The sequence below is a fragment of the Odocoileus virginianus genome, chromosome 9, assembly GCF_023699985.2.
Source record: "Odocoileus virginianus isolate 20LAN1187 ecotype Illinois chromosome 9, Ovbor_1.2, whole genome shotgun sequence".
Taxonomy (NCBI): Eukaryota; Metazoa; Chordata; class Mammalia; order Artiodactyla; family Cervidae; genus Odocoileus; species Odocoileus virginianus.
The window spans coordinates 47997943-48478584 of record NC_069682.1 but is presented as its reverse complement, the minus strand read 5'-3'; the positions used below and the strand labels follow the sequence as shown (position 1 = coordinate 48478584).

Below are 480642 nucleotides of genomic sequence, written 5' to 3'. Positions count from 1 at the left end.
TTGCATTATTCATTCATTAAATAGAATTTGCTGGAATTAAAATATGTGAATTTTTATTTCTCTAGCTAGGATTATGATGGAATAATCTCTTTGGAATTGCACTTCCCTCATTGTGGAGGAAACTAAGTTAAGTGAAAAAGGACAATTCTTGCCTTCAAAGGAGATTGTCAGGTCCTATTAATTCTACCTCTGAAATAGTTCCTTTTATTTAATTTTTTAGTATTTGAATGGTTGCATGCATGCTTTTTTTTTAACATTCATTTTTATTTGACTGCAGCAGGTCTAAGTTTCAGTTGTGGCATATGGGATCGTTGTTGGTTTTTTTTTTTTTTTTTCATATGGGCTCTTTAGTTGCAGGAAGTGGGCACTAGTTCCCTGACCTGGGATTGAACCCTGGTCCCTTGCAGGGAAGTGCCTGCAAAAACTGGGAAGTGCCCAGTTTTACCCACTGAGGAAGTCCCTCTGGTATTTACTGTTTTGAAAATATACATTCACATTCACACACACACACACACACACACACACACACACACACACAACTGAGTCACTGTGCTGTACTGCGGATCGATTAAGAAAAAATTAGGGCCTCTCCATTTAGTGAGGCCAGGGCGGGGCCGAGAGGTGGGCGGGGTCTAGATAGGAAATAGGAGGGGCCACATGAGCGGTGGGCGGGGCCTGGGAGATCCCGGGTTTCTGGGTGACGCGCTGGTTCCACTTGGAAGTCCACGTCATGGTGTCCCCCGTGGTGTACTTGGCGGTGGCAGCTCTGCTTGTCGGGCTTATTCTCTTCCTGACTCGCAGCCGGGGCCGGGCGGCAGCAGGTAGGAGATGCCGCCGCGCCAGGGCCGGTGGGGCCGCGCGTCCTCTTGTCTCCTCAGCCTCTAGGCCTTGGAGCCGCGGCTTATGCGCATGCGCTGACTTGCCCGGCGGAGCTGACCAGATCTCCGCGCCTTCCGCCTGCCGCAGGCCGCACGTCTGAGCATGCGTGCGCAGAGCGGAGACCAGCAGGGCGCCGCAGTGCAGATGCTTGCTCGTGGACCAAGTGGCTGGGTCCCACACCTTTTTCCTGGCCCCCAAAGAGAGCGTGCTCTCATCTTCTCGCCCCTTTGGCCCTCCCTGAGGGCCAGGCCCTGGCAGACACTACCATCCTTTATCCAGGCAGCCCTCGGCTGCGTCCGTTGAGGGATCCACAGGGGTTTCCCATGCTTCCCAGGCCGGGTCCAGAGCAGCTGACGAGAAGGGGACCCCTAAGTGTTTTCTGCCCACCTGCGAACAGAAAACAGCATGAGGCGGCTCCAGGAAGCTCTCCTTACCCCTCAAAAACACCCATGTGTGCTTGCACGCTCCTCCCTGTTTTGCACCCCGCCCTGAAGGCCGTGTCAGCTGCCAGGGCACATAACAGATCCACCTGTCATCCTCCACCCTGGCCCCCTCCCCATCATTTCTTTATCGGCATATGAGTTTGTGTATATGTCCCTCCCCCTCCTTCGGCCCACAAGCTATTCGAAGCATCTGCCAGGGGCAGGGGACACAGAAGCTGAGGTAAGGCAAGTAGCCAACAAGTCTTCCTGGGAGGAGAGACTTCGCGGTCGGGTCTGCTCTCTGATTGGAATTCCAGATAAAACCGTGGCAGGTGGTGTTAGGCAAAAGATTAATACAGTACTGATGTGGGCATTCATTCAGATGAGGCCTGGAGAGGTCAAGGTGGGCTTCTGGAAGAGGTAGAACAGCTCCATTTTGCAGGGTGGTAGTCTCCTGATGGGTCAGCTGGAAAGGTGGGGCCTTAAGAGGAAAGAAAGGTATCAACAGAGGTGGGAGGAAAGGAGTGCTCTTGCTGCATTGGACCAAGGTCAGGGTTTGGGTTATGAAAGACTCCAAAGTCAGGCTGAGAAATTAGGACGTTGTTGTTGACAGCAGGAGCTTGGAGGAAGTTGAGCAGAGGAGGGTGAGGCTTCCAGGATGCTGTTCCCCCTGCCAAGAGGTGAGTTGGGCTGCCAGAGAGAATCATGGTGCTTCTCTTCCCTACAGCTGTTCAAGAGCCTTTGCACAATGAAGGGGAACCAGCAGTAGCAGGCCAAGTGGCTCGGCCTCAGCCCCTAGAGCCCGAGGAGCAGAGAGCCGTGGGCAGGCCCCGGCGCCGGAGAGACCTGGGCAGCCGCTTACAGGCCCAGCGTCGAGCCCAGCGAGTGGCCTGGGCCGATGAGAATGAGGAGGAGGCCATCATCCAAGGTGAGAGGGGCCCAACCTGGTGGAGAAGGGGCCTGGGTTAGAGGGTGAGGTTACCCCAAAGCTAGGCAAAAGAATGCGGTGTGAAGCCATAGTGTGGGAGGAATGTCTGGGAATCCTTGGATGTGGTTAGGAGAGACTTTGTTGTTGTTTAGTCGCTAAGTTGTGTCTGACTCTTTTGTGACTCCAGGGAGTCCTCTGTCCTGAGATTTCCCAGGCAAGAAAACTGGAGTGAGTTGCCATTTCCTCCTCCAGGGGATCTTCCCAGCCCAGAGATCTAACCCACGTCTCTGCATTAGCAAGTGGATTCTTTACCACTGAGCTACCAGGGAAGCCCCTAGGGGAGACTTAGGACCCATCCTTTCTTCCCTGGGGACTAGCAGCTCTGGACCCTGATCCCTATTCCATTGGGCCAACCCCTTCTTCCTTCATTTTGGCTCTCAGTGTCCAAACAGGAGGGCAGGAGTCTTTAGATTGACCTAGAGAATTCTTCAGTCCACTCCTTCTATCCCAGCACTCTTCCTTGTGGGGGCACACTCATTCTCTGAGGGCTTCACTCAAGGGCTCAAGTGCCCTCTCTATGGCTATATAGCATCTAATATTATCATCTGTTTTCTTGCTCCATGGTTCCCTCACCCCTCTCCCAAACCTAACACATACATCCCAGACAAATTTCTGTGTGGCAGAGGCTTTAAGAGGGCAGAGCTGGACTAGTGGTATTTGCAAGTGAGTGGAAGGAAATCCCCCTCGAGGAGAGCGACGAGGGATAAGGTGAATATCACTTGTCCTCTGTGGCCAGGACCTGACGTGTCTTTCTCTGACCATACTCAGCCCAAGAGGAAGAAGACATAGAGAAGCCAGTGGAAACTCACTTGTCCGGGAAAATTGGAGCCAAGAAACTACGGAAGCTGGAGGAGAAACAAGCACGAAAAGCCCAGCGTGAGGCAAGCAGGAGGGATGGGGGTGCAGCTCTGAGAGGTGGGAAAGGGCCCTGCCTTCCTTGTCTCCTATGTAGCAGACCCTCCCCTCATGCTGGGTGGGTGTTTGATGCTAACTCCGTCTAACTCTGTCTCCTGCAACCGTGGTCTTTGGCCTGACCTGGCCTGTTTGGGAGGTAGGCAGGCTCTGGCTGGAGGTGGAGATGTGCCAACTATGAAAGCCTTTCTCCAGGCAGAGGAGGCTGAGCGTGAGGAACGGAAACGCCTTGAGTCACAGCGTGAGGCAGAGTGGAAGAAGGAGGAAGAACGGCTTCGCCTGGAGGAGGAACAGAAGGTGAGCCAGGCCCCAGATGCTAACTTCTGTCTGCTGTCCAGGGAGACTTGCTTCGTGTATGTATGTGTGTGCGTACATGTGCGTGCCCATGAATGCTCAATGGTGTCCAAGTCTTTGTAACCCCATGGTCTGTAGGCCGTCAGGCTCCTCTGTCCATGGAATTCTCTGGGAAAGAATACTGGAGCGGGTTGCTGTTTCCTACTTCAAGGAATCTTCCCGACCCAGGGATCAAACCCACGTCTCTTGCATTTCTTGCATTAGCAGGTGAATTCTTTAGCGCTAGCGCCACCTGCACTGCCCTCTTGCTTCCCATGCAGCTTCCCTACACCTGCAGCCTAGAAGAGAGGCCGTGAGCCCGGTACAGGCCATGATTTATTTGGTTCCTGTGTTCTGGGCACAGCTTCTATAAAGCTGCTGCTGAAAAAGGGAGCCTGAAACCGAAATTTTGTGCATGTAATTTATTGGACACACCTGAAGCATTTGAAGAATGTTGAACAGAGTGGCTAGAGCAGGGGAAGGAGGAAGGAAAGGGGTCAGAGAGGTGAGGTGGGGTGGGGGGACTCTGAACCCTGAGGCCTTTTGGGCCATTAAAGAACACTGTAAGAGATGGATCATATCTGTACCAGGTTCTGTTCAGGGCCTGGCAGAGAGAAGATGCTTGGAGAATGGAGACCACTGCAGTAAGGGTGGTGAATCAGCCTTCATTTGCCAGGTGCTTCCTTCCTTTTGAGAATCAGGTGCCCAAGAAGGGCACCACCATAAAGATGTGGGGTATATAGAGTAAGAGCCCGGGCTGCCCAGCTGGGAAGACCCCATAGCCTGGTACCTTTGGCCTCTGACTGGCCTTGTTATTCAGGGACACTGGATGTCCGGAAAGCCTGGCTCTGGATGCTGGAACACAGCAGAAGATTTCAGTCACTAAGTCGTGTCCAACTCTTTGTGATCCTCTGGAGTGGAGCATGCCAGGCTTCTCTGTCCTCCACTGTCTCCCACAGTTTGCTCAAATTCACGTCCACTGAGTCAGTGATGCTATCTAACCATCTCATCCTCTGCCGCCACTGCCGCCACCTTTTCCTTTTGTCTTCAGTCTTTCCCAGCCTCAGGGTTTACTTTTCTGAATATTGATTCTAATAATGCACCTAAAGTATTCTGGGGCTCTTCTCCCCTACACCCCAGTTCCCTTACTATTAATATCATACCTTATACCTTACTGTGGTATATTTCTTAGAACTAATAACAATTTATTATTAAGTGAATTTGACACATTATTGGGATTTCATTCAGTTCAGTTCAGTCGCTCAGTCATGTCCGACTCTTTGTGACCCCTTGAACCACAGCACGCCAGGCCTCCCTGTCCATCACCAACTCCCGGAGTCCACCCAAACCCATGTCCATCAAGTGGTGATGCCATCCAACTACTTCATCCTCTGTCGTCCCCTTCTCCTCCTGCCCTCAATCTTTCCCAGCATCAGGGTCTTTTCCAGTGAGTCAGCTCTTCACATCAGATGGCCAAAGTATTGGAGTTTCAGCTTCAACATCAGTCCTTCCCATGAACACCCAGGACTGATCTCCTTTAGGATGGACTGGTTGGATCTCCTTGCAGTCCAAGGGACTCTCAAGAGTCTTCTCCAACACCACAGTTCAAAAGCATCAATTCTTCGGCACTCAGCTTTCTTTATAGTCCAATTCTCAGATCCATACATGACCACTGGAAAAACCATAGCCTTGACTAGAGGGACCTTTGTTCACAAGTGATGTCTCTGCTTTTTAATATGCTGTCTAGGTTGGTCATAACTTTCCTTCCAAGGAGTAAGCGTCTTTTAATTTCATGGCTGCAATCACCATCTGCAGTGATTTTGGAGCCCAGAAAAATAGTCAGCCACTGTTTCCCCATCTATTTGCCGTGAAGTGATGGGACCGGATGCCATGATCTTAGTTTTCTTGAATGTTGAGCTTTAAGCCAACTTTTTCACTCTCCTCTTTCACTTTCATCAAGAGGCTCTTTAGTTCTTCTTCACTTTCTGCCATAAGGGTGGTGTCATCTGCATATCTGAGGTTATTGATATTTCTCGCAGCAATCTTGATTCCAGCTGGTTCTTCATCCAGCCTGACATTTTGCATGATGCACTCTGCATATAAGTTAAATAAGCAGGGTGACAATATACAGCCTTGACGTACTCCTTTTCCTATTTGGAACCAGTCTGTTGTTCCATGTCCAGTTCTAACTGTTGCTTCCTGATCTACATACAGGTTTCTCAAGAGGCAGGTCAGGTGGTCTGGTATGCCCACCTCTTGAAGAATTTTCCAGTTTATTGTGATCCACACAGTCAAAGGCTTTGGCATAGTCAATAAAGCAGAAATAGATGTTTTTCTGGAACTCGCTTGCTTTTTCGATGATCCAATAGATGTTGGCAATTTGATCTCTGGTTCCTCTGCCTTTTCTAAAACCAACTTGAATATCTGGAAGTTCATGATTCACGTATTGCTGAATCCTGGCTTGGAGAATTTTAAGCATTACTTTACTAGCCTGTGAAATGAGTACAATTGTGCAGTAGCTTGAGCATTCTTTGGCATTGCCTTTCTTTGGGATTGGAATGAAAACTGACTTTTTCCAGTCCTGTGGCCACTGCTGAGTTTTCCAAATTTGCTGGCATATTGAGTGCAGCACTTTCACAGCATCGTCTTTCAGGATTTGAAATAGCTCAACTGGAATTCCATCACCTCCACTAGCTTTGTTCGTAGTGATGCTTCCTAAGGCCCACTTGACTTCGCATTCCAGGATATCTGGCTCTAGATGAGTGATCACACCATTTTGATTATCTGGGTCGTGAAGATCTTTTTTGTACAGTTCTTCTGTGTATTCTTGCCACCTCTTCTTAATATCTTCTGCTTTTGTTAGGTCCCTACCATTTCTGTCCTTTATTGAGCCCATCTTTGCATGAAATGTTCCCTTGGTATCTCTAGTCTTTCCCATTCTATTGTTTTCCTCTATTTATTTGCATTGATCACTGAGGAAGGCTTTCTTATCTCTCCTTGCTATTCTTTGGAACTCTGCATTCAGAGTTTCCTTTTCTCCTTTGCTTTTCGCTTCCCTTCTTTTCACAGCTATTTTTAAGGCCTCCTCAGACAGCCATTTTGCTTTTTTGCATTTCTTTTTCTTGGGGATGGTCTTAATTCCTGTCTCCTGTACAGTGTCACGAACCTCCATCCATAGTTCATCAGACACTCTATCAGATCTAGCCCCTTAAATCTATTTTTCACTTCCACTGTCTAGTCGTAAGGGATTTGATTTAGGTTATACCTGAATGGTCTAGTGGTTTTCTCCACTTTCTTCAGTTTCAGTCTGTTTGGCAGTAAGCAGTTCATCATCCAAGCCATAGTCAGCTCCCGGTCTTCTTTTTGCTGACTGTATAGAGCTTCTCCATCTTTGGCTGCAAAGAATATAATCAGTCTGATTTCAGTGTCGACCATCTGGTGATGTCCATGTGTAGAGTCTTCTCTTCTGTAGTTTTCCCCAAATATCCTTTTCCTTTTCCAGGGTCCCATCCAGGATACCACGTTACACTTAGTTGTCATGTCTCCTTAGGTTCCTCTGAGTTGTGATAGTTTCTCAGACTTTCTTTACTTTTGATGACCTTGACAGTTTTGAGAACTGTTGGGGAAGTATTTTGTAAAATGTCCCTCTATTTGCATTTGGCTTATGTTATTGTCAAGGTTAGAATAGGGGTTATGGATTTCCGGGAGGAAGACCAGAGGTGGAGTGCCATCCTCAACACAACATATCAAGATTTCATGTTATCGACTTGACTTATCACTTGTATGCTAACCTTGATCACCTGGCCAAGATTGTTTGCCAGATTTCTCTACTTCCCATGGTTTCTTGGAAACAAGCTACTGCACAGCCCACACTTAAGAAGTAGGGAGTTATGCTCCATCTACTTAAGAGGAGAGTATTTACATGAAGTATTTAAAATTCATTTGTACAGATTTATCTTTTCTTTATTTATTCAGTTGTTTATTTGTATCTACATGGATATGACATGAATATCTGTTTTGCACTTTGTATTGTAATCCAAGTACTATCTTTTTTTTGTGCCACATGGCTTGTGGAATCTTAGTTCCTCAACCAGGGACGGAACACAGGCCTTCAGCAGTGCAAATGAAGAGTCCTAACCACCTGACTACCAGTGAAGTCCCATCCAGTGCTATCTTATTTACTTTTTTGCTTAGATTGTTCTAGCTTTGGCTACTGGGAGCACTTTTAGTTGACCCCTGTTTACCTTTGACATACCCTTATTGTTTTTCTTCTTTGAGTACTTTCTTACTTTTGACACTGAAAAATGCTCCAGACTCATCTTGTATATTCCATGTCACAGCTTTATCTTCATGTTTAAGATAGATCTTTCTCTGAGAATCCTGGAAAATGGGTTGGTTTGGGGCAAGACTGTTGCACTAGGTGATGGTGGATGGATCAAGCAGTTTTCCAGAAGTTAAAGAAAGAAGTGGTAGATGGAGCCTCATTTCTGACCAAAGCAGCTGGCCAGATAGCCGTGAGATTCGCTAAGCCAAGGATTCAGGAGGAGTACCAGATGTGTGGGAAGTAGATCACAGGGTCTTTCTGGGACATCATCAATTTGAGGTGCCTGTGAGACAGCTCAGTGTGTGTGCCATGTGGGCAGTCGTTTGTTTGGGAAGAGAGATTTGTGTAGGGATACAACAGCAGCAGTCACTGGCACTCAAATACCCTTACTATTAACATCATACCTTACTGTGGTATATTTTTTACAGCTAGTAATAATACGTTATTATTAAGTGAATTTAACACATTATTGGGATTTCATTCATTTTTCATTAGGGCATAATTGATGCTGTGGGCATAGTGAGGTGGTGCAGTGAGTGGAGGAGAGAGAAGGGACTGGGCTGAGTGATGGAGGCGGTGGGAAGAATGACCCAAGGAACAGGAGGAAATCCAGGAGAGGGTAGGGTCTGAAAGCCAAGGGATGGAAGAGGGGATGGTAGGCTCTGCCCAAGGCCAGTGAGAGGACCAGGGTATGAGGCCTGATGGTTGTCCCTTGGCTTTGGTGGGTAGAGGACATGGGTGAGGCCATAGCAGGACTTATTTTGGTGGAGCTGAGTGTGCAGAAGCCAGATTGGAGTGGGCTAGAGGGATGGTTGACTGATGAGAAATGGAACCTGGGTTTTGTTCACAAAGCTTGGACATGACAGGGCAGGATGTGGGAGGGGGTGACTGGAGGATATTATACGGCGTTCATGGCAGGATTTTCAGGGAGAGGGATGCTGAGCAGTGTGTGGGAGGTGATAAAACTGATTGAGAAGAGGGATCATGCTGTTTAGCTTAGGGGCCAGAGGGATCGAGGTCCTGAAGGAGCTCTGTCTCTGGCCTCTGGGAGCAGCAAGGACCAAAACAGAATAGGGTGACCACTCTATCTGACTCTTGCCTCCCCTGTGTCCACAGGAAGAGGAGGAGAGGAAGGCCCAAGAGGAGCAGGCCCAGCGGGAGCATGAAGAGTATCTGAAACTGAAGGAGACCTTTGTGGTGGAGGAGGAGGGTGTGGGCGAGACCATGACTGAGGAGCAGGTGGGTCCACCACCCCTAGAAAACGTTCCCTGAGCCCAGAAAGGCAGGACACCCCCATTTCAGACACCCCACAGCTCCTCGCCTGCTTCCCTGGTCATCCAGTGAGAGGCGGGTGGGCATCAGGATCAGCAGGCTCTAGTGGCCGAGACCTTGTCTTCGGGAGAGGTGGTGCCTCGATCCCCTCCCCACAGGAGGCTCTGCTGCTCACCCAGGTGGTTGAACAGGCACTCAGCTGGGCAGGTGGGTAGGCATAGACCCTTGTGGCCCCTGCCAGGGGCACTCTCATCTTGATTTCTTTGCTTTTCTAGTCCCATAGCTTCCTGGCTGAATTCATCAACTACATTAAGGTAAGAAATGCAGAGCAGAATCTGGGTGTCAGCTGCTTGCTTCTTGTATGTATGTTGGGTTCATCTTCAGGGCTTGGAGGGGGTAGACCCAAGGGGGTCTGCACACATGTCACTCAAGCTTGTGCAGGAGTGAGCAGATGGGGCTGCTAGGTTCCTGGCCAGGAAGGCCCCTTCTCCTCTGACCTCAAAGGTGGGGAAGGACCTGATCTGTGTGGGAGATACGATCGCTTCCTTATGCTTAGGGTTTGACAGTTTCCCTGCTCTTCAGACCCCACGCTCAGTGAGTCATTGTGTTTTCAAGTTTCTTCACATGTGTTTTCTACCAGTTCTGTCATACTGAGGTGAAGCCACATCCCCTGCCATGTGCTCCTGACCAGGAACTTGGGTCTTCCACAGGATACTGGAAGATGTTTCCTTTGGAATCTAGGGCAGGGTAGCAGGTGTGCCCCCTTCTGTCTGCAGCTGCAGCACAGGCCTCCTGAATACTGCTCCGGTTGCATAAGCATGTCCTGCTCTGCTTTGCTGCTAAGCAACTTCTCTCCCACAAAGGATGCGATGAGGGGAGAGGTTTTCAAGTGCAGCTTAGGGGTGCAGAGGCGGCTGAGGGAAGGAGTACAGAGGGAGCGGAGGCGGTGGTGGGGGTGGTACTAGGGGTGCCAAGGAGCCAGGGCTTGCATAATCCCCCCCACCTCTCCCAAAAGAGAGCAGGGTTTAGATACCTCCTAGCTGCAGGGGGCTAGGCTCACAGCGTAGGGGCTGGGGGTTCCTGAGAGGGAGGAGGCTCCCCCAGACTGTGACCATTCCTTTCTCGTAGAGCCCATTTTCCACCCTGGCACACTTGATTGAGGGCTGCAACCCTGGGCAGGATATGCCACACTCTCCTGCTGCTATTTGGAGCTCACTGTCCCCACCCACTCACTGGGCAGCAACACAGCCCTGAGTCTCTCCTCCAGGAAGCCCTCCTGCATCAGCTTCAGTTCCCACCCCTACAAGGCAGAGACCTTGTAGTCTGCCTTGTAGTCTGCCCTACAAGGGCAGTTCCTATCCTTACTTTCAACAGCTCTCTGGAGGGGCCATTTTCTGGTGTTTCCCAAGCTCTTTTGGAGTTTAGTAGAAGTTTCTCCAGCTTACGCTAGCTGATTGTCCCAGAGCTCCTGTCATAGGGAAAAGGAGAACTTCCAAAACTCAGCCTACCCACCTTCCTCTTGGCATAAGGGGATGGGCCCTTTCATCCTAGGGTTTCAGAACTGGAGGGATGTTTCTGTGCACAGGAGTTACATGAGGCTCAGCCGTAGTTTGATCTTGTTGGTCCACTCTCCCTTCTGATTGGATTGGATTAATTGGTTAATTGGTTAATTAACTGGATTAATTAGTTTTTCCAGACATACTTTTGGTGCCAGCAACCCCTCAGACAAGGTTTTCAGGGACCACCTGGGGTGACTCCATAATCCCACTCTGAGCTGTTGCTGGGAGCCCAGCACCCACTCCCTGTTTTGTAGGTAGAGGCCAGCTGGCCAGGTCACCTGGTACTTGCCCACATCCTGGCCCAGCTGCCATTCACTTGCCTCCCTGCTTACATGTTCAGTTTGGCATTTTGAACAGTCTCACGCCATCTGCAGCTGGGGAGGTGTCACCCTGTCAGCCCTCCCCCAGCTCATTTGCTGTGGAAGATTCACAGAGATGCAGAAGATCGCCTTCTCACAAGTTGCATGCTCTTTGTGAGGGAGACGGGGCAGATGCAGGTAGGGCCCAGCAGTGGACCCTCAGCTGCAGCCCCCAGGAACTAAAGTTTCTTCTGAGGGTGTGAGGGAAGCTTGTGGGCACATGGCTGTGTGTGCAAAGTGCTGGCCGGTGTTACTGACAGTTATCTTACGGAGGGCTCATATAGCGTGAAGAGCACGGTGACAGGAAGTATGGGCATGTCAGCGTTGTGATCTTTGGGCCAGGCAACAGGGAGCAAAGGTGGGGCAAGATGGAGCTGCCTAGGTCCTGGCTTATTGGGGCTGTTTATCTGCTCTGTTCTCCCCATTCTCACCTTCTCCTTGGCGGGGCTGTGGGCCATGTCCTGTTCCACATTGCTTCTCCCACACCTTCTCAGTGCCTGGTCCTGGCAAGTTCTCAGCGAACACAAGTACCAGAAAAGGAATAACTTGTGGTGATTGTCGTTCCTCCCGTTCATCTCTGAGGCGTTTTCCCTTCCAACCTGTCCAAGATGTTAGAAAGACAACTCTGGTTGCAGAGGAGAAGCCGGCAGCTGTGCTTGGTTCTCCGGGTGTGTTTCTGTCTCAGGGAGGTCCTCAGTACAAGGGCCTGGGGGGCAGATCTCTGCCCCCAAGCAGGGGAACAGGAGTGTTTATGAATGCGTATGTCTCTATATGGGTGATTGAGAGAGTGTGTGAGTAATGTGTGAGGGGAACAAGGCTCTCCCATAGGATCTGCACAGTGTGTGTCTAGCCACCCAGAGCAGATCAGATCAGAACACCAACTTCAGAGGGTTCCAGTGCTGAAAAGGATTTGCCCAAGCTCAGCCTTGCACCTTCTCCTCCCTTTGTAGCAGTCCAAGGTCGTGCTCTTGGAAGACCTGGCTTCCCAGGTGGGCCTGCGTACTCAGGTAAGCCATGCAAGGTGGCCTGTATGTGGAGTGCAGCCTTGGAATGTGTGTGGTTGTCAGAAAGGGCCTGCCCTAAAGATGGAGAGTCTCAATGCCCCTTCCCCCCTACCCCCAGCCAAGAGTGACTATACTGTAGGAATCTCTTGTCATCCCAAGCATCCTGCCTTTATAACTAGCTGGAAAGCAGTTAGGGAGAAAAAAAGAAAAAGGTCTGAACCCCATCACTCCAGCAGCCCAAATCCAATTACCGAGACAGCTGTCCTGCAACAGCCCGTACCAGCCTTCTCAGCCAAATGTCACCACTTCTCTTCTAGTTGGAAGGGAGCCTCTCTCAGGGTGCGGGGTGGGGGGGTCCTGCCAGACCCCAGGACCAGAGCCCCTTCTCTCCAGGGCCCTCCAAAGGAGACACGTGGAGTCACATTGCAGGGTGGCCATGACGAGGGGAGAGGTTTGGTTGTGGTCGGAGGGAGGTTGTAGGTATCTCTTCTGGGGATGGCAGCACCTGTCCCTACTCTGAGAACTGTTCTCCTCATAGGACACCATAAACCGCATCCAGGACCTGCTGGCTGAGGGGACTCTTACAGGTGAGAGGAGGACAGTGTCACTACGGGCCCTGGCCTTGGGGAACGTCTAGCCATGTGGGGCCGCGAGGCTAGGATGAGCACCCCGGGTGGGGGAGCAGTGTACAAGGAGGGGCACCGAGAAGGGGGATGCAGTTCAACAAGGAGGGTGCCGAGGCCTGGTGATGGCTTTGGGTGACAAGGACAGGCAAGGAAGCCTGATTTGACTTGCCAAAGTTGGATACGGCTGGGAAAGGCCAAGCAGGCAGGCAGGAGGAGTGGGTGGGTCGCTGGGCATGTGGGGAGGGCTCAGCACCACAACCTGCATGTCCCCACAGGTGTGATTGACGACCGGGGCAAGTTCATCTACATAACCCCGGAGGAACTGGCTGCGGTGGCTAACTTCATCCGACAGCGGGGCCGGGTGTCCATCACTGAGCTTGCCCAGGCCAGCAACTCCCTCATCGCCTGGGGCCGGGAGCCCCCTGCTCAGGCCCCAGCCTGACCTAGGCCTTCCCTCTTGGACTGAGAGCTGGCATGGCCTACCTGGCCTTACATCTTTTTCCTTCTCACCATCTTGGGGCAGATGGAGTGTGGCCAGGCAGTTACAGATTAAAGGCCCAATAAGTACTCATGAGCTTGGTGTGGCTTGGTGTGGCAGAAGGTCTGGCCTGGGGTGCTGGATGAGCTGGTGAAAATCTCGTTTTGGAATTTATCTTGGGAGTGGGGGTGGGGTCATTTAGAAACGGATGCAAGTTCCATTGTTATGAATGCATGCATTAAAAAAAAACCTGATCATTTACTCTATTCCTTTGTGCCCTGCAAGCCCAGCCCCCAAGGCCTGGATGAGGTCTTACTCCCCACCCCCCCACCTTACCAGAGCCATAGAGGGAATCCTCTTGGGCCACATCTCCCCGAATTGAGGAAGTTCTCACCATGAGAGCTCTTAGGAAGAGTTAATGAGAGGTGCCACAGATGAGAATCCTAGAAAACATCAACCTTAAGAGGGAAGGAAGAGAGGTCAGGGAGGGGAGAGGCTGGGCCAGCTGCTTGTGGGGCAGGGAAAAAGAAGGGGAAGACCTGCTTGAGCTGGATGGAAATGTGCAGTGGAGGGACCTTGCTTCATATAGGACTGCACATGAATTCAGTTCTCCATCCTTGACAAAAAGTTTAAATGGTGTGGGCGATTCCACCCACTGGTGGATGTAAGGACCATATGTTCAGGAGTAGGTGTGAGATGGGAGATGTGTGTCTCCCATAGGGTCAGTCACTGGTTCCTGTGGGCTGTTCAAGGCATGAGCTTCCTGCTGTGCTGAGGGTGAGGCATGTGTTTAAATGTGTATTTTTTATGCACATGGCCCCTAAACACAACCACCTACTTAACTCTGGTGCCTGGCGGAGGAAGAGGCAGCTTTCTGTTCCAGTCCAGGAGGAAACTACCTACGTAGACGGTGATGGGGAGATAGGGCATCAGGCTCCAAGAACAGACCCTTTCTGAGGGATTATCAAGGGTGATTTTGACTCATTTGATTCTGTAAGTAAAAGCTATAGAACCTATATTCCAAGTACGGCGGGACTCTGGTACTTCTGTCAGCAGTGGGCTGAAAAGTGCTACCTGAGTTGTTTGGAAGGCCAGTGGGAGCTCGCTCACAGTCTTGGAAGGAGGAACTAGACATAGATAACCACAATGTGAGGGAGATAAAATCCAAAGGGAAAAGAGGAGCTGGCTTACAGTTAGAGCAGTGGTTCTCAGCCCTGGTTGCTCATTAAAATCACCTGGGGCACATACCCCAATCTCATGCCAAGCTGTACCCCACAACAGTTCAATCAGAATCTCTAAGGGTGGGTCCAGAGAATCAGTAAGAGTAATGAGTAACCAAGGTTGAGAGCTGGTGATGGAGGTGGAGGTGGGGTGGAAAGGCAGGCCGAAAAGTTGCAAGTAAATAAAATACATAGTGGAGAGGGTGTCCATCCTTTCCCTCAGCCACTGCCAGCCACATAAGACAGCTATAGCAGCCCCAGCCACTGCATTCTGTCCTCAGGACACTGCCCATAGAGTTCAGTTCAGTTCAGTCGCTCAGTTGTGTCCGACTCTGTGACCCCATGAATCGCAGCATGCCAGGCCTCCCTGTCCATCACCAACTCCTGGAGTTTACTCAAATTCAAATTCATTGAGTTGGTGATGCCATCCAGCCATCTCATCCTCTGTCGTCCCCTTCTCCTCCTGCCCCCAATCCCTCCCAGCATCAGGGTCTTTTCCAATGAGTCAGCTGTTTGCATGAGGTAGCCAAAGTATTGGTGTTTCAGTTTCAGCATCAGTCCTTCCCAATGAATATTCAGGACTGATTTCTGTTAGGATAGACTGGTTGGATCTCCTTACAGTCCAAGGGACTCTCAAGAGTCTTCTTCAACACCACAGTTCAAAAGCATCAATTTTTCGGCACTCAGCTTTCTTCACAGTCCAACTCTCACATCATATGTGAGCACTGGAAAAACCATAACCTTGACTAGACAAACCTTTGTTGGCAAAGTAATGTCTTTGCTTTTTAATATGGTATCTGGGTTGGTCATAAGGGTAGGAGTATGAAAAATGCATAACCCTTCCTCCTATCCCAGAAGCCTTCTAAGATTCTTTCTGTTCCAACAGCTTAGTGTGGAGAAGAACCTGTAATCCTTTTGTGCATTATTTAGTAATCAGTCTACTAGTCTAACAAGTTAATTAAACAAATACTTTTCTAGACTGTAAGTGATTAGTGTTTCAACAACTAATACATGAGAACTTTCAGGTTTAACCACTTAGACAAATTTTCATGCAAATATTAATTATTACCTAAATACTTCTAAGAATTTAAACTTCCCAAGTGAGTACAGTTGACGAACAACAGGGCGTTGGGTGCACTGGCCCTCAACACAGGCAAATATCTGCCTGTGTAACTTAACGGCCAGTCATCTATCCAGGGTTCCTCCATATCTGTGGTTCTGCATCTGCAGGTTCAACCAACCACAGATTATGCTGTACCATAGTATTTATGCTGAAAAAAATAACCTCATAAGTGGATTCAAGCAGTTCAAACCCATTTTGTTCAAGGGCCAGCTGTATATGAAATTATTTTTAAATATTTTTATACCTTAAAAAGTTGACCAGACACACACGGTTACATTACTGATCTGTACTTGCATTGCTAAAACTGATTATAAACATTTCAGTTCAGTGGATTTACATTTGCTTATTCACTAGCTCTGTTTTTACTTATATTTTTTCCTGAGGGTATAGTTTTCACTTATCCTGGAGCACAAAGGTGATTATTTCAAGTGGCTGAGGGTATAAATGACTGAAGGATGGTGATTCAGAACCAGAGACCCATCTGAGTCCTCAACATGTTTTGTGGCTCCTCTTTCATAGATTTTTCCTCTTCTGTCAGGAACTCTAGATTGATGGCTTCAACCAATCAGATAAGTTTTGGTTTTTGTAACCTCTAAATTAGACAGTGCTTGTTGTGCCTTATAGGTGCCTAATCTTCACAGCCCAGCCCAACAGGTGTATATTGAAAGCACTTTGCTCCCAGTAGAGTTTGGTTCTTTCACAGCTTTTCTTTCTGGGCCTCATCATACAGTAGATAGGGTCTTAGATCCCTGACCAGGGATGGACCCCATGACCCCTGCGATGGAAGTGCAGATTCTTAACCACTGGACCAGCAGGGAAGTTCCATAACACTTCTTTTTTAATGCACCTTCAAGGTGTATTGAAAAGCAGTGGTTGGAGAATCATGTAATAAACTCGTTTTTTCAAAGGAGTTGTTTACAAAATTGATCAAAAGTTAAAAAACTATTAAATACTGAGTATGAATGAGGCAGGTTCCCCAGCGAACCACAGTAAATACAACATGGCCTCATCCACAGGTGGGGACAGGGCAGTGCTATTAATACAACAGGGAGACCGTCAGTTATCCAACCAACAGGTGCATGGGCTATACTCAGAAGGGGAGGCCTGGGCTAAGGGGAAGGCAGGTGTACAGAATGTAAAGGCTTATGGTTCACTGAGAGACATGGAACGTTGGGTGGAAAAAAAGGGAATGTTGGGGGCAAAGATGAGAGAAGGTGTAAAGGGAGCTTGGGACCCAGTGGGGAAGAGCTGAGCCCAGAGATTTGGGCTATATTTGGTAAAGGGCCAGGGGGATGTTTAATTAGTGTTTTAAATCACTAACTCATTTCTTAAGCCTTCTTTGCAATCTGTGTATCCCACAAGTCTTTATTACTCTGTCACCTCCTCCCTCCATACCCCCATTGTACTGCTGGGGGGTACTGCAGCAAGCCTTCATGAGTGTGTGCTCCAGGCACCTCCAGTCCTAAGTCCTGGTCCCAGGATTGGAGATGACTATTCCACCAAGGCTGTGTTTTTCAAACTTCTTTGACAGTATCTCTTACTAAGAAAACCATTTTACATTCAGGACTTGGTACATGTGTGTGTGCATATGTATAGATGATGAACAGGCTGAAGTTTCACAGTAATCCTTTGCTTATCATGATTTGACGTATGTTGATATTTGTTTCTCTGTTCTCTCTTTTTTTTTTGGCCACCCCGCACCTGTGGGATGTCGGTTCCCTGACAGGAACCAAACCCGGGCCATAGCAGAGAAAGCCCAGAATCCCAACCCCTAGACCACCAGGGAACTCTGTATTTCTCTATTCTGTTTCACTGCTGATGGTGACTAAATTGATTGTATAACTCATTCACAGATCTTGACCTACAGTTGAAAAACAGGGTTCTAAGGAGCCTGTTCCTTTTGTATTGACAGGGCCAAGGAGCAGTATCTGAGTGAAGAGTAGCAGATCATATAACTTTAAGTAGTCACAGAGTTGTAACAAAAACAGTGTAGACTACAGTGGGGACATTGAAAAAAAATTATTTTCTTTGGTTTAGTCTGACATAATTTTTGATTAGTCATACATAATTAGTCATACATAATTTTTGACTGGTTAATGCAATATTTCACTACTCATTAAAGGTGAATATGAAAGGGAACCTCGTAATAGAACCTACCAAATACTGATACCATAACGCTAAGCTTGTTTAAATATAACCCTTTGCATATAACCTGCTAGATTTACTTTGCCAAGTAGTCATTTGAACTTTCTTATATGATTTTACAATTTGACTTAAATTTCTGAAATGATACAAAAAACAAATCCATCATCATCATCATACAAGAGCTAAAACCAGTAGTGTTCCGACTGTATCATAATTGAGTAACTGAGACAAATACTTCTGTTGTTCTATTTTTCTTTATTTCTCATCAGTGAAGTGAATCGAGTCACTTTTTGTTGAGCTAAACCCTACAGTAGGTGTGTGGACACACAGTTGATATCTAGCTTGACTATTGTCTTGATGCCTTTTTAGTTTGTGCATATTGGATATATGAGAAATGTGGACCCCGAAGGCAGGTAATAAAAATTTTTTTAACCACCCCTGTACCTATCTGCAATGTTAATGTACAGAGTTTACAGAGAAGACTTTCTGCTGGACAAATTTACCCCAGATTTTACAAAAATTTATGCTGGTAACATTTTTGGAGTTTGCAGGTTTCCATGAAAGCTGATAGAGGTTTGGACATGACCATAATTTCCATGATGCAATAATCATTTAAAGTACTATTTTGAAAAATAAATAAATAAAATACTATTTTGCTTGGAGCTTTAATAAGGACCAAAATGCTTCACAAATAGATGTGAGTACATAAAACTCACTTGAGATGGTGCTTGGGGTGGTGACTTGTATTCCTTTTTACCGATTTCTAAATAACTTGTAATGAGGTTTATATCATATAGGTACAGATAAGTCTCTTTGTCAGTATAAACAAAGCATCAATTATGTAAAATCAGAAAAGAAAAATATTACAGAAAAGAAAAACTCTGGAGAACATAAAAGCATAAGCCATCTTCTATCTTTGGTAAAAAGTGCAATTAGTAAAGAATAGTGATAAAAAGGAGAATACAGTAATAATGTTTTTGTATTTTTCCTTTAGTTTTCCATTTTCATGGGCCCAGAGTGTGTGTGTGTGTGTGTGTGTGTGTGTGTGTGTGTGTGTGTAAACATCATTAGGTTGTAAAAAACCCTATCATACTTGGGTCATCAACATTTCAGTTATAGTTTTATATTGGTCTAGATAACCCCCAAGACTTTTACTGGTCATTCCTAGGAATTTTTGGCACAAATTCAGAGGTTTTTATTTCTTTTATGAAGCAAGCACAACTCAAAAAAGCTTTAGTGCAAACATCCAAACTTTAGCATGGATTTGATTGCCTGCTTCCCAGTTTGGCATCTAGAGATACTGCCCAGTCATCCCAGAGAAGAAGCCCCTAATTCCCTTCTGGATAACTTGATGGGTAGGTGTGATCCCAAAGGGTCACAACCATCTGCTAATTTGGTAGGTTTTTATTTACATCTCTTCAATATCAACTGAAGATGTTTACAACTGCTTGTTGGCCATTTGTATTCTGTGAATGATGTGTGTGTGTGTGTGTGTGTGTGTGTGTGTGTGTGTGTGTATGTATATATATATATATAAATATTTAAAATATATGCTGGGTTTTTGTTGTGTCATGCAGGATCTCATTTCCTGACCAAGGATTGAAGCTGGGCCCCCTGCTTTGGGAGCGCAGCGTCTTAACCACTAGATCATCAGGGAAGTCCCAGTGATATATTTCTATCTTTTACCCATTTTTCTATAGATCCAGGGATTTTGTCGCTTCATTCATCATTTAAAAATGAGTGTTGAATGTCTGTTACGTGCTTGCATTAGTTTTCTAGTGATGTTATAACAAATTACCACAAACTTAGTGTTGTAAAATAATACAAATTTATCATCTTGTAGTTATGTAGAAATCCAACACAGGTCTTACTGGGCTAAAATCAAGGTAGGGCTATGTTTCTTTCTGGAGGCTCTTTCCATCTTTAAGAGGCCACTCACATTCCCAGGGCCTCCGTCCTCCATCTGCAAAGCAAGCTATGTTGTGTCCCTCAGACCACACTTCCATAGTCACAGCTCCCCCGCCATCACCCACCTACTACTTCTACTTTTAAGGACCCTTGTGATTACATACAACTCACCTGGATAATCTCCCGATTTTAAAGTTATTAGAAAACTTCATTCTATCTGCAACGTTAATTCTCTTTTGCCATGTAACCTAACTCAGTCACAGGTCCTGGGAGTTAGGACTTGAACATCTTTGCTTACTAAAGTGTTAACATGGGGACGCTGTGCTGTGTGCTTAGTCACTCAGTCATGTCTGACTCTTTGTGACCCCGTGGACTGTAGCCCCCCAGGCTCCTCTGTCCATGGGGATTCTCCAGGCCAGAATACTGAAGTGGGTTGCCATGCCCTCTTCCAGGGGATCTTCCCAACCTAGGGATTGAACCCTGGTCTTCCACATTACAGAAGGATTCTTTGCCATCTGAGACACCAGGTACTGGAGTGGGTAGCCTAGCCCTTTTCCAGGGGATCTTCCTCACCCAGGGGTTGAACCAGGGTCTTTTGCTTTGCAGGCGGATTCTTTACCAGCTGAGCTACTAGGGAAGCCCAAGATGGGAATATGGAATTTTAAATAAAGGATCCTGTCTACATAGATGCTATTAATACAAACTAGTGGGGAAGACAAGTGGTTTATCAATCACTTAATTTTCTTCTTTTATCTCATTTGTCAGATTTTGCCATTAAGACTATTCTACCTTTATAAAATAAATTAGTTTTTTTTGATTAAAGTATAGTTGATTTACAATGTTGTGTTAATTTCTGTTGTACAGCAAAGTGACTCAGCTATATATAGATATGTATATTCTTTTTTTTTCAAATTTTAAACTTTTTATTTTGTATTGGGGTATAGCCGATGAACAATAGTGTGGTAGTTTCAGGTGAACAGTGAAGGGATTCAGCCATACATATACATGTGTTCATTCTCCCCCAAATCCTTCTTCCATCCAGGCTGACAAATAGTTGAGTAGAGTTCCGTGTGCTGTACAGTAGTTCCTTGTAATCCATTTTGAATATAGCAGTGTGTACATGACCTTCCCAAACTCCCTAACTATTCCTTCCCCTTGGCAACCACAAGTTTGTTTTCTAAGTGTGTGAGTCTCTTTCTGTTTTGTAAGTAAGCTCAACTGTAACATTTGTTTTTAGATTCTACATATAAGGGATGTCATATGATATGTCTCCTCTGTCTGACTTACATCTCTCAGTATGACACTCTTTAGGTCTATCCATGTTGCCATAAATGGCATTATTTCTTTCTTTTTTAATGGCTGAGTAATATGTACCACATCTTTATCCATTCCTCTGTTGATGGCCATTTAGGTTGCATGCATGTCTTGACTATGCAGTGCTGCAGTGGACACTGGGGTGTATGTATCCTTTCGGATCATGTTTTTCTCCAGATATATTCCCTGGAGTGGGATTGCTGGACCATTATGGTTTATCACAGGATATTGAATATAGTTCCCTCTGATGTACAGTAGGACCTTGTTGTTTATTCATCCTGTATATAATACTTGTATCTGCTAATCCCAAACTCTCAGTCCTTCCCTCCTTCACCTCCCCTTCCCCTTGGCAACCACAGATTTGTTCTCTATGAGTCGGTTTCTGTTTCGTAGATATATCCATGCATATCACATTTTAGATTTCATATATAAATGTCTTTCTCTTTCTGACTTACTGCATTTAATGTGATAATCTCTGGGTTCACAGAGAGCTTTCCTTCTTTTCCTGTGATTTAGAATGACATGTTTATAGGTTGGTAGAACTCAGTCTAGTGCCATTTAAAAGAGTAGATCTTTGGGACTTTCCTGGTGGTCCAGTGGTTCTGCATTTCCACTGCAGAAGGAATGGGTTTGATCCTGGGTCAAGGAACTAAGTTCCTACATGTTACTTGGCATGGACCACCCCCCCCCCAAAAAAAAAAGGTAGATCTATAACAATGCAGTTCTTTTTGTAGTTATTGATCTTATTAAAAACTACAATTAAAATAATATTTAAATAACCATTTTTCTATCTGGAAGCTTTAGTTAGTATAATGAAACAAAACATTGAAAAAGAAAAGCTCGTTTTACTATAGATAAAATGATTTCATCCTAGAAGTCTCTTTTTTTACTTCAGGCTTGCTCCTGACCCTCCAGGTCTGTATCTTGAGTGCACCTCTTCAGCAAGGCCTTCTGCCTTATTCTGAATTGGGATCCCCTGCAATCTCAGCTTCTCTTTAGTACTTACCACTTTCTAATTCACTGTATATTTTACTTATCATCTCCTCCTACTTGAGTGAAAACTCCATTAGGGCAGGGAATTTTGAGCAAATGTGTAATATTTTAATAGTTTTTCTAAATTTTTAGAGTTTACTCACCTGTTTATTCTTCCAGGCAAACTTCTTTACCTTAAAATAACATGTTGTTTTTTTTTTAAACAAAAGTAACACATGTTTGTTATAAAAAATGCAAACATTACCAAAGTACCTAGAGTCCTCTCTTCTGCCATGCTCCCAGAAATCCCACCATCTCAAGGTAGCCACTGTTATTAGTTTGGTGTGTATCTGTCCAGACTTTTCTATGCATGTACATATATACTCTTTTAAAAATAATAGAAAAATTAAGAGTATAGTGTGTATACATGTTGTTCTGCCACTTGCTTTTTTGGACTTGCATTGCATTGTTGCATTGTTATTCACTTGATCAATCTTCTACTAATAGAAAAACTTTTTTTTTTTAAACTATTACAACCATTATGTCAATGACTGGCTTCTTAAATCTATCATATTATTTGTGATGGTATGGTATTTCTTCCAGAAATGGAATTGTTGGGTTCAAGGATATAATGCGTTTCTCATTTTAATAAATCACCCAGTTGTCCTCCCAAAAGACTGTTCCAGTTTATACTCTCAAAAATATTTTGCAAGTGCCTATTTTCCTACAGCCTCAACCAACATGGATTCTTAATTTTTGTTAGTCTGATACACTGGGTGTTTTTTTTTTTTTTTTTTGCCTTCCTCATGATCTGTGGGATTCCCCAACCAGGGATTGAACCCAGGCCCTTGGTGGTAAAAATGGAGTCCTAACCACTGGACTGCCAGGGAATTTTCCTGCTAGTCTGATACTCTTGTTTTGATCACTTGCTCTGCACCCCATTGGTGAGGCAGAGATTCTCACTTTAGGATTGTGGGGATAGCCAAACACAATACCTGGCACTGAGCAGGTGATATTGACAACACATATACTCACAGTTCAGGAGAGAACACCACAAGCTACACAGGGCCACCGAAGTGTTGCATTAAGGCATAGAGTGAACAACCAGAGACTATGTGAGGCCAGCTTTGTAGCAGCAAGAGGGTGAGTGCCCCCTGGTTCCTGTAGGGGATATGATTATGATTGGCTTTTTAAAATAAATCTGAGGGCTGATAGAGAACTGAGACCCACTACAGTACTCAGAAATAAGCAGAATCTGTACCTCATCCATTTGTTAAGGAGGATTGTTTGACTAGGGCCACTTTTGGTTTAGGACATTGGAGGCCCTCTGGATTTTACCAGATGTCAAGGTAGCACAAAATATTGAATCTTAATGTCAACCTTTCCTAGTTAATTATGAGAGTTCTTTTGGGTATTTACTTTTGAATGACTTTTTGGCATCTATTTTGAGGATTGTTTTTTCTCATTTAAGACAGTCATGGATGAAGTTCTTATTCAGTAATATCTAATTTTATTTCCTTGATTTGTATTTAGGATCCCCCACCCCAAACTGATCAGTATGACTGGTTCTTTTTCTGTCCTTCTTCCTTTATTGGGAATTGGTATAAAGGGAATGGTGGCTTCATAAAATGAAATACCATTTTTACTTTTCTGGGCTATGATAGAAATTTCCAAGGTGAGGATTATCTGATCACTGAAAGTTTGAAAGAAGTCTTCCATTAAACCATCTGGGTCTCGAACCTGCTTCAGACATCTTTCTTGGATAGTATTTTCAACATTTTTATTGTTTTTGTAATTTTATTTCCCAGAAAAGGGTCCATATTATTAAATATCAGTGTTTCCATATGCATTAGAACAGAGTCAGATATGGTATTCTCTTACTTTTCTGGTGTTCCTAAGATGCAAAACCACATTGTTAATGACATAAGAACAGAGAACTATAAAAAGATATTAAGTTGAGATCAAGACAGAGGTAGATGGAAAAACAAAAGGAAAATAAAATGAACAGAATGAAATGTTTTATTAGAGAAAACAGAATACCCTTAACTGTGAAAATTAAATCAGTAATGGTGAAAACCAAAAACTTGAGATACTGTCCCCAGGATTTAGAGAAAAGGGACAAAGAGATTTAATTGACAGTGGTAATCCAACGTGATAATTTTAGAGGAGAAAAAAAGTCCAAAACAATCTGTTCATAGAATGGACAAGAACATACTAGAAGAGACCTTTTCTCAGTTGAAAGGAAGACTTTTTTTATTTCTGAAATTTTAATAGAAAAATGCCTATACTAAGATTTATATTGGCAAAATGTTTTACTTTTGAGAGTAGAGAAAAATTCCAACAAGCACCAAGCAATTTGCTCACCTAAAAGAAACCAATCCAGTTATGCTACCTTTTTTTGGAGCTACAATATAATTGACATATAATATTAGTTTCAGATGTACCTGCTACTATTTTAAGAGCCAAAGACAATGGGATATGGACAAGAGAATTTTGAGGAGGAAAGTTTGAGATTCAAGAATTCTATAACTAGTTAAGCCACCCTGTGTGTGAGGACAGCAGAAAGGCATTCTCACCTAGAGCATAGACTTAGAAAAATGTAACATCCTGGAGTTCACTTTGAAATCACTAGTCAAATTGGGCGATGGGTCTGAAGGAGGAATAGAAAAATTAGTGCATAAGAAACTGTCAGTGACAATGTTACCAATTAAACAAATCATTGGCAAAAGCCAAAACAATGATTGAAAAAGAGGATTTTGTGACTTAAAAAAAAGTGTAAATAAAAACTGAGTCTGTCATCCTAGATTAAGTGGACAAATATAAGTAGTGTGAGGGCAGCAGGCCAAGAGATGGAAATTTCTCATTACACAGGAGAAACATAAAAATGAATAATTTGTCATTGACTTTAATAATTTGTGAAAATAAGCTGCATTTTTATTTGATAAACTTAATGGCAACAACCAGAAGAATTAAAAACAGGCTTTCTGCATTGCAAATCATTATGGGAGATAAAAGCAAATATGGAAAAATTCAGAAAACAGGAAACAGCCAGAAATAAAAACTATTTAAATAGAATGACAGCTGACCAAACAAATCATCTGCAACAGTAGAGGTACTATGGATTACATGCCAGCAGAGTGGAGAAACTGCAGTTTTTAAGTCAGATCCTTTGTGCCTCAAAGATTTTGCCAATGCTGAACCCTAGGCCTGGCTTGCTTGTCTATCCTATTCAAGGTGAAGGCCTCCGTTCCAGACAGACTTCCTCCCGGCAGTCCTGGGCCACCTGGGGCGGAATGAGCACCTCTCTCACGTACCTGGCAACCGTGTGCGAAGCTGGTACTCCATATCATACACAACCGCCTTATTCCCTCTCACTATGAAGGGCCAAGGCATCTTGCCAGGTTCGGGCCACAGGATGAAGCAGTCAAACCCTGCTCAGTTGTAATGTACGTCTTTTACCTGGTCGCCCGCCCTTCCCCCCACGACGGTGATCCTCCGTGAGAATCAAGTTTCAAACCGGCTCCGATTGCAGACGGACAGAGTCAAGGACCCTCAAAACCTTACAAATGCCCGCCGGCTTCTCCCCGCGCCTGGGCGGGTCTTCCGAGGGCGGTGTCGTATCCACCCTCGACAGCTCGCCCCGCCCCCACCTTGCAGACTAGTAGCAAGGTCTCAAGGTGTCCGCTGGCGGGAGCGAGAGAGGAATAGGGCGCGGGGCTCGGCATCTAGAGCCCCTTCCCCAAGTCAGAGGAGTTCCTCCTTGTCGCCAAAGATGTGGGGTTCAAGAAGGGTCTGTCCTACTGGATTTAAGAGGAGAGACTGGGGGGCTGAGCCCAAGCGTATAGAGGGTTAACACGGAATGTGCAGAGGGCTCGGGGCAGGCTCAGAGCGCCCCGAAGGCGGGTGGGTGAACTAGAAGTGTCCCACGCGAGGGCCAGGACGCAGCGATAAAGGGGTTAAGGCACCGGACCCCGCCTCAGCCCAGGGATTGGCGAGCTTGGGGGGCGTGGCTGGAGGGCGGGCCTGCGTTTGCCGCAGCAGCGGGTGGGCGGGGCCCGGGCGGGGAGCGGGAGGGGCGCGGAGCGCAGCCGGGCCCGCGCCTCGCGCCCCGCCGGGCGGGCTTCTGGCCGCGCCAGCGAGCCGGGCCGGCGGCGCCAGCGCCGAAGACCCCGCGCTGGACCCTGAGGCAGCGAGTAAGTGAGGCAGACCCACCGCCGCGCCCCTCTCGACTCCGACCTTTCGCCTTGCCCGCTACACCGCGAGGCTCGTTCGGTCGGACCCGGAGCTGGGGAGGGGGAGCGTCCCACTGCTGGGATCCCAGGGATGAAGGGAGTGGAGATGAGGCCGATGATGTCATGGATGCTTCGCAGGGCCTGGGGGAAGGTGGCGGCCGGAGGGGGTGCGGCCCGGATTATGTCACCTCTTCCCTCTGCGCCCCGCCCCCCCGGGCCACACGCGTTGGTGAGGATCTCTGGGAGGTGCTGGAGGGATTTCTCCCACCGCAGAGATCCCCCAGACACCTCCTCGGGATGGCCTGTGACTGGGGTCTCTATCTTTTGGCGCTGTGGGCCGTGGGGGCGAACACCCGCCCCCCGCCACCACCCCCCACTCCCGTGTGGGAGGCTCGTGTGTGCGCGCGTGTGTGATCGGGGTGTGTGTGTGGGGGGTGCTGTCAGTCCCCTCAGCCCTGAAACACGGGATTTATCAGAGCCAGGATCTAGGGGATCGGCCCCTTCCCCCTTTGTCGCCAAGAGAAGATGAATCTCCCTTCACATATCCCAACCAAGAAGTTCTGGAGACCTCTGCACCCCCCTCCCCCAAAGCCCTATAGTGCCCCTGAAACCTTTTCTCCCTCAGTCCTTCTTCCTGGAAGCCCATCCTGATTTTCCTATCGGGATTCATTGCCTCTTTGCATTGCTTATAACTAGCATTCTCCGACATGCATTCTCTCTGCATCTCCTCTGAATCAGGGCACAGAGACCCCAAGATTCTGTGGCCTGTTCCCCTCCTGGGGGCACCCACAGGGCAGCCCCAGAATGAAATCTCCCTGAAGTGGCCTGAACCAAGTGCTCCAAGAGCCCTCCCCCTGGGTAGATCAGGGATGCTGTCCTGGGAGGCAGTATTTGGGTTGGTTCTTGAAGGGTGCAGAATGGGCACAGAGAGCTGCGAAGAGATTTTGTGTAGTGTGGAGAGGGACTCAGGTCAAGGGAAATAGGATGAGCAGCAGGAGAGTCCTTGGGGGCCCTGCTGCAAGCTGTGGTTCTGAGGGCTGAGAGGAATGCCAGGCATCTACCCATAATACATTCACTTCTTAAGATTCCTGTAAGGTAGGTGTGAGAACCCGAAGTGGAATAACCTACATGCAATTCCATCCCTAATCAGTTGAACTGGGATTTCCACTTGGAGCTGATACCTCCGTAAGTGTCTATATTGCACTTGGTGCAATAGAATTTGGGCAAAGCATGGACAAGATCGGCTTTGCCCTTTAGAAAGAGTCTCTTAGTAGCTGCACAGGGGAGGGAGTACAGAACAAGAAAGGGCACCGAGAAGCCCCCAGCAAGGATACTAGCAGGAGGGGCTGCTAAGATCTTTAGGGGGTGAATGGGCTGAGCTTGGGGCTCTGAGACCCCAAGGGAAGGGTATAGTGTTTACTGGCTTTGGGAGGGACACACATGTGGAGGGGCTGGGTGGTCACTGAAGGATGGAAGGACCTGCCCATCTAACTCCCAGGTATAGGGTCTATTTGCCCCCTTCATGACCGCTAATACTGTGTGTAATGTCCCAGGCACTGAGGGTGGATAGGACAGAAATAGAGGCAGAATCAGGCAACAGGCTGTCATCCCAGGTTGTTGAGCTAATGCCATGAGGTTGTCTTTGCAGACCATACTCAGCTACCTGGGCTAGTTCAGGACCCTGACCCACAAATGAAGCTCAAACCCTTCCTCTGGACTCAGTTTCTGCCTATCAGGGAGATATATGCCCTTCCTTGTCTTGCCAGTCCCTGCTGGAGGTTTGTAGAAAAAAGTTGCAGCAGTCTGATCTTGGGAGAGGCAAGGGGCAGAGAACATTTGCATGGGGTTGACGGTAACAGGTTAGAATTATAATAAGAAGCTCTTCAAGAAGTGAGGCTCCAAGGAAAGTTGCAGTGGGTTGGTAGTCAATGATTCCCAGAGAAAGACCACAAGGATAGGAGGCTCAGGAAACAGTTTTGGGACCTCATTTCCATCAATCCAGGACTCTGAGCACCCAGGCCTTCAGGGGACCACACACAATCCAGGGAAACCATAGGGCAGGGTGGCATATGATCAGCCCCAATCTATGGTCAGAGTCTCCTGGATCTCAGGAGTATTGCATATTTGTACTGCACCTTACAGTTTGCAAAGCACCTTCCTAAACATTATTCTCTCATTTTCATGACCCGAGGTTTGCTCCTGCCCACACCCAGGCTTCTGTGGTCTAGTTCTCTCATCTCTTGTCTAGTTCTCTCATCTCACTATCGACACCTTTTAGCATATAACCACACTCAGGTTTCTACCATGTTAAATTCTAAAATTAGAAAAGAGCCCTTGGATTCCAAAACACCTTAAATTACTGCCTTCTCAGAAGGGAACTCTTCCATCTTTCCCTCCAGACCCCCACCTCCCCGCCACTCCTGTGGTCTGGCTCTGCTTTGCACCACTTTTCCAAAATCATTCTCTCATAGACACCAGTGATGTTTCCACTTGCTAAATTCAGGGCACCCTCTCCGATCCCAATTTTATGAAAAAGCCCCTTTGTTAACTCCAGGAGTGCCCCTACCTTCTTGATGTGTAATCCATCTTGGTCTTCAGGGCCTGCCTTCTCCTGGTCTTCTTCCTGCTCCCACTTCTTCCCAGGCTCTGGGCTCTGCCACTGGAGCTCCATGCTGGACTCCGCCCACAATACGCTTGAATGCTCATGATCCAAGTCTCTCTTTCTATCTGATAGCTGAGAGCTATCTTTCTCTGGTCTTCCTCAAAGCACCCATTTTTAAAAACAAAAACAAAAAAGAACCCATTTCCCCACACATTCTCCTCCTGTCATGTTAAGTGTGCCATACCCATCCTGGTGTCCCAGTTCAGACTCCTCCCTTGCCCCACCCCCTGGACCCCATCTGTATGAAGTTTTGTCAGTTCTTCTTTCCTGACCGGATCTTCCCACTGGTTCTAAGCCTCAGGACACCCAGCCTTCACCCTTTTGACTCCCCAGCTGCTCCCTACACTGCATCCAGAGACGGCAAGAGAAGGGGGTCATGTTTAGGATGGGAGGGGGATATTCTGTCTCCATACTTCTGTTCATTATCGGTGAGCAGAGCGTCAAGATTTTGGCAGCCGCACCGAGGGCACCAGATGAAAGTAGGCACTCACTTTCAGGATCCTGCACTTACACTTAGATTATACCCTAAGTGCCTCTCTTGCCTTACTCTATGTCTCAGCCTTGTGGGATGTATGGAACAGATTAGCTTAAGGGAAGAAGGTGGTAAACGCCTGTTCTCCACACCTAGGCGGGGTGGGGGGGGGGTGGCGGGGGGAAATGCGGATAGAATGGAATTTTACAAAAGTGCAGACTGATTTGTGGGAGTTTTCCAACCACCTCGGGCTGTAATTCCAGGTGTGGCCAGAAGACACCTGCAAGGCAAGAGTTTTGTTTGGCTCCCCTGATCTGGGACCCGATAGCCTCAACACAACATTAGAAGTGGGCATCTGGGGAGAAGACAGATTGAAACATCACTCAAGGGGCCCAGGACTGCCACCCGTACCCCTTCACCTTAGCAGGAGGAAGGCAGGGTTTAAAGGACTGAAGGGCGCCCCTTGCCATTTTTGGCACTTGTATTTGAGCGTCTGCTCGCGGCCGGCACTGCCTGCAGCCCCTGCCCGGCTGAATATGAGGATCTCTGGGGCAGGTGTTTCCTTGGTGCGGACTTGAGACAAAGGAACCAGGAAGCAGGGCCTTCCAGAGCACAGGTAACCCGAGGCCCTGCTCCCCACTGCTTCTGTGGGCCAGCCTTGGGGGAGGGGGACGCACGCCCACAGAAGGGCTCCGAGGAATTTTCGGTGAACTGTGCAGGGTCAAAGTCCACAAGGAGCGGGGGAGGGGAGTAATCCAGGAAGTCTTCCCGAAGGCAGTGAATTCTTGGAGGGGTTCTGCGGGCGCGGAATCCTGGGCGCCGCTGGGCGCTGAGGCTCCGCCCCTGCCCCCGCCCACCTGTGGGAACCGCAGGCCGGGAGGGAGGCACGGCAGGCGTCCTCCGCAGCCAGCGCTGCGTCCTCTGCCCCGGCTTCAACCAGCCCCGGGGCCTCTGCCGAGGTACTGACCATGGGGAGGGGGACCTCTCGTGCCAGACCCCCATGCGTGCAAGTTGGGAAGACCTCTGGGAGGGCCCCCTGCTACACGCTGCAACCGCGGTCCCCGGCCGTCCGCGAGGGGCGGCGCATGTCCTAGGTGGCCCAGATGCGCGCCGCCCAGCCAGCTACCGCCCACCCTACCCCCAATACCTCCGTCTTGTCCCGCGCCCGCTGCCCTGGGGTTCCTGGCACGCGGCAGCTCTGCGAGGTAGGTCCTCCATTCCTCCCATTTCGCAGAGGAGAAAACTGCAGTCCGGGATGGCTCGGTCGGCCGGTCCAAAGTCGCGTAGCTGGTTCGTGCCGAGCTGCGAGAGTGAGGCACATGGCCCCTGCAGACCGGGCCTCGGAGGGTCCCAGGCTTGAGGCCCCATCGGCCCCCCACCCCCTGGGAGAGGCAAGGAGAGGATCCTGCGCCGGTAGTGAGCCTCCACTTCTGTCCTTGACTGCAACACCCTAGGTTAGGGGACCGGGAAGGACTCCCATCCCCAGTTTTTGGATAGGGGTGGGCTTCCCTCCCTTAAGTTCTGAGGTCCCCTATTGAATTCAGGTACTGCTGTCCCCTTCCAAACCCATCTTCCCAGCCCATGGGGTTGGGATATAGGAGTCCAGACCCAGAGTAAAGGACACCTGAGTTCTGAGGTTGCAGTGGAGAATTGGGGGTGGGTGGGTCACTGAGTTGGGGGCAGACCCAGCTGGGTCTGAGGTGGGAGTTAAGAGCGAAATACTGAGTATAGATAGCAAAGCTAGGAGGATAGGTGTATGGTCCCTAGTGGTTGGGCTTTGTCAGGTGTACAAGGGGCAGCCCCTATTACCAAGTTGTCCTTATTTCCCCAGCCCCATTCCTTTACCTTGACTGTCTGGGAACTCCTGGGCCCACTGTAAGGAAGGGGACACTGAAAGGCAGGTTCGGGTGGTTCTGGGTCAGGCTTGGATGGGGTGGTGGGGGTGGGGCTGGGACTGATCTCTCTCTGCTTTCCTACTTGTGCCCACAGTGCCCCCCTGGCTTAGTCATGGCGAAGCTGGAGACACTGCCTGTGCGTGCTGACCCAGGGCGAGATCCCCTCCTGGCCTTCGCCCCTCGGCCCTCTGAGCTCGGACCCCCAGACCCTCGCCTGGCCATGGGCAGTGTGGGCAGTGGGGTGGCCCACACCCAGGAGTTTGCCATGAAAAGTGTGGGCACCCGCACGGGGGGTGGGGGCAACCAGGGCAGTTTCCCTGGTCCCCGTGGCAGTGGGGTCAGCAGGGAGAGGCCAGGCCGCTACCCCTCAGAGGACAAGGCTCTCGCCAATTCACTCTACCTCAATGGCGAGCTACGGGGCAGCGACCACACGGATGTCTGTGGCAACGTGGTGGGCAGCAGCGGTGGCAGCAGCAGCAGTGGCGGCAGTGATAAGGCCCCACCACAGTATCGTGAACCCAGCCACCCACCCAAGCTCCTGGCCACCTCTGGCAAGCTAGACCAGGTCAGTCCTCAAGGCCTTTTTCTGGGGATAGCTGGCAACCCAGAGAAGAGGGTGAAGTGGGTCTTCTTGGATGTTTTTGAGCTCTAGGGACTGAGATAGAAGCCTGATTGGGGAGCCTTGGGGGTCAAGTCCAGCTGGTGGGCCTTGGGCAGATAATTGGTTGTGAGAGGGGCAGGGGGTAGCCAGGAGAGGCTCCCAGGATGGAGGTCCAATGGGGGTGGAGATGGGGCTGGACAAGTCTAGATCAGAGGGAAGAGACAGGCCAAGGCTAAGGCCCCATCCTGATGCCCACTCCCCCTTCCTTGCTTTTGTGCAGTGCTCAGAGCCACTAGTTCGGCCTTCGGCCTTCAAGCCTGTTGTACCCAAGAACTTCCACTCCATGCAGAACTTGTGCCCCCCACAGACCAACGGGACCCCTGAGGCACGACAGGGCCCTGGTGGCCTCAAGGGTGGACTGGACAAGTCTCGGACCATGACCCCAGCGGGCGGAGGTGGGAGCGGCCTCTCAGACTCAGGCCGGAACTCACTCACAAGCCTGCCCACCTACAGTTCCAGCTACAGCCAGCACCTGGCGCCCCTCAGCGCCTCCACCAGCCACATCAACCGCATTGGCACTGCCAGCTACGGCAGCGGCAGCGGTGGTGGCAGCAGTGGTGGTGGTGGGTCGGGCTACCAGGACCTGGCGACGTCTGACAGTGGGCGGGCCTCCAGCAAGAGTGGGTCATCCTCATCCATGGGGCGACCAGGTCACCTGGGATCAGGGGAGGGTGGAGGGGGAGGCCTGCCATTTGCGGCCTGCTCACCACCCTCGCCCAGTGCTCTGATTCAGGAGCTAGAGGAGCGGCTGTGGGAGAAGGAGCAGGAGGTGGCAGCTCTGCGGCGTAGCCTGGAGCAGAGTGAGGCGGCAGTGGCCCAGGTGCTGGAGGAGCGTCAGAAGGCCTGGGAGCGTGAGCTGGCTGAGCTGCGGCAGGGCTGCAGTGGGAAGCTGCAGCAGGTGGCCCGGCGCGCCCAGCGTGCCCAGCAAGGCCTGCAGCTACAGGTGCTGCGGCTGCAGCAGGACAAGAAGCAGCTACAGGAGGAGGCAGCCCGGCTGATGCGGCAGCGGGAAGAGCTTGAGGACAAGGTTGCCGCCTGCCAGAAGGAACAGGCCGACTTCCTGCCCCGGATGGAGGAAACTAAGTGGGAGGTGCAGACTGGGGCGTGGGCATCTCCCTGTGTCCCCTTCTTCTGTCTCTCTGGAGAAAACCAGAATAGCAGCCCACAGCTATCACAAGGGGAGTGAAGATTGTGGCAGCATCAGTTGGCAGTGTCTGTGAGGACCAGAGCAGTCCCAGGCCCTGTGAGATTAGCCATGTCGTCCCGAGTCTGAGGAGGGGACCCTGCATTGTCTTTTTTGCCATGATGAGCTGACCCTGAGCCCTGGGGCAGCTTGATGCCCTGGGGCTGGATATCGGGGCTAGAGTGGGGGTAAGCAGAGTTCTGCTTTCCCCCTGACTTCTCTTCTCATCTGCCCCTGCCCAGGTATGCCAGAAGGCTGGGGAGATTTCCCTTCTGAAGCAGCAGCTGAAGGACTCGCAGGCGGATGTGTCCCAGAAGCTGAGTGAGATTGTTGGGCTGCGCTCACAGCTGCGGGAGGGCCGGGCCTCCCTGCGGGAGAAGGAGGAGCAGCTGCTCAGCCTGAGGGACTCCTTCGGCAGCAAACAGGCCAGCCTGGAGCTGGGTGAGGGAGAGCTGCCCTCTGCCTGCCTCAAGCCGGCACTGACCCCAGTGGATCCGGCTGAGCCACAGGATGCACTGGCCACCTGCGAGAGCGATGAGGCCAAGATGCGCCGTCAGGCTGGGGTGGCTGCTGCCGCCTCCTTGGTTTCCTTGGATGGGGAGGTGGATGCTGGTGGGGAGAGTGGGACGCGGGCCCTGCGGCGGGAGGTGGGGCGGCTGCAGGCTGAGCTGGCAGCTGAGCGGCGAGCCCGGGAGCGCCAGGGTGCCAGCTTTGCAGAGGAGCGCCGAGTGTGGCTGGAGGAGAAGGAGAAGGTCATCGAGTACCAGAAGCAGCTGCAGCTGAGTTATGTGGAGATGTACCAGCGCAACCAGCAGCTAGAGCGGCGGCTGCGAGAGCGAGGGGCTGCGGGAGGTGCCAGCACACCTACACCCCAACATGGGGAGGAGAAGAAAGCCTGGACCCCCTCTCGCCTTGAGCGCATCGAGTCCACAGAAATATGATCCCCTACCTGGGCATGTGGCCTTTTGACAAATACCCAGTCAAAGGCCAGAGTCCCCAGTATCCCCTTCCCTGCCATCTCTTTTCCCCATGTCCTCTGAATCCCCAGACCAAAGAGGTTCTCAAAGCAGCTGTGACCAGGCCCCTCCCCTCACTGGGTGCCTCCCAGCTCTACCACTGCCCCACTAAGCAGCCCACTCAACCCTCCTCCCAAGGAGGAAACGGGGAGGGCAGAGTGAATGGGGCTGAGGGCCCAGGCAGCAGGGGAATTCATGCTCCTTTTCTTGGCACTCCCTTGTTGGAAAGGTGGCAGGCCTTGCAGAGCCACGAGGTGCCCAGCCCCTTGGTGGGTCTGGGCTGCTACTGTTGGCCACCCTGTGTCCAGAGATGCTCTCTGTCCCAATCTCCTAGGCCATGTAGCCTGAGGGGGACTGTGTGGGGTCTGCCAAAGCTGACAGTCTGAGCTCCTGGCCTCCCTGTTTCCTGCACTTTTCTCCCTCCCTGGGCAGATTGGCAGGACAAGTGGGAGCAGATGGCCTGCCTACGGTTGAGAGGGCTACCTGCCTAGCCCCTCCCTACCAAGGTCTCTAGCCTGGGTTTAGTCCTGAGTGTATGTCTATATGTGTATGTTGGAGGAGGTAAGGGCTGAGGCTGGAGGCTCGGTACCCAGGGAAGATCTGCTGTGCTGTTATTGGGAAGGGTCACCTGGAGACTTCTTAGCTCTACCCTCACCCCTCTGACCAGGATCCTGTAGGAAAACAGCCCCATTTGCTTGGCTGATCCCTCACCCAGGGCCACTATCCAGCTCTAACTACAGTTATTAAGTGCCACCTGCCTCTCAGGCACTCCCCTCATCGAGTTTCTGAGGTCCTATGGGTGTCTGTGGTGTCTTCCTATGTCTTCCCACTTGATTCCCTCAGCCACCTTCTGCTTTCGTGCTCAGCCTACTGCTTTCATGCTCAGAACATCATTGTCCTAGGCCACCTCTTCCCCTAAACCTCACCTTTTCTCCCAGTAGAAAACTGCTTGATCTTTGGTGCACTGCCCACTTCCTAGCTCCTTTGGGCCCAAGCCTGAGCCCAAGGCCCTTGTTTTGGGGGGTGGGGGGGTAACTATGATTGCTCTTGAAGAGCAAGGCTGAACTGAGAGAATCACTGACCCCTGGGTCCAAGAGGCCTGAGGTATCCCAGTGTTTGCCCAGGGTAGTCCTGGCATGGCCATTAGTGGGGGTTGGGGCAGCCAGTCACTTCCTCCTCTGGGGGCCCTCTTAGAGTCTATCTCCCCAAAATAAGAAGGGAAAGGCAAATTTCTAACACACCAGCAATAAAAATCGGAGGAGGTTTGGCCCTTGGCCCTTGTATTTCTCTTTTTACTCTCTCCTTCCCACCCCCAAGACTGGGTTTGTGGGGCAGGCTGGAGGGAGCTGGCAACTACTGTGAGCAATCCCCCGACCCCTGACCAGCCTCCTCTCATGACTGGTGACTGTTTAACGAGCTGTGCACCCCACACACAAACAGGAGTGCCCCTGTGGCCTCTGTCCTGCACAGCCCCTTCTGGTGCCCCTTACCAGTTCTCTGAGCTGGGTGAGGGGCTGTCCTGGCAATCACTGCCCATTCCACTCACCCTTCATTGCACTGGCCCCAGAACCTGGGCCTGGGCCAGAGGGGCAGGAGGAAGAGGAGGCGTTAGTATGAAAAAAAAATTAAAAAGTAGAAAAAAATATGAACAGACTCAGCTTTGGGATTTCCAACCACAAAAGAAATTATATATAAATATATATAAATATATATCTCTACCATATGTGATGGAAAGACTTTGTTTTCTTTTCCCAAAGAAATAAAATGGAGAAAGCCTCTTGAGTGGCACTCTTTTGGCATGCTTGTGTCTTTGCAGGTGTGGGAAGTGACACTGGGTGAGGGGAGTGTGGAGGGCAAAGCTGGAGTAAACACTCCAGAGGAGGCATGAGACTGGAAGTGCTCACAGGACCATGCCAGGAGGTTGGATCAAAGACCAATCTCCATGTTGTCCAGGAAGAGTAGTGCTTCCACTTCTCTACTTGAAGGGGCTTTCTCTTCAGACTGTTGCCAAAAGGGTTTCAAGCTAGTTCCAGCTCAGAACCTGGATACTAGGCTGTTGGTCAGAAGGCAGGTGACGCAGGACAGTCTGTAGCATCCTAATTAGCCAAAGTCTGAGGACAGAACCCATAGATATGAAGGCTGAGAATCAGTTTGTAATTAGTGGAGAGGCTCCAAAGACAGAAGGGACCCAAGTGTGCTTCAAGTACTTGAAGCATGTTTGTAATTCCTTTGGTTAGGCTCACAAAACTCAATTAAGAATGTACTCTTAAAAAAAAAAAAAAAAAAAAGAAGGTACTCTGCCACCAGTAACACAACCTGATTTACAGGACCCCACAGAGTGGTTTATTTTCCTTCATCTGACACAAACTCTGGACATAAATATGCTCTAAGTGTCAGAGGTGTTGGTTCATCAAGGACCTAGACTTTTTATCCTCCTCCCATTCTTTGCATGTTGTTCCCTCCATGCCACAAGGCAGCAGTCACAGTTCTGTGAAGTGACTGAGGCAGCAGCACTTTATCAAAAAAGTAAACGCTTTCCCAGAACCTTCACACTATCCCTTTACATTTTTTTTTTTTCTTCCCTTTAAATTTTGTGGGCTGGAACTGAGTCGCATGCTCTTCCCACTTCAAGGGAGGCTGAGAAGTTGAGTATTTGGCAAAGAGGAACGGGATTGTCATAGCTGCTGAGGAGCAATTACGGTTTATTTCATCTCCTAGGCTTGTTCTCGGCTCAGTGATCTGGCTGCAGTGAGAGAACCTTCTCTGAAAAGGGGTGTCAGTGGTCTAGGGTCTCAAATGCGCACCCTGAGGCAAACAGTGCCCTCCACAGAGCTCAGGAGTTGGGATGCCAGGCTTGCCCCTTGCAGTGAAGCGTCCTCCTTACATTGGTTTTGTTTACCTGTCAAGATGGTGCCCTGGAGGGAGCACCATTTCTCAGGTCCCCGTCACAGCCCTTTAAGGCACCGATGAGGTGTGACCACCCTGATCAGCAGCCTCCAGTGCCTCCAGTAAGGGCTGTCTGCTGCCAAGTCCTCCTGGAAGTCTCGAGAGTCTCTTCCCTGTCTAATTGCCCATACCCACTCAGGTGGGAGCCCCGCTACTCGAGGAGGTGGAGGATCATCCTGGCTCATCTGCCAAAGCTCTGGCCGCCTCAACCAGCTCCTCAAATCCATTTCTCCTAACAGGTTCGTCTATCCATCACTAACTCTCCTCCTGAGAGCACTCTGTGCAGATGAGAAATCTGGCTTAGAGAGTTTACAGGACTTCGCCAAGGCCATAAAACCCTGAGTAGCGGTTTGAGATTCGAACCTGTACCTAGGCTATTCAGTGACTTCCAGAGCGATCCATCCACTGCGGTGTTTTCCCTCCGCAGGTCCTGACTCCGCAGTGACGTCTTCCTGTGGAAAAACGTCCTTGGAAAACGCTAACAGAGTCTTTTGAGCCTCGGCCGCACCCGTTACGCATCACAACCGGAAGTAGCGGGGCAGCTCACCGGAACTGGGGGCTATGAGGCCAGGGTGAAGCCGGAGAAGTCTTCGTGGTTCCTCAGCCCGCGAGAGTGGCGAGTGCTCTTGCGTGGTCCGCACTCCCCAAGCTCAGGTGAGTGACGGCGGCCGGGGAGGAAGCCGTGGCGGCACTCCGTGCCGAATTGGGCCGCGCTTCCAGGCCTGAGCTGCGGGCACCTGTGCCAGGCCCAGCTCTAGGGAGAGCCTCGGAGACCTGGAGTCCTGTGGCCTTTGATAAGCGGCTTATGGCTTAGATGGTAAAGAATCTGCCTGTAATGTAGGAGACCCGGGTTCAATCCCTGGGTCGGGAAGATCCCCTGGAGAAGAGATTGATAACCCACTTCAGTATTCTTGCCTAGAGAATTCCATGGACAGAGAGGAGCCTAGCAGGCTACAGTCCATGGGGTCGCAAAGAGTCGGACGGGTCTGAACGACTACCACTACCACTTCTTACTTGTACCTTGATTTTTCTTCTGTGAGACGAACAACGGTACTTGTGAGAACGCAGGCTTTTGTGAGAACGTAGTAAAATATTTTGCCGCTCATCTTATCCCAATTCAATGTATGCGATTCACCTGGAAATTTGGAGATTCGGAGTCTGTAAGTCTGGGGTGGGGCCCGAGATTCTGCGTTTCTCACCATTTTCCAGGTGAGGTTGATGCTGCTGCTCCGCAGGGTGCACTTTGAGTAGGAAGGTCCTGCGGTATTTGCTTAGTACCTGGGACAGGTTGAGCCTTCAGTAAATAACAATACGAGATATATACCCTCCCCCCGCCTTTTTTTTTTTAACAGATAGTTTGTGATTGCATAAGCCTAAGGTTATTATGGGTATCTCCCTCCGTTTTTTTATATCCAGGGATAAGAAAAATAATTGCCATTTTTCTTTCTGTACAAATCATGACACAGCTCTTCTCTCCTAACTCAGGGAGCTCTGGGGCCTCTCCATACCAATTATATTCATGGGCCTCCTCAGGTGATGCTTCATTGCCCACTTAGTGCAGACTCTTGAAGGTTCTTCGTCCTGTGGAGTTGGAACCAAGTGCTTTAGCACCAACATGGCTAACGTCTGTGCTTTAGTCATTTGTTGCTGCTGGAACCTGAATTTATGTTTTCTGTACTTTACTCACATTCTGTGAGTTGCCTAGATTCTGCGACTCAGTGCTCGGAATGGCCTTAGGCAAGCTCTGGGATGAATTTGCTACTGCCTGGTGAATTTGCTACTGCCTGGTAGACCAGAATAAAATTGAAAAACTTCATGCTACATAATACAATGAGAATGCAAGGCATTTGGCAGTTATGCAGGCCTAATTTAATTTGTCAGTATGGTTTTCTTCCCCATTCATCAGTTTATATTTTCAGGTCCCCAGTAAGGCCTTATCATTCACCATGCAAATAAGTCAACTTTGATACCAAAGAATTCTGATGTTTCCCCGTCACTTTTCTGAAATACCATAATATGCAGTCTTGCAAATATAAGAAAATCGATAAAATCAAATGTTTGGTTGTGCTAAAAGTGATAGGTACTTGAACTGTTTATTTGGAAATGTTTTCACATGATTGTGGATGCAGATACTTTACCTGTTGGCATTTTGTCAATCCTCTCATAGACTCCAGCGCCGAGAGAAAATCAGTTTTTTGTTTTTTTAATTGTCAGGGCTACTTAACACATTATTTGATAAGACAAAAGTGGATTTGAAGTATCCATTTATTTGTGGTAATTTTATAATTTTATCAGGACATAAGTGGGTTAAATTTTTCTAGCAAAAGAATCAAATCAGAATTAAGAGATGAGATCTGGTATCTGGTAAATTGAATATGCTGAGGGTGTCATATATTTAATCTACAGTTAGCATGGCTGCCTTCCTCCGCCTGGCTCCCCTCCTCTAACTTCTGGACTGTAGTTTAAAACGAAGCTATTCGGCCTTGCTCAGACCTGTACCTGGAAGGTGGAAAGGTAAGATTTCTCGCTCTTGTGAAATCACATCATTCAGGGTGGTTTGGGCAGTGTCTTTCAGAACAGCCGTGGTTCGTCCAGTGGTGTCTAAGGCTCCACTCTGGTTCTCTAGGACCCCTGAAGAGGAGATGGGGAGGGGAGTATCCTTGGGGCATTTACGCTAGGAAAGGGACTTTGTGAAATGATGTCACATAAATTTGAACCTTTAGAGGAGACATGAGGAGTTACCAATTGGGCATCTCTTAGTGTTCTCTTTCCAGCTTTCTTATGGATTCTTTGGGAACCCTTAAGTAAGGAGGAACTAACTCTCCCCTCTGTCTCTATATGGGCAAAACATCCTGGCCTCTTTCTTTGTAGTGCCTTTTCTCCCCACTCTTCTGCTTTATTGGTTCTATATCTTCCTTGTGTTTCTTCCCTTTCCTTCTCTACAGTACTTAATACTCATCCTCTAAAGTGGTTGTATTTCAGTTCTGTTTACATAGATTTAGTGTCTCTGCTAAAAGTTGCATGGCAAAAAAGTGAGTAGCTACTGTTTGCCATTTGCTGTTTGTGTCGCATGGCTGTAAGATTAGTTTGTCATCGTTCGTTACTGGGCATCCATAGAGAAGTTCTACAGACAGTAGGAAGTGCTTGTACTGGAAATAACTTTTCAACCTTTTTCTTGAGTATTTAGGTTACTCTGTCTATTCACGGATTGTCTTATTGAAGAAAATTTCTTGTTAGAACATCCTTTTTGTAAATTTAATTTTTTTCCAAGTTATATGTGTGCATGGCTTATATAGTTAAATTCCATGGTGGCCCCGTGCTTAGGACTTGGAGCTTTCACTGCCCAGGGTGCAAGTTCAGTCCCTGGTTCAGGAACTAAGATTCCATAAGACGCATGGCGTGGCCAAAAAAAAAAAAAGGCAAATAGTTTGACAGATCTTATAACACTTATTGTAACATATTAACATATAACATATTAATTCCATTTTTGTTCTCTAGAGACACTTTTCAACTATTTGTTTGTTTCTTTTGGTATTCGTTGGTGTATGCTAAATAAATAACATTTGTATTTCTGTTTCTTGATTTCTAGGACATCTCTATATCCATAAAATCTTTTGACTTCTTTTTATGGACTTGGATGCTCTAGGTCTCATGTATTACTGCTCAGTTTCCCTCTTTCCCACTTCCCCTCCCTTTAACCTCCCAGTATAGTTTGCTCAAAATTTTTGTTTAAACGGATATTCAAGGTTTATGTTAGTAAGATTATGTAAATATTATTTACAGCTGAGCAAGGAGTGTAATATAACAATTTTTGTCCTGTACACCTTTTTTGTATTGTTTGGAGTTAATAATTTTTGTTGCTGTTATTGGCTTGGTTTTCCATCTACCTATTACTTATTGGCTCAGCAGTAAAGAAGTCACCTGCCAATGCAGGAGCCATGGGTTTGATCCCTGGGTTAGGAAGATCCCCTGGAGAAGGAAATGGCAACCCACTCCAGTGTTCTTATCTGGGAAATCCCATGGACAGAGGAGTCTGGCTGGCTAAAGTCCATGAAGTTGCAAAAGAGTCGGACACAACTTAACAACTTGGTGACTAAATGACAACAAATTACTTGTTTATGCTCAGATTATCCATCAGAAATGTCAGTCTCCTCTCCTGTGTAATATCCATCTCTTCTAGCGTAAACTGGTTGCTCTTTGTGTCTGCTCACAGCTGTAGTCCTGGAATCTTTATCATTATTCCTGGAGTTTCTCTTTACTTCCTTTCTGTAGTGAACTGTAAATTCTGGATCCCATATCTCTCTTGCCAACTTTCACATCTTCAGTTATGATAGTTCTCTTTACCTTGATACTGGAACATCTTGTAAACTCATTCCTTCATGTAGATTGTTCTTTGATGTCTTCTTTTTGTTCTTTTTATAAGTAGTAATTACTAGTGATAGCTAGGATCTTAGACTGTTAAATGTATGAGGGGCTTTTGAGCTTACCCAACCCTCCAGTTCTAACCCTCCAGCTTCTTGGCATCTGGAAACCCTATAGATTATTTGGGGGTCCTCCCCACCCTTCTGTCTGAAATCTGACTTCCCTTTTTGTCTCTCCAGTACACTAGCAATACGGGATTTGGAATCAGATCATCTTTGATGTCAAACCCCATTTTGTCCCTTAGCTGTGTAATCTTGATCAGGTTTCTTAATCTTGTGAAGACTCTTTTTCCTTATCAACTATATGGAGATAATAAAACCCACCTTGCAAAAAGGTAAGAATTGGAACTGATGCAGATGAAACTGCTTATTCAAGGCTTGGCACAGTGGAGACCCTAAGACAGTTGTGGCTCTTGTTCTTGTGGGATCCTAGTTCCCAAACCAGGGATCCAACTTGCAACTCCTGCATTGGAAGCATGGAGTCTTAATCATTGGACAACCAGGAAAGTCCCTTAGCCTGTATTTTTGCAAATAAGAGCCACGTAATTCAAAACACTGGATCTATACCAGTCAAACATTGATGGTGCAGGAAATGGTTCTTCATTTCAGGACCACATACAGTAATCTCATTAAGTGATCTTAGATAATTGAGGTAACTTACATATGTGCTTTTAAAGTTGTATTAGTTATAAAAGTATTTGTTAAATTAATCCTATTTAACAGTTGTAATCCCACTAAAAAGGAAAAAAAGTTAATTTGTCAGAGGTGTAGCAGAAAATCTCCCCATAACTATATACTTTCCTTTTATATAGGTGTATTTTAAGTGATGTCACTGGTTCTGTTTGTTCCACTGACTATTTGTATAAATCTTTCCATGTGTTGATGCCTGACACACGCTTATTCTGTAAACCAGGTTACTCCTTCTGAAAAAACATGGATTTTCAGTTTTTTTGTTATTGTAAAAAAAAAAAATTCTTTTTACTAAAGTTATTTCTTAAGATCTAGTTCTCAAAAAAAAAAAAAAAAAGATCTAGTTCTCAAGATGAGAAGGAGGGCTTTGAACAAGTGCTTTAGTTGGACGTTGTGCTGACCTAAATTTAAGTTACAGGTTCCAAAACAGGTATTCTTAAAAGCCTTGTTCTGTCAACTAAAGAGTTCCATTACTTGCTTTCTCCTTTGTTCCCACCATACCTGAGCTGCAGTATTAATTGAGATTCCGTTTTGAGGCATAAATCTTTAAGTATCATCTAAATATTAAAGGAAAAAAAATCACTTCAGTACTATTTTCCTGATGTCTTCTAATTTTTAAAAAGTTGGCCATTTGCATTCATAGGAGTAAGCTAATGGTCTATAGCAAACTTTTTCTGTAAAGGGCCAGATAGTAAATATTTTATGCTTTGGAAGCCATATATTCTCTGCCAGAATTACTCAACTCTGCTCTTGTAGTGAGAATGCAGCCATAGACAACATTTAAAGCATTTAACAAATGGCCTGGCTATGTTAAAACTTTACTTACAAAAACAGATGAGGGCTGGATTTGGGCTCTGGGCCATAGTTTGCTAACACTTGATCTATAGCATCTGGACCCACAGATTGAAATTTGGTGGGATAATGGTCCACAGGCCACAGTATGAAACTAAGCATATAAAGATTTGGTGTGAAAGAATTCTGTTCTGGTTCACAAAGAAATTAGGCGCATACATTCCTGCCATTCAGAGAAGCCTGTGTGGCTGGGCTACTTGAAAAAGAGCCTCTAACCTGTCCTGCAGTCCTCTATTTCTTATGCTATGGGCTCTGGAAGGAAAGGCCTGACAGGGGAGTTGCTTAGGCATTTCAGAAAATCATTCTGGCACCCTTAGAACCTTCATGGGATTTTCTGCATCATGAGCCATGTCTGGTCCATATCTTGGCATCTTAGTGCTCCCTGGGTTTTGCTTGTTAAGCTTTGGCATTTCTCAAGTAGAAGTAGAGACAGTAATTATTGAAAGCAAGAGTATGGCAGAGTCATTTTCATAGCCTGTCATGGTTTCTGCTGTAGAAGAAAAGTAGAACTTGTGCTGCTCTCAGGCAGAATAATCAACACCTGACTCACTGGAAGCATTGCTAATATACCTCCTCCAGAGGAAAGCTGTGCTGCTCCCCTTGTTGTCAGCAGGGCAGTTGCATGAATTGGTGTTCCCTGAGCCCAGCTTTGAAATGCTCTTTGTGTCTCACCCATGAATTGATAGTGAGCAGGGCCTCGGCCTTCTACCTTCCCCCACCAAAGTGCTTGAGTTTTTCGGGGTTGGTGTTTTTTTTTAGTATCTGGAGTAGCTGGATTTTTCTTTTTAATTTTTATTGGAGTATAGTTGCTTTACAGTGTTGTGTTAGTTTCTGCTGTACAGCAAAGTGAATCAGTTACATGTGTACATATATCCCCTCTTTCTTAGTTTTCCTTCCCGTTTAGGTCACCACAGAGCACTGCATAGAGTTCCCTATGCTATACAGTGGGTTCTCATTACTTACTTATTTTATACATAATATTGTATATATTTCACTCCCAATTCTTTCCATCTCCCACTCCCCCCACCTTGGTATCCATAAATTTGTTCTCTACGTCTGTGTCTCTCTTTTTCCTTTGCAAATAAGCCCATCTGTATGTACCATTTTTCTGGATCCACATATAAGTGATATTATATGACATTTATTTTTCTGTTTCTGACTGACTTCACCTATATGACTGTCTCTAGGTCTGTCCACATCTCTGTAAATGGTACTGTTTCATTCCTTGTGAGTGAGTTTTCAAGTTTACTTCCCAAGTGAATGACTACTCTGCAATAGTGATTCAGACTCTTGTTGGCCTTGAGAGGAGAATAGGCATCTTCTACAAGGTACAGAAGTAGCATTAAAACAACTGAATTCTGTAAGCAAAAGGAGTAACGGGGGGTTATTTTGGGTATAATTGTGCTGATATCAAAGAGGTGGGATAGATTGCGTACTTCTGTTCTCAGCTTTCTCTTTGGAAATCTGCTTTCCTCATTCCTGTTGGATTTTAGTGCAACAGCTGTCTCTAACTGTAACGAAAGTCTGGCCAGAGGAAATTTAAACTGAGGGGCAGTCCAAAGAACTGCTCAATGGTACCCTAGGTTTGGGGGTTTCCTGTGCCTTTATGCAGGGTACATGGGGTTTTTCCTTGATGTATGCTGTCTTGTGGTTTGGGCATTCACTAACATTGAACTTACTTGAGTGGACAGTGGTATAGTTTTAATCCATGTCTTATAGTGTGTAAATTTTAGTATTAAGATAGGTGGAAGCCACTTATTCTTCATCTACCCTTTTTTCAGTATCTGGCACCAATTCTGGCCCAGTCACTTGTGATCCATGGCTCTTGCGATATGCCGAAGATTTCCAGGCACTTTCTGTGGAACACCTTCCCAACCAGCTCTAATCAAGAACCATATAAACAAGAAATTGCTTGGTCAGACATGTGAGGACTGTGCTCTGACCACTAGAATGATCAGTACTGACACCAGAATGGCAGCCATTCTCCAGCTGTTAAAACCTATAAGATATTGGACATTTTGCAACCCTTTTACCTACAGTGCAACCCAAAGTGTGGCATGGAGGAATATGAGAAGCTACATGTGGCACAAAGGACAGAACTCTCCAGAAAACAGCCTCTGCCGTCCTGCCAGAAAAGTTAACATTTGTAGCACCTCTGCTGGTTGGAGGATTCTGACAACTGGCAATACCCTCCTAGGTTTGGAACTCAGCAGGGCTTCTGCCTCTAAGGCCAGCACGTTGAACCTGCACTCATCCAGGGCCATGAGAATTAATGAAGAGGATGTAGAAACTTTTGATTCCCTTGAAGACCCTCGAGTTTTCCTCCAGCTAAGACCAGAATATCAGCTTCACAGCTATAACAGACCTGTGACTTGTCAACCTCTGTCAATTTCAGAAGGTGAACTAATTTTGCACAAAGTCACCGTTTATCAAGATAATCTCCAGCCTCAAATTATTGTTGACTATTTCTGTAAGCTGAGTTCTTTGCCTGCAGAGCAACATCCCGTTTTGCTGTCCAGTACCAGCTTTGCTCTGCTCTGCCAGCTGAGTGTGAAAAACATACATCTCTTTGATGCCCCAGATCTGATCAGTATTTTGAAAGCTTTTGTCAGTTTAGGAATTCCTCATTCCCATTCAATGCTAGATGTATTTGAAACAAACTTTTGCCATAAGGTATGGGAAATGAGTCTGGATCAACTTCTCTTGGTGGCTGACCTCTGGCGGTACTTGGGACGCAGAGTACCTCGGTTTTTAAAGATCTTTTTTAGTTATCTTAATTTGCATTGGAAAGATCTATCCCTGTCCCAGCTGATTCACTTAATTTATATTATAGGTGAAAGTCGTCAGGCACCTCAGGATCTAATGCAAAAACTGGAATCATTGATCCTCAAGTATATAGATTTGATCAATTTAGAAGAGGTTGGTTCAATCTGTTTGGGGTTTTTTAAATCGAGTAGTAGTCTCTCTGAATTTGTCATGAGGAAATTTGGAGACCTGGCTTGTGCTGACATGCAGCATCTGAGTAGTTATGCCTTAGTGAATATTCTTAAAATGTTCCGTTTCACTCATGTGGATCACGTAAATTTCATGAAGCAATTTGGACAGATTGCTCCTCAGCGAATTCCTTCCCTGGGAGTTCAGGGTGTCATGCACCTGACTCTTGCCTGCTCGGCGTTACGCTTCCTGGATGAAAGGGTAATGAATGCGGTGGCTGCTTCTTTGCCTCCTAGGGTAGCATACTGTCGAAGTAAAGATGTTGCCAAGATTCTGTGGTCATTTGGAACTCTGAATTATAAGCCACCCAATGCAGAAGAGTTTTATTCTAGCCTGATAAATGAAATTCACAGAAAGATGCTTGAGTTCAATCGATACCCAGAACACCTGCTCACGTGCTTGCTGGGCCTGGCATTTTCTGAATACTTTCCAGTAGAGCTCATAGATTTTGCTTTGAGTCCAGGGTTTGTCAGGTTAGCTCAGGAGAGAAGTAAGTTTGAGGTCACCAAGGAGCTGTATACTCTTGATGGAACAGTTGGCATTGAATGTCCAGATTACAGAGGCAATCGTCTTAGCTCTCAGCTTCAGCAAGAGGGGTCAGAAATGGTATGGAATTTAGCAAAGAAGGATATGAGCTCAAAACCTGAATTCCTAGAAGCTCTCTTTTTACTTGAGACCATGTTGGGTGGGCCCCAGTATGTCAAACACCATATGATTTTGCCTCATACCCGATCTTCTGATTTAGAGGTTCAACTTGATGTTAACATGAAGCCATTACCATTTAACAGAGAAGCCATACCAATTGAAGATGTAGCCAAGTTAAGGCTTAAGCATGTGGGAGTCAACCTTACTGATGATTTGATGAATCAGCTACTAAAAGGGAAATCAAGAGGGCATTCCCAGGGGGAAATTGAGTCAGACAGTGGGCAGCAGCCCTTGAAATTAGAGGAGGAGACAGCTAAACCTGTGGGAGGCTCCCTTTGCAATAAGGTAGACAGATTGGGGGCCATGGAGATGGCTGGCCTATCCCCCCCGACCTGCTTGCAGGCCCCACAAGTGAAGCTGGCCATTCAGTTGACAAACAGGAACCAGTATTGCTATGGTTCCAGAGATCTGCTCGGACTGCATAATATGAAGAGGCGGCAGCTGAATCAACTTGGGTACCGTGTGGTGGAGTTATCTCACTGGGAATGGCTCCCACTACTGAAACGAACTCGCTTAGAAAAACTGGCTTTTCTCCATGAGAAGGTGTTCACCTCTGCTCTCTGAAGGGCCTTCAGGGTCATTTCTACTCATAAATGCTGTAGCTATGCACTGTAGCAGGTGTTGTAAAACAGTTACAAAAGCCAGAATGTAGATTTGGTAATAAAATCATCTGTTGAGATTAAGTTGTACCCTGTCTGTGGCAGGTAGAAGCTAGTATACCTTACTGTGAATTAATTATAACTTGGTCCAGTTGTATAAGTTGCTGCTAATTTGTACAGGTAAATAATAAACATCTTAAAATATGGTCAAGAAACTCCTAAACTTCCTTTCTGTTTATTAGCCTCATCTCATGATTGCTTTGAATTTTTAGGATAAAAGTATAGTCAGGCATTGTCGAAAGCTAATCTTTAAAAAATGGTTTTGTCATATTTTGTTTTAAAGTAAGAACTGAACTGAAGAATCTTATACAGCTTATCTTGTACTTTATATTTTTCCCCCCACACGTGTTTTCTTCATACCCCCTAGAATTAAAGTCCTTTTCATTTTCCTTTAGATTTGGTTGATTCCTGTTTTAAAGAGCCATTTCAGAATTAGCTTCATATCTTCCCCTTAGCTTCCTCTTCTGCATTTCTACTTCTCTTGCATAATTCTCCCTAACCCCTCTCACAGGGATATTTTCTTCCTAAAATTGGACCTAGGAGAGTAGAATTATATGAGTGCCTGTTGGGCCAGTGGTTCCCAAATCTGATGACTAGGTAGAAGAATGTTTTTCATGGCAAGCAGCTCCAACAAGAAGGAAATGTATTACTCCCATAGTAGGAAGTCTAGGGAGATTCAGATTTGTATTAGAGCTACAGACATAAGAAGAATGTATATATGTGAGAAACAATACAAATAACTTTTATAAACTCTTGAGGTCTGTGAAAAACTTTTAAAATGGACTTCTCCCACTGTTATTTAGATTTCCCCTCAAAGGTCACTTCCCCATCCATGCTAACTAAAACTACCGCATTGGCCTTTGATCATGCTGTGTCACCTTCAGGTTTGTTTTCCCCATAGCATTCAGCATTAACAAATTATTCTTTATTTATTTGTTAATTTCCCTGTTGGAAAGTAGGCCCTTGAGTTAACTTTGTCTAGAATTTATCTCCAGTGCCTAGGACAGTGGGTCCTGGTACATAATAATGTTCAGTGAGTGATCAGGGAATTAAGAATGGTTGGGCATTGCTGGAGAGTTGGGTGTAGAAGGAAGGGAGAGGGTGGGGCTAGAGAGGGAGAGAGAATATCTGGGTAGCAAAAGCCTTATGACCTTGCTAGAGAGCCTAGGTTTGCAGCGGCTGGAGTGCCTCTGAATGATCCTCAGGGAGTATTTGGGACAGGTTCATGTTTTAGAAATGTTAGGGGAAAATCAGGACAGAACTAGATTGAGGGGTGGGAATATATGAGATAAGGAGAATATTTCACAAATTTGTGCGAGAGCTCATATGAGAGATGATGAAGGCCAAAATTACGAGAAATGGAAAGTTTAAATTTCAAAGACATTTGGGAGGGGAAAAAGACCACAACTTGCTAATTAATTGGTTTGGGGAATGAGAATGAGGATTTTAGTGCCTAGACTGACTGACAGTCGTCGACTACGAAAGCAGGACACATATTTGGGTAAAGAGTTAATGCTGAGACTGCCCTGGTCATGCTGAGGTGAGCCTCTGGGCAGAAGGGTTTAGGCTGGAGTCTCAACTGGGCATGCAGTCACATGGCAAGAACCATGAGTAAAATTGCCTAGGAAAGGTGAAAAGTAGGTTATTGCAGGTAGGGAGGGAAAAGATGACCAAGAGTAGAATACCAGGACTTAAAGGAAGGTCAAAGCAGAGAGATCCAGTGATAAAGACAAGATAATCAGTCTTAGGAAAAAACGGGTATAGAAGTAAGTCTGGTCTCTCCAAGACCACTCACTAGAGGGATTCACAGAACTAAGGAAAACTTAACAATTTATTATAGTGAAAGGATGCAGACTAAAAACGGTAAAAGAAAAAGGCACATAGTACAGTATCTAGGAGAGACAAGTCACAAGCTTTCAGTTGCCGTTTTCCTTTAGAGACATACAGACAGCTGTTAACTAATCCCAGCAATGATGTTTGCCAACACGTACAGATATTGCCAGTCAGGGAAGCTCACCTGGGTCTTGGTGTGCAGGTCAGTCTTGTAGACATGAAGTCAGCGCCCACACAGTTTACCTTAGGTACTCAGTCCCCGGCCCCTTGAGACATTCAGCTTATTACAGCAAAAGGCTTCACCATAAATTACATTGTTAGTGTAAACTATCTGGTGTTTACCTTGGGTATGACCCAAGGTCTTAAGTGAAAGTGAAGTCGCTCAGTTGCATCAGATTCTGCGACCCCATGGATTGTAGCCTATCAGGATCCTCCGTCCATGGGATTTTCCAGGCAAGAGTACTGGAAAGAGTATCCCAAAGGCTTAGAGATTATCTCTCAGGACATTTCTTTGCAATGTGAAAGACTCGAATACTCCAAACCTACTGAGTTACCCTTTAACTGCACAGAAACCAAGGGTAAAGCATACTTCAGAAACGAAAGGGTATGTATCCTGTTTTCCTCAGAAGAGAAAATTAAAGCAAGAACTAGAAAATCTTCAATCAGTTTAGCAAACTGGATATCAGTGATGACCTTAACTATAGCAATTTGTTTTTATTTATTTATTTTGACTGTGCTAGGTCTTTGTTGTGCTTAGGCTTTTCTCTAGTTGTGGCAGTCGGGAGCTACTCTCTAGTTGCAGTGCTCAGGCTTCTCACTGCCCTGGCTTCTCTCATTGCACAGCACAGGCTCTAGCGCTCTCCGGCTTCAGTAGTTGTGGCCCCCAGGCTCTAGAGCGCAGGCTCAGTAGTTGTGACGCGTGGGCTTAGTTGCTCTGCAGCAGGTGGGATCTTCCCACATCTGGGGTTGAGCCCTTGTCTCCTGAGCCACTAGGGAAGCCCAACTATAGCAATTTGAATTGCATTGTCAGGGAAAAGGCCAGATTGCACACCCGTTGAAGGAATGGATTACAAATATGAGTCAATTCCTTGAGAACCTTGAAGGGATGGGGAAACTTGAGCAGGATTTACAATGGGACTAGAATTACCAGATAAATTACAGTATGCCCAGTTAAATTTGAATTTCAGATAAACGACGAATAACCTTTTCTAAAATGCACGTAAAATTGACCATTTTAAACAGTGTACAGTTCAGTGATATTTAGTACCTTGATAGTATTGTATAGCCTGTCATCACTATCTAATTCCAGAGCATTTTCTTCACCCCCAAAGGAAACTCTATACCCCTTTTAGCGATCGCTCCACATTTCCCCCTTTCTCAGACCCTGACAGCCACTAATCTTTGTCTCTATGGATTTGCATACATGGATATTTTGTATAGATGGAATTGTACGATATGCAGCTTTCTGTGTCTGACTTCTTCTACTTAGCATGATATTTTCAAGATTCATTGATACTATAGCATCTTGTTATTTAGTCGTTAAGCTATGCTTGACTCTTTGCAACCCCATAGACTGTAGCCCATCAGGCTCTTCTGTCCATGGGATTTTCCAAGCAAGAATACTGGAGTGGGTTGCCATTTCTTCTCCAGGGGATCTTCCTGACCCAGGTATTGAACCTGTGTCTCCTGCATTAACTTGAATTCATTACCACTGAGCCACCTGGGGAGCCTATTATAGCATGTACTAGTACTTCATTCCTTTTTATGGCCAAATAATATTTCATTGCATGGATATGCAATATCTGATTTATTTATTCATCAGTTGATGGACGTTGGGTTTTTTTTCCCCTTTTAGCTATTGTGAATAGTGCTGCTGTAAGTTAGTTCAGTTCAGTTGCTCAGTGGTGTCCGAATTTTCTCGGCCCCATGGACTGCATCACACCAGGCTTCCCTGTCTGTCACCAGTTCCCGGGACTTGCTCAAACTCATGTCCATTGAGTCAGTGATGCCATCCAACCATCTCATCCTCTCTCGTCCCCTTCTCCTCCTGCCTTTAATCTTTCCCAGCATCAGGGTCTTTTCTAATGAGTCAGCTTTTCGCATCAGGTGGCCAAAGGATCGGAGCTTCACTTTCAGCATCAGTCCTTCCAGTGAATATTCAGGACTGATTTCCTTTAGGATTGACTGGTTTGATCTCCGTGCTGTCCAAGGGATTCTCAAGAGTCTTCTCCAACACCACAGTTCAAAAGCATCAGTTCTTTGGTGCTCAGCCTTCTTTATGGTCCAACTCTCACATCTATACATGACTACTGAAAAAACCATAGCTTTGACTATACGGACCTTTGTTGGCAAAGTAATGTCTCTGCTTTTTAATATGCTGTCTAGGTTAGTCACAGCTTTTCTTCCAAGGAGCAAGCGTCTTTTAATTTCATGACTGTAGTCACCATCTGCAGTGATTTTGGAGCCCAAGAAAACAAAGTCTCTCACTGTTTTCCTTGTTTCCCCATCTATTTGCCATGAAGTGATGGGATCCTATGCCCTGATCTTAGTTTTTTACATGTTGAGTTTTAAGGCAGCTTTTTCACTCTCCTCTTTCACTTTCATCTAGAGCCTGTTTAGTTCCTCTTCTCTTTCTTCCATAAGGGTGGTGTCATCTTAATATCTGAGGTTATTGATATTTCTTGCAGCAATCTTGATTTCAGCTTGTGCTTCATCCAGCCTGGCATTTTGCATGATGCACTCTGCATATAAGTTAAATAAGCAGCGTGACAATATACAGCCTTGATGTACTCCTTTCCCAATTTGGAACCAATCCATTGTTCCATTCCCAGTTCTAACTGTTGCTTCTTGACCTGCATACAGATTTCTCAAGAGACAGTCAGGTAGTCTGGTATTCCCATCTCTTTAAGAATTTTCCACTGTTTGTCGTGATCCACACAGTCAAAGGCTTTGGCATAGTCTATAAAACTGAAGTAGATGCATTTCTGGAACTCTCTTTCTTTTCCTGTGATCCAACGGATGTTGGCAATTTGATCTCTGGTTCCTCTGCCCTTTCTAAATCCAGCTTGAATATCCAGAAGTTCTCTGTTCACATACAGTTGAAGCCTTGCTTGGAGAATTTTGAGCATTACTTTGCTAACATGTGAAATGAGCGCACTGGTGTGATAGTTTGAACATTCTTTGGCGTTGCCTTTCTTTGGGATTGGAATGAAAACTGATCTTTTCCAGTCTTGTGGCCGCTGCTGAGTTTTCCAAATTTGCTGGCATACTTAGTGCTGTACTTTCACAGCATCATCTTTTAGAATTTGAAATAGCTCAGCTGGAATTCCATCACCTCCACCTAGCTTTGTTCATATGATGCCTTCTAAGGCCCACTTGACTTCACATATCAGGATGTCTGGGTCTAGATGAGTGATCACACTATCTTGGTTATCTGGGTCATTAAGATCTTTTTTGTATAGTTCTGTGTATTGGGCTTCCCTGATAGATCAGTTGATAAAGAATCCACCTGCAGTGGAGGAAACTCTGGTTAGATTCCTGGGTCAGGAAGATCTGCTGGAGAAGGAATAGGCTACCCACTCCAGTATTCTTGGACTTCCCTTGTGGCTCAGCTGGTAAAGAATCTGCCTGCAATGTGGGAGACTTGGGTTCGATCCCTGGGTTGGGAAGATCCCCTGCAGAAGGGAAAGGCTACACAGTCCAGTATTCTGGCCTGAAGAATTCCATGGACTAATATAGTCCATGGGGTCACAAAGAGTCAGACACGGCTGAATGACTTTCACTTTTCACTTTGCTTGAAATGTTCCCTTGGTATTCTGGTTTTCTTGAAGAGATCTCTAGTCTATCCTATTCTATTGTTTTCCTCTATTTCTTTGCATTGATCACTGAAGAAGGCTTTCTTACCTCTCCTTGCTGTTGTTTGGAACTCTGCATTCAGATGGGTATACCTTTCCTTTTCTCCTTTGCCTTTCTCTTCTCTTCTTTTCTCAGCTATTTGTAAGGCCTCCTCAGACAACCATTTTGCCTTTTTGCCTTTCTTTTTCTTGGGGATGGTTTTGATCAGTGCCTCCTGTACAATGTCCATAGTTCTTCAGGCACTTTGTCTCTCAGGTATGCTGATAGACAGCTCTATCAGCTGTTTTGAATATTTGCATATAAATTTTTGTTTGAATACCTATTTTCAGTGTTTTTAACTATATAGAAGTGAAATTGCTGGGTCATCTATTAATTCTGTGTGTAACTTATTGAGGAACCTCCAGAATTCCATGGTGGCTATACCATTTTACATTCCTGGTACCTCAGAATGTACTAGGGTTCTGGTTTCTCCACATCTTTGCTATTTGAAAAAATAGCAATCCTAGTGGATGTGAAATGATATCTCATTGTGGTTTTGATTTGTGTTTCCCTAGGAACTCATAATGTTTAGTATCTTTTCAATCTTAATGTCAAATCTCTTAGCCCATGAACACAGGAAGTCTTTCTGTTTACTTGGGTCTTCTTTAATTTCTTTCAACAACACTTTATATTAATAGTTTTCAGTGTGCACGTTTTATACCTTCTCAGTTAAATTTATCCCTAAGTATTATTTTTGATGCTATACTGAATGGAATTTTCTTACGTTCCTATATGAATTGCTGATTGCTAGTGTATAGAAATACAACTGATTTACCCTGCGTCTTTACTTAATTCTTTTATTAGCTCTTTTAAGTGGGTGTGTGTATATTCTCTATGATTTTCTCTATATGGGATCTTGTCATCTGTGTGTATAGTTTTACTTCTTCCTTTCTACTTTGGATGCCTTTTGATTTCATTTTCTTCCCTAACTGCTCTAATTAGAACTTCTAGTACAAAACTGAATTGTAGTGGTGAAAGCAGGCATCCTTGTTTTATTCTAGATCTTCGAGGGGATGCTTTCAGTCTTTCACCATAGAGTGATATTAGACCCCATGGAGTTTTCATAAATGCCCTTTACTGTATTGAGGAAATTCTATTCATAGTTTGCTGAATGTGCAATAAATAATTTTTTAGTGTAAGTATGTCACAAGTAGTACATGGAACATTCTTATACTAAACAAATTATCAACCGAAAAAATCCATTGTTTATCCATAATTCATATTTAAGTCGACATTTAAATTTTTTACTTGCTAAATTGATAACCTTAAGAAGGACAAGGCTGGATTCTTTTGAGGTGGTCGATGGAGGCAGAAGAGACTTTAATGTTAATTTGCATATTGAGGAAAGGATTCAATAGTCAGAGATAAGTTTACGATTCAAGAGAGAGGCAAGAACAGATGGAATAAGGCCCTGGAGGGGAGGGACACAGTTAGGGTCAGATTTATACATGAAGAGCTTGGCTGCCTTACCTGGGTTCCCACATAGTTTTTCTGACACTGCTATTAAGGTACTAAGTAAACAGCATTAGAACCCTTTGCCCATCTATGCCTGGTTTTGATCCTACAAATTTTTAAAGAGTAAAAACTGTGTCCACTTGTGGCTAGCAGTGTATCTTGTGCACATATGAAGCTCTTGAAGATTGCTTCAAGTATATAACATTGCAAGCTTCTTTTGGACTTACACCTGTGTTCTGGCCTTCCTGTGTCTGAGACAGCTGTCTTTTATTTTAACTAGCTACAAGAGAAATGAACACAAGTCAGAGTTTTTACTTAGATGGACAAGTAACTCAATTTAGAAATTATAACATGTATTGTACTTCTTTAAAGGCTTAAGTGCCCAATTTATAAAATTGCTCAGTGCATTGGTATTCCACCCACTCTTTGAGGCTAAATGCTTTTTTCTTATTTGACAGGTAGTCTTTTCTTTTTTTTAATTCTGTAACCTGTTTGAGCCTAGTCTTTAAAATATGTGTATCTGCCAGAGTTACTTTCCATTACATTTTCATGAAACTCAAAAATCAGTTTGTATAACTCAGCTATGGCAACTTCTTTGTGAGCCAAAGGAAGACGGATGTACAGATGTTCAGAAAGTGTCATGGTCACCTTATTCTCTTCTAAATTATCCCTCCACACTTCCCTACTGCTAGGTTCTGAGTCTTCAGCAACAAAAAGATTTGCTCGACTGCTTTATGGAAACAAACAGAAACCTTTGAGATAGATGACCAGTTTGTCCCAGGACTTTCCTGTTTTTAGCACTGAAAATTCCACTTTCTGAATAGACCATATAGTTGGTCACCCTCCCTGTGCATCTCTTTTCAGTGCTGCTCTTGTACATTCCCTTCCTCACCCTGAATACAGGGAGGCAGAGGAGAAATGTCTGTCTCCATTTGGACATCCAGTTCTATATCGACTGTTAGCTGCGAGAAATACTCTGAGCATGTATCTGGAGCCTTATTTTTACTTCATCATCCTGTGACCCGAGGAACCCAGCCCCATTGTTTTATCAACTTAAAACTCTAAACATACAAAAGGAAAACCTTTCTACTTAGTCATATTTATCATTTAAGTGACAGGTACACCAAGAATAAGCATGTGGTTTGTTTCAGGTTTGTTTCTTACACTGTGGGTTGTTGCTGTTCAGTTGCTCAGTCATGTCCGACTCTTTGTGACCTCGTGGACTGCAGCATACCAGGCTTCCCTGTCGTTCACCATCTCCTGGAGTTTACTCACACTCATGTCCATTGAGTCAGTGATGCCATCCAATCTTCTGTCATCCCCTTCTCTTCCTGCTTTTGATCTTTCCTAGCATCAGGGTCTTTACTAATGAGTCGGCTTTTTGCATCAGGTGGCCAAAGGATCGGAGCTTCACTTTCAGCATCAGTCCTTCCAATGAATATTCAGGGTTGATTTCCTTTAGGATTGACTGGTTTGATCTCCTTGCTATCCAAGGGATTCTCAAGAGTCTTCTCCAACACCACTGTTCAAAAACATTAGTTCTTTGGTGCTCAGCCTTCTTTATGGTCCAACTCTCACATCTATACATGACTACTGGAAAAACCATAGCTTTGACTATATGGACCTTTGTTGGCAAAGTAATGTCTCTGCTTTTTAATATGCTGTCTAGGTTAGTCATAGCTTTTCTTCCAAGGAGCAAGCGTCTTTTAATTTCATGACTGGAGAACCGGAAGCAGCCTGCAGATCTCTTCCCTTCTGTGGCCATCGCTGAAGCGCCGGCAGCCAAAATGAAGTTCAATCCCTTTGTGACTTCTGACCGAAGCAAGAATCAAAAAAGGCATTTCAATGCGCCTTCCCACATTCGCAGGAAAATTATGTCTTCTCCTCTTTCTAAAGAGCTGAGACAGAAGTACAACGTTCGATCCATGCCCATCCGAAAGGATGATGAAGTTCAGGTTGTACGAGGGCACTACAAAGGGCAGCAAATTGGCAAAGTGGTCCAGGTTTACAGGAAGAAATATGTCATCTACATTGAACAAGTGCAGCGGGAGAAGGCTAATGGCACAACTGTCCATGTGGGCATTCACCCCAGCAAGGTGGTTATCACCAGACTAAAACTGGACAAAGACCGCAAAAAGATCCTTGAACGTAAAGCCAAATCTCGCCAAGTAGGAAAGGAAAAGGGCAAATATAAGGAAGAAACAATTGAGAAGATGCAGGAATAAAGTCATCTTGTCTACAGCTTTCATTAAAAACTGTTAAAATGAAAAAAAAAAATAATTTCATGACTGTAGTCACCATCTGCAGTGATTTTGGAGCCCAAGAAAATAAAGTCTCTCACTGTTTTCCTTGTTTCCCCATCTATTTGCCATGAAGTGATGGGATCGTATGCCCTGATCTTAGTTTTTTGCATGTTGAGTTTTAAGCCAGCTTTTTCACTCTCCTCTTTCACCTTCATCAAGAGCCTCCTTAGTTCCTCTTTGCTTTCTTCCATAAGGGTGGTATCATCTTCATATCTGAGGTTATTGATATTTCTCCCAGCCATCTTGATTTCAGCCTGTGCTTCATCCATCCTGGCATTTTGCATAATGTACTCTGCATACAAGTTAAATAAGCCAAGTGACAATAGCGTAGATAGTGGAATTAAACTGGAATCTTCAGTTAAAGGGCTTAGTTCTGGGTGAGGAGCTTTAAGACTTCTGTGGTAATAGTGTGTTTGGATTTATAAACTAAAAAGACAGCACACGGGATCCTTGTGATGAAATGATTCCGTATCTTGACTTTGGTACACAAAAAGTGATTACATAGATCTGTGCAACTAATAAAAGTGCATAGAACTTAATCCACAGACAAACACAAATGAGTCCTTGTAAAACTTGTGAAATCTGAGTAAAATCAGTGGATCATATCATCATTCATTTCTTGTTAGTAATGTTGTACTATAACTATGTAAGATGTTATCATTAAGGAAACTGGTTAAAGTTATGAGAGATCCCTTTGTATTGCTTCTTAACCATGCACATGGGTTTACAATGACATTAAAAAGTTTAATTAAAAATAGAATATTTCTTAGAAGGTAGCTTTGAAATCCTTGTGAGATATTCAGTAATATCTTATACATAGTTCATTTTTCTCCTTCATGTTCTTAAAGAATCCCTTCTTTTTAGAAAAAACAAAATGTCAAGGGAAAAACAGACTGCTAGTTTATTTCTGAGTTTGTCCTTTGATATTCTTTGGTATCTTCAGAAAGCCATTTGCAAAGATAGGCCCTCATGTAGTACAAAAAGGATAGTGCAAACACATCAACCAGAGGAAAGGGAAATCCATTGAAGGGTCAATTGCCTCTAAGTAGTTTAAAATTGCTAGTGTCATCTAGGAGGTTAATGGATGACTTTTCATTTAGTGTCAGTTCTTTCCCTAGTTATAAGGTTTCTATGACTTTTGTCTGAACAGTAGCTTTCAAATCCTTTTACTACACCACTTAGTAAGAAATACATTTTTCATCAAAACCCAGAATAGATATAATTTCATATGTACATATATCTGAAACTAAAGTTTCACGAAACACTGATCACTCTCATGTATGATATATTCTGACTTCTTTCTCTTTTACTTAATTTTTTAAAATGCTGGTTATAGCTCAGCAATTTGAGTTCTTGATTCTTGATTACAGTTTGGAAAAATATTGCCTCAGCTCTCCAGGTAAAGTAGTCTGAAGCCTGTTGGCATGACATTCGGGGCCCTTCCCAGCCCTTCCTCTTCCAGCTAAGTGGCATATTCAGCATTTCCTGGATTGGCCTCACACTGTCCTATTTCTGTGCCTTGCCTTTTACTGTCCTTCTCCTAGTGCCCATCCCATTTTGTTCCTGTTCTTGTCTCTTGGCTTCTATAGTCAAGCATATGTTATATTTTTAATATTTACCACTAGTGGATAGTGTCTGTCCTTCAGAGTTGCCCATGAGTTTAGCCATGTGCCTTAGTTGTCTCTAGTTCAGACATTACTCCTGTGAGTTCTTCCTGACTGTTGGCAGGTGTTTTCAGTCTTTTTCATCAAAAGCCACAGGATGTTTTATATTGAACATAGTATATATTTGTTACATTTATTTGTATAAAACTGAAACAAGTCTCATGACATAGTGCACTGTGTGCACTTTTGTATTATGTGCTCTTTAAGTTCATATTTCTTTTCTTCATCCTATAACTTGATTAGACCATCCTTCCCTACTTTGAATGTCATCTGTGAAAAGCAGGTTGTATTACAACCTGTTACAAACCTTTGTATTCCATAATCACTGTTGGGAGGAATTTTGTAATGCTTCAAGACTTGAGAACAGGACCATTTCATCTTTTTTTTACTCCCAAAAAGACTTATAGAGAATATTTATTGCAGTTTTTTTTTTCATAGTTAAAAAAATTTAAATATAAGTAATAGGTCAGTGGAGAAATAAACTCTGTTTTTAGCCGTACAATTGAATACTACGAAGAAGTTAAAATGAACAGACTATATATACACATTTCAACATGGAAAAACTTAAAATAATAATGTTTAATAGAAAAGAAAGTTGCAAGGTAGATTATCAGTAAGGTACATTCAGTTCAGTTCAGTTGCTAAGTCGTGTCCAACTCTTTGACTCATAGACTGCAACACGCCAGGCTTCCCTGTCCTTCACCATCTCCAGGAGTTTACTCAAACTCATGCCCATTGAGTCGGTGATGCCTAACCATCTGATCCTCTGTCACCCTCTTCTTCTGCCTTCAGTCTTTCCCAGCACCAGGGTCTTCACTTCAGGTGGCCAAAGTATTGGAGTTTCAGCTTCAGCAGCAGTCCTTCCAATGATTATTCAGGGTTGATTTCCTTAAAGATTGACTGGTTTGATCTCCTTGCTGTCCAAAGGATTCTCAAGAGTCTTTACCAGCACCAGAGTTTGAAAGCATCAGTTCTTCAGCTCTCAGCCTTCTTGTGCTCCAACTCTTAACACCTATACATGACTACTGGAAAACCATAGCTTTGACTATATGAACCTTTGTTGGCAAAATGATGTCTCTGCTTTTTAATATGCTGTCTAGGTTTGTCACAGCTTATCTTCCAAGGAACATAATTTCATGGATGCAGCCACCATCCACAGTGATTTTGGATCCCAAGAAAATGAAGTCTGTCTCCATTTCCATTTTATCCCTGTCTATTTGCCATGAAGTGATGGGACTGCCTTGGGACTGCACATGCCATGATCTTAGTTTTTTGAATGTTGAGTTTTTGATTTTTAAATTATTTATTTAGTGTCTGTGCCATGCAGCATGTGGGATCTTAGTTCCCTGACCAGAATCGAACCCATGCCCTGGCATTGGAAGCACAGAGTCTTAACCATTGGACCACCAGGGAAGTCCCAATTGTTGAGTTTTAAGCCAGCATGTTCACTCTCCTCTTTCATCCTCATGAAGAGACTCTTTTTCTCTTCACTTTCTGCCATTGGGCTTCCCTGGTAGCTCAGCTGGTAAACAATCTGCCTGCAATGCAGGAGACCTGGGTTCAATTCCTGGGTTGGGAAGATCCTCTGGAGAAAAGACAGACCCGGTATTCTTGGGCTTCTATGGTGGCTCAATTGGTGAAAAAAATCCCCCTACAATATGGGAGACCTGGGTTCGATCCCCTGGAGAAGGGAACAGCTACCCATTCCAGCCTTTGCCCTGCTTCATTTTGTACTTCAAAGCCAAACTTGCCTGTCATCGCAGATATCTTTCGACTTCCTTCTTTTGCATTTCAGTTACCTATGATAATGCTGGAGAAGGAAATGGCAACCCACTCTAGTATTCTTGCCTGGAGAATTCCATGGACAGAGGAGCCTGGCAGGCTGCAGTCCATGGGATTGCAGAGTCGGACACGACTGAGCGAGTTTCAGTCACTTCACTCCCTATGATGAAAAGGACATGTTTTTTTGGTGTTAGTTCTAGGAGGTCTTGTAGGTCTTCATAGAACTGTTTGACTTCAACTTCTTCAGCCTTAGTGGTTGGGGCATAGACTTGGATTACTGTGATGTTGAATAGTTTGCCCTGGAAGCGAACTGATATCATTTTGTTTGGTTTTTTTGTGTGTGTGTTTTTCGTTTTTTGTTTTTGAGATTGCACCCAGGTACTGCATTTTGGACTCTTTTGTTGACTGAGGGCTGTTCCATTCTTTCTAAGGGATTCTTGCCCACAGTAGTAGATATAATGGTCATCTGAATTAAATCCTCCCATTCCTATCCATTTTAGTTCTCTGATTCCTAAAACGTCTATGTTCACTCTTGCATCTCCTGTTTGGCCACATCCAATTTACCTTGATTCATGGACCTAACATTCCAGGTTCCTATGTGATATTGTTCTTTGCAGCATTGGACTTGACTTTCACCACCAGGCACATCCCCAACCAGGCATTGTTTCTGCTTTGGCTCAGCCTCTTCATTCTTTCTGCAGCTCTTTCTCCGCTCTTCCCGAATAGCATATTGAACACCTGCTGAGCCGAGGTTGGGGGGTGGGTCTCATCTTCCAGTTTTTATATCTTTTTGCCTTTCACACTATTCTTGGGGTTCTCAAGGCAAGGTTCGGTTCAGTTCAGTTCAGTCGCTCAGTTGTGTCTGACTCTTTGTGACCCCATGAACGGGAGCACGCCAGGCTTCCCTGTCCATCACCAACTCCCGGAGCTTACTCAAACTCATGTCCATACAGTCGGTGATGCCATTCAACCATCCCATCCTCTGTCATCCTCTTCTCCTCCTGCCTTCACTCTTTCCCAGCATCAGGGTCTTTTCCAACGAATCAGTTCTTCACATCAGGTGGCCAGAGTATTGGAGTTTCAGCTTCAGCATCACTCCTTCCAGTGAATATTCAGCACTGATTTCCTTTAGGATGGACTTGTTGGATGTCCTTGCAGTCCAAGGGACTCTTGGAAGGGACTCAAGGGAGTCTTCTCCAACACCACAGTTCAAAAGCATCAGTTCTTCAGTGCTCAACTTTCTTTATAGTCCAACTCTCATATCCATACATGACTGCTGGAAAAACCATAGCTTTGATTATATGGACCTTTGTTGGCAAAGTAATGTCTCTGCTTTTTAATATGCTGTCTAGGTTAATTACAGCTTTTCTTCCAAGGAGCAAGTGTCTTTTAATTTCATGGCTGCAGTCACCATCTGCAGTGATTTTGGAGCCCAAAAAATAAAACCTCTCACTGTTTCCACTGTTTCCCCATCTATTTGCCATGAAGTGATGCGACCAGATACCATGATCTTAGTTTTCTTAAGCAGGGTGACAGTATACAGCCTTGATGTACTCCTTTCCCAATTTGAAACCAATCTGTTGTTCCATGTCCAGTTCTAACTATTGCTTCTTGACCTGCATATTGATTTCTTAGGAGGCAGGTCAGGTGGTTTGGTATTCCCATCTCTTTAAGAATTTTCCACAGTTTGTTGTGGAAGACAAACTGTATGTAGAAAAGGAAGAGGAAGGAACCAGAGATCAAATTGCCAGTATCCGTTGGATCATCGAAAAAGCAAGAGAGTTCCAAAAAAGCATCTACTTTTGCTTCATTGACCGCGCCTAAGCCTTTGACTGTGTGGATCACAAGGCAGGAATACTGAAGGGGTTTGCCATTCCCCTTCTCTAGTGGACTGTGTTTTGTCATGTACATTAATGAGACACAAACATGGCAAAATGTTAGATTTGCTAAATCTAGGGGGTGGCTATAAGAGTATCTGCTATATTATTTCTTTATCCTTTTATCTAAAATATTTTGTAGTGAAAATCTTTGTAATAAAAATTGATATGTCATCTGCTTATAAATCTTCATTATCTTGCTGTCTTATAATACTATATTGTCTGGCTCCAAGCTGCTTGCCCGAACTGTAGGGCACTTTAGCCATGATCTGTTTTGCCCAATTTATACTCAGATCTGGTCTCTCTTAGAAGCCCAATTTGGATAAGGAACTTGTAGTTTGTGAGCATTGTGTATACTGGACAGTGTCTGCAGCGAATTCAGGTAGTGCAGCTGTTTCTTAGCCAGTGCTGAGGAGATAGTCTTCCTGCATGAGACCGTTTGTGTTTTCATGTGGTGGGTCATTCTTTTTTCTGTATTAAGCAGTAAGGCAGGAAATACTTGCCTTAAAAGATCAGGAGTGTTGGAACCAGAAAGGGGAAAGATCATACAAAAATGTCAATGGCAACCAGAGTCCTGTAGAATTCTGAGGTGTTTGGGCATCACTGTTTCCCCCTAAAATATCATAATTTGTAAGTTGTTTTTTTTTTTTTAAAGGATCTTCCACTCTAATCCTGTAATTGCACAGTAAGTTATTTCAGTTTGATCTCCAGTCCTAATTTGTTTTCAGTCACTGTTTCCTCAGTCATTATTTGCTTTTTTTTTGGTCTTCCTTGCTGCAGACAGCTTTCTTTAGCTGCAGCAGCAGGGGCCACTCTCTGGCTGTGGTATGAGGGCTTCTCATTGTGGTGGCTTCTTGTGTTGTGGCTCACAGGCTCTAGAGTGCTCAGTAGTTGCCCTAAGTCATGAGGGATCTTCCTGGACCAGGGATTGAACCCGTGTCCCCTGCATTGGCAGGCCGATTCTTAACCACCAGACCACCAGGGAAGTTCCCCAATCATTATTATTGCCACTTTTATTATTGTTATTGGACTATTTTTTAAGAGCAAGTTTAGGCTTACAGAAAAATTGATCAAATAATGCAGAGAATTCCCATGTCCATCCTCTCCCTTCCATATAGTTCCCTATTAATATCTTGCACAAGTGTGGTTTTATTTATTATAATTGATAAACCAATATGGATGTACTATTATTAACTGAAGTCCATAGTTTACATTAAGGTTTACTCTTTGTATTGTGCAATTCTGTGGATTTTGACAAATGTGTAGTGCCATTTATTACAGTATCATACAGAATAGTTTCACCACTTAACCATTTTGTTTTTATTTCTACTCCAGTGCTTAACATAGGGCTTGTAAATATTACATGCATATGCAATGATATTTTATCTAAAATTAATATGACCAATCAAATTTAGTAGAGTTTAAAAAACATTTAAAAGAACAATTTTCCACCACCAAATAGAGCCTATATTAGAAATAAAAAGATGGCTTAAAATTGTGAAATGTGTTATATCTCATTAATCTGTCAAATAAGAAAAATAAAACTCAGTATATAGAGACAATCAGAATTCAAAGCCTATAATGTACATGTTAAGTTGCTTCAGTCGTGTACAACTCTTTGTGACCCTGTGGACTATAGCTTGCCAGGCTTCTCTGTGCATGGGATTCTCCAGGCAAGAATACTGGACTGGATTGCCATACCCTTCTCCAGGGGATCTTCCCCACTCAGGGATCGAACTTGTGTCTCTTATGTCTCCTGCATTGGCAAGTGGGTTCTTTACCACTAGTGCCACCTGGGAAGCCCCACAGCATATAATATTTCAGTCTAACAATCAGCATCATGTTCAAAGATGAAAAGCTAGAGGCATTTCCTAATGGGAACAAACACTTGACAACTCTTAATATTATTTCATGTAATTCTGGCAGTTCTAGCTAATATAGTAAGAGGAGAGAAATAAGAGTTACCATTTTAAGAAAGAGGCTCTCATTGAGATTGTAGAACCCCCCCCCAAAGTTCCTGAAAATTTGTTAAATTCAATGAGTTCAGTAAAATAGCTAAATACATAATAAGGATAGAAAAATGAAAAGCTTTCCTAATATAGCAATAACTGGTTTGAAAAATTAACAGTATAAAAGGTAAAAATCTGGAGAAGGAAATGGCAACCCACTCCAGTATTCTTGCCTGGAAAATTCCATGGACAGAGGAGCTTGGTGGGCTACAGTCCATGGGGTCTCTAAAGAGTTGAACATGACTTGGCCACTAAACAACAACCATCCATCCATATTCCTACCTGCTAGAGGTAATTCGTGTTACTCTTTTGGAGTGATGCTAAATAACTTGTTTGTTAACAGGTGAATTCAAAGCACTAACTGGTTTGCTCTTGGAGCATCTGAAGCTTACAGTTTGAGGAATTCTCAGGTTTCTCTAGGAAGAGGCATGATCTATGAATGGGGAATGACAACAGCCAAGTCAAGAGATCCCCCCAGGGCCAAAGTCAGAGAGGTCAGAACCACGAGAGGGTGGTCCTTGAGCAGGGTGGAGACAGAGGCAAAGGGTGGACACCACCCATTCCCCAGTTGTGGCCACTGCAGGAAAGTTCCTGAGAGTCACAGGTTACTAACCTCCTCGCCATCCAAGTGACTGCTCTTCTACTGCTCTCTGTGAGATCAGTCTTAAAGAAACAGAGTCTCTGTTTCATAAACGATGAAACTCTGTAAATAGAAAAAATAAAAGGTAAAAATCTGCTTAATTTTTATCTTAGTACTGTAATAGTAAAAAGTTGCAAACAAGCAAAATGTCCACCTAAGAGGATGGTTTGTTATTTATACCCCATCCTATTCCAAAATGATTTTAAGGTAGCTTTCACAACATACCTTATTACATAAAAATAAATGAAGAATTCAAGCAGAGAGAAATCTGAGGGTTGGGTCACAGATTTCATTCTGAGCTTTCTAGTGCCAAAGTAAAGGTCATAATCAATTATATGATTCATAGTCATACTTACAATACTGAGTTGATTGGAAGAAGCAAACTGTTCTAATACTGAGACCAAAAAGAGAATTTTCTCGTGAGTCCCAGAGGATACCATGCATAATAGAGAATGATCATTTTGACAGCTTTAGAGAGCTGTCTCATATAAAATTCCTTGCTAATAACCACACAGAACCAATGAAATATTTGATAAAGAGTATATGAGCTTTCCAGGTGGCGTAGTGGTAAAGAATCTGCCTGCCAATGCAGGAAACACAGGAGACACAGGTTCAGTCCTTGGGTATGGAAGATCCCTTGGAGGAGAAAGTGGCAACCCACTAAAGTATTCTTGCCTGGAAAATTCCATGGACAGAGGTGCTTGGTAGGCTACAGTTCATGGGGTTGCAAAGAGTCGAACATGACCAAGCACACACACATACATGTGGGGCGAGGAATGCAGTAATGGTTATGGCTATGGGGATGGTTCAGTACACTGCTCTGAGGAGCGACTTGATGGAGTAATACATTTTAGAGACTAAAATTATGGCTCTCAGTTGATGTGTGGTACCACCGTTGTGTCCTGTGAATCTTCACAGATCCACCACTGAGTTTTTCTAAATGTGTTACATTTATTTTTGCTACAGATGAGGATCCGCATTTCTAAGAAGTCTGTCAGATGGTGGTGTGGGATATGAATGCAGCAGCCACCAGGGGAGCCAGGCAGGAGGCAAGAGGTACTACTTAGGCCAGCACTAAAAAGAATACAGTGTGGATGGACAGAAACAGTCTCTATAAATAGTCTCTCATATTAGATTTTGGTAAGCACTGTGGAGAGCAGATAGGCTGTGTCTGGTCAGATACAGGTCCATATGCTTTAATAGTTGACTTAGGAAATTAACCTCTGCCAGGTGGTGCTAGTGGTAAAGAACCTACCTGCTAGTGCAGGAGACACAAGAGACTCGGGTTCCATACCTGGGTCAGGAAGATCCCCTGGAGAAGGAAATGGCAACGCACTTCCGTATTCTTGCCTGGAGCATCCCATGGACAGAGGAGCCTGGCACCGTCCATAGGGTCACAGAGAGTCGGACACAACTGATGTGACTTAGCATGCAAACATGAAGGTTGAGAAGCCTCATGAGGTGAGATGCTTGAACAGATGTTGTAAATAGTAGTCAAGGTTTCTAAATTCCTGCATTGTAGAGCATAGCTGCAGGGTTTTCCCAATGCCTCAGTGATAAAGAATCTGCCTGCCAATGCAGGAGATGTGGGTTCAATCCCTGAGTTGGAAAGATCTGGAGATGAAAATAGGCAACCTGCTCCAGTATTCTTGCCTGGGAAATCCCATGGACAGAGGAGCCTGGCAGACTACAGTCCATGAGGTCACAAAAGAGTCAGACATGACTTAGCAACTAAACAACAAAAGAGCATAGCCACATTAATTAAAAGTTTGGAAGAATTGATTTTTTTTTTTTTTAATGAATGATACCAAACCTAGATGTAAGTAACAGGAGGGAAAAAGGTTGTAAGTTATCTGTAGAACATCTGACTTTAAGCCGTATAGCTTCCTGGTTAATCCTTCAAGGTAAATTGTGTCCAAGTAGACAATAACCGGAGTGGTTTAGAAAGATTTAGAATCTGAGTCCTACCTTCATCTTTCTTTGAGCCTCAGTTTGTTCGTCTGCAAAATAAGGATATTGGTACCCATTTTAGCGCTAATCAGTTGTTAAGATTTAAATTGAATAAAACCTATTGTGGCCTCTCCTGGCCACCATCACCCTGTTACCAAAACCAGACAAAGATACCACAAAAAGAGGAAATTACAGGCCAGTATCACTGATGAACATATATGCAAAAATCCTCAACAAAATACTAGCAATCTGTATCCAACAATACATTAAAAAGATCATATACCTTGATCAAGTGGGATTCATCCCAGGGATGCAAGGATGTTTCAGCATCAGAAAATCAGTGTGATACACCATATCAACAAGTTGAAGAATAAAAACCATATGATCACCTCAGTAGATACAGAAAAAGATTTTGACAAAATTCAGCACCCATGTATGATAAAAACTCTCCTGAAAGTGGGCATAGAGGGTACATACCTCAACATAATAAAGGCCATATATGACAAACCTACAGCTAGTTTCATAATCAGTGGTGAAAAGCTGAAATCATTCCCTCTAACGAGGGAAGGAGACAAGAATGTCGGCTCTCACCACTTTTATTCAGCATAGTTTTAGAAGTCCTAGCTATAGCAATCAGAGAAGAAAAAGAAGTAAAGGGAATCCAAATTGGAAAAGAAGTTAAATGCAGATGACATATACTATACTTAGAAGATCCTAAAGATGCTACCAGAAAACTACTAGAACTCATGAATGAATTAGGGAGGGATTGGGGGGCAGGAGGAGAAGGGGACGACAGAGGATGAGATGGTTGGATGGCATCACCGACTCGATGGGCATGAGTTTGAATGAACTCCAGGAGTTTGTGATGGACGGAGGCCTGGCGTGCTGTGATTCATGGGGTCGCAAAGAGTCGGACACGACTGAGCGACTGACCTAACTAACTAAGGTTACAAAATTAATACACAGAAATAGGTTGTATTTCTATACACTAACAACGAAAGATCAGAAAGAAATTCAAGAAGCAATTCTGTTTACCATTGCATCAAAAAGAAAAATACTTAGGAATAAACCTATCTAAGGAGACAAAGACCTATACTCTGAAAACTATAAGATGCTGATAAAAGAAATCAAAGAAGACATAAACAGATGGAAAGATATACCATGTTCATGGATTGGAAGAACCAGTATTGTCAAAATGACTAACCCAAGGCAATCTACAGATTCAGTGTAATCCCTATCAAGTAACCAATGGCATTTTTCATAGAAATAGAACAAAAAAACCTCAGAATTTGTATGGAGACACAAAAGACTCCAAATAGCCAAAGCAAATCTTGAAAAAGAAAAATAGAGCTGGAGGAATCAGGCTCTTTGACTTCAGACTATACTACAAAGCTACAGTCATCAAAGCAGTATGGTATTGGCACAAAAATAGAAATACAGATCAATGGAACAGGATAGAAAACCCAGAAATAAGCCCATGTACCTATGGTCAATTAATCTCTGACCAAGGAGGCAAGACTACACAATGTTGGAAAGACAGTCTCTTCAACAAATGGTGCTGGGAAAACTGGACAGCTACATGTAAAAAAATGAAGTTAGATCAGTCCTTAACTCCATTCACAAAAATAAGTTCAAAATGGATTAAAGACCTAAATGTGAGATTGGACAGTATAATCCTAGAGGAAAACGTAAGGCAGACCACTCTCTGACATAAATCACAGCAACATCATTTTTGATCCATCTCCCAGAATAATGGAAATAAAAGCAAAAATAAACAAATGGGGCCTACTTAAGCTCAAAAGTTTTTGCACAGCAAAGGAAATAATAAAATGTGTAGACAACCCTCAGATTGTGAGAAAATATTTGCAAATGATGTTCCCAATAAGGGATTAGTCTCCAAAATTTATGAACAGCTTATGATGCTTAATAGCATAAAAAAAAAAAAAAACCCACTTTAAAAATGGGCAGAAGACATGAATAGACTTTCTCCAAAGAGGACATACAGATGGCTAATAGGTACATGAACAGATGTTCAACATCACTAGTTATTAGAGAAATGCAAATAAAACTACAATGAAATATCACCTCACTCCAGTCAGAATGGCTATCATCAAAAAATCCACAAGCAACAAATGCTGGAGAGGGTGTGGAGAGAAGGGGGCCCTACTGCACTGTTAGTGGGAATGTAAATTGGTGCAGCCACTTGGAGGTTCCTTAAAACACTAAAAATGGAGCTATCATATGACCCTGCAATCCCACTCCTGGGCATATATCCAGAGAAAAACATGGCCTGAAAAGATACATGCACCCTAATGTTCATTGCAGCACTGTTTACAATAGCCAAGACATGGAAGCAACCTAAATGTCCAGAGGAATGGGTAAAGAAGATGTGGTACATATATACAATGGACTGATACTCAGCCATTAAAAAGAATGAAATAAGGCCATTTGTAGCAATGTGGATGGACCTAGAGAGTGTCATACTGAGTGAAGTAAGTCAGAGAAGGAGAAATATCATATGATACCCCTTGTGTGTGGAATCTAAAAAGAAATGATACAAATGAACTTACTTACAAAACAGACTCATAGACTTAGAAAAGGAACTTGTGGTTGCTGTGGGGGAAGGGATAGCTAGGGACTTTGGGAAGGTCATGTACACACTGTTATATTTAAAAATGGATAACCAACAGAGACCTATTGCATAGCATATGGAGCTTTGCTCAATGTTATGTGGCAGCCTGCAGGGGAGAGGGTTTTGGAGGAGAATGGATAGATGCCTATGTATGGCTATTTACCTGAAACTACCACAGCGTTGTTAATCGGCTGTACCCCAGTACAAAATACTTTTGGTGTTAAAAAATATTTTAAAAAGCCAACAAACCCTCGTGGCCTCTTCTAAGTCATTTTGTGTATATGCTTCCCTAGCCAGAGTTGTGTTTTTGCTACTAGAGGGTCTTGGTCTAATGACTTACGAGAAGAGTGAGCCTTGTGTTTTCTGAGATACAATTCAGATAACTCTTTTAATTTGCTGCACTGACTGGAAGGGCCATCAGATTCTCTACTGTCAGGTATCTGAAGTGAAATTTTTTTAAGTTATGAGATAGCAAAAGTTTGAAAGCCCTTGTCCTTTTCATCCTGGTCATCTTTCAAGTCCGATCACAAGAACAGGTATCTGGTGATAGCCAAGCCACAAGGGCAGTTGTCCTGAGGGTAGTCAGATCTGAGCAACTCCATCTCATGCTACCATTTACTACATTGGGTACTCAGATAAGTTTTGAAGACTTTTCCATTTATTTTCATATTCATAGGAAAGCTCTTCATTATGACTCCAAGAAGACCCCTACCCAGGTTCTTCTGATTCTGACATTTACATTCTCAGATAAATAAATATCATAATAGGAAAAATAAAGTTAAAAGACCACAGTGTGAAATGTCCAAGAAAGTAACAAGAGACAGGAGGAATGTATATCTTAGTGGAATCAGTGCCTTCCATTAAGAGATCAAATCAGTACCTCAATGGGTTAGCGTTGTTACCTCTGCCAGAGTTTGTTTTTTTCTCTGAAAGTCAGAGAAAAGACCTAAGATGTGAACTGTGGGGATAGAGATGATTGCCTTTGTCTTACTAATAGGAAACACTTCTCAGTATTTTGATATTATAACACAGTTTCTGTCTCTTTATTTTTTCTTACCAAAGCCACCTTCTATCAGAGCAAAGAAGGGAGGAGACAAGTGCTTGTGGCAATGAAAAGAAAACCCTCACAAATGCTGGAGCTGGCTAACTTCACCAATTTATCTAGGACCAGCTTAGTTCTGCGAATTGGTCCTGTCACCATCTGTTGATATATTATCTGTTTTCCTTTGGCAAATCTTAGGCTTGCTTTCTTCGGAGAAATGTTTTGTTTCCTTGGTCTGGGCTATATAATCATTTATAATCATATATAATCATGCTTCAGTCATATTCAACTGTCCAACCCTATGGACTGCAGCCTGCCAGGCTTCTCTGTCCATGGGATTCTCCAGCCAAGAATACTGGAGAGGATTACCATGCCCTCCTCCAGGGGATTTTCCTGACCGCGATTTCGAACCCAGGTCTAACTTGCATTGGCAAGTAGGTTCTTTACCACTAGTGTCACCTGGGAAGCCCCATATAATCATTTTAATACTTCTTTTTTTTTTTTTTTAATTCTTCAATATTTATGTGTACAAGTCACATTTTGTTATTGTTCTTCAGTCTCTCAGTCATGTACAATTCTTTGCAACCCCATGGACTGCAGCACTCCAGGCTTCCCTGTCCTTCACTATCTCCCAGAGATTGCTCAAACTCTTGTCCATCGAGTCAATAATACTTCTATATTAAACTAAACTCATTGGCTTAATTTTTCATTTAAAACAAAAAGTTAACAAGAAGGCACTGCCCTACTTGGTTGGGAGAATTGAAGGAAATGCTGCTCTAAATGAATTCTAGTTTCCTGACCAAAAGGAGGTACATACAAGGGCCCTGAGAATATTTGGAGATGTAATTCCTTAGATACTAATTTTTGAGTTACTATGGAGAATAAGGATGTTAACAGCCTGAAAATATTAGAACAATCTTCCAAAAAAGGAGTTCTGTCAACTATCCATGTTGATTCCAGGGCAGATTCTAGAAGGCTGGCAAAGAGACGGCATGTATGCCTCCAAAAATGAGAAGAACAAGGAGTTTTCGGCACAGGTTCTGAACAAAGACTGGGAGACTTTAGGCCAAGGATTTTCTATTCCATCAGATTCATCTCTCTCTTTTAATAATACATATTTTGTAATGTACTGTCCTGAATTTAAAGTCAAAGATAATATAACCTTACTGTGTAGTTGTAAAACAAACACATACATGTGCACACAAAAGACTTAATAATAATTTAAAGTAGAAATTTTAAAGTGTGAAAATTTATTCTCATGTGTGAATGTTTGGATATGACCATACTGGAAGGCATAAAGGGGTAATCAAAGGAATTCCCTTGTGGCTCAGTGGTTAGGACTTGGCTCTTTCACTGCCTGGGCACAAGTTCGATCCCTGGTTGGGGAACTAAGATCCCAGAAGCCTCGTGGCATGGCCAAAAAAAAAAAAAGTAATCAGAAACTTTTACCAACATATAGAATCATCTAGAATGCAGACTGCTACAAATGTGGACTGTCAGATATATTAGCATTTCTCTTAGTGATGTGCTTTTCAGAAGTGAATTCCTCTTGGTAAAAACCTGAAGTAAACCAAGTCTGATCTTCGTATAATTTACATGGAAGTTCCCTTCTTAGAAAATTCTGCCTGTATTAAAACCATGTTAAAAAATATTTTGTGTTCATATGTAGAACAGACATAGGGGTTAGGCTGAGATAACAGACCTTCAAAAGTCTCACTGTAGAACCTCATTGTGCAGAAGTTCAATTCAGTTGCTCAGTCATGTCCGACTCTTTGCAACCCCATGAACTGCAGTACGCCAGGCCTCCCTGTCCATCACCAACTCCCAGAGTTCACCCAAACCCATGTCCATTGAGTCTGTGATGCCATCCAACCATCTCATCCTCTGTCATCCCCTTCTCCTGCCCTCAATCTTTCCCAGCATTGGAGTCTTTTCAAAGGAGTCAGCTCTTCACATCAGGTGGCCAAAGTATTAGAGTTTCAGCTTCAGCATCAGTCCTTCCAATGAATATTCAGGGCTGATTTCCTTTGGGATGGACTGGTTGGATCTCCTTGCAGTCCAAGGGACTCAAGAGTCTTCTCCAACACCACAGTTCAACAGCATCAATTCTTCAATGCTCAGTTTTCTTTTGAGTCCAACTCTCACATCCATACATGACCACTGGAAAAATCATAGCCTTGACTAGACGGACCTTTGTTGACAAAGTAATGTCTCTCCTTTTCAGTATGTCTAGGTTGCTCATAACTTTCCTTCCAAGGAGTAAGCGTCTTTTAATTTCAGGGCTGCAATCAAACTGCTCACTAAAATGTTGCAGAAAGCCCAATGTGCCTGGCCTCTGCAGGTAGCATCTACTGAGCACAACAACAAAGACCGCAGAGTATGGCCCTGTCCTTCCTGGGAGTTTTTCATGGCTTTGTCTGTTAGATGGAAAAGCATGGACTGGCTGGCCTTTCCAAGGAGTGCAGATCCACTGTAGAGGCTTGCCACTAGGAGGGATGTTTCTAGTGGCTTCCCTGCTTCTCTATAGAGAATGTAACAAAGGCTGTTGGACATTAGTCATTTTCTTTCTTTCAGTTTTATTGAGCTCTAATTGACATATAACATTATATAATTCAAGGTGTATAAGTTTAAGGTGTACAACATAATGATTTTATATATATAGTGAAATGGTTACCATAACAAGATTAGTTAATATCTATCATCTCATGTAGTTACATTTTTTTGTGTGTGTTGAGAACTTTTAAGATCTATTCTCTTGGGAGCTTTCATATATGCAATACAGTGGTGTTAACTGTAGTCACCATGTTGTATGTTACATCCCCAGAACTTACTTATCTTTTAAGTAGAAGTTTGTACTTTTTGACCTTCATCCATTTCCCTTTTCCTGGATATTGGTCTTCAAAATGACTACAGTTGACCATTGAACAGCACAGGCTTGAATTGTGCAGGTCCACTTATATATGGGTTTTCTTCACTAGATACATACTACAGTACCACACAATTTGAGGTTGGTTGAATTCACTTATGTGGAACCATCAATACAGAGGGCAGACTGTAAAATTAGATGTGGATTTTCAACAGTTGTGTGGAAGGTCAATGCCTTTAATTCCTGCCTTATTCAAGGATCAGTTGGATTTGAATTAGATGTTCTTTTAAGATGTTTTCAACTCTTAAGATTTTCTATTTCTCAATATTAATATTTTTTACTCTTCTAATTGTTTTCACTTTAATAAAACATAACTGCATTAACAAGTGTTAAATGAAAGATGCATAGCACCACTATGATTATTTTCTATGACCCTTTTCATTCTTAAACCTTCCAACTAAGTAGTCGTCTTTTTACTTTGAGCTCATCTACTTTTGACCCTCCCTTTCCTGTTGGGAGCTCCTTGCAGAGCTGATAGGCCCTTGCTTCCACTGGGGCTTTAGAACAGCTGCCAGCCAGAGAACCAAACCACATAATCTGCAAAAGAAATCTCCCTTGTAATCATCGCGTGTTGTATAGAAAGAGAGTAAGTATAGACCATGAGAGTGTATGTTAAATTTTTGTTGTTATTCTGTTTAACTCTCATCTCTTAGGAATCAATTCCTAAGAGTTTAGATTTGAATTTTAACTTGTCTAATACTAAGTTTTATTTTTTCATTTAAGGCTATTTCTGATGCTTGGAAGCTATCCTTTCAGCCATAAAGATGGTAATAAATCTTTGTCTCCCACAGTTCAGACCAAGAATTTACTGCAACAAGGTAAACAGAACAAGTATATACACATAAATAAATAAATGACATCTATTTTTCATGTTTTCCTCCATTTCCTTACTTGTTTATATAGACAGTTCAGGCTTAATGTGCTTTCACCCTCATTGTTTTAGAGTCTACCAGATGATATTTAGGTAAGCATGGGTCAGGCTGCACCTCTAAAGTCAGACAGCTGAGTTGTGACTCATTTTGTGGAGGGTTCTTTTCTCTCCAGATTTCGTCAATTTATCATTGATGATAAATTTTAATTTCACTCAAGGTCAGAGTGAAGGTAGAAATTCTCTCACTGCTGTTCTTGCTAACTTCTCATGCTAGAAATAATGGCTTATATTTGTTATATGGATTCCTTGTGCTTTATTGTTTGAATTAAGCTGCCTCCCCTTTTGTGCAAAGGAGGGTATGTTTCCACAGTCCAGAGCAGGGAGTAAGGAAACTCCCAGAGTAGAATTGAACTTCTCCCCAGTTTGGAATTTCTGCATGCAGCACACTCTTTCAGGTTCCCAGATTATTAAACTGACTCCTTCAGACAATGATACCTTAAAATTTCCATTGGTTATGACAAGTATTGGTAATATTAAGAGGGAGAAAAAGCTACTCATAGTCTCACCCTTAGCACATTCACTGTTTTAAATTTCCCATAGTCTTTTGTGGTCCTTGTTCCTATGCAGACTTTTTTTTACCAGGTTACATCATTCAGAGATTTACAAGAAGCTCCTTTGTTGTGCCTTCCTGGGGAAACTGTTATAAGTGATAGAGTCCAAATACAAAATTGGAAACTTCAGTGAACATCTTCGTTTCCCCCTAAATCTGTACATTTTCATCCTCTGAAATTTAAAAATAAGGTTAAAAAAAGCTTGTATATCTGCTGCTTTTTCATAGAGACGTTATTTTGAAGCAATTTTGGTTGGTTAGACAGAGTTTTGTTGCTCATTTTTTAAGGATGGGCAGTATTTAGGGGCACCGTTGCCCTTGGCCTTTCATTTGATCTTGGATGCATGCCAAAGAAAGAATAGGAAAATTTGATATAATAGAGGAAATTTCAAATGAGGAACTTCAGATTTTCTTTAGAGTTTTACTAGAAGTGACAAGGTCTTGAAAACTCACCTTGATTTAGAGCTCATCAAATCAATGTGTCTCATTTTTGTCATTAAATCTAGATATCAGCTGATGGCTATGAAGTAGAAAATCTCATCTCTGAAGACCTCACAAAGAGAAGTCATGGTTTTAGGACAGAGTATTTCATTAAGCCACCGGTCTATGTGACAGTTTCCTTTCCCTTCAATGTGGAAATCTGTAGGATTAACATAGATCTCTCAGCTGGGGGAGGCCAGAATGTCACTGGCCTGGAAATGTACACATCTGCCTTATCCAGCAGAGCGTCTTGGAATACCCCTGAGTGCCGGACCCCAGATGAGCCATCCATTCCGGACAAGGAAGCATTCACTTTGGTGGGCAAAGTCTTGTTGAAAAACCAGAGCCAAGTGGTATTTAGCCACAGGGGCTTCAAGGCCAGGCCCCCTTTTGGTCCAATGGAAGCCACACTCCCCTCCCCTGCTGTTGTGGCCCAAGAACTCTGGAATAAAGGGGCTCTTTCTCTTAGTCACGTGGCCCATCTCAAGATCTGTATCACCCATGTGACAGGTGGTGGTGTCCCTTGTATCAAGCGGTTAGAGGTATGGGGTCAGCCAGCCAAAACCTGCTCTCAGGAAGTGATAGACAGTGTCCTGCTGGTTGCCTCAGAGAGTCTCCCTCAGGACTTGTCTTTACAGGCTCCAGCGTTGCCCATGGAGAGTGACTGTGATTCTGGGGGCCAGTCTGAAGGCCAGCAGGCCCCCTCTAGCCTACAGGAGCTGGCTGAGGTAATTCGGGATATACCTGAAGAGTTCTTAGATCCCATCACCCTGGAGATCATGCCTTTCCCCATGCTACTGCCCTCAGGCAAGGTCATTGACCAGAGCACGCTGGAGAAGTGTAACCGCAGTGAAGCCACATGGGGCCGAGTGCCCAGTGACCCTTTCACAGGAGTAGCCTTTACTCCACACTCCCAGCCCTTGCCTCACCCTTCCTTGAAGGCACGGATCGACCATTTCCTGCTCCAGCACTCCATCCCTGGCTGCCAGCTGCTCGGGAGAGCACAGACTGCATTGGCAGTGGCCCCTTCTTCCATTGCTCTGCCCTCTCGGAAAAGGAAGATGGAGCAGGCCGAACATGGCCCAGACAGTAGCCTTGGCTTAAATGCTTCCTGTTTTTCTACCACAAGCCTTCTGGTCTCACCCTCTACCTCAGAGCACACTGCTAAGAAAATGAAAGCTGCCAGTGAGCTCATGGATTGTTCAACAGGTAACCCCTGTCCCGTGTCCAAGCCCCATGTTGTCTTTCCTCCTGGGTGACCCTTGGCCCTGGCACTTTGTTTCGTGCTCTGCTAGCTTAAATTATACCAAAACTTACTAGCTTAAAGAATCACACGTTTATTATAGCTTCTCCCTCAGGGATCCAGGCATCGCTTAGCTGAATTGTCTGCTTTAGGGTCTCTCAAGGCTGCTATCAAAGTGTTGGCAGGGCTGCAGCTATCTCAAAGGAAGGATTAAGTTCCTTGCTGAACTGTTGTGCTACGGGCTTCACTTCCTTTTTGTCTGGTGGCTGGATTCTGCCCTCAATTCTGTGCCACAAGGGCTTCTCAAGGGCAGCAAACAAGCATGTGCAAATAAGTGGAAGTCAGTCTTGTAGAACCTAATCACAGAGTGACATCACTTTTATTGTATTCTGTAGGAAGCAAGTCACTGAATCCACTTCACACTCAAAGGATATGAGTAGCAGGAGGTGGGGTTCATTGGGGCCTTCAGGCACTTTCACACACCAATGATTCCTATTTTATTCATTGTTTTTACCCAAGATTGAATTTTGTCTGATGCATTTTTTTTTGTCTGATGCCTTTTCAATATCATAGAGATGATATTATGATTTTTCATCATTAAATCTTTTTTTTAATCATTAAATCTTTTAATGCAGTAAAGTGATTGATTTTGTGCCACATTCTTAAACTCACATCCTTGTACATGCTCAGTCAAGTCCGACTCTGCAGCCCAATGGACTGTAGCCCACCAGGCTCCCCTCACCATGGAATTTTCCAGGCAAGAATACTGGAGTAGGTTGTGATTTCCTACTCCAAAGGATCTTCCTGACCCAGGGGTCAAACCCACATCTCCTGTGTCTCCTGCATTGGCCTGTGAATTCCTTTCCACTGCGTCACCTAGCTAGAATCAAGATTGCCAGGAGAAATCTTCAACTTCAGATAGGCAGATGATATCACTCTAATGGCAGAAAGTAAAGAACTAAAGAGCCTCTTGATGAGGGTAAAAGAAGAGAGTGAAAAGCTGACTTAAAACTCAACATTCAAAAAACTAATTTCATGGCATCTGGTTCCATCATTTCATGGCATATTTGCATATCTATTAAGGGGGAAAAAGTGGAAATAGTGGCAAATTTTATCTTCTTGGGCTCCAGAATCACTGTGGACAGTGACTGCAGTTACAAAATTAAAAGATATTGCTCCTTGGAAGAAAAGCTGTGACAGACCTTGACAGCATATTAAAAAGCAGAGGCATCACTTTGCCAACAAAGATCCATATAGTCACAGCTATAGTTTTTTCAGTAGTCATGTATGAATGTGAGAGTTGTACCATAAAGAAAGCTGAGTGTCGAGGAATTGATGCTTTCAAATTGTGATGCTGGAGAAGACTTTTTTGAATCCCTTGGACAGCAAGGAGATCAAACCAGTCAATCCTAAAGGAAATCAACCCTGAATATTCACTGGAAGAACTGAGGCTGAAGCTGAAGTTCCAATCCTTTGGCCTGATGCAAAGAGCCAGCTCCTTGGAAAAGATCCTGATGCTGGGAAAGATTGAGGGCAGGAGAAGAAGAGGGCAACAGAGGATGAGACGGTTGGATGGTATCACTGACTCAATGGACATAAGTTTGAACAAATTCTGGAAGATAGTGAAGGACAGGGAAGCCTGGCATGCTGCAGTCCATGGGGTCGCAAAGAGTTGGACATGACTTAGTGACTGAACAACAACGATAATGCAGTAAAGTATTACTAGTAGGCTTCTTAATATTGAACTATTATTATATTCCTGTAAGAAATTTCATTTGTTCATGCTTCTCTTAGTGTACTGCTTGGTTCTGTTTGCTAGTGTTTTTATTTAGGATTTTTGCATTCATTAATGAGATTGAACTGCAGTTGGGTGTGTGTGTTCACAAGTGCATACCATTTTTGGTCACGTTTTGGTTTTGATGATTTATTCCATAAGAATTAGGAAATTCTTGTTTTCTAAACTCTGGAACAACTTAATAGTTTTAGAATCATTTACACTTTGCATGTTGATAAAATTCCCCTGTGATTGTCAGTGCTTGGTGCTTTTGGAGAAAGCTCTGACAACTTTTTTTTTTCCTTATGAAAACTAGTCTGTTTAGATTTTACCATTCTTTAAAGTTCCTCTCTTAGTCTAAAAGGCTTATACAGATAGTAACTTAAAGATTACATCTGTGTTTTCTCTGACTTTGAGTGTAAATTTTAGTAAACAAGACCCCCAGAAACTCCTGGAAGCATCTGAAGTGCAATGGGGTAAGATGAAGAGAAAGGTGCTTAGACCTTGATGTTTGTGGAGGTCTCCATTGGTGTTAGCCTTAAGAGATCTGTTGGTGACACAGGAGCACGCTGACTAGTGCTCCTTCAAGGCCTCAGGCTGATATCATATATCCTACATGCTGTAGAACAAACATTCCACTCCCTACTTTGGGGTACTTTTAGGGTACCACTTTGGGGAATCCTGGCAAATCTCTGGGTTCTTTGGCTGGGCGTTTGCTTGTCCCAGTTACTTCCTTGGCAGGTAGGGACGCTTTCAGAAAGTAGGGTGCAGTTCTGCAGGTGAGCCACTAGGTGGCCCAGGCCTGCCCAGTAATTTGTACAGGAGGAGGAAAGCTGGCCAAGAGCCCAGGAATCCTGAAAGCAATGTGAGATGGGTAAGAACTGCCAGGAACCCCAGGGCTTTACCTCCTGGTATCCTGTTATCACAGTCTATTAGTGGAAACTAGGGAGGACTTTATTTATGCTTGTGTCTATTTGAAGTTAAAAGTACCATTCTGTGGGACTTCCCTGGCAGTCTAGTGGTTAGGACTCCATACTTGCAGTGCAGGGCTCACATGTTCTATCCCTGGTCGAGGAACTGAGATTCCTCATGCTGTGTGACTTGGCCAAAGACAAATAAATAAATTAATAAAGTGAGAATGTTTGAAAAAGAAGAAGAAACACTATTTTGTGGTCTTCAGAGGACTTTGTGTTTTGGTTTTCTCTTTTGCCAGAACTCTCTCTTGATATTGTGGTCTGTGTACCTCTTAACAGGCCCAGTGTCCCATGAGCAAAAACTGTCACAAAGCTTGGAAATTGCCTTGACATCTACCCTTGGCTCCATGCCCTCCTTCACAGCTCGGCTGACCAGGGGACAGCTCCAGCACCTCAGCACAAGAGGGAACAATACTTCCTGGAGGCCCGGCACCAGCTCAGGTAAGAAGGGGCCCTGTGCATCTCCTCAGACCCTTGAACAGAATGTGGGGGCATACCTCTGGGACTCTGTGGACCTCCACACCCAGGCTCCCCTAGTTCCAACACCCAGGCCTTTCCTTTTCTAGAGGGAATTGAGGAGTTGCCTATGAAGTGTAACTCTTCACAGGAAAGGCTTTCTTTAGTTAATTCTTAGTAATTCAATGGTGTTGGGGCTTGATGATTTTGGTAAGATCTAATGTTAATTACTCTGTCCTGAGGACATTTGTTTGTTTCTCCCTTTTGCTTGTTTTTTTAAATGTAGTCTGTCTCCCATCTGACATCTGTGGTAACTTTATGTAAATGTGGAGAGTGATTTCTAGTTGAGTATGTCATCTTCATCCCTCCCTATTAACCAGCATCTTAGAACAGGGGTAGCTTACTGAGCCAAGTTTTGCCTAAAATGAACTTGGGACCACAGTGGACGATAGACTCAGTCAGGATACAAAGTGAGAGAACTTGGGGTGTTTTTTACAAGGTGAAATCTGGCAGGGCTAATGATAAGGTGGACACTTTCTTCCTCCTGCCTGTCTAAAGTGCATCTGTTCTCATTGCCTGGATCCCAGGCCAACTTACCTTTTCTGCCTCTTGTCCCCACCTCCCAGTTTCTCTGATTATGTTTCCATCCTGATCATTCCCAGAACCTGTCTCATCCAGGTGACCAGCAATTTCCATGACCGCAGATTTGATGGTCACTTACCTTCTTGGCAGCATTTATTGTGGCTAACCTCTCCTTCCTTCCTGAAACATCTTCTGTCTTGGCCTTCCAGATGTTATGCTCTTTTTCTCCAATTTTCAACAGTGTCTCTTCAGTTTCCATTGGTGATTATTTGTTCTCTTCCAGACTCTGGTCTTGGACCCTCTTTGCTATACTCTGTACCACTCAAGTGAGAGACCACTTGGCCAGTGACTGCCCATGTTCACATATAGCTCCTGCCTCTTCTTGGAACTCAGACCCTGACCTCCCTTACAGCTACTTGGCACCCCTATAGGGGAAACTCATGGATATCTTAAGTGAATTTCTAACTCAGAACTGCAGGCGCCTCCGAAGATTGTCCTCCAAAGCCCCCCATTATCCAGTCACTGGTAAAGAGCAAGCATCTTCTACCCCGTGGTCAAGCCCATAACATGGGAGGTCATCCTTGGTTTCCGTCAACATTCCTGACATTCTGTTCATCATCAAGTCCTTTTTACACTCCTCCAAAGTAGATCTCAGGGAGGTCCTCTCTGCTGCATCACTCTTGCTGCTGCCTTGGCCCTGGCTCCTGCACTGCTCCCCCAGATTCCCGTACAGCCTCTGCTGCTCCTCTGCAGTCACCCTTACCCTGCCCGTCCTCTTCACAGGAGCCTTCAGGATCTTCTGAGAATGTCAGCCAGATCATGATATTACGCTTGTTAGAATTCTTCCAAGATATCCTGTTGAACTTGGAATAAAGTAGAAATGGCGGCCTGTGAGGTCTTGCATGTTCTTCTGCCATACTCTCGAAGCCGCACTCTTTTGCATCACACCTGTCTTTTCTGTTTCTTTAATGGACCCGCCTCTCTCTGTCCTTGGTGTCTCTTTCACTCATGCATGGCTGGCTCCCTTTTATTCTTAGGGCTCTTCACCCAAGAGGCCATCCTTGCTCTCTCCAGGTGAGCGTGGATTGATGGAGAGAGAGCAGCAACCCTAGGCAAGGACCATGAGAGAAGGGAGAGCGGCAGGTATAGCTTGGGGAGGAGTGGCAGAACCTGCCCACTGTGGCCTTCATGCAGGAACCTTGTGGGAAGCATGAAGGGGAGAGCCTAAAGCACAAGAAGGGGGTTGACAGACAGGTTGGGAGGGGAGCAGCTGGGCTCCAGGGCTACAGTGATGCAGGGCCAGGTTCAGCAGGCAGGTCTGCCACAGACAGACCTCAGCCCTGCCCCTCTGGTGACCTCCGTCCCCCCTTAACCTGCTCATCCTGGGTATATCACACCATATTTTGCTTTTTCCTCTGCTTGTCACATCTCACCTTTCTTGCAGTTTATCAGGATTGTCACCATGAGCATGTGCCTTGCTCTGACCTTGGCAGCCTATCCAGGGGAAAGTCCATCTTGCTGGAGAGCCGTAGGCAGGGCCCAGTGCTGCCCAGCAGCCCTCGAAAGCCAGCTTTTCCTGAGCATTTCTTGGAGCACTGATGATCGAGAGGAGGCTCCCCAGATTCTCAGGCTCCCTAGAACCTTCTCCTCCCTGATCAGTCAGGGGTGACCTAGGGAGGGAGGAAGCCAGGCTGCTGCAGAGGTGCAGGGTAGAGAAGCTTCTTATTCTACTCCAGGCGCATGCCCTGCTTCCCAGATGGAGTCTGGACCGGGGACCACTTTCCCTAACCCTGGTCTATTTTCCCCCCTGATTCACCAGAGCAGTCTGGGAGCAGCCTGGGCCCTGAATGCACATCCTGCAAAAGAGTGTTCTCCCCCTACTTCAGAAGGGAGTCTGCGTACCAGCTTCCCTGTGGCCACCTCCTGTGCCGGCCCTGCCTGGGCGAGAAGCAGCGCTCCCCGGCCGTGACGTGCACAGCCTGCCAGCAGCCGTTCGCCAGCCAGGACGTTCTGCGGGTTCACTTCTGAGTGACCAGCCTCAACCTGAGGAGACCCATCGCTGTGGGGAGCTGAGGAGGAGTGAATGGGGGGCTCAGAGCTCCTGAGGTCTGGCTTGGTCCCAGGCACAGGGTTGGGGGGCTCTGCTTTCTCCAGGGCTTCCCCTTTGTCTCCTCCCACAGTGTAGCACGTGGGCCTGTGGAGTGAGGGGTGGGGAAGAGGCCCTCCGCACCCACTCACGTGGCAATAGGATAACAAAGCCATAGTTTGGGCTGGGAGGGATGGGGGAGATGTCCCTGCCCCCCAGTGCCTCCCTGCCAGCACCCCTGCCAGAGCCAGTCCCACACTCTGAGCCACACTCTCTGCACACACCTCTCATCCTCCAAGGCGGATGTGAGTGTGGCTCTGGCTCTCAGAGCTTCCACCGTCAGTGTCACCCACAAGTGGAACACGGCGAGGATCTGTGGAGTGAATGACTCAGCCCCTCTGACTGGCAAACCACTCTGAGCCTTAATAAAGCGATGGTTGACGTCTGCCGTGGACTTCCTCTCATCTGTGTTTTCATACTCCTGTCCCCCACTGCACCCACACAGAGTGGGACTGTCCCAGGGCAGCCGTGAGCAGTCACTGCAACCCTGTCGGACTGTAATGTGGGTCAGTGACCTGAAGGGACAGGTGCCTCTGATGCAGGAGGGTCTGTGGGGGGACATGCATGCTGATGGAGAGGGCTGAGCAGCCCCCTCGGTGGGTGACCCTGGCTTAGCTGCGCATTGCCAGAGCTGCACTGCCCTCTGAGAGGGGAGGTACCTTTTCTGTGTGGGGCCTATTTCAGAAAAGATACTTGTTTATAGACTGCATCTTTTTTTTTTTCCATTCAAAATTTTGTTTTATGGAAACTACATATTCCTACAACTTTACTGTATGGAGTAGGTCCCAGTCATGGAAGAATATCAGTGAGGAAATACAGTGTGCTATTCTCTCTTCCCTTCTGTGTATGTTGGGGAAGGAGGAGCTGAGAAGCGATGCTTCTTATTTTGTATTTGAGATTTCACCACGAGCACCTGTGGACAGGCGTGGGGGGTCTCTCAAGCCACTCAGGGTCTTGAACCACTTGACCTCCTCAACTCCCACAGGCCTGCTGCCTCCCCTTTGTTCTAGGGAGACCCCCAGGGGAGGAGGCCTGCATTCTCACTAGCTTCTGTGCTTTGCACACAGGGTGGGGAGAACTATAATTCTTAGACTAATGGGGAAGGAGGAAGCTTATTAAAAATTCCATTCTTGGACTCCGTAGAGAGTCTCTAAGACTCCAGAGAGATGGGGTTGGGGTTACAGAATGTATTTTAAGGTGTGTATGTCCACAAAGGTGGCTTTAGAGAGGTAATCCCACCCTCTCCTCTGCCTCCTGGTGACACTTCCCTTGACCCCTCACATGACTCTATGAGTCTCCAGGGTCTACATTGGTGGACTTGCCTCTTGGCTGATGAAGCACCTGTGTGTCCTTTGGCTTTAAATGTCTGAAACACTCCAGATTCTTCCCTTATCTTCCTGTGTGCTTGTGTTCTAGGAGAAGCTCCACCCTTTGTAGCAAAAGCACTGCCTTGGGAAACTAACAGCCTAGTTCCCCAAGAGCAAGTTCACTGCTGGAAGGCCTTCCCTCTGGGGTTTGTCTTGTCTCTCCCAACTTGAGAGCCTGAGGAGGCTCCAGCAGGGGTCAGCATAAAGCTCAGAATGCCCAGTTGAGGGCAGTGTTGCCTCCCCTCCTGCAGGGGTCCTGGTGATCTGCATTTTGAACACACTTCTGCTCCCCAGGGAGCTCTGGGGGGAAACTGGGCATGGGAGCCCCTGTGATGGACAGGTGGAGACACATCCATATCCTTGGAGATGCATCCATTTATATCTCACGGAGTCCCCCAGAATGAAGTGTTTTTTTCACCATCCTTGCCAGAAACACACCAAGTTTCTCTCCCCCAGAAAATGAGGATACCTTCTCTTGCTGCCAAACAGACTCAAAGGGTAGTTCGTTTCTCACCAGAGCCTGGGGCCAGGCACAAAGCAGGTAACCAACAAACTCAAGGAGCTGGACTCTACTGACTGAGACTCAGAACTTCAAAGCCTTGATGTGACCCCTCTGCCCTCTCGCCTGACCACAGGTCCTGTGGGGGCACAGTTCCCCTTTTCGGTATCATTTTCTCAACATGAAGTCCATTTGGAGGACATGCAACCTTGGGCCCTTTGAGGGTAGGAAACAGCCCCAGCGGCTGGTCTCCAAATCACCCTCAAAAGTGCAGTGTGAGATCTTGCCCCACATCCTGGCGTCCTCCTTGGGGCCCCCAGGTCCCAGTCCTTGGCTACTCTGCCCTCACTCATGCCCTCTCTGCCATCGTCCTCCAGCCCCAAACAGAAGGGAGGGCCTCACACTCCTGAAGTAGAAGTAGGAAAACCAAATCGCCGAGATGAGCTCTGTACCCAGGTTACCCCACCTCCAGGTGGCGTCTGGGTCCTGGGGCCAGGTGGGCTCCCCCAACCCCTCTTCAGTCCTGCTTCCTCCCATGAGTCTCCAGCCTGAGGCCACTAAGCTGCTGGGTGCTTTTCCATTTCCCAGGAAACAATGCTGCCTGGGTTGCTGTAAGTAGGTCTGCAGACAAAGAGACCTGCCCCTGGAGGAAGCTGCCTGCCAGGCTGCCAGGCTCCTGCTCACCTCCCACCTGCAGTATTGTGCTGCTGGGCAGGCTGCTGGTGTGCTGGCCCCCTTCTCCAGCCCTCTCTCCAGCCTCCACCAGCCTGCCCGGCCTCTCAGTCCACCTACACAGGCAGGCTCTTTCCTTCCAACTCTAGGGTGGAAGGGGAGTGACTGGGTTGGGAATTGGCCAAAGAAGCACTGGCCAGTAGAGTGGCTATTTAAATTAATTAAAAATAAATTTAAAAAGTCATACCAGCCATATTTGAAGTACTTAATAGTCACATGTGCTAGTGGCACCCTGTTGGACAGCGCAGAAAACAACATTCCACCATCAAAGAAAGTTCTATTGTACATTGCTGGGCCGGAGTAGGAACTTGGTGAGAATGGCCCTTGGTGTTCCCTTACCCCTTAGGAATCAGCCTCCTGGGCAATAAGGAACACGAGGTGTAGAGCTTTTAATGGAGAGCAGGACAGTGGGGTGGGGAATCAGGTATGCCTGAACCTTCCCTACCACCCCACCCCCAGATCTGGCAGAGGCCATAACCCCGGGCTCCTCTGGGCGGTAATGTGCGCCCTCCTTTACAAAGAGATGCTGTGGCCCCGAGCTGTGACAAGGTCTCCAGAGTGGCACGGGGGAGGTGAGGGGGAAGGAGGATGAGAGGGTGAGAAGCCGTGTGGCGGTTGGCATAGTTTTTCCATTAAGGTTTGCATCAGTAAGAAGATAAGGCTACACATAGCCATATTACTGAAAGATAACCACTGAAACAAGGCTCTCCTGGCTCTTTCCCTTCCACTATTTTTCTATAAGGAAAAAGACACACATGTATATGCTGTGTGGCTCTGTTGTCTGTTTTCTCCCTTAACCTTATTTAATGGACACTTGCCCTTGTCATACACACTATTCTTTTTTTTTTTGGCTGCATTGAGCCTTTGTTGCTGTGTGTCAGTTTTATCTATCTGTGGTTCATGGGCTTCTCATTGCAGTGGTTTCTCCTGTTGCAGAGCACAGGCTCTAAGCACATCAGCTTCAGGTAGTTTCAGCACGCAGGCTCAGTAGTTGCAGTTCTAGGGCCCTAGAGCTCGGTCTCTGTAGCTGTGGCACACATGCCCCATGGCACGTGGAATCTTCCTGGACCAGGGATCGAACCCATGTCCCCTGCACTGGCAGGCGGATTCCTATCCACTGCCCCACCAGGGAAGTCCCACACTATTCTTATTATAAAGATTATTTTGAAGAACAGGCCAGAATAACAAAAAAAAAAAAAAAAAACACTTTAAAATGAACAGTTTGAGTTGGGGGTTGGGAAAACTAAAGAATATACAGACAAACCAATGAAACATTTAATAAAAATCCAGAAACAGGCTCAACTGCATATGGAAATTGAGGGGGGTGGGTATCTTTCAGTGAGTGGTGCCAGAGTCACTGGAAGAAGGAAATCATCTAAGAACTAGAAGAAAATGGAAAATGAGGAAATTCCTGTAAACCTGAAAATGAGAACGACTCCTGATTTCAGAATCCACATATAAAGGGAAAGACTGATGAATTTAACTACATAAAAAATTAAAACAACAACATATATAGAAAAAGAAGTCCACTATTAGCAAAGTAAGAACATAAATTACAAGCTAAACCAATATAGCTTCTAAATACAAGAAAGACACACCAAGAAATGCAAATGACATTTTAAGCATGTCAAAAAGTGCTCAACCTTGCTCATAATATGATGAGACTTTTAGAAAAGCCTGAAATACCATTTCTTGTTTAGCAGATTGACACAAATCTCAAAATTTGACCACAATCTGCTATTGAGGCTGTGGGAATGCAAGCAGTATTCAAGGGAAAGCAAGAAGTTGTGGGAATGGAGGGAAATATCTAACAAAGCTACAAACACATGATCCCTCTGACCTGCTATCCCACCTATAGGATTCCAGCCCAAAGATTCCTTGGCAAAAAATGAAGAAAACAATTCCAGCCCCAACCACAGGCAGCCTGAGCAGCCAGGACTGATGCCTATGAGCTTAGAGCCACATTCCCCCTGTGGGAGGGGACAGCGGTTCCAGAAGGTAGGCCCAGGAACAAGTGGTTTATACACACAGGATTCTGCATGTGTTCTCTAAGAGGTTATAGAGACTGTGAAACCCACCCAGGTATGCAAACAAACAAACAAAGGACCTTTGCATTCAAAGTCTTTTAGAAAGTTTCTATTATTGAGCACGCCTGTTCTGGCATCATGCTGAGTGCTTCATATGTATTATCTCATTTAATCCTCACAACTCTCAGTAGAAGGAGGAAGCTGAGGCCTAGTTCCATGAAGACCTCATCTCATTGATTCTAAGGTCACCAACTTAACCCCGGTGATGTTCTGTAGGTAGTAGAGGCTGGGAAAGAGCAGACTCAGGTCCCCTCTACAGAGGTGGCCTGGATATTGTCACCACAGAGCCTCTAAGGATCCCTCCATTGAATGGGAACCTCATGCAAGGCACAGGGGCACTGCCAGCACTGATCTGGTGGGAGACCATCCAACTCCACAACCTAGAGAAGCCTATCCACTTTGGCCCAAGTTCATCATGAGGCCCAGAACTAAAGGCATAAAAAAGTGTGGAATAACAACTCATGACCAAGCTACAGCACAGCTTTTGAAAATTCAAAAATATTACACCTCTAGGCCCCCAAATAAGAGAATTCTCCCGTCCCCATAAAGTCTCAGTCTCAGCAGCTTGAAATTCATGTAAATGGATACATCTCCTGGTTGAAATGTTAATGGAAAAGTACAGATACTGAAAGAGGAGGGGGTGGGAAGGAGCAAGGAGACAGATGGGAAAGAGGCTCAGGAATGATCTCTAGCTCGCTGTGCCAAGCACAGTGGGTGCTAGGATCCTGAGATGTGGCTGCCATGGTACAGACAGCCACTCCAGTTGTGAGATGTATGTGGCTGAGCGAGATCCAGTTTAAAAGAGAAACTGGGTGATTGGGAAACAGTAATCAATGTGGTAACCTATGTGGTCCTGGTGGGGTGGGCAGGCATAAGGGATGGACAGACTGGGGGACAGTCCTAGGGAAATATCAGTAAGCAGAGGTGGGAGTAGGGACACCCTCTGCCTGATACCCTCTAAACTGGTAAGAAGAACTGGGTTTGAAAAGAGAGAGGCTAGAGAATTAGCATGTGGGAAGCAGAATCACAGGCTAGCCTCCCCTTCCCATGATTCCTCCTAGTCTCCCCTCGGGCCCAGGCCCAGACATCAGCCGTGACTCAGCTGATGAAATGCAACCCCACAGCTCATTAATTAGGAAGTCTGTAATTAGCCTGTCTCAGAGACCAGGATCCCCCAGAGAGAGCCCCTCTCACCTGCCTTCCTCTCCCTCCCACCTCAAGGATGAGATCAGGCTTGAGGGGATCTGGCCCCTGGGAACGAGGAGGGGGAGAGGAAGCTTGAACACGGGGGGGGGAAATGAGATGCCGGGGCACGCACTTCTGCGCCAGGCAGCCTCGGCAGATTGACCTGTAATGAGACAACGGAAATGATGGTGTCTCAGCTCCTGAAAGTTTCCTCAACTCAAGAAACCCCTGGGCAGGTTTGGGTGGCCTGGCTGGATCTGTTCAAGCTTGGTCTGTTTGAGGCCTGAAAGCCATGGCCCACGAGGCTAAGTCTGGAGCAAAATTAGAGATTCAGTTGCCAAAATGCCGTTTCACATGATGTGTGATGTCAGTCAGCAACTCTTCTTCAAATCCCCCTGTTACCCTCCCATCTCCCTCCCGCAGAAATTTGTGCTCCTGCTTCCGTATCTCTTTTCAGTGCTTCCTGGAAAGGTCTATTCCAGACCGTAGTCTCCAGACTTGCCTCCTGACTTCACACCACTGGGATGATTTCAAATGATGGGTTGCCAATTATTCAGCATGCGTCCACCCAAAGGAGCTCTTTGTTCCTTCTCTTGACCCTGTGGACAGGCTTGTGGCTGCTGCAGCCCATGGAATGTGGCAGCAGTGACCCTACGTGATTTCTGAGGCTGTCTCTCTGCTTTGTTTGTTGAAACACTCACTCTTGAAGCCTTGAGCCACCAAGTAAAAAGTCCAACTATCCCAAGGCTACCAGGCCTGAGAAGCCACACAGAGAGGCCATAGGCAAGCAGGCACTCCAGTCTGTAGTCCCAACCTAGCCCAGCCTCTGAGTCATCTCAGCCCAGGCATGTCCATGAAGGCGTCTCCAGATGAAGCCAGCCCCAAACCATTCATTCTCTCCAGTGGGGACACCGCACATTGTGGGCAGAGAAGACGTGTCCTTGCTGTGCCCTACTGGGTCTCCTGACCTTCAAATCCACCAGCGTAATCAGATGGTGGTCGTCTGGGGCGCTGCATCATGCATGCTTTGTCACACAGCAGCAGGAACCAGAACAACCACAACATCCTAGACAGTGGCTGCAGGTCGAGCTGGGGGAGAAGGGGGAGGGCCCAGGAGGACAAAGCCAGAAGCCTCTCAGCAGAGAGGGGAGGGGAAAGCCTGGAAACGGTCCTGTGCAAATACTTCGCACTTGACCATGGGAGCCGGTGCAGACGGAGGACCACGACACCCCTGGGCTGGCTTGGCACACTAGATCGGCCATTTGCTGAAGAGGCAGGGAAGGGCCAGACACAGGGTCCTGGGGACACACTGGGGAAAGGAACACTGTCTAGTGGGGAAAGAGACTGCAAAACACATGGTTAGGGGATGTCTCTGTAGGGCAGCACATAGACCTGCAAGAAGAGTCAGTTCCGCTAAGGTCAAGGGTAGGGCAGATGGGACTCTGGTACTGATTTCAGAAAAATGTCTCAGTGGATTTTGAGGGAAGGCCTCCATTGACCTGTCATAATAGCATCCTGATCTTTTTTTAAATATTTATTTATTATTTGGCTGTGGCAGGTCTTAGTTTTGGCACTCAGGTGCTTGGTTGTGGCATGCAGGATCTAGTTCCCCGACCAGGGATCAAACCCAGGTCCCATGCACTGGGAGGGTGGAGTCTTAGCCCTGGACCACCAGGGAAGTCCCTTCATCCTGATTTTCTTTTAAGGCGTTACCCTTTCTGTTGGCTACAGACTGAGGGGGCTTTTCAGTCTATAGCCTAAGGAGTGGACATGTGACTCTCAAGAACATGAGGGACAGGTAGGATGGTCAGGAAGGGGCAGAAGGCAGTGAAATGGGTGTTTGTATTCTGGTCTGGACCCTCGTGTCCTAAGGCAGGTGAAGAGGAAGCAGCTGAGTCGTTGAAGCCACGTGTCTACTGAGGGCAGGGTTCTGGAAACTCAGAAGACCAGTAATGCCTAAGACCCAGACAAGAGAAATCTTTAGAAGCCCGTCTCTGGATCTCCTTAGGATAAGATCAGGGGATATACCCAGCCAGAATCTGTGCACTGCAGGCTGTGGCCTGGAATGCCCTGCCTAACTTTCCTGTGACCATCTACTACTGGAAGTGTCCTCTTCTCTGGGTCTGTGGCCCAGGTGGACTGCGCCTCGGGTGCACAAATGTGCCTGCATAGAGGAGAGAGGAGGCAATTTGTGAGGCCCACAGGCAGAGCCCAGAATGTCCACCTCTGTGCCTGTCCTGGAGATGCAGAACAGAACAAAGCTGCAGGGAGAGACCAGCCCCCCAGGTTGCCAGGTTCTGCTACTTGAAGGTGGGTTTCAGATCATTGTGAACATGTATTTGTCAAGGTAGGAGGACAGAACATGTTTAATTTAACATTTTGTTAGCTTAACTTACAACTTTTAGGTATTTCGTCATATTTTACCACAGGGCCTAAAAAGGTGGGGCTGACACTTAAAAAACAAAACCTTTTTATTACTGAAAATTCCACATACATACAAAAATACAGATTAGTATAATCAACTCTGATGTATCTATCACTCAATTTCAACAACTCTCGATTCATGGTTAGTCTTGCTTTTTCTTACTTTTGTGTGTGCTAAATTGCTTCAGTTGTGTCTGACTCTTTGAAACTCTATGGACTGTAGCCCATCAGACTCCTCTGCGCATGGGATTCTCCAGGCAAGAATACCAGAGTGGATTGCAATGCCCAAGGATCAAACCTGACCCAGGGAACACACCTGAATCTCTTAGTCTCCAGAACTGGCAGGCAGGTTCTTTACCACTAGCACCACCTGGGAAGCCTTCTTGCTGTTACTGCTAAGTCACTTCAGTCGTGTCCGACTCTGTGCGACCCCATCTCTGGGATTCTCCAGGCAGGAACACTGGAGTGGGTTACCATTTCCTTCTCCAATGCATAAAAGCGAAAAGTGAAAGTGAAGTCACTCAGTCATGTCCGACTCTTCGCGATCCCATGGACTGCAGCCCACCAGGCTCCTCCATCCATGGGATTTTCCAGGCAAGAGTACTGGAGTGGTGGGTGCCATTGCCTTCTCATGCTATTTTGAAGCAAGTTAGGACAGCATCAGATTACCACATTTAGGACATGATGTGTAGGAGCTCCTGGAGCTCCCTCTTCCCAACAAAACAGCAAATCACAACCTGGGATAACCCATCAGAGCTTCGAAAGACGCAGGAGTGGGTATCCCCCACTCAGGGTGCTCTGGCATTGGGGTCCTGCTCCTCGCTGGCTGTGTCACTTCAAGAAATCGCTCGAGCTGTTTAGGCCTCAGTTTCTGCATCAATAAAATGGTGATAAATGTATCTCCTGACATTGTTACACAGCTTACAGTGGTAATAATGCTGGGAATACAGTCAGCCTGCAGTAACTGTTAGCTGCTCTCCACCACCCCTGTTTAGGCATTTTCCCTGTTTAGTGCAGAAGGTGGACAGAAAAGTTTCTCCTCCCTGGGAAAGCAGAGGCTTGGAGGAGGGGACCCATTTTGTGGCTCCCTCCCTTGCCATAAGGAGGGACGCCCAGACATAAAGTAGCTGCAAGAAGGGAGTAAGGAATTCCCAGCTGACATCCCTGAACCCCAGCCTTCAACCTTGAACCCTAAATAAGTTCTAAATGCCCTGGTGGTTTAGTCACGTTTGTGGGTTTTCAGGCAGCAGAGTGGCGAGGAGCAGACTCTGGGGCCTGTGTCTGCTCTTTATTACCTGGGCCTCCTGGGGCAACTTCTCCTTCCTCTGGTTTCCTGTCTACAAATGGAGATAAAAATGACTTCCTCCTTCCTAGGGTTTTATGGGGATTCAAAGAGGAAAGGTTCGTAACAGACTGTGAACAGTGCAATGAAAGTCACTGTTGTTGTCTGGGGCTCAACAGGCCTACTTGTCCTGTGTTATGTCCTTACCGCACGTGTGCTTCTGGAAGCCCCAGCCGGCCTGCCGTGAGCCTAGGCAGCGCTGCCCGCTTTGCCCTCGGCCCACAAAGCTTCCTGACTGCGCTTCTGCTCACCTCGGCCCGCAGCATTCCTGGTCAGTCATCTGGCTGCGTTGGGGAAGGGCGTGTGGTCCTCCTCTGGCTCCTCCCCAGCCGACCCAAGGGGGCCACTTCGGTCGCCCTGGGAGCAGCGGCCATGGTGCCCAGCGGTGCACCAGGCCGGCCTCGTGGGCCCTGGAGCTGGAGCCCACAGACCCCAGAGGGAATCCACTCACCTGACCACTGTACAGGCTTTTAATATAGAAAAAGTCTGTCAAAAATAATTTTCCTAGGTTGTGTTGTTTTTTATTTAGGTTATTTTTGCAAATAAGCCTTTTCATGATGTCCTCTCATTTCTGATTTCTTTTAAGCTTAATGTAACCCCCTTAGAGATCTGGTAAGTATTCACATTCAGCTCCCTCCTGTCTGATAAAGAAGTGAAAGCCTTCTTTCCACCATACTCCTAGTGCAGACCCAAGGCAGTTTCATACCAAGGCCCAACATTTTCTTTGTTTGTCACCACTGCTCAACACACCCTCTTTTTTTTTTTTTTTTAATTTTTTTTTTTTATTAGTTGGAGGCTAATTACTTTACATCATTACAGTAGTTTTTGTCATACATTGAAATGAATTAGCCATGGATTTACATGTATTCCCCATCCCAGTCCCCCCTCCCACATCCCTCTCCACCCGATCCCTCTGGGTCTTCCCAGTGCACCAGGCCCAAGCACTTGTCTCATGTACCCAACCTGGGCTGGTTATTTGTTTCACCCTAGATAATATACATGTTTCAATGCTGTTCTCTTGAAATATCCCACCCTCGCCTTCTCCCAGAGTTCACAAGTCTGTTCTATACATCTGAGTCTCTTTTTCTGTTTTGCATATAGGGTTATCATTACCATATTTCTAAAGTCCATATATATGTGTTAGTATACTGTAATGGTCTTTATCTTTCTGGCTTACTTCGCTCTGTATAATGGGCTCCAGTTTCATCCATCTCATTAGAACTGATTCAAATGAATTCTTTTGAATGGCTGAGTAATATTCCATGGTGTATATGTACCACAGCTTCCTCATCCATTCGTCTGCTGATGGGCATCTGGGTTGCTTCCATGTCCTGGCTATTATAAACAGTGCTGCGATGAACATTGGGGTGCACGTGTCTCTTTCAGATCTGGTTTCCTTGGTGTCAACACACCCTCTTGGAGTCAATTCAGTCGTGGTTCTTGGGCTCCTACAGTGTTTGCTCACTTCCGGTCCTCTGCATAGCTCACAGAGCACTTGTGTGACCACACTGCCAAGGGTCCTTGAGTCAGACTGATAGGAAGGAGATGAGATGCTAGCAGACCTGTTTGCACACGAGGCCACTCGCTTCCGAGGGTGGCAGAGATGTCATTAGAGTTACAGCCCTGGGTTGACCCTGAGAAAAGAGGAATAAGGAACAGGAGTGGGGAGTAGTTAATTGTTACCTGTTCTCAGAAAAGATGGTCTCAGGGTAAGGAGATACTTTTAAGAACATTCTGAGATTTCAGGTTTAATCTGGAGGTTTGCCCTCTTTGTTATGTCAAGATTTCAGACAATTCTAATGTCTTACAGCATCTTCAGATCTGAGTCACTTAAGACCTCAGAGAGGACTTCCCTGGTAGTTTAGTGGTTAGGAATCCACCTGCCAATGCAAGGGACATGGGTTTCATCCCTGCTCTGGGAAGACTCTACATGCCGCAGGGCAGCTAAGCCTGTGCGCCACAACTGCTAAGCACCCACGTCCTACGGCCCATGCTCCGCAACAAGAGAAGCCACCTCAAGAAGCCTGCACACCGCAACTAGAGAGTAGCCCCGCTCACCCCAGCTAGAGAAAGCCCACGCACAGCAACGAAGACCCAGCGCAGTAAAAAATAGGTAAAGAAATAAAAAAAGACCTTGGTGAGATAAGACATGGGGTCAGTACATCAAGCAACCTTGAGAACAGGTATGACTCACTCAAACTCACAGAGTAACTCGCTGGGGAGTCTTTCCTTCTTTTCATAATTTACTGAAAACCCACTGTGCTGCCGCACTGTGCCAGGAGAGGGATTTCATGCTAGAGGGGGCACAGCCATATATACAAAAAATAGTAATAATACACAGACAAACATACGAACTTCAAATTGTAGTAGGTGCTATTAAACCCATCAACATAGACCCCGGCTAGAAAATAACTGAGGTAGGGGTGAGGTATGCTCCAGAGGGATGCTCAGGGAAGCCTCCTCTTGGGAGGTGACACTTTCAAGCAATCAGGTGAACCCTGGGGATGGGTGACAGTAGGCAAACCTTTTAAGACAAGGAAACAGCAAGCTCTGAAATTCCAAAGCAGGGGTGGAAAGAAGCAGATAGTTTGAGATAGATTTTACAGGTAGGACTAACAAAGAGTGAGGGAGAGCATTGGATCAGGGTGAGCCCCAGGTTCTGGGAGGACCAGTTGGCTGGATGTTGGTGTGATTGCAGAGCGGGAGAACCCTGGGAGAGAGCCGGGGAGAAACTAAGACTCAGGAGTTGAGTCTGTCCATGTTAAGTTGGAAAGGCCTATTGAATATCCAAGGGTAGGTACCATTGGGCACTTGGGGGAGAGGCCCAGGGTGGAGGTATGGATTTGAGAATCATTAGTTTGTAGGAAACATAAAAAAACCATGGGGTTAGAAGCAATCACCTAACAAAAGAAGAGAAGAGACATAAGACTGTGTCCTGGGATTCTCCAATATTTAGAAGTCAAGGTCAAAGAGGTAGAGCCAGAAAAAGAGACTGAGAAAGAACATCCAGTGTGGTAGATTTTTTAAGCCTATATTTAAATAGGACAAGTGCAAATTTGAATTACTGGCAGTCCAGTGGTTAGGAATCAGCAATTTCACTGCTGGGGGCTGGGTTCAATCCCCAGTTGAAGAATTAAGGTTCTGCAAGCCAGGAGGCATGGCCAAAAAAAGGACAACTGCTCAACCATGTTGAATGCTACTAGGGGATAATGTAAAATGAGGACACGGACGTGACACCAAATTTGGTAATACAGAGGTACTCTATGACATTGATAATAGGACTTTCTGGGGCTGGTTTGGGCAGAACCTGAGTGGAGGGAGTTGAAGAGTAAATGTTGCCTTCTGAATAAAAATGGCAGTTGGATGACAATGGAAAACAAAGGTGATCATTAACTCGATGGAACAAAAAGTTGTTCAGCAATGGAAAGGTCCTTATAAGATACCATATTGTTTAGCTTGGAGGTTCAGCTTGCAGTCTAACTCATTATAGTGATCTAACTATTACGACATTATTATATCAAGAAAATGGTGAATGGGAGGGTACCTGTTGCAAGTTGGGGTAGGGAAGGCCAGGTAAAAGAGCTAAATACTATCTTTCTAAGTGACATTGAATCAAGATCATGAGTGAAGATGTAGGAGATGTAAGGGTGACCAATATGTGAAGAAGTACTTTTGGAAAGGGAACATATAAGGAAAGTGAAGAAGGGATGGGAGTGTCCTGAGGGTCCACATGACCTGTGAGGTGTTATATTGGAAATGCAACCAGTCCCAACCATTGGGACTTTTTCCAGCCAGTGTGGATTCCAAGAAGGTGGGATTGGGAGAAGCAGGCCCTCTGGCATCTGTGTGAAGGTGGGGTTTGGGGTCTTTAATTGGCCCTAGTGTGGGAGGCAAGTTTTAGAATGATAATCCAGGTAGACATGGCTGGTTAGCACACAACTTGTACCAGAGTCTGAGCCCTTTATTTCCTGTAGCCCCTTCAGTTTTCAGTTGGTAACTCAGACCTAAAGTGCAGAGAGGATAAGTGCTGGACCAAGGCCACACAACTGGGCTAAGCCAGGCCTCTGACTTTCTCCCTGGGTCTGCCCCACAGCCCAGAGACTCAGGAGGGCAACGACCAGACCAAGTTTACTTTTTGGCCATGAATGGAATGAAAAGGTTCATCCTGGGTTTACTCAGGAAGCTACTCTCTCTAGAAAAATCTCTTAAGGTCTTATTAATAATAATATGGCATTAATAATACTACACACTATAATTAATTAACTTCACAATGGTGCAGGCACTTTTCCAAAGCTCTCATATGTTACATTATCTCAGTCCTCATGACAAGTTGGTGATGTGGGTGCAAGTATTTTCCCTACTTCACCCTGGAGGAAAATGAGGCTCAGAGAAGTCAAGTGATCCACCCTAGTCATGATGGTTTGAGCAGCAGAGGCCAGATTCCAACAGGCTGCTGGGCTCCAGCGTCCTCACAGCTCCCCATCCCTGGGACCTGGGATCCCATACAGTGCTTGGTGGGCAGGAGGCAGCTAGAGCTTCGCGCCGGCAGCCTGGAGAGGAGGCTAAGAGCCTGGGGGCGGGGTAAGCCAGGGGCTGTGCAGAGCCTGAGAGGTACAGCGTGGCTAGCTTAGGTCCACCTTATTTTTAAGGTCCAAGGATAAGGATCAGAGGACCACTTAGGTGGCCCAGAGAGGGAGACTTCCATCCTGAAGCCTACCAGCCTGGGGTCATAAACCAAAGGCTGCTTTCTCAGGCTGGGCCCCTTTGGCTGTGGCTTTGCCCCTCCCCCACATCCCCTTGAGGCCCCAGGCCTGAGCTGGTATCTGCCCTGGTCCCCACAAATTAGGGTGCTGGTCAGGGTAGGAATTGGGGTGCTGGTTGTCAGTTTCTCCCCTGACCTTTGAACCTTGCTGGGTCTGGATTTCTTGTTTTCCCCGTAGACGCTCCCTCTACTCCTGCCTGGAAGGGGAGTGGTGGGGATATGCCAAGAAGCTGTCCCCAAAGTCCCCAGTCCCTCCAGGAAACTGCCCCACCCACCAAGTGGAATAGCCCCTGATTCCATGTTGGTCCCTTGCCTGCGTGACACGGGGCTGCAGGCAGCATTTTCTCTTCTAGGGCAGCTGGTACAATGGCCTCTGTCGGCGCCACCGAGAGTATGTGCCATTCCTGGTCACTTGTCCTCTCACAGGACTAATCCCCCAGATGGGGTCCTGCATACCGACTGTCCCCTGCCCACCACTCCTGGGCTGGGGCCTGACCTGCTTACACAGCAGCCCCTGGGGTCCCCTTGCCCCCTTCTCTGGGGTCTGTGTCAGGGGACAGGGCCTGTTGACCCTCAGCCTCTTCTGGACACCAGAAAGCTTGGAGACAGTCTCCAGGTGACCCCCCACTCCCCGTCTGTCCACCTCTCCGAGTCCAGAGAGTCGCAATCACAGACGCAGCAGCTCCTGTCATATGCAGCCACACCGCTGCCTGTGACAGCCTGCAGGCCGGCGGCCCTCCCCCACCGTCCCCCGCACAGGTCCACGTGCGTCCCCAGATGCCTGAATCACTGCTGACGCCTGGGGACCTGGAGGCCATGGGCTCCTGGGGAGCCACTGGGGAGGGGGTGGCAGCCACGTCACTTCAGAGGGAACACCTGCAGACATAAATAGGCAGCCAGCGAAGACATCGCCGCACAGTCCACAGAGCAGCACTGCGTACTGTGCCCACCTGTGCCAGGATGCCTGACGCCACACTGCCCGCCTGCTTCCTCGGCCTGCTGGCCTTCACCTCCGCTTGCTACTTCCAGAACTGCCCAAGGGGCGGCAAGAGGGCCATGTCCGACCTGGAGCTGAGACAGGTATGACCATGGCTGCTCTCAGGGCTGCGAGGAAGGGGCAGAGGCCCAGGGATGGCATCACCGTGCAGGGGCTAATAAGGGAAGTCGTGGGAGAGGCAGGCTTTAGGGAAAGTGCCCAGCAGAAGAAGGGAGGCTTGGCATGGCCGGACAAAGGGGACCAGGCTGTTGGGCAGGCTAGGACAGGCTACAGGACTTCCAGAACACAGTCCCCACCAGAGAAGGGATGCTGGCAAGAGAGTTTTCCCTAGTTCCTGGGCTTGGAGCTGCAGCAGGGAGAATGGGCAGCAAGGCCTTCTCTGTGCCCATGGAGGCCTCTGCTTCAGGACCAGCTGGAGCTTCAGAGGCTCTGTCCTCCCAGCACTCGAAGGCTTCCCCGTTCAGCGTCCAGCTTCTCCTAGCCATGGGCCCCAGCATCCATCCCGCCCCCGAAGCTGGCCATTGCCCTGAGCTTCCCTGAGTGAGAGGTGCCACTCAAGCATCCTGTAAGGAAGTTCTTCTGGGTACCTAGCCCAATTCTTTCATGCTGCATGTCCAATGAGTCCCTCTGAATCCATCTTCAGGAGCACTAAAGGAAACCCAATCACCACGCTCAATTCTGCCACGGTCACAAGTGGCCAGTTCTGAGCTGTTGAACAAACTAGGGTGGGAAGGTGGGCAGCCCCCACTGACCACCCTTCCTCTGCTCGGCAGCTTTGGAAGCTGGAGTCACCTGGGTGCCTCATACCCTCCTCTAGGTCTCAGACCCTTGCCACTCAGGGTCAGTCCTTAGGTGGGCTAGCAGAAGTCAAGGTCCCAGTGAGGCCCACTGGCTTGAGGGGCAGGGCAAAGGCAGAGCGGGGACAGGACAGGGCGAGGAGGGCCCAGGGTGTTCCGGCCAGGGGGCGGCGGAGGAGGGCAGAGGGAAGGTCTGCTCAAGGGGAGGGTAGTGGGCAGCGGAGAGAGGGTGAACACCAGGAGGCCCCAGAGCTGAGCGGGGAAGTCTCCCCCAAATAGCGCAGGAGGGTTCCCTTTAACAAACCGGGAGGACGCGGAGGGCTGTGACTGACAGCTGTTCCTCAGACATCTGAAAAGCGAGGGAGCGGAGGAGCTTTTGACTGCCCTCCTTCGACCGCTTTTGGGCCCAAAGAGAGCCGGGCAGACCCGCCACCTCCCGCGCTCCTCCGGCCGCCCTCGCCCGCCCGGCTCAGCCCCCCGCCCCGCAGGGTCTCCCTCCCCGGCCGGTCCCCTCCCGCCCCCGCCTCACCCGCGCCCTCCCGCCAGTGTCTCCCCTGCGGCCCCGGGGGCAAAGGCCGCTGCTTCGGGCCCAGCATCTGCTGCGGGGACGAGCTGGGCTGCTTCGTGGGCACGGCCGAGGCGCTGCGCTGCCAGGAGGAGAACTACCTGCCGTCGCCCTGCCAGTCCGGCCAGAAGCCCTGCGGGAGCGGGGGCCGCTGCGCCGCCGCCGGCATCTGCTGCAACGACGGTGAGCGGCCCGGGCGGGTGGGCCGGGGCCGGGGCCGGGGCAGGGCGGCTCTGGGCCGCGGGCGGGGGCCGGGTTGATCTGGGTCGGGGTCTGGAGCGGGGGGGGGGGGGTGCGGGGCCCGGTCCCCGAGACGCTCCCGCCCGCAGCGCGCTCAGCCCGTGCTCCCCGCAGAGAGCTGCGTGACCGAGCCCGAGTGCCGGGAAGGTACCGGCTTCCCCCGCCGCGTCCGCGCCAGCGACCGGAGCAACGCCACCCTGCTGGACGGGCCGAGCGGGGCCTTGTTGCTGCGGCTGGTGCAGCTGGCGGGGGCGCCCGAGCCCGCGGAGCCCGCCCAGCCCGGCGTCTACTGAGGAGCGCCCCCACCCCAACCCTCCCCGCCCTCGCAGCACAAAAAATAAACGGTTTAAAGGCACTGCTAGCGTGCGTCTCTGTCTCTGGGGGTGGAGAGGGGAGAGGAAGCGAGGGCGGGGGATCAGTTCCTGGCCCCGAAGTCGCGCGCAGATCCACCCCCAGAAAAGGGACAGATGCTGGGGGAAGCGATCTTGGGCCAGCAAGATTCTGGATAGAACAATTCTAGATTCTAGATCGAACACCGGACTGGAAGACCTGGGGAAACGCGGAGAGGGAGGCCGCCGCCTGGGAGTGGCCGTGGAGGGTGCTGGGTTGGGGCTCTGGCAATAGGATGGAAATAAAAACAGAGAGGGGGGAAAAACATTGGTGGACGAGATAGCAAGAGAGAGCGGGATAGCAGAGCGGTGGAGAGAGACGTTGAGAGTCACAGAGTGAAGAATGAGAGGGGCAAGGGGATGAGCCAAGGGTGACCAGGAGCTCCTGACTCTTTTTACATCCCAGGAGACTGAGGCAAAAACAGCTCCAGGGATTCCCAGCCTTTCTCATCCGAGACTGTGTCTTATGTGCCCGAGTGTGGGGGACATTATCACCCCAGATCCAGCAGAGAGGAGGGCCAGGTACTGTCTGTCCAGGAGGAGACTAAGTACCCCCATTCAGGCCACTCAGCCAGGGTGAGGGAGGGAGCCTACAGAAACCCTGGGTACATTCCCCGCCCTCATACAGCCACACCAAACCCCTGCCGCCTCCAACACACACAGTCAGGAAAAAAATCATTAGGGATGTGCCCCATGATCCTTGACCACAGTCATAGATACAGACCTGAGATACACATTCATAGGCACGTGTACACACACACACACACACACACACACACACACTCACATTAGGACCTTCCAGCCTGGGTTATGCAGCTTCAGGGCAGATGTCTGCTAGCATTTGACAGATGCTCTTCTATGCCCCTCAGTCCTTCATCCCCTCTATCCCATTTACTCCTTTATCCCCTTTCCCCTCACTCCTCTCTTTCCCCTGCCCCCACCCCAGCTCTTTGGCCCTCCCCTGCCTCTTGCTTCTCTCCTTTTCCCCCTACATCCTTTCCAAGCCTCTTCTCACCCCTCTTCCCTTCGTTATCTCCCATCCTTCTGCCTTCCCCCACTCTCTCTTCTCTGCATCCTCATCTTGGGATTTCTTGCTCCAGGTCTTGGGACCACAAGGGACTGCATCTCCTCTGGAATCTTCCGAGACTTGAGGCCACCGAGGGAGCACAGGCAAAGAGAATTCTCTCTGAGCCCTGCCCCCAAGCCCCTGCCTCGGGGCAGAGCCTAGTGACACAGTCCTGCCTGCCCCAGACTCTCTTCTGCTCTTAGAGCTCTGCTCTGCCGTCACCCTGACCCACCTCCAGGTCCAGCATGATTGAGTCTGGCTGGGGCAGGGCGCACTCCGGCTTCTCTCCCTGCCATGGCCTCACCCCTCTGCCCTAGTGTGGCGTGCTCAGGGCCAGTACCAGACCTGGACCAGACCTAATAGGAATTTAGTAATTTTTCCAGACAGAGGGAGATGGGAAGAGGCGAGCTGGTGTTTTAAAAATGGATCACATGCTCAACATTGCTAATTATTAGAAAAATGCAAATCAAAACTATAATGAGGTATCACCTCATGCCAATCGGAATGTACATCACCAAAAAGTTCACAAATAATAAATGCTGGAGAGAGTGTGGAGAAAAAGGAACCCTCCCACACTGTTGGTGGAAATGTAAATTGATGTAGCCGCTATGGAGAACAGTATGGAAATTCCCTAAAAAAACTAAAAATAGAATTGCTATGTGATCCAGCAATCCCACTTCTGGGCATGGATCCAGAAAAGACAAAACCTCTAATTTGAAAAGATACATGCACCTCAATGTTCATAGCAGTGCTATTCACAACAGTCAAGATATGGAAGCAACCTAAGTGTCCATCAACAGATGCATGGATAAGGAAGATGTGATATACACACACACATACATATATACACACACACATGGACAGTTACTCAGCCATAAGAAAGAATGAAATAATGCCATTTGCAGCAGCATGAATGGAACTAAAGATTATCCTTCTAGATGAGGTAAATCAGACAAATATCATATGATATCGAATATGTAGAATCTAAAAAAATGATACAAATGAATTTATTTACACAGCAGAAACAGACTCACAGACATAGAAAACAAACTTATGGTTACCAAACGGGAAGAGGGGGATAAATTAGGAGTTTGGGGTTAAAATATGCACAGTACTATATACAAAACAGATAAACAACAAGGACCTACTGCTGCATAGGGAACTATATTCAATATCTTGTAATAAACCACAGTGAAAAAGAATCCGAAAAAGAATATATGTATATTCATATATATGTAAAATTGAACCACTTTGCTGTATACTAGAAATTAACACAACATTGTAAATCAACTATACTTCAATTAAAAAATGAATCATAGACCTAAATGAATCTAAAATTGTAAAACTTCTTGAAGAAAATATAGGAGAAATTCTTTATGACCTCAAGTTATGTAAAACACTCTTGACACTCTGACACCACAAGAAGAAGAAATGTGATACATTTGGAATTCACCAAAATTAAAAACTTCTGCTCTTTACTTTTTGTTCATGATGCATCACATCATGATCTTTTTTTTTTTAATTATTTATTTGTTTTTGGCTGTGCTGGGCCTTCGTTGCTTTGCTTGGCCTTTCTCTGGTTGCGACAAGCGAAAGTTTCTTCTTTGTGGTGTACCGGCTTCTCATTGTGGTGGCTTCTCTTGTTGTGGAGCACAGGCTCTGGAACTCAGGCTCAGGAGTTGTGGTGCACAGGCTTAAAAACGAAACAGAAGAATGTGACATTTGGAGCCCAGAATACTACCTTTATTATTGATAGAACTGGTACTAGAGAATGCAACTTCCATCTGTCAGCCAGCAAGGAGGCTTCACAGAACTGAATAACAGAGCTGTTTACCACCCGGGACACAAGGAGCTGGACCTTCACAACTCTTTCCTCCCAGCCAAGTTCCTGCATTTGCACTGTGACAGCCTGCTTCCTGGCAGGGCACCCTCATCCCAAGAGGGATTGGAGATGAAGGCGTGGGATTATGCCTGCTCCTTTCCTCTCGCCCTCTCCTTCCCCAAATCAGCTGCTCTTTTGGGAGGAGTGTTGCCTCAGGGAGAGCTCTCTATATGGAAGAAAATAATGGGAAAGGGAGAAAATATTTCTGACCTTTGCCCCATGAATGATCATCTTTTATGATGCTGGAAAAACTTCTGGTATAATTTCAAACCATTCCAGATTTTAAAACTCAGCTCAGTCAGTTCAGTCACTCAGTCATGTCTGACTCTTTGTGACCCCATGGACTGCAACATGCCAGGCTTCCCTGTCCATCACCAACTCTCAGAACTCGCTCAAATTCATGTCCATCGAGTCGGCGATGCCATCCAACCATCTCATCCTCTGTCATCCCCTTCTCCTCCCACCTTCAATCTTTCCCAGCATCAGGGTTTTTTCCAGTGAGTCAGTTCTTCACATCAGGTGGCCAAAATATTGGAGTTTCAGCTTCAGCATCAGTCCTTCCAATGAATATTCAGGACTGATTTCCTTTAGGATGGACTGGTTGGATCTCCTTGCAGTCCAAGGGACTCTCAAGAGTCTTCTCCAACACAGTTCAAAAGCATCAATTCTTTGGTGCTCAACTTTTTTTATAGTCCAACTCTCACATCCACACATGACTACTGGAAAAACCATAGCTTTGACTAGATGGACCTTTGTCGGCAAAGTAATGTTTCTGCTTTTTAATATGCTGTCTTGGTTGGTCATAGCTTTTCTTCCAAAGAGCAAGTGTCTTTTAATTTCATGGCTGCAGTCACCATCTGCAGTGATTTTGGAGCCCAAGAAAATAGTCTGTCACTGTTTCCATTGTTTCCCCATCCATTTGCCATGAAGTGATGGGACCAGATGCCATGGTCTTAGTTTTTTGAATGTTGGGTTTTAAGCCAACTTTTTCACTCTCCTCTTTCACTTTCATCAAGAGGCTCTTTAGTTCTTCTTTGCTTTTTTCCATAAGTGTGGTGTCATCTTCATATCTAAGGTTATTGATATTTTCCCCAGCAATCTTGATTCCAGCTTGTGCTTCATCCTGCCCAGCATTTTGCATGATGTATTTTGCATATAAGTTAAATAAGAAGGGTGACAATATATGGCCTTGATGTACTTTTTTCCCAACTTGGAACCAGTCTGTTGTTGCATGTCTGATTCTAACTATTGCTTCTTGACCTGCATACATATTTCTCAGGAGGCAGGTAAGGTGGTCTGATATTCCCATCTCTTGAAGAATTTTCCACACTTTGTTGTGATCCACACGGTAAAAGTTTAGTTTAAAATCTAAACTACATTAAATTTAGGTATGGGAAAACTTATTTTCCACATAGACCCTACTGAAGACTGAGATTGCTGTCCTTCATTGTTGTACTGTAGGAGCTGAATAGTACAGTGTGACATAAAAATGAATCACAGCAATGAATGCTCAGCGATGATTGTATTTTTCAGACTGGAATGTTCTGTCCTAAAGCTTCTCACAGCTGTGAAGAGCTCATCACTGTGGTTGCCCACAGAATTCTGGCATGCACACATACGCATTTTTATTTAACAGATGAGTATTATTTCATCATGCATAGATACCAATCCCCTTTTTTTAAACAGTAAATTTGGGTTATCTCTTCATATCAGAACATTTACCTCTACCACAATCATGTTGTTTTTTAGTTTTTATTAAGAGAAATTTCAAATATACAAAAAAGTATAGCCACTAAATAAAGACCCATGGGGTATCCACTCCCCTCCTTCACTCTCATAGTTATCAGCACAAGATTCTTTTCTCATGTCTATATCCACCTCCTCCTCCCACTCCCAAGTCACCCCAGCAGAAAACCCATGTCTTCTATAAATGTTCCAGTGTGCATCTCAAATAAGAGAGTTTTTTTTAAGTTGTTTATTTTTTTAATTAATTTTATTGGAGTAGAGTAGCTTTACAATATAGTGTTAGTTTCTGCTGTACAGCAAAGTAAGTCAGCCACATGTATACATACATCCCTTTCTTTTTGGATTTCCTTCCCATTAGGTCACCACAGAGCACTGAGTGAAGGACCCTGTGCCACACAGGAGGCTCCCATTAGTTATCTATTCCATACACAGTAGTGTGCATACGTCAGCCCCATCTCCTAATTCATCCCCCCCATTTCCCCTTTGGTGTTCTCACATTTGTTATCTGTGTCTCTATTTCTGCTTGCAAATATATTCATCTGTATCATTTTCCTAGATTCCACATATAAGTGATATGATATAATATTTGTCTTTCTCTGTCTGACTTACTCAGTATGACACTCTCTAGGTCCATCCATGTTGCTGCAAATGGCACAATTTCATTCTTTTTAGAGCTGAGTAATATTCCACTGCATACATGTATCATATCTTCTTTATCCATTCCTCTGTTGATGGACATTTAGGTTGCTTCCAGAGAGGGACTTTTCTTTAAGACATGACTATAGACTATGACCTGCCTCTTGAGAAACCTGTATGCAGGTCAGGAAGCAACAGTTAGAACTGGACATGGAACAAGAGACTGGTTCCAAATCGGGAAAGGAGTACATCAAGGCTGTATATTGTCACCCTGCTTATTTAACTTATATGCAGAGTACATCATGAGAAATGCTGGACTGGAAGAAGCACCAGCTGGAATCAAGATTGCTGGGAGAAATAGCAATAACCTCAGATACGCAGATGATACCACCCTCATGGCAGAAAGTGAAGGTGAACTAAAAAGCCTCTTGATGAAAGTGAAAGAGAAGAGTCAAAAAGTTGGCTTAAAGCTTAACATTCAGAAAACTAAGATCATGGCATCTGGTCCCATCACTTCATGGGAAATAGATGGGGAGACAGAGGAAACAGTGTCAGACTTCATTATTTTGGGCTCCAAAATCACTGCAGATGGTGACTGCAGCCATGAAATTAAAAGACACTTACTCCTTGGAAGGAAAGTGATGACCAACCTAGATAGCATATTAAAAAGCAGAGACATTACTTTGCCAACAAAGGTCCGTCTGGTCAAGGCTATGGTTTTTCCAGTAGTCATGTATGGATGTGAGAGTTGGACTATAAAGAAAACTGAGCGCTGAAAAATTGATGCTTTTGAGCTGTGGTGTTGGAGAAGACACTTGACAGTCCCTTGGACTGCAAGGAGATCCAACCAGTCCATCCTAAAGGAGATCAGTCCTGGTGTTCATTGGAAGGACTGATGCTGAAGCTGAAACTCTAGTACTTGGGCCACCTCATGCGAAGAACTGAGTCATTGGAAAAAGCCCTGATGCTGGGAGGGATTGGGGGCAGGAGGAAAAGGGGATGACAGAGGATGAGATGGTTGGACGGCATCACCAACTAGATGGACATGGGTTTGAGTAAACTCCGGGAGTTGGTGATGGACAGGGAGGCCTGACGTGCTGAGATTCATGGGCTCGCAAAGAGTTGGACACGACTGAGCGACTGAACTGCACTGATAGACTATTATCACACACGTGCAGACCCCAAGCCCAAATTCAATAATATATATTATTATCAAATATTCAGGCGCTGTTCAAATTTCCCCAGGTGTCCCAAGAATACATTCTGAGTGATTCATTGATATTTGAGTCCATCTTTTTTTTTTTTTTCATCTATTCTACATATATTTTATTTTCTTTTTTTTTTCTTTTTTTTTTTTTGTAACTTAAGTGTTTTATTTATTTATTTTTTTAAATTTTTATTAGTTGGAGGCTAATTACTTTACATCATTACAGTAGTTTTTGTTATACATTGATATGAATTAGCCATGGATTTACATGTACTCCCCATCCCAGTCCCCCCTCCCACCTCCCTCTCCACCCGATCCCTCTGGGTCTTCCCAGTGCACCAGGCCCGAGCACTTGTCTCATGCACCCAACCTGAGCTGGTTATCCGTTTCACCCTAGATAATATACATGTTTCAATGCTGTTCTCCTGAAACATCCCACCCTCGCCTTCTCCCAGATTCTCAGATGTATGGAACAGACTTGTGGAGTCCATCTTTTTTTAAGGTACAAAAGATAATATTGATTTTCATATGCTTCAGCCATCTTATTTTCCTGAATGTCTTGTAGAGAGTGGCTTCCAATCTCTGTTTACTGCATTTGTTATAAGAAGGCATAACCATGAGATGACCTTATTGTGTGTTTGTCACCCAGTGTAGCCTGGTCTGTTTAGCTACATATTAAAATAATGTTATTTTGTACTAAATTACTTTCCTTTTCTCTGTAGTACTGCTAGGATTTGAAATAAAAGACCCTGATGCTGGGAAAGGTTGAAGGCAGGAGGAGAAGGGGACGACAGAGGATGAGATGGCATCATTGACTTTTGATGGACATGAGTTTGAGCAAGTTCTGGGAGTTGGTGATGGACAGGGAAGCCTGGCATGTTGCAGTCCATGGGGTCGCAAAGAGTAGGACACGACTGAACTACTGAACTGAACTGAACAGAGTGAGATGGGCTCCTGTTTTATTTGGAGTGGGTGTGCACCTTCTGAAATCCTTGGTCCCACAGGAGGAGTAAATGAAGGGGAGACACTTTCTGGGGGAGAGAGGTTAGGCTTTTATAGATTCTCCAACATGGCCTTCAATCCAGGAACAGATGGGAAGCACAGGGTGCAAGCATCTCTCTGTTCGTGTCCTCTGCCTTTTGTGGGCATTTCTGTGGCTATGGGCTCTCAGGAACCCCTGTCGTGCAGGGTCCCAGTGCTGTCACATTCCTTTACTTTACTGCACACGCAGGAGCAGGGCTCCTGGCTTCCTCCCAACACTGGGGGCCCAGGGTCTTCCAGCCCAACGCCTCTTGACCACCATCCCTTCTGAGAGTACCGGCTGCCTCCTGTGTCCTGAGAGGCCAGGTGCTTGAAAACTGCAAGGCCCTTCAGCTGCCCCCGCCAAGCTCCTCCCCCTCAGCCCCGCCCCGGCCCCGCCCCCGCCCCGCCCCGCCCCGCCCGCTAGTGTGGCTCAAGCCTCCTTCCAGACGTCAAGTTGTTTCGCTCTCACAGATCACCAGCCCAGGTTGGATACACGAGACAAATGCTCAGGGCTGGTGCACTGGGAAGACCCAGAGGGATGGGATGGAGAGGGAGGCGGGAGGGTGGGATCGGGATGGGGAACACATGTAAATCCATGGCTGATTCATGTCAATGTATGGCAAAAACCACTGCAATATTGTAAAGTAAATAGCCTCCAACTAATAAAAATAAATGGGGGAAAAATAAAACAATGGAAGAGAGGAAAATAAATAAATAAATAAAAAAATAAAAGTTTCGCTCTCGCCGACTGACCGCCAGCCCTTCCTCTGGTCCCCTGTCAGACCCTTGTCATTGTGTGCCCAGCTCTCCCTTTAGACCTCAGAAAGTGAAAGAAAGAAAGTTAAGTCGCTCAGTCGTGTCCGACGCTTTGCAACCCCATGGACTGTAGCCAGCCAGGCTCCTCCGTCCATGGGATTTTCCAAGCAAGAATACTGGAACGGGGTTGCGGGGGGGGGGGGGGGGGGTGCCACTTCTCCAGGGTATCTTCCCAACCCAGGGATCGAACTCGGGTCTCCCACACTGCAGGCAAACTCTTTACCGTCTGAGTCACCAGGTTCCTCCCATGGCCAGCCTGTTTGGAGTTGGAATCTGGGGACTGTTTCCATCTCCCTGGGAGCCCGCCGTGTAGTCCCCCCGCCCCAACTCCTTCCTCCATCCACCTCTATAGGATGGCGCCCTGGCCCGCGACTCTAATTACATTTGAAGCGCCGAGAGCCGAGGAACTTCGATTCCCCCAAAGCCCTCCCCCCCAGTTTTGACACTCAGACGCGAGGCTTGTTGGAGGGGGAAAAAACGGCTTTATTTCACTGTCATAATTCCTGGGGATGGTTACAGAGGGAGTGAGGGCTGCGCTCCAACGGTGTTGGGAGCCGGTGGGTCTCAGTGCTGGGAGAAGGCTGCCTCTGGGTCGCAGGCGGGGTCCGAGCGGCAGCCGTCTGCACAGAGAGACGCCGAGTCAGGGCCGCCCGGCCCCGTCTATCTGGTCCCGGAGCCCCAGTCCCGTTTCGGCCCCTGCCCGACTCACCCGGGCTGCAACAGATGCCGGCGGCGGCGCAGCGGCCCCCGCTCCCGCAGGCCTTCTGGCCGGACTGGCAGGGCGACGGCAGGTAGTTCTCCTCCTGGCAGCGCAGCGCCTCGGCCGTGCCCACGAAGCAGCCCAGCTCGTCCCCGCAGCAGATGCTGGGCCCGAAGCAGCGGCCTTTGCCCCCGGGGCCGCAGGGGAGACACTGGCGGGAGGGCGCGGGTGAGGCGGGGGCGGGAGGGGACCGGCCGGGGAGGGAGACCCTGCGGGGCGGGGGGCTGAGCCGGGCGGGCGAGGGCGGGCGAGGGCGCAGGAGCGCTGGAGGTGGCGGGTCTGCCCGGCTCTCTTTGGGCCCAAAAGCGGTCGAAGGAGGGGAGTCAAAAGCTCCTCCGCTCCCTCGATTCCCAGGCCAGGTGGGGCCGGTACGCGGTCAGCGCGGGAAAGGGGGCGGCGGGGGCGACCCAGTGGCAGCGAGCCGGCCAGCCCCGAGCGCCGCGGGACCAGGGCGGGGCGCTCACCGTGCGCACGTCGAGGTCCAGCACCGCGCGCTTGCCGCCCAGGGGGCAGTTCTGAATGTAGCAGGCGGAGGTCATCGCCAGGAGGCCGAGCAGGCAGCAGGCGAGGCTGGAACCTGCCATGGTGCAGACGCGCTGGGCTCCGGGCAGGGGACTGCGGCCGTCTCTCGGGTCTGGCCTTTTAAGCCCGGCGGCCGCGTGGGCGGAAGGGTGTCTAAGAGGGCAGCCGCATGAATGGTCACAGCGCGCCGCTGCGGGTCAGGCCCTGCGCCCCCGGCGCGCCCCCTCATTTGCAGGGGCTGGGCCAGGTCAAGGTTATGTCGGCTAATGGCTAATGGACTGGGAGATGATAGCGAGTGCCGCTAGGGGAAGCAAGCAGCTCTGGGCGGGGAGCCTGTGCAGTGGCCTGGGTCCTAGGGTGAGCCAGCGAGTATGGAGGCTGCGGCCCAACCGAGGACTATGGAGCCCACTCTCAATCCCTTGGGGTGAGGGGTCAGGACGAACACTCGGGCCCTCCAGGCCAGAAGAGACTCGGGCAGGACTCCCCCATTTGCCCTCTTGGCCAACCACCTCCCCTCTGCAAGCAAGTTCTCTTCCTGAACTCTGATTTCCTGGAACCCCAACCCAGCTCCCCACACTAACATCCATTAATCTGCCGCAGGCACTTGGTTATGAAAAGATTTTATTTTCTCTCTTTTCTAACTGAAATTCAGCCTTTCCTTCAACTATGAGGTAGGCGACAAACCACAGTGGAATTTGCAATACCTGTGACTTTGTCACAAATTGAAATGGCTGATATCCTCCTATCCCATTACAACAGCTATTACAAATGTCTCTAAACATCAGGCTCATTATCACTGTGAAATTATGGATTATTGGACCAACCTGCCACTAGATCTTGTTATCTAAATAAAGCAGTACATTTGTGACTGTATCTCAAACCTTTTAATATTTTGATACATGATCATAAATATAGCTGGTTTCTTTTGTAATTTTATGTCTTTTGTTTGTTTTGCATTTTTAATATACAGTATCTTAAAATGAAAATAATTAAAATAAAAGAGAGACTACCTCAGTGGAGTGTTGGTCAGTGTTGCCATGAATGGGGAGGTGCTCAGCATGGATCCTCCTTCAAGAAGGGACTTGTCACCCAGCTTCTGGGAGAGTGGTCAGCAGATAGCCTTTGGCTGACATCCCATCCAAGGCCTGCCTCAGCTACAGAGAGCTGCCTCAGCCACAGAGAGCTGCCTCAGCCAAGGCCATGATCACACCATTCTCCGGTGGCCCATATTCAATGACTGGTCCATTTTGGCCCAATGCTGGACAACTCTGAAGGACTGTTTCAACTTAGGACATCCTTGTGGGGTCAACTGAGGCCTGCATGGAAGTTCTCTCTCTGTCTAGCTTTGTTTCCAGCCCGTCCCTCTCACAGGTATGGGTCCCAAGGACCCTTGGTAATAAGCATGTATGTGTTAGTTGCTCAGTCATGTCTGACTCTTTGAGACCCCATGGACTGTAGCCCACCAGGCTCCTCTGTCCATGGAATTTTCCAGGCAAGAATACTGTAGCAGGTTGCCATTTCCTTCTTCAGGGGTAATAAGCATCTTGCATGTTAGACTTCATTTCACTCTGCTCTCTGGGGACTTCAATGTGCAAGAGGAAAAGATGAGATCATTGTCACTCGTGGAAGAGGGGCAGCCTCCTCTGCACTCTTGCCGACCCTCTTAGAGGAGGGTGCAGAGGCTGCCAAGCTAAGCAGGTCAAGCTGACCTGGACTATCATTCAGCAGCTGGTCTTGTTTCTCACCCAAATCAGTTCATTGGCATGGCTGGTCTAGAAGGCCAAGGGCTTGACCCTGGAGGCAGCCCCAGAAAGCCCTTCCGCCTGCCCTGTGGCGATGTTGACCTCACCCAAGTTAACAAATGCACACAGATTACTTTGGCCTCATGGTCCCCACAGGGCTGGCGTTCCTTCATCTGTTCAACAGCTCTCATCTGAAGATGCACCAGGTCCCAGGAGAGATGCTTAGAAATACCAGTGAACCAAACAGACAGAAATCCCAGCCTTCATGGGGCTTATATCCTAGTGGAAGAGGAGAGGCAATAAGCATATTTCAGTAGGTTAGGGGTGGTAAGTGCTGTGGAGGAAAGCGGGGGACACATCACAGGGGGACACATCACAGTTTTCCTGAAGTCTTCAGCCTAGGCCTGTTTGTGAAGGTGACATCTTGACACTTGAAGGAGGCAAAAAAGAAGCCATGTGGATATCTGAGAGTAGCCTGGTTTTCTATCACCAAGTCCCAAATGACCACAAATTTAGTAGCTTAAAACAGTATCCACTTATTATCCCACAGTTTCTGTGGGTTTGGGCACTGCTCAGCTGGGTCCTCTGGGTCACAGGGCTACTTTCAAGGTGTCAGCCAGGCTGCATTCCCTTCTGGAGTCTGGGATATTGTTAACATAATGCATCGCTTACAGCTGTAGGACTCATGTGATTTGCATCTTCAAGGCCAGCAACAGAAAGAAAGAGTCTTTGGTGCTTCAAGTCTCTAAGTGCAAGCAAACTTCTTTTAAAAGGTCTCACCTGATTAAGTCAGGCACAGGATCACCTTTGAACTCAAAATAAAAGTGATTAACTTGGATAATTGGGCCCATAATTACATCTGCAAAATTCTTTCATATTTAGCTTATAGTATAATCATCAGAGTGACTTCCCAACACTTTTACTATATTCTTCTATGGGTTAGAAGAAAGTTACAGGTCATACCTGCACGCAACAGGAGGGGATTATGCAAAGGTGTGGATACATGGGGCTTCCCAGGTGGCGCTAGTGGTAAAGAACCCACTAGCAGGAGGTTACGTCAAGGCAGGAGACGTAAGAGACTAGGGTTCCATTCATCCCTGGGTCGGGAAGATCCCCTGGAGAAGGGCATGGCAACCCATTCCAGTATTCTTGCCTGGAGAATCCCAAGGACAGAGGAGCCTGGCGGGCTACAGTCCATGGGTCACAAAGAGTTGGACATGACTGAAGTGACTTAGCATGCGTGCACACGTGTATGGGTACCAGGGATGGGAATCCCAGGGCCATTTTAGAATTCTTATGTTGGACCTGTAACTTTCTTTTGGAGGGAGACCTATCTAGGCAGGGAAAAGAGCAAGTGGAAAAGAACTGAGGTGGAATGTCTGACATGTTCAAGGAACAGCAAGAAGGCCAGTGGGACGGGAGAGGAGTGACTGAGTCCTGAGGTTAGAATGGTCACATGGGACTGGGTCACATAGGACCAGATGAAATAGGAAACCAGAGAGGGTTCTGAGAAGAGGCGTGATGTGAAGAGGTATTATGTGATCGGGCTTACATGTTATTAGCACAGATTTGGATATCGTGTTGCAGAAAGGCTGTGGGGGAAAGGTGGAAGCAGGAAAGAGGAGGCTACTGCAGCAATCCTTGTAAGGGATGATGGTGGGTTGGACCAAGGTGGTAGGTAGGGTGCATGGGGGTAGAAGTGACCCAATTCTGGATGTATTCAGAAGAAAGTACCAACTGAGGTTTGCTGATGGGTTGGATATGGGTGGGATAGAAAAAGAGGAGTCGAGCAGTGGGAAGGATGAAGCTTAGTGTGGACTAAAGATGCCCATCACACACCCAAGGAGACTGAGCAGGCATTTGGGTTTGAGAATCTGGAGTTTAGAAGAGAGGGCTTGGAAATATGTAAATATGCAGATATGTAAATTTTGAAATTATCAGTACCAATATTTAAAGGCACAGACCTGAGTGAGATGGCTTAGGGGGAGTGATTTGAACCCCAAGTAAGGTAGGAGAAAACAAATGACAACCCCCTCAGTATTCTTGCCTGGAAGATGTCATGGACAGAGGAACCTGGCTGGTTACAGTCCATGGGGTCACAAAAGAGTCAGACACAACTTAGTGACTAAACAAAAACAACAACATAATTTATACAACATAAAATTCACCCATTGTAAGAGCAGCATTTGATGATTTTTATTACAGTAAGCAGTTATGCAACCATTGCCTCAATCCAATTTTAGAACGCTTCCGTTCTAGGAATAACTCCTTCATACCTGTTTGCCATTATTCCCTGTTCCTACCCTCAGCCCCAGGAAACCACTGACATAGATTCAACTTTTCTAGAAAGTTCCTATAAATTTAACCATACACAGTATGTAATCTTTTGTGTCTGGCTTCTTTAACTTGCCATTGTGCTGTTGAGGCTCATCCAAGTGACTGTGTGTGTCAGCAGTTTGTTCCTCTGTACTATTGAGAAGTAGTCCATAGATGGACCACATTTTGTTTATCCATTCATCAGTTGATGGACAAGAAGCAACAGTTAGAACCAGACATGGAACAATAGACTGGTTCAAAATTGGGAAAGGAGTAGGATAAAGTTGTATATTGTCACCCAGCTAATTTAACTTATATGCAGAGTACATTATACGAAATGCCAGACTGGATGAATCACAACTGAAATCAAGAATGCCAGGAGAAATATCAACAACCTCAGATATGCAGATGATACCGTTTGAATGGCAGAAAGTGAACAGGAACTAAAGAGATTCTTGAGGGTGAAAGAGGAGAGTGAAAAAGCTGACTTGAAACTCAATATTAAAAAAAACTAAAATCAGACTTCCCTGGTGGCACAGTGGATAAAGAATCCATCTGCCGATGCAAGGGACAAAGTTTCAATCCCTGGTCCAGGAAGATTCCACTTGCCTTGGAGCAAGTAAGCCCGTGCATTATGACTACTGAAGCTCCCATGCCTAGAGCCTGTGCTCCACAAGAGAAGCCCAAACACTGCAAGGAGATCAATCTAGTCCATCCTAAAGGAAATCAGTCCTGAATACTCATTGGAAGGACTGATGCTGAAGCTGAAACTCCAATACTTTGGCCACCTGATGAGAACTGACTCATTGGAAAAGACCCTGATGCTGGGAAAGATTGAAGGCGGGAGGAGAAGGGGACAACAGAGAATGAGATTGTTGGATGTCATCACTGACTCAATGGACATCAGTTTGAGTAAACTCCGGGAGTTGGTGATGGACAGGGAGGCCTGGCATCCTGCAGTCCATGGGGTCGCAAGGAGTCAGACACGACTGAGTGACTGAACTAAACTGAACTGATTCTCCTCTTTGAATTTTGGTCCACGGGGAATTAATCTCCAATCACTTTACCCATGGCAGGGGGGCAGGGGTGGGGGGCTTCTACCTCCTGCCTCAGGACAAGATTTAGGGAAGACCCTTAGAGTTTTGTGAGTTTTTCCATCCATTATCATAGTGAAGATTGGAGAAAAATTGGGTAACCATTTTGAAATACACTCAGAGCACTGTCTGTAACAAAAGCGTGCCCTCAAGGGAAACTACTTTATCAGAGCCTTATCTGACCTGGGGGAAGAGTAATTAGGAAGTCAAGTATACCTGGAGTAACAACCAAGTTTGGAATACAAAATGAAGGAGGGCAAAGGAAAATGTAATCCACTGTGTAAAGAGGAGGCAGACTGATAGTAAATTTCCAACCTGGAGCCCATCTATCTCCTATCTCAAGATGTCTATCAAAACCAACCAAACAAGCAGAAACAAAAACAGGAAATAACAAGTGTTCGCAAAGATGTAGATAAATGAACCTTTGTGCACTGTTGGTGGGTCTGTAAAATGGTACAGCTCCCATGGAAAACAGTATGTTGAATCCTCAAAAAAATTGAAAAATAAAATTCCCATATAATCCAGCAATTCTACTTTGGGGTATATATCCCAAAGAATTGAAAGCTTGGTATTGAAGAGATATCTGCATACCCATGTCCATATTAACGTTTTATTCACAATAGCCAAAAAATTGGAAGCAACCGATGGATGAATGGGTAAACAAAATGCGGTATATACATGCAAAGGAATACCACTGCATTTCAATGATCAGTGCAACTTTTGCTTAAAAAGTAGGAAGGAATTCCCTGGTGGTCCAATGGTTAAAACTCAGCACTGTTACTGCCAGGGGCCAGGTTTGATCCCTGGTCAGGGAACTAAGACCCCACCCCATGGCGTGGCCGGGGGTGGGGGGGGGGGAAGGAAAGGAAGGAAATTATGACATGTGATGTAAATGGATAAACCTTGAAGACATCATGCTAAGTGAATAAGCCAGTCACAAAAAGACAAACACTGGATGAGTTTGTATGAATTCACTTATATGAGCTATACAGAGTAGTCAAATTTAGAGACATAAAGTAGAATGGTAGTTGAGAGAGGCTGGAAAGAGGGGGAAGTAGAGAGTTGACTTCTTGGGTAGATAATGTCATAGTTATTTTGGAAAATGACCTTATTGTGAAACCATATATGTTTAAGTGTTTAGAGATGGAGTTGTGATGGCTGCCACTTACTTTCAAATGAGAGATCGAGGCAGAATGAAAATGCACAGAAAGCAACTGATTTAAGAAACAGAGTGATATTAGAGGAAACAAACTGAGAGAACACCTACCCAGGTTTCTGACACCCTTCCTCCTGTCATTTCTTTGTAAAAAAGGTAGTCAGATTTACCAAGTGTTGAAGGGCTTGTCACTGTCTTGGTGAGGCTGCCCTCTGCTGGCCACATGGGCAGCTGCAGAGTGGATCTGAGTTTCCTCCAGCAATTGATTCTCAATTTGACTGTATTTGGCATATAATTCCTTTGAGGAATCACCAAACTATTTTAGTTCATGGTATCAGTTTGAGGTCATTCTCTAGTTTCACTAAGAATAGTATTTAACATGTATTCAGCACCAAGCCCCAAGCACTGAACTTAGTTTTACATGAATGTCTCATTTATTCACAACAATCTTACAGGTAAAAGTATTATTTCTACTTTACTTTTAGGAAACTGAGGAATAGAGAGACTAAGAAATGTTCCTCAAAAAACTCAAAGTGGTAAGAAGGGGAGCTGGGATTCAAATTCAGGCAGACTGCACCAGGTTTGTTACCACTAAGCTATGTAGCCTCTCATGGTGTTTCTCTATTTTTAATTTATTCATATCGATTTCTGGATTGAAGCAGTGAGTGAAGCATCATGCAAACACTCTCATATCTCTTGGAGATTTTTTATTTCTCCAACAAATTCACAAAAGTGTCCAGAAAGCCACAAGGTGTGACCCAATAAGCTCAAGTCCTCCCCAAATTAGTCTTCTGGAGCAGTCTACTTGCGAAGATCATCCAAAAGCAAAAAGTTAAATTTTGCCAGGTCAGAAAGTAACTGAAATACTAGCAATTTGCTATTATTGGCTATATAATTTTTATTTATTTTTATTGAAGTATATAATTGATTTACAATGTTATGTTAGTTTCAGGTATACAGCAAAGTGATTCAGCTACATACATCCAAATCAGCATGTGGGCTCAGTAGTTGTAGCACATAGGCTTAGTTGTCCTGTGGCATGTGGAATCTTCTGGGCCAGGGATCAAACCTTTGTTCTTTGGATTTGTATAATCTGCTCAGACGCTCAGTCGTGTGCAACTCTGCGACCCCAGGGACTGTAGCTGCCAGGCTCCTCTATTCATGAGATTTTCCAGGCAAGAATACTGGAGTGAGTTGCCATTTCCTTCTCCAGGGGATCTTTCCAACCCAGGGATCAACCTGGGTCTCCTGCATTGCAGGCAGAGTCTATCAACTGAGCCACCAGGGAAGGCCAGCTATACATATATGTATATTTATATATCTTTCAGTTCAGTTCAGTTCAGTCGCTCAGTCATGTCGGACTCTGAGACCCCGTGAGTCTATATATAAAACATTATTTGTATTTTGGCTGGGCTGGGCCTTTGTTGCTGTGCGCAGGCTTTCTGTAGTTGCAGCGAGTGGGGCTACTCGAGTTGCAGCACATGGGTTTCTCATTGTGGTGGCTTCTCTTGTTGCAGAACATGGGCTCTAGACACGTGGGCTTCAGTAGTTACAGCATGTGGGCTGTTGTGGCACTCAGGTTTAGTTGCCCTGAGGCATGTGGAATCTTCCTGGACCAGGGTCAAACCCTTGTCCCTTCCATTGGTAGGTGGATTCTAACCACTGAACCACCAGCGAAGTCGTGTATTCTTTTTCATTATACATTTTTTAATACACATTCATTATACACATTTATTTTTACAAGATATTGAATATAGTTCCCTGTGCTACATGGATCTTTGTCGGTTATCTATTTTATATATATAGTAGTGTGTATTTCGGAGAAGACAATGGCAACCCACTCTAGTACTCTTGCCTGGAAAATCCCATGGACGGAGGAGCCTGGTGGGCTGCCGCCCATGGGGTCGCAAAGAGTTGGATACGACTGAGCGACTTCACTTTCACTTTTCACTTTCATGCATTGGAGAAGGAAATGGCAACCCACTCCAGTGTTCTTGCCTGGAGAATCTCAGGAACGGAGGAGCCTGGTGGGCTGATGTCTATGGGGTCACACAGAGTTGGACACGACTGAAGGGATTTAGCAGCAGTAGCAGCAGCAGCAGTGTGTATTTGCTTATCCCAAACTCCCAGTTTATTCCTTCCCCTGATCTTTCTCTGTTGGTAATCATAAGATTGCTTTCTACGTCTGGGTCTGTTTTGTAAATAAGTTCATTTGTGTCATTTTTTGGGGGGATTCCACATGTAATTAATATCATATTTGTCTTTGTCTGACTTACTTCACTTAGGATGATAATATCTAGGTCCAGCCATATTTCTGCAAATGGCATTATTTCATTCTTTTTTGTGGCTGAGTAATATTCCATTATATATAATGCAATATCTATATTGGACATCATATATATATTATTATATATATAATGGAAGTCATATATATATTATTATTATATATATAATGGAAGCCATATATAAATATGACATCCCTGGCTCAGTCTATAAAGAGTCTGCTGACAATGAGAGAGACCCAGGTTCGATCCCTGGGTTGGGAAGATCCCCTGGAGAAGGAAATGGCAACCCACTCCAGTATTCTTGCCTGGAAAATTCCATGGACGGAGGAGCCTGGCAGGCTACAGTCCATGGGGTCACAAAGAATTGACACAACTGAGCGACTAACACACACAGACATACACATAGATATATATACCATATCTTCTTTATCCATTCATCTGTAATGGACACTTAGGTTGCTCACGTCTTGGGGATTGTAAATAGTGCTATGAACATTGGGGTGTGTGTATCTTTTCTAATTAGAGTTTTCCTCTTTTCTGGATATATGCCCAGGAGTGGGATCATACGGCAACTCGTTTTTAGTTGTTTTTTTTTTTTAAAGAAACTCCATACTGTTCTCCATAGTGGCTGTGCTAACTTACATTCTCACCAACAGTGTAGGGGTGGAGGGGGATTTCCTTTTCTCCACAGTCTCTCTAGCATTTATTTGTAGATTTTTTAAATGTGAGGGAATAATGATTTATTGAAGGCCTACTATGAACCAAGTGACTTATTTGTAGACATTTTGATGATGGCCGTTCTGATCAGTATGAGGTGATCTCTCATCGTACTTTTGATTGCATTTCTCTAGTAATTAGTGGCTCAGTGCTAACGAATCCACCTGCTGATGCAGGAAACTTGGGTTTGATCCCTGGGTCGGAAAGATCCCCTGGAGAAGGAAATGGCAACCCTCTCCAGTATTCTTGCCTGGGAAATCCCACGGCCAGAGGAGCCTGGTGGGCTACACTTAATGGGATCACAAAGAATCAGACATTACTTAGCGACCTAGCACGCACACACAAGTTATCCATCCACAGCTTTCAGTTCCACAGGAGGCTGGAGCCTGCACGTATTTCCCAGCTTTCCTTGACAGCTGGCTTCCATTATGACAATAACCGGGGGGTCACCGACAAGATCTGTTTCTAAGGACAGAGAAAGGAGAGATGCACATTCCTCCTCAGCTTCGGGCACTTCTGGCAGCTGCAGCAGCAGCGGAGGCGCTGAGTGCGGCTCCTGCATCCCTTCCTGCACAGGCGCTGCAGTTCCAGCAGCAGCAGCGCTTGTAGGCTCGGCTCTGGCGCTGACGGCAAAGGTGCAGCAGCCAAGGTTGAGGTTTACACCTCAGACGCAAAGCCCCACTCAGACCATCTTCTCCTCCAGCAGCCAGAATTAAAAAAAGAAAAAAAGAGCATGAATATAACATTTCCCTCAGCGAGGGGAAAATGCCAAAGAATGGTGGAAGGTCCCTGAGCATCAGTGATGCAGTCACTGTAGCACTGGTGAGGGTGGAGATCACACAGCTCTGCCCTTCTTCATGTCACTTAGTTGGGCCCTGTGGCAGGATGGGGCTCTTCTTTACAGGTTCTTGATCTCAAGGCCTTGTAAACTGCACTTCTAATTTATCCAGACAATGCTGTTTTTTGATATGGATGTTCACATTTATGGCTTATATGCAATTACCTTGCGCTGAGGAACAGTCATAAAGCACCCCTCAAGAGAAATGCCTGCTTGTCTCAAGATTTGGGATTGCAAATATCACTTTTAATTTCCTATTTGGATTTCAGCAATCACCTAGGCTTGCATCCTAGGTATCCATTTCACTTCAGTATTTGTTGGGGAAATAATCACAGGGTTAAGTTCAGGGGGAACTTTCCCAAAGGTTTCTGGGAATACTGATAGTGGATACACACAGAAAATCTTGTGTATTCTGGAAAAATATGGGGGAATGACGTTAGGCTTACTCAGGCCTACGTGGTCTCCTTGATTGGAACAGTTTAAGGAGGCATCTGGCACCCACTCATGCGGCAAGTTCATTCTTATTCTGTCCACTTGGACTACTACCAGCAATATAGTAGTAGTATACCCCCTGGCAGCAGTGTATCACCTCAACCAGGGATTGAACCCAGGCCACAGCAATCAAAGTTCTAACCACTAGACTGTCCGGGAAAAAACTGCTCACTCAGCAAAGCTCTGGGGGTCAGCATACCTCTCCCGAGTCAAACACAGGTTCTACTTGTTCCCTACCGTCTCTACACTGCATTGTAGGCCTTTTCAAATCTTGGTGAAAGCATTTACATTTGGGTATTGTGCTTCAAATGCATTTACTGGGTAGCCCTTGAATCTACTGCTCACAAGTCGGGCCTCAAACAAGAGGTTCTCTAAGTGATACAAGCTCCCATTGTCTGCAGCATATACAAACTGAATCTGCAGCTTGAAGTCAAGAATCGGAGGAGCCCGTGGCGTTTCTGAGCAAGACCGCCCATTCGGTTACCTATCAGGATTCTACTGGAGATTAGGCATTCTTCATGGGACTCATGTATCTGCAATGTGGACTGGGTATGATGTGACAGCTTACCTGTGCACCTAGCAGCACTCTACAATCCATTAGATGCAGGTACAGTTGAGACTGGACCTGAGTTAACCCTCATGTTACTAAACTGCCTATTTGTACCTAAACCAATGAGATGGCTGTGGGTGGAGAAGAAAATGTTCAAGGTTGGTTTACAGGTAGCTTCTGCATGACATGCTGACATCAGCAGTGAATAATAAGGAATTACAGCTCTATGCAGGACACTAGTAAAGGAAAAATGGCCCAAAGTCAGATTCAAGAAGGTATGACACTCTCCTGTACCTGAAGCTAGATGGCTTGTCTGGATCCTGATAGAGGCCCAGGGACTTGTCCAAAATGAAAGTGAACTTCCCGCAACAGGCTCAATGTCCCATGTGAAAGTTTACCACAGGTTTCCTCAGAGTTCAAGGCTGTGGGCACAATCTTGGTCCACAATGTGTGCCCACCAGCCCTCACCCTAGAAGTCGCACTGAGCACCTGAAATCCAGGGCCCCACTATGCTGTGCCTGGGCTCAGTGCCAGGGAAGAGAAGAGCCATTGATCAGCCTGAGGGAGGACACTGCCCTCAAGGGTGCAGTGACCTGATGGGGCTGGGTCCTAGGTCCTCTGCTTATACCTGTTAGCCATTTCCCTACCTGAATGTGAGCGATTACCCACATCCCCTCAAAGGTTTTTGTGTTGTAAGGTTCTCAGGCCCTATTTACAATGTGGGAGTTAGGGAAAGATGGTTTTTTCCCTCTGGTGATTCTTGGTGAATAGTGGCAAAGGGGCAGCAGCTCTGGTTCAGAGAAATATTTCTCTACCTCATCCTGGATGTCCTTTGAGGGCCTGGATCTGAGTAAGGGCCGTGGACCTATATGCCCACTTATTCAACCTTGTCAACTCTAATCACAAGTATTATTTTGCTCCAAGTACTTGACAAACGGGGTCTTCTTGTCTTCTGTCTTGGGCACACCACTCCCTGGCCAGCAAAATGCAGCGTCAAGCAGGAGCAGGTCTTTGGTCAGTGGTTGCTTTATGTTTCAGCTATTGGGTGATAACCTGACTGGAGCCTGAAAGCCCCCTATCAGGGGTCAGGCAAACTTCCGTAATGTCATATAAGATTCCCCCAGGTGTCCAGTGGTTAAGACTCCATGGTTCCACTGCAGGTGGCATGGGTTCAATCCCTGGTAGGGCAAGTTTGACATACAGGAAAAAAAAAAAAAATCATATAATGGGAGGGAAGGGAGATAAATTAGGAGCTTGGGATTAAAACATACGCACTACTATATATAAAATAGATAACAAGGACTCACTGTATAGTACAAGAAACTATATTCATTATGTTGTAATAACCTATGATGGAAAGGAACCTAAAAGATGTGTGTATGTATAAATATATAAAATTGCATCATTTGCTGTACACCTGAAACAAATTAACTATATTTCAATTTAAAAAATCATAGCATTTTAGACTTTGCAAGTCATAAGGTCTCTGTTGCATCTATTCATCTCTGCCATGTAGTATGAGAGCAGTCGGTGATGGGTGTGGCTGTGTTCCAACATACTCTCCTCATTACAGCAGGCAGGATCTTTGGTTGTGGAGTGCACTCTCTAGTTGTAGCATGTGAGCTCTAGAGTGCAGGGGCTTAAGTAGTCCCAGCGTGGGGGCTCAGCTGCCCTGATCTTAGTTCCTCAACCAGGGAATGAACCTGCATCCTCTGCATCGGAAGGCAGATTCTTAACTACTGGACCACCAGGGAAGTCTCTGTGTTTCAATATATTTTATTCACAAAAACAAGCAATAGGCCAGATTTTGTCCAAGGACTGCAAAATGCCAACCACTGATCCCGAGGATACTCAGGAGACAACCTGGCTGTTGAGGGGACTAAGCTTCTCTGTGAGACAGAAACTTCTCAGGTCTGGTGCTTTACTGAGAGTTGCACATGGGTGTAGAATACAGCACTGCATGTGTGGAGTTTCTGACCAAGTGGCAGGAGCTGAGGCCCCAAAGTGAAGGCTGCACTGGAATAGGTAGAACCTTTTCCTTCATCAGAAACACCAACTGCTTTATTTCAGATCAGACCCAACCCCTTTACTTCCATGGTCCCTGGGTGGGTATTGTCCTCACTGGGACCTCAGGAGCCCTTGTGCTGTGGCTTGACCACCAGCCCCTCTCTGGTGATAGCCCAATTGTAGCTCTTGGGGGAATCCAAAGCTTCTTCCACCCGTGCCTCCAGATTCTCTCGGGTGATGAAGTTTTTTGCGTCCTCCTATTGGAAAAGATGAAAGTGAAAGAGCAGAGTGAAAAAGGTGGCTTAAAACTCAGCATTCAGAAAACTAAGATCATGGCATCTGGTCCCATCACTTCATGGGAAATAGATGGGAAAACAGTAGCTGACTTATTTTCCTGGGCTCCAAAATCACTGCAGATGGTGACTGCAGCCATGAAATTAAAAGACACTTGCTCCTTGGAAGAAAAGTTATGACCAACCTAAACAGCATATTAAAAAGCAGAGACATTGCTTTGCCAGCAAAGGTCTGTCTAGTCAAAGCTATGATTTTTCCAGCAGTCATGTATGGATGTGAGATTTGGACTATAAAGAAAGCTGAGCGCCAAAGAATTGATGCTTTTGAACTGTGGTATTGGAGAAGACTCTTGAGAGTCACTTGGACTGCAAGGAGATCCAACCAGTCCATCCTAAAGGAAATCAATCCTGAATATTCATTGGAAGGACTGATGCTGAAGCTGAAACTCCAATACTTTGGCCACCTGATGCAAAGAACTGACTCATATGAAAAGACCCTGATGCTGGGAATGATTGTAGGTGGGAGGACGACAGAGGATGAGATGGTTGGATGGCATCACCAACTCCATGGACATAAGTTTGAGTAAGCTCCAGGAGTTAGTGATGGGACAGGGAAGCCTGTCGTACTGCAGTCCACGGGGTCGCAAAGAGTTGGACACGACTGAGCGACTGAAATGAAATGAACTGGAAAAGAGAAATTCAGCTGAATGGGAGTCCCCAGAACAAGCCTGCTGGCTTTTAGCCCACTGAAGGAGGGGCTCCAGCTCTGCCGTGGGAAAGATGTCTGGAGCCCAGGTCTTCTCTGAGCGCCCCAATGATCTTCCAGTGGAAGAACATTAGGCAGCTTTGTCACCTTGTTTTAAGACAATCATTCCCTGAACACTTAGGCCAAAACCCAGGCACCCCAGCTGTGACACGTCACTGGGCGTAATCAGTCTCTCAGAATTGTCGAGGTCTCTCAATCTCTCTCAAATCGTCCTTCTCCTTCTATCAAGCCTCATCCATTCTCTCTGGATCACTGCTAATAGGCTTCGCTGCTTTTAAGTCTCACACCTGCCATCTCACGCCAAAACATTTAAGCTTTGATGACTTTCTCACCTTCAGGACAAAGTATAAACTCCTAGGGAAACGCGGAGGCCCGTCTCACAGACACCGTCTAGCCACGTGAATACTGCAGTGGCAACTTGAGACGCTCTCGCTGCACGCCTCCTCTCCCAAACCCTCACCTGCGAACCCCCTCTCTCAAGACTCAAGGCTAGTCTCTTCTCTTTGCACCTTCCGCCCCGCTCACTGAGCGCTGGTTTAGCAGCCCCACCCTCTGGAGACGCGGCCCACCTGCAGCTGCAGCACTTCCCGCTCCTTGAGCTGGGCCCAGGCCTCCGCCTCTCGGGCTTCCCGGGCCGCCTCCTCCGCTTGCCGCCGCTCCTGCTCCCGTGCCTCCTGCCGCAGCCTGGCCATCCTGGGAGGGGCGAGAGGCCCAGACTGAGCGTGGCTGGGTGTTTGAGGGCCGGTCAGGCGGCCCCGCCCCTCCTCCTGCCCCACTCACCGCAGCTCATGCAGCCGCTGGTTCTCCGCCTGGTTCCAGGCCATCAGCTCGCGGTGCTCAGCGGCCTCCTGCAGCGCCTTGCGCTCTGCCAGGACACCAGCCCGGGCCTCGTGCGCTTTCCTGCGTACCTCGGTCACGAACTCCTGCCTGGATAGAAACGCGCCCAGGGCCCGCAGTGTCTTCAACTGCCCGCCCTAAAATACACGCCAGAGGGCGCCGCCTCCCCATCCAACACATACCTGAGGGCGCGCACCGTCTGGCGGTACTGCCGGTAACGCTCCGTCAGCACGAAGAATTCCGCAGGATCCACGGCGGGAGGGGTCGCCACGCGCCCGATCTTGGACTTGGCCGGCGGGTCGTGGCGGGTTTTTCGGCCGCGCGCGAGGAGCAGAAAATGGGCTGGAGGGCGGCCTAAGCGCCGCGCGCCCAGGGTTCTCAGCGCGCGCAGCATGGCGAGACCGCCCCGCCTCCGGCACGCCGCAGGGCATCATGGGGGCCCGGAAGTGGTCGCGGTGCACCACGGGACGTGTAGTCCGCGGGCTCCGCCCCCACCCTGTGGAGCCCGCAGTTTTACTTCCGTCCCAGTCCCAGTACCTGGCTATTGTCCTCCGCGGGGTCGACTCCCGCCCGCGTGTCCGCCACCCGCATCCCTCCAGCTCCCATGCAGGGAGTAGGGGTGAGAGAGAGAGGAGACAAAGATCTGTTAGCAGGAGTCAGGAGAAAAAAAGAACTCGATGCAAGAACTTCAGGGGTCTCACACCTTTATTGGAGGGCGGCGTGGCGTGGCGCTCGGAGTCCAGTCTGCAGAAGGGGGCGGTCATTCCAGTGGACGTTCTGGTCACCTGACCGCGGAACTGTGGCTTTACCCGCCCCCTCTTCCCCGCTCCTCCTGTTCCTATTCCCTCTTTCTCTCTCCCGTCCCGGCTCGGCTTCTCTGCGCAGGATCGGCAACCGGTAGTTTTGCGACGCTCATGTCCTGTCGTTGCCCTTTGCCTCTTAGAGGATTCAGCGTGCGGGTTTTCTAGCTCATTGGGCGTACGGATTCTTTACCAGCTGAGCTATCAGGGAAGCCCAACAGCAGGGACACAGGGGGCATCTCATCATAAATTGTCGCTGTCATATCATAATAAATTGTTGTGAAAGTGAAAAGTCGCTCAGTCGTGTCCGACTCTTTGCGACCCAATGGACTGTAGCCCACCAGGCTCCTCCATCCATGGAATTTTCTAGGCAAGAGTACTGGAGTGGGTTGCCATTTCCTTCTCCAGGGGATCTTCCCGACCCGGGGATGGAACCGGGTCTCCGGCATTGTAGGCAGACGCTTTACCATTGTCGAGAATTCTGGAGTATCAGATAACAGCACCCACAGCTAGCTGTACCAGGAGGCATCTCAGAGATGTATTATCCCCCGACCCCCTCGGTTCTTAGCTGGCCCTGTAGTGGCCAAGGGTGGGGGCCTTGCACTTTACTTACCAGCAGTGTCTGCACCAGGTGCTGCTTCCTATGTAGAAGCCACTGGATCATGGTCCTTTTCTTCAGGGGGACACTGTCCTCAGGCAAAGCCAGAGCATCACTTGGGAGGGTATGGGCAATTTGGCCTGGGCTTTGAGCTGCAGTTCCCAGAACCTTTTCTTAGAAGGGAACTGAGGCTGTAGCCTGCCTTCCTCACCCCCACCCTAAGCTTGAGGTAGGCGAAAGAACCCCAACTAGCACCTTCTTCTTTCCACTTAGGCTGGGGAGATTCTTCACCTACCTGGGGGCCCAGGAGGATGCTGAGGGTCCTGGGGTGAGCTGGAGGCTCGTTTTCCTCCAGGGTACCAGCCATGGGACCAGTGCTGAGCCTTTGAGGGTCCAGGGTGGGTGGTCAGCAGCAGCAGCAGAAGCAGGAGGCCTAGCCCAAAGCTGGCCATAGCAGGGCTGCTCCCATAGACAGTGGACAGCACTCGAGTCTGACACTCCCAGACAAACCCCCTTCCTCTTCCTCCAGGGTCCCCTTGGACAACTGGCACTTCTAGGGCAGATTTAGTGTCTCCTAATGTTCTTCTCTCATCCTGCTATTGCTTCTTATCCCAGGACTAGAGAGGTCTGGACTCTGAGGGCTCCTGGCAACGAGCCGCCTCCCAGAGCCCCTGGGGCACAGAGGCTCTCAACTTTGCCAGATGAGGGCCCTCCCCAGTACGGCAGGCCTACCCTTTCTTTCCTCAGGGATCCTAGAAGTGAGGTTAGATAGGGGAGATGTCCAAGAGACAGGCAGCAGTGTGGAGGCACTTGGGCCCCCTGCCCCCCATGCTGGGAAACCCTTTTCCTTGTGAGTTGCTCTCTCTTCCTTCCATGGCAATTGGGGATGTGAAATGGGTGTGTGGATACAGGGCCAAGGGCTTCTACCCTTTGTCCCTGCCACGCCAGGTGCAGTGGACACAGGCATAGTGTTGCTGGCAAGAGAAGGAAAGGGGGCTTTTCAGGGTATGTGTCGAGGGGCTTGGGAGGGGGAAGAGGAGCAGCATGCCATACACCTAGAAGAGAGCTGCATCTGGCCAAGCCCCAGCCTGGGGGAGGGTGGCTCTTCACTCACCAGGGGAAGGCTGTGGGCCAAGTGGCTCCTTGCAGGTGGCTCTTTCAGGCAGCAATGGAACCCAGCCAGGCAGCTGCTCTGGGCCCATAGGCTCCAATGACGTCTTGGTGGGGGACAGCTTGCCACCAATCCTCTTCCCTTCCTAGTGTTATGTTCAGCTGCTGGCCTGGGGTCATCAGATGCCTCCTCCTCCCATTTTCCCAGGGATCTGAAATCATTGGACTCCTTCTTCAGCCTGGCCTGTGCCCCTGAGGTCTCATCGATCCACTTCCCTGGCTTTCTCAAGCTCCTGCCCTTAGATCTAGAGACCTTTCACCCAAGGCCTGCTGCTGTGTCACACCTCGACACCAGGGCCGAGTCACTCCAGTGAAAGGAGCTTTGGGTGGGGCATAGCTATACAGCAGATGGCCTCTCCTCCAAGCAGGCCCCCGAAAGGGGGCCCAGTTAAAGGGGCAATGCACCTTTGTGGGTCTATCTGCGAGTGGTAGGAATAATTCCGCTTCTCAAGGTTCCAACCACTCCTCATCCACACTGTGCTCAATACAGGACCATTTCATGGAATTGGGCACAGCTTCCCTGGAATGCTAGAAACAGGCTTCTGCCTTAGTCTGTGTCAGCTCAGCTTTCTGCTGCCAGCCACCAGCCTCTGAGGGGCAGAGGCCAGTTTATGGGGTTAATAGCCAATCTCTCTTTGGACAGCAATTTAAACAGAAAGTGCAAGGGTAGGGTCAGGCTGGGTATTCACAGTGGCCAGTCATCAGGAGAGCAGGTGCATCAGATCCTGTGGCAAAGATGGGGGAGATGACATCATGAGTACCTAGACTTCCGCTGCCCAGGCAGGAAGGCATGGGTGAATTTCCAAATTGGCTTACCAGAAATGAGTACTTGGACTGTATAATAAGTTAAACTGTTTGGGAAACAGATTTTTTCCCTTTAAGTATTGGCTAACCAAGAAACTTTTAGGATAGCATTTGCTTTGTTCATTTTAGTCATTCAGTCCTGTCTGACTCTTTGTGATCCCATGAACTGCAGCACACCAGGCTTTCCTGTCCATCATCAACTCCCACAGCCTGCTCAAACTCATGTCTGTTGAGTCAGTGATGCAATCCAACCATCTCATTCTCTGTTGTCCCCTTCTCCTCCTGTCTTCAATCTTTCCCAGCACTAGGGTCTTTTCCAGTGAATCAGTTCTTCACACCAGGCGGCCAAAGGACTGGAGTTTCAGCTTCAGCATCACTCCTTCCGATGAATATTCAGGACTGATTTCCTTTAGGATTGACTGGCTGGATCTCCTTGTAGTCCAAGGGACTCTCAAGTCTTTTCTCCAGCACCACAATTCAAAAGCATCAATTCTTCAGTGCTCAGCTTTCTTTATAGTCCAACTCTCACATCCATACGTGACTACTGGAAAAACCATAGCTTTGACTACACAGACCTTTGTTGGCAAAGTAATGTCTCTGCTTTTTAATATGCTGTCTAGGTTTGTCATGGCTTTTCTTCCAAGGAGCAAGTGTCTTTTAATTTCATGGCTGCAGTCACCATCTGCAGTGATTCTGGAGCCCAAGACAATGAAATCTGTCACTGTTCCACTGTTTCTCCATCTATTTGCCATGAAGCAACCAGATGCCATGACCTTAAAGTTTTTTGAATGTTGAGTTTTAAGCCAGCTTTTTCACTCTTTTCTTTCATCAAGAGGCTCTTTAGTTCCTTTTTGCTTTCTGCCATAGTAAGGGTGGTGTCATCTGCGTTATCTCAGGTTATTGATATTTCTCCCAGCAGTCTTGATTCCAGCTTGTGCTTCATCCAGCCTGGCATTTCCCATGATGTACTCTGCATGTAAGTTAAATAAGCAAGGTGACAATATACAGCCTTGACATACTCCTTTCCCAATTTGGAACAAGTCAGTTGTTCCATGTCCAGTTCTAACTGTTGCTTCTTGACCTGCATACAGATTTCTCAGGAGGCAGGTTAAGGTGGTCTGGTATTCCCATCTCTTGAAGAATTTTCCAGTTTGTTGTGATCCACACGGTCAAAGGCTTTGGCATAGTCAATAAAGCTGATGTTTTTCTGGAACTCTCTTGCTTTTTCTATGATTCAATGGATGTTGGCAATTTGCTCTCTGGTTCCTCTGCTTTTTCTAAATCCAGCTTGAACATCCAGAAGTTCTAGATTCATGTACTGTTGAGGCCTAGCTTGGAGAACTTTGAGCATTACTTTGCTAGCATGTGAGATGAGTGCAACTGTTATGGTAGTTTGAACCATCTTTGGCATTGCCTTTCTTCGGGATTGGAAACATTTGCTTTGTGGGTTTAGGTGAAATGACTAAGTTCAGTAAACTAGCTTAGTTCTGGTATGGGTTTACAAAATGTTTTATTCAAAGGCCCTGGTGTTCATTTTAAAAGAAGAATGGAGTGCCTTTATTTTTTCTGTAATTTGATCGTTATCTTGCCTGAAAAATCCAAACATGAACTAAGTTTCCCAGGGGAAGCTCTGGTCCCTTTCTCTCTGGCCACATACTCAGCCTTTCAGGAACATTTGCTCTTCTCTTCCAGATTATAAACTCTGGAATGGAATTCATCCTTGTACCCCTGTCAGCAGGACACAGAAAGTCATTTGTTCACCACTGAACTCTTAACTCATACTCAGCTCTGAGAGCACATCATTCCAGTTTGGGGCTGCTGTAGTCAGCTGGAAAAGCAATTTTGAGTTGAATGCTCAGGTGCTGCAGGAACAGAGCGGCACCCTCCCTGAAGCACCTTCTCCCCTCCCCCTCAGCGGGTGGCCTGGGTGAAGGATAGAGCATTAGCTAGAGTCTTGGCAATAGGACTGCAGTGGGTGCTCCATGGTAAGGAACAAAATGGAGAAACACCAACACACGAACTACTGGGGGGTCGGGGAGAGACACAGAGAGAGAGAGAGAGAGAGAGAGAGAGAGAGAGAGAGAGAGAGAGAGTGTGTGTATAGGGGGGAGGTCTGTAGCTTTGGTGCCCAATAGGAATAGAGCTGGGATAGGAAGTGGGGGCAGAGGATGCTGGAGGCTGCACAAAGGGCAGTGGGCTATGGTGACTGGGCAAACCCTGGAATGTGCGGAGCCCGAGTCTGCTGCCTCTGGGCTACCCTGTGGAGTCACAGCAGGAAGCAGGGTGTGTGGACTGGAAGCTCAGGACCGGAGAAAGGCTCAGGGTCCACAATACAGACTGAAGGAATGCCTGACCTCTGAGGAAGGGGCTGTGGAGGAAGGCAGTCACTACATCAAGGGGGGAGCTAGTGCACAGGAAGACTGGATCCTTGGGGCTCAGCACTGAGGATGAAGGGATAAAAAAATAATGTGTGGGAGTAAACTGAGGGTGGGGGTAGAGGATGAAGGAAAACCCAACACAGAGACTATCTGATGAAGTGATGTCTCGGTGAGTGTGGCAGGTCCCAGAGGTTTGGGGAGTGTGCTGCGCATGGTCACAGGTGACAGGCTGAGGGGTAGGCCCTTCCCACATAATTGTGCCACGTGAGCCTCAATACACTTCCCTTTGAGCCTGTCGGGTTTATGTCTCTTGATGCCATGTGAGCCCTGAGTAACAGGAGAAGAAAGGTGGATAAGGAGCAATGAGCCATACCCAGTAAGATGAGGGCGAGAAGGGGAGCAAAGGGCTTGGATAACTCCTGTTTAAAGGTGTCTGTTTAGCAGCCAGGGGATATGTTCGCTGCATGGCTTGCTGACCTTAAGGCTTGCCCTCTTCCATGGACTTGAACATGATCACATAGAGGCACCAACAGGTAGTATGCAAAGAGACAGGGTTTCCTTCTGAAGCATAGCACCCCTCAACAGAAATTCTTGAGATTTTGTCTTTGCTTAATTTATCCACACTTCTTATAAACCGACTAACTTTTAAGTTTATTGTCCCCTGCAGTTCCTTGCTTCCTATAGGAGGCCCACAGTACTTACACTACTTACCTCATGCAAGCTTTCAGGTGATCTGCTGTGGCGCCCCTGATCCCTGCAGACATCCTGAATATGTGGGGCAGAACTTGGGTCCCATCTTTTGGGTGCGTCTTTGTTAGCCTGGACTCTGAGGCCCTCTGATCAGCTGCTCTGCTGACCTTTCCTTTTCACTCATCTGAGCTTCCAGCATCCCTCAGGCCCAGTTTAAGTCCTACCTACTCCTGGAAGCATGGCATCACTGATCTCTGAGTATGCCTCCGTGGGCCAGGCTGGAGTGCCACCTTTCACTTCTGACAGCCCCCAAGGTGCCCCTGGCTCCTCAGGAAATGCCCTGAGGGCTGCAAGGCTTTGTCAACCCTGCACTTAACAGTCATGGCAACTGGTTTCTTCTCCTGTTCCTGTGAGGGGCTGATCATAAGGACAAGAGACCGCAAACAGACACACCCTCCCAGCTCTGCCCTCAACTAAAGACCACATTTCCCAGCACCCTTTGTAGCTCAGTGTGGGCTTATGACTAGGGTTTAGCCAATGGGGTATGAGTGGAAGTGAAAAGTGCTATTTTTATTTAATGTCCTTAAAAATGAAATTGCTTACCCATGCTATTTTTGCTTCTCCACGGGAAAAGTCAGTGACCTCAACTATGAGGATGAGAACAACAGCCTAAGGGTCACTGGGACCATGAGATGGAGGATACTGGGTCTCTAGACTGGGCAGACTGTTACATGAGAAAGAAATGAAATGGATGTTCAATGTGTGCCTGGAATCTGAGGCCCTCTCTGATCAGCTGCTCTGCTGATCTTTCCTCCTTTTTATGCATTCATTTTATTTAATACACTCTGTCTGACAGGTTATGCTCAAACTCCAACTGGGATCTAAGACTTCCACCAATGTTACCTCTGGATCTGAGGTACTTCCACGTAAGAGTTCTGGAAATGAGGACAGAGATGAAAGGAAATGGAAGTTGTTTAACACAATAAATGAGGATATAAACACCTACTCTGGACAAAGTGACATGATCCAGATAGTTCTGCAGCAGAGCACCAAGGACTAGAGAGGTCAAACTGACCCAAAGCCAAAAGCCAAGCCACCCCTAGCCTCCATGCCCCTGCACTTACAGAAAGAGCAAGGACTCAGGCCATCTTCCCTAGGGAGTGAGGCTGGCTAGAACGACTGCACTGAAGAGATGCTGGGAGTGGAAGAAGGGTGCTGGCAGCTGCCTAAGAGGTAGAGGAGCTGTGTATGTTGGAAAAAAGACAGGCAGACTGTGCCCTCTCTGCAGCCAGCTAAGACAGATGGGAAACAGTGAGCTAGGAGTGGCACAGGAGAACCCAGCCCTGGTATGACTGCCCCGGCCCACATAAAGGGAGAGACATTCCTCAGGGAGTCAAAGCTTTTATTACCTGATAATCCCTAGTGTGGTGCCAGAGATACCACTCTGGTCCCTGTACTCCCCATGGTGGGACGTGGGCGGTACGAGAAGGGGGCAAGGGTAGAGAGAGGAGAGATTATTTACAGAGCAGGAGGGGACAGTGGTCTGACTGGGGGCACTGGGACAACCAATTTCCTCAAGAGCTCTAATAACTTTGTGCTTTTTTTTTTTAGTTAATGCCTAGCTACCTGGAATGAGTTTTGTGTATCTTCTTTAGGAAAAGATGTATCGATATAAACCAAAGAACAATCAAGCCCAATTTCCAGGCAGAGGATTTCATGATATCAATCCAAACATCACACTATTTAATTCCCCAATAAAACATTGGAAAAAGGACTATCAGTGCTAACACATTTACATATAAAATCTCCACCTAATAGGTAATAGAAGCCTATGTACCAATTTCTAAAACAGTTGTAAGATATATACACAATTTGGGGTATATTAACAAAACAGAATATTACAAAATATTAAAGGCAATTCTCCTGTCCACGGGGCCTCATCGCCTCTCACTTGAAGTTGGCATAATCTGAGAACGCGTCAATATATTCCTGCACCACCTTGTAGCAGAACTCATACTGTTCCTGCAGAGTGAAAGGTGGGGGAAAAGGCCAGGGTTACTCAAGACAGCAATGTACCTGCAGCTCCCGACAAACCTGTTCTTCAAAAAATGGAAAATTAAGAAGAAATAAGTACTTTAGCATTTCCACCCGAGCCCTGATCTGTCTGCCTGCAGAGTTCTGATAGCATTCTTTTCTGGGCCGAGTGAAGTCACCTTCTCCAGAAAGCAGAGACTGGAGGTGCAGGTGGCAGTCCTAGCCCTTCAGAGGTCAGACATGAGTTCACATCTCTCCTCACACTCAGTGCTTACTGGTCGTCTAGACTGTCAAGAGAACTGCTGAAAAGGAGCTGAGGAAACGAGGTACTCCTGAAGTCTTCCCCACCTCAGACCCATGGGGAAGTGAAGAGCCCTGACGGGCACCTGGGCACCCCCTTCTAGTCTTCACTGAGGCCACCAGCATCTCTTACTGGTATGGAGCTAAGATATGCCTCCAGTGCTCTCCTGCCTCCCAAAGCTCACTCTGCTTTCTGAGGCACCTGGAGGCAGGATGAGCCTGTGGTTACACAGCCTTCTGTCTACCCGACGGGCCCTCAGGACAGCCTCCCCGAGCTGGCTCTGGCAGAAGCGCTGGGGAGGCGTGGAGGCGTGGACAAACAGGCAGGGCAGCATACCAGCGTCTGGACCATGTGTGGCCTCTGCAGTCGCAGGCTCTTGACGGTCTGGAAGACATCCAAAATCCCCTCCGCTTTCACCCGCTCCAGGACTGTGCTCAGGGCACAGAAGGTCCCTGTCCGTCCTGCCCCCGCGCTGTAACAAAGAAATACACTGATCACATGTGCGTGGTGCAAGGCAGCTAGAGAATCTGGGGTTAGCCAAGAGAGGGTGACCAAGGGAGAGAGGAGCATGCGACACTGAAAAGTGTGGGCAAGGAAGTGTTTTTTGAGGTCAAGGAATCCTTTTGTCAATCCTAAATTAAAAACTTGCCATGTTTTCATCTCCATTTCTCATATTACTAATAAGAATTAGCATTTTTTCATGTTTACTGTCAAATGGTACTAGCTGATGTACTTTGCCACTTTTTCTTCTTATAAACATTTTTTTGAATGATTTTTTTTGTATGTGTAATAAGTTTGCACAGTTCAAATTTCAAAAGGTTCAAAAGATATAAACTCTCCTTCCTACGCCATTTCTTCATCCTTTCAGTTTCCTCCTGGGAAACAACCAATGTCATCAAGTCCTTGTGTGTCGTACCAAAGATAATTTATGCATATACCACACATATTTTTTCTGTCTCCCACTGCTTTCCTCACTAAGCAATAAATCTAGAGGATTATTCCAAACCAGTACATAAACAGATTCCTAATTAATTTTCTGAAGCTCTGTAGTATGATATATCAGAGCTTATGGAACCAGTCCCTTATTAATATGTTCAGATTATTTGCCAGCTTAAAAAAAAATTTTTTTTTTGGGCTGTGCAGTGTGGCATGTGGGATCTTAGTTCCCTGACAAGGGACTGAACATGTGTCTGCTGCACTGAAGTATGGAATCTTAACCACTGGACTACCAGGGAAGTCCCTACCATCTTTTACTATTATGAACAGTGCTTCAATTCTTGTAATTACAATTTCATTTTGGCCATCTGAAGAACATTTACTGGGTCATTTCTAGAAGTTCCTCTGCTCATTATTCTATCTTCAAAACAAATCTGAAGAAATTTTAAATATACACTTTCTTCCCCTTTAAGAGAGATTCCCTTCCCCCAATTATAAAAACAATACAAACACATGGTAAAATTTTATTTCTAAAATGCAGTCTCAAACAATGTGCCCCAAACAAAATCCACTCCCTCCCCCATGAGTTACCATACTATCTTTCTTCTGTCAGTGACACCAGCAACTATACCCAGCCTTGAACCTAAGACACTCCTCTTTTTCACAACTATGTCTTATTCATTTTTCTTCAAACTGTTCTCAAAATAGTTGCCCTTTTCTGTTTTCCTGTGTTTCTTAAGGAGGCAGGCCTTCCCATGTTGCCCAGCTGGTCTTGCCTACTATCAGTCTCCTTTTGGTTCCTCTTCCCCAGCACTATTCCCTGCCCAGTGTCTTAACTTAGGGACTGTTGTTCCCTAGCACTGGAAGTGTTGAGTTCAAACTCCAAGATCCTCTCTTATCATCTGGGCCTGTCCTGGTCATCAAACTTGATTGCCATGTCTCACCAACATCCCGCTCTTGCCTGGCTTTCATCAGAGTCTGACAGAGGCTCCCATCTTGCCCCTCTGCCTGCCTCTTGTGTCTTTTTCTCTCTTCCCCTGAGGGCTCGGGTGGGCGTACCTGCAGTGCACGGTGATGGGGTGGTTCCCTGACTGCTGCTGCTGCTTCTGCACGGCTGCAATGATGCTGATCATGCCCTTTCCATCACTGGGGATGCCCACTTCAGGCCAGCCATGGAAGTGGAACTGCCGGATCTGCCGGCTCTTGTTCTCCTTAGGAGGAAGGAGGATCAGAGAGGTAGGTGCAACCCTGCTTTCCCTATGGGAGGAGCCCACCCACCAGGTATCTTACCCTGGTGTTGGTGACCAGGAGGTCTCTGACAGTATAGCTCTCACATTCTTCCTCCTTCTTCAGCTCCACTGTGATGTCTCCATACGACACCAGTCCATCAGAGGGCCAGTACTGGGCACACTTCTCCTGGGGGACAAATGGGAGAGGTGAGAGGCTCAGAATACCATGTATGGTAAAAGCAGGACTGCTCTACAAGCGGACTGCTCCTCTCAATACAGTCCTTCTTATACGGACACACTTCTTCCCCAAGGTATCAAAAACTCAGATGGTCATTCTATTACTTAACATCACTGTAATTAACTTCTGATCCTCAGCAGGACACCCATATTTAACAACTTAAGTCTACCAATCACTTATGAGATAATCACTTAACCTTTTGCTGTTACTTATTTATAGTCTAATTTGCAACACTGACAGGATTTATGAAGACTTCTGACCATCAGCTCATAGCTGCATCTAACACTTAATGGCACAGTGTAGGGAGAGGAGGAGTGAATGTCTTTGTTCCAATTTCTTCTCCCCTCCAGCCCCCTTGGGGTGTTGCCACATTTGTAGTTGCTTATATATGTCAGTTTGCTAACCCAGAAGAAAGCACTAGCTATGGTGCTTCAAAGCCCAGTCCACAGTGTGCTTCCATCCCTCTCCTCTTTAACTCTCTCATCTGCAGTGGCACCTTACAATCGCTAGCTCTTGTGTTTCTGTTCCTGTTAGCACAAGGTGGTTTACTGCGTTGTCTCTACTTGCACCTGGTTCAGTTCCTTCTACTGCACCTTGTACACTGCCTGCATCTAGTAGGTTCTCAGTAAGTATCAGGGCTTCCCAGGTGGCGCTAGTGGTAAAGAACACGCCTGCAATGCAGGAGATATAATGAGACACGGGTTAGATCCCTGGGTTGGGAAGAGGCCCTGGAGGAAGGCTGGCAACCCACTCTAGTATTCTTGCATGGAGAATCCTATGGTCAGAGGAGCCTAGCGGGCTACAGTCCATAGAGTCGAAAAGAGTTGGACATGACTTAAATGACTTAGTACGTATGCAGCAAGTATCTGGTGAATGACTTTTAATGTCTACAGAACAAGTCAGGGTATAAATACATAAACAAAATACAGTTATGCTGTCCCTTTTTTAGAGCATTTTAGGGGAGATCCTAGATATTTCACTGTTGACAATTTAAAGATACTCAGCCATAAATGTACTCTATGCTCTATGTTCACTAGGAAAGATTTGGGAAAATTAAATACAAAAATAAAAACCACCACTAGTTTCTCAGTCCGAATAAAATCAATATTAAAAGTCCAATTTAGTGAGTTTAAAAAATATTTATTTGGCTGCACTGGATCTTAGTTGCGGCACAAGAGGTCTTTATTTGCAGCATGTGGGATCCAGTTCCCTGACCAGGCCCCCTGCCTTGGGAGCTCAGTCTTTTAGCCACTGGACCACCAGGGAAGTCCCTTAATGACTTGTTTTTTGTATGTGTCATCATCCATCACCCGCTTTATAAATGACCCTGAGCTCATTTTAAAACACAGCATTATTAAAGTGGTGGATCAAGGAAATGCCATAGGAGCAGTGCTTTTCAATATGTGCCTAGGAGCCCTGGGGATACCCTGAGAGTCAGAGCTCGGGACCCTCCCTTCAACAGAACAGTTTTAGAAAAGTCAAACCTAATTAAGGTTTTTGAAAAACCAAAACCCCTAATTAAGTCTCACCTTAAACGAGACTATGCTGGTTTTCAGGGTTCATGGGCAGAATGAGTTTTGCTACCACAGTTCCTTTCCAACACTACCTTTATACAGTTTATCAGTCAGAACTAAAGACTGGGCTTTAAAACCATTAGAAACACTAAGATACAACGGGCTTGACAGCAACAGACTATAGGAGCCAGAATCAACACTATGACAAGAAGAAATTATTAATGTTCCATACTTAACAGCCTTCAGATATTTTAGATCTTCTTAGTTTAGGCAAAGAGGCATAACAGAGAAGGGGCAGACTGGAAGGACTCCCACGGATGTACCACTGAACCATCAAGAGTCCCTTCTTCAGGGAGTTCCTTTGTGGTCCAGTGGATAGAATTCCATGCTCCCACTGCAGGGGGAACAGGTTTGACCCCCGGTTGGGGAACTAAGATTATGCTAGCCTTGTGGCATGGCAAAAAAAAAAAAAAAAAAAAAGTCTCCTCTTCAAACTATGGACAAGGAGTTTGTCAATAGTGAAAGCATGTAGCCAGAGCAGACTGACTAATGGAGACAATCTGCCATGATTATCAGTGGCAGGCCCGAGAAATCAGATTAGTGCTATTGTAGAGTGAATGTGAAGGTGACACGGCTACTCCAGGGAAGCAGGTATGGTGTGCTGAGAAAAAACAAGCACACTTATGGGGATAGGATTTAAGGGATGATATGAGATAAAGAGAAGGCACATAAGGTGCTTTTAGATGTTGGACCATGGCAGGCAATTATCCTACTCAGGCAGGTGAAGGCTTATTGAATTTAGCCTCTGTGTGGGCTCCACAACAGAAACAGAAGAATCAGGTGGGGCTTAATGGGACTTGACTCCCATGGTGCCTCTCAAGGGTGTGGGGAGAGAAATGGCAAAAAGAGCTGTAACAGAATCCAGAGCAGGGGCCAGCAGTGCCAGTACCCACTGTTGCCCAAGGCTAAAATGCCCTGGTGTCCTGCTGAGAATGGAGACATGATAGCACAGAGTTGGGGAATGCAAGGCTGTGACAAATATGGGACCCTATTCTCAAGGAGTAGAGGCTAAGACTCATCTCAGAACCCAAGCTCCACTCTGCATGTGAGGGCCAGCGGGGATGAGGGAAAATGGAAACTAGGAGACCTAAAAGAAGCAAAGGAAACAGAGAGGAAGAAGGACCCAATTCAAGTCTTGGGACTGGATACCTCAGGAAAAGTTCCTAAATTTTGTATGCATAGGTAGATTTTCCCTCAAGATAAGGAAGTTCAAAGAGGATTTTAAAACAAGGAATGATATATTTAGATTTATATTTTCAAAAAGATTGCTGGCCTCCATGTGGAAAAGTGACTAAAAGGGGATGGGAATGGGAGCAGGCGGACTGGCTGCCAGGCTACTTGAGTGATGCAGGAGAGAGATGATAGTCTATACTGGGGTGACAGGAGTTACATTGAAGAGAAGTGAATATAATAGTCAGCCTATGTCAGGACTCAGCGACAGACTGGTTGTGAAGAGTGAGAAGAGGAGAGGAATAAAGGTAACTCCTAGACTTCTGATATGAGCATCTGGGTGAAAGGTGGTACAATGCACTGAGATGGGTAAGGATAGAATGAACCAGTATGAAGGAAAGGAGAAAACCAAATTTTATCTGGGCCATATGAAGTCTGAGATTCTTAACAGACACCAATGAGAAGATATCACACAGCTATGTGCTCAACAACTGGAAATGGTGGTGGTTGAGTCGCTAAGTCATGTCCAACTCTTGCAACCCCATGGACTACAGCCCGCCAGGCTGCTCTGTACATAGGATTTTTTTTTTCATTTATTTTTATTGGAGGCTAATTACTTCACAACATTGCAGTGGGTTTTGTCATACACTGACATGAATCAGCCATGGAGTTACATGTATTCCCCATCCCGATCCCCCCTCCCACCTCCCTTTCCACCTGATTCTTCTGGGTCTTCCCAGTGCCAGGCCTGAGCACTTGTCTCATGCATCCAGCCTGGGCTGGTGATCTGTTTCACTATAGATAATATACATGCTGTTCTCTCGAAACATCCCACCCTCACCTTCTCCCACAGAATGTTCATAGGATTTTTCTAGGCAAGAGTACTAGAGTGGGTTGCCATTTCCTTCTCCAGGGGATCTTTCCAATCAAGGGATCAAATCCAAACAACTGGGAAGGTGGGGGGTAAGTGGGCTAGAGACATAGATGTGAGAATTCCTGGCATATAGATAGTATTTTAAGCCACAGAACTGGATGAGCTCCCCAAGGAATAGTGTGTCAAAAGGGAACAAAAGTGGGTTAAGGCCTCAGTGCTGGTCACTCAAAGGAGGAGGAAGTCACAAAGAAATGACAACGGTGCTGCCAGGCCAGTGAGTGCAGGAGTGACATCATGGAGGTCAGGGAGTGTTCTGAGGGGAAGGAGCGTGTGTTGGCATACAAAGGAACAAGAAATACAAGAAAAGAGAAATAACTTTTGGATTGTCAAGATGGTAGTCACCGGTGACCTTGACTGAAGTAGTTCCCAGAGAAGTCAACCCTAGAAGGGTGAGGAAGCTGAGAAGCTGAAAGATAAGGGTAGATGGATCACCCACATACAAACATTTGCCTCCAAGAACAGAGACAGGAATAAGAACCAAAAAAGGGGCAGCAAGCCAGGTGTTGGAGGCATCATTGGATGAGAGATCAGAAATGAGGAGTAGGTGTTCAAGTCTAGTAGATGACTGCTCGGAAATGGGTTTAATCTAAGATTTACATTGTCAGGTTATGGACTCTAGGTATTGGAATTCCCAAAGAAGTGGAAACAGAGAAGCTTTTCAGTCTTTTCTCCTGCTGTCTTTGTTCACCTTCCTTCCACTATATAGCACTAAGTCTCTTGCTATGGTCGGGTTGACAACAGTGATGGAGATACAGAGCTTTGTGGGCTGGGGTCTGATGCGATCATGTTTTATTGTCTCTCTAGAGAAGTAGAATGTGTCCTTGGGTTGAGCTGACCCCATGCAGAGACTGCTAGGACCGCTCTGCTCACTCTGATCATGGTCCAAGCTGCAGCTGATGAGGGAACTCAGGCCTGACCAAACATCTTGGTGGACCATTATTAAAATGGTGGAGAAAAATAAAATAGGGAGAAGAGAATTTTTGGTTTTAATTCCTTTGGAATTTTAACACATACAGAATTTACATTTTTGGATCAGTTTTTTCCTCTGGGAATTTAAACTGGGGGTGGGGAGTGGTCTTAAAGGAGACACTCTTCACTGTCTCATTTAGGCTTACTGTGTTAGTATCTCTGGGAGCTACACCTGCCAAGACGAATGGGATGTGGGACACAAAGTAAAAGTTTCTCTTAGAGGCCAGTAGGCTGGTAAAGAATGTTACTATAACCTGTGCTGATCCATTTCAGAAGCTTGTTTCACTGGCCCTAAGACAGAGCAGAAGGCACAGTGCTAGTGGCGGAGGGGGATGGGCTGCACCACCAGAGACCAGTGTGTGCATGTCCCCTCTCCCCCCACCTCTGCCCATAGGAAATGCTTCCTGCCTCTCTGCCCTGTAGTCTTACTAGGTCTGCTTCAAGGATGGAAAAGCCTGAAAATCTGACTAGACAGAGTCTGAGGTATTCACTGGGCCACTTTTTATTACGGGGCAGTGACTGAGAATGTGCTTGTCACTCCAGCATTTTCTGCCTACTCTTTGGATCTGACTGCCACAGATCCAGGGGGCAGGAGTGTGGATAGAACTGCATGTAGGTCCCTATTTGCACATTCCATCATAGTTTATCAGAGAGGGCCAGGATACTGCACCTCATTCTCGACAATAAACGAGCTCATCCCCCCACTGGCCTTTGTTATGCAGGTGTACACTTGCCCCAAATCTCTCACCTCATCAGTACTGTTATTAATGATAGATAGAGGAAGATGGAAGATCTATTATGCACATCTGTTGATTAGGTACATGATACAAATCCAGGAAGAAAAAGCACTCAAATTCAAATGATTAAATTTGAAAAAAATCTTGACAAATCAGAACATCAGGGTAAGCAGATATGAAGCCTTTACCAAGGTTAAAATAAACAAACTGTCCAAGTACAGAATGGGAACGATGTGGTGTGGAACAATTAACACAAAAAATGTGTTTAAATCCCCACTCCCCAGTCCCAGTTCAGTCCAGCAGCATCCCTGCGGCAGCTTCCTCTCTGCTTTTGGCTTGCTCATTTCTAACCTGTCCTTCTAACTGCAGCCAGAGGGATTCTAAAAAACTCACAAATCTGAGACTGTCAAGGGTTCTTAAACTGCTTTACAAAATTCAAACTCTTCACTCTGGCTTAGAAGGACCTTCTTCCCAGGGCCCGTGCTGGCCTCTTCTGCTTGTTCTCTCGATTCTGCCCAATGTTAAGGCATCATGAAGCACCCATTTACTGCACTGGCATCCACAGCAGAGAGAGTGTGAACATAATAAGCACTATCTGAACACAGACTGGGCCACTCTGTAATAGTGGGAGAGGTGGGGTGGGAAGTGGACAGAGAAAGAGCGACCCCTGAGATTGAACGTCCTCAGCAGAGGCTGCAAGGTTCTGACTCAGGAATGGTTTTGAGATTTCCTACATTGAATGTGAGCTGGCCTAGGGGCCTTTAAGGTCCCTTTATACTCTGAGTTCACTGACAATTCTAATTTTTAATTGACTCAGGGCTTTTTAAAAAAGATTTCCTTGTTATTGACTGTTAACTTGTAAGTTTCTTGCTTCTGGAAAAAGAAAAAAAGCATGTGGCATATAAACAGGTCTATAAACAGATCAGCAAATATGCTATGGATCTAGCTGTTGGATACATATGAAGAAACCATAGTATTAATTTATTCTCCATATTAAAAAGTAAGTTTCTTGTTTTTATTTCTCAAATTCTATTGTTCTCTTTGGGCAGTCAGCAAAGAGGTGATCCGTCTTCCCATCAGTCTTCTAGTTAATTTCTCTGGCTTGGAAGGCTCCTTAAGGGACTTCACACAAGCTCTGATGGAGCTGCAGTCTGACTCTGTATCCCTCATCTTGCTAGCTCTGCTCTGCCCGTGGAGGTGGGGTGTAGAGGGTACAAAGCTAGGCTTGGGGAGACCATATTTAGAAGAGAAGTGAGAGGTTTGGGAATCGAATGGAAGCTCAGACCAGTCCTGAGAGGAGCTGACTGTTCAGATACCAAGAGGCTGGGCAATGGCTGTTTTATTAACTTAAATCAAAGAAAAAACCTCTAAGCTCCCCCACTGTACCGCCCCCAGTCTCTTGTTTCCCATAGCCCAGGATCTTTTGAACTCACCTGGCCTCTCTCCTCCAGTTCTGTTAGCATCACAATAGAGCAAGATTTCCACTCCCAAATCATTCGCCAGAAGTCCTCAATTGTGTGGAACAGAGGGCCCTGGCTGGCGATGTAGGAGTCCTTCTGCCGGTACCCCTATAGAAGCCAGGTCAATGTGAGATGAGATGTGAGTAAGATGGTTTGATCAAGGAGGGGCTAGTAGAGAAGACAGGCCACTGGGCTGGGGAGGGGGCTACCTAGAGGCAAACAAATCCCAGGCAGAGCTCCTCTTTGGTCAAGGACCAAATATTGGACGGCACACTGCTTTCCTTGTATGAGGGTGACAGAAGTGGGGCTGGGGCTAGGATGGAGAGCAGGGATGGGAAGGCCCAGAGGCTAGTGTTTTTAGCTTTTGGTTTGTGCTGTGAACTTTTCCTTCCAGCTCTTACATTGGTGTTTACCCTCTGGTACCCCACCTTCTACTCTTAGGGGCTCTGACAGATCTAGTACACAGGAAGGGTATCAGTTCTGCATTTGATGACTGACTCAAAGACCGTCCTTTCAAGCAGTGGGAGGGTAGCACTGCAAAGCCCAGCTCAATCTCCATGAAGTGCTGGGAGCTCAGGGGACACTGCCACAACTTACATCAATGAAGGATGCGTTCACGTAGTCTGTGTTCTCCTCACCCCTCTTAACTGGAATGATCACTCTGTTGAATTCATCTGCAAGAAGGACAGCAGCTTGTGGCTCCCCAGCATCACCTGCCCTCTCCTTCCTCTCTTTCCATCTATCCCCGCCTCTCCTCAGGCTCTGAGCAGATGTAATTCCAGCTGGTAACAACATGCCTATTCCCAGCCCAGGAGGCAGAAAATGTTGGCCTTCATGCTCTTTGCAAAAGCCACTGAAGAACTGGGAGCAATAAGAGACAATGCCATCATTCTTGTCTCCAAGCTGATCATTAACTAGTACAGAAGGCTGAAGGGTTAACGGAAAGGGGGATGGGCATTAGGGCTTTGGGGTTGGGAGAGGGCTCTTACATGGAATGATCTGTAAAACCCTATTCTTCTTCATGTTGGCTGGAAGGTTTCCGGTCCGCATCTTGTCGTTCTGGATTTTGATCGATGTTAATTTCTGAATTGGGATGGGGAAGGGAAACATTACTGGTCTCAGTAACTGAACTTGACAAGATTATGTCTGTTACTGAACCTGCAGCCAAGCCACACTGGTTGCACACTGCTTATCTCATCAGAGCCCTGACCTCCATTTCCACATGCTCTTATCAGAACATTGTTTTTTCAACTTTAGTATCAGTGAATAAGACAAGAACATCTGGGAAACACTGCTTTCCCGGGCAGGCCCTGTGGACCACTCTGGGATTTCCTTGGCCTGGCAATCTATGATCCTGGAGCAAGGAATCTAGTGTGCCCTCCCTCTCTGCTGTTCTATTCCCAGAGGCTGTCTTACATTCTTTAGAAAAACCTTATTAAAATATATATATCTTCCCTTCTCCTGATTCTAAGGTTTCTTCCCAATCTTTGCTACTCAAAAGTGTATCCCATAAACCAGCAGCATCAGCCTCATCTTGTCAAATATGCAGAATCTCAGGCCCCAACTCAGAGTTGCTGAATCAGAGCCCTGATGTAACCTCTTAGTTTTAGGAGTGCTTATGGAAAGTGGTCCTCCCCGTCCCAACCCAGAAATCTCTTGCTTCTGGGAGCACTTTTATTGCCGAGAGTATGACACATCCCATAAGTGTGTTTAGAAGCATTGTCTATTCGAGTACGGCAGGGTCAGCAACCTACGGCCTGTGAGCCAAGCTGGTCTACTGATTGTAAACGAGGTTTTATGGAAACACTGCCATGTTCATTTGTTTACGTGGTATCTATGGCTGCTTCTGTGCTAAAACAGCAGTGTTAAGTAGTTGTGAATAGACCATATGGCCTGCAAAGCCAAAAATATTTATTCTGCAGAAAGAGTTTGCTCCTGCTGTTCATCGTAATTACCTGGGAGGGGGAGCTGGGGGACTTAAAAAAAAAAATACCATTGCCTATTTTTGTTTCCTCACCCACTCCCTAAATGCAACCCAAGTGATTCTAACATGAAGGATTGAGAATGACTAGGGTATGAGTAACGGGCCACAGACGCACCTCCCTAACTATTCACATGCCTTGAAAGAGGATTTACCATTTGTTGGTAAATTCAAAAGGAGTCAAACATTCTGTATTCCGCAGGTCACACAGATCCTTCATTCTGAAAGAGACAGTTCAGCTCCAACTCACCTTAAACTCCTCCTCTAGTCCATTGTTGCTGGTCCCTGGGATTTTGTTATAAATTTTCTGCAGATGTGTTTCTAGAGAGGTGACTTCCAGTTCTGTATCCCCATATAGGTAATGCTCCAGAAGGGCTTGGTATATGAAGACGTATTGCATCTGAAATATGGATGATGCAGAGTTCCCAGTTACACAATGGTGGTGCTGAAGCACTCCCTCCCACACTCACTCCTGTTTCACTTCAGTCCACTTCCTTGATCCCAGCACAGATAAAATGATTTGCTCTTGTCCAAATTCAAGGAAGCAGGACTCAAAATGCCCGAGTCCCTCTAGGGGTGCTTAAATCTGGGAGGGAGAGTACTACTCTGATGCTTTCCTGGAGAGAAGGACAAATCCAATCCATTCATTCATCCATATCCAGAGCATAGATGGACAGACTGAGGGGCTGTCAAATCCTAGTGACACACACAGCCCATGCCAGCCCCCCTCCCAGTGCTGTGCCCTCTGCACCCCATTCCCTAACCACAGAGTTGATCACACTGCTGCTCCTGGACCTGGCTGAGCTGTGTCACCACTCTGGGCAATGGCTCTTCCCTCAGGACCTGTTCCATATCCCTAGGGCCTAGTGCAAATGACATCTGCCCACCTTCCTGACTCCCCAGGGGCACACCCTTCTCTGTGCTTCATGTTCTTTTACTATATAATTTATAAGGCCCTTTGTCACACTGTATGATGATCATTTACAATAACCTGGGAGACTGAGTAATCCATGACGTGGGTAGATGTTTTGGTCCTAATATGCCCCCCACCTTTGCTTCACATATAGATCACTCACGTCTGTTTGCACCATCTGGCAGCGCTGTGCCCGGATCCGGCTCACAAAGCCATAAACGTCCACTTTCCGCTCTGTATGCATCATGTCCAGCATGGCATCAATGACGACGAAGGTACCTGTACGTCCTACACCCGCACTGTGGCCAGAGAGCAGGAGTATTACTGGGATGGCTAGGATGCCTTGGGGGAACACAAACGGAGGGGGCAGCACAGGCTAGAGCTCCTTCTTTAAGCCTTAGATTCTAATTCTGTATGGAGCAGAGCTGGGACTCTCATGGAACCAACAACCCCACTGTATTGTGAACTCCTTACCTCGAGTTATCAGGACTAGGGACACTTAGAATGGTCTGCAGAGTCCACGTATACAAGGCAGCACTCAAATTAGCTTACTGGCTTCATAGCAGTGGTCCCCTCACCCCCAATCTTGGAGGACTGCCCTTCCCTCTTTCTTCAAGTGCTTTCCACCTAGCACCAAAACTTGAAGAGTCTCTCTGGCTGCTGCTCTGGGGCCCAGGTAGTTCATCTGCTCTGTGCCAGTCTCCTCAGCCAGGGCTCCTATGCCTTCCCTGCTCTCAAGCGTGGGAACAGAATGTGGTATGAGTAGGGAGCCAAGGGTCAGGCCACACTGACCTGCAGTGTACCACGATGGCCCCTGCATACTGAGGGTTACAGGCCTTCACCTTCTTAAGGAACTTGAGCATGCCAATTGGTGTGAAAGGCACCCCAAAATCTGGCCAGCTGGTAAAGTGGAACTGAGTGATGAGGCGCTGTGGCTTTCTGTTGGTCACGTCGCCCACCTGTGAATTGAAGAGATCTTGCGTGTTGGCCCTGATACCCTGGGGTAGGGCAGCACCAGGGGAAGGAGGGTGAGACTGAAGGGGCCAGGGCAGGCTGTAGCTGTCACTGACAATGGGGAAGTGAAGAGTAATAAACTTTTCAAGAAAATAATTATCCTCCAATTAAAACTAAATAAATTTTAAAAAAATTAAAAAGAAGAAAAGTTTTAACCATGGACAGAGAACCTTCCCATGGGATAGTCAAGGCTGTTACTATTATTCATTCCTACAGACACGGAATGTGAAACTCAGAGAAGTTAAATGACCTGGTTATGGTCCCAGGATTAGTAAAAGGTAAGGTCAGAACTAAAGTGCATGTCTCCTAATTCTTGGTAAGCTCTCTTTTCACAGCAGCACACTGCCCTCAGCTGAAGGCAATCTTTGCTCAAGCCTCCAGGGTCACTCTGGAGGGTCAGGAGCAGGGCCCAAATCCTTGATGTCAGGAGTCTTTGGGGTAAGAAAGGAGGAGATGAATCAAGTACCAAAAAGATTACACTCCCTCCTGATGCACCCAGTTTATACCCAAGATGACCAAACTCCACCTCAGTAATACTTTTTCTCCCAGTCACGAAAATGTTCCTCCCTTGGCTTTGACCAAAAGGGCAAAAAAAAGATAAATCCTGAGAGCCTAGATCTCTGATTTCAGAGTCCAAACATACTGCATACTCAGTGATTCCTGACCACCCTGAGTAAGAGGGGGATGACCCAGCCTGTTCTGCCCTCTTAATGGTCAGCAGATCCTAAATGAGAACCAAGAAAGGAGGCAGCAGACAGTACCTGTTGAATGCAGAACTTGCGCACTGTGTAGTCCACCAGCACGGTCACATCCTCTACTGACACACGGATATTTCCGTAAGTCCAGCAGCCTTGGTCTGGCCAGTACTGGGCACACTTACACTGGAAAGGAACAGACATGCATCCTCCTGACTTCAGGCCTCCCACCCCTAGCAGATGCAAAGGGCCCTAAAGGAAAGGACCACAGAAGCCCAGACTGAAATCCTCAGAAAGCCTCCTGGCCTCTTCTCTCACCTCCATCAGCTGCAGACTTTAACTGTTTCCCTTTTTTCTTTGGCTGTGCCATGCGGCTTGCAGGATCTCAGCTCCCCGATCAGGGACTGAACACAGGCCACAGCAGTGAAAGCCCGGAATCCTAATCACTATGCCGGCAAGAAACTCCCTGTTTTAAGTTCTTCAGTTCCCATCCCATTTAGCACAATCTCTTAACTTACGCATAGCCCCAGCCATATATTTCCTCACTCTTTCCCATCTCTAGTCTCTCAATTTAGGGCAAATCGGAAGCCATTTTATGTATAAAATCTGTACTTCCACAATATTCCAGGTTGTGCTCTGAGGGCAAGTCCACTGATCCCCTGGAAAGAGCAAGCTGCTATGAGGAAGTCACTAGGATGGATTTATACAGACTGTAAACTTGCCATGAGAGGCCCAAGGCCTTCTCTGGGGATTAGGCCTTGAACAGCTCCCAAAAGCCACAGGCAGGGATGGAGGAAACGAACTTAAAGTCCAGCTCTAAAACTAACCCTCCTAAGCTGATCAACACACCCAACAGCCCAGTGTGGGAATCAGGTTGACTCCAGTGCCATCCTGGAGAGAGACTGTCATGAATTGGGATTCCTCTCTGGGGCCTAATCCAGGACTCAGGATTGGTGCTGGCTGTGGCCCAGTGATGGAGCTGACTAGGCACGGACTTAGCAGTCACAGAAAGGAAAGGGTCAGTCAGAAGGCTTGTCTGAAGGATCAGGTCAGGGGTTCACATTTCCTTGGGCCCAAACAGCTCCCTCGGCTGACCTGGGAGGAGGGACAGAAAGAAAACAAAAGCAAGAAACCCAGGAGATGAGGGACAAAGAAAGCCAGGGGAGAAAAGCCTCACTCAGGCTTTTCCTTGGTTAATGGTCCAAGTCCTTCTTCTAAGATGTTTTGGATCTAAGGTGAGTTGTTTGGTTATCAGACACAGGGCGTGCCCTAGGAATATTCCTCAGGTCATCGAAGGCTTCCAGGCCACAGTAAAATGTAATGGGCACCCTGGCCTGGATTCTGTCTGGATGAATGGACTGGCACAGAAGCCAAAAAAGGTGGAGACCCTAGGCTCAAACACAGAACACACAAAAAAGCAGTCCCTCTGTTCGTCATGCCTGTATCAGAGGCCATTCTAATTTCTCCACTCACCTCCTTTCTCTCCTTCAGATTGGTCACCATGACAATAGTAGCTGTGTTTTGTTCCCAGATCATCCTCCAGAAATCATTCACCGTTTCTTCCTTTGGTCCTACAATAACCAACAGCAAAGATGAGAACACACAGCAAGAGAAAGAAAGATGCTGGGAAATTAGGAACATTCATTCCTGATTTTTGGAAGCCTGTGCCCACATGTCCCCAGTTAAATATAGAATCCATCTACCCATCCACCCACCTACAAACTGAACATTTCCACCATGTATGTGTCAGGCACTTCAACAGGAAGTGAAGTGGGGGTGTGAGGTTGTCAAAATAAGAGAGAACACGTACAATGTTTCCCAAGGATACTACAGTTGAGGATTAGGAATCATGACTCCTACTGAATACCAGTGTTAAGGGCGAGATAGTGAGCTATGTGCTTTATATCTCATTTACTCCTTACCATGGTGTGGTAATTGTTAGTGGGTATTGTTTGTGAGATAGGTTGGGTAAATTGCTTAGGCTGAAATTTAAAATTTACTTCCTGTACAGCCTCTTCCAGAAAGCCACTAACAGGGCATAAATAAAGAAAAAAGTGGGATGTAATATAGGACAGAGACTAACAGAATCCCCAGGGAACTGGAAAAAGGAAGGTTCAGGATAATTATTCTGCTAAAGGCTAAAGGGCAATCAACCCAGAATGGAATGAAAGAAAGAAGGTTCTAGAAGGATCCCAAGAGAAAAACTTAAAAAAATTAAACCTCATGTATCTGAGGGTGGTACCAAGAGAAAATATGTATTTCCAGCAAAGAGTTTGGAGGGAAAAAAAATCAGTGCTAGGTATATCCAAAATTAAGTGAATAAGGAAAAAAGGTAATTATTAACACTTGGGAAAGAAGAAAACCAAAAACTGTATCCAAAAAAAAAAAATCATATAATACTATGTGCTTTAGCTGTGAATAACACTGGCATAGGAATAAGAATGTAAATAACAAGTATTATCTTCACTCCAAATTGTGATTTAACTCCACTGGGAGAATAGGGAAAAGGGACACGTCTGAGTGTGATGTAGTTTGTAAGATTAAATAAACTATGTAATAATATAATAGGGCTTCCCAGGTGGTGCTAGTGATAAAAAACCCGCCTGCCAATGCAGGAGACATAAGAGTCGAGTTCGATCCCTGGAAGTTCGATCCCAGGAAGATCCCCTGGAGGAGGACACAGCAACTCACTCCAGGATTTTTGCCTGGAGAATCCCATGGACAGAGGAGCCTGGTGGGCTACAGTCCATGGGGTCACAAAGAGTCAGACAAGACTGAGCTATTCAACAGCAGCAGTAGCATGCATTAGTATAAGAAGTCAACAGATAAAAATGGTTGAATTAGACTAAAAAGGTGAAGATAAAATTTTGAGGGGAGAACTTGTTTCTGTAGATCTTGTAATACTTTTTTAGACTTTCTTCAAGAAATTTTGTACTCCCTTTGGTAAAAAGAAAAATATTAAGAAGAGAAACAAATCATGTCAGAAGTGGACACATGCCAGAAAGATGGACGAGGGAAATTGTTTCACTGCCTGGTAATGTTAGGAAAAATCTCCCCAAGGAGGTGACATCTGAGCCGTATGTTAGGACAAATAAAGCAGACTTGAGTTTAGAAAGGGGTTATAGGGAGAAGAGGCACTCCAGGCGGAGGTGCTGGGGGCTAACAGTGTGAGACACACACGGGCTGAAGGTGAGCTCACTGTGTCGGCGATGTGGAGGAGAGAAGATGAAGCTAGAAAGATAGATGAGGCACCAGAATCTAAAGAGCTGGAGGCCAGCTCTCCACAAAGGCTTGTTTTATAGATAATGAAAAATCATTATAGGATGTTTATGAGAGTCTGACAAAAGTTTTACATTAAGAAAGGTCATTCTGGTGGAAGAAATGTAAGGAACAAAGCTAGGGCCTACAGGGATCAATCAGTGAGCTACTGCAACAGAACTGGAAGAGTTGAGCGCAAGGTCACGTGTCAGAGGCTGGTTTTGGAGATAGAAACCAGAGGACTAATCATATTTAAAGCAAGGGACAGGTAGGACATCTGGATGATCCTAAATTAGGCTTGGTGATTAGGTCTCCAAAGAAGTTATGAGAAAAAGCAGCTCTGGGGCTGAGGAAGTCACGTTTCAGCTTCTCATGTTGAATCTAAAGAGTTTGTGAGAGTATTCAAATGGAGGGGCACAAAGTTAGTTTGAAAATGTGGCTCCAGAGCTCAAGAGAGGCAGCAGCTCATCAAACAGAGGTGGGTATTAGATGAGGTCTCTCAAAGAGGAGGGGAGGTGGGGAGTAAAGAAGGGGTAAAGAATTCCGTGCAAACACAGAATGCTGGGGATCTTTGAGCATTATTCAAGTTCAGACAGAACAAAAAGTCGAGGAGGTAGAAGAATGGACAGAAATGTGCCATGAAAGACAAGAATGGAATTTCAAAGAAGTAGCCATATAGTTTCAATATACAGTAGCCATATAGGTTCAAGAGAAACTATATTTAAGATGCAGAAAGAAGAATAACAGTGAGAGAGAGAATACTTAGAAAAGTGAGAAAAATCAAGAGAACAAAATGTCTGGAAATAACAGAGAGTTTCAAGGAGTGAAGTTCTGTGAAGTTCAAGAGGGAGTCTGAGAAAAGGCCCATAAGGAAATCAACGGTGACTTTAAGAAATATTTTAGCATCAAAAAGGCACCATGACAAACAGAGGAAGAGACTGTATGTGGTTGTTGGTGCCAAAATCACTGAGTAGGTGGTAGCTGAGCTGGGCCTTGGAGAGTGGCCCTGAATTGACAGATGGCTACAGAGGGAGGGAAGTGGGGCTTGGTTAGGCAAGGGCCAGTCCCTGGTGGGAGACTGCAAGAGCAAGGAAGATATAAGGCTTTTCCTGATCACTCCACCTTATTTTACCTCTATCCCTATTTTATCATGCTCACAGTACTGTCCAACAGAACTTTAGGTGATGATGGAAATGTTTCATACCTGCACTAATATGGTAGTCTCTAGTCACCATGACTAGTGTGACTGAGGAACTGAATTTAAAATTGCATTTATTTTATTTTGGCTGTACTACATGGCTTGCAGGATCGTAGTTCCCCAACCAGGGATTGAACCCATGTCCTTAGCAATGAAAGTGCAGGGTCCTAACCATTAGACTGCCAGGGAACTCCCTAAAATCTTGTTTTAAATAGCCACTTGTGGCTAGTAACTACTGTATTGAACAGAATAACCACTTACCAAAGTTTCTGTTTATTTTGCTATAAATTATCCTCTAGTGGTAAAGAACCTGCCTGCCAATGCAGGAGACTTAAGAGATGTGGGTTCAATCCCTGGGTCAGGAAGATCCCCTGAAGAACGAAGTGGCAACCCATTCCAGTATTCGTGCCTGGAGAATTCCATGGAGAAAGGAGCCTGGGGGCTACAGTCTACAGGGTGGCACAGAGTAGGACATGACTGAAGCGATTTAGCACAGCACGGCATCCTCTATCAACTAAAGGCTCCTTAAAGGCAGAGATCATACTCTATTTTATTCCTGTACATATTCCCATCACCTGGGCCAGTGAGTGGCACATAATAAATGGTCAATAAATATATGTTGGTTAATTAAATGGGCTCTGACAGACATAATAACATCAATTACTTTACAGTGTTGCAAACATCAAGATATTTTTTGCTAGGATCCTAAAGGTGAGGACACTTACTAGAACTTTTAGGCTGTGGAAATGTGTACAGAGTATGTATAGCACATTGGCTCCCTGACTTGAGGGTTTTTAGACCACTTATCTGTGAATAATAGTAGAGCTCAGGCCCATGAGTGGGAGGAGAAGATGAGTCAGCCTGGACCTGTGAGTCTCCAATCCTCTTTAGAGACTAAATCCAAATTCAAATTCTGAGCAGCGTGGTTTGAACCTAAGCTTCCCAAAGGGCCCCAAGACAGAGAACCTCACTAGACTCTGTGTGTGTGTGTGTGTGTGTGTGTGTGTGTGTGTGTGTGTGTGTGTGGTGTTCTCCAGTATTTTTTATGTACTTGTGTGTGTGTGTGTGTGTGGTGTTCTCCAGTATTTTTTATGTACATATAAAAAAGAATTTATTTCAAAGGACCCCTGGGCACTAAGTCATCAAGATGAAGCTCCTTAGTTACAAACCTGCAAGGTAGATTGCTTTTCTCTCAGGTGGTAGTAATTACAGAAAAGCGAATACATTCCGTGTAATCTATTTAGCATGCGAAAGAAAAAACCCAAGCCCATTCATGGTTAAACCCAAGAGTAAAAAAATAATCTTATTTTACCTTGTGCAGCAATGAATTTGTTCTTTTCCTGGTAGCCCTGGGAGTGGGGTGGGGGGAAATAGAGGAGAGAAAGAAAGTGAAAACCCAAAAATGGATAAGAATGAAACTGCCCAGACTCCCAACCAGTTTACAAAGCCTCCCTTGTGAAAAGGTCCGGGCAATTAACCAGAATTTCCATTCTTGAAATTTTCAAGGTATTGATGTTTGAAACATCAAGCTTTAGATGTTGTTGTTGTTTAGTTGCTAAGTCATGTCCAACTCTTTGCAACCTCATGGACTGCAGCGCCAGGCTCCTCTGTCCTCCACTATCTCCCGGAGTTTGCTCAAACTCATGTCCGTTGAGTTGGTGATGCCATCTAACTATCTAATCCTCTGCTGCCCCTTCTCCTTTTGCTTTCAATCTTTCCCAGAATCAGGGTCTTCTCCATTGAGTCAGCTTTCACATCACATGGTCAAAGGATTGGAGTTTCAGTATCAGTCCTTCAAATGAATATCCAGGATTGATTTTCTTTAGGATTGACTGGTTTGATCTCCATGCAGTCCAAGGGACTCTCAAGAGTCTTCTCCAGCACCACAATTTGAAAGCATTGATTCTTTGGCACTCAGTCTTCTTTATAGTCCAACCCTCACATCCATACATGACTATTGGAAAAACCAAAGCTTTGACAATACGGACCTTTGTAGGCAAAATGATGTCTCTGCTTTTTAATATGCTGTCTAGGTTTGCCATAGGTTTTCTTCCAAGGAAAAAGCATCTTTTAATTAGACAGCAGGAAGCAAAGCTTACATGGTTTAGGCAGTCTTCTTAAAGTGAATTATTAATGAACGCTAGTATAAGAACATCCAAATAACAACTACTAGGCTAGATCCTGTTCTGATGCTCTCTCAGCTGCTGACAATCTAAGTCTTAGTGTTAATGGATAGGAAACTTCCAAGTCAGAAGCATGTGAGGCTGAGCCCACACTAAGAAGATAAAAGGTCTTTTGCTTGATGAGGCTTCACCTAGGTGCAGAAGATTTCTGGGAATAGTCCACGGGTATGGTTAACAGCTCCCAGGTGTCTGACAACAGGGTTCTCCTTTACAGGAAGTGGGAGACAAGCCAAGCAGCCTGGGGACATCACTTAATAAGATATCATATATTATCATATATATATATATCTCAATAAGATTTATATATCATATACTGACCCATATATATAGAATCTAAAAAGATGGTATGGATGAATTTATTTCAGGGCAGCAATGGAGAAAGAGAACAGACCTATGGACATGGGGGGAGGAAAGGGGAGGAGGGAGAGGGTAAGATGTATATAGAGAGTAACATGGAAATTTACAATACCAATGGGATAAAATAGATAGCCAATGGGAATTTACTGAATGACTCAGGGAACTCAAACAGGGGCTCTGTGACAATCTAGAAGGGTGGAACAGGGAGGGAGATGGGAGGGAGGGGACATGGGTATAACTATGGCTGATTCTTGATGTGTGACAGAAAACCACGAAATACTGCAAAGCAATTATCCTTCGGTTAAAAAAAAAAAGGGGGAAGGATCCTCTGAAAAACTGACACTGGCAGTAGCTTTCTTTTTCAGCATTTACTGTTTAGTCACACACCTTTTCAGCCTCACTGTTTAAATGTAGTGTTCACTTGAGAAAATTATTTGATTTAAAGATTGTAAATACCTCTGCTTCTTTCAGACAACATTAAGATGGGCAATGAGGAAGACAGTTTCATGGATGGGACACCATGCCACACCAAGGTGATGATGTGAAATACAAGTCTGCAAGGCAGTGGCAGAACTGCTTCTCAGCACTGGAGAAAGTTTTAGGCCTCAAGATGGAGATGTTTAGAGTTAACAAGAAGCTTGTTAAAATTTTTATTTAGAAGAGCAATTTAAGATTTTCCAAATGTTTTTAATCATTAGAAGATGGAAATTGATAAAACCTTAATTCAGGATGCTGCACTTTGGTTACAGCACTCAACATGTAATTAAAACCGAGAAGTTCTTAGATTATGTTAAGCTATAATATATCCCTGCTCCAGGAGAAGTAGCTGCCAAATTCTCATTGGAGTGTGTGGGTCATGAATAGCTTAAAAGCACAGTTGGAGGGCCCAGCCCCCAAGTGCTTCCTGCTCCATCTTCATTAGGAGTGTGCTATATATCCCCCATGAAAACATGCCTACATAATGATATGGTGACATTGCTTAACCAATAAGTAAAACTAGAATGAGGCCAAACTACTGATCTTCCCTGTGTTATGTTCAAGGGAAAGAAGAAATGTGGCTCCCGAGTTCCTGAGACATCTTTGGATTCTGAAAGTCAAATGCCAAGTTGGCTCCATGTGGCATCTACATTTCTACCAGTTTAAAAACAAAAACAAGACACTTCTAAAAATCCTCTGAATACTCTTAAGACACCTAAGAGTGAGGAAACTGGTCTCTCCTAAGACTTCAGGCGGGAAGCCCAGCTGCCACGTATTCCACTGTCTATTTCATCTTCTCTTGTTAACAATGTCAGGTTCACTTTGGACCTTTGTAGTCTCCAAACCACAGGTCCCAAGCCCTCCCCAACTGCTGCCACCATTGCCTGGTACCTGACACCACTTCTCTTTAAGGTTCACATGTGACCTGGGTTCTCTTGTGTGCACAAAGGGCTCGGAAGTGATTGCCAGGACTGGGAATGGGGAGTAACTGTATATTGATAAGAAGGTTCTTTTTGGGGTAAGCAAAAAGTTCTAAAACTAAGAGGCAATAGCTAAGAGGTACAGCGTTTCTCTTCTGAGGTGATGAAAATGTTCTAAAATTGGTCACTGCTGCACATATCTGGAACAGACTAAAACCAGTGAATTGTAAACTTGAAGTGGATGAAAACTATGGAATGTGAATTACATCAATAAAGCCATCCTGGGTGGTGTGTGGTAAAGAGGCTGCCTGCCAACACAGGAGATCTAAGAGATGTGGGTTTGATCCCTGGGTCAGGAAGATCCCCTGGAGAAGGAAATGGCAACCAACTCCAGTATTCTTGCCTGGGAAATCCCATGGAGAAAGTGGCCTGGCAGGCTACAGTCCACAGGGTCACATAGAGTCAGACACGACTAAAGCAACTCAGCATGCAATGGAAGCATTAACTTGGTAAACTTACTAAAATTCAAGGAACTCTATTGTTTTAAATGTCTGAATTACTGTTATATAACACTTACCAAACCTTATTTTTTCTCCCAACATGATTGAGATATAGTTTATATAAACTTACCTTATACACCTCAGTCATGCTGGGAGAAAAAATAGATTTTGGTAAGTGTAACTGGCAGCCCACAACAAATGGCCTCAATGTGCTTCAGCAAAGGCTGCTGTCTGACCCTCCCAGTCCACAGCACATGTGCTCCCTCTTTCCCAGTGGATCTCTCATCTGCACTCAACCCTGCTGCCCACTGAACACCTTCTCCATGCTCTACTCTTAGTCCTCTGAGATGCTTTTCTCTCCTGGTCTTCTGTCTCACTAATGAGTACCTCTTGCCCAATGTGCCTTGGCAGAGGTTTTTGGACTCTAGGATTTACTCTTCTGTCTCTAATGGTTTTGGAATCTCTCCTCTGAGCTCAGATAAATGCCCAACTATGCTGGGTACATCCACATGGATCACCCTATACTTTTTTTTTTTCAATACAAGAAAGGTACAGGTTGGTTTTCCTTCCCCATAATTAAATTTTCACAGCATCTCTCCAATCACAAGTATTACAAAACAAAGTGAAAAAAATCACATTTTACAGATTTTAGACTGGTCTTCAGCATTTAGTTCAAATCTCACCATCTTCAAAAAACATTTCTCTTGCAAAACTCATCAGCTAAAAGTTCTATCCAGGCAGTAGGAAGATGGTCTTTGCTAGCCTACGGCAATTCTTCTCCCATTTTCCCTAACCAGTAAGGGCTGGACAGCAGAGTGAGGCACAGATGGTGGGGGCGAGGGAAAGGGACACAAGAGCTAATTTCCCCTAGTACAAGATGGCATCTGAAGCTTGATGGATGAGCAGAATTGGAGAGACTTGAGGAAGGGTCCAGGCCCTGTATTCAGTCAGAGTCATGGCTAGTAGTGGAGGAAGGGGAGGAGAGGAGTGTTGCCTGCCATGCTTGTGGCGTTTCTGCTTCTTTTTATGAGTGTTCTTCATTTTCTTCTGCATCCTTTTGTCTGTCACCATTCCTGGTCCTACCATGCCAGAAACCAATGGATTCACAGGATACATGCCAGGGGCAGGTGATGGGTATGGGCAGGGGTAGGGACCTGAAGGTTGGCATCCTGAAGACCCCGGTTGTGGCACAGGATGACAGGGCCTACAGGGGGAAAAGCTGGATACCCTTGGGGTCCTCCTGGGGGAGTGGGAAGGGGACCTGGAGGAAAGGTAGTGTTGGCAGGTGGTGGATGAGCAGGATTGCAACTGCCAGGGTGCTCAATGTCAGGCAGATGTGGATGCGGCCCTGGCTACCCAGCACTGGGATTTCACATGTTCAGGTGTTTCCTCCAGCTCAGGTCAATATACTCTACAGAGTATCACCCTGTACTCTCTCATATATAATCGATCACCATGTCCTACTAAATTCTACCTTCGAAGTGGTTTTTACTTTGATAAGTCTTCTCCAACCCTTCTACTCTCACCATTCAGAGCCTGATACTATAAAGCGTCTAACTGGCCCTTCCTAAGTCCATGTTGCACACAGTAACCTGAGTGATCAATATTCAAATGTGGCCATGTCACTCCTTGTCATTAACACCTTTCAGTGTTATCCCACCGCCTAGAATCAAAACTCAGCTGTACTGAAAATTTGCAGATATTTTAAGGTAGCTCAATCAGCATCCAGTCCCACCCACTAACAGCCTGACCTTCTTTCTGTAGAGGCTGAGAAACTAAAAGCTGAATTCCCCAGACTCTCTTGCAGCTCTGTTCAGCCTAAGAACTCAGTTTCTTCCTAGCAGTCCCACATAAGACTTAGGATAGAAGTGAGTAATGTGAGATGGTGTCTGTGCTAGGAAAATGTAGTCTCTGGGCAAGCATGGAAGTGGAAGCATTGAGTTCTTCTGTAGCACCTGCCCAGGAGTTCCACTCTGAGAGTCATATGGGGTAGCAGGGTACATCTATGGCTGCTCTGTTCCTCACTGAACACCACCTTGCAACTCTCCCACAGATTTTGTAAGCTACCTAGTATCTAATAATAAACCCCTTCTGCTTAAAAGAATAGAAAGTTGACACTGTTGTCTGAAACTAAGAACCCCAACACACAGCTAACATTCAGTGCCTTCTGAGACTGAGCTCCTACCAATCCCGCAAGCCTCGTTCCTTCCCACTTTGTACCTTATAACTAAGACTACTATTTCCAGTCTCTGACTTTACTCATACTTTTCTTTTTGCTTTAAAGTTTCTACCTATCTTTCTTCTCTTGAATACAGACTTACCCTTCAACATTCAGCTCTACTGGATCACCAGGCTGGCTGAATGTTTCCTTCTCTTAAGTCCCAAAGAATCTGGCAGTATCTCCTTTGCACATGTTGCACACTAAAGATAATGATCTACCTGTAGGTAGATCACACTAGGGACTACATCCTACCTCTGTAACCTCTGAGCCTATCCCTAGTGCTTACCACACAAAAGGTGATCAAAAAATGTTGACTGAATTGAATAAACCTAAATCTTCTTTAATCCCTGACTCTTATTCATAGTTCACCACAGCTTCTTCTTGTGTTTCTACTTTCAGTGAACTTGTAAGTGCCTCCCAATTTAACCTCTTCATCTAAACTTTCATTTCACCCATTAATAACCTCCAATAAACACCATGGCATTATAGGATGCCCTACTGTGAGCTCCAATTAAGCATGGCCAAAGCAGAAGGCATGTTTCCTTTTAATACCTTGCTTATTATGACCATGAACAGACCCACCTTACTTGCTTACCAGTCTTCATATCCAACTTACTTTTGTCTGTCTTCACCTTCAATGTGGGAAGGATCCAAACTGGTTACAGTGACAGACACTGCTGATTACTAACTCAAAAGCTATTCCTCGTCATTCTTCCTTGCCATCAAAACCATGCTTTTGTTCGGACATTTACCTTCTACTGGCCTGGAAGATGACAATTCCTCAGCCCCAGAAGGGTAAATCAAGAAAATTCTCAATGCCTTAGCCAATGATTAGAGAGAGGGTGTAAGCATGTGATCCGATGGTGGCCTGTTGGCTCTAAAGGGCACTGTACTAGACAGGCTTCTGAGAAAGATCATGCTCCTGAATAAAGAGAAAAGCATATGTACAAATTCTCCACCACCTCCTCCTCTGTGTTGCTTGTTTTGTGTATAAGAAATGTATGGAACTGCTACGGCCATCTTGTGACCAAGAGACACTGCCAACAGGATGAAGACATCTGAGTAGAAAGATGCAAACACCTGGTTTCTTAAGGATGTCACTCAGTCACAGACTCAGCCAACCCTGGAACTGCTGTATATTTGCTTTCAGATTATATGAGAAGTAAATGTTTCTGTCCAGACCAATTTTAGTTGAGTATTCTGTTAACTGAAGATGGAAACATTTTGACTAATACTGCTATACTCTTCCATATAACATTAAACTCAATCTATTCCTCCTTACCTGTTCATCATAATCGTTGATCTAAATTCTGAGAATCTTAGCTGGTTACTAGCCTTTTTCCATTTTCCTTATCTACCACAGCAATCATTTCTCACAGAGTTCCTTTCCTTCCAACTATAAACATATGACCATCCCTATGAAACATATATACAGGAATTTCAGCAAATCCACTCTAGTGAGGATGCCTGCACTGCTCCATTTCTGAACTCCATCTGATAATCTATTTTTTAGCCACAGCCTCTTTTCTTCCACCTTTCTCCTTTTTTATCCCAAGACTGTTCTTTCAATTTGTTGAAACCTCATCCTTCATCCCTTCCTTTCTCCATTGAACCTGAAGCTCTTAGCTGCTTTAAGCCCTTACTTAAAGCAGCAACTGACTTCTCTAGTCCTTTTATCTGAGTTACCAAATGTTTTCTGCATATCACCAATCCTAGGTACAACTGGAGAAAATTACACAACTGAGGCTCTTATACATCAATGATTTCCATCTTAGGTAGGTGCTCAGTGCAGCTAAACATGCCTTTTCTCCATGCCCTTTTCAGTGTTCTTTCTTATTGATCTCAGTACTCTTAGGTCACAGTTCCATCCCCCCTTTTCAACCTTGACTTTACTTCTCAGAAAAAACAGATGAGTTCTTTCAGCTTGATTTATTCACACCTACAAACCAACTCTATCTATTCTATATTCCTTTACCAGCAAATTCAGAGGAAAAACATCCTTTTTTATGTTCAACGCTAATCTATCAGCTTTAAAAAAAAACAACACTGTGGTAAAATATATACAACATAAAACTGATCATTGCAGCCATTTCTAAGTGTACAGTTCTGAATAAATAAGTTTATTCACATTGCTGGTCAACCATCACCACCATCCATCTCCAAAACATTTTCACCTTCCTAAACTCTATACCCATTAAATTATAATTTCCTGTTCCCCTCTCCCTCTAGTCCCTGGCAACCACCATTCTACTTTTTGTCTTTACGAATTTGACTACTCCAGCTACCTCACATAAGTAGAATTAGAAATTATTTATCCTTTTGTGACTGGCTTATTTCACTTACCATAATGTCTTCCAAGTTCATCCATGCTGTAGTATATGTCAGAATTTCTTCCCTTTCTAAGGCTAAATGATATCCCATTATATGTGTATACCACATTTTACCTATTCATTCTTCCACTGATGGACACTTGGGCTGCAATCACCTTTTAGCTATTGTGATTAATGCTGTTATGAACATGGGTGTACAAATTTCATCAATATTCTCTTCATGCTTCAGTAGTCAGGCTTGCTCTTTTTAGCTCTCTTGCTTACTTTCTCTCTTTTTTTCAAACTCCCTCTTTACTGATTCCTTCCTGTGAGCCCATAAAATATACTCACATCTCTCATACCATCTCTATAAACATTTTCTAAATCACCCTAAAAACCTCCTTCCAATTTCAGCTCTTCTCTCGAAGTAGACACGACAGACCAGACTTATCTGGAGACAGATATCCTTGTCTTGTTTCCCTACTTTTACTGTAGATGGCAAGGTGTGATTCTGTTCTTAGTTATCCGAATAAGCTCAATAAAGGATTCACTCACTCCTACCGTGATGTATACATTTAGGTTCTGATTTCTGCATGGGAAAATTCTGATGATGATGACAGGTAAACATAAGAATACATTTTAAACTATCTGCTTGATCTTTAAAAAAACTTTTTTCCAATCTCTTAGAGCCAATGGTCAGTCGAGGTAATAATGAGAAAAACTTAAAGTTTCTTACATTGATGAATGAAGCATTGATGTAATCAGAATCTGGAACTCCTTCAACTGGTGTCAGATGGACTCGAGAGTGGTCATCTAGAAAAAAAAATTTTTTTTTCAATTAAATTCAATTTTATTTTTCACTGGTCCCAATGCAACCAGGCCAGTTGTGACGATGTAGAACACACACCTGTATAAGCTGTCACTGAAGTATTATTATAGCAAAAATTCAAACATACCTCAACCATCATTATGGGACTAAGTTAAATAAACTAAGATATATCCATAATATGGAATAGTAAGCAGATGATAAAAAGGAAAGTGAATATTCCTGTTTCTTGACAATTGCCAATATATTAGCTTTGTTTTTATTTTACATTTCTTTATATTATAGTCGTTTCAGGTACACAACATAATTCAACATCTGTAACGACTACAGTGATTACCGCAAGTCTAGCTACCATCCATGATCATGCGATAAGCCCCTCTCTTTCATCCATTTCACCCACATTCAACCCCCTTCCCCTCAGATAACCAATAATCTGTTCTCAGAATCTATGAGCTTGTGTTTGTTTTTTTAGATTTCACATGAGTGAAATCATACAGTATTTATTTTTCTCTAATTTTCTAAGATAAGAGCAATGTATACAGCATACCAGTTATATTAAAAAATATATACACATTTATACACAAATAAGATGACAAAAGTACCTGTAAATGGCTAGTACAGTGGTCTCTTATTATGCACCCAAAAATACACCAGGAATTTTTAGAAGGATGAATTTTAAAAAAAGCAATTATAAAAATAAAGCAAAGTTCAAACATTTTGCTCGCATCCCACTGGATTATACATATTCTATTCTGGAGGCCACGAGCCTAGAAAAATGCCCAGTAAGTTATAGATAAACAGATTCATAATGACTAACTCTGGGAAGGAGTTATGAAGAGAACTCTAAATTGGAATTTCTTTGCAATAAGCAACAAAAAGCTCCACAACAACCATGCACTTCCTATCTGGTCTTAGTGAAATTGTTCTCTTTAACTAGAAACTTTAGGCCTGCCACAAAAAACCTGGTTAAATACCCCAACTGACTTGATAAGCGCCTGGGGAACCATAAAGGCTCTTTCCCTCTATTCTTATTACCCAAAGTTTTCACTCTATTCTCTTTTTTTTTTAATTAGTTGGAGGCTAATTACTTTACAATATTGTAGTGGTTTTTGCCATACATTGACATGAATCAGCCATGGATTTACATGTGTTCCCCATCCCGATCCCCACTCCCGCCTCCCTCCCCATCCCATCCCTCTGGGTCTTCCCAGTGCACCAGCCCTGAGCACTTGTCTCATGCATCCAACCTGGGCTGGTGATCTGCTTCACACTTGATAGTATACTTGTTTCAATGCTATTCTCTCAGAACATCCTACCCTCGCCTTCTCTCACAGAGTCCAAGAGTCTGTTCTACACATCTGTCTCTTTTTCTGTCTTGCATGTAGGGTTATGGTTACCATCTTTTTAAATTCCATATACATGCATTAGTATACTATATTGGTGTTCATCTTTCTGGCTTACTTCACTCTGTATAATGGGCTCCAGTTTCATCCATCTCATTAGAACTGATTCAAATGTATTCTTTTTAATGGCTGAGTAATATTCCATTGTGTATATGTACCACCGCTTTCTTATCCATTCGTCTGCTGATGGGCATCTAGGTTGCTTCCATGTCCTGGCTATTAAAAACAGTGCTGTGATGAACACTGGGGTGTACGTGTCTCTTTCAGATCTGGTTTCCTCAGTGTGTATGCCCAGGAATGGGATTGCTGGGTCATGTGGCAGTTCTATTTCCAGTTTTTTAAGGAATCTCCACACTGTTCTCCATAGTGGCTGTACTAGTTTGCATTCCCACCAACAGTGTAAGAGGGTTCCCTTTCCTCCACACCCTCTCCAGCATTTATTGCTTGTAGACTTTTGGATAGCAGCCATCCTGATTGGCGTGTAATGGTACCTCATTGTGGTTTTGATTTGCATTTCTCTGATAATGTCACTATTCTTATTACTAGTCTTCCCATGATCAATCACCAGATTCTTTCCATCCTCAGAAAACCCGATTACAGGTGCAGTTTCAGTTTATATCCCCAAAAATGCTACAAACACTCACAAGGCAAGATGTTTACGTATCGATTTTTTTCCTTGTTCTCCTCCTTGGAGGCAGCTTCACAGGTGGCCTGGATAGGACAAGCAGGGAGAGCCTAAAAGGTTAACAGAAATTACAGGAGTTATTCATAGGGATAATCACCAGACATGCAAACTGCTGCACCATACTCTGACCTGGCAGCAAATTATACCTTTTCTTGGGGAGAAAAAATGTGCCCACATGGATAGCTGCAGCCTAATAAAGACAGTGCACCCCTCTTCTAAATAGCTTCTAAGCTATTTAGCATCTGAATGCCCCTTCCATTACTATAAACATGCTCTTTATATGAATTCTATGTGGTTAGGGGCCTATTACAATGCTGGATCAAAAGGTACCTCCCCACCTACTGTATACAGGAGTGGTGGGCATAACTGAAGGGATGGGCCATTTATACCTATGATGACCATCATGCAAAGTTGAGATGAATTTCAAGAGAAAACCACACAGGAGGGGTCTGCATGTTCAGCTGGGTTAGGGGCCTGACAAGAAGGTATGGCAGCCCAGCCTCTAGCATCATGTGGATAAGGCTGGTGGGTGAGATGGCATTCAAGGGGATGCAGCAGTTAGGATGCAGAGGACTTGGATGATGTAACATGGAATCTGCAGCAGTTTTGGAGCAAATGTAAATTAGCTGGCACTGAGAAGTATGGAACAAGTATAAGTGGCCTGATATAAGATAGTCTGGATTGCATGAACTTGAGCAAACTGGGCAAAGTTTCTCATAAAATTGGGATAATATCTGCTACATAAGGAGTAAATAAGATAATCTCATCTCTGGCATAGAATAAGCATTCAGTAAATTAGTTTTATAGGAGTAGAAAGCTAAACTTTATTATTTGAACTGTTTTCTTTTTCTATGTTCTATATATTGAAAACTAAGGGAAAAAAAAAGAAATAGTTTAAAATTATAACCTAGACAACCTTCCTGATAAGTGATTCGGAAATATGTTTTACAAGCCTTAAAAATATTCATATTCTTTAACCTAACAACTCTGGATCCTAGTCTAAAAAAAAATCTCAATGCTCAAATTACTTAATCATTGTTTAGAATGACCCCAAACTGAAAACAACCTTAGTATTCAGCAGTAGGGGAATAGTTAAGTAAATTATGGTTCGTGTGTTACTTTTCATTCACTCTTTCAACAAATATATAATGTGTACCTCTTAGGTACCAGGTTAGGTACAGAGAAAACAGTGGTAAATCAATCACATAAACAGCTTTTGCTCTCATGAACAATGCAAACTTGTGGGTGAAAGATGGATAGTAAATAAAACAAATATAAAGTTACATACCAAGGTATATGCAATCAAAGAACAGAATATTACTAGACAAAGACTCAAAAGCCCAAGAAATATCCCAGTACAGACTGAGGGTAGGTCTCTATGAGGAAGGATGAGTATGGAAAACAGTGTTCCAGGCACAGAGAAGAGCATGTGTGATGATAATCCAGAGGCAGGAGAATGCTTAGTTTGTGTGGGGAAATAAAGTGTCAGTGAGGGTGTTAGGCAGAAAGTGTGGTTGGTGGGAATGGCAAGAGGAAGTGGGAGGACATTAGTTTAACAAGATTAGATCATGTATTTCCATGTGGGTCCTTTAATAGTAAGTTTGAGTTTTACTTTAACTGCATGAGGAAACCATTTAAAGTTTTTAAATTGCAGTTCATTCTACATGTTAAAGAACCACTCTGGCTGCTGCATGGAAAATGGGCTGGGAGGAAGCCAAGTATAGAATGTAGATAGACAACAGCACAAGGAAATAGTTGCATTTGCAAAACATCACACAGTTACTAGATTTAGAGATGGAATGAACAAAAGGTAAGTTGGGGAGAGAAAGAAACAGGAATGAAGGATGCTTGCAGGTTTCTAACTTGGATAATAATAATAATAAAGATTAAATAAAGGAAATGCGAGCCTAAAAAGAATCAATTTTGTCAGACAGACACAAGACTTTTATGAAGGAGCAAATATATTTCCTGGGAACCAGCAGTATAGTGGTAGGAGAAATTAAGGTGAAAGACCACAAGATAACAAGAATCATCAAAGTCTCATAGTCCACCTACCTTCACTTACTCAAGAGATTTTTTTTTTTCACAGTTAAAACCCTAGAGGTCCTGCATGTTATTTTCCTAAGAAAAGCAATTTATTTAGACCCAGTGCTGTCAACACATTAAAGGGGAAAAAAAGTTTCCCGGGCTGGAAGATTGGAATTTCCCAATTCACCCACAGTTTGCATTCTCTTCACTAGATAGGCTAGATTTCCACAGGTTTCCACCTTGATGCAGGGTAGGATGAGACAAGATTTTAAAAGCCTTCACGACTAATCATAAGGCATTACTTTTCCTGTACATCCCTTGTCTAAAATGATGTAGAACAGATGCAGAGACAACAAGATTCTTGAAAATAATCCTCAAGGTCAGTAATGACAATGACCACATCTCAAGAGTCCTGTCAGCATCCCTAACTCCCCCAGTTTTGATGAAGAAAAGTTAGGTCTCCAAGTCAACTGAGGCTCCAAAAAGGAAAGTTAGGGAGAAACAGGAGCCACTGTTAGACAAGAGAAAACAAAAGGTTTCCTTTAGAGAACAAGTGCTAGATGCAAAATGTTAACACTAAAGAGCTGAGGTCAAGGATGAAAACAAGGGGAATCCTACTTCTTTCAGTTTCTACTCTGACAAACCCAGCCTGGAGAGCTGGACAGACGCAGCTAAACCAGAGACTCTAAGATGTTAAATGCTCCACAAACAGGAGGTGGCATCAAAGACCCTTTCATCCCTTGCTTCAGCTTTTACTGGATGCAAGGCTTTTTTTTTTTTTTTAATGTCAGTTAAAAAAATTTTTTTTCTTCAAGTTTTACATTTATCTTTTTAAAAAGTATATCCACCACCCAATTTAACTTAGAAAGACATTCTCTTTAGGTCCTTCCTCATCATGTCTTCTTCCTTCTCTCACAAGTAAATTTGGAATTTTGCATTTATTATCCCTTTGCTTTATTTGTATCCCAAACATTCTGTATCTGTAAAAAATGTATTTTTTGTTATTCAGTCTATTTTTTTTTTTTTAATAAAAATGGAATGATTATCAAGTGGTGACTTGCTTTTTTTGCCCAACATTACATTCCTAAGATTCACTCAGGTTGTTCCATGTAGTCGAAGTTCATTCATTTTAACTACTTGGTAGTCCTTCATATTTAGTCCATACCAACATTTATTTTTCGGTTCTCCTACTGATGAATATTTGGGTTGTTTACAGTTAACAATCTGCTTTGAGCACTGTGTTTCCTCATGCACATGCACATGAGTTTTAGATATGAGTATGAGTAACCTTACCAGAAGAGGCCAAATAGTTTTTCAAAGTAGGTATACCAATTCACACTCCCACCAGCAATGTGAAGTGTTCCAGCTGTTATGTATCCTCACCAACACTTGCTATTATCAGACTTTAAATATATCAATACAGGTTTAATTTACATTTCTCTGATTGTTATTAATTATTAACCATCTTTTCAGAGTTTACTGGTCTTTCCTCTTCTGTGAAGAACCTAGTTGAGGGTTTCCCCATTTTTCTACTGGGTTGTTTCTTACAAATTTGTAGGGAGTTCTTTATGTGTTCTGGATACTCATTCTATTATCAGTTGTAAGTGTTATAAGTTTTTTTTTTTACCAAGTTTGTGGCCTGTCCTTTCATTTTATGTTATTTATTTATAAAGAGAAGTTCTGCATTTTAATGTAGTCATGTTGATCAACCTTTCCCCTTATAAACATTTTAAATCTTAAGAATGCTTTCCTATGTGAGATCAAGGTATATTTTCCTACATTACTGTCTCCACATTTTGTCCTTTAAATTTCAGTGTTTACATCAACTGGGATAGATTTTTGGTATGAGACAAGAATTCAATTTCATTTATCCCTATGGGGTTCACCCAGTTGTCTGAGCACTGTTTCCTGTAAAGACCCTCCTCTCCCCGTGAAACTACAAGAGCATTTGTCACCAATATGTTTTCCTTTACACATGAATCTGCTTCTGAGTTCTCTATTTTATTCTGCTGGTCAATCCATTTATTCCAGTGCCAATACAAAACTGTCTTACTTACTAAACTTCATAATAATTCTTTATATCTGGTAAGGCAGGTCTCCTCACCTTGTTCTTCTTCTTCAGGAATGTCTTGGCTATTCTTGAATCTTTTCTCCTCCATATATATTTTAGAATCAGCTTGTCAAGTTCCACAAAAAACCTGTTGGGATTTTTATTGGAATTGCATTGAATCTATATATCAGTTTGAGGAGAATTGACAACTTTACAATATTGAACCTTCTAATCCATTGATCTTATCTCTTTCACTAATTAAGGCTTTTTCCTTTAATGTTTTCAAACATTTTTATAATTTTCTCCAAATATTTTATAAATATTTTATTAAATTTATTCTTAGGTACTTCACATTTTGGATGTTACTGTAAATGATATCTTTTAAAAAGTATTAGACTTCCTGATTGTGGTTTTATGTATAGAAATGCATTAACTGTTATGCTATTTTTGTATCTATCAACCTTGTTAAAATAACATTAATTCTAATAATTTATCTGGTGACTCTCTGAATTTCTCTGAACAATAATTTCCTCTGTGGGAACAAAAACAAACAAAACTGATTTGTCTCTTTCTTTCCAATCCTTCATACCTTTCATTTCTTTTCTTGCCTTACTGTGCTGTCCAGTATCTCTAGTATAGTACTAAATCTCATTCACTTTAAGTTTGAATCCCCTTCCAAATACCCTGACTCCTCACCAGTGTCTGAACACTCTGTTGTGATGGGGATCCTACTACTTTCCAAGGCAGTTCTCCTTATCTTGGAACAGTTTGGTTTAGAAGGACTTAACACCTCGATACACAATTTGTTTCATTTTCCCCTTGTACTGACTACTGTAAAACCCGAGTGGTCAGCTGGTGCAGTCTCTGTCCCTTAGAAATCCTGAACCCCCAATTCCCTGCTGAAACCTCAATTCCAAAGCTCCTGACTGCTACTGATAACTCCTGTAGCCTCTGACTTTGATTCATTTATTTAGAGACAATTCATCCATGTAGACGCTATTCTGCTTCTGATTCACTCAGATGCCACAGTTCTGTTACCATATTACACATAAATGTGTCTTTACTTGGAAACGCAAGAATTAAGCTGTCTCTACTAAAGATACAGGGTCCTGACTGGGTTGGGGGTGGGGTGATTCACATTTCACAAATCACAGATTTTGACCACCTCACTGACCCTCCAGTTCTTTTCCTCACTTATCCCTTTCACCTCAGGAGCTAACTAAATTCTATCTATTTAATAAACCTTAAACATGCTTTAAAGAAAGCTGAGCACCAAAGATTTGATGCTTTTGAACTGTGGTGTTGGAGAAGACTCTTGAGAGTCCCCTGGACTGCAAGGAAATCCAACCAGTCCATCCTAAAGGAGATCAGTCATGGGTGTTCATTGGAAGGACTGATGCTGAAGCTGAAGCTCCAATACTTTGGCCACCTGATGCAAACAGCTGACTCATTTGAAAAGACCCTGGTGCTGGGAAAGATTGAGGGCAGGAGGGGAAGGGGACGACAGAGGATGAGATGGTTGGATGGCATCACCGGCTCAATGGACATGAGTTTGGGTAAACTCTGGGAATTGGTGATGGTCAGGAAGGCCTGGCAAGCTGTGGTTCACGGGGTCGCAAAGAGTCGGACACGACTGAGCGACTGGACTGAACTGAAACATGCTTTAGGGACCTCAGTAAGTGGCTTTTCAAACTCTTGCTTTATAAGAAAAAACTGAATACTTCCTCCTGAGACAAATGCTGGTCAGTAAAAAAGTTCCAGCTTATAACTTTAGGACAAAGTTCCATTACCCATAACTTTCAACTGTGGTGGGGCTTCACAGAAATCAAAGGCCACACTCTCTGGTCTGTCAGATATCTGAAAACAGCTGTTATTTCCTATGCTTATTGTTTCTTCAGCTGTTCACCTCCGTGGTCCAGTTTTTCTCTAAAACAAATTCCCACTTAATGTCATTCCTTTTCACAGAGACCACAAGACTCTTGGCACAGCTCATGCTGGGTACACCAACTCTTTATTCTATATGCTACACATCCATTAAAGCATAATGGATATTATGCTAAAGCTAATTAGCTTGAATAGCTTTATTTACCATATTAAAAATTTTTTTAAAGTCTGCTTTTAAAAATATTATCTAAAACTATGCTTGCTGTAAAAGAAAGTCAAATAGTTCAGTAGAAAGTGGAAGTTCCCTATCATCTTTCTTATCTTCTACCCATTCTTGTAGGCAACCACTGATTACAGTTCACAGTGATCCTTCAGACTTAAAAAAATAAAATAAAATAAATAAAAGCATTAATACACTCACACACAGACATACATATGCTTTTTAAAGGAGATTATACCATGTGAAGTCCCCACAATAGTGATTTCCCCCCCATATTTGTCTATGTTGATATTTATTTTAATGACAATAAAGAATTTCATAATAGATGAGAGAAATCATTTAGCCACTAGGCTATCTAATAAATACTTTTCATTTTACTTTCTTTGCTATTATAAGTAATGCTATAATGAACATCCTTATAAAAATACACATGTGGTTTTTCTGTTAAGAGTCATAAATTAGGTCAGATAGTATAAGCATTTGAAATTTGGTTGATACTGCCAAATCATCCTCCCAAAGCTCTATCAACTTAAACTCCTCCTACCTGTGTGTAAGACTGTCTTTATCCCCATACCTCTGTCCATACTTGATATCAATCTTTGAAAATTTTCAAATCTAACAGGCCCCCCAAAATGGTTCATTTTAATCTGGATTTCCTGATTACTAGATATAGCTGAGTTTATTTTTCCTATGTTTATAGACCATTTGTTTTTCTTCCCTGAACTGCTGATTTTTCTCCTGAAACGTTTACTTTTTTCTCATAGGTTTGGAGAAATCTCTATATGTTATGGAAAATTCTCTGTCTACCTGTGGCAAATAGTTTCTTCCAGTTGGCCACTTTTTTAAGGTGTCATTTTTAAGAGACACTTAACATTTTAATATATTTATTATCTTTCAATCTATTCCATTCTAGCTTCTGAATTTTGTTTTGTTTACAAAACACACTATGATTACAAGAATATTATTCTATGATAGTGAACACAAATTGGTGTGTTTGTCCTATGGTTATTTCTCCTCTTTCCTGTCAGGGCTGACCAATGCAAGCACAGTCACACTGTACCTACACTGTGCCACCTAGATTCTCTCTTCTAGGATTTTTGAAACTCAGGAAGCAGCAGAGGCTTCCTTAGAGGGCCCAGAACCACCAAGATAGGATCTGCTCTGTCCAGGGGCTGGTTGTCTATCTCATCTTTTGATTCTGCCAGCTTCCCCAGTATCTTCCCAATTGATGGTTTTAATTTTTTGCTTAATTGACATGACTTCTCTTGTTTTTAAACTCATTTAGCAGTTAGTAACAGAGGGTGGGGTTGTACATGAGAGACTGATGGGGGAAATGTGGGTGATATGAACCTAAACACCAAGTTCAGATGAAGGGAAAGGAACTGTTAGTCAGTTTTCATTATGACAAGAGCAAGCCACCAATACCTCGTGGCTCTACAACAGTTGTTTCAATTACTGACTTGCAATCACCTGGGATGTGTTCCAGCTGATGGTGAAGGAATTTAGGGAGAGGGGAGTCCCAATTCAAAGGAGGCGAGAGACACTGAAACCAAGTAATAGAATTATTCCTAACAATTTTAGACAACAAAACAAGAGAAAGACCAGCTCCAACATCAAATATTCATCTCCAAAGATAGCATAAAACTCAGGGCCCTTCTATGACTGTGCTATGTATTTGCTGAACCAAAAGTTAAGGTTTCAGAATTTTACTGATTGCCAATGGAATTCGCATCTTTCCTTGGTTGGTCATGTGAAAGACAAGGCTTTCAATGATCTAGTGAGATAATTATCTCTTCAATTATCAAGTGAGATAATTGAAATGATGCAAAAATGAAACAGAACAGTTGGAGAAAACCAACTTCTAAAAATCTCTATTATGCTCTTCACTGCATCCTGCTTTCATGATGAAAACTGCTCCACAACCCAGCTCTCATTGCTCATGGATAATCAGGATGCAAGCATAACACAATCTGGAGGAAATATACATAAAGAAGGTAGAAAAGCAAAGAACTAACACCCAGAATAAACTGCAGGAATTCACTGAGTTGGATCATCAAAACCATAGGATTAACTGTTGATATAGATTTTGAGGATATTAGATCAAGGAGGGATCTAATTCTAATTTTTGAATAGGGTCAGATTTCTAGTTATAGCATGGTTAACTGAACTTCTGCAGTTAGTATACCTGCTTAGGAAACTGGCCACAATTCTAGTGGTGGAGCGGCCAGTGGGAACCTGGACTGAAAGCTGGGTTCAATGAAAAGCTAGAAAGCCCTTAGCACAAACTAGAGATCAGTGTTATAGGGGATCCAACAGGTTCAACCTTCTTTCTTACTGATATCTTCACCATGTCCTTAATGGGATCTATAATGCATGCCTTAATAGAGGGTGCACATTGGTGAGGAAAGCACCTGAATCTTTTAGAAGGAGGAACTGACACCAAAATGGGATTCTTGATCTTAGTGAGATGAAAAAAGCTTCAGAGGCCACACCATAACCTCCAAAACAAATGCAAGCTGCTGGAGTAATAATCTCCCTTTATCAAAAGGCTAGGTCCGAGGCAAGTCACAGAGATCCTAACTGCTACAGGAGACTTAAAAGTTGTGGGTAACAATGAGATAACCCATTTACATGTGTGAGTTTAGTGATGGCATGAAGCAAGTGCTCCGTAACTGCTAGTATTAACTATTCTGATGCTTCCTATTACTCCCATGTAAGTTACCAAATAGATGAGATGACAGTTTTTAGGAACGTCAGTATAATAGCATACACAAATCATGTGGAGCTGCAGACTGCAGTTGCTTTTTCACGTGTGCTCGCCTTCCTTAAGATTAATACAACCCCTGGTACCTGGAATTTCACTATTAATAAGGCAGGTGTACTTATTTTTTCCTCTACGATGCAAAGACTACATGATGCAGTTCCCCTCCTCATGGCAGGAGCAGCTTTCAGTGATCAGTCATCCTGACCTCTCTCTGCTGTGAGCTGGTTCACTGGGGTTTTGTCTTAGTTTCACAGGACATCACCCTGACAACTATGCTGATAACAAGAAGCTAACAGAACTTGAAAAACAGGATATTATGTATCTTAGACGTACATGATAGACATAAAAATAAAAATACAGTGGCTTGCCACCTAGGCCAAGTTTTCTGAAAGTCAAAGGCCCACAGCACGTCACCGTCTACCATAAAGAACAACTTGCTGCTCCTTGCCCCTGTGCCTCCAACCTCCGCCCACTTCAAGGAGGAGGAGTGATGCTTGCTGGGCCATTGCAGATTTTGGAGACAACACATCTCATGCTGGTGTCCTGCTCTGACTCATTTGTTGAGTGATCTGAAAAGAGAAGGCTTTCTAGCTGATCTAGGCCAGAGAAATGAATTCTGGTAGATTTTGGGGGCCCTAAGTGTCTCTGGGTAAAGCTGAGCAGGAGAACTGTAATGAAAAAACCTCACAATCTGGGGACAAGATCATGATCCTGTCAGCAACATCATGCTCCAGTTTAGCATTGGGCTCTGGTAATGATGTAAGCCTGGCCATGGGACACTAGATATCCATGACTTTAACTGCTCATTATAAACTTAGTGTTGCTAGGTCGTTCAGTCGTGTCTCTTTGGCAACCCCATGGACTATAGCCCACCAAGCTCCTCTGTCCATGGGATTTTCCGGGCAAGAATACTAGAGTGGGGGGACTTCCCTGGTAGTCAGTGGCTAAGATACCACACTCCCAATGCAGGCAGCCTGGGTTTGATCCTGGTCAGGGGACAAGATCCCACATGCCACAACTAAGAGTTCCCACACTACAGCTAAAAAGATCCTGCATGCTACAATGAAGATCAAATATTCTGCATGCTGCAACCAAGACCTGACACAGCCAAATAAAGCAAAATAAAAAAAGAACACTGGAGTAGGTTGCCATTTCCTTCTCCAGGGGATCTTCCTGATTCAGACACTGAACCCACGTCTCCTGCATTGGCAGGCCGATTCTTTACCACTGAGCCACCTGGGAAGCCCAAACTTAGTATTATATAAGTATAAGCTCTAAATTGGGAAATGTCCAGAATTCAGCTGAAATTGATGTGTACAGAACACATGCCACACACCCACTCCTTCAATAGATTCCACTGACTTCCTGATGATACTAACAGTTGACTAAAGGAGAAAAAAGTCCAGCCTAGTGTACAAATGGCTCTGTGAGTCACGCTAGCCCATTCTGGAGGTAGATGGATAATCTACTTAGGTATCATTCTGAATAAAAGAGAAATTCATCTGGTGAACAGAACTTCAAGCAAGGTATCACACTATCCACTTCACTGGATATCAAGATCTGAGCTGACCCCTGGGTAGCAGATAACTGGACAAGAAAGACAGGAAATACGTATTATGCTCCCTGTGTATGCTCACCAGATGGCACTCACTGCAAGAAGCCAAGAGATGTTGATCGGCTCTTTCCCTCACCACCCCAACTGCACATATGTGGTCACGGTGGCACGGCAACTGGCTGTCACAATACCTATCTGAATTTGCCTACTGTGCCTCTGAGGAACACCACCTCTACCCAGATATTTGTTACGGGATCTCGGGGAATTATCTCCAAACAAAGAACTCATTTTACAGAAAAAATATGGCTACAAGGTTACATACTCATTACTCAGAAGTAGCTTACACCACAATTACAAAACAACAGAATACCTACTGGAGACCTAGCTATAGTGTTGAGGCTAGGGTGCTATCTTGTGGGATAAGGTGAAATGTTCTTAGTCAACAATGAGTATTAAATGGTGGTGTTCTTCTAACAGCCAGAAAAAGGGGTCCAAGTTATTACTTAACTCTTCCATGGTAAATGGTCTTCTGCTTCACCTCTTGCTTCCCTTCCATCTATTCTCCAAATTGTAGCTAGTGATTTTCTCAGACTGTAACTCTGACCACATCACTCTGCACTCCAAGCCCTTCAGTGGTGGAGCAAATGAGTGGTGACCCACCCACCCAATAATCATTCCTCCTCTCCTCCTTGCTATAAGAGCTCCCATTCTATGGGTTATCCACCCATCTTCTATATGACACAGGAATAATATGGATTGGTCTCCACCAGCTGCAGTAAGTCTATTTCTCCCTTGCCTGTGACTAGTTTGTGAAAGAATATGTGACCAGGTAAGTCCCTAGAAGCTTTATCTCCATTTGTGCCTACAACTAGGGCAACCATTACTTTGGGGCGGGGGGGGGGGGAGGGGGGGGGCTGCGTTGCATGGTTTATGGGATCTTAGTTCCCCAACCAAGGACTGAACCCAGGCCCTCAGCACAGAATGTGTAGTGTCCTAATCACTGGATCACCAGGGAATTCCCGGGGAAGCCATTTTGGCATCATGAGGGGACCCAGCCTAAGAAACAGGGCTGACACATGGCTGAGTGGAAAGGTATAAATGAGACTGAGAGTTCAGCAATGCCCAGGTTGATGAATTAGCCAATTCTGGAACTGTTTTTGTGTCCTCAAATCCACTCCCCTCTCCCTAATCATTACCACTTTACATCCGTCTGATCAGCACCTCTGGTCTAACTGCTGCAGCCCCTAACTGTATTTCCTGTTTCTATCCTGGTCTCCCCATTTTCTTTTCTATCCTGGCTATTTCCTAACCACCAGTCTGAGTCATTTTTTTCAAAATACAAACCTGGCTGGTCTGTGGCTTTCCACCTCCCTCATGACAGTCTACAGGATCTACAGTCTGGCTCAGTCTTCTACATTTTCATCTCCCTCAAGTCTCTGCTTTTCAGCCACTCACAGCTTTTATTATTATTTGAATGTGTCTTCCCTCACCCACCGTCACTACTGACAGATTGATTCTGATATTCCCAGTACCTGGAATGTTCCCCATCTGCCTTTCCCCAATGCCCTTGCCTATGATTGGGTCTCAATTAAAACATTTTTTTTTTTTTAAAGTAAATTCTGAATTAGTGGACTGGGATCAGCAACTGGTAGATTCACAAACATGGTCTGCTTTCTTGAGGGAGTTATAAAATATACAAATGTAAATACTACCCAAGATGAGGCCTGTGCCCTGCAATCTGCCATGGTCTTCATTTTCCACAATGACTTCCTCCTATTGTCTACACAAGATACCCTGGGAGCCCTTGGCTCTAGACTCTAAAGGCTATACCTCTTAATGCAGGTTCCCATGCCTCAGCACCAGTTCTTCATGTCTTCCAGTTCTTCATGTTCTATACTCTGTTTGAACTTACACACCAAGTTCCCTGAATGCAGGGACTATCTGCTTTTGCTCCCCTCGCAAAACCCTGGCACCTCACATATGTTAGATTCTGGATAAGTAAACAAAAGTAACAGACGCAATGATGAATGAATGGATAGATGGGTAGATGAGGGAGGCAAGGCAATTTTTTTTTTTTTTTTCATTTCCTGTCCATGATCACATAGGAAAGAAGTCAGATGAACCTGGTAAAAATTTCGTACCTCTGAACCCATTAGAAACCTGTTTTCTACCCCATCACTCAAAAGGCTTGACCTTAGGTCTGCCTTCTCCCTGCTGATACACCAGCCTCAGCAAAGAACTCACGTTGAATTCCTCTCTGAAGAGCTTATTGTCATCAGCCATTCTCCGGTTAATCTCCTCTTCCAGCTTGTCCACAGGCAGGGGCGGATACTTCCTGTTGGTGCTTGGGGACCTGGCCAGAAGTGGTACGCTCTGGGGTTCTGCAGTGCATAAGGGGGAAGGTTGGTCAGGTGCCTTTGGGACACAGCCTTTCTCTGGAGACCAAATTATGGGCTCGAGCTCATGGGCCAGGCATTTAAACACTAGTGCTACTCTCAATTCTTTTTTTCTTTTAAGGTGGGGAAACTCCTATTTTCTTGATTTTTCTTCTCCATGAAAGTCCCCCACGTCATTCGGGGTGTCTTACCCACATCCTCAGTGCGGCCATTGGATAAGCGGAAAGAATTGGAATGGCTCCCAGCTTGCTTGTATTTCTTAAACCTAATGAGAAAATGTTCACAGTGAAACACTAAGCATGGAGTCAGAGAGCCCAATCACCGGTTTGTAGCTCCACTTATCAATTCAGCCTTTACACACTGAGGCAGCTCCAGTGGAGACTGAGCACCTCAGTGTGCTCCTGCTTAGCACACTAGAATTCAACCCAGGACACCCCACAGTATGTTCTCGTTGGAATGGCTCCTCTGCACAGTTCCAGTTCCAGGATTTGCTGCAAATCACAGGTGGAGACGCTGGGTAGGATATGTGGGTATAATAAAGTGGAGGGAGATAAAAGAGTATCAAACAAAAATCCTGGTACTTTCTGGGTGTAATAAGAGAGAAACTCAGAGCTTCAGACTTGTTGGCACAGGTCTGGCCACAAGTCTCCTCCAGAAAGATAGGAGACACAAGACAAACTATAGGGGTGTACGAGGTTCCCCTCTCTTTATCCATTCAGAAGAACAGAGGGAGCCCAGAGCAGCTTAAGCCAAAAATAAGGACAGAGTTAAACTCAGTCAGGGCAGTGACTCCAGTAGGAAAAGAACAAATGTACCTCTCACTTCCCTCCCTTGGGTTTCCCTTCCTGGCTTTTGCTCCCTGTTTGAGGAGTATCATCTAGAAGACCCTGGAAGAAAGTCAGTAAGAGGAACCCTGTTGCTTACATGGTTCCGTTCAGCATGCTGAGTCAGGGGCCCTAGAGGGGTTTGGGGTCAAAGCCCCAACAAGAAATAAAGTAAACCTTTACTGAACACATAATTTTCACTGGGGCGCTTTCAGGGGTTGTTTCAATAGGGCTAGATCTAAAGACCTTAAAATGCTGATCAGTAACAACAGACTGTGGCGTCTTCCCTCAACCTCTAAACCACGGTCCTGGGCTTTAGGATGAACTGGAGTTGAGGGACTGGACTTGGGACAGATGGAAGCAAAGGGAAGGGGCTGGGTTTTAAGACTATATAAAATTTTAAAAACATTTTTAAGCAGAATTTTAATCTTAGGAACGCTACCATGAGTCATTCCCTCTATCCCATTCATTGTCCTTATCTTACTGTCTTTTGGACTTGTGGGCTTATCCAGAACCGGGGGTACTGAAACAGAGTCCACAAGAATGCAGAAGCATCAGCATGCTCACCTTAACATGTACAAAACTATGATAATAAACACGATCACTAGCAGAGAGGACAGGGCCACCATCACTGCAATAATTGGCGTCTCATCTGAAATCAAGAGAACAAAACATGTTGTTAACCACTGTAGGTAATGGAAGGCTTGAGTCTGCTGCTCAGGGAAACACTCAGATGAGGAAGAACAGCTCTTCCAAATGCTTATGTATTGACAGATGGCTGGGCATGGGGAGGAAGAGAGGGAGAAAAGAAAAGAGTGCCAGCCCAGGGTTACTGGGTGAAGAGGAGGGTAGAGCAGGGTAAAGGCGACATGCCCACCCGACCTCACTTATCATACGTTATGTTTATTCTCCGTTTTCCTACATTAGAATGAAAGTTCTTTGAAAGCAGAGACTGCTTCTTTCATTGCTACAGAGCCTAAGACAAAACCAGTGCTCAGCATGTAAGAAACACTCAAATATTATAAAGCATGAACACATCCAATCCTGATAGCAAGCTGGGGTGTAGGCCCAACAGTGTACTTTCTCCCAGGCTCAGTGGGCTCCATGAAGATGGGAGAGAAAGGAAAAAGGACAATTTTCCTACCATAAATGCAAACAGTTTCCTGGAACAGAGAATATTGTTCCTGATTAAAGCAAGGAGACATTATTGGATCTTTAAGCACTGTGTGTCTAAAACTGCTGGTTACTCTTTTCTACCTCTTTCCACAGTCATCCTTTTCTACCTCTTTCCACCAGCACCCCAACTGCAGCAACATCTGGCCTGGAGGAGATACAGCAACTCTGCCCTCCATTCCACAGGGCCTGGCTTCCTTTCCACCCATAATGAGCCTCACCCTCCGCCTGCACTTTCATGCCCCTGCCACGAACTACACGACCAGTATGAATTTGTAACTATCTTCACCATTTTCCACCTTTTCTAGCAGCATCACTTTCTGCCCTCTGCAGCAGATCCCTCCATGTAAAAGTCAATCCTGTCACATGTGGTCTGTATTACATCTGTTACTGTCACCTCAAATATCTGTTGTCTTGATCTCATTGATCTTCTTCCTACCACCAACAGCCAGTCCCATGTCTCTCTTCACAGTTAGCTTCTCACAACAGTTATCTTATAAAACAGTTGTCTTCTCTAACCTCTTACCTCTGGGTACTCCACACTGTTTTGCTCTGACACCTACCCTGAGTGCACCCTTTAAATTCCTCATGAAGGACACCAACAAATAGCATATTGCCGAATCCAACGGAAACATTCCCACCCTCATCTGATTCAACCTCTTACTAGCATTCATCCCAAAAATACTTATGGACCCACACTGTATGCCAGACACTGTTCCATTCACTGGGAGTAGAGAAGTGATTAAACAGACAACTGACAGAGAGCTGACATTCTGGGGGATGAAGGAGAAAACTGATCATAAACAATTTCAGAGATAAGATACATGATGAAAAGAAGGGTAAGGGGATACAGAGTGATGGGCTTTGGGAGAGGGCAGTGGCTGGCTAAATTAGAGTAGTCTTGGAAGGTCTGAAGTAGTTATACTGAGCAGAGGTGTAAATAATGTGAAGAAGTGTATCATAAAAAGGTCTGTCCAAAGAATTTTCTAGGCCCAGGGACTAGTGAGCATAGGAGTCCTTAACAGTTTGGTGGGTTCAAGAAAGAGCACAAAGACCAGATTTGGTACAAGATGTGGCTAGAGAGGTGGGCAGGAATGAGAAGACTTTGCACTCCACGGTAATGAGTGTGGACTTAATTCTGAATGTGATGAGAAACACTATGTCACTGGAGGGGTTTGAACAGGGGAGATATATAAATAGACTTACATTCTTAAAAAGACCAGGTAGTCAAACTAACTTTAAGTAGCAGTCTTAATGTAGGAGGTAACCCAGGAGAATGTGGTGTCATGAAAGCCAAGAAGAGTTTTTCAAGACGGTGGGAGTAATCAACTCAGGCAAATACTATAGACAGATTAAGTAGGATGAAAACAGAGAAGTGAAACTTAATTTGACAAGAGGGTAGTTATTGGTAACCTTTTCAAAAGACTGGTTTCAGTTAAGTTATTGAGAAAGCCCAAATGGAATGAAATAAAGATGGAAAGAAAAGACAGTGAGACACCGATTCCTTATCTGAGGTGAGGACTTTCATCATCAAGAGATGCAGAGAAAAGCAGCAGCTGGAGGCAGAGGCAGGATGGAAAGTTTGTCTGTTTTTAAAGAGATGGGAAATATCATAGCATGCTTCTTTGTTGATGGCAGTTTTCAAACATACCCTGGTATGTGAATCTCATATTAAAATGAGCATTCAAACTGGCTGACTATTCCCTCCCTTTTGAAGAACTTTCTTCTCTTCAGTTTCCACGAGAAAGCACTCTTCTTTCTGTTCCTTGGCTGCTTCATATCTTCCCTTATCAGTTGTTCCTTTTCTCACACAGAACTTTAAACGTCTGATTTACTCAGGGCTTTGTCCTTGGCACTCTTCTCAATACTCATCCAGTTGATCAGATCAGGCTGGAAGCTCAAGTTATATGCTAGCAATTTCCACATCTGCACTGCTTGGTCAGACTTTTCTTCAAACTTTTCTGAAACGATCTTACCTCTACTTTAAATCTCACAGGCCATGCCACCTTCCTGCATTTAAAAAAGTTTCCTTCACCAGTAACTCAGTAGTTAGCACTGCCATCCATCCACCCTACTGCTCACCTAAGAAATGTAAGAATTCCCTTAATTTCTTCCTTAGGCTTATCTTCTATATGCAACTCAGCTGCAAGTAATATTTTGTTTGTTTTTACAAATAGTCTCTCATCGTATTTTTTGGGCTGCGTTGTGTCTTAGTTGTGGGGCGTGGGCTTAGTTGCTCTGTGGCATGCGGGATCTTCATTCCCTGACCAGGGATTGAACCTCCGTCCCTTGCGTTGCAAGACAGATTCTAAACCACTGGATCACCAGGGAAGTCCCTGCAAGTAATGTCTTGGTAGTAAAACCAACACCTCAAATTTGTCTGCCTTTTTTCCCTTCTTTTGCTATCACTCTAGTCTAAATCTTTGTCTTTTCTCATCTGAATCACAGTAAGCCGCTGTCCCTTGCCAGTCCATTTTCCACAAAGCAGGGACAGTGATCTTGAACAAAGCAAATCAGATCACAGTCTCCACTTATGTAAAACCTTCCAAGGTTTCCCAGGCCTTTAGACTGAAATCTAATATCCTTACCTTGGCCAGTAACAACCTCCCCAATTTAGCCCCTGCTTTTTCTGTCTTCTCCACTCTTTCATTGCTCACTAAACTTCAGTCATTGGCAGCCTTCCATGCTGGGTTCACTCTTTCCTTGGGCCTTTGAACCCTATTCCTTCTGTTGTATTTAGCGTTCCTCCATTCTTGATTTGACCTGGCTAACTCCTAGTCATTTGAAAAGACCCTGGTGCTGGGAAAGATTGAAGGCAGAAAGGGACAACAAAGGATGAGATGATGGCATCACCGACTCAACGGACAGGAGTTTGAGTAAACTCTGGGAGTTGGTGATGGACAGGGAGGCCTGGAGTACTGCAGTCCATGAGGTCGCAAAGAGTCGGACATGACTGAGTGACTGAACTGAACTGAACTCCCTAGACATTCAGTTCTCATTTCAGGTATTCCTTTTTCCAGAGAGGTCTTTTCTGACTTAATATTAAATTAGGTAAGTCTTAGTTTCCCTATCTCTAAAATCAGTTATTCTAAAGATTAAATGAGATTATCCACGTAAAGTTCTTGGCACAGTTACTTGCACACAATTACATACACAGTCAATGTTAGCTTTTTTTTAAAATTTGCCCAGAACACTGTTATTTCCTTTGAAAATACCCCTTACATTCTGTATTTATTTGAGTAAAATTGATTATGAGTATCCCTCCTTTATACCCTAAATTCCATAAAGGCAAGGATTATATATTTGCTTTGCTTCTCACCATATGCTTAACACCTAGTACAGAATTTCACACATAGTGGGTGCTGAACAAACACTAGATGGACTACACTGAGTGAATGAATAAAAGAATTAAAATGATTTATCACCATATTATGTCTCAGTTCAATGCCAATCACAGAGGGCTGTATATCAGGTATTAAAAGAAGGTAATTAGAAGACATCTGGCTCAAGATAGTGGGCTGAATCCACAATTTTATTTTTTTCTCTTGCCAAAAGGACACTGAAATGATAGAAGAAATAGAGTGGCATCAGTAGACCAGAAACTTTGAGGGATCTGTGGAAGACAAAGCAGATGGAATTAGACTGCTAAAGAGATGAGAGCTAAAGAAGCTCCAGTTGAGAGGTAGTACTAGTTCTACCAGCCTGGGCCGAGAAACACCTCAAACTCAAGAGTCAACCAGGACTAGGGATAAAAGTAGGCTCTGAGGTAGCAGGGTATTTAACCAAAGGCTCACCAACCACAGCTTGTATACCGACAAGCTGTGGTATCTAATCCTGGTTCAGTTGGAAAAACAGTGCTCTATACAGAAAGGAAGTGTACTGATGGCTCCTTTATTAAATATATAGAAATAAATAGAAGCTCCATATATATTTTATACCTTATTATAGAAAACTTGCAAACTCCCACAAGGGAAAAGAGAACACTACAATAAATCCCTATGCACTTATCTTTTCACTTCAATAGTATCATCACATGCCAGTTTTTTCATCTTTACTAGGTCTAGGTTTCTCAGCTGCACACTAATTAACACTGTGGGATAACTAATTCTCTGTTGTAGGTGGTTGTCGTGTGCACCATAGGATGTTTAACAACATCTCTGGTCTCTAGCTACTAGATGCCAGTAGAAAACCCTTAATTGTGATGACCAAAATCAGCTTCTGTGGTTAAGTCACTAAGTCGTGTCCTACCCTTTGCGATCCCATGGACTGTAGCGTGCCAGGCTCCTCTGTCCATGGGATTTTCCAGGCAAGAATACTGGAGTGGCTTGCCATTTCCTTCACCAGGGAACCTTCCTGACCCAGGGGTTCAACATGGGCCTCCTGCACTGCAGGTGGACTCTTTAACAACTGAACCACCAGGGGAAGCCCAAAAATCACCATCAGATGTTGCCAAGTGTTTTCTAGGGGAAAAGTCACCCTGAACTGAGAACCACTGGTCTATACCTGTTGCATATATTAAGGCAAATCTGAGACATATCATTTCAACTGTAGTTACTTCAGAATACATCACTATAAAATAAGAATTCTTAACATATTCACAATGCCATTACCCTACAGTGAGCACATTCCAATCCCCTCAGTGCTCCAGAGTAAAGTTCAACCAGAGTCCTACAGGAGACCGTCACAAACATCAAAGACAGAAGAGGTAATATAAAAAATAGGGTAAATCTTCAAAATATACTGCAATTTGTGCAAGAGGACCCTGTATCAATTTAAAATAGCCACTATAAAATGAGGAGCAATCTCACACTTATCAGGATGGCTATTATAAAAGGTCCTAGAAAAGTGTTGGCCAGCATTGGTAGAAAAGTAAAAATGGTGTAGCTGCTGTGGAAAACAGTATGGCAATTCTACAAGAAATAGAATTACCTTATGATTCAGCAATTCCACTTCCGGGTATATGCTCAAAAGAATATCCATGTTCATAACAGCATTAGTCACAATAGCTAAAGTGTAGAAGCAACTAAATGTCTTCTGACAGATGAATGGATAAGCAAAACATGGCATACATATACAATTAAATGTTTTTAGCCTTAAAAAGTAAGGAAACATATGTTACATTATAGGGATGAATCTTGAAGACACTAAGTTAAGTGAAAAAGTCAGTCACAAAAGGACAAATACGGTATGAGCTCACTTACATGAGGTACCCAGAGCAGTGACATTCACAGAAAAAGAAAGTTTCAGGTGTACAGGATGATGATCTGACTTACATCATGAAACAATTATCACAGCAAATTTAGGGAACATCCATGATTTATATGGACACAAATTAAATATATAGAAAAAAATTTTTTTTTGCAATGAGAACACTTAGAATTTACTCTCTTAACTTTTGTATTTAACATACAGTAGTGCTACTTATAAGCAATAGTTAGAACCAGATCAGGTGCAACGGATTGGTTTCAAATTGGGAAAGGAGTACGTCAAGCCTGTATATTGTCACCATGATTATTTAACTTATATGCAGAGTATATCATGCGAAATGCTGGGCTGGATGAGTCATAAAGCTGGAATCAAGACTACCGGGAGAAATATCAACCTCAAACACGCAGATACCACCACCCTAATGGTATAAAGTGAAGAGGAACTAAAGAGCCTCTTGATGAAACTGAAAGAGGAGAGTGAAAAAGCTGGCTTAAAATTCAACATTCAAAAAATTAAGATCATGACATCCAGTCCCATTACTTCATGGCAAATAGATGGGGAAAAAAATGGAAATAGTGGCAGATTTTATTTTCTTGGGCTCCAAAATCATTGCAGACAGTGACTGCAGCCATGAAGTTAAAAGACACTTGCTCCTTGGAAGAAAAGCTACCACAAACCTAGACAGCATATTCAAAAGCAGAGACATCACTTTGCCAACAAAGGTCTGTATAGTCAAAGCTATGGCTTTTCTAGTAGTCATGCATAGATGTGAGAGTTCTACCATAAAGAAGGTTAAGTGCCAAAGAATTGATGCTTTCTAACTGTGGTGCTAGAGAAGATTCCTGAGAATCCCTTGGACAGCAAGGAGATGGAACCAGTCAATTCTAAAAGAAATCAACCATGAATATTCATTGGAAGGACTGCTGCTAAAGCTCTAATACTTTGGCCACCTGATGTGAAGAGCTGACTCACTGGCAAAGACCCTGATGCTGGGAAAGACTGAAGGCAAAAGGAGAAGGGGGCAACAGAGGATGAGATGGTTAAATGGAATCACTGACTCAATAGACACAAGTCCGAGCAAATTCCAGGAGATAGTGAAGGACAGGCAAGCCTGGCAGGCTGCAGCCCATGGGTTCACAAAGAGTTGGACACGGCTTAGTGACTGAACGACAATAACAAGTGCTCATTATGTACATCCCTAGAACTAACTGCCTTTATCCAATTTCTCCTCCCCCTACTCCCCACCTCTGGTAACCAAAATCTGATCTCTTTTTCTATGAGTTTGCTGGAAAAACATTTTATCTCCCAAGCTTTCAGGCCAGAACAGTCCTCTATAATTAAAGTCAGATTTTACCTCTTGACATCTGAATTATATCCATGTTTTTTAAAATACAGTTAAAGACAATACAGATAGTAAAGATGTCTCAGCCCTGTGTGAGGGAAGGAGACCCAGATCTATTAATAAAAGAGGAGAGAATTTACAGTTCCCTGTATCAAATCTCAGACTTGGAGACAGGCTCATAATCCAGTCACCATACTAGGAAAAGCTCCTCCCAAACCGGACAGACTCATCATCTCACTGTGCTTATTAGCCTTGTCCTGGTCTGGGCTCTCTGGAGATATGGCCTTATATGATGCAGCCAAGGCAGGAACGGTGGCCCATTCCCTGCCACTCCCACCCCAACACCCCACTCCCTAACCATCCATTCTAGCAGAAGTTCAGCATTTAAAGGGCAGCATTTTAAAAGTACTAAAACAGACCACAGTTGTCTATTTGCTTATACTCCCTTTCCAAGAAAACAAAGGGAATAGTATTCAAAGGGCTCATAAACGGCAACCCACTCCAGTATTCTTGCCTACAGAATCCCTTGGACAGAGGAGCCTGGCAGGTTATAGTCCATGGGGTCACAAAAGAGTTGGACATGACTGAAGCGACTGAGCATAGGTAGACAAGTGAATCATCCAAGGTCTTAAGACACCCCCTGGTTAACTGCAACATAATCAGTGAAGTAAAGGCCATACTCCTCTAGCCTCAACTCCTAAGGCCCAATTTTTTGTCTTGTCTTCATACTTTTTGGCAGAAATATTTAACTCTCAAAGGCACCATCGTTTTAAGAGCTTCTTCATAGGTTGTAAACTGCTCTAAAAACAGTGAAAGTCATCAAGTTGCCTCAAGTGCCCAAACCTCTGGGGTGAACCCAATCACTGTTGTCTTGGGCCAAATAACCATTTGGAAGCCTTAATTTCTATTACTCATCCACCTTCCCTAAGGCCTCTGGAGTTAGCTTTCTTAAACAATAATCTGACCATCTTCCTTCCTTCCATCACATCACCAGGAGACATCCTGAGCTCAATGCACCACTAAGGCTACCTCCTACCACTTCTTACCTCATGCAAGTTAACCATGCACAGTTCCTCAAACACATGACTGGCTCTTTCACGTCTCCTCGCTTTTACTCTATCTCATGCGCCCTCATTTTCCTCAGTTACTGTATTAATTTAAACTGCTCAAAACTCACCATCATGCCTCCTTCCCACTCCCCATGTATAGTGAGCCTTTTAAGCTCTCCTCATAGCACTTTGTATGGTATATCCAACAGTATGCAGCTGAGTAGACTCTGATTTTTGGAGTTCACATGCTTCTTCCATGAGACAGGGGACACTGCCTGCCCACAGATCTTCAGCATCTCATAGGTGCTCAGTGAATACATTATTTAAGGTGCTTACAGAAAACCACCTGGCTTCCCTGGCAGCTCATCAGTAAAGAATCTGCCTGCAATGCAGGAGACCCGGGTTCCATCCCTGGGTCAGGAAAACTCTCTGGAGAAGGAAATTGCAACCCACTCCAGTATTCTTGCCTGGGAAATCCCATGGACATAGGGCCCGGTGGGCAAGAGTCAGACATGACTTAGTGACTAAACCACCAAAACAGAAAGCCATTATAAATGAAGTTCACTTAATAATGTCACATACTATGATAATCTCAAGATATCTCTTTAACAAGAATGTCAGCCCCTTTCTAGATTCCAACTCTAGAAAAGAACTGAAAGAGAAAGCCAAGGGGAGCAGGTGATCTGATCTGAGAGCTGAGAAACTTTAAGGAGCCTCTCTAGGATGCAAGAGAATGTTTATCCTGCCTGGTTGTAGAACTCTGTACCTCAGGAACTCCTTCACAAATACTAACTGGGTACTATTCCAGATCTAAAAAAAAACAACAACAACAACAAAAAAAACTCAAGTTATATAAATGATTACATTTAAAATAATTTATGGTTAGAAAAATTTTAGCCTGTACTCTTGCTATCTAACAAATATCAGTTATAAGGTCTTAGATCCCCTGGAAGAGAGCATGGCAATCCACTCCAGTATTCTTGCCTGGAGAATCCCCATAGATAGGAGTCTGATGGGCTACAGTCCACGAGGTTGCAAACAGTCGGACACGACTGAGTACTAAGCACATTAAAAAGTAAGATGAGACAAGTTTATGCAGAATTTTGTTTAAAAGATACAGGACAGAGGATGACTTAATGTCTACAGTTGTGGCAGTAAGCTGCAGTGAGACCCTGCCTTGGGATACCGTGGAACACCCTTGTTCCCACAATTCTGACTGCATGGCTGAGATTCCTGACCCTTTAGTCATCCATCTGAGTAACAGTAACAGAGTGGCAGAGGTAGTAGGAGCTGCTGAGCAGCTGCTATATGCCGACCCAGCACTGGTTTAATGTCACCTCATTTCTCACGACAACCCCATGGACGAAATTTTGTTCCCATCCTATCTTGCAAATGGCAAAAGACGACAGAGGAGATAAAGTACCTACCCCTACCCCTGCCATAAGTGGTAGAGTCAACATGCAAATTCAGATGATCTAGCTCCAGAGCCCACACAGACTAATGCCTCGGCTCTGATACCATGGCATCTTATTTCTCACCCTCTACCCAATACTCCTGCCATCACTGCCTCACAGTTACATGAAATCTCTGTCTCAGAGTCCCCTAGAACAAAACTAATAAAATTGGGATTTCAAACTAGCAATGACTAAATAACAACTGGAGAGTATACTCATGACCACTGTACTTTGGTAGATAATGCTAGAATTAGGTTTAACACATTACTGTATATTACACGAATCATCCAGTCACACAAACTAACACCAGTGAAAATGTTTTAAAAGAAAAGCTTGTTACAAAAGAACAAATGTTGTGATTCCACTTAACTGAGGTACATAGAACAGACAAATTTACAGAGATAGAAAGTATATTAGTGGTTACCAGGGGCTAGGGGAAGAAGGAACATGGAGTTACTGCTTAACGCACTACAGAGTTTTAGTCTGAGACGATTAAAAAAAAATTCTGGGGACAGATGGTAGTGATGATTGCATAACAATGTGAATGTACTTAATGCCACTGAACTATGTGGTTAAAATGGTAAATCTTATATTTTTCAAAATTAGGAAAAGGCTGGCTCCACCAAAATAATTCGGAATACACTTAATAAATAATACACATGAGAAAATAATTACTGAGTTGGCCAAAAAGTTTGTTTTGTTTTTTTTGGTAAGATGGCTTTAGTAGTGCTCAGTTGTCTTTAACTTCATTTTGAAACAATTTTGTTAAGACTGTATTGTGACAGCTTTCATGTCAGCATGTATTTTTTTTAGTATCAAAATTGGTGAATTTTTGTGTAGATATTTTAATACTGAAGATGGAAGGAAAAAAGCAACATTTTCAACATATTATACTTATTATTTCAAGAAAGGTAAAAATGCCACTGAAACGCAAAGAAAGATTTGTGTAGCGTTTGGAGAAGGTGCCTCGACTGATCAAACATGTTGAAAATGGTTTGCAAAGTTTCATGTTGGAGATTTCTCGATGGACGATGCTTGACGGTCAAGTAGACCAGTTAAAGATGATAGTGATCAAGAGACATAATATTATACCACATGGAAGATAGCTGACATAGTCAAAATATCCAAATCAAGTGTTGAAAATCATCTGCAACAGCTTGGTTATGCTAATTGCTTTGATGTTTGGGTTCCACATAAGTTACGAGGAAAAAAGCCTTCTTGACTGTATATTCACATGTGATTCTCTACTGAGACGTAATGAAAATGTTCCGTTTTTAAAACAAATTTTGTCAGGTGATGAAAAGTGGATACTGTACAATAATGTGGAACAGAAGTGACTGTGTAGCAACTGAAATGAACCATGACCAATCACACCAAAGGCTGGTTTTCATCCAAACAACGTAATGTGGCGTACATGGTAGATTGGAAGGGAGTTCTCCATTATGAGCTCCTTCCAGAAAAACGATTAATTCCAACAAGTATTGCTTTAGATTAGACCAACTGAAAGCTGCACTCAACAAAAAACGTCTGGAATTAGTCAACAGAAAACGCAAAACCTTCCATCAGGATAACACAAGACTACATGTTTCTTTGATGGCCAAAACTGTTACAGCTTGGCTGGGAAGTTCTGATTCATCCACTGTATTCATCAGACATTGCACCTTCAGATTTCCATTTATTTTGGTCTTTACAAAATTCTCTTAATGGAAGAAATTTCAATTCCCTAAAAGACTATAAAAGGCACCTGACAGTTCTTTGCTCAAAAAGATAAAAGTCTGGGCAAGATGGAATTATGAAACTGTCTGAAAAATGGCAGAAGACAGTGGAACAAAACAGTGAATATGTGGATCAGTAAAGTTCTTGGTAAAAATGAAAAATATGTCTTTTATTTTTACTTAAAAACTGAACTTTCTGGCCCATTAAACAGCTTCTTCAGCTCTGAAAGAAAGGAAGCAAAGCAGCTTGCCTCCCTTCCTCTCTTTTTATTCTTTTATGCTCTGTCAATTAAAACACCAGCTCCTGCTGTTTAAAAACATATCAAAGATCAATGCATAAAAATTTATAACCCTTAATCACCTACATAAGACATCATTCACTTAGCAAACCCAACATAATACAGATACTTCAAAACAAGAGCCTCATTTGTCAAAAAGCACTTGGCTTTAAAATTAGAATGTGATATCAAAATTTATAGTAATACTTCTAAAGATAGGCTCTAGTAAATCATCATTACATATGAGGCTGAGACTATGTATGCGTCTTCATTTTCCTATTTGGTTAAAGGCAGTTACACAAAATTATTTTTTAAACTTAAAACATTTATTACGTTGTTGTTCAGTCGTCCAGTCAGGTCCAGCTCTTTGAGACCCTAAGGACTGTAGGATATCAGGCTTCCCTATCCTTTACCATCTCCCAGAGCTTGCTCAAACTCATGTCCATTGGGTCGGTGAGGCCATCTAACCATCTCATTCTCTGTCATTCCCTTCTCCTCCTGCCTTCAATCTTTCCCAGAATCAGGGTCTTTTCTAATGAGTTGGCTCTTCGCATCAAGTGGTCGAAGTAATAGAGCTTCAGCATCAGTCCTTCCAATGAATATTCAGGACTGATTTCCTTTAGGATGGACTGGTTTGAAATTCTTGCAGTCCAAGGAACTCTTCAACACCACAGTTCAAAAGCATCAATTCTTCAGCACTTAGTCTTCTTTATGGTCCAACTCTTATATCCATACATGACGACTGGAAAAACCATAGCTTTGACTAGATGGACCATTAGCGTGTCACAGATCTTATGTTTAATTTTGAAGCCTACCTCTTTGACTTTTGATTTTATTGTAAGATTGGTTAAAAGAGCAGTTTTAGGGAGCAAATTCAAGTATATATTGCAACATAAATCTAATTAAGTTCTACATTTGATAGTGAGATTCCAGTAACTGAAAGTGAATAACAAGGGCACTGCATTAGTCAAACCAAGTTCCCGAGTTTAAGAAAGCAAGAGCTGGAAAATCAAGCAAAATCTGTACATAATACGGTAACACTTCACTGTTCCTCACCAAACACAGTGGTAGACAGACAACAAATAAAGGGCTGGAGTATCTACTTTTTTCCCCTAATATATTAAAAAATTTATAGTTGCTGTACAGAGTATTGTCTGTTTTTCTGATTCAAATATTCTCTATGTAATAGAACTTCATAAGCAAGCAAGTGTTCCCTTACTTATGCAGAAAAACTGTACATGGTTAAATAATGGAATCAGAAAAATCTCAAGAAGTCTGATTTGATAAATAGGAAATCAGAATGAGAAAGATTGTTTCACAGATTAATATCTTCCAAACAAATATATGATAATTTCTTAGACCGTTTGATAATCTACCTTAAACTGGTATCCTTACGTGCATGCTCAGTTGCTCAGTCATGCCCAACTCTTTGTGAGCCCACGGACTGAATGAAGCCATTAGGCTCCTCTGTTCATGGAATTTTCCAGGCAAGAATACTGGAGTGGGTTTCCATTTCCTACTCCATGATGGCAGCCTTACTATTACCTAATCAAAATGTGCACTTCTACACATGAGGATCCATGTATTCTATTCTCTGGTGACCAGGGATTTCACAGTCCTGCTTTGACCACTGACACAGCATCTTCTGCAATAGGGACTTTACATGACAGGGCTGAAAACCATTTAAAGTGACAAAAGGCCAACATTTTATAGACTACGGAAAAAACATCTACGTTTAAAAACAATGAATATTTGTTTCTGTTACTCTTCTCCATGAGGTTATTATGCAAACAATTTAAAGAAAAATAAACACATAACAGCCAGAGATGCACAAAGTTACACAGATTGAGCAGAGGAAACACAACAGATATTGTATACTATAAAAAGGACAAGAGACATAAGGTGAATGGCTCACCTCTTTTGTCCGAGTCAGAATTACCTGTGTAATAAGTAAAAAAAACAGAAATGTTCACTCAGATTAAAGAAAAACATTATTATTCAACCTAACGTAAGTCAAAATAAGCTCTAGGAATATGGATATTTTCCCCTTGTATATGCTGGAGCTAGAATGAGGCACCCGCCAACAACTAGGAAGTAAGAGTGCCCAGATTCATTATACTTTTATCAATGATCTTGGCCTTTTCCCTGAGGACAAAAACAACACAGCATCAATGCTCATAAAATGTACAAGAATGCAAAGAGAAATATAAACACAGTGGTTCTTGTGGTCCTTATGTCTTTTTAGGCCATCAAAATGCAACAGGGCAAAATTAAGTTAAAAATATAAAAGACCTAAATGATAATAGATAATGAAATCTAAATGGCATAAATCAAACTCTATATACTAACAGAGAAAACTTTTTCAAAGGCTTATGGAACATCCACAAGCCTTTATAAATTCCTCATAGGAGAAACAGCACAGACAACATTCTTTTATCATGATGCAGTAAAACTAGAAATTAACAAAGTAGTAAAATACTTCAAAATTAAAATCAAAACCAAATTGTAAGGGAAGTTCAAGAGGGAGGGGACATATGTATACTTATGGCTGACTCACACTGTTATATGGCAGAAACCAACACAACAAATTAAACTGCAAAATAACTAAAAAATAACAAATCACATTTGCGGTGGAAATCTACCACCTTTCTCCCAATATCAATTAGTCTCTTCCTCTTTTTTGCCCTTAGTAAAGAACATCCCTCCTTTTTAGGTGAGCACAAAGCTGTCCAGTTAGAGACTTAATTTCTGATACTCTAGGTGTAATCATATGAAGAATTCCAGTCAACAGGATGTGAACAAAAGGGAGAAGAGTAACTTCTGGGTCCCACCCTCTAGAAAATAAATTGTACTATTTTCTTTGTTTCCCCTTCCCAGGGGCTGGAACCAGAATCCAGTGATAAGAGCCATCTCTGATCAAGCAGATGAGGGCAACTGTCAGCATGCCAGAGCCACAAGGAAAAAATTTGGTTTCTGACAAAGCAAAGCACCAGCCCGTCCCAGCCCCCCACTTATGGAATGTGACAGGGGAAGGACATTTTTGTGTCTTTCTGTGACCAAAGAATTTTGGTATGTCTTTGTCAGAATAGCTTAGACCACACCCTAACTATCTACCTACAGGAGCATTTATGGGGTATGCCTAAAGCTGTGTTTATAAAATTTCATAGCATTACATACATATTAATTAAGAATGAAAACACACAAATGAAGCATTCAATTAGGGAAGATAGGAAAAGTGTAAAATAAATCTAAGACAAGCAGGAAAAAAATAAGAATAAAAGAGAAATTAATGAAATAAAAACTGAAAAATGACAGAACTAATAAAATATACAATATTTATTGCAGATTTTTGAGAAGGAAAAAGCAACAAATGATTAAATAGGTTAGTCAACCTAAACAGGAAAAAGGACTTAAATATATAAAATAAATACTCCGGGTGGAGAGGGAGGTGGGAGGGGGGACTGGGATGGGGAATACATGAAAATCCATGGCTAATTCATTTCAATGTATAACAAAAACTACTGTAATGATGTAAAGTAATTAGCCTCCAACTAATAAAAAAAAATTTAAAAAAATAAAATAAAAAAACAAAACAAAACAAAAAAAAATAAAATAAAATAAATACTCATAGGGATGTAAGAAGTTAACCTTAAAGGATGACTTTTCCTCAAATCTATATAAGTAATTTTGAAAACCTGAACAAAATGAAAATTTTAAGTGAACTTCAATTCTTTTCATAAAGCAAAGCAAAACATCGACTAATAAAACTTATCAAAATTAGCTACATACAAAGGAAACACAAATACCAATCTCATTTAGAAATAACTTGGAAATATCAATGGAAAAATTTACAATAGAAAATAGAAAATAAATCACAACACTTCAGTCAAGAAAAATATAAGACCAAGTGGAGCTGTTTGTGCAGGAATGTAAATAGTTGAAAAATAGGAAATCGATTAATATGATATACTGTAGCATATAATAGAAAAAATCATACAGATCTTGCTCATTGATGCTGAGCAGGCAACTGGAAAAATTTAACATAAATACTCTTTAAAACAGGAATGAAACAATAAATATCTAGAAATAAACTGAATAAAACATGTACCACACAAGTGGTAAAAATTTTAAAATACTTTCAAGAAATACAAAATGAAAGACTTCAGCAAATGGAATATACAGCATTCTTAGACAGGAAAAATTAAAGATATCAACTGTCCCTGTTAATCTAAAAACTTAACATGATCAATAAGAACTTTTTCCAGCTATACAATAAGTTGATTCTAACATTCATGAAGAAAAATAATCAAGAACTACCAGCAAAATTCTGAAAAATAAGGTTAACAGGGATGACTCACTTTATCAGATATTAAGTATTTTATAAAGTTAAAATTATTAAAACAGTGGGATTCTGAACAAGAACAGAGGAAAAAGTTAATAGAAAATACAAATACCCAGAAACAGAACTCATATACATATGAAAGCCTAAATATGCATCAGAACTCAACATATAATAAAGGTGGCATTTTGAAGCACTGAGGAAAAACAGATTATTCATTAGAGGGTATTGGGGACAATCAGCTAGTCATTTAGGAAAAAAAAAAATATATATATCCACAGTTCACACTTTATGTCAGAAAAAATTCCAGATGAAACAAAGATTTTAGTGCAGGCACATACATGCACATGTATACACACAGAAGAAAAAAATTATAACAGTATAAAAGAAAATGATGAAAGAAAATTATTTTATAATACTGGTGTAAGGAATGGCTTTTTATATATGATTTAATACCTAGAACACATTTAGTTAACACAAATCCATTTTTTTTTTTCCCATTGCGCAGCATGCAGGATCCTGGTTTCTCGATCAGGATTGAACCTGCATCTCCTGCAGTGGCAGTGCAGAATTTTAACCACTGGAAAGCCAGAGAAATCCCACAAACCTATAAGTTTTTAATTAAAAAAATTAATAGCTGATAGTAACAGTTTCTACAATGCAGAAAAGCTGGATGAACAACTAGGGGAAATAACTGTAATCTTATTATTGGGCTCATAAAAGGGCTCATTTTGCTAACATCAAAGACCTTCTATAAATGAGTTGGGTCACATCCTCTGGAAAAGAAATTGTACTATTTCCTCTGTTCCACCTTCCCAAGGGCTGGAACCAGAAACTAGTGACAAGCTTGACACACTAATAAAAAAATGGGTAAAGGGTAGCAACAGAGTTTTCTCAAAAAAAGAAAAGAAAGAAGGAAATATAAATGATCCTTCTAAATATGGAAAGATGCTCAATCTCACTCAGTAAAATGCAAATTCAAGTCACACTGAGATAATAATTTTCACCTGTCAGTCTGACATAGATCCAGGTGTTTGATAATTTATTGCACTGAAGAAAATGTAGGAAAACAGGCATTCTGACACACAGCTTAAAAGAGGGAGATCTCACAATATTCAATTTAAATTTACAAATGCGCACTAAAAATACTCTATTCAACCTATATTCTCCCAAGACTACTGTCGGTAAGTGTAAAATCAGCCTTAATGATGGCTAATATGGCAGAATGGATAAATATATCAAAGTAATGCCATACAACAAGGCAGCTCCTTACTATAACGTAGAAAAAGTATGAAAGTCTAATTGAAAAGAAGTAAGGTGAAGAAATATACACAGTACATTTATTATCTGTGTTATAAATGGAAGAAAAAAGATATGTATATGTATGCATGCTTATTTTTGTTTGCATGCTTATTTTAAAAAAGAAAAAACTCAAAGGTCAATAGGAAAGAAAAATTAAAATTAATTCAGGATAAGTCCAATATCCAAATAATAAGGATTTTTAGAAGAAGACAGAAAAAATGGAAGGGGGAAGGACATTTCTGAACAGATACAAGAAAATTTTTCCGAACCGAAGGACGAAAACTCCAAAGGTCCTATCCCAAAATAACGAATAAAAGAAAAAGACCCACATCAAGATCCATTTCTATGAGATTTCAAGGCACCAATGATGAAGAGATGATCTTTAAAAACACACAAACAATTAGGAAGCAAGACAGCAGTACAATTCTCCAAGCCTGCAAATTAGAAGTCAGGACAATGCTTTAAAAATTCTAGGGAAAAAAATATTTCCTCAAATTCTATACACTCCCCTGAAGATATTTTTAGACACGCAAAAAAGAAACAACAGATTATCTAATAAGTCTGACTTTATGGAAAACTGTACTATGAAGCTATGGGAAGTGCAGGAAGAACTGGCTGTCAACAGTAAACAGAAAACTAAACAAACAAATAAAAGGCAATTTCACATTATACCCACAGGTCAGCAGGTATAGTATTACAGAAGTTATGATATAACAATTATGGGAGGACTGGTAAAATGGTGCTAAATGAGGAGGACATGGGGTTACAGAATGTAACATCCTGATATACCATAAAGTGAGTGAAGTTGCTCAGTTGTGTCCGACTCATTGTGACCCTATGGACTGTAGCCTACCAGGCTCCTCTGTCCATGGAATTTTTCAGGCAAGAGTACTGGAGTGGGTTGCCATTTCCTTCTCCAGAGGGTCTTCCCAACCGAGGGATCAAACCCAGGTCTCCCGCACTGCAGGCAGACGCTTTGCTGTCTGAGCCACCAGGGAAACCCTGAAGTTCTCCTTTTACTGATCTTGAATAACAGTCACCAGTGAAACACCGTCACAACTTCCTCTGAGATACGAAATGTGTTAACTGTTCAATAACTGGCTTCTCAGCTATGGCGTAATTTGGACCTACAGCAGATTACAGAAATCTCAGCAGCAGTGTGGAAAGACCACAGAAGTGAGAAATAGGTCTAATTTGCTACCTGACAGCCTTCAGATATAAGGCAAATTATTTAACCTTTAAGGTCTTACATCAAACATCTACTAAGAAAAGAGGTAATTACCAATGGTCACCTCACAGATTATTAAGTGAAAGACAGAACAGAACATTAAGTTAAGAACATAAGCCGTGGGACTTCCTTGGTGGTCCAGTGGTTAAGAATCGACCTTCCAATGTAGGGGATGTATGTTCCATCCCCGATCGCCATATGCGCCACACCTACTGAATCAATGTGCTCTAGAGCCTGTGCACCACAACTAGAGAAAGAAGACCCAGCACAGCCAAAAAAACAACAAAAACATAGGCTGTGAAGTTAGTGACAGTCTCACCTTTTCTATTTACTAGTTCAGCTTGCACAAGTTTTGTTTTTCCTCTCTAAGCAAAGGCCATAATTTACAGAAAGAAATACATTTTTATACCATTACTTAGTAAATGTTTGTGTATAACTTAAACCGAAGTTTTACAAAATAAGTTAACATGGAAAGAATAAAAATTGAAAAAGACAATCCACAAACACACAGATTTGTAGTGGTCCACTAAACTGATTTCCTGAATCAGTCATCATTTGTACTTTGAAAAACACAGTAAAATTCCTTCACCTATAAACGTAAAACAGAAACCAATGTAACAGAATCCACAGGATACTTCATATGAATTACTTCTATAAAACTCTTAGTACAATGCCTAACACTTAAAATTAGTGCTTACCATATGCAGTCCCATTATAAATGCTTTACTCATATTAACCTGTTTAATGCTAACAGCTCCTTCATGAATTAAGTACTATCAACATCATTCATTCTTATATACTGATGACAAAACTGAGGTACAGAGGTTAAATAAACTTGCCTATTGTCACAAAGCTAGGGTACAGCAGAGTTTGGATTCAAACTCAAGTGGAAAATATGGGATTAAAGCTGGCAGGTGCAGGGTCTGAGTTGTAAAGGTCTAGCTAAAAGATGTCATCAGCAAATGACACTCAGTTCATGAGCCATATGTGATTCCACCTAGGGGCACTCACCATCTAACAAGTAAAAAATATGAGCCAAGGGGATGAGACCAAAGAAGAGTAACTGATTTTTGCTAGAAAAGGAATGACACTTATACAGCTGTCAAGGAATAATTACTTCCTCTTACTACTCACAGAAGCCCTAAGAGGGCCCTTCCGAGTCCTTGGAAATCTGCCCTCCCCTCTGTGGCCTCATACTCAGGTCTCTGATTCGATCTTCAAAGGCACTTGCACCTCAGTGACTGACTCAAGGAGAAGCGGGTTGGGTGCAGGCCCTGAACAAACTGGCACTGTAACTTAACTGTTTCCCTGATCTTCTCTTAATAAGTCTACTCCTGGCCACAGGTCTTCTACTCTTATCTAACTGTTATAGATACCCAAGTCCGTTCTCCTTCCCATGGTCTCCAGGGATTCCTTCCTTTTCAAGGCTAATCCTATTACTCAATTACACTATCCTTTCAACCTCAGTTTCTAGCATCATCAATTACCTATCCTTTTTCTTATATTTTCAACCTTCTTCTCTATCTTTAAACATTAAGCATCCCTAATCTAACCAGGATTCCATGCAAAGCAGAATATCCTCCAGAATCTATCTTCTTTCCTCTTTTTTTTTTTGCCAGTGTGCTGGATCTGTTTCCTGAACAGGGATCGGACTTGTGCCTCCTGCACTGGAAGAATGGAGTCTTAACCACTGGACAACCAGGGAAGTCCCCTATCTTCTTTCCTCTTAATTCTATGTTAACTAGATATTCTTGAGAATCCCCTATATCTAGGTTTCATTACTTTGCTTGGGCAATTTTACTTATTTCAAGAAATTTTATGGCTAGAAAACACAAACAATAACAATAAAAGGGTGAATAAACTCAAAGAGCCAAAGAAAGAACAAACAGAAACCATCTCTAGTACCTGAAGGAGGAAAAGTTTCTGGAGTGGTTGCTGCAGTGCTGGCATTCCCCTCCCAAGGTTCTGTTCTGGTATCTGTGAACTGGTTATCTGGAAGCCATGTTCCATTTGGTGAAATTGTAGTGACTACAGAATTGGTGCTTACTGTTCTTGTGGTTCCATTGTCAGAGTCTGAAGAATTGACAGTGGTTACATATGTGGGTCCCAGAGTTAGATTTGGGCTGAATGTTGGTGCCAAGGAAGAAGAAGTTACTGAAGGAGTAGGATTTGAAGTTTTGTTCTCTTCTTTAAGTGATTCTGTTGTAGATGCTTTCATAGATCTTGTAACGCCTACTGAAGGTGAAACTACAAACACCAAAAAAACCAAGAAAACATCACACAAAGAATTGAGATCTCAAAAGTTATGAGACACAAAGCAGCAAGCCCTACTACACCTCAAACACTTGGAGACCAATAAACACACCACACACACACTTTTTATTTTCTTTTAAAAAAATTAAAGTACGGTTGATTTACAATGTTGTGCTAATCTCTGCTGCACAGCAAAGTGACTCAGTTATACACACACACACGTTCATTTTAAATATTCTTTTCCACTATGGTTTGTCCCAGCTCATACTTCCCTGAGGTATAATAGCAGGACTTTGCTGTTTATCCATTTTAAATATAGTAGGTTGTGTCTACCAATCCCAAACTAACAGGCAATCCCTCCCCTCTCCTCCTTGGCAACCACAGGTCTGTTCTCTATGTTTGTGAGTCTATTTCTGTTTCATAGGTAGGTTCATTTATGCCATATTTTAGATTCCACATATAAGTGATATATGGTATTTGTCTTTCTCTTTCTGACTTACTTGACTTAGTATGATAATTTCTAAGCTGCTGCAAATGACATTATTTCATTATTTTTTATGGCTGAGTAGTATTCAATTGTATATATGTACCACATCTTCATTCATCTGTAGATGGACATTTAGATTGCTTCCATGTTTTGGCTATTGTGAATAGTACTATTATGAACATAAGAGTGCATATATCTTTTTGAAGCACAATTTTCTCCAGGTATATTTCAAGGAGCATAGACCCTTTAAACAATCAATCTGTCCCTCCACTTCTAAAAGTTTGCTGTCTAATGGAGGGAAAAACTGGTCTCTTAGTTAGCTCCTCAGAGTCAATATACAGGAGTCTTAAATAGCAACCATTTTGTTTTCCTTTTCAGGAATGAATATAATCTCTTTATTTGAAGTAGTATGTGGTATATAGAACAATGCTGAGTATAGCATACAATATGACCAAGACATTCCCAAAGACAACTTATTTTGCCATCACTTTTAAGTAAAACTTAATTAATATTAAGTTTTTCTTTCTTTAGTACCACCAAGGTCTTCAAACTTGGGTCACTAAACATAAATACTATTTATGTTTAAAATAAATAAAATAAATAAAATTTATTAATTTTTATTAAAATAAAAATTAAAAATAAATGAATAAAATTTATTAAATTTTATTAAAATAAAAATTAAAAATAAATGAATAAAATTTATTAAATTTTATTAAAATAAAAATTAAAAAATAAAATTCTATTCCAAGTACCAATCTTATCAAATGGCAATTTACCTATGGTAGTGTTGTTGGCACCAACATGTATCAGACCACTGCCAAGCAGAGTAAGAAGGAACCAGGAATCCATGCTGACCTGGAAAATAGAGAGCCATTTTAGATATAGTACTGAAATACTGTAAAACTATGTCCAAACAACTCACCAAAGGAGTATTTTGGACAAATTCTTCCTAGCTATTAAAGTGCACACACAGGACCAAAGATCTTTTAGGAGTCCGATAAGCACAACTTTCCAGGAATCCAACTACTTAACTGAAAGTTTATACAACTATAAGTAAGAGCAGTGATTCTCAATCTTGGCTATAGTTTAGAATCACTCAAAGAACTTAATAACAACAAAATTCTGTGCCAGACTATATCTCAGGGAGTGAGAGGCAGGTAGCAGTCCTTTTAAAAGCTTCCTAGGTAATTGCAGCTTTAGTGTCTTCAGAATGAGAAACACTGAGAAGGTAGGTTGACTGCATGGAGGTACTGACCTCCAAAACAGACATTATACAGCTGTCCTCAAACTTTATTTCTCTACAAACCATATCAGAGGGCTGTGGCCCATTCACATTGGTAACAGAGGTTTATTCATCCATTCAGATGTCTGTGCCTGATACCAAGCTAGGTATCAGGGAAGCAATTAGGGAACAATATACTCCAAGGTCCCAATTTCATGGGACTCATGAAATTGAGGTAATTTAATGTGGCAGTGACTCTCCAAGGCAATCAGAACATGCCTCTCCGAGGGGAACATGAAAATCTCCGAGGGAGGGTGGAGAGATGTAGGTGGTTTATACACCCTCCAGGATGTATACCAGCAATCATGCCTAGCAGGGAACTTGGGTTCAGCCAATGGCTGAGGTATAACCATACGTGATTTGACCAGTTCCCCACTCTTCCCACCTGACTGTTACCCAAAATGGGGAGAGCACACAATTTCCTCCATAAGGGTTAGGAAACAGATTGGAAGGCTGATTATTGTGTATGTATTCATGTATACTCTAGATAAATCAATAGGAAATGGTTTTGTGAAAAATAACAATGTATTTGGAGGAAGCAGGCTAGACCATCACTTCATTCCATGTATCAAAATACAGAAGAATTAAATGTTTATAGACACATTTTAAAAGGAAATAAATGAATATATTCATAATGAGGAAGGATTTTCTAGACATAAAGGCAATGTAAGAAATAACAAAGGTGTAAAGCAATTATCTTTCAATAGAAAAATAAATTTTAAAAAATCACGAAGGAAAAATGGAATATCTGGCAATAGAAAAAATTATGAAAGAAATCAATCAAACAATGTTCACGGACAGGAAGATTCCATGCTGTCAAGACATCAGTTCTTCTCAACTTGGTTTACAGATTCATTGCAATCTCAATCAAAAAACTACCAAGCTATTTTGTGGATATCAACAACTAGTTCTAAAGTTTATATGCAGATGCAAAAGATGGAGAACAGCCAGCTCAATACTGAAGAAGCAGAGTAAAGCCAGAGAATTACTATTAATTTAAAAGCAAATAGTAATATAAAAAAGCAAAGAAAGATACAGCAAAGAGTGGCAGTGTGGTACAGACAAACAGACCAGTGGAACACAAGAAAGAACCCAGATAAAGACCCACACAAATATAGTCAACTGATCTTTGACAAAGGAGCAAAGGCAACACAATGGAGCAAAGACACTCTTTTGAACAAATGGGGCTGGAATAACTCAGCATACACATACCAAGAAAAACAAAAACAAAAAACTAGACACAGATCTTATACTCTTCACAAAAATTAACTCAAAATGAATCACAGACCAAGATGTAAATGCAAAAGACTCCTGGAAGATAACACAAGAGTAAAATCTAGATGACCTTGGGTATGGCAATGACTTTTAAGATACAACACCAAAGATAGAGCCATCAAAAAATAATCAACTGCACTTCATCAAAACTAAAAAATTCTCCTCTGCAAAAGACAAAATCAAGAGAATGATAAGACAAGCCAGAGGCTGTGAGAAAATACTTGCAAAAGACACATTAGCCGAAGGACTGTTATCCAAAATAAACAACTCTAAAAGCTCAACAATAAAAAAATTATCAAGCTGATTAAAAAATGGTCAAAAGCCTGAACAGACACCTCACCAAGCAACATATACACATGGCAAACAAGCAAATGAAAAGATGTTTAACAGCATATGTCATTAGGGAATTGCAAAGTAAAACAATGAGACACCACTACACACCTATCAGAATACCAAACACTGACAACACCAACTCCCAGTGCCTCTGTGGAGCCACAGAAACTATCCTTCACTGTGGGAATGACACTTTGGAAGGTAGTTTGCTGGTTTCTTGCACAACTAAACTTACTCTTATTATATGATCCAGCAATTGTGCTCCTTGGTATTTACCCAAGAAGAATTAGAAACTTATACCCATATAGAAATGTGCTTTATTCATAACTGCCAAACTTGGAAGCAAGCAAGTTGTTTTTCAGTAGATGAATGAATAAACAAACTGTAGTACATCTAGAACATGGAATATTATTTAGCACTAACAAGAAATGAGCCACCAAGCCATGAAGAAATGGAGAAAAATGCATATTACTAAGTAAAAGAAACCAATATGAAAAGGCTACAGTCTGTATGATTCTGACTATACAATAATTCTTGAAAAGGCAAGGCTCTGGAGGCAGTGGTTGCTAGGTTAGGGAGGAGAGGGGAATGAATAGGTGAAGCATAGAGGATTTTAAGGGCAGTGAACTATTCTGTATGGTAATACAATGGTGGATACATGTCATTATACATTTGTCCAAACACAGAAAATGTATAACATCAGAAGTGAACTCTAATGTAAACTATGGACTCTCAGTGATAATGATGTCAATGTAGGGTTCATCAACTGTTGTAAGTGTATACTGTGGTGCGGGATGTCAACAGTGGGGGAGGTTGCATGTGTATGGGAACAGGGACAATTTGGGAACTTTTTATACTCTGCTGAAATTTGTTGTGAATATAAAACTGCTCTAAAAAATAAAGTCTATTCCTTAAAAAAGGTAATGAACTGGGAAAATTGTCACAAAACAAATAATTAAAGCAATAACTCATATTAATATGGAATACTCCATTTCTGAAAAATGTGAAAAACCTAAGCATAATGTACAAAAGAGAAAAAGAAACAGCTAAGAAAACACGCAAAAAAGTGCTGACTATCTCCACAAATCAAAGGAAAATAACAACGAGAGAACATTTTTACTTGCAGGAAAGACCAATGGCATGAAAATACAAGGCTTCCAAGAGTCAAATGAAAAGAATTGAAATAATGATGGAAATACCAATTAGCCTATAACAACAAACTCCTTTCCAGAAAGATTATACAAGAATCTTAAAGGTGCCCACATTGTTTTCTGACCCATTTCCAAGGTTCTATTCTTGAGTATATGTAAATAATCTGAAACTCAAGGTTAAAATGATAAAGAGCTATTTAGTCATTAAGTGGAAAAACAGAAAAAAACCCCAAATAACCAGTAATAGGGAAAAGCTGGTAGTAAGTATCACGCTGCTAGTCCAAACAATAATTGTTGCTATTTGGTATGCTATGGGCTTCCCTGGTGGCTCAGATGGTGAAGAATCTACCTGCAATGCAGGTGACCCAGGTTTCACCCCTGGATCAGGAAGATCCCCTGCAGAAGGGAATGGCTACCCACTCCAGTATGCTTGTCTGGAGAATTTCAAGAATTTAAGAAAATGGAACAAGCCTGCCATTTTTAAGCTTAAAAAAAAGTAAAATCAAGACTGTCTGATTGTCCAGTGGCTAAGACATCACACTCTCAATGCAGGAGGCCTGGGTTTGATCCCTGGTCAGGGAACTAGATTCCACATGCTGCAATTAATAGTTCACATGCTGTGAAAGAAAAGACCTGGAGAAGCCAAAAAAATAAAAATAAATATTAAAAACCAGTCAGATAAAAACTGAATAGCCCATTACTGAGGGCTTTTTTTGCCTACTGGTTTCCTGGCACTCACTGAAGACAATACAGTGTGGCTCACAGCTTTCTTCCCATCTCAAAGTCCTGATGTTTTCTTGGAAGATTTTTCAACATCCTCACAGATGACAGCCACAATTCACATCCAGACACACTTCTGAGTTCTCTGACTTCAACTCCAAAGACCTTATCTTAAGGAAAACACAATGAATGAAATTGCCATGCTGGCCAGGCACTATAGTAACCATTCGCATCAGTTATTTTATGACAGGCAGGTTCCAGTAAGGAATACAGAACTAATAAGCCACAATCAACTGGAAGAGTTCAGGAAAGGTCAAAAGGAGAGGCCATGTGTCCTACCACCTCCCAGAATCCTCCTTGCTAGAATCCATCTTGGCTGAGGAATTCATGTGCTACCAGGAAGGACTCTGAGTTAAAATGACTGGTCAGACAACTTGGAAATTAACCCCATTACCATAAAACCCGAGACTGTGACTTTGAGCCATGTGGCAGAGCAGTTCTCCTGGGTTCCCTTACCCTCCCGCTCTCTGCCTGGGGGTCCCTTCCCAATAAAGTCTCTTGCTCTGTCAGCATCTCTATCTACTCAGACAACTCATTTCTGAGTGTTAGACAAGAGACCACCTTTGGGCTCTGGAAGAGGTCCCCTGTCCTACAACACTTACACAACTTCCACTCCACTGAGGCCAGTCGTGACAACAGCTGTACTTCAGACTCTGCCAGCACTGGGAAAAACGCTCCCACTGAAGCTCACTTCCCACTCTCCAACCACAGTCCCTCACTACTAAAGCCTGGGACCTCACTCAGGCTTTCAGTCCCTTGATCCTCTAATTTTCATTCCAATATCTCTGTTCTATTTCCTTCTCTACTCAGCCAAGAAAACCTGGTGTCAGTTCAATCACTGCCTTGCAAATATCCTAAATTCTTTTGCTACAGTGTTCTTCTATTATACCTATATGGGAAAATAACCCCCAACCTGGAACAAATCCAACTGTCAGCCAACTTGGGCTGCCAAAAGGTTCTTAAGAAAATCAAACAACCCATAAGGTTGAGATCACTGATTTTGCCTCAGCGAAACTCTGAACACTTTCTGCCATCTTTCTATATTTCCCTACTTAGCTCTCTCTTCAATTCTCCACTGCAGTGATTTCAAGGAACCTCCTCTTCTCTCCAATGTATCCTCTCACATCCTTGGCTGTTGGTCTTGCCAACTTCAAAGAAAACAGAAACCACTAGACTGGGACACCCTTACCTACCAGTAACCTTATTTACTAATTTCTTCCTTCTCTGAATTTCCTCCCAAGAATCTCAGTTCCTTAGGAACTGTACAAGGAACTGTAGTTCCTTGTCCTGTAGATCTTCTAACACCATCTTCTAGCTTTAACACTTCCCCTTCATAACAACATTTATACACAATTAAGAATTTCTTACAAATAGCTGAGAAAAGAAGAGAAGCGAAAGGCAAAAGAGAAAAGGAAAGATATATCCATCTGAATGCAGAGTTTCAAAGAACAGCAAAGAGAGTTAAGAAAGCCTTCCTAAGTGAGCAATGCAAAGAAATAGAGGAAAACATAGAATGGGAAAGACTAGAGATCGCTGCAAGAAAATCAGAGTTATCAAGGGAACATTTTATGCAAAGATGGGCACTATAAAGGACAGAAATGGTATGGACCTAACAGAAGCAGAAGATATTAAGAATAGGTGGCAAGAATACACACAAGAACTACACAAAAAAGATCTTAATGACCCAGATAACCATGATGGTGTGATCACTCATCTAGAGCCAGACAGCCAGGGATACGAAGTGGGCATCAAGTGGGCCTTAGGAAGCATCACTACGAACAAAGCTAGTGGAAGTGATGGAATTCCAGCTGAGCTATTTCAAATCCTAAAAGATGATGCTGTGAGAGTGCTGCACTCAATATGCCAGCATATTTGGAAAACGCAGCAGTGGCCACAGGGCTGGAAAAGGTCAGTTTTCATTTCAATCCCAAAGAAAGACAATGCCAAAGAATGCTCAAACTATGGCACAACTGCACTCACTGAAAAATAACACTCAAAATTCTTCAAGCAAGGCTTCAACAGTACGTGAACCAAGAACTTCTGGATGTTCAAACTGGATTTAGAAAAGGCAAAGGAACCAGAGACCAAATTGCCAGCATCTGTTGGATCACAGAACAAGCAAGAGTGTTTCAGAAAAACATCTACTTCTGCTTTATTGACTATGCCAAAGCCTTTGACTGTGTGGATCACAACAAACTGTGGAAAATTCTTAGAGATGTGAATACCAGACCACCTTACCTGCCTCGAGAAATCGGTATGCAGGTCAAGAAGCAACAGTTAAAACCGGACATGGAACAACAGACTGGTTCCAAATTGGGAAAGGAGTACGTCAAGGCTGTATAGTGTCACCCTGTTTATTTAACTTATATGCAGAGTACATCATGCAAAATGCTGGGCAGGATGAAGCACAAGCTGGAATCAAGATTGCCAGGAGAAATATCAATAACCTCAGATATGTGGATGACATCACCCTTACGGCAGAGAGCGAAGAAGTAAAGAGCCTCTTGACGAAAGTGAAAGAGGAGAGTGAAAAAGCTGGCTTAAAATTCAACATTCAAAAAACTAATATCATGGCATCTAGTCCCATCACTTCATGGCAAATAGATGGGGAAACAATGGAAACCATGACAGACTTTATTTTCTTGGGCTCCAAAATCACTGCAGATGGTTACTGCAGCCATGAAATTAAATGATGCTTGCTCCTTGGAAGAAGACCTATGAAAAACATAGACAGCATATTAAAAAGCAGAGACATTACTTTGCTGACAAAGGTCCATCTCGTCAAAGCTATGGTTTTTCCAGTAGTCATGGATGGATGTGAGAGTTGGACTATAAAGAAAGCTGAGCACTGAAGAATTGATGCTTTTGAATTGTGGTGCCGGAGAAGACTCTTGAGAGAGTCCGTTGGACTGCAAGGAGATCAAGCCAGTCAATCCTAAAGGAAATCAACCCTGAATATTCAATGGAAGGACTGATGCTGAAGCTGAAGCTCCAATACTTTGGCCACCTGATGTGAAGAACTGACTCACTAGAAAAGACCCTGACGCTGGGAAAGGTTGAAAGCAAGAGGAGAAGGGGATGACAGAGGATGAAATGGTTGCAAGGCATCACCGACTCAATGGCCATGAACTGAGCAAGCTCCAGGAGTTGGTGATGCACAGGGAGGCCTGGCATGCTGCAGTCCATGGAGTTGCAAAGAGTCAGACACAACTGAGCGACTGAACTGAATTAAACTGAAGAATTTCTCAAAGAAAAGAAGAGCCTCTTTTAATCTACATCAGTCCTCCAGCTAGCAATCATTCTACTTCACCTTGCAGCCAAATTTCTAGAAAGAGTTGTCTCCATAGCAATCTGGCTTCTTTTTCCACCAGTCCACTAAAACAGCTACCTCTGTATTTTTAAAGCATTATAAAAATATTTCCAACTAAAAGTCTAATTTCCTTGATATAATAAAGGACTCCTATATATTAAAAGATGACAAAAGAGATGAAACAGATTCACAGAAAACCAGATAGCTCTCTTAAAATATAAGAACAAATTCTTAACCTCACTCACAATCAAAGAAAAGTCAAATCAAAGCTACACTGAAATGTCATTTTTCACCTATCAGATAGGCAAACACAGAAAAACTTTACCACCACCACACTGGTAGATTTCCCTGGTGATCCAGTGGTTAAGAATCTGCCTGCTTATGGTTCAGTCCCTGGTCCAGGAAGATTCCACATGCCACAGTGAAACTAAAACCCATGTGCCATAACTACTGACTCACTGGAAAAGACCCCTATGCTGGGAAAGACTGAAGGCAGGAGGAGAAGGGGACAAGAGAGAATGAGACGGTTGGATGGCATCACCGACTTGATGGCCATGAGTTTGAGCAAGCTCCAGGAAATGGACAGGGAGGCCTGGCATGTTGCAGTCCATGGGGTCACAAACAGCTGGACACAACTGAGCAACTGAACTGAGCTCTAGAGCCTCATGCTCTAGAGTCTGTGCTCTGTAATAAGACACCACAATGAGAAGCCCGCACACCGCAACTAGAGTAGTGACCTGGCACAGCCAAAAATAAATAAATTTAAAAAACAAAACAAACCACTGCGATGACAAGGGTTTGTGTAAACAAATACTTTCATACAAAGTATAAATACTTAACAGAATTACGAAAGCACAAGCTCTTTCACACAATTCTACTTGGGAACTTTACAGATATACCTATATTTTTAAATTGATCTTTTAAATGTTATTCAATACAATACAGTTTGCAACAGAAAAAGACTGAAAATAACCTGAGAGGAGGACATGTTTAAATAAATTACTGCATATTTATAAAATGGAATACTATGCAGCTGTTAAACAGAATGAAGAGGTTCTTTGGAGATCATTTTATTTCAGCACACAAGACTTTAAAAATTTTGAACCATCTTAAAAATAACATTTGCAAAAAAACTCAATTAAAATTCACAAGAGGAAAAGCCCACTTGTGTTTCTTTTTCCTTCGCCCATCTCCTTTTCTCTTCCTCTCTCCTCCACCCTTCTCTCTCGGTATATGTCTGACACACATACCACCTCTCTGTTGCTAAATCCCTCAACCTCTCTGTCACATCTTATTTACTGACACCGCATACTTCCCCAAATTCATCTCTTCCCCATACCTCTCTATGAACTGAGGATTTAAAAAGTTGGCTCTCAGTGAGACCTTCTCCAAGAGCAAAGGCATGGAAAAGAGACAGCATGGGGTCTTCCGGGGGCTGATAATTCTTTCTTTATTCAGAAGCACAAAATGTGAGAGGAGGGCCTTGTAAACCAACTGAAGGTTCTCAGCCGCGGGGGAGTGATAAAGGCAGAGAAGCAGAAGAAACAGAAAAAAGGCAGCATAATGCAGTGATAAGAAAGACTGACTGGATTAAAAACCTGGCCCCTGCCACCTACTAGCAGTGTGATCTTGGACAAGTTATTTAAACTCTTTGTAACTCAATTTTCTCATCTGTAAAATGGGATGAATAAAAGTACATAATTAAAAAATAAAATAAAATAAAAAGTTGGCTCTATGATGAAGGCCTAGTCCTGACAAGGATGAACAGTTAAATAGTTTGAATCTGAGGGAAATGTGCACTATCAAATGTCAGAAGGCAATGAGCCCTGTTCAGCTGAAGTCTGCACAATGCCAGGAAGCCTGTGCACAAACTCATAGTAGAAATGGTTCTGCCTTGTCACAGAATGATTTTTAGATGAGTTATCTGCGATACTTTTTGTCTGATTCATTGACATCTAACTTTGTGATCCAGTAATTCCACTTCTATACATTTATGTAACAGAAATGAGAGTATACATCCAAAAAATAATAATGCTTATAACAAAAAGCTGAAAATAACCCAAGTAACCACCAATAACAGAATATATAAACAGAAGTAGATTTTTTTCCCTCACAATGAAATATTACTCAATGATTAAAAGGAAAGAACTCCAGATACACACAAAAACATGAATGAATCTAAAAACCACTCAGGAAACTCAAATGGGGTGCTGTATCAGCCTAGAGGGGTGGGGGGTGGTGAGGAGAGTGATGGGAGGGAGGTTCAAAAGGGAGGGCATATATGTATACCTATGGCTGATTCATGTTGAGGTCTGACAAAAAATAACAAAATTCTGTAAAGCAATTATCCTTCAATAAAAAAATAAATTAAAAACCATCATGCTGAATGAAAAAAGCCTTACAGAAAAGCATAATGTATGACTCCACACAGCAAGGACCTAAAAGAAGCAGAAGAGATTAAGAAGAGGTGGCAAGAATACACAGAAGAACTGCACAAAAAAGATCTTAATGACCTGGATAACTATGATGGTGTGATCACTCACCTAGAGCCAGAAATCCTAGAGTGTGAAGTCAAGTGGACCTTAGGAAGCATTACTACAAACAAAGCTAGTGGAGGTGATGGAACTCCAGTTAAGCTATTGAAAATCCTACAAGATGATGCTGTTAAAGTGCTGCACTCAATATGCCAGCAAATTTGGAAGACTTGGCAATGGCCACAGGGCTAGAAAAGGTCAGTTTTCATTCCAACCCTAAAGAAGGGCAATAGCAAAGAATGTTCAAACCACCACACAGTTGTGCTCATTTTACATGCCGACAAGGTAATCCTCAAAATCATTTAAGCTAGACTTCAGCAGTACATGAACTGAGAACTTCCAGATGTACAAGCTGGATTTAGAAAAGGTAGAGGAACCAGAGATCAAATTGCCAACATCTGTTGGGACTATAAAAAAACGAGAATTCCAGAAAAATACCTACTTCTGCTTCACTGACTACTTCATTGAGAGTCCCTTGGGCTGCAAGATGATCAAACTAGTCAATCCTAAAGGAAATCAACCCTGAATATTCATTGGAAGGACTGATGCTGAAGCTGAAGCTCCGGTACCTTGGCCACCTGATGTGAAGAGCTAACTCACTAGAAAAAAACCCATTGCTGGCAAAGATTGAGGGCAGGAGGAAAAGGGGGCAAAAGAGGATGAGATGGTTGGACAGCATCACTGACTCAATGGACATGAGTTTGAGCAAACTCTGAGAGAAAGTGAAGGACAGGTGCAGTCCATGGGGTTACAGAGAGTTGGACACGATTTAATGACTGAACAACAACAAATTAAAAGATTACTTTTCTTATATAGGAAGGACACTGGTCCTCCTTTCCTTCACTGAAATTATAAACTATTAAAATAAATTGATAAAGCATGCTCATTATAAGACATATAAACTGGGAATTTCCTGGCAGTCCAGTGGTTAGGACTCAGAGCTTTCACTGCCAATGTCCTGGGTTCAATCTCTAGTCAGGGAACTAAGATCCCACAAGCTGTGTGGTGCAGCCCAAAACAAAACAAAGATGTCAAAAAGAACAGAGGGATATAAAGAAAACTCTGAAAGTCTCATTCACCTCCTGCCTGTCCCATTTTCCAAAGTGATCACTAAATACTTTCCTTCATATCCTTTAGAAGTAGATACCCATACATAAAAAAATAAATAAATAAATAGGATAGTGGCTATACTGTCTACAGCTTGCATTTTTTACTTAAAATAATAAATCCTGGATATCTTCCACAACAATACTTTCTAGTTACCTTTCTTTGCAATGGTTGCATAGTAGGTCATCATACGGGTATACCACAGTTATTTATTTTTCAATTTATTTTTTAATTGGAGGAGAATTGCTTTACAATGTTGTGCTCATTTCTGTTGTACAACAATGCAAATCAGTCATAATTATACCTACATCACCTCCCTCCCCTCCCTCATCCCATCCCTCTAGGTCAACACAGAGCACCAGGCTGGGCCCCCTGTGTTACACAGCAACTTCTCACCAGCTATCCACTTTACACGTGGTGGTGTGTGTATGTCAATTATACTTCCTGCATTCATTCCACTCTCTCCTTCCCCAGTGTGTCCACAAGTCTGTTCTCTACAGCTGCGTCTCCATTCCTTCCCTGCCAATACATTCATCAGTATCACACTTCTAGCTTCCACATACATGTGTTAATATACGATTATTTTAATCAGTCTGTCTATTTTTGTTAGGTAGGAGATAACTGTATATGATTTCCTCCTCTATCTTACACATTATTTTTGATTAAGCAACAGCGGATTGAATAAATACAGAATTATATACTCTAGGAAAGCCAAATGGGAAGAAACTCAAACTTACACATTTTTGATTTTTCAAACACGCTTGTGAATATAAAGCTTTTCGTTATGTGAATATAGCACAAATAAGCAGGGAGGCTTCGGGAGATGAGTCATGAAGTTCTGGGCAATTCCCTATTTTATTGGACACAATGGCATACACACTGCATCCTTTTGCCTACCCCACCACACCCAGACAAAGGGCTGATACACTCATTTTTTTTTTAATTACAAAAACAGTTCTTACTTAAAAAAATCTGTTTCTACTGCACATTAGGGAGATAAACCCGGAAAGTTTAACATTCAAATAACAAAGGAAAACCAAGATGCCAACAGCAAATACTTAAAAAGTCTTAACGACAAACAACAAAGTAAGTTCTAAAAATTACAGCTATTGTTTTTCTGATATTCAGAGTCTAAGAATATTTCCTAAATGTTCTTAGAGCAAGGAAGTCGCTCTTGAATCACAGAAATTCATAAGCAATCAATTATATATGCTTACGCACATTTCAGGGGTATATTATTTGAAATATATATACTGCACTCGAGATGAAGGGACCATCACAGGTGTGTTGAATATCTTGTAGAGAAAGATTTTGTGAGCTTCTGGCCAAAAAACAACATTCCTTGCCCAGATGTACACCCACCATCAGTGGACCCAGAAGTCCAGAGAGACAAGACATCCTCTCCTAAGAAAAGGAGAGTAAGAAAGAAAGAAAACTGGATGCTAGGAGAACACATCCATTCTTCAGTTAGGGGTGGACAAGTGCTAAATTCTGGCCAAGGAGGTATAAGCTTAAGTATATCATGCAGGAAGAAAATATATTAAGAGATCTCTAGGAAGGTGGTTTAAGAGGGAGGGAGGGAGTCTTTTTTTTTCTGTCCTTTTCCTTGTAATCTATAATTCAGATGTGACGATTCGAGCCCCAGCAGCCATTATGAACTCTGAAGTGACTTCCAGGATAACAGAATTAGAGAGCTTTTAGAAAGAGACTGAATTCTCTGATGACACTGTTGGAACTGTGTCATACCAGCCCTGCTTACTTTCAGATTTCATACATACAAGAAAGAAATAAACCTATACTCTGATATATGCAACCAACCCCAATCCTGATAAAGAATAAGACCAACTATGACTTGCAATGGATGAGGAATGGAAATGATGAGGGTACTCCGAAATGCATTTTTCTTGATGCTCTTGTTAGGAAGCACAACGCTGCATATGTATATGCTAAAGAAAAAATGTTACAGGGAATAAATATTATGAAATTCCCAGCAGCAAAGGAGAGCTCGGCCAATATGCACATTCTCTTTTGAGTTTAGACTCTAGCTGTGATAGCTTCTAATAAAAGTCCACCTATACAAAGTTAACCATTCAGTATTCAATACATTGATAAAATATGATCAAATGTCTGGTACAATTTATCTGAATATTTGGCCTTTTACCTCAGTTAAATCTCAGAGCAACTCTACAAGAGAGATATTCTTACTCCCATTTTGAAGATACAGAAACTCAGAGATGGTCACATAGTTGGCAGTTGTAGAATTCAAAAAGTTTACAGACTGTTGAAGGATACTTCCAGGTGTGAGAGAAACAAAGAAGCGGCAGCTAGGAGTGTTAAGCTCTGTCCGACCCTTCTTCTAGAGCAGTTCAGGTTTGCTTTGAGAAAAAGGCACCCAGATGGATAGTTCAGTTCCTTCAGCTAACTGATACTCAATCAACATTATATTATTTATTATTAAGAACAAAAACTATTTTTATAACTATAATCCTTGGTTGTCTGCTATGTGCTAGGCACTTGCACTAGGCATTCTGTATACTTTAACCTAATTATTCCCCACAACCACCTTCTGAGTTAGGTATTGTTTTTCCATTTTACAAATGATAAAGATCAAAGAGGTCAAGGAATTTGTTTAAGGCCACTTAATATCCATTAAGTACCTACATACTAGGATTCAAACCCAAGGCTTTTAAAACTCCAAAGTTCATGGGCTTTGTAGTTCACCATAAGGAGAATACACAGGTTAGATATGGACTAGATATAGATTGTGAGGGACAAGTGGTGAGGGACAAATAAGCTATTTGTTCAAACCCTGAATTATTGTGTGGGACAATGTTGGTGAATTCACACTAAGATGAGGTAGTAAAACTGTAGACCAGAGAAAGAATTTTCAGAGGAGGTAATGCTTGAGATAAACTTGGGAGGATAAAGAGTAGTTAGTCAAGAGAAGGGTCAGAAATAAGAAATAGTCTTTAGAGCAAAGAGGACTCTGAAACTCGAAAAGGTCTATATTGCTCCAGGAATGGCAAAGCAGGAAAGCTATCAAGCAGGACCTCAATAAACACTTGCTGAATGAATGTGAAAATGTTAATTAAGCATGAAAGAGTGGGGTCTGTGAGGATATGTGGAAGAAATACAGGAGATAAGGCTAGAAGGAGCAATGAATAGATCACAAAGGTGCCTGTTAGGCCATAATAAAAAGTTCTGACTTTCCACTAAACTCACTGAGGAACCACCAAAGGCTTTAATACAGGGAGGTTGACAATAACAATTTGGATTTTAGAAACAACGACTGACAGTAGGGCAGAGGATCAACCGGTGTGGTTTGAAGCTTGGAGGGCCACTGACGGAAGCTCTCGAAAGCAACCTAGCCAATAAACCAGAAGGACTTCAGAGCTGTAGCGGCAGCGTATAGGGTTCCAGATCTCAGAGTACAGGGGCAGAACTAAAACTTAACAATGAGATGCCAGAGGTAAGGAAGGCCCAGGTTTCCAACTTAGATGAATCTCAATGCTATACGCAGGAGGATGATTGCATACTGCAGCGAAGGTGATGAACTTAGTTCTGAACACTGAGAATGACACAGTACTACAGTACATGCTGCACCGAAGGGGGAAGGGATGAGGGGGTGAAAGGCTGGAGATGGGGCAGAATGGCAGACAGGCAATGAGAGAGCAGCTGCCACGGAAGTCAGGCAGTATGCCAGAGAAAGGAAGAAGACAGCTGTAGAGCCTGACAAAAGCAGCAGTGAGTAAGCCAGGCAGGAGACATCTGACAAACACAGGAGGCAGAGAAGGTGGGTGCTGATGAATAAAAAATTGACACATGTCACCAAGGGAGGGTGGAGCAGGGATGGCACATACTGCATACTTGCTAGTGAGAAAAAAGAACCTGGCAAACTGAAGGGCTTCTCAATGAGTCCTGGGACACCAGAAATCAACTTTGTTACAAGTCTTTCATGGAGAAAAACAATGTGACAAAGGCAAAATTAATAGGAATCTGAACCTCTAGAAGCAGCCCATTTCCAGAGATAAGCCTATATAGAGAATGAAAACAACAACACACAAACCACTAAAGCTGTGAAACAGAATGTTAAACTCTATTATCTCTGAGTTACACCTAAGGCAAGATTCAATTTGGGCCCCGGAGACAAGGAAATCAATTCGACTACTTCAATAAATAAAACAGTTTGGTATATCTTATACTACAGATTAATTAAGACAAAGAACAATATGGAAAACTATTTGTCCTACTTAAATCACATATTGGAATAAACTGCTGGATACATAAAACCAAAATATAGTACAGGTTATATGCACAAAATTTAAAAACAAATCAGAGACAGAGCATGGCCAAGATGGTGAAGTACAATGGTCCTGAGCACGTCCTCTTGCAGGCATACCAAAATCAGAATTATCTCCAGAGCTACTACTGATGAGAAAGACCAGAATCTAGCAGGAAAGATCTACAGAAATAAGAGTCCCTTTGCTGTCCACCTGAAACTATCACAACACTGTTAAATACATACATACATATATATATATATATATATATAAATAAAAAGTTAAAAAACAAAACCATACACCCAGGTGGGCAAAACACAACAGGAGGATAATCATCACTGCAGAGGTTTTCCCCAAGCAGCAACCAGTTTTTGCTACACACTGAGGTTCCCAGTCCAGGGGGCCTGCACCAGGAAAAGTCTCCAGAGTGCTTGGCTTTGAAGGCCAAGTGGGCTTACTTGTAGGAGTCTCAGAGAGCTGTGAGAAATAACCTCTTAAAGAGTACATACAAACTCTCACATGCTTCAGGACGAAGGGTAGAAGGAATAACTTGAAAGGATGCTGGTCGGACCCACCTGCTAATCTTGGAGAGTCTCCTAAAGAGTCAAGAGGCAACTAGGGCTCACCCTAGGGGCACAGACAGGGGTAGCAGCCATTTGGGGGAAACTGTTCTACCACATCCACACTGGTGCTAGCAAGTACCATTCTGGAATCCTCCCTCTAGCTTATTAGCACTGGGACATTGCTCTGCCCACCAGCCTGTCAGTACCAGTACTGGGACACCCCAGGCCAAGCAACTAGTCAGGTGGGACACACAGCCCCACCCACCAGAATGTTGTGGTTGTTCAGTTGCTAAGTCATGTCTGCCTCTGTGAACCCATGGACTGCAGCATGCCAGGCTGCCCAGTCCTCAACTATCTCCTGGAGTTTGCTCAAATTTCATTGAGTTGGTGATGCTACCTAACCATCTCATAAGGTGGCCACAAAGCACTGGAGCTTCAGTTTCAGCAACAGTCCTTCCAATGAATATTCAGGGTTGATTTCCTTTAGGAATGACTGGTTTGATCTCCCTGCAGTCCAAGGGACTCTCAAGAGTCTTCTCCAGCACCACAGTTTGAAAGCATCAGTTCTCTGGTGTTCAGCCTCCTTTATGGTCCAACCCTCACAACTGTACATGACTACTGGAAGAACCATAGCTTTGATTATACAGACCTCTGCCCATGAATACGCAGTCTAGGTTTGTCATAGTTTTCCTTCCAAGGAGCAAGTATCTTTTAATTTCAAGGCTACATTCACCACCTGCAGTGATTCTGGAGCTCAAAAAAACTAAATCTGTCACTGCTTCTAATTTCCCCCCTCTATTTGCCCTGAAGTGATGGGATTAGATACTATGATCTTAGTTTTTTTTAATGTTGAGAGTCAACAGACGCTAGGACCCAGCTTTATCCACCAGTGGGCAGGCACACCAGTGAGCCAATACATCAACTGCAGGACCCCCAGAGCCCTGCAGCCAGAGACCCTGGGAAACACAAGTAGGCAGGCACTAGCTACAGGAACCCCTGGGCTCCAGCTCTAACCACCAGCAGGCCAACATCAACTCCAAGACACCTTGGGCCCCTCGGCTAGCCAACCTGGTATCTGGTCCATACAGCAGAGGGCAGGCATAAGCCTCAGGACAACCCAAAGAGAACAGTCAGCTGTGTTGGGAACTGGACCCACACCAAGTCCAGGACCCTCATGGCCCTGCAACAGAAATCATAGCAGCACGTGTTCAACATCAGCTCTGGGATCACTCAGCCCTGTAGCCAGAGACCCAGGGACCCGGCTTCACTCACTGGTGGGCAGGCTATGTGTCCTGGGAGCTCATGTCCCAATCCTACCCATCAGCTGGTGGATACCAGTCCTAGGCCCACTGCAGCCTTGCAGTCTGCCCTGTCAGGACCCAGCCAACAAGTGAGCAGGCTGGCACCAGCCTTGGGACCCCTGCACGCAGGACCCAGCTGTGCCCACTAATAGGTCAAACCAGCTCTGGGACATCTTGGGCCCCTCAGCCAGCAGCCCTGCCCACCAGCAGGCTGAACCAGCTTTGGAGACCTCAGGGCCTGCACTCAGAGACCTCAGGACTTAGCTCCTCCTAGCAGTAAGCTGGCACTAGCCCTAGGAATCTCTGGGCTCTGTCTCCCTCCACTTACTAACTGGTCAATACCAGCCATGGGCCCACATGCCAAAAGGCGAACATCAGCTCTAAGAAGCCTTGGACTCCTCACCCAGGTGCCCCAGGGTCCAGCCCCATTCACCACTGGGTCAGCACCAGCTTTGCAACACCCTGGAACATGTAGTCAGGCATGTCAGGTATTGGCCCCACTTACCAGCAGACTACACTATATCCAGGAACCCTGGTCCTGCAACCACCCATCTCAGAATCTGGCTCTAGCCATGGTTCTCCCTCAGGCTTCCACAACCAGCTGCCTCATGTTCTCATCCAGCCAACCAGTGGCATACAAGGCAGGGCCTGGCAACCAAATGAACCAGGGACCAGCCCCATCTACCAGACCACTACAACAGAAGGATCAATGCAGTCAACACAGTGGGCACCCCTAGAGCATATAGCTCTGCCGACTGGAGAGGAGTGCAGTGCTGGGATGCACAGGACATGTCATATGAAATGCCTCATATCCAAGGTGGGGAAATATAACCCATCAGATACATAGAAATAAAAACAGCACAGTAGGCATAATGAGGTGTCAAAGGAACTTGTTCCAAATGAATGAACAAGATAAAACCCTAGAAAAAGAATAAACTGAAGGGCAGATAGGCAGTCTACCTGATAGAGAGTTCAAGGTAATGATCATAAAAATGATTAAAGAAAGTGGGAAGAGAACGGATGAAAAGAGTGAGAAGTTAGCAGTTTAAAACAAAGAGTTAGAAAATATAAAGAAGAACCAGAGGTGAAGAGTACAATAACTGAAATGAAAAATGCACTAGAAGGCATGATCAGTATATTAAATGATAAAAAGGAACAGATCAGCAAGTTGGAAGACAAAATAGTGGAAATCACTGAAGCTGAACAACAACAAAAAAGAATAAAAAGAAATGAGGACAATTTAAGAGACTGCTAGAACAACAGTACTGACATTTGCATTACAGGGGTCCTAGAAAAGAGAAAGGGGCAGAGAACACATATCAAGACATAATAGCTGAAAATTTCTCTAACCTGAGAGAGGAAACAGACATTCTCTATACTTTCAAGTCCAGGAAGCACAGAGAACTCCAAATGGATCAATCCAAAGAGGACCACATCAAGACACATTGTAATTAAAATGGCAAAAACAGAAGATAAAGAAACAATATGAAAAGCAGCTAAGGCATGTTGCTTTGTATGCACTAATGTTTGGGTGTAATGATTGTGCATCTATTCAACAGAGAGCTACAGTATTTAAATTGACCAAACTAATGATATAATTATTTTTGAGCTGGCCAAATACAAGCCCTAATTGGTAAAATTTTGTACAACTTAGCATCAGCAGGTCACTAAACTTGGACCATGCAATAAATAAGTAAATAAAAGCAACAAGCTATGTACAAGGGGACTTCCATATGGCTATTAGCTGACTTTTCAGAAGAAACTGCAGGCCAGAAGGGAGCCACATAATATATTTAAAGTGATGAAAGGGGAAAACCTACAATCAAGAACACTCTACCTGGCCAGGCTTTCATTCAGATTTGATAGAGATCAAAAGTTTTACAGACCAGCCAAAGCTAAGAATTCAGCACCACCAAACCACTTTACAGGAAGTCTTAAAGGCACTTGTTTAAAAAAAACAACATGAATCAGCCATGGATTTCCATGGCTGATTCATGTCAATGTGTGGCAAAAACCACTACAATATTGTAAAAGTAATTAGCCTCCAACTAATAAAAATAAATGGAAAAAAACCCCACAAAAACAACAACTAGAAACATGAAAATGACAAAAGGAAAAAGCTCATCACTAAAGGCAAATAAACAAAAAAACATTAAATAAACCATGTACAAAGCTACTAGGGAAGTTAAAAGACAAAAGTAACAAAATCATCTGTATCTACAGTAAGTAGACAAAGGATACACAAAACAAAGAGATGAAAAATATGGTCAGAAACAGTAATTGTGTTGTTCTGGTTGCGGCACCGCACGGCTAGGAGCTCAGGTTTACACCCACAGCCATGCTGTCCAAAAGCTCTGTCTCAAAAGCTGGTGCAGGTCCTTGGATGCAAGAAGACAGTCACAGCCGTTGTGCACTACAAATGAGGTAACAACCTCATCAAGGTGAATGGGCATCCCTGGAGATAATATACTGTGATCCAGCCATTCTACTCTTGAGTATTCATCCAAGAGGAAAGGAAAGGTATGTTCATATAAAAATTTGTTCATTACTGTTCACAGAAGCTTTATTTGTAACAGCCCCAAAGTGGAAATAATTCAATGCCCATTAATAGATGGATAGAAAAACAAATTTGGTATAGACATATAATGAAATACTACATATAGACATATAATGACATACTACTCAGCGATAAGAATGAATTAACTGTTGATATACACAACAACATGGAGGAATCTCAAAATAATTATGCTGAATAAAAGAGTTAAGAAAAAAGAGTTCATACTTGTTTTAAAATATAGGTTTTATTATTATTCACACATGCTGTGAGCAACAAATCAGAGGACTGTCCCTGAAAAGACTTGCTTGTTATTTACAATTCTCAAAAAGAGAGGGAGTGAGGGGAAAACCTGAGTAAGAGCCATTACCGTTGTTTCTTCAGGAAGGAAAGGACGACAGAAGGAACACAGGCTTAAGATTAGCTCTGGGGCTTAAAGGCTGTCCTTAAGTCACCTGGTACATGGCCCTGGGGAAAACTGACCAGGTCAACAGTGACCATAGGTGTGTGTGCTCAGCTGCTTCAGTCGTGTCTGATTCTGTGACCACACTGGCTATCACAGATAGGAAAAACTGCCTGGTCAGAATGGGTGGAAGCGGCGAGAGAATCAATTTAAGCTACGAGTTCTCTAATCAGCCAGACCCAGAGGGTCCAGCAGCCACTCAGGAAAGCCCGTCCCCGCATGTACCCAAAAGGGTCGTTAAGTGCGGCGACCGAGCTCTGGTGCTCTCCTGTATTTCCGACCCCCGTCTACCCAGAGGCTTTTGTGGTAGGGAGGACTCCTCCAAGGCTCCTGCGCTCAAGGGTTTGGTCTGCAGGAACCTGGCGGGATTGAGTCTGCTGTGCCCGAGTGGCCAAGTGGAAGAATCCCGCATAAAAATCTGGGTGCTTCCAACTTTCCTTCTCAGATCAATTCACCCCTTTCTACCTGCCCTCAGACACCTGAGACTCAGCATACCCCACACTGACTTCATCTGTGGATCTTTTCACCTCCGTCTATAATCCTTCCGTTCAGCATCCACTCTCCATGCATGGACTTCCCTGGTGGCTCAGACGGTAAAAGTATCTGGAATGTAGGAGACCCGGTCTTGATCCCTGGGTGGGGAAGATCCCCTGAAGAAGGAAATGGCAACCCACTCCAGTATTCTTCCCTGGAAAATCACATGGATGGAGAAGCCTGGTAAACTACAATCCATGGGGTCACAAAGAGTCGGACACAACTGAGCGACTTCACTTTCACTTTCTATTGACTATAGCCTGCCAGGTTCCTCTGGACATGGGATTTTCCAGGCAAGAATACTGGAGTAGGTTGTCATGCCCTCCTGAGTATAAGAAAGGGTATAAGAGCTCAATAACTGAGGTATTTAGGGTGTGGGCTCTGGACTGGTTGGTTTGCGTATGAGAGGTACTCTAGCAGGTGAGTGTTTTTGTTTTTTTTTTTACTATCTCTAGAAACTGGCTAAGCCGGGAAGTGCAGTCTCTCCAAGGTCAGCAAGGCTCCAGATGTCAAACCATTAGAAATACATTATCAGGCTTCCAGGGTGGCTCACTGGTAAGGAATCCACCACGCAAGAGATAAGGCTTCTATCCCTGGTCCAGGAAAATCCCACATGCCTTGGAGCAACTAACCCTGTGCGCCACAACTACTGAAGCCCATGAGGCTACAGCTTGTGCTCTGCAATGAGAAGCTACCACAATGAGAAACCTGAGCACTGCAAAGAAGACCCAGCACGGCCAAAAATAAATACATACATACACAAAATTATTTTTTAAAAAAGAAACACATGATCCACTTACATAAAAACCTAGAAAACACCTACAGTGACAGAAAATAGGTCACTACTCCTTGGACATGGAGGAGTAGGCAGGGGCAAGGAGATTAGAGAGAGACACCAGAAAACTTTGAGGGGTGATGGATACGTTCACACTCTCTTGATTATGCTGAGTTTCACCGCTGTATATCTGTCAAAACCTACTAAATCTTAAACTTTAAATGTGTATAGTTTATTGTATGTCAATTATAAAGTTGCTTAAAAATTACAGAAATAATAATAGACACAATAAATAAAATATACAATAAAAATGAAATAAAGCAAAAGGATGGTTCTTTGGTAAACTAACAAAATAGATAAAAAGAATGAACAAAACATTCATTCTAAGAGATGAGGAAAATCTGACATTAAAATTGGACAAAAATATTATAAGAAATAAAATAAGATCATTTTGACTCAATATAGATTCAAAAATCCTAAACAGAATACTAACAAAATGAATTCAGTATATGAAAAAGATAACCCACAATCAACCTGAGTTTATCCAAGGTATACACAGATGTTTTAGTATAAAAATCTATAAACATAATTCACCTATATTAAAGAATATAGATCATATCATCTTTTCAATTAATGTAGAAAAAGCACTGGACTAAAACACATGAATTCACAATCAAAAAAAGAAACCCTCAATTAAGAACTGAAAATTTCATAACCTGGTAACAATTTATTTTCAAACAAAGGAACTTAACAATTACCATTTTTAAAGGGGAATCACTAAAAGCAATCTCCTTAAAATGAAGCATAAGGCACAATGATGCAGTATTACTTCTATTCAGTAATGTATGAGAGATCCCAGTCTACATAATAAGAAGAAATCAGAATCATAAAAAATTGGTAAAATCACATATTTATAGGAAATACTATCATTTACATAGAAAACTCACAAGAACCTATATGCAAATTATTAGGGGGTTATCAACATGACTAGATACAGGTTTTTACATCCTACAAAAATAGCCACTGATTTGCACAAGACGGGATCTGTTATTTAGTGTAAGAAAACACATCATGTGTAAATGCCGGTAAGAAGGAATCAGAAGGGAAGGAAAAGAAGATACGAAAGAAAGATAGGAAGAGATAAAGAGGGAGCTTTCATTTTCAAGGTTTCCTGTGAAGTACACAGCAAAATTAAACCTAAAAAGGAGGAAGAGAGAGTGGGATAAAGTTTTAGGAAGTGATAAGACTAATTCTGCTGCAGCAAAAAGTGGCAGTATGTGTTGGCACTGGGAAGCCCAGAGGGCCCAGGTAAGATGAAACTCATTTTTTTAAGAACTCTTTTTTTTTTTTTGAAAAATGCTCTAAATAGTAATGGCTTAGAAAACATATAGAACTGAGGTTTTGCTTGGTGAAAGCAATATAACTATAAGCAATAGAGTTACAGTTACATTACACTATAAGCAATTATAAGCAATAGAGTTATACTATAAGCAAGAGAGTTACAGTTACACTAGCAAGAGAATAGCTGAATTGCTTAACAGTCTATACTTAACAGGAGAGGAAGCCAGACGTTACAGATGATTTGAGAAAATAAAGGATTTAAATGACTACAAACTCAGTTGTTGGAGAATATTTTATATTAGGAACAACAGAGTAAATAAACTGGAGGCCTCCCACCCTCCAAGAAACTGATTTCATCAGAATTGTTTGGAATTCACTGTAAATGACAGACTGTAGTCCTTGAAAAACTAATAAATGCATGGTTAACTTTACATACAGTTAACCCTTAAAAAATATGGGGGTTAGGAACACCAATACTCCATGCAGTTGAAAATCTGCATATAAATTAGAGTTGGCCTTCTGTATATGTGGTTCATTATTCTTGGAATTCAACCAACTGTGGATCATGTAGTACAATAGTATTACTACTGAAATAAATCCATGCAAAAATGGACTCATGCAGTTCAAACCCATGTTGTTCAACAGCTAACTGCAAATACAGCTTCCTTGAGGCATATGGGGTGTCAGTAAAATGCAAATCCTTTACGACCAGATAATGCCACAAGCAGCTTGCTTAATACCCCTTTAAAATTTCATGGTTACTTTCCTCCTTTACTGCTGCAGGCAAAAAACTATTTCAGTGTTGATTATCTTCTTTTAAAAAGCCAATTATTCAGAAAGCAGCAGAATACACTTTCTTCTCAAGCACACATGGAACATTCTCCAGGATAGCTCACATCTCAGGTCACAAATCAAGCCTAGATAAACTTAAGAAAATTGAAACTGTTATCAAACAACTTTTCCAACCACAACACTATGAGATTAGAAATCAATTACTGGGGAAAAACTGTAAAAAAAAAAACCAAAAAAAAACCACCAGAAAACCACAAAACACATGGAGGCTAAACAATACCAAATAATTAACAGATCATAAAGAAATCAAAGAGGAAACAAAAAAACAGAAACAAATGACAAGGAAAACATGATGATCCAAAACCTATAAAATGCAGCAAAAACAGTTCTAAGAGGGAAGTTTATTCACTCCTACCTCAAAAAACAAGAGAAATCTCAAATAAACCTAACACCTAAAGCAACTAGAGGAAGAACAAACAAATGCCAAAGTTAGTAAAAGGAGCCTCCTGATGAAAGTGAAAGAGGAGAGTGAAAAAGTTGGCTTAAAGCTCAACATTCAGAAAACTAAGATCATGGCATCTGGTCCCATCACTTCATGGCAAATAGATGGAGAAACAGTGGAAACAGTGGCAGACTTCATTTTTTTGGGTTCCAAAATCAGGGCAGATGGTGACTGCAGCCATGAAGTTAAAAGACGCTTACTCCTTGGAAGGAAAGTTATGTCCAACCTAGACAGCATATTAAAAAGCAGAGACATTACTTTGCCAACAAAGGTCTGTCTAGTCAAGGTTATGGTTTTTCCAGTGGTCATGTATGGATGTGAGAGTTGGACTATAAAGAAAGCTGAGTGCCGAAGAATTGATGCTTTTGAACTGTGGTGTTGGAGAAGACTCTTGAGAGTCCCTTGGACTGCAAGGAGATCCAACCAGTCTGTCCTAAAGGAGATCAGTCCTGGGTGTTCATTGGTAGGACTGATGTTGAAGCTGAAACTCCAATACTCTGGCCACCTGATGCGAAAAGCTGACTCATGAGAAAAGACCCTAATGCTGAGAAAGACAGAGGGCAGGAGGAGAAGGGGATGACAGAGGATGAGATGGTTGGATGGCATCACCAACTCAATGGACATAAGTTTGAGTACACTCCAGGAGTTGGTGATGGACAGGAGGCCTGGCGTGCTGCAGTCCATGGGGTTGCAGAGTTGGACACGGCTGAGTGACTGAGCAACTGAACTGAACTGAATACATGAAATAGAAACAAAGAAAACAATACAAAAATCAATAAAACTAAAAGCTGGTTCTTTGCGAACATAAACAAAATTGATTAACCTTTAGCCAGACTCATCAAGCAAAAAAAGGGAGAGGATTCAAATCAACAAAATTAAAAATGAAAAAGAAATTACAACTGATATCATAAAAATACAAAAGATCATAAGTAAATAGTTAAGCAACTATATGCCAGTAAAATCGACAACACAGAAGAAATGGACAAATTCTTAGAAAAGCAAACTTTCCAAGACTAAACCAAAAGAAACAGAAAATATAAACAAATCAATCACAAGTAATAAAATGAACTACAATTAAAAATCTTCCAACAAACAAAACTCCAAGACAAGATGACTTCACAGGCAAATTCTATCAAACATTCAGGGAAGAGGTTAGCACTCATCCATCTTAAACTCTTTAAAAAAACTGTAGAGGAGGGAACATTCCTAAGCTAACTCGAGGAGGCCACCATCACCATGATACCAAAACCAGACAAAGATATCACGCAAAAAAGAAAATTACCAGGTTAATGTCACTGATGAACATGTATGCAAAAATACTAGCAAACAGAATACAAGGTTAAGTAAATTAATAGAAGAAGAAAGCAAATTAGTGGCTGTCAGAGACTGGAAGGAAGGGGAAATTGAGGGTCACTTTAAATAGGTATGGGATTCTTTTGGGGTGATAAAGATGTTTGGAACTAGATAGGGGTCACGCCTGTACAATACTGTGAATGTACCAAATACTATTAAACTGTCCAGTTTTTTAATTATTTTAATTGGAAGCTAATTACTTTACAATATTGTATTGGTTTTTTGCCATACATTGACATGAATCAGCCATGGGTGTACATGTGTCCCCCATCCTGAACGCCCCTCCCACTTCCCTCCCCATCCCATCCCTCAGGGTTGTCCCAGTGCACCAGCTTTGAGTGTCCTGTTTCATGCATCGAACTTGGACTGGTGATCTATTTCACATATGGTAATATACATGTTTCAATGCTATTCTCTCAAATCATCCCACCCTTGCCTTCTCCCAAAGAATCCAAATGTATGTTCTTTATATCTATGTCTGTTTTGCTGTCTCGCACATAGGGTCATCATTATCTTTCTAAATTCCATATATATGCGATAATATACTGTACTGGTGTTTTTCTTTCTGACTTACTTCACTCTGTATAATAGGCTCCAGTTTCATCGACCTCATTAGAACTGATTCAAATGCGTTCTTTTAAATACCTGAGTAATATTCCATTGTGTATATGTACCACAGCTTTCTTATCCATTCATCTGCCGATGGACATCTAGGTTGCTTCCTTGTCCTAGCTGTTGTAAACAGTGCAGTGATGAACACTGGGGTACACATTTCTCTTTCAATTCTGGTTTCCTCAGTGTGTATGCCCAGCAGTGGAATTGCTGGGTCATATGGCAGTTCTATTTCCAGTTTTTTAAGGAATCTCCAAACTATTCTCCATAGTGGCTGTACTACAAATTGTCCAGTTTTAAAGGTTAATTTTATGTTATGTAAATTCCATCTCAATAAAAATTTTTTTTAAAAAAGCAAAAAAAGTTAATTATCAGTATGTAGGTTGTTTGAAGCATTCATCAACCTCTCATTCAACTGATTATACAGAAATTATCTATAGGACAATTTTATATATAAGCTCTGGCTTATATAATTTATAAATCTATAAATAAGTATATATATATATTATATACACATAAATTTTATATATAAGCTCTGGCCCAACAATTTTGCAAAAATTAGGCTGCAAGTCACTATATTTATTAGGTACTAGTGGACACTAACTTTTGTGGCTAGGACACTAATTAATATATTGAATTCTCTTGTCTGGAAGGAGGGTTTTTCATATATTCAGGGTCTGCAGAGTTCCTGCTGAGCTAAAACATAATGCAGTGTGTACTCTATCAAAGAATCCATGAGACAAGCATGGGGCAGGGGCTAGTTTAACTCTTTTATAATGACTGCGGAGAGTCTGGCAGTGTGAAAGCCTAGAAAACTCATGAAAGGCCCTTTTATAATCAGGGTGAATGTGGAGCACAAAAGCCAAGTCAGGTGACCTACTTAAAGCTTTGCTTTTACTGATGAGAATTCATTCTCATTCCAGTTTAGTTTCTTTCTAGAAAAAGAAAACCTTACATAATAGTTGTAAAATTAACAAACAGGGAATGTAACTCAAATTATTAAGTTTCAATCTTTCCCTCTCAAACATCAGATCAAGCCCTAAGGTCTGCAAGCAGAGACAGAATACTTTCTAAGGTTCTAAGAGGTGTGGTCTTGTTTACTTCAGTGTAACAATATGTTCTCTGACTGCTGGTTATGAAGAAATCTAAGTTGTATATCCATCAATCAGATCAGAAGTTTGGGCTAACAATATTATGAGAGGAAATAGTTTCTTAATCCCTCCCTGGAATTTACACAAAGCAAAGGGATGCTAAACTGTATGGTAAGGTAAGGACAAACCAAAGTTGCCTCAAAGCAGGGAACCACTCACTTGCTAATTTGTTCAGGCAAACTCTTATCTTGTAGCCAAGTGGGGCTGCAAAAGAGAAGGGTGCTCCTGCCCTTGAGGAGCTCACATCTCAAGTGTTCTCTCACCCACCATTCTCAAGTTACCCAAAACATTTTAGGTTAGTCAATAAAACCCTTGTACTCCAGGAGGTAGACGAACATGGCTTTTCTTCATTTTGATTCATCTATTTTCTTTCCTTTAAATAGAGGAATAAAATGGGAAATTCTCATTCTTCTCTGCTATGATTAATTCCCCATTAGAAGCATGACCTGATCTGTTCTCATTTTGCTAAGTCAACAGGTGCAATGCTTACTATACACACCAAACAGTGCAAACACTTGTAAGGAATACAAAGAAACTTGACAAGCTCTCTCTCATGTGCTTCTTTCATTACTTCCCATTCCATCTCCACGTTTGTCCCCTCCTTTTCTCCCCCCACTTTGCTCTGAATGAAGAATTAGATAACTGGTCTAAGATCACAGAACTAGATCTAGTACCTAGATTTGTCAACTCCCAATCCACTAGTCTTTCTGAAACAAAATGAAAGTAAAATGGTGGTGGAGGCAGGGTAGGACGGTGTTGTCTCCCAGACTCATTATTATGGTTCTAAATCAATCTCAATCAATCTGGGGATTCCCTGATAACTCAGTTGGTAAAGAATCCGCCTGCACTGCAGGAGACCCCAGACCGATTCCTGGGTTCAGAAGATACTATGAAGAAGAGACAGGCTACCCACTCCATTATTTTTGGGCTTCCCTTGGGGCTCAGTTTGTAAAGAATCCGAATGCAATGTGGGAGACCTGGGTTCAATCCCTGGGTTGGGAAAAGCCCCTGGAGAAGGGAAAGGCTACCCACTCCAGTATTCTGGCCTAGAGAATTCCATGGACTGTATAGTCCATGGGGTCACAAAGAGTCGGACACGATGCAGCAACTTTCACTTTCAAATCAATTCCAACTCTCTCCCCCTGCCCAAGCTTTTTGTTGCCATCCATTCCCTGACTGGCACTGCTGTTGTTTGAACACTTCTGCTCCCAGTCTTGTCACATCAGCCAGGTCTCGGTTTTAACAAAACTTGCTCCAGTTAGTTAAAAAGGACCATTCTCACTCCCTCCCTACCCCAAATATTCAATGCCATAAAGATCTATTCATTACTTTCCAAAAACTTAATTGCATACACATTTACCTATGAATTATAATCAATACTCTGTGCTCCATGTGAATCAAAGACTATGACTACTCTGCTCACAGGATCTACCCAACAGCTAGCAAAGTTCCCCACACATAACAAGTACCCTAGGTAGTGGACTGCCTCTGCTTACCAGCAGTACAAACCCTGAAACTGGATTAAAACAATTCAAGACCCCCAAGAAAGACTAGTAACAAATGTAAATCCTCCAGAAAAAGATATATTAGGTCTCATATTATTTCTATAAGCAATTTTTAAAATAAAATGTTTGGTTCATGAGAAAATAACAAGAAAAAAAGTAAAAAACAGACAAGAACAGTACCACAGCATTGAGAATTTCAGGCAAGCATTAGTGCTACTAAGAAATGTAATAGAAAAACTAGAAAAAGAAAAAAGACCGAACAGATGTTTTAGAACTGAGAAAACACAATATTTGAAACAAAGATCTCAATAGAAGGATTTAAGAACAGATAAAATACAGCTGAAGAGAAAGTTCATGAAATGGAAGATAGGTCAAAACGATGTATCTAGAATAAAGCAGAGGGAAGCAAGAGGATAAAAAACATACAAGAGAGGATACGAGGTATAGAGAATGTGAGTGAGATGATCTAATGTACATGCAATATGAGGCCCAGATAAGAGGAAAGAGAGAAATGAGACAGAAGAAATATTTCAAGAGACAAAGGCTCAAAATTCCCCCAAACTGATAAAAGATACCAAGCCACAGATTTATGTAGCTCCAAGGACCCCAAGCAGATAAACAAATATGAAATCTATGTATAGATACACCAAAGTAATACTTCTGAAAAAGAATTTTTTTAAAAATTAAGCATTAAGAAAGGAGAAAAAAAGACACCCTGGTAGACTACAAAAATGGCTACAAACATTCCTCCCATTTCTGTACATACATCTTTTATAATGAGACTTTAGTATTCCTCCTACCAAAAGGTGAAATATATTTCCCCATCTCTTTTGAATTTAAGCTGGCCTTGTGACTCGGGCTTCCCTGATAGCTCAGGTGGTAAAGAATCCACCTGCAATGCAGGAGACCCAGTTCAATTCCTGGGTCGGGAAGATCTGCTGAAGAAGGGATAGGCTACCCACTCCAGTATTTGTGGGCTTCCCTTGTGACTCAGCTGGTAAAGAATCTGCCTGCAAAGCGGAAGACCAGGGTTTGACCCCTGGGTTGGGAAGATCCCCTGGAGAAGGGAAAGGCTACCCACTCTAATATTCTGGCCTGGAGAATTCCATGGACTGTATAGTCCATGGGGTCATAAAAAGTTGGACATGACTGAGCAACTTTCACTTTCACTTGTGACTTGACTGAACCAATAAAATGCAACCGAAGTGATGGTGTAATTTTTAAGTTGAGACCTAAAGAGAACTTACAGCTTTCATTTTGCTCTCTGGGAACACTGCTGCCATAATGTGAAATAGCCCATGCTGACCTCTTCATATAGACAGCTCCAGCAAACAGGTAACACCAACTGTCAGACATGTACTTAAAACAATCTCAGTCCCAGATTAACCACTAGCTGACTATAGCTACACAGATGACTCTAGTCAATACCACAGAGGAACTAAACAGCAAACCCAGCACAGACTGCTGATTCACAGAATCATAGCTAATTACAACTTAATACTTACTGTAAGCTGAAAAAAGTCCAATTCAAAAATGCATTAAGGATGGACCCAGAGTGTCATACTGAGTGAAGTTAAGTCAGACAAAGCAGAAATATCATATGACATCCCTTATATGTGGAATTTTAAAAGAAATGATAAAAAAATGCATTTAAAAATTTTCTTTTAATGCATTTAGTAATTTAACCTAGCAAACATAAGAGCTTATCTTAGTTTACCTTAAATGTGCTCAGAACACTTAACATTAGCCTATAGTTGAGCAAAATTTTATAATAAAGTATTGAATATCTCACATAACTTATTGAATACAGTGGGCAGCTAAATCTAATCAGTTGAAAGCATGAACAGAACAAAAAGTTGATTCCCTAAGTCAGGGAATTCTCTAAAGACTACCTTCAAAATTCAACTTTTTTGAGTCTCTAATCTATTGCCCAACCCCTCATCAGATTTTGAACTGGACAAGTTGCCAGTATTGGGTGAGTCATTTCCTTAATCTTTTTATATATACATGCACATGCAACGTATTGGTTCTGTTTCTTTGGAGAATCCTGACTACTACAGACAGAAGCCAGAAGACAATGTAATGCTAATCATAAAAGGGAAAAAAAAAAATTGCCATCTTAGAATTCTATAGTCAGCGAAAATATCTTAAGACTTTTGAGGTGAATTTTCAGATCAAGAAAAGCAGACAAAATTCATCACTGGCAAAACTACAGTAAGAAACTACTAAATGACATTTTTTCAGGTAGAGGGAAAACAATTCCAAAAAGAGTCTGAGAGAAGACCCGGAAATGAAAATGGTAACATGTAGATACATCTAAATGTATGCCAATCATATAAAACAATAATAATGTCTTTTGGAGTCTAAAACAAAAATATACATACAGGGAGAGGGAGATTGAAGAGGTCAACTGTTTCAAGGTCTTTACATTGTTTAAGAACCAATGTACCAATATATTGTTAATATTAATCTGATAGTCTAACCTGCTTGTTGTAATCTCTAAAGTAACCACAAAACAATACAGAGTCTATAACTTTAAGGATAAGAGGGGGGAAATGCAGTAGTAAAAAAGCCAATCAATGCAAAAGCAAGGAGAGAAAAAGGAACCTAGAACAAATGGGTCAAATAGAAAGCAAGGAGTAAGACGGCAGATTTAAATTAAAATATATTAATTACGGGCTTCCCTTCTAGCTCAGTTGGTAAAGAATCTGCCTGTAATGCAGAAGACTCAGGTTTGATTCCTGGGTCAGGAAGATCCCCTGGAGAAGGAAATGGCAACCCACTCCAGAATTCTTGCCTGAAGAATTCTGGTGGGCTACAGTCCATGGGGTTGCAAAGAGTCAGACACGATTTAGTGACTAAGCCACCAACCATATTAAATACGTTAAATGAACTGCTGCTGCTGCTAAGTCACTTCAGTCGTGTCCGACTCTGTGTGATCCCATAGACGGCAGCCCACCAGGCTCCCCCATCCCTGGGATTCTCCTGGCAAGAACACTGGAGTGGGTTGCCATTTCCTTCTCTGATGCATAAAAGTGAAAAGTGAAAGTGAAGTCGCTCAGTCATGTCCGACTCTTAGCAACCCCACGGACTGCAGCCTACCAGGCTCCTCCGTCCATGGGATTTTCCAGGCAAGAGTACTGGAGTAGGTTGCCACTGCCTTCTCCCATTAAATGAACTAGATGTTACAATTAAAATATGAAAATTATAAGACCTAAAAGCAAAAAAAAATGAACTATGTGCTGTTTTTAAGAAACATTTAAAATATAAATACATATAAAAGTTGAAAATTAAAAAGCAGAAAAATCCATGAAAATAGAATAACTCTGGTATCGATATCTGACAAAGCATGCATGCGCACATATACGTGCACACACAATAACTGTAAAGATCTTAAAATTCTAACCAAGAAAATATAGCACATGTTACAATTATACTATAATGAGACCAAGTAAGTCTTACTTCAGAAATTTAGCAACGATCTATTCTTAGGAAACATATTAATAAACATTCTCAGAAAAATAATTCAAAATATAAAAGCCACATGATTACCTTGATGGTTGCCAGAAAAGCTGCTTGTAAAACTCTTTATCTTTAAAAATGCATTCATTAGACAAAAACATTTACTGAGCACTCACTTTGTGCCAGGTCCTACTCCTGGTACTAGAAATGAAATAGTAATAAGCAAAACCTAACTGAATCCCTGCCTTCATGAAACTGCAGTCCAGGAGCAAAAAAACTGACATTAAATAACTCACCTCAGAGATAAACATGAGAGAAGAATTACAAGACTCTTAACAGCCTATAAGAAGAAAATCCGACCTGGTTCAGGGAGCTCAGTAAAGCTCCTGGAGGACTCCTGACTCTTGAACTGAGAAGTTAAGGATGAACAGGAGTTGAGCAGGCCTTCTCTAGAGCACAAAGAACAAGGAAGATCATGGTACTAGAGAAGGGTGGAGATGTATCCAGGTCAGGACCACATGTGGGGATTTTTCTTTGTCCTAAGAGCATTAAGAAGCCTTTGAAGAGTAGAAACATGAATTCTATTTCTACTAGAGAGTGACTTGCCTGTCAGGCATTTTGGAATGAATACTCTGGCTGGGTACAGGGCAGTGGGCCCCAATCTTTTTGGCACCAAGGACCAGCTTCATGGAAGATAATTTTTCCATGGACCCAGGGTGGTGATGGTGGTGAACAGTTTCAGAATGATTCAAGTGCATTACATTTATTGTGTTCCTATGAGAATCTAATGCTGCTGCTGATCTGACTGGAGGTAATGTGAGCAATGAAATACAGACGAAGCTTCGCTCACCCGCTGCTCATCTCCTGCTGTGCGACCTGGTTCCTAACAGGCCATGGACCGGTACTGTGGGGACCGCTTGCATACAGGACAGAGTTCAGGACGTGAGGAGAAAGCCAGGCTACTGGCAAAGATGTAAAGTATTACAAGCAGGAGACATTTAGAAGGTAAGCTGCACAGGACTTGATTAGTGGATTTTCTCTTGAGCTGAGAGAGAGGAAGGCGTCAAATGCTACTCCTCGGATTTCTGGTTTACTGAGTTTGTGCCCTTTGATGAGTCAAAGAACAAAGGAAAATAATCACATTTGTGAGGGAAAGTTCTCAGGAATCCTTAAAAACCAGAAACAAAAGAATTTTTCAACTGAGAAAATTAAATATCTCAACATAATGGTCAACAACATACTGAAAAGTAAAACACTGAAATCATTTTCATTTATCAGTAAACCAGGACAAAAAAGCACATAAGCTATCACTACAACGATTTAATCTTCTACAGTACAGGTCGGCACACAACCTCTGCTGCAACTCCTCAACTCTGCCGCTGTACCATATAAGCAGCTGTAGACAATGTGAAAATGAATGAGCACAGTTGTATTTAAAAAAAAATCCATTTGTGAACACTTAAAATTTCATGTAGTGTTCCTACGGTATCCTTTTGAGTCTTTTCCCATCCACTTAAAAACGTAAAGCCCATTTTGTGCTCATATGTCATACCAAAAAAAAGGCAGTAGGCTGAATATGGGAGATGAGCCAGTTTTATTACAATACAATAATAAATATTGAAATAAATATTACAACAAGATAATACAGATTTTAAATTATTTGGAAATTATTTTAAAGCAGCTATTCTAAACACTCTCCAAAAAGAAATCATAAACACTCAGGAAACAAGATATAAAGAGTATCAGACAGAAATTTTAGAACTAAAAGTAATAAAGTTGACACTGAAAAAGAATCAGAGCAAAGGAACACTGGATGGGGACTTCCCCTGAGGTCTAGTGGTTAAGGTTTCACCTCCCAACCAAGTGGTACAGGTTCAATCCCTGGTCACGGAGCTAGAATTCCATATGCCTCACTTGGCCAAAAAACCAGAATACAGACAAGAAAAGCAATATTGTAACAAATCCAATAAAGACTTTAAAAACTCAACAGCAGAATGGAAATGACAGAGGAAACAATTAATGAACTTAAAAACAAATCAATAGAAAAGGTCCAATCTACAACTGAAAGGAAAGAGATTAAAAAACAGAAATGAATAGCACCTCAGAGTCCTGTGGGACAATAATAAAGATCTAACATTTTCACCACTAGAGTCCCAAAAAATGAGAAGAAGAAGAATGCAGAGATAAATATATATATGTATTTGAAAAATGATGGCTGAAAATATTCCAAATGTAGTTAAGGATTATAAACCTTCAAACTGAGGAAAAGTTCTGAAAGAAGCCAGAGAGCAATGATATGCTACTAAGAGAATAACAATTTGAAGGACAGTATATTTTCCACCAAAAACCATGGAAACTAAAAGGAAGTATATAATATTTTTCAAATGCTAAAAGGATCAAGCCAAAATATTCAGTTCAGTCATTCAGTCATGTCTGACTCTTTGCGATCCCATCAACCATAGCATGCCAGGCCTCCCTGTCCATCACCAACTCCCACAGTCTACCCAAACCCATGTCCACTGAGTCGGTGATGCCATCCAACCATCTCATCCTCTGCTGTCCCCTTCTCCTCCTGCCCTCAATCTTTCCCAGCACCAGGGTCTTTTCAAATGAGTCAGCTCTTCACATCAGGTGGCCAAAGTATTGGAGTTTCAGCTTCAACATCAGTCCTACCAATGAACACCCAGGACTGATCTCCTTTAGGATGGCCTGGTTGGATCTCCTTGCAGTCCAAGGGACTCTCAAGAGTCTTCTCCAACACCACAGTTCAAAAGCATCAATTCTTCGGTGCTCAGCTTTCTTTATAGTCCAACTCTCACATCCATACATGACCAGTGGAAAAACCATAGCCTTGACTAGACGCACCTTTGTTGGCAAAGTAATGTCTCTGTTTTTCAATATGCTGTCTAGGTTGGTCATAACTTTCCTTCCAAGGAGTAAGCGTCTTTTAATTTCATGGCTGCAATCACCATCTGCAGTGATTTTGGAGCCCAGAAAAATAAAGTCAGCCACTGTTTTCCCATCTATTTGCCACGAAGTGATGGGACTGGATGCCATGATCTTAAGTTTTCTGAATGTTGAGCTTTAAGTGAACTTTTTCACTCTCCTCTTTCAGTTTCATCAAGAGGCCCTTTAGTTCTTCTTCACTTTCTGCCATAAGGGTGGTATCATCTGCATATCTGAGGTTATTGATATTTCTCCCGGCAATCTTGATTCCAGCTTGTGCTTCTTCCAGCCCAGCATTTCTCATGATGTACTCTGCATATAAGTTAAATAAGCAGAATGACAATATACAGCCTTGATATACTCCTTTTCCTATCTGGAACCAGTCTGTTGTTCCAGTCTAGTTCTAACTGTTGCTTCCTGATCTACATACAGGTTTCTCAAGAGGCAGGTCAGGTGGTCTGGTATTCCCATCTCTTGAAGAATTTTCCACAGTTTGTGGTGATCCACACAGTCAAAGGCTTTGGCATAGTCGATAAAGCTGAAATAGATGTTTTTCTGGAACTCTCTTGCTTTTTCAATGATCCAGTGGATGTTGGCAATTTGATCTCTGGTTCCTCTGCCTTTTCTAAAATCAGCTTGAACATATGGTAGTTCATGGTTCACGTTATTGTTGAAGCCTGGCTTGGAGAATTTTGAGCAGTACTTTACTAGCATGTGAGATGAATAGAATTGTGTGGTAGTCTGAGCATTCTTTGGCACTGCCTTTCTTTGGGATTGGAATGAAAACTGACCTTTTCTAGTCCTGTGGCCATTGCTGAGTTTTCCAAATTTGTTGGCATATTGAGTGAAGCACTTTCACAGCATCATCTTTCAGGATTTGAAATAGCTCAACTGGAATTCCATCACCTCCACTAGCTTTGTTCCTAGTGATGTTTCCTAAGGCCCACTTGACTTCACATTCCAGGATGTCTGGCTCTTGGTGAGTGATCACACCATCGTGATTATCTGGGTTGTGAAGATCTTTTTTGTGCAGTTCTTCATATTACATTAGAGTAAAAACATCCTTCAGGAATGAAGATCAAAAACACACTGGCAGATGAAGGAAATAATATATCATCAACAAAACAGCTCTAAAAGAATGGTTAAAGGGATTTCTTCACACAGGAAATACATGACAAAAACCTCAAACATCAGGAATAATGAGCAGTAGAAAGGGTGTGTGCCTACATGTGTATATATGCTGTATATGTATTGTGCATGAACATAAATACATATATTCTAAACTATTTTTCCCTTGTTCAGTTTTTAAAATTATGTTTGATGCTTGAAAGTAAAAATTGTAACATTGCCCTGTGGTTTTCAACATACATAAAGGTAACATTTAAAACAACTGTTTCATAAAGGGGGTAAGGGCCTAAAAGGTAGTAAGGTTTCCACCTTCCACTTAAAGTGGCAAAAGATCAACTAGCAGATTGTGATAAATTATGTATACATATTTTAATCCCTAGAGCAATCATATAAAAAAACTATACAAAGAGATACACTAAAACCATTATAGAAAAACCAAACTGGAGTACTAAGAAAATGTTCAAGTAACCCACAGGAATACAAAGAAGGGAAAACAGAAGAAAAATATGGAAAAGATTCATAAAATGGCAAAAAAATGCAAAATACTGAAAATTACATTCAATATAGTCTAAATACACCAACTAAAAAGACAAGGATGAGAAGAATTGATTAAAAAAGGAAAAAGACCTAACTATATGCTGCCTATGGGGCTTCCCTAATAGCTTAGTTGGTAAAGAATCTGCCTGCAATGCAGGAGACCTGGGTTGGGAAGATCCCCTGGAAAAGGGAAAGGCTACCCACTCCAGTATTCTGGCCTGGAAAATTCCATGTATAGTACATGAGGTTGCAAAGAGTTGCACATCACTGAGTGACTTTCACTTCAATTCACTTCATATGCTGTCTATAATAAATTTACTTCAAATATAATGATATAGAAAGGTTAGAAATAAATGGATTTCATGTTTTAGAAGAAGAAAAGGAAGGATAAAAACGTATAGCACAAAAGGTTTTTAGGGTAGTGAAACCATTTGGTATGATACTGTAATGGATATATGTCATTGTGTATTTGTTAAAATCTATAAAATGTACAATAGAAATAATGAATCCTAATGTAATCTATGAACTTCTAGTTAATAATAAAGTATCAATATCGGTTCATCAGTTCTAACAAATTAACCACATTAATGCAAAATGTTAATAAGGGAAACTGGTGGGAGCTGGCAAGAGGGTATATGGGAGCTCTGTATTTTCTACTTTGAACTGCCTAAGTTTTTTTGTCAATTTTTAAAAAAAAGTGGATGAGGAAAGACATACCATGCAAATATGGAACAAAAGAAAGCTGAAGTAGCCATGTTACACTGGATAAAGTATTTTTCAGAACAAGGAAAATTATCAGGAACAAAAAGGAATAATACATAATGATTAAAGGGCCAATTTTAAATAGACATAAGATTCTAAATGTGTATGCACCAGAAAACAGCTTCAAAATACAAGAAGCAAAAACTGGCCTAATTGAAAGCAGAGAAAGACAAATCAATAACACCTCTCAGTAACTGACAAAAAACCTTGACTGAAAATCAGCAACAGAAAGAACACTACCATCAACCAATAAGACCTAATTAACATTTATAGGACACTCCATCCAACAGCAGGCTAGACTTTTTTTTAAACTCTTATGGAATACACTCTAAGACAGACCACATCCTGGTTCATCGAGCAAACCTTCACAACTGTAAAGAAGGGATATCACTATAGAAACCACAGACATCAAAAGGATAAGGGGATACTAAGAACAACTCTGTATACAGAAATCCAACAAATCAGACAAAATGCACAAATTCCTTGAAAATCACCAACTCCTATAACTTTTAAAGAAATGTTTAACTTCAGAAAAACGAATCTTAAGGCCAAGATGGCTTCAATGGCAAGTCCCACAAATATTTTAAAAGGAAATAATATCCATTCTACACTTATGATAATAACACCCATTCTATCGCTTCCAAAAAATAGAAGATGAACACTTTCCAATTCTCATTTTTATACTGATATTATCCTGATAAAACCAGACAGTAAACAAAAACAAAATCACAGACCTATTTTCCTTATGAACATAGAAACAAAAATCCTCAGCAGAATATTACCAAACCAAATGCATATACATAATGCAAATGCAAATACATAAAAAGAAAAATATACCATAAACAAGTGGGATTTATCCCAGGAATGTAAGGCTGCTTCCAAAAAAACTGTTAATCAACAGATTCTATCAACAGAGGCAGAGAAAACATTTGACACAACCCAACTATCACTCACGAGAAAAATGCTCAGCAAACTTGAAATTTAAGGAATTTCTCCCACTACCTGATAAAAGGCATCTAAACAAAACAAAAACAAAAACCCTAGTCTGAATACTTCCTCCTAAAATTATGAACAAAGCCAAGATACCTGCTCTCACCATTCCTATTTAACATAGTACCCCAAGTCCTAGCCAGTGCAATAAGGCAAGAAAAGGAAATAAAATTTTCCACAGATTGCAAAGTAGGGGACATGATTAACCTCATAGAAAACCCCAAGGAATCAATGTAAAAACTCTTGAAACTACTTAGTTTAACAATGTCACAAGATATTAAGATCAACACAGAAAAATCAGTAATATTTTAGTATACTAAGAATGCCTGAAGAAAAAGCAAACTTAAATGTAACACTGTTTACAATCACTCCCTCAAACAGAAAATATGTAAGTATAAATTTAACATAACATGTTCAGAATGTGGTATGCTGAAATTTATAAAGCACTAATGAAGTAAGGCCTAAATAAATGGAAAGACAAACTGTGTGCATGTTTTGGACCACTCAACGTTAGTACAGCTGTCAACTCTCCCTAAAATGATCTATAGATTTAACACAAATCCTATAAAAAGATCATAGCAGGTTTTTTTTTTTCCTTTTTTTCTGGCTATACCACACAGCATGCTGATCTTCCCCAGCCAGGGATTGAAACTGTGCCTCCTAAAGTAGAAGTGTGGAGTCTTAACCATTGAACCACCAGGGAAGTACCACAGCATTTTTTTTTTTTTTTGGTAAATACAGAGAAGTTACAATTTTTTTTAGTAGACAGACAAGTTGATTCTAAAATTTATATGAAAAGATAAATGATTCAGAATAAAACAATACTGAAAACTTGGAGGAACAATATTATCAAGTTGAAAACTTACCATATAGCTTCAGCAATCAAGAGTGTATGGTACTGAAGAAGGGACAGACACAGAGATCAATAAAACAGGACAGAGAAACCAGACACAGACTCACAATTATGCCTAACTGATTTCTGGCAAAGATATAAAAGCAATCCAGTAAAGGAAGAATAGTCTTATCAATAAATGGGGATGGAGCAAATGGACTTCCACAGGCAAAGAAAAAACACAGATCCAAAATTTATGTAAAAATTAACTGCACATGGATCTTAGATGCAAACATAAAGGATAAAACTATAAAAAAGGGTACAAGAAAACACCGGAGAAAACTTTTCTGACCTAGAGTTGGGAAAACAGTTTTTAGATATGACACCAAAGCAAGACCTATAAGAGAGGATTGGCTTTCATCAAAATTAAAATCAAGTTTATCAAAGACCCTGTTAGGAAGATTAAAAGATAAGACACAGACTGGGGAGAAAACACATACCTTATAAAGAACACTTATCCAGAAAGTCTCTAAACACAAAAGTGAGAAAACAAAGAATCTCATTAGAATATGGGCAAACACATGAAGAAATATTCACTGAAGAATATATTCAGATGGCAAATAAGGACATGAAGATGTTCACTATCATGAGAAATCAAGGAAATGCAAATTAAAGACATGATGAGATACAATTACAACACCTTTCAGAATGACCAAAAGTTTTTAAACATTGACAATGCCAAATGCTAGTGAGTATAGAGAGAAACTTCATCTTTCATATAATGCTAGTGGAAATGCGAAATTTTTATAACCTGCCCAGAAAGCAGTTTGGCAGTTTCTTTAAAAACAAAACATACACTTAAAATACAACATAACAATGGCACTTCTGGGCATTTATCCCAGAGAAATGGAAACCATGTCCACACAAACAATGTGTACATGAATGTTCATAACAGTTTTTTGTATACCTCCAAATTGGACTTAATACAAATGTCTTTCACCAAGAAGATGAATAAACTGCAACACATTCATACAATGTAGTACTACTGAGCTACAAAAAAAGAACAAATTATTGACACACACAAAAACTTGGATGGATCTCGAAGGCATTATGCTGAGTGAAAAAGCCAATCTCAAAAGGTTACAACACATTCCATTTATATACCATTCTTGAAATGAAAAACTTGTGATTTTCATTTCAGTGATAGGTTGCTTCACTGGTAGCTCAGCTGGTAAAGAATCTGCCTGCAATGCAGGAGACCCTGGTTTGATTCCTGAGTCAGGAAGATCCCTTGGAGAAAAGATAGGCTACCCACTTCAGTATTCTTGGGCTTCCCTGATGGCTCAGATGGTAAAGAATCCACCTGCAATGAGGGATTTGATTGATCCCTGGGTTGGGAAGATCCCCTGAAGAATTCCACAGATTGTCCAGTCAATGGGGTTGCAAAGAGCTGGACACGACTGAGCGACTTTCACAGTGATAGGCTGCCACAGTTATGCTGGGGAGAGGATCTGGTGATTACAAAGGGGTAGCATGAGGGATTTTTTCCTTCTTTGTGGTGGTGAAACAGTACTGTATCCTGATTATGGCAGTGGTTAGACAATTTGATAAAATTTCAGTGCTGGGTTCAGAAAGCCAATTAAAACCAGTCCTTGTCTGGGACTTCCCTGGTGGTCTAGTAGTTAAGACACTGTGCTTCCACTGCAGGGGTTGATGCCTGGTAGGGGAACTAAGATCTGGCAGCCAAAAAACAGGAAAACAAACAAAACAAAAACAGTTCTTGCCTTCAATGAGCTCATGGCCCACAGGCAAACTTCTTTTTTGTGTCCCTAACTTATGCTATACACTCCTTGAAAGCAGAATCTTCACTCAGCAAATGCCCAATACATGAGGAACGAAAGACTAACAATGCTTGGTTTAGAAACATACTATAGTTTTCATCATATATGAGAAATTGAGAAAGCAATTCTTTTCCTTAGAGAGCCAACAGAGTAGACTGAAAAAACATGGACTGTGAAGTCACACAAACTTGTGTATGAATCTTAGCTCCGAGACGACTACAACTTAGAAAAAGCTCTTGGTTTTTATGTTTTGAGTTTTCATTTCCTCATCTTAAAATAGCAATGTCTCCCACTGATAACAGGGGACTGTTTTGAGTACTAGAAAAAACATAATATAGGGAATTCCCTGGTGGTCCAGTGGGTAGGACCTCCAACTAAGATCCCATATACCACAGAGCATAGCCAAAAAAAAAAGTAATATAAATGTAAATATATCTACATGTAAAACTCCATCATAAAATCTAGTACACAGCAGGCATTTTCCAAGTTTCCCCATACACCTGTTCCTTAATCTTTCACTATGACCAAATGACCATTTGTACTCAAATTACACGTTTCTTTGCCTTGACTTTTCTGGCTTCAATTAAGCCCTCACCTTAATGTACACCTTCAAGATGAGGAACTCAAATTCTATATAACTCAATATCATAACACTCAAATTTGTAAGACTTTATTTTTAAAACTTTTCCCCTAAGAAGCATTCTATAGGTTCCTTGAACCTCAAAATTTGCACATGTAGTGATGAGGATGAAAACAGTAATGCATTCATGTTGGTAGTAACAGCTCACTCTATTCCTCATTTCCACAGCCACTCTGGGATGTGATCAGCGGTTGGGATTTTACTTTGGGGTTCCTGTTGCCACAAACCAGAAATCTTCGGACTCCTAGCAGCCTAGGGTTAGAGTATCCACAAATGTTTAAGCAAATTTTCTTCAGTCAGTGCCTGCTTCACTGCCAACATTTCCACGTCTTGGGCCTTTCCTACCACAGGTCCCTCCTGATCGAGAGCGCATTCCATGAGTTTTCTGGGCTGTGGCTTCCTCCATTTAGTTCTTCTCTCCCAATTCCCTTTCTTTCACCTACTACAGGCCCTAATGCATCTTTCTCATTGTTAAATTATTTTTTATTTATTTTTATTATTATTATTATTCCTCCATTATCATTTCAGTGAGGTGCTATCAGAAAGAAAGAACAAATAAATGTCTTTAATCTGGCATCATGAACCGGAAGTCTGTAACTTGATTTTTCTTCTTCTTTTTTTTTGTCCTACACTATTTTATGGTCATTTTTTTATGTCAGCTCACACAATCTTACCTCACCCTCATTAATGGCGACACTGTTCAGAAGCAGTGATGTACATTAAGTAAATAATAAAGAATTTGCTTAAATATACAGCAGGGACTAAAGTTGGGAGAATAGGAAAAACAAAGAGAGCTAATGCTATGGTCAAGTCCTCTGCATTCTTCAAAGTTTAACAGCCAGCTCATGCCCACCTACTCTGCCAGCTGACAAGTCTTTCCTATGTACTCAAAGCTCTTACTCAACTTTTCTAAACTTTCATTCTTAAAAATGAAAGAACAGGCAAGGATCACCAAAGATAAACAGGAAAAGAAAATGACTGGAGGAAACAGGAATGATTCTAGAAAAAAAAAAAAAGAAAACTTTTAAAAACTATCTTCAGCGATAAAACAAAGAAGCAAAATCATAAAACAAGAAACAGTTCTAGAAAAATTTTAAATAAACTGAAAATAATTCAATAGAAAGAATGAGAGACAAACTCATGACAATCTCCCAGAAGAGAGACCTGAAAAAAGGAAACCAAAGAAAAAGAGTTTGAAAACAGGCGCGAATAGATAAGAACATTATAAGAGCAATCCAAGAGGCCCAAATTAGAATTTCTGAGAGAAATAAGAAAACGGAGCGGAAGATGTCATCTAAGAAAAACATAAGGCAATCATTAAACATGAAAAATATGAGTCTGCAGATTAAGGGGGCTAGGACTTTCCTGGTGGTCCAGTGACTGAGAATTCACCTTCAAATGCAGGGGACATGGGTTGGATCCTGATTGGGAAAACAGGATTCCATGTAACAGAGAGCAACTAAGGCCGCATGCCATAACTAATAAAAGCCCGTGTGCTGCAAAGAAAGATCCCTTATGCTGCAACCAAGAGCCAATGCAGCTAAAAAAAAATAAATATTTTCAAAAATAAAAACAACAACAAACAGATTAAGGGACCCATCAAGTACACCACTATGGAATTCTTAGAATACAACTGATCCCTGAACAACTCGGGGGGGTTAAAGGTGCCAACCAGACCCCCATTACCACCACCAGTCCCCAACACAGTCAAAAATCCATGTATAAAGAATGCCTAAGAATCCATCTGCTAGACATAATAGAGAACAGACTTGTGGACACAGTGGAGGGGAAGGAGAGGGCAGGATGAATTGAGACTAGCACTGAAACATACACAGTACCATACATTAATAGACAGCCAGTAGGAATTTGCCATATGACAGAGGGATCTAAACCCAGTGCTCTGTGACAATCTATAGAGGGTAGGAGGCAGGAGGGAGGGGACATATGTTGATGTATGGCAGGGACCAACACAGCACTGTAAAGCAATTACCTTCCAATTAACAATAAACTTTAAAAAGCATCCATCTGCCAATGCAGGGGACAAGGTTCGATTCCTGGTCCTGGTACATCTCACATTGCCTGGGGCAAAGAAGCCCATGTGCCGCAACTACTGCGCCCCAAAGCCTGTGCTGCACAAGAAAAGAGAAGTAACCATAACGAGAAGCCCAGGCACCCCAACCAGACAGCAGCCCCCCATCTGGTTGAAACTAGAGAAAAGTCAACACACAGCAAGGAAGACCTACTGCAGCCAAAAAAAAAAAAGATTCACGTAGAACTTTATATAGTTGGCCTTCCACATCCCAGGTTTGGCATCCTCAGATTCAACCATCCTATGGTGCTATACTGTACATTCAACTATACCTCTTTTTATTGCACTTGACACTACTATGCTTTGCAGAAACTGTTTTTTACAAACTGAAGGTCTGTGGCAATCCTGCATTAAGCAAGTCTGTCGGTACCATTTTCCAGGAGCATTTGCTTACTCTGTGTCTCTGCACCCCGTTTGGTTAGTTCTTACAATATTTTGAATATGTTCATTATTATTATATTTGTTATGGTGATCTGTATCTTTGAGGTTATTATTGCAAAAAGATTATGATTGACTGAAAGCTCATTTTTCACCAATAAAGTATTTCTTAATTAAGATACTTATAGATTTTTTTTAGACTTAGTGTGATTGCACACTTGGTACAAATTTTTCTTTTTCTTTTTTTTTGACTGTCTCATGTGGCTTGTGGTATCATCATAGTCATACCAGGGATTGAAGCTGGGCCCTCAGCAGTGAAAGAGTGGAGCCCTAACCACTGGACCACCAGGGAATTCTCCCTAAATATAGCTTTTATATGTACTGAGATAACAACAAAAAAAAATTATATGACTCACTTTATTGCAGTGGTCTGGAACCAAACCCACAATATCTTCGAAGTATACCTGTATTTATTTTTAAAAATTTGTGTATAAGAGGAGTTCAAGTGTGCAGTTCACACCGGTACTGTTCATGATTAACTATACATGGAAAAAAGAGAAGTTTTCAGAGAAATGAGAAAATAAATTTCCTACAGGAAACAAAATAAGACTAAATTTCACTTCTTATGATGAACAATGAATGCCAGAAAAAAAAACAAGCAATGACTTTCAAAGTTCAGAGGGAAAATAACCTGCAACTTAGAATTCTAAACCCAACCATCACTCAAACACGAGGGGAGAACAGACATCAGAAGAATCAGTTTATCTGCTGGGTACTCTCTCTCTTAAGAAGTTACTTGAGAATGAACTTCAGCAAAAAAAGAAAAGCTTTTAATTTTTAATTTAAAAAAAAAAACACCAAAACTGAGATCTAAGATCAGGGGGAAGGATCCAACTCAAAAATGCAATGAGGAAAATCCCAAGAAAAAGCCATGCAGATGACCTCAAGAATAATAGACTAGAATGTATATGATTGACAGCATGGGGAACAGTAGGATAATAATAAAGATAGACCAAAAAAGAAGAAAAAAAGACAAGATAAAAGAAAATCAGGAACTCCAGGAAGAAAATTCCAGCTGAACTATTTAAATTCCTAAAAGATGATGCTGTGAAACAAACAAGGTTATGCTCAAAATTCTTCAAGCTTGGCTTCAGCAGTAAGTGAATCCAGAACTTCCAGGTGTACAAGTTGGGTTTCAAAGAGGCAGAGGAACCAGAGATCAAACTGCTAACATTCACTGGATTATGGAGAAAGCAAGGGAATTCCAGAAAAATGTCTACTTCTGCTTCATTGACTAAGCTAAAGCCTTTGTGTGGATCACAACAAACTGGAAAATTCTTAAAGAGATGGGAGTACTGGACCACCTCACCTGCCTCCTGAGAAACCTGTATGCAGGTCAAGAAGCAACAGTTAGAACCAGATATGGAACAACAGATTGGTTCAAAATTGGGAAAGCAGTACGACAAGGCTGTATATTGTTACCCTGCTTACTTAACTTAAATTCAGAGTACATCATGTAAAATGCCAGGCTGGATGAATCACAAGCTGGAATCAACACTGCCAGGAGAAGTTATCAATAACCTCAGATTATGCACATGATACCACTCTAATGGCAGAAAGTGAAGAGGAACTAAAGAGCCTCTTGATGAGGGTGAAAGAGGAGAATAAAAAAGTGGGCTTAACATTCAACATTCAAAAAACTAAGACCATGACATCTGGTCCCATCACTTCATAGCAAATAGATGTGGAAAAAGTGGAAACAGTCACAGCTTTTATCTTGGGCTCCAAAATTACTGCAGATGGTGACTGCATCCATGAAATTAAAAGACGCTTGCTCCTTGGAAGAAAAGCTATGACAAACCTAAACGGCATATTAAAAAGAAGAGACATCACTTTGCCGACAAAGGTCTATACAGTCAAAGCTATGCTTTTTCCAGCAGTCATGTACAGATGTGAGAGCTGGAAGGCTAAGTGCCAAAGAACTGACACTTTTGAACTACAGTGCTGAAGAAGGCTCTTGAGAGCCCCACAGCCTTCAAGGAGGTCCACTGGTCAATCCTAAAGGAAAGCAACCCTGAATTTCACTGGAAGGACTGATGCTGAAGCTCCTATACTCTGGCCCCTGATGTGAAGAGCCGACTCATTGGAAAAGACCCTGATGCTGAGAAAGACTGAAGGTAAAAGAAGGGGCTGGCAGAGGATGAGATGTTTAGAGAATATCGCCAACTCAATGGACATGAATACGAGGAAATTTCACAATATCATGAAGGACAGGGAAGACTGGTTTAATCTCCATGGAGTTGCAAGAGTTGGACATGACTTACCGACTGAACAGTAAAAATAACAATTTGTAGTAACATTACTCACAACAGCCAAAAGGTATAGACAACCCAAATGTCCACTGAAGGATGAATAAACAAAATGTGGCATATATGCACAGCAGAAGATCATTTGGCCTTAAAAAGGATAGAAATTCTGATCCATGCTACAACATGAATAAACCTTGAAGATATTATACTAAGTGAAATAAGCTAGACACAAAATGACAAATACTGTGCGGTTCCACTTACATGTGTACCTAGAGTAGTCAAAGTAGTCAGGGAAAGCAGAATGTAGTTCCCAGGAATTCAGGAAAAGGGGAAATGCGGAGTTAGCTATAAAGGGTACAGAATTTCAGTTGAGGAAGAGACTAGTTCTAGAGACTCTAGAGCAGTTCTAGAGACTGCTGATGATGATGGCTGCACAACAATATAAATATACTTAATGTCAATAATTTGTACACATTAAAACTGATTTAAATGGTTAATTTTTATGTTATGTATTTTTGTACAACAACAAAAAAAATATGTATATGAATACTTTAACATGTAACACCTTTTCAGTGCTGCTCTCATTCCTCTTCCTTTTCCCAACTCCTGCCAGAAGAACCACTAGTCTGATTTCTATCACCGTATCTCTAGGCAACCAAACTGTTATCTACTTTTTTGTGTGTCTGGCTTCTTATATATATCTGTGAGATTCATCCATATTGTTTTGCAGTCGTTCATTATTCTCTATTGCTGAGTACAATTCCACTGTATGAATGTATCACAATATATTCATCTTTTCACCCGTTTTTAGACATTTGATTATTTTTTTTTCTTTTTTGCTATTATAAATAAAGCTACAGTGAATATTTACATGCAAATCTTTATGTAGACATATATTTTCATTTCTCAAGGGTAAATACCTGGGGGTAGAATTTCTGGATTATTGGATACATATATGTTTAGCTTGTAGAAAATACTCAATGATTTTCCAAAATTACAGTGCTGCTTTACACTGCTGTTTAAAACTTGGAATGATGAATAAGTTGATAATTAAAATTTACTTTTCCTTTTTAATACAAGTTGTTGTTTAATGCTATACAAATTGAGTACTGAATTCTCTAAAACTCTCAGTGCATCAGCTCTTCAACAAGGATCCATATCAGTGTCAACTAAAAAAAAAATGCACAATGTGAGTTGTGAGTTAAGTTTTATTTGGAGCTAAATGACAACTATAACCTAGGGGGCAGCAATTCAGACAGCTCTGAGAAACCCTTCTGAAGAGGTGGTAGGAAGGCCAGTGTATTATGTGATTTTGGTAAAGGCAGAATATATGCAATCAGGCATACATTTCTGCAGAACGTTGCTGCCAGTCTCGTAAAGGTGACTGCTAGTCATGAGATGCACATTCACCATGAAAGATTTTAGTGCTTTTCTAGATGAGGAGATGCAAGAAGCAGGCTCATAAAATCTCCTGAAAATATCTAACTATCTGAAGGCCTGTTCTGCCAGTTTTTCCCAAAGCACAGAATGCCTCATTCCTGATCTCCACCCTGAATCCTTTCAGGGTGGGGTTGAAGGTCAACTGTCTCAACTTGTAATTTGATCCTTGCAGAGATAAATGGCAAGTGCCAATTTGTAGTTGACATCAGGATCATCTCTGCTCTACCCACAGAAACTTTGATTCAACAAGGGCAGGACAGCAGGGTACAGACTTTGGTCTTTTATTTCTTAAAGCTCTTTAAGTGATCCTGGTTCATGACCAGGTTGAGAACCAGTGTCTTAACCAATGATAATTATAACATTTTTAAGCACACACACACACACACAAAACCTACTCTTGGGACTTCCCCAGTGATCCAGTGGCTGAGACTCTGTGTTCCCAATGCAGGGGGCCTGGGTTCGATCCCTAGTGGAGAAGCTAGATCCCACAGGCCACAACTAGGAGTTCTCATGCTGCAACTCAAGACCCCGCATGCCGCAACTAAGACTTGACACAGCCAAATAAATAAATAAAAATATTCTGTTAAAAAAAAACAAAACTACTCTTATAGCTTGGAAATTAAATGGGAGTGGGAGAAAATCTGATTTCAGCTATATTTTGTGAAGACAATAACTTGGGTGACAAATGTTTCCTTGTACTTCAGGTTTTACCTCTTTAACTACTTGAATCGCATCATCCATCAACACTCACTGGAATTCCATTAAAAACTTTTTTCAGTTGTGCCACCTGCAACTAAAGAAAAAAAAACCTTTAGAAAGATGAAACAGCCCTATTTAAAGAGCACTGGTTGTTCTGGGGGAGAGGGGTACACTCTACCAAGATATCTCACAGAGTTGTACCGAACATTCCAGGAGCCACAGCACAAAACTTCATCTTAAATAGTTAATTCAGATCACTGACTAGCTCATGAGAACTGAATTCAACAATATATTAGGTCCTTACTGTAGGAGACAGGACGGAACACTCCTCCCTTGTCCAAAACATTCGACTATTCCATGGTAAGGGTATTTATGTACCATAACTTTCCCATAGGGGACATTTGGCAATGTCTGAAGACAGTTTTGAATAACAAATCACAAGATGGCCCTTCCAAAACAAATAATTATCCCCCAAAGCCAAAGCTGAAAACCCCAGCATTGGTCAAAAACACCCTCGGGTCCAACTTCTGCAACCTAAGTGTCTAGCTAAGTGCCCCAGGCCAAATCTATAAACCTCCTCAAGCCTCAGTTTTCTCCCTTGGAAAAAGACAACAGAGTCTGCATTCAATATTCTCTGCCTTTTCTAACTCCAGTTTGAACAGCTGGAAGTTCATGGTTCAAGTACCACTGAAGCCTGGCTTGGAGAATTCTGAGCATTACTTTGCTAGCATGTGAGATGAGTGCAATTGTGCAGTAGTCTGAACATTCTTTGGCATTGCCTTTCTTTGGGATAGGAATGAAAACTGACCTTTTCCAGAGGAACCAGAGATCAAATTGCCAACATCTGTTGGATCATTGAAAAAGCAAGCCGAGTTCCACAAAAACATCTACTTCTGCTTTGTTGACTATGCCAAAGCCTTTGACTGTGTGGAAAATTCTTAAAGAGATGGGAATACCGGACCACCTTACCTGCCTCCTGAGAAATCTGTATGTAGGTTAAGAAGCAACAGTTAGAACTGTACGTGGAACTACAGACAGTTTTCAAATAGGGAAAGGAGTACTCGAAGGCTGCATATTGTCACCCTGCATATTTACTTTATATGCAGAGTGTATCATGAGAAATGCCAGGATGGATGAAGCACAAGCTGGAATCAAGATCAGTTCAGCTCAGTTGCTTAGTCATGTCCGACTCTAAGACTGACAGGAGAAATATCAACAACCTCAGATATGCAGATGACACCACCCTTATGGCAGAAAGCAAATAAGAACTTAAGAGCCTCTTCACGAAAGTGAAAAAGAAGAGCAAAAAAGTTGGCTTAAAACTCAACATTCAGAAAACTAAGATCATGGCATATAGTCCCATCACTTCATGGCAAATAGATGGGGTAACAATGGAAACAGTGAGAGACTTTATTTTTTGGGGTTCCAAAATCACTGCAGATGGTTATTGGAACTGTGAAATTAAAAGACACTTGCTCTTAGGAAGAAAAGCTATGACAAGCCTAGACAGCATATTAAAAAGCAGAGACATGACTTTGCCAACAAAGGTCTGTCTAGTCAAAGCTATGGTTTTTCCAGCAGTCATATTTGGATGTGAGAGGTGTACTATAAAGAAAGCTGAGTGCCAAAGAATTGATACTTTTGAACTGTGGTGTTGGAGAAGACTCGAGAGTCCCTTGGACGGCAAGGAGATCCAACCAGTCATCCTAAAGAAAATCAGTCCTGAATATTCAATGGAAGGACTGGTGCTGAAGCTGAAACTCCAATACTTTGGCCACATGATGCAAAGAACTGACTCACTGGAAAAGACCCTGATGCTGGGAAAGGCTGAAGGCAAGAGAAGGGGACGACAGAGGATGAGATGGTTGGATGGCATCACCGACTCAATGGCCATGAGTCTGAGTAAACTCCGGGAGCTGGTGATGGGACAGGGAGGCCTGGCGTGCTTCAGTCCATGGGGTTGCAAAGAGTTGGACATGACTTAGCTGAACTGACTGAACCCATCAGAAGAATGTCCACAAGCTGATCATGCCCCCTTTAAACAATTACTATAAAACTTCTCACTATCTTCCTCAAGTTGGGACACATGGTTTTAAGGGCATTAGCCCACTATGGGCCCCTTTCCCTGGCAGGGTAATAAAGCTACCCTTTTCTACTTCATCCAAAATTTCGGCACCAGTGTACAGAGAAACTGAGCTTTTGGGATCACTTTCCATTCTTTTGGGCATATACTAGAAGCAGAATTGCTGAATCAAGTGGTAATTATATGTTTAATTTTTTAAAATATCTCCAAACTGTTTTCCACAGCTGCTATATACCACTTTACATTCCCACCAACAGTGCACAATGTTCTAATTTCCCCACATCCTCACCAACACTTGTTTTCTGGTTTGATAGTAGGCACCCTACTGATGTGAGCAGGACAGTCACTTTACGTCCTAGCAGACAAAAAGCTTTACTGCTCAGAACCCTCTTCAAGAAGGGACTTCTTACTTAGTTGTGGAGACTGGTTAGCTGACAGCTTCCTTCTGTTAATCCCTTCAGAATTCACCTTAGTTTTCAAATAGAGGGTACCCTTTCCTCAGGACTGCCCCTAGCCAACAAGTGGACAATGTGGCGTGGTACAATGGCCTAGACCTTCCCAACCAGTGAGGAGATTTGGCAATCTGGGCTGATAGATTTTCTCAGGTGTGCACTGTAGTCTGACGGCTTCCTGTGCCTGACCTAACCTGTTCTGCCACTTCACAGGAATTACTCCTCAAAAAGTCCTTTGCTCTCCTACTCCATCGCAATCTGATTCCTGGAGAACCCAACTGGCACATATACTAAGTGTACTATTTACACTGATGGAGTAACAAAAACCACTGGGGAAAAATAAGACCCCCAATTAAATAAACTAAAATGTTAACAATGGTGGGACCTCTGTACTATTTAAGTATTCCTCATTAGAGTTAGTTGCTCAGTCATGTCCGACTCTGTGTGACCCCATGGACTGTAGCCTGCCAAGTTCCTCTGTCCATGGAATTCTCCAGGCAAGAATACTGCAGTGGGTAGCCATTTCCTTCTCCAGGGGATCTTCCCAACCCAGGAACTGAACTGGGTCTCCTGCACTGCAGGCAGATTCTTCACCATCTGAGCCACCAGGGAAGTATTCCTTAACCACCATTTATTCCTTATACATAATAATAAAACCATTAGAAGATGCTATACTAAATTCTGCTCCTAAGGAAATATTCTAATGGTAGGATAAATTGGTGTATTTTGTATACTCTGTGTCCAAAATTTCACTAAAGAGTGAGTCATAAACAAATTGCTGGTCTTCTTAAAAAAAAAAAAAAAAAAACACACATGCCCAGGTACCAAGGAACTTAAAGATCAGGCATTGGGCTTTACAGACTTTTCATAGGGTTCCTCATTTGTTTATAAAGACTTTCAGAAGAGACAATGGAGCCTGTTCACTCACCCTCATGTTTTCATAGATGACATCAATGCCCCAGATAGGAGGAGGGAAGAACATTTGTTGGCCTTGTTTCTCAATGCCTATGTCCATTTCTCTTTCCAGCTAAAGAGGTAATATGTCTAAATGTAGGAAGTACATTAAACATACAATTCCAAAAAGGAATTGTATGTAAAGTAAGATTATCCCAAGAACTGTTCAAAATGTATCTCTTTCTATGAAAAATTGAATGGTGGCATCTAATACTACCATTCCAGGCAGTTACCAAGTGCTGACTCCCTCAGTGCATGAATAGACACAAGCCTTTATCACCTTAAAGAACCTTTCAAACGAAATCTCTAATGCCTTCCATTCCCAGCTATCACTTTCTCCCCTTTCCTTTCCTGCCAATCTTCTCAATAGTACACTTAGTGTCTCTTCTCCTCTACTTCACACCCTTTGACATACACTCTCACTTTGTCTCCAAAGGAACTCCTCTTGATAAACAGTCAACGACAATCTTCAAAGAAGATTTCACAATCCTTATTTATACCACCAAATCGTGAATCTGACCACTGCCACAAGTCCCATCATTACTCAACCAGAATCAACAAGCTGGAATCAACATTACTGTGAGAAATATCAAGCAGCTCAGATATGCAGGTGATACCACCCTAATGGCAGAAAGCAAAGAGGAACTAAAGAGCTTCTTGATGAAGGTGAATGAGGAGAATGAAAAGGCTGGCTTAAAATTCAACTTTGCAAAAACTAAGATCATGGTGATGCTTGCTCCTTGGAAGAAAAGCTATGACAAACCCAGCCCAAGCATATTATAAAGCAGAGACATCAATTTATCAACAAAGGTCTGTATAGTTAAAGTTATGGTTTTTCCAGTAGTCATGTATGGATGTGAGAGTTGGACTATAAAGAAGGCTAAGCACTGAAAAAAATTTTTTTTTCTTTTTTTTTCCCCATTTATTTTTATTAGTTGGAGACTAATTACTTTACAACATTGCAGTGGTTTTTGTCATACATTGAAATGAATTAGCCATGGATTTACATGTATTCCCCATCCCGGTCCCCCCTCCCACCTTCCTCTCCACCCCATCCCTCTGGGTCTTCCCAGGGCACCAGGCCTGAGCACTTGTCTCATGCATCCAACCTGGGCCGGTGATCTGTTTCACCCTAGATATACATGTTTCGATGTTGTTCTCTTGAAACATCCCGCCCTCGCCTTCTCCCACAGAGTCTACAAGTCTGTTCTATACATCTGAGTCTCTTTTTCTTTTTTTGCATATAAGGTTATCGTTATCATCTTTCTAAATTCCATATATATGTGCTAGTATACTGTAATGGTCTTTATCTTTCTGGCTTACTTCGCTCTGTATAATGGGCTCCAGTTTCACCCATCTCATTAGAACTGATTCAAATGAATTCTTTTTAATGGCTGAGTAATATTCCATGGTGTATATGTACCACAGCTTCCTCATCCATTCGTCTGCTGATGGGCATCTAGGTTGCTTCCATGACCTGGCTATTATAAACAGTGCTGCAATGAACATTGGGGTGCACGTGTCTCTTTCGGATCTGGTTTCCTCAGTGTGTATGCCTAGAAGTGGTATTGCTGGGTCATATGGCAGATCTATTTCCAGCTTTTTAAGGAATCTCCACACTGTTTTCCATAGTGGCTGTACTAATTTGCATTCCCACCAACAGTGTAAGAGGGTTCCCTTTTCTCCACACCCTCTCCAGCATTTATTGCTTGTAGACTTTTGGATAGCAGCCATCCTGACTGGCGTGTAATGGTACCTCATTGTGGTTTTGATTTGCATTTCTCTGATAATGAGTGATGTTGAGCATCTTTTCATGTGTTTTTTTGCCATCCATATGTCTTCCTTGGAGAAATGTCTGTTTAGTTCTTTGGCCCATTTTTTGATTGGGTCATTTATTTTTCTGGAATTGAGCTGCAGGAATTGCTTGTATATTTTTGAGATTAATCCTTTGTCTGTTGCTTCATTTGCTATTATTTTCTCCCAATCTGAGGGCTGTCTTTTCACCTTGCTTATAGTTTCCTTTGTTGAAGCACTGAAAAATTGATGCTTTCAAACTGCGGTGCTGGAAAAGACTCCTGACAGTTCCCTGGACAGCATGGAGACCAAACTAAAGGAATCCTAAAGGAAATCAACCCTGAGTATTTATTGGGAGGACCGACGCTGAAGCTCTAATACTTTGGCCACCTGATGTAAAAGCTGACTTGCTGGAAAAGACCCTGATGATGAGAAAGAATAAGGGCAAGAGGAGAAGAGGGTGAGAGAGGATGAGATGGCTGGATGGCACCACCACCTCAATGGACATGAATTTGAGCAAATTCCGGGACATAGTGAAGGACAGGAAAGACTTGTGTGCTGCAGTCTATGGTGTTGTAAGAATTGCACACAACTTAGCGACTGAACAATAGTGGATAAAAATCACCATCTATCCCGGGAATCAGCAAACTTTTTCTGTGAAGAGCCACACAGTAAACATTTGGCTTCGGAGGTCATACAGCCTCGTGTATACAGCCTGTCACAGTTACTCAGCTCTGCTGCTGTGGCATAAAAGCTGCAACAGACAAAAGGTTAAGTGCAGCTATAGTCCAATTTCATTTCAGAACACTGAAATTTGAATTTTACATAATATCCATATGTCATAAAATATCACTCTTCTTTTGATTTGACTTTTTCCAACCATTTAAGGGTGTTAAAACAACTCTTAGTTTGTGGGCTGTGCAAAAACTATCAGTTTGCCAGCTCTGGTCTTCCCCCTTACCAAAGCCAGAGATCCTAGGTGTCCCAATTCCTTCTTCTCCCTTAGTCATGAGAGTCAATCATTACCTCTAGTAAAGTACTTGTCACACACTATTCTAAGTGTTTATGGCCTCCTTCAACTGACAGTAAGATCCTTGAAGGTAAGAAATATGTCTGTTCTAAGACCACAGTTTCTTTTTAGTTTGGCTCATTCTTGAACAGTAACGTTTAAAGGAAAAAGAAAAACACAGCAAGTTTTAAAATGCATTGTCTAAAGGCTCAGGCAAACGTGGAACATATTTATTAAGTACAAATAATAATGATCTTTATTCAACGCTTAAGTAACTGCTTCATTTGTTTTCTGGGTGCTTTTTGTGCTTTCCAAGGCCTTGAAATGTTGTATGGGTCTTGAAACAATGAATTTGAGATGCCAATACAGTGGCTGGTTACCACTACAGCTGGGTCTGTGAGCAGCATTTACGCTTTCTACACACCTCTCCTTTCTAAGTGGCACCTTCAATCATAATCACATCTTCAAAGTCATTCAATTAAAGAAAGAAAAACAAGGTATGGTAAAAGGAAAAAAAAAATTTAAAAGACATAACCAGACACATCTAAAAAAACAGCAGTTCAACAAAGATCATAATAATAACAATTTGTAAATGCTTAGTATGTGTTATGGAGAAGGCAATGGCAACCCACTCCAGTACTCTTGCCTGGAAAATCCCATGGACGGAGAAGCCTGGTAGGCTGCAGTCCATGGGGTCGCGAAGAGTCAGACACAACTGAGACTTCACTTTCACTTTTCACTTTCACTCATTGCAGAAGGAAATGGCAACCCACTCCAGTGTTCTTGCCTGGAGAATCCCAGGGACGGCAGAGCCTGGTGGGCTGCCATCTATGGGGTTGCACAGTCAGGACACGACTGAAGTGACTTAGCAGCAGCAGCAGCAGCAGTATGTGTTAGGCACTGTATCAAAGTATATAATGCACGGTATTTAACATATCTTCAAAACAAGCACAGAAAATAGATGCTTCATTTTGCAGATGAAGAAACTGTGGCACAGAACAGTTAAATAATTTGTCCACAGTCAAGCAACTGGTAGGTGACAAGACTGAGACGCAAACTGAGGTATGCTGGTTGAGTCACTAAGTCATGTCTGACTCTGTCACCCCATGGATTAGAGCCCACCAGGCTCCTCTGTCCATGGAATTTTCCAGGCAGAATACTGGAGTGGGTTGAGGTTTCCTTCTCCAACTGAGGCACATATGATTCCAAAATCTATGCTCTCACCACTGGCTGAATAGGGCCTATAACCAAGGTACATCAATATCCACTGGAGGAAAAGTTTCTTTCAGAAGGAAAGTTTCAAAGCTCTATTTGAAATGTATCATACTTGTCATATAATTCCAAAACTCCTAAGTATGGTGCAATGTACACAGTGAGGCTTTCTAATCACTGTCTGACTAAATAAATAAACTGGAAGAGTCAATTCCTTGGTATAGCAGAACTTCTTACTCTAAAGATGGGACACAAAATCTGATGGCAAATTAGAACACTCCCATGGTTCCATTTCCTACTGTTAACAGAGCCATTACCAGGAAGTCCCATGCTTACTACAGCAACCACTGGTCTTGCTATTCACCAAGTTTCTGCCTTTTTGCTTTCTCAGGAAACAGACAAGAAAACCAGGCTCCTGATGCTTTTTAAAAGAGGAAGCTGCCATTTAAAACTGAAAATTAACAAATGAATATGTAAAAGTAATTTTATATTCTGGATGACACCCAATATTTCCGTATATTAAACTCAATCTTTAAAGCACACAATCTTATCTTTTTTTATCTTCAAATAAACCTCTTTTAAGTGCACACAATTGTGGTAGAATTCAGTTCCTTGCAGTTGTAGGACAATGGGCCCTATTTCTTTTGTTACTTCTTATTCAACTGTTGCAGAGAGGGGCATGAGAGAATGGTCATATCCTAGGTCTTAGGGAAGAGTCCCTGGGATAGGCCGCTAAGTGAGAGTCCTTGGCTTTGTACAGGGAAGAATTTAAGAGCAAGTTGGAAGCAGAGTGAAAACAGATTTATTGAGGGAGACTCACACCCCACAGATAGAATACGGGCTTGTACCAGAAGGTTACAGGGTCCTAGGAGATACACATTCCACAGAGAGAAGGTGGCCCATCTCAGAAGGTGAGATAAGAGTGGTTAGTTTTCATGGGCTCGGTAACTCCAACTACTGGGGGGAAGAAGTAGGGATTTCCAGGAACTGGGCCACTGCCCTGGTGCTGGTAGGTGTGTTATTTAGCATAATACATTATAATGAGCATACAATGAGGCTCAAGGTCTACTGTAAGTCGTCTTATGCCATCTTGGGCTTAGTTGGTTCTAACCAGTTTTTGTCATATCCTCAATGGCTGTGTCATTCTTTAACAGTTGGGCCCTGCCCGCTTCCCTCCTATCTCACAAGGGCTATTCTCAGCTGTTAGAGGTCATCTGCAATTCTTGTATATGGACTCTTTCATCTTCAAAGCCAGCAATGGAAAAATCTCCCTCTAATTCAATTCTTCTCAGGTTTTAACTTACCCGACTCTTTCGTGCTCTGATTCTGGATCTGAATTTTAAGGCTCCATTTGATTAAGTTAGGCCTTTCTGCATAAGCTCCCTTTTTATTGACTCAAAGTCACTTTATTAGTAACTTGATCACATCTTTAATATCTCTTTTGTAATGTAATGTAACATTAAGCACTGAAACAAAATTTCAGCAAATTCACAGGTCCAGTTCACATTCAAGAGAAGGAAATTCTACACAAGTGGGGGTCACTGGGGGTCATTTTAGGGTTCTATCAACCAAAGATAGACAAAGACTTCTTAGATTGGACATAAAAAGCATTAATCATTTTTAAAAAGTAATTAATCTATGGCTTCCCTGGTGGTTCAGTGGTTACGAATTCACCTTGCAATGCAAGGACACTGGTTTGATACCCGATCTGGGAAGATCCTACATGCTTTGGGGCAACTGAGCCCATGTGCCACAACCAATGAGCATGTACTCCGGAGTCCACAAGCAGCAACTACTGAAGCCGTGCACCACGACTACTGAACCCACAGGCCTAGAGTCCAAGCCCTGCAACAACAGAAGTCATCACAATGAGAAGCCCTTGCATGGCAACTAGAGTAGCCTCAGCTTGCAGCAACTAGAGAAAGCCCATGTGCAGCAACAAAGACTTCAGCACAGCCAAAATAAATAAACAGATATTTTTTCAAGTGATAACTGGAACTTCATCAAAATTACAACTTTCTGCTCTTTCAGAAATACCACTGAGTTCAGTTCAGTTACTCAGTCGAGTCCGACTTTTTGTGACCCCATGAACCACAGCACGCCACACCTCCCTGTTCATCACCAACTACTGGAGTTTACTCAAATCCATGTCCATTGAGTCAGTGATGCCATCTAACCATCTCATCCTCTGCTGTCCCCTTCTCCTCCTGCCCTCAATCTTTCCCAGCACCAGGGTCTTTTCAAATGAGTTAGCTCTTCACATAAGGTGGCCAAAGTATTGGAGTTTCAGCTTCAACATCAGTCCTACCAATGAACACCCAGGACTGATCTCCTTTAGGATGGCCTGGTTGGATCTCCTTGCAGTCCAAGGGACTCTCAAGAGGCTTCTCCAACACCACAGTTCAAAAGCATCAATTCTTTGGTGCTCAGCTTTCTTTATAGTCCAACTCTCACATCCATACATGACCAGTGGAAAAACCATAGCCTTGACTAGATGCACCTTTGTTGGCAAAGTAATGTCTCTGCTTTTCAATATGCTGTCTAGGTTGGTCATAACTTTCCTTCCAAGGAGTAAGTGTCTTTTAATTTCATGGCTGCAATCACCATCTGCAGTGATTTTGGAGCCCAGAAATATAAAGTCAGCCACTGTTTCCACTGTTTCTCCATCTATTTGCCATGAAGTGATGGGACTGGATGCCATGATTTTAGTTTTCTGAATGTTGAGCTTTAAGTGAACTTTTTCACTCTCCTCTTTCACTTTCATCAAGAGGCTCTTTAGTTCTTCTCTACTTTCTGCCATAAGGGTGGTAGCATCTGCATATCTGAGGTTATTGCTATTTCTCCCGGCAATTTTGATTCCAGCTTGTGCTTCATCCAGCCCAGCATTTCTCATGATGTACTCTGCATATAAGTTAAATAAGCAGGATGACAATATACAGCCTTGACGTACTCCTTTTCCTATTTGGAACCAGTCTGTTGTTCCATGTCCAGTTCTAACCATTGCTTCCTGACCTACATACAGATTTCTCAAAAGGCAGGTCAGGTGGTCTGGTATTCCCATCTCTTGAAGAATTTTCCACAGTTTGTGGTGATCCACACAGTCAAAGGCTTTGGTATAGTCGATAAAGCTGAAATAGATGTTTTTCTGGAACTCTCTTGCTTTTTCGATGGTCCAGTGGATGTTGGAAATTTGATCTCTCGTTCCTCTGCCTTTTCTAAAACCAGCTTGAGCATCTGGTAGTTCATGGTGTACGTTATTGTTGAAGCCTGGCTTGGAGAATTTTGAGCATTACTTTACTAGCATTTGAGATGAGTGCAACTGTGCAGTAGTTTGAGTGTTCTTCGGCATTGCCTTTCTTAGGGACTGGAACGAAAACTGACCTTTTCCAGTCCTTGTGGCCACTGCTGAGTTTTCCAAATTTGCTGGCACATTGAGTGCAGCGCTTTCACAGCATCATCTTTTAGGATTTGAAATAGCTCAGCTATAATTCCATCACCTTTACTAGCTTTGTTCATAGTAACGCTTCCTAAGGCCCAGTTGACTTCACATTCCAGGATGTCTGGCTCTAGGCGAGTGATCACATCATCATGATTATCTGAGTTATGAAGATCTTTTTTGTACAGTTCTTCTGTGTATTCTTGCCACCTCTTCTTAATATCTTATGCTTCTGTTAGGTCCATACTGTTTCTGTCCTTTATAGAGCCCACCTTTCCATGAAATGTTCCCTTGGTATCTCTAATTTTCTTGAAGAGATCTCTAGTCTTTCCCATTCTACTGTCTTCCTCTATTTCTTTGCACTGATCGATGAGGAAGGCTTTCTTACCTCTCCTTGCTGTTCTTTGGAACTCTGCATTCAAATGGGAATATCTTTCCTTTTGTCCTTTGCTTTTTGCTTCTCTTCTTTTCACAGCTATTTGTAAGGCCTCCTCAGATAGCCATTTTGCTTTTTTGCATTTCTTTTCTTGGCGATGGTCTTCCTCCCTGTCTCCTGTACAATGTCACAAACCTCTGTCCATAGTTCAACAGGCACTCTGTCTATCAGATCTAGTCCCTTAAATCTATTTCTCACTTCCACTGTATAATCGTTAGGGATTTGATTTAGGTCATACCTGAATGGTCTAGTCGTTTTCCCTACTTTCTTCAATTTAAGTCTGAATTTGGCAATAAGGAGCTCATGATCTGAGCCGCAGTCAGCTCCTGGTCTTGTTTTTGCTGACTGCACAGAGCTTCTCCATCTTTGGCTGCAAAGAATATAATCAATCTGATTTCGGTGTTGACCATCTGGTGATGTCCGTGTGTAGAGTCTTCTCTTATGTTGTTGGAAGAGGGTGTTTGCTATGACCAGTGGGTTCTCTTGGCAAAACTCTATTAGCCTTTGCCCTGCTTCATTCTGTACTCCAAGGCTAAATTTGCCTGTTACTCCAGGTGTTTCTTGACTTCCTACTTTTGCATTCCAGTCCCCTATAATGAAAAGGACATCTTTTTTGGGTGTTAATTCTAGAAGGTCTTGTAGGTCTTCATAGAACCGTTTAACTTCAGCTTCTTCAGCATTACTGGTCGGGGCACAGACTTGGATTACCATGATATTGAATGGTTTTCCTTGGAAACGAACAGAGATCATTCTGTCGTTTTTGAGATTGCATCCAAGTACTGCATTTCGGACTCTTTGCTGACTATGACGGCTATTCGATTTCTTCTAAGGGATTCTTGCCCACAGTGGTATATATGATGATTATCTGAGTTAAATTCACCCATTCCAGTCCATTTTAGCTCGCTGATTCCTAAAATGTTGACGTTCACTTTTGCCATTTCCTGTCTGATCAATTCCAATTTGCCTTGATTCATGGACCTAACACTCCAGGTTCCTGTGCAACATTGCTCTTTATCACATCAGATCTTACTTCCATCACCAGTCACATCCACAACTGGGTGTTGTTTTTACTTTGGCTCTGTCTCTTCATTCTTTCTGGAGTTATTTCTCCACTGATCTCCAGTAACACCTACTGACCTGGGGAGTTCATCTTTCAGTGTCCTATCTTTTTGCCTTTTCATACTGTTCATGGGGTTCTCAAGGCAGGAATACTGAAGTGGCTTGCCATTCCCTTCTCTAGTGGACCACATTTTGTCAGAACACTCCACCATGATCCGTCCATCTTGGGTGGCCCTACAGAGCATGACTCATAATTTCACTGAGTTAGACAAGACTGTGGTCCATGTGATACCTTAATATTAACTAATGCTAAATATGCTTTCACTTGTAAACTTTGTTAATACTTTCTGAGGGATAGAGGGGACAGAAAGAAAGTTTCAGTTGCCACAATCTGTCCTTAATTTTAACTTGTTAGACGAATATTTATGGAGTTCCTACTATGTGTTAGATACAGGTATAAATATTCTTTTACTACAGGGCCTTAATCATGGATGTTTCCCCAGCACCTATCACAAGCAACCTCTGTTTTAATAATGTGGTAAATGAGACTCAAGTGATGAACAAATAAACAAGCAGTAGATGGGCAAGGTAATTTCAGAGCACAATAATCACTATGGAGAAAACAGAACAAAATTAATACCACAAACTATGCAGTTGTTTACAAATGTGGAGATTTCTTATCAGCAGAGTCAAGTGACACCATCAGCATGGCTTGATGGTAAAGAAGGTATCTCTGTAGGCAGATATGTTGGGTTCACAACCCTGCCTCCCTCACTCCCTGTGTGGCTCTGAACAAATTATTTAACCTTCCCCGCCTCCTCTTTCCCATCCTCTTAACGGTATTTATACCACATGAGGTGAATCAAAGATTACAGAGTTGATATGTGAAGTGTTTGGTGCTATGCCTGGCAACCCAGGAAGCAGTTGGTAACTGTTAGTAAACATTACCGTTGGTCACGTTAAGAAAACTCAGGGACCAGAAAAACAAGCAGCAATTCAAAAATTATAAGAAAACTTGTTTACTTGCTTTCTGATTTTTAAACATTGACAAATGTAGTAGTATTTGCTTCCTGTAAGTCTCAAGCAATATTCAAGCTGTATTAAGTGAAAAGTGAAAGTCTGCCATATTTTCATTTGCCTTTCCTTGTTCAATATTGGATCAATAGTTCACACAGTTACTGACATTTGTATTTATTTGGTAAACTGTCTTTACCCATTTTTCTAATAGAGTATTAGTCTGTTTCTTTTCTGTAGCTACTCTTTCATACTAGGATGATATTAACCCTTTCCTGACACACTGTTGCAAAAATTTGCAGTTCATCATCTAGTTTTGCTTATATTATCTTTTTAAGCAGTCACATTTTATGCAACCTTTTCTTTCTTGATTTTGGCCTTGTGTAATGCTTTACCTTAAATAAAGATGAGTAAACTATCTGATTTTAGTAAGATCTGCAAGTTAAGAAACATTTTTACATGTTTTAATGTTTAGAAAAAATAGAGTAATATTTCATGATATGAAAACTATATGAAATTCAAACTCCAATGTCCACAAATAATATCAAACACAGTTGTACTCATTCATTTACATGTTGGCTATTTATGGCTAGCTTCATCATTACAATAGCAGAATCAACTAGCTCCTTATATATGCGGTGCTCAGAGCGTCACACTGCTATTCAGTATACCACAAACCACAGTGACCAAGTTACAAGTCAACAGCCTTTTGAGTGCCACAAACACATATTGGCATACTGTGATAGTTTTTTTGTTTTAATCACCAGTACACAGCTGTCAAGTTAAAATAAGAAAAGAGAAAAGTGGACTCTTGTCAACACACAGTGGACAGTGTGGATTATTTTGCAATCAAGTCAGATGAGAAAACATTGTTTATTATGCAATGATACTATAGCTTGTGGTAGAAGAATTCAATATATATAAATATTACCAGACTAAGTAGTCATCTCAATATTCCCAATTCACAGGAAAGCAATGGTCAAAAAAAGCAGAAAATCTAAAAAAAAAAAAGTAGGAAATCTGAAGTAGACTATCTCATCACAGCAGAATTTCTGGAAGAAAGAAAGGGAAGGAGTATATAAAAAAAAATAAGCTGCAACAAAATAAATTTCCAAGAAGCTCATTTGTTAGCCAAGCAAGGAAAGTAATTTTGCCAATTGTGAGTTAGTAAAAAGCACCTAGGAGTTCCCTGGTGGTCTGGTGGTTAGGATTCTGTGCTTCCATTGCTGGGGTCCTAGTTCAATCCCTGGTCGGGAAACTAAGATTCTGCAAGCCACCTGGCATGACCAAAAATAAGAGCAAAATAAAATAATGCTTGACTGCCGGAGTTCAAGAAATGTATTCAGAGAAACTAAGCTTGAGATTATTATTAGCCTTTCAGCAAAACCAGCTGCTCCAAAGGTTGAAGACAATGGGAATAAAATTTGTCATCTTTTCTTAAGGCAAATGATTTCAAGTAAATTACCCTGTCAGTTGATGAGTTAGATGTTACTAATACAGCTCAGTTGCTGTTGTTTACTCAAGGAATTAATGCCAAGTTTAAAGTATTTGAAGAATTAGCTTCTATGAATAGTCTGTGTGGTGAGAAACTGAGGAAATACTAATTTGGAACAAGCTGAAGTAGAAAGATAAGTTATAACTGATGATGTTTGTAAAAATATATATGGAGTAGAAAAAGGCTTAGTTGGATAACTTAGAAAGCTTGTGAAGATGTAAGGTTTATTATTTTTCATCAGCAGGTACTATGGAAAATAGCTAAATTTATCATGTTACTGAATGAACCAACAATGTCAATGGTGAACTTTATTCGCTGTCAAGGGCTAAATCACTGTCAGCAACAGAAGCAGAATAACCTGTCTTGCCTGCTCATGCAGGAGTTTTATGGCTTAACTATAAAGTTTTACTGTGATAAAATTTTTTTAAAGCTTGGGACTGAGATTCCAGTTTCAGAACACTAAGACCTTTTCAGTCACTATTATCACTGATGGCTTTGAAACTTAGCTTCTGTTGCAGGTTTTATAATATTTAATAAATTCAACCTAACATTATAGGGCAGAACTGGACTTACATGTGAAATCTAAACTATAGTTAATTCATTTAGACAAAAACTATTATTTAAATTGTAAGTAATGTCAAGCTGTTTTATACACTTCCAGTGCTGTCAAAAAGTTAAAAAGTGAGATCTCAATTCTCAATAAATTTGCAGTGAATACATATTTTTAGATTAAATTAAATTATAATTCTGGAAGCATTTTTAAGACTTTAAGGCAAGTGCAAAGAACATTTCCATGTCTCAAAATCTATTTAACAGTGCATTTATGGCACTGACATCTAACCTTCAATTGGAAGTAATTAATCTACAATGTAATGAAACACTAAAAGGTAAATACTAAGAGAAAACTACAATTCTATAAATGCTTCCCAATGGATTAATATGCTCAATTAAAATCATATGCTTGTGGGCTGATATCAATTGGCTATACCTCTGTGTGAAGATATTTCCAAAGATGAAATTCATAAAATCTCATTATAGATCAGCAATAACAGATGAATATTTGCAATCAATTCTGATGAGAGGAAACACTAACTCTGAACTCCAATTAAGGAAAATGTCTATCACCATTTTTCCCATTAGTGTACCTATATTATAAAAAGTGTACTCAGTAGTAACAGTAATTATTATTACTATTATCATAGTTGAATTTCATCAGTAGTAAATTTGTGGAAATATATTTTCTCTCTTGTTATAAAGTACCTACATAGAGCCTCAATTCTGCTTTTTGGACTGCAAAATCTAAAATGTTTACTCTCTGGCTCTTCATAGAAATTGTCTGATGATCATGCTTTGGAGAAAGGTTTTCTTTAGCCTAAGCATATAAAAGCATTACCTCTATTTCTTTCAGGGACAGGTAAAAACTTTTATCCAACACAAAGAGGACCCGGGCCTGGTTGGTTATGTGAAAAAACACAGTAAACCAGGTAATCAAATATATATATGTAACTTAAATATTTGATTTTTACTTAAACCCATTTACTTTCATACACGGCATTTTAAGTACAAATATGCTAATTAAGGCTTCACATGTTCTTTCCTGCATAGATCATCATGTTCCTAATACATATCTATGATTTTTAATTTCAATTTCTTTAGAGTGGAACAAAAACGTAGACATCTGTGAGACAACTGAGCACAGAAGTATTAGTAAGATTATCATGGTTCTTTCCCTTAATCTTTTAAAGTATTAATGCCCAAAACTAGTAAGAAAGTGGAGGACTAGTAAGAAAAAGGGAGGAAGGGACTCGTATTTATCCAATTCTTTTAAGATCTTCAACTTAACTTTCTTAAAAACAACTTTTTATATAGTTCATTGGTTTATATAATATTTAATTAGGTTACTGTAAGTGTAACTGGCAGGTTTAGGAAACACTGATCCCTGAAAGCATAAATTCCACTAGTGACTGCAGAAGGCAAGGCATACTTGAGAGCAGTCTATCAGCCCGGAGAGGGCAATGGCACCCCATTCCAGTACTCTTGCCTAGAAAATCCAATGGACGGAGGAGCCTGGTAGGCTGTAGTCCATGGGGTCGCTGAGTTGGACATGACTGAGCGACTTCACTCTCACTTTTCACTTTCATGCACTGGAGAAGGAAATGGCAACCCACTCCAGTGTTCTTGCCTGGAGAATCCCAGGGACGGCGGAGCCTGGTGGGCTGCCATCTATGGGGTGGCAGAGCCTGGTGGGCTTCGATCTATGGGGTCGCACAGAGTCGGACACAACTGACGCGACTTACCAGCAGCAGCAGCAGCAGCAGCAATCTATCAGCCATGAGTGTTCGGATTATTTTAAGAATCACTCAGTATATTCTAAAGAATGAAAAGTATGACTGGGAATTCCCTGGTGGTCCACTATAGGGGGCACAAGTCCTAACATGGTTGAGGAATTAAGACTCTGCATGCTGCATGGAACAGTCAAAGAAGAAAAAAAAGTCTAGTTAATTCAGTATTATGCATACTAATTTAGCATATTAAAAAGCAGAGACATTACTTTGCCAACAAAGGTCCGTCTAGTCAAGGCTATGGTTTTTCCAGTAGTCATGTATGGATGTGAGAGTTGGACTATAAAGAAAGCTGAGCACCAAAGAATTGATGCTTTTGAACTGTGGTGTTGGAGAAGACTCTTGAGAGTCCCTTGGACTGCAAGGAGATCCAACCAGGCCATCCTAAAGGAGATCAGGCCTGAGTGTTCATTGGAAGGACTGATGTTGAGCTGAAACTCCAATCCTTTGGCCACCTGATGTGAAGAGCTGACTCATTTCAAAAGACCCTGATGCTGAGAAAGATTGAAGACAGGAGGAGAAGGGGACAGAGGATGAGATGGTTGGATGGCATCACCGACTCAATGGACATGAGTCTGGGTAAGCTCCGGAAGCTGGTGTTGGACAAGGAGGCCTGGCTTGCTGCAGCTCATGGGGTCGCAAAGAGTCGGACACAACTGAGAGACTGAGCATGGTCTAAATTACCAATCTTTATATATTTTCCTCCAAAATAGCCTACTGTTGCAGGCCAACTCACTGAATACTCCATCCTTCTCGTCCAGATTTTTTAAAATTTTTGTTTATTTATTATTTATTATTGTGGCTGCAGTGGATCTTCACTGTAGTGTATGGGCTCTGTGATGCAGCATGCAGGCTTTTCTATAGCTGCAGTGCACAGGATTCTGTTGTTGCAGAGCACAGGCCCAGCAGTTACAGCGTGTGGGCTCCCAATTTGTGGCATCTCGTTAATTTTTAAATGTTATTTTTATCACATTCTAAATTCCCAACATACCCAGGTCTGTTTCTGAACTTACTGTTCTGCTCTAAACACTTGTTTTGTCTCTTCTAACACAAATGCCATGCTCCCTTAAATACCTTTAACCTTCTGATATGTTACTATCTGGAGGGTCAAATGTCACATACCCTCCCCACTTCAACGGACCTCCAACTACTGTTCTTTTTCAAAGTTTTTTAAACTTTTTTCAACTACTGAATTCATCCTTCCAAATGAACCATTCATGCAATTTTTTTAAGCTCTAGAAAAGGCTCACCCCACTGCTTACAAAGAATTTGCATTAAATCTGTAGAATAACTTGGGAAGCACTGACATCTATATAATATCTTATATAATGCTTTATTAGTCTCTCACATTCAGGAACACAGCACCAATATTGAATGTATTTATCTCTTAAAAAATCCTTTATATTCTTTTAAAAAGTTTTCATTTTTTCACATTAGTTTTACATATTTTTATTAAGTTAATTTGTACTCTCCCCTATCACATAATTTTTTAAAATTTAAAATTCTACTAGTGTAGCATTTAACACAATTTTTTAAACTAATTTTATTTATTTTTGGCTGTGCTAGGTCTTCGTTGCTGTGCGTGCTTTTCTCTAGCTGTGACAGGCGGAGGCTACTCGAGGTACAGCGTGCAGGCTTCTCCTCACAGTGGCCTCTAGAGTGGAGCGTGGGCTCCAGAGTGGGCTTCAGCAGTTGCAGCACGCAGGCTCAGTAGCTACGGCTCCCAGGCTCTAGAGCACAGGCTGAGCAGTTGTAGTGCAAGGGCTTAGATGCTCCTCGGCATGTGGGATCCTCCTGGATCTGGGCTGGAACCTTGTCTCCTGTACTGGCAGGCAGATTCTTTACCACTAAACCACCAGGGAAGCCCTTTAACACAGTTTATAAAGGATTACGTTTTCTACGAATAGGTCACTCTCACTTCTTCACCTTTCTCCATTCACACCCCTCCAAACAGAATGTGTCTCATTCACCTTTGAAATCTTAGCACCTACCTAGTATGTAGCAATCAATCAAACAATTACTGTTTCCCAAACTGACAAATATCTTACTAAATATTTAAAAGGTAGAAGAAAGCAGATGATTTTCGGGATAGGGAGGAGATTCCTAAATCCTCTATCACCCTTGTTAACCTAAAAAGCAGTACATATGTCAAAAGCCATTGCCCTTCCTTTTAAGGTCTTTCATAAATGAACTTAGTACAAATCATCTTTGAATTTAGTTATTTTTCAGCTTTTACAACATCATCAATAATTTTATTCTTTATGTATAAATGGAATGGCCAATATTAGTTTAATACTCCTTTTAAATTAGGTATGTTACATAATTTAGCTCATTTACTCCCCACCACAACTCTGTGAAGTGGATGTTATCATGTCCCATTTTGCAGAGGGGAAACTGAGGCAGAGAGATTAATTAACATAGCAGATGGCTTCAGAAGTCACAAAAATATTTTAAAGAGCACATTATTTCATATTTTCATTTCATGAGTAAATAGCGCTTAGTGGGTAAGTTGAAAATCTTGTGTGTGCTCAGTCGCTCAGTCGTGTCCGACTTTGTGACCCTTTAGACGAGCTGCCAGGCTCCTCTGTCCATGGGATTTTTCAGGCAAGATTACTGGAATGGGTTGCCATTTTCTTCTCCAGGGTATCTTCCTGACCCAGGGATCAAACCCACATCTCCTGCATTGCAGGTGGATTCTTTATCCACTGATCCACCAAGGAAAGCCAGAAGTTGAAAACCTTCATTGTGCTAAAAAAAAAAAGTTCAGCCTATCTACAACTCTTAACATTTTTAATTTATAAAGCTAAAAGCAAAAAATAAAATCCTCAAATTATACTTAGGAATGTTTTAAAATATTCTTTAAAAGGACTAACCAGAGCTTCCCTGGTGGCTTAGTGGTAAAGAATCCACCTGCAAATGCAGGAGACAGGGGTTTGATCCTGTCTGTATGTGGTCCAGGAAGATCCCCCATACTGCAGAGTCCGTGGGCCACAACTATTGAATCTGTGCTTTAGAGTTGGAGAGTCGCAACTACTGAGCCCACCTGCCACAACTACTGAAGCCCATTCTAGAGCCCATGCTCTGCCACAAGAGAAGCGATGGCAATGAGACATCCAGGCACCACAACCAGGGAGTAGCCCCCGCTCGCTGTAACTAAAGAAAAGCCAGAGTAGCAACAAAGACAAAAATAAATAAATAAAAATTATTTTTAAAAGGAACAAAAAATATTAATAATTCTATACTTTATAGTCCTGCTAAAATTAGGCATACAAATCTCTCACTATCACTGTAGTTTTGTTTAGCAACTTGTTAATACTTAAAGTGAAAATTGCAACTTGTTAATACTTAAAGTGAAAACTGCCCAGTCGTGTTCGACTGTCTGCGGCCTCATGGACTATACAGTCCACGGAATTCTCCAGGCCAGGATACTGGGGTGGGTAGCCTTTCCTTTCTCCAGGGGATCCTCCCAAACCAGGGATCGAACCCAGGTCTCCCGAATTGCAGGCAGATTCTTTACCAGCTGAGCCACAAGGGAAGCCCAACAATACTGGAGTGGGTAGTTAGTACTTAACTGAATTGCATCTATTTGACAACATTCCCAACCCCTCTCTAGGATGACCCGGAATCATTTGGCCCCAATCTTCCCAAAATGAATTATTAAAGAATCTCATGCTTTTAAAAGAAAGGATCAGACCAGTGGTGGCAGCTGCCAAGAATGAGTTTACTGCTTGGTTTCCAGGACTACATCAATCTGAGACCAGTGTTAAGAGAGAAGATGTATCCTTGGAAACCAACTCTTTGCTTCCTTCAATTAAAAGGAGTGGGACAAAAGAGCGAAAAGGCTTCAGAATAATTTAACTTGTGTTTAATGTGTTCACTGCGCATGATAATCAATGGTAAAAGTTCTGTCCCAATCAAATCTGTGAGAAAATTATATGATGTTAGTGAAACACCCCAAGCTGATTTTACAGAGATTATCTTATGACCCATAAACAATTATTTTGGTTTCAGTCTTTAAAAAAAGATCACAATAGAAGCTCCACCAGTAAGAACTTCATAAATTATATCTAACTGGGAACAATAAATACTTGGTAACCCTCAAGTGCACAACTGCATACTATCATCTGAATTCTCCACACACATCCCATATACTCTAGAAGGGTCCTTTGATTTAGGTGTCACAAATTGTGAAATTTCAAAATGGAAGCTTTTTTTTTTCCCCAAATTCAGAAACAGACTGAATATATTTATGAAAATAACTATACTTCATAACATATGCTTCAAGTCCATTCATCTCAACTTCACTTCCTATGAAGTGCAAATGAGCTTTAGTGAAATATATTAAGTATAGCCTCACAGGTTTTCTAAAAACCAGGACCCTACTTCCCTGGAGCTATAAATATACTTCCTGTCATCAATAGCAATGGCTGGAGCAACCCCTCTGTTCAAAAGAACTAAAAATACATTTTTGTACATATCCTCTCTTCTCTACCCACCCACCATTCCAAAAGGAACTGACAGAGGGAAATGCAGAGCTGTGTAAAGTTCAGCTGAGAGCAATGCAGAGACTGCAATTTTCCTTTAAAAAAAAAGGCAAAAACCACTACAATATTGTAAATTAGCCTTCAACTAATAAAAATAAGTGAAAAAACAAACAAACAAAAAAACCCCACATGCTACCTTCAACTGAATCTTGTTCAGGGGAGACAGTAATCAGTTATTACAGACTCAAAGTAAATTTTTAATTTTTTTGGAGAAGTTATTTCTGATCACAAGTTATATTTAGTTACATTAACTGTTATTTGGGGACTGGTGTCATCTAAACCATGGTAACAGAAATTCACACATATGGGAACTATGCAAAGTGAGAATTTTCTGTGTATAAAAGGGACTCACGGAACTAGATAGTGCTCAGCCAGCACTTTCAGTGGGACTAGGGCCAATGAGATAGCCCTTGTGGTCAGGAGGTTGTTACCCACAATGGTGCTGGACGGAACAAGTTGGAAAGCCAGATTCTAAATGTCAGAGAAAGGAGGTACAAATTCAGAAAAAGACTAGAAAAAATCCATGATATTGAAACAAAACTAAAGGTACCAAAGTGAAAAATCATGGCTTTCAATATTTTATAGGCAGATACTGATGTCTGTGTATGTCTGTGTATACACACATATGTCAAAGTGAAAGTGTCGGTCACTCAGTCATGTCTGACTCTTTGCAACGCTATGGACTGCAGCCCACCAGCCTCCTCTATCCATGGGATTCTCCAGGCAAGAATACTGGAGTGGGTAGCAGCCATTCCCTTCTCCAGGGGATCTTCCCAACCCAGGGATAGAACCTGGGTCTCCTGCATTGCAGGCAGATTCTTTACCATCCGATATGTATGTATATGCATAAATCACTACAAACCCTTCAACCACAAACCCCAACATCTGTGTTTCACTTTCTGCCCAACAGGGGACATTTCTACCTAACAATTCTCACCACCACAATGATAAAGGCACTTAACCATACTTTCCCCTCACTCCTCTGCCTCCTGACTGACCTTAATGCTTCTCCCATGTAACCCTGCATAACAGCTTGGTGCCTGCTGCCTCTGGGCAACCATGAGCAATGGCACTGACCTCTTCATGCCATCACTCAGTCATACTTATAAATTAATCCTAGGTACATTTAAAAACACTATCCTATCTCTGACCTCTAACAGAGCCTAAGAGCAATGATATATCTCAGAAGCAAAGAACACACCTGGTTTTCAGATCTTATTTCCTAAATACATCCCCTAATAAAAGGAACCAGAGCTCCCTGATAGACATCGTTGATTCCAGGACTAGGGCAGTGAAAGTACAAGATGAGCATGGAAAATCTTACTGAGTAAAAAGAAAAGTAAGTGATCAAAGAATGATGGGGACGTGAAAAAAAGGCCACAGGAGCCAGCCTGAAAGGGTGTCTATGGCCAAATCTAGCACAATATGAGCATCAAATAAATGGTAAATGAATAACATAGGAATCCAGGAGTTCATGTTGATATGTTTAAATGATTTTTAAAATAAATTTATTTTCTGGCTGTGCTGAAGTACTACAGCGTGGACTTTTCTCTAGTTGTGGACAGTAGGGGCTAATCTCTAGTTGCAGTGCGAGGGCTTCTCACTGTGGTGGCTTCTCTGCTTCAGCAGTTGTAGCATGCAGCGTCTAGAGCGCAGGCTCAAGAGTTGTGGCGCACGGACCTAACTGCTCAGGAGCATGTGGGATCTTCCCGGATCAGAGATGGAATCCATGATCTCCTGCAATGGCAGGCAGAATCTTTACCACTGAGCCACCAGGGAAGCTACTAAATGATTTTAAAAGAGGAAAAAAAAACTTTGCTGGTGGTCCAGTAGTCAAGACTCCATTGCAGGGGGCATGGGTTCCAGCCCTGGTCAGGGAACTAAGATCTCCCATGCCAGGCAGCAGGGTAAATACATAAATAAATAAAAAGAAAAGAGGGGTAGAGAAAGCTTTTTCTTACAGTGAAATGCCAAATGATGAACTCAAAAGCAGTATTGAAAGTTTATAAATGTTATCATCTGGTAACCACTATAGTAACAACTGACTTAGGCATAAATCATCAATGAATGGATGCTAATACTCGTAGGTAAAAGGTTAATGAGAAATGAACTATTCATATAGCCTCAAATTATCATTTCACAAAAATGTATATTATCTACTTGCTAGAAAAGGCAAAATATTTTTGAACTAACTTAACTAACTGAAGAGATATCATAACTAAACGCAAGACATGTTCTTAGGTGGTCTCTGAACTGGAAATATAAACGGAAAAGAAGAGGTTTTCCTGGTTTTCTTTCTAGAGGGGTTGCTGTTGCTGTTTATTCTCTAAGTCGTGTCCAATTCTCTGCAACCCAGAGAACGCAGACTGTAGCTTGCCGGTTCCTCTGTCCATGGGATTTCCTAGGCAAGAATACTGGAGCGGGATGCCATTTCCTCCTCCAGGGGATCTTCAAAACCCAGGGATCAAACCCAGGTCTTTTGGTTGGCAGGGGGATTCTTTACCACCTGAGAAACCCTTTAGGAGGAAGAGTTGGGTTTTTGGTTGATCTTTTAGCTTTTTGTTTTTGCTGTAAAAAACATAATTGGAAAATCAATGAAATTTGAGAGGTGTCTGTGAATTAGACAGTACTGTATTGATATTTATTTCCTGATTTTAATCAGTGTGCTGTGGTTAAACACAAGAGTATCCTTGTTTTTAGGATATATATACTGATTTAAAAGCTACAGAGCCTTTTGTCTGCAACTTATTTCTTAAATGATTCAGAAAATTTGTATAGCTAGAAGGATATAGTGACAAAGATAAGGCAATTATGGTAAAATGTTAACAATTTAACATTAACAATGTGGAGAACACACTCAGCCAAAGAGCAAACAAATACTAAAGGACTAAAATCATATAGGCCAATTCTTTAACCGCAATGCAGTTAAATCTATTAATCCATATTTAAAAACCTCACAGTTGAAAATTAAAAGACACACTTATAAATAACCCATGAATCAAAGAAGAAAACCACAATGGAAATTAGAAAATAGCCTTAATTGTTATTGAAAAAATTCCAACCAAAATACTAGTAATCTGATGCCATCAATGTATAAGATAAAAAGATAACTACTGTATACACCATAATCAAATTGTGTTTCATTTAAAAACTCCCTTTTTAATTAATGAAAGGTAGCTGCCAAGGGCTAGAGGGAGGGAGAATCAGGAACATACTGGTAAAAGAATACAGAGTTCTAGTTGGGAATGATGAAAAAGTCCTGGAAATGGATGGTGGTGATATTACAACAATCAATATGAATGTACACCAAACTGTAGTAAAAATGGTATATTTTGTTATGTATATTCTACAACAAAAATTACATAAAATGAGTCTAAAAGAAAAAATAAAACTATTATCTCATGAAGAGTTGATTAATGTAATTTATTACATTGACAATTTAAAGAAATATCATATGAACATTAAGATATGCAGAAAAAGCATGATTCAACATCCACTCATTAAAAGCTTTTTTACAACAAGGAAAAAAAGAGAAGTTCCTTAACCCGACAAACAGTGTCCACAGCCAAACGGCCCTAAGAACACAGGGTAAGATTCAAAAAACTAATGCCAGATCAGATAACATGGCATAGCATATAAAATCTTGCACTCTTCTTTTTAAATTCTTTTAGAATTATTTGAAATGTAAAAGACAGAAAATGCAGTTATCTCTTCTGTGCTGATAAATACTGCTTTAATGTCAAGAACAATTTTTAACAGAAAAGTGATTCCTTTAAGCAACTAACAAAAAAATTAAGTTCAGATCAACTTTAAAACCATTTTGAGCATCCAACAATTTTTTACTATTTAATTTTAATAAAATTCAACAATTTTTAAATATTTATTTTTACTTATTTATTTGGCTGCCCTGGGTCTTAGTTTCAGCATATGGGGTCTATTAATAGTTCCCTGATTAGAAATCAAACCTGGGTCCCCGGCATTGTGAACATGGGAGTCTTAGCCATCGGATCACCTGTGAAGCTCCCAACAGCCAACAATTCTAAAGAATAGAACAATTCTGTTTCTTGTTCAGTCACTCAGTTGTGTCTGACTCTTTGTGACCCCATGAAATGCAGCACACCAGGCTTCCCTGTCCTTCACCATATCCCAGAGCTTGCTCAAATTCATGTCCATTGAGTCGGTGATGCCATCCAGCCATCTCATCCTGTCATCCCCTTCTCTTCCTGCTTTCAATCCTTTTTTTTTTTAAACATATCAGTTTTAATTGTCAAGAATATTCCAGGGCAAGAGTTCACTTCCAATCACTTCTCTCTGGCTTGCGTTTCTCCGTGGCCCAGCCAAGACCATCATTCCAGTTTGCTCTCCCACCCTCCCCATGAGGCCAGTGAGAGGGGCGTGGCCCTGCTGAATCTGAATAGCCAATCACCATCAAGTCCAACAGACTAGATGATTGGGGTCGGCCTGCACAGAACACACCATCTTGCTTCGAGCCCGGAGGTGCAGACAGATGTGTGTTCTGAGTGATGCACAGGCTTCTTCACAGCCCAGTGTCAGCGTCCACCGGCCTGTAGCCAGGGTAGATCTGAGGTCATAAGGCCATTCAAGTGCAGTGGTGCTTCAGTTTGCAAGGTAGGACCCTTTTGTCAGCTGGTAAAAGTCAACAAGCTGGATCAGGTCAGAGAATTTGGTGTTCCTGTCGTCAAGGCTGAAGAATGTCTGCCCATTATCTTTGCAAGGTAAGATCTGGAAATTTTAAATTTTCTGATGATGACACAGTCTGGAGACAAATGCCTTTGGATTACTCTCCTGCCTTCAATCTTTCAGTGAAACCCAAGAATACTGGAGTGGGTAGCCTATCCCTTCTCCAGGGGATTTTCCCCACCCAGGAATCGAACCTGAGTCTCCTAAATTGCAGGCGGATTCTTTACCAGCTAAGCTACCAGGGAAGCCCAATTCTGTTTCTAGAGAAACCTTTTCCAAAAGAGTAGTCCTTATTAGAGGATTCACCAGAAAATTATGCTGTCTGAAATTAGGTAATTACTGATATCTTTCTATAGTTAAAATGAATAGCCAGGTACAGCAACTTTGACATTTTTTTCAGACTAAACTCTTTCAAGTCATGCTGTCTTCAATTGAGAGGGCTGGAGCCTGGTGTATCCATTCATTCGTGGGTTAGAGCAGGTGAATGAAAACTTTTCTGATAACCATCTCAGCCTTTCCTATGGTTGTTTCATGTAAATAGATGGAGTCACCATCTATGAAAACCACCATTATCTTCAGACTTATTTTCAAAGTCAGCTGGATTTGTCATTAATCAGCAACTGTACTCATGATTTCAAAGTCTTTTTCTAATCAATATTCAATTATGAGAAATGACATTTAGAAAACTGCCTCTTATCTGGGCATCTGTGGACTCTGTTGAGAATAAGCAAAGCTGTAATTAGGTTATGGCAAAATCACTACTGCAGAGCTTCCCTGGTGGCTCAGTGCTAAAGAATCCACTTGCCAATGCAAGAGACATAGGTTCTATATCTGATCTGGAAAGCCACAACTGTGGATCCTTTGCTCCAGAGCCCAGGAGCCACAACTACTGAAGCCCACACACCCTAGAGCCCGTGCCCCACAACAAAAGTAGCCACCAAAATAAGAAGCCCAAGCACTGCAGCTATAGAGTAGCCCTTGCCTGTCGTAACCGGAGAAAAGCCCAAGCAGCAACAAAGACCCAGCTCAGTCAAAAATAAATAATTTTTTAAAAAATCACTACTGCAGGATTTCTCAGATTTGAGAGATATGGACTACCTTTTAAATGAAGCAAAATTTTTAACACACCTTCACTGCTAACTAAATTTTTTTTAATTAATGATTAAATATAAATATAACACTGTGCTATTTCACAGCTGTAAAACCAAAACAAATTTATAAATACAAAAATATAAAACCAACAAGATTCAAATTAACAATATTAACTGATAATAATAAATTCAATGCTGAAATTAAATCACCACTCATAACATAGCTACTGTATCACCTACTACAAGTTTTTGTGTGTTTGTTTAAGCTTGGCAGGCCTGAACACATGTCATATAAAACCAATTCTCCCACCACTTTCCCATTCAAACAACTACAAGCAAGTTGACCACCATGCCCAGCACTACTTGGCCTTCCCTTGGTCCCACAAACTACCTACTTACAAATAAAGATGTAGCTTGATCCTAAACACACATGAACATGGGTGCTGAAAGTGTGTGGCAATACTCAGTTACAAGGTAGGTAATCTACATGCTTACAGTTCAGATTATTGAAACTTTTAAAACTATCAGTCTACTCAGAGAAATTTCTCTCCAAAACATATCCAAGGCCTTCCATTTGAAAAACTACACTACAGACCCAGAGGGATCGGATGGGGAGGGAGGTAGGAGGGGGATTGGGATGGGGAACACATGTAAATCCATGGCTGATTCGTGTCAATGTATGGCAAAAAACCACTACAATACTGTAAAGTAACTAGCCTCTAACTAATAAAAATAAATGAAAAAATAAATAAATAAAATGAAAGTGAAAAAATCTCTAAAAAAAATTAAATTTAATTTAAAAAAAAGAAAAACTGCACTACAGTATGACTGTAGAGATACTATTGAAAACACTCACTGTATCACACAACATCCCTTTTAAAAGGAAAATGCCTCAAACCATAGTGCCAGGAAAGGCTGTTTTTCACTGCTGATGATAGTTTATATCTTCTAAGTCAAGTCAGTATCCTGGAATCTTTGGCTACTGTAACTTGAGAGCTCAATATATAGTCTTCTTTAAATAAATGCACAGGATCTAATGAACTGCACTATCATTCCCATGCCTCCTCTTACCATAAGACCCTTATTTTCCTTTTATTCTGACTTGCTTATGTGGATATTTATGTATTAAAATTCATTTGTCCTTATTGGGTAATGAACCACATGCTATAAAGTCAAAGAATACCAAAGAAAATATGCTAAATAGAATGTATCCTTTCCACCAGTAATCCAGTTCCCCACTCCTCAGTAATGATTATTATTGACTAATTCATACAAACTTCAGTAAATTCCTTCAAATTCTTCTTAGAATGAACTGGGCCCTGAGTATTTCCTTCACTGGTCCTAATGTTTTGGAAATTATAGAGTGTTTCAGAATTAAATAATTTTAGGGAAAGATCTGAAACCATCAAATCCCTTATCACTACAGAGGAAGAAACTGTGACCAGGAAAAACTTGACTAAAGTCACAATGTTAATTAGTACTGCCAGAAAAAGAATTGAGGTCTGTTTATTCCAAACCCTTTCTTTATCCAAGGTCTACTCAAATTTCTTTACATTTCCCACAATTATCGGGGATTAATGAGGCTTAACTGTATGAAATAGAACAGGAAGCCCCCCTTGTAAGGGTCTTTTCTCAGGAGGCTGAGCCGCTGACTGTTTGGGATTAAGTTTAGTCACCATCCGTACACAGCTCTCTGCATCAAACAGAACAACACATATCCATCATGACTAACATTCCTGGTAATTTCCAAGAAACAAAGCTGAAATCAGTGCAGCCACACAGCCCTTCAAATCATCAAAAGAGAAGGAAATGTTATAGACTCCCACATTTTGGTTTTAATCAGTATCTGTTCATTGATAAACATGTCTGTTTACTATATCCTAGCACTTTGCTCAATGTTAAACACCAATGTATTGAACTCCTAATGGAATCAATAAGATGGTCCTCAATACATAATTGTCTTCAATAAACTAACAGGAAATTAGACATGAAAGTGAGTAATTAAAATACATTTTGATCAATACTTGTTATTCCAACCCCAAAAGGAGGAAAGAAGAATTCCTAGGAGAATTCAGGAGACTTCACTAAGTAGTTAATACTTCAGCTGGGTCTCAAAGACTAAGTAGTAGTATGGTTACTTAAGTTTTTACTTATTTAATTAGTTTCATAAAGATAAACTAAATCATATAGGTACAGTCTTTAGCAATTACACTGAAATTTCAAAATGGCAGCACAGTGTATAATAAAAATGTTAAATATGAACTCCTTTAGATAGGCCATGGAGAAAAATCCAGTGTAACATGAGACCCAACAGATCTACCTTTCTCGTTCACATAAGCTGCCTGGTTTCCAAATACATATTTGAGTTTGTATCCCATAATTTAGTGCCAAAGATAAGGGAGATAGAAAGAGGAGAGGAGAAGAAAAAGACATCTTAAAAACCACTTGGATTTTCAAGTCATTACAGGGACTTAGTTTTCTGTTTCAATTTTCCAATTTTGGAATCAGAAAATAAAACCTACAAAACTAGAAAATGAACAGGAAAAAGCAGGAAAAAAAAAAGACAGCTTAAGATTCTGAGTGAGGTTAGGCTCACTGAAGAACTAAGTGAACTCAACTGCTGCCATCAAACTCAAAGTCCAAGTAATACGAATCCATGTCCAGCAAAATTACATATTACAACACATCTTGGACCACCAGGATCCTTTGAAAATTGTTAATCTGCAAGTGTCAACGTACAGATTATAAGTGTCTGGATTATCACACAATATGATTAAATGACTTGACAGAAATGAGCACAGGATCTGTAACTAGATCCCCCTTTATGCATCACAGCCTTTTCCTCTGAAGGGGCTAATGTAACTCAATGAAGCTATGAGCCATGCCATGCAGAGCCACCCAAGGCAGACAGGTGACAGTGAAGAGTTATGACAAAACATGGCTCACTGGAGAAGGGAAAGGCAAACCACTCCAGTACTCTTGCCTAGAGAACCCCATGAACAGCATGAAAAGGCAAAAAGATGCGACACTGGAAGATGAGTCCCCCAGGTTAGAAGGTGTACAATATGCTACTGGGGAAAAGTGGAGGGCAATTACTAATAGTTAAAGATAGAATGAAGCAGCTGGGCCAAGGCAGAAATGATGGTCAGCTGTGAATGTGTCTGGTGGTGAAAGTAAAGTCCAGTGCTGTAAAGAACAAGACTGCACAGAAACCTGGAATGTTAGGCCCATTAATCAAGGTAACTTGGACGTGGTCAAGCAAGAGTCAGCAAGAGTGAACATCAACATCTTAGGATCAGGGAACTGGAATGGACAAGAATGGACAAATTTAATTTAGACGACCACTGTATCTACTACAGTTGGCAAGAATCTTTTAGAAGAAATGGAATAGCCATCACAGCCAATAATAGAATCTGAAATGTAGCACTTGGGTACAATCTCAAAAATGACAGGATGATCTCAGTTCATTTCCAAGGGAAACCATTCAATATCATGATAATCCAAGTCTTTGCTTCAACCACTCTAATGTCAAAGAAGCTGAAACTGACTGGTTCTATGAAGACCTACACCTTCTAGAACTAACACCAAAAAAAAGATGTTCTTTTCATCAGAGGGGGCTGGAATGTAAAAGTAGGAAGTCAAGAGACACCTGGATCGCCAGTCCAGGTTGGACGGATGAGACAAGTGCTCAGGGCTGGTGCAGTGGGATGACCCAGAGGGATGGGATGGGGAGGGAGGTGGGAGGGGGGTTCAGGATGGGGAACACATGTAAATCCATGGCTGATTCATGTCAATGTATGGCAAAAACCACTACAATACTGTAAAGTAATTAGCCTCCAACTAATAAAAATAAAGGGAAAAAAAAAAGACACCTGGAGTAACAGGCAAGTTTGGCCTTAGAGTACAAAATGAAGCAGGGCAAAAGCTAACGGAGTTTTGTCAAGAGAATACACTGGTCATAGCAAACGCCCTCCTCCAACAACACAAGATGACTCTACATATGGACATTCACTATACTGAAATCAGACTGATTATATTCTTTGCAGCTGAAGATAGAAAACTCTATACAGTCAGCAAAAACAAGACCTGGAATTGACTGTGAATCAGATCATCAATTTCTTATTACAAATTCAGGATTAAATTGAAGAAAGTAGGGAGAATCACTAGGCCATTCAGGCATGATCCAAATAAAATCCCTCATGATTATACAGTGGAGGTGACAAATAGATTCAAGGGATTATATCTGTTAAGAGTGCCTAAAGAACTATGGATGAAGGTTCTGAACACCATACAGAAGGCAGTGACAAAAACTATCCCAAAGAAAAAGAAATGCAAGAAGACAAAGTGGTTGTCTGAGGAGGCTTTACAAAGCTGAGGAAAAAAGAGAAGTGAAAGGCAAGGGAGAAAGGGAAAGATACACCCAACTGAATGCAGAGTTCCAGAGAATACTAAGGAGAGATAAGGCCTTCTTAAATGAACAATGCAAAGAAATAGAGGAAAACAATAGCATGGGGAAGACTAGAGATCTCTTTAAGAAGGCTGGAGATATCAAGGGAACATTTCATGCAAGGATGGGCTCGATAAAGGTCAAACAGTAAGGACCTAACAGAAGCAGCAGAAATTAAGAAGTGGCAAGAATACACAGAAGAACTATACAACAAAGATCTTAATGACCCAGATAATCTTGATGGTGTAGTCATTCACCTAAAGTCAGACATCCTGGAAAAGGTCAGTTTTCATGGCAATGCCAAAGAATGTTCAAAGTACCGCACAACTGTGTTCATTTCATATGCTAGTAAGGTTATGCTCAAAATCCTTCAAGCTAGGCAATTTCCAGATGTCAAAGCTGAGTGTAGAAAAGGCAGAGGAACCAGAGATCAAACTGTCAACATTCGGTGGATCATAGAGAAAGCAAGGGAATTCCAGAAAAATTTCTACTTTTGCTTCATTGACTACACTAAAGCATTTGAATATACAGATTACAAGAATCTGAAAAATTTTATTAAGAGATGGAAATGTCAGACCACCTTACTTGTCTCCTGAGAAACCTATATGTAGGTGAAGAAGCAACAATTAGAACTGGACATAAAACAGCTCACTGGTTCAAAAACTGGGAAAGGAGTATGACAAGACTGTATGTTGTCACTCTGCTTAGTTAACTTATATGCAGAGTATATCATGCAAAATCCCAGGTTTGTTGAATCACAAGCTGGAATCAAGACTGCCAGGAAGAAACATCAACAACCTCAGGTATGTACATGATACCACCCTAATGGCAGAAGTGAAAAGGAACTAAAGAGCCTCTTGATGAGGGTGAAAGATGAGAGTGAAAAACCTGGCTTAAAACTCAATATTCAAGAAACTAAAATTGTGGCATCCAGTCCCATCACTTCACGTCAAATAGAAGGGGGGAAATAGGAAGCAGTGACAGATTTTCTTTTCTTGGGCTCCAAAATCTCTGCAGATGACGACTGCAGCCACGAAATTAAAAGATGCTTTCTCCTTGAAAGGAAAGCTATGACAAACCTAGACAGCATATTCAAAAGTAGAGACATCATTTTGGCAACAAAGGTCCATATACTAAAAGCACTGAAAAACTGATGCTTTCCAACAGCGGTGCTGGAAAAGACTCTTGACAGTCCCCTGGACAGCATGGAGACCAAACCAGTCAATCCTAAAGGAAATCAATCCTGAATATTCATTGAAGGACTGATGCTGAAGCTGAAGCTCCAACACGCTGGCCACCTGATGCAAAGAACTGACTCACTGGAAAAGACCCTGATGCTGAGAAAGAGTGAAGGCAAAAGGAGAAGGGGACAGCAGAGGATAAGATGGTTGGATGGCGTCATCAACTCAATGGACATGAATCTGAGCTAACTCCAAGAGACTGTGAAGTATAGGGGAGCCTGGCATGCTGCAGTCCATGGGGTCGCAAACAGTGAGACATGACTTAGCAACTAAACAATAAAATACCTAGATCAGTCTTGAGACAGTCAGACAGACAATGCTGACTGGAGGAGCTGATCCTTACCTAAGAAATTATAATGTGAGGTAAAAAAGAGGGAGATGCACAGTCAGTCAAAGACAGAGAGTCTGAAAGAGCATAGCACAGTCATGGATACAGGGGAAGGTTAAGGCTAAAAGGTTAAGAGGGGTTGGTCACAAAAGCTTGCTCTGATAAGGACTTTGGATTTTATCCAGAGGATTTCAAACTGGGGAGTGCTGTGATTAGATAAGGAAGTCAAAAAGATCCTTCTTGGCAGCAATGTGACACATGATCTGGAATAAGGAAATAATAATGGGCACTCATCTAAGTGAGAAGAAAACCAGAGTTGAGGAACAGAAGAGGTGGGGGAAAGCAGGCAATTTTGAGAAATATTAAAGTTAAAACAGATGGGACTGTATCACCAACCATAAGAATAATGTCATTCAAGTTTGATTTACTGGGTTGTTTCACTCATCAAGATAAAGAATATAAAAATAACACATTTAAAGGGAAGAAGACGGGGTCAGTTCTGAGCCCGTTACAGGTTCCTGGGAAACTGTCCAACGACAATGAGAGTAGGTTGATGGTCATCATCCAGTGCTAAAGACAAATTTTCTCCTAACTAGCGAAGAACTGGAAGCTGAAACCCTAGGCACAGGCATGTAGCTTAAAACACAAGAGTACTCTTTGGTAAGTCAAAGAGTGGTCAAAGCAAGGCCTAAGGAAACTGACATGTGGCAAGAAAGAAAGAAAAACAAAGAAAGTGTACCAGAGAACTTCAAGGAAGATGGTTCAGGGAGCAAATGTTGTACAGTTTATCCCATTTACTCAATTCTTCTCTAGTCTCTTCCTCTCCCATCCTTGCCACATTATCCCCGCACTGAAACTCTTGCAAGATAAAAGTTACTCTGTGATCAATCATACAGCTAAAGCAACACTGTATCCTCAACTACTAGGGAGGAAAGATAAAATCAAGATTATTATAATATTGAAAACTTTATTTCAGTTAAACATTTACTCAAAGTTTACTACACACAAAGAACTCTGCTAAGAACTTGGGGTGCACTATCTAATCCTTAAAACAAACATGCAGTAAAACAGTACTACTGTTGAACCCATATATTAGATGAGGAAACAGTCCCAGAAAGTTAAGGTTAAGTACTTTACCCATGTTCACAAAGAACAGCAAGTAATGGTATGGCACAGGGCCCTGTAGGGCTCCTGGGCACAAGGCCTTTCTGTTTCCCCCATTTCTTTGATTATAGGCAATAGCTTTCATTCAATCTCCATGACCTTCTCTGAGTTCCAGTGGGCATATTCAAGCAGCTGTTAATTAGGGAGGGGAGGGGATGTAAGATCAGGGAAAAACAGTCAAAAGCAGCTTTTGGGGAGGGTCCTGTTTCCCCATCAACAGATATGCATAACAGTATCTTTACACTACTTTGCAGACACTGAAACTCCCTCCATTTGGGAGAAGTTAAAGATGGTAATCAGCCCACAAGCATGTAGACCCCAGACCCATTGGATCTACCTGAAGGTTGATGATGCTGACTCCTACTTACCTTACCACTAACTCATCAGAAGAATGTCCAAGGACCAATCATGCTCTCTTTGAACAATTACTTTAAAACCTCTCACTATCTTCCCCAAGTCAGAACACACAGTTTTGAGGGCATTAGCTCACTGTGGCCCCCTTTGCCTAGCAAAGTAATAAAGCTACTCTTTTCTACTTAACTCAACCTTTTGGCATCAGGTATAGGATATAAACTCTAGTCACTTTCAACTCCCCAAATTAAAATAACTATGGTGGGGGTGGGTGGGAGGGAGGTTCAAGACAGAGGAGGTATGTGTATATTTATGGGTGATTCACGGTGTTGTTCAGCAGAAACCAACACAACATTGTTAAGAAACTATCCTCCAATTAAAAATAAATAAATAAAATAACTTTAAGGTCTGACAAGGAAAAATGAAAGAAACACAAGCCGAATCTGATTCAGAAAAAAATATTAAGAGGTTAATTTGAAAAAATACAAAATAAAACACACGGAGGGTTATAAAACAAACCTCAAACACTGATTCCCCAATTCAAAACTCCAATATAGGGAAGGGCATCTCTTAAGAATTATCCTGGAAACATAAAGCCTTTAGTTTTCTCAGTCTTGACCCTCTGACCAATAGATAAACTGCACTGTGGTTCTGTATTTTCAATCTAGTAACTCAGGCTCTCTTACAGATGGTAAAGCTGTCCTCCTTAATTGGTTAAGTGGCATTACAACTCCAGCAGAAAAAGCAACAAGATGAGGTATATCAAACTCACAGTTCTTCTGAGTTAAGTTTAGGGTGTGTGTTTTTTAAATGCTGGTAATTCAGGTGCTGGACAGGACGTGATCTCCTTGCTGTCCAAGAGAGTCCCTTGGACTCTGGGAGTTCAAACCAGTCAATCCTAAAGGAAATCAACCCTGAATATTCATTGGAAGGACTGGTGCTGGAGCTGAGGCACCAATCCTTTGGCCACCTGATGCGAAGAGCTGACTCAATGGAAGAGACCCTGATGCTGAGAAAGACTGAGGGCAGGAGGAGAAGGTGGCGACAGAAGATGAGATGGTTGAATGACATCATCAACCCAATGGACATGAGTCTGAGCAAGTTATGAAAGACAGTGAAGGACAGGGAAGTCTTGTGTGCTGCCATCCAGAGGGTTGCAAAGAGCTGTACTCGAATAAGCAACTGAACAATAACAACAAACTCAGATTCAGCTACTGAAAAGCACAGAAAATCTTAAATGAATCTGTTTTACTACATTTATAAGTTTAATTTCATAGTACTGCTCAAGTGCTTAAGGAGATTCTGCTTAAGGTGGTAACTCTAACTTGTCAAGGGCTGGTGGTATTTGACAGATTAAAAATATAAATGCTTTTTAAATATCTAAGAAAATTAAATTCACTAACAAAGGAGTACGAAGGAATTTAATCAGTTAAGCTGAATTAACATTAAAGAGGAAGTGAAAGTTATTGGTCTTATTTCTCTACAAAAACTGCAATGCTAATTACAAAAATTACAGTAATAAGACTAAAGAAAAACTAAGTGCAATCCAGAACACCATCATCCCTAGCCACACTTGCTTTAACAATCACCAAATGAGTGTCTATGCTCTGTTCAATTCATTATCCACAGTAAGGACAAACCTTTGACAGCACACGGGCCAATCAATCAATGTGCACATCCTCAAAATGTTTCCCAATAAATATGACAAAGGTACTAATATATATAAATACTACAGAAACACTCGTTCATTTCCAAATGTAATAAAATAATGACCGCAATAATGGTTCAACCATTACTACTACTACTAAGATACTAAACTTGTTTTAAAAATATTTAGTGTGATCCATAGGATCAAATGTTTCTCATTATGCTTGAAAAATCTCATTTTAATATTTTGTGACAAAGCAATCTGCAAGTCTGGTTTCAAACCAGTATTTGACTTAAAAAAATTTTTTTTTTAACATGGACCAGTAAACTCTTTATTGAATCTGTTACTATACTATCTGTTTTATATTTTGGCTTTTTTGGTCATGAGGCATCCTAGCTCCCAGATAAAGGATCAAACCCATACTCCCTGCACTGGAAGACGAAGTCTTAACCACTGGACCATCAGGGAGGTCCCAAAAGTTGGTTTTAATAGTTATCACAGTCAAAAAGAAATATGGATCCAAAAGGAAGAAGTATTATGGCTGTGCTTACTAAATCGTGATATTTATTTTTCCAACCCATTCAATTATACAAACATTTCCCTTTAAATTTGGCTAGCAAATATCTATATTCCCTTGAAAAGGAAACTGCTCTTAAAATTACTCTTGAAACCTAGTCAAAAGATGTTACTTTTTCTAACAAACAGATGTGAAACCCACTAAAACTAAAAGCAAGAGCAAACTCTAATCAACCCTTATATACCAAGTATCCAGTGTCAATGATTTATTAATAATGGTAAATAATCTACAACCCTTAGACACAATGAGTTACCTTAGAGCAAATCCCAGACATCATATCATTTCATCCATAAATACTTCAGTACTTATCTCTACAGAAAAGAAACCTTTTAACATAATATTATCTTTATGATAATAAAGAAAATATGAAAATGAAAAATAAATTTTAATTCTTTATGAAAATAAAAATATGATAAAACAATTGTTTAAAAATCATTTAATATATTGTTATTCAAATTACTCCCAAATGTCTCATAAATTTTTTTTAGTTGGTTTGTATGAAACAGGAGCTAATCAAGATCTACACATTACATTTAGTTAATGTCTCAAATCTTCTCTAACCTGTAATATTTCTCCACTTTTTCCGCTGCCATTTATTTGAAGTAACTTGCTTCATCTGTCCTATCAGATCCCTCCCACTCTGAATTTTCTAATTACATTCTGTAAGCTGACTGTTAGATCTAGGTGCTTAATTTGAGTCGGGTTTGGCAGAGAAAGAATATTTCACGAATGGTGTTATATTTTTCCTACTGTACCACATCAGAGGAACATAAAGCTTGGTTGTACCCATTTTAGAGATGTTAAGACTGATTAGAAGACTGTCTGATCCTTCTATTATAAAGTTCCCAGCTGGTATTAATAGCAGCTGATGATCAATGCCAAGGTCCTTTACTTCATTAGTAGCTCATCTGGAAAATTTTTAGAAATATATCTGAATATGTTTATCAGGTAAGAAATGTATGTTTCCAAGGTTCTTCATGTGTAAAAATGTGAGAGGGTTTATGGCTGCAGCAAAACCACAATGAAATCATGAGTCACCGAGGAAATGCAAATCAAAACTACAATGAGCTATTACTTCACACCACTAATAGTCAAAGACAGCATAACAAATGTTGGGTGAGGAAGTGGAAAAACTGGAACCCTAGTGCACTGCTGCTGGGAATGTAAAATGACACAGTTGCTTTAGAAAAGTTTGGCAATTCCCCCTCAGAAGTTGAACAGAACCATTTAACCCAGCAATTCCACTCAATAGCCAAGAGAAATGAAAACATGTGTCCACACATGTACTTGTACACGTATGTTCACAGCAGATTAATCATAATAGCCAAAAATTCACTAACTGATGAATAACTATATATCCATACAATGGATTATATTATTCAGCTATAAAAAGGAATGAAGTACTGATATATGCTACAACATGAATGAACTCCCCTTCAAAACATTATGTTAATTAAAAGAAGTCAGTCAACGAAGACCACATTTTATATGATTCCATTTATAAAACTGTACAGAAGAGGCAAATTCACAAAGACAGAAAGACTAGGGGCTGCCAGGGGCTGGAGGGAGGGTGGAATGGGGAGTGAAGGTAATGGCTGCAGGACTTCTCCTTGGTGTGATGAAAATGTTCTGAAATTAGATAATGGTGAGGGTTTGCACAACTCCACAAATATACTAAAAATCACTGAACTGAACTGTACACTTTAAAAGGGTGAAGTTTATAATATATAAATTATATCAAAATAAAGCTTTTTCTTAATTACAAAGAAAATGCTATCCCATAGCACGCTTCTAAAAAAGACATTAGACAATTAATTATACAGCAATGTTATGAAGGCAGTCATTTATTCTTAAGAATGTCTTCTCCAGTATAACTTTCCTCCATTAGCCCACAAAAGAAGTGATTTTTCTTGGATTTCTTTCAATAAAGAGAATCTAGCAAATACTAAGACATGCTACAAGTTTCTACACTTCTAAAACCATGTAGCAAACCTCCCACACTGAAAAATTTGTTCTAATATTGCTAGTTCAAATCTTCAGCAACATTTTCTATGCATCTTACAAGAGTTACAAGGAATACAGTTTAGTGTCTTGACATATTATTTTCCATATACAATATCAGCGTTTTGTTTGTTTTGTGGGGAGGGGGTGCCAGTAGACAGGAAGACCTGCCAATGGTATATGCCTTTCTATTGTTTCTAAGAACAGAAAACCCTAATATAGATACATTAATCATTAGGTTAGTAAAATTATTTACAGCATCTGATTGATTAGCCTACGTCTTTTTTTCTTTTTCTTTCTGGCTGCACTGCCAGGCCTTGTAGGGATCTTAGTTCCCCCACCAGGATTGAACCCAGGCCGGGGCAGTGAAGGCATGGAGTCCAAACCACTGGACAGCCAGGGAACTCCCCAGCCAATGACTTTAAACATCACAGGGGAAGGACTTCCCCGGTGGTCCAGTGCTTAAGAATCTGCCTGCCAATGCAGGGGACATGGTTCCTGGTCCAGAAAGATTTCACATGCTGTGGGGCAACTAAGCCTGTGCATTCCAACTACTGAGACTATTCTCTAGAGTCCATGCTCTGCAACAAGAGAAGCCACTGCAATGAGAAGCCAGGGCATCTCAATGAAAACTACTTCCCACCTGCCCCCAAACCTGCCCAGCCAACTAACCCCAGCGCAGCAACAACCAACCAACACAGCCAAAAAGTAAATAAATTTAAAAAGAAAAATCATTAGGAGAAACAAAATGCAGAGCTTCTCTTTATGCTCCAGATGCTCAGTTTTCAAATGGCTCAGTACGAGCGATGGCCTCATATTTTATTATTTTATATCTCAGGTTCTACACAATCTTAAAGCAAGATTCCTATAACAGAGGACGTAAGTCCATAGGGTTCTTTATACTTTCCAATGTAATACAAGCTGATTTATTAGCTCACTAAGGCTTCATAATAGGAACTAGACAAAAGTCAACTGTGCCATTTTGTTTCCTTGTGCTTACATTATTAATATTTTCTTCAATCACTGGTTTCTTTGCAGGGATCATTTTAAGCCACTTGTTCGTTTTGTGAAAGTCAGTTTAATAAAACTTTATAGTATAAACTGTTATTAATGTATGTATATAGCTCTGCTCACTTACTGCAGAACTCCCCTCTCTTACTTCTGGACATCTAAAGTTCTGCAGTTAACATGTTAACATTGTTTGACCTATAGACACAAGAAGATGCCAGTGACAGTCTCTAATGTAATATTTTATCAATTTTTAGATAAAAATAATTAAAAATTCAGCATCCCAGCATCTTATCTACCTCACTCTGAAAACTACTGCTCTGGACTGCAGTCACAGTGAACTTTTCACAACTGCAAATCAGATCAGTTCACTCCTCTTTGAAATCTCTCAAAGGCTTAGCTCTGCCTTAAGAATCAAGTCCAAAATCCTTGCATGGCATACAGGGCCTTGAACTCTGGTTCCTGCCTCTCTCTAGTCCAGTGGTTCTCAACTCTGGCTGCATATTAGAATCACCCAGGGAGTTAAAAAAAATATATGTATATACACTCTCTCAGTCCCTTAACCAGAACTATTATGTAATAAAAATTCCTGGGGGTGGGCTATCTGCATCCCTGATTGTTTAAGTTCCCCAGGTAAACTCAAAGTGCAGCCAGGATAGAGAACTACCCCCTACTACTCACCATGGTCAGTCAGCTTTTGATGCTAACCAAGCCCTCAATTAGGCCTTGCTACTCAAACATGGCCCACCCACCAACAGCATCTTCCTCACCAGGGAGCCGCTTAGCAATGCAGAATCCCAAGTCCCACCTTGTTGTTTAGCTGCTAAGTCGTTTCCAACTTTTTAAGGCCATCGACTGTAGCTGCCAGGCTCCTCTGTCCATGGGATTTCCCAGACAAGGACAGTGGAGAGGGTTGCCATTTCCTTTTCCAGAGGATCTTCCCCACTCAGGGATCGAACCCACATCTCCTGCACTGGCAGGCAGATTCTTTACCACCAAGCCACCAGAGAAGCCCAAGTCCCACCTCAGACCTGCTGAATCAAGACTTGGTATTTGAACAAGACCCCTAAGATGGTTCACGTGAACTCTCAAGTTAGGTACCTAAGGTATCAACCCCTTTCCTAGCTCAGGGATTTTGTGTTGTTTAATCTGCAAGTGCTGTTTACCTGTTGAACTTCTCCGGCACTCCCAAGACATCCTATTCTTCCTCTCTGATCGTATCTGTAATTCCCATAAGGTAATTAATGTCTGCCTACTGAATTAGTTCATAAGGATAGACATCACATCCATGTTTTTGTTCCTGTTGAGTCACTCAGTTGTATCCAACTTTGCAACCCCATGGACTGCAGCACACCAGACTTCCCTGTCCTTCACTATCTCCCAGAGTTTCCTCAAACTCATGTCCACTGAGTCTATGATGCCACCCATTCAACTCATCCTCTGTCACCCCCTTCTCCTGCCCTCAATCTTTCCCAGCATCAGGATGTTCTCCAGTGAGTCAGCTCTTTACATCAGGCGGCCAAAGGATTGCTACTTCAGCTTCAGCATCAGTCCTTCCAATGAATATTCAGGACTGATTTCCTTCAGGATTGACTGGTTGGATCTCCTTGCTGTCCAAGGGACTCTCAAGGAGTCTTCTCTAACACCACAGAGTTCAAAGGCATCAATTCTTCTGCACTCAGCCTTCTTTATGGTCCAACTCTCACATCCATCCATATGACTACTGGAAAAACCATAGCTTTGACTATACAGACCTTTGTCAGTAAAGTGATGTCTCTGCTCTTTAATATGCTGTCTAGGTGTGTCATAGCTTCCCTTTCAAGGAGTAAGTCTTTTAATTTCACAGCTGCAGTCATCGTCTGCAGTGATTTTGGAGCTCAAGTAAATGAAGTCTGCCACTGTTTCCATTGTTTCCCCATCTTATTTGCCATGAAGTGATGGGATAGGATGCCATGATTTTAGAGTTTTGAATGTTGAGTTTTAAATCAACTTTTTCACTCTTCCCCTTCACCCCCATCCAGAGGCTCTTTAGTTCCTCTTCACTTTGTGCTGTAAGGGTAGTGTTATCTGCATATCTGAGGTTACAGATATTTCTCCTGGCAATCTTGATTCCAGTTTGTGATTCATCCAGCTCAGCACTTCTCACGATGTACTATGCATATAAATTAAATAAGCAGGGGACAATATATAAGCCTTGACATACACCTTTCCCCATTTTGAAGCAGTTCACTGTTCCATGTCCAGCTCTAACTGTTGCTTCTTGACCTGCATACAGGTTTCTTAGGAGGCAGGTAAGATGGTCTGGTATTACCATCTCTTTAAGAATTTTCCACAGTTTATTGTGATCGACAAAGGCTTTAGTGTAGTCAATGAAGCAGTAGTAGATATTTTCCTGGAATTCTCTTGGCTTTTCTATGATCCAATGGATGTAGGCAATTTGATCTCTGGTTCCTCTGCCTTTTCTAAATCCAGCTTATACATCTAGAAGTTCTCGATTCACATACTGTTGAAACCTAGTTTGAAGGATTTTGAGCATTACCTTGCTAGCAGGTGAAACACATCCATATTAATCTTGGGTATCCCTAACTCACAGCACAATGTCTGATATTTTCTACTGAATAGCACCCAGTTTTCTATTTCATACTAATATGATCTTATCCTAAATTTCCTCAATATTTCTGTCATAAACTATGTCCTTCAAAAACAAGTTGGCTTTAGCTACATAACTGTTGGATATGATATATATCACAGCACAATAGCTAATTCAAAATCTAAATGAGCTATTAAAGCTCATTTAGTTTCCTAAAGTTTTTCTGAAGAAATGTACATTAAACCTAATTCAAAGTACTATTACTTTTTTTTAATTAACAAAATTGATTTTTAGGTTATATTTAACAGCACTGGTTATACTGTCAGGATATAGAGCCACATAAATTGTTAATGGTGCTGTAAACTAGTTCAACCCTTGTAGACACCAATTTGGCAATTAAATCATATTCTGATACAGTGAGCCCATTTTAGGGAAAGAATCCAAGAAAATAATCCAGAAGTGTTTCAGGGGTGCTCAGAAGTACCATTTATAATAGTTAAAAGGAGAGAAAAAAGGAAAATAAAAAACAATTGTACAAACTATAGTTATCAGTGCATAGACTATTTTGTGATTTAAAATAATAAATAAAATGAGTAAAGAGTTTGATGTTTTTCAAAAATACAAAAATCAGGGCTTCCCTGGTGGTCCAGGGGTTAGGAATCCGTTGCAACTACTAAGTTCTTGCACCCTATAGCCATGCTCTGCAACAAGAGAAACCACCACAAGAAGCTTTCGCACTGAAACTAGAGAGCAGCCCCCACTCTCTACAACTAGAGAAAGACCACACCCAGCAATGAAGACCTAGAAGAATCAAAAATAAAAATCAATAAATTACCAAAAAAATACAAAAATCATATTCTGCATATACTTTACCTACCAAGTACAGATAAAAGGTAATAACTATTAAAAAAAAAAATCTATGCCTATGCAAGGTAATAACTATAAAAAAAATCTATGCCTATACAAATAGATGTGAATTTAAAGTACATAGAGTTTCATATTTAATGGATTCTCTTTTCTATAAAGAATATATTAAAATAAATTTTAATGTTGGGTTATTTATGGGTTTGTTGCTCAATTATATTGTTAGTGTTACAGTATTGCTACTTTTGTTGTACTCAGAGTCACTAAAAAAATTTCTTCGGATTTGGCATTTGTTAAGAAGTAAAAAGACAAGGCTCTACATTTGGCCAAATTCTTGCTTAAAACTTAAGCTTCAGTTCAGTTCAGTTCAGTTGCTCAGTCGTGTTCGACTCTTTGCAACCCCATGAGTCGCAGCACGCCAGACCTCTCTGTCCATCACCAACTCCCGGAGTTTACTCAAACCCATGTCCATCAAATTGGTGATGTCATCCAACCATCTCATCCTCTGTCGTCCCCTTCTCCTCCTGCCCCCAATCCCTCCCAGCATCAGGGTCTTTTCCAATGAGTCAACTCTCCCATAAACTTCACTGGACCTCATTTTTTCCACATGAAGGTGGAGAAAAACAATGCAACAATGTTTACAAATCAACTCTGAGAACTTCCAGTGAAAGATGCTGGGTAAATACAAATAACAGGGCTGCTTAAAAAAACCACCACCACCCACCATCTTGCACAAGGCACTCTATCCTTCTGAGACTCAATGTCTCCCTCTGCAAACTGAAAGAAACAGGATAAAATTAAATCGGGGGAGAAGGTTAGGTGAGGGAAAGCATGTGGAAAAGCATCCCAGGCAATCCTGATATATACCCTGATAAAGATTCATTTGAGTTTCATTCACATCTTTAGAGACAGGATAAATAAGCACAATGGGCTTCCCTGGTGGCTCAGAGGTTAAGAATCTACCTGCAAAGCAGGAGACGCAAGTTCGATCCCTGGGTCCAGAAGATCCCCTGGAGGGGGACATAGCAACCCACTCCAATATTCTTGCCTGGAGAATCCCATGGACAGAGGAGTCTGGCGGGCTAGTCCACAGAGTCCCAAAGAGTCAGGCACGACTGAAGCGACTTAGCATGCACTCTAAACTTCAACCATCTCTGGGGAGGTCAGGTAGAAAGGAGATATTTCTCTATTACATACTTTCAAATGGCTTAAATTTTTCTAAGTATCATCTTTTTCTCAAAACTCTGCAGTCTTCTCTATGGACCTCACCCTGGGTTTAAGAGGCCATGACTCTGCCTCTGTGCGGCCTGGCCGTTGCCTCTTAAATTGGAAGGCTGTGAGCATCTGGCCCCACACTGCCCCTGAGTGACTTTTCCAAGGCCTGGTCTGCTCAAGTCCCTGACCGCCTCTTAAATCCTCCTTTAAAGCCTGCACTGCCCAAATCTGGGGGGTTCCCAGTGGCTCAGTGGTAAAGAACCCACCTGCCAATGCAGGAGATGCAGCAGATGTGGGTTCAGTTCCTGGGTCAGGAAGATCCCTTGGAGTAGGAAATGAAATCCCACTCCAATATTCTTGCCTGGAAAATTCCATAAACAGAGAAGCCTGGTGGGCTACAGTCCATGAAGCTGCAGAGTTGGACACGGCTGAGCATGCACACCCAAACTTAAACATAGCACTCACAGCCCTTCAAGCTGACCTAATCTCATCTCCCACCCTTCTCTCTACCCAATTCAACTATGTTTAACCTCTCCTTGTTCCCCAAGGGCAATGGATTCCTTCCACCTCCAAGCCTGCCTGTTCTGTTCCCTCTTGCCTGTATCTTGTCCACCATACATAAACTCCTATCCATCCTTCATGACCCAAGGCCTCCTCCCAGTCAAGTTTTTCCAGGCCACCCAGAGAAGGAATGCTGTCTATACAGCCAGGTAGATACTCTGGAACTAGATTGCCAAGATTCATATCCTGATTATTCCTTCATCAGCATACTGTATGGGCTCAGTTTCCATCTTTGTCTAGTAGGAATTAGCCACCATTAGAGGGTAGAAAGGAGTTAGGCATTTATTATCTAGCCTAACACAAGGCAAATAAAAGGTATTATCACACCCTCACAGTATCTGTGACAAGTATTTGTATCCACCTGTCCTGCTTTAAGCTGTGAGCCCCTCAAAGGTAAAGATGTGACCTCCTCATTCTGTATCCAAAGCACTTCGTCTGGCAAATAGAACACCATGAATGTAGTTCAGTCAGAGAATTGGCTTTTCTGGTTCTGGATCTCACCGAGATGGTAAACCAGCATCTAAAACGTACCCAGTGAACAACACTCTGCCTCAGAGTATCCATTAGGCACGGCACTTCAGATAGGCAGAGGTGAAAAAGAGACCATGGGGCTTTTGGCCTTTCAGAGACAGTGGAGCAGATTGAAGGCCAGTGGGATATGAGACCTGTCAGTTCCTACCTGCTAATTACTTATGGGGCTGGATGGGACGGACATGAGTAGATGGGGAATCAAGGTACTAAAAGTCCTAGCTTCAACATACTATCTGCCTGGCTGCATGCCAAGCAGGAAACTCTCAAGAAAGATTCTCTCAGGAAGTGGGTACCTGGAAGTAAACATAAAAGGAAGAGATGGGACAGGACCTATAAGACAATTGGGAGGAAGAAGCTCTCAACATGGGAGATAAACAGCTGAACAAGACACAGCTCCTACCCTCGTCAAGCCTCTCAACTGAAAAGGGCTTTAAAGAGGTGGAGCTCAGCAGGTAAAGATGTGGAAGAAAGAGCAAGCAAAAGCATTCAAATGTGAAAAGAGGCAGGCAAGCAATTCTGAATGACCAGAGAAGGGGATGAAGGGAAGGAGAACTGAAGGATTAATCTAAAAATAAAAGAGTAAGTAAGGCTGTCAAGGGCCTTGTATGACTTGTTAAGGCATTTTGGGCTTCATTCATCCTATGGCAAAAAGCAAGCAAGGGAGTTTTAGGTAAACAAGTGATAGCATCAGATCTGTGTTTTGTAAAGGAGTGGCCAGGCAAGGGGCTTGCTGCCCTCGTGGCTCAGACAGTAAAGAATCTGCCTGCAAAGCAAGAGACCTGGGTTCGATCCCTGGGTTGGGAAGATCCCCTGGAGAAGGGAATGGCTCCCACTCTAACATTACTGCCTGGAGAATTCCACGGACAGAGGAGTCTGGCGGGCTACAGTCCATGGGGTCACAAACAGTAGGACAAAATGTTCGTCCATCTTTCACCACCAGTCCTCTCCTCACCTACCATCTTCTGGTTCTAGAGCTGCCTAACAGCAAGCAGGTGGCAAGAGATCTTTCTGGAGATGTGGCTGGTTCTAAAGCCGGGATCCCTGAGCAAAGGCTTCTAAAGGCATTCACCCTCCTAGAGAGGTTTTGAAATATTCTTCTTTTCCTGTCTTACAAACATCATTCACTGACCTCAAACAAAAAAAAAGAAAGAAAGCTCAACACTGGGCTCAGCTCTGCCATTATTATTTTTATCTTCAGGAAATACAATTAGGAACTAATTTTTCAAGAAACGATATTCTTTGTGTTATTCACGAAAGTAAAAAGGAGGGGGCATGCATTCCCAATTGGCTCATTTTGAATTCTGGGCAGCTCTGAGCCCGTTTTCCTTCTTTAGCAGCCTCAACTGCAGGGAGTGGACAGAAAAGAGAGGGGCCGGGAAAAGAAAAGTTGGGTCACTGCAAGAGCAAATTTTCTCATGCCAGGAGTTCTCCTCTTTCTTCCCATTAAATGGACCTGAGCAAATTCTGTTCTCACTGTCCAAATTTCTTCTTTCAGAATGAACTATGGCAGCGACCCGGCCCCAGGAGGATGCACGCAAAGTTCCTGGGCTGTGGAGCGGGGTCGGCCCCTGGGCCGGCGCGTTTCCGGGGACTCTCCCCCTCCCCCGCCCCAGCCCCATGGACAGCGCAAGGATGTGGAATCCCTGGAGAAGCCGGATGGATCCTGCCCGGAAAAGAGGGATTTGGGCTCGGGCCGGGGACCCCTCCTACCAGCGCCCGGGAACCGCCGCCCCACCTCCGGAGCCCGTCGGGGCGGCGGCGGCCGTGAACACTCACCGAGTCCAGCGTTGGGCGGGACCGCTGGGGTCGAGGACTGCGGCTCCGCCTCGGTGCCGCGACGGCGTCTCGGCCCGCCACACGCCCTCAGGGCCACCGCCCGGCCCGCGGCTCGGAACCCCGCGGCGGCGGTGGCGGCCTCGCCTCCATGGCGAGGAGAAGCGGCTGAAGAGCAACTGGGCAGGCGGCGGTGATGGCGGCGGCGGTCCGGGGTCCGAGCTGGGTCGCGCGCGCGCGTCTCTGTCAGCGCCGCACTCGCAGCAGCCTCGCTCCCGACCCGGCCTTGGCTGTAAGGAGCTTCCTCATTGGCGGTTCAGAGACGGGCGCTGGTTGGCCCAGATCGAACGGGCGTTCCCCTGGCCCTCGTGGGCCCCGCCCTTACGCGCCTCGAAAGCTCGCTAGCCTGCCGGCCTGGGGCGCAGGCCCGGGTCTCTGTCTCACGGTCCCACTGACCGCCAGGGAGGCGGTCCCCCCACCGCGGTCCAATCCTGGGGGAAACAGGACCCTGGGAGCACCGGCCGACTGTGCACCAACACCTTCCGTTTCTCTACAGTCCCACCTGGACGTAGGTCTTCTTCCCAGTTTACAGATGCGAAAACTGAGACCAAACACAAGTTACACCAGTGTTTAGCGATCGGGGAGAACTGGAGCTCAAAAATCTTTCCACTCTCTCCAAACGGGTTCCCTAGAACTCCCCCCTCCCTCCGCCTTTTAATTGCTGCAATGTTTTTAAAAGACAGAGGCTCTCGGTGGTGAAGGAGAGGAGCGTGCATAGCCCCTGGAAGACGCCTAGCACCGTGGCTGTCATCTTAACAAGTCAGCCCACGCCATCCCCACCCGAGCCCAAGGGAAATCTCCGCGGCTTTCCAGATGCGCGTATCCGGGCCTGACTCGCGTCGAGCTGGGTAGAAACACTACACACGGTGCTCTGCGGAGGGTGTTTGCGACAGATCTGGCCGGGAAAGAGGCTCAAAGCTCCGAGCGGACCTGGAGACGCGTCTCCCGCTGAGGTCGGGGACTGGGACCCGGTGGGAGGCGCGGATCTCCTCCCCAGCGCTCTCCCCCGCGCATGAGCACCTCAAAGCCATCCGTGGGTATGCCCAGCAAGTGGCTTCCCAGGCTGCAGGACTTAAGGAATCTCTGAAGGCAGATTACACAGTAGTGGTGGATGGCGAGTGAGACACCCCAGATTGTAGTCCTCAGGCAGGGTCCCTCGGACGCAGCCTGACCCGCTCAGGAGTGACCATAAGTCCGTAGGCGGGAGACATTGCTCAGCAGTGTGCAAGCACAGCTTCCTGGGAGATCCTTCATTCCTGACCCGCAGCCTGAGCTGCCAGGAGTGAACGGCGGCCAGCCTCCCTCTCCCATCCGTGGCTGGGCAGAGTCCCACGTTCAGCGCTCCCGAGGGAAGGGTCTGTTCCTGGTAGTAATCCTTTTTCTTGGAGGGGACATTTCAGCAAAGGAGAAGGAGCCCACATGATCTGCCATTTCCACAAGGCTGGTGCCTCTAGCACCTCCAGTCCGTACCACCGCCAGCAATTGGGGCGTCAGTTTGGGGCTGTATGCACCCTGCTGCCCGTATTTGTAGAATCAGTGTGTGCTGACCAGAGCCACGGCCTGGGAATATGGGGTGCAGTGGGCCTCTTTCGAGGCATCCCCTCTGCTGCTGGAAAGTCCCTCCTTGAGAGGGAGGTGTATCTCCCACTACCTCTCAGCAGGGCTGACCCAGAGGTGTGAAATGACTGACTCCTAGACGTCTCTGAGGGACAGATCCTACAGCTGAAAGACCCACACACCAACTCTCCTGTTAGAGCCTAAGGGCAGCCAAGGAGAGCAGGACCTTCTATACACCAACCGTTCAGTTACCCAGGAAGTAGAAAAACTCACTCTATCCACACACTGAACGCAAAAGTGAAAAAGCCTGAACTTGGGGAAAATAATGATTGAGTGCTGGAGACACTTGGACAGTCTCATAAAAGGGTTTGACGTGCTACTTATATTTCCTATCTATATGGAAATAAATAGCTATTATAACAAAAAGCATTCATCCTTGGGATCATCTGAAAGATCCCCACCCAATCTGACCACACATGGGAAAATGCTGTGGTTGAGTCCTGAAGTTCAAGCCCTGCCACTGGTTGCTTGACCTGAGTCCCCCTCTGCTACTCTTCCTGGAACCTCCCAAGGCTGCATGAAGAATTACAGGCATGTACAGCTTGGCAAGTAGCCCATTCTTAGGAAATGCAGTTCCTTCTCTCCAGGAGACAGCTGCAGTGGGGTCAGAGCATGTGTGGGGTGTGTGCAGAGGTAACAGGACCTCACACCAAGGAGCCTTGCATATTCCATCCTGGAGACCCTGAGAAGGAAATTTCAGTTTGGTGACCACACATACCCTATTTTCAATGAGAGGACAGAGTCCTATCCTCAGCTGCCCAGCTGTGGAGACCTGTCCATATTCCCCATCCTACCTGATGCTCAGGGTATCCACAGCACCCCCCTACCCCGACCCCCATCACCACAAGGCAAAGGCCATCTTCAAAGAGAAGAGAGGAACTGAGAGAGGCCAGGGAAGCAGGCTTCTGCTCCAGATGCTGCTTTAGTCCCAGCCCACAGGAGCACACACCTAGTGGTAGGCACTTGTCAGTCACCACACAGATGCCCCAAAAGTCACAGGTTTCATGAGAGGAGGACTGGACTAAAAGGAGTGCTGGAGGGAGGGAGTAAAGGATTCCTGTTTCTTTAGGCAGGTCACTTCTCCTCTCATGGCCTCCTATCCCCATCTAGTCAATAGAACAATTAATCATTCTCTCAACAAATACTTTTTGAGCGCTGATGGTGTGCTGGACACAGCCAGGGAGTAAGATAGAAAAGGTCTCTGCTCTTAAGAACTTACAGTCTAGATGGGGAGACAGACAATAAACAAGTGAAAAAGAAAGTTTCCTAAATGCAGTAATGAAAATAAAGCAGGACAGTATGATAGAAAGTTGAAGTAAATAAGAGCCTAGAACTTAGCAGGCCATTCACTGTTCTGTTCCTAAGGGTCATTTGCTGGAGTTCAGTACCTAAAGAAACTGCAGCCCCCCTCACCCTGAGAAGGTGGCTTACAGGAGCCTTTGCCCCAATTTCCACTTCAGGACTGCCATTGATATCATAAAGCAGTAGAAATGTTTCCAGATTCACTACCCTCAGGCCCCAAATCCTGGTCCAAGGCTCAATTCTAGTTCCATCCATTGGCCAAGATGACTCTTCCTGTGAGTCAGGCCCAGGCCTGCTGTGCAAACTGCTCAGGGTAGAGGAGGCATTTTTACACCAAGCATAAAGAAACCAAGATTTGAAAAAATGAGTCCTATTTATTTTTGTATTGCAGGTGAGGCTTGAACTAGTTTCCCTTTTTAAATAAAAAAAATCACTATTTAGAGACTTCCCTGGAAGGGAGCGTGGCTTTGATCCCTGCTGAAGGAACTAAGATTCCACATGCCAAATGGTGTGACTGACCACCCCCCACCACAACCATTCATAAGTGTATAGATATGTCAAAACTCAGCAAATGTACATTTATGAGATGAGAACTATATATTTTTGGTCTGAAAAGAAAAAAATTGCACATAGATAATGAACTCTAGTTAACAAAATGCATTCTGAAGTATTTAGAGGGAAGTACTAATGACTGCATCTTTGAAATTTGTCAAGAATAACATGAATTAATAAAATGGATAGAGGAATAGACAGATATATGAAAATTAAGCATAGTAAAATGAAATTTATCAAAAATACCATGAATTAATAAAATGGATAGAGGAATAGACAGATATATGAAAATTAAGCATAGTAAAATTTTAATTGTAGAATCTAAGTGGTGGGTATACAGGTGTTCACTGTAAATTCTTTCAATTTAGCTGTATGTTTGAAAGTTTTCAGGATAAAATATTGGTGGGGGAGAATCAGGTTTAACTTTATAAGAAAATCTACAAAACTGCTTTTAATTTTCAAACAAGTCTCCTCATGGACAATACCAGTGCTCCTCCACATGCATACACACTTTTTATAAAGTTGTAATCAGTTTATACAGTCGTCATAGTTATTTCTCATGTATTTCTAAAACTTCACATGCACAATGCTTAATGTTTGCACACTGCACATTAATATGCTGCATGTTTGGGGACATAGACTTTTTTCTAATGCAGGCTGAGTTTTATTTTTATTTGGCTGCATTGGGTCTTAGTTGTGGCACACAGCATTTTCCTTCCTTGTGTCATGCGGGATCTTTTGTGCTATGCAAGGACCCTAGTTGTGGTGCTCCAGCTCTGGAGTATGCAGGCTCAGTAGTTGTGATGCACAGGCTTAGTTGCTCCACGCCATGTAGGATCTTATTTCCCTGACCGGGGATCAAATCCTCATCCCTTGCATTGCAAGGCAGATTCTTGACCACTGGACAGCCAGCAAAGTCCTAACATAGGCTTTCACTGTGTAGCTTCTAAATGCACTGCCCAGGGCCTCCCTTCCAGAAAAAGAGGACTGAGTTTGATGGTTCCAGCCCTTTTTCTACTTAGAAAAGCTGGAGAAAATATTTGTTAAAGGCACTGAAGGGTATTTCCAGCTGTCCAGTGGTTAGAACTCTGTGCTTCCACCGTAGGGGGCATAGGTTCGAATCCCACATGCCACGTGGCATGGATTAAAAAAAGCAGTGAAGAGGTACCAGGGCAGGGAAGAAGTGTTGTGCCAAGACTGAGGAGGAAACAAAAATCCCAGAATGACCTCAGTATTGGAAATCTCGTCCTTTCCCTAGAGGGGTCTGCTGATTCTGAGAGAAGACTGATAATACTGTGCAGATTGTGATTCCCCAAACTGGCCACATTTCCAGTTCTACATACTCTTCCAGAGCCTTGCTACTCCTCTATCTAGAGGCAGAATCTATTTCCCCTTGAAACTGGGTAAGGCAGGCCCATATAACTGCCTTGACAAACAGAATATGACAGATATGATACTATGACTTCCAAAACCACGTTAGCGAAGACAGTACAACTCTACCTGGCTCTTCTCGGATGCTGCCTTTGGGACCTGGCTGCTGGTGTTTGAGGCAGGTGTTCTGGCTGACAGAACTAAGGTTCCAGTCAACAACCAGCTTCAATTGCCAGACGTGAGTTGCCGAGCCTTCAGATTCCAGTTACTAGCTGTCAAGTCACCCCCATACTTTCAGTCTTCCAGCTAATGCCCTAGACATTGTGGAGCAGACAAACCATTCTGTTTTATCCTGTTCAAATTCTCTAAGTGGTGAGTATAACAAATGATTCTTTTACAATTTGATTTATATCCCCAAGAATCCTGACAGAGGAGCCTGGCAGGCTATAGTCCAAGGGTCGCAAAGAGTTGGACATGACTGAAGCGACTTAGCACGTGTGCATGTGGGATTTTCACAAACTTACAATTAGGTAGGGGAGGAAAAAGAAACATCTTACCAAGCTTGAGTCTCTCACTCTTTTTAAACACAGCCCTAGGGGTGTCAAAGAGGGGAAAGTCAAAAGTTCCAGGGAGGTCTGATTCTCTCGGCTTTGGTTTCCTCCTTCGTCTTCCATCTAGACTAATGAGGGCAACAGAAGAAAGGTAATGCCCTCAGTGCTGGGTAATGCTGCTGGGGTATGAAGCCAAAGTGCACTGGAGTGCAGATGCTAGAGGCAGGGAGCCTGGAGGGCTGTGAAGGCATTCTCACTGACTGTAGGGAAGGCCTCCACAGAGCTGAGTGGGGAGCCAGGGGTCTCCAGTTTGCTGTTCTTCCTTGGCAGAATTGCCAAAGGGAGAATTCCATTCTTTCTCCTCAGTCCAGTGACCATTTAGGAATTGCTGACCACTACTCAGTGGGCAGGGTTTCCAAAGGCTCCTTCTTGATCCCTCCAACCCAATGGCCACATGCTTCTCATCTGCCCTCCAGTCCTCACTGTAGGGCAAACCAGGGGCCTTGCCTCAGGAGCCTCTGCTCAGAGGGCCCGGCTTCTGGTCTGGCTGAGTCATCCCTCCTCTGTCACAACAGCCAAGGAGAAACTCTAACATCTCCAAATGTCCAATATGGTTTCAAATCCCAGTCTTGCCACCTAGTTGCTCCCCAGTCCTCAATCCTCTTCTGTAAGATGGGGCAGGATTACCTATCTCATAGGGTGGTCTTGTAGAATAAATGAAAGCAAGGTCAAGTGTTGAGCTTATATCATGTGTGCATGTGTGGGTAATGCTTTCAGTGTGGTGCTTATCATGTGTGCTATCACTCCCCATGATCTTCCTAGGGGCTGTGAGTTTGAGAGGACTTTGCCTGGTAACTGGAGAGAGGGGTCTGTGAATATCACTGGAGAAGCTCTCTCTCCAGACCCCCACAATCAAACACATGAAGTTCTGCTGAGGTATCTGGATGGTTCTGCCTCCAAGACGTTTTTGCTTAGACTGGACTGCGTAAAACAAGTGCTCTAAAACAGGGGTCCCCAACTTCCAGGCCATGGACTGGTACCTCCTGTCAGATCAGAAGCGGCATCAGATTAGAAATAAAGTGCATGGTAAATGTAACTCGTTTGAAGGACATCCCTGGTGGTCCAATGGTTAAGGATCTGCCTGCCAATGCAGGGAACACAAATTCAATCCCTGGTCCAGGAAGATCCCACATTCTGCAGAGCAATTAAACCCGTGCGCCACAACTACTGAAACCCTTACTCTAGAGCCCATGCTCCACAAAGAGAGAAGCCACCATGATGAGACGCCTGAGTACCGCGAGGAAGAGTAGCCCCCACTCGCTGCAACTAGAGAAAGCCCACGCACAGCAATAAAGACTCAGTGAAGCCAAAAAATTAATTTAAGAAAAGGTAATGCGCTTGAATCATCATGAAAACATCCCCTCTCACTCCCAGCCTGTAGAAAAATTGTCTTCCATGAAACCAGTTCTCGGTACCAAAAAGGTTGGGGACTGCTGCTATAAAATGTTTCAACTTTATTTACAACCAGAACCCTGCTCCCACCCCAGGTTTTTGGGTTTTGCTCTGTGGGAAGAGCTAGATGAGCAGGTAGGCCCCTCATTTCTTCTGGGCTTGTGCTCGGGCCCGCTGAATCTTGTCGGCTGTGGCCCCATCTGTGGCTCCAGTGCAGTGGGACAATACGAGGCTCATCTCCGCCTCATTCCGGTGCTCAATGGCAACGTCCGCAGCCTGAGCCACGTCCCTGCAGTTTGAGCAGAAGGGGAGATAGTGTTGAGCTGCCCAAGGGCACAAATTGTGCCTCTCATCAGCCCACTGGCTCTGCCACCCAGCACACCAGGGCTCTCAGCAGACGCACCCAACGAGAAGCAAGGCCTTGACCTTCTGCTCAGGACCCACGCGGGAAGCATACTTCTTGGCCTCATATTTATTGTGTTGCTTCATGCAGATCTCCACAAAGGGCTTAGAAGAGGGTAGAAAGAGATCAGGTAAAACCCTCCTGTTCCCTCTTATGAGCAAAGCCTATGTGTGAAGCCACATCAATTGTATCTGACTCTTTGTGACCCTATGGACCATAGCTCTCAAAAGTTCCTCTGTCCATGAGCAAAAGCCTAGTGGATACATTATCCCAATGTATCTTATATACCCTCTGTCTGTATAATCCCCCCGATTCCTACCCCACACACATACAACAGTTGTAGTCTCAAAATTCTTTGGGTGAAAACCACCTACCCCATGCTCTATTAGAGCTTTGAGATCAATTATTTCCATGCATCCATGCCACCATCCAGTTACCCCTCACAGAAGGAATTTCCCGCCTTCCCAGGGCCTGAGTTTTGGGCAGTTTATGGCTGCCCTTACTTGACCAACCTACCACACCTCTGAACTGCCTGCCACAGAAAACAAACCGCTCAACATCCTCCACTGCTTTGCAAATGTACTCTCCCTATGCCCCTTCCTCCCCACCAACAGGACTTTCCTTCAGGCACTAGTGTCCCCTGTGGCCCTCCTTGGGGAAAAGCAGCTCAGTCTCCTTTCCTCCGACACTTGCAGGCAGACTTGGGCCCATCCTCCCCTGTGCCTGACTCAGAAATGTGCCCACCAGTTCTGTGGGATAGCTGAGCAGATGTGTGAACAGACCACTGGAGTCTGGACGTTTCCCCAGCACTGCCTCACTGGAGATGGGCTGGAGGGAGGGCCCCACCTCACCAGGTAGCCAATGGGTGATTTCTTGCTCTTAGAAAACTTCTCTAGCTCTTCCCAGTCTTCCAAATCTGCCAGGGCAGTCAGCTTCAGCCACCAGAGCCTGTGGGAAAGCTGGGCATGGAGGCATTGCAGGGGGGGCAGGGGGTCCCGGGACCTACATGCAGATTAGGCCCTCAACTACCTCTTGTCAGGGATGCGAAAGTCACGTGCCAGCTGCTCTGCGCGCTTGTTTTGGCCACTGAGAATGAGGGTGGTGACCGTGTCATGTAGAGACAGGTCTAAGAACCGGCCCCCGAGCTCATCTTCTAGGCGCCGCTGCAGCCGTAGGAGCCGCATCTGATCCTCTGTAGCCTGGGAACAGGGATGTGGTGGGACAGGGATGAGAGGGACAAGGAAGGAAGACTGGGAAGGAGAGGAGGTTCTTAGAGAACGGGCCAAACCTTGGCTGCAAACTCATTCTTGGCCTTGTAGAAGGCGTCGGCTGCCGTCTGTAGAGCTGCGACTCGCCCCTCAATTCGCTGCAAAGGCCAAAAGGGCGCTCATAGCACAGGAACCTCGGCCATCACCACTCAGGCTGCAGCTTTCTCCCCAATCCCTGTGCCTAGGGTCATCAGTGCCAGCTTTTCCTGCTGGGAGCACTGAGCTGGTGTCCCTAATGGGAATGACTGGCTCCTCTGGGACCAACTCGTGGCGCCTCACATCTCAAGCTCTCCCTCCACAATGAGGATCAAATGGGGTGTGTGGCACATTCAGGGCCTAGACTCCTGGAGAAGGAGCCAGACCAATGGCCCAGTTTGTGGGCCCCACCTGCCCTGTGGCCCTCAGACCTCCTCTGCAGCATAGCTGGCTCGGATGTGGAAGCTGCCCAGCTCCTGGTGGTTGTCATCCTGGTTGTAAAGGTCCTTCAGCGTCTCCAGCTCCTGATGCTTACAGAACTGGGGACAGCAGGTGGGCAGTCAGCAAGGCCAACTTGGGGGCTCCACAGGCTCCACCCCATCTGGCCCCTGCACACACCTGTCGGTACAAACTTAAGGCCATAGGTTGGTTCCGAAGCGTCATGAAAAAATCTCCTCGGTTCAGCTCATTCTTCAGGTGCAGCAGCACTGTGAACACTGTGGGATGATAAGGTGGGACGGGGCTCCAGCCCAGCCCTCACTGAGCCCAGGGTCCCCAGGCTCGTCCTCACCCAAGCCCTGCTCACCCAGATCAGTATCCCCACTCTCGATGGCCTTGCTCAGGGCCAGTTTGCTCCTCTTCATCTTCAGGAGAAGGGGAACTTGCTCCCCAGAGCGTGGCTCGTATTCCAGCAGCTGTGGGATGGGGAGGAAGGCACAGAGAGGAGGAGCTGGCCTGGGGGCTTCTAACACCCACATCAGAGCATCCAGGGAGGGCTAAGCGCCCACACCTTGATGGCCAGCTCCGTGCGGCCACAGCCATAGGCTCGTGCAGCAATGTCAGAGTAGGAGACACCAGGCGTGTCCCCCAGCTTCTGATTAATGGCCCGAGCAACGTCCTCGTCAGACACATCCTTCTGTTGTACCTGGAGAGGGAAGGAAGTGTCACCAATCTGGCTCTCACCCCTTAACCCCGACCCCTGCTGCCCTGATCAAGACCCACTCTATCAGCCTACACTTATTTCCTACACCTCACCATGGCCTGTAAACCCTGAATTGCCCTTGGACTCTGTTCTATATCCTCACCTTGTAGCAGGCCCAGTGGGCCAGGATTCTGCTGACGCCCTGCACTTCAGGAAGCCGCAGGTACTCACATATCTGAATGGCCAGAGGGTAAAGCCTCCGCAACACAAGCCTGGCAGACGAGGGAGGTAAAGGGCACAGGGGATAAAGTGGGGTAGAGAGAGGACAGAATGGCCCCAGCCTGTAACCCCAGCCTCCCCGATCCCAAGGAAACAGATCACGAGCAATGACCACAAGAGCACAGCAGGGGCTGTAATGTCCGCCCACCTACAGCCCTCCGCCCAGCACCCTTGGGCTTGCTGTACCTGTCTAGCAACACCTGGATAGTGAGTTGCTTGTATCTGTATTTCATTGAGTTAAGGATCCAGCTGGGAGGTAAGTCCTGTTTGCCTTTAGGACCTTTAGGAGGCATCTCCATCCCCTTGCCCTTCTACCCCTGGAAGTAAACACCCTGTCAGCACACTTGAGGATACTGGCTATAGGTGAGGGGGATTCCAATGTGATAGTCCCGAACGGCATTGAGTACACGAAGGTCCTGACACATGCGCACAAAGCTGTCAGGTGGAAATCTGTCCAGGAAACACTTTCCGAAGGAGGCCGCCTGAAAAGAGCCAGAGAGCAATGGAGGGCTGTCCCCTCTGCCAGCCAAACCCTGCCCTCCCTCCAGCCCTGCCACCCAGGCCAACCCTGAGCAGACTCTTCTGCATGTCTGGCCAGTGCTCGTGTCCTGCAGCCTCGATACACTGCTGCACAGCCTGCGGCAGCTGCCCCAGCTCCTGGATCTCCCGCAGGTACTCATCCGCCTTCTGGCTCTCCTTCTGGGGTGGAGGGAAAGTGCCAGGGACAGTGCGTCATGACCAAGAACACCTCTAAGTCTGGCTCCCAACCCCTTGGGCTGTGGTGGCAGGTTTGGAAGTTTGCAGAGGCCGGAGCGCAACTCCCCTCAGCCCACCACCCCAGGTGTCTGTACACACCCCCAGTCAGTGCAGTTCTCTGAGGCCCTGAGATCTCTTTGACAGAGCCCTGATTTGTGACTAGACTGGAAGGGCTCCTGGCCCTCCCTATCACCACTCAGAAGACACCAAGTCCCTTCAGTCCAACTGAGCCGGCTCTCTCTAGCCCAGCCCGGCCTAGCCTGTGCCCTGCCTGAACCCCTGTCTTGAAAGGTAGCACTTGGCTGCAGAAACAGGGGCTGGGTCAATTAGGGGAAGGGGAAGACAAGTGGCTTGGGGGCCCAGGAAAGGCCCAGGGCTTTACCTCATATTCCTTCTGAGCCTCCAACAACAGCGCTCCAGGGGCCATCGAGGCAATTTTAAAGATCTCCTCACTGGCCACTGGGGGAGGAAAAAGGTGAGTGGGAGACGGGGGCGGGGGGGGCCAGGAAATCCTCAGCCCTGCCTCAGAGGCCTGATTCTGCTCTGGGGCACTGGTCTGGCAGCTGTGGTGCTGAGAAGCCCCTGACCCGGTCACTCAGTGCTCTTATGAGGACCTCACCTGGAACCTCGTGCAGGAACTCGTGGGTACTGCGGGAGAAGACTCGGACCCCGTCCAACTCAGGCACCAGGTAGGAGTCCTCATCCAGCACGAACCTGAGTGTGGTCAAGGCCCCTAAGAGTAACGAGGGATGTGGCAGGGCGCGGGCCCCTCCCCTACCCCCCGGCAGCCCTCCGAGGATACTGGATGCTCTCCGGTGCGTCGCCCACCACCATCAGCCGCCTCTCCCAGGCCACCACAACGGCCTTCTCCTTGCTGCGTGGACGGCTGCACCTGAGTGCACACATACATCTGGGATTAACACACAGGATGCCTGGCCCACAGTCATGTCCCCACATCACTGTCTGTATCACTCTGCCTTGGGGAACTCTGCATAGGCTTGCTGCCCTTTATTTCACTTCTCTGGCTGACTTATTTGCTTCCCTCTCTCCTTGTGCCCGTCAGCTTCCTGGAACACTGGGGCCCACTGGGAACTGGGGTTTCCCTTAAATGTGCACTAGCACGGAAGACGAGATTCAAACTCTGTTCTGGTCAGTAGACAGGATGAATCAGGAGACAAGGCTATGTGCATGTCCACTCCCATGAGAACACCCCCCCTCACCCATCCTCACCAGACCATCTGCTTCGGGGGGGCCCGGATGTTGCAGTTGAACTCACACAGCTTCTCCTGAAAGAGTGCAGGGACTGTCATGGCCCTATCCCAGCCATCACCAGTCTGGTTGTAAAGTCCTTCCCCTATGCCCCACACATCTTTCCCAGACAAGGCACAGTGCTCTGAGAGATGCCCTATACCTTGAGAGATGCTGTCCCCATCCAGATGTAGCCTGTGTCTGTGAAGAGCGCCAGGTGTCTGTAGGTGAAGGAGACAGCCATCTGCAGGAAGCTGCTCACTCCTGGGGCCAGGCCAGGGGGTGTCTGGGGCAGGGCCAGGGGGAACACCAGACAGACTGACTTTTAAGGGTCTCCCACTAGCTCCCCCAGTCCCTCCGGTTCACTCCCAACCAAGGCTCCTCACCACCGCAGAGCAGGCTGCATGGTCCAGGAGGTAAAGATCAGGTCCTACAGCCAGGAGAATGTGTGCCACTCGGTCCTGGCACAGTGCGGTCCAGCATGAGGGTGCACTCTGCAGACCTATGGCATAATGGAAAAGGACAACCTGAGACCGCCCAGAGCCCACAGTTTCTGCCTCTGATGCTCCCATGGACAGGAGGCACATTTGTGGGCAGTGAATGCTGCTCCAGGGGTATCAGGGCTCACCTGGCACCTCTGGCATCCGGCGGAGTTTGAGGTCACCCACGTTGGCACTGAGGGTGAAGCGGTGGGCTCCTGTGAGGATGGCCACCCCAGAACCAAACTCAGTATGGAAGATCCGGGCATCCAGAACCCGGTTCTGGAGCACCTCCTGGAGAGAGGGGTCATAGGTTGAGGGAGTGAGAGAGTCCCAGACTCCATCCCTTTCCCCCAGCCCCCGGGGCTCCCTACATTGCCCATGCTGAAGTGTCTCCGGAAGTCACCGTGCAGCCCGTAAACCAGCACAACTCCGTCTTCCTGCACGCAGAGCAGCTCCTCCTCAGCTGACCAGCCCAGGGACACCACGGGCCCACTCTTCCACTGCAGATGAGAGAGAGGCTCCAGAGGCTGTCCTCAGGATGCAGAATCCTATAAAGCCCCCAGCCACAGGGAAGGCAGGGTGCTCACCAACAGACTGGCCAGAGGCACCCCGGAAGCTGAGTAGATCTCGAGAACTGGCCGGGCACTAGCGGGCTTCTCCTTCCTCCAGGGGTTCCTCAGCAGTGCTGTGGTTTGAGCAGAAACCTTCTGTCCTAGTTGCCCAGGCCCACTCCATGCCAAGCAGGCCTATGAACTAGTTCCAAAGGCCCATACCACATGTGGCAGGCCTCATAAGAACCACAATTAAAAACATCTCAGTAAGGTGGGGTGAGGGTGGGTAGCATAGGCCAGCAAGAACCACTCAACAGCAAGGCCCCCAGGAAACAAGGACCTTGAGTTCATCCCATGGTCCCAAAGCATGCAGTGGCAGAGGGGTGACTTACCAATGGGGCCCCCATAGGGTGCAGCAGCCACGAGGCAGTCCCTCAGTTCCTCCTTCAGGTCCCAGTCCATGCTATACAGCTCATATTTCCTGCCCACACAGAGACAAGCAGAGCTCAGTCTCATCACGACCCTGCATCCACATGGAGTGGGCACCAGAGGAGCCCCCTAATGCTTCCAACTGACCTCCACAGGTCCCCTCAGGGGAGAGGAGGAGGGTGAGGACTAGAAACTGTGTGGGACATCCTAGGGACAGCAGGTGAGGAAGCAGAGGGTGTTGGGAGGGCAGGCTGTGTGGCCAGTAGGTAGAGCACAGAGTGAGGTGGGACTAGGGTGAGGCGGTTGGCTTGTCTCCATTGGCAGAAAATGAGACTCTGCAGGAGGGCCTCTCAGCTTAGGCAGCCTTTCTTCTATTTCTGGTTCTTAACACTGAATCTGGTTATGGGCCTCATACCCAGGGCTCCAGCCTGTTGATGATGAACTCAATTTTAGAGGTACTGAGTGAACACTGCCTGGAAGAAATTCAAGAGGAGCTCGTTAGTGAGCCCAGAGCTGGGCGAGTCGTGGGCTCCAGATGCCAATCTGTGAATGCTTGACTCATAGGAGGTAACTGAAATTACAAACTGGCACAAGGTGACTGCAATCTGAAATGTATATGGATCACCAAGACATGTGCTGCATGAGAAGAGAGAGTAGGAGGCTTGAGGAATGCCATAATTTGATGGTTGGAGGTGGGGAAAAGGGTACAGAGAAGGAGTGGACACTACTCCAGAAAACAAGAGAAGACAAAGTTCAAGAAGGAAGGTATTTCAGCTAGGATCATTTCAGGAGCCTTCCCATTAAAGATCAGGAAGATGCCCATCATCTCCCTTTTTTTCTTGGATAGGTAAGAATCAGATATATTTAGAAAGCAACACACTCCACAGAGAGTGGGGTCATCTCAGAAGGTGAGAGAGGTTCCATCATCTCTATTGACATTCTTCTTGGAATTCTAGCCAAAATAATTCAAGAGAAAAATGGCATTCTAGCCAAAATAATTTAAGAGAAAAAAAAGAAACAGGTTTCCATTTTGAAGAAAGAAAGAGACTGCTACTATTTATCAATACAAATCATGAGACTATCTACTTAGAAAATCCAAAGCAGTCTATGAAACAATGAAAGAGCTAGCTAAGTAATGAACAAAAATCAATATACTTTCTATACCAATGAGTTTTCTATACAATAGCAAGAACTAATTAGAAACATAACTTTGAAAAAGATCCTAATTGTGGTATCAATAAAACTATAAAATATCCAAGAATAAGCCTAATAAAATTTTTTAGCAAAATCAAATTGCTTTACTTAAGGATAGAGAAGACATGGGGAAATATTCCAAAGGATCTATAGATGGGTAAGAATTCCAATAAAAATCAGCCCAACTTTTTGGTGGGTAGGGAAGCACAAACTGATTCAATAGTTCATTTGAGGGGTGGAGGAGGAAGATCATCTGAAAGAGAAAATACTTAAGAACATTTGAAAATATGAAAATAGATATACATCAGATACCAAATACACTTAAAAGCTAAAGTTAATTAAAACTTGTTTTGGCACAAGAACAAGCAAACAGATCAATGGAAGAGAAGACAGTCCAGAAAAAGACGTGAGACTAGACAGAGGTCGTACTGAGTTGGCCAAAATGTTCCTTTAGCTTTTTAAGTAAAAATAAAAAACACAATTTTTAATTTCACCAACAACTTTATTGAAAAATGTATTTACCATTTTGTTCCACTACCTTCTCCCAGTTTTCAGGTAACTTCCTAATTTCATCTTCCCAAAACTTTAAAAATTTATTTATTTTCGGCAGTGCTAGGTCTTCGTTGCTATGTGTGCGCTTTCTCCAGCTGCAGTGAGCGGGAGCTACTCTTTGTTGTAGTGCCTGGGCTTTTCATTGCGGTGGGCTTCTCTTGTCCTGGGGAGCACTGTTCTAGGCTAGCGGGCTTCAGTAGCGGCAGCACAGGGGCTCAGTAGTTGTGGCTCGCAGGCCGGAGAGAGTGGGCTCTGTAGCTGTGGCACACAGGTTTGGCTGCTCCAAGGGCATGTGGGGTCTACCCAGAACAGGGATCAAACCCGTGTCTCCTACATTGTCAGGTGGATTCTTATCCACTGCACCACCAGGGAAGTCCTTCCCAAAACTTATCTCTTTGACTCAAGAACTGTTCCAGGTGCCCTTTACCTTCCAGGGAATTGAAATATTTTCCCACTAAGAGAATTCTGTAAAGATCAAAATAAACAGACATCCAGAGGTGCAATGTCTGCTGAATACAGTGGATGCCTCAGAACTTCCCGCCAAGTTGTAATAGTTTTTGCCCGGTCATCAAAGAAATACGTGGTCTTGTATTATCCTAACAGAAGATTACGTGTTTCCTACTGACTAATTCCAGACGCTTTTTGTCAGAGTACAGTTGGTCTAACTGGGAGCAGTACTTGGAATTAATCATTTTTCTGGAAGGAACTTGTAATAGAGGACTCCCTTCCAATCCACCAAATACACATCACCTTCTTTAGATGAAAACCAGCCTTTGTTGTAGTTGGTGATGGTTCATTTCACTTGCCCCATGATCACTTCTGTTCCACATCATTACACAGTATCCAATTTTCATCATTTGTCACAATTTGTTTTAAAAATGGAACATTTTCACGGTATATTTCTCCATCTGTTTGTGTCCTCTTTGATTTCTTTCATCAGTGATTTATAGTTTTCTATGTATAAGTCTTTTGTTTCTTTAGGTAGATATACTCCTAAGTATTTTATTCTTTTTGTTGCAATGGTGAATAGTATTGTTTCCTTAATTTCTCTTTCTGTTTTCTCATTGTTAGTGTATAGGAATGCAAGAAATTTCTGTGTGTTAATTTTATATCCTGCAACTTTACTATATTCGTTGATTAGCTCTAGTAATTTTCTGGTAGAGTCTTTAGGGTTTTCTATGTAGAGGATCATGTCATCTGCAAACAGCGAGAGAGTTTCACTTCTTCTTTTCCTATCTGGATTCCTTTTACTTCTTTTTCTGCCCTGATTGCTGTGGCCAACACTTCCAAAACTATGTTGAATAGGAACGGTGAGAGTGGGCACCCTTGTCTTGTTCCTGATTTTAGGGGAAATGCTTTCAATTTTTCACCATTGAGGGTAATGCTTGCTGTGGGTTTGTCATATATAGCTTTTATTATGTTGAGGTATGTTCCTTCTATTCCTGCTTTCTGGAGAGTTTTAATCATAAATGGATGTTGAGACCATTACAGTATACTAACACATATATATGGAATTTAGAAAGATGGTAACGATAACCCTATATGCAAAACAGAAAAAGAGACACAGATGTATAGAACAGACTTGTGGACTCTGTGGGGGAAGGCGAGGGTGGGATGTTTCAAGAGAACAGCATCGAAGCATGTATATTATCTATGGTGAAACAGATCACCAGCCCAGGTTGGATGCATGAGACAAGTGCTCGGGCCTGGTGCACTGGGAAGACCCAGAGGGATCGGGTGGAGAGGGAGGTGGGATGGGGGATCAGGATGGGGAATACATGTATATCCATGGCTGATTCATGTCAATATATGACAAAAACCACTACAATATTGTAAAGTAATTAGCCTCCAACTAATAAAAAATAAATAAGTAAACAAATAAATAAAAATGGAACATTTTCATTAAATTTCAGTAGAGAAACACAGGTGGAAATATGGTCAAGAAGGTTTTTCTTCAGTCAAGAAGGTTTTCCTTCACTTAACTTATGGGAACCCAAACATTAAAGCAATTAACATAACCAAGCTGGGGAATTCCCTGGTGGTCCAGTGGTTAAGAATCTGCCTTGCAATGCAGGGGACACAGGTTTGATCCCTGGTCAGGGAACTAAGACCCCCACATGCCACAGAGCAACTGAGCCCGAGAACCACAATGAGAGAGTCCATGCATCACAACAGAAGATCCCATATGATGCAATGAAGCACAACTAAGACCCAATGAAGCCAAAACAAAACATAACCAAGCTGATGCGAATGATTTTCAATGCTTGATTTGGATTTTGAATATGTTGGCTATCTCCCTCGTGGTATAACATTGATTACTCTCAGTGAATGTCTTGATTTGATCGCCATCAACTTCAACTGGTCTACTGGACCATGGAGCACCATCCAGTGAGAAATCTGCAGCACAAAACTTCACAAACTACTTTTGACATGTTCAATCAATCACAGCACCATTTCCATATGTTGTACAAAGCTTTTTGTAGGTTTCAGATACATTCATACTTTTCTTGAAATAATAAAGCATAATATGCTGAAAATGTTGCTTTTTCTTCCATGATCAGTATTAAAATGGTTACACAAAAATTCACCAATCTTGGTAAGTTTTTTTAAAACTGCACGCTGATATGACAGCTGTCACAATACAACCTAACAAACTTATTTCAAATAAAGTTAAAGACAACTAAGTGCTGCTAGAACCATCTTACAGAAAATACTGAAGGAGCCTTTTGGCCATCCCAATAATAAAGATGGCATTTCAAACTGGGGCAAATTGATACTTGCAATGAGACAATGGGCCAAATAGGAAGAATCACAATAAATGCTATTTCATTACTTAATCTCTACAATAAAATTTTCTAGATGAAATTCAAGATTTAAATGTTAAAAAATAAGCCATATCAGAACAAAATCTTATTTTTACAATCTCAAAGTGGAAAAAAAATTTCCTAAACATGATATAAAGTCTGGAAGTCACTAAGAGAAATAACAAGTGCTTCTAAATAAAAATTAAGATCTTCTATATACTTCTATGTAAAAGGTGTAAAAACAATACATATTTATACTTACTTTTACTTGAAAAAAGAGACTCTGGAAAGGTTCTAAGAATCTAGTAACAGTGATTACTTGCAGGTGAGGGGTGGAATCAGTTGAAGAAGAGAAGGGATGGGAATGAGACTGAGCTTTACTGAGCTTTTAAACTAGTCATAGTTATTTATTAAAATAATTAACATTAAAAAATGTTTATAGGGACTTCCCTGGCAGTTCAGTGGTCAAGACTCCACAACTCAGCCCTTGTTGGGGAACTAAGATCCCACATGCCATGTGGCACAGCCAAAAAAAATTTACATGCTTAAGAAATCTATCAAAAACAAACTAGGAAGGCAAACTATGAGAAGGGGAAAAAATGAAAAAATGTAACACATGTGAAACAGGATTGCTGTTCTTTAAAATACAAAAGGCTCTAATTAATTGTAAAAAAAAAAAAGTGAAAAGAAAAATGATCAAAGGTTGTATCATAACTATGTGAAAATATTTTAAAATGAAACATAAAAAACTTGAGACTATAAAAGCTGATATTTTCATAATGTTAACTATGGAAAATTCTTTCAGCATAAGACACAAAACCCAGAAATCACAAAGGAAAAAGACAGATAGACTTTATAACATGGACTTTTAACATATGTATGTTAAAAATTAATACACGTGCTTCCCTTGTGGCTCAGCTAGTGAAGAATCCACTTGTAATGAGGGAGACCTGGGTTTGATCCCTGGGTTGGGAAGATCCCCTGGGGAAGGGAAAGGCTTCCCACTCTAGTATTCTAGCCTGGAGAATTCCATGGACTATATAGTCCATAGGGTCGCAAAGAGTCAGACACAACTGAGAGACTTTCACTTTGAAATGAGCACAGGTTAAATAAAATGAGCACTCCATAAAAATTAATACATAAAAGTCAAGTGACCACAGTGAGAAAATTTGTAACAAATAGTTATTATGGAGAACATGTAAAGAGCTCCTTTACAAATCAAAAGAAACAACACAACAGAAAAATAATCAAAGGGTATGAATAGACATACTTAACAACTAGGTAAATATGAACTTAAAAGTTATTTTGATGTTTTGGCCATCTGAATAGCAAAAATTAAGAGATTAATAAATAACATGCAATATTGCGAAGGTATGGAAAAATGAAAACGTTCTCATATATTGGGAGTGTAATATGGTTCAACCCTTATGGAAGAAAACGAAGCACTATGTATCCAACTTTTAAATGTGTACACACTCTAACTTAGCAATTTCCTTTCAAAAATCTAACCTATAAAACTACTTGCACAAGTACACAAAAGTATGAATACACTGCAGCACTGTTTAAAATAGTTACAAAAAAACAAATCCTGGAAAAAAAATCTCCTTAAATGCCCATTTAAACAAGACTGGTTAAATAAACTATTGTATGCCCATTCTGGGGAATATTTTGCACCCATTAACAAAGTAACTATGTATATTGACATGAAGTGACCTTGAAAATATATTGTTAAAAAAGACAAAATAACAGTGTAGTATGAACCATATGAGTCCACTTATGCAACAAAAAACTGAGCACATATTTTTACAGGCATATTTACATATACTCATTTGTATGTGTGTCAATACAAAGAAAAACTCTCATAGGCCTCCACACTAAGCCAGTATGGATTGACAGTGGTTATCTCTGGAGAGGGTGGTAAATGGGGGAGGGGAATAAGGAGATGGACAATTTGGCTATATAGGCTATATCTGGTCTTTATCACTAGGTCATGTCTGACGCTGCGACCTCAGGGACTATAGTCCACCAGGCTCTTCTGTCCATGGAGTTTTCCAGGCAAGAATATTAGAGTCAGTAGCCATTTCCTTCCTCAGGTATCTTCTCAACCCAGGGATCAAACCCACATCTGCAGTGGCAGGCAGATTCTTTACTGCTTTACCCATACACTTTTGTTATTTATTTGAACTTTTATACCACACATGCATTTCTTCTAGTATTTTGTTACTAAAATCCTTAGATGAAATCTGATGGAAAGATAGATGTTTAAAAAGACCTAGCATGCCAGTTATCAATTCACTGATGCTCAGCTCCCTTCCATATGTGTTCTGTGATAACAGATGGTATTCTTTCAAGCATTTCTCCTTCACAGTGAGCATGATGTTGAGCCTTCTCAGCAGAGGGCGCTGAAAGAACACTGCATGAGGAACAGGCTCTCCTGCTGATTCCAGCCCAGCAGCTAGATAGAAGCCAGGATATGAGGACATCTGGTGATGCTCTGATCCAGCAATGCAGCAACCTCCAAGGCTCGTCCAGACTGACTCCCTAGACAGACACAGCATTTTGGGGCTTCCTGCCTCTGCCAGGACCTACTTCCTCTGCATGCCATGATGCCTGGCCACTGCTTCCCCTGCCCATGCCCTTGAGCATTTCCACTGACCCTCTCTGCAAAACCATGCACCTAAGTCACTAGTTGTGGCTTGCCTTACAGATACTGTATGCCCCAGGCTACCAGCAGCAGCTCCCCAACTCTCTCTACACGTCCACACCACTGACCTCTAGTTGTAGTTCTCCTGGGCCCCCTACCCTCTGAAACCCAGAGGGCTGCTTCCTGCTTGCTAAGCAACTGTGGACCAGCTCTGGCCCAGTGAAGTGAAAATGAAAGTCACTCAGTCATGTCCGACTGTTTGCCACCCGACAGACTATCCAGTCCATGGAATTCTCCAGACCAGAATACTGGAGTGGGTAGCCTTTCTCTTCTCCAAGGGATCTTCCCACCCAGGGATCAAACCCAGGTCTCCCACACTGCAGGAGAATTCTTTATCAGCTGAGCTACAAGGGAAGCCCAAGAATACTGGAGTGGGTAGCCTATCCCTTCTCCAGATGACCTTCCTGACCCAGGAATCGAACGAGGGTTTCCTGAATTGCAGGCGGATTTTTTACCAAATGAGCTATCAGAGAAGCTCTGGCCCAGGGAAACTAGCAAACTTCACTGCCATCCAGTGGTCCGCAACTGCATTTTCTCTGAGGCCTGAACCCCAGCCTGGGGAAGGGCCTCCCTCCCAAGTTAGTTGTTCCTTGAGTACTCTCCCTTAGTCCTGAGCTACCATATAAACTTTTCTCACATCTTATAGTTAACCTTTATCACAGTATAGCAATCTCTTATATTTATTGAAATTTCGAAGTTTACATCTCCTCACTGGACCCAGACTAACTGGTGCAGGGAGCGGCCCCAGGAGCGGTAGCGGTGGTAGCTAGCTGCTAAGTCGTGTCTGACTCTGGCAACCCCAGGGACGGTAGCCCACCAGGCTCCCCTGTCCATGGGACTTTCCGGGCAAGAATACTGGAGTGGGTTGCCATTTCCTTCTCCAGGGGATCTTCCTGACTCTAAAGATGGGATGAGGACTGTATGGTCATGTGCCTAGGCTTAGGTACAGTGCTGTGTTCCCTACTGATGAGAAACGGATGCCAGTATAGTAACCCACTGCATGCAGCAGCATCACAATTAATCAAACCTGCAGTTCAATGTGGCGAAATGCCAAGTTAAACACATGCTTTGGGAACGACTTCTGTGCTTGACTGTATGGCAATAACGATGATTACAAGGGCCATGGTGTGGATGAGTTATTTTGAGTACACTTGAGCATTTACAAAAAGAAAATGACAAGGTTAGGTCCATTAACTTTCAGCTCAAGTCATGGTCTAAGCAGCAGAAAGCTTCTGTAACAGCCTAAAAGAATCTCTTATTTCTTGTAGTCACACAGCTGGTACTGCTGAGAATCAAAGAGTTTAATTGTATGGGCTGTTAAAAAATAACAGTTAAGTTCTCCAGCACACCATCTCTCATGTGAAAGTTAAGACACTAATTAGAAAAGAAAGGAATCCTGAAACACGGAAGGAAGATAACTGGTTAGACCCAGAGGGAGCTGACAATCTTGAACACCCCAAGTCACCGTGGGTCTTCCTCACCAGTGGAAGCAGCTTGCCCTCCTGTGTTGAGGAGACTAGCCTTCCTCTGCTTGAAAACCCTGTGATGACCTCACTTGAGGCCGATGTCTTGGGAGCCTCCCTCTCCGCGGCTGACCTGGCTAACACTACTGCTGAGTGCTTATCAGCTAAGTGAAAGAAGCTCAGTCGTGTCCGACTCTTAGTGACCCCATGGACTATAGAGTCCATGGAGTTCTCCAGGCCAGAATACTGGAGTGGGTAGCCTTTCCCTTCTCCAGGGGATCTTCCCAACCCAGGGATCGAACCCAGGTCTCCCGCATTGCAGGTGGATTCTTTACCAGCTGAGTAATCGGCTAAGAGCAGAGATCAATATGTGGCCCCCAAATGGCACTGTTCCTGGGGGAGAAGCCTACAAGTTGATTACACTGGACTTCTTCCATCAGGAGAGAAAGCTCTGTCTTCACTGGGATACATATTCTGAATGTAGATTTGTCTTTAACTGTAATGCCTTTGCACTAGCAAACTTCCACCATCTATGTACTTATGGAATGTCTCACCTACCACTGCAGCAGTCTGCAAAGCCTTGCAATTAATCAAGGATCTCACTGCATAGCCAAGGAAGTGCAGCAGTGGGCTTAGGTACATGGAATCAACTAGCCTTACCTTACATCCCATTACCCAGAAGTGGCTGGTCTAAATGTACTGATGACTCAGTTATAGGACCAACTGGGAGACAGTAACCTAAAAACATGGGACTCTGTCTTATAGGATGCAAGTCTAGGCTTTGCATCAAAGACCATTACATGGGATTAACTGGACAGACAATATGGGGGACTGGGAATCAAGGAGTAAAAGTGGGAGTGGCTCCTCTCACTGTTACAAACCTAATGACTCTCATTAAAATACTGCTTCTAGGACTTCCCTGGTGGTCCAGTGGTTAAGAATCTGCCTCTCCATGAAGGGAACATGGGTTCAATCCCTAGTCCTCAAAGATTCCACATACCACGAGGCAACTAAGCCCGTGTACAACTACTGAGCCCCCAGTCTAGAGACTGAGAGCCTCAACTACTGGGCCTGTGCACAACTAAAGAAAGCCTGCATATAACAATGAGGACCCAGGGTAGCTAAAAATTTTTTTAAATAAAATTTTAAAATATTGTTTCCAGTTTCACTAACTTTGAGACCTATTGATTTGTAAAGCTTAGTCACCAAGGGAAGAATGTTTCCATCAGGGGATAAAAACAATGGATTCACTGAACTGGAAGGTAAGAGTGCTACCTTGCCATTTGGGGCTCCTTATGCCACTGAAGCAACAAGCAAGAAAATGGGGTTAATCCACTGGCTGAAGTAATTATCCTGAGGGCCAAGGGTAAATCAAGTTGCTACTACATAAAGGAGGCATGGAGGACTTTGTCTAAAACCCAGGGGTTCTTCTAGGGCACCTCTTGGTACTTCCATGTCTAACGGGAAAGGTTAACGAAAAACCTCAGCAATCAAAAAAAAAGCAGACTGAGGTTTGGGTCACTTCACTATGTAAAGAACAGAGCAGTGAAGGTTCTGGCTGAGGGCAAAGGAAATATGGGATGGGCAGTTGAAGAAGGAAGCCATAGGTATTAACTATGATCTTGTGAACAGCTACACAAATGAAGATTGTAGCCACTTTGTGCATTTTCTCTGTGCTTGTCATGTGCTTGTGTTTATAGGTATATACTAACCATTATCTTCTCTCCTTGCCATTTTTATACACAAATTATTGAAGATTAATTTTTAAATTCAATTTTTAGGTAACAATATTCAGTAAGATTGTAATTCATTTTGAGGAGTAACTAATATAGTGATTGATACAATGACTTAAGATTGTATGACTCCTCATTTGGGGAAAGAGTAGTACACTTATAAGAAAGATGGTAGTATCCCGTGAAGCAGAAATACAGAGCTGTTTGGTTATTGTGAGGGAGTTGAAAAGTGTGTAGAGGGTGCTTGTCGAAGCTGATCAGCCACAGAAAGGACTCTGCTAGTCATCAATTTATTACCTCCCAGATCCAAATTCAACCTTCAATATGTGCTTCATAGTGAGCTAGATGTTAAGCTTTCTCAGTAGCTGGCCAGTAGAAACGGGACACTGTAGGAGGAAGGGGGTCTCTGGCTGTTTCCAGCAGCTGTAACATCAGTCAGCAGTGTGGGCATGAGGGTATCTGGGGACATTCTGGCCCAACCACGCGCCCAGAGCACACAATCCCTCACAACCTTGGCCTGGACTGGCCATCGACCTTCCTGTGGTTCTCTCCACAAGATACTCATGCTCTAGGTCTCCTGCTCAGCCCGGTGCTCCCTGTGCAAGGCCACGAACCTGGCCACCAGCTATGGCTCACCTGCAACCTACTCATGGCCAAGAGGGCTACCTCCTGCTTATCCAGTGACTGTGGACCAGACCTGGCCCAGCAAACCAGCAACTCTCCCACCTTTCAGTGCACTGCAACTGTACCTTCTCCAGCAAGGTCGGAACCTTGCTTGGGGAGGGCACCCCCCCTTCCAACTTTTCCTTCCGTTATCCTCAGCCCCCAGGAAAGGACAGTGTTCTCTTATAGCTACTTTGCTATCATAGTTTAATAGTTCTTTATGTTAAACTTCCCCTATTTAGTCACTGTATGGTATCTCCTAATCAGAATCATAGAAATATTACCAGTGTCAACTCCACAGACTTGCTTGTCACAAGGGGGAAACACGAATATATAGCAGAGGATAAGGCCATCAGCCTCAGAACACTTGTCAATCTCAACTTCCCTTCCCTCGTAACAGACAACTCGATGCAATGGCCTATAGCTGTGATGCAGCATGAATACCACCCAGTTCAGTTCAGTTCAGTCACTCAATCGTGTCTGACTCTTTGCAAGCCCATGGAATGCAGCAAGCCAGGCTTCCCTGTCCATCACCAACTCCCAGAGCTTATTCAAACTCATGTCTATCAAGTTGGTGATGCCATCCAACCATCTCATCTTCTGTTGTCCCCTTCTCCTCCTGCCTTTAATCTTTCCCAGAATCAGGGACTTTTCCAATGAGTTAGTTCTTCGCATCAGGTGGTCAAAGAATTGGAGTTTCAGCATCAGTCCTTCCAATGAATATTCACGAGTGATTTCTTTCAGGATGGACTAGTTTGATCTCCTTGCAGCCCAAGGGACTCTCAGGAGTCTTCTCTAACACTGCAGTTCAAAAACATCAATTCTTCAGTGATCAGCTTTCTTTATAGTCCAACTCTCACATCCATACATGACTACTGGAAAAAACATAGCCTTGACTAGATGCACCTTTGTTGGCAAAATAATGTCTCTGCTTTTAATATGCTGTCTAGGTTGGTCATAACTTTCCTTCCAAGGAGTAAGCATCTTTTAATTTCATGGCTTGCAGTCACCATCCGCAGTGATTTTGGAGCCCCCAAAAATAAACTCTGACAGTTTTCACTGTTTCCCCATCTAACTGCCATGAAGTGATGGGGCCGGATGCCATGATCTTGGTTTTATGAATGTTGAACTCTAAGCCAACTTTTTCACTGTCCTCTTTCACTTTCATCAAGAGGCTCTTTAGTTCTTCACTTTCTGCCATGAGGGTGGTGTCATCTGCATATCTGAGGTTATTGATATTTCCCCCAGCAATCATGATTCCAGCTTGTGCTTCATCCAGCCCAGTGTTTCTCATGATGTACTCTGCATATAAGTTAAATAAGCAGGGTGACAATATACAGCCTTGATATATACTCCTTTTCCTATTTGGAACCGGTCTGTTGTTCTATGTCCAGTTCTAACTGTTGCTTCCTGACCTGCATACAGGTTTCCCAAGAGGCAGGTCAGGCGGTCTGGTATTCCCATCTCTTGAAGAATTTTCCACAGTTTGTGGTGATTCACACAGTCAAAGGCTTTGGCATAGTCAATAAAGCAAAAACAGATATTTTTCTGGAACTCTTTTGCTTTTTCAATGATCCAGTGGATGTTGGCAATTTGATCTCTGGTTCCTCTGCTTTTTCTAAAACCAGCTTGAACATCTGCAAGTTCACAGTTCATGTGTTGCTGAAGCCTGGCTTGGAGAATTTTAAGCATTACTTTAGTAGCATGTGAGATGAGCATACCTGTGCGGTAGTTTGAGCATTCTTTGGCATTGCCTTTCTTTGGGATTGGAATGAAAACTGACCTTTTCTAGTCCTGTGGCCACTGCTGAGTTTTCCAAATTTGCTGGCATATTGACTGTAGCACTTTCACAGCATCATCTTTTTAGGATCTGAAATAGCTCAACTGGAATTCCATTACCTCCACTAGCTTTGTTCGTAGTGATGCTTCCTAAGGCCCACTTGACTTCACATTCCAGGATATCTGGCTCTAGGTGAGTGATCACACCATTGTGATTATCTGAGTAAGTGGTTGTTGGGAAGAGAGAAAATGGAAGTGAGTACAGATGGCAGTTTCTAGACCCTTGGTGAGCTGAAAAGGGATTTGTTGATTTTTTGAATAGGGAAGTTTATTTTCTGTTAGGCTGGGGAGATTTGAATATAGTAGTTGAGATCTGATAGTGAGCCCTTATGGGTAGGGATGGTGGAAAATAATGCAGAGGTCTTCTACACTGAAAAAACACCTGGCTGCTTAATAAAATACCGATCAAAGGACCCATGCCAGAAACAATGGAGAGCTGCCCTAGGAAGCTACATGTAGCAGCACCTTGGGTGATCTTGATGCAGGGAGTCCTGTGCAAGAATGGCCAGAGAAACCTGAGGCGCCATGAGAGTGGGTAGAGGGCGCATGGTTTCTCAGAAGACAGGGAAGTGGGGGTCTATCTCCTCAGCAGGCTGGGAACACAACAGGCAGATTTTGTCAGGGAAGCCTAGGCCCTTCTAGGCCATTACTTCCAGCTCTCTGGGAAGCACGAGGTGAAGTCAGCAACTGGGAGGATCAAGGAGCCTTCAACTGCAGTCCAGGACATTAGCATCGACATAGACTGGAGTGGGAAAGAGACGCAGGGGTACAGGAGTGAGGCTCAGGGAGTGAAGAGCAACAAAGTAGGGGCCACCTCCTCAAGCCTTCAAGGTAAAGAAGGCTTCTCAGGGACAGTGAGGCGACTCAAGCTCTGCCACAAGGTTGGCATGGAGTACAGACGGACAGAGTAAGAGCAGCAGAGACAGCAACATCTCAGAAAAGTCTAGAAGTGAGAACTTTCTAAGGATAGGTCATATCTTCAGTGAGGAAGGCCAGTTACATATTTCTCTTCTACCTGCAGGTCCTGGAAGTGGAAATTCCCATAGCAGCAGTAAATGGACCCTGGATTTGAATACCAGAAAATCACTAAAGCGGTCCTGTTGCTATTCAGTCACTATGTCATGTCTGACTCTCTGTGATCCCATGCACTACAGCATGCCAGGCTTCCCTGTCCTTCACCAGCTCCCAGAGTTTGCTCAGATTCATGTCCATTGAGTTGGTGATGCTATCTAACCATTTCATCCTCTGCTGCCCCCTTCTCCTCCTGCCTTTAATCTTTCCCAGCATCAGGTCTTTTCCAATGAGTCAGCTCTTTGCATCAGGTGGCCAAAGTATTGGAGCTTCAGCTTGAGCATCAGTCCTTCCAATGAATATTCAGAGTTGATTTCCTTTAAGATTGACTGGTTTGATCTCCTTGCAGTCCAAGGGACTCTCAAGAGTCTTCTCCAGCACCACAATTAGAAAGCATTAATTCTTCAGCACTCAACCTTCTTTATGGTTCAACTCTCACATCCATACATGACTACTGGAAAAACCATAGCTTTGACTAGACCCCCTTTGTCAGCAGGGCAGGTTTCAATCCCAGCCCCTCCATGAAGCACTGACAAAATCCCTGCTGCAGTGCAGCTGAACTGCTGGAAAAGCATGACTCACTGCAGCAAGAGAAGAGCTGTGTGAAAACAGATGATCTCCAGCCTGCCCAGGCTGGGCTATCAGAACACTGAGAAGGAAGAAACACATTAGGTTTAGCATGGGGAATATTCCATCAGTTCCAAAATGCCCAGGCCCTGGAGACCACCTTCGTTGTTGTTTAGTCACTAAGTCGTGACCGACTCTTTGCAACCCTATGGACTGTAACCTGTCAGGCTCCTGTGTCTACGGGATTACCCAAAAATACTGGGAATATTGGAGTGGGCTGCAATTTCCCTCTCCAGAGGATTTTCCTGACCCAGGGATTGAACCACGTCTGCTGCATTGGCAGGTGTATGGATTCTTTATAACCCCTTGATTCCAGACTGCTTTAAAAAGAAATACTACTGGACTTTTCTGGTGGTCCAGTGGGATAGGAACCCATCTACCAGTGGAGGGGAAGTGGGTTTGATCCCTGGTCTGGGAAGACTCCACACGCCATAGAGCAACTAAGCCTGTGCATCACAACTACACTGAGCCCAAATGCCCTAGACCTGTGCTTGGCAACAAAAGAAGCCACTTCATTGAGAAGCTTGTGTGTCACAACAAACAGCAGCCCTTGCTTGCTGCAACTAGAGAAAGCCCATGCACAGCAACAACGACCTAGCATACCAAAAATAAAGAAATAATCTAAAAGACAAAAAAATACTACTACAGTATCCTTGTGCATTGTTTCTGGAAATGTAAAATGGGGCAGTTGTCATGGAAAACAGTAGAATAGTTCCTCAAAATATTAAACACAGAATTACCATATGATCCAGAAATTCCATTTCTGGGTGAAAATAGGATCTCAGAGAGATATTCACACACTATTGTTCATAGCAGCATTATTCACAATAGCCACAAGGCGGAAGTAACCCAAGTGTCCACTGACAGATGAACGCACAAATAAAATGTGGTGTATACATACATTAGAATGTTATTCAGTCTTAAAAAGGTAATTCTGATACATTCTACAACACGGATGAATCTTGAGGACAGTATGCTAAATGAACTAAGCCAGCCAAAGGAAAGCAAATACTGTTATGATTTCACTTACACAAGCTATCTAGAGTAGTCATATGTATGGAAACACAAAACAGAATGGTGGTTCCCAGGGCTGGGGCAAGGGGAGAATGAGGAGTTAATATTTAATGAATCAATTTTGCAAGATGAGAAAGTTCTGGAGATTGGCTACACAACAATGTGAATATACTTAACACTCCTAGATCATATTTTATAATGAGTAAGATAGTAAATTTTATATTATGTGTATTTAACCACAGTTTTTTTAACAGTTCATGTTTATACATGCAAAACAAACATACCAACCCATAAAACCTACTAAAATAGCTAACCTTTCTTCTATGAAGAGTACAAAATGTAGTATCTTCAGTCTCCTTTCTTTCACTATATAGATGTTTCTAAAGTACCTGATACACTGTATTCAGTACCAAGCTCATTCTCTCCCCCAACAAATTCACTCTTCCTTTCTCATTATTTTTAAGGCCCAAATCTAAGTCATCCTGGATTCACTGCTCTTCCTCCTCCCTATCAAGTGCAACTCATCACAGTCTCCTTCAATTTTCCGCCGTTACCATTTGCCAGACTGCCCCCTTCTCTCCATCTCTAGTGCTCACCACCATCAACTTCTCCCTGGTCTACTCCATGAGCCTCCTAACCTAAGACATTACCTAGTCTCCCTTGGCTCCATTCTTGCTTGCGCCTTTCAAGTTGTCCCCCACCCCCACTGCCTCCAGAGCGAATTTAAAATGCACACACACACAGGCAAATTCAATCACATTAATCCTTTCATTTAGGCTTTCCATCGTTCTTCAAATAAAAATGGTCTGTAAGGCCCTACAGGGTATGGCTGCTGGGAGAAGACATTTATCTGTCTCTTGTCCTGGCCCCTTGCCTTTTGAAAAACACATATTTTCACAAGTAATACGTGTCAATATTTTAAAAAGTATATGTTGTGTTGTAAACACTAAATTACATGGCAACCCACGTTAAGTGACATCCCTTTTCCACAAAAATAGTTTAAATCACTGTTACTTCCCACTGACTTCACTGCCTTAAAATTTTTGCCATTTTGTTCACAATGTACAGGCATATTTATAAAAATCAGAAACAAAGGACAAATGCAACAGTGTAGCACTGCAGCCACACTGGCTCTATTTAGGTCATTGAGAGTGTCCCTGTCTCTTCTGCCTCAGGACCTTTGTATATATTCCTGGATCCCATTCCCTGTATTTAAATCTTCCTATCTTCTGGATGGGGCATTGTCTCCTTCAGAAAGTCTTCTTTACCTCTGACTTACCAAACTATTATATGCTTTCTGAGGGTCCTACATAACCTTTTACCTCAGTGAAAAGTGTGAAAAAATATCAGTCACTCAGTCATGTCCGACTCTTTGTGACAATATGGACTCTAGCTCATCAGGCTCCTCTGTCCATGGAATTCTCCAGGCAAGAATAGTGGAGTGGGTAGTCATTCCCTTCTTTAAGGGATTTTCCCTACCCTGGGATCAAACCCAGGTCTTCCACATGACAGGCAGATTCTTTACATCTTAGCCACCAGGGAAGCCCCAATCTCAGTGCTCATGATCAAACAGTCATTCATGTAGTACCCAACTTTTTTTGGCCCAATGTACTGTAGCCCACCAGGCTCCTCTGTCCATGGGATTTTCCAGGCAAGAATACTAGAGTGGATTGCCATTTCCTCTTCCAGGGGATCTTCCCAACCCAGGGATCAAACCCACGTGTCCTGCATTGCAGGTGGATTCTTCACCACTGAGCCATCAGGGAAGACCAAACAGAGTCACTGGTGGTGGTGGTTTAGTTGCTAAGTCACGTCCAACTTTTGTGACCCCATGGACTGTTGCCTGCCATGGTCCTCTGTCCATGGGACTTTCCAGGCAAGACACTGGAGTGGGATGCCCTTTCTTTCTCCAGGGGATCTTCCTGACTCAGGGATCGAACCTTGGTCTCCTGTATCACAGGCATATTCTTTACTGACTGAGACACCAGGGAAGCCCCAAATAGAATGATTAGTGGTTACCAACTGTCTCTCTGCTGGCTCTAAGTTCTGAGGGCAGAAAGGGCCCATGTTTTTCTTCTGGCCCAATATATATTCTGCCTGGAAATGGTTGGGCAACATTAGTTAATGGTATTATCCCAAATTGGTTTTTAGGATAAAAGTGGCTAAAATTATCAAGCCTCACAAGAACGAACACCTTCCCTCTCCTTACCCTCCCAAATTAGTCATTTTTCCAGATGCAAAAGAATCCTATCCTGTAGACAGAACTTGAAATGTGTGCCACCTGTTTATCATTCATTCACTTATTTGAACATTTAAGTTCTGGCATAAGACTATGCACAAATACAAATAAAACCAAGTATCTGCACCTAAACTTTAAATTTTTGTTTACTCTGGCAGAGAACCTATCAGGGTTTCCCAGGTGGCACAGTGGTAAAGACTCCGCCTGCCAATCAGAAGATGCAAGAAACTCGGGTTCGATCCCTGGGTCAGGAAGATCCCCTGGGGCAGGAAATAGCAACCCGCTCCAGTATTCTTGCCTGGAAAATTCCATGGACAGAGAAGCCCGGTGGGTTACAGTCCACGGGGTCCCCAAAGAGTCTGACACAACTGAGCACACTTGTGTCTGCACACTTTTGTCTGTCGGTCTAGTACACAGAAAGGCTCAACACCCATTACCAAGAATAATACATCTTCTATAGCAGGGCTAACACTTCTACTACTCCTTTCTGGAAGTACAGGGTAGGCTAAGATAGGCTAGCAACAGGGGTCATGTCTATAGCATGCACTCAACACTTAAACACTCATTTAAAACTTTATTAGTGTATAAACAAAGCTAAGACTTCATATGATAAACAGAAGTTCTATGGTAATGAGGTCATCATTTTCAGTACTCTCACAAGCCTGTGTATGCAACACATATTTTCAAAAGTAATACAAGTCAATACTTTTAAAAGTATATGCTGTGTTGTAAACACTAAATTACATGGCAACCCATGTCAAGTGACATCCCTTCTCCACAAAAATAGTTTAAATCAGTTATTTCCTACTGACGTCACACTAAATTTTTGCTGATTTTTTCACAATGTACAGGCATATTTATAAGAATTAGAAATAAAAGACAAATGCAACGGATCTCTAAAAATTGCACCAAGGCATTTGTCCATCTCAGAAGTGTTAAGTGCTGACATTTTATGTATCAAAAATTACACTGAAAAGTTTAATATGTGCATAACAACGGTATATGGTTTCACTAGCATGAACAGCTGTCTTCTATTGAAATAAGACTCCAGTGTGATTTCTTTGTGTTCTTCAGTTGCAATGAACAAAGTATTTTTTTTTAAAAACTTTATGGCACTAATGGTAAAGAACCTGCTTGCCAATGCAGGAGACACAGAAGACAAGGGTTCAATCCCTGGATTGGGAAGATCCCTTGGAGAAGGGCATGGCAACCCACTCCAGTATTCTTGCCTGGAGAATCCCATGGACAGAGGAGCCTGACAGGCTACAGTCCACAAAGAGTCGGACACAACTGGAAGCAACTCAGCATGCACGCACATAGCAGGCACTGTTCTAAATACATAAGAGATAAAGAAATGCAAGAAATATGCATTCAGCCCTCAAGGAGTTTGGTTTAGCAGAAGAAACCTATACAAATATTGCCCTAATGTGTCATAAGTAACAACCTTAGCACTGAGACCCAAAGGAAAGTCAGATGAAAGTCAACTCTTTTGGGATTAAAACCCTTAAATTAAGCCCGGAAGGATGAGCTAGAATTCTCCAGTGAAGTAAAGAGGAAAATGGCAGTGCCTACAGAAGGAACTGCAGGCTGGTGCAAACACAGGGAGTCAGGAAACATCACAGTGTGTTGAGATCTTGTTCTGCCCAACTGAACACAGCTTTGGGTAACAACTCAGGAAGCTGAAGAGACAAATGGGGCCGGCTTACAGATGTAACATGATAAGGAGTTTGTACTTTATAAGGGAAAGTACTGCAAAAACTTCTAATTAGGGTAATGATATGACCAATCTACAGTTTAGAAAGATTAGTGGTTTAAGGACTCCACAATTCCCGCGAGAGGGCTGACCTTAGCAGGGCGTGCTCACTCGCCGCCTGATTTATTGACGGTTCGCTTTCTCCCAGCGTTGGTCAGTAATGTCACCTGCAAGCTGGGCAACCCCGCCCCCCAGGAGCATCCAGTGGTTTGACTTCAGCAGCACTTCCCGACAAGAGATAAAGCACTCATTGTCTCCAGAGGGCAGCCACCCACAGTGTGATGTGAGCATTCTTCCAGAGGGTGACAGCCCTGGGATTGAGCTGGGCTGTGCCCCTACTTGTGTGACCAGGTTTGTCTCATTTTCCTTCTCCGCAGAAGGGGAAGGCCCGGCCCTAGGAGGCTGCGCGTTAAGCGGTAGATACAAGGGCGAGCGCCGGCGAGGGGCAGATCCACCGCCAGTAGAAGCGGGGTCGCGCGCCGCCGGCTCCACCCGAACACTCGAGCCGGAGGGCTAGCGGGGTAACCAGGCCGTGGGCAGGAGGGCTGGGCGGCTCACCGGTAAAAAGCAGAGTCCCCGAGTGGGTTCCAGTTCGCGGTGTAGCAGTCCATGGCTGGAACAAGCGACTGCTTGCCAGCACCAGGTACACCCGCCCAGCTTGGGCGGCAGGCAGGCACTTCCGCTTCCGCCCGTCCGGGTCACGTGATGAGGCCGCGGCCACCGGCCTTCACCGCTGTGGGCGGCAGTACTTGGCCGTCGCTGTGCCCCCGCCCACACGGGGGCGGGCTCGGCCCTGGCTTCTGCTCCCTACGGCGGTCACCCGCGCTGCCTTCTTGTCCCCTCGGACGTTGCGGGGTCGGGCAGGGCAGGACATGAGTGACCTGAAGTGCAAGTTGTGAGCGTTGTCGCCCGGGGCGGGGAGGCCCGGGGCGTCGTCGGACCTCCGCGACTCACGCATGGAGAGAGCTGGGCGACGGGCTGCGCACCGACCACTAACCGGGACGCAGAAGCTCTGCGAGGCAGGAGCAGTGCTGAAGCGACCAGCTCTTCGGGCACAGGAACATGAGGCTAGGCCCGAAGCCCGCTGCAGACGACGCGCGCACGCGTGTGCGGGCCTGCCCCAGTCGCTGGTGAACGACTCGGAGCCCCGGGACTCGGTAATTGGCGCGAGTGAGCGCGCGCATGCGCGGGGCGGCGACCGGCACGTGGCGGGGGCGGGGCGGCACCGCGTGGAAGCGGCAGGGTATCCCGGAGGTTCGCTGGCCTTGGCTCACTCTGCCGAGTGTAACAGAGGCTGGCGCCACCACGGAGCCCACTCTGCTGCCGCCACCTGGTACCTGTATCCCTGAGCAGCTTGAAAGGGGCCAGCGCAGGTCTCCTTTATTCCGAAGTGGGCCCTGGAGCTAGTTGAGTCTCCTCCCTCGTGCAGCTCAGTGGCCTTTCCCTGCAGCCCGTCGTTGTTGGCGGCAGCATGGTCTTCTGTCTGGAGAACGAGGAGCCGTGCCGCCCGCAGCGAAGCAGCATGGTCCATTTCCAGGCCTCGGAAGTCCAGCAGCTGCTACACAACAAGTTCGTGGTCATCTTGGGGGACTCAAGTGAGTGCCCTTGTAGAATCACACTTCCTGGTCCTGCGCCTGCGGTCTGTTTTCTGCATCGGGAGACGTTTTGTCTCCATCTCAAACCTCTTTCCTGATCCCCAGTCCGTTCTAGTGAAATGAAAGTCACTCAGTTGTGTCCAACTCTTTGCAACCCTATGGACTATACAGTCCATGGAATTCTCCAGGCCAGAATACTGGAGTGGGTAGCCTTTCCCTTATCCAGGGGATCTTCCCAACCCGGGTATCGAACCCAGGTCTCCGTCATTGCGGACGGATTCTTTACCGGCTGAGCTACAAGGGAAGCCAGTCGAGTCCAATGCAGAAGGTTTATTTCCCCAACGCCTTCCACAGGTGTCCTGACAGATGTAGCCTGTCAGGCTTTTCACCAACACCTTGCTCAGCATTTTTCTTCCTGACAGACCCCCACAGTGTCCTCATGGAAGCAGTGGATTGTGTTGTCTGTTTCTTGGGTGACTTGGCCAGCTTCTGCCAGGTCGCTATGTACACCTGGAAGGTACACACCTGGAAGGAACAAAGTCAATGCCAGGACTTTTTAACTTCACCTTTTCTCATACCCTTAAGTCGATACTCCATCAAGGTGGTGTTGGTCCACCTCAGCAAGAGGCCTGGATTTGGAAGGAGCTGGGGGTGGGGTTAGGCCTGCCTCAGCCTCAGGATCTCTGTCTCCCTTCAGTCCAGCGGGCTGTGTATAAAGACCTGGTGCTTCTCCTCCAAAAAGACTCACTGCTCACAGCTGCCCAGCTGAAAGCCAAGGTGAGGGAAGCTTGGTGGCCATGCCAGTGATGGGCGGGCACAGACTCTGGCCTGGTAGGGGCCTCCTCCCTGGCTTGGGTCTGACCAGCTGGGTGGGGGTGGGTGGGCAGGGGGAGCTGAGCTTTGAACAGGACCAGCTGGTCGCTGGGGGTCAGCTGGGCGAGCTGCACAACGGGACACAGTACCGGGAGGTCCGCCAGTTCTGCTCGGGTTCTGGCCACCACCTTGTACGCTTCTACTTCCTCACCCGCGTTTACTCCGAGTACCTCGAGGAAGTCCTGGAGGAGCTGACATATGGGCCTGCCCCGGACCTGGTGATCATCAACTCCTGCCTCTGGGATCTCTCCAGGTTGGGGCGGGGGGAGAGGGAAATACTGATTGGGGGTGGAGGTATGGCTCAGAGGCCACCCACCCCTGTGTTTTTGCCCACTCTTTGTGCTCCCCAACAGGTATGGCCGCTGCTCGATGGAGAGCTATCGAGAGAACCTGGAGCGAGTGTTTGTGCGCATGGACCAGGTGTTGCCAGATTCCTGCCTGCTGGTGTGGAACATGGCGATGCCCCTAGGAGAGCGTGTCACTGGGGGGTTCCTCCTGCCTGAGGCAAGTGACTGGAGTGTGTCAGGATAGAAGATGGGGTAGCTGATTGATAGATAGAGGACCCTCCCTCCCGATTCTGCATCATTCAGTGGCTCTTAGATGCTGCATTTTCTCACTCAGCTCCAGCCCCTGGCAGGCTCTCTGCGGCGGGATGTGGTTGAAGGGAATTTCTACAGTGCTACTCTGGCTGGGGACCACTGCTTCGATGTCTTGGACCTCCACTTTCACTTTCGGCATGCAGTACGGCACCGTCACCGGGATGGTGTCCATTGGGACCAGCATGCCCACCGCCACCTCTCACATTTGCTTCTGACCCATGTGGCTGATGCCTGGGGTGTGGAGCTGCCCAAGCGTGACTATCCCCATGGTGAGCCCTGTCACAAGTGGGGAGGGTAGTGATGCAAAGAGGGCCCTCAGAGCATAGGTCTCATAAACAGCAGGACAGAGGTCCTCAAGGGGAGTAGAGCCCCTTGAAGGACCATTGTGAATCCTGAGTGTGCTTTCCTCCCCCTGGTCTAGCCCTGTAGGCACCTCTGCATACACAAATGAGTATTGAGTACATAAGGCAATATGTCAAAAAACCCGTATGCTACAGATAAACAGGAAAAGAATGGGAGTACTTTTAGATAGGAGTGCATGTGGGGCATGGAAAAGCAAAAGCAGAGGAAAGGCAATTCAGGCAGAGTGGTAGAAGCAACAAAGCCCCTTGTCAGGGATTGTTAAGCCCTCAGTTCCTGCCTGCTTTTAAAGGGGACATCATGGGTGATTGTTCCATGCCTGCTTCTCCCCTGGATCATGTCCTGCAAGGGTAAAGTGCCTGCCTCACTTGTTGATAATTCATCCCTTTCAGCCCCAGTATCTAGTACAATTGCTATGTATATGGTACCTGCAGGATGGTGTTTATTGAATTGGAGATGTGAGTCATATTAGAAGGCTGTAGTAGCACTAGAGGATGTGAGGGCAGAGAGGCCAAGAATGTCACTTTTAGCCTGGAGTTGGAGTATCAGGAAAGTGAATTAGGACTTTGATCATGTAATGGTCCAGTTTCTTTGATTTTTTAGGTGAGACCTAAATCTCATCTTCCATGGTGGCTCAGATGGTAAAGAATCTGCCTTCTATGCAGGAGACCTGGGTTCAATCCCTGTATTGGGAAGATCCCCTGGAGCAGGGCATAGCAACCCACTCCAGTATTCTTGCCTGGAGAATCCCTATGGACAAGAGGAACTTGGTGGGCTACAGTGCATAGGGTTTCAAAGAGTCGGACACGACTGAGCAACTAGCACACAAGTCTCAACTAAATCAGTTGGGAGAACTGATCCCTATCAGAGGAAGTGGTGCTCTAAAGGTTGTAAGGCTAGTTTGTTGGGTGTCAGGTCTTCTGAACCCAGTTTGGAGCCACAGAAATAGCAACATCAAAAGGAAGAGTTAGGTGGAAGGATGAGTTGGTGAGTTTGATGAGGGCAGATCTCTTTGAAGTACTATGGAAATGTTGAGTAAATAGAGTCAGTGGTGCCCAGCAGGGAGATGGCCGCTAAGGGCGTGAATGTGAACAGTGACAGAAAGAGCAAAACAATGGCCATGTTTGGGAGTTGGAGGAGAAGAGAGACTGATGGAGGAAACAAAAGGAGATAAGGATAGAGGCACTTTCAGGGAGGGTAGAGGCTTTTGGGCATGTCATGTGATGGTTAGGAAGTGAGGAAGTGGTTACATTTTTGTAGGAAAAGTATTGAAGGAGTGGAGTAGGGTTAAAAGAGGCAGTGAACAGTTGAGAAGGGGATGGTGCCTGGGCATACTCTTTGTGGGAGGAAATGTGAAAGGAACCCAAACCTGCTGGGAAAAGGAGGTGATAGGATCTTTGTTTTTAACAGAGATTTACTAAACATAGTTATTGGTCTTTGAGGAAGAGCTAGGAGAGGGCAGATAGACAAGCTGGGCAATAGAGGGAGAATACTGGAAGGGATCATGAGGTCAGACTGGAGGGGATCATGAACAAAGAGCCACTGACTATTGAGACACAAGGAAGAAGGAGCATAGCTTGGGCTTGGCCTGAAAAGAGAGGGGACGAGGGAACCTGAGTATGAAGTAGAGGGTGCTGTGTTCTCCACGAGGAGGAAGTAAAGGTTTGGAAGTGTAGGCTGCCAGAGTTCAGGGCGACCTGGCTCCCAGCCCTACCTAAAACAGCCATCCTGTTTCTAGACCCATGGATTAAAGGCTGGCCAGAGCCGGATCATCTCTTCCAGGGGAGCCAGGGGCAGCCCTCAGACTTCGGCGGGCAGCCCTCAGTCTTCGGCGAGCAGCCGGCCTTGCCCCCACCCTCTCCCTTACTTCCTCCTATGCCTTTTCCCTACCCTCTTCCTCAGCCTTCCCTACCTCCTCTGTTTCCACCTCTGCCCCAGGAACCCCCTTTTTTCCCAGGCCAGCCCTTCCCACCCTGTGAATTCTTCAATTTTAATCCAATGGAAGACTTCTCGATACCACCCCACTTAGGTATGTGTCCCCACAACTTCCCAGCACACCTTTTCCAGCCTCTTCTTGAACCTCCCTCAACCTAGTCTCCTGTGTCCAGATGGGCTGAGAGACGTCAGGGTCCCCTTGTGTCCCCCCGGGATTGGGTTCTGTCACAGCTGAGTCTGGAACAGCATCTGCAGACTCATGAATTAGCTCATTGATTGTCAGTTTCCTGACTTGGCAGTACGTGAAGTGGTATTGCCATTTTGTAGATGGGGGAATTGAAGGCCAGAGAAACTCACCCTGAAGAACCAGAACTGCCTGAGGCAGCGCTCACCGTGGCCAGAAGCCTGCTCTGATGATGGCTGGTTCTTTTGTAGGATGTGGCCCCGGAGTGAACTGTGTGCCTGGCCCCCTGCCTCCTCCAGTCCCCAGCCCTGTTCCCCATGGTCAGCACCGGGGCTTGACCGTCCACCGGGGGATGTCACGCTGTGTTCACAACAGCCCCTACCATGTGCCGAGGATGGGGGCGCCCTGCAGGCAGCGTCCAAGACACTCAGACAGACTGATCCACACATACAAACTGGTTAGCCGGCGTCATGCCCATTCGGGTACATGGCCGGGGTAGACTGGTTCTAGTGTTTGGGCTGTGTATGCCAGTGGCCCTGCAGTGCCTGTTTGCCACGCCAGGTGTTGGTGTGGCACCTGCTATGCCTGACGTTGTTGTCCATTGCTGTCACCAATAAAGGCATGGAAAAACAGAGTGACATCTTTTTGTGAAAGGGAGGGAGTCTCTGAACCGTGATCTTAAGAGTTAGGAGCCTACCTCTGGGTTCTCTTCCAGCCTCGGACCTTTCAATCCACACTGTTTAGAAATCATTGAACGCATCTTTCCTACTGTCTCACACACTCAATTGTATTCCTACCAGAACACATGTGTACTTAACAGAGACCCTGGAGGGGTCACCTATCGTCAGCAACTCTTTACGATTGGGAAATGTCGAAGGCTGAGTTGTAATTGAAACTGTCAATATTTTATATGGAGTTTGGAATCTGGCTAGTTCTCACCTGTACTAGTCTCACCCATTCATATGTATGTTCATCGTTCACCTGCTCCTGGAGATATGCCAACCTTGCCTTGCACAATTTCTTGGCTCATGGTAGACACTCAGAAGTGCTTGGAACTAAGCAAGAAGCTCCCAAGCTGAAGTGGGAGACTGATTAGAAAACCATTACTTCATAGATAACAACATGCAGTGGTAGCAAAGTGAACACAAACCTATTTGGTGGGTGGGCAGTAGAAGAGGAGCAGAGAGAGAATTCCAAGGTTGGGAGTAGGGAGTAGGGAGCTGTGCCAAACTTAATAAGAAAATTAAAAGAATTCAGGGACTTCCCTGATGGTAGTGACTAAGACTCCATGCTGCCAATGCAGGCAGAGGCCTGGGCTCAGTTTGTGGTCAGGGAACTAGATACTTCATGCTGCAACTAAAGATCCTGCATCCCACATGCAACTCAGACCTGGCACAGCCATATTAATTAATTTTTTAAAAGTATAGACTTGTGGACTCTGGGAGAAGGCGAGGGTGGGATGTTTCAAGAGAACAGCATCGAAACATGTATATTATCTAGGGTGAAACTGATCACCAGCCCAGGTTGGGTGTATGAGACAAGTGCTCGGGCCTGGTGCACTGGGAAGACCCAGAGGGATCGGGTGGAGAGGGAGGTGGGAGGGGGGACCGGGATGGGGAATACATGTAAATCCATGGCTAATTCATTTCAGTGTATGACAAAAACCACTGCAATGATGTAATTAGCCTCCAACTAATAAAAATAAATGGAAAAAAAAAATAAAAGTACAACATCTCAGCTTTGACAGTTGATCTTGACCTTGGGTTGGGTGTAGTATGAGGTGGGGGCTGAAGCATGGCAGTACATTGATAAGTGATACGAAGCAGGAAAATATGGAATCACACAGACTCACTAAATAATCCTTAAGTAGAATAGGCTGGAGAAGAGGATGCAGAATTACTGCGTTACCTTCCTTTACTTTTTATTGAAATTTTACTTTGTCAAAGGATGTAACATGTTACACAAATGGAAATAGCAGACCAAAGAAGTGTTGATCCTTGATGGGTAACTACTAAGTGCAAATGAAAGGAATCTACTAAATTAACACACACTGGTGATGGGGAAACTGGTACAGACAACATGAGTTAATAAGACCCTTTAGAGAGTAATGTCATCAGGGCTACTGAGACTTAATGAGAGTGCTTAAAATGAGCTTTGTTTTCTTTGATGTAGACAGAAAGTGGATGGGAACATACAAAAGTGAAACAAAGCCTCTGGTTAGGAAGATAGATTTTAGATAATTTTTATTGCAAAAACTTTTTTGTCTTGTTTTCATCAGTTTGGCAAATCCTTTGTTCAGTCATTTATTCCTTGGCACAAAACCCTTTTCTTTACACCTCTGAAGCTGGGGCTTCTCGGTGTTGCTGTCGAAAATTGTACACCTCAACTGGTTTATGGAAGAAAATAATATGAATTACCCAGCTTCACAGAGCCCTCTCTGTTGCTTGCCATCCTGCTCTTTAAGAAAACCTTGTGTGCGTGCTAAGTCATTTCAGTTGTGTCCAATTCCTTTCCAGAACTGTAGCCTGCCAGGCGCCTCTGTCTAGGCTTTTCCACTTCCTTCCAGCCCCATCCCAAGTCTGGCACGCACACTGTGAGTGCTTTGAGACTGTCCCTGTTAATCTACCTCTGTGTCTTGCATTTTCACCCCATCTTGCTCTGTGGCGCCCATTGCTGCACAGTGAGGTTTTATAACCTTGTCCTCAGCATCCCAGTGTAGATTTGAAATCTATTGTAAGGATAAAATGGGGATAAATTATTTTCAGTTTGTTGTCATGTAAGCACATAGTACACTTGACTCCTCTATTTACAAATTTTTTATTAAGTTGTGACTGGGAAACAAGAAACTTCAAAAATAGCTGTATACAAGTCATTACGTGAATTTAAATTGTTTCCTGGATTTTGTTTTGAGATTGTAAAAACAAAAGCTTATATTTCTCCAGTATGTAGGCACATAGTATGTAGGCTAGTCAAGCATGACAGAACTCAAACTTCATTGACAAATCGTTTAAGAAGAAAAGTGTACATAGACTTCCTCTCATTCATGGAATCTTGGTTTTTACACTTGATCTTAGCCAAAAGGCCGAGAAGCGATGAATCTTGGTTTTTAAAAGTGACTCCAATATTCTTTGCTTTGCCATAACATGATATTCCTGAAAGGGTTAAAATATGCACCAGCACAGCATGTGACATAAGCCTTAATTTTTCAAGGGAGAAAAGTCTTAAGAAATTTGGAAGATTGTTTTTTTTTCCAAAAAAGTTTAATCCAGGGACTTCCCTGGTGGTCCAGTGATTAGAACTCTGCCTTCCAATGCAGGGGGCCCTGGTTTGATCCCTGGTCAGGGAACTAAGATCCCACATGCCTCTCAGTGTGGCCAAAGACTAAAAACAACAAAACCCCAACAATAACAACAACTTTAACCCAATTAGAGGTCTCCTAACAAAAGCAGATAACTTGTTTTCTGTCACATTCTCCAGTTAATTGCATGCACTGTGTGTTGAGTTCATTGTAGTGTTTAAGTACATCTACCATTTACATTGGTGAAAGATAAACTCTTTTTGATTGCAAGGAAATGGATCTAAACTTTTTTAAACTGCTTCATTGAAGTATGACAGACAATAAACTACACATATTTCAAATGCACAATATGATAATTTTGACATGTATACAACATGAAGCTGTCATCACAATCAAACTTACCCTTTATATAATCCTTCCGCGAAGCCCTTCCTTACAACCTCCCACATCTTCACATTCTCATCCATAGGCAACTTGTACTAACTGATCTGCTTTCTGTTACTATGGATTAATTTGTATTTCCTAGAGCTTTAATAAATGGAGTCATTCAGTAGATACTCTTTTCATCCGGCTGCTTTCACTCAGCCCAATGAATGGAATTAATTCATCCATATTGTGTGCATCAGTAGTTCATTCCTTTTTATAGCTGAGTAGCATTCCATTATATGCGATATCTATGTTTATCCATTTTCCTGTTGAAGGACACGAGTTATTTTCAGTTTTTGACTCTACAGATAAAGCCATTATGAACATTTCTGTATGAATCTTTGTATGGACATATGCTTTCATTTCTCTTGAGGAAATATCTAGGGATAAAATGTCTGGATCATATGGAAGATGTATGTTTAACTTTTTAAGAAACTACCAAATGATTTTCCAAAGTAGTTGTCCCATTTTACATTCGCACTGACAGTGTGTGAGGGTTGAAGTTCTTCCATATCCTTGATGACACTTGGTATCAGTTATCTTTTTAATATTAGCCATTCTAATAAGGGGAAAGTATGGTTTTAATTTGCATTTACATAGTGACTAACAATATTGAACATTTTTCTGTGCTTATTTGCAATCTATATGTCTTTTTTGGTAAAGTTTCTGTTTAAATTGTTTGTTCTTCATCACCATGCCCCCTTTTAAAAACGTTACTGGGCTTCGAGAGTTCTTTACTTTGGATCCAAGTCTGTTATCAGATATATATCTTGCAAATACTTTCTCCCAGAGTGTGGCTTGTCTTTTGAAGAACAGAACATTTTAATTTTAGTCAAGGACAGCTTATTCAATTTTTCTTTTATGGATTATATTTTTGGTGTCATATCTCAGAAATCTTTACCTAACCCAGTGTCACGGCTATTTTCCTCTGCTTGCTTCTAGAACGTTTATAGTTTTAGGTTCTACATTCAAGTCTATGATATGTTTTGAATTAATTTTTGTACATGGTATAAGGTATGAATTGAAATTCTTTTTTTTGCATATGAATATCTAATGGTTCCAGTCCATTTGTTGAAGACTGATCTTTCTCCACTAAATTCCGCTAACATTGTTGTGAAAAAATCGTGTGTGTATTACATGTAGATCTATTTCTGGATTTTCTATTTCATTTATCTATTAATATTTGTCTAAGTTAATGCCAGTACCAACTCCCTTGATTTCTATAGCTTTATGATAAGTCTTGGAATCAGGTAGTGTTAGTCTTCCAAAATGAGTTTTAAAATCAGCTTGTTAATTTCTACACAAATTCTGAGATTTTGTGATTGTATCTAGCACATAGATCAATTTGGGAACACTTGAGATCTTACTAATATTGAGTCATCCAACCCAATGAGCAAGACATATCTCTCCATTTATTTAGGTCTTCTTTTTTTTTTTTTTTCAAATTGACTCAGATCACACAGTTTAATAAATAAATTTAAAACGCAGAGTGAGAAGCGAGAGATGGAGTGGTAACACTCTTAGGATAGAGTGCCGGTGGACAGACGGACACTGCCGGAGTCCTGCAAAGGTGTGGTGAGGAGCTCGCAGCGCCCCCTCAGAAAGAAGCTGCCTGGCCGGAGTCACACACCACCCTCTCCCCGAGATATGGCTGATGGCTGCAGCTCTCCGTTCAGTCTGCAGGGCGGCCATGGGACTCATCTGTGCTCTGCAGTCGAGGACCTTGTGGGCGGCATGAGTATCCCCAGTGGGTACAGGAATTAGACTTCATGAGTCCCAAGGGCCTCGAAGGTTCATGGACACTTAGTATATTGCAGACTGTCAGGCCTATGCACAGGGCTGGGACTAGAGTGGGGTAAGCAGATGCAGAAGTTAAGGAGGGATCATAAATATTCAGTCCAAGCTTGGTCCTTCCGTCCCTTTCTGTGTTCACAAGCGGGTGATCTACCTACATCACCCAAGTCTGACACGTCCCGCAGGGGGCTTGTCTATACCTCACACATCTTACGAGTCTTATCCCTTCTATTTGCTTTCTACAGATCTGAATATTATTACACAACACAGCATATTTCATAGCTCGAGTCTGTGACTTTGTTATTCTCTTTAAGGAGGCTTCCTGTTTATTCATGTGCTGCTGCTGCCAAGTCGCTTCAGTCGTGTCCGACTCTGTGCGACCCCGTAGACGGCAGCCCACCAGGCTCCTCCATCCCTGGGATTCTCCAGGCAAGAACACTGGAGCGGGTTGCCATTTCCTTCTCCTAGGTCTTCTTTAATTATTCTCAGCAATATGTTGTTGTTATCCGTGTATAGATCTGTCATATCTTTTGTCAGATACCCCCAAGTCCCTCGTTATTTTATTGTGAGAGATTTTAAAGTATCTTTTTCTGATCATTCACTGCTAGTACAGAAAACTACAACTGATTTTGTATTTTGACCTTGTATCATAACTACGATCATGTACACATTACTTTGCTAAATTCGGTTATTCTAGTAGCTTTTTGATAGTTTCCATAGGATTCTCTACTTACACAGTTTTGTTGTCTGTGAATAAAGACACTTCTTGCTTTCCAATCTGTATGCTTTTTATTTACATTTCTTGCCTTATTGTCCTGGCTAGGACATCCAGTAGTAGTGTTAAATAGAATGTTAAATAGATGTTAAATATATGTTAAATAGAAACGGTGAGAACAGACATACTTGTCTTGTTCCTGATCTCAGAGGAAAACATATTCAGCTTTTCACCATTAAGTGTGAGATTAACTGTAGGTTTATCATAGATGCCCTCTGTAAAATTGAGAAAGTTTCCTTCTACTGCCAATTTGCTGAGAGGTTTTGTTTTTATTTTAAATCAGGAATGGATATTGTATTTTGCTAAATGTCTTTTTTATGTCTATGGAAATAATCATGTATGCTTTTCAGTTTGATAATATGGTGAAGTCCACTGATTATATTTTAATGTTTTTTTTTTTAAATTTTAAGTCTTTATTGAATTTGTTACAATATTGTTTATGTTGTTTATGTCCTGGTTTCTTGGCCATGGGGCATATGGGATCTTTGCTCCCCAATCAGGGATCAAACCTGCACCCTCTGCATTGGAAGGCGAAGTGTTAACCACTGGACCAGCAGGGAAGTCCCTATATTTGAATGTTAAACAAATCATGCATTCTTGGCTTTAAAAAGGAAAGAAAAGGACTTCCCTAGCAGTCCAGTGGTTAAGGCTCCAAGCTTCCATGCAGGGGGCATAGATTCCATCCCCAGTTGGGGAACTAAGATCCTGTATGCTGTGCCACTAAAAAAAAAAAAAAGAGAGAGAGAGATTGTACAGTCTGAAGGTGATAGAGTAAAGATGCTATTTCCTTCTCTCAGAAATCACCCAAGCAAAAGTGAAAACAAGGAACAAAAATGTAAATACCATATGAATTAGCTGGATAGGCTGAAAAAAAGCAGTGGAAACACTGCATGGTACAACTCACTTTGGAAATTATTGGGCAGCATTTACTAAAGTTGAACATTTACATTCTCTGTGATTTGACAATTTCACTTCAAGAGATCTGTACATCTAGACAGATCTACCAAAAAAACTTGCACAAGAATATTCATAGAATGTTTTTTCATAGTATCCAAAACTCGAAAACAAGCCAAAAGTCCATCAGCAAGAGTGAATAGTTTTCCCATACAATGAGACTGATATAAAGGAAAACAAAATACTGATAAATGCAAAGATATGGGTAAATCTCACAGATGTAATCCTGAAAGAAGTCAGATACTAGAGTACATTTTGTATGATTTTATTCTGCACAATTTCAACAATAGGCTGCATGGATTCTGCATAGGTTTCAACAATCTATGCTGATAGAAATCAGAATCGTGATTACCTTTTGAGGGAGATACTGATTGGGAAAGGGAATGATGGAACTTTCTGGAACAATAAGAAAGTTCTATCTGGGTGGTAGTTACCTGGGCACACACACAAACCAACAAATATGTAAAAATTTATTGCACCATACCCTCAATACTTGTACACTTATTTGTATGTAAAATGTATGATTATATGTAAGTTAAAAGGGAGCTAGGGTAGTTCACTGGTGGCTGGTGGACTAGTGGTTAGGATTCTGGGCTTTCACTGCTGTGGCCTGGGTTCAGCTCCTGGTCAGGAGATCCTGAAAGTAATGCAGTGCAGCCAAACAAACAAGAAAAACAGGATGTGCTTCTTTCCAACAGTGGTTTAACATTAAGACACCTAAAAATTTAATTCACCACATAAACAGAATAAAAGCAGAATAAACAGTCCTTGTCAGTTTAGTTCAGTCACTCAGTCATGTCTGACTCTTTGCAACCCCATGGATTGCAGCATGCCAGGCTTCCCTGTCCATCACCAACTCCTGGAGCTTGCTCAAACTCATGGCCATCGAGTTGGTGATGCCATCCAACCATCTCATCCTCTGTCTTCCCTTCTCCTTCCACCTTCAATCTTTCCCAGCATCAGGGTCTTTTCCAGTGAGTCAGTTCTTCACATCAGGTGGCCAAAATATTGGAGTTTCAGCTTCAGAATCAGTCCTTCCAATGAATGTTCAGGACTGATTTCCTTTAGGATGGACTGGTTGGATCTTCTTGCAGTCCAAAGGACTTTCAAGAGTCTTCTCCAACACCACATTTCAAAAGCATCAATTCTTCGCCACTCAACTTGCTTTATAGTCCAACTTTCACATCCATACATGACTACTGGAAAAACCATAGCTTTGACTAGACCTCTGTTGGCAAAGTAATACCTCTCTTTTTTTTTATTATGTTGTTTAGGTTGGTCATAGCTTTTCTTCCAAGGAGCAAGCGTCTTTTAAGTTCATGGCTACAGTGACCATCTGCACTGATTTGGAGCCCCCAAAAATAAAGTCTCACTGTTTCCCCATCTACTTGCCATGAAGTGATGGGACCGGATGCCATGATCTTCGTTTTCTGAATGTTGAGTTTTCAGCCAGCTTTTTCACTCTCTCACTTTCATCAAGAGGCTCTTTAGCTCTTCTTCACTTTCTGCCATAAGGGTGGTGTCATCTGCATATGAGGTTATTGATATTTCTCCCTGCAATCTTGAGTCCAGCTTGTGCCTGGCATTTTGCATGATGTACTCTGCATATAAGTTAAATAAGCAGGGTGACAACATACAGCCTTGACATACTCCTTTGCCTATTTGGAACCAGTCTGTTGTTCCACCTCTAATTGTTGCTTCTTGACCTGCATACAGATTTCTCAGGAAGCAGGTAAGGTGGTCTGTTATTCCCAAATTTAAGAATTTTCCACAGTTTGTTGTGATCCACACAAAGGCTTTGGTGTAGTCAATAAAGCAGTAGATGATGTTTTTCTGGAACTCTCTTGCTTTTTCAATGATTCAACGGATGTTGGCAATTTGGTCTCTGGTTCTTCTGCCTTTTCTAAATCCAGCTTGAACATCTGGAAGTTCACGGTTCACGTACTGTTGGATCCTGGCTTGGAGAATTTTGAGCAAAATAGTTGTTGTAGTAGATGCAAAAAATTTTTTATCATTCAACCTCCACTCATGATCAAAACTGCTAGCAAACTAGGAATAGGAAGGAATTTGACTGGATAAAGGTGAACTATCAAAACTTTACAGTAATTCTCAATGGTGGAAACTTAGAAGCAGTTCTTTCAAAATCAGGATCAAGTCAAATGTACCAGCAAGCAGTATTTCCATATGTCATTGTCTGGGAATTCCAGCTGGTACAAATCAGATGAACACGAAGAAAGCTCTTATTTCTGGCTTTTAGACAGAGGTGGTATCTTTGGGCTTAGAGGGCTTTACAACTTTCATATATGTTACAAATATTTTTAAGTACACAGTATCACATATCAGTTTTTTAAAACTGTATTTTGGTTAGACATTTAAGACACAGGCCAGAAAATATGGTAAAAGCTACACCTCTTAAGTTCTTTTATTTTTAAGATGAAAATGTCTGAAAGGTAATAGAGATGTTGGCACCGCAGAAAATGACTTGTCCAAAGTGGGCTGATGTACATCTAGATCCTGACAGAACCTCACAAAATACAGCTCTTTACCCTAGGAAGAATGGAATAATAGACTAGGATTAGAACAGCAGTCGGGGTCAGTGAAGCTCATGAGATTGGGCCCTTCCTTCTCCAGGATTCTCAGCTCTGCCCTTGCTGTCTCTGGGTTTTGGCTAGGGGACCCAGGCTAGGGATTTGGGTTAAAGAGATTTTGTAGTCCATGAAGGCGCCGCTGTGAAGACAGTGGGCGGGAGAAGCTCCTTCCTGGCCCCAGGATCTGCCAGTTCAACCACTGCTGGTTTTAGGACCCGGCCGTGAGACAAGTCTGCTCTTCGCTTCCGTCCCACACGCAGCCAAGTCTGACTCTTCGAAATCAGAGCTGGAGGTCTCCGCCAGGGGAGCACGCCTGGCATCGAGTCTGCAGGCTATGATTCCGGGGGGGGGGGGGGGGGGGTTGGGGGGGGGGGGGCGGGGGGTGAAGGTGGAGGGAAGGTGTTGATTTACGGGGATAGCTGGCACTTCCCTGTGTGGGTGCCCACAGCCCTCTGATCTCTGGCTAGGCTTGGGATTTTCTTCCCAATATCAGGCCCTTGCCCACCGCTCTCTGCCTCCACGGTCAACGCGCCAGCTTGGAGCTCTCCAGCCGTTGTCCGGACCCTCTCCGGTGCCCCTGAGCCTATGCGCCCCTTACCTGGCCCCTGCACCTGGGGCAACCTCCCAGAGCAACGCAGCCCACCCCCCTTTCTCCTCCCTTCGGGGCCCAGTCGCCCCCTCCCGCGCCCCACTGCCCCCACGGCCCCGGTTCGTGGCCACAGACTCTGCGAGCAGGGTCCTCTGCTCACCCTCTAGCGCACTCAGAGCCGCGTCTGGGTAAGAGCGCCCCCTCCCGGCTCCCCGTAGCAGGTCCAGAGCGGTTCCCCGGCGCCGCCCTGACTCCTTCCAGGGATCACTCTTTTCCCACCAGGGTGGTCACTCACACCTCTAACTGAAGTGGCGCCCCCCGCTTTGTGAGCTCCCATGACACCGTCCTCTGGGACCCTCCCGCATCCTGGCCGCTCTTACTCATTGCTCCCGGTCCTTGGGGGCAGAAGAAAGTCTTACCCGGCACTCCTGCTCCTAGGCGCCCCCCACGGTGCGTGTGCGGCTGTGGAACCTGTCTCACTTTCTCAGATGCAAGACCCCTCGCGGCTGACACCTCCTCCGCTCCGGTTCTTTATGCTCTGCCTGATCGGATTTACTTCTCCGGCCAGGCTACAGGAGTTACTGGATCCCCACCCACCCCTACCCCAACCTTACCTGAGCATGCTGCGGGGTCGGGCCCGCAAAGAAGCCCTGGTCACTCAGGCCTGTGGAACAGCTTCTTGGCCCAAACGGAAAGGCTTAGAACTTCATTCCGGCGTGTTCATTCTCCCCAGGCTTGCATTATTAAGCGATTTAAGTCTAAATGGATAACTTTGTCTACATTTAAAGTAATTTCAGGAATTATGTTTTTCTTTCCTCTCTGCCAGGTTCCTCACTTTCCCTTTACCTATATACTCTGTCCCATTTGCCTGATTCTGGAGTCGGCCATTTCATTCTTTTTTTTCTTTTTTAAGTGTCTGGTTTTGCTGCCATGCATTTTAAATTTGTGTGAAAAGAATTCTGTTATTTCTCGTTCAGCTATTTTTCACTCAACGCTGGGATTTCAAGATCAATCTGTATAACTTCCACCACTTCTAACTGCTGCCTCATCTCCACAGTGGTCCATTCTCAGATGGTATCCCTTCAACATATTCCCTCACCTGCAGTGCTTCTCAAACTTTGCCCAGTGTATCCCCTGTGAGTCTTGTTAAAAATGCAGGCTCTGATTCATGACTCCTTGGGTGAGGCTTGAAACTCTCCATGTGTAGCCAGTTTCCAGGTGATGCTGATACTGTTGGCTTTGGGACCACACTTTGAGGAGCAAGACCATCTTGGGCCTCTGTGAGAATTCTTCTTGGGTTGCTATGTGTCACATAGCATTTTGGGTCACAGGCTATGTGTTGATCTAATTTTATAGGTATTGCCCATTTGCTCTCTGGCCTGCCTGTGCCACCCTACCTCACACCAGCAATACAGGAGGGTAGAAGATATACGTTTACACGGGGAAGGGAAGACGGCTTTCTCCTCGCTCCTGCCAAAACCCTGCCCCTCAGTGTGTCTGGTTTGGGCCAAAACCTCCTCTCTCAATTAGAATGGTCCTAAGGCTCCAGAGTGATATCCCTGGCCAGCAACGCACAGCCATGTTAGCGATGGGTCCAAGATTGGCATCCGGGCTTCATCTCTGACAGGAGCTTAAAGAACCGGCACTGAGAAGCCCTGGGCTCTTCAGTGAGGTTATATTTCCTTCATTTCCTTCATTTCCTTCTCTTTAGTAGCCTGTCAGGCTGGACTAGGACTCAAACAACCTGACCTTACCATAGGCAAGTAGCTATCCTGAGCCTGATTTCTCGTCTCTAAAATGGAATAGTAATAGCATAACTACAGTTTGTGGTGTGAGGAGTCAGTCCAGGAATTTTGCCCACATGCCAGATGCCCCATGGGTGCCCCAGGACAGGTGTGCTTGCCTTTGTTTTAACCAACAGAAAAATGAAGTTCAAGAAGGGTTAGCAATTTTTACCGAAGCTGTGGGACTGGAAAGTGGCAGTGCTGGGATTCAAACCCAGCTTGAGCTAATACACCAGAGCCCATGATAGCTATGACGCTTTTCCACCTCCATGGCCTGCCTTGACCTTGCTACCAGGCCATATTTCAGGGAGAACAGGAAGGAAAAAGGAAGGAAGGACTGTGTCTGGGGTTTCAAGAGCTGATACTGAAGGCATCTGATCAGTGGCACGCAGGGTTATGAAACTCCACAGTGAATGGGTTTTAGCAAAAATGAACGTGGGTTCTAGGGGCTGGTTCACAGGGCTTGAGTATTTAGGTGGCCAGAGAGAAGGCTTTTAGTTGAGGGATATAGGAGCGAGGGTTTTAAGGTGATGTATGTAGTGGGATCAAGACTGGATAGGAATTGGTGAGGGTCAAGGATTAAGTGGAGGCCTGGTGTTAGGTGGGGGTCAGGTAGGTGGGTCTTACCTATTATGTGTCTTACTTGTAGTGACTAATCACTCACTGTTTTGTCTGGAGGGTTAGCTGAGATGTGAAAAGCCAGCATCCTGGGCATCGAAGGATGCCACCTTCCAAGGCTCTGCTGGTGCTGTAAACAGCTTGTTGGGTTGGTTTTAGAAACCCATGGGCTATGTTTTCCCCATTTACATGGCTGTGCAAGCCATCTCCCGGCACCAAGCCCCACTAAGCATTTCACAGTCAGAAGAGTTCAACACCAGGATATTTTGAGATTTCAGGGCATACGACATTATACCTCTTGTTCACACTCATCCATCCTCCGCTTACCATTGTAGGGTCCAAACTGTATCCAGGACAGAACATTTCTCTGAAGGCCTAGAGAAGCTTTCTGCTCTTTATAGTTCCATACAATATCTTACAGTTTTCTAGTCTTTACAAAGTACTTCACACACAGTTATTATTGCCTTTGACTCACAGCAGCTCCATGACAGGACCCACTTAATACCAAGGCTCAAAAGAATTAATTGGCCAAGGTCACACACTGCATAGGTGGGTGAACTGGGACTTCTTGTTTGTTTTTCCATAGCAAACCTCAGGAGTCTTAAAGAATAAGTTTTCCCTGAGAAACTCACTGTGTTGGTTGGCTCATTTCCCAGACTTGGGGATGTGGATGAGGCAGGAGGTAGGAAGTCTAGGGAGTGGGGAATGCTTGGGCAGAAACATCTGGAAGGTGAAGCCTGAGGTCTCATGAGGATTCTGGCTAGTCCTCTCCCAGCTACATTTTGTCATTGAGCCCTTTCTAGAGCCTGGGCAAGTGAAAAGAGGCGGTTGGTGGGGGGAATGGTAAATACAGGTAGAAGTTGCTATGAGTCTAAAGCTGAGACAGTTGAGCAGCTGCAAGAAAAAGATGCTGCCAGCTGCTAAGGGGACCCCAGTAGCATCAGCACATGCATGTGGAAACTCTTGATGGCTTGGCCAAGCTCCGCTCCTGGCTGAGCCTTCTGCCCTAACATCTCCTCAAAATTTCTGGCCCTCCACACCAAGTATCTGCAGCATCAGCTTGAGGGAGGTGCCCAGAGGTCAGGCCAGTCTATCTTGCTAGCTCCAGCAATATCACCCATGTCCCACCCAATCCCAGCTAGCCTGTAGGTCGGGGGCCTGCTGACACAGAAAGGCCCTGGTCCCACTGCCCTCCCTCTCCCCTGGGCCTCAGGCCCTAGGCCAGGGCTCAACAGACACAAGCAGCGGGATGGGGTTGCCCTTCTATTGGTCCAAGTCCTGAGCATTGCCTGGGTGAGACATGGAGGTGAGGAGGCCTACGAGGCTCAGTAGTGTGGAAAACAGCAGCAGGAAGGAGGCAGTGAAGAGCAGCGCGGGCAGGGCGCTGAGCATCAGCAGCAGGATGGCCGGCAGCAGATGGCGCCACACCGCAGCCGCCACGGGCCACAGGGAGCTCAGGAGGTGGGAGCCGGTGGTGAAGAGCGCGTGACACAGCATCAGGGCCAGCAGCAGGTAGAGGATCCCCTCCAGACCCCACAGCACACGCTGCAGCGGCTGCCGCCAGCCGGACGTAGCCCACCACTGGGTCCAGCTCGGGGGCACGTGACACATGCACCAGCGCACCCAGCCCTCCCGGGAGACCCAGGCTGACCAGGGCACCGCGCGCTGCGGCCCCTCGCCGGCCCCGATGGCATCTGTCTCCACTCGTAGCTGCTGCATCGTGGTTGGTGCACCTAGGGAGAGGGCCAGGCCAGCTGCAGGAGCAGCCCTGGAGATGCCTGGGACCTCAGGGCAGGTGCGGGTGCAGGGATCAGGAGGGACCAGCATGGGTGTGGTGGGGCTTTCACCTGGGGTCTTACCTCTGGGCAGAACCACCTAAGTCATGTTGCTTCCTGCCGCACCCAGGACAGCCTGGCAGCCAGAGTTGAGCCCCCACTCTCAGTGCCCCCACCCTCCCCAAAGGAGCCCTATTGTGACCCGGGTCAGGGTGGAGGCCAGCCAAGAGGGAGACCACTGCTGGGTGTGAGGTTTACCTGAGCCTCTCTTGTGGACCCTTCAGGCTTTAGGGGAGCCTGGTGAGTCCACAGATGTAGTCTTTCATGTTTTCTTGTGGAAAGCCCTCTTTGGAGCCCTCCCTTTCCTGCTGGCCTGTATCCAGCCCTGCTTCACTCTCTTATAATTCTTTCAGAAGTTCTCTAGAATCACAGAGGCGGCCAAAATAGTCTCCCCCAACTTACAAGTTTTGAGATGGCTCCATACCCTGCACTGGGCTCCCTGCCCCTTATTTCATATTTTACTGATGCCCTCAGACTCAGACTTAGGTATCCACTGTCCACATTGTGAGGCCAGAAGTCCCCCGAGAAGCAGGCTGGGGGATAAAGGAGTATCCTCCCATCTTCCCAACCTAGGATGGAGGAAAGGAAGCCTGAGGAAACAGCATGGCCAGTGTATTTCCGGAGGGCACTCAGGTCCAAGGATGGAGGCAAAAAGCAAGGGCAAGCAGGGCCAAGGGCACACCGCGGGCTCCCAGGAGCAAGCCCGCGCCCAGGAGCAGCAGCAGCAGAGCCTCCTGGAGGCTGAGTCGTCCTGAGACTGCCACCGCGGGTGGAGCCTCCTGCTGCCCTGGTCCCTCGCCGGCCCCCCGACTCTGGCCCCCAGTGAGATGTGTGTGCTGTGACCAGGTGGGACCTGCAGGCCTGTGGAGAGAAAGGGTGGCAGCTAGGCTTTGGGAGGCTGATGGTTTGCTCACCTGCCCAACCTGTAGGCTGCAGTCCACTTACCGGCGGAGCATGTCGAATGCCAGGAAGCTGACCAGTAGCAGCAGCAGCAGCAAGGCTGGGCCAGTTGTGGAAAAGATGGCCCGAATTGTCAGCCCCAGTGCCCCCAATCCTAGGACACTGTCCAGGACCTGGGCCCAGCTAGGGCCCCAGGGGGACACACATGGACCCACTGGACTAGCCGATCCCTCCCCAGCACCCATGCCCCTGGGAGGGACTGGGGTAGGAGAAAGAGCAGCTTCGGGCCTGGGTAAGCAGAGGTGCGTCATGGAGGAAGGTGGAGGTTACAGGAAGTGCTGGGCGAGGCGGGGAGTGGGAGCATGGGAGAGGGTGTTGGCAGAACTCAAGGGTAGGCTCAGGCAGTGCGGAGTTGGACTGTTTAGGAATCTCCCCCTCCTCACACACCCACTCACCAAACCCTCCTCACCTCCTCCCACTTTGGTAGGTCATTCTGGTTCGTTGGGCAGCTGGAGCATTGTGACCTATTGCCAGGTAGGATCCTGGGGTAAGCGGGGTGGGGTGGGGTAGGGGTTGTTAATGCTGGCCCTGGCCTCAGAATTAGCTGGTGGTGTAGCCAGAAGGAGGTCTGACATTTAAGAGCTAAGACTCATCCTTTTGTCTTTGCTAATTCTCCACCCAAGGGGCCCGTGTGGATCTGGGTTGCCAGGAGGCATTCTAAGACCATCACCACCTGGGCAGCTGACCAAAAGAGGAAGAGCCACTTTCTTTGTCTCACAGGTTCCCAGGATTAGGTGTCCAGGGGCAAGTCACTCAACCTGTCTGTCCCCAGTTCTCTCCCTTGAGAGCAGGGTGATGCCTGTGGGCATTCATGTGGGGGATTTTTCAGAACTTCAGTCCTGAAATGCACAGATAGACTCTGCCAGGAAGCAACCTGAGACTTTCTGGAGTGGGGTAACCACGTGACCTGCTAAATGGGGGTGGGGTAGGAGGGACTGTTTAGGTGTTAGAAGTAATGTGGTTTGTGGGAGGTGTTCTGGATACTGGCTTTCCAGAAATGGCACAGAGAATGTGACTGTAAGAGGGCTACAACATAGGAACCCCAAAATTGGAGGTTAAGGTTACCCTCCAAGAATGAAATTAAGAAGAATGAACATGTATGAAGGGATTGATCTGGAAAAGAAACCTGTCTCCACTGATAATCTATAAATGGTCACAGAGGTTCCAGCACATTTCAGTTTAGTGACTTGAGAGGCAAGACTGAAAATGGGTCATAATCGAGAGAACTTAATTCTTGTTCTCATATTTTGAAGGAAAACTGATGGAGGTAGGGGTAGGGGGACCGTGGCCATACAGCCCCTAGGAGAGGAGGAGACAGAACAAGCGTCTCGCTGCATATCTGTCTCCAGGGGACTCTGTTCAAAGATTCAAGCCTAGTGAACTTGACATATTTGGTGATGGCGGGCTCAACAACGATAGAGCCAATGCCACCAGTCCTTGGGACCTTTCATTGGTTGCTTTTTTCTAAGCCAGCCCAAAACAATAAAGCAACACCCACAAAATTTTGAGGAAAATTGTTTACAACTTAGTAACATGGCATCACTGACTCGGTGGACATGAGTTTGAGTAAACTCCAGGAGTTGGTGATGGACAGGGAGGACTGGTGTGCTGGGATTCATGGGGTTGCAAAGAGTCAGACACGACTGAGCGACTGAACTGAACTGAACTGAAGATTGGAGAAGGCAATGGCAACCCATTCCAGTACTCTCGCCTGGAAAATCCCATGGATGGAGGAGCCTGGTAGACTGCAGTCCATGGGGTCGCTAAGAGTCAGACATGACTGAGTGACTTCACTTTCACTTTTCCTTTCATGCATTGGAGAAGGAAATGGCAACCCACTCCAGTGTTCTTGCCTGGAGAATCCCAGGGACGGGGGAGCCTGGTGGGCTGCCGTCTATGGGGTCACACAGAGTCGGACACGACTGAAGTGACTTAGCAGCAGCAGCAGCAGTAACATATATCTGTCTACATGATTATTAAGTATGAGGGTAAAGACGTTTTAAGCCAAACAAGGTCTCGAAAACCTGACCTTGTGTACACTCTTTCTTAGAAAGCTACTGGAGGATGTGCTTCAGAAAAATAATGAACTAAACTAGGAAAGAAGTGAGGCTAACAACAGGAAAGGGATGATGAGAGAGACCTGGGATGTCAGCAATGTTTCCAGATAAAGAAAGCAAGCAACCCCAGCCTAGAATCAAAAGATAGATACTCCAGGAGGGGTGTCTCTAGAAGAAAATAAAACTGATTATCTGCTCTTTTTAGACATATGCAAAATATTTAGTTCATTTGGAAGCTTTGGGATTGAATTAACTAGTTTCCTAAAAACCAAGCAAATGACAAAATAATTGCTAAATCCAGTAAATACAAAAAATTGAACAATAATCATGATCATAATATAAGAACTGAATATTGACTCTAGTGATTAAACTCTTTTGGGAGGATGGCAGGGGAAATATACATTTCCCCCCAAAATGTGTATTTTGGTGTATGTTGCGGGGATGGCTGGTAGGAAAGCTAAATCCTTAATTCCATAGCAGGAAATCTGCAGATAAAATCTAAACATAAAAGTCCAAGAAATATACCCCAATACAAATTGAAAAGTTTAAAGTTTAGGGGGAAAAATATTCAAGAAATAGCAATAGAAACATAAAGGTAAATACAAGGAGAAATAAAAAACTAAAAGTGGTTAACCTGGTAATAGAGAAGCATAGAGAAGAATCTTCTGTTACAAATCTAAATGTGATGTACCTTTAAAATCATATTCTGTAGTATTTTGATTAAAATGATTTCTTCTTTCTTTCTTTTTTTAAAGCAAATCAATGTTAGTGTCTTATGGTGGAGATCAGGAATATACCCTCCCAGTTTAAATGAAATACCAATTTCCTAAAGTTATGTGGATATACTCCTGTGGCTTGAGATAAAATTTTCAGTAACAGTATCAAACACCATCAAACTCAGAAAGCCGTGAATCTCATGCATGTTAGATGGAGTTGCTCTAAACCTCCATCTAGTGCTTCTCAGCCCACATGAATCTCCTGGGGTTGAATCCTCTGGGATTTTTTTTAAATGCAGATGCTAGAGCAAGGCTCTAGAAGACATTGATGCACAGAAGAGAGATAGCTGGGGCAGGAAGTTGTGAGGGGAAAGAGGCATGTAGGAAGACACATCCAGATGCCACCGGAGTCCCCATCAGGGCTCACCTGCGTCACAGGAGAGCACTTAGTGGAGAGTGACTATCAGGAACAGGAGATTAGGAGCCACAGAGAGGTAGCAGATTAGGCTGCTTCTCAGTTTGTGCAGCCAGAGACATAGCCTCCTCTCTTCTCTTGATAATGTTTTGTTCTATCTACATATGTGGGAGCAAGAGGACTGTATTAAGCTGTTTCCCTACCTTTAGTTCATCCAGTTAACTTAGGGGCCCCCAGGAACCACATATATTCTCACTTCATCACAGCAACCCAGAAAGGAAGACATTATTGTTCCCATTTTACAGATGAGAAAACGGAAACTCAGAGACAAAATTACTGTCTAAGGACAGTAATTACCCAAACAAAATGAGCAGCAGAAGTGGCATGTGATATTAAGCTTGTGTGGTACCAAAGTCATCTATCATCTCTGCCTCCAGCCACCTGATCACACTGGGGAGCGTCCAGGAGAGTCCTGTAGGTAAATTAAAATGGAGGAAGTCTTGTTCAGGCTTCAGAAGCAGGAGAGCAGGCCTCTGACCTGCTTCTGACCTGCCTGGACACTGCTCAGATTCTGTGCTTACCCACAAGCACAGCAAGTCAGGCCAGTACTTTAGATAAGAAACGGAAGGGGACTTCTTGAGCTCCTGGAGGTCTGGCCAACCATGCCTGAAGTTAACAAAAATTTTATGGGCTTCCCTGGCAGCTCAGACGGTAAAGACTCCGCCTGCAATGCGGGAGACCTAGGTCCAGTTCCTGCATTGGGAAGATCCCTGGGAGAAGGGAATGGCTACCCACTCCAGTATTCTGGCCTGGAGAATTCCATGGACAAAGGAGCCTGGCAGGCTATAGTCCATGGGGTCTTGAAAAGTCGGACACAACTGAGCGACTTTCACTTTCACTATGACTCACAAGATAAAACAAGCAGCGTTCTGTAAAAACGTTAAAGTAAGACCAGAGCTGCATTTTTGCATGAACTGATGATGATATTAGTTTGCAGCCTGGGATTATAAGTGGGAACCCCCCAAACAGCAGCTTGAAGTCTTACCCCGGACTTTTTCCTAATTGGGACTTCACATTGCTTTTACTTGGGGCTTCTCTGTGCGCTGCTTAAATCTAGATGTTGGTCGGCCCAATTTGCTGATGTATGTGATGTTCCTCTTCTCTATGGTTTCTATTTCTCTTTTCTTTTAATGATTGTACTTCAAAATTAATTTAAACACTTCTGTTTTAAATACTGAGACTATTTATTTGTGTATAACCTTTCAAACCTGAAATGGAAGTCAAACTTTGGGCAAAACATAAATTGGTGCTATGAGCAGGATTTGTGAAACAAAATGCCACTCTTTAAGAAGAAAGAGGTTAAGATTAATGACGTTTTCATTCCCTGAGGGGAAGATTTGCCTTACTGCTTATTAGCTACTGAATGGGGCATATCCACTGGATTGTGTGAGAATGGAACCTCAAATTAAAGCAGGCCAAATCTTTTGAAGTTATTGAATGTTTGTGCCAGTTTGGCTTGTGCCAATTGAGAAAGGACAAGAATGGACCTCACTGGGTCAGAGAGGCTGGATCCTCCTCTCTACTTACCATAAGTTACAGGAAACCAAATTAAAACTGGTTGAAGAGAAGTCACAGTTAAAGAATTATGTGATTTGCAAGGACAATTATCCATGTTACAAAGTCAAAGTTACATTTTAGCTGACCAAGTCTCCACTTTCCAATTGGTAGCCAAAAAAGTCACGGTAAAGTATGCACAAGCTGAATATTGAAAGAGGTGCAACAAAATTAACAAAAAGAGAGTTCATTTGATAATAGCTAATGCAGGGGTAGACTGGGACTCCAGTGCTTGGGATAGGAGATTAATCCCTCCAAAGTTCAGGGACCCCTGCCCAGACTATAAAGTTTTGGGAAATACAATGGGCTAAATAATATAGAGAGATGTTACATAAGGCTAAACAAAAGATAATGAAATTTAAAACTGCCTAGACAAAAAGGGAGGCTCAAAATTTATAGGGCTATTTGGCTTCTGGCAACATCATATTCCACAGTTGTGCCAGATATTGAGTCTACTTTACAAAGAAAGTTGATCTGAATAAACTTTTAAGGAAAAAAAATGTAAATGAGATAAGAGCTTTTAGATAAACTCTATTAAGAATAATTATGCTTTAGGAATGTCTACCTAAAACAGTTTCTCCAGGTTTTGATAACTTGAATTCTAGGGCTGTGCTAAATTAGGTTAAATAATAGAAGTTTGAATAATTAGGCTATTTCCAAATGAAATAATATGCTAAAACAGCAATTACTAAACACTGGCTTTCTTTTTTATAGAGAAGTGAAGGGTTTAGAAGTATTAATTAATATGTTTGGTACCATCCTGAGATGTTCTCTAAGAAAGCAAAAATTTTTAGAAATTATCACTGGTATTTATGTCCACCAATCTACAGAATGCTAATATAAAGGACAGTTTATGGTTGCTTAAGGAAAGTGAGATAAGTTATGAGGAATGGAATTGCATTTGTGAAAGGAAAAATAAATAGGTCTGACTTACAGGTGTCTGCTTCTGAACAGGAGAATAAAGTGTTTACTATAGAAAGTGATAAGAAGGATTTGTGGAAAGTGGACCCCAAGAAAAGAATCTTATGCATGGTACAAGTTTTCTTGGGATGTTGAATTGTCTTTTGATAAGTTTTTTACCTCTTAAGTGATTTGTTCTGTATTTGCTTTCGAAATCTTTTATTGTTACTTCAGTTGAGTGAATAACTATTGCTTCATAGTGACCTATGATCTTATCTGACTGAGTGTTCTAAACTCTTTGATATTTCTGACAGAACTTCCTAAGATCAAATTCTAATGAAGTTCTTTTGACTTCTAGCTAACTTTGAGGGTGCTTCAGAAGGCCCCTGCAGCATCCCAAAGAAAGATATTAAACTAATTAGTTTCATTATATTATAGGTACATGAGAAGTGCTGTCAAATAAGTAAAAAATCTTCTTAGGTTATATTGTATGGTAAATCTTACTAATATAGATATTCTAGAAATTATACAGAATTCAAAAAGATCTGATATGTCCTGGTAAAATATTATCAGTCATAATTTTAGTTACTATCTTAAAGTGTGACGTGTCACAGCAGTAACCAAGTTACTTTGTCGATTGCATTGTAATAAGTTTTTAAACTGTCTTTTAAAGCCTTTTCGTCATTAGAGAGAACTATGGTTTCATTCTGATGTCTTTGCAAAAATGCTACCTCTTCAAGATTTACAGAAAGGACTTTCTAAGATTAAACTAAAATTAACTAGATAAACAAAAACTGTTATTAACAGTAAGTTTGTATAAGACTGGAATTTGGTTTTCTATTTTAAGAGAAAAAAAGTTTTCTTGGAATGTGGCTTTTGATAACAGATTATGTGAATTTCTTTGCCCTTAAGTGATTTATATTTGTTTTTAAAATATTTTGTTACTTGGCAAAGTAAATATTATTTCACAATAATCTATGAAGATTGTGACACACACAGATAAGGCTCACGCTGCTTCTACAGAAAAAATTTACGGCTCACGCTGCTTCTACAGAAAAAAATTTACCCCTCATTATCAGACTTTTGCTATCCTGATGTCCTCAGAGCATGGCAACAGTCTACTCCTAAATCAAGGAATTTAAAATGGGTAAACAATAGCTATAAATCAAACAGTTGTGGCTATGGAAATCCAAGATAGCCTCTTGTTTTTTTCCAGTTCCCTGACAAACTTCATTTTTTATTTAATGGGATAAAGCCTTCCATGGCTACAGGGTTAATGCCCTCTCTCACACATACATACACAAATTTTATGTTATACTAAATATTAAATTCTAGTTTTATTATCAGATACTCCATGAGCTACAATAAAGGGACATAAAATTACATGTATATATCAATGAACTATATGCTAATTGAAGCTTATAGCAAAAACAGCAAGACAAAAGAGTGCCTTTGGGCTTCTGAAGTAGGAAATTTCCAGAGGCTGGAAGAAATAACACTACCTTTGAAAACCAGTTATTGGCCTATTATTGGGCTTTGATTGATATGGAATAATTGACCATGAATCATACCGTAATATTAAGACCTCAAGTGCTAGTCATGCAATGGGTACAAAGTTCTCCCAAAACCCACAGGATTGGGCAAGCTCAGGAATCCAGCATAATGAAATGGAAATGGTATATTCAGGACCAAGCCAAACCTGGGCCACATGAGGTTGCTGCCTTAAATGAAAAGATTTCTGAAGTTCCTACTAAAGATTTCCAAAATTTCTATTAAAAGCTATAGTTAGGCCTGAGATAACTGAGTTGTCTGTAAAATGGAGAAAGCCCTTGGACTCTTCACTGGTGGCTCAGCAGAAAAGAATCTGCCTGCAATGCAGGAGGTGCAGGTTCAATCCCTGGGTGGGGAAGATCCCCTGGAGAAGGAAATGGCAACCCATTCCAGTCTGGGAAATCCCATGGACAGAGGAGCCTGACTGGCTACAGTCTATGGTGTCACAAAAGAGTCAGACATGACTTAACGACTAAACAATAACACAAACTTTTGTCTCTTTAACTGTACTAGAAAAACAGCATATATGTTTCCTGATGGATCAGCTAAATATATAGGATCCATTCACTATTGGAAAGTGGTGGCACATAATCTGGTCACTACTAAATCACTGACAACTACTGAGGAAGGTAAAATTGGCTGAGTTATATGTGGTTTATCAGGTATTAAAGCAAGGGAATGAGTGCCATATATACACAAATTCTTGGTCAATCAATGGATTGGCCACTTGGCTTTCCCTGTAGGTAAAAAATGGGGCTTCCTAGGTGGTAAAGAACCCCCCTGCCAATGCAGGAGAAGTAGGAGACGTGGATTCAATCCCTGGGTTGGGAAGATCCCCTGGAGAAGGGCTCGGCAACCCACTTCAGTATTCTTGTCTGGAGAATCCCATGGACAGAGGAGCCTGGTGGGCTACAGTACATGGGGTCACAAAGAATTGGACACAACTGAAGCAACTTAGCACAAGGGTAAGGAATAACTGACAAACTCACTCCAAAGAGCTATGGGGAAAGGAATTATGGTTTGACATTTGGGAAATCGTTCAAACTACTAAAGTTTTAGTCTTTCATGTAGATGCTCACAGTGTTCCAAATTCTACTGAACGATGGTACAACTATTACAGAGGAACAAACCCGAATCCAAGCTGTAGAAGTTGATCCAGACTCCAATGACTTAAAAGGTTTGACTTTGTGGGCACACCAAAAAATGTGGCCATTTGGGAGAAAAAGCAACATACAGGTGGGTTCAGGATACAGGTACTTCCTTAACTATGGATCTCATTAAATCTGCTATTTCACAATGTCCAATTTGTCAACATATCAAGCATAGAAACTTGACACAATTAGTCGAAGGACAATTGGCACTTGATAAGAAGCCTGGGCAAATATGGAAAATTGATTATATTGGCCCATTAATTCAAGATAAAGGATGTCAACACTTGTGTACTGCTGTGGACACCTATTTTGGGTGTTTAGTGGTCATTCCCTTCAGCAAAGCCAGTCAGACTAATACTATTAAAACATTGGAGATAATTTATATTATAGTATTCTACTTCAAATTCAGAGTGACAATGGGTCATATTTTAAAGGTAAATTAATATAAGAGCTTCCACAGGAACATAATATATAATGGATCTTTCGTATTCCTTATCCTCAAGCAACTGGTTTGATTGAAAGAATGAATGGTTTTGTTAAACAGCAATTAATTAAACTTGGAGAGAGCTGTTATAAAGATCGGAGGACTAACTTGAATATTGCCCTCAATATTTTAAATGATAAACATCCAGGAGAATCAGAAACTCCTTTGATGAGAATGACTATTCCAAGTTACAGATGTATAAAATAGACTTCCATCCCCAAACAACTGAGCATTGGAGTATTAGCTCCTTTCTGAGCTACTCCTGAGGCTGCCAGACTGGGTTTGTACTCTATATCTGAACACAGACTTGTTTAGATTGATTGTGTTGTGTTATTTGATATGATATCAAGATTGATATGTATTATTTCAACTGGCATTGGAATTAAAATGCCTCCTGGACACTTTGGATTAATCAAAGAATGCTCCAGGTTAGCGTTTAGAGGGACCTGTGTCCTTGGGGGGAGTGATAGACCCAGACTACCAAGAAGAAATCCAAGTAATTCTACAAAATGAAGGAAAGGATGATCTATTTATTAATCAACATGATCAAATTGCCCAATTGCTGATTCTTCCATGTGTAATTGTTGTTGTTTCATCACTAAACTGTGTCTGATTCTTTGTGGACTTCATGGACTGTAGCCTGCCAGAGTCCTCTGTCCATGGGATTTCCCAGGCGAGAATAATGCAGTGGGTTGCCATTTCCTCCTCTAGAGGATCCTCCTGACTCAGGGATCAAACCGCATCTCCTGTATTTCAGGTGGATTCTTCACTGATGAACCACCAGGGAAGCCCTTTCATGTGTAATTGGCAAAATACAAAAAGGAGAACCTCCCACTTTGTTAACAGAAGTGATGGTGAGTTTAGACCCACAAATGAAATAAATGCAGTTGGAGCTAAAGTCTTGGTGAAGCAGCCTAGAGGTCCTCCCACACTTGCTGATGTGATTGCACAGGGGAAGGATCATACTGTATTAGTGATGACCCCCGGACAGAAAAGATGAAAATATGTGCCATTAACCCACTGTTATCTCCTGAATAGATTATTCTTGGAAGCCTGACTGTAATGTGGATTGTCATTCACTCTTCAACCTTCAAGGATATGTTACAATTAACAGAAAAATATGAAGAAATCGACTGGGGAATTTTCAGTTGGAGAAACCTAAGCTGGACCTGAACTCAGGATAACTTTGCCTGCCCGATAAACAAGGCCTGTTCTTTCTTAACTTTGCCTCTCTATAGACAAGGTTTATCTGTCTGCTAGATTACACAGCACTGGTAAAGAAATAGCTCAAGCCTTGAACGCAAGTATCATGTGCCAATTTCATGTGTTACTTTAATAGTCACAACCACTTACTGATAGGTTGTGACAAGGTTGACAAGGGACTGCTATGTGGACGAACTTCTAGAATTTGCGGAATCCTGCTTATTGGAGAACCTCATCAGCTATTGTGAATGGACTGTTTTCCCTAAAACCTACAATATATTTTTTGAAAGAGCCCCTCAATTAGTATGTATTGTGACTGATGATGTAAAAACACTACCTCTATATATCAGTTAGGAACCCCTTTCTCTGGATTACTAACACATGTTGATGATTTATATTGGAAGGGGACCACCTATTATTCCCATCCCCCCATGAAAACTTAGGTGTTATTAACTCAAATGATATTTCCTACTTTGTCTGTTTCTAATACTAGCTTCTCCTTAGAACCCCTGCTTAAAATTTTGCAAGGAACCAAAGTATTACAAAATTTCATAGAAAAATGTAATTGTACTTTGATAGAAGGTGTTACTTGGTGCAAAAGTAATTGCAATTTTACATTGTTGAAATTTGCTGTTTGATATTGGAATACATTCTTAAATAAATGTGGTTATGTTATATATCATTTTAATGTGCATTTCCCACTTTATGTTTTTTTTTTTTTTTGCTAATGACTTACTACTTGCTGCTTATTTTATATTTATTTTAGACTATGGAAATGATGTTAGACAAAAGCAAATTCAAGTGATTTTCTTATTTGAGTTCAAAATGGGTTGTAAAGCGGCAGAGACAACTCACAACATCAACAGTGTATTTGGCCCAGGAACTGCTAACAAACGAACAGTGCAGTGGTGGTTCAAGAAGTTTTGCAAAGGAGACGAGATCCTTGAAGATGAGGAGTGTAGTGGCCAGCCATTGGAAACTGACAACGACCAAGTTAGAACAATCATCAAAGCTGATCCTCTTACAACTACAGAAGTTGCCAAAGAACTTAATGACAACCATTCTAAGGTCATTCGGCATTTGAAGCAAACTGAAAAGGTGAAAAAGCTCACTAAGTGGGTGCCTCATGCTGCTGCTGCTGCTGCTAAGTCGCTTCAGTCATGTCCGACTCTGTGCGACCCCAGATGGCAGCCCACCAGGCTCCTCTGTCCTTGGGATTCTCCAGGCAAGAACACTGGAGTGGGTTGCCATTTCCTTCTCCAATGCATGAAAGGAAAAGTGAAAGTGAAGTCGCTCAGTCATGTCTGACTCTTAGCGACCCCATGGACTGCAGCCCACCAGGCTCCTCCATCCATGGGACCTTCCAGGCAAGAGTACTGGAGTGGGTTGCCATTGCCTTCTCTGGGTGCCTCATGAGCTGACCAAAAATTTTTTTAAAATTGTCATTTTGAAGTGTTGTCTTCTCTTATTCCATGTAACAACAACGAATCATTTCTCAATCAAATTGTGACATGCAATGAAAAGTGAATTTTATTTATTTATTTATTTTTAGTGAATTTTATACAATTGGCAATGACCAACTCAGTGGCTGGACCGAGAAGAAGCTTCAAACCACTTCCCAATGCCAAACCATCACCAAAAAAGGTCATGGTCACTGTTCAGTGGTCTGCTGCCTGTCTGATCCACTACAGTTTTTTGAATCCTGGCGAAACCATTACATCTGAGAAGTATGCTCAGCAAATTGATGAGATGCACCGAAAACTGCAATGCCTGAAGCCAGCATTGGTCAACAGAAAGGGTCCAATTTTTATCTACAAGAGAACCTGATCGCACGTTGCACAACCAACACTCCAAAAGTTGAATGAATTGGGCTATGAAGTTTTGCCTTATTCACCATGTTCACCTGACGTCTCACCAACTGATTACTACTTCTTCAAACATCTCAACAACTTTTTGCAGGGAAAACCCTTCCACAATGAACAGGATGCAGAAAATGCTTTTCAAGAGTTCATCAAATCCTAAAGCATGGATTTTTATGCTACAGGGATAAACAAACTTATTTCTCATTGGCAAACGTGTTGATTGTAATGGTTCCTATTTTGATTACTAAAAATGTGTTTGAGTCTGGTTATAATGAATTTGAAATTCATGGTCTGAAACCGCAATTAGTTTTGCACCAAGCTAACTAGTACAGATGATAAGTTAATGGATATAAGAGTTAATGTACAAAAATATATTTCTCACTCATGGTGGGACTTTTTCTTTACTATATTCCCTGCTGCTCAGAAATGGTTTTCTGCAGTTTAACCTCTTGCTTGTATCTTTATTTTGATTCTTTTGACCCTTTGGAATTATTATTTGACCTATAGAATTAGCAAGACTGCTCATGTTATTTTGTCTTATTTCTATGCTCTTCAGCCTAAACAATCCTGAGGACAACTGTTAGGGAAATTAAAATGGAGGAAATCTTGTTCAGGATTCAGAAATAGGAGAGCAGGCCTCTGACCTGCTTCTAACCTGCCTGGACATTGCTGGGATTCCATGCTAGCCCGTGACTAGCCCGAAACCAACAGCTGGTCAGGCAGTACATTAGATAAGAAAAGGAGCAAGTCTTGAAATTCTTGAGCTCTGGAGGCCTGGCCAAGTGCACCTCGGGTTTAACAAAACCCCAGGACTCACAAGATAAATGGCTTGGTAAAAATGTTAAAGTAAAACCAGAACTGCATTTTTGTGCGCCAACTCAGTTTGCAGCCCAGGATTATAAGTGGGAACCACTGAAACTGCAATTTTAAGTTTCACTCATGGAGTGGACCCACTGCCCAGACCTTTTCCCAAATGGTACTCCAGACTGCTGTTTACATGTGAAGGATGGAGGCTAATTTTGTCAGAATGGTCAGGGAAGAGAGTGACATTGAAAAGCCATCTGGGGGCTTCTCTGGTGGCTCAGTGGTGAAGAATTTGCCTGCCAATGCAGGAGACAGGGGTTTGATCCCCGGTCTGGGAAGATTCCACATGCTAGGAGCAGCTAAACCTGTGCGCCACAACTACTGGGAGCCCTGGAGCAGAAACTACTGAGCCCCGAGTGCCTAGAGTTTGTGCTCTGCAATAAAAGAAGCCACCGAAATGAGAAGCCCCAGCATTGCAATGAAAAGTAGCCCCCTTCTGCTGCAACTAGAGAAAGCCCTTGTGTAGAAACAAAGACTCAGAGCAACCAAAAATAAACAAAAAGAAAAGCCATCTGAATGATGGGTGAAGGATGCAAACTTGGTGATCCAGTGCAAAGGCCCTGAAGCTGGATGGGTCTTGTGCCTTCCATGAACAACTAGGATGCCTGTGTGACTGCAGGGATATGAGCTGGGGGAGAACACAGAGAAATGAGGTGAGAAAGGTGTGGTAGGGGAAGAACCTTTTCAGGAACCCCTGGAAGGTGAGCTCACTGGGACAATTAGGCTGCTGTGTGGGGAAGGGCTTGGAGGCCGTGGGAGCCTTAGGAGGCTGACCTGTCCTCCCAGGTTCTGCCTCAACCTTCTCGCACCCCTCCGTAAAACTTGGATGAGGGTGGAGCAGAGCCAGGGAAGGGGCCAGACTGGGTTTTGGCAGGAGGTGGAGCAGGCCTCAAGACCTGCACAGACCTGCTTCTAGCTCCACCAGAGTCTCTCCTGACCTCCCACCTCCCGAGGCCTGGGGCCACAGGACTGTCTTTCTGCCACTGACTTGGCTGGGTGCTTTGGGACCCTCAGGTTTGGCACGCCTTCCTTGAGTTTTACTAAATCCTTCTCTGGTGCCTGGTACCCAGCAGTGGCATCCAGGCCGGCTGCTCTAAGGCGGGAGCAGGACCCATGTGGGCCCTGTCCCAGTTCCCTTTCAGAAGTTCTCCACCCAGAGCGCATAGGGTGGACCACAAACCTCCAGGAGCTCCGGGACTTGCATCTATGAGACTGGGGTTTGTTACTGAGGGTTGGTCTCAGTTCCGGGAGCGCATATTTCTTTTGAAAGATCCAGCGAGATGGGTGCTGACAGGCCGATGGAGTAATTCAAATTGTTCATATGGGTAGTGATCTTGCAGAAACATTTGCTCAAGCCCCTTCTCCCCAACATCCACCCCTCCCCCCTCCCCCACACCCTACCACACTCTAGAGGATTCCCGGTCACCTCTGGGCATTGCGTCTTACTTGGGGATGGCAGTGTCTCCCTGGCACGATACTTGCAATGGCAAAGCGCCGGCCAGAGGCGCACAGAGAACGAATTCCTTCCTGCTGGGGAGGCGACCCTGGAATGGTGAGCCAAAGGGGGCCTCGGAGAGGGATGGGGAGGGTCCTGTGCTCTGGAATCCCGGGATCCGAAGTGGTCCCGAAGACAGAGACTGTCTTCTAGGGCTGCGGGCTCCTAGAAAAGCTTGGGGCGGGGCAGGGCAGGACGCCCATCAAGTCTCGTCCTCCCCGCCCTCCCCCGGCCTCAGCCCTCCGGGTATCGACTCGGTCTCCTCTACTCGGGTTATGTAACCCCAGAACGTGGCAGCCGGAGGAGGGGAGGCTAGGGAAACGGAGAGAGAAGAGAGGCGGGGCGCCGGGGTGGGGGATGGGCACATCGGCTCTGGCGGGGCCCCTCGCTGTCCTTCAGAAAGATTCCAGCCTTCCCCCACCCCGTACCCCTGCCTCCGCCTCAGTTTCTCCTCAGCCTTCTTTCCGTCCCAGCCTCCCTGGCAGGGGGTTCTGCCTCTGTACAGATTTCCCTCCCGGGTTGCAGTTTCCGCCCCAAAGTTCTCGGCTTTGCTACCTAGACTGTCAATTAGCAGTTCTAAGCCTCAGTTTACCAGTTTGAGAGACAAGGTTTGATTGATAGGCCACGGGTAAAGTGCCCGGCGCGGGGCATGGTACACAGTAGGTGCCCACTGTGTGACGGGCTCACAGGACTGAATGGAGTCCAGGGTGCCTGGGGCCTTTGCCGACGGTAAAGGGCAGAGCCCGAGCGAGGCGGGTGAGCTCGAGGCGGGATGCGGAGTGGAGCGGAGATGAGAGCTGGGTGGGTGGGTGCGGAGACCCCGGGCAGCCGGCCTGGGCCCTCCCCTTCCTCCTCTCTCCCCTCCTTCCCCTCCCCTCCCCTCCCCTCCCCACCCCTCGGCTCCCAGGGTCCGAGGCCAGCGAGCGGGCTGTGGGCGGGCGTGCGGCGGCGGCAGGAAGGGGCGGGGGGCTCCAGAGCCCCAGCAGGAAGAGGCGAACCCACCGGCCACCGCGAGCCCAGTGCGTCCGCGCCTTGGACCCCGCCATGTGGGGTCTCCTGCTCGCCTTGGCCACCTTCGCGCCTGCCGTCGATGTGGGTCTAGGGGCGCCCAGCACCTCCGTGCTAGGCCTGACGTCTCCCGCGACCACCAAGGCCCCGGTCCCGACCCCCCGTAGCAGCCCGGCACAGCCGTCCGCGGGGAAGGAGAACGGTGAGCTTCCGTCCTACCCACGGCCCTCTTCTCCCGCGAATCGGTTGTCCCACTCTTCCGACTCCCGTGTGGCGACCCCCTCCCCAGCACGCGCGCACACACCTCACACACGCCACACGCGCCGCACTCTCCGCCTAGCGCCTGGGTGGCGACCCTGCCTCACGCGCACACACTCCCTGCGCGGTACAATGGCTGCTGACTCAGCAGCCCTAGTTCCCGGCCAGACCAAGTCAGCAGTCCTGGGACAGGAGCCAGTGGGAAGCTGCCTCTTCCAGGCCCAAACCTTCCTGTTTCTCAGATGGGGAAACTGAGGCTAGAGCCAGGAGGAGGGTAGAGAGAGGTGCAACGACACCGCGGAGGGTGCAGAGCAAGACTGTGTGGGCTTGAGGCCAGCGGCTGGAAGGAAAGCACAGAGGGAGGAGCGCTCTCTGCCAGGTGCCCTGGAGGGACGCGGCTCTGCCTGGGGTGGGCACGGGGGAAGGCTGCCGGACTTCCCAGCTCCTATGTGGCAGTAGAGAGGAGGAAAGCACCGGGACTGGCAGCCTCGGAGGGCTTCTTGGGAGAGGCAGGTGGAACTGGTTCTGAAAGGTACTCTGAATTAGGAAGAGCTGAAGAGGAGGGCAGCCAAGAGGGAAACAGTGTGTGCAAAGGTACCAGTCCCTGACACAGATATGTACAGTGTGTATGTGGGGGGGCAGCTGTGAATCTTAGTGGGGAACCAATGGCATCTGCCCTGTGCAATGAATGCTTTATACTGAAGGGCAGGCAGGGCAGGGGTCCAACTCTGGTCCAACTCTGGAAAGCCTGAACACCTGGACGGACATGGGTTTGAGGACAGGACCTCTCAGCACAGTGATGGAGGTGGCACAGAGGCTTTGGCGGCATGAGACTGAGCCTGGAGCTAAGGAAGGCTCCTTGAAGTGTATCTGGACTGAGATGTGAAGAAAGAATGGGAATTAGAAAATAAAGGCAAAGGTGGTGGATATATGATAGGAAAGGGGATAGCCAGGCAAAGAAGAAGTTAAAGAACCAAATTCAGCTCTTTGGAACAAGCAAATAGTTCCTACTGGTAGTGTAGCCCTCTATTGGTAAGGGCCAAGCATGTAGTCACATCAGAGGGGAGAAGGAATCAAAGAAGTGGCTGGAACAGTAGGTTGGGGTCAGACTGAGGGCCTTAAAGTCAATGCTAAGGTCTCTGGATACATGTGGTGGGGCCTCCCTGTGGACTTGTAGTTTTCTTGGGGTGGTAGACCTCTCCATTTGAGGTTTCCTGCCATCCTTTCCTTCCCTGCTGCTCTGCCTCTTTGATCTCCAGGGACTTCAGAACAGCATGTCCGAATTCGAGTCATCAAGAAGAAAAAGATCATCATGAAGAAGCGAAAGAAGCTAACTAGCCCCAGACCCCCAGTGACTGCCAGGCCTTCAGTGACCACCAGCCCTGCAGGGACCCTTGACCTCTCTGAGAAGCAAGAACCAGGTACCACCAGTCCAAGGGCCTTGCCCAGACTTGCAGTCTCTGGGACATGAACTAATGTAGCTCTTGGCCACACAGGCAAGCTTGGGTTCAGCTTTCCATTTGCCCTGACCCCTGTTTCTCGGGTCCCAACTTACTGCTTTGTCCCTGTCCTAGACTGTCCCCCTTTGGGCCTGGAGTCCCTGCGAGTTTCAGATAACCAGCTCGACGCATCTAGCAGCCAGTCCTTTGGTCTTGGACCACACAGAGGACGGCTCAACATCCAGGTCAGCAAGGCAAACCCTAGGACCTTCTTCTCTGCCCCTCCCACCTTCCTGTAATGCCTACCCGGTTCTGATTGCTGCATCCTGTGTCCACAGTCAGGCCTGGAAGATGGTGATCTTTTCGATGGGGCCTGGTGTGCTGAGCAGCAGGATGCCGAGCCATGGCTTCAGGTGGATGCTAGGCACCCCACCCGCTTCTCGGGCATTATCACACAGGGCAGGAACTCCATCTGGAGGTGAGGCAGAACAGCTCCAGGCCAGCGAAGTCATGGGCAGACTTAGGAGGACTGAGGTGGGAGGCCTGGGGGCCACCCATGATCTCTACCCACCTTTCCTTCCAGGTATGACTGGGTCACATCATACAAAGTCCAGTTCAGCAATGACAGTCGGACCTGGTGGGGGAGTAAGAATCGCAGCAGTGGGATGGATGCGGTGAGAAATCCCGTGGTGGCTGGGGCCCTCTATGCTGGGAGTTGGGCTCCTGGCCCACTGTAGGGTGCTGGGCTGGGCTGGGATTCCTCTGAGGACAAGGAACAGGTGCCCACTTGGGCATCCTAGGAAGAAGGGGGTTGTTGTCAGGATGGGTGGCACCCAGCAGACAGCCTCAGGGGCCAGGTTGCTTTGGATCATGCCCGCATCCTTCCCAAATACTTCCTCCATGCCACAGCTTCCTGCTGGAACACCCCTTCTGGCAATGGGCCTCAGTCCTTGCATCACTTCTCATCTCCTCAGGCTACAGTGTGGGATCCTGGCCAGCTTCAGGATTGCCTGCTCCTGAGTCACATGGCCATATTGGTCTAATGAGCTGTGACTAAACTGGAAAGGAGGGCTGCCTGTTGGCAAAGGATGTGGGCAGAGGTCTGTGTTTGACACAGCGAGCAAGTGTCTAGCTGAGCCCACTAGGGTGGGTTTTTCAGTGGGCTCACAGGCCTGAGCATCTTCCTGGGCCCTGAGCCAGGCTGCTGGGGCTCAAGCGGCCCTTATCAAGGACTTGATGCCCCCAGATATTTCCTGCCAATTCGGATCCAGAGACACCAGTGCTAAATCTCCTGCCTGAGCCCCAGGTGGCCCGTTTCATTCGCCTGCTGCCCCAGACCTGGCTCCAGGGAGGTGCATCTTGCCTCCGGGCAGAGATCCTGGCCTGCCCAGTCTCAGGTAGGGAGAAAGACAAGGGTTAGATGGGCAGGGCACACCCTCCCCTGGGAACTCACCATTTACTGTGAACTCATCCTCTACCAGATCCCAATGGTCTGTTCCCTGAGGTTCCCGTGCTGGGATCCTCCGACTCACTAGACTTCCGGCATCATGATTATAAAGCCATGAGGAAGGTAACCCCTGTGACCCAGGAGGGAGGATCATGAGCAGGTCATCTCAGATCTCCTGCCCACTGGGGCATAACTTGCTATGATTGCCCTCATGTCCTCCTGCATCTCACGCTCTTGTTGACCCCTAAACTTCCACAATTTCCCTTGCTTTGGTGCCTCTCTTATTCTGACTGTTCCTTCCATGGCTGCTGCCCCCTCCTGTACTGCGCCATGATGTCCCCATCATATGGGCCCTCACAAGCTTTTGAAGTCCTTCCACGGCCTCGTGTGGTCTGAGCCCTGGGTGTGCTCCTCCCATGCCCCTCACCATGTTACACTCACCCCCCAGCTGATGAAGCAAGTGAACGAGCAATGCCCCAACATCACCCGCATCTACAGCATCGGGAAGAGCCACCAGGGCTTGAAGCTGTATGTGATGGAAATGTCGGACCAGCCCGGGGAGCATGAGCTGGGTACTGGCAGATGGGGCGGGAGAGGTGGGCACAGCAGCAGGGAGGGGTAGGTGCATGAGCCAGCTGCAAGCCCCTGTTTGTTCCCAGGAGAGCCTGAGGTGCGCTATGTGGCCGGCATGCATGGGAATGAGGCCTTGGGACGGGAGTTGCTCCTGCTTCTAATGCAGTTCCTGTGTCGTGAGTTCCTGAGAGGGGACCCGAGGGTGACCCGGCTGCTCACCGAGACGCGCATTCACCTGCTGCCCTCCATGAATCCTGACGGCTACGAGACTGCCTTCCGCCGGGTAGGCCACTTGGCCTGAGGGCCAGCCTGCTCCTTCTGCCATGGTGCCTGGAGCCTGTTTGGCTTGAACAGACTTCCTCCCCGGCAGGGCTCAGAGCTGGTGGGCTGGGCAGAGGGCCGCTGGAACCATCAGGGCATTGATCTTAACCATAATTTTGCTGACCTCAACACACCACTGTGGGAAGCAGAAGATGAAGGGCTGGTACCTGACACTGTCCCCAACCATCACCTGCCCCTGCCCACTTACTACACTCTGCCCAATGCCACTGTGAGTATTCTGGGCCACCCTGGGGGCCTTTGTCTCTGTCTCCCACTCCCCTGACCTGCCCTTGTCCAGGTGGCTCCTGAAACATGGGCAGTGATCAAGTGGATGCAGCGGATCCCTTTTGTGCTAAGTGCCAACCTCCACGGGGGTGAGCTCGTGGTATCCTACCCCTTCGACATGACTCGGACTCCGTGGGCTGCCCGCGAACTCACGCCCACCCCGGACGAGGCTGTGTTTCGCTGGCTCAGCACTGTCTATGCGGGCACTAATCGGGCCATGCAGGACCCAGACCGACGACCCTGCCACAGCCAGGACTTCTCCCTGTACGGCAGCATCATCAACGGGGCTGACTGGCACACAGTTCCTGGGAGTATGTGCCCGAGGGTGGGGTTACCCCATTCCCATAAAAGTGAAAGTGTTAGTCACTTAGTCGTGTCGGATTCTATGCAACCCCTGGACTGTAGCCCGCCAGGCTCCTCTGTCCTTGAAATTCTCCAGGCAAGAATACTGGAGTGGGTTGCCATTCGTTTCTCCAGGGGATCTTCCCGACCTCGGAATCGAACCTGGGTCTCCTGCATTGCAGGCAGATTCTTTACCAGCTGAGCCATCAGGGAAACTCTAACCCCATCCCCATAACCCTGCCCCAGTGAGAATCTGCTCTCACATACAGCGCCAGTGTCAGCTGTCACCAGGAAGCGTCTCCCAGAGGAGGGCGCTGGGAGGGCAAGGCTCCCGTCCCACCTGCTGAGGCCTCAGTGTCTGTGGTACCCGTAGGCATGAATGACTTCAGCTACCTACACACCAACTGCTTTGAAGTCACTGTGGAGCTGTCCTGTGACAAATTCCCTCATGAGAACGAGCTGCCCCAGGAGTGGGAGAACAACAAAGATGCCCTTCTCACCTACCTGGAACAGGTCGGATCTGAATGCCCCCCACTCCCTGCCTGCCCGTCACTGCTGACTGGTCTGTTCTCCGTGTTGGATGCAGCTCCCAACAGGGAGGTCTCCTAAGGTCAGGCTGAGCCATTCTGACTCACCAGTGCCATGGGTCACACTCACTTGGCATCAGACTGCCTTGGAGGGACACAGGATAGGAAGCGCAGTTTGCCAGCAGGGTGGTGTCAGACATTGTTGGAGAGTGGGGTAGACCTGACTGCACTCCAGGCAGTGGTCCATGGAGCAGACCCAGAGCTGTTCTCAGAAAAGACTCTGATTATGCAAGTGCAGGAAGTACCCTGGCATAGACACTTCACTTTCCGCAGGAACTCATGTCCCTTGGAACGACTCCCTAAGTATAGTTTCCAAAGATTCTAAAAGACAAGCCCATAACGAGAATCAGTGAACTTGGGGAAAGCCCAAAGATACGCCCTCCTGCCAGGCATTTATAGTTGTCTTGGTCCAGGTGCCATTTATCAGTCAGGAGATACTTTCACCAGAGTGTTGTCACCTAGGAACAGAATATCAAATTTGTAGGGTACAGAGCCAGAAGATAAACTGATCGCAGAAGCAAAGGGATTTTGATAAACTTTTCCCACACAGGTGCGCATGGGCATTGCCGGAGTTGTGAGGGACAAAGACACAGAGCTTGGGATCGCTGATGCCGTCATTTCTGTAGATGGGATTAACCATGATGTAACAACAGGTGGGTGTGTGAGGGAGGGGATGGGGGCCGTGTGGGAGGCGATAACCAGGTCAGAAGCTGCGGGCCACTGGACGCTGATCTTGCCCTTCACTTCTCTCAGCATGGGGCGGGGATTATTGGCGCCTGCTGACCCCAGGGGACTACATGGTGACCGCCAGCGCGGAGGGCTACCACACAGTAACACGGAGCTGCCGGGTCACCTTTGAAGAGGGCCCTGTGCCCTGCAATTTCCGCCTCACCAAGACTCCCAAACAGAGACTTCGAGAGCTGTTGGCCGCTGGGGCCAAGGTGCCCCCGGACCTTCGGAGGCGGCTGGAACGGTTGAGGGGACAGAAGAATTAACACCTCCAGCTGAAGAGCCCCAGAGGCTTGGGCAGGCTGGACCTGTCCCGAACTGGAGGAGGGGTCACAGAGTGGGGAGGGCAGGGCAGGGCGTCGGGGGGAGAGGTGCTCGGGCTCATTAAAGCTATTTGGCACCTCAGCCCGTCTTCCTGTGGTCTCTGTGTCCCACATTCTCCTCCTGTGCCAGGCCTCAACTTCCCCTCTTCCCTGATCTTATTCTGCAAACATGTGGCTACTCTCATCAGTTAACTTCTGGAAAAATAGTATGGAAAGAAGAGCCCACCTGGGTTCTTCCTGAACTTGGGCTTGGCAGAGCCACTCATCTCACCAACTCATCAGCTTCTGGGGCAGGTGCCACTTGTGCTGTGAAACATTCTGTAAGCACCTCCTCAGTGCCAACCACGCAAGGAGTCAAGGGCAAACACTGCCTCTCAACCTCCTGGGGCTCCCAGTTGAGAGAGGGGACAGGCGTGCCAGGCGAGGCTGGCTGCTGTGGGAGTGGAGACAGGGGAGTTGCACACATGGGAGTGGAATTACAGCACTGAGGGTCAGTCAGGATGCAGTAGAGGCGACAGTTCTCAGAGTGTAGATGGGAGGCGGTGTGGGGGCGCCCAGACAGGGAGAGCTCCAGGGAGAAAAACAGAGCACAGCCAAAAGCATTTGGGTTTGCTTCACCAGCCCTTCTGGAGAATCCTGGTAAATGATGGGATGCGATTCGTTTCTTTCAGACAAGGAGAAGTTGTGCATCCATCAGTTATCTTGCCAGAAAAACAACCAACTGCAGGTAGTTCAGTTCAGTTCAGTCGCTCAGTCGTGTCTGACTCTGTGACCCCATGGACTGCAGCATGTCATACTTACCTGTCCATCACCACCTCCTGGAGCTTGCTCAAAGTCATGTCCATTCGAGGGATCTCAAGAAGAAGGGAATTTAATGCTGGACCTTGGATGTAAAGATGTTGAAAGAGCTGGATGAAGAAAAGGGAGAAGGGAGTTTAACTTAGAAATCAGGAAGCTGATAATATCCTTGGTCTGGTTTCATAAGCCTGTGTTTGGTGCTGGACCCACCATCACCTGTGACTGCCAATAGCCACCTGTGATCACCTGTGGTTGCCTGTTGTGGCTGGAGACAGAGAGATTGCCTCCTTCCTTCCGCTTTCTATCTCCAACATAAGAAGTCCACTGTGCAGTCCAATCTAGCTGTAACCTAGTTTGCAAAGGAGCCCATAAAATGTAGTTTCCAGACTCCTAAGCCCCCTGCAATTAAGAGGAGAGCTTGCAAGGGCAGGAATGGGGGAAATACTGACAAGCAAACTATGGCACAAAGACATCCATGTAGCCTATCATGTAAGCTTTGCCTAGTGCTGGGCTGTTGTATTGTCCTTGTCTCTGTCCCTCTCTCATTGTCAATCTCAGATCACCACGAGTGATTTAGTGCCACACCTCCCATCTCCCCGCTCCTTTTCTCCCCACTTCTAATGCTTCTTGTGCAGCAAAACATTTTTTAAAAAATTAGTTTTATAAGTTTAATATGTATAATGAAAAGTACACATAAGTGGACAGCTTATTGACACAGTGAATGACTCAACCATATATTACAAAAAAACACTTCAGGTGTAAAGATATATGCACTTTGAAAGTAAAAGGATAAAAAAAGATATATCATGCAAATATTAATCAGAGTAAAGCAGGAGTGGCTATCTTCATAGCAGACAAAGAAAGTTAAAGACAAAGCAGACAAAGAAACTTTACCCTGAAAGCAACTTTCAGAGCAAAGTTAGTTTACAGAAACAGAAAGGGATATTATATAATCATATAACTGAACACACCCAGGCTGAATGTTTCCAGTGAATCTTTTCCCTTCTCTCTTGGGTATGCTAGAAACAGCTAGTTCAGCATAACTGAAATGGCATGTGAACTCAAGCTCTGGGTTTCCCCCGCTTCTAGCAAGACATTTCCTTGGCCAGGGAACTCCCTCTGTTATGTAGTGGTCAAGAGATTCTAACGTGCCATCGACTTTCCTCATACACATGCTAAGCGGCAGGAGAACGGGGCCCCTCTCCTGCTCTTCTAACAGCAAGATCAGCCCTACCTGGCCTAGCGAGCCATCTTTTGGATAATGGAACTTTGAGGCACTGTATGCATGATCAATCCTAACCCTAAACCTTGTTTGTGTCTGTACCATTTGTCTTTGCATTACATTGACATACATGACAATATGAAGATGCATAATCTAGTAAAACTGAAGGCATTCCTGGGTATACATTATATACTATAGGGAAATCCTTGCACATGTACAAAAAGATACATATATTCTTATAGCAGCTTTATTTGTAACAGACTCAAATTGGAATCAACCCCAAAATCCATCAAGAGTAGATGGAGGAATAAAATATGGTACGTTTATGAAATGAAATTGTATACAGGAAGGAAAACAACCACTATACACATCATGAATGACTCTCACGAAAACAATTTTGAGTGAAACAAGCAACACACAAAAGGAAAATAAAATAAAACTATATTGTTTATGGTGGCATGAAATAATAAAAGCAGGGATACAATTATGATAAAAGTTAGGATAGTGATTGATTCTAGAAGGATCAATGCAGCAACAATCAAAGAGGAGAATATGGAGGGAGGGGGATTCTGAAATGCTAGTAACATTCTTCTTCATTACCTGGTGAGAATACTTTGGTGTTCACTTAAAAATATATGCTAAACTTTGTGTGAACATTTTATGTACTTAAAAAGTATCCATTTTCAGTTATTAAAATTTTGTATATAATAAAGTCCACTTTTTGGAGGTATACTTCAATGAGTCAAGCACAAAGATTCTTGTAATCACCAGCATGTGAAATGAAGTGAAAGTAGCACAGTCATGTCTGACTCTTTGCAACCCCATGGACGATTGCCTGCCAGGCTCCTTCTTCTGCTGATTTCTCTAGGCAAGAATACCAGAGTGGGTAGCCATTTCCTTCTTCAGGGGATCTTCCCAACCCAGGGAATGAACCCGGATCTTCAGCACTGCAGGCAGATTCTTTACCACCTGAGCCACCAGAGAGGCCCCACCACCGGTGTAGACGCAGACAAAAAAGAGCTCCTGGGAATTCCCTGCCAGCTCACTGGTTAAGACACTGTGCTTCCACTGCAGAGGGCCAGGCTCACTCCCTAGTCTGGGAACTAATGGAGAAGGAAATGGTAACCCACTCTAGTATTCTGGACTGGAAAACTCCACAGAGGAGCCTGGCGGGCTAAACAGTCCATGGGGTTGCAAAGAGCTGGTCATAACTTAGCAACTGAGCACGCATCAGGAGCTAAGATGCTGCAAGGCGCTGTCAAGAAATAGAAGAAAAAAAAAATTTAAATTAAGACCCTACTTCATACAAAAACAAATGCAAAAAGTAAAGCTGTAAAAAGTACCAGAGGAAAATTCAGAATATTTATTTATTTATTTCAGAATTTTTTTTTTTTTTAAAAAGAAGAATTTCCTCATGCTGCCCTTTGTATTCAGACTCTCCTCTCATCCCAACTCTAGGCAACCACTAGATCATATTTCTGTTCTTACATTTTTGTTTTAGCTCAGTGAACTCTCAGGATAAGCCTAAAGAGATCTGCATCTGCACATATCAAACCATCAAAAACTAAAGACAAAGAGAATTTTTTCATTTGCTTGGTTTCTTTTTTACATATAATTTTATTTATTTTATTTTTGGCTATGATGGGTCTTTGTTGATGCATGTTCTTTTTTCTTGTTTCGGGGAGTTAGAGGTACTCTCTAGTTGTGGTGGGCAGCCTTCTAATTGTGGTGGCTCTGGCAGGGGAGCGGGGAGGGGGCTCCAGTAGTTTCCATGCTGCTCTAGAGCTGAGACTCAAAGGTTATGGTGCATGGGCTCAGTTACTCAGCTGTATGTGGAATCTTTCTGGGATCAAACCTGTCTCTCCTGCATTTGTAGGTGGATTCTTTACCACTGAGCCACCAGGCAAGCCTAAAGAGAGAATCTTGAAAGCAGCAGGAGAAAAGTGGCTCATCATGTATAAGAGACCAAAAAAAGAGTTCTTTTATCCATTTAAAAATCTAGGCGATTTATTTTCTTATTTTTGAGTTTTGAGAGTTGGATATAAACCCTTTATCTGATAAATGACTTGCAAATTTTATCTCCAGTCTCTTGCTTTATCTTTTAATTCTCTTGCTAGTGTTCTTTGCAGAGAAGTTTTACCTTTTGATAAAGTTTAGTTCATCAGTTTTTTCTTCTGTAGATGGTACTTTTTGTGTCCCATATGAGAATTCTTTGACCAATCAAAAATCCTGAAGATTTTTTCCTATATTTTCTTCTATGAGTTTTACAGTTTTGCATATTACATTTAGGTTTATGATCCCTTTGAGTTAACTTATATATATGTGAGATATAAATCAAGGCTGTTTTTTTTTTTGCATATGGAGATCCAGTTTTTTACAGCACCTTTTGGTGAAAAGACTGTTCTTTCTCCATTGAAATGCCTTCATACCTTTATTAAAAATCTGTTGACCATATTTGTGTGGGTCTATTTCTGGAATTTTTAGTCTTATGCATTGGTATGTATCTATTCTTTCACCAATATCACACTGTCTTGACTATTGTAGCTTTATGACACATTTTATAATCGGGTAGTTTGCACATGCAAAAAAATGAAGTTGGATCCTTATCTTATACTATATATACAAATTACCTAAAAATTGAGTTTAAAAAAATCTCAGATTTCCCTGGTGATCCACTGGTTAGGAATCCACCTGCTAATGCAGTAGACAAGGGTTTGATCCCTGGTCTTGGGGGATCCTACATGTCTTGGGACAACTAGGCCTGTGCACCACAACTGCTGACTAGCCTGTGCTCTGCAACAAAAGAAGCCGCCACAGTGAGAAGCTTGGGCACCTCAACAAAGAGTAGCCCCTGCTCACTGAAACTAGAGAAAGCCTGTACTCAGCAACAAAGACCCAATGCAGCCAATAAATCATTAATAAATATTATTTTAAAAAAAGACAAAAAAATCTAAACAGCTAAAACTATAAAACTAGAAGAAAATGGGGAAATCTTCATGACATTGGGTTTGTTAGTGATTTATTGGATATGATAGAAAGCACAGGCAACAAGATAAAAATAGATAAGTTAGATTTTGTCATAATTTAAAACTTTTGTACATCAAAGAACACTGCAAAAGACTGAAAAGATAACACAAAGAATGGGAGAAAATATTTACAGAAAAATATACAGAATACATAAAGAACCCCTACAACTCAACAACAAAACTAATGCAACAAATACAACTCAACAAAACTAATTCAAAAATGGGCAAAGGACTTGAATGGTGGTGGTGATGATTTAGTCACTAAGTCGTGTCCAACTCTTGCGACCCCATGGACTGTAGCCTGCCAGGCTCCTCTATCCATGGGATTCTCCAGGCAAGAATACTGGAATGGGTTGCCATTTCCTTCTCTGAGGACTTGAATACATTTCTTCAAAGAAGATATGCAAATGGCTAATAAGTACATGAAAAGATACTCAACATCATTAGTCATGAGGGAAATGCAAATCAAAACCACAAGATAGCCCTTCACACCCGTTAGGATGGCTATTATCATCAATAAAGTAGAAAATAAGTTTTGGCAATGATGTGGAGAAATTGGAACCCTGGTGTATTGCTAGTAATATACAAAGGTAATGTATATACAAGGGTAATGTAAAATGTTACAGCTGTTGTGGAAAAGAGTTTAGTGGTTCCTCTAAAAGTTAAACATAGAACTGCCAAATGACTCAGTAATTCCACTTTTAAGTATATATCCAAAAAAATTTTTAAAGCAGGAACTCAAAACAAATTTGTATACACAAATGTTCATAGCAACATTATTCACAATAGCCAAAAAGGCAGACATAATCTGTGTCCATCAAAAAATGAATGAATAAGCAAAATGTAGTATATACACAATAGAATATTACTCAGTGATAAAAAGGATGAAATTCTGATATGAGTCAATAAAGACAAAACTCGTTAACAAAAAGCATGTTAAGTGAAATACGCCAGGCACAAGAGGACAAATATTATATGTTTCTATATAATTCTTATAGAAGTTACCAGAACAAGTAAATTTATAGAGACAGAAAGTAGAATAGAGGTTACCTCATAAACAACTTGATAAAAAAAAAAAAAAGAAGGAAGACAAAACTTTCCTGCTGTTTCAGTGGCTAAGACTCTGAGGTCCCAATGCAGGGGCTCTGGGTTCCATCCCTGGTCAGGGAACTAGATCCCACATGCTGCAGCTGAGAGTTCAAATGCTGCAACTTAATCGATCCTGAGTGCTGCAACTAAGACCTGGCACCACAGTTAAGTAAAAATAAATATTGAAAAAATGGAAAGTAAAACAATTATCCTTAGTTAAAGATAAATAATTTTTAGAAATGAGCAGAAGAACTGAATAAACATTTTTCCAAAGAGGAAATGAAGATGGCCAACTCGCATATGAAAAAATGCTCACCATTACAAATCAAAACCACAATGAGATATCACCTCACATTTGCCAGAATGGCTTTCATCAAGAACACTCATGCACACACACACACATACACACAAAACGCAAATAACAAATGTTGGTGAGGAAGCGGAGAAAAGCGAACCATCCCAGTGTTGGTGGGAATGTAGATTGTTGCAGCCACTGTGGGAAATGTTATGGAGGTTTCTCAAAAAACTGAAAATAGAACTATTATATGACCCAGCATTTCCACTCCTGGGTATATATATAAAAAAACCCCAAAATTATCTTTTCTTTTTTTATTTTTTTATTGAAGGATAATTGCTTTACAGAATTTTGTTGTTTTCTGTCAAACCTCAACGTGAACCAGCCATAGGTACAGACTCTCGAACCAAAGTGTTCAGAGCAGCATTATTTACGATTGCCAAAACAAGAAACCAAATTGTGTCTGTCAGCAGATGAAGGGATAAGGAAGATGTGGTATGTATATATATAATAGAATACTACTCAGCCAAAAAAGGAACAAAATTTTGCCATTTGCAGATACACAGTTGGACTTGGAGGGCTTTATGTGAAGTGAAACAGGTCAGAGAAAGATAAATACTATGTGATATCACTTACATGTGGAATCTAAAAAAATATATTATGAACTAGTGAATATGACATAAAAGAAGCAGGCTCAGAGATACAGAGAGCAAACTGGCTACCATTGGGTGGGGGAGGGGCATTATAGGTGTGGGGAAGTGAAAGGTATGAACTGTTGAGTGTGAAATATACTCAAGGATGTATATTGTACAACATGGGGGAATTGGTCAATGTTTTGTATATCTGTAAATGGAATACCTTTAAAAAGTGTATAAAAATTAGTAAAAATTTTAAAGAAAAAAAAAGAGAGATTACCAAGGATTGGGGGTAAGGGGAATGGGACCTATAACTTAATGGGTACATGTTTCTGTTTGGGATGATGAAAAAGTTCTGGAAATATTGGGTTGGCCGAAAAGTTCCTTCAGTTTTAAAGTAAAAATGAAAGACACATTTTTCCTTTTCACCAAGAACTTTATTAAATAACATATTACTATGTTGTTCCACTACCTTCTGCCATTTTCCAGGCAACTTCATAATTTCATCTTCCCGAAACTTTTTTATCTTTTTGAGTAAAGAACTATCCCAGGTGCCTTTTACAGTCTTTCAGGGAATCAAAATTTTTTCCACTAAGAGAATTTTATAAAGACTGAAATAAATGGAAATCCAAAGGTGCAATGTCTGGTGAATACAGGGAATGAATCAGACCTTCCTAGGCAAGCTGTAACAGCTTTTGCCTGGTAATCAAAGAAACATTTGGTCTTGCATTACTTGGATGGAAGATTACGAATTTTTTGTTGACTAATTCCGGAGGCTTTTCATCAAGTGCTGCTTTCGGTTGGTCTGATCGGGAGCAGTTGGAATTTATCGTTTGGTTTTCTGGAAGGAGCTCATAATAGAGGACTCCTTTCCAACCCCACTATATACACAACATCACCTTCTTTGGATGAAGACCAGTCTTTGGTCTTCTGTTGGTGGTGGTTCATTTCTCTTGCTTCACAATCTCTTCCTTTCCACATTATTGCACAGTATTCACTTATCATCACCTGTCACTATTTGTTTGAAAAATGGGACATTTTCATTACATTTAAATCAGATATGGAAATAAGGTCAAGAAGGTTTTTTTTCACTTAACTTATATGGAACCCAAACAGCAAAGTGATTAACATAACCAAGCTGGTGCAAATGATTTTCAGTGCTTTATTTGCATATTTTGAGTTTGTCAGCTATCTCCCATGTGGTATAACATTGATTGTTCTCAATTACTGCATCAGTTTGATCCTTAACAACTTCAACTGGTCTACCCTACTATCTAGCAACATCCAGGGAGAAATCTCCAGCATGAAACTTTGCAAACCACTTAAAGAATAATTTTACCTACTTATCTATTTATTTTTGGCTGTGCTGGGTCTTCCTTGTTGTGTGAGCTTTTATCTAGTTGCGGCTAGTGGGGGCTGCTCTCTAGTTGTGGTGCGGTAGCTTCTCTTGTTGTGAACCATGAGCTTTAGGGTATACGGGCTTCAGTAGTTACAGCTCCCAGAACACAGGTTCAGTAGTTGTAGGGCACGGGCTGAGCTGCTCTGCAGCATATGGGATCCTCCTGCATCAGGGATCAAACCTGCATCTCCTACATTATTAGGCAGATTCTTTACTACTAAGCCACCAGGGAAGCCCCGCAAACCGCTTTCAAACACTTTTGATCTATCATAGCACCTTCTTCATACACTGCACAATTTTTGTTTTGCATTTCAGATGCCTTTTTAGATGGCATCTGAGCACTACTAGAGTCATCTTACAGGAAAAAAAAAAAGAATGAATCTTATGGCTAACCCAATAGATAATATTTCTAGCATTACACCACTGTGAATGTACCTGATGCCACTGACTGTGCATTTAAAAATGATTACAGTGATAAATATTCAGTTCAGTTCAGTCACTCAGTCATGTCCGAAGCTTTGCGATCCCATGGACTGCAGCACACCAGCCTTCACTGTCCGTCACCAACTCCCGGAGCTTACTCAAACTTATGTCCATCAGGTCAGTGATGCCATCCAACCATCTCATTGCGGGGGTCCAGCCTTCGCTGGCCCAGGGAACCCTTGGGATGAGCGGCGTCGGCGAATGCAAACACACACACAAACACACACACACACACACACACACTGGCAGTGGAAAAACTTCTTCTACTTTATTTTTTCTCTAACACCTTATGTATCTTTTTTTCTACTGGGGCCAAGGTACGAATTATTGTTTTCAGATCTTTCCAGATGACGTCCCCCTTAGATCAGCAAAACAAGTCAGGGGATATTTTCCAAGACATAATTTCCCAGGGTACAAAATCTTCCGTCCCTAGTGGCGCGTGACAAGGATTGTTTTGGACCTCTTAGCCCACTCTGTTTTCAGGTTTAAACGTTCTTCTTGCTTCACTGCTTCACTTGAATAGACAAACGTTAGCTACAAAGAAACACATAGCTACAGGCAAAAAATATTTTAACAGTTTTACAGTATAATCAATCACTTAACCACTATAGCTTCTATTATAATTTTACCTACTATGAAAAACTTAACTTTTATATTATACACATACTACAATATCTTGCTTACTATTTAATCTACAAGCCATAATTCATTCTATTTTCACACAGCCGCCTATGATACCTATAGCACTAACACTACTTCCTAGTGTACTCCCAGGTACACCATGGGCAGGGGAAATGGAGTAGCAGCAGCGTCGCAGCTGCCTTAACCCTTACTCCACAATATGAGAATTTTGGCATTGTGTGGTTATTAAACTTACAACTAAATCTAATGGTGTTTGCGTGTCCAGGGATGGGATTCATAATCACATTTATAAGCAGTTTTAACTTCTAATCTATTTCCATATTCCCTAATATACCTCCTATATATAAAATCCCACATATCTATAAATGGCCTAAATCTAAATACCTCCCGCATACCAGGTTATTCATATGGTTCCCATCTCCCTGGGGGCAGAGTAAGCCTAACTCTTCTGGGAAGCCCCCAGACGTTTACACCCTAGAGATGTCCCTGGGACCTTCCCCGAGGTCTACTAGGAACAGCGAAAAACCACCAAGAATTCCAAGAAAGAGTATTAGTACAAACAAGACACATATAGCAAGAATAGGGAGTGTCCCGGAGCCTACTGGACTCAGATTCCCCTGGGTTCATGGCCTCCTTGGGTCCATGACCTTTACCCAGAGCCTTGTCATGGGCGGGGCGTTCGTTTGTCCTCTTCTTGGCTCCCGACATCTCATTCTCTGTTGTCCCTTTCTCCCACCTTTAATCTTTCCCAGCATCAGGGACTTTTCCAGTGAGTCAGTTTTTTGCACCAGGTGGCCAAAGTATTGGAGTTTCAGCTTCAACATCAGTCCTTCCAGTGAATATTCAGGACTGATTTCCTTTAGGATGGACTGGTTGGATCTCTTTGCCATCCAAGGGACTCTCAGGAGTCTTCTCTAACACCACAGTTCAAAAGCATCAATTCTTCAGTGCTCAACATTATAGTCCAAATTTCACATCCATACATGACTACTGGAAAAACAATAGCTTTGACTATACAGACCTTTGTTGGCCAAGTAATGTCTCTGCTTTTTAATATGCTGTCTAGGCTGGTCATAGCTTTTCTTCCAAGGAGCAAGTGTCTTTTAATTTCATGGCTGCAGTCACCATCTGCAGTGATTTTGGAGCCCCAAAAAATAAAGTCTGTCACTGTTTCCACTGTTTCCTCATCTATTTGCCATGAAGTGATGGGACCAGATGTCATGATCTTAGTTTTCTGAATGTTGAATTTTAAGCCAGTTTTTTTCACTCTCCTCTTTCACTTTCGTCAAGAGGATCTTAAGTTCTACGATTTTGCCATAAGAGTGGTGTCATCTGCATATCTGAGGTTATTGATATTTCTCCTGGCATCTTGATTCCAGCTTGTGCTTCATCCAGCCCAGCATTTCTCATGATGTAGTCTGCATATAAGTTAAATAAGCAGGGTGACAATATACAGCCTTAACGTACTCCTTTTCCTATTTGGAACCAGTCTGTTGTTCCATGTCCAGTTCTAACTGTTGCTTCCTGACCTGCATACAGGTTTCTCAAGAGGCAGGTCAGGTGATCTGGTTTTCCCATCTCTTTAAGAATTTTCCACAGTTTATTGTGATCCACACAGTCAAAGCTTTGGTGTAGTCAATAAAGCAGAAATAGATGTTTTTCTGGAACTCTCTTGCTTTTTCAATGATCCAGCAGATGTTGGCCATTTGATCTCCAGTTCTTCTGCCTTTTCTAATTCCAGCTTGAACATCTGGAAGTTCATGGTTCACATGCTGTTGAAGCCTGGCTTGGAGAATTTTGAGCATTACTTTGCTAGGGTGTGAGATGAGTGCAATTGTGCAGTAGTTCAAGCATTCTTTGGGATTGCCTTTCTTTGGGATTGGAATGAAAACTGACCTTTTCCAGTCCTGTGGCCATTGCTGAGTTTTCCAAATTTGCCAGCATATTGAGTGCAGCACTTTAACAGCATCTTTAACAGTACATTTAAAAATGGTTACAGTGCTAAATATTACCACAAATAAAAAACGAAATTTAAAAACTCTACAAAAATTGGTTGATGTGAATCCTATATCTTTGTTTTTCTTTTTCAAAATTGTTTTGGCTATTCTAGTTTCTTTACCTTTCAGTGTACTCTTAGCTACAAATATGTAGTGCCAATAGGCACTTGTGGAGGGCATTTGCTGTCCCTCTGTGGGGACTGAATCCTGTGCTGCTGGAGCTGTCGATCTTCAACACACCCTGAGGGGAGTTCAGGTTGGAGAACACTTTGTGCCCCAGGAGAACTGGTGGGACAGGTCTTTAGCTAGATATTTTCAGGAACTGGCTTATGATCCTAATCCTTGCATCTCCTCATATCTCAAAAAGCACTAAATCCCTTCATCCCTTCATGATGACATCAGCTCCTTGTGACTAGCAGAAAACCTTTGGTAAAATAAGTGCTTGATTACATTGAATTCCCTCTTCATCAAAGTCCTATGCATTGACTTTTCCCATGACCTCTTTGGAATTTCTCAGAGCTATCGGAGGTGCTATCTCCCAGGCTGCAGTCCTCGTTTTGATACAAATAAAACTTAACTGGAAGCTCTCACATTGTGCATCTTTTTTTAGTTGGCAGTTATGCTGACCAGTGAAGTGACTCAGAGTGGACTTTCCTCATTTGCTTGGGCTCTATGAGGAACCAGAACTTTGATATCAGCAGTGTCCCTTTGCACTTATCCACCTCCTCAGGGAGTCCAGATGAGTTTAGTTATGTCTCTCCTGGTTCTCAGATCTCCCATATTGGTTGATAATCCTGAATTTTATTTGATAGTGGAGCAGGTTATTTGCCCCCTTCCAGTTGGAAGACACTAGGGGGCAGGCTCAGTTGACATATACCAGGGCATACCCACTCATGGTATAGACACTGAGTGGGGCTTAATTGAAAGACATTGAGGAATACCTTCCCAGTTGAAAGATACTGGTGGAGGACTGCTTGGGAAGATACCAGGGAATACCCACCCAGTGGAAAAGTAGTGGGGAGGGGAATCAGTTGAAAAAAACCAAGGGGCTGCTCATTTGTAGGAGACTGAGTGGTCTTTGCTGAGTAGTTAGGTAAGAGGCTGATCTGATGCTTTCCCTCAGTTCGGGTGCCTTAATAAAATTTGTCAGGATAAAAGTGAAGAGTGAATTTCATCCATGACAAATTCAACTTAAAATGGAAAATAGAGCCTCTCAAACACAGAAACAGGGGGTATCAGAAAGCAGCCCTAACACTACAGTCAGGGTTATGCACGTAGAAAACCTGCAAGTACGTGCTTAATTGGGGAAATTACACTAAAGGAGATCTCAACCTAAAATGTCCAAATTGAGGTTCTTTTGATATTCCAAAATTGATATTTTTGCACATGTAGTTAGAAAAAGCTGGCTGTAAAAGCAGACAGACCGAATGGAATGCTTACTTTGGTATCTAGAAAGTTCTAAAAGAGGAAACAATAAAGTAACTTCTTTCCAAGAAACCAGTAAGAAATTGCCTGAAACTATATCAGAACTAAAAAAGGACACTAGCATTGACTCTGCCAGGTTACAGGTCTAGTGGGACTGGGAAGTCAACTTTGGGGTATTTATGCCATTTGACTTTTGACTTCTGGGCATCTCTTTGTTACCCTCTTGAGGCGTTTTTTGCCATTTGGCTTTTGCCATTTGTTTTATTTGGAGTGTGACTTCTAGCTGGTTAGGTTCTGGTTTGGTTTGGTTACTTTGGTTTGAACATGCAGATTGATTTGAGTGTGCAGATATCTGGTACAAACTGCTCAAGCTAAAATGTGAAGTGCTTCCTCTAAGGTTCCACACCCAACTCGGGAACATTTTGGGAAAAACTTTAATTGACTGGTCAGCCTATAGTTATGATCCAATGACAAAGAAAAATGGCCTAAAAATATCATATCTTTGTAGCCACAAGGAGGGAAAATGGACCCACCTCTCAGGAGGAATAATCCATGCTGGGGACCAGTCTCTCCTTGTTATCAGGGACAATTTGAGCAAATGTTGAAATTTTGGTTATGATACCATGACCACAGGGGAAAAAAGATAGTATGGCCATGATAGTAAGACTCTGGAGAAAACTGGTTAAAATGAAATCTTTTTGAAATTACAAAACTGGTTCTTCTTGCATGTACAATTAGAGAAAACTAGCTTGTTAAACAAAAATATGCCTAGGAGAAAGTTTGAAGTTAACTGTTATCATATCCTTGGAAAACACAGTCCTCTTTTGCCTGAGACTTCAGCCTTGGGCAAATTAGTAGAACTTCAAGTTTTTAAAAAGGCAAAGAAACATTTAAAATCTCAAGAGGAAAACTGTGAGATCTCTGTCTGGTTTATGTATGTCTCAGTGTGTCTTTGTCTTTGGATAATATTGCTGAGGTTGATTGTAAATGAGCTATAATTTAATTGGCCTAAAGAAAAGTAAGCACTTACAAATCAAACAATTCTAAATACAGGAGAAACTAAGCTAAGTGAATTTCAGGTTCACATGAACTGGGAAATATTCAGTAGCAAATTAATACTTGGTATTAATGCTTGTTTGTTGATGTATGTGTTAGTATGGTCAAATAAGACTTTATTCTATCTGTTACAAATATGTCAACAAGAAAAGTAACTCAATGTGGAAAACTTTAAGAAAACTATAATACATGTTTTCAGTAAAAGAAAGTGTGAGCAGCTCTTTCAGCCATCTTGGACCCTGTGGAGGCCTGCTGGGAACGGGACTTCTAAGACGATAAATATGTCTGGAAGGCTGTGGTCCAAGGCCATTTTTGCTGGCTATAACCGGGGTCTACGGAACCAAAGGGAACACACTGCTCTCCTGAAAATTGAAGGTGTATATGCTCAAGATGAAACTGAATTCTATCTAGGCAAGAGATGTGTTTATGTGTACAAAGCAAAGAACAACACAGTAACTCCTGGTGGAAAACCTAACAAAACCAGAGTGATCTGGGGAAAGATAACTCGAGCTCATGGAAACAGTGGCATGGTTCGTGCCAAATTCCGAAGTAACCTTCCTGCTAAGGCCATTGGACACAGAATCCATGTGATGCTGTACCCTTCGAGGATTTAAACTTCTTGAAAATAAATAAAAGTGTGGATTTGAAAAAAAAAAAAAAAGAAAGTGTGAGCAATAAAAAAATAGTGAAAAGGGTTATGCATGATCAGGATTTCCTGAGACTGGACTGAGTTTAGTTGGGTAAACAAATCTTGTTTGTAATAAGCTAAGGCTTAGATTTGGTTTTTTCTTTCTGCTCAGAGGAGAGTTTTCTGAATGCCATTTTTGATAACAGATTATATGAATCTCTGCTTTTAAGTGATTTTAGATCTCTGGTTAATTTGATTAAGAAATAAGTATTGTCTCATAATGACTGATCTTATTTAACCAAGTGTTTTAAAACTTTTTGACAAGCTTCCCAAATATCAAATTTTAATTAAAGTTCTTCTGATTTCTAGCTAAGTTTCGGATGCTTCGGAGGACACCTGAAACATCCCAAAGAGAGACATTAAACTAATTAAGTTCATTTGGTATGTTGAATTGCATGGGAAGTATTGTCAAATGACTAAAAAATCTCCTCAGGCTATATAGTATGGTGCACGTGTGCTAAGTCACTTCAGTCGTGTCCAACTCATTGCAACCTTACGGACCATAGCCCTCAGGCTCTTCTGCCCATGGGATTCTCCAGGCAAGAATACTGGAGTGAGTTGCCATTTCCTTGTCCAGGGGATCATTCTGACACAGGGATCGAACCTGCATCTGTTACATCTCCTGCATTGAAAGGCAGGTTCTTTACCACTAGTGCCACTGGGAAGACCTAGATAGTATGGTAAATGTTACTAATATAGATATCCTAGAAATTACAGGAGTACCTAACATTCTGATATGTCCTGGTAAAATACTATCAGTCATAATTCTAGTTACTGTCTTAAAGTGTTGTCACAGTAGTAACCAAGTTTCAGATTTTAAGCATGCCTTAAGTCTTTTGTCATTATAGACAGTTATGGTTTTATCATGATGCTTCTGTAAACACGCTTCCTCTTTAAGATTTATAGAAAGGACTTCTGTATAAATATAAGTTTCTGATTTTTAAACCATAATGCTGAGCTGGGTAAAAAAATCAAAGAATTCTAATGGAAAATCTGATGGTTTCACAAAGATGAACGAAAGGACTGAATGAACTGGTGAATATGCTTATAACTTTTATGGTTTCTATCTGAAAAACTACTGGTTTGAATCTGTGTTTTCCAGGTATAAGGAAAACCTTTCCCTCAAACTAATTATGACTTATGATAATTTGGTAAAATTATATACTTTTGTAAGCAAAATTAAAACATTTACCTTTTATCTCTATTGATACCTCCAGATATTGGAAACTACTAGGTTCCAGTAGCTTTATCAGATAAGTTCGGAAGGCTATCTCACTAACAGGTACAGAAATTTCAAGGAATTTTGGAGACCTTGAGAAGGGAGGAATTTACCTCCATGTCTTAGGTGAAATCTGTGATAAGCCTTTGAGAGAGTTAATTCCTAGGTAGGTTGATAAGGAGTCCGGGGCCCTGGAGGAGGGGAAAGGGGTTTGGGGCCCCCCGAGAAGGAGAAAAGGACAAATTTTTTTTTCTATATTGCTTTTCTTAGTCACATAAGACTTTTTTTCTTAAGCTCTGAGTTGTTATGCAACAATCTATTTCTTCTAAGACTAACTTAAGTCCAGAGCTAACGATTACACAACAAAACAACTCATCTTACTCAATGGTATGCTTTTCCTTAAACTCCATGCTAATGATTATATAACAACAATGTGTCTTGCTCCAGGACATATTTCTCCTTCTTAAGAACCTTCTGACTAATCCTGTTATCTTAAAATATATGTTGTAGGGGTGGGGCTAGTAAGACCTTTCTACTGTTAGTAAATTGAAGGAAGTAGGAAAAACCACTAGACCATTCAGGTATGATCTAAATCAAATCCCTTATGATTGTACAGTGGAAGTGAGAAATAGATTTAAGGGACTAGATCTGATAGACAGAGTGTCTGATGAATTTTGGACGGAGGTTCATGACATTGTACAGGAGACGGGGATCAAGACCATCCCCATGGAAAAGAAATGCAAAAAAGCAAAATGGCTGTCTGAGGAGGGCTTACAAATAGCTGTGAAACGAAGAGAAGTGAAAAGCAAAGGAGAAAAGGAAAGATATTCCTGTCTGAATGCAGGGTTTCAAAGAATAGCAAGGAGAGATAGAAAAGCCTTCCTTAGCGATCAATGCAAAGAAATAGAGGAAAACAACAGAATGGGAAAGAATAGAGATCCCTTCAAGAAAATTAGGGATACCAAGGGAACATTTCATGCAAAGATGGGCTCAATAAAGGACAGAAATGGTATGGACCTAACAGAAGCAGAAGATATTAAGAAGAGGTGGCAAGAATACACAGAAGAACTGTATAAAGAAGATCTTCATGACCTAGATATTCACAATGGTGTGATCACTCACCTAGAGTCAGGCATCCTAGAATGTGAAGTCAACTGGGCCTTAGGAAGCATCACTATGAACAAAGCTAGTGGAGGTGATAGAATTCCAGTTGAGCTATTCCAAATCCTGAAAGATGATGCTGTGAAAGAGCTGCACTCAACATGCCAGCAAATTTGGAAAACTCAGTAGTGGCCACAGGACTGGAAAAGGTCAGTTTTCATTCCAATCCCAAAGGATGCTTGAACTACTGCACAATTGCACTCATCTCACACACTAGTAAAGTAATGCTCAAAATTCTCCAAGCCAGGCGTCAACAATACGTGAACCATGAACTTCCAGATGTTCAAGCTGGTTTTAGAAAAGGCAGAGGAACCAGGATCAAATTGCCAACATCTGCTGGATCATCGAAAAAGCAAGAGAGTTCCAGAAAAACATCTATTTCTGCTTTATTGACTATGCCAAAGCCTTTGACTGTGTGGATCACAATGAACTGTGGAAAATTCTGAAAGAGATGGGAATACCAGACCATCTGACCTGTCTCTTGAGAAACCTGTATGCAGGTCAGGAGGCAAGTTAGAACCGAACATCAAACAACAGACTGGTTCCAAATAGGAAAAGGAGTACGTTAAGGCTGTGTATTGTCACCCTGCTTATTTAACTTATATGCAGAGTACATCATGAGAAACGCTGGGCTGGAAGAAGCACAGCTGGAATCAAGATTGCCAGGAGAAATATCAATAACCTCAGATATGCAGATGACACCACCCTTATGGCAGAAAGTGAAGAGGAACTAAAAAACCTCTTGATGAAAGTGAAAGAGGAGAGTGAAAAAGTTGGCTTAAAGCTCAACATTCAGAAAACCAAGATCATGGCATCTGGTCCCATCACTTCATGGGAAATAGATGGGAGAACAGTGGAAACAGTGTCAGATTTTATTTTTGGGGGCTCCCAAATCACTGCAGATGGTGATTACAGCCATGAAATTAAAAAACACTTACTCCTTGGAAGGTAGTTATGACCAACCTAGAAAGCATATTGAAAAGCTGAGACATTACTTTGCCAACAAAGGTCCGTCCAGGCAAGGCTATGGTTTTTCCAGTAGTCATGTATGGATGTGAGAGTTGGATGGTGAAGAAAACTGAGCGCCGAAGAATTGATGCTTTTGAACTGTGGTGTTGGAGAAGACTCTTGAGAGTCCCTTGGACTGCAAGGAGATCCAACCGGTCCATCCTAAAGGAGATCAGTCCTGAGTGTTCATTGGAAGGACTGATGTTGAAGCTGAAACTCCAATACTTTGGCCACCTCATGCGAAGAGTTGACTCACTGGAAAAGACCCTAATGCTGGGAGGGATTGGGGGCAGGAGGAGAAGGGGATGACAGAGGATGAGATGGCTGGATGGCATCACTGACTCGATGGACATGGGTTTGGATAGACTCCGTGAGTTGGTGATGGACAGGGAGGCCTGGCATGCTGCAATTCATGGGGTCGCAGAGTCAGACACGACTGAGCAACTGAACTGAACTGAACTGAATTGAAAAAGTATATAAGGCCTTGATAAAACTAGCAGGTGGAGCACTCTCTGTCCTTTTCTGATGTCTATGTCAAAAGATTTCCCAATCCCTTTTTCACTGTAATAAAACTTTTGCCACAAAAAGCTCTGAGAGCCTGCAGCCTCATCTCTGGTCCCAAAGCTAAGTTCTCTTCTTCGGTGATCACAAATCCAACACCATTCACCATAAACTATCACCCTTGACATGACTTTCCTAGCCCCGAGAGGTGTTTTTTTTTTTAAATTTCAGTGTGAGACTCTTCATAAAATCTTCAGCAAAGCAAAAGGAAAAGTCTATGACCAATTAGGGTTATATAAATCATTAGACCAAGTTTATTGAAATTAGACTTATTTTACAAAAAAAGTAGTATTAATTTGGTTATATTTGGTAAAAATGAGGGTAATATTAGGGAGAAAAAAGTTTCAATTAATGTTAAATCTCAGTTTGTTAATGGAGGTCTGTATCTACTGAGAATCATTTCCTGGATAGTTCTTTGCTGTTTTGGTATAGCAAAGTAAAATTTAATTCAATTATTAAGGACATTCTAAGTTTGTTACTGAAACTTATCTCAGTAATCTATCTTTGAATAAAGATCAGATGCCTCATGACCTGCAACCAAGACTGGAAAAAGATAATTTAAGGGATATTCTCCAACCTGGATGGAAGGACTTTTTATCAGGTACTCTTAACTAGCTCATGCACGGTGAAACTGAAGGGAAATTGACTCTTGGATTCATATTTCCCACTTAAAAAGGGCCCCTGCACCAGACTGAACTGTAGAGAGGACTGCTGATCTCAAACTCACTTTAAAAAAATGATGCTTGAGTAGAGGAGGAGCTACATGCACACGAAGATGAGAAGAGGACAACATCAGAAGTAGCCAACTTGCCCAAGATGCTGGACCTGATTTGTATGATCATTTATAATGTTTTCTTGACTTCTTGGATCTTTGCATATAAATCAAATGCTTTCTATCATGGATTCAGTCCTATGCTAGTTTAAAAACTCAACCCAGTTGTGGGGTTTGTGGCCAGTTACCAAGGTCTAATACTTCTAAATTACCTTGGTGGATTTCTCCACTCTAAAGCTCTGATTGGATAGTCCCTAGGAAATTTATTTTAGAAGAAAGACAGTTCAGTCCTTTTCTGTTTATTCATGATGTTACTAGATGGGATTCTCTTACTTGGCCAATTAATTATACCAGCTCTGACCCTGGCCATAGATTCTAATTTTTTTGGGGGTCATTTAAACCAGTCAATCTTAAAGGAAATCAGTCCTGAAAAGTACATCAGCCCTGAATATTCACTGGAAGGACAGATGCTGAAGCTGAAGCTCCAATATTTTGGCCATCTGATGTGAAGAACTGACTCATTGTAAAAGACCCTGATGCTGGGAAAGATTGAAGGCAGGAGGAAAGGGGGATGACAGAGGATGAGATGGTTGGATGGCATCACTGACTCAATGGACATGAGTTTGAGCAAGCTCCGGGAGTTGGTGATGAACAGGGAAGACTGGTGTGCTGCAGTCCATGGGATTGCAAAGAGTCGGACATGATTGAGTAACGGAACTGAACCAAAACTCAATCAGAATGACGAGTTAGGTCTCAGTCAAAAACTGTAACCTCTCATCTACTTAAAAAAAAACCCTCCCACAATTATGGGATGGACCTATATGGTTAACACCAGGCTGCGGTCATTTAAGTTTTAAGCCCCCCCCCCCCTTTATTTTGGGACCAATGAAATTATACTAAGGATAATCAGCCTAGTAACATGAGGAAACTAAGCTAGGTACCTTATGGACAGTGTCAATATATAATTTTCCTAAAAATAATACATAATCCAGATTGGTACGGAATAGACTAAGATGACCTAAGAACATACTGGGCTACATCTAATGGAAGTTCTTGGCTGAATTCTCACTTATGACTTTAATAATACTGCTAGCTATGTTATTCATACTTTGCCTGTTTTACAAGATTATTGTTTTTTGCATTACCAGGTATGTAACTGAACCTTCAAGGAAAATAATGATGACTAAGCAACTTGCAGCAGTAGATGAAATACATAGTTCTCTATATGACCAATGATTATAATAGTGTAACTCTAGATATGAGAAGATGCAACAAGGGGCAACATTTTCCTGGACCATAACTAGAAAACAGGTGTCCAGAGATCTTTGACTATTAAGGTCTAGACCAGTAATAGCACTTTGAGTGGCCTATCAGCAAAATCTTTTCCAGAACTACAAATGAGTCTTCCTAGCAACGTGGGACAAAATGGCCAAGAAATGTCTCCCAAAGTGTGGTCAAATTTATTACCAGGAGGAGACCCTGCCAACTACAAATTGGTGCTTGCTGAGGGCATTTGCCGGAGAAGGCAATGGCAACCCACTCCAGTACTCTTGCCACGGAGAGGGGATCCTGGTGGGCTGCAGTCCGTGGGGTCGCAAAGAGGTGGACACGACTGAGCGACTTCACTTTCACTTTTCACTTTCATGCATTGGAGAAGGAAATGGCAACCCACTGCAGTGTTCTTGCCTGGAGAATCCCAGGGACGGGGGAGCCTGGTGGGCTGCCGTCTATGCGGTCGCAAAGAGTGGACACGACTGAAGCGACTTAGCAGCAGCAGGAGCAGAGGGCATTTGCTGTCCCTCTGTGGGGACTGAATCCTGTGCTGGTGCAGCTGTTGATCTTCAGCACATCCTGAAGGGAATTCAGGGTGGAGAACACTTTGTGCTCCAGGAAAACTTGTGGAACAGGTCTTTAGATAGATATTTTCAGGAACTGATTTCATGATTCCAATACATGCATCTCCTCATATCTCGAAAAGCACTAAATCACTTCATGATGACCTCAGCTCCTTGTGACTAGCAGAAAATCTTTTGTAAAATAAACACTTGATTGCCCTGAACTCCTTCACCAAAATCATATATGTTGACTGTTCCCCTCAGTCTCCTCAGAGCAGTCTCTCAGAGCTATCTGAGATACTGTCTCCCTAGCAGTACATTGTGCATCTGTTTTAGTTGACAATACACTTTTCAAATAATTCAGTTTAGTTAATTAATTTATTTTTGGCTCTGCTGTGTCTTCACTGCTGTGTGGGCTTTTCTCTAGTTGCATGGGCTTTAGAGGGTGCAGGCTTCAGTAGTTGCCGCGTATGGGCTCAGTGGTTCCTGGGTTCTAGAGCATAGGCTCAATAGTTGTGGCGCATACTTTGTTGCTCGATGGCGTGTGGGATCTTCCTGTCTTCTGCATTGGCAGGTGGGTTCTTTACTGTTGAGCCACCAGAGAATTCCCTCTATATTCCTTGGTAGCTCAGACGGTGAAGCGTCTGCCCGCAATGCGGGAGACCCGGGTTCAATCCCTGGGTTGGGAAGATCCCCTGGAGAAGGAAATGGCAACCCACTCCAGTACTCTTGCCTAGAAAATTCCATGGATGGAGGAGCCTGGTGGGCTACAGTCCATGGGGTCGCAGAGTCGGACACGACTGAGCGACCTCACTTTCGTACTTACAAAGAGTCCTGCTGGAAATTTGGTTTGTGCTGTGCTGTGCTTAGTCACTCAGTCGTGCCTGACTCATTGTGACCCCATGGACTGGAGCCCTCCAGGCTCCTCTGTCCATGAGGATTGTCCAGGTAAGAATACTGGAGTGGGTTGCCATGCCCTCTTCCAGGAGATCTTCCTGACCCAGGGATAGAACCCAGGTCTCCCCATTGCAGGCGCATTCTTTACCGTCTGAGCAAGAGAAGTTTTACCGTTCCAGGCAGGGAAGCCTGGAAATTTGGTTTGAATTATATTAAATTTATTGGCCAATTTGGGGGAGAATATATATCTTAAATATATTGCTCTTCCTGTTATTAATTCTTCTTTGATTCCTTTCATTAGCATTTTGTAGTTTCGAGCATTTAGATTCTGTATGTTTTGCTAGATTAATATCAAATCATTTCATTCTTTGGAGCTATTGTAAATGGTACTGTATGAACTCAACTCTGTACCCCTCAAATTATTATGTTGAAGTCCTCTCCCACACACATCTCAGATTGTCACTGTATTTGAAGATAAAGACTTTCAAAAAGTAATTAAGGTTAAATGAGGTCAGATGGGTGGGCCCTAATTCAATATGACTCATGTCCTTATAAAAAGAGGGAGCCATACCAGGGATGTGTATGCCCAGAGAAAAGGCCATGTGAGGATACAGTGAAAAGACGTCCATCAATAAAACAGGGAGAGATGGGACAGGAGAAAGCAAACTTCAAACACTTTGATCTTGAACTTCATACCCAGAACTGTGAGAAAATAAATTTCTGTTCTTTTACTTACCTATCTGTGGCAGCTCTAGCAAACTAATACACTTACTATTCTCAAAAATTTCATGTTCCAGTTCTTCATTGCTAGTATACTGAAGTAGGATTGAATATTGTATATTGATCTCAAATCTGTGACCTTGCTAAACTTGCTTATTAGATCTAGGAGTTAAAAAAAAAAAGATTCCTTAGAATTTTCTGCATAGATGGTTATATAGTCTGTTAATAGGGATAATTTTATTTATTCCTTTACAATATTAAGCATTTTCTTTCTTTTTAAATTTCTTTTTCTTGCTTTACTGCACTTGATAGAACTTTGAGTACTAAGTAACAGGGGCTGAAAACTCCCCAAGTTTGGTGAAAAACAAAAACCTGTGGATCAAAGCAGCACAAGATTGGTAAGAGTGGATTTCTTTGCCTTGTTCCTGATTTTAGGAGAGAAACATTCTGTTTGATATTAGCTGTTAGGTTTTTATAGACGCCCTTTATCACACTGAGAAATTTCCATTCTAATCCTAGTTTGCTGAGAATTTTCATCAAGAACAAAATGTTGCATGTGTGTGTTAGCTGCTCAGCTGTGTCCGACTCTTTGCAACCCCATGGACTGTAGCCCATGGGGCTCCTCTGTCTGTGGGATTCTCCAGTGAAAAGTACTGGTGTGGGTTGCTATTCCCTTCTCTAGGGGATGTTCCTGACCCAGGGATTGAACCCGGGTCTCCTGCATTTAAGGCAGATTCTTTACTGTCTGAGCCACCAGGGAATGAATGTTAGATTTTGTCAAATGTTTTTTTTCTCTGCATCTACTGAGATGATCGTTTCTTTTTTTAATTTGTTAATACAGTGAATCCCATATTAGAATTCCATTTCAGTTTGAAAAGAGGATCAGAAAGAATGGTCTAGTTCACAAAGAATGGTCAAAAATAATCACTTAAAGTTTTGCACTTGGGGTTATGTTAACTTTCCTGGTCTTTATCATAATGTAGTCTGAAGACAACTGGACCATCTGCACATCATGCAGAATGCTACAAGGGTCCTTTACACTGCTGACATCATACTGGTTGGGCAAGATGAACATGATATGGCTAGCACACTGGAGACCTTGGTAAGACATGCATTCCAGACGGTGGGAAATAAACCCTATGAAGATTCAGGAAACTGCCACTTAAGTAAGGCTCTATGGGATCCATTAAGCAGGGCATGCCACGGTATCTCCTCCAAGGTAAAAGACTAATTACTGCATCTTGCATCCTCCACCACAAAGAAGGAAGCACAGTGACTGGTGACCTTTTTGGGTTCTGGAGACAAGACATTCTTCATTTAGGAATACTGCTCCAGCCCTGGTATCAGGTCACACAAAAGGCTCTCAGCTATGGGAGGCATCAGGTGCTTCTGTATGTTTGTCTTAATTATTATTGTTAAGAAATATATAATATAGTACCTTCTTTTACTTGAAAAAGGGATGTCTTTTTCTAATTTGAATAAAGACATGATATGTACTAGAATGTGCTTGAGGTGAAACCTGTTTGGAAAGAAAGACAAAAGTGGTTCCAGCCTGTGAGAGATAAGATACAGGCTAGGGAGTTCCCTGAGGGTCCAGTGGTTAAGAATCCACCTTCCAGGGCAAGGAACTCAGGTTTGACCCCTGGTTGGGGAACTAAGGTCCCATATGCCGTAGTAAAGTAGTAGTCAAGTTGCTCAGTCATGTCCGACTCTTTGTGACCCCATGGACTGTAGCCTACCAGGCTCCTCTGTCCATGGGATTTTCCAGGCAAGACTACTGGAGTGGGTTGTCATCTCCTTCTCCGGGGGATCTTCCTGACCCAGGGATCGAACCCAAGTCTCCAGCATTGCAGACAGACGCTTTACCTCTGAGCCACCAGGGAAGCCCTCATATGCCCTGGGGCAACAAGTAAGCCTGAGTGCCGCATTGGAGACCCAGTGCAGCCAAAAAAAAAAAAAACAAAAACAAAAAAACAAAGACACAAGCTAAACGTCCCCAAGTCTGTTAAACCTTGGAAAGTGTGGAGGAAATAAAAGTCAAAGGCTTAAAATTTAATGTTAAGGTATCACTTACTAAACTGCGTGTTGGAAGAATTGCAGGAACAATGCAGTAATCCAACTCCTCAAGCTTCTTGGCACTCTGAAGTTACAGGTGTTCTTTTAATTACAGCTTTATAAGAAACACAAATACATGGAATTCGCTTACTAATTCAAAAAAGACATGTCTTTTTCAACAGTGTCTTCCTCAGAGGTTGGGGTCCTTAAGACCTGAGTAAGAAGTGAACATTTTTCAATTATTTCTTCAAGTCCTCTTTCAGTTTTACCCTTTTTCTCCTTTCCTTCTAGGACTCTGATGACACTAATGTTAGCTCTTTTGTTCAGCCCCACAGGTTTTTGAGTTGCTTTTTATTTATTTTTTCAGTCTGTTTCCATTTTGTTCAGATTTGGTCATTTCTATTATTTTGTATTCTATCTATTGATTATTTCCTTCAATTATTTCCCTAATTCTATTGTTGAGCCCATCCACTGAGGTTTTTATGTCAGTTATTGTATTTTTAGTTATAATATTCCCACTTGGTTTTTTTCTTTATGGGTTTTATTTCTTCACTGATATTTTCCATTTGTTTGCTAAGGCTATCTTTTATTTGTTTTAAACATATTTGTAATCTCTTGTTGAAGAATTCTTATCATGACTGCTTTATCTTTGTCAGATAGTTCTAACATCTCTGTCATTTTGATGTTGCATCTAGGGATAGTCTTTTTCTTCCTGCATTTTACAAACTGCCTGGTTTTTGGGATGAGGACTGTTTTTCAACTGAAATGTGGGCTGTTTTGCACTATATTATGAGAGTCTAGAACTTATTTAAATTTTAGATTTTCACTGACTTTTTCTGACACCAGTTTGCCAGGTGGAGGTAGGAAGTCTTAAGTTTCTCACTGACCTCTGCTAACACCCAGGGGTGGTGCTCCTTTTCACTGATGGGCAGAGGTGGGAGGTCTCCTCCAGTTTGGATCTCCACTGACCCCACAGGTTTGGGGTAGCCTTGTTACCTATGGTCCATGGTCAAAGTCCTGACTCCTATTCGGTGTCCTGCAACATCATCCCAGCAGGGACAAGGAGAAGCCCCATTTGGACTGCTGAGTGGGGTGGAAAGGCAGGCTTTCCACATGGTTTCAGCTGATGTGAAATACATGAGTAGGGGCCCAGGGGAGGCCTCATCACTAGCAGGTGGGGAAGAAAGTCTTGGCCCTCCTGCATCACAATGGCGGGGTATTGGGGTACCTCACTGCAGCCTGCACAGGGGGAAATTTAGGCTCCTCACTGGGCCTTTGCTGGTGTGAGTGCAAGTGGGACCACAGATTCTTCTGGGGAATTTGGCTAGGATATAAACTTCTTTTGTCTGCAAGTTTCTATCTTACCAGCTTGCTCCTGTCTTGGTCTGTTGACTAGAGAGGGAGCAGGTTTTTGTTGGGGCCTTTTCCTGTTCTTCACACCCACTGGCATTTTCTGAGTTGTCAGCTTCTTCACTTCTAAATCTGGGTAAGTAGGGCAAAAAGAAAACACACAGAACTCACTGATGTGTCTTTCCTCAGATATTGAGCTCCTCAGATAATCTGCCTCTCTTTTTCTACCTTTCATAGCCCTTCTACATTTGTTTTAAATTATACTCAGCAGAAGGAACAGGGAAAATGCTTCCACTCCATCTTCTCACAAGTGGTAGACTCTGTGGCTCTTTTTGTTTATTTCACTTGTTTATCTGGTTTTGAGTGTGTGCATAAAGGGTTTTCCACACATCTCTTATTTTTCCCTAACGCTTCCTCTTGTCAACTTTCCTGGTGAGTGTCCCCTTCTCAGGTTCATGCTGCTGGAACCCACTGCTGTGTTTCCTCTGGACACCGCACTGCCTCCTTGGACTTGCCTCCTTCTCCCTTTTCTCATTTCCATGATCTTCCCCTTAGTCAGTCAGTAATGTCCACATGGCCAAGAGCAATGTGAAACAGAGCAGCCTCAGTAGTCTTTGTTTTGCTTTAGGAATTGGCTCTCGAGTGTGAAATGGAAAGGCTTGAGGGAAACAGGAGTTGATGCCAAGTTGACACCTTGGAAAGAGACTCAGGACAGCAAGACTGCCATGCCCTTTTCTAGGGGACCAGCTGAGGGTCCCCTAACTTAGGAGGTAGAAGAGAAGGGAATGAGGCCTGACTTGGGAGAGGGAGGAGGACAAGCATAAGAGGGTGGGTTGGTTTTTGGAGACACCTGTGGCAAAGAATGGTGAGCCCGGGTCAGCAGGGCCAGCATAGACCCCACCCGTCACCCTCCAAGTGAGTGACAACAATTGAGTCAACTTCTACTGGCTACATGTCCCCCGTGGTACAGAGCTGTGCAGAGCCTCATCTGATTTCCCTGGGAGGATCCCGGCCCTTTGTTGATAGGTCAAGACTCTTCTTAGAAGCCCTGCCTGAAACAGAAGGGGAGTCCTTCCCACCCAAGTAGTTGTGCTGCCATAAAGAGGACTGTAGGTCTTGCTCTTGGAGGTTCCAGGTAAATGGGCAGAGGGGAGACCCTCAGTGTCCCACGGGGTCCTCCTTACCTGCCAGTGCACCCATTCCCTGCCTGCGGGAGTGTTGGCCACTACCCTTCCCTCAAGTATTGCTTCTGGCCCAGTGGGAGCTTCTGGATCCAGGGCTTCCAGGCTCCACCCCATCTGGCAACCTGTGGCCAACAACCAACTGCCCCAGGGGTACTACAGCCATCTCCTTGCCAACTGTCATGCCCTTCATGCTTAAGGGCTCCCGGGGGCATCGCGTTAGGCCCCGCTGACCCCACATTCGCACTGAGCTCTTTCCCTCAGCCTGCTCTGCCTCCCACTGCCCATTTCTTCCAGAGAGCACACCCACATGCATGCCAACCCCCATTTCAGGCTCTGCTTCCAGGGAATCCACCTAAGGGCTTAGGGCACGGCTGCATTATCAATGTCCGCCTTTCCTCCTGGGCTGTGTTGAGGGAAGAGGAGGCCTGTGGCTGCTCTTTCCCCTGCTCTGGCAGCCCCACTGCACACGTCTACACGCAGGCACATGTGCCTGTTTGCAGCCCTCTCCCCCCACTTTCTGCAACTAAGCTGCTCCCCTTGCAGAAGTGGGCTTGGAGGAGTTCTGTCAACCTAGAGGCTTGATTATGAGTTTGTGGTTTTCAGGTGAGACTGAGAGGGGATGGCCTCACGTCACTCAAAAAGGGGCAGAGCGCTACCTGGTAGCCCCTCGGTACCTGCTCCCAGCCCGGCCTGCCCTGCCCCTGGGGATCCTCTAGGGCTCCATGCTGCAGAACCATGGCACACCACTGACAGGCGTGCCAGGCTGAGGCCTGAAAGCAGCCACTCAACCACATTCCACGCGGCAGGCAGTTTGTCTTGGCGAGGTGGCCCTCCGGGCCTGGCTCCAAGAAGGGCCTGGGGAGCAGCCCAGACAAACTCGCTTTCACCACAGAAGCCAAAGCTGGCTGGGCTTGAGCCAGTGCCAGTCCCAGTGGCCAGACCCTCCTCCACCCACCTGAAGGTGGACTCAGGCCCTGGGTGAGGGGGGATGTGTGGAGGGGGGCTAGGCTCCCAGCTGGGTGGAACCCCAAAAGAGGCCACAGAGGCAGCGGGCCAGGCCAGAGGGCTTTCTTGCCCAACCCTCCGCCCCGAGGCAGGACTTCAGGAACTGGACTCACGGGATGGCTGCCCATTATAGCATGGCCTTTGGCCACAGTGCCAGGTGGACAGACTCTTACACCCTGGCCACAGGGAGGCACCCACACCTCCCCTGGGAGCCCTGGCAGCTCACCCCAAGGGGCCCACGGCACAGCCAAGGGTCCTCAAGGCAGTGTTCATTCCCAGGCTGGCAGGGAATGAGGAAGGAAAGGCTTTGGAGAACCAAGATGCCAGGATGCTGGGCTCCAAGGAACAACAGATCTCTGCTTGACAGTGTTTTCCTTCCCCCTTTTTAAAACACTTGGCTCTTTCTCTCTCAAGGAATAAAATTGCCACAAGGAATGTGCATAAATATCTTGTTTGTCTTGAAAGTCCTGTTTCTGTTACTGCCCTGCTGGGAAGCCTCTTCCATATCTTTAAAGTCACCAAGTCTCTTCTACTCTGGCTCCAGTGGGGGCTGTGTAGGTACTCAGAACACCCCCTCTCCCTTCACAGTCCCTTCAGCTCTAATCCCAGCAACTGCCCCTCCTCACTCCCCATCTCCTCAGGACTGAGGCAAGGTGGGGGCAGGGGTGGGCTTGGACACCTTCTCCTTTGAGAAGTGAGTAGAAGCAGGAGCTCCTGGACAGAAGGTCCATGAGTGTCTTTCTGGAACTCCAAAAGAAGGGACTCAGAGCTAAGAGTTCAGCTGAAGGGAGACAGGTTTGCATCGAGGTAAAAAGACCTAGTGAGAGTTTGATTTGTAATGGTTCAACATTAGACATATAGTGAATGCAATTCAGCACATTAACAAAATAATGGAGAAATTCATATGATTCTCTCAATTATATGCACATAAGCATTCCATAAAATTTGGCATCCATTCATAATTAAACCTTTTTTCCCCCAAAAATTAGGAATAGAAGGATGCCTATAAAACTAAACATGACACTTACTGTTAAAAGTTTGCCTTTCAAGATGAGGAATGAAATGAAATTGCCCACTAACACTACTCCTATTTAACTTTGTATTGAAGGCACCAATGGTATATTTAGGAAAGAAAAGAAATAAGGATTGGAAATGAAGAAATAACACTGATGATAACACAGATGACAATATCAATTTAAGAAAATCCAAGATAATCTGTGGATAAAGTTATTACTATATGTGAGTTAAACTTGACCCCTTGCTCACACCATGTATAAAAATTAAGGCATCTTCTTGATTTGGGGATAGGTGAAGATTTCTTAAAAAGGATACAGGAAACACTAGCCATAAAGAAAAGATTGATAATTTGGACTACATTCAACCAAGAAATTCCAGTTATCAAAAAATCCCTTAGTGAGAGTGAGCAGAAAACTATGGAAGAAGTGATAGGAGAACATGAGTCCATTGGCGAGGTCAATGCCCATATCAATCAGAACTCTCCCTTTGGGGGTCTTCTTATGAACACCAGACTTCAAAGTAGCTGGCTTCAAGATGGCTCATTCCCTTCTGTCACCCAAAGTGTGTTGTCACTGCCTGCCAGAATGGCAGCAGAGGAAGGAAGCTCGTGGGTGTATGTGCAAAGCTGTGGACAGGGAGGGGAAGTTGGTCAGACCAGGAGAAGGAGCAAGGAAGAGCCTGGCTCTTCTAGAGCCAGGGGACAAAGACACTGTGTGTGATCTGTGAACTTTTTCTATCTGGAGAAGTCATCTTAGGGAAGAGACAAGAGATTTGGGGGCCCACTAGAAACATCTCAACCATGTATAATGCTTGTCTCATTCTTAGCCAACCATATGGTGGGGGAAATAGACCTTAGAGGTTACTCTGGCAAACAACTAATAATTTATATTCAAGGGCATGAAGTTTTACTGTTTTAGCTTTCACATTTATGTCCACAGTTCATCTTAATTGATTTTTGTGAATGCTGTGTAATAAAGGTCAAGTCCCATCTTTTCATATGAATATCCGATTGACCCAAAGTTACTTATTGAAAAGACCAAGTTTTCTGCATTGCATGTCAGTTTCCATTTTTCTGGGAGATTTTTCTCTTTCTTTTTTGGTTGTACCATGTGGCTTGTGAGATGTTAGTTCCCTGACCAGGAATTGAACTCAGGCCACAGCAGTGAAAGCTATGAGTCCTAACCACTGGACTGCCAAAGAGTTCCCTGGGAGATCTTTCTTTTTGGAAGAAGCTAAGGGCCCCTCCAATACGGGCAGGGATGGGAGGAGCAGGATGTTTAGCAAAACAGTCAGCGTCAGGGCTGGTCAAAGCCGCGGTCGGACTTCCTTCGAGTCAGTGAGGCCTGTTCACAGTGGGTCCTGTCTGAGCCAAGTACAGCCCCAGAGGTGGCTGGAGGATGCAGAGCACAGCAGCCTGGTTCTGCTGGGAAACAAGTGGGAAGGACACAGAGGATTTCCTGGGAGATGCTCTTTCTCTAAAGGTCAAGTGACCAACAATCTGACCCCATCTTATTCCCAGCCATCAGCCCTGTGGGAAAAAAATAGCCTGGTGGTGGGCGGATGCTGAGAAGGATCCCTTTGTCATCTGGTATCTTGTTTACCGCAACCAGAAACAGTCTGAGCAGAGTTTGTGTCATCTGGTCCCAGGACATGGAGATGACGAAAATTTCATCAACTGACTTCAATTAGGAAAAACCAACTTCCTCTTCCACTGCTGGACTGCCTGAGGCCATCTCCAGTGCACACAGTCATTCCTTATCCAGACCCCCTCATCTTTACCTCTTCATTGTGCACCTGTCTGACTCCATCTGCCAGAACTGCATCTCTTTGTCTGAGAGCTTTCTCTACTTTCTGGAGCCTGTTGTCACCCTAGAAGTTCCAGGAAGGTGGTGCTCTCCTCTCACCGCTCCCAGAAGCTTCTGACCACAGACTGATGCTTGCATCTTGAGCCTCAGGTGGGAAATCTCTGAGGCATGTGCTTTACACGACTTTCCAGAGTTCTCTGGTGGGACTAAGCCTCAGATAACTCACAGAAGTGACTTGCTTACACACACACAGTATTGGGCTTCCTTACCTCCCCTGCCTCCCTTCCTCTGTCTCTCACTACTGCTCCCTGAGATTACCTCCCAAATAAACCCACCAAGACCAAATCTTTGTCTCATGCTCTGCTCCTGGGGGAATCCACATGAAGACAATCCCCATTCCAGGTGCATGATGCCACCCTAACCAATATGATAGGCACAGGGTTAGAACTTTCACCACTGGCCTGTTGCATCCAGCACTACCAGGGTTCAATCCCCGTGAACTAGTCTTGTCTTGTCTACAAAGCCTCAGGACTCAGCTAGAATAGGACCTGGTTATATGCTAGTATTTGTTGGGCAGTGGGGTCTCCATAGAGATTTACATAAGATCAAGACTGAGCTTCTGTCACTAGCTTAACATTACCCTGACTCAGGATGGCTGGAGAAACTTTATTTTCTTGGGCTCCAAAATCGTGGTGGATGGTGACTGCATCCACAAATTTAAGAGACACCTGCTCCTTGGAAGAAAAGCTATGACAAATCTAGGCAGCAATTTAAAAAGCAGAGACATCACTTTGCTGACAATGGTCCTTATGTCAAAGATATGGCTTTCCCAGGAGCCATGTACAGATGTGCAATTTGGACTATCAAGAAGGCTGAGCGCTGAGAAATTGATGCTTTTGAATTGTGGTGTTGGAGAAGACTCTGGAGAGTCCCTTGGACTGCAAGGAGGTCCAATCAGTCAATCCTCAAGGAAATCAGTCCTGAATATTCATTGGAAGGACTGATGCTGAAGCTGAAACTCCAATACTTTGGCCACCTGATGCAACAAACTGACTTATTTGAAAAGACCCTGATGCTGGGAAAGATTGAAGGCAGGAGAAGGGGAAGACAGAGGATGAGATGGTTGGATGGGATCACTGTCTTGATGGACATGAGTTTGAGCAAACTCTGGGAGATAGTGAAGGACAGGGAAGCCTGGCATACTGCAGTCCAAGAGATTGTAGAGTTAGGCACGTCTGAGCAACTGAACAACAGGATGGCTGGAGCTATGGAGAATGGAGGACCTTTCAACTAGAGAATGCTGGAAGTCCAGAGATGTGTTCTGACTGTGAGACCCGGAAAAAATGCCTTTGTTGCTTTGCTGGAAGTGCTACAGACCCAGACTTGCTTGCAGGCTTGTCCTGTATTGACCCATGACTCATGGTCCAGTTTCACTCACTCACTAATTTATCAGCTGCAAAAAAGCTTGGTGTGATTATTTGCCAGATATGGTTAATAGTTTTCATCTCAAGTGACAGCCCTGACTAGAGACTGTATTAAAAAGAATTTTGTGACCCTGCTGGTTCTGTGGAATAGTCGAACTGTTGGTTCTACAAGTCCATCAGACAGTGAGTCTGCTCAGACTCACTGTTTCAGAATATGTTTACAACATCCTACAACAAAGCCTCCTGGTGGCTTTTCCTCTGCAGGAGGGACAAGCAGGGCAGAGGTGTCAGAGAGTTAATCTCCTGGGAGCAGCCTCTAGGCAGTGACAGATGAGGGCTGGAGGATCAATATCCCAGATCCTCTGCCCTTTGGGTGAGAAAACTCAGATGTGTTCTACACTGTTTTCCAGAGTTCTCCAGCAGGGAACCTGTCCCAGGTTCTGGCTATAGGGGTACCAAAACCAAGATACATGAGAAAGAAAATTGTGTCAGTCAGCCTAGGCTGCCAGGAAAAAATACCATAGACTAGGTAGCTTAAACAAAGAAATTTATTTTCTCACGGATCTGGAAGTTAGAAGTCCCAGATCCAGATCAAGGTACAAGCCGATTGGATTCCTGGTGAGGACTCCTCCTGACTTGTGGGTGGCCGCCTCCTCGCTGTGTCCTCACATAGTGGAGAGAGCTCTGGAGTCTCTTCCTCTTCACACAAGGTCACCAGTTTCATCAGATTAGGGTCCCATTCTTATGACCTCATGTAACCTTAATCACCTGCTTAAAGGTCCTATCTCCAAATACAGCCACAAAGGCGGAGGGGTTTGGGCTCCATGTATGAATTTTGAGAGGACACAATTCAGACTAGAGCAAACATCATAAGTGATTGGCTCTGCCTGCTATGAATGAGGGAGTGGGAAGTGTTTTTACTGATTGACTGGCTGCACTGAGCAGCTTGTGGGATCTCAATTTCCTGAAACTGGACCCCCAGTAGTGGAGGAAGCGCAGGGTCCTAACCACTTGACCCCCAAGGAATTCCCAGGTGTGGGCAGCATAGACTCAAACTGTGGCTTGAACACAGTTGTGAGATCTATGAGGACAAACACCCCATCTTCTTTACATCAGCCACAGCACCTGACCCATTCCAGGAATCAGAGCTACCACTACCCAATAATAACCTGTATCTCGTAAGATCAGCATGTAGCAGGTAATCAGCTTAGGAGGGCCCTGGACTGTATGGAACAGGGTGTGGCTGCCAGGCTTTGGGGCTCGGAAACACAGGTTGAAGGTAGGAACTGAGGGGAGGCCAGGCAAGTGCTAAGAAGGCAGGATGACCCAAGGCTACCCCATCTTGGGCCCAGGTGAGATGAATCCCAGGGACTGGCAGGAACACAAGATAAGAAAGTGGAGGCCTCTGAAGGACAGGCCAACCCATCTGCCTTGGCAAGTGTATTTGTCCAGAGGCCTGCAGGGTGCGGGCTTCCTGACTGGGGAAAGACAGGGTTTCCAGAGGCCAGAGTCAAGGAGTGCTGGTGGGAGAGAGAAGGAAGCCTGAAGCCTGGAGCTGGACCCTGGGCTCTCTGGACAGTGCCTCAAAAACGTGGCTCCCAGTGTCAAAGAGGCAGACCTTTGGGGTCTAGGGAACACTGGAGGGGGATAACTGGGATCCATCCTATGAGTTGGGTGAGTGAGCCTGGGAATCTTGCCTTTCTAACCACCTCTCTTCCCAAACTCTGGGACAGGAGAGCTGGCAAGTGCCTAGACCTGGGGAGAAGGGAAGAGGTTAGGGTTGTTATGAGCCAAATTTCCCCACCCAGAGGCCTCCAGTCAGGAAGGATTTCACTTCCAAGCCTCTGTACATTGGGGTAGTATTTAGTTTGCTCTGTTCTGGTTCCCAGCAATGTCCTTCTGACAATCCCTGCTCCAACCTGCTTTGGTCCTGGTTAGACAGCTGGGGGACTGGTTCCTCAGTGCCCAGAATGTGTTCCCAGTCAGTGCAGTCAGGGCTGAGCCCATGTCCTGGGTCTTCAGGCCTGCTGGCTTCCCACCCCTCCAGACACACAGTACCTGAGAGCATATATGGGGCAGGGAATACTTGCTCAGTTGAACTCCAATGCTATTGAAAAAGTCCAAGGTATAAGAAGGCTTCTCAGGGGCATTTTATAGCTGCAAAGCAGACCCATGCCAAGGAAGTAGACAAGAGAGGCAAGGTGACTAGCTGCATTTGTGTTTATTGTTTTTTTTTTTCCAACCTCAGCAGAATATGAGGCCAGGGGCAGCTGGACCCATAGTTCTATGGGGCCAGCTAGAGTCATCTGTGTGGAGGGCCAGAGTCCATGAGACATTCATTGAGGGCAAGATCAACCAATCCAGGGGGCTTAGCGCCTCCTCTTCTGTGTTCTTCATGCCCAAAACCCCCTCTGGGATTCATGATGTGGCAAGAATGAGTGAGCAGGACCCAAGGAGTGGGGCAGCCATGGGATCAAGTAGCTGTCAGAAGCTCCATGGGAGCCTAGGCAGGCTGCTGGGCACCACCCCTTGCCCCAGAGAGAACTGGGATGCTGGGATGGTTGAGACGGTCAGACGCAAACAGGACCTTCCCAGGTCACCTCTCTGAGCTCTTTCCCACAGTCCCCGTCCCTGCTCGTACCACCAGATGTCCTTGCTCTGTACAAAGACCATCTCTTTCAGACGAACTGACCCAGCGAGTGAGGTCAAGCATCCCAGCACCTCCCTAGGACGCTCTCCTAACAAGAGCATCAGCACAGTGCTGGGGCTTCCAACAAGCCCCAAGAAAAGGGAGGTGAGAGAAGCCTGTAGGACTGAAGTGCCCTTGAGCACAGGGAGCAAGGCCTCTCCCCGTTCAGGGTTGTGGGTTGAGGTCTGCCTGCAGCCCTGGCCCTGCATCTGTCTGTGCTGTCATCCACAGCATGGGTGTGAATCCTGGAGGGACCACTAGTCCAAGCTCAGTGGGGGCAACACCTGTAGACCTGGTGGGAAAAGGAAAAGACGAAGATCCTGGAGGAAGGCTGGCCACAAGGCGACAGGAAGCCACTTCTCTCTTCTTGTTTAGCCTGAGCCACTGGGTTTTGTGGTCCTGACAACTGACTAGATGGGCCCTGGGGAGGGAGCCCTGGACCTCAACTCCCCATCCCTGCTAAAGTCTTTTGGAGAAAGCCCATCCAAGGGCCGGCGGGGGGAGGGAAGGCAAGACCCAGCCAGAGACCTACCGTAATTAGGAGTACGCCAGGCCTTGAAGTCCCCGAGCTGGAGAGTGAAACTTGTCAGAATCTTCAAAAGGCTGGTCTACAGTAACCAAGGAGGGAAACCATAAGCCATGTGTAGCCTGGACCCCTCTTGACTGGAAGCAGCAGCACTTTTTGAGGGCAGAGCTATCAAGAGCCTTGAAGGTAGTCAGCCGCCCCCACTCCTAGCCTGGGCCCAGCACTGCAGTTAGGTGAGGTGTGTCCCCCAGATCTCTTAGGAGGTGCAACCTCAAGCCCTTGCTCCCCTAGTTTCTTTAGTCAAGAAAGATGACTCTGGAGGTCGCCTTCTTCTTCCCAGCATGTCTCCTTCAGAGGGCCTCTCTTAAGGTGAGGAAGCGCACGGCCATGTATCAGGATGGGAAAGGACAGAGGGCAGCCTCCAGAAGTACCTGATACCTAATGCAGTGATGCAGCAAGTCTGCCTCCCACATCCCACGAAATCTACCCCTTCCATTACTCTTGCCTTTGCCTAAACCCCTCGCTGTGGTTTGCTGCAAGAGAAACTGGTGGTCCTCTGTCCTTCCTATTCCCTGCATTTTAAGCTTCAAACACACTTAAGAAAAATTATCCAAAAATTGGAAACAAGGCCAAATATGACCGTGTTCTACCTCAAATTATCCTAGAGCATCATCTAACAAGCCCACCCCAAGAGTCATCTTATTCGATGGGATGGAACTCTTTTTGACTTGCTATATACATTACTGGTTAGAGCCCAGGTTTTGTTAAGTTGGATGTTGACTTGGAAAAGATTTATCAATCTCAATGGTATATAAATTCTTTCACTAATGGACTAGTGGGAGGGGTGACCTGGTCTCAATTCCCCATCTATAAAATGGGGAGGGCGAAGCTAGGCTGAACTTAGTAAGGTCAGCTTCCCTCCATTCAGTGAGGGACCAGGTCTCTCCTGATGGTGTATGCTACCCTCCGGTGGACACAGGGAGGTACATGTCAAAGGCACGCGGTCCACGGTAGGGTTCCTCCAGCTGTGTGTTGGGTCTCTACTCTGGGCTCAACTGGATGAGGCCTTGGAGTGGTTTCCAGACATTTTCCGACTAGTATCGGAGTCTTCTTGATGGTCCAGAGTGAGACCATCCGAAGCTATGAAGCCCAGGGAAGAGGGTCCAGACAGGCCTCCTTGGACCCCTGCAGAGCTTCCTTCTCTGCACCCCCAGGGGGAACTGGGCAACTGGCCTGAAGCTCTTGTGAGATACAGACGGAGTGGGCCCCGCAAGCCCAGCTGCTCCACCAGGTAGGTCCCAGCGAGGCAGCACAGCACTCACCTGGAAGCCCCTCTCCGTGGGTTCTGGGGCAGGCCTGGGGTGGAGAGCTGGGCGGGCGCAGCACGGGGGCAAAAGCGCTCCTCTGCTTGACAGCGGAGATCATGTGGACAGGCGAGAAGGAGAAGACGCTGGTGGTAGGGGCAGCCGCCGGGAGGGACATGGAGGAGGCAGAGGCCAGCGGGGGGCTAGAGGGCATGACTCCGGGGCGGGGCGGGGAGGGGCAGGCGCAGCAGGGAAGGCAGTGGGAGACACAACAGGGAGACAGCACCAGAGTGAGCAGCCTGCTTGCTGTCCTGGCACGAGCAGTATGCCCTGCGCGGGCTGCTGAACTGGGTGCCAGGCTCAGCCCTCAGTGGGAGGCTGTGAAGGTTCTGGGGGGACCAGTACAGTGTCGAGTCTGGAGGCAGCCTGAGAGCCTCTAGGGTTATGGGCTAGCACTTGCTGTTTGGGGCAGGGGGGATCTAGAGACCCTTTCTCTTAGGGTTGGAGATGATAAGACCAGAAGAGGTTAAAAAAAAAAAAGAAAGAAAGCAAAATCAGAACATCCAATGAAAACAAATATGGAGAGGTGTCCGTAAAGATAGGAATGAAGATGAGATGGAACAAGTTAAGATTCCTGCTGAAAATCACTGGGATTCGGAGACACTCAGAAATACTGATGGGCCCTGTGGCATCAAGGTTACAGTCAAAGGTCAGGGTTCATAGCAGAGCTGGGGCAGGTAGTCAGAATGAAGTTTGGGGGGTACACGTAAGGCCCCTCTGTCCAGAATCACAGCTCACACAAGAACCCTAACTCCCCCCCACAAATACGTTCCCCTTACCAATTACACGCCCCTTGACCCCCAACACTTTGTTCTCTTCCAGCTTAATGCCAGTCCTCATCATCTTCAGCCCTGGTCCTAGAGGCCTCCTCTATCTCCTTCCAGCTCGTCAATTTTAAGGAAATGTACAAAAATCCACATGTTCAGCTCGTCCTGTTCTCTAACCCCCTGACCTCCATGGCTGTGGCTTGCTCTCCTGGGAATAACCAGGGAGCCTCCCACACAAGCCTTTGCCTGCCCCTCCTTCTTGCAGCGTCCTCTCTTGGGGGCTCCTGCCCAGGTCATTTCTGGATCCCTCTTTCTACATCCTCATCTGAACTCAATTCCCCGCCTCTCTTCCAAACACCAACAGGACTGTGATTTGAGTGTTGTTCAAGCAGCGGGCAATGGGGTGAGGGTGGGGGTTTCCTGAAAGAAACCAGAAGCATGAGAAAACTGCTTTTGGCATTTAGAACACACTCTCATCCCCATCCCCTGCCCCCCACTTTGGAACAGTGATGCCTTCAACAGCTGTCCCTTGTCCCTATTCCAAATGTGCTCAGCCCCGTGGATCATCTCCTTTAAGACAATGCTGATTGTTAGCTAATGAGGCCCATGGAACTCCATGGAGGGCTTGAGATGAATGGCAGAATTGTACTGTATCTTTCAAGGCCCAGAGCTCACAGCTGCATTTTGCAGCTTGGGTAGTACTGGGAGTTGTGGGTCAGTCCAGAGCTGCTGGTGGCTGAAGCAGAAGGCAGAGAAGAGCTCTAAGCAGGCAGCCTCTGGCAGGGACAGTTCCAGATGTCATTACAGGCATGCCCTGGCAAACTCACTGAGAATGATACCCACTGGAGTGCCACCACAAAGCATGCACAAGGGGAGTGATGGGGACTGGACAGGACACTACTAGATGGGACTGGAGTGGGGCTGTGATGCTGGAGTAGGACACAAGCAGCTATGGCATTCTTGACCTCTTGGCTGAATGGGAAGACTCCAGGCCGTTGGCTTTGGCCCTCTGGGGGCCCCCACTGCCGACTGATTGTACTGCGTGTGTGATGGATAAGGGGGGCTGGTGTTCCAAATTCCACCAGCTTTGATCTGGGGGGACCCCTGAGACAGGTGGTAAGAGTACTGTGCAGAACTGGAGCAAAGTGGGGGCACTGGAGCCTAGCTAGAGCAAAGAGGAGACAGGAGTCTTGGTGGGGACACCAGAGGGTCATGGTTTGTGTGGACACGAGCACAGGGGGCTTCTGGTCCCAGAGACTGAGCCCAGGCCAAAGGCAGAGACCCAGAATCCAACTAACAGCCAAAAAGAGAACTATCTAGAATGTAGGCCATGGCAAGGAAGTCTAGGCAGGTGCCAGATTTGTTGGTCTTCAGCAATAGCAAACAGAAGACAGGGGATAGGCTAAGGAAAGGCAGGAAAAGCCACACAATCAGCTCCTTCTTGGCCGGCTTTCCCATTCCTCTGGCACAGCAGTGTCTCCCAGGAATCAAGGTGTGTGCTCTCTCACAATAGCTGGGCAAGCTCCTAGAAGGTGGGCAAGGGTGGAGCTATCCCCGAAGCCAGGTTCTTTACAGAGTAAGTGCTTCATACATGTCTGCTGAACAGCTAAGCTATAGGAACCTGTAGACAGGCTCTTCTGGAACTTAAGTGTTTGAAGGAGGGACTTGAGGGCCATGCATGGTAAAAGCATAAATGCCCTCTGCTCATCTACCCAGCTCTGAGCTGCCCACCCTAAGAAACCATACAGAAGATGGTTAGTGCCCACAGCTAGTGCTGGGATGCAGTCACACACTCTTTCTGAACTGTGTCCGAGCCCTTTATGCACACTTGCACATTCAGGTCTGAGAACAACCTTAAGCAACAGGGGATACTGATCCTGTTTTACAGAGAAAACTGAAGCAACTTGCTGAATGTCAGCTCATTTCAACAATCAAATGCTGAATCTAGGTGTCTGACTACACAGAATTTTCTTGCTCTGCACAACCAGATTGTGGGAGCCACATCTTCCCTCCTCAAGCCCCCGCGTCTCCTGGGGGCCGTGGGGCCAGGTGGACACCTACTTTTCTTGCGCCCCGAGTTCCCTCAGGCTTCCGGCAGGGGGCACCAGCCCTCATCCTGAAGCCCGGGCATAAAGGAGGAAACCCTCGTGTTAAAGCTCATTTCAGCAGGAGGGAAAACCTAGAGGCGATGTGCACAACTGCGGTCAGCAAAGAGATAAAGGTGCGATAAGTGCCCTGGCCCCAGGGTGGCGGGGTGGGTCTCCAAAGGCAGAGCGAGGTAACCCACAGGAGGGCAAGGCCAAGGGTCAACGCGAGTTCCTCCCAACCCCATAGGCTAGGAGCGGGCCGAGCTGAGCCCCATTCTGCTCCCCGGTGTCTGGTCAGTTCCCCCCACCCCCCGGGCAGGGGACACTCACTGGCGAAGGGTGAGGTGGCCGTGGAGCCATTGAGGAAGCTGGGGGACCCGGGCACACCGAGGCCGGTCACGCCCGGGGCCCCGTAGCCGCCGAGGCCTGCTCCGAGGCTGCCGCCGTAGCCGCTCTGCTGTGAGCCGGGGCTGGGCGCGAACCCGCGCGGGGACGCGCTGCCGCAGCTGCGCGCATACCCTGCGGGAGAGCGGCCGTCAGTGGCGCGCGCCCGCAGGGAAGGGGCCTCCGGGCGGCGGCGGCGGACGCACCTGGCTCCGGGCCAGGCGTGGCGTCCCCGACGGCGATGGCCAGCGGGCTGCTGAAGGCGTTGATGCCCACGACGGCAGGGTGCGGGTGGCTGGGCGCCAGGGGTCCGAGCGGCGCCGGCGCGCGGGGGGCGCTGTACAGAGCCTCAGCCACGTCCGCCGCGCGCTTCAGGAGGAGCTCCTGCGAAGACAAGAGCCGGCACGGCCGGGGCAGCAGCGGGCGCCGGGAGGCGGGCAGCCCCGGGCCCCGCGCGGGGAGGCGGGCGGAGGCGCCATACCTGGTTGCCGCTGGGCACTCCGTACAGGGCCTCCGCCAAATCGGCCGCCCGCTTCAGCAACACTTCCTGGGGGGCAGGGGAGGAGACGGCGGACGGAGGGGCGGCCCCGGGCGGGGGTGGCGGTGGTGCAGGGGGCCCGGAGCTACCGCTTCCCTCCCCATCCCCCCTCCAGCCACTGGCCACCGTCTTCCCCGTCTCGCCCTTCTGAGTACCTTGGGCAGCCTCTCGGGGTCTCCGGGGTGTCTGGGAATGACTTTCTGCAGCCTCTGGAATCCGTAGTCAATGGTGGGCTCATTCAGGGCTGGGGAAAGGGGCGGCGTTTGCAGGACGCCCCTCCCCGCAGGCGTCCCGAATCTGGATGCAGACCCCTCCTCCAAGCCCAGCCCAGGCCTTTGGGAAAACTCCAGGCACGTGGGTCAGCAAGGTTCGGGAAATTTCCTCAGTTCCTTTCGTGCTCATTGATTCAACAAATGTTTACTGAGCCAGGCCCTGTGCCAGCTGCTTGCCATTAACACACGTGCACTACAGGATCCCATTTGTGATTTGAAAAAAGACAACTATAAATATTAACTTCAGTACTCCTAGGGACGGGACTGGAGAGTTTTGTCTGCAGCTTTTGTCTGAGCTTATAAGGAGTAAACTATTTATCATGAAAAGAGAAAAAACGCGCAACAATCTCCATTTATCACAGCTCTGGTGGATTCTTAGCGGCGCCTGACCGTTAGGGGTACGCCTGTGCCCCAGGAATGGGCTGGCCTACTTACACCCAGGGCTCTGGGGTGGATGCTGCAGCCTCCTGACCAGGTTTCTAAGGCCTCTTCCCTCCCCTCTCCCCTCCTGCGGTCTGGCAGCGACCTATCTCACCAGCCTTAAAGCCCTACCTACCCTCTCCACTTCAAACTCTACATTTAATGAATTTCCTTTTTTGATGTTGTTTAGTTGCTAAAGTTGTGTCGGACTCTTTTGCGAGCCCATGGGCTGTAGCTCACCAGGCTTCTCTGTCGGTGGGATTTCCCAGGCAAGAATACTGGAGTGGGTTGCCATTTCCTTCTCCAGGGGATCTTCCTGACCCCGGGATAGAACCCACGTCTCCTGTATTGGCAGATAGATTCTTTACCGCTGAGCCAGCGGGGAAGCCCAACTTAAGGCACTCTTTCAAGGGTCTTCCTACTTGCCATTCCTTCTCCTGGGACACCTTTTCCTCCTGGTCTCTACCTCCTTATTCACCCCTCTGGTTCCAGCTTAGCAGTTTCGACCACACTCCCACCTGGAGGTTTTCTCTGACAATCCAGCAGCTCCTCCACTGTGTAACTCTACCACCCCATTTGCTGTTCCCGGCTTGTCCCCTCTCACTCCTAAACTGGAGCTCCCCAGTAAGCAGTAGGATGTCCCTTGAAGGGCTCAGTGAATATCTCTTGGGTGGGGTGGGGGAATGGGGAGAGGTGCTGGAAGGTGGCAGTGGAAAACATACTGGCCAGGGGTCAGATAGAGTCAGGAAGGGGTATGAAGCCACATCTTCAGGAGTGGCCTACACACCTGTCTTCTGCTAACTTTTTGCCCTGGCTTCGTGCAAGGTATGTGTGTGCGTTTGTATGCATGCAGAATGAAGCCTGGGGTGGCTTGGGGGAACCAGGAGGACCAGGAAGATTTGGGAATCAGCAAGTTATCTGGGGGCATCTTTTTTTTTTTTTAACTTTTTATTTTGTATTGCAGTATAGCCAATTAACAATGTTGTGATAGTTTCAGGTGGACGGCAAAGGGACTCAGCCATACATTTACATGTATCCATTCTCCCTATTTGGGGGCATCTTGGAAATAAATCTCCCCGTGGAGATGTTCTAGACACTGGGGAGTGTCTAGAAGAAGGTGAAGCGGGTGCGGGGAGTTGCTCTGGGAGTTGTTCCCAGGGAGGGAAACAGAAGTGAGGGAAAGAAGGTCCAGAGAGGAGGTGTCCTGGGGTGTGGGGTGAGCACCAGCAGGGGCTTAGGGGGTCTGGCCGCCTGGCCATACCACAGCGATTTGCCAACTCCCATACCAGGGCTAGTATGTGTGATGTGGGGCTCCTTCCCGCAACCCTGGGCCTCCCCTCACCCACCTGATTCCTTACCTGTGTAGACAAAGCGTCCCGGGGCTCCCTTGCAAAATTGCTTGGATTTGTAGGACAGGGTCACCTCCACCACCCCGGGGATGTGCCGTGGGGGCGTCTGTACCCGTATGGCATGGGGCGTGATGAGCTGCGAGGGGAGAAGGGAGGCCTGCGGGTTCTGACCCGGTGAGGGCAGGGTCCAGCCCCAGGCTGGGAGGGAGACTGGCGGGAGTGGCCCACCTCACTCCACACGAGCACGTTCCCAAACACGACCTGTAATCCATCGAAGAAGTTGTCGCCGATGACAATGACGGTGGCGCCGCCTGTGGTCCAGCCCTCCCCAGGACTGATGGCCTTGATGCAGGGGGTGGCAGCTGGGAGGCAGGAGAGGAGCCAGGTCAGGGGCCCACGTCAAGGTGGGGACTGGGGCTGGCTGGGCCCGCATCAGCGGGGTGTGGGCCGGGGGGTCCTGACCTTCTGAGGGGTCCAGGCGGCGTGCCCTGCGGCCATGCTTGGAGTTGTTGTGCACAAACATGTTGTCTGACACAGCCAGCACGTGTCCGTCCACGCTCACTGTTGTGGACACCACCACCTGTGGGAAGAGCCGAGGCCAGCCTGGCTGGGGCTCCGGGTAAGGGACTGCTGGGGGGCACTGGCAACTTGAGGCTGGTGGCTGGATACTGTAACTGTAGTTCAGAGTCACTGGCATGGGGAAGAGCTTCAGCCCCTCTGGGGCTGAGCTGGTGGAAGGGGGACCAACTGGATCAGGTGACCCTCTCAGATACACAATCTCTGGCTGCCCAGGGGAATGGACCCCCAGGAGCTAGAACAATCAAGAGCCCTGAAAAAAAAACCTCTGACTCCTTGGGCAGAGTGGCTACTGTTTCTGCACTCACATGCACCACAGGCTGTATCCCTGGGGCGCCAAGTCAGGAATGGGTCTTAGGCAAGTGCTTGCGAACATTTTTCATGAGGGAGGGGGGCATCAGCTTGAGAACCCGTCAGGAGAAGCCCCTACCCTTGGGAGGAAATTGGGGCTACCTCCTTCTCCCCCCTACCCTTCACTGGGAGGGATGTGTGGTTGGGGAAGTGCTAAGGGCAGCTGCTCTCTGCTTCACGCTATGCAAATTAGCTGGGTCGTTAATCATGTAAAAATGTCACAATTAGCATCTCCTTAAGTGGGACTCTAATGAAGCCTCCCTTGGCAGCCAGAGTAAGTGGAGACAGAGTTGCCCCACCCCCAGCAGGCGCCAGGCTCCAAAACATGGGTCTGTGCAGAGAACTGCCCCTGGGGCCTTAGGGTGGCAGGGTCACATCATGCCCGCCACCCCCCCCTCCCAGCAGGAAAGGTCAGGTTTGCAGGGGGAGAACCCTCTCCTCAGACCCACCTGGAAGCGGCGCATGTCTCGGGGATTCCCCGCGTTCTTTAGGCAATTCTGGTTGCATTTGAGGAAGAACTTGAGGAAGAACCTGAAACAGTGTGGTGGGTGGGCTCAAGGGTCTGGGGGTTCTAAAAACAGATGGAGATGCAACTGCTTTCTGCCACGCCGCCTCCCAGCAGGACAACTTCCCCTCTGCCTGCTCACACAAGGCTCACACCCTACATTCCCATTCTAAGCTCCATATGCACAGGGTACATGTCACACATCCAGGAGACCTGTCCCAACAACGACTTCACTGGCCAGAAAATCCCCACCGCCACAGTCTGTAGATTACATAGCGCTTAATTATCCCACAAAGTATATACTCATCACATCTATACACAGTATATTCATCCTAGAGAGGACATCCATTATATATACACTATATAAACCTAGTACTCATGAATTATTATATACTCCATATGTAGTAGGTCCTCCCATTTACCTGTAAACTTATCCCATACCATGTATATTTGTCATAGTATATGCTCATCACTGGAGAAGGAAATGGCAACCCACTCCAGTATTCTTGCCTGGAGAATTCTGTGGACAGAGGAGCCTGTTGGGCTACAGTCCATGGGGTCACAAAGGGTCGGACATGACTGAATGACTGAGCACAGCACATGCTCATCGCATACATACTGCATTTGTATCACATAGCATATCCTTCCCCCAAAGTGTACCTATCAGTCTGGAGATGTTTACTCATGATGAACAGTAAATATACTATATCTACACTGTATATTGGAGAAGGAAACGGTACCCCACCCCATTATCCTTGTCTGGAGAATCCCACGGACAGAGGAGCCTTGTGGGCTACAGTTCATATGGTCGCAGAGTCGGACATGACTGAAGTGACTTAGCATGCACGCACACTGTATATGCCTTATATACTACTACTCACAAGATACAGCCATCACACACAAAGTAGACCTATCGCACTTCACAGAAGCATATATAATATGTACTTTACATCAGCCTGGACCCATGATGCACACATGGTATGCTAATCACATACAGTCTATATCATCATGCACAGTGTATGTCCATCCTACACTGTATATGCACTGAAAGAATATGAGTATATACATTAGTACACCATTTTTATGTTGTTTGTGATTTCCCAGAATAGTCACTGCAGACATTGTACTGTCATCACATGTAGCAGATTCCCCCTTCCTTCTTCACCAGCACATCCCCCCAACAGATTCCCCTCACATACAACAGACCCTCTGTCCCACTACATCCCCAGCAAACAGATCTCCCTCACACACATTCTATATTCCTTATGTATATGCTTAGTCTCTCAGTCGTGTCTGACTTTGCAACCCCGTGGATAGCCTCCCAGGCTCCTCTGTCCATGGGGATTCTCCAGGCAAGAATACTGGAGTGGGTTGCCATGCCCTTTTCCAGGGGATCTTCCCCACTCAGGGATCAAACCCAAGTCTCCTGCATTGCAGGCAAATTCTTTACCTTTTAGCCACCAGGAAAGCCCTATATTCCTTATACACATAGCAAATACTACACAGAGCATATAGTCATCATATACACATGTACCTGTCAGACACTGTACAGATACACAGTGGATACCTTCTTTTGCACATACAGTAATTAGAAAAAAACACAGTATATGCAATGATGTGACTGTTTTTTTAGATAAACACATGAGAACTTGATCCTTCTTTCAGGCAGTTGATGGGGATGGTGAGACCTTCTCTTCCCCCACCCATCCTCCCCCCGCCCACTCTCCATGAGGTAACCATGGATAATACTCTGGTTTTGTACTATTAGTAAACTCAGGATACTATCAGTCATCTGCCTTCACCCCTGCAGGACTCTGTGAGCATCTGGGGATGCTCTTTACAAACTATAGTATTCTGGGCTACAGTCTGTGGGGGTCTCAGTACAAAGCATAGCGTCCTGGGCTGCTCTTTGAGCTGACCTACTCCAGTCAGCTGCCTCAGTTGATCAGACCCCTGGTTTTGAACTCCAGATGTGTACATCCATTTAACTCAGCAGAGTTGCCTCCAAACTCTGTGAGCATGAAATCAGATTTGTAACAGGCTCTAAAAGCCTAGTCCCGAAAGAGGAAGTCCCCAAGTCCTGGGAGGGGTGGGTACCACCCCTGGATGGAGGTGTCCCCAGGGGCCACCCCTCAGTGGAAGGTGGCCGCAGTCGCTTTCCCAGAGATGTGTCTCCCCTTATCCTCCACCTCTGACCCCTTAGCCCCTGTCATGTTCCCCCAGCCAATGGGTCCCCTTCTGGGAATCCCTTTTAGTTCTCTTTCCATAGAGACGTTCCACCAGCACACATTTTTATCCATGGTGGACACCACCCAAAGAGTACTTTCATGTAGTGTAGACCTTCTGTACACCCCCGCAGAGAATTCTGAGGTGCAGTCACCTCCTGTGACCCTGAACAGTGCATACCCTACAGGATACCCTGTAGCACAGACAGCTTATGTGGCCCCCAAATGGTAGTCCCTAGTGTAGATACCCTATATGCCATAGTAATAACTCCCAAACCCCGTGAGGCCCTGTGGTGTATAGCCCTATACCCATACATGTAGTTACCTCATACATGTCCCACATTTACATGACATAGAGTATAGACACCCTAGTCACATGTAGTGCAGACCATTTCATTTAAATTCCATATCCATGCGCTCAGGCCTTTACACAGAGCTAGAAGGAGAAGGACAAGACACTGGATAGGACTCAGTCTCTGCCCTAAAGTGGATTAATGCTAGCCCTTGGACATCACTGAAGACTCAACAAGCATAGGACACACTTCCCTTACATCCACACATGTGCCCTGGACACCCCACCCCACTCCCAAACCTGCAGAACTCTGGGATGCAGCTGGAGATGAAGAATTCCCAGGTACTGCCTCACTGTGTGGCCTGGGGTAAATCATTTCACATCTCTGGGATCCTTCCTCATCCATGAACCAGGAGAGAAGCAATTGATGCTTGCTGAGGTCCTTTCTGATCCCACCTTCATTTCAGCCTCCCAAAGCCTCAGGCTGCTGCTTCCTGCAGGATCCTGGCTCTCTCCTGGGAGGCTCCCTCATCAAAGTCTCCTATAACCCTTGCCTGGCAGGTCCCTCACCCTCTCCCTTCCCTGTACAGGTTGCATCTGTCCTTTGGATCCATGCCAATTCCCAGTCTCTGTTTGGCCAACCTCTTCTGGCCCTTTTAGGCTACAGAGACCACCCCTCCCTGAGAACCCCAAGACTCTGATGGTGACTCCATCTTTGCAGACCTTTCCTGGGATATCTCAGTTTCTGAACCCCAGGTTGGCATCATCTGTAGAGTAGTATTGAATAAAAAGCAACCACACAAGGCCTGGGCTCTCTGTTGGGGGTACTGAGGCCAGTCCCCCTTTTCTTTCTTCCTGAACCTCTAGCTCAGAGCTGCACACAGTTGATGCCATCAGTGGTGGAGAGGCCAAAGTCTCACCCACCACCATCTGGTAGTTGCTGAGGCTGTGTCCAGACAGCACCCATCCAGTCAGAGGCCAAGCTGTTGCTAACACTGCAGACAGCCTGTGGCTCCACCACCAGGAATGTTAAGCAAAATCATCTACGACTTGGAAATAAGGCAAAAAGATGACACGAGTTCTTTCCAAGTCATCCTGGAGCAGTGGTTTTCAAAGTGTGGTGCCCAGACCAGCAGCATCAACATCGACCGGGAACATGCCAGAAATGCAGAATCTCAGGCTCCACCCGAGACCCACTGAATCAGAAACTCTTGAGGTGGGACTTAGCCATCTGTGTTTTCATAAATCCTCCAGGTAATTCTGATGCACCCTAGGGCTTGAGAATGACTGTTTTAGAGCTGCACTATCCGATACGGCCGCCACCAGCCCTGAGTGGCACTGAGGACTTGAGATGCGGTTAGTCTGAATTGCGGTGTGCTATAAGTGTAAAATACACACTGGATTTCAAACATTCAGGAAAAAAGGAATATAACAATATCTCATTAGTAACTTTTTGGTATTGACTACATGTTGAAATAATATTTTGGATATTTTGAGTTAAATAAAATATATGATCACAATTAATTTTACCAGTTTCTTTTTGTTTTTTAAAATGTGGCTACTAGAAAAATTTAAATGACAAATGTATAATGGCTTATATCATATTCATATTACACAGTGTTTTTCCAGACTATTATGTTAACAAAGCCACCTAAGAATTAGCTGATTCTCTAGAGGAAAAAACTTTGACTCATATTTGCTATTAATTGGGGCCAGACTCTGTTAATTTAGGTACTAATTTGCAGAAAACTGATGAGGTGCAAAATCATTTTTGTTGGGAGAAATAAATAACTTCTACTTGGTAGAGAACTGAGCTGTAAAGATTACAGTTTTATTGTTCTATGGACATTAACTAGTTTTGTGTATAACTTGGCAATCTTATTCAAGTATTTTTTACATAATCTGTTTTTCCTCCCTCCCTCTCTCCTCATTCTTTCCTCAATGGTCTATATCAGTCCCTCTTAGCCTTTGAACCAGCCTTGTCATCCTGCTGCTTCTTCCATCAATAAGTCACAGAAAACTTCAACACATCCTGAGTAATAATTTATGTGAGAATCGTATTTCTAACATATTGAATATTATGCTTTAACAAGGGTGACTACCACCCAAAGGGCCCTGTCCTCCAAGGTTAGCCTCAGAAATTCTGCAGCACAGGGCCTGGAGTCGGGGGGACTGTTCTAGTCTAGAGAACCAGAAGTAGTGCCCAGATGTGTCTCCATCCTCTCAACAGTACCTGGCTACCTTCAGCCTTGGAAAGGTGTCTCTGGGCCCCTCTTTCCCCACCCCAGGACAGTGATGCACCATCCGCGTCCAAAGAGGCTGGAAGGCTGGGGTGGGGGGATTAACATGGGGACAGTCCAGGAAACCTCTCCACAGGCTGGCACCACAGGTGACACTTAGTTCCACTCTGAGGGGAGGAGGAGAACCCAGAGCAGTCTGAGAAGGACAAGAATGGCATCGGCAACAGGAAGGAGGAGCAGCAGATCCTCAGAGCCGTGTCTGTATGGAGGTCAGATGTGGAGGCTGGGAAGTGGGGAGGGCCAGGTAACCTGGTGGGAAGGGGAGCCTATAGCTCCCTCTATAGGACACCCTATAGAGCCCTAAGGCAGGAAGGCATGTGCCCTTTGCTGAGGGCCTGTGAGATCCTGCTTGTCACCAGGGAAGCATCCCCCACACCCTCCAGCCTGGATGAGTTCTGGTGTTTCTGAGCATCTCCCCTCCCCCACCCCATGGGGCTGGAAGAGAGGCGGGGGAGGCCCCCCTTCTCTGGCTGGGATGGGCCACAGGCTTGGGGAAGCAGGATGAGGCCAAGCCCACAGCGCTGGCTGACTTGTGGGTGAGCATTTTAGGATGCCGCCTGGGTTGGGGCAAGGATCTGTGCCCAGTGCCATCCCTTTTGTGGCCTTGAGGTTCCCTGAGGGCACAGATTTCTCATCTGCGCCTCAGAGAAAAGTCAAGTACTAGAAGCTGCCATTAGAATTACTAGAAGAAACCACCATAAATACAAGCATCAGTTACAAATATAATGCAAAACTATGCAAAAAAAATTTAAACAGTGATCCAAGTCTTATTAACTGAGCACTTAACAACTGCCTGGAATTCTGCTGAACCTACAACTTGCATTATCTTATTTAATCCTTTCATAATCTTGCTGTAGGTCTGCAATCATCCTCACTCTATGGATGAGAAAACCAAGGATCAGCAAGGATAAATGACAAAGTCACAGTAGATGCCAAAGTCAGGATACAAACTTGGGAATTTGATGAACTATTGATACTGACTGAAAAAGTGAAAGTGAAAGTCACTGAGTCCTGTCTGACTCTTTGTGACCCCACGGACTATACGGTCCATGGAATTCTCCAGGCCAGAATACTGGAGTGGGTAGCCTTTCCCTTCTCCAGGGGCTCTTCCCAACCCAGGAATCAAACTGTTCTCCTGCATTGCAGGTAGATTCTTTACCAACTGAGCTATGACTAGAGTCATGGAAAAGTACTTTTATTTGGGGTTCTCTCAATCCAGGCCTGCCCTAGCCACAAGGCTGCCACTGTGGGACAATGCAGCAAGCCTTCCTTCAAAAGCAGTCCTGAAAGGCAAGTTGTGCAGGAACCAGGTTAGCCATTTCATGGGAATTTCCTCAAGGTTACAGATTCATCAGGGTGCAAGGAGAGACTAAGATTCCCGTGCTCCTAGTGTGGGGCCTTTGGCTGTGGTGACAGCTGCTCTCAGTCTGAGAAGATTTTTCAGGATTAAAGATCAGGACTTTAAGATGAGCACAGAGTTGATCATTGTTGAAGTTCAGTAAAGGATAGATGTGGTTCATTATTTTATTCTGCCTATATGTTCAACATTCTTTATAATAAAAAGCTTAATAAATCACCAGATGAGTTGTGAACAGTGGTCATCCAACTAACAAAGCATTTAAAAGGTGGAAGTTCTGCATCATGACTCTGACGCCTATGATTTAAGTGAAAGGTAAAAGTAGTTCACCCGCTGCCTACCTTGCCACATCCCGAACTCAGTCTAGGCTTTCTAATCATCTCTATAAATGCTTTTTATTTCTCTCTGTAAACACAACTCAAGATGAAATTAAAATGAACCTTCCTTGTCAATGGAATATTCCATACCAAAGAAGCAAATGCTGAATTGAATGTGACTCAGGTGCAAACATTTGACTTATACATAACTTCTCAAGTGTGACACCACTGCATAAGGAAAGCTCCTCTCACACAATGCTTTACTCAAAAGACACTCAATACATAAGGGAAATGTGGAGGTGACTGATGTGAGTCCTCTGCCTTCTCAAGGGGTGGAGAGCAGAGTGGGATGGAACTGCTCTTTGGAAGGCTGTGTCCAGGTATCAGGTGGGCTGGTGCCTGCCTGGATTCCCCCACTCACAGCTCCTGAGAGTGTTGATTACTAAAGGGTTCACAGCCAGGGAATTCCCTGGGGGTGCAGTGGTTAGGACTCAGTGCTTTTACTGAGGCAGCCTGGGTTCAATCTCTGGCTGGGGAACTAAGGTTCTGCAAGTTGTGTGGTACGGCCAAATAAATAAATTAAAAATAATAACTAAATAAATGGCTTACAGCTTCCCCCACTACTGGAAGATTATTCTCAGCCAGAAGCATATGCTCCTTACCAGCAGGCTGTGGTCAAAGAAGGACTGACATCACAAGAAGGACCAACTCTTAGTACTGTTCACATTCAGAATTCCCCAAAGGGGATTTCCCTGGTGGTCCAGTGGCTAAGACTCCATGCTCCCAATGCAGGGAGCCTGGGTTTGATCCCTGGTCAGGAAACTAGATCCCACAAGCTACAACTAAGAAGCTTGCATATTTCAACTAAAGATTGAAGATCCCGTGCACTGAAACCAAGACCTGGCACAACCACATAAATAAATACTAAAAAAAAAGAGAGAACCCTGCAAAGGATCAGGCTGATGCTAGACTCCAGCTGAGACTATCTCCTAGCTAAGCTGCCTCTCATGCCCGGTCCTGCTTCCCTCACTCATTTTCACCCCAGAGCTCTCCTCCAATAAATCACTTTCCCAAGAAATTCTATCTCCAGCTCTGCTTCTAGGAATCTCATCCTAAAGAAATCAAGGCAGAGAGCTTTCACCAGCTTTTCCTTCCCTACATCCTGGTGAGATAAATACTTAGAGCTGAGATTATGTTCACACTTCCAAAGAGAAAGCTGTCAGGAACTGAAAGAGATGGGCTGAGCCCAGGGGCACTTGTAGCTACAGGACTGTCAGGTGCAAGGAAATGGAAATCTGATCATAAATGCTGTCTGATAGAACTTTTCCAAAAATGATATCCAGTAGCCACCTGTGGCTTTCTTTTCCATTTTATTTTTAAAATAGTTTATTAATTTTTATTGGCATATAGTTGGTTTACAATGTTCTGTTTCTGTTTTACAGCAAAGTGAATCAGTGGTACATATACATATATCCACTCCTTTTCAGATTCCCTTCTCATTTAGGTCACCGCAGAGCATTGAGTAGAGTTTCCTGTGCACATGTGGCTTTTGAGCACTTAAAATGACACTAGTGTAACTGAGAAACTAAAATTTCAAAAATTTTTTTTCCTGCTATGCTGCAGAGCTTGTGGTATCTTATTTTCCTGACCAGGGATCAAACCTGGGCCCCTGGCAGTAGAAGCGTGGAGTCCTAACCACTAGACCACCAGGAAATTCAATAAAATTGAATTTGCCCTTTGGGGTGAAAATTAGTGGAGGACCCCTCTACCCACTTCTCCACCCCAGGCTGCACTTGGAAATAAACATCTAGTGGGATTCTGTCCTTTGCTCTCAACCTGCTTTCTCTCCCAAAACCTTCCTAGGATACTTGTTTTAAACACCTGCTTCAACCCATGTATTAATGTCTTTTGCAACACTTCCTCTTTCTAGGTCTATATTGTGATAGGGTGGCTATGAGCCACCCGTGACTAAGTTTAAATTAGTTAAAATGAAATAAAATATCCTGGCTTAGCAGGGGGTGCCTTATTTGGAAGAGTTATTTTGCTTTCAGGGAGACTCAGGCCCCAAAGGGCCTAGGCCAGAGAAAGGATGGTGAATGAGGAGGTTGGTGTGACAGTCTAAGTCCAAGTGCGGGTGGCCACGGGGGTGGTGGCCCATGCTACTTCCTGGTCTTGGCCTGGGGCAGCAGCCAAGGCTGAGTGTCCCCAGGGCCATAGCCACCCACCAGGCCTGGACCTGGCCTCTCCACCATGATCCCTACTTGGGGCAGAGGTGGCTGCAGTGCAGATGGGCTGGGGGACTATAAATAGCTGGGGCGCATACATTAGCATGCCAATTCACCCGCACCCCATCCTCTATGCTAATGGCCCACCATGCGCCTGAACACCTTCTGTTCCCTTGCATGCATTTGCATGCACAATTAGCATAATCTTGTATAATTAATGAACAGCGTCAATTTTAGCTCCTAAGTAATTTGATTAACATGTTGATAGGGCACTTACTAGGCTCTCCAAAACTCAGGGCTGGGCATGGGGTCTGAGGAGAGGGGGAGAGGAGGCAGAGAGACTGCTAAGGGGCCCCCAGCTGCCCATGAAGAGTGGTGGTGACTCCATTTTCCCTTCATGGGGCCTGAGGGGAGAGGAGGAGGGAGGAAGGGGCTGCTAATGGGAGGCCTCTGGGCACCGCATGTGGAGCGTCTGGGACAGACTGGAGCAGTGGGTCACCTGAGCATGAAGCCCGTTTATTTTTGTGTGGACACAGATATACACACAGTCCCTTTGCATGTCTCCCCAGCCTGGGCAATATTCTGTGAATATGGAATATTGGATTGCAGGGGAAGAACAGAACAGGAGGAGCGACTGAGAAAAAGTAGGAGGGCTGGGGGCTGGGGCATAGATGGGCAGATGGAAGCTACAGAGAAGGATAGTGTGCTTATGAGTGATTTAGGGACGTAAAGAGGAAGGTGGGGGTCCCAAGACTAAAGGGAAAAAGTTGTGTGTCCCTCTGGCCTTGGGTGGGTGAGTCAGGCTTCAGAGTCAGAGACCCTGCACTTCCTGTCTGTGAATCATGTGAGGAAGAGGAGGGAGGTTGGCATGGCTTGGCAGCTTCCACAATGTGCCAAGCAAAACAGGGCAGAGAGAACAGACAGAAGGTTGAATGTTGCCCCCATCCTAGTAGAGAAGGACCCATTCGCAGCTCAGACCTCCCAGGGCCCCTGGCTGAGGCTCACATTCTTCTCTTGCTCAGCTGTGTGGCCAGAGTCAGGAAGTACTTCTTTGACTCTGAATGGACTTCCCTGCTAGTGTCTAGGCTCAGTTTACTTACCCTCAAAGAGGATGAGTTGGGGTGAGACTGGGATGGGGGTGGTAAATAATATTGTGGCAGGTTCTGTGCTGGTATCTCATAAATACATCTTACCTAACTTTACAACATCCTTACCGACTGAGGTCAGCTTCATTTGACAATGAGGAAACTGAAGCTGAGGGAGGTGAGACCTTGCTCCGAGTCATATGATGAGACAGTCCAGGTTGGCACGAGTCCCCCAACATTGACTAGCCCTTTATGGAGAGAATTTATCATTGAAATTGTAGACAATTCACTCACTAGCCACCCCCAACTCCACCTATTACAGTCCCCAGGCCTCCTCCTGCCTATACTGTCTCTCTCCTTCAATATCCTTTAGAGACATTGACCACAGCTCTACTTGTGCCTCAGCATGGGAGCCACCCTGACCCTGAGGCTGGCTTCAGTTGCCTAGATGTCTTTGCATAAGTCCTCGCTCTGGATTAAGGGTAGCTTGGGGACCCTTGTTCTTGTGATTAGCGTCTGGTCCACAAGACTCCCAGGGCACATGGGGTAATTTCTTATTAAACCCTTTTGATTCAGCTTCCCTCAAATGCACCCAGCTCTGAAAAGAGTGAGGAAGGACGTGAAGGTCATTCTGCAAGCAAGAGGGAAAACCTTTGTCCCACTTCGGCACTGACTGAGCAGGGAGGTTATAGAACTTTCATTTCCTCAAGGGGAACTACCAGAATGGGTCCTAGACAAAGAGCTGTGTTTGCAACATTGGTGTGGGAGTAAAGACATCTTACTGGAAATCATGGAAGGAGACAGATGCTACTGTGAGCTTGTTTTGTGGCTGCACAGAAAAACAGTGAATGTTGCATTGACCATTGGGTTAGGAGGAGGGGCTGGTTCTTCTACAGCCCCCACAACCCCTTCTGATCAAATTGCATTTGTCAGGTTGTGCCTGATCTAGGCACTGGGGTTTAAGTTTGTCCACAATGGGGTAGACTAGAGTTTGCCTCTACCAGGTGGCTCAGACACGATTTGTTTCAACAGTGTCACTGTACAACATCTACTGTTCACCAGACACAATTACATACCAGAGAGTATCCACAGCCCACAATGCCTTTCCACCCACAGGAGCCAGAGGAAGAGAGCTGTGGGCCTCTCATGGGAGAAAATCTTCCCCATTCACCCCTATATCACAGTCATCCTGGTCAATTAAGTAATTATTTAGTTTTAGAGCTGTGGCATCCAAACAGGTAGCCATATGTGGTTATTTAAGTTTGAATTAATAAAATAAAATAAGTTAATTAATTAAATAAAATTTAAAATTCAGTTCCTCAGCCACAGTAGACCAAGTGCCCAGTAAGTACATGTGGCTAGTGAGTACCATATTGGTCAATGCAGAACATTTCTATCATTGCAGGAAATTCTTTTGCAGAGTGTGTCTTAAAGCCTTATATTGTTCTCTAGTTCCTCTTATCATTATGTAAAGGCTCATGTAATTACATTTTGTCTCCTCAACAGCTCTGTAAGCTTTCAGAAGGCAGGAATCATTGTTTGAACCTCTCTATCTTTTCCCAAGCCTCTATCATAGTGCCTACCCCACAGCAGGTGCTCACAGATTCATAATTACTATGACAGGATGAATGCTGTATCAAGCCCCCAAATAGAACTCTGAGAATTGAAGAGCAAGGATCTTTGAAAATCTGTTCCTCCATAAAACAACAGGAACATAGGCAAAAACGGTCAAAATCAACTTTTCAGAATTCTGAAAATTAACAAAAGGTTTGCAATAGTCCAAGGGGTATTTATTTAAGAAAAATGGCTGAATCTTAGTAAGAATGAAGAACTTTGCAGTTGTTTTTGGCCATCTTAGTTCCCTGACCAGGGATTGAACCAAGGCCCTCAGCAGTGAGAGCACACAGTTCTAACCAATGAACTGCCAGGGAATTCCCTGCAGTGTTTTAATTTTCCCTATTCCCAGATCTGCAGTAGTAGTCTTGCAACCATAGTAGTTGTAAAAACTAGCAGCCTAGTAGCCACTAAAAGGGACAGATTGGGTTTGGAACTTCTCAACAAGTTGTATTTTCATACAACTGTCACTATTTGATCTGCCTGGCAGTTCCGGGACAGCCCTATTTTCAGGACTTGTTATCTGGCCTGACTTAGAACTTGCTTAGTGGGAAAAACCCTATTCTTAGGGTATTTGTTGAAAACAACCAGTAGCAACTGTTGAACATTGCTGTTGCTTGAGACAATGATAGTAGTTGAGGCAAAACAATGAGTCTGGCCAAAAATTCTTAGAGGAAAAAGTGGGAATGAGATGTTTACGGGGGCCTCTGAAAAGTTCTTATATATTCCTCAATATCTAAATGGCCATGTGTATGTGCAGGGAAGAGCACATGCCCAGGAAAGATCTCCAGAGGCCCGAGTCTCTCCTCTTTGGCTGACCATGAAACCCTGTACAAGCAGAAAGTAAAGGTTAAAGCAAAGTTGAAAATTGCTGGAGCACTGAATGTAACTATGTGTGCCCCAATACACACATAGAACATTTTTGCAAGAGTTGAAGACTTATTGGTTCAAGGATTTAAGGAAATGCCCGTCCAATCATGAGCTGACCACTAATCTAACTGAATAGAAACTTTAGTGGTCATACATGTCAGAAAATATAGACTCTCTATAATTAATCCAGGAAAGTCACTAAACAAACAACAAACAGCAACAAACACTGGGAAGGGGAATATGATATCCAGAGTTACCGTACTATACTATTAAAATATCGAGTTTTCAGCAAATAATCATGAAACATGCAGAGTGACAGGAAAGTATGGTCCATATGTGAGACATAAAGTAGTCAACAGGAACTGTCCATGAGGAAGTCCATATGTTAGACTTACTAGACAAAGATCTTAAATCAGCTATTATAAATATGTTTAAAGAACCAAAGGAAACCATGTCTAAAGAACTGAAGAAAAGTATGAGAATAATATCTCACCAAATAAGGAACATCAATAAAAGATACAAATTATTATAAAAACCAAATTTAAAAGAAAAATAACATTCTTTATTCTAAAATAAAAATTTCATAGAAGAACTCAACAGCAGGAGAAAATGAGTTGACAGGAGAAAAATGTCAGTAAACTTAAGATAAGTCAATTGAAATTACCCACTTCTGGAACAGAAAGGAAAAAGAATGAAGACTGAACAGAGTCCATGATATTGTGAGGTACCTCTCAACAGGAGAGAAGAAAAGGGGGCAAAATGAATGAAGAAATAATATCCATAAACTTCCTAAGTTTGATGAAAAAACTTATCTGATATACAAAGAAGCTTAAAGAACTCTAAGCAGTATGAACTCAAAAAGATTCACATGTAGATACATCATAGTCAAACTACTGAAAGACAAAGACAAAGAAGGAATCTGGGAAGCAATAAGTAAGAGAAGCAACTCATCATATACAAGGGATCCAGAATAAGAGTAACAACTGACTCATTAGCAGATGCCAGGGAGGTCAGAAGACAGTGGGATGATGTAGTTAAATTGCTGAAAGAAAATGATGTCAACCAAAAATTCTATATCCAGAAAAACTATCCTTTAAACATGAAGGATAAATTAAGCAAATTTAAATGAATAAGAAAGATAAATTAAGACATTTCTAGTGACTTCTCTGGTGGTCCAGTGATTAAGAATCCAGCTTGTAATGCAGGAGACATGGGTTTGATGCCTGTAGGGAAACTAAGATCCCACATGATGTGGGGCAGTTAAACCCATGCACCTCAACTAGAAAGTCCACGTATCACAAACTACAGAGTCCATGCACTTTGGAGCCCATGTGCTGCAACTACTGAGCCTATGTACCACAGCTAGACAGAAGCCCATTTGCTGCAACAAAGATCACTTATGGCACAACTAAAACCTGATGCAGCCAAAAATTAAACAATTTTTTTAAAAAAGGCATTTCTAGATAAAGACTAAAAAAATTCATCACCAATAGATCTTCCCTATAAGAAATACTAATGGGAGTCCTTTAGTGTGAAATGAAGGATACAAGACAGTAATATGAACCTATACAGGTAAATCTAAAAGACATTATAAAGGTATTTTGTTTGCAAATATTTTGTTTTTCTACCTAATTTAAAATACAACTGCACACGTGTGAGGGCAGGAGATACACTGAACACTGTACTTTTTGCTCACATTTTCTATAAATCTGAAACACTCTAAAAATAAAATCTATTAAAGAAAACATCAGAAAGCAGTATTATAAAACTGTGTTGAAGGGTTTATAATCTATAAAGATATAATTGATAAAGATGTGACAAAGAAGAGGGGGAATGGAGCTATATATGGAATCCATTATATATTGTTTTATATACTTGTATACTTTGAAATTAATCATCTAATATAGATAATCTTAAATTAAGATACCACATGTAATTCCCAGGGCAATCACTAAGGAAAAAAGTACTAAGAGAGGAAGGGAGAAACTAAATATATGAGAGAGAAAACATAGCAAAATGGCAGACATAATCCTACTTTATCAGTAATTACCTTAAATATAAATGGATTAAACCCTCCAATTAAAAGGCAGAAATTGGAAAAATGGATTAAAAAAATCATCTATATGCTATCTATGTGAGACATAGTTTAGATCCAAAGATAGAGAAATAAGTTGATGATAAAAGAGCTGGAAAAGATATATTAAGAAAACTCTAACCAAAAATTGCTGGAGCAGCTTTATTAATAACACACAGAATAGACTTTAGGAAAAAATTGTTACATAAGAAAATAATGACATTTTATAGTTATAAATGTGTCAATCTATTAGAAAGAAATAACAATTATAAATATGCACACCTGATAATAGAGCTCCAAAATACATGAAGCAAAAAATGACAGAACTGATGGAAGAAATAGATAATTCAACAATAATAGTTGCAGATTTCAATGCCCTACTTTCAATAATGGATAGAGTGACTAGATAGAAGATCAAGAAGGATCTTCATCTTTCATAAAGATTTCACTTATTATGATCAATCATAAAGATTTCATTTCCACCTAGGTTGATCTGCATTAAACATGATCTCCATAAAAATGTTACACAATCAAGACTGGAAAGACAATCTTCAAAATGGAGATAACATTTGCAAATCATACATCTGATAAGGGATTAATATTCAGAATATATAAAGAATTCCCACAACTCAACAACAACAACAGAATAACTCAATTAAAAATGGGCAAAGGAATCCAATAGGCATTTCTCCAAAGATGATCTATAAATGGCCAACAAGCATCTAAAAGGATGCTCAGCATCACCTATCCCTAGAGAAATACAAATCAAAACCATAATGATACATCATCTCACACCCATTAGGGTTGCTACCATAAAATTTTTTTTAAATACAGAAAATAACAAGTATTGGTAAGGATGTGAGAAATTAGAACCCTGTGCCCTGATGGTGGGATTATAAAATGATGCAACTGCCATGGAAAACTGTATAGTGTTTGTCAAAGAATTTAAAAAACAATCATATGACTTGGCAATCTCACTTATGGGTATATATATCCAAAAGAACTGAAAGCAGCGTCTCAAAGAGGTATTTTCATACTCATATTCATAGGATTATTCATAGTAGCCAAGAGATGAAAGCACCTGAATGTCTATCGATAGATAAATGTGGTATATACATAAAATAGAATATTATTCAGCTTTAATAGGGAAGGAAATACATGTAATGTATAGCATCCTGTTACTTGCTACCACATGGATGAAACTTGAGGACATTATGCTAGTTACAAAAAGGCTAATAGTGCATGATTCCACTTATGTGTGGTATCTAAAGTAGCCAAATTCATAGAAATAGAAAGTAGAATGGTGGCTATGAGGACTAGAGAAGGGAAAAATGGGGAGCTGTTTAATGGGTATAGAGTGCTTTGTTTTGCAAGAAGAAAAATTCTGGAGATCTGTTGCACAGCAATATGAATATACTTAACACTACTAAATTGTACATTCAAAAATAGAAAAGATAGCAAATTTCATATTGTGTGTTATTTTACCATAATTTTAAAAATGACATCAGGAAATCACTTGTTTGTAACCTAGACAATCTAACTGTAAAGTTAATATGAAAAATATGATTAAGAATAGTTGGGAAAACATTAAAATAATGAGGATGGAGTACTAGATCTACCAGTTACTAAAACATGTTATAAATCTTTCAAAAGTAAAACATAATCATATTTCCACATAAATAAATAGATAGTAGATATAATAAAATAGAATGGAAAGTTCAGAAATATATGCAATTACATTTAGACTAGAGCATGGATGATATTTACAGTCTACCCATAGGGGAAAATGGATTATTCAATAATTGCTATTGGGACAACTAGTAGCTATCAGAAAAAAGTATGGATGGACCCATATCTCCTACCTTATACCAGGATAAATTCCAAAGTATGATTTCCTCTTCCAGCATTATATGGCAAACTACATGTCTTGAAGTGCCTTCCCATTAGAACTATTAATAGATCCTGTACTTTTATCTAAAAGGTAAGAAAAATCTCCAAGGATACTAAAAATAAAAAAACAAGTGAGTTGAAATCTGAGTGGAAACCATGAACTATAAGGTAACACAAATATTAGGGCTGTGTGTGTCGTGTATGCTTAGTCACTTAGTTATGTCCAACTCTTTGCAACCCTTTAGACTATATAGCCTTCTGGGCTCCTCTGTCCATGGGATTTTTCAGGCAAGAATATTGGAGTGGGTTGCCATCTCCTCCTCCAGGGGCTCTTCCTGACCCAAGGATCAAACTTGTGTCTCCTTTGTCTCCTGCATTGCACCTGCTGAGCCGTGGTGGCAAATGCCAATATAAACACTGGAATGGAGAATAGAAACAACTCAGAGGAAGGACCTGGATCCTCTGAGGAACCTAGAAAGGTCCCAGGTTGATAGCACCCCCTGTTCCTGTTAGAATCAAATACAAATCCTTGCAGAATAAAGCATACTCTGTTTTGGACCCAATTTGGTTAAACAAAATATAAGCTGAAATGATCACTGCCATAACAATAATGACAGAAACACCAAACCAAGAAACAAGCTTCATGAAAGGTACCAGAAGTGATGAAAAATAGATTTAGAACCCTAAGGACTTCAGCTGTTGGAACTATCAAAAACAGAATGTAAGATAAGCACAAAAACTTTAAAGGGATATAAAATCAATTTTAAAAATGAGTAAGCAATAAGAGACTACCCAAGTAGTCTGAAAAAGAACTAAGTAGAACTTTCATAACTGAAAAATAAAATCACCAAAATTATAAGCTTACTATAACTAAAATTACAAAATTATTGGGTGAATTAAACAATAGTTTAGATATAGCCAAAAAGAGAACCAGTGAGTTGGAAGATGAATAAAAATAATTACCTAGAATATAATACAGCAAGAAAAACAGCCAGAAATAGAGAATTATTTAGGGTATGTGGAGGAGAGAATAAAAGTCTAAATTGAGAGTCTCATTTAGAGTGTCAGAGAAAAAAAAGAGAGAAAATGAATGAGATGTAACATTGGACAAAAGCTAAGAAATTTTCAGAAGTGATGAAAAATATAAATCCGTAGATATGTCATTAATCAAATTCAAGGCAGGATTAAGAAAAATCAACACCTACACATATTAGAGTGATACTGAAGAACTCCAAAGACAGACATCTTATATACAGCCAGAGAGGAGAGGGAATTTACCTATAAAATATGACAACTGTGCTCTTCTATTTTTAAATTAATTTTTGTATTGGAGTATAGTTGTTTTACAATGTTGTGTTAGTTTGTGCTGTACTTTTCAACAGCAACAATGGAAATATTTTTAAAATGCTAAGTTAAAAAAAAATAACTAAATTAATAGAATTAAATTCCCAGGAAAACTATTTTTAGAGGACAGTGATATAAAGATATTAAGAGCAAAACATAAGTGAACATGCTCTTTACCACCATAGACTTTCACTAAAGTACAAATTTCTAAAAGATAAACTTCAGAAAGAGAGAAAATGACCACAGAGGAAGTTGTGAGAGGCAAGAGGGAAAAGAGCAAAAAAAATTTGGTAAGTATGAAGACAAATTGTTCATATATAAGAAAAAGAATAATAACAATGGCAGAATTTAAAAAGAGCTAAAAATCTCTGCTATATGGCTTATAAATCCCTTGGACTGCAAGATCAAACCAGTAAATCCTAAAAGATCAACCCTGAATATTCATTGGAAGGACTGATGCTGAAACTGAAGCTCTCATAGCTTTGGCCACCTGATGCAAAGAGCTGACTCAAAGAGCTGACTCACTGGAAAAGGCCTTGATACTGGGAAAGACTGAATGCAAAAGGAGAAGGGGGCAGCAGAGGATGAGATGGCCAGATAGCATCATCAACTCAATGGACAAGAATTTGAACAAACTCTGGGAGATAGTGGAGGCCAGTGGAGCCTGGCAAGCCGCAGTCTGTGGGGCCGAAAAGAGTTGGCTATGACTTAGCAACTGAATGACAACAAGATCAGTGGTGTGTTGGTAAATGTTTAACAACCACTTCTAGAGGGGGGAAAACCCCTGATTTAAGTTTGTTGATTTCCATGGTTTTATATATATATGTTTCCTCCATGGCTGACTTCAAGCTACCAATGTGATGCTACTAAATAAGGTGTTAAGAAGAGATGCTAACAATTTGCTCCTGTGGACCAGTATGAGCCAGCTCCAGCATACCACTGTCAAAGATCCTAATATTAGTCAGGAAAAGAATTATAACTTTGTTAAGAGTATATAGTAAATTTCAAGGGTAATAAATAAAAGCATAGAAATGAAGTAAATAAGCTTCTAAACCAGTAAATGGAAAAACTGAATAAGAAATATGTTTACTACATCAAACAAAATATTCAAATTTTTTTTAAATAGCAAGAAAGGAAAACAAAGAAACAAAAAAGTAGAACAAATACAAAGTGCAAAGCAAGAGGGTAGAAATGAATAGAAGTAAATTAATAATTTCAATAAGTACATAGATAAACTTAGTTAAATAGACTAGATTAAAAAAATAAGTCCATCAATGTATCATTAAAAGAGAAATATCTGAAACATAGGGACATATAATGGTTGGGGAAAAAAAAGGATAGAAAAGGGTATATGAGACAAATATAACCAAAAGTTGAGAGATGCTTTAAATAATACCAGATAGGGAATTCTTTGGCAGTCTAGTGGTTAGGACTCAACTGTTTTCACTGCTAGGGGGCCCAGGTTCAACCCCTGGTTAGGGAACAAAGGTCCCATAAGCCATGAAGTGTGGCCACAAACATATAAATAGTATCAGATAAAACAGACTTTAAACAAAACTATTATTAGGAATGAAGGATCAATACTGATAAAAGGTTCAATTCAGAAGGAATCTGTAAGATTTTAAAACTTGTTCACACTTAATAGTCAATATGTACATACACACATACACACTAATTATATATTAATCTTCCACATGAACTTTTAGCTTATCTTTGTAGGATAAAATTAATGAAACCCACAACGATAAGCTGAAAGTTCATGTAGAAGATCATAACCTCATTTCTCTGTTTTTAATAGGTCAAGCAGACCTATTTAATAAATACAGACAGACCTGAACATCACAATTAACAACCTTGAAAAAACAGGCACATATAAAATGGTAGACCCAGTTAGACACACAATGAGGTTTGAAATTAGTAACAAAAATAACTAGGAAGATATCAAACGTTTGGAAATCAAGAAACATATTTCTACTTTTGCTTCTTTTTAAGATTGAGTCACAGAGACACCACATTTATTACCTGCGGCTTGAAAACAAAACAACAGACAAACACCATTTTTAGAGACATCAGACAATAAAGAACAATGACTCCTGAAAGATGGGAAATAAACAAGGTGAACCTGACAAATTCCTAGCATATTGCTTTGAGAGTTTCCAGGCTTCAGCATTGGGATGGGACACTGAGGCAGAGCATAGCAAACTCCTAGTGTTGAGGAGAACTAAGTTTCCAGGGAAACCAAGGGAGCTAGACTCCATAGGATGGAGTCTCACAAAAGAGAGAAGTGTATAGAAGGAGAAACTAGAAACTTGTAGAGGGTCCCCTTGGATATGTGAGGAAACTAACCAATGCCAAAAGGAATAAGGGGAACAGTCCTGGTGCTCACATGAGAACAGTCCCTATTTCTAATAACTAGACTGAAAAAATTCACATTTCATGGGACATTGAATAGAGTTCTTAGGAAGGTATTATTTTAGTAGAGGGGAAAAATTAGTCCCAGATTGAGTACTGCTGTGGACCCATATAATAAATCATTAAAACAAGACTCAGAAAGATCAAACTGTTTCCAAGTAACTTAACTGCATCCGAGAATAAAGAAGATTTACAGGAATACAAAATTACCTGCCACCGACAAGGAAAAATTCACAGTGTCTGGCATCCAATCACAGATTATGAGCCAAGTCTAGATGCAAAAACAATACGGCTCAAAATGAGAAGAATAATCTATCAATTGGTACTGACATAGAATAGATACAGATTTTACAATTAACAGGGAAAGACATTAAAAGAGGTATTTTAATTATATTTGGTATGTTGAAAAATTTAAGCAGAGATATGAAAGATATAAAAAGATATAGATCAAACTTATAGAGATGAAAATTAAAATGTTTGAGATAAAAAATATATTGGAAGCGATAAACCATAGATGAAACACTACAGAAGAACATTATAGATTAGTGGGCTTCAAGGCACAGCAGTAAAAAATATCCAAAATGAAAAACAAGAAAAACATCCCCCAAAGTGAAAGAATTATTGGTGAGCAACAGGACAACCCAAGCAGTTTAATACTTGGATACCTGAACTTTCCAAATGTAGTGAAACTGTAAACTCCTAGATTCAAAAAGATTAATGAACTCCAAGTACAAGAAACATGAAGAAAACTACACCATAGCACATCATAGTCAAGTTGCTAAAAATGAATAATAAAGAAAAAAATTTTAAGGCAGTCAAAGATAAAAGAAATGTTATGTATACAGTAATAAAGATAATGATGGTGTCATATTTCTTATTGGGAATGAAAGAGAAAAGACAGGGGAGCAACGTCTTAAAAATAATAATAATTACTACTACTACTGCCAATCTATAATTCTATACCCAGTGAAACTATCTTTCAAAAATACATGAAATATTAAAGGATGCCATTCAGGCATAAGAAAAATAATACCACATGGAAACCTCAAATCTATGGAAAAGAATGAAGAGCACTGGAAATAGTTACTACATGGCTGAGTGTGTGTGTGTGCGTGTGTGTGTGTGTGTGTGTGTGTGTGTGTGTGTGTGAAGTCACTTCAGTCATGTCTAACTCTTTGCAATTCTATGGACTGTAGCCTGCCAGGTTCCTCTGTCCATGGGATTTTCTAGGCAAGAGTACTGGAGTGGGTTGCCATGCCCTCCTCCACGGGATCTTCCCAACCCAGGGATTGAATCCAAGTCTCTTATGTCTCCTGCATTGGCAGGTGGGTTCTTTTACCACCAGTGCCACTTTGGAAGCCCTGGGTAAATGTATATTTTCCATATAATTCAAATCTCTTTAAAACGAATTGACCTTGAAACAGTACCAATATACTGTGGATTATAGAACATATATAAAAATAAAATTCAAGACAACATTATGAGGTTGTATAATTGAAGATAGAGGGCAATAAGTTAAAGATATGTCCTAAATTAATATTAAAATAACAAAATAAAGAATTTTCCTAATAAACCAACAAAGGAGACAAAGTTGCATAATTTAAAAAACCCGAATAATCTAAAAGAGTGGAAAAAAGGGAAAAGAACAAAAAAGAGACAGAACACATAGAAAGAAAATATCAAGGCGATAAGACTCAAACCTAATCATATCGATAATCACATTAAATGTAAATGATCTAAATATACCAATTAAAAGACAAAGATTATCAGATTAGACAAAAAGCAGAACTATATGCTGGCTATAAGAAGTGTATGTTAAATATAACCATACACAAAAATAAACTCAAAATGGATTAAAGATCTAAATGTAAGACCAGAAACTATAAAACTCCTAGAGGAGAACATAGGCAAAACACTCTCCGACATAAATCACAGGAAGATCCTCTATGACCCACATCCCAGAATTTTAGAAACAAAAGCAAAAATAAACAAATGGGACCTAATGAAACTTAAAAGCTTTTGCACCACAAAGGAAACTATAAGCAAGGTGAAAAGACAGCCCTCAAATTGGGAGAAAATAATAGCAAATGAAGCAACAGACAAAGGATTAATCTCAAAAATATACAAGCAACTCCTCCAGCTCAACTCCAGAAAAGTAAATGACCCAATCAAAAAACGGGCCAAAGAACCAAACAGACATTTCTCCAAGGAAGACATACAGATGGCACTAAAACACATGAAAAGATGCTCAACATCACTCATTATCAGAGAAATGCAAATCAAAACCACAATGAGGTACCATTACAGGCCAGTCAGGATGGCTGCTATCCAAAAGTCTACAAGCAGTAAATGCTGGAGAGGGTGTGGAGAAAAGGGAACCTTCTTACACTGTTGGTGGGAATGCAAATTAGTACAGCCACTATGGAAAACAGTGTGGAGATTTCTTAAAAAGCTGGAAATAGAACTGCCATATGACCCAGCAATCCCACTTCTGGGCATACACACGGATGGAAACCAGATCTGAAAGAGACACGTGCACCCCAATGTTCATCGTAGCACTGTTTATAATAGACAGGACATGGAAGCAACCTAGATGCCCATCAGCAGACGAATGGATGAGGAAGCTGTGGTACATATACACCATGGAATATTACTCAGCCATTAAAAACAATTCATTTGAATCAGTTCTAATGAGATGGATGAAACTGGAGCCCATTATACAGAGCGAAGTAAGCCAGAAAGATAAAGACCATTACAGTATACTAACACATATATATGGAATTTAGAAAGATGGTAACGATAACCCTATATGCAAAACAGAAAAAGAGACTCAGATGTATAGAACAGACTTGTGAACTCTGTGGGAAAAGGCGAGGGTGGGATGTTTCAAGAGAACAGCATCGAAACATGTATATTATCTAGGGTGAAACAGATCACCAGCCCAGGTTGGATGCATGAGACAAGTGCTCGGGCCTGGTGCACTGGGAAGACCCAGAGGGATGGGGTGGAGAGGGAGGTGGGAGGGGGGACCGGGATGGGGAATACATGTAAATCCATGGCTGATTCATTTCAATGTATGACAAAAATCACTGCAATGATGTAAAGTAATTAGCCTCCAACTCATAAAAATAAATGGAAAAAAAAAAAAGAAAAAAAAAAGAAGTGTATGTTAAATATAGAGACACAAGTAGATTAAAAGGGTGGAAAAGATTTATCATGCTAATAGTAGTCAAAAGAAAACTTGAATGATGATATTACTATCAAAGTAGATTTTATGGATTCATAATAAAAGAGTCAATTAAACAGAAAGACATAAAACAATCCTATACATCTATGTACCTAATAACAGTTTTCAAATTATATGAAGCAAGACTGATAGAACCTTAAGGAAAAATAGACAAATCCAGAATATCAGTTGGTCATTCCAGTACCCTTTTCTCAATAACAGGAAAAAAAGGCAGAAAATCAGTCAGGATATAGACTCAAAAAACACATCAACTAACTTAACCTGTTTGATAGTTATAGGTCACTCTATCTAACAACAATAAAATACACATTCTTCCCAAGTGCACACAAAACATTTACCAAAGTAGGCTACATTCTGGGCCATAAAATTAGTTTCAACAGATTCAAAAGGATTAAAGTTATACAAAGTGTATATTCTCTGACAATTGAATTAAATTAGAAACCAGGAATGGAATTATCCTAAGAGAATTCCCAAACTTTTTGAAACTAAATAATACACGGGTTAAAAAAAAATTCAAAGGAGAAATTAGAAAATATTTTTAATTGAAAACATAATTTGTGGTATGATACTAAAGCAGTACTTAGGGAGAAATGTGTAGCACTAAAAGTTTATTTTAGACAGAAAGAAAGTCTGTTTTAGACAGAACAGTCATTCAAATAAATGACCTCAGCTTCCACTCCAGTAGACCAGAAAAAGGAGAGGAAAAATTGAGCCCAAAATAAGCAGAAGAAAGGAACTAATAAATATCTAAATAGGAAATAGATAAACAATGTAGAAAATCAATTAAGCCAAAAGGGTTCTTTCAGAAGGTCAGTAAAATGGACAAACCTGTAGCCTGACTGATTAGGAAAAAAGAGAGAAGACGTAATTTGCCAATATCAGACATGGGAATGGTGACATCACTGCAGATTCTAAAGATACAGGATAGGGAATATTACAAATAATTTTATGTCAACAAATTCAACAACTTTAAAAAATGGACAAATTCCTTGAAAGATACAAATTACTAAAGTTCATTCTAGAAAAAACAGATAGTCTATTCTGTTAGAGACATTAAAATTATAGTCAAAATACTTGCCACAAAGAAAAGTCCAGGCTCAGACGGCTTCACTGGTGAATTCTACCAAACACTTAAGGAAGAAGTAATACCAGTTATATACAAACTCTTCCAAAAAATTGAAGAGTCAGAATTACCCCCAACTAAATCTATAGGCCAGTATATCAGCATAAAAAGTGAACGTGTTAGTCACTCAGTCATGTCCGACTCTTTGTAACTCCATAGACTATAGCCTGTAAGTCTCCTCTGTCCATGGAATTCTCCAAGAAAGAATATTGGAGTGGGTAGCCATTTTCTTCTCCAGGGATCTTCCCAACCCAAGGATTGAACCCAAGTCTTTCACACTGAGGGCAAATTCTTCACCTCAGCCACCAGGGAAGCCCCATATATCAGCATACCTGTCTGGTTTTGATATATCAGTATATCTGATATCTGATATATCAAAACCAGACAAAAAAGTTATAAGAAAATTTAAAAATTACCAGTGGCTTTTTTCATAGAACTAGAGCAAAAAATCTCAAAATTTGTATGGTGACACAAAAGATCCTCAATTGCCAAAGCAATCTTGAGAAGGAAAAACAGACTTGGAGGAATCAGGCTCCCTGACTTCAGACTAATAAAAAGTTACAGTCATCAAATCAGTATGGTACTGGAACAAAAATAGAAAATAAATCAATGAAACAGGATAGAAAACCCAGAAATAAATCCATACACCTATGGTCAATTAATCTACGATGAAGAAGGCAAGACTACACAATGCTGGAGATACAGTCTCTTCAACAAATGATTGCTGGGAAAATTGGGCAGCTATATGCTAAAAAATGAAATTAGATCATTCTTTAACTCCATACACAAACATAAGCTCAAAATGGATTAAAGACCTAAAGGCGAGACTAGATACTGTAAAACTCCTAGAGGAAAACAAAGGCAGAACAGTCTCTGACATAAATTGCTGCAATGTTTTTCAAACTGTCTCCCAGCATAATGAAAATAAGAAGAAAAATAAGCAAATGGGGCCTACTTAAACTCAAAAGCTTTTGCACAGCAAAGGAAACAATAAACAAAATGAAAAGACAACCCACAATTTGGGAAAAAATATTTGTAAATGATGTGACAGATAAGAGATTAGTCTCTAAAATTTAAAAATAGTTCAAGATACTTAACAAGATCAAAACAAACAACCCACTCAAAAAAATGGGCAGAAGATATAAATATACATTTCTCCAAAGAAGACATACAGACGGTCAAAAGGCACATGAAGAGATGTTCAATATCACTAATTATTAGGGAAATGCAAGTCAAAACTATTAATACAATGAGATGTCACCTCATACTAGCCAGAATGGTTATCATCAAAAAATCTACAAACATAAATGCTGGGGAGGGTGTGGAGAGAAGGGAACCTCCTATACTGTTGGTGGGAATGTAAATTGGTACAGCCACTATGGAGAACAGCATGGGGATTCATTAAAAAACTAAAAATAGAGCTATCACATGACCCTGCAATCCCACTCCTGGGTATATATCCAGAGAAAAACATGACCTAAAAGGATACATGCACCCCAGTGTTCACTGAAGCACTGTTTACAATAGCCAAGACATGGATGCAGCCTGAATGTATATCAACAGAGTAATGGATAAAGAAGATGTGGTACGTATATACAATGGAATATTACTCGGCCATTAAAAAGAAATGAAATAATGCCATTTTCAGCAACATAGACAGTGTCATATGAGTAAAGTAGGACAGAGAAGGAGAAATATCACATGCTATCATTTATATGTGGACTCTAAAAAGAAATGATACAAATGAGCTTATATACAAAACAGAAGCAGAGTCACAGACTTAAAGAACAAACTTACAGTTGCTAGGAGGAGGGGGGCGGGAAGGATCAGGGGAAGGGATCCTCTTTATCCATTACTTAGGGAGTTTGGGATGGACATGTTCATACTGGTATATTCAAAATGGATAACCAACAAGGAACCACTGTATAGCACATGGAACAATGTTTTATGGCAGCCTGGATGGGAGAGGAGTTTGGGGAAGGATGGATACTTGTATATGAATGGCTGAGTCCCTTTGCTGCTCACCTGAAACTATCACAACATTGTTTGCTGATTGGCTATTCCACAATACAAAATTTGAAAAGTTTTTAAAAAGAGACAAACAAAAAAGAAAACCAGAGACAACTGTTCATCGTGAACATGCAAAGACTCTAAACAAAATTTTATTAAATCAAATCCAACAATATATTAAAAAGATAATATACCATGACTAAGTGAGGCTTATCTTGGAAATGCAGGGTTGGTTTAACATCAGAAAACAAATTGATGTAATTCATCATATTAAACTAAAAAAACAAACAAGATCATCTTAATAGATGTGGAGAAAGCCCCTGACAAAAGTCTAATATTGATTTCTGATTAAAAAAAACCAAACCTCTCAGTAATGAAAGATAGTAGAGAACTTCCTCAATCTGACAAAGGCATCTATGAAAAACCTACAGCTACGCACACACACATACAGACAAAACATACATAAGGGCTAAAGACTGAGTACTTTTCACCTAAGATCAGGAGCAAGATAAATATCCATCCTTTCCACTGCTACTATCAACACTGTACTGGAAGTTCTAACCAGTACAATCAGGCAAGAAAGATAAATAAAAGGCATCCATATTGGAAATAAATAAATAAAAGTGTCTTTATTTGCAGATGACATGTTGTCTATAAAGATAATCTGTTGGACTCTTTAAAAAGCTACTAGAACTAATAAGTGAGTTTAGCAAGGCTGCAGACTACAGAATCACTTACATAAAAATTCATATTTATGTGTGCCATAAATAAACCATTGGAAATTGAAACTTAAAATAGCATTTACAATAGCATCAAAACAAACAAATAATAAGGGATAAATGTGAACAAGTGATGTGAAAGATCTGTACTCTAAATACTATAAAATATTGATGAGAGAGATTGAGGAAAATGTTCATTGGTTGGAAGACTCAATATTCATAAGATGTCATTTTCTCCAAATTGGTTTTTTAGATTCAAAGTAGTACCAATCAATAGCTCAATGGGATTTTTTGTGGAAATTAACAAGTTGATGCCCAAATTCATATAGAAATGCAAAGGAAAAAGTTGCAATGAAGAAACAAAGTTGGAGGACTTATATTACCTTATTTCAAGAATTATTATAAAGTAACAGTAATCAAAACAGTGTAGTATTAGCATAAAAGGTAGAGTAAGGAATTGATGGAACAGAATAGAGAGTCCAGAAATAACTCCACATATAAATAAACAATTGATTTTTTTTTACAAAGTTTAAAAGAAATAGTACTGGAACAAGTGAATATATATATATATATATATATATTGCAAAACAACAAAATGTCCTGATTCTATACCTCTCATATCTACAAAAATTAACTCAAAGTGGATCCTACACCTAAACAAAAAACCCAAAGCAACAAAACTTATAGAAGAAAGGGGAAATTTTCTGTGACCTAGCTTAAGATTTTTAGCTATGAACTTATAGAAGAAAGGGGAAATTTTCTGTGACCTAGCTTAAGATTTTTAGCTATGACAACAAAAACACAATACACAGAGGAAAAGAATGTATAAATTGGACCTTATCAAAATTAAAAACCTGTGTTTTTCAAAAACACTGTTAAGAGGGCTTCCCTGATGGCTCACTGGTAAAGAATCCATCTGCCAATGCAGGAGACATGGGTTCAATCCCTGATCCAGGAAGATCCCTCATGCCATGGAGCAACTAAGCTAGTGCGCCACAACTCCTGAGCCTGTGCTCTAGAGCCCCAGAACCTCAACTACTGAGTCCACGTGCCACAACTACTGAAGCCCACACCCCTTACAGCCCGTACTCTGCAGCAAGAGAAGCCACTGCAATGAGAAGCCTGCACACCCCAACTTGAAAGGAACCCCTGCTTGCTGCAACTAGAGAAAAACTTGGGCAGTAACGAAAGCCCAGCACAGCCAAAAATTAATTCATTAACTAACTTAAAAAAAAAACTGATAAGAGAATGAAAAGACTAGTTATGGATTGGGAAATTTTTAAAAATTAATTTATCTTTGGCTGCACTGAGTTTTCATTGCTGCATATGGCCAGCACAGGCTACTCTCTAGTTGCAGTATGTGGGCTTCTTATTGTGGTGGCTTCTCGTTGCAGAACATGGGGCTTTCGGATGCACCGGATTCATTGGTTGAGGCACACAGGTTCAGTAGCTGCGGTGCATGGGCTTAGATGCCCTGCAGCATGTGGAATCTTCCCAGACCAGGGATCGAACTCACATTCCCTGCATTGGCAGGAAGATTCTTAACCACTGGAACACTGGGGAAGTCTGGGAAAAATTTTTTGTAAAATATTTATCTAATTTTTTCCACAGTATATAAAGAACTCCCACTCAGTAATTAAAAAATAACCCAAATACTTCACCAAAAAAAAAAAAAATGAACGGCAAATAAGCACATGGAAAGATGTTCAACATCATTAGTCATTAGGGATATGCAAATTAAAACCATAATGAGATATGACTATACATCTATTAGAATGGGTAACGTTAAAAAGAGAGATCATTCTTATGCTGATGAGAATGTAGAGGAATTACAACTCTCATACACTGCTGGTGGGAAACATTAAATGGTACCACTACTTTGGAAAACATAGTTAGGCAACTACTTATGACAAATGATCAGTATCTAGGATCTATAGGATCTATAATCGTTAAAATCAATCATAATTCCTGGTGATTTCAGTGTCAAGGTAAATACATAATTCTTCCAACAGATTCTTCTCTCTATTCTTTTTGTATCTCTCCTCTACTGAACTTGTCTCTACACTCCCCTGGCCACACATCACCAATAAACACAATTTCCAAATAATCCTGCCTACAGGCAACCCACTCCTTAACCACCAGCTCCACCCCCTTCTAGTACCTCAACTCCAATAATTCTTTGGTCCCATCAGAACCTATGCTCATCCTTTCTCTTCACTCACCCATACTCCTCTCCTTTGTGAGCTTAGATTCCTTGTTCTATTTTTATAAATACTCTTTGCTTACACTTTTTACTCTCTTGCCCTCTCCTTTCATTGTATTCACATAGCAAACTTCTAACTCTGGCTATATGCAACCATTCACCTGTTCTGCACCTGCACTCCTGTGGCTCAGCAGAGCTGGGGAAATTGCTCACTGAATTTATGACCACAGGACTTCTCTAGCGGTGCAATGGATAGGAATCCACCTGCCAATGCAGGGGACATGGGTTCAGTCCCTGGTCTGGGACGATTCCACATGCAAGGGAGCAACTAAACCCAGGCGCTGCAACCACTGAGCCCATGTGCCACAACTACTGAAGCCTGCATGCTCTAGAGCCAGCAAGTCGCAGCTGAGCCCGCTGCAGCAACTACCAAAGCCCGTGTTCTACAACAAGAGAAGCCACTGCAATGAGAAGCCTGTGCGCCATGAGAGAATAGACCCTGCTCTCCACAACTAGAGAAAGCCTGCATGCAGCAACAAAGACCCAGTGCAACCAAAAAGAAATATAAATGAACAAATAAAAAATTCATGACCATAGGGAATTCCCTGGTGATCCAGCGGTTAGGACTTGGTGCTTTCACTGTCATGGCCCCAGGTTCAGCCGCTGGTTGGGGAACTAAGATCCCACAAGCTGTGTGGTGAGGCCCAAAGTGAATAAATTTTTAAAATAAATAAATAAATAAATTTATGAACATGTTTCAGGTGGGCCCTTAGTGCCACTTGTCAATCACAGAACATTTCCATAGTCCCCTCACTCTCCTGAACAACTATTTCATGCCCTAGTGTCTCCCTCTCCATCCTCACCCTCAACTGTTGACCTTGTTTCCTATTTCACTGAGAAAAAGGACGTCTGCAAGCTCCTATGTTGGATATATCCATTTACCCACTTCCATGCCCAGATTACTCTGTCTTCCCTGCTGTCTCCATGGATAACTGTCTGTGCTCCCAGGTAAAACCAGTCCTCCACCTACGCAGGAGACACCATGCCCTTTGCTGACTAGAGGACATTGCTTCAGCAATTCTCCCTTCTAACTCTTGCATCATAATTTTCCATTTCCTACTGGATTTTTGTCATTAGCATCTGAACAAGCTATATTTTTTTCTTAGCCTTACACTGTGTTCCTGCCACCACGCCGTTTCTTTGATCCCTTTAGGGTGAAAGTCCAGAGTTCCTCTGGTCAGTGTCTCTAGGGTCTCCTCTCATTCTCTCTTAGACATACTCCTATCAGAATTCTGCCCATTTTGCCACCAAAATAGCTCCTGTTGAGGTCACCAGTGTCCCCCACATTGCTAAATCTAATGGTTAATTCTTATTATTTTTATCATCTCCATGAGCAGCATTTGATGCAGTTGACTATAGCCTTCTTTGGGGAAAATTTTTCTAGCTGGGCTTCTGGGACTCTATTCCCCTGACTTTTCTTCCACTTTACTGCAGCTGCTTCTTAGTCTCCTTTGCTGGTTCTGCATCTCTAGACTACAGCAACAGGCATTCTCAAAATAGCTGGTATGAATATCAATTGGTATAACTGCTACTGAGGACAAATTGGCAATAACTATCAAAAGTACAAATGTACATCTCCTTTGACCCAGAAATTCTGCTTCTAGTAATATCCTTCATATAAATGCACACATGTGCTTAGTGACACACGGACAAAGTAATTCACTACTGCATATTTTATCCCTGAAAAAGAATGAAAACAGCCAAAATGTCAGCAATAGACACTAAAGAAATTATGGTCCATCCATACAATGGAATATTTTGCAGTAGCAAAAAAAGAATGAGGAGACTGTTTGTGTCTGCATTTTCTTGCACAGGCTACCTCAGGAAGGATACTCATGAGGCTGGTGACAATGCTTGCTTATTTGGAGGGCAATGGATGAGTCAGAGGCAGAGGTGGAAGACTTTGCTGTCAACCCTTTTAAAGCTGAATTTTAGTACACTGTGAATGATTTATCTATTAAAAGGAGAACAAGGCAGGGTTTAGTTCCAATATGGAATGAGTTCTAAGATATTAATATATTGTTACAAATAAAAAAGGTAAGTATTAAATACAAAAGATTGTGTACAATATGCTATACGTAGGGGTTAGAGCAGACTTACTTTTCATTATTTACTCTTTTGTGTTATCTTTTGAATTTTGTACCTTATATATATATTTCCTATTCAGAAAGAAATAATGCATTTTCACATGCATTGCCTCTACAATCCTATGACTGAAACTCACCAAGTATTTCCTTATTTTTCTAATAAAGGAAATGAACAGAGAAGTTAAAGGAGGCACCAGGACCAGAGCCCACTTTTCCTGCCACTCCCTGTTAGCCCCTCCGGCCGTGGCATCCTCTACCACCTCCCACCCCTGTCCTCTCTGGCTTCTCCCCTCAGGAAGCACAACTCCTAAGTCCAGCCTCAGAAAGTCTGCCACCAGGGGCTTCACTCTGGGGACCGTTACTCTTGCTCAGAGCCACCAAAGGGTGGTGGGAGGCACTGTGCTCTGTGGCTGGTTCCAGCCTGCCCTGACCTTGCAAGCTGCCAGGCCCTCCTCCCCTGGCCTGTACCTGTCAATGATGACGGGGTCAGAGGGCGTCTCATTCCGGTTGCCACAGCTCTTCCGGTCACAGCATCGGCTGAAGGAAGGGTGAGGAGGGAGGGAAGGAGGAAAGAAGGAGAGGGAGATTAGTGTGGGGTGTGTTTGTGCGCGCGCGTGTGTGTATGTGTGTGTGTGTGGCTCTGGGGTGAGGAAGCTGATGAGTGTGGAATCCCTGGGCCAGAAGGGCTCACTCCCAGAACCCAGCCCTGGGGATAAGGCTGGCCAGGAAACCCTTGTCCCCAAGGCGTGCTGCTTCTGGAAGATCCAGGAAAGGGTGGAATGCTGACCATCTACTCTCTCTGTACCCTTTTAATACATATAGAAAAGAGCTCCAACTGTAAGCATGCATCACATGAATTTTCACAAAGTGAGCTCACCCACGTAACCAGACCAAGAAATACCATGTGACCAGCATCCCAGAAGCCCCATCCTGGTCACTGCCCTCCCCAAGGGTAGCCACTGTTCCAACGAGATTTTTGAACACTATTTTCTTTTCCATGTGTGAGGAGTTCCTTAGGACGACCCTGTCCGACTGACACATCCTGGGGAGCCCTTGTCTAGAAACACCAAGATCTGGGGTAATGGGGAAGGGGAACCAAGAGCCGTGCTCCTCCTTCCCCATCCTGCCTGCCCGGGGGTGCCCTGAAGGTCACAGAAGAGGCAGAAAAGTTTCTTCCTTCAGCTCTGGAGCTAATCCAAGAGGCCCAGGCCCTGCCCCCACCTCCCAGCGAGCCCTCTCCAGAGCTTTATTAGTTAAGCTTCCCAGTAGCAGCAGGAGGCCTTTCTTGCAAAAACAGTCAGAGAAGCCACATAAACATGCCAGGCTAATGGGGCCTCAAGGACCCTCTCCTCAGCCAGCACTGTGCCCAGGGACCTCACTCTTTCCTCATCACCTCCCCCCACCAGGCTTCCCTGGGGATCAGTGGGGAGGGGGTTGGGCCAAGAGGCCAGTGCCAGCGCCCCAGCCCTTCTCACCTGCACATGATCTCATGAGTGAGCAGCACACGGCACATTTCAGGGTTCTTGTCCTGCCCCTCGTAGATGATGGCCTGGGGAAGGAGAAGTGCATGAGCCTGGGGGGAAGGAGGCTCCTCTCAAGGCCAGGTGAGGGGCAGGTGGGCCCTTCTCCCAGAGAAGAGTATGCCCTCCAACTCTCTCTGGGGGCCCAGGAGTGCAAAGCAGGAGCTGGGAACTGAGCTTCCCAAACCGGGACCGCCATCAGAATGGGCAAGAATGGGGTGAGGTCTACAGAGTCTGTCCGTCCACAGGCAGCACTTTCTGGAGACAGTACTGCCCTGGGGCAGGGAGGTCCACCGACCACCCTGACCAAGACCAGGCACATGCTCCAGCCTCCACGGTTCTCACAAGCATCGTCCCTCCAGGCTCTCCCGCCAGCTCCTCGGCTGCGCTCCCCATCCTGGGCATCTCTGCAGGCCAGGCCAGCGGCTTCCTCTGGGACTGTTGAATCAACCCCTGACCCCTCAACCAGTCTCCAGCCTCTCCTTGGCCTTGAAGCAAGGAGTAAGCTTCCCGAACGCACATTTGGCTTCCAACTTAAAACGTCTGGGCCTCCCAGCCATCCCTCATTTGTGGGTCTCTTTCTCTGTGGACAGTCTCCAACCTCTTCCATGCTTGTTGGCCATACAATCCCACTTTGCCACTTCCCAGTCTGCCTCCCAGACCATAGTGACCACAGGCATCCTAGAAACGCACCACTTCTTCCTCTTCCCTGGGATTGGGTGGAGGCTGCTGGAAGCCTGTCTGTGTGGGAAAACCCAAGCCTCCACCTCCAGTTCAGGCCCCTGATTTTCACATCTGAGACTCAGCCCTGTTCCTTACCAGCACACAGAGTTCGGAAAAGCCTAAGGCTGCACAGTCCATAGGGCTGACTCAGGTTTCAGTTGTTTTTGTCTTTTCAAATCAGCAAGGTGCTGAGGGCCAGTATTGGAAGCTCTGGGGCCCCACCCAGTGCTGGACCAAGGCACCCATCCCTGTGTTAGCTGCTAAGGGCTTTCTCTTGAGAACTGCTCTCAACAGATAGGAGCTGCTTCCCCTGAAAATGTCTGGAAGGTTACATACTTCCCTTGGGAGTGGTCCCCAGCCAGTAACTAACCAATACAGGGGACAGAATCTTGGCCTCCTTCCCTCAAGGGGCAACGACTTGGTGCCGTTCCTCCTCTAGCGGATCAGGCTGAAGCTAGACTCCAGCTGACACCACATCCTTGCTGAGCAGTCCCTGCTCTGTCTTGCTTCTCCCCAGTCCCCTTCTGAGATCTTCTTCCCTCTTCCTCAATAAACCCACCTGAACCTCTATCTAGGCTGAACTTCTAGATAACAGGACCCAAGAGCAAAGTCTTTGTGAAAATGTCTTTTTCTTGTCTAGAGGACAAAAGCCACACATCCTCCTCCTGTGGACAGCGGGGAGCTAGACTGGGGAGGATAAAGCACATGGGGGATGCGGAGGCAGGGACAAAGATGCTTGTTCAGATCTCAGGGGAGATGGTGACTGGCTCACCTGCTTGGACATGGAGTCGATGAGACGCACGTAGAGATCCTGTTCGGTCCGAAGACCTGAGGGTGGGAAGGCAGAGAGGTCTGTTATTTAGGGAGCTCCTGTGGCTTCTGATGACAACATACTCCACACCCTTCCCAGCTGGAGCCAGGCCCCCTCCACTCTGACAGTGGGGTACCATGTGCCACATGGTGCTGTGGTACCCCATGGGTGGTGGGCTCTACTCACCGTTGTTATATACCAGCCGGAGGCGGTAATGGATCCCGTTGTTTGTCTTTTCCGCCCCAGGCTCCTGCAGGGACAAGATAGGGAGGATGCTCGGTGCTCCCAGGGATCCTACAGTCACTCCCCTTCCCCCCTCTCCCCCACCCAAACCTCCTCCCTCTCCTCTCCCATCCGTTCACCACCCCCTTCTCCACTCCTCCAAGGCCTTTCCGTCATCTGTTCCAGTGGGAAGGGGTTCCCTGAAAACCCGCACCCCCACCACCCCACCCCCTTCCTTCCCGGTGAGCCCACAAGCCTCTCACTCGGTCCTTCTCCACAAAGTCGATGAAGGCCGTGCGCTCCACCTCCACCGGCTGCCCCTGCCGGTCATACATGGCCAGCACGAAGTGGAAGAAGTTGGATTTCCTGAGGTTGGAAGGGGGCTGCTTCTCAAAGTGTGCTCGTGCCAGGCCCACACCACTGTGGGGAGGAAAGCTGCTGGAAACCACCGGAAGTGAGTGCCCTTCAGAAAGACACCCATCACCTCTGACCAGGACTCGGCTCTGCTATGACAAGAGTTACACTGGACGGGCCCGTGCCACCCTTGACAGGGCCATCTCAGTTCCAGACAGAGGCCTCCCAGTGCTGAGATCGCTGAACCTGCTCCCGTGGACATAAGCGGCACATCGGGGGGTATCCCTGGCAGACTCCTTCCTAGACTTTTCTCTGGGCCCTACATCTTGGAAGCTGGTCTCTAAAACCAAATGAACACATCTTATTGATCTGAGCAACACATCTTACTGACCTGAGGCTCCTGTGACTGCCCTTTAGGGCCTCAAGGGGCAGCTGGGAGGTTTTGGAATGAATACCTCACTGTACCCTAGTTCACGGCTGTGTGCATGTGCCTATGGCATTGTCTGGGAGATGAAGTCCATCAGACACTCAAAGACACTGAACTGGCTCAGGGCACTAGACTGCCCAGCTTGGACTCTCAGCTATGGCTGAAGGTGGAAGAGTCCTCCTCAGGTGTAGGGGAGCCTGCCTCCACACTTTAAGAAAGACACCACTGGCTCCCTTGGGCAGAAGCACCTTGTGGTCTGGCCTTGCTTTCTCCTGGCTCATCAGAAACCAGTCCCAGAAACAAAGCCAGGGTTAGAGCACAAGTAGGAGAACCAAGGCCCTATTTACCAAATATTTCCTGAGCCCCAGTGATGTATTAAGCACTGGCCACATGGCACCATGAGGGGCCAGACTGAAACCTCTGGAAGGGGAGAGAAGACAGATACAGAGAGCTTACTCAACACGAGACAGAGTGGTGGGTACCCCCTAAGAGATGTTCCTACATAAAAAACAATAAAATTAAGGAAGGAAAAATTAAGTCTGTGTCAGAGGAAGGGAAGACTTCACAGAGATGGTGGCTTTCCCTCTGGTCTTTGAGGAGTGAATAGGAGCTCAACAAGGGCAGGAGGCAAAAGGGCAGAACTAATAGCATGAGAAATGGCTATAGGTGTGAGTGTCACTGGACCACAGGTTTCAAAGTGTGAAGTGAGGAGAGAAAAGGTTTGTATTGGAAGTGCTAGACTATGTAGGCACACAAAAACCAGGCCATGGAGTTTAGACTTTCTTCTCTGGGTCAAGGTCTTCCAAAATGTTTTCTTTAGCTCTTTCATGGCTCCAAACCTTCATTCTATAAAGGAGTGCTATAGCCACAACTGCTGGGAAATGTGGCTTCATGGAATACTCATGAGTGTGTGTGTGTGTGTGGGGGGCATCCTTGGGACACCCTCCAGGAAGGGACTCTCTTTGACTCGCTCAGGCCAGGGATCCCCATGTGTGGCAACCAGCCTCCAAGGTGGTTCCCATGACCTCTGCCTCCTGGAGCTCAGATCCTTGCACAGTCCCTCCTGCACTGTCAGGATTGGTCTCTATGGCCAGTAGAATCTGGCACAAGTGATAGTGTATGATTTCCAAGGTTAGGTCATACAAGATACATGGCTCCTGCCCTAAACAATCAGTGACTCAGGTGAAAGCTGGCTGCCGTGCTGTGAGGATACTCAAGCAGTCCTATGGAAGGTCCACATGGAGAAGAACTGAACCCTCCTGCCAACAGCCGACACTAACTGATCAGCTGGGCAGGATCCACCAGCCCTAGGCAAGCCTTCAGATGACTGAAGCCTCATAAGAAACCCTGAGCCAGAACTACCCAGCCACACTGCTTCCTGGTTTCTAACTTTAAGAAACTGTGAGATAATGAATGTTGTTTTATGTTTATGAGTTTGGGAATAATTTTATTTTTTTAATGTGGCAATAGATTACCAACATACCATGCTTATTTGACTATGGAGCATTTTGGTGGAGGCATGTGGTTTGGGAAACATGACTAAAGGCCTCCAAGAGGTTCTGAAGTCAGGCAGGGCTTAGAAGATGATGCAGGCAGGGAGCGCGCAGGGTGTTGAAAGTGGGAGCCACTGCAGGGATGCAGAGGTGAGGATGGTGGAACTGTTTTGAGAGCCATTTAGACCAGAGTCCATCCTGGACATGCCACCGCCATACTCAACAATGCTTAATATTTTTCTTCATATAATTGTAAATCAACTTATTTTTACTTGGCTTCAGGCAAAGCTGTAATATCTGAAATGTCATGGGCTTGAGAAGTTTGTTGTATTTTTACTTATATAGATTACAGGAAATACATAATCAATAGAATGAAAATTGTTCCTCCTCCTGAAAGCCTGCTTGGGAGCCTCAGTGGTCCATATGAAATGCTGATTTTGGAGGCAAAAGTGACAGGTCTTGCTTGGGGGATGTGGTTTGGGAAACATGACCAAAGGCCACCAGGAGGCTCTTAAGTCAGGCAGGGCTTAGAAGATGCTGCAGGCAGGGAAGGCCAGTATACTGAAGTGAGAGGCTGATCAAGATGAGGAGGGGGCCACCAATACTTTTTCTTCCCCACCAAAAGTTATTTCTACATGTTCCTTCCTCCAAGATCATCCTCCTCCCTCTTTCAGTGTCCCTCCCTTCTCCTCTGCCTCAGGCTTACTGTCCTTTCACGTCCAGGCCTTGACTATCCTGCTTTCCACTTGCCAGGAGGCAGGGAAGCCTGAAGAACTTCGATCGCAGCAGGTCCCTGATTACTGTTAATGAATATACTAAAGGTGGCAGTAACTGTGACTCCTTCCTCTGCCCCCTCTCCCATCTAGGACCAGCTTAAAGAGAGGTTCCAGGACCACCTAGGGGGACATAAGGCCAGAAGAGGGTGGACTGTGAGGCCATCCCAGATCACTCTACCCTTTATTCCATCATCTGGCCCAGAAAATGTGCTAGAAGGCTCTCAGACTGTAGGGAGATGGGGTAGAGAAAAAAAGAGGCCTGACAAGAGCGGGGGTGGAGGCTGAGCAAGAACACAATCCCATGTCTACGCAACATACCCTATCTACACAGCTACTCCTGCACTTCCCAGGCCAAGCGTCAATCATTGATGCTAAGCCTCCTTTCCCATCCATCCCTCTTGGCAAGTACCAGTCAGTCCTGGGTCCCGGCTGCCTGCTGGCTCCTGCCAGGCTCCTAAGGACCAGAGCTGGGAAGTCTGCCCTAGGCCCTAAGCCAAGCTTCCTTCAGAGGGCCTGCCCTCTCAGCAGGAGGGGATTCCCAGGGAGAGAGGCTAGGGGGACCCAAGAGGGAAGGGAGCAGGTACCCCTGCCTGGGGTCTGTGAACCAGTGTCCATCCAGGGTCTGCACTGACCTACCCCACTGTGGGATCAGGCTCAATCCCACTTCCCTTGAGGTAGCCCAGCATCACCCTCCATGCTCCACCTCAATTAGTGGAAGCACTAAGGCACAGAGTCACACACATCCAGGCAAAGCAACGGGACAAGGTGGATAGCTTACAGTTCTGGGACAGGGATCACTATCATGAATGACAGCAGAAAAATATGAGTAACAGACTGACCCAGCAGACCAAGAGAGGACGGCAGAATGGGCAAGAGCCCTGCTTGCACGTCCAGGACTGCTCCTGGTCTGCAAATGTCTCCAGTTTACTCTGTTCATACCCCTGCGAGACAAGTGAGAAGACCAAGGTGAAACAGAAAGGACTTTGGTTTAAAAAAATCCTTATGGGACATTCCTGGTGTTCCAGTGGTAAAGCATCTGCCTGTCAATGCAGGGAACATGGGTTCAATCCTCGGTCCAGGAAGATCCCACAAGCCATGGAGCAACTCAGCCTGTGCGCCACAACTACTGAGCCCATGTGCTGCAACTATGGAAGTCCGTGCGCTCTAGAGTCTGTGCTCCGCAACGAGAGAAGCCATCACAATAAGCCTGAGCACTGCAACTGAAGACCCGCTTGTCGCAAATAGAGAAAGCCCAAGAGCAGCAACAAAGATATAGAGCAGGCAAAAAACAAACAAATAAATAAAATTTAAAAAAAAAAGGACGCCTACGTGTCATCCCTTTAAAAACAAACAAACAGAAATATCCTCACATTTCCTATGAACACAGAGAATGACATGAGAATTAGCACAGCGGCTAAGTGCAGGATGCAGGTCAGTCTGGACTGTGCCTTCCTTCTCCTGGTTCCCCCAGGCAGCTGCACTGCCTCCCTGCCCATGCAGCAGGTGACCAATCAGCCTCCCTGAGCAGAGCTGCAAGCCCCAAAGGGAGACGGAGGGAGGGGGAGACTGTTGCTCTTCTCCCCTTGGGAAGAGCTGATGCTCTTGTAATGAGGAAACAAACCAAGATTAAAGAATGGAAAGAAATATAGAAATACGCTCAAATAACTCAAATGATAGACCCAGGCTATGGAGAGGCCTGCTGGGGCACCCTGGGAGCAGTCCTGTGTTCCTACATTAGCTTAGAGGCAGGGATGTGAATGAAGGCTAAGGTCCCTGATTCTGTGGTCTCCAAAGTGGGATTGCCCAAGACACTCACTGCAGTGTGGGGAGAAATTGCAAGGGTGTCTATTGATAGGAATCCGTTATGTAGAAGAAAGAAGTGAGGCAGGAGAGCCTGAGAGGTCTGGAGAGGCAAGTGTTTTATCTGGGTTTCCCCAGAAGCAGAACCTGAGACAAGGATTCCAATGCAAATACTTTATGTGGGAGGTGATTTCAGGAAAACTTGGTGGGGGTGTGGAGTGACCAGAGGAGGAAAGGCAGCCCTACTGGGTGCATTACCTGGGAGGTACCACTGTAGGCAGCTGTAGCTCAGCCCCCAGGGAGCCCTGGAAGCAAGCCTAGAATTTGTGCTTAGCTACCCCGTCAGAGGGCTGGGCAAGGAAGCTGAAGTCATTATCTACCAGGGGCATCAGTCACTGGCTGAGGGCCTCTGGGGTGTCGTTTCTCAGTGGGATTGGCCTGGTGTGCAGGTGGGCAGAGCAGACTCTGGTAGTCTAAGAAAGTCTTAGGAGGCAAATGCTGGCAGAGGAAGCAGACCCTTTCCTAAGGGTCCCTAGGGGACAGGGATTGGGTACCAACTCCCAGCCACCCCGGGGCCTTCGGTGTGATGGAAGCCGGCAGAGCTCCACCTGAGTGCAGCCTGGCAGATGCCTCACCTGTTCTGTGTGCTGCTGGAGCCTATAATTCAGAAACGTCTCATTCACTTAGCATGATTAGTGTACAAAGCATGCCATATGTGCGCCTTTTCTGGATAAACGTGGCTGAGTGACGAAAACAGCCACATTAACCACTTTTTCAGGATTCCAAAATGATTTACACGTCTCCTCGCTTTCTTAAGGGCTTCCCTTGTGGCTCAGCTGGTAAAGAAGCCGCCTGCAGCACAGGAGACCTGGGTTCAATCCCTGGGTTAGAAAGATCCCTGGAGAAGGGAAAAGCTACCCACTCCTATATTCTGGCCTAGAGAATTCCATGGACTGTATAGTCCAGGGGGTCGCAAAGAGTCGAAGATGACTGAGTGACTTTCACTTGCTTTCTTAAAAAGATTGTTTTCAACAAAATGTTCAAAACACTTTCCTATCAACCCCGGAGTGCGCCGAGGTGGTGAGGTCTTTGCTCCTCTACTAAAGAGCTGGGATATGAGAGGAGAAAATGCTCATTTTCATATATCCACCAGGGCCAACTCATCCCCTTCCTATCTTCTGTTCTGAAATAGCCCCCAAATTAAAGGAGACCGTGACAGAAAAGTTCGGGGAACACAGGTATTTTTTGGCTGCAGGACATCCAAGCATGGGAATGTGTGGGCTTCCTTCCCTGGGAATCCAGGTTAAAGGTGACACCGAGAGCAACCTGATCTTTACAGCCTGAGTCTCTCAGGTAACTTGTCCTTCGGAGTACAGAGGGATGTAAACCTGGGGGCTGCAGAGTTGTCTGGCTGCTATTGCTTGGGCACCCAGGGGTCCCGAGAGATGCTCCTTTTTGAGGCGGAACAGGAAGGGCCCCAGGGCCCTTCTCATAGCAGCTGGACTTTGCCAAAGCTGTCTAGGACAGATGATACTTCCTTCGCAGTCAGTCTCTGTGCTCAACTCAGAAGGCTGTTCATATGCCTTTACAGCCTTGATTACATGCTTATTATTCAGTTCAGTTGCTCAGTCATGTCCGACTCTTTGTGACCCCATGGACTGCAACACGCCAGGCCTCCCTGTCCATCACCAGCTCCTAGAACTTGCTCAAACTCATGTCCATTGAGTCGGTGATGCCATCCAACCATTTCATCCTCTGTTTTCCCCTTTTCCTCCTGCCTTCAATCTTTCTCAGCATCAGGGTCTTTTCCAATGAGTCAGTTCTTCACATCAGGTGGCCAAATTATTGGAGTTTCAGCTTCAGCATCAGTCCTTCCAATGAACGTTCAAGGTTGATTTCGTTTAGGATTGACTGGTTTGATCTCTTTGCAGTCCAAGGGACTCTCAAGAGTCTTCTCCAACACCACAGTTCAAAAGTGTCAATTCTTCCATGCTCAGCCTTCTTTGTGGTCCAGTTCTCACATCTGTACATGACTATTGGAAAAACCATAGTTTTGACTAGATGGACCTTTGTTGGCAAAGTAATATCTCTGATTTTTAATATGTTGTCTAGGTTGGTCATAGCTTTTCTTCCAAAGAGCAAGGGTCTTTTAATTTCATGGTTGTAGTCACCATCTACAGTGATTTTGGAGTCCAAGAAAATAAACTCTGTCACTGTTTCCATTGTTTCCCCATTTATTTACCATGAAGTGATGGGACCAGATGCCATGATCTTCGCTTTTTGAATGTTGCTTAAGCCAGCTTTTTTATTAGCAGGAGCATTTTAAAACAAACATCACAACCCCCACAGGCAGTGGTTGAGAATGGAGCTCTGGCCCTCCCCCAGAGGCACCCTCAGGCCTTCTGTCTCCCCACCTACCCATCCTCTACCAAATCCTAACTCTTGCCTGCCTTGGCAGCCCAAAGTTCTGAGCAGTGCCTTGGCTTGGGCCTGATCCATCTTGGAATCTGGGATGCTGGGTGATGGAGAGAAGTCCTGAGGTCATTAGCCGTGAGGGGAGGCTCCTTTTTAATCCCCCTCCACCCAAGAGGCAGGAGGAGTAAAACTGTATATCTTCTGCATCTCATCCTTTGTCTAGGCTTCCCTAAGGTCTCTGCTAAATCCAGCCCTTCTTTCCCCCATCCTAGCGTGACTACATAAGTCTCCCATTCCTCTTCTCTGCAGCCTCTCTTCCTCCAAGCATTCCACTGGCCCCAGCTCTCCCTGCAGGCGTCCCTTGGGTCCCTGAGACTGCTGATAATCATCAAGCTGGGCCTGGCATTCCTGGCCTCAGCCAAGATCTATTGGCCTAGCCCTGCCCAGAGCCTAGGACAGTGCAGGCAGAAGGAGGACCTGGTGCCTAGAGGCAGCTGCCCAGGACCTGTGTCTAGAAGGGCCAGGTAGAGATGATGCTTTGGGGCTGCTTCATATCCCCTGCTCCCACTATCCCAGAGGGCCTCTGCTTACCTGCCCCAGGAAATTCTCTCAGCCCCAAGGCCCCTGGATTGGGAGAGGGGGTGGGGAACAAATCTCACTAGTTAATTCTCCCATGTTTCCTCTTGCTCTCGCTTCTACCTAAAGACAGTCCACCCTGCTTCTCTCTGCCCACCCCCTCGCCACCCACCCACAGGCCTGCCTGCCAGGTCCCAGGCTGAGGAATGGCTATTAATTATTAAAGCAAACAAAAGCATTTCCTAGCAGGGAGGCTAGCCTGCAGCTACTTACAGGAAAGGCAGCCCCAGTTGGCTTCCCTTTCAGGGCGCTGCTAGTGTTCTGGGACCAGCTCACGGGTGAGGGCTAGCCTTGGTCCTCCAGGAGTCTACCCAGGCTGGGAGTCACATCAGGAGAGAACTGAATTGCTTCTGTGCTGAGCACCCCAGCAAGACCTTGTGGGTCTGCAGGGGAGTCCAGAGAAGGTGGGCTAGGGCTGGGGTATGGGTCTCTGAGATAAAGTCCTGTTGGACCAGGGGAGGGATGGTCATGGCAATGGCCAGGGATTCTTGGGCAGAGTTCCCCACTGGGAAGACCCTGCCAGCCCAATGCTCCAGCCTTCCCTATCACCTCCAGTATGGTATGCAGCCTCTCTTTTCTCCCACCTCTTTTTCACTTAGAACTTTCCTTCCTGTTGGCAGATCTTCCCTCACTGATCTTAGCAGGCTCTGGGCCTTCTCCTCCTCCATCTTCTGAAAAACCTTGGTGCTGCAAAGCTGGGCAGCAGTAGCTGTTCCAGTACCTGGTTCCTGCGATCAGGTGGACCACCAATGTGAACCGGGGACTCTACCAAAACAGACTTGGTAACCTTCTAACACACACTCCTGCTTCCTTCAGCAGATACTCATTACCCCCCTGACTGCTCAATCCTGGTGCCGAGGACCACCATCCAGGCCCTAAAGGAAGGTGTAGGTTGGCTGGGCAAGGAAGTCCAGGACAGCAGGGCACAGCTGACTCTGGCCTGTAACAAGCATCCTTAGACAGCACTTAGAACTACTCCCCTGGGCTGGGTGAGAGGGCAGAGAGAGAGAAGGCGCTGGGGGGAGGGGCCCAGAGGTGGTAAAATTTCATCCAGTGCGTGAATGGGTCCTGGGAGCAGAGGAAGTGTTTCAGGAGACATTGCTGAATGCCGAGTGTCACACAGAGGCTGAGAGGAAGCTTGGGATCAGACTGTGATGGGCCTTGAATGCTGAGTGTCTGGGAGGAATTGGGGAGGTAGGGGAGGGCGGTCACTGAAGCTTTTAATTGGGGAGGGACACGATCAGAGAAAAATTCTTTGGAAATTTTTTTTGGTCCCCTATGTGGCAGATGCTTTGGGGGGTGTGGTGAGAGGCTGGGGCAGTGGACTAGCAGGCTGAAGTGATACATTGGGATAGGTTAACTTCAAGCCAGGGAGGAAAGTCTTGGAGGGTACGTCTTTGTGTTGAGTATGTATCATGGTTAAGAGCTGGCAGTGGGCATTGTGATTAGGAATAGGATATGGAGGGACCATCCAGAAGCCCTGACAAACAGGCGGCTGTGGGGTGAAGGCATAGAACACATCAAAGACAGCTGTCAGACCCCAGGCAGCCTTGCAGGGAATGTTCCAGAGCAAGTTCTTCTGAGACAGAGGGAGTGGAGCCTGTGGAGGTAGAAGAAGGTCAGGGCAGGGAAAGGAATTCCTGTCATTGCGGTTTTAGGATGAAAAGACCCGAACAGAGGACTGATGAAGGATTAAGAGCCAACCAGTGAGATGATGGCACCTTAGGAAGAGTAAGAAAGGAGCATCCCCCCTACCTGCTCCCCTTGGCGCCCAGAGGCAACCAAAGGTGTGGGGACTCCCAATCTGTGTTCTGAGACAGAGAAGTCTCTGGATTTAGAGATAAGCAGTCAGGCCTGAAGAAATGCCTCTCTTCAAATTGGGGGTGGGAGGGTGGGCATTCTTAGTCCTGGTGATGTGGCCCTGAGGACTCAGACTGGACACATCCCCCTTACTCAAGACCTCTTCCCTATGTGCAGACAACACTGCTAATGCTCCATCTTGTGGGAGGAGCCTCATCTCCACACTTCCTAAACCTACACAGGATACAAGTGCTTCCTCCTCATCAAACCTGCTGGCAGGGTCAGAGGGCAAGGTCAGAGACAAATAGGAACCATAAACCCTGAGGCCCTAATGGAACCCTCCATCCACTCCTACAAGCTCTCACCACACAGCCAGTGATGGAGAAAAAGAAAAGAAATTGACCACTTCAAATTAAATGAGGGCTTTCCTCATAGCTTAGTCAGTAAAGAATCTGCCAGGAATGCAGGACCTGGGTTCAATTCCTGGGTCAGGAAGATCCCCTGGAGAAGGAAATGGTAACCCACTCCAGTATTCTTGCCAGGAGAATCCCATAGACAGAAGAGCCTGGTAGGCTACAGTCCATGGGGTCACAAGAGTCGGACATGACTTAGTGACTAAACCGTCACAAGTTAAATGAAAGACCAGAACCAACAGAAAAACAAGCAGGATACAGAACTGTACGTATAACACAAGAAAACAAAAATGTCAATGGGAAGGAAATACATTAAAATATTGACAGTTTGTTGTATTAGAGAGGTGGAGTTTTTGTTTTCTATTTTCATTTTTTCCCCCTGGAATATAGTTACATCATGAGCGAAAGTATGGAAATTGATTCAAAGACAAGATCCTTTCTCTTCCTGAAGAGGTGAGCCCGGTAGAGAAGCCCCAGTGATCCCTCTGGACAGTCATGAAAGGACAGGAGTGCAGGAACACCATTCAGTTTGAACTTGAAACAAAGTGTGTGTCTGTTAAGAGGTTAGGTTGGGGTTGGTGGTGAGGTGGTATCCCCTGAACAGGACTAGGGATGTGAATGTGTGGCTGGCGTTCAGGTCTAGCCTGCCCTGAAACCTCCCAGCAGAATCCTTTCCAGCAGCTGGACAAGCAGTTGCTCAGACCTCTGGAAAGTTCAGCTCCTAGGTGCCGCAGGTGTCTGCAGAGGCACCACCTCCTTAGTCCCAGCCACTGAGATCTCCAAGTAGGATGTCCATCCTCCCCTCCCCTTGTTCACAACTGGGGATACAAAAAGCCCAGAGCACAGGTGTTGGTGGGGGGGGGGAGGGGAAGGCAGGTCCATAAACCTTTATACTTCCTTTCTAAATCCAGGAGTCCATCCCCCACCCAGGCTCCTGCGCAGACTCCTGCAGAGGAGTCAGAGGAGATGGGCGTGGGTGCTGGGTTCCTAGGGACCCCTTGCCTTGGGTAGGACCCACCAGAAAAACATCTGGCGAACCTGCCCCATCCTCAGTCCCCATCATTCCACCAAGCCGATTGCCCACCTCATCTCTTCCCCACTCTTCAGCCTGCAGCCGCTTCGCCGGCTCCCGCACACCCCCATCCGCCAACTCTGAGAGATTAGAGAAAGCAGTAAGGTGGCTGGGTTTTGTGCCTGTCCTGGCAGAGATCCGTGGAACTGGACAAGGAGGGGCACTTAAGCTCCCTGAGAAGGAAGGGCCAGCAATTTCTTGACGACTGGTGGCTGGGGGACTGCAGGGAGCCGGGAGAATTCCTCCTCTTGAGCCACGGACCGCTGGGCACGCGAGCGATAGTCAGAAATCAGAGTCAGGACATCCAGGAGTGGAGGCAGAAGCCCCGCCCCGGCTTCCCCCTCCCCCCATCCTCTGGAAGAAGCAGACACTCTGGGCAGGGTGGGCGCAAGAGCTTGCTGGGACAGTGCAGAGTTAGGGCTCCGTCCAACCCTTCGCCCAGCAGTTCCGCAAGCTGAGCGAAGGCGGCGCGGAGCCGTCCAACCGGAGCGCGCCGGGTCGCGTCCGAACGCTTACCTCTGCGCCGCGGTGCTAGCGTCCAGGATGCCCGCGCCCTGCATCCAGGAGCGCACCGAGCCCAGCCCCGCGGGCAGCAGCGGCTCCTCCTTCAGGTTCAGCCCGCCGCGGGGCAGAGCGTCCTGAGCAGGGAACATAAGGGCGCGCAGTCAGTGGGCGCCCTCACCGCCGGGGATCCGATCCCGCCGAGGCTGCGGGGCGTCCTAGCTCCGCGCGCCTAACGGCACCCGGCGACTGCAGGAGCGCAAGCAGCGCCCGTCCCGGCCACTCAGTGCGCGCCAGCCTCCTGGGCGCTCCCTCGGAGAAAGCGGGTCCGCGAGCGCTGTCCCCTCCCCTCCCCGGGCGCGGGGCGGGGAGATGGAGGGATTTCCCCGCGGCCTGAGCGCCAGCGGGCGGACTGCGCGCGGGGCGGGGAGGGCGGGGAGCGGAGCCGGCAGCCGGTCCGCGCAGAGGCGCGCTCTGGCGGCTGCCCAGGGCCGCGGTCGTCGGAGGGGGTGGGGGGCTCAAGGCCCCCGGGAACTGCCTCAGGCGAGGCGGGGGCGCGGGGCTGCCCGCCCTTTCCCCTCGCCGCCCCCACCCCCCGCTCGCCCGCCCGCCCGCGGCGCCGGCGCGGGGCGCTGATTACCATCCGGGAGGAGGAGGCTGCGGGCGCGGAGCTCGGCGGCGGCGGCGGCGGCGGCGGCGGCGGCAGGAACAGCAGCAGCCGCGCGTCCCGAGGAAAGACAGGGGCAGCGCTGGGCCAGCAGACACCGCCGGCGCCCCGCGTGCCCCGGCGCCCCGGCCCTGCCGCAGCCCCGGGCGGCAGCACCTGGAGCAGCAGCAGTAGCAGCCCGGCCGACTCCCCCCGGGGCCCGGTTCCCGCGCTGCCCCGCCGCGGCCGCCGCCGCCCGCCGCTCCCCGGGGCCTGGCCGCGGGCCCGGGCCATCCCGCCGCCGCCGCCGCCGCCGCCGCTCCCTGGGGAGCGGGAGCAGAAGGGAGGGAGCGCGGGCGGGAGGAGGGATGGCGGGAGCGGGCGGGCCCAGGGGACTGGGGGCCGGGGGAGGCGGGGGCGGGGCGGCGCGGCCGGCCGAGGGGCGGCCAGGGACGTGACATCATCGGGGGAGGAGCGGCCGGGCCCGGGCCGCCGCGGCGGGGCGGACCCTGGCGAGTCGGTCGCCGGCGCTGGGGTCTGCGGCCTGGCCGAGGCCGCGGGAAGGGACTGGAGGGACCAGCGTGGACCCGGGAGGCCCAGGCAAGGAGCACACGGGCCTGCGCGGCGGGGGAGCCCGGCCGAAGCCGGAGGAGCGAGCGACCCTGCGTTCAGAATCCGTCGCCGCCTCTAGGTCGCCACTGGACGAAGCCCGGGCTTGGTCTCCGCTATCTTCGTCTCCCAAGTACCCGCCGCACTCGGCGCTGACGCCCAGTTCCTGCACTTGCCGCTCAATTCGACGCCTTCCAGCTTTTACTCTTGATGTTCTTTGCTCTCCCGGGCCGTCCTTCCCGCCTTTCCCTGACCTCGGTTTCACCTCAGCCTGGCTCTCAAACCTCTCTCCCTTAGGCTGGGCCCCAGATGGGCAGAAGGCAGTCGCTGCACCCATCACACTTAGTTCAGTTCGTGACTTGCCTAAAACTAAAGCATTCTCGTTTCCAACCTCTGCCTTTCAAATCCCTCTTAGGTTTTGATGAGAGTTGGATCCTGAGTTAGGATTCACTTCCTCTTGCTCCCCAGCCAGAGAATTTTCCCTCTTAGATTTCATGCCTCTTAGTTCCCCGCCCAGAAATCATCTCACCCTTGACCCCAGGGCTGAGCCATTTCTACCCTTCTCCCCACATTTTGGCCTGGTGTGTCCTGGCCAAGCTTTGAACAAGCTCAGAAAGAGTCCAGCACTTTCCGGCAGAAGAGCATGGGGTTGGCCTGTCCAGCCTGCTGCTTCATTCAGACACCCCTGGAATATCTCTTTTCTGCCCCATCTGACTCCCATCCTTTTTTGGGGAGCTTCCAAATGTGCAGTTAGTGGTCGACCCCATAAGGATCCAAATGAGGTCCAGAGCCACTGCTGAGCTTCCTACCACCCTAGAGGCACACCCCTCCCCCTGTAGCTCCTTTCCTGACCGCCATCCTCTACCATCTCTCTCTCCACGCTCCCTCACATGCCTGGGCTGTCACTCCCACTCAGACTTCTCAAGGTCTCAATTTTTACCCCAGGTGAGATTAGCAAAGCTAGTCTCCCCTGAAGATGAATTCTTATGCCAGTCTTTTTCTCCATCTCCTTATCCGACTCTAAATCCTTGCTCCTCCCAGTGTGGTCCTTCAACCAGCAGCTTCAGCATTAGCGAGAGCTTGTTAGAAATGCAGACTCCTTGCCCAGACCTGCTAAATCAGAACCTACTTTTTACCATGATCCCAGGTGACTGGCATGCACATTACACTTGAGAAGCAGTGCTCTAGAGAAACCCCCAAGGCTGTTCCATACTTGCTCCAACCCTCTCCCCAACCTTCAAACCTGCCTCTGGCTCTAAATTTCCAGCAGACAGCCTACCTGTTATTTACTGGAGAGATTACAGGGAATCTTGGCAGAATCCTGCTGTCTTTCTCAGCTGTCTATGTTTTTCCTCCTTTCTCAGTCTTCTCACCCATCCTCTTTCCCTTTGTCCCAGAGAAGCATGTGGGCTTAGGGACCTCTTTGCTCAGTCCCTTCTTCTGCACCTCCTGATGTTGTTCCATCTGATCTGTCTGACTGTTGATCCTCCTTCTTTCCTCTGCTCAGACCTCTCATTCTTAAAAGAACCCTCCTTTTGTCCCCGCCTCCTTCTCCTCCAACTTGTGCCCCTCCTGTTTCTAAGAAAGTCCACAGGCTTACTCCACCAAGGCTGCCTTGTCAGCACCCAGCAAGCCACTCTTGAAACCCTCATAGTCTGACTCCCTTCCAGCTTTGCTGCTATTTGTTCCTCTCTCTGACCCCCGTGCAGCACTGGGCTCTGCGCACCTGCCTTGTTCACACACTTGAGAAGGCCATCCTGATGACCAAAGCATACCATCTCTCCTCTTATCCCTGGGTGTGCCCCAGCCTGCTGTGTGCTGCTCCCTTCTCCCTTTCTTCTTTCAGAGAACTCAGGCTTTTCCATAGTCTCAGAGCCCATCTTTGAGGAAACGATGTCCTAGTGTGGGCCTGCATCTGCTTCTGTTGGCCCTTAACACCCACTGGTGAGGACAGAGCTGGCCTTGACCCATGGAGAGGAGGGGCGCTCCTGCTTCCAGGGAGCGACCCTCTCCCAAGTAGATCTGCCCTTGAGCTGGAGTTGGGACCACTTCCTCTCCACGTGCCCAGGCCACACTCATGCCCATTCCCCACAAACCAGCTCTTCATCTGCAGCTCTAGGTGATGAGGGTACCAATTGGACCCAGCAAGTAGAAAGTCACTGGGCAAATTCTGGGTCAGTTTTTGGAGTCAGAATTAGGTATTTCTGCTTTAGATCCAGCAAGTCTGTCTCTTGGAACTCTTTGTTTTTATTTTGTATTGTTTATCTTAGTTCCTTTGACAAAATTCTCTCAAACTTGTAGTTTCATGAGAAAGGGCTTTGGGGGCCTGTTGGAGCTGTGTTCACAGAGAGCTATAGGGGTGGTGGTGATGGAAGATGCTGGTCCCAGGCTGCCAGAGAATCTTCCCTTTAAGATTTCATTCCTCTTATTTCCTGGCCCAGAAATCATCTTGCCCTTGACCTGATGGCCGAGACATTTATGCCTCTTTCCCCACATTCTGGCCTGGTGTGTCCTGGCTAGGCGTTAAACAAGCCCAAATCGATAGAGAATGTCTTCCTGGCCCAGGCAGAGGCTCACCATAGACCACCAGCCCAGAGCCTCTCACCTCATCCTTCTCCATCATGGACATTTGTGCTTATCCCACAGAGAGGGCTCTTGTCATGTGCCTGGTGCTAGATGATAAGCAAAGCCTAAAACACAGGCTGTATCCTTATGGGTACCACAGTGTGGTGGTCGGAGATGTGTAAATTCTCAGTGTCACTCCAGAGTGACCTGGGCTGCTGGAAAAGATGCAGGTGCAAGTACTCGGACCAGCACAGAAGGGCCTGAGCCTGAGAGGAGAGAAGCAGTCTGGGGCAGAGGATCACCATCTGTAAAGACTAGCAGAGTGGGTTGGTAGCACTTGCTTCAAAGTAGAAGTTTTAGCACCTGGAACATCACGCTTGTGCTTAGGATTCCATGCTGAGGAGCTTGGGCTTTTAACTATAGGCATGGGCCTTAAAACAATATTTTAAAAATCTGCAGAACCCCCTCCTTTCTCTAAAAGTTAAGAGTGCAACACCATAGCAAACAAATCCAAAGTGGCGTTTTAGGCAGAAGTGCCCTTGACCAGACTGTGTTGGGCCATAGCGCCCCCTGGAGGCTCCAGAGTGTTAGCTCAGCACTTGGATCCACTTCATGACAACTTCCCTTCCCTGATGGGAATTAAAATATAGGAAGAATTTAAAAACTAAAGCATGCACTAGATGTGACTGTTCATATAGTTCTAGGAAGAAACAAAAATGGCTAGGGCCATCACAAAAGGCTTCCTGGTGGGCATGCCCCAGCTCTTAGCCTTCCTCTCTGTTGTCTCCTGAGGTCTCTTCAACTGCTCTAGGGAAACCTGCACTGCATGTTATTTGACCTTAGGATGATTCATCATTCTATCTCCCACACTGAGGCTGAGTTATTCAGTCTTATATAATGATGAAAGTACTGGTGGTTAGTTTGTCAGGAGTGTTGTACTCCCACCTTCATTCAGTCTCTGGGCTGGAGCAAAGGCTGTGTGTCCCTCAATATTCCAAGTTGTCCACATCCTTTCCAAACACAAACCATCTTGAAGACAACCAATCTCAATTTCAGTCCCCATTGAGGAAGAGGAATGGAACCATTCTCTTGTGGAGCAAGTTCTCCACAGGGCTGACCCTTTGTTCACCCTCCATCTTTCAGAGAAGGTTCAGGAACTGCAGGTTTCTAACTTAAAGCTGTATTTGCACTAGCAGCATCCCCGAAGGGCTGCCCCTTAGCTACCCACAGCAGTGGTGGAAAATTTGAAATGATAGTGTGTGTGTGTGTGTGTGTGTGTGTGTGTGTGTGTGTGTATTGCCCCCCCCCCCCCAATTGTGTAAGCTTCAGTCAGCAGGGAGGAAGGCTACTAAATCTTCCCTTAGGATCTGGAGTTGAGTAGGAACAGGAATAGTTAGGTACTCACATACTCAGTCCCATGATATTCTGTTTCTCTTTGTCCCTGACTCATCTTGACCACTTCTTCACCCCCAAAACATTGCCATGCCCTTTGAACCCTTCTTTCTAATTAGCCAATTTCCTCACATTCTCACCATTTCTTTAAATGGTTTCTCTCATCACTAGCCTTAACTGAAACCTGATGTCACCTGTTACAGACTGAATGTTTATGTCCCTTGAAAATTAATATGTTGGAGCCCTAGCTTCCAATGTGACTATATTCAGAGACAGGCCCTGTAAGGAGAGGATAAGGTCAAATGAGGTCATAAGGATGGTCCTGACTTGATAGGACTGTGCCATTATAAGAAGAGGAAGAAATAACAGAGTTTTCTGCCTCATGTGAGGACACAGCAAGAAAGCAGTCATTTGCAAGCCAGGAAGAGAGTCCTTATGTTATCAGATCGAACTCGTATTTGCTCTCCTGGTGTTCAACAAAGCAAATCTACTGACATTCAGGCGTGGTGATGGAAAGTACAGCCTTTATTTGCACGGCACCAAATAAGGAGAATGGGTAGCTAATGCTCAAAAGACCCAAACTCCTTGACGTTTTTTGGGGAAGAGTTTTTTAAAGGCAACATTGGAGTGAGGGTTGCAAGGTACATGATGTGCTCATGGAAATTCTTCTGATTGGTTAGTGGTGAGGTAGCAGGGTGTTTCAAGAATCGTTGTCATTTATCTCCTGATTCTAACAAGTCTGAGGTCTTTATGCTTGTGGTCAGCAGTTTCTATGGAGGGGGGTGGTAAAACAACTTGAGTAAAACAACTCAAGAATATGTGTCAGATTGTTCCTCCTCCCTTGAGGAGGAACTAGGGGTCCTGTGACTGTTTTACGGCTGAACTATTGCTTAAGTTATTATCACTTTTCATGTTTGACTGATTTTCCTTTATTCTCTGCATTCCCTCGCTTCTCTGACTAGTAACTACTTGAGTCTGCTCCTTGGAATTCAAGGAAGGCCTGGGTTATTAAAACCCTCTTCTTCTTCTTCATTTTTTACAAACAGGAACGGGGGAACACAGAGTGATCTGCCACTGGGGAGGCTTTATAGGCTCCTGCTCAGTTTCACTCACCAGAAACTGAATTGACTAGTGCCTTGATCCTGAACTACCTAGCCTCCAGTACTGTAAGAAAATAAATCTCTTTGGTTAAGCCACCAAGTGTTTGGTATTTTCTTATGGCAGCCTGAGAAGACTAAAGCAACACCTTAAGACACCCTTTCTTCTAAGGCCCTTTCTAGCAGTTACTGTTTATTCTTTCACCTCACTACATGTAACTACTTGGAATTTGATTTTGCCCCACTTTCAAGCTAATTGATTTACCTGTTACCGTTTCATGACTGCTGGTAGAAAACATGAGATTCCTGGGTCAGAGACAAAGAACAGTAAAGTACTCAAAGCATAGCAAGTAGCAAAAGCATCGTTTTCATCAGTTCCTCTTGCTCCCACTCCCAAGTCCCATAGGAACAATGTGAAGGAGCCCTGTGGATGCCCTGTGGGTTTGTATTGCATTTGAGGAACAGGAGAATGGGGAACCCACTTCTTTTATAGAAGACAATAAGCAAGCTCTTTGTCCTGAAGAGAGATATTACTTTATTCCTCAAGATTGATGTCTGCACACACACCCTGAGAAATAGTGCAGGCAGAGTGCTCAGGACCTTATATTCTTGGCATGCCATGTAAAAATGTGCAGTGATGCACAGGGTCTATGGCACCTAAACCGTTGGCTGAACTTGACTATTTACATGAATATGCCACTCCATTCATCACTCTCATTAATCTGATCAAATAGAGATTGAGACCAAATCTGCTCAATTTGTCTCAATCAGAATTTAATTAAGGCTACTATCAATAGACCTGGAGAAGGAAATGGTAACCCACTCCAGTATTCTTGCCTGGAGGATCCTGTGGACAAAGGAACTTGGCAGGCTACAGTCCATAGGGTCGCAAAGAGTCAGAAATGACTGAAATGACTTAGCATGCACGCATGCACTATCAATAGAAACTCAAGGGACTTCCCTGGAGGTCCAGTGGTTAGAAGTCCTCCTGCCAATGCAGGGGGCACGGGTTTGATCACTGGTCTGGGAAGATCCCACATGCCACGGAGCAACTCAGCCCATGCACCACGATTACTGAGCCCACATACCTAGAGCTTGTGCTCTGCAACAAGAGAAACCATCACAATGAGAAGTCCAAACACCGCAACGAAGAGTGGCCCCTATTTGCTGCAACTAGAGAAAGCCTCGACGTGGCAACAAAGACTGAGCAGTAAGGCGTGTGGACCAAAAGGAGATGAAGGAAGTGGTCAGAAGTGTTTTGAGTTTATTTTTAATCAATTTTTTATTGAAGGATAATTGATTTACAGAATTGTGTTGTATTCTGTCAAACCTCAGCATGAATCAGCCATAGGCATACATATATCCCCTCCCTTTTGAACCTCCCTCCTATCTCCCTCCCCATCCCACCCCTCTAGGTTGATACAGAGCCCCTGTTTGAGTTTCCTGAGCCATACAGCAAATTCCCGTTGGCTATCTATTTTATATATGGTAAGGTGAGTTTCCATGTTACTCTTTTCATACATCTCACCCTCTCCTCCCCTCTCCCCATGTCCATAAGTCTATTCTCTATGTCTGTTTCTCCATTGTTGCCCTATAAATAAATTCTTCAATACCATTTTTCTAGATTCTGTATATATGCTTTAATATGATATTTATCTTTCTCTTTATGACTTACTTCACTCTGTATAATAGGTTCTAGGTTCATCCACCTCATTAGAACTGACTCAAATGTGTTCCTTTTTATGGCTGAGTAGTATTCCATTGTGTATATGTACCACAACTTCTTTATCCATTAATCTGTTGATGGACATCTAGGTTGCTTCCATGTTCTAGCTATTGTAAATAGTGCTGCAATGAACATTGGGATACATGTGTCTTTTTCAATTTTGGTTTCCTCACAGTATATGCCTAGGAGTAGGATTGCTGGGTCATATGGTGGTTTTATTCCTGGTTTTTTAAGGAATCTCCATACCATCTTCCATAGTGTCTGTATCAATTTACATTCCCACCACCAGTGCAAGAGCGTTCCATTTTCTCCACACTCTCTCCTGCATTTATTGTTTGTAGACTTTTTGATGAAGGCCATTCTGACCAGTATGAGGTGATATCTCATTGTAGTTTAGATTTGCATTTCTCTAATAATGAGCATTACTGAGCATCTTTTTGTTTGTTTGTTAGCCATCTGTATGTCTTTTTTGGAGAAATGTCTGTTTAGGTCTTTTCCCCACTTTTTGATTAGTTTGTTTGTTTTTCTGGTATTGAGTTGTATGAGCTGCTTGTATATTTTGGAAATTAATCCTTTGTCAGTTGTTTCACTTGCTATTATTTTCTCCCATTCTGAGGGTTGTCTTTTCACCTTGCTTATAATTTCCTTTGCTGTGCAAAAGCTTTTAAGTTTAATCAGATCCCACTTGTTTACTTTTGTTTTTATTTCCATTACTCTAGGAGGTGGGTCATGGAGGATCTTGCTTTGATTTATGTCATCGAGTGTTCTGTCTGTTTTCCTCCAAGAGTTTTATAGTTTCTGGTCTTACATTTAGGTCTTTAATCCATTTTGAGTTTATCTTTGTGTATGGTGTTAGGAAGTGTTCTAATTTCATTCTTTTACATGTAGCTGTCCAGTTTTCCCTGTACCATTTATTGAAGAGGCTGTCTTTGCCCCATTGTATATTCTTGCCTCCTTTGTTAAAAATAAGGTATCCATAGGTGCATGGGTTTATTTCTGGACTTTCTGTCTTGTTCCATTGGTCTATATTTCTGTTTTTGTGCCAGTACCATACTGTCTTGATGATGGTAGCTTCGTAGTACAATCTGAAGTCAGAAAGGTTGAGTCCTCCAGCTGCATTCTTCTTTCTCAAGACTGCTTTGGCTATTTGGGGTATTTTGTGTTTCCATATGGATTGTGAAATTTTTGTTCTAGTTCTGTGAAAAATCCCATTGGTAATTTGCTAAGGGTCACATTGAATCTGTAGATTGCATTTGGTAGTATAGTCATTTTTACAGTATTGATTCTTCCTACCCAGGAACATGGAATATCTCGCCATCTATTTATGTCATCTTTGGTTTCTCTCATTGGTGGCTTATAATTTTCTGTGTACAGTTCTTTTGTCTCCTTAGGTAAGTCTACTCCTAGATTTTTAATTCTTTGTTGCAGTGATGAATGGGATTGATTCCTTAATTTCTCTTTCTCATTTTTCACTGTTGGTATGTAGAAATGCAGGCAATTTCTGTGTATTGATTTTGTATCCTGCAACTTTGCTAAACTCACTGATTAGCTCTAGTAATTTTCTGATGCTATCTTTAGGGTTTTCTATGTACAGTATCATGTCATCTGCAAACAGTGAGAGCTTTACTTCTTCTTTTCTGACCTGGATTCCTTTTATTTCTTTTTCTTCTCTGATTGCTGTAGCTAGGACTTCCAGAACTATGTTGAATAATAGTGGCAAAAGTGGACACCCTTGTCTTGTTCCTGATCTTAAGGGAAATGCTTTCAGTTTTTTTTCAACACTGAGAATAATGTTTGCTGTAGGCTTATCATATAGGGCCTTTACTATGTTGAGGTAGGCTCCTTCTATGCCCATTTTTTTAAAGAGTTTTAATCATAAATGGGTGCCAAATTTTGTCAAAGGCTTTTTCTGCATCTATTGAGATTATCATATGGTTTTTATCTTTCAATTTGTTAATATGGTGTATCCCATTGATTGATTTGTGTATATTGAATAATCCCTTGAATCCCTGGAATAAACCCAAGTTGATCATTGGTGTATGAGCTTTTTGATGTGTTGCTGAATTTTGTTTGCTGAAATTTTGTTGAGGATTTTTGCTTCTATGTTCATCAGTGATATTGGCTTGTAGTTTTCTTTTTGTGTGTTGTCTTTGTCTGGTTTTGGTATCAGGGTGATGGTGGCCTCATAGAATGAGTTTGGAAGTATTCCTTCCTCTGCAATTTTTTGAAAGAGTTTTAGAAGGATAGGCATTAGCTCGTCTCTAAATGTTTGATAGAGTTCTCCTGTGAAGCCATCTGGTCCTGGGATTTTGTTTTTTGGGAGATTTTTTTTTACCACAGCTTCAATTTCAGTGCTTGTAATTGGGTTGTTCATAATTTCTGTTTCTTCCTGGTTCAGTATTGGAAGACTGAACTTTTCTAAGAATCTGTCCATTTCTTTCAGGTTATCTATTTGATTGCCATATAGTTGTTCATAATAGCCTCTTACAATCCTTTGTATTTCTGCACTGTCTGTTGTAACCTCTCCATTTTCAGTTCTAATTTTGTTGATTTGATTCTTTTTTTTTTCTTCACGAGTCTGGCTGAAGGTTTGTCAATTTTGTTTATCTTTTAAAAGAACCAGCTTTTAGTTTGATTAATCTTTACTATTGTTTCTTTCATTTCTTTTTCATTTATTTCTGCTCAAATCTTTATGATTTCTTTCCTTCTACTAATTTTGGGGTTTTTTGTTCTTATTTTTCCAGTTGTTTAAGGTATGAAATTAGGTTGTCTATTCAATGTTTTTCTTGTTTTCTGAGGTAGGATTACATTGCTATAAACTTCCCTCTTAGAACTGCTTTTGCTGTATCCCATAGGTTTTGACTGAGTATATTTTTGAGGAGGCCATTCCAGCGCTCAATAATACAGGACACTGGCAGATTGTAGGGAGTATGGCAGAGCCTTTGAATACCTTGACTATTGGCTCATTGTTGGGTGGCTTTTGCAACAAAGTGTGCATTGTTGCTAGGTTGTAGATGAAGTGAAAGCCAAAAATAACATGGCTTAGTTACAAGGGCTACAATGGTGTGGCCACAGTCTCCTGATCAAACTAGAACAGCAACACTGTAACTTGAAAATGTGCCCCAGGGTAGTGAGCACCAGTGTAGTCCAGAGGAGGGGTCAAAGGTCTGGGAGGGTCAATCATTCAGGAGTAGGGGGAGCAATGCCCTGTGCAGTGTAGCCTCTTTACTATAAGACAACAGCTTAACCTTTGGGAGTCACAAGTCTGTTTGAAGTGGTGCTTTCTGCATCAGAAACATATGGTCTTTACTTTGTGCCCCATTCATACTGGTGGATGTGTTGCCACATCTGGTGCAATGATGGATCCAGGCAGTCATGGTGGCTATATGGGTGGTACAGGCTGGATCAGCAGCATGATTTAAGTTGATCTTATTAAAGAAGGGCCCTCAACCATGGGTATCTCCATGAGAGACCCAGATTATCTGGTTGGAAGCTGAATTTGTTGCCACAGTTTGTAGTTCCAAAGAAGAATGTCTTCAACTTGCCAGTCTTGCAGACAAGACAGTTAGGCCATTGGCAACTGTAAAAAAGGCAGTAAAAATGTACTAAGTTTCATCAGGGGAGGTATTGGCCAGAACTATGAGCACTGCCTTGAGTGATGCCCATTGAACAGAATGACTATGCCTGGTTTTGATTCTGCATAGCTGGTGCTGAGGTTGAACATGGACATTGCTGGTGTCAGCTGAACCACCAATGAACGAAGCAGGCACTTAGCCAATCCTGTGAATTGAGGGCCCCATTGAGCTAGCAGTTATGCTTCAGGTGATGAAGTGAGGAATAAAGTTTTCCCCAAAGGGATTACTGCCACCCTTTCATGTAAAACCCAGATAATGTTAGAGCTAGGTCAGGTATGCTCCTAAATACAGCAAATCTCCTACATACAAATGAGTTCCATTCTGATAGCACATTCACAAGTCCAATTTGTTTGTAAATCCAACAACATTAGCCTTGGTATCCAACTAACACAATGCACTATATAATACCATAGTGTATTACTGTAATGTAACGCCACTACTGTATGACATGTAAGAGGCTTATAATACTTTTCACACAAGTAATATATAAAAGAACAAGCACAGAAAATAAAATATTTTGAATCATAGTACAGTACCTTGAAAGGTACAAAGTGTTAGACACTCAGTTGTGTCTGACTCTTTGTGACCCCATGGACTGTAGCCCACCAGGTTCCTCTATCCGAGGAATTCTCCAGGCAAGAATACTGGAGTGGGTTGCCATTTCCTTTTCCAGGATATCTTCCCAATCCAGGGATTGAACCTGGGTCTCCCTCATTGCAGGCAGAATCTTTACCGACTGAGCCACCAGGGAAAATCTTGAAAGGTACAGTAGTACAGTATAACAGTGGGCACACAGTGGCTGGCATCGAGTGAACAGGCAAGATTTACTGACTGGAGGAGGGAGAGAAGGTGGGAGATGGTGGAGCTGAAGAGGGCAAGATGCAATTTCACTCACACCTGATACTGATGGCACAGGTTTGGGTTCTTTGCTGGATTCAGTTCAATCCACCTTCTTGAAAAAATGATCCAGGGATATCTGGGTAGTAGCTCTTTTTTTTTTCTCTTCATAGATGACTCTTTAGCACTGGATTGCATTTTGAATGGCTGCTGCAACCTTCATGTACCATTCTACATTTGGGTCCCGTGCCTCCAAAACTAACAGTGTCTCTTCAAATAAAGAAAATCCCCTTGCCATTTCCTGCATCATGAATCTCTTTGGTTCTTCAGTTACTTCTTCCTCTTGTCTCTCTTCATTCTTTCTTTAGGCGTCCGATTCCATCAGGTCTTCATTAGCAAGCTCCTCAGATTGCACACAAGGAATTTAATGAAGTCATCCTCTTGAAGACCTAGCTCCAGCTTCTTGCTGAAGGTCACTAAGTTGCTGAAGACCTCTTTGGACTCCTCATCCACCTTCTAAAATCCACAAAAATTGTGAACAATCTTTGCGCAAAGGTTCTTCCAAACCCCATTCATGGTGATGGTTGTAACCTCATGCTAAGCAAAGTCAATTTTTTTTATGGCCTTGTAGATGCCATAGTTCTTCCAAAATTGGCACAAAGTTGTTCCTCATTCATCACTCACCCTCACTGCTTACTGATGAAAAGTGTGACATAAACTATATTTCTTGAAAGTCCCTATAACTCCTTGGTCCCTAGGTTGGATAAGCCAAAAGGTATTCAGTGGCAGATGCACTACTACATCGGGATGAAAGTCATCTGTGAATGGGGGTGACTCAAAGCATTGTTGAGTAGCAAAAGAATGTTGAATGGGATGTCCTTCTCCAAGTAATATTTCTGTACCCCAGGGATAATATCCTGGAAAATGGGATAAAGTCCTGAAAAAAACCAGTCCTGAAAAAATGGCCTGTGTAACCCAGGCTTTGGCATTACTCTTTCACACAATAGGAAGTGCTCTTGAGTTCTCTGAAGGATGAAGTAAGAGAGACTTCAGCTTCATATCCCCAGCAGCATTGCCACCAAACAGAGTTAACCTATTCTTTACTGCTTTAGAGCCTGGCATCATCTTTTCCTTCTTCCTTAGTGATGTAACTTTGGTCTGGCATCCTCTTCCAGGACAGTCCCGTCTCAGTCACATTAAAAGTTGGTTAGGTAAACACATACCTTCATCAGTAATTTCTCAGTGTTTCAGGAAATTCCTAAGCAGTTACCATATCTGCACTTGCTATTTTGCTACTTACTTATGGTTGGCTCTAGCCTTGAACTGGTGAGAACAGTCATGGCTGGCAGGAAAAGATGTGCCCTCTGATTCTTCACCATGTCTCTTCTCCAGATCTTCATAAAAGTTTTTAGCCTTCTCTTGAATCAGCATTAAGCTGAGCAGGACTCGACGCAGGTGCTTATCCTGCACTCACACACCAAGAAGTTTCTCCATTTCCTTCATCACTTCCACACTTCTTCAATATTATTGTTGACAGCATTAGCACAGCAGACTTCACATGTTCTATTATCTTGTCCCTGTCCTTTAGAATTGTGCCAGTGGTTGAATGATTCATGTTATAAGAATTAGCGATGTCTACCATCTTTCTGCCTTGCTCCATTCTCAACTATTTTCACTTCTGTTTCCATTGTTATTGCTTGGCACTTCTTAGCAGCACCAGCTACATCACTGCTATTTCACACTTGCTTTTGGACATCCCGGCCTTGAAATACAGATATTGTACTACTGTACTCAATACATACTGTGCAGTAAAGTACACAAAGGCACAGCCACTCATAGAGGATCCCTGCACGTGATAGTGTACACCAGACGCATGACTGTGCATGGAGTGCATATTTGCATGTTTGAAAGTTTGCAACATGAAGGTTTGTATGTAGGGGACTTACTGTATGGCATTTCCATTTGACTCGCAAGGCCTTTGACTAAAAACAAACTGTGGAAAATTCTTCAAAAGATGGGAATACCAGACCCCCTGACCTGCCTCCTGAAAAATCTGTATGCAGGTCAAGAAGCCGCAGTTAGAACTGGACATGGAACAATGAACTGGTTCCAAATTGGAAAAGGGGTATGTCAAGGCTGTATATTGTCACCCTGCTTATTTAACTTAAATGCAGAATACATCATGCGAAATGTCAGGCAGGATGAAGCACAAGCTGGAATCAAGATTGCTAGGAGAAATATCAATAACCTCAGATACAGAGATGATACTGCCCTTATGGAAGAAAGTGAAGAGGAGCTAAAGAGCCTCTTGATGAAAGTGAAAGAGGAGAGTGAAAAAGTTGGCTTAAAACTCAACATTCAAAAAACTAATACTATGGCATCCAGTCCCATCACTTCATGGCAAATAGATGGGGAAACAATGGAAACAGTGACAGATTATTTTCTTGGGCTCCAAAATCACTGCAGATGGTGACTACAACCATGAAATTAAAAGACACTTGCTCCTTGGAAGAAAAGCTATGACCAACCTAGACAGCATATTAAAAAGCAGAGACATTGCTTTGCCAACAAAGGTCCATCTAGTTAAAGCTATGGTTTTTCCAGTAGTCAAGTATGGATGTGAGAGTTGGACTACCAAGAAAGCTGAGCACCAAACAACTGACTCTTTTGAACTGTGGTGTTGGAGAAGACTCTTGAGAGTCCCTTGGATTGCAAGGAGATCCAACCAGTCAGTACTAAAGGAAATGAAACTCCAATACTTTGGCTACCTGATGTGAAGGACTGACTCATTGAAAAAGACCCTGATGCTGGGAAAGACTGAAGGCAGGAGAAGAGGACGACAGAGGATGAGAGGTTGGGTGGCATCGCCGACAAGATGGATATGAATTTGAGCAAGCTCTGGGAGTTGGTGATGGACAGGGAGGCCTGGTGTGCTGCAGCCCATGGGGTCACCAAGAGTCAGACATGACTGAGTGACTGAACTGTCTGAGCAAGGCCTTTTTTGTCCTTCCATGAATAGCCCCCAAGTCCACATTTGTGAGTGTGTGTGTGTGTTAGTCACTCAGTTGTGTCCAACTCTTTGTGACCCCATAGACTGTAGCTTGTCAGGCTTCTCTGTCCATGGAATTCTCCAGGAAAGAATACTGGAGTGGGTTGCCATTTCCTTCTCCTTGGGTTCTTCTCAACCCAGGGATTAAACCTGTATCTTTCATACTGCAGGCAGATCTTTACCATCTGAGGCACCAGGGAAGCCCAGACCCAAGTTTACCCAGCCCCAGTCACATAGACCTCTATGGAGCAGCTGAGCTTCCCTGTGGCTCACCCGGTAAAGAGTCTGCCTACAATGTGGGAGACCTGGGTTCCATCCCTGGGAGGGGACGATCCCCTGGAGGGGGGCACGGCAACCCATTGCAGTATTTTTGCCTGGAGAATCCCCATGGAGAGAGATGCCTGGTGGGCTACAGTCCATCGGGTTGCAAAGAGTTGGACATGACTGAGCGTGGGTCAGGAAGTAAGAAATTAGTAGGTTCCAAAAAGAGAGACTTCTCTGGCAGTCAAGTGGTTAAGATTCCGCTGTCTCATTGCAGGGGACACAGATTCACTGGAAACCTGGTTGAGGAACTAAGATCCCGCATGCCGCATGGCACAGCCAAAAAGAAAAAGAAAAAGGCAAAAAGGAGGTACCGAGTATGTCCGAAAGGTGATGCTGTTGTGCAGGAAACTGGTCTCCTCTGAGCAATCACAGCCATCGAATCCACGTTTTCCCATTTCCCTTTCTCTTCGTGGAAGCTTATGGGGTTTCTTCTGGGTTGTCTAGAGGATTCAGGAATCAACTCTGTACACATAGCAGTCCCTGAATGAGTGAATCCCCTCTGACAATTATAAGCATTCACAGTACAAACCTGTACAAACTTCGGTACTAATTACACTTCCAGCAGTGGCAGCCCCAACAACAGTACATTGAGTCGACCTCAAAAGATCCACCTGTGGGGCTTCCCAGGTGGCATTAGTGGTAAAGAACCCTCCTGCCAATGCAGGAGACTTAAGAGATGCAGGTTGGATCCCTGGGTTGGGAAGATCCCCTGGAGAAGGGCTTGGCAACCCACTCCAGTATTCTTGCCTGGATAATCCCATGGATGGCTACAGTCCATAGGGTCGTAAAGAGTCCGACACGGCTGAAGGGGCTTAGCATAGCTCGCATGACCCACTTGTAGGGTCAATTTAATTTCCTGTCCCCACTTCAAACTTCGCTCATAGCCCATCAGTTGGGTGATTTTTTTTTTCTTGTACCTTCATTGAGATATATTAATAATTGATGTTTGGTATAAGTTTGTATAAGTTTAAGGTGTAAGGCAGACATCATGAAATGATTATCACATCATCTCATAGAGATGCAAAATTAAAGAAGTAGAAAATTTTTTCCTTGTGATGAGAATTCTTAGAATTTATTCTCTTTCATATATAACATATTATAGTGTTAGTTATATTTAATGTGTATACATCCTGAGTACTTATTTACCTTACTGCTGGAAGTTTGTACATTTTGATCACTGTCATGCAATTTGCCTTCTATCCACCCCCTCATGATCACAAATTTGATCTCTTTTTCTATGAATTTGTTTTGTTTTTGAAGTATAATTGACCTATAACACTGTTAGTTCCTGTTATACAACAAAGTGATTTGATATTTTTAAATTTAAAAATGACCACAAATAAAAGTCTAGTTACAGTATGTAACTTTGTAAGGA

The 480642-nt window shown here is 44.1% G+C and overlaps 16 protein-coding genes, 2 long non-coding RNA genes and 1 pseudogene across 38 annotated transcripts; 10 read left to right on the top strand and 9 right to left on the bottom strand.

The window, feature by feature from the left end:
* Positions 1-658: 658 nt before the first annotated feature.
* On the top strand, positions 659-13417 carry DDRGK1 (DDRGK domain containing 1). The gene is made up of 9 exons (XM_020882881.2): positions 659-821; positions 2029-2229; positions 3058-3170; positions 3397-3498; positions 8975-9097; positions 9406-9444; positions 11999-12055; positions 12591-12639; positions 12954-13417. Exons 1-9 carry the CDS (start codon positions 731-733, stop codon positions 13118-13120), a joined length of 942 nt encoding a protein of 313 aa, XP_020738540.2. The 5' UTR covers positions 659-730; the 3' UTR covers positions 13121-13417.
* Positions 13418-25883: 12466 nt separating this feature from the next.
* On the top strand, positions 25884-35747 carry LZTS3 (leucine zipper tumor suppressor family member 3). 4 transcript variants are annotated; one of them, XM_070472351.1, is made up of 4 exons: positions 25884-26031; positions 31194-31664; positions 31981-32850; positions 33186-35747. In XM_070472351.1, exons 2-4 carry the CDS (start codon positions 31212-31214, stop codon positions 33882-33884), a joined length of 2022 nt encoding a protein of 673 aa, XP_070328452.1. In that variant the 5' UTR covers positions 25884-26031; positions 31194-31211; the 3' UTR covers positions 33885-35747. The 4 variants fall into 4 exon arrangements, with proteins under 4 accessions (XP_070328452.1, XP_020738524.1, XP_020738525.1 ...); XM_020882865.2 differs by lacking the exon at positions 25884-26031 and adding an exon at positions 30534-30617; XM_020882866.2 differs by lacking the exon at positions 25884-26031 and adding an exon at positions 30537-30620.
* A 1723-nt stretch (positions 35748-37470) lies between these two features.
* On the top strand, positions 37471-47381 carry FASTKD5 (FAST kinase domains 5). Of its 3 annotated transcripts, XM_020882869.2 has the most exons (3): positions 39334-39419; positions 44056-44196; positions 44650-47381. In XM_020882869.2, exon 3 carries the CDS (start codon positions 44687-44689, stop codon positions 47129-47131), a length of 2445 nt encoding a protein of 814 aa, XP_020738528.2. In that variant the 5' UTR covers positions 39334-39419; positions 44056-44196; positions 44650-44686; the 3' UTR covers positions 47132-47381. The 3 variants fall into 3 exon arrangements, with proteins under 3 accessions (XP_070328450.1, XP_070328449.1, XP_020738528.2); XM_070472349.1 differs by lacking the exons at positions 39334-39419; positions 44056-44196 and adding an exon at positions 37471-37559; XM_070472348.1 differs by lacking the exon at positions 44056-44196 and having other exon boundaries at positions 39330-39419.
* On the top strand, positions 37471-82755 carry UBOX5 (U-box domain containing 5). Of its 4 annotated transcripts, none has more exons than XM_020882873.2 (5): positions 37471-37559; positions 73957-74051; positions 75221-76403; positions 79465-79626; positions 82043-82755. In XM_020882873.2, exons 2-5 carry the CDS (start codon positions 73998-74000, stop codon positions 82249-82251), a joined length of 1608 nt encoding a protein of 535 aa, XP_020738532.2. In that variant the 5' UTR covers positions 37471-37559; positions 73957-73997; the 3' UTR covers positions 82252-82755. The 4 variants fall into 4 exon arrangements, with proteins under 4 accessions (XP_020738532.2, XP_020738529.2, XP_070328453.1 ...); XM_020882870.2 differs by lacking the exon at positions 37471-37559 and adding an exon at positions 39332-39419; XM_070472352.1 differs by lacking the exon at positions 37471-37559 and adding an exon at positions 65651-65739.
* On the top strand, positions 56140-56663 carry LOC110130713 (large ribosomal subunit protein uL24-like). The gene has a single exon (XM_020882876.2). It carries the CDS (start codon positions 56196-56198, stop codon positions 56631-56633), a length of 438 nt encoding a protein of 145 aa, XP_020738535.2. The 5' UTR covers positions 56140-56195; the 3' UTR covers positions 56634-56663.
* Positions 82756-97631: 14876 nt separating the features above from the next.
* AVP (arginine vasopressin) lies at positions 97632-99721 on the top strand. The gene is made up of 3 exons (XM_020882878.2): positions 97632-97847; positions 99108-99309; positions 99481-99721. The coding sequence occupies exons 1-3, from the start codon at positions 97728-97730 to the stop codon at positions 99657-99659; spliced, it is 501 nt and encodes a 166-aa protein (XP_020738537.1). The 5' UTR covers positions 97632-97727; the 3' UTR covers positions 99660-99721.
* Positions 99722-108596: 8875 nt separating this feature from the next.
* Positions 108597-109530, bottom strand: OXT (oxytocin/neurophysin I prepropeptide). Its single transcript, XM_070471843.1, has 3 exons — positions 109356-109530; positions 108841-109042; positions 108597-108751 (listed from the first exon to the last, which is right to left on the bottom strand). Exons 1-3 carry the CDS (start codon positions 109473-109475, stop codon positions 108696-108698), a joined length of 378 nt encoding a protein of 125 aa, XP_070327944.1. The 5' UTR covers positions 109476-109530; the 3' UTR covers positions 108597-108695.
* Positions 109531-122363: 12833 nt separating this feature from the next.
* MRPS26 (mitochondrial ribosomal protein S26) lies at positions 122364-125099 on the bottom strand. Its single transcript, XM_020906282.2, has 4 exons — positions 124689-125099; positions 124450-124596; positions 124239-124362; positions 122364-122867 (listed from the first exon to the last, which is right to left on the bottom strand). Exons 1-4 carry the CDS (start codon positions 124898-124900, stop codon positions 122733-122735), a joined length of 618 nt encoding a protein of 205 aa, XP_020761941.2. The 5' UTR covers positions 124901-125099; the 3' UTR covers positions 122364-122732.
* A 94-nt stretch (positions 125100-125193) lies between these two features.
* Positions 125194-127362, bottom strand: LOC110145856 (progonadoliberin-2). Its single transcript, XM_070472337.1, has 2 exons — positions 126200-127362; positions 125194-126077 (listed from the first exon to the last, which is right to left on the bottom strand). Exons 1-2 carry the CDS (start codon positions 126354-126356, stop codon positions 125848-125850), a joined length of 387 nt encoding a protein of 128 aa, XP_070328438.1. The 5' UTR covers positions 126357-127362; the 3' UTR covers positions 125194-125847.
* A 4969-nt stretch (positions 127363-132331) lies between these two features.
* PTPRA (protein tyrosine phosphatase receptor type A) lies at positions 132332-296785 on the bottom strand. Of its 7 annotated transcripts, XM_020906289.2 has the most exons (23): positions 296493-296785; positions 248581-248662; positions 199794-199872; positions 198183-198524; positions 191324-191347; positions 177757-177841; positions 176557-176630; positions 176214-176350; positions 163428-163518; positions 161291-161367; positions 152900-152936; positions 148605-148702; positions 147198-147317; positions 146215-146381; positions 145586-145721; positions 144760-144909; positions 143518-143611; positions 143126-143202; positions 142502-142636; positions 135508-135633; positions 135277-135428; positions 133618-133753; positions 132332-132968 (listed from the first exon to the last, which is right to left on the bottom strand). In XM_020906289.2, the coding sequence occupies exons 2-23, from the start codon at positions 248608-248610 to the stop codon at positions 132894-132896; spliced, it is 2442 nt and encodes an 813-aa protein (XP_020761948.1). In that variant the 5' UTR covers positions 248611-248662; positions 296493-296785; the 3' UTR covers positions 132332-132893. The 7 variants fall into 7 exon arrangements, with proteins under 7 accessions (XP_020761948.1, XP_020761950.1, XP_070328434.1 ...); XM_020906291.2 differs by lacking the exon at positions 248581-248662; XM_070472333.1 differs by lacking the exons at positions 248581-248662; positions 296493-296785 and adding an exon at positions 243644-243665.
* A 6518-nt stretch (positions 296786-303303) lies between these two features.
* VPS16 (VPS16 core subunit of CORVET and HOPS complexes) lies at positions 303304-330294 on the bottom strand. Of its 2 annotated transcripts, XM_020906295.2 has the most exons (24): positions 330142-330294; positions 309891-309979; positions 309535-309632; positions 309319-309447; positions 309094-309238; positions 308852-308967; positions 308629-308751; positions 308448-308503; positions 308020-308109; positions 307837-307931; positions 307600-307676; positions 307029-307160; positions 306816-306943; positions 306648-306683; positions 306346-306454; positions 306051-306185; positions 305847-305955; positions 305660-305757; positions 305473-305580; positions 305086-305163; positions 304827-304996; positions 304649-304745; positions 303798-303901; positions 303304-303683 (listed from the first exon to the last, which is right to left on the bottom strand). In XM_020906295.2, exons 1-24 carry the CDS (start codon positions 330192-330194, stop codon positions 303539-303541), a joined length of 2520 nt encoding a protein of 839 aa, XP_020761954.1. In that variant the 5' UTR covers positions 330195-330294; the 3' UTR covers positions 303304-303538. The 2 variants fall into 2 exon arrangements, with proteins under 2 accessions (XP_020761954.1, XP_020761957.1); XM_020906298.2 differs by lacking the exons at positions 303304-303683; positions 303798-303901 and having other exon boundaries at positions 304649-304756.
* A 7-nt stretch (positions 330295-330301) lies between these two features.
* PCED1A (PC-esterase domain containing 1A) lies at positions 330302-335761 on the top strand. 2 transcript variants are annotated; one of them, XM_020906300.2, is made up of 8 exons: positions 330302-330740; positions 331034-331178; positions 331876-331955; positions 332066-332304; positions 332405-332555; positions 332673-332919; positions 334749-335039; positions 335381-335761. In XM_020906300.2, exons 1-8 carry the CDS (start codon positions 330540-330542, stop codon positions 335626-335628), a joined length of 1602 nt encoding a protein of 533 aa, XP_020761959.2. In that variant the 5' UTR covers positions 330302-330539; the 3' UTR covers positions 335629-335761. The 2 variants fall into 2 exon arrangements, with proteins under 2 accessions (XP_020761959.2, XP_020761958.2); XM_020906299.2 differs by having other exon boundaries at positions 331013-331178.
* A 12625-nt stretch (positions 335762-348386) lies between these two features.
* Positions 348387-349897, bottom strand: TMEM239 (transmembrane protein 239). Its single transcript, XM_020906305.2, has 2 exons — positions 349815-349897; positions 348387-349688 (listed from the first exon to the last, which is right to left on the bottom strand). The coding sequence occupies exon 2, from the start codon at positions 349672-349674 to the stop codon at positions 349219-349221; it is 456 nt and encodes a 151-aa protein (XP_020761964.1). The 5' UTR covers positions 349675-349688; positions 349815-349897; the 3' UTR covers positions 348387-349218.
* A 488-nt stretch (positions 349898-350385) lies between these two features.
* C9H20orf141 (chromosome 9 C20orf141 homolog) lies at positions 350386-351217 on the bottom strand. The gene is made up of 2 exons (XM_020906308.2): positions 350736-351217; positions 350386-350651 (listed from the first exon to the last, which is right to left on the bottom strand). The coding sequence occupies exons 1-2, from the start codon at positions 350999-351001 to the stop codon at positions 350420-350422; spliced, it is 498 nt and encodes a 165-aa protein (XP_020761967.2). The 5' UTR covers positions 351002-351217; the 3' UTR covers positions 350386-350419.
* A 4292-nt stretch (positions 351218-355509) lies between these two features.
* On the top strand, positions 355510-360860 carry LOC110145837 (uncharacterized). Its single transcript, XR_011489525.1, has 4 exons — positions 355510-358968; positions 359075-359239; positions 360396-360492; positions 360677-360860. It is a non-coding gene; the product is annotated as an uncharacterized lncRNA (long non-coding RNA).
* Positions 360861-365994: 5134 nt separating this feature from the next.
* CPXM1 (carboxypeptidase X, M14 family member 1) lies at positions 365995-372456 on the top strand. The gene is made up of 14 exons (XM_020906303.2): positions 365995-366272; positions 367588-367749; positions 367903-368012; positions 368106-368245; positions 368351-368441; positions 369014-369164; positions 369249-369337; positions 369663-369786; positions 369874-370070; positions 370158-370337; positions 370407-370704; positions 371109-371248; positions 371873-371975; positions 372076-372456. Exons 1-14 carry the CDS (start codon positions 366107-366109, stop codon positions 372315-372317), a joined length of 2193 nt encoding a protein of 730 aa, XP_020761962.2. The 5' UTR covers positions 365995-366106; the 3' UTR covers positions 372318-372456.
* Positions 372457-372515: 59 nt separating this feature from the next.
* LOC139036691 (uncharacterized) lies at positions 372516-398817 on the bottom strand. The gene is made up of 3 exons (XR_011489524.1): positions 398723-398817; positions 397377-397472; positions 372516-373282 (listed from the first exon to the last, which is right to left on the bottom strand). It is a non-coding gene; the product is annotated as an uncharacterized lncRNA (long non-coding RNA).
* Positions 386672-387106, top strand: LOC110145822 (large ribosomal subunit protein eL33 pseudogene; annotated as a pseudogene).
* Positions 398818-407344: 8527 nt separating the features above from the next.
* On the bottom strand, positions 407345-464380 carry EBF4 (EBF family member 4). Of its 5 annotated transcripts, none has more exons than XR_011489522.1 (18): positions 464028-464376; positions 463403-463524; positions 451964-452120; positions 451665-451728; positions 451440-451495; positions 449900-449973; positions 448893-448961; positions 416915-416996; positions 416001-416118; positions 415767-415900; positions 415548-415674; positions 413653-413741; positions 413441-413506; positions 413166-413343; positions 412906-413094; positions 409680-409761; positions 408364-408439; positions 407345-408123 (listed from the first exon to the last, which is right to left on the bottom strand). XR_011489522.1 is itself a non-coding variant. In XM_020906309.2 (18 exons), the coding sequence occupies exons 1-17, from the start codon at positions 464325-464327 to the stop codon at positions 408369-408371; spliced, it is 2094 nt and encodes a 697-aa protein (XP_020761968.2). In that variant the 5' UTR covers positions 464328-464366; the 3' UTR covers positions 407345-408123; positions 408364-408368. The 5 variants fall into 5 exon arrangements, 4 of the variants coding, with proteins under 4 accessions (XP_020761968.2, XP_070328431.1, XP_070328433.1 ...); XM_020906309.2 differs by having other exon boundaries at positions 409680-409877; positions 464028-464366; XM_070472330.1 differs by lacking the exon at positions 413441-413506 and having other exon boundaries at positions 409680-409877; positions 464028-464367.
* Positions 464381-480642: the final 16262 nt, after the last annotated feature.

Coding starts and splice junctions, on each gene's coding strand:
- PTPRA (XM_020906289.2), bottom strand. CDS start 248,610: ATGGATGATGCGATTCAAGTAGTTAAAGAG. Junction 199,873..248,580: donor CGATTCAAGTAGTTAAAGAG/GTAAAACCTGAA, acceptor TCTATTTTCCAG/GTCAGCATGGATTCCTGGTT. Junction 148,703..152,899: donor CAAATTCATTGCTGCACAAG/GTAAAATAAGAT, acceptor TGGTTATTGTAG/GACCAAAGGAAGAAACGGTG.
- UBOX5 (XM_020882873.2), top strand. CDS start 73,998: ATGGTAATAAATCTTTGTCTCCCACAGTTCAGACCAAGAATTTACTGC. Junction 76,404..79,464: donor GCTCATGGATTGTTCAACAG/GTAACCCCTGTC, acceptor ACCTCTTAACAG/GCCCAGTGTCCCATGAGCAA. Junction 79,627..82,042: donor GAGGCCCGGCACCAGCTCAG/GTAAGAAGGGGC, acceptor CTGATTCACCAG/AGCAGTCTGGGAGCAGCCTG.
- LZTS3 (XM_070472351.1), top strand. CDS start 31,212: ATGGCGAAGCTGGAGACACTGCCTGTGCGTGCTGACCCAGGGCGAGAT. Junction 31,665..31,980: donor CCTCTGGCAAGCTAGACCAG/GTCAGTCCTCAA, acceptor GCTTTTGTGCAG/TGCTCAGAGCCACTAGTTCG. Junction 32,851..33,185: donor TGGAGGAAACTAAGTGGGAG/GTGCAGACTGGG, acceptor GCCCCTGCCCAG/GTATGCCAGAAGGCTGGGGA.
- LOC110145856 (XM_070472337.1), bottom strand. CDS start 126,356: ATGGCCAGCTTTGGGCTAGGCCTCCTGCTTCTGCTGCTGCTGCTGACC. Junction 126,078..126,199: donor GCATCCTCCTGGGCCCCCAG/GTAGGTGAAGAA, acceptor TTCCCTTCTAAG/AAAAGGTTCTGGGAACTGCA.
- VPS16 (XM_020906295.2), bottom strand. CDS start 330,194: ATGGACTGCTACACCGCGAACTGGAACCCACTCGGGGACTCTGCTTTT. Junction 308,110..308,447: donor CCCCCGAAGCAGATGGTCTG/GTGAGGATGGGT, acceptor GTGTGCACTCAG/GTGCAGCCGTCCACGCAGCA. Junction 307,932..308,019: donor GACGCACCGGAGAGCATCCA/GTATCCTCGGAG, acceptor GACCACACTCAG/GTTCGTGCTGGATGAGGACT.
- TMEM239 (XM_020906305.2), bottom strand. CDS start 349,674: ATGCAGCAGCTACGAGTGGAGACAGATGCCATCGGGGCCGGCGAGGGG.
- PCED1A (XM_020906299.2), top strand. CDS start 330,540: ATGGAGAGAGCTGGGCGACGGGCTGCGCACCGACCACTAACCGGGACG. Junction 332,556..332,672: donor GGGGGTTCCTCCTGCCTGAG/GCAAGTGACTGG, acceptor TTTCTCACTCAG/CTCCAGCCCCTGGCAGGCTC. Junction 332,920..334,748: donor CAAGCGTGACTATCCCCATG/GTGAGCCCTGTC, acceptor TCCTGTTTCTAG/ACCCATGGATTAAAGGCTGG.
- AVP (XM_020882878.2), top strand. CDS start 97,728: ATGCCTGACGCCACACTGCCCGCCTGCTTCCTCGGCCTGCTGGCCTTC. Junction 97,848..99,107: donor CCGACCTGGAGCTGAGACAG/GTATGACCATGG, acceptor CCCTCCCGCCAG/TGTCTCCCCTGCGGCCCCGG. Junction 99,310..99,480: donor CGGCATCTGCTGCAACGACG/GTGAGCGGCCCG, acceptor TGCTCCCCGCAG/AGAGCTGCGTGACCGAGCCC.
- CPXM1 (XM_020906303.2), top strand. CDS start 366,107: ATGTGGGGTCTCCTGCTCGCCTTGGCCACCTTCGCGCCTGCCGTCGAT. Junction 368,013..368,105: donor GAGGACGGCTCAACATCCAG/GTCAGCAAGGCA, acceptor CTGTGTCCACAG/TCAGGCCTGGAAGATGGTGA. Junction 370,338..370,406: donor ACACTCTGCCCAATGCCACT/GTGAGTATTCTG, acceptor GCCCTTGTCCAG/GTGGCTCCTGAAACATGGGC.
- FASTKD5 (XM_070472349.1), top strand. CDS start 44,687: ATGGCTCTTGCGATATGCCGAAGATTTCCAGGCACTTTCTGTGGAACA.
- DDRGK1 (XM_020882881.2), top strand. CDS start 731: ATGGTGTCCCCCGTGGTGTACTTGGCGGTGGCAGCTCTGCTTGTCGGG. Junction 822..2,028: donor CCGGGGCCGGGCGGCAGCAG/GTAGGAGATGCC, acceptor TCTTCCCTACAG/CTGTTCAAGAGCCTTTGCAC. Junction 9,445..11,998: donor AATTCATCAACTACATTAAG/GTAAGAAATGCA, acceptor CTCCCTTTGTAG/CAGTCCAAGGTCGTGCTCTT.
- MRPS26 (XM_020906282.2), bottom strand. CDS start 124,900: ATGCTGCGCGCGCTGAGAACCCTGGGCGCGCGGCGCTTAGGCCGCCCT. Junction 124,597..124,688: donor CAGACGGTGCGCGCCCTCAG/GTATGTGTTGGA, acceptor GTTTCTATCCAG/GCAGGAGTTCGTGACCGAGG. Junction 122,868..124,238: donor GGGAAGTGCTGCAGCTGCAG/GTGGGCCGCGTC, acceptor CTTTTCCAATAG/GAGGACGCAAAAAACTTCAT.
- OXT (XM_070471843.1), bottom strand. CDS start 109,475: ATGGCAGGTTCCAGCCTCGCCTGCTGCCTGCTCGGCCTCCTGGCGATG. Junction 109,043..109,355: donor TGGACCTCGACGTGCGCACG/GTGAGCGCCCCG, acceptor CCCTCCCGCCAG/TGTCTCCCCTGCGGCCCCGG. Junction 108,752..108,840: donor CGGCATCTGTTGCAGCCCGG/GTGAGTCGGGCA, acceptor CTCTCTGTGCAG/ACGGCTGCCGCTCGGACCCC.
- C9H20orf141 (XM_020906308.2), bottom strand. CDS start 351,001: ATGACGCACCTCTGCTTACCCAGGCCCGAAGCTGCTCTTTCTCCTACC. Junction 350,652..350,735: donor GCATTCGACATGCTCCGCCG/GTAAGTGGACTG, acceptor TTCTCTCCACAG/GCCTGCAGGTCCCACCTGGT.
- EBF4 (XM_020906309.2), bottom strand. CDS start 464,327: ATGGCCCGGGCCCGCGGCCAGGCCCCGGGGAGCGGCGGGCGGCGGCGG. Junction 416,119..416,914: donor GAGACATGCGCCGCTTCCAG/GTGGGTCTGAGG, acceptor CTCTTCCCACAG/GTGGTGGTGTCCACAACAGT. Junction 413,095..413,165: donor CACGCCTGGCCCGGAGCCAG/GTGCGTCCGCCG, acceptor GCTCTCCCGCAG/GGTATGCGCGCAGCTGCGGC.
- LOC110130713 (XM_020882876.2), top strand. CDS start 56,196: ATGAAGTTCAATCCCTTTGTGACTTCTGACCGAAGCAAGAATCAAAAA.